A 576,716-nucleotide genomic window follows, 5' to 3' on the forward strand; every position below is an offset into this window, starting at 1 on the left:
TTTAACAGGGTATACAAGTTATTAGTGGGCTAACACATTTTTATCTTCTTTCCCTGTGTAACCAGGGTCCCACAAGACCACATCTTTAATAGCACAATTACTCTTCCTCTTAGTATTTGTCTGCAATACCACAGGCATCAACTGCAGACATCCCATCTTTTTGACATATTTAGGAAAACATAAGAGTGTACCAGTTCTTTGTCCAAAATAACCAAAAGTTCCAATTCTTTGTCCAAAATAATAAAAGTTTCTGTAATGGGTGTAAAGTTCAAAGCAAGAAGTCCCAGTAATCGTGAGTTGTCACTGAAGACAGTGATCTTCCGTTGTTCCCAAACAGCTGGATGAATATGGGATGATCTGGAACATAAATCCATGTTTCATTCAACATTGAAGCTAGGAGCATCATCAGCATTGATCTGAGAATCTTCCATTTTTGCTTGATCCATATGTCGCACCAGCCGCTCAGGTATCCACCGTGCATAATCTTCATCCTGTGAAAAAACACAAACATGCCCTCTTCCCCATATTAGTACAGGGTCAGGACCTTTCCAAATTCCTGTGCAAGGATCTTTCCATTTCACTAGGGCAAAATTGTTTTTGGAGGATGGATGCCAATATCTATCTGCTGCTGTGCGACCAGTTTTGTCAGCATTCAAGAAATTATGAAAAGAGCATGATTTAAAGAGTTCTGTGGTGAATGGGGATATAACTCCCCCTTTTTATTTATTTTCAAAAGTGTTGTTTTTAAAGAATTGTGGGCACGTTCTACAATACCCTGTCCTTGAGGATTATAGGGTATACCTGTAATATGCTGAATATTGTATGTATTGCAAAATTATTTAAAAGCCATACTTGTATATCCTGAACCATTATCAGTTTTAATGTAGGTAGGAAGGCCTGAGAAAGCAAAACATTTCAAACAATGGGAAATCACATGCTTAGCGGCCTCCCCAGTTTGGGCTGCAGCCATAATAAATCCTGAAAAAGTATCAATAGACACATGAACATACTTTTGTTTACCAAAGGCAGAAATGTGCGTAACATCCATTTGCCACAAATTATTGGGAACCAATCCCCATGGATTTACACCTAAATGAGGAACAGGCAAATACTCTGGACATATAGGACATTGTTTAACAATTTGTCGTGCTGCTTCTCGAGTAATTTGAAACTGTTTACGCAGACCAGCACTGTTTTGATGATGTAAAGAATGTGAACGCTGAGCTTGTTCCAATTGAGAGGGGCAGACTAAACTTGTAGCATCATCTGCAATCTGATTACCTTCTGCCAAAGGACCAGGTAAAGCAGAATGTGCTCTTATATGTCCAATAAAACAAGGATGTTGGCGTGATAAGATCTGAGTTTGAATTTGAAAAAATAAATTACCTATCAATTTATTATGCGTATCAATATATGGTACAGTTTCTAATGTTTGAAGGGCATTAGCTATATATAAACTATCTGTATATAAATTAGAAGGCGTAACAGATAGATGTTGAAAAACAGCTGCTACTGCATGCAATTCTACAACTTGAGCAGATGTAAAAGATGTTTGAATTATAGTACTATGTTTATTAATTACATAAGATGCCTTACCATTTGATGAGCCATCAGTAAATACCAAGACCGCTTGAGATATGGGAGTAGCATGAATTATCTTAGGAAATATAAGAGCATGTTTATTAACAAACTGTAATAATTTATCATGAGGTAAATGATTGTCAATTTCTCCAATAAAAGATGCAAAAGCAATAGCCCATGAATCAGCATTTTGAAAAAGCCATTGTACTTGTTGTTTAGTCAAAGGAACACTAATAAGTGAAGGTTCTTTACCAAAATATTTTATAGATTCTGATCTGACAGAACACACCAAGTAGGCAACTAATTCCCAGGATGGCATTAAAACTCTGCTTGGAGTAATGGGTAAATGTATCCACATTAATGGTCCATCCTGCCACAAAACAGCAGTGGGCGTATGTGCTGATGTTAATATATAAGCAGCCCATTCTTTAGCATAGTCAATGTACTGTTTTCTTTGACATTCAATAGCCAATTCAACCTTTTTAAGAGCAGCACGTCCTTCCTCTGTTAAGATCTGAGAGGAAGTTGGGTCTGAGTCACCTTTTAAGATATCAAATAAAGGTTTTAATTCTCCAGTAGTAATATTTAAAGATGGTCTTAGCCAAATAATATCTCCTAAAAGTTTTTGAAAATCATTTAAGGTTTTTAAACTATCTTTTTTTTTTTTTTTTTTTTTTTTTTTTGGTGGTACTGGGGTTCCTAGAAGCCCTTCTATCTCCAGGCTACACTCCCAGACCTTTTTTTTTTTTTTTTTTTTTTTTTTTTTGGTGGTGGTACTGGGGTTCCTGGAAGCCCTTCTATCTCCAGGCTACACTCCCAGACCTTTTTTTTTTTTTTTTTTTTTTTTACATTTTTATTTGGAAACAGGGTCTCCTAAGCCAGCGTGCGCGGCTGGCTTCGAACCTGCGCAATCCTCCTGTCTCTGCCTCCCAAGCCTGGGGACAAGCGTGCGCCAACACGCCAAGCCACAAGCTGTTTTTAATGCTTTTAATTGTTTGAAAGGAAAGGGTCTATGTCCTCTAATCACACCTCCTCGATCATCAGGGTCTTCAGTAACGGGGAAAACTCTAAATCCCCTAGTATCTTCTCCGTTTTCTGCAGCCCGATTTATAGCCGCTTGAAGCAGGGATATTAAAGATAAAGGTCGGTGTTTTTCAATGCTTTGTTTAGCAAATGCTACAGTGGGAGAATTTTGAAGGTTCGTATTGCTGATAATAGGAGAATATTGTTGAGGTCCTTCTTTTTCACTATTTGAAGGAGCTATCTGATCTAAACGTTTAGTTAAAGTCTCTACAGCTACTTCTAATTGTTTTATACAAAAGTTGGGCTCCAGAGTTTCTGGAATATCAGGATAAGCCCCTAACTCATTTCTATGGAACCGAGCAGCAGTTTCCTCAAGCCGCTCCTCTTCTTCAGTTTCCTCATCTTCCTTAGGAAGTGAAGGCAAAACACCTTTGTGTTCTATCTTAGTTTTACTTACACCAAGCATATCTCTTAACATCTCTACAAAAAACAAAAGACTAAGTTTTAGACCCATTGTATATTACAACTTCCACATTACTCACTGCCACCACAAGTCTTCGAGCACGCTCTCTTTCTCTTCAGCGGTGTCCTTCACTGGGTCCTCAGTTTCAGAATCTCCCTGTATGGGCCACCACCTGTCGGAGCCAGCCGGCAAAAGTATGGGTTCTGAAGAGAGGAGTGAGGATGAAAAGAATTTTATTCAATGAATTTTATTCATAGAATTCTTCATTCTCTCATGGAAGGATCGCCAGTACACTCCCGGGTCGATATCTCTACTGACCGATCCTGGTTTTATCGCTCTTGTCCTATTTATACTGATCCCGGTCAGCCAACTGTCATGACGTCACCACCTATGCGCATAAGGGTCAAACCAACCAAGCCTGTGCCGTCACCACCTGTGCGCTTAACGGTCAAACCAATCAATTTCACCTGAGCTTCTCTCAGACGTTGAACTTTCCATGACCCCAAACCTTATTGGCTCTGGGCAAAGGACAGTCAGAAGTATTCTTAAAGGGGAAAACCTTAATGGCTCCCCACACTCACTGAGTTGCAAAGTATCTCACTAAGTAGCTAATGCTGGCCATCAACCAGGATCCCCCTGTCTCAGTCTCCTGAATGCTGGGATTACAAACCTGTGTCACCATGCCCAGCTATTGCCAGTCTTTTTATTATTTATTTATTTATTCATTTATTTATTTACTTTGTATTGGGGATGGAACCAGAAGCATTCTACCTTCCAGTTACACCCCAACCTTATTTTATTCTTTATTTTGAAGCAGGGTTTCACTCAGTTACAAAGGTCCTCAATAAATATTAGCTAAGGCTGTTGTAAACCACGATCCTCCTGTTTGAGTCTCCCAAATTTTTGTCAGTCTTAAATAGATTCCTATTCCTCTTCATCACTCAGGATACCAGCTTTCTAACAGCTTTCTAATAGTTTGACAGCGACAACAGGAAGAAGTATATTTTATATCACAATTCTGCATTCAATTATATATTTAAACATTTCATGAAATAGACTTGCTTACCATGCACAAAGTATTCTGATAACATTTATCTGATTAAAAAATAATATTGTTAGTCATCTTAAACCAAATTTATTCCATGGTTTACACATTTTTTTATCATTCTGCTCAGTTATGTTTTCTCTGGTACCTTGTTCAAACAAGTCCTGAAGTGACCAGTCCACTGGGCCAAAACTCTCCGGTCACACATCACATAATAGCACATGGAGGAAGCTAGCCCAAGAGACTAGGTGATTGTCTTAGTTAAGTGCAAGAAAGCATTAAGAACAATTTTAACTTAGTCCATAGAATATTTTTAAATTATGTCATGCATATAAAAGAGATATTTTCTAAGTGAAAGTCTCCAGCCAGGCATGGTGGCACACACTTGTAATCCCCATGCTTGGGAGGCAGAGATAGGAGGATTGAAGCCACCCGCGCTGGCTTAAGAGACCTTGTTTCCAAATAAAAATATAAAATAAGTCTGGGAGTGCAGCCTGGAGGTAGAAGGGTTTCCAGGAACCCCAATACCACCAAAAAAAAAAAAAAAAAATCCGGGAGTGGTGGCGCATGCTTGGAATCCCTGCGCTTGGGAGGCGGAGACAGGAGGATCAAGCAGGTTGAAGCCAGCCGCGCTGGCTTAAGAGACCCTGTTTCCAAATAAAAATATAAAATAGATCTGGGAGTGTAGCCTGGAGATAGAAGGGTTTCCAGGAACCCCAGTACCACCAAAGGAAAAAAAAAAAAAGAAAGTCTCCAAATGAATAAGCAAATGCTGTACTGGGATTTGGGTTTGTTTGTTTGTTTGTTTGTTTGTTTGTTTGTTGCAGAATGATAATGAACTCAGGGGCATTCTACCTCCAAGGTATACCCCAGCCCTATTTTTTATTCTTTATTTTGAAACAAGGCTTCACTAGGTTGTAGAGGGCCTCACTAAGAAGCTGATGCTGTCGGACAACCATGATCCTCCTATTGCAGCCTTCCAAATGCTGGAATTACAAGCATGTACCACCATGCTCAGTGTGATATGAGTTTTAAGTATTTGGAAATAAGTATTTTTTTAAATTTTGAATCAGAAAAAGACCTGATCCCCAAAAGGCTTTAAATTAGAGTAATATATGAAATCAGGATTATTTTCTAAATTTACTATTACATTGCCTGATTATCAAACAAACTTAAGCATCTTTTGTTCTCACTGCCCCCATCACTTGTTCATTCACTCAGCATCAGCTCCATCATTGCATTTTCTAAGCACAAAGTATTATGTGTGAGGTCAAAGGGATAAAGATAAATTACACATGCAATTGTCTCTCAGAGGTATTCTATTATTTGTTTCTTTATTTCTTTAAATATTTTAGCTAATAATGGTTATTTTGTAAGTACTTTCTGTCTCCTACACAGCCATAGATATATGACTCATTAACTTTCTTTTGCCAACATGGTCAGCTTTTATTTTTTATTTTTACTTGATACACTATGGATTCACATCATAATGTGGGTAATGACAATGGCATATCTTCACACAGTGCTTGGTGCCATAACTCCTCACAACAATGAGTGTCCAGGTTTACCAGGCTACATCCACACTTAAACATATATTCGAATATAGCTCCTTAATTAATAAACCTCTGCCTTCTTCCTCTCCTACCCTACCTTTCTAGCTTTTCTGAGGTTTCCTCTCTATTATTTGGAGTCCCTCTGGTATCCCTAATACTTTCTAGTTTGGACATATTAGAGAAAACATGTGGTTTTCTTTCTGTGCTTGGCTGATCTCACTTAACACAATGTTCTCCAGGTCTTTCCATCTTCTTGCAAATGACATGATTGTTTTTTACTGCTGAGTAGAATTCCATTGTGTATATTTCCCATAATTTTGCAATCCATTCATCTGTTGATGGAGGCCTAGGTTGGTTCCATATTTTGGCTATTACTAACTGTGCTGCTATGAACATGGGTATGCATATGTTACTGCAGTTCTCTGATTTCATTCCCCTTGGAAAGATACCCAGGAATGGAATAGACAGATCATATAGTGGATCCATTCCCAGTTTTCTAAGGAATCTCCACACTGATTTTCATAGTGGCTGAACTAGTTTGCACTTTCACCAACAGTGGGAAGGTTTTGTAGGATTCAACTGGAAACCAGTCAGGGCCTGGGCTTTTCTTTGATGGCAGAATTTGTATTGGTGTTTCTATTTCTTGCTTGCTATTGGTTGATTTAGGCTTGCTATGTCCTCTTGGTTCAAATTATGTAGGTTATCTGTGCTTAAAAATCTATGGATTTCTTTCATGTTTTCCAGTCTATTGGAGTAAAAATTTTCAAAATAAATTCTGATTATCCTTTGAAATTCCCCACTGTCTGTAGTGATGTCTCTTTTTTCATTTCTGATTTTAATGATTTGAGTTGATTCTCTCTTTCTTTTGGTTAGATTGTAAAGGGGTTTGTCAATCTTATTGATCTTTTCAAAGAACCAGTTTTTGTTTTGTTGATTCTTTGAATTGTTCTTTTATTCTCTATTTCATTTATTTCTGCTCTGATTTTAATTATTTCCTGCCTTCTGATGACTTGGGATTAGACTGCTGTTGTTTTTCTAGGTCTTTGAGATGTGTCATTAGGCTGTTTACTTGGCGACTCTCTGATCTTTTTTTTTTTTTTTTTTGGTGCATTATATTCATACATCATAATAGGGTAAAACACTTATTTGGACATAGATATACACATCAGCCATTTAGTCCCTACCCAATTCCCACCCCATTTCCTCCCCTTCCCTCCTTCCCATGCTTGGCTTAGTGGTTGACTTCGATATGTTAAGTACATTGTGTGCTTTAGAGAATTTTCTTCTTCCCCCCTCCCTTCCCTTAATTTAGGTTGTCTTGTTTGCTCCTCTATAAGATTTCATTTTTCATCTAGAGTTCCTTCTATGACCCACTTCTCCTTTGCTTTCACATATTAGGGAAAGCATCCGATTTCCTATTTTTTGTGACTGACTAATCTCACTTAGCATAATGTCCTCCAGTTCTATCCATTTCCCTGAAAATGATGTAATTGTGTTTGTTTGGTTTTTTTTGTTTTGTTTTGTTTTGTTTTTTTTGCTGAGTAAAATTCCATTGTGTACATATCCCATAGTTTTATAATCCATTTATCTGTTGATGGGCATCTTGGCTGGTTCCATAGTTTGGCATTGGTGAATTGGGCAGCTATAAACATAGATACACATGCATTAGTTTGGTTGTTTGGTTGACTGTATTTTGGGTACATACCTAGAAGTGGTATTGCTGGATCAAATGGTAGATTTGTTCCCATTCTTCTGAGGATTCTCTATACTGTTTTCCAAAGTGGTTGCACTAATTTGCAATCCCATAAACAATGTTTTAGAGTTCCCACTTCTTCACATCCTTGCCAGCATTTGTTGTTGTTTGTGTTTTGAATGATTGTCATTCTAGTTGGAGTTAGGTGAAATTCCAGGGTAGTTTTGATTTGAATCTCTCTGACTGCCAATGATGTTGAGCATTTTTTCATGCATTTATTAACCATTTTAATTTCTTCTTTCGTGAAATGTCTATTTGGTTTGCTTACCCTTTTTATTGGATTATTTTTGTATGTGTGTGTGTGTGTGTATGTGTGTGAAGTTTCTTGAGCTCTCTGTATATTCTAGATATTAGTCCTCTATCAGAGGTGTAGGTGGCAAAAATCCTTTCCCATTCTGTTGGCTCTGGATTAAGGTTATTAACAGTTTCCTTTGCTGAAAGAAGCTCTTCAGCTTCATGCAATCCCACATATTGATTCTCCTTTTAGTTTGTTGTGCATTTGGGGTCTTCTTGAGAAAGTGTTTATCTGTGCCTATGTGTTACAGTGTTGGACCTATGCACTCTTCAAGGAGCTTCAAGGTCTATGATCTAATTTCCAAGTCTTTGATCCATCTTGAATTGATTCTTGTGCAGGGTAAGAAAGTGGAATTAATTTCCAATTTTCTGCATATGGTTAACCAGTTTTGCCAACACCATTTGTTGAACAGGCCATCTTTTTTCCAGTGTATGTTTTTGGACCCTTTGTCAAAAATCAATTGCCTGAAAGTGTGTGGACTTGTTTCTGGGTCTTCGATTCTCCGCCAATGATCTATGTATCTGTTTTTGTGCAGTACCATACTGTTTTTATTACAATGGCTTTGTAGTATAGTTTAAAGTCAGGTATTGTGATTCGTCCTGCATGGTTTTTATTGCTAAGGACAACTTTGACTATTCTGGCCTTTTTGTTGTTCCAAATAAATTTAAGGACTGATTTTTCTATGTCTGTGAGGAATGATCTTGGTAGTTTAATGGGCATTGTGTTGAAACTGTAGATCACTTTTGGAAGGATGGCCATTTTAATGATATTTATTCTAACAATCCATGAACAAGGAAGATTTTTCCATCTTCTAAGATATTCTTCGATTTTTCTTTTTTCAATCTTTTATAATTTTATTGTAGAGATCTTTTACCTCCTTGGTTAAGTTTATTTTTAAGTATTTTATTTTCTTGTGGGAGATCCTGAGTGGAAGTGTTTCCTGAATTTCTTTTTCAGTGGATTTATGGTTGGTGTACAGAACAGCTTCTGATTTTTTAAGATTGATTTTGTATCTAGACACTTTGCTGAATTTGTTAATCAGTTCTATAAGCCTTTTGGTTGAGTTTATTGGGCTTTCTAAATATAGTATCATGTCATCTGCAAATAGTGGATGTTTGAGTTCTTCTTTTCCTATTTGTACTCCTTTGATTTCCTTTTCTTGGCTTATTGCTTTGGCTAGAGTTTCTAGTACTATATTGAAGAGAAATGGTGATAATGGATATCCTTGCCTTGTTCCTGTTTTTAGGGGGAAGTTTTTAAGATTTCCCCATTTAATATGATGTTGGCAGTGGGCTTATTGGAGGTTGCCTTTATGATGTTGAGATATATTCCTTCTATTCAATTCTCTGCAGTGCTTTTATCATAAATGGATGTTGGATTTTATCAAATGCTTTTTCAGCATCTATCAAAATGATCATGTAATTTTTTTCTTTGATTCTGTTACCTTAAGTTTGTTATTATCTTTACTTGTAAGGTATGTTTCTTGTATGCAGCAGATGGATGGATTCTGGTTTTTAATCCATTTTCCACTTTACGTCTTTTTATTGGGGATTTGAGGCCATTTACATTCAGTGTGATTATTGAGAAATAATTATTAATTCCTAACACGTTAAGCTTTTATTTCTGTTTGAAATACTGTTTATTCTTTGTTTAGTTGTCTGCTGGAAAATCTTGTTTCTCTGGTTCTGGCATGTATTACCTATTTTTTTCTTTGTAGTTAATCTCTTTGAGTATTTTCTCTAGCGCAATTTCTTTAGTTTCTGTTTGTCATGGAAGATTCTTATTTCCCCATCTAATTTGATGAATAGTTTTGCTGGGTAGGAAATGTTTGGCCGGAAGTTGTTTTCTTTCAGAGTTTGGAATATGTTACTGCAAGCCCTTCTGGCTTTCATGACTTGGTTTGGGAAGTCTGGAGTGATTCTAATTAGTTTACCTCTGAATGTCACTTGGCCTTTTGTTTTTGTTGCCTATAAGATTCTCTCCTTGGCTTCTTCATTGATAATTTTGAAAGTTTTGTGGTGTGGGGAACCTTTGCTCTGATCTTGTCTAAATGGAGTTCTATAAGTTTCCTGGACTGTGTACAGACCTCTTGCTCTATGTTTGGAAATTTTTCTGCTATTACTTTTTTAAAGAGATTATTGACCCCTTTTGTTCCACCTTCTCTTCCCTCCTCTATTCTGATTATTCTTAGGTTAGCTCTCTTAAAATGGGCTCATATTTCTTCAATGTCAAATTCCTGATGTTGAATTGTTTTTTCTAAGTAACAAACTATGTGTTTGTTTTTGGTGTAATCATCTTCTAGAAGCAAGATTCTATTCTCCATGTGGTCTAATCAATTGTTTATAGTTTGAATTTATGCCTTTACTTCAATGATTGCATCCTTTATTTCTTTCAGACTCTCTATAAATTATTTTCAAAGGTCCTGTATTATTTCTACAGTTATATTCTTGATTTGATCTTCTGGAGATCTCTGCATTTCTGTGTTATCAGGTTCTGATATTGTGGGGTTGTGGGAGTTCATTGCTCCATTGTTGTTCCACTTTCCCATAATTATAGAAGCTTGTGCCTTCTCTGGGTTCTTCTCCTGGTCACAACTTCACTTGTGGTGCTCTGAATCTCTGGAGTTTGTGGTAATCTCAGCCTTTACTCCTTTACTGGGTTGCATCACATAGTCTTAGACCCAGGGAGTTAATCAAGTCTGTGCGAGACCATGGGGGTGCCAGGCTTATCTTAAAACACTTGTTTCTCCCTCAATTTTGAATAATAACCTAGCTGGATATAGCAGTTTTGGTTGGAAGTTGTTCTTCCTGGGTATGGATTACATCATACAAGTCTCTCCTGGCATTCATGACTTGGGTTGTAAAGTCTGGGGTTATTTTTATTATTTTGCCCCTCTATGTCACCATTCTTTTGTTCTCACTGCTTTTAAGATTCTTTCATTAGCCTCTAGGTTGGTTATTTTGATTATTAAATGGGGAGGTCCTTCTTTGATCTTGTCTTAATGGCGTTCTATATGTCTCCTGAACATGGAAGTCCAAGTCTCTTTCCACTTTTGGAAAATTCTCTGAAATTATTTCTCTAAAAATATTACCAATACCCATAGTCTCTACCTCTATTCCTTCTTCAATGCCTTTTATCTGTGATTTAGGACACTTAATGTTGTACCATAGTTGTTGGATATTTAGGTTTTGTTGCCATAATGACCTCTGTATGCTGTTGACTGTGCTTTTGGTTTTGAATAAACTGTCTTCTATCAGTGATACTCTGTTTTCCATTTCATCTAATTTTCCAGAATTTCTTTCTATTGCTGTCTCCATTTCATTTATTGACTCTTGTATTTCATTGCAAGCATCTTTCTGATTCTTTCTTAACATCTCCATTTACTCTTTCATTTCTTACACACTTATTGTGAAGCCTTTCATCATATTTAAGATCAGGATTTAGAATTCTCCTTGCATTTCTTGTATTTCAGTATTCATGATTTCCCTTATTTCCTCATTGTTCCTAATTCTGATATTTTCAGGGTTCTCTGGCTTATTTTTCTGATGTCTTGGTATCTCCTTTTATTGTGTGATTCTGTGGGTAATCTGTCTGATCCAATCTTAGCAGTAGAAATTTAGAGGTGTCCGCAGGTTTGTGTACGGGTAAGGGTTGGGTTAGGGGGGAGGAGCTTGGGTGATTGGTACAGGAATTGGGTTAAAAGTAGAGGATATGATTAAGTTGAGTAAGAATTTAAGTATAATAAGGTAGTATCTATTGGGAATGAGAAGTTAAATAGTAGAATTCTTGTAGTTAGTACAGAGTATTTAGGTTTGGAGATATGAAATAGGTTGAATATAAAACAAGGAGATACAGTAAGGGAAAAAAGTTTTGAGAGAAGAGAGTATATAGGCTAGAGGGAGGAAGTTTGTAAAAGGGATGGAGAAAAGCTGAGCGTGATGGCACACTCTTGTAATCCCATGCTTGGGAGGCTGACACAGGAGGATCGCAGAGGTTCAAAGCCAGTCTCAGCAACCTAGTGAGGCTCTCAGCAACTTAGTGAGACCCTGATTCCAAATAAAATATAAAAAATAGGTCTGGGAGTATAGTCCAGAGATAGAAAGCCCCTGGGTTAAACTCACAGTACCACCAAAAAAAGGGGGGGGGGGATGGGGAAGGAAGCAAATATGCATAAAGCAATAAAACAAGTTGCCAAAACTAACTATTATAAATCAAAGACAAGAAAAAGAAACCAACCAAAAGAAAAAAAGAAAGAACAAAATCAAAATAAAGAAAAAGAACAAAAAGAACTAGTGACAATGTGAAAGAAAAAACAAAAAAATAAACAAAAAGGAGCAGTCCTGCTAATTTACAAAATAGGGCCAAGACCCATATAATATCTGTATGTCTATTCACTATTTTATATTCTGGAGTATATTCCAATGTCTCTCATTTTCTTTGTAACCTATTGTCAGCTTTTGTACCACTTTATGAGTGTTTGCTCCTCTCTCATCTCTGACAGCTTTGTGCTTAGGTGTAATGGCGTCAGTGTCACTGTAAATGAGTTTGGTGTAAGCTCAGAGTTCTGCATTTCCCCACCCTTGACTCTGTGCTTTCCAGCCCTGTGCTGTGCACTCTCTGGCGCTGGGCTCTGCCCACTCTGGCCCTGGGATCTCTGCTCTCTGGCCTTGTGCTCCACACCTTCCTACCCTGGGCCTGCACTTCCCTACCTGCACCGGCAGAGGGTGTCCAGTGTAGTCTTGGAGCGACCCCCTGTGACCCTGTGCATGTGTCGCACCTTGAGCACTATGGGCTTTTCCTGTGTCTCTGGAGGTTCTAACTGGACTACCTCTGAGATGGGCCACCAGGTCTTAGCCCGCTGGGATCTGAGGCTGCTCTGGGTGGTCTTCTGCTGAGTAATGAGTAATGCAACGCAGTTACCTTGCTGCCCTGCAGGCTTGGTCTCTGGTGGGCATAGTGCACTGCTGAGTGTCACCTCTGGTAAGTACATGGGCTTTGGGATCTTTTTCTGCATCTTGCTGTTTGCTTAAGATTTTGGAGCTCTGCCTCCGCTTCCGCACTTCAAGTTCTTGCACTTCTTGTTGGAACTTCTTGGGGCTGCAGAGGTGGAGGCAGTAATCCATCGGCCTGAGACAGCACCGGCCACCATACCAGGTCAGTCGCGATTGAGCTCTTTGCAGGAATCTTGTGTTCAGAGTGTTGGATTTTCTTCCACTGTCGTTCCCGTTTATGGTTTTTATCGTTAATTTCTGCTGCTTTATTTTTTGTCAAGACACTGCCTTTTTTAATAGTTGATTGTTATTTGTTTTAAATACTGAGATGTGCTGCAACCTACAGTCACAATTTTGAATCTCCCTAGACTCATTAACTTTTTAATGCAAGTTGAATGTTTTTAATTATGCTTATTCAATTATTACTATAAAAATCCAAAAAGCCATTTGTGTTGGGTTTCTGTGTGAATGTATTTCATTCTGAAAAATACTCTTTCATTCTGAAAAACTTTATTGCTTGATAAATTATTAACATTTAGATCCAAATGATTGATTAGCTATGATCTAGTTGCATTACAGGCAATGAATATTAACCACCAACTAGATGTTAAAACTGGATAACAGGATTCCAATAAACTGGATTTTTGTCCATTAAGATGTACTTTCAGGACTTAAGAAAATTCATTATTTAGAGAATAACCTGCTATTATTCATTTTATCTTTAAGAAAATGAAAGGTATGTTTAGCTTCTCACTACCTAATGGGTAATAATATTTTTAATGTAGTAGATTTATTTTCTATTCAGGACAAAGAAACTCTTACACAATAAATTAATCGCACTATTATAATAACTGTTGTTCATACTGTGAAGTTCTATAGGCACTTTAGATATGAATATACTATGAAAGTAATATTGAAAAGCTACAGAAGAAACTCAAACGTCCAGCACATACGTACACACACACACACACACAAACACACACACACACACACACACACACTTTTACAAAGACACACACAGTTTTAATTACATTTGTGAATACTAGAAAGTGAATAACTTACATTTAAATGCATTATTTATTTAAAATGTATTATTATTAAGCATCAATATGACTACTTATTTTAGACAAAAGTTTAATTTGAAGCTATATATAATATGTCATATGTACAAATTATAAAAGCACATGATAAAATGGTGGTAAATTATAAAACAGACTGAAGAAATACAACTTTATAGAAGAAGTTTATTCTCTAAGAAAGGAAGAATAGGAGGGAAGAGGAGGGATTTTATTTATTTAGTATCCTTTTAAAGGGTTTGAAATACATGTGGTCAAATCTTTCCCCATATATTAAATCTTAATGCTGGCAATATATACTTTTTAGTTTGTTCTCTGATTTTCCTTAAAATTCAAACACTAGTGAATTGAAGACAATTATAAAAACCACTAATGACCTGTAAACTTGGATCAACTCTAAGCAGAATTGTTATCTGCATAAAAACATTGAGCCTGGTCTCCATTCACCTCCTCAGGCTGATGGCGTAGTTATGACCCCAGGAGTTTTATCCAACCTGAAGCTGACCTTCAGTGAGATGACTGGCTCACAGGAGCTGGTGTGTGAGCAGTCACAGTTAAGAATGTCACACTCCACCCAGGGTAGAAACTCAGAGTACAAAGGAAAAAACTAGTCAAAGAATAGTCCCCTGATAGGAAGGGGACACCAACTCACAGAAATGAAACTAAATTGAGACTGAGACCACGTCCAAGTTGATGGCGATCCTAATGTCCTCCACAACTCTGTCAAGCAACACAAAGCAAGGCACAGTACCACTGAGCTCTTCACATGCATCAATTCATTTTATCTTGCGTCTAGGTTTGATTTTATTATCAAATTTTATAGATTAAGGAATTGAAGCACTAATACTAAAAGCTAAAATAAATGATGAAACAGGAAAGAAAAAGGAAGGGAGGGGAAAGAAGAAATCCCTACAATATTCAGAGCTTTATAAATAACATTTAAAGTATTCCAAGGGGAAAAAACTCATGTAGTGTAAGAATGACAGATTTCCTTTCTGTTTTTCTTCCATCTCCAAATCCATTTTTTATGTGAATGGAAAAGTTGACCAACACCACCTCTCCCTAAAGAATTGGTAGAAACCATCCTTTAAAAAAAAACATTTTTTATTCTACTTCAAGATTTATGTAGACTTTTTTATGTCTTTAAAGTGAAAACATTGGATGAATAAATATAAAATAACCCTGACCCTTAAAGAGGACTGTAAGTGATTTCCATAAATTTAAACCAACTTTCAGTTGGGAGGTAGAAAAGAAAAGAAACTGAAAACAGAACAATACAATGAGAATTTTATTTCATATCTTATGTTGGACATTCTAGTCTTATTGAGAAGTAATTTTGACATTTTTTAAGACAAAAGGCCATTTTCAAAGCTATGGCTGGCTTGTATTTTGTGTCTGCTATTCTCACAAGGCAAAACACATTATATACCAAAAATCTGAATGACTGAAGGGAATTTAGGGACACAGTTATTCTGGCAACCTAAAAGAGATATGAGGGGAGCAGAAAAAAAGAATTAGATTTATTTGAGAATCATTTCTAAGTAAAACAGCAAAATTATAAGTATATTATGGAAAACTATATAGTAAAAAATTTAATTGGATAGTTTTAATTACAAAGAATCTATTACTATATTTGAGATATAGGCATATTTTGATTCTCAACCATTGAAAATAAAGTACCTCATGTGATCAGAATAAATGGTGATCTGGAAGGAGATATAGTTAAGTGGTATAGTGTATACTTTGCCTGTGTGAGGCCCTGGGATCCATCCCCAGCACCACAAAATAATAATAATAATAATGATAATAATAATAATAATAATAATAATAATAATAAATTGCAACTCCTAAACCATTTTGCTGTCCACTCACACACAGCACAAGGAAGAGTCGATGTTTTGAATAAGGGTAATTGAAAAATAACTCACTCCCTAAATAACAGAAAGTGAAGCTCTTTTAAACCTTTGGCAGGCTCCATTGTAGAGCCAAAAAGAAGCTACATAGTCCTCAGTGAAATTAGGCAGCATTTTGACTCAAAGCTTTGCTAACTGTAAAAAAATAAAAATAAAAAAGGCTTTTCTCAGTGAAGACTCTCAATATGTCTTCATGACTGGTGCATTTGATTAAGATGAAACCCAAGATAGAATAAATTTTGTATATTCTAAAGGATGTATTAGATGAAATGTCAAATGCAAAAAGGAGTTTAACTTTGGAAAAAAATAGTTACGATTTTTGGACTTGTTAATCACATTGGCATGATGAAAACTTCACAAGCACAAATTAATCATCCACTATGATTTCACTATAATCCAGACCTTTGCTAAGCATTAGACACTTAACACTAACATCCATGTCTTCATCTGACAAACCCTGGGTAGGAGCTCTGAGTCCCACAGAGGATTTGACTTAGGTCATTGTGAAAAAGCCTTCTCTACCTCATAAGTCTCAAAGAAGTTAAAGAATTCCTGCAGTAAAGCAAAAGAAATGTATCTTGGTTCATTTCAGATATTATAACAAAATACCCGAAAGTGAATAATTTATAAGTAATAGAAACATATTGCCTCACTGTTCCAGAGGCTGAGAAGTCCAAGATCAAGGCATCCGCAGGTACTATGTCTGCTGAAAGCAAACTCTCCCTTCCCAAGATGATGACTTGAATACTGTGTTCTCACCTGGATGAAGAGACTGAAGACCAATAAGAGATGATCTCTGTGCCCTCACAGGACAGAGAAGCAAAAAATACTAGAGGCTACATTGAGTCTCCTTTTTTTTGTTTGTTTTTTATTTTTGTGGTACTGAGGTTGGAACCCAAGGGAATTCTACCTCCAAGATACACCTCAGCCCTATTTCTTTTATTCTTTATTTTCAAACAGGTTCTCACTGAGTTGCAAATGACCTCACTAAGTATCTGAGGCTAGCTGAGATCTGCAACCTTCTGTCTCAGCCTCCCAAATGCTGGGATTACAAGTGTGCACCACCACACTCGGTTTTGAGACTCCTTTATAAGGGCCTTCATACCATTTACAAGGATTCTACCCTCCAGACTTAATCACCTCCTAAAGTCCTATTACACTGGCAATTAATTTTAAACAAACAAATCTCTGGAGACATTCAGATCACAGCAAAAAATAAGCTGTATTGGGCTAGGAGGTGAGTGAGTGGGCTTGAGTTAGGTACTGCCAGTCCAGAGGCTAGGCCCATCAGTTGCAGAAAGCCCAGAGAGAGGATTAATTTTATTTCTTATACCTCTAACCACATCAGTGTAAATCTTCAATGTAATTATCTAAGATGATTATAAAATCTGCCCTCAACAAGGCACAATACCAAACTTTATCATCTGGGTTCCAAATGCAGGTATTTCTCTTGGTAATTATTATACTATATAGTGAGTAGGCATCCCATACGAACTATCACAAGGCAATCATTTAATAACAACTAAGCTATAAACATGTTATTTTATATAAAATAACCTTCAGTAACATTATTAGAAGTCAGGCCTGATGGCATGCACTTGTAATATCAGTACTTGGTAGGCTGAGACAGGAGGATAGTGGTTCCTGGACAGCCTCTGCTACTTAGTGAGGCCCTTTGCAACTCAGTGAGACTCTGTTTCAAAATAAAAGATAAAAAATAGGGCTAGGGGGTGAGGCCGGTGCCAGGGCCAGCAAGGCTGGGATCCGAGTGTGCCGTGAGGCAAGGCTGGACTGGGGTTTTGGAGGCCAGGATCGGAGCCTGCCATGCAGTGAGACCGTAGTTGGAGCCAACGAGGCCGGGATAGGAGCTTGCCTTAAGGCAAGGCCTGTGCTGAAGCCTCCAAGGCCAGGATGGAGCCTGCCATGAGGCAAAGCCAGTACTGGAGCCAGTGAGGCTGGGATTAGAGTCTTCCGGGTGGCCAGGCTGGTGCTGGGGCCTTCAAGAGTGGGATTAGAACTTGCAATGCGGCATACACAGAGAAATATCACAGAAAACAAAACAAAACAAAACAAAAAAAATCAGATGCTTTCCCTAATATGCAAAAACTAAGAAGAAATGGGTAATAGGAGGAAATCTGATTGAAGAAGGGGGCCTATGGAGGAGCAATTAAGGTGACCAATCAGAGAGAATGGGATGGGGGAAGATGGAATCTCTTTACAACACATGATGTATGTAAACAAATAAAAACGGAGGGACACAGAACCCTTTTATTTCCCATCTGGTAAGATAAAGGTCATTTTTAAACACTGAACATTTTCTGAACAAATGTCTGCCATGGAATAGCAGCTCCTCCAATTTTGACTGTAAAGACAATCTTCTCTCAGGTGCATGGCACAGAAAATGGGGCCCTGGGGGTCACAAACAATGAGATGAGGTTGATGTGGGTCCCTAAATCAGCAGCCTCAGATGCAAATCTACAACACAATCAAAAGGAAAGAAGGAAAGACAGGAGGAAAAGAGCCAGGGAGGGAAGGGAAGGAAGGCAATTACAACATACACAAACAGATCAACACATTGAGCAGCTGTCCGAAAATGTCTTTTTTTTGTTTTGTTTTTTCTTTAGCGGTACTAGGGGTGGAACCCAGGGGCCTTCTACCTCTGAGCTACACTCCTAGCCCGATTTTTTATTTTTTTATTTTTGGTGGTACTGTGATTCCTGGAAACCCTTGTACGTCCAGGCTACACTCCCAAACAACTATTTTTTATATTTTTATTTGGAAACAGGGTCTCTTAAGCCAGAAAGGCTGGCTTCAAACCTGCGCGATCCTCCTGTCTCTGCCTCCCAACCATGGGGATTACAAGCTTGCGCCACCACGCCTGGCACTATTCTTTATTTTTAAACAAGGTCTCACTGAGTTGCAAAGGCCTCACTAAGTAGCTGAGGCTGTCCTTGAACCACGATCCTCCTGTATCAGCCTCCCGAATGCTGGGATTAAAAACCTGCGCCACCACACCCAGCTAGGAAATGTCTTAAATAGATTTTACACCAACAGAAATCAAATAATGAAATAATCTGAAAGGTTTTTTTTTTCTTCTTGGTATTGGAGATTGAGCCAAGGGGCATTCTATCTCTGAGCTGTCCTCACAGCCCTTTTATAGTATGCATTTTATTTTTAATTTTGAAACACAGTCTCGCTGAATTGCTGAGGTTCTCACTAAGTTGTGAAGGCTGGATTTAGGCTTGTGAGTCTCCTCTCTTAGCCTCCCAAGTACTGGGATTACCGGTGCATGCCACTCACCTGGCTTGAAAAAGATTTTAAAATAAGTGTTTTTAGGATATCCATAGATCACAAGGAAGTAATACCTTTCAAATAAAAATAGGAGAATATTTTCTTTAATGAGTGAAAATACTGAAAACTAGCCTTTAGAAAAGTTGGAAAGAAAAAATATTTAAAAAATTAAATATAAACCGGGCGTGGTGGCACATGCTTGTAATCCCAGCACTCGGGAGGCGGAGACAGGAGGATCGCGCAGGTTGGAAGCCAACCCCACTGGCTTAAGAGACCCTGTTTCCACATAAAAACATATAAAAGTAAGTCTGGGAGTGTAGCCCGGAAGTAGAAGGGTTTCCAGGAACCCCAGTACCACCACCACCAACAAAAATTTAATATTGAATTAATTTGTTTTAAACTTGAAGCTATCTAAAGCAGAGAGATATCAGGAGTTTTAAAATATTAAAAAGAAACTGATACTGTAGACAAATTCATTAAATCCAATAAATGTTTAAGAGTTTGCAGAGTTAATAACTTAGGAATTATTGGAAGAAGTAATGACTGATAATTTTCTAAATTTGAACAAATGTGAGAGTCCTCAGAAATAAGAGACCAAGAAAGATTTTTTATGAAAAATTTATACCTAGGATTGTCATACAACATTTTATAATATAAAGGCTACAAAAAGAGGTCATAAAAGCAGTCAGAAAGAAAGACATAACTCCTATACAAAAACAAAAATAAAAAAACAGCTGGGCACTTGTGATCACAGTATTTGTAAGGCTAGGAGGCTGAGATAGGAGGATTGCAGATTTGAAGCCAACTGCATCAATTTAGTGAGACTGTCAGCAACTTAGTGAGACCCTCTTGTTTCCAAATAATAAAATAAAAAAGGCTGTGGGTGTAGCTCAGAGGTGAAATGCCCCTGAGTTCAATCCCTAATACCAAAAAAAAAAAAAAAAAAAAAAAAAAACCTAAAAGCAGGGTTTGGTGGCACACACCTGTAATCCCAATGGGAGACTAGAACAGGAGGATCACAGGTTCAAGGCCAGCCTGAACAACTTAGCAAGACCCTGTTTCCAAATGAAAAATAAAAAAGGCTGGGGATATAGCTCATAGATAAAATTCCCCTGGTTTTAATATCAGTACTAAAATATATATAAATAAAATAAGCACTCACCATACCGTCAGCAGGCTTCTCATGACGAACAAATGGTCACCTCAGAATGAAGACCTTTCTGTACTAGGGGTGATCCTGTGTCACACCTGCAACCTTGGAAATGAAGTCAGAATTCAACTTCCCTAGGCGGGCGTGGTGGCGCAGGCTTGTAACCCCCACGCTTGGGAGGCAGAGACAGGAGGATCGTGCAGGTTTGAAGTCAGCCGTGCTGGCTTAAGAGACCCTGATTCCAAATAAAAAGTATAAAAATAGGTCTGGGAGTGTAGCCTGGAAGTAGAAGGTTTTCCAGGGACTCCATTACCACAAAAATAAAAAAATAAAAAAATAAAAAAAATTCAACTTCCCAGACACTCAAATGAAGCTCGGATTGGGTTAGCTATGTTTGACTCTGCTAATAAGACACACCCACTTGAGACTTTCGTTTGAAAGTGAGCCAAGGGAGTAATTAGTCTATTTATGCAACTTCTACTTTTCTGGCAGGAGTAGTGATCAAGAAATTGATATTTTGGCGGTAGCAGTAGAGGATGAGGTGGCTCTCTGCAGTTGCAAGCTGGCCATCCAGGAGCAAGAGGGGCTGGGAAGAATCAGGAGGAGCTCCTTTGACCTATAGATAGGTACACACTTCAGAAATAGAGGTGGTGGTTTGCTCATCAAGAAAATTTCATTATGTTGCTTTAGGCAGGTTTTTTTTTTTTTTTTTTTGCTTTGAAATAAGAGCAATGATTTTTTTGGGGGGGGGGAGGTACTAGGGGTGGAACTCGGGATTTTCTACCTCTGGGCTATACTCCCAGATCTATTTTATATTTTATTTGGAAACAGGGTCTCACTAAGTTGCTGAGAGCCTCACTAAGTAGCTGAGGCTGGCTTCAAACCTGTGCAATGATTTTTAATAGTGAATGAAAAATTTCACAAACTTCATTAACATATTTAAGTAAATAGTCTCTAAATAAAAATAATAATGACTTTTGTGACTAAAATAATACTGTATCAAATATTCCAGGAATTAATGTTTTTGTTTATTCTAGCAGAACATCACTAAGTCCTTGCTGGGTTCTAACTTTAATAATTTTGGAATACAAGCCCTTGAATACTTTTGACCACCACAACTTAGTGAAACCCTACTTCAAAATAAAAAATAAAAATATAGGACTGGAGGTATAGCTCAGTGATAGAATTGCCCTAGGTTCAATCCCCAGTACTGCAAAAAAAATGTTGAAAAGATGGCCTGAATCACTGAGAAGCAAAATACATCTCTTAAATAAAATGAGTCCAGACATCCTTTTTAAAAAGTATATTTATCTTTCCTTGTGATTATAAACATCAGTATAAATTTTAAATAGTTGATAGAGGAATAAGAATGGGAATGAGTATATCATATAACCTAGCAATGCCAATTCTGTGTATCTACCCAAAAGAATGAAATCCAAACTACCAGACTAATGCATGCATATCTATGTTCATAGCTGCATAATTCACTATTGCCAAACTATGGAACCAGCCAAAATGTACATCAACCAAATAACGAATTACAAAGCTATGGGACATGTACACAATGGGATTTTACTCAGCCATAAAAAGGAACAAAATTATGTCATTTGCAGGGAAATGAATGGCTTTGGATAACATTATTCTAATTAAGATTAGTCGGTCACAAAAAGTGAAAAGCAGGATGTTCACCTAATATGTGGAAGCTAGGGAGAAAATAGAACATAGGAGAGACTACAGACAAAGAAGGTGAATAAATGAATAAAATAAAGAAGATGACCTGAGGGAGATGAGAGAGGGGAAAAAGAAAACACCCTAAAGCACATGATGTACATTCACAAACTTAACAAAGTCAATCACTATGCTGAACACAAGAAGAAGAGAAGGGGGAGGAAATTAGGTGATAACTAGAGAAGGGCTAAATGAGTGATGTGTACATGTATGCCTCTACCAACCTGTACCTCACCAAGATGTATGATTATAATGCACCAATACATTATTTTTAAAAAGTAAAAATCACCCTTAATTCCAACACATATAAATAATTCTTGTTAACAGAAATAGCCACCATCTATAAATGCCAATAATTTTCTCTGCATATATTAAAAAATTAGGTCATAGTATGTATGTATGTACATACACAATTAAGGCCTAGTATGTAGGTTATACCCTATACATACATAGTATGTATGTACATACACAATTAGGGCCTAGTATGTGGGTTATACCCTATACTCAGCATAGGCCTAATTATAAAAAGTTAATAAATAGATATAGAAATTTCACACAAAGGTGAAGAGGGTGCAAAGAAAACAGAGATATAATCCTAAAAATTCAGAAAACATAATAATGAAAACTAGTGAAGAAATAATAAATGTTCACAAATCAAAATCAAGAAAGATCACCAATACTGAGTTGCAGATAATTCCGAATTTTTAGTGTGTGTGTGTGTGTGTGTGTGTGTGTTTTACTGGGAATTGAACTCAGAGATATTCTAACACAGCCCTATTTTTTAATTTTTAATTTAAACAAGGTCTGGCTAGGTTTATGAGAGTCTCACTACTTGCTGAAGCTGTCCTTGAACCTGCAATCCTTTTATCTCAGCCTCACAAATACAGAGATTACATGCATGCACCACCATGCCTAGATATTCAATTTTTTAAATTTATTTTCAATATTACCAAAAGCCTGAGAAATAAAACCAGAGAAAGTACACAAGATATGAAAGTGCACAAAGAGAGAATTGAAGCCCTAAGAACCAAAAAGAGGCTTTGAGTAAAATGAAGCAGATAATAAATGAATTAAAGACATCAAAAGAAACCACATCTGGCAGAGACCACATGGAATAAAGAATCTCACTCTTGGAAGACAGATCATTCAAAACTGAGCACACAGTTCTCAATATACAGAAGACAATATAAATAACTACACAATCAGAACATAAAATAAATATGGAATAGTGAAAAACAACTTCAATTATGGATAATAGATATTGAAAAAGGTCTAGAAGCAAAAACCAAGAGCATTATAAACCTCTTCAGAGAAATAATATAAGAGAATTTTTGAAAAATAGAAAAAGACTTGAACATTATTTTACCAGGAGATACTCAGGACACCAACAAGACAAGATCAAAGAAGAATTTCTCCAAACCACATTATAATCAAAATAACAAAGATAGAAATAAAAAATCTTAAATTTGTTGATATCAATAGAATTGTGATATTAAGAGGCAGAACGATAAGAATCATTCCAGACATCTTAACCCAAATCATAAAATCCAGAAGAAACTGGTACTCAAGACCCTGAAAGAAACCAATTTCCAAACAAGATTGCTATATCTAATTATCCTTCAAAATTAATGGAGAAATAAAAACCTTCCAAGATAAGCAGAAACTAAAAGAATTCATGACTACCATGTTTGCACTAGAAAAAATACTTAGAGAAATAAAACATGAATAAATAAATGCCAGAACCAGAGAAGAAAGGAATTCCACCAAATTCTGTTTCACACAACTAAGAAAAAGGGAAAAGACTCTATCTCAAACGAAAACAATAAACCTAAATAACAGGGGGGGAAAATCATCTCTAAATTATAACATTGAATGTCAAAGATCTATACTCCACAATTAAAAGGCATAGACTGTCAATGTGGATTAAAGAATATAATCCAACTATATGCTGCTTTCAAGACACTCAATTTACAGGCAAAAATATTTATAGGTTAAAAGTAAAAGAATGAAAAAAATTTTTATGTAAATGGAGACAGAAAGGATGCAGGGAGGCAATGCTAATATCAGTCAAAGAAGATTTTAGGGCAAACTGCATCAGAAAAGACAAAGCAGGTCACTTTCTACTAATGAAAGCAACAATCCAATGAAAATATATAATGAGAGTAACATCTATGCCCCAACTGTGGGTGTACCTACTTTCATGAAAAAAATTTTTTGGGACATTAAGTCTTAGATAGATACAAATACAATAATATTGGAAGACTTCAACACCTCTTATACTACTGGATTGATCTTTCAGACAAAAGATGAGTAAAACTATTCAGACCTAAAGAACACTATAAACCACATGGACCTAATAGACATATACAGAATATTCCAAACAACAACAGCTGAATAAACATTCTTTTCAGTTGCTCCTGGAACCTTTTCCAAAATAGACCATATTCTGGGCCAAACCAAGTATTAGCAAATTTTTTAAAATGTAATATAATGCATTACATCTTTTCAGATCATAATAAATGAAAGTACAAATCAACTATAGGAAGAGGAAAATAAATTACATAAATACACCAATATTGAATGATACACTATTGAATGAGAACTGGATCAGAGACAAAGCAAGAGAAGATATAACAATTTCTAGAATTAAACAAAAATAGAGAAACAACATACCAAAATATATGGACACTTTGAAGTCAGTTTGAAGAGAGAAATTTATAGCACTGAGTGCCAAATAAGAAAAATAGAAAGTCACCAAATAAACAACCTAATGAAACACGTTAAGAACCTAAAAACAAAACAAAACAAACGGGGAACAGATTAATCCTAAAGCCTGTAGAAGGTAGGAAATAATTAAAATCAGAGCCGATATCAGTGAAATAGAGGGAATGAAACAATACAAAGATTAAGAAAGGTAGTTCTCTGAAAAGATTAACAAGATTGATAAACTCTTTGCAAAACTAACCAAAAGAAAATGAATTGAACCAAATTATTAAAATAAGAAATTAAAAAGAGTCATTATCACAGACAGTGGGAAGTAAAGAGGACATTAGAAACTATTTTTTAAATTTATACTTGAATAAACTGGAAAATATGGAAGAAATCAACTGATTTTTTAGTCACATACAACCTTCCTAAATTGAACCAAGAAGAAATAGAAAACCTAAATTGATCAATAACAAGTAAGGAGATAGAAACAACAATAAAAAGCCATACATAAAAGAAAAGTTCAGGTTGAGACAGATTCCTACCTGAATTCTACAAAACCTTTATAGAAGAACTAAACCAAATACTGCACAAGTTATTTCAAGAAATAGAAGAATATGGAATATTTCTAAACTCCTTTCCATACTAAAACCTAAAATGATACCTCAAAAAATTACAGAGCAATATCTTTGATGACCACATATGCAAAAATTCTCAACAAAATACAAGTGACTTGCATTTAAAAGCATATCAAGAGGCCAGTCATGGGTCATGTGGCACATGCTTGTAATCCCAGTACTTGGGAGGCTGACACAGACGGACTGCAGTTCAAGGACAGCCTCAGTTACTTAGTGAGGCCTTCTGCAACTTAGTAAGACCCTGTTTCAAATTAAATTAAAAAATAGGTCTTGGGATGTAGCTCATAGATAGAATACCTCTGGGTTCCATCCCAGTACTGAAAAAAAAAAAAAAAAAAAAAACTAAGAAAGAAAAAGAAAAAGAAAGAAAAAAGAAAATCATATACCATCACCAAGTTGGTATCATTCAAGGGAGTCAAGGCTGGTTCAACATATTCAAATTAAAGCATGATCATTCAACACATATATAGGACCAAGGACAAAAATCACATGATCATCTCTCTCTCTCTCTATATATATATATATATATATATATAGTCTCTTTATAGACTGTGTGTGTGTGTGTGTGTGTGTGTGTGTGTGTGTGTGTGTGAATATAAATGCTAGTAAATACTAATCAAAATATCCTGTAGAGTGAAGGGGGCAAACGAGGAGGGAGCTGGGGAAAGCTCACCAAGTATGATGTACATATATATTAGTATCACTGTAAACTACATTATGATGAGTCTATAATGCAACAATAAATGTATAAAAAATAAAATCTGGCTATACAGTGTAATACTAATCAATTTAATTTCATAATTTTGTTGTGGTACTGGGAATGGAACCCAGGGGCATCCAAGCTACACACCCAGCCCTATTTTTATTCCTTATTTTGAAACAGGGTTTCACTGAGTTGCAAAGGCTGTCTGAGAACCACGCTCTTCCTGTGTCTGCCTCCCAAATGCTGGAATTACAACATGTACCACCACGCCCAGCTTAATTTTATAAATTTTTAAAATTATTTTTATAATAATACTGCATAGGAAAAAGCACTCAGTAAAAATAAACCTTACAATTATTTTTAAAATAATACTATGTAGGAAAACAGCATGAAAACACACACACACAAAATGAAGCAATTGACAAAATGGAGAAAATATCTGTAAGTCATGCTTCATATGTAAAACTAATATGTAAATTTAGATTTTATTTGTAAATTCATATTTCATATGTAAAATCTATATTAAAATTCATCTTTCTTATGTAAAACTAATATGTAAATTCATTTGTCTTTATTTTCAGTATTGGGGATGGAAACTAGAGACATTCTACCTCTGAGCTATACCCCCAACCCTAATTTTATTTTTATTTTGAAACAGGGTCTCACTAAGTTGCAGAAGTTCCCCCTAAGTAGCAGAGGCTGGCCACAAACCTGCAATCCTCCTGTCTCAGCCTCCCAAATACTGAGCTTACAAGCATGTGACACCACACCCAGCTTGTAAATTCATCTTTCATATGTAAAGCTAATATATGAAAAGCTCTAATGAGCACTAAAGGAAGAATATCAACTGATAAAAATAGTCAAATGATACCAATAAAACCAATTTGTAGGAAATAAAATAAAAATTAATCTTAAAGGTATATAAAGAAAACATTTTAAGAATTGACATCCATTGTTTTAATTCTCTGGCATTTGAAAATTTTGATAACATACAACAAAATAAGATTGTAGAGAAACAGAACACTACTAAGAATATAAAATTAGTAAGTATATAAAATGGAACAATTGCAGCGGATATACTTTGCTATCAAAAGCATGTAGAGTATTTTCTACTTATCTGCAGTTTGGTTCGCTATGAGTTTAGTTACCTGTGGTCAAACACAGTTCAAGATATTAAGTGGAAAATTACTACAACAAGCAGTTAGTAAGTTTTAAATTATACAGCATTCTCAGTAGCAAAATGAAATCTTATCCCTCCAGCCCAGATGTGAATATTTGCTTTTTTTTTTTTTTTTTTTTTTTTTTTGTGGGTCTGGGGATGAACCCAGAGGCATTTGACCTCCAAGCTAAACGCCCTGCCCAATTTTTTATTTTTTATTTTGAAACAGGGTCTCACTGAGTTGTGGATGGCCTCGCTAAGTAGACGAGGCTGTCTGCCAACTGCAATCCTCTGGTCTCAGCCTCCCAAATGCTGGGATTACAAGCATGTGCCACCACCCGGCTTACTGTCTGCTTACTATTCACTTAGTAGCCACTTCAGTTATCAGATTGACCACTGTTTTCATAGGGTTTGTCTTCAAGCAAGCTTCCTTTTAATGATGGCCCCAACACCCAGTAGGAGAATCTTGTAATTTGAATATGCTAGAGAAACCTATAAAGTCCTTACTTTAAGTGAAAAGATCAAAGTTCAATTGATAAGGAAAGAAACCTTAGCTGAGGTTGCTGAGATCTATAGTAAGAACAAATCTTCTTTCTTTGAAATTGTGAAGAAGAAAATAAAAATTGGGGCTAGTTTTGTGTTCAAATTTCAAAAGTTATAGTGTGGAAATAACAAAATGCAGAGGGTACTAAATTTATTGATGGGAGACCTAAACAGAAAACATGGTCTGACTGATTGATGTCAATGTATTGCTCAGAAAACATTAAGCCTGTATGAGGACTTCAGCAAGAAAACCCTTGAAAGGAATGACTCCAAGCCATTTACTACAAATAAAGGATGGTTATGCAGATTCAGAAGTAGCATTGGTTGGGCTGAAAAGTATAAAAATTACCAGAGATGCTACATCTGCAAATGAAGAAGCCACTGCCACAACTGTATTTCATCTTTTAAGTCTGGTGCAGTGGTACCCACCTGTAATCACAATACTTAAGAGGCCAAGACAGGAGAAGTTCAGGTTAAGGGTCAGCCTCAGCAAGACCTTCAACAACTTGTTGAGATGCTGTTTTCAAAATAATAAAATAAAATAAGGCTAAGGGTATAACTTGAAGGTAGAACACCCCTGGTTTCAAGCCCCAGTACCAAATAAAGAAAAAAAAAGAATTATTTTTAACAATGTATTTGAACACCCATTACATTCACTTTTATTACAATCATAAAGGGAATCTTATCATAGGTACACATTATAGAAAAAAACTTGGTATACATATATTCAGTACTATCTATGTTTTTAGATATCCACTGGAGGTCTTGGATAGAATCGTCCTTAGATAAGAGGAGACTACTATAAAGTTTAACCCAGAAATTCTACATTGGGCTATTTGTTCAACCTACATACTAGTTCATGTTACAAAATAACATATAAGCCGGGTGTGGTGGCGCACGCTTGTAATCCCCGTGCTTAGGAGGCAGAGACAGATCGCACAGGTTCGAAGCCAGCCTCGCTGGCTTAGGAGACCCTGTTTCCAAAAAATAAAATAGGTCTGGGAGTGTAGCCCGGAGGTAGAAGGGCTTCCAAGAACCCCAGTACCACCAAAAAATAATAATAATAACATATAATAATTATTTACTATAGTATTGTTTATAATAGTAAATTTGGGAAGAAAATGACTTTAGATAGGATTTGGCTTAGTAATTTATAGAATATTCATATGTTGTTCTTCTAAGCAGGTATAAAATTGAATCCATGTGTTCCTAGAGGACTATAAGGTTATTTTAGGTGAAGAGTAATACAAAATATTATATATGATATGTAACATTTTTCTTGAATGGAGAAAATAAGAGCATATTCCCATTTGCTGTGTTATGTATTGATAAATACCAGACCTGTCTCAGAAAGTAACTTCAATGATTTAATGAAGGTAGGCATAATAATTGGATAAATGAGAGGCAGTAATGTGACATTAATAGCTCACTGTATGCTCCAATGAAAAACCCAGAATAAAACAAATAATAAGCTTGAATAATGATAAATCAAGGAGCATTTAATAAAGAAGTAGTTTCAATGGTGTGTGAGGCTATAGAGAAACCAAAAAGAATAGTTCAGTACACCATGACCAGTAATAATGTAGCCATATCTCGCCCTATATCTAGGGGCGCAGAAGATGGAGCCATCAGCAGAGCCTGGAAGAAGAGAGCCCTGTGTAAGAGAGAAGCTGGAAAAGTGCAGGGTCTGTATGTGGAGGAAACATGTGGTCTACGATGACCTCACAGAGAAGATCCAGACAAATAAGTACCTTTCCTTTCTTCTCCTTCAGACCCTCTTCTAAAGGTACCTGGAATCAAGAGAGCAAAGGAGCTTGATAATGTAATTCATACATGTCAGACTCTGGGCATAAAGCATAGTGGAGAAGCTGCAGGGAGAATATGGAAAGACAAAATAAGATCATCTACTCTTACCCTTTGTCCTGGTATAAGCAATTCAAGGGATAACCGAAAATTCTCATCAATTGTCTTATCATTATTAGTCAAAGCCAATTTTATCATACCCCACCTGAGGCAAAATTTGAACTATCTTCTATAAGATATAGAAGAGAATGAAAAGTGAAGTAATGTAAATATAAGTGCTATTATCTCCATAAGATAGAGAGGTTATTGAAAGCTGTATACTTTGTGTGTGTGTGTGTGTGTGTGTGTGTGTGTGTGTGTGTGTGGTACTGGGGTTCCTGGAAGTTCGTCTACCTCCGGGCTACACTCCCAAACCTATTTTATACTTCTTTTTTATTTGGAAACAGTGTCTCTTAAGCCAGCGCGGCTGGCTTCAAACCTGCACGATCCTCCTATCTCCGCCTCCCAAGCTCGGGGATTACAAGCGTGCGCCACCACACCCAGCAAAAGCTGTATTCTTTTACCATTCTTCCCATTCCTAATTGTAAAATACCTTGGCAGGACAGATTGTTAGGTGAGGTAGGTAACTCAAATTCTATTATTAGAGAAGATAGTCCTTGTCTATCTTGTCTTTACTTGGATAACAAAGGCTTTTATTGACAAGGACTTCTATGCAAAGAAGTAAAGTGAAGTGCCCTAGTGAAACCTCAAGATTCCAGATTTAGTCCTTCTTCCAAAGTAAATGAACTACCCAATTTCTTCCAATCATTGGAATAAAATTCTTGCATAAACATAGCTGTATGGTGATTAATACTTGGGAATAGGGATCTCAAAATGGCCAACAGCTTCTGATTCTTCAAAATCATTATTTATTTAAGAACTAATTGTTCTACATCTACTGTGCTTGAGGTTAAAATGAAAAGAAATAAATTTTCTAAAAGCTAGTTATTAGATATCGTGAGAGTGGCTACTTTACTTATTTCTGAGTAAGAGAGACTGTATTTCTATGGCTTGCTGGATCAAGGCATGTGTGATAAATTGGCAAATTTTTATCACTAGCAGAAGTCATAAATAAAGCTCCGTTCCACCATCCTATGAAGCCAACTGTGTTTTGGGGATGTGGTACATGATTAGACTGGTGAGGTTCATGTGCATAAGGCTATTGTTGCAATATGTGTGTTGTAATATGTTTATATTATTCAGAGGAATGTTGATACAGGATGTTTAAGTACATTTTTCCAGTTGACAAATTGAGGTGCTGAGAGAAGACACAATTCAGGGAAAGCCAATGTAAACCTGAGAGAAATATATCTATTTCCATGAGGAAAAGTGCTTCTCTTACTAATGAGAAGTCTTGGATAGTCAATGTCCACTATAGAGCTATCATATAAGAGAACTGATCTCATACTAGGAATATAGTAGTGGCCTCTGTTGCTGTCTATTTGGATCCTTAACAATGGTGGAAGTGAAATCAAATCAGGTAAGAAGACCACCTAGTTGAGCCTATATGTATTCTTCATTCCTGCTATGATTGTTTTTTTTTTTTTTCATGGCTTTAGTCAGTACCAAGGGAGTTGGAAGGGAGAAAGTGAAATCAAGAAGTAAAGGCATTTTGCGATCTTAATGCTTAGTAACTTACTTCATTGTGGACAATTTTAGTGAACACATGATACATAGATATTCACATACTTTTCCATTGCAAAAGGTATGACGTATATATTTCCCCCACGTTTTCATCAGTTTTCCAACTTTCTTTATTCCAGGTCACTAACCAGCAAGAAAATCAATAGCCAGTGCCCATAAACCAACACTTAAACATACCCCAGAGCCTCTCTCCTTGCATCCTTTCATAAAAAGTAGACAATCAGATATTCTAGATCTATTTACTTGAAGTATTTTTATTTTAAGAGTCCACACTCTTTCAGGGTCATTTCCCAAAGACAGAAGCTATCCACTTCCATGTGACAATGGCATACTGTATAGATCAACCACAAAGCAGACCCTTTATCCATGAAACAGGGAACTCCTTGTGAAGCTATAGGTGTGGGCTGAGGAGACAGTGAGGGACACATACCTCAGAACCTCAGTCACATGTTCATGAAAATTTTTTGCCAAGTAGGTCAGCTCCCTGGGCAAAAAGGAAGCCATTCTCATACAATCAAAAGTACAGAAAAAATTAACATGGGAAAGAAGAAAAGTATATACAGCATCGGACCAGAGAGAATTACACATGAAAGCTGGGAGGTCCTGTTGAGAGTCACTCTGAAATCCTGTTGGAATGACCTGTCCTGAGCAGTATGTCCACTCCACAGCTGAGACCTCAGAGAGATGCCTTCATCTCACTACCTTTTATGAAGATGTTTTTAAGCAGACTACTACTGCTTCAACCCACTGATGGAAGCCTTTCAGGCCATGGTGGCCGTCTATGGGCAACTGCCCAAAGGTCCTACTATAGCCAATGTCTTGATGTCCAGTTTCACGAGGATGAACAAGCAACTCATTATTGAGATAAAGCTATATAATCTCATGATAAATACATTTGAGTTGGGTACGTTAGAGTAGCAACACAGAAAACAAACTGAAATCAAGTTAACAGGGGAGTTGAAAGGGAGATATGGATCTATATACTTCTGCAGTTTACTGTTCCACTCTAGACCTGCATGAGCCAAGTCATATAAACCTCTTCCATTAGACACTGGAATGCAGCTGTGCATGCAGTTTTATGTTATAGTTGATCAGATAATATCCAGTTTATAGGGTACGTGATCATTTGTTGTTCCCTGGTCAGTGTTTGTTTGTCTCTACCAACACTCAGTAGCAATCTAAGAACTACTCGCAAATGAAGAATGGTTACTGGCCAAAGTAAGCATAGATATGCTTTGAAACTCCAAAGACATGCAATGTAATTATTTTTCAGCACTGTCTATTGACTTTTATAGCATCTTTTTACTTTTTCTTCATCTGGAATATTTCCAATAAAACAGCCATCTTTTAAGTCATAAGGAATAAGTAACATGCCACACAGCCTACAACTCCTCCAAGGCCTATATCAGAGCACACTCAAAACTAGTGCGGTTGCTAATTACACAGGAAATTGGGTTTTTAAAAAATCTAAATATATGTTGCCTCCAAAATCCAAAAGAGTTTATGAAGTGGTATGTCTCATTATTTATATTAGGTGCTAAAAGGTACAAGTATGAAATTTTGGACACCATTTATGTAAAGGACATCAGAATATGGAACAGAAAATCACAAGAAAACATACTGATGTAGCAGACCTCTGACACTGTCAAAGGATTACTGGCCACCCTCTGCATAGGTGTGTTTTCCTAAGGCATTTTAGATGTTTGCTACTTTTTTCTTGCTGAGTTCAACTAGCATACTACCTTTAGTGAAATAAACCTTCAAATATTTGATTGGTTACCAAGATGACCCAGGACCTTCTAATCTATATTCCAATATTAAGAGATAATATAAAATTTGGCAATATCCTAGGACAAATCAGCAAAATTGTACTGCTGTTTCTATCATGTAAAGACTGTCAATTTTATCAATTGACTAGGGAGCATTTCTCAGGTATTTATTGAGTTCCAAAAACTGTATTCATTTGTTCTTATAAAAATACCAAATTTGAAATTTCAGCTATGACTCCTATAGTACCTGATTATATATGTGCTGATTAAATTCTGGTTTTCCATAAACCATCTTGATTTTGAGTTAAATGTTCAGTTTTTGGTCAGAATGTTGAGTTATATAAACACAGGAAATGGTAGAAATCGTTTCTCATATTATCTCTCAAATATTTAATAAGACTGACCTCTATTATTTCTATAATCCACAAAAATGTAGTGTCAGTATCTTATAAGTCCCAGAAATTCTAGGCATTTTTTTTTTACTTAGTTCGCAGTCGCTTGGTTTATGTCTGAGGTCCTTATGACAAAATCATGGAAGACAACTCATAGTATATACCATGACCACATTGTAGCATCCTTTCCTCAACTATCTTTAATCTCTGTCTCTCTCTCTGTCTCTCTCTCTCTCTCTCTCTCTCTCTCTCTCTCTCTCTCTCTCTCTCTCTCTCTCTCTCTCTCTCTCTCTCTCTCTCTCTCTGTCTCTCTCTCTCCCTCCTCTCTCTCCCTTCTCTCTCTCTCTCTCTCTCTCTCTCTCTCTCTCTCTCTCTCTCTCTCTCTCTGATCTCTGAAAAGAGCATAGTTCTATAAATAGAACAAAACTACAAAACATAATATTTCCACAGTGAAGCAAATTAGGTTTCTATTCAATAGAACTTCAAGGAGTATCTTACTAGGTAAATGATATTTTATTTCTATAGAATATATAATAAATATTCTCTAAGCCAGGTATGGTAGTACATGCCCATAATCTCAGTACTTGGGAGGCTAAGAAAGGAGGATTGCAGGTTTGAAGCCAGTATGTGCTTACAAGGGGATCTTGTTTCAAAATAAAAAAAACAAAAAGGGCTGGGAGTGGTAGAATACCTTTGCATTCAGCCCCCAGTACATGAAACAAAGAAAGAGGGAGAGAAGAAGAAGGAAGGAAGGAAGGAAGGAAGGAAGGAAGGAAGGAAGGAAGAAAGGAAGGAAGGAAGGGAGAGAGGGAATTCTTTGATGTAAAAAAATGATCAATTAGCTAGGCCATAGGTTTTTTATGTCAAATGCTGTTTAAATTGAACTCTGGCTTATTATTATAATACTACCCACACAGTCTATGTGAATGATTAAAGCATTAAAAGGCTGCATCTAACACTTTCTGAACCATGTATTACCAATGAAATCAGTAAATTTAATTCAGAGAGTACATGCTCAACTTTATCTTTGCCCTTTGGAGGATCAGCAATAAAGCACGATAAGCTTGCTGGTATCATCCTAACTAATGTGTTTTATTTTTATATTAATTTATGTATTTATGTATTTATTTATTTATTTATTTTGCGGGTCTGGGGATGTAACCCAGGGGCATTTGACCTCCGAGCTACACGCCCTGCCCTATTTTTTATTCTTTATTTTGAAACCGGGTCTCACTGAGTTGCAGAGGGCCTCACTAAGTAGCTGAGGCTGTCCGCGAACCACCGTGATCCTCCAGGTCTCAGCCTCCCGAATGCTGGGATTACAAGCGTGAGCCACCACGCCCGGCTTGTTTTTTTAATATTTGACAGAAGTCCAGTGCCCCAGGCCCTCCTAGGGGTTGTTAATGAGAGAGGGGTTGGTGAACAAGTTGCACATGTGAGTCCATTGCTTCACTTCCAGGTTTCTGAGGCCTGGGCTCTTTCCTCTGCAGAATGCATGCCATGCCAAGAAAGTGCTAAAACCATGGTGTGAATCTTCTTCTATGTGAGATATCTAAAGTGGAGAAATTCACAGAAACAGAAAGTAGAATGGTATTTACCAGGAACTTGGATGAGGGGGGGAAACTGTTATAGTTTATTGGATATAGAGTTTCAGTCTTGCAAAATTAAAAAAATCTGGCAATCTGTTTCAGAACAATGTGAATGTGTTCAACACTACTGGATAGTCCATTTAAAAATAGATAAGATGTACATTTTATGTTTCTTAGCACAGTAAGAAATAAGAGAGAAATATAAAAGTATAGTTCTTGATCATTTTAGCCTTATTACCACTACTAAACGACTTAAATAACTTAAATAATTAAATACATCTCAAATTCCAGGGGAAAATTGTGTGTGTGTGTGTGTGTGTGTGTGTGTGTGTGTGTGTGTGTTACTGGAACTTAGGGGCATTCTACCTCCCAGCTATACCCCTAACTCCTTCCATTTTTTGTTTTGGAAACAGGGTTTTAGTAAGTTGCTGAGAGTCTTTCTAAACTGCTAAGGCTATTCTCAAACCTGCAGTCATCTTGTCTCAGCCTCCTACATGGTAGCATATGCCTGTACTGAAATTACAGGCATATGCTACCATGCATATGCTACTATGCCTGACAAACATATTCTTGTCAATGAATTTCTATCCCTTTTGTTCAATTATCCCATGCATGTTGCCTGGGTCCTTTCAAATAAAGATTGATGATATCCCTTAATCTGTGGCAGTTTACCATCTCTTCAAGCAGATATTATACCTCATGATTCAACCTATCTCGGAATATGACACTTATACTTGTCTCCAGACAATAGGAGTTGGCAAAGGTAAGCCAGAAAAAGATTTAGCATATGTTTTGGGAAACACTGTCCAGAGACTCATTGAAGGGTTTTTCAGTGGAGGAGAGCTAGTCCCCTCAGATGATAGGAATGGTCTTTCCATGCCCAGAAGGATGTACCAAAAGAATTTGAAGTTTTAAAGTTTTCCATGTCTCCTGAAATGTCCCACCCATCTTTTGGGGAAACCTCTTGCTTCTCTACAAATTCTTTTACTTTTAAATTTAAATTTGTAGTGCTTTTAAAATAGCAGTTAATAGTTCATTTTCATATTGACCTTGGGCTTGAACCTGAACCATATACGTGCTGTATCTACAAGGGATGAGAGAGAACTTCAGACCAAATTGACTCTGATGTTCTCCATAATTTTCCTAAATGTATATTTGTAGCTTTCAATATCCCTTTTTACTCTATCAACATAACAACATAAGTAGGATAATAAGGAGTTAGTTGGCTCTTCCATTTCTATTATTTCTATTGTTGTTAAAGAAAAATGTGCTACAGTCTCTTAATTTCTCACCAGCTGATATGTTGTCTTAGACCAGTTATATCAACATCAACTGAGCTTGTTGGAAATATAGCCACTTCAAGCCATCAAGGCTTCTTGTTTTGGTAACCATGGTTCAACAAGAACCTTCAGTGGTTTGTATGTACTTGAAAGTTTGAGAAGAGTAGTTTGTATAATTGTGGTACTTATGCACACCATACATTTATTTGTGACTCATTTTCCTATCAAGAAAGTTATCACTACACTTTCCTATTTTATGGTTAACCCATCTCAGATACTGTTTTTGTTTGTTTTGTTGGTTGGTTAGTTTTCTGTTTTGTTTGTTTTGTTTTGTTTTGTTTTGAGGTACAGGTGCTGAACACAGGGGCATTCTACCTCAAAGCTACACCCCCAGCCCCATTTTTTAATTTTTTATTTGGAAACAGAGTTTTACTGAGTTTCAAAGGGCCTCACTATAGCTAAGGCTGTCTGTGAACCACAGTCCTTCTGTCTCAGCCTCCCAAATGCTGGGATTACAAGCATGCACCATCAGGCCCAGCTTCAGATATTGTTTTGACAGTCAATTTTTTGAGACCATATCTGATACCAGTTACTTTATCAGTTAGAGTCCCGAAAGAAAATAGAAGACAAAATAAATTATGACTATTTAAGGATGGTAATAAAGGATCAATTTATAAAATGTGAATAATGAATGAATAACATAATAAGTTGCCAAAGGACACATACACATGCTCATGCCAGAGTCTCATTTTGTAAGGATGTACTCTTTCTTGGAGTGTATCTTATATATCTTATTACTATTGTAGAAGTTAAAAAAAAAAAATAGGAAAATGCCCCAAATAAGGCAATGTTAATTCAAAAAAGAAAATAGAACGGAAAAGCAAAGAAATAAGAAATGAGTAAATGAGGTCATTAAAAAATACTCTATGTCATATACGTAGGAACAAACATGGATAAGAACTTGTTGGAATAAGCAAAGAAATATGTACAGAGCTGAATCGTCAGGACTAACAGCTTTTCCTATCTAACATCAGAAATAAATATCTCTTCTTCAAAGAAAGAGCACTCTAACACAGTAGTCCTATTTCCCAACAATGAATTGACTTTATAAAGAAAACAGGAACTTAAAGTTTGTGGATTAAAAGACCGAACCAACATGGCAACTTTAAAGGCCCTTTTTAGCATGTATAAATATTCTCTTTCAGTGTCAAATATTTATCAAGTCAATAAACTAACCCAAAAATATGTAAATAAAAATCCATAATCTCTTAAATTTTAATAGCAACATATGTTTTGCAATTTAAATTTTTTTTCCAATTTTAGAAAGCTAATACAGGGTGCATAGTATATATTAGATAACACTCAGTGATGATTTGAGGCAACAGAACATATTCAAACATGTTAATATAACTGCAATGAAATATATGAATATTCAGATAAAGAGGGATAAGGATATTTATAAGGATTATAAACATTTCTACTTTAGTAGAGAATAAGCTTCAACAATAAACGTGAACTAAATATAAAAAAAAACTTTTCTTGTGTGTGTGTTTGGGAGTTTAGGGGGATTTTAGATTTTACACTTGTAGTTAAAGAATGATAGCTCTTATTGCTTTCTTAGCCTAAAAGAAATTATGTTTATTGACACATTATTGAGGCAATCAGTATAGAAAATAATTCCATATGTTTCATATATTTCCAATAAATAGTATTCTCACATTGTGATATTAAGATACTTATCTTTATAATAATAATAGAGAAAACCTGTCCAGGTGATATGTCAGAACTCTATAGCTGACAGATTTGACTATAAGAAATCTTCATTACCACTGTCCTGCTAATGTAGATTGTTGGCAGGTATTCAAGGTGAGAGATTCTGTTTTCCCTTTTTAGGCCTCCAGACACAGAGGACATAATCTGGCCCTAATGCAGTGCTTACTGCCAGTTGTCTAGTGGTCCTGGACCTTCAGGGAGATACGGTACCATGATAAAACTTTGGGTTGTCTCCCATGGAGATGCTTGAGTATTTTCTATGTGTCAAAGGATTAGCACAAAACTATTTTGTTATCAGATGAGGTCAAAAGTTCCTACCAAATATTTGTTGGCACTGGATACCTCTTCCATTTCTATTTTCCTTTGCTACAGCAATGTTGGAGGTCTTAAGTTCCAGAAAACTAAATCTAAATATAAAAAGGAGCCATTAGTAGAGTCTATTATGAACTTAGAATAAGAGAGAAATAAAATTTCACCACTTATGCCTAGTATAATTTGAGAATTTCTATGGACTAGTGACCACTGTGTTTCTTCTATTGTTTCTATATCTAAATAAAAATGTCATGCTGCTAAACCACTGATAATTTTAGCATTAGTCTATTTGTGTTTATCTTCATGAAAACAAGATGGGGGGGGTAAGAAAGAATTTGAGATGATAAAAATATTTCCATTATTAGCAATTTAAGTTTTGGGGATGAAAAAGAAAAGTTATACATCAGCAAGATGGTAGAAGAGGAGGCTCCTAACTTTCCCTCTGTCCATACTGAGTAAACATATATACACAGACCAATTATTTAATAAAGAAAGCCAGAACTACTTGAAAAACTCATATATTATCAGGCAACTGAGAGGATATTCACATGAAAAGGGATGGATACAGCTGAGACATTTGAGCATATATACACCCCACCCCAGACACTACAGCTTACAGCTGGAAGGAATCCTCAACTCCCACCTTTTCCATGAGAAGTGAAGTGTTTGAACTACACATATATTATTCTAACTTTTAAAGGTTTGTCTCTGAAATCATCTAGTTCTGAGAATGGGTGGGACAATGTACTCATAAATTTTCCTAGATCACAGAAAACAAAACCGTGGTATTAAAAGGTGGTATGTGGGCGCTTCCACTTCAGAGTTTCAGAAAAAGGAGGAGGAGAGAAGACACTCAGGAAAATAATAGTTGAAAACTTCCTAAACTTAAGGAAGAAAACAGAAACGTTCAAAATTATCTGCAGATAGATTATTTGGTTGGCTATTACCAGATTTTTAAATAAAAGAGTAAACCTATAATACCAACTGAATTTGTATTTCAACAATAAGCAATTAGAAAATGAAAGTTTAAATAACATTTATCATTACATGAGTTAGAGAAGTGCAAAACCCAATAGAATGTTTATTAAGAAATATTTTTAAATGTTTAAATCTGGAGACATTATAAACATGGATTGCAAGACAATATAAGGTTGTTAAATATCTTTAGATTGATCTATATATTCAATGAAATCAATCCCAAAGCCCACGCCCAAATGTTCACATCCACTACAGGACTCAAAATGCTGATGCAACCGGGCGTGGTGGCACATGCTTGTAATCCCCGCACTTGGGAGGCGGAGACAGGAGGATCCCTCAGGCTCGAAGCCAGCCGCGCTGGCTTAAGAGACTCTGTTTCCAAATTAAAAAATATAAAAATAGGTCTGGAAGTGTAGCCCAGAGGTAGAAGGGTTTCCAGGAACCCCAGCACCACACACACACACACACACACACACACACACACACACACACACAATTGTTGATGCAAAAATGTATGTTAAAGGTATAAAACAAAAATGCATGCCACTAATAGTGAGGCCCTTTGCAACTCAGTGAGACCCTGTTTCAAAATAAAGAATAAAAAGTAGACCTGGGGGTGTAGCTTGGAGGTAGAATATCCCTGGTTCTATCCCCAGAACCTCAAAAAAATGCATGCCAGTGACTAACGGTACTCCACAAGATACTGATGAAGAAGAAACATTTAGAAGAAGTCTGGATATGAATCAATTTATAAAAATTAAATGGGGATTAAAGATAATGAAAGAAAGAGAGATAGCATGGATACCATGTTTTGGTTGTTCTGAGACTCAGAACCCAATCAGCCAGATTCTTGAGATTCTTGGACATAGAAGTAAAGCAGTCAGAACTCATCAGAAGACAGTCAAAACACAGTGGAATTGGGCACAGCCCAGAAAGCAGATGAGTAAAAAGAGCCCCATGTGTCTCATATGGTAAGCAGAGAGCAGAAGCAGCAGCATCTTGGCAGGTCCACACTGGGGGTAGTGGCTCCCAGGACCCAGCAAAGGTTAATTCATGAGATAATAGGCTTCTACCGCTACAAGTATACAAGCAAAGGATGAATTATGATTGTTCACAATGTTAGAGAAGATCATATACATTAAATGACTTCTCAAGATATGTCTAAGAATGTGTTTCTACAAATTCAAGCAATAGCCAATATACCTTACATAATTCCCAGGAAAAGCACATTCCAGAGAGAAGCACAGTTCCACTACTGGCTGCCTCCTGCACTGATATTGGCAGCTGCCACTGGATGCTGCAGCAATGGCAACAGCATGCAGGGGAGGGATGGGAGGAGTCATGTGCTTGATGATGCTCCACAGGACCAGAGACTTGGTCATTTTTTACCTGTGTATCAGAGCAGGTGCTCTGAGAATCAGAGTTGTGTTGTTCCCTATAATGCCACTCGCTTCATATGGCTATTGAAATGTTTTATACATATAAAATATGTGCTTCATTTCAGACTTAGTACAAGAAATGTAAATCATATAGCATTAATAATTTTATAACAATTGATGACATGTTGGGATAATAGTACGTGTGTGTGTGTGTGTGTGTGTGTGTAATACTTGAGATTGAATCTAGAGGACTTCTACCTCTGAACTATTCCCCAGCCCTATTTTATTTTTTATTTTGAAACAGGATCTCAATAAGTTATTGAGGACCTCACTAAATTGCTGAGACTAGACTTGAACCTGCAATCCTCCTCTCTCAGCCTCCCAAGTACTGGAATTACAGGAATGTGCCACCATGCCCAGCTGCTAAAATTCTCTTAAAATTATTTGTATGACTCATGTTGTCTTTCTACTGTACCATAGAAACTAAGGTAACCGTTATCAAACCAGTGTTCTATGAGGTAAATACTGTTAATGGAAGTGTTTTGTTTGTTTCTTACAAGAATAGTACAATTTCAACTTAGTTTCCAACTTTGAAAATTTATCAGTATTTTCGTAAAAGTAAAACACTTTAATTTTATTTTTTCTAAGAAATTTAGGAGAAAGGGTACTTCTTGAGCCAGTTTATTACCTTTTATTACTTGATACCGTTGTCTCAAACAGAAGAGCTACTGCCAAGTTCAAACCAAGCTTGTCACTTCATTACAACTCACAGCAGTCTTTACTCCCTTTGATGTCATTTAGATTTGGTTATGTTGTTTGCCTAAGCACTGTAGGCTTTTGAGTTTGTCAGCACTTTCTTTTAAGACCAATATTTTTGCACTTGACTTGGTGGCAAAAAAATTGTTACCATGTTTAGGGGAATAGAAAAGGTAGACCTTAGTGATATTCCACCAGCCCATTTCTGACTCAGGTGTTACAAAGTAGAAATCTAACTATAATGCAATAAAATTTTAAAATGCAATTTTACCAATAAAAGTAAAATAATTAATTAAGTAATTAATTAAACAACAGATCCAGGCGTGGTGGTGCATGCTTATAATCCCAGCATTTGAGAGACTGAGACAGGAGGATTGCAGTTCGTGGACAGCCTCAGGTACATAGTGAGACCCTTTGCAACTCAGTGAGACCCTGTTTCAAACTAAAGAATAAAAAGTAGGGCTGGAGGTAGAAGGCCCCTGGGTTCCATCCCCAATACTGAAGAAAAAAAAATAATAATCTGGGCGTGGTGGATAACATTTGTAACCTGAGAAGTTGGGAGGCTGAGATAGGAGAATCACAAATTCAAGAACAGCTTCAACAAGTAGTGAGACTCTCATCAACCTAATGAGACCTTGTTTCAAAATAAAAATAAAATAGAAATAGGTGTGTAGCTCAGAGGTAGAATGCCCCTGAGATCTGCCCTCAATACCCCCCCCACAAACACAAACAGTAGAAGTCTATATTTGCAGATGGAAAAATCACCTGTGAGAGTAATTGTTGCTAATTAAATCAGTGAAATGAATTTATTAGATGAGGATTCCCAACCACTCTGAAACAGGATTATGTCCAGAACATGCAGGAGGATCCCATATCCTGAGATCAATAGGGAGTAGTGATGACTGTGTATACCAGAAAAGAATTCAGCAACAAGTAGTTTGTTGATTCTTCTTGAAGAGAAACCAAATGGCAATCACCCAAGCCTTAGAAACAAAAGTCAATGGAAGCTACAAATCAGAGCAAACAAGGAAACCTTAGAAAGTTGGTGCCTGAAATCAGAGAACCCTCACTCTCTTTTAATGATCAGTTTATAATGTGGCCACCAGGGGAGACCTAACACTTCCAAACACATTGGCATTTACCTTGTCATCAAGATATTCTGATAGCAGTCCTTTATAATAAACTGTCCTATCCAGCATTGCAGTTCTTCCTTAATTACCAGCTGACCATTTAGAGAGCTGGTCTTTCAAAAGAGGCACAATTGTACATTGTTTTCTAGTCCAACAATCTTCTTGACAGACTATTGAGGAAGCATTATGCAAATGCAAATGTATTGTTTACTAAAGCCATAAAACCATCTGGTCCTAGAGGTTCTTTTTTTTTTTTTTTTTTTTTTTTTTTTGGTAGTGACTTCTGAAAAGCACCATGGGTTTAACTTCCTCTGGCCTTCCTATTCTAGCTGCCAAGCCACTGTTGACAAAACACAGGTGTTTGAAGTTTCCCTGTTTGTGACTGGGTTCCCATCCTGATCTTTGCTTTATTTAACCTGGTTATATTTTCTGTGTGATCATCTTATCTGGAGCATTTAAATATCTCAGTTAGTTTCCATACTGTATGTTTCTTTTGAAAAACCTATTTCCAACTTCAAATATTTATATCTCAGAGATACAAACACATTAGTAGGAAGTCATAAAAAATGACCTTGGTGATAAAACCTAAGGGCATAGCCATAACATTCAGATCTAGGCTTTCAACATCTAGGTTTTTGAAATATCCATCTGTGGTCTTATATGTTGAATACACATTTTGAATAACAGAAGCAGAAAATCTAAGATTTTTGTTGCCATGAGTAAGTTGAATACATGGATTTTCAAGATCACTACATAAAATCATACTCTTTAATTATCATTTTATAAGAATTTTGGATCTTTTTATATCATTGGTCTGTAATATGTCACTATTCCTCCAAGCCAGAGCAAGTTCTGCAGTTATTTAGGGAATAGAACTGTGTATCTGTCTACATAATTTCTCCAACATGAGCTGTGGAGGCTGAAGCACATCACAGATGGAAGCCAAATGATGCCCAAGTACTAAATACCCTAATTGAGGGCAGCTGTCAATTTGGAGCAGTTGAGGATACCCTCTAATTTTCTTCTTATCTATATAAACATGAGCAAGAGGCAAAAAGGAAGCTATCTCAGTCTAGTTATATAGACAAGACACACATACTACAATGCTTATTTTCTATGACATCTAAGATGCTACCAATGCCTTAGGACTTTGAAGTCTATTGTAAACCATAGTAAACTCACTACATTGTCCAAGTTACTATTAGAATAGGTTGAACCTTCTGGTTGCCCAGACACTTCCAAGTTAAAGTCAAACAGAGGAGAAAGCTTGATGGTATTTGAGATAACAAAGGACAAATCATTTCTAACATAACATGAGCAGCTGTCGTTTGATCATGACTTTTTTATGATTCTTTTTGTTTGACCAGTTTGGCTAAATTTGAAAATTTTTTATGATTCTTTTTGTTTGACCAGTTTGGCTTGGTTATTTGAAATTCCTAATGCCTAATATTTCCTTAAGTTGTACACCCTGTGCTCTGTACTAAGCTAATTCTGAGAATCGCTGATGAAAAAAAGAGTATATGAAAGCAATACAAAGAATCTGTGAAACTTGGTTAATGTCAGATTCCTAGGAGTTGCCAATGGCTAAAAAAAGAACTGGTAGGAGGAGGATGTGGCTCTGTGCTCAAAGGCTTCTAGCACTTTCTGGCAGCCACATCCTGCCTGTGGCTAGGTTAACCCATGTACCACATCTTACTGTTGTCCTTAATGATAAAACATCATCTGCTTAAAAAAGGAGCCTCTCTGTAATATACCAGTATGATCACTAAAGGTTTATAAATATTTAGAGTATCAGGAAATTTGGGGCTTGGAGCTTTGCAAATATCATGCATATATGTAAAAATGTTTGTGGCCAAGATGTTTCATTGAGTATAAAAATATGTCATCATAAAAGAAAATTTGGAAGATGACATAAAGGTGAAAAGCAGTAATTCAAAATTACCTCCTCTGATACATTAATATTAGCATTTTTTCCTGTTAGTACATATATATGTGTGTGTGTGTGTGTGTGTGTGTGTGTGTGTGTGTGTGTAGGTATGAATACATATAGAGGAATAATTTTTATTTTAGAAATATATGTATTATAATATTTACAAAATTTAAATCTCATTAAGCATAATTCACCTGGGATTATACTGAATATAAACAATTTTCTCATTTAATATTAGTATTTTTCTATATTAAGTGCTCTCTGAAAACATTTTGTATAGTATTCCATTATATCAATGATTCTCAAACTTTAGCATGCATCAGAATTACCCTGGGCTGGGATGTAACTCAGTGGCAAGGTGTTTGCTTGGCAAGTGCACCACCCTGGGTTTGATCCCCAGTCCAAAATGACAAATAGAAGACCCCCTTTAAAAATTACCTTGAAGATTTGTGAATGCCAAGTTCCTCTCATGGAGATTCTGAAATCAATAGATATGAGGTGAGGCCAAGAATATGTATTTCTAACACTTTGCTCATCTAGGAACTAAAAATTTGTTCACTACATTTAATACATTCTTCTTATAAGTGTGTATTTGCATTAATATCATTTTAGCAGCGTAAAAAAGACCAGAGTGAACATTTATATGCATGATAATTTCTATGGCATATGTTTCTAAAAAGAAAAAATCTGAGGAAGTAATGAACTTTTTGGAGATTAATATGTATGACCACACTGATCTGAACAACCTGTGCCAATTTATACTATATGTGAATATTCCTCCTCCATCAAATCCTTTTTTTACTTCAGATGTTTTATGTTTTCTAAATTTTAGTCCAACTAACATGTTCTTTTGACTCACATTTCTTTGATTACCAATGAAGTGAAATATTTCATCATATTTTCAATATCTTTTTGAATAAAACTATGAATAAATTTTATGCCTGTTTTGTTCAAGCTGTAGGGGTCTTAAGATTTTTCTTATGTGTTTCTGGGAACTCTTTCTATCTTCAGTCTGTGACATCCTAGTTTTTTCATGTTTTCTACAAATATTTTCTCACTTTATTATTTGTTCTTTACTATTTGCTGGTTTTGAGAGAGTGGTATTTTTTTCAGTCTTTATGCAGCTAAATCACTTTCTTCTTTGTGACTCAGTTTGTTTTGTATAAAATACAAATAGTAAACTATGTTTTAAATTTTTTCTTTTTATACTTTTATGTTTGATATTTATAACAATTGTGAAAATTTTCCTATCACTCATTTTATTTTTTCCCTTTTTGTTTTTCCTTCATTTATTCCTTCATGTTTTATATGGTTTGAAATAAAGTCCAAGTAGTTAATTCCCCAGCACAATTATTAAATAAATATTTCTTTCTCTACTAAAATGAACATGATAGGATTTAAACATTAATTTGAAAGCTGGGAAATTAGGTCTTCGTTGGTTCTTATAGGGAATCTGTACTGACAAAAGATATTGCTTCAGTAAAGGACAACAAACATCAGAAATTAAGGTATGGTAGATTGATGTTACCTCTCATTTCAGTGTCTTGGCTTCATTCAGCTCGCATTTCTAACCAGTTGTTTACAGGGTTTCCCTGTTTTGACCATTGCCTTAAAGATAATATCCTCACAGATGGGGAGGGGGGAAGAGTGTTCACTACTGTTGGCAAATATTGAGAGTTGAGCATGTTTTCTGAGCATGTTTGAAGCAAATGAGAACTCTTGTTTAAAAATTCCACTGCATCATTGTACAAAGTACATATTTTTATTGTTTGGCCTGACTTTTCAGCTGTCATTTGGCCTGCCAAACACTGTATTTTTCTCAGTCTACTATGTCAAACACCCCCTACACACACACACACACACACACACACACACACACACACACACACACTCAGCATCCGAATATATCAGAACTGCTTTTTATAAAGAGCAACGAGAGGGTAAAATAACCACTTTTCATTTGCTTTGATAAACTCAATTTTCATTTAAACACGTAAAAGCCCCTCTCTTGAGTAGTTGTCAACAATTCTTTAATATTAATGTAGTTCCCTCCATAAAAAGCATCTCAATTGCAATGCTAGCAGAAAATGACGACTCTAACATCTATCTCTCAAGTGATGACAATTATTTAGTACTTTTTCGGTTAGTTTATATAATAAATGTAATTATCTTTAAAACACGGACTTGGATGTTACAATAGTAAAAGTGAGGAGAAATATCAGAGCTTCAGACTGCAAAACAATAATGACCAATTTCCAGCCTCTGAAGAATGAGTAGGAAAGTAATGAAGTACTTTTACAACTTGTTTTTCCTAAGAACTCACATCTTAATAATTTTGAAAGGAGGAACATTGTTATTAGCAGAAACACATGTATAATTCAAAGTCAGTTATATTTTTAAATGCAGTTAGCAGTTTTGTTTGAGATTGTTGGCTTGGGGGGATTGTTGTTGCTGATGTTTTGATTTAATTTCCAACATTCTGGCACTATAAAGATTTGTGAAGCTTCAGTATGAGGCTTATAAAAATTATACCCAGAAATTTTATCCCTGAGCTATTGTCCAGTTATTTCCTTTTTCCACCTTCATGCTTATAACATCTCGCCTGACATTTTATTTTCACCCACATGGTCTTGTTATTGATTGAATCAAGGCTCATAAATATATTAACCATGAACTGCCACTACCTAATTCTGGTTCCGAGATGGGTATAACTAACTGATCACAATTCTTTCATATTTACCGTATCTTTCACAACTCTTCCAAAGGCAAAAAAAAAATAGCTAAGCAATTAGAAAGTTATTCCTGATACTAACTGTGGAAAGTGATCTTGTGCATCATTTTCTCACAACTATAACTGGACAGAAGGAAGTAACAATGTCTACTAAAGAGTAAAGACAAGGGAAGACATAGTCGAGAATCCTAGGCATCTAATGGTTCTGTTCCAAGTTACCTGTTGACAGTTACTGAAATAATGAGGATTTTAGGACCCTGGTTCTTGATGAAGCCCATGTGCATAGTTCTTCTGGAATAAATGAGTCCTAAGTATGGGGTCCTCTCTGTTATTTTGCCATGTATAAACTTAAAAGGAAGCCTTTTGTGATGAATGGCACAGTTTTTCCCTACTCTTTTATGAATACATTAAATAATAGCAGCAACTGTATCTACTTAAGTATATATATTTTATCAGACCTACCTTGTAAAATATTTCTCCAAATGGAACATATACAGTAAAATTAACATTTTCATATACTTTTATTGGCACACTGTAGTCATACATCATACTGAGGTTTAGTGTGATAGAAATATACATGTATATAGGTAGAGCACCCAATGTGTTTCCCTCCAAATCCCACCCACTTTCTCTTCCTTCCAATTCATAATATTGAAATTGTTCTTGATACTTCATATATGTATGTAGGATTTTTTGAACTATTTCCTTCACCCAGTCTCTCCTTTCCCCTCCCCGTTTCCCTCTTCCAGTCCCCCGCCACCATTCCCCTCATTTATCTGAAGTCCCTTGTATTTCCCAATTTCTCTCTAGCTTCCAGACATAAGATAAAACATACAATCTTTCACTCTCTGATACTAATCTCACTTGGCATAATATTCTCTAGTTCCATCCATTTGAAGGCACATGAAATAATTTTGTTCTTTATGGCTGAGTAAAATTACATTTTGTGTATTCACCACACTTCCAGTCATCCATTGATGGACACCTACGCTGATTTCATAGTTTAGTTATTGTGAACTGTGAACTGTGTTGCTATAAATTTTTTTGTGTGTGTGGTACTCGGGTTCCTGGAAACCCTTCTACCTCTGGGCTACACTCCCAGACCTATTTTATACTTTTTTTATTTGGAAACAGGGTCTCTTAAGCCAGCAAGCCTGGCTTCGAACCTGCGCGATCCTCCTGTCTCCGCCTCCCAAGCGCGGGGTTTAGAAGTGTGTGCCACCATGCCCAGCTTGTTACTATAAATTTTAACAATAAAATTTAGAAACTTAGCATGTAAAATTTAGATATATTAAAATATACTACAAAATACTGTTACTCTCCCCTTAGAAATTGTTTTTAAAAATAATAAATATGTAGCCTATTACTAAAAAATAATATGAAGTTACATTATTTTTCTGTCACAAGAAATAAGATTGCAACAGAGAGAACATGGGCACAAGGGCAGCTGCTCTTATACAGAGTCCCCAATAATCCTGGCACCAAACATTCCCACAGAGCTGGGACAGTGGAAGGAATCCAGAGCCTTGGAGATCTGCAGTATTTTGACCCCTCTCTGTTTTTTTGTTTTTTTTTTTTTTTTCCTTTCTACAGTGGTCACTAATATTTTATTTTTGCAATAGTTACATTTAGATTTGTTATATAACATAAAATACTAACTCTTTTTTCAGACATTTTAATCAAAATATAACTAATATTCTCTATTTCCCCTTTATTCTTTTCACCCACCTACCAACTGCCACAACCTATTACACAGTTGGCCAATATTTGGCAGTGGGCTTCTACTCCCTCCATCTGGACTCATCGCAGCCATCACTAATTGATCACAGAACACTTCCCCATCAACCTCTCTCAGTACAGAACTCTGAGCAGCCTTTGCCAATCTATTTTAAGTAGGTTTAAGAGATGAGACTTAGCTAACTCCCTGAATTAGATCAAGGTCATGAAGTAAAATAGATGTTCCAACCCAACTATATAACAGGAATAATGTTCATGTGTGGGTACTATAATTTATGTTTCAAATAATTTCAACAGGATAAGTAGCAGGCAGCCAGCCCTGTACTTGTTCAGAGATTGCCTTTTGAGAGACATTAGTAGAAAAGAAAAGAATTAATCAAGTTATTCAAGATATTTGAGTCTCAGTTTGCTATTCTATAAAATCAGCATCACAATCCTTTTCTTTGTAGGTTCTCTGACGGAAAAAAATTAAATCACGTGGTTGGATGCACTGTATGTGTGGCCGGGGACTGGTGCTCTTTCCCCTTTGATTCTTTGTTAAACTGCTCATTATCAATCTGAGTTCATAGGAGATCATTAAAATGTGATTAACTCACTAAGCCCTTTACCCATTGTCAAGGAAACAAGAAAGGCACACATCTCATTTTCTTATAGATTATATATCTGCACAGCTCTGGACTTTTTTTTTTTTTTTTTGGTGATACTGGGTGTGGAACCCAGAAGCTTTCTATCTCTGGGCTATACTCCCAGACTTATTTTATATTTTATTTGGAAACAGGGTCTCACTAAGTTGCTGAGAGCCTCACTAAGTAGCTGAGGCTGTCTGTGAACCATGATCCTCCAGTCTCAGCCTGCCAAGTGCTGGGATTACAAGCATGCGCCACCACGCCCGGCTAGAATGACAGATTTTCTTACACCTATTTGATATGGTATGCTTTCTCACAAGTGCATATGTGTGCATATTAAAGTAAACTGTAAAGTCATATTGCCTTTGATTGCTATGAGACAAAAGTGAAGAAGTGATATATATGACAGTACTGGAATCTGGGTTGTCTACACAGTAGGTTGATGAGTGAAGTAAATAGTACATCTGAAACCATTTTGATCATTATTCTTCTAATTGATAACTTCATGAATAAGTACAACTCACCTGAAGAGAAACAAAGCACGATTTAATATGAGATGTTGTGCACAGGGGTGTGTGTGTGTGTGTGTGTGTGTGTGTGTGTGTGTGTGTTCATGGAGAAATACTTCTGGTATGTCTAAAGCCATACCAAATTTAACATTTTGCTTCTATTGCTTTCCTAGAGAGCTGACATTTTTTTCTTAATTATCTTAAAGGCCTTGAAGATGAAGCTGTACACTTGAATAGAGAAGAGTGAGGGTGAGAAAAATATGGTGAAAAATCCGTGTAAAATTGGCCAAATCAAGATGATGTGCTCTTTGCAGATCCTGTGACTTGGAGAAGAGAGAAGAATGAGGAGTAAGTGTGCTCATAAACCTCATAAATACTACACAAACCGAGGGAAGGTGATTTCTCTGAAGAAGAGCAGCTGGACAAACCTGAATAGCATGTGACCCGCGGTGACCTCACCATATCCATTTTTGCCTAGTAACATGACTGCAGCATGTGCCTTACTAAAATGAGTAGTAATTATATAAGATAAAACTTTAGTAACTATTCTCCATTCTTTATGTTAAATGTCTCCTAAAGAAAGTTTCATTCTGGAAACCTAATTAGATTCAGTGTAATGGTGCATGGCTATAATCCCAGTACTTGGGAGGCTGAGGCAAGAGAATCAAAGGTTTGATGCCAACCTTGGCAACTGAGTGAGATTCTGTAAAAAATAAAAGAGGGCTGGTGGTATAGCTCAGAGTTATACTCTTTCTGGGTTCAATTCCCAGTAACACACATACACACAAGAGCCAGTATAGAAAGAGTCTAAAATAATAATGGGAGATAATCTCATTGTTGGAAACCTCCATCTGCTTATTCTGAAGCATTGGTCCATGCTGCATCACAACACCATGAGGGCATCACAGAAAGAGTCAGAACAAGTGAGCCAGAGACAACTTACTTTTTAATAGTCACTCCCATAATAAACAGTAATTCATCCATGAATGTATAAAACTATCATCACTTTCCAAGGTTCTAACTTCTCCACACAGCTGCATTAGGGACCCAGTTTCCAACATATGAATCTGGGGGGAACATATTCAAACTATAATCACATCCTAACAAGTAAGAAGCAGAACAAACTGGAAAAATTATTAACTATTCTAGGATCTCTGAGGAACAGGGAAGACAGCCATCCTTAAGATTGATCAACAAGAGGGCAATGCAAAATAAGACAAAAAGTGAAAACTGCCACAGAAACCAATGCCAAACTAGAAAAATCTCAACTTCAGTTGACAAATAGCTAGAAGCTCAGTGTGAAAAGCCTTTGAAAGTTAAAAGCTTCAAAGGAAACTAATCATGAGGGATTGATATTCTGAGTTTAACTTCCAGGAGGCTTACAATGTTCTCAAGGTACATATCAGAAAACCTTCCTGCTTCCCACAGGAAGAGAAAGCAGCCATTTTTTTGAGATATGTCAGAGCATGGTACTCTTCTTAACAACACTTTCTTTAGAGAAAGTAATTGATGGGAGTATAATCTGTGGAGGTTTTATCAAAGTCTAACTTTCATGGAAGAAAGAAAATGGTCACTTCAGTTGGCTCTAGTCTACCGTCTAGAAGAGAGAACATAATATCCAGCCCGCCCCAACTACCATAAACAACCTATGTAAGAAAAGATGAAAGAGGAGAGAAAGAAAGAAAAAGAAGGAAGGAAAGAAAGAAAGAAAGAAAGAAAGAAAGAAAGAAAGAAAGAAAGAAAGAAAGAAAAGAACTGAGAAGTATTGGTGAAATTCATGGTCCATGGGCATAGATATACCAAAAGAGTTAGAGTCAATCATAGGTCCTGCACACATCCACAACTTTTACAACTGTATAACTAAATAGCCATCTCTGATAGCTTGTTTTACTTCATACATCATGTAGAGATATCAAGAAAAATTTCAAGGCACACTAGAGGTAGAGAGAAAGAAAGAGAGCCAGGTGTGGTGGCACATACCTGTAATCTCAGTACTTGGGAGGCTGAGACATGAGGATCAAAAGTTCGTAGCCAGCCTCAACAACTTAGTGAGGTCCTCCCCAATATAATGAGACCATGTTTTAAATTTAAAAAAATAAAAAATAGGAATGGGCATATAGCTTAGGGGATAATTAGAATTCAAAATTCTATGGGCTTTAATGGAAATTGACAATTTGTAAGAATGGAGGACTAATGTAAGCAAAATTAAAATTTAAATAAAGAATTAAAAAGAAATGCTAGAGGTCAAAAACACTGTAGCAGAAATGAAAAATGCCTTTGTTTAGCTCATTAATAGATAAGACACTACTAAAAAAAGAATGTCTGAACTTGAGGGTGTGACAAAAGAAACTTCAATATAGGAAAATAAAGAAAAAATGCTAGAAAAATTACCAGAACAGAATATACGAGAACCACGTGACAATTACAAAAGAATAACATATATGTAATGGGAGTTTTAAAAAAAAACAGAAAAAAGCAGCAATATTTGAACCAATGACATTATTTTCTAAAATTAATGTTAGACACCAAGCCACAGATGGAGAAGGTTTAGAGAACACCAGGCAGAATAAATGACGCAATTTTTAAAGTAATAAAAATAAATGCGATACCTAGGCATATTGTATTTTTTAAAAGCAAGACTGAAATAAGAAAGCCAATGTTAACATAAAGACACACACAGATTGAAAATAAATGGATGGAGAATTTTATATCAGGGTAACACTAACCAAAAGGCAGAAGTCACCATACTAATTTTAGACAATGCAGACTTTAGAGCAAAAATTAAAAAAAAATCTGGGTTAAAAGGGAATTATATAATGATGAAGTAGTCAGTTCTCCAAGAAGATATAAAAATTCCAAAAGGATATAAACCTCTAGGGAGAGCACTCAGATACATGAGACAAAACATGATAGAATTGCAAGAAGCAATAGCTGAATCTATTGTTTGAAACTTCAACATCCTTCACACTCGTCAGGATCCTCTAGAAAAGAAAGCCAGTCATATAGACATAGACACAGACAGTAGGAGGTTTACTACTGGAATTGGCTTGTGTGGTTATGGAGACCAAACAGTACTATGATCTGCTATCTGAGGAAGGAGAACCAAAAAAGCTAGTGAAATATCAGTTCTGGAAAATCAGAGGCTGCTAGTGCCACTCTGTATCTTAGTCCAAAATGTACACATCCAATGCACCAGTATCCAAGGGCAGGGGAGGAAGGATGATCCAGCTCACAGTCAGTTCACCTTTCCCTTGCCTCTCTGTTCTATTCGAACCCTCAGCATATTGGATGATCCCACCAACATGTCGAGTACAAGTTTCTTTAATAGTCTACCATAGCGTCCTCAAACATACCCAGAAACAATGTTTTATAACCTATGTGGACATCTCTTAGCCCAGTCAAGTTGGTACATAAAGTTAGCCAATACACATTCTTACAGAAATGGAAAGACTCATCATGTGAACAATCATTAAGGACACAGATGAACTCAACAATACCAATTGATTTTTAGAAATCAACATCTATAGGATATTTTATTCAATAATACCAAAATACATATACTTTTCTTTTTTATTTATTTATTTATTTATTTATTTATTTATTTATTTATTTATGGGTCTGAGGATGGAACCCAGGGGCATTCAACCTCCGAGCTATACCCCCTGCCCTATTTTTTATCTTTTTTTTCATATTTATTTTTAATTGGTGCACTGTATTCATACATCATAGTGGGATACAAACTTTTGTAGACATACATGCACACATCGCCCAGTCAGCCCCCACCCCATTCTTTTCCCATCCCTCCCTCCCATGCCTGGCTTAGTAGTTGACATCTAGTATTATAGCAATTTATCCAAAATTAAAAATGATAATCTCACATAACAGTTTCATTTGTCTGATACCAAGCTTTTGATGACTTAAAGATAACATTTCAATATTTCTTTTTGCTTTCTTTCTTACCAGAGAATCTATTTTTTTCTATTTTTTAGGTGAAACTATCATATATTTATATATTTATTTTTCAGAAAAAAAATCTATCCTAATATGGAATACGGACTCTAGGTACCCACATCGATCTTGAAAAAGAACAAAGCTAGAAGATATATATTTTCTGATTTCAAACCATATAAAGCTACAATAATTGAAACAGTGTAGTACTATTCTAAAGGCAGATATATAAACCATTGGAGTAAAATAAAAGCCTAGACCTAAATTCTTCCCTATATTGTCGTTATTTTTGACAAGGTTTCCACGAACATTTGGTGGTAGAAATAATAATCTTTTAACTAAATATTGTTGAAACATAATAATTACATGGAAAAGAATAAAATTGGACCCTTACCTAATCCCATATACAAATATTAACTCAAAATAGATAAAAGACCTAAATATAAATCTTAAGACTATAAACTTTTAGGAGAAAATCTGGGTCATAAAACCTCACAACATTGAACTTGGCAGTGATTTCTTGGTTATGATTTCAATGGCACAGGCAACAGAAGAGTATACAAACTCCCTAAAAAATAAAAAACATATTGTATATCCAAAGACAATGTAAACAGAGTTAACAGTTACTAATAGAATGGGATAAAATATTTCCAAATGCTATATCTGAAGGCATATTAATATTCCAACTAGAAATCCTAAAAATTAACAACAATAAAGGCAAACAATACCCTTTAGAGATAGGTAAAAGACTAACATAAATAATGAATCTCCACAGATAACCAATCTTAGTTGTCTGTTGGATGGAAAATCTTGTTTCTCTAGTTCTGATGTGTGTTACCTATTTCTTCTTTGTAGTTAATCTCTTTGAGTATTTTCTCTAGTGCTGGTTTTGAAGACATAAATTCCTTCAGTTTCTGTTTGTCATGGAAGCTTCTTATTTCTCCATCTAATTTGATAGAAAGTTTTGCTGGGTAGGAAATTTTTGGCTGGAAGTTGTTTTCTTTCAAAATTGGGAATATGTTACTCCAAGCCCTTCTGGCTCTCATAACTTGGTTTGGGAAGTCTGGAGTGATTCTAATTGGTTTGCCTCTGAATGTCACTTGGCCCTTTACTTTTGTTGCCTTTAAGATTCTCTGCTTGGCTTCCACATTGGTCATTTTGACAATTATGTGGCGTGGGGATCCTCTTCTCCGATCCTGTCTAAAGGGAGTTCTATAAGTTTCCTGGACCTGCGTATCGACCTCTTGCTCTATGTCTGGAAAATTTTCTGCTATTACTTCCTTGAAGAGATTGTTGATCCCTTTAGTTTCACTTTCTTTTCCCTCCTCTATTCCAATTATTCTTAGGTTAGCTCTCTTAAAATGGGCCCATATTTCTTCAATATCAGATTCCTGCTGTCGGATATTTTTTCCTAGATTAGAAACTATGCGTTCATTTTTGGAATGATCATCTTCTAAGAGTGAGATACTGTTCTCCATGTGGTCTAATCGGTTGTTTGTGCTTTGAATTGAGGCCTTTACTTCATTAATTGCATCCTTTATCTCTTTTTGGCTCTCTCTGAGTTCTTTTCGAAGCACCTCTATTATTTCTACAGTTATTTTCCTGATTTGATCTTCTAGAAATCTCTGATTTTCTGTTTTATCGGGTTCTGATGTTGTGGGGTTGTGGGCATTAATTGCTCCAGTATTATTCCTCTTTCCCATGATTTTGGAAGTTTGTGCCTTCTCTGGGTTCTTCCCTTGGGTCACTATGACTTCACTTAAGGTGCTCTGGATCTCGAGTTAGTAGTATCTCAGACCCCACTACTCCTTTACTGGGTTGTATCACAGAGTCTCCGACCCAGAGAGTCGATAGAGGCTGCTTTAGACCGTGGGGGGTGCCAGGTTGCACGTTCTCCTATGGTGTGATATCACTGCCACCGCCCCTCTCCCACTGGGTCAAGTCCCAGTGAGTACAGTACTGGGATTTCTCCTCTGTGGCCCGCAATTTGACTCACTGTTCTTGAGTACGCAGATGTAGCTGTAGTGAATTCGGTGCTGCTGCCGCCGGTGGCAATATGGCGCCGCTGCTACGCCCTCGGCTGTTGGGCTGGCGGTTTTTTTTTTTCTTGGTTTTGATTTCCACTCTGAATCCCTGCAGCGTGTGTTGAGCTCAGACACTGGGAGCTTTAGATGTCCTCTGCGCCGAGAAATCCCGCCTGGCTGTTCCGCAGCGGCTCCCCTCGGCTTGCTGTGGCCGTCCCGTGAATTCGCCGGCAGTATGGCGCTGCTGCCGCGTCTGCCGCGTCCTCGGGCGTGAGGATCTCCTCTGTGGCTCTGTTCTCAGTCCGCTTTCTCTCTGGAGCCTGGTGATTTTTTTTTTGTTTCTCTGGTGATGTTGTTTTCTGGCTTTGAAAGGCGCTGATTTTGTGGTAATGGATATTTGTTGTTAGCGGGGCTCTTAAGCCCCACTTTTCTCGGTCGCCATCTTCCCGGAAGTATCCCAAAATACATATACTTTTCAAGCTCACATGAAACATCCAGCAAGACAGACCACAAGTGTGCCATAAAATATTCCATGACAAATTTACAAGGATAGAAATTGTGTTTGCTCTCCAACCACAATGTAAGCGAACTAGGAATTGATAACAGGAAAACACATAAAATGAAAAATACATTTCATCTAGACAGAAGTAAAATTAATAGACAATCATAATAAAATACTTCAACTAAACAGCATAAAAGATAAAATCTCACACAAAATTTTTAAATATTTAAACTGAGTTTAAATGAAAATACAGTTTATCTAATATGTAAGATGCCACAAAAGGAGTACCTGAGGAAAATTTATAGCATCCAATATATATATTGTAAGAGGATAATGAGCTATAATTAATAGTTTATTGCCTCTTAATCTAGAAAAAGAAGAGCAATTAAAATAACCACAAGAGGGGCTGCAAGACCCCGACCCCGGGCGGGTGGGCGGGCGCGTGAGGGACACCTTTAGGCGACCCCCCCACACACCCGGAAGGGCCCGGAGGTGCACCTCCAGGCGGATGGGTGGGTTTGCGCGGGGCACCCTTAGGCGACCCACCCACCTAGAAGGGCACTGAGGCCCACGGACGGGGTGGGTGAGTGCGCACAGGGCACCCTTAGGCAACACCTCTTCTGGAAAGGCCCGGAGGCCGGGCTGCAAGATCCCGGCCCTGAGCGGGGTTGGTGGGTGTGCGTGGGGCACCTGCCTGCACCTCCGCCCTCAGAAGGGCCCTGGGCAGGGGGTGGGGGCTCAACCTACCCATGGAAAGGCATGGTACCGAGGAGGCCAAGTCTGAGTCCCGAGAGGCCCATACCAAACAGAAGGCCCAGCCACAAGGTATAGAGGAACCCAGCACTGCGGTGCTCGACCCGGCCATGGTGCGATTAGAACAACAGATTCTGTTCTGCATGGTGAGGCTCTTGGACTTCACTCTTAGAAGGGAGGAAAGAAAAAAAAATTTCATCGCTACTGAGTGCCTGATCCCACATTCTCCCCAAACAACACATACTCTCTTCTCTTATTTAAAAAAAAAAAGGAAAAGAAATATGAAAAATATTCGAGAGGGGTTAAGATGGCCATGGGGGCAGCTAGAATATTGGAGATGCAGACAAAACATATCCATCTGAACTGGAACTTTTGGAAAAATTCCCTGTGAAGGAGGACTGCTGCTTCTCTACATCCTGGACATCACCTGTAAGGAGAGTAGCGGAGACCTAGGAGGAAGGCGGTGGCAGCAGCAGTGACCGAGATGGCGGTAGAGACTTGTATTTGGGAGAGGCAGACATCTGATCCAACCCACCCTGATCCTCTGAAGAAATTACCCTAAAGATCAAATGCTACTGTCGTGCATGCTTACGAACACTGGATATTATGCAGTATGGGAAAAGAGCTTGGGAAAGATTTGAAATGGTGGAGGCAGTGGCACTGGCAGCTGCAAGTAGTCAGGGGAGGCAGAGATCTGATGTAATACACCTGGAACTTTTGAAGAAATTACCTTAGAGGCAGAATACTACCACCACACACCCTCGGGAACGTGGGACAACCTGCTAGGTGAAGAGGGTGCTGGGATCAGAGCCTGCCAAGGGGTGAGGCCGGTGCCGGGAGTGGAGCCTCCCGAGGGGTTAGGCCGGTGCCAGGGTCAGTGAGACCAGGATCGGAGCCAGCCATGAGGCAAGGCCGGTGCTGGGGCCTTCGAGGTCGGGATCGGAGCCAGCTGATACGTTGGGCCAGTGCCAGAGCCAGCGAGGCCAGGATCGGAGCCTGCCATGAGGCAAGGCCGGTGCTGAGGCCTCCGAGGCTGGAATCGGAGCCTGCCGAGGGGTTAGGCCAATGCCGGGGCCATCAAGCATGGGATCAGAGTCTGACTTGAGGTATGGCCAGTGCTGGGGCCTCTGAGGCCAGGATTGGAGCCTGCCGAGGGGTGAGGTCAGTGCCGGGGCCAACAAGGCTGAAATCGGAGCCTACCATGAGGCAAGGCCGCTACTGATGCCTTCGAGGCAGAGATCGGCGCCAGCCGAGGGGTTAGGCCAGTGTTGGGGCCAGCAAGGTCGGGATAGGAGCCAGCCATGAGGCAAGATCGGTGCTGGGACCTCCAAGGCCAGGATCGGACTCTGCTGAGGGGTAAGGCCTGTGCCGGGGCCAGCAAGGCCGGGATCAGAAACTGCCATGAGGCAAGGGATGGAGCTGGAAGTTGGGAGACCAGGATAGGAGCCTGCAGAAGGGTTAGGCTGGTGCCAGGGTCAGAAAGGCCAGGATTGGAGCTGTCGCGAAGCAAGGCCGGTGCTAGGGCCTCCAAGACCAGGATCAGAGCCAGTCGAGGGGTTAGTTCTGTGCAGGGCCAGCGAGGCCAGGATCAGGGCCTCGCATGAGGCAAGGCCGGTGCTGGAGCCAGCGAGGTTGGGATCAGAGTCCTCCGGGTAGCCAGGCCAATACTGGGGCCGTCAAGAGTGGGATCAGAACTTGCAATGTGGCATACACAGAGAAATAGCACAGAAAAGAAAATCCAGATGCTTCCTCCAGTTAGCAAGAACTAGGAGGAAAGGGGTAACAGGAGGAGGTCGAGTAGTAGAAAGGGCCCTATTGAGAAGCAATTAAGGTGACCAATCAGAGGGGAGGGGATGGGGGAGGATGGAATCTCTTTAAAATTCATGAGGTGTGTAAACAAATATATCAAAGATAATCACCAATTAAGCATGGGATTGAGGGAGGGGGAGGGAATGGGATGGGGATTGGATGAGGGCTTATTGGATGATATGTGCTTGTATATCCTCTCAAGTCTTGTATTCCAAAGTGATGTATGATTACAAAAAATAAAAAATAATAATAAATAAAAATAAAATAAGTACAAGAAATGAAACAAAAATTAAAGTAGAAGTAAAAGGTATTAAAACAATAAAATGATAGAAAAAATTACAAAAACAAAAACTAATTTTTTAAATAATAAATACATTTGATTAGTCTCCAGCTAGGATAAGAAAAAGAAAGAAAGAAGTCCCAAGACACTAACATCAGAGGTGAACACAGAGACATTGATACAGCTACCCTGGGTATTAAGATGATAATAAAGGAGTACAATGAATAACCCTATATCGACACATTTGATAACCAAGATGAAATTCCTTGAAATACACAACCTCCTAAAATTCACACCAGAAGTAGGCAATCTGAATAGACATATAGCTATTAAAGTGATTGAATCAAATACTTACTAGCTTTCCAAAATTCAAAGCATTGAGGCTGAGATAGGAGGATAGTGCAGGTTCAAAGCCAACCTCAGCTACTTAGTGAGGCTCCCAGCAACTTAGTGAGACCCTGTTTCCAAATAAAATAGAAAATAGATCTGGGAGGGTAACCCAGAAGTAGAAAGCCTCTGGGTTCCATCCCCAGCACCACAAAAATAAACAAATAAATAAATAAATAAATCTTTAAAGCATCAAGCTCAGATGGGTTCACTGAAGAACTCTACAGAACTTTTTAAAAATTATAACAATTCCTTACAATTTCTTTCAAAAGATAGCATGCTATAGGGGGAATACTTTTTTTGTGGTACTTGGGAATGAAGACCAGGGGCATTCTACCTTTGAGCTACACCCCCAGCCCTATTTTTCATTCTTTATTTTGAAACAAGGTCTCACTGAGTTGCAAAGAGTCTCACTAAGTATCTGAGGCTGCCCACATACCACAATCCTCCTGTCTCAGCCTCACAAATGCTGGGATTACAAGTGTGAGCCACCAAGCCCGACTAGTAGGGAGATGTTTAATACCTCATTCTATTAGGTTAGCATTACCCTAATACCAAAACCCAACAACGATATTAAAAGTAAAGAAAACTACAGGATAATATTTCACTAACATAAATGCAAAAACCTTCACAAAAATATTAGCAAATAAATCTAACAATGTACAAAATAATTTTATATCATAACTAAGTGGGAATTAACCCACGTGTGAAATACTAGTTCAATACTTAAAATCAATTAATGTTATTGATCACATCCAAGATAATAGAAAATACATAATCATATCAATTGATGCATTGAAAATTGACAAAATCTAACAAGTATTCGTAAATGTACTCAATAAACTAGAAATAGAGTACCTTTCTCATTTTTATCAAGAACCTCTATTTTAAAAAACTTCAGCTAACATCACACTTAGTGGTGAGAAATATAAAGCTTCACCACTAGCATTAGAAACAAGGTAAAGACATCCTCTCTCAACACTGCTTTTCAGCATCATATTAAGCATTAGCTAGTGCAATAAGAAAAAACTCATAAAAGCAATACATATCATAAAGAAAACTGTTGTTCAGAGATTGCGTAATCCTCAATGGATAAACTATGAAAGAATGGATTTTAAACTATATTTCAGAAACTAATAAGCAACTATGTCAAAATTCAGAATATACAAGTTATTTTCTTTCCATTACAGCAGCAATTAACACTAAAATTTTAAAATTAAAAACAGAATACTATTTTTATTATTCACCCAAAATAAAATATATAGATATAAATGGAACAAAATATCTCCAAGACCTATAAAAGAACTATAAAACTCCAATAAATGATATAAAAGAACTAAATAAATGAAGAGATATTCCATGCTCATAGACAGAAAGATTTAGTATTTTCCAATGTTGGTTCTTCCCAAATTGATCTATAGCTTTAACACAATCCTAAACAAATGATTAGTAAGTTATTTTGTAAATATTTATAAACTGATTCTAAAGTTGATATGGAGAAGTAAAAGACTCAGAATAACCAACTCAATATTGAAGAAGAGTCAGGTTGACCAACACTACCCAATTCTAAGACTTAAAGAAAGATACAGTAATCAAGATGTTTTGACATTGGTAAAAGAATAGACAAATCAGTGGAACAGAAAAAAGACCCCAGAAAACATTCACATATATAGACACTTGATATTAGGCAAAAGCAAAGGTACTACAATGAGCTAAAACTGTCTTCAGTAAATGGAGCCAGAACATGAACATCTACATACAAGGAAATAAAACTAGATGCAGACTTTACACTCTTCACAAAAAATTAACTCAAAGTACATTAGAGACCGGAAAGTGTATAATGCAGAACCATTAAATTCCTAAATGTAAATATAGTATAAAACCTAGGTAACTTTGCTTATGGTGATGATCTTGTAAACAACACCACACAAATCAAGAAATCATTGAAGCTGGTCGTAGTGGCTTATGCTTGTAATCCCAGTACTTGGGAGGCTGAGGCAGGAGGACTGCAGGTTTGCAGCGAGCCGCAGCTACTTAGTGAGGTCCTCTGCAACTTATTGAGAACCTGTTTCAAAATAAAGAATAAAATTTAGGGCTGGGGATGTAGCTCGGGAGTAGAATGCCCCTGGGTTCGACCCCAGTACCACAACAAAATAAAGAAATAATTGATAAACTAAACTACTGAACTACATTGAAATTAAAATCTTCTGCTCTATGAAAGACATTATTAAGAGAAGGAAAAGAAAAGCCATAGATTCAAGATAGTATTTTTAAAGGAATATTTGGTGAGGAACCGTTTTCTAAAGTATAAGAACACTTGAAAATCAGCAATAAGAAATCAACAATAAGAAAATCAACAATAAGAACAATAAGAACACCTGATGTGATAATATGTCATTAGTTGCAAATCAAAAAGAGATACCAATACACACCTGTTAAAATGGCCACATCCAGCTGGGCATGGTGGCGCACGCTTGTAATCCCCGTACTTGGGAGGTGGAGACAGGAGGATCACACAGGTTTGAAGCCAACCGCGCTGGCTTAAGAGACCCTGTTTTCAAATAAAAATATAAAATAGGTCTGGGAGTGTAGCCTGGAGGTAGAGGGTTTCCAGGAACCCCAGTACTGCACACAAAAGAAGAAGAATGGCCATATCCAAAAACACTGAGAACCTTAAACACAGGTAAGAAAATAAAGCAACAAAGGTCAGGCATGGTGACACATGCCTATAATCTCAGTATTTGAAGGCCAAGACTGGAGGATTTCAGATTTGAAGTTAGCATCAGCAACTTAGTAAGGCTCTCAGACCGTGGTGAAACCTTGTTTCCAAAAGAAAAATGAAATGGGCTGGATGTAACTCAGAGGTAGAATGGCCCTGAGTTCAATCTCCAGCACAAAATATAATAAATAAATAAACAAACAAAAAGAAAAAAGAGTAACAAGAGTTTCCATTCATTGCTGGTGGAAACACAAAGTGGCACAGCCACTATGGAATATAATTTGGCAGAGTCTTACAAAACAAAGCATATTCTCATCATTCAATTCAGCAATCATGCTCCTTGTTATTTACCCAAAAGAGCCAAAAACATGTACATACAAAGTCTTACCTGTGAATGTTTTAATAGCAGCTTTATTCATAATTGCAAAACTTGAAAACAGCCAACATGTCCTTCAGTAGGTGAATAGATAAGCAAACTATGTTATATTCAGACCATTGAGTATTCTTTGGCACACACCTAAAAAAAGAACTACAAAGCCACGAAAAGCAGAAACTTAACTGCATGTTATATGGCGAAAGAAGCTAATGTGAAAAGGCTGTATACTGCATGTTCCCAGCTATCTGGCATTCTGGACAAGAAAAAACGTATGAAGACAAAAAGGATGAGTGGTTGCCTAGGATTAGAGGAAAGGGAGGGATGAGTAGACAGACAGCAAAGAATTAGAGGGCCATAGACCATCCTGTATGACAGTAAAATGGAGGGTACATGTTGTCATAGGTTTGCCACTGAGCCCTAAGGCAGCCTTGGATTTGAGTTATAATTAGGTCAATGTCTACTCACTGATGGTAACGAATGCATATCCTACCGTGCACTCCACCATGGGAGATGTCGTATAAGCTCGGGAACAGGTAAGTTTTGGGAAACTTCCTGTGCTTTTTGTTCAATTTTTACTGTGGATTTAAACTACTCTAAAAAATAACTTCTCTTTTTAAAAATATAACTTTATTAGTACATTGCAATTACTCCTCATAGTGAAGTTTGATGTTATAGAAACATACACACAGAGTCCTCCTTCCACACCTCACTGACCTCCCCAGACATGTAATGCTTTCATATTGCCATAATGTTATTTGAACTGTTTCCTTCCTCAGTCCTCTCTGACCCTACCTCCCCAGCTCCAGTCCCTTCCACTGTTCCACAGGTCCCTCTCCACATTCTTTAAAGTCCCTTGTGTTTCCTGTTTTCTCTCTGGCTTTAACATATGATAGAAATACATACAACCTTTTTCTGGTCCAGACTGGCTGATCTCACTTAATATTATATTCTATAGTTCCATCCATTTTCCTGCAAGTGACACAATTTTGTTCTTCTTTATAGCTGAGTAGAATTCCACTGTGTGTATATACCACATTTTCTTTCTCCATATATCTGTTGATGGAGACCTGGGTTGGCTATACCCAACACACACACACACACACACACACACACACACACACACACACACGTGTATGCATACAATTTATAGCCCCATTATTCATAATAGACAAGTTGAAACCCTAAATGTCCATTAATGCATGAATGGATAAACAAATGTATATTCCTACAATACAAGGTTATTCAGTAATCAAAAAAATTGAGTGCTGATAATGTGCTATAACAGGGAGGAATCTTAAAATCAATGCTAAGATAAAGAAGCTAGAAACGAGAAGATGCAAATTATATGCTTCCATTCATGTACATTCTCCACAGTAGTCAATTCCAAAACTAGATGAGCAGGTTAGTTGAAAATTGAATAGGGAGTGATGGCTAGTGCATACAGGTTTGTTTGGGGACTTGGATAATGAAAATTTCTTAAATTATGTGGTGGTAATGGTTGCAAAACATTGAAAATATGTTTAAAACAACTGAATTATACAATTTAGAAGGGAGGAAAATTTTGGTATTCAAATTATGTGTCAATAAAGTTATATACATGCTACTAGGATGCACCTAATCATAGAATAATTTATCTAGATCATACATTAAATTAATTCCAAAGGAGTAATGCTTTGGGATAAAGCAAAAAAGTCTTTATTTTTCTTTTCAGTACTAGGGATGGAACCCAGGGGCATTCTACCTCTGAGCTACACCCCCAGCCCTATTTTTTTTATTTTATTTTTTATTGGTGCACTGTATTCATACATCATAGTGGGATACAAACTTTTGTAGACATACATGCACACATCGCCCAGTCAGCCCCCACCCGATCCCCACCCCATTCTCTCCCCATCCCTCCCTCCCATGCTTGGCTTAGTGGTTGACATCTAGTATTATAGCAATTTATCCAAAATTAAAAATGATAATCTCACATAATAGTTTCATTTGTCTGATACCAAGCTTTTGATGACTTAAAGATAACATTTCAATATTTCTTTTTACTTTCTTTCTTACCAGAGAATATTTTTTTTCTATTTTTAGGTGAAACTATCATATATTTATATATTTATTTTTCAGAAAAAAAACTCTATCCTAATATGGAATATGGACTCTAGATACCCAAAACGATCTTGAAAAAAAACAAAGCTAGAAGATATATATTTTCTGATTTCAAGCCATATAAAGCTACAATAATTGAAACAGTGTAGTACTATTCTAAAGGCAGATATATAAACCATTGGAGTTAAATAAAAGCCTAGACCTAAATTCTTCCCTCTATTGTCAAGTTATTTTTGACAAGGTTTCCACGAACATTTGGTGGTGGAAATAATAATCTTTTAACTAAATATTGTTAAAACATAATAATTACATAGAAAAGAATAAAGTTGGACCCTTACCTAATCCCATATACAAGTATTAACTCAAAATAGATAAAAGACCTAAATATAAATCTTAAGACTATAAACTTTTAGGAGAAAATCTGGGTCATAAAACCTCACAACATTGAAATTGGCAGTGATTTCTTGGATATGATTTCAATGGCACAGGCAACAGAAGAGTATACAAGCTCCCTAAAAAATAAAAAAAATTGTATATCCAAAGACAATGTAAACAGAGTTAACAGTTACTAATAGAATGGGATAAAATATTTCCAAATGCTATATCTGAAGGTATATTAATATTCCAACTAGAAATCCTAAAATTTAACAACATTAAAGGCAAACAATACCATTTAGAGATAGGTAAAAGACTAACATAAATAATGAATCTCCACAGATAACCAATCTTAATTGTCTGTTGGATGGAAACTCTTGTTTCTCTGGTTCTGGTGTGTGTTACCTATTTCTTCTTTGTAGTTAATCTCTTTGAGTATTTTCTCTAGTGCTGGTTTTGAAGACATAAATTCCTTCAGTTTCTGTTTGTCATGGAAGCTTCTTATTTCTCCATCTAATTTGATAGAAAGTTTTGCTGGGTAGGAAATTTTTGGCTGGAAGTTGTTTTCTTTCAGAGTTTGGAATATGTTACTCCAAGCCCTTCTGACTCTCATGACTTGGTTTGGGAAGTCTGGAGTGATTCTAATTGGCTTGCCTCTGAATGTCACTTGGCCCTTTGTTTTTGTTGCCTTTAAGATTCTCTGCTTGGCTTCCACATTGGTCATTTTGACAATTATGTGGCGTGGGGATCCTCTTCTCCGATCCTGTCTAAAGGGAGTTCTATACGTTTCCTGGACCTGTGTATCAACCTCTTGCTCTATGTTTGGAAAATTTTCTGCTATCACTTCCTTGAAGAGATTGTTGATCCCTTTGGTTTCACTTTCTTTTCCCTCCTCTATTCCAATTATTCTTAGGTTAGCTCTCTTAAAATGGGCCCATATTTCTTCAATATCAGATTCCTGCTGTCGGATATTTTTTCCTAGATTAGAAACTATGCGTTCATTTTTGGAATGATCATCTTCTAAGAGTGAGATACTGTTCTCCATGTGGTCTAATCGGTTGTTTGTGCTTTGAATTGAGGCCTTTACTTCATTAATTGCATCCTTTATCTCTTTTTGGCTCTCTCTGAGTTCTTTTCGAAGCACCTCTATTATTTCTACAGTTATTTTCCTGATTTGATCTTCTAGAAATCTCTGATTTTCTGTTTTATCGGGTTCTGATGTTGTGGGGTTGTGGGCATTAATTGCTCCAGTATTATTCCTCTTTCCCATGATTTCGGAAGTTTGTGCTTTCTCTGGGTTCTTCCCTTGGGTCACTATGACTTCACTTAAGGTGTTCTGGATCTCGAATCAGTAGTATCTCAGACCCCACTACTCCTTTCCTGGGTTGTATCACAGAGTCTCCGACCCAGAGAGTCGATAGAGGCTGCTTTAGACTGTGGGGGGTGCCAGGTTACACGTTCCTCTATGGTGTGATATCTCTGCCACTGCCCCTCCCCCACTGGGTCAAGTCCCAGGGAGTACAGTACTGGGATTTCTCCTCTGTGGCCCGCAATTTGACTCACTGTTCTTGAGTACGCAGATGTAGCTGTACTGGATTCGGTGAATTCTCTGCTGCTGCCGCCGGTGACAATATGGCGCCGCTGCTATGCCCTCGGCCATGAGGCTGGCGTATTTCTTCTTGGTTTTGATTTCCACTCTGAATCCTTGCAACGTGTGCTGAGCTCAGCCACTGGGAGCTTTAGATTTTACCTGCGCCAAGAAATCCCGCCTGGCTGTTCCGCAGCGGCTCACCTCGGCTGCTGTAGTCGTCCGGTGAAGTCGCCGCTGCCGCCGGCAGTATGGCGCTGCTGCACCGTCCTCGGGCGTGAGGCCCGTGTATCTCCTCTGTGGCTCTGAGCTCTGTTCTCAGTCCGCTTTCTCTCTGGAGCCTGGTGATTTTTTTGTTTCACTGGCGATGGTGTTTTCTGGCTATGAAAGGCACTGATTTTGTGGTAATGGAGATTGGTTGTTAGCAGGGCTCTTAAGCCCCGCTTTTCTCGGTCGCCATCTTCCCGGAAGTGATCCCCAGCCCTATTTTTTATTCTTTAATTTGAAACAGGGTCTCACTGAGTTGCAAATGGCGTAAGTAGCTGAAGCTACCCATGAACCATGATCCTCCACTCTCAGCCTCCCAAATGCTGGAATTACAAGTGCGTGCCACCAAGCCCAGCTGCAAGGGAGGTTTTTAAATTAGATTATTTTACCAGCTTCACTTCATAATTTTATATCTGAAAATAACTATTTGAATCATTGTATTTAAACTGAGGTCAGAGAGGTGAAGTGACAAATGACATTACAGTCAAAATAGTGTAGCCGGGCGTGGTGGCGCACGCTTGTAATCCCCGCGCTTGGGAGGCAGAGACAGGAGGATCGCGCAGGTTCGAAGCCAGCCGCGCGCGCTGGTTTAAGAGACCCTGTTTCCAAAACGAAAATGTAAAAAATAGGTCTGGGAGTGTAGCCCGGAGGTAGAAGGGCTTCCAGAAACCCCAGTACCACCAAAAAAAAAAAAAAAATAGTGTATAAGAACTATTTGAAAAAAATATTATATAGGAAGAGTTGTAACAAAGAAACCCAGATTGTGCTCATCGTCTAGAACACCTAGTGTTTTAAACATTTGTCTAACCCAACACGCATTCACAAAGGCCGTCCACAGATGCATTGTTCCTGACCAGGCCTTCCACGTTGTTCTCCCTCTTGCATTATTTTTGCTTGTCTTGTCTCCCCCTCAGTTTTCAACCCAAGCAGGATATTTTGATTTTCTATCTATTCTTTTTCTTGCTTTGTTGTGTGTTTGTTTGTTTGTTGGGTACTGGGAATTGAACCCAGGGGCATTTTACCTCCAAGTTACACCCCAATTTCTTTTTATTTTATTTTTAAGCATAGGTCCAATACTACAACACATAGGCACAAGTAAAAACTTTCTCAAAAAGAAACTAAAAGGCAAATCATTATGTGGGATTGCATGAAACTGAAGACCTTTTGTACAGCAAAGGAAACTATCAAGGACCTAACCCAAGAGCCAAAAGAATGGGAGATTTTTGCCAACTCCTCCTCCAATAGAGGACTAATATCTAGAATATACAGATAACTCAAGAAACTCAGCAGCAAGAAAACAACCCAATCAAAAAATAGGTAAGTGAATTAAATAGACTCTTCATGAAGGAAAAAATTCAAATGGCCAATAAATGCATGAAAAATGCTCAAAATCATTAGCAATCAGAGAGATGCAAATCAAAACTACCCTGATATTTCACCTAAGTCCAACTAGAATGGCAATCATTCAAAACACAACAACAAAGGCTGGCGAGGATGTGGAGAACTGGGAACTCTAAAACATTGTTGGTGGGATTGCAAATTAGTGCAACCACTTTGGAAAACAGTATAGAGGATCCACAGAAGAATGGGAACAAATCTACCATTTGATCCAGCAACACCACTTCTGGGTAACTACCCAAAAGAAAGTAAACCAAACTACCAAACTAATGCATGTGTATCTATGTTCATAGCTGCACAATTCACCATAGCCAAACTATGGAACCAGCCAAGATGCCCATCAACAGATGAATGGATTACAAAACTGTGGAATATGTACACAATGGAATTTTATTCAGCCATAAAAAAATACAATTGTGGTATTTACAGGGAAATGGATGGATTTTGAGGACATTATGCTAAGCAATATTAGCCAGTCGCAAAAAGTAAGGAATCGGATGCTTTCCCTAATATGTGAAAGCTAGGGTGAAAGGGGTCATAGGAGAAACTCCAGGTGAAAAAGAAGATCCTATAGAAGAGCAAATAAGGCAACCTAAATGTAGGGATGGGAGGGGGCGAGAGGGAAACTCTCTAAAGCACATGATGTACTTAAACAATATCAAAGTCAATCACTAAGCCAAGTATGGGAAGGAGGGAGGGGGAGGGAATGGGGCAGGAATTGGGTAAGGGCTAATTGGATGATGTGTGCATGTATGTCTCCACCATCTTTTATCCCATCAAGATGCATGACTGCAATGCACCAATAAAAAATTAAAAAAAAAACCAGGGTCTCTATAAGTTGCTAAGTGTCCTCACTAAATTGCTTGAGGTTGGCTTCAAACCTGTGATCCTCCTCTCTCGGCCTCCCAAGTACTGGGATTACATGGTATACCACTATGCTCCATTTAGATTTTCAGTATTTCTACCTTTTGATATAATTTGAAGGTGGATCTGGCTTCCCTGGAAAAATATATGTACTCCTGATGTTTTTCACCTTCATAAGTTAAACTAACTCCATTCACAAAAGCCCTAAAGCTCTACCTATTTCTCTATGACCTATTCTTAGTCACATAAAAAAAGGTTCCCTCTAATTCTGGTGTCAGGCAATTGTATATGAGAAAATTATGTAGCAGGCACAGAAAAGTAAGAGAAATAAAAACAACCTGATTTTTTTTTTATAAAAGCAGGCTGAATTTTCCAGAGAAAGAAGAAATGAGAATATTTGGGTAGGTAATCAAAAAACTGGGTGAGGAGAGGGAATGTAGATTGAAGTAAATGAGGGAAAATAAAAACTATGGCAAAAGAAGAAAGGACATTTTTACATTTATATTCCCCTGAAAGATTAACTTTTAAATCAAGTCTCCTCTTTGAATAAACATTTATTCCAGGAAAACTTTCAAAAGTGATTTGGGGATAGAAAAGTTGCAAGATTGTAAAAGCAAGGCCAAAATATATCTTGACAATAGAATAAAAATTATACTTCCTAACACATAAAAATTACTCTCTACTTACAGTTACTCTCACATTTTTTCCAGGAAATAACCTGAGTCCTCTATAATATAATTGGGCTTTGAAATCCCCAAATATGTACTTTACCTCCACAATGTCTCATCTTCACTGGTCACTTTGATTGCATAAAGCAATTAAAGTATTCACATCTGGAAAGATTAAAAATTTAGGCAAATTTAAAAGATAAGTTGCTGAACTTTTTTTTTTTTTTTTTTTTTTTTTTTTTTTTTTTTGCGATACTGAGGATGGAACCTAGAAACATTTGACCTCCGAGCTACACCCCCAGCCCTATTTTTTATTCTTTATTTTGAAACAGGGTCTCCCTGAGTTGCAAAGGACCTCACTAAGTAGCTGAGGCTGTCCAGGAACCGCAATCCTCCTGTCTCAGCCTCCCAAATGCTGGGATTACAAACATGCGCAACCGTGCCCGGCATATTCTTTATTTTTGAAACAGGTCTCACTAAGCTGTGGAGGACCTCACCTAAGTAGCTGAGGCTGACTGAAAACCTGGATCCTCTTGTCTCGGCCTCCAAATACTGGGATTACAAGCGTGCACCACCATGCCTGGCTTGAAACATCACATTTTTATATGAGAGAGGCAGGGAAAACTTTCTAACCATCGACTTTGGAGAAAGACATTGCCTTTACTGTGAGTAATTGTCCCATCTGCATTGATTTCTTAAAAGTATGATCATCAGTGCCGGGCATGGTGGCACAAGCTTTTAATCCTAGCACTTCGGACACGAAGACAAGAGGATCCTGCAGGTTCGAAGCCAGCCTCGTGGGCTTAAGAGAGACCCTGTTTCCAATTAAAATATAAAAAATAGGTGTGGGAATGTAGCCCGGAGGTAGAAGGGTTCCATCCCCAATACCACCAAAAAAAAAAAAAAATGAAGAAGTATAATCATCAGATCTTATTGTAGGTGAATCAAATTGTGTGTGTGTTTTTAATATTTTGGGAAATTGTTATGGTTCTAATTAGCACCATATTTCTTTGTAGATCAAAATTCTTCTATGTCAGAACCAAATAAGACAGTTTATAATTAAAAGATTAGTTCTAGAGGCATTGTTTATTCCATTTTTAACCTTTATTCATTCTGAGAACTTCAAACTGCTTTATTCATAACTACTGAAACAGTAGCAAGGTTATCTTTATACCTTCTCCCAGAGTAAGAAACAGTTTTATTAATTTTTATCTTTATGAATAAACTGAAGTTTAAAAATTAAAGCATTAAGACGGGCATGGTGGTGCACACCTGTAACCCCAGGACTTCTGAGGCTGAGACAGAAGGATCACAAGTTCAAGTCCAGCGCATAGTAATTTAGTGAGATGCTGTTTCAAAATAAAAAATAAAAAGGCTTAGGATAGCTCAATGGTAGAATGCCCCTAGGGTTACTTTGCAGTACCAATCAATCAAAGTGAAGTCAAAGAAAAGAATCTCAAGACTACAAATTGAATACTATCCCCCTCCCTTTTTCTCTTCAGATCACTGTTGTTTTTCTATAGTGCATTGAGAAACTCTCCCAACATTTCACTCTCATTAACCTTCTTTCAGAAAAAAAAATAAAAGTTTCTTGCTTTTGAGTTTCATGGACTCAGACTTCTGCTTACATGTGGCACGACCAACTAAAGGTAGAACCCATCCTGCTTTGCACAGCCAGATCCTCTGCCAAATTTGATTAGCTTCCTACCTCAGCTAGAGAATGCAGATCTATAGATTCTTTGACCACCAACCATCTTCATGTAGCATTGTTTGTTCGTTTGTTTGTTTGTTTGTTTGTTTGTTTGTACTGGGACTGAACACAAGAGCATTTTACTTCTGAGCTACATTCCCAGCCATTTTATTATTTTTAATTTGAAACAGGATCTTGCTAAGCTGTTGAGGCTGGCCTCAAACTTGTGATACTCCTGTCTCAACCTCCCAAGTACTGGGATTACAAACCCATGCCACTGGTCATGGCTTTCATGTAATTTTTTTTTTTTTTTTGATACTGGGGATGGGACTCAGGGACATTCTACCTCTGAACTACACCCCCAGCCCTATATTTTTTCTGTCTTTTATTTTTTCTTCCATATTTTATTTTATTTATAAGTTGAACATATTGAAAATGGTGTACATTAAGATTGTGCTTTGTGCCCTCTCCCCACCCCCACTTCACTCCCCACCCAATAAAGAGTGTCCAGGTTAACCATGTTATATTTATACCATTACACATATTCGTATGTAGCTCCTCCATTGAACAACCAGCTTTCTTCCTCTCCTATCCTTCCATTCTAGCTTTGCTGAAATTTCCCCTCCATCATCTGGAGTCCCTCTGGTATTACCAATACTACCTAGCTTGGGGAAGCCCTATATTTTATTCTTTATTTTGAGACAGGGTTTCACAAAGTTGCAAAGGGCCTCACTAAGTAACTGAGGTTGTTAAAGGACCAGGATCCTCCTGTCTCAGCCTCCCAGATGCTGGGATTACAAGCATGAGCCACCAAACCAGGCTTCCATGTAACTTTTTAAGTACAAAATAATTCACTGAGGCAGATCCACTATATTTGCTACTGTAGATTATGTTAGATATTAATTGCTAATAAGATACTTTGGGATCTTAATTAAATACTGTTAATTAATTGGCACAGACTATCTCCTTGTAACACAAAGAAAATCAATGAAAATTACTAAGCCTCAATAATGAGAATACTTTGTGGCCAGAAGACATGGGTACTTTGTGGCTAAGCAGGATATATTGTGCTGAAGAGGAATATTTATATAATGCAGGATGTAACTTTTGAGAGGGCCATTTATTTGTTTTATTGCTACATGAAGCATACAAGTTAAATATTACTGGCTGTTTGAACCACTGGGTGAGACAACAGTTCTGCTTGGGTAGAAAAGATTTATGTGCATTGTTAGTGTGCTCTGCTTTCAGTAAAAGCACCAAGGAAATCCCTAGGAACCGTGCAACAAACTCATCCCTAGTACAACAAAAATAAATTAATTAAATAAAATAAAATGCATTAAGTGCTGAGAACCTTTTTAAAGGCAGGCCTATTTTTTGAGAACTTAGTAAAATCTAAAAATCCCAATAGATCTATATTTTCTCATGAGCTTTTTTGGTTTTGTCTCATTTCACTGAGGTTTTGAATGTGTATTGTTTTGAAAATATCTGAACATTCATGAAAATCAAGGTAACTGTCAAGATTTTACTGATAAGCCATGTGTGGTGTAGCACACTTGTAATTCTAGTACTTGGGAGATTAAGACAAGAGGATGGCAGGTTCTCAGTTAACTTTGGGAAATTAGTGAGGCTCTCACAACTTAGTGAGACTCTATTTCATAATAAAAAATAAAATAGGGCTGGAGGGTGTAGCTCCAAGGTACAAAGCCCCAGAGCAAGCTTCAATCTCCAGTACAAAAAAAAAAAAAAAAAATGATCAGTAATACAACCGACATATATAGGACTATGTGTATATGAGATGTGTGTGTTTGTTAAAGTATTTTAACTTGGCTTGTCATATATAGATTGTTTTTCTGAAAAGAAAAAACTGAAATAAATTAATAATAAACAGAAAATTCCAAGTTTTATTCTGTGATAAAACGTATACCCTAAAAAATAAAATATTACTCCAACACTTTTGCGGTACTGGGGGTGGAACCTAAGAACATTCTACCTCAGAGCAACATCCCCAGACCTATTTTTATTCTTTATTTTGAAATAGAGTCTCAAAAGGCCTCAGTAAATAGCTGAGGCTTTCCATGAACTATGATCCTCCTGCCTCAGCCTCCCATGTACTGGGATTACAAGCATGTGCCACCATGCCTGGCTACACATTTCATTTTAAAAAGATACAAAAAAGTTTCTCTTTAACTGGGCCCAGTCGTCAGACCCTGGGTCCCGGGCAGGGGTCGGGAGGGGGGGGTGGCACGCCGGACCCCTGGAAGAGCCGGAGCCCAGGTCATAGGACTCTGGGCCCCAGGCAGAGTAGTGCTGAGCACGCTGGCCCCATGGGGAAACCGGGCCGGGTCACAGTGCTACTGAGTGCCTGATCCCACTACCTCCTCAAACCACACATACTGTCTTCTCTTATTTAAAAAAAAAAAAAAAAGGAAAAGAAAAATATCGAAGAGGGGTCAGAAAGGCAGAGGCGGATGCCAGGATACTGGAGATGCAGACAAAACCTATTCAAATGAACTGGAACTTTTGGAAAAATTTCCCGTGAAGGAGGACTGCTTCTTCTCTACATTGTTAAGAATCTTGGACATCACCTGTAAGGAGAGAGGTTAGCAGAGACCAAGGAGAAAGGCGGTGTTGAAAGCGGTCTCCATGATGGCAGTGAAGACTTGTATTCAGGAGAAGCAGAAATCAGATCCTACCAACCTTATTTTTTTGGAGAAATTACACCAAATGTCGAATGCTACTGTCGCACAAGCTTAGGAACACTGGACAACATTCAGAGTGGAAAAAGAGCTTGGGAAAGATTTGAAATGGTGGAGGCAGTGGCAATGGCAGTGGCCAGTACTCAGGGGAGGCAGAGATCTGATGCATTACACCTGGAACCTTTGAAGTAACAATCCCAGAGGCAGAATGCTACCACCACGCAACCTCGAGAACAGGGGACAAATGGCTGGGCGAAGAGGGTGCTCGGATTGGAGCCTGCCAAGGGGTGAGGCCAGCGATGGAGACAGCAAAGATGGGATTGGAGCCTGCCGTGAGGCAAGGCCGGTGCTGGGGCCTCCAAGGCTGGGATCGGAGCCTGCCGAGAGGTTAAGCTGATGCTGGGGCCAGTGAGGCCGGGATCGGAGCCTGCCGTGAGGCAAGGCTGGTGTTGGGGCCTTCAAGGCCGGGATTGGAGCCTGCCGAGGGGTTATGCCATTGCTGGGACAAGGCCATGATCGGAGCTTACCATGAGGCAAGGCCAGTGCTGGGGCCTCTGAGGCCAGGATAGGAGCCTGCCGAGGGGTTAGGCCTGTGCCGGGGCCAGCGGCCAGCATCGGAGCCTGCCGTGAGGCAAGGGAGGTTCTGGAGCCTCTGAGGCCAGGAACGGAGCCTGCCGAGGGGTTAGGCTGATGCCGGGGCCAGCAGCCGGCATCGGAGCCTGCCGTGAGGCAAGGCCGTTGCTGGGGCCTCTGAGGCCATGATCGGAGCTTGCCGAGGGGTTGGGCTGGTGCTGGGGCCAGCAAGGCCAGCATCGGAGCCTGCAATGAGGCAAGGCTGCTACTGGGGCCTCCAAGGCCGGGATTGTTGCCTGCTGAGGGGTTAGGCCGGTGCTGGGGCCATCGGCCAGCATCGGAGCCTGCCGTGAGGCTAGGCTGGTGCTGGGGCCTCCGAGGCCGGGATCGGAGCCTGCCGAGGGGTTAGGCCGGTGCCGGGGCCAGCTAAGCCAGGATCAGAGCCTGCCATGAGGCAAGGCCTGTGCTGGGGCCTCCGAGGCCGGGATCAGAGCCTGCCTTGAGGTTAGACTGGTGCTGGGGCCACCGAGGCTGGGATCGGAGCCAGCTGAGGGATTAGGCCGGTGTCGGGGCCAGTGAGACCAGAATCAGGGCCTCTCATGAGGTAAGGCCGCTGCTTGTGCCAGCGAGGTCTGGATCAGCCCACCGGGTAGCCAGGCCACTACTGGGGCCGTCAAGAATGGGATCAATTGCAACGTGGCATGCACAGAGAAATATCATAGAAAAAAAAAAAAAACAGATGCTTCCCCTAATCAGCAATAACTAGGAGGAAAGGGGCAACAGGAAGAGGTCGAGGGGTTAGGCCATTGCTGGGACAAGGCCATGATCGGAGCTTATAGAAAGGGCCCTATAGTAAAGCAATTAAGGTGACCAATCAGAGGTTATGGAATAGGGGAGGATGGAGCCTCTTTAAAATGCAGGAGGTACATAAACAAATGTATCAAAGTTAATCACCAAACAAGCATGGGATGGAGGGAAGGGGAGGGAATGGGATGGGGGCTGGATGAGGGCTAATTGGATAATGTGTGCTTGTATATCCTCTCAAGTATTGTATTCCAATGTGATATATGATTACAATGCACCAATAAAAAAAGTTTCTCTTCTTATGAAAGGGGATTGAAGAAATTATTTTTGCCAATTTGTGCCTGCAACAGACCAATATATTGATGACTTGGTTTAAAAGAATGAAAAGAAAAATCTCAGTTCTCCTCAGAGGAAATCTTCATTTTCTTTAGCAGCTCACCATTTCAAAAAATTGATTGGAAAGGAAATCTCACCTATGAGTGACCATAGAGAAGAAAAAAAAGGTGGGGGGAGCTAATCCTAAGATTTACTATTTACTATTTATATACTGTTAAAACTTTACCACCTTGACATTTCTGAAAACAATTTTGAAAAGGAGCTCTATGTTAATTGTTTATTCTTTTGGACCCAGTCAGAAAGTAAAGTGATTTCAGTTTCTTTATTTGAATATATTTAACATAAGTATTTTTTAATTTGGTAAATGGTCCCCTTTCTCAAAGAGTTTTTTTTTTTCAATCACCTTAAGTTGTTCTGGACCATTTGACTTTTTGTGATGTTGTATGCCCATAACTTCTCATTCTTCTTGTTTCTCCATTCACTAGGAAAGATAAATGTGGCTAATGTGATCATTATAATAAGTAGAAAGCAAAGATAGAGCTACAGACAGAAAAAAAAAAAGAACATTTCATGGAATTTTATTTGTCAGGCACTTTTCTAGATGCCTTGGAAATCTTTACTCATTTAGTATTCACAAGAATTCTGTAAAATACCTTTTATTTTAATCCACATTTTAGACATGAGAAAACCTATGAGCAGAAATCTTAATTACTTGGCTGCCAAGGTCCCAGAGCAGTTCCCAAGCTGCAGGCTTTCCAAGATGAGTTCCATTAACACAACCTAGGCGTCCTCCTCTTCTTTATGAGTGTACTTTGTGTTACTATGTCTTCTTAGGATAGCTTCTGGAAAGTGAAAGTGTACATCTATTTCTTACACAAATATCCATAGAGAACTGTGATATACTATAACTCGAAGCCTCAAACCATACAATCTTACCTGGCATCAGCTTAAAGCTTCTCTCTCTCTCTCTCTCTCTCTCTCTCTCTCTCTCTCTCTCTCTCTCTCTCTCTCTCTCCTCTCTCTCCTGACCTTGAATGTCAGATCACCTTTCTTAAAATCCTGGTCTCAGAATAAGGCCTTTCTTTGTGTCAGCCATCAAGATTCCTAAAAAAGCCAAGCCTAGTGGATTTCACTCAGTGATGTGTCAAACTTGCTAGGGTCACCCCATTTAGCCTATTTTTCCTGGCACCTTTTTCAATGATCTCTTCCTATATTTAATCAATAGCTTTGCAATCAATGTGGTTTGCAAAGCTGCAATCGCAGCTTGGAGTTTCTTATAAATGTACAGTCTTTAGTCCCAGATGAGAGTGAGTGGAACAATTCCTATGCATATCACGATTGAAAAGCCCTAGGGTGGGACAATGCCTGCCCTTTGATCAATAAAACTACGTTTCTTATGCAATGGATTTTAAACTCTAGTGGGCAGTAGAGTCACTGGGGAACACATTTCTGGATCCCACTTGTAGAATATCCAGTTCAGTGGGTCTTAGATTGGGCACCCAAACATTTACATTTATAAGTCGGTGCCCGATGGTGTCAAGGCTGCTGATATGGGATAACACTTTGAGAACCACTGTTCCAATTCTCCCTAGATTCTCTCCTCTTCACTATTCAAAACTTATAAAGAAAATATGAGTTCTCCATAATGACAGGTTCCACATCCCCCTCAGTGACTTTGTATGAACGTGTTCTAAAAAACTGTCATCTGAAAATAAATTACAGGCTGAAGAAAACCAGTATTATATATAGGAGTAGGGAGTGAAGAGGTAAGAGGGTTTTGTAAGCTACCTGCCCTGACCCTATTATCTAGACAAATTGATTCATTCGATATGATAGTTTCATAAGATAATTTTACTTCCATATTTAACTGAAATCGTCATAATAACATACAAAGTGAGGCAAAATATACTTTGAAGTTTCTCTTATAGAAACTTCTAAGCTAGTAATAATGTGATTAAGAGAGAAATTCAGGTAGGCAGGAAACCTATAGAGTTACTTAAGAGCCATTATATACAAGAAGAATTGGAGGTAGAACCAAAAACAGCTATAACATAATAAATTATTTGTCAGGGTCTTCATTAGGGAGAAGGTTACAAAGCTTCTCATTCCCAGATTGCTTAAGAAATTAATATTTTGGAATTTCTAAATTACACATAAATAAAGCTCCTTGATATTTCAGTTGAAATCACTAAGAAAACATAAATAATTTACCTGAATGTCATTGACATATAAGATTGGAAAAATTCAAGGTGTGCTGTTGTGGAATATTTCCCAGAATGTTCAAGACAGCTGGTGATTTTCCAAGGTGATAATCATTTATAACAAGGGCTCCAGAGGAAATACTGAGAACTAAAAAGTATTGACTTTCTATTCCATTTTACAGAGGTTGTTAGAATTTAAAACAAAATATTAAATAATTGAAAATATAAGTTGAATATATATGTGCATATATACACACATATACACACATATATTTGTATATATATGACATGGGTTCAAGACAACTGACATTTATTTGGAAGAATATAAGAAAAATAAGAACCAATATTTATAAACTATTTAGATTTTTGGACAACTTTATACATCAAACACTTTTAAAACACATTGTGTCACCAACTGATCAGAACCATGATTTTTTAATGGTTTAGAACAGGAAGTACAGGATCATGATTAAAAAATAACTTATCTCTGAAGTGTTCTTTTATAGATTTTATAAATAATTTGAAATAAGCAGTTGAGAGCCAAATTTCCAAGTCTATAAATGATGTAAACTTTTTTATTGCAGTGAAATTGTAAGCTAATGGAGATAAACTACAGAAGTTTCTTCTGGCATGAGAGGGAATAAAAATGGCAAATAAGTTTCTATATAACAAAATCCAGAAAGAAATTTGTTTATGGAAGGATAATTCAAAGTTTACTTATAAAATAGCAAAAGCTTGGAACCAGCAACCATCCAGAAAAAGGTCTAGGCAATAATTATAAACCCTTTCCTAAGGACATTGCTCCTCTGAGATATCTCAAAAAAAAAAAAAAATTCAAAACCTGGTTTTCTTAAAAGAAAATTAAAATAATTTTAAAAGTTGTGTTTGGATATTGCACAAAATCACAAAGACAAACTAGTAGTGGAGCCCATCAATGGCAATCAGAAACTGTTCAGTGGGTAGCAGAATTGTTGAGTTAGATTGCAATCCAAAGATCCAACTTTTTACCTGCAAAAATGAGATACTGGCATGAGTTGGAAGCATTTGAAATGTGAAACCGGAGAAAAAGATAAAAGAAAGCTCCTTTATAGAATGGGGTAATATATGACCACATATTTTATCCAGAGAATTATAACAAGCTTAGAAACAAAAAGGAAGGTTTTTCATACCACTTTGGATGTAGTCACATGATATTTTTCTAAGAAAAAAAGGGGGGGAGTGTGGGGTTGTTAATCTTTGCAATAAAGTAAATAATATGACAGCCACGCACAACCACTACAGTCTCCTAGAGCTACATCTACTGAAAAAACATTAGGCTGAATATACATTACATTTTGCCTATATTATTGTCCTTACTGTTCTGTAACATAGCTCTCTTAGCTGTCTCAATCCTTCGCCCCAGTCATTTGTATTTTTCTGCCTATCTCCTAGCCTTCTCCTCTACTACCCTACTGCTTCCCTTCCTAGTCTGCTTTCTCACACAATGCACTATTCTCTCTTCCATGGGAATATATTTTCTTTCTCATTTTATCTCTAATTTTTGTTCTGTGATTTCTTCCATTTCCCACATTCAATTCATATTACACTCTCTCCTTCTCGATTTCTATAAACAATTACTATATGGTGTCTTGAAAATTGTCTGGAAGAGAAAAAATAAATAAAATGTCTGCAGGCAAGGACAGAAGACTTTAAAAGTTGGGAAGGTGCTGAAACGAACTTGCTCAGTCCTGGGGGGAAATCTGACACTGAGTCCATTTAAGACCAAAATCCTCAGAAAGATGAACAAGGGCTTCGGTTGCAGTCCTGCAGGGGTTAATACCTGCAGGGACTCCTCTCTCTTAGCAGGTAAGAGCTCCTTCAAACCCCATGTAAGTGTGGGGTCTTGTCCCCGGGGACCTGGGAGAGAGGAATCTGAAAAGAATCACTGGACAACTGCCTTCTGTGCAGTTGACAAAGTTTTAATTTCCATCAGCAGTATTTATACCCTATACCCAATGTAAGCATCAAAGGACAATAGTGAGGCATTAAGTGTAAACAAGATAAACAGGATAAAAGAAGATCCATGGCATCACAGTTCAAGGTTCATCTGGGACTAGGTGATTACAGTCAGCCCCCTTGGCCTTTGTCATTGGAATCAGGTTTCTGGCCTTGGGTGAGCCTTAGGGGGCAAGGTCCGAGAAAGGCATCAGGGACAGGTAAAGAAGTGGGGGTTCACACCCAAAGTCCTTTTGGGGGAAATTCAGTCTTCTAGGATCTCCTTTGATCCTTCCAGAGTCTTTTTGTCTCTAGGGCTTAGTCCAGGCCCTCCTTTATCAAGATCCATGGGCTGCATTGCAGATTTGTCGGGTCCTGTCTGCTCCGCCATCCCCTATGAGGCAATACTTATATTACAGTTAATAAAACAGGGCAAAAACATTATAACACAGGTGATTGGATTTCTATAATTGTTCTTTAATGCATGGTTTTGGGGCAGACTTTTGAGTTTTTTACTGTCCTGCTGCTGAGTCCTAAAGATAGGCTTGTTAAGGCCAGATAAGAGCTTATTAGCATCTCTTAAGAGGAAAAACAAATGGCCCAGGTTCCAGAGACAGTTTTACATCTCTTTGGGAAATGGGGCAAGCAGCTTCCCCTGCTGGCAGAGAGGTGCTGGGAGCTCATCTTTAGATCAAAGGACTTGCCTTTGGAAAAGACCAAAAGGAATTTTGCAGCCCCTGAATTCTGGCTGCCCTTTACTAGAAAATTTATCTTTCATGGACTCAATTTCTTCCACAGTCCTAATTCTTGGGATCCTGTTTTACATCATTGGAGCTTTTTAGTGTAGAAATCTAAGAGTAGGGAGTATTTCTGCCAGAGATGACGCCTCCTTCCTCGGGGCGTGGCCTCCTTGGACATGCTGATTAATACGGCATTTTCACATTCATATATGCCGAGGGGGAAGGGCGGTGGCAGGAAGGAGCCGTGCATAGTGGTGCACGCTTGTAATCCCAGCATTCGGGAGACTGAGACCTGGAGGATCACGGTTTGTGGACAGCCTCAGCTACTTAGTGAGGCCCTCTGCAACTCAGTGAGACCTGGTTTCAAAATAAAGAATAAAAATAGGTCAGAGGTTGTAGCTTGGAGGTAGAATGCCCCTGGGTTCCATCCCCAGACCCGCAAAAAAAAAAAAAAAAAAAAAAAAAAAGTTGGGAAGGAGATTTGGAAATGTATGCAGTGATCTATTGCATCTATGCCAGTTGGACTATAGGAAGAGAGGCTACAATAATATTCTGTCTCTAATTCTCCCATTCCATGCTAGTTCAAGCAGGTAGCCATGAGTAGTGGCTAGTTCAAAACTTGGCCATGACTCCTTGAATTTTTTTATTTTTTATTTTTGCTAGAAAGGTGCAGAATCAAAGAAAAGTGTGTATGTGTGTTCACATGTGCACGTGCAATTTTATGAAACATCTATTAAAATACTCCTTCCTTGTTCAACTACATGTATCTTTGTGAAACTTTATTTTCTTAATAATATTTAACCAAATATCATCACATATAGACTATAGAAACATAAGAAAATATAGCTTGTGCAATTAAGCCACACATTAAGAAGATATATAAAAGTGCAAAACAGAGGTACTTTTCTTACTGCATATTTATTTATTACTTAGGGATATATTTAATCTTCAAGAAAACATTTTATTTCTGTTAAAATGTGACAGGCTTGCTAATTATAGCTATTATTCAATAAATTACTAAATAAAACTTGAAATTTTTTAATTTTAACTTATAACATGGTAAACAATGACAGCTGTAACCTACAGACGTGGAAGGCTTTAAGTCCTCAGAAATTGTGAACAGTGTATATTTTTAATAAATTATATTTTGTTATTTTTAATACTATCTAATGAAGACAATAGTTTAATATGGTGCAGTAGAGCTTAATTAAGTCAGCCTCTTAATTGAACAATGCTTTGTTCTCAGCAGTAATGATTAGCTACTGAAAAACCTAATTTATGGCTTTACACTAATGATTTTGAGAAAGTCAACTTTTCCTTACAGGAATACTTTTTGTACTTAATGGTGGTGGTGGTGGTGGTGCGTGTGTGTGTGTGTGTGTGTGTGTGTGTGTGTGTGTGTGCGCGCATAGAGGGGGAAGATGCTTGAGATACACCTGTCAAAATCCTGGATAAACTGGTTTCATATAAGTGTGTTTGAGTTTTCAAATCACTAAAGAAAACCCCTACTAACTCCCAAAGGAAGGAGAAATTGAATACAAGTATAATCAGGGACTAGCAAGTTGGCAGTCATGGAGGTTTTGCTGGGCTGAGTAATCAAGAGGTGTGGCCTTTAAAGGGCACATGAAGCCCTGGGCATCTGTGAGCTGATGAGTTGGAACAGAGATGACTAATATAACCTCAGCCCGAAAGGAGATCATCCATGATGGAAGTGTGAACTTCATTAAAATCTGTACCCTTGAAAATGGATATGACAAAAGAACTTTTTATAAAGCTTGGCTCTGGATAGAAAACAAAATCTTCTCTGAAGCTGTATCCAAATGCCTATTTTAATAAGGGTCGAGGCTTAGATTTATACAATTTTCATGATCTGCAATATTAATACAAAAGTGTCTCCCAAAGTGGCAAGGTTTCTAAGAAACTTTGTAGATATAAATCCACACCTTTTCTGTAGAGATAAATTACAAAGTCATTCTTCCAGGATTCTAACAGATAAAGCAAACTTTACATGATTTTATAGTTCAAAATTATGAAATACTTGAGAAAAAAATGAAAAATAAGCCAAAGCCAACAGAAGAACAGATGGCAGAAGTATAGCCCTAATAGATGAGAGACATGGAAATTAAAATATTGTTTGAAAAGATAGGCAGTTTAGAATAATAAGTTGTGAGAGATGAAAACATAATAAATGGTAAAAAGATCTAAAGGCCAAGATTAGGTTAAAGATAGACAGAAAATAATTCAATGAAGTAAAATCTGTATTTGGAGGGATCATTCAGAATGTAGAATTATTATAAAAATTAAATAGAAAGCGAAAAGACATAAAAATATAAAACATAAAATTAAAGGACTATCGTTTACCTAGTCATAAAAGAAGAAAGAAAAGAATGAGGAAAGGCAACATTAATACAGATCATTGCAAAAAATTTATAAAAACAGTAGAAGTCATGATTTCTCTGGGTCAAGAAGCACAATGAAGCCGGGCATGGTGGCGCATGCTCGTAATCCCAGCATTGGGGAAGCTGAGACAGGAGGATTGCGGTTTGTGGACAGACTCAGCTACTTAGGCCCTGTGCAACTCAGTGAGACCCGGTTTCAAAATAAAGAATAAAAAATAGGGCAGGTGGTGTAGCTCGGAGGTCGAATGCCCCTGGGTTCCATCCCCAGACGAAAGAAAGAAAGAAAGAAAGAAAGAAAGAAAGAAAGAAAGAAAGAAAGAAAGAAAGAAAGAAAGAATCGCAATGATTGCCAATGTGGAATTGTAAAATTGAATTATTTCTACAACCTAAATATCTTCTAGTAAAAGTGCTACTCACTAATGACACACAAAGGCGATCTTAAGGATAGCAAAAGAGGAAAGAGGCTGTGAATGGTGGTGCACACTTGTAACCCCAGAATTTGGGAGGCTGGAACAGGAGGATCGTGGTTCTTGGACAGTCTCAGCTACTTAATGAGACCCTTTACAATTCAGTGAGACCCTGTTTCAAACTATAGAATAAAAAATAGGGCTGGGGGGTGTAGCTTGAAAGTGGAATGCCCTGGGTTCCATCCCCAGTGTGAAAAAAAAAAAAAAAAAGAGAGAGGAAAGAGATTTTTCCATAAACAAATGGCAATAAGTTTTTCAATAGCAATAATGAATGAAGCTATAAAATAGTACAATAATATTTTCAAGTAACTTTTTATTTTATATCCAGCTAAGCTATCATAGATACAGATCAAATGAAGAATTTTTCAGAAAAAAAATGAAGTTTAGCATAAATAGACCTCTAAAGATTAAGCAAATAAAATTAGAATGAAAAAGCCAGGTGTGGTGGCCCAGCACGCTTGTACTTCCCGCACTTGGGAGGCAGAGACAGGAGGATCATACAGGTTCGAAGCCAGCCGCACTGGCTTAAGAGGCCCTGTTTCCACCTAAATATATATATATAAAAAAAAATAGGTCTGGGAGTATATCCCGGAGGTAGAAGGGCTTCCAGGAACCCCAGTACCACCAAAAAAAAAAAAAAAAAAAAGAATGAAAAAGCAGAAAACAATAAAGAATAAAATAAATTATGATATCATAATAATGAATATCGGAGACTTCCGGGAAGATGGCGACCGAGAAAAGCGGGGCTTAAGAGTCCCGCTAACAACCAATCTCCATTACCACAAAAAGAGCGCCTTACATAGCCAGAAAACACCATCACCAGAAAAACAAAAAAACCACCAGGCTCCAGAGAGAAAGCGGACTGAGAACAGAGCTCAGGGCCACAGAGGAGACACACGCGCCCGAGGACGCGGCAGCAGCGCCATACTGCCGGCGGCAGCGGCGAACTCAGCGGACGGCTACAGCAAGCCGAGGTGAGCTGATGCGGAACAGCCAGGAGGGATCTTTCGGCGCAGACAGCATTTAAAGCTCCCAGTGGCTGAGCTCAGCACACGCTGCAGGGATTCAGAGTGGAAATCAAAACCAGAGAAGAAAAAATACGCCAGCCTCATGGCCGAGGGCGTGGCAGAGGCGCCATATTGCCACCGGCGGCGGCAGCAGCAGTGAATTCACCGAGTCCAGTACAGCTGCATCTACGTACTCAAGAACAGTGAGTCAAATTGCGGGCCACAGAGGAGAAATCCCAGTATTGTGCCTCCTGGGACTTGACCCAGTGAGGGAGTGGTGGTGGCAGAGATATCACACCATAGGAGAGCGTGCAACCTGGCACCCCCCATAGTTTAAAGCAGCCTCTATCGATTCCCTGGGTCGGAGACTCTGTGATACAACCCAGTAAAGGAGTAGTAGGGTCTGAGATAATACAGACTCGAGATCCAGAGCACCTTAAGTGAAGCCATAGTGACCCAAGGGAAGAACCCAGAGAAGGCACAAACCTCCGAAATCATGGGAAAGAGGAATAACACTGAAGTAATGAATGTGCACAACCCCACAACATCAGAACCTGATAAAACAGAAAATCAGAGATTTCTAGAAGATCAAATCAGGAAAATAACTGCAGAAATAATAGAGGTGCTTCAAAAAGAACTCAGAGAGAGCCAGAAAGAGATAAGGGATGCAATTAATGAAGTAAAGGCCTCAATTCAAAGCACAAACAACCGATTAGACCACATGGAGAACAGAATCTCGCTCTTAGAAGATGAGCAATCCAAAAATGAATGCATAGTTTCTAATCTAGAAAAAGATATCCAACAACAGGAATCTGACATTGAAGAAATATGGGCCCATCTTAAGAGAGCTAACCTAAGAATAATTGGAATAGAGGAGGGAAAAGAAAGTGATACCAAAGGGATCAACAATCTCTTCAAGGAAGTAATAGCAGAAAATTTTCCAAATATAGAGCAAGAGGTTGATACACAGATCCAGGAAACTTATAGAACTCCCTTTAGACAGGATCCGAGAAGAGGATCCCCACGCCATATAATTGTCAAAATGACCAATGTGGAAGCCAAGCAGAGAATCTTAAAGGCAACAAAAACAAAGGGCCAAGTGACATTCAGAGGCAAGCCAATTAGAATCACTCCAGACTTCCCAAACCAAGTCATGAGAGCCAGAAGGGCTTGGAGTAACATATTCCAAACTCTGAAAGAAAACAACTTCCAGCCAAAAATTTCCTACCCAGCAAAACTTTCTATCAAATTAGATGGAGAAATAAGAAGCTTCCATGACAAACAGAAACTGAAGGAATTTATGTCTTCAAAACCAGCGCTAGAGAAAATACTCAAAGAGATTAACTACAAAGAAGAAATAGGTAACACTCACCAGAACCAGAGAAACAAGAGTTTCCATCCAACAGACAACTAAGATTGGTTATCTGTGGAGATTCATTATTTATGTTAGTCTTTTACCTATCCCTAAATTGTATTGTTTGCCTTTATTGTTGTTAATTTTTAGGATTTCTAGTTGGAATATTAATATACCTTCAGATATAGCATTTGGAAATATTTTATCCAATTCTATTAGTAACTTTTAACTCTGTTTACATTGTCTTTGGATATACAATATTTTCTTTTATTTTTTAGGGAGTTTGTATATTCTTCTGTTGCCTGTGCCATTGAAATCATATCCAAGAAATCACTGCCAATTTCAATGTTGTGAGGTTTTATGACCCAGATTTTCTCCTAAAAGTTTATAGTCTTAAGATTTATATTTAGGTCTTTTATCTAGTTTGAGTTAATACTTGTATGTGGGATTAGGTAAGGGTCCAATTTTATTCTTTTCCATGTAATTATTATTTTTCAACAATATTTAGTTAAAAGATTATTATTTCCACCACCAAATCTTCGTGGAAACCTTGTCAAAAATAACTTGACAATATAGGGAAGAAGTTAGCTCTAGGCTTGTATTTAACTCCAATGGTCTATATATCTGCCTTTAGAACAGTACTACACTGTTTCAATTATTGTAGCTTTATATGGTTTGAAATCAGAAAATATACATCTTCTAGCTTTGTTTTTGCTTCGAGATTGTTTTGGGTATCTAGAGTCCATATTCCATATCAGGATAGATTTTTTTCTGAAAAATAAATATATGATAGTTTCACCTAAAAAAAAGAAAAAAATATTCTCTGGTAAGAAAGAAAGCAAAAAGAAATATTGAAATGTTATCTTTAAGTCATCAAAAGCTTGGTATCAGACAAATGAAACTGTTATGTGAGATTATCATTTTTAATTTTGGATAAATTGCTATAATACTAGATGTCAACCACTAAGCCAAGCATGGGAGGGAGGGATGGGGAGAGAATGGGGTGGGGATCGGGTGGGGGCTGACTGGGCGATGTGTGCATGTATGTCTACAAAAGTTTGTATCCCACTATGATGTATGAATATAGTGCACCAATAAAATAAAATTAAAAAAAAAAAGAAATGATATTTTGGTGCTCTATACAAAAAAGAAAAAAAAATGATAATGAATATCAAAAGGCATTACACATATTTAAACATGTAGTATAAATTTCAAAATGCAAGGGTAATCTGAGTTAAACAATTCAGAAGTCATTTTATTTTTCAGGTCACTGGATTTGACTGTTAACTTTTTTTTTTTTTTGATGGTACTGGGGTTCCTGGAAACCCTTCCACCTCCGGGATACACTCCCAGACACCTATTTTTTACATGTTATTTTATTTGGAAACAGGGTCTCTTAAACCAGCACGGCTGGTTTCAAACTTGCTCTATCCTTCTGTCTCCGCCTCCCAAGCATGGAGATTACAAGCTTGCGCCACCACACCTAGCTGACTGTTAACTATTTTAAGAAAACAAATTAAAGAACAGAAATATAATGTAACCCTATAGCCAATAAAAAGTGGGGAAAAATAAATAAAACTCAGCTAATCCAAGGGGAAGCTTACGTAAGAAAATAATAAATTATTAGAGTGTAAGTGGAAAGTACAAAATAAGATAGTAGAAATAAACCATAGTATAAGCGCATCACAATAAATAAAAATGAACTGCCAGATTATTTACAAAGAGATTATAAAATTTGATATTTAAAATTTATATGCTATCCTAAAGAGAACACTTAAAATCTAAAGATAGAAAAGATAAACATTAAAATTGAAAAAGATACAGTAAACTCTAAAATATTATTAGAGTAATAATAACACTAGAAAAATAATCATTCACTAAAAAAGGGTCTATAAAGATAAACACTATTCTATTTTTTCAAATTAAAAATTAACAGGAAGATAATAAAAATGTAGGGAAACACATTTTAAAATATACATAGCAAAATGTGGCAGACTAAAATAAGGAACTGATGAATTCCATCATGATGGAAAAAAATTATATAAATATCACAAGAAATGAAGAGAAAGCATTAAAAAACTCCCAGTAAACTAAGAATAGAAGGAAATTTCCATAACTTCATAGACAGTATCTACCAAATTTTTCAGCATACATAGTATTTAATGGTGTAAACATAGAGTTTTTTTTTTTCCTAATCGGGAACAGGAAAAGAACATCTGTTTTCAATGATTCTATTTGCATTTTTTTCCCAGAGGTTCTAGCCAGTGTAGTGCAAAAACAAAATTAAAAACTAAGGCATACAGATTAAAAAGGAACTATAATTATTCTCATTCTCAGACATTATACATTACACATTTTTTAAAGCATGTTAAAAATTACTAAAATGGCATGAAAGTTTAGTAAAGTTGCTTGATATAAGGTAATGATACATTTTAAACACAAGTTTTCAATAGTGATAGTGACATTTTGCTTATCTCAATTATAAAATTAAAATGAAAACTTCTAAATTTTTTTAAAAAGCTGGTCTTTCGAAGACAGATGAAAAATAGGAAAATTTTGAGCAATCAGAAATTTTTAAATAAGGAAACTGCCCTTAGGAAAATTAGCATTTATATGACTTTTTGCCCAAGAGAACTGCCCAGTGCTCTCTATGCAGCATCTAGGTCAAAATCAGGCAGCCACAGTCTCACTGCTCTCCCGCCATTCTCCATGGGACACCTGTCATTCCATGGCCGTCAGCATAGTTGACTGCCCTACCTGACTGTCTAGCACCAGGGAAAAGGCTACCATGATGTAGTTCATTCAACTTTCTTTTGGTGTTAGGGTAAAAGCAACACTCTTTACAACTTTCTGCCACCTCAGTGGAGAGAACTCTCCCCAGCCCCATTTTTAGCAAAGTCTTGCCCATTTACCAACAGAGTGGCTCTTAGCTTAGCTCCTGACTTGGGGAATGGTTTCAAATGCCAGCAGAAAGACCACCCATAATATTTATTTATTTATTTATTTATTTATTTATTTATTTATTTATTTATTTATTTATTTATTTATTTATTTTGCAGTGCTGGGGATGGAATCCAGAGGCATTCTACCTCTGAGCTACATCCCCAGCTGAAACATGATCTCAATGAGTTGCAAAGGGCCTTACTAAGTAGTAGCTGAGGCTGTCCTTGAACCTGCGATCCTCCTGACTCAGCCTCCCAAATGCTGGGATTACAAGCATGTGCCATCACGCCAGGCTAAAGTGCCTTCTCTTTTAAAGTTGTTTTTAGGTGAAGTTCATTAATCTTCATTGTATTCTGTCATATGAATCTGTTCTACTTTGCCCATTCCATGTTTAGTGGGCATTTGAGTTATTTTCATTGCCAGATACCAAATATGTTTGGACAAATCCTTTAGTGCTCAAATGCCCATGTTTCTTTTGAATATAAACTAGATATGGAATTTCTTGTTATATGTCATTCAGCTTTACCAGATAATGCTAAGTTTTTGTATCAGTACTTTCTCAGCTATGTGATCTCCATATTCTCTCCATTTGAGGCATTATGAAGCTTCATAATTTTACACCATTTTGGTGAGTGTAGAGGAATCTCATAATTATAATTGAAAAATGTTTTGTTATGGCAGAGAACGTTTTTCTCTATGCTTTGCCCAACTGGCTATTCTAATTTTTTAAAGTTCCAGTTAACATATTTTACCTATTTTTCTATTGGTTTGTCTTACTAGCGGATTTTGTAGCAACTCTCTTCTGCTGCCCTTTGTTACTCTTTTAATAATATATTTGGAAAAATAACATTTTTTTTTTTTTTGGTGGTACTGGGGATCCTGGAAGCCCTTCTACCTCCAGGCTACACTCCCAGACCTATTTTATATTTTGAAACAGGGTCTCTTAAGCCAGCGTGGCTGGCTTCGAACTTGCGTGATCCTCCTGTTTCCGCCTCCCAAGTGCGGGGATTACAAGCGTGCGCCACCACGCCTGGCAAGGAAAAATAGCATTTTAATGTAGTCCAGCCTACCAATATATTCTGTGCTATCTACAAATGTTTTCTAAGCCAAGCACAGTGGCACACGCTTGTATTCCCAGCATTTGAGAAGCTGAGACAGGAAGATCACAGTTCGCGGACAGCCTCAGCTACACTGTGAGGCCCTCTGCAACTTAGTGAGATCCTGTTTTAAAATAAAGAAGAAAATAGGGCTGGGAGGTGCAGCTCAGAAGTAAAATGTCCCTGGGTTCCATCCTCAGTACCAAATAATAATAATAATAATAATAATAATAATAATAATAATAATAATGTTTTCTACACTCACAGTCCTCAAGAGATTTTGCTACCATCTTCTGGAAGTTTACTGCTGTTACTTTATCATGAATATCAGCAAATTATGTTGAGCTGAGTTTTGCACACATATACGTACTTTGATACATACTTCACATCTATTGTAAGGTATCAAAGCCCACCCCATATGCATAGTCAACCTATGCAACACTATAGCTTGAAAAGACATCATTTTCTCATGTTACCTTTGTTGGATGTCAAGCTATTTTATGAGATCTGCCATCTGTTCAACTTGATGATTTGGCTTTTCTTAAGCATTAGTATAAGTTACTGTAGCTTTCTAAGTCCTGGCCGACAATGATATGAGTCTTTCCATGACATTCTCCCTTTTAAGAACGACTTGGCTATTTGGAGGACATTAAATTCCTAAAAGTACATATTTTTTTACCCTAATTGCTATGTTACATTTTAAAATATTTTCAGGAGGGCCAGTGGTGTGTAGCTTAGTGGCAGAGCACTGACCTACTATGTCCAAGCCCCTGGGTTCTATCCTGGGCACTGTAAACAAAATTAAAGAGAATATTCTAACATTTTTACTAATTGATGTTAAGACTTTTTCTATGATTTTCAGGAAGTTTATTGTTGTATTTCTACATTTATATTCTGTCTATCTTGCTTTGCATCTATTGTACTTAATAAATACATAGCGGTAGGTTTTCTTCAGTTTTACAATTTTTTCAGCTATTACCTCTTCAAATATTGATTCTTCTTCAATTTCTTCTTATTCCTTTAGATCATAAATTACATTACATATATATAATAGGTTTTTTTTTTTTTTTTTTTTTTTTTTTTTTTTTTTTTTTTTTTTACTATGTCTCCATATGTCTGTTTTTCTGTATTTTTACATTTTTTTCTCTTGGTGCTTCAGTTCATTAAATCTCCTTTCATCTGTGCTATGGTCTACTGGATTCTAAAACTTAACCATTGAATATATTAGTTAAAAAGTGTCCCTTACATTTTTTAAAGAGTTTTAAGAGCAGTTTTTAAGTTTTCAGAAAATTTGAGAGGACGTTAAAGAGAAATATTCTATCCCCTTTCTTCCACACACGCATAACTTCCCCATTAGCAACAACTGCAATGGCAGTGGTAAGTTTATTACAACTGATAAACCTACCTGATCTTCATTATCATTATCATTCAAAGCCCACTGCTTACATTAGAGCATACTCTTTTCGCCCATTCTTTGGTTTGAGACAAATGTATATTGATATGTACCTATCATTATAGTACTACTGCCCTCTTCTTCCCAGATTTCTGTGCTCTGACTCTTCATCTATCCTTTCCCATTAACCCTTGGCTACCATTGATTTTTTTTTCACCATCTCCCTATTTTAGGCTTTCCAGAATATTATATAGCTGGAATAATATATTGCATGCCTTTTCAGCTTGGCTTCTTTCACTTAATAACATGCATTTAAGTTTCTCTTATGTCTTGTCATTGCTTAATAGATGTACTATGCTTTGTCCGTCTATTTACTGAAAAATATTTTGGTTGCTTCTAAGTTTTGACAATTATGAATAATGCTATTAGAAACATCTGTGGGCAGGTTTTTGCAAATGTCACAAGTTTTTAAACTCCTTTGAGTAAATACCAAGAAGCATGATTGCATGGTTGTGTGGTAAGTAAATGCATAGCTTTATAAAAAACTGAAAAACAGAGGGCTGGGGATGTAGCTCCATGGTAGAGCTCTTACTTAGAATGAGAAAGGCCCCAGATTGTGTGTGGGGGGGGTGAGGGGGGTACTGGGGACTGAACCTGAACCCACCAAGGGTATTCTAACTCTGAGCTATATCCTCAGCCCTTTTTTATTCTTTATTTTGAAATAGGGTCTCACTAAGTTGCACAGGGCATCGTCAATTTGCTGAAACTGAGAGGGATATGATGGCACACTCTTGTAAGCCCAGTATTTGAGGGGCTGAGACAGAAAGATCGCAAGTTCTCGGCCAGCCTCAGCAATTTAGTGAGGCCCTCTGCAACTCAGTGAGACCCTGTTTCAAAATAAAGAATAAAATAGGGCTGGGAGTATAGCTCGGAGGTAGAATGTCTCTGAGTTCAATCCCCAGTATCTCTCTCTCTCTCTCTCTCTCTCTCTCTCTCTCTCTCTCTCTCTCTCTCTCACACACACACACACACACACACACACACACACACTTGCTGAGGCTGGCTGTGAACTTCTAATACTCTTGTCTCAGCCTCTCAAATACTGGGATTACAACCATTTCCACCATACCAGGCTTGATACTACTATTTTCAGTTTAAAATTCCACTTTTTTATTGCTGGTTTATAGATAATATATTGATTTTTATAGATTAATCTGTTATTTTGTAATCTTGCTATAATTGATGTCAATATCATAGATGTTTTATCAAATCTTTTTTTTTTTTTTTTTGGTGGTGGTACTGGGGTTCCTGGAAGCCCTTCTACCTCCGGGCTACACTCCCAGACATATTTTATATTTTTATTTGGAAACAGGTTCTCTTAAGCCAGCGCACCTGGCTTCAAACCTACGTGATCCTCCTATCTCCCCTCCCAAGCACGGGGATTACAAGTGTGCGCCACCACGCCCAGCTTATCAATTCTTTTTTATTTTCTATATGAACATTCATGTCGTCTGTGAACAAACACTGCTTTATTTTTTTACAACCTGGTTTGCATACTTTTACTTTCTGTTCTTGTATATAGTGTATAATGTAGGATTTCTAGCACTATGCTTAAAGCAGTGATAAGAGGGGATAGGTTGGCTTTGTTCCAGATCTTGTGTAAAAGCATTGAATTCTTCAACATTTATGATTTACCTGAAGGTTATTTGTAGAGATTTTTATTTACAATGAGGAAGATTTCTAGTATTCTTAGTTTATTGAGATTTTTTTCTTTATATCATTAGTGGATATTGGAGTATATCAAACACTTTTTCTTCATGTTTTGATATTATCATGTGATTTTTCCTATTTGGCCTGTTAATGTGATTGATAGATTATATTAACCTATTCTTGAATATGGAGACAGCTTTGCCTAAGTAAGATAAATCTTACTTGGATGTGATATATAATTCTTTTTATACATTTAATTTGCAAATTATATTGAGATTTTTGCATTTATATTCATGGGAGATACTGGTCTGTGGATTTCTTTTTATTTCTTTGTCTAGTTTTGGTATTGGGAAACACTGTCCTCATAAAATGAGTGAGCAAATATTCCCTTTGCTTGCATCCTGTGGAAGAGATGATAGATAATTGACATAATTTCTCTCTTAACTGTTTAGTATAATTCCCCAGTTGACCCACCTGAGCATCCCAGAGCGGGGGTGGGGGTGGGGGTGGGGGTGGGGGTGCTCTGCCTGGAGTTTTAAACTCTTAAACTCAAACTACTTGTTCATTAGAGTTCAGATTTCCTAACTGTGGCACTGCTTCCCATGGAGGTTTCTCTTCTGCTATTTTGTAAGTTTTTGTATCTGTTTTTTGCCTCTCAAGTTTGGGGTGTATCCATTTGTCCTGTGTTTTCATTTCACTTATGAATCTGAAAAGATTAGTTTGTTGAATTTTCAGTTTGTTTGGGTTGTTACTTGTTAGAAAGCTTTGTATACATGCCTAGCCCAAAACTATGCATCGTCTGTCCTTTTAAGAAACCTTATTATAAATTACCTTTGTGCTGTCTGTTGGAATTTTTTATACCTAGTTTTAGAGCTAGATATATAGAGAATGGTTTGATGGCTTTTGGCAAGTAGACATTTGTTTTTGCTTTTTTCTTTAGAAAATCTACACATCATTAGTTAAGTGTCTCTTAATCAGGGCAGCAAACTTTAGGTAACACTTGTAATATTTTGTAGGTTTTTTGAAACATGTACCTTTGCATTTTTATTTCAACTTAAAGCATGTATATTGATGGTAAATTTCACTTGAACAACATTGGGTTCTTGTTTAATAAATTCTGTTCTATTTCTGGTTGGCAATCACTCCTCCAGTGTACTCCTTCAGTCATGTAATTGAAAGACAAGAGTTTTCATCAGGGTCCCTCCATGAAGAACTGCATACTTTAATTTCTTTCCCTATCTCATCTCAAGGTCCAAAAACTGCCTAAAGTTTTGCTTAGTTTCTTGGCCTCTTGATTACCTTCCATCTGGCTTTTCTTCCACTCTGCTCCTATTATGCTCATCTTTTTGGAATACAGAGAGATGCTTATGATTTGGCAAATGTTTTGAGGCAAAAACTGAGTCAGATATTGGGTCCACTTCAGTTCCTGTCTTTTCTCCACCACCAAAGCCCCTGAGGTTCCTACTTCTTTAATAGCTATTCAGTAGTTTCCAGCATTTCTAGTTTTTATTGTTATTTCAACTCACGGGGAATTTATTGTTGTAATAAAAGCTTAAAAATTGTAGGTGTAACCGCGGAACTTGGGTTCCAAAGGAAGAAATGAGAAAGTCAGAAGGAAAGCCACTATCCAGGCCTCCGCTACCACTAGAATAGCAATGCAGAGGAGTGTTGCTGGAAAGGACCAAGGCTTCTGGAGCTGGTGAGGCATTTAGGTTCATGACCATTCCTGAAGCCCTCAGGAGAAAGCTACACAGAGCAGGGAAAAGAAAGAACAAGCTGGCAGCCACCAATGTATCTATGTCTGTCTCTCACTGGCTCCTGCCAGGATTACCTTCATAGCAAAAGGGCAGCTGCTTCATGTCTACCTTCCAATCTCATATGCATGTCTCTTTGGGCTGACTCTAGTGGGAGTCATAGAGGGAAGGGGATTCTGGTAAACATAGTTTTAGTCCAGCCATGTCGAAACAGTACCAAATCACCAGACCTATGACGAGCAGTTTACTCAGAAAGAAAACAAGTGGCCAGTAAACAAAATAAAATATTCTAAAGTGCACATTTACTCTGAAAAATATAATTCAAAAACACAATCACATACATCTGATTGGATAAACTGAAGAGTGTTCATAGATAGTCAAATACTCTTGGCAGAGTGTAAATTAGTTCAGTCAGGTTAAAAAGCAATTTGGAATATCAAATAACACATGCACAGCTTCCAACCCAGTGACTTCTCTGCTATATATGCTTTATCCATTTACATATACAGAGAAGTTTACCAAACGTTTATAGTAGCACTGGTTTTAATAAATAAATAAAACTGCAAAAGAAATTGAAATGTTTGCATTTGGTACTCTAGATAAACATCTATTCGTGAAATAAAAATGTTTGCAGTAGTTAAAATGAAAGAACTAAATATATGAACACAATTAAATCTTAAAAACAACATTGAAAAAGCAAGTTGCTAAACAAAATATGCAATGTAATTGCTGGGTATGGTGGTGCACACTTGTAATACCAGTACTTAGAAGGCTGAAATAGGAGGATCACAGGTTCACATCTAGCTTCCGCAACTTATTGAGGGCATCAGCAATGTAGTGAGACCCTGTTTCAACAACAACAACAAAAATTTAAAAAGGGCTGTGGGTATAGCTCGGAGGTAGAAAGCCCCTAGGCTAAATCCCCAGCACCAAAAAATAAAGAATATAGAGTATAACAACATTCTATTATTTATTTATTTATTTATTTATTTATTTATTTATTTATTTATTTTGGTGGCATTGGGGTTCTTGGAAACCCTTCTACCTCTAGGCTACACTCCCAGACCTATTTTATATTTTTATTTGGAAACAGAGACTCTTAAGCCAGCGCGGCTGGCTTCGAACCTGCGCGATCCTCCTGTCTCCGCCTCCCATGCACGGGGATTACAAGCGTGCGCCACCACGCTTGGCTTGCATTCTATAATTTTTAAAACATGCAGCCTAGCCAGGCGTGGTGGCGCACGCTTGTAATCCTCGAGCTTGGGAGGCGGAGACAGGAGGATCGCGCAGGTTCGAAGCCAGCCCCGCTGGCTTAAGAGTCCCTTTTTCCAAATTTAAAAAGTATAAAAATAGGTCTGGGAGTGTAGCTCAGAGGCAGAAGGGTTTCCAGGAACCCCAGTGCCACCAAAAACAACAACAACAACAACAACAACAACAACAACAACAACAACGCTACCTAATACTGAAATTATTTATGGAATTCATTCATATGTATTAGAAATATAAAACATTCAAAAGAGTGATACTAAATTTAGGGGAATGAAGATAAAAAGGAGAGTTCACAGGAGAGAAGGAGACTTTGATAATATTTGTAACTATTTCTTATGTTTGGTAGGATGCATGGTTGCTTCTTTCAGCATACCACTGCCTTTTTGTCTCTACATTTCTCTCTTAATTTCTGAAAATAGAACCTGATCTTGCAAAGTATATTTAATTCCAGGTGCCCACAAAAGTAACCACTCATTCTCTACTATCCCACATACTAGGCTGTCATCCAAACTTTAATTATTGCTCCTCCCTCATTCAAAGATTTTTTTCTTTTAAAATTAAGTATGTCTGTTAGACATTTTATCGTTAAGACTGAACTTTTTTTTGGTACTGGGATGAAATAGAGAGGCATTCTATCTCCGAGTGACAACCCCAGCCCTATTTTTATTTTTTATTTTGAAAAAGGGTCTCATTGAGTTGCAGAGGGTATTACTAAGTAGCTGAGGCTGTTTGTGGACCATGATCCCCCTGTCTCAGTCTCCCAAATGCTTGGATTACAAGCATGCGCCACCATGCCCAAGACTGAACTCTTGTTTAAAACCAAAAACTACGTATTCTGACATCCTTACATTATTACCTATATTTGATTGCTTGTGATGTACTTTTCTCTACTCAGGTTGTGCCTTATTTTGAAATTGCTTTAAGTTAAAAAAAGAACTTTACTCAAAAGGTAAAGATTTTATTCTTTATATAATTGTTTCTTAGTATCCATGAGGTGTCGGGGCCAGCCCGACAGCAGTGGAGCTGAGAAGGAAAGTGAGTGCCGACGCCCGAACAGAACCACACGAGCCAGGAGATGTGTCAAGCAGGATCTCGTTTATTTTTCTTAGGCAACCCAATTTAAAGCAAAAAACCGCAAGGGAGATTTCCAACAGGAAACTATTCTATCCTATCAAGCTAAAGGTCACCCTTGCATTGCAAAGCACATAACTTGCAACCAATCATTATCCAATGCACGAGGGGTTCACGAGCACGGAAGCATTATTGGAGCCAATAAGGCTCAACATTACCAAATTGGGCTAGCGGGGCAAGGGGAGTAGTTACGCCCTCCATATCCGCTCGGTGCTACATGTTGCAGATTCATCGGAAGTTTTCGAAGTTCTATCAGGCCATTGTGCAGACCCCAACGCGCTCAGCGCTACATGTAGCTGATTCATCGGAAGTTCTGTCAGGTGGTTGAGCAGACCCCAACAATGAGGAATTATTTTGAGAACCTTATTTTATACCAAAAAACACGGGATGCTCAAACCTCTTATGTAAAATCATGTAGTATTTGCATTTAACTTATAAATATTCTCTCCTATACTTCAAGTCACCGTTAGATTACTTATAATACCTAACACAATCTAAATGCTAAGCAAATAGTTTCATACTAGATTATTTAGGGAATGATGGCAAGAAAGAAAGATTGTATATGTTCAGTCCAGACACAAATTTTTTCTGATTATTTTCTATCTACATTGTTTAAATCTAAGGATACAGAAGACCAATGGTTTACTGAAGTCTAGGTGGTGAATAGAAAGGCTGACCAACCAGATAGGACAATTCCACTGGTCTGAGTCAGAAGGGAAGAGCAAATGGAGGGAGTCTGGGCTCTGACGAAAATAGAGAAAGGAACAAAGGAGTTAGCACAAAGGTAGACTGTTGTGTAGCATGTGAAATGATTCTCCCTCAAAACCTTCAAATATTCAATAATTTTACTAACTCACCAAGTGCTGATTGAGATTGAAATAAAAAACAACAGTGAAGAGGGAGGAAATTCACATCAGAGTGTAACATGGCCCAGCACCAGAAGAGCACACCGGATCTGAACTCACAGGACCAGAGACACACCAGAAAACCCTGCAAGGAGACACTCTAGAGAGAGCTCTCCCACTGCTAGACTTACAAGTAGAAACCAGACCTCATTTATTGAAATTTCCAAAGCATGGGGAATGTCATGGTTCGCATCTCTATTACATATAAAATATATTTAAAGCAGGCTAACCTTTTCCCATTTCCTTCAATATAGTTTGTAAGTGAAACGGAAACATAGTGTTTGGTGTCAAAAATGTTGATTGAGAGGAATCGAATTCAAATATTATTAATAACTATTTACATGATACTTAAGCCTTAACGGACATAAAGTATTTTCTGAGAGTAAAATGTGGATTAAAAGAAAACTCACATATAAATTTTATTTCTACAGTTGCTTACATACAGATGGCTTGATGACTTTTGGCAAGTAGGCATATGTTTTGCTTTTTCATTTAGAAAATGTAGTCATTAATACTTAAGTGACTCCTAATCAAGGCAACAATCTGTAGATAAAGTGTGAAATACATGTGCAGCTTTTTATTAAACAGTCTTTGCCTTTGCATCTGTATTTCAACATTAGGCAGGTATTTTGATGATAATTTTCATTTCTGTTATTCTTTGCCTGTATGTATTTTCTAGTGAACTAAGCTATACAAAATTCTACTTTATTTTAAATTTCAAAGTGTTTTATTTTAGAAAAACAATACAATAGTTAAAAATAAATAATGTTTCTTAGCCAAGCGTGGTGGCACACACTTGTAAACCCAGCCTTCGGGAGGCTGAGACCTGGAGGATCATGGTTCACAGACAGCCTCAGCTACTTAGGCCCTCTGCAACTCAGTGAGACCCAATTTCAAAATAAAGAATAAAAAATAGGGCAGGGAGTGTAGCTCAGAGGTCAAATGCCCCTGGGTTCCATGCCCAGACACGCAAAAAATAAAAATAAAAATAAAAATAAAAATAAATAAATAATGTTTCTTTGATTTAAAATAGTATAAACTGTATGATACTTAAAATATGATTGTATTGTTATTAAGTAGCAAAATTTCAATGACTTATGTTTTGTGTCTAATATTTTGTTCCTTTGAATTCCTTGTTGGTATGAAAATATCTTGAAGTACATTATGCTATGGATGGTTTGCGGTGGAAGAAGAAAGTTGAACCTGATATTCCTTATTGGTAATGAGCTTTTTGGATAGCAATACAGAAGTTAGAACAAAACTATCTGAATATTGGTGCTTAAGGGCAAAAGGCTCTAGAGTAAAACTTTGTGATTCAAAATCACTGCTTGTAGTTTATAAACATGAGTATGATGCTTTGACCTCTCCCTGCCTTAATCTCTTTATCTCTAATGGGAGAATATAACAATACTCTTTTCCTGGGAGACTTGGTATGGTTGAACATGATCAGATATGTAGAACTCCCAATATAATGCCTAACATATACTAAGACTCTACAATTTCTAGCTGTTATTATTACTACATGATGTAGAGTAGCAATGGCCATCACAGGTAATGAAGCTCATCATCACTATTTGTGCTAAGGAGGCAAATAGTCTGGTCTGTCGACATGCCACCAGACAGGGTCCACGGTGGTTTGCGGATGGCTTCAGATGTGGCTTGAATTCAGCTTCTCCTCACCTCGTTTTCCTCAGATACAAAGGTAGAGCTGAGCCGGGCGTGGTGGCACACGCTTGTAATCCCCGCGCTTGGGAGGTGGAGACAGGAGGATCGTGCAGGTTTGAAGCCAGCCTCTCTGGCTTAAGAGACCCTGTTTCCAAATAAAATATAAAATAGGTCTGGGAGTCTAGCCCGGAGGTAGAAGGCCCCAGTACCACCAAAACACAAAACCAAAAAAACCCAACAACAATAACAACAACAAAAAAAACGGTAGAGCTGAGATGAGAATATTTCTATTGTTCATATACAGTCCTGATAATCAATGATTCAGGATTATTTCTGAAATGCACCTGAAAAGTATCAAGCAGAAATATGTGGAGCCATGCATCAAAGCAAGCTACTCTCAAGAGAGAAAAGCCAGCAGCTGAAAAGAAAGCAAGCTCCTCCAGATAAATGCAGTGAGCAAGAAAACTCAACAATAAATTCTAAGAAAGCCAGGAAGGGGTGAATTCTCCCAGTCCACTCCTTCATTCAAATGAAAACAATGCCTACACCATAGGCATTGTGGCAGGTGCTACAAATACATAAACAAATATTTTCTCCACACATATTAAGCAGGACAGCACACAATTACATCCACCGTGAAAAATACCTAAGTGTATATGAATATATATTTATGTGTTTTGTAGTATTGTACCACAGTGGCAAAAGATTGTGTGAAAAATAGTAGTACATTAATTGGACAGGCACATGGAAAAATAAATCTTAACAATTACCTTACGCAGAAGATAAAAATCAAATCCAGGTAGGTAGGCTATAGGACAAAAATAAAATATAAAAAAATAGAGCATTTAGAAAGTAACATAAAGAATATAAATGTGAGGTACTGGGATTGAACCTTGCAGCACGCTACCTGAGATACACCCCAACCATTTCTTAAATTAATTAAATTTTAAATTAATTAATTTATTTAAAAATTTGAAACAGGGTCTTCCCAAAGTTCCTAGGGTCTAGCTAAATTGCTGAGGCTGGCTTCAAACCTACAATCCTCTCATCTCAGCTTCCCAAGAGCTGGGATTATAATCGTGCTAGTTCTTTCAAAACTGCTGAGGCTGGCCTTGAAACTGTGATTCTCCTGTCTGAGCCTTTTCAGTTCTGGGATTACAGGCATGTGCCATCATGCCTGGTAGCAAATACATCTTAAATCATAAAAAGTGTTGACTACAGAAAGAAGACTTTAGATAAATTGGGCTACTTAAAATTATACAAATATTTTCTTAGCAAAATATAACATTAATCCAGGTATAGTAACACATATCCATAATTCCAGTACTTGGGAGGCTAAGACAGGAGGATCACAGGTTTGAGGCCATCCTCAGCAACCTAGCAAGACACTGTTTCAAAATTTAAAAAATGAAAATGAAAAGGGCAGAGGGTAGAATGCCCCTAGGTTCAATCCCCAGTAGAGAAAAAAAATTAAAGGAGCAAAATGTTAAGTTAAAGAAGAGAATACATAAAGAAGTTCTAAAAATCAGTAAGAAAAAGATAATAGAAATAGAGAATTGGACTTAAAAATAATTCACAAAAGAGATATCAAAATGACCAATAAGGAAGATGGTGACGGAGTAAGGACTTTTAGGTGAACCTGTCTCTAACTTGTCTCAGGGAACTCCAAATTGAACAGCACCCCATATCCAAGATTACCTTCAGTGGAGGTGGGAACTAAAGACAGAAAAACGCATTAACATCTACAAGGCTGATTTTAAACACCAAGGTAAAAAAGAAAAAAAGGAACAAATACCCAAACAAGCTGAGACACTAGAACAATAGCGTGCACCATGGACCACTGGGAATTCTGGAAACCTAGAAAAGCTTTATATCCAACACGCTGAGACTTAATGCATGGACACTGAGGACACCAACCATAAAACATCACTGTCCCACAAGGACAGGACAGAGAAGGACAACCAAATCCATAACCCTGTCTCTATCTCCCACAGTGAGCCAGGCGGCAGAAGTGACTGCACAAACTCCAAGGAGGTGAGTTCAGTCTCCTCACAGGGTAACTGAAGAGACCATAAAAACAAGGGGTGGGAAATCATGCAAACCATGGCTGCATGCCACACACAAAACTCTGAGAAAAACACCAGCCTTGGAAGCTGCAGACCAACCAGCCTTCTCTGTGGAAAGGGCAGAGTCTCCTTCTCCCCCACTTGCTTTAGGATGGACCCTGAATTTGGGACCTGGTGTTCTGCATTCATGCAGAAAGAAGACAGGACACCAAGCCAGGCCTTTCTTTAGGAGACTCTAGCATTAAGGGCTTAATATTGATGTCTGTCACAAGTTTCTGAGCAAGTGAGAATGCTTGGAACATGCTCAAGAACCTACTCTATTAAGTGAACCTTAAACAGCTAAAAGCATCATTGTAGAGCCAAGAAGGCTGAAGAGGCCAAGTGCAAGAGTTTTTTTTTTTATTGTTGTTCTATGTTATTCTCAGTACTTTTTTGTTCTGCATCTTTCTTTCTTTCTTTTTTTCTATCCTGTACTTGTGTATTTGTAGTTCTTTTTTATCCTTTTGCATATATTTTTCTCTTCTCCCTTATTTACTTATTTATTTATTGTGGCACAGGGGATCAAACCTAGGACACTAGTAAATGCTGGGTGAGCACCCTGGGACAGACCTTCAAACCTCAGCCTAGAAGAGCCTCCTCCCAGTGGCTAGCTTTTAGGGTCAATCCCTCCTTACACCTCTGCTCCAATTTTCCACCTTAGCAGGGGAGCAGGCTTGATCCAGAGTTGTGGAGCAGCTTTCACATCCTTTCTAAGCAAGAAGAAGAAGAAGAAGAAGAAGAAGAAGAAGAAGAAGAAGAAGAAGAAGAAGAAGAAGAAGAAGAAGAAGAGGAGGAGGAGGAGGAGGAGGAGGAGGAGGAGGAGGAGGAGGAGGAGGAGGAGGCTCCAACAAATCAAAACAACAACAAAAAAAAGTCCAGCAAGAAATTAGTCAAAGCCACAAGAGGAATTAGCACTTTTCCAATGAAAAAATTTACATATTCTTGATTAAGCAGTTCTTAAGGTTCCTTTTTATTATTTTTTCTATTATTCTCCTCCTCTCCTCTTGTGTTTATAAATGTGAGAGATTTTCTGTGTTCCATTTTGTTTATCTGACTCTTAGTGAACCTGTCTGTCAGTGCCTTGTATTGTTTCTATTTCCTATCACTAATCTTAAGTATTCTACACTGGTTACTAGAATTTTCCCTTATTTTCATTCTCTGTATTCTTTACTATATATTATCTAACCACACTCAAAACTTATTATACTTGATTCTGTTTTCTATCTTACTATTTTCTTGCATTCCTCACTCTATCCCCTTCCTCCTCACTCACCCTTCACCATTGTTATAATACAATTTCCCTTCATATATACCATCTGACTCCTCTAAATCCATACTGCTGTGGGTGGACCAGATAAATAAACCAATAGGGAGGATTGCCAGACACTAAAGATAAACCAATCTCAGCTGACAGATGAAGCATCCCTACAAACAGAAGTTTAAAAACACACAAAAACCAAACTACACTGACCATATTTCAAAGACTACTACCTATTATGGAGGTGACAGACAGTTCCCGTGTTTTTACCACATGGAATCTATCAACACCACCATTGCAGCAGGCAGAGAGAGAGTCCTGGAATAGCTGCAACCCAGTACTGAGGATTACAGGCAGAAAAATAATGAGGTGATATGGAACACAGACCTCAAAATTAGCATTATAGGATGATAAATACTCAAATGACAACTGTGAATACAAATAAATTAAAGTATAGGGTGTGTGTGTGTGTGTGTATGTGTGTGTGTGTGTGTGTGTGTGTGTGTTACTGAAGATTGAACCTAGAGGTCATACCTTGAAGCAAATATTTACCTCCAGAATATTATACAGGGAGAGAGATTAGACAGGATATCCAAAGAGTGAGAAAGAGCCATCAAAACAACAAAGATATAAACTTTAAAAACCTAAAGTCATAAGACAGAATAGCTAGGAAACAATGAGTTGCCCAAATCTCACAACAACAGAACCCACCAACTCAGAGTTTCAGAAAATGCCAAAAGGAGAAATCAGTAGTTTAATGGTATACATGATATAGGATTTCAGGAAAGAGTTAAGAGAGAATCTGAAAGAAATGAATGACCAAAGCATCAAAAAATATACTACCTTGAACAGGAATCAAAAAGAATCATTGAAAGAAAATAAAGGATTCAATAAATGAAATGAAAGTATCAGTACAAACCATCAATCCATCATTGTTAGACAAGACCACATGGAAAACAGAATATCATTAGAAGATGACCACTCTAAAAATAAATACATAGTATTTAATTTAGAAAAATCAATGCAACTGCTTGAACTTGACATCCAATAGGTATGGGATAACATTAAAAGAGCAAACTTAGGAATGAAAGGCATAGGAGAGGGTCTAGAGATCTAAACCAAAGGAATAAAAAATCTTTTCAGAGAACTAATATCAGAGAATTTGCTAAACATAAAAAGTGAGGTACACAGGTACAGAAAACACATAGAGCTCCCATTAGACAATATCAGAGAAAAGGTTCAACATGCCACATAATAATCAAGTTGATTAATGTAAAGACCAAAGAAAGAACCTTAAAGGCAAAAAGGTAAAATACCAAGGGACTTTTAGAGGCAAAATAATAAGAATCACTCCAGATTTCTCACACCATGTCATGAAAGCCAGGAGAGCTTGTAGTGACATATTCCAAAATCTAAAAGAAAACAAAACAACTTCCAGCCAAAAGTATTCTACCCAGCAAAGATACCTTTAAAATCTGACAGGGAAACAAAAATCTTCCATGACAAACAGAACCTGAAAGAATTTCTTTCAAACTAGCACTAGAGAAAATATACAGAGACAAATTATAAAGAAGAAATTAAAAATAAACACCAGAACTAGAAAAAGGATGATTTCCATCAAGTAAACAACTAAGCAAAGAAGAACAAATACTACCTTAAGCATATGTTACAACTCAGAATGGTAAAAATTAAAAATCATCTCTCAGTAATCACTCTGAATTTGAATTGCCTCAACTCCTGATCAAAAGACATAAGGTTTCAAAAGGGATTAAAAACTATAGTCCATTTATATGATATCTTCCAGAAACATACTTTACAGGTAAAGATACTCACAAACTAAAGGTGAAGGGTGGGAGCAAGGTGCTCCCATGCTAATAGAACTCAAGGAGAAGCAGAGATAGCTACTCTCATATCAGATAAAATATACTTCAAGTCTAAACTTATCAGAAGAGACAATGCAGCTCACTTTTACTGGTAAGAGGAACAATCCAACAAGAGGATATAATGAAAGAAAAAATTTATGTTTCAAACACTGATGCAACCACTTCAAAAAACAAACTCTTTATGACATTAACTCTCACTTAGATCCCAATAAATAATATTGGGAGAGTTCAACACACCCCTCATGACAATAGAATGATCCTATAAATGAAAGATGAGTAAAGATGCCTCAGGCCTAAGGAGCACCATAAAACAAATGGACCAAATAGACAGACTATTACATCCATCTATAGCTGAATATACATTCTTTTCAGCTGCCCACAGAACCTTCTCCAAAAAAGACTATATGCTAGGCCACAAAGCAAACACTAGTAAATTTTTAAAAAAAAATAACATAACCTTCCACAACTTTTCCTACTGTAATAGAATGACACTAGAAATCAGTTATCAGAAGATCCAGAGAAACTTCATAAATACATGAAGACTGAACACCACAATGCTGAATAGAGAATGGATAATTGAAAAAATAAGCAAAGAAATAAAGAAAATCCTAGAAACAAATGAAAATAAAAAAACAACATATCAAAATTTCTGGGACACTCTGAAGGCCGTATTAAGAGGAAAATTCATAGTACTGACTGATCACATAAGAAGAACAGAAAATCATCATATAAATAACCTAATGACACACCTCAAATCCCTTGAAAAGCAAGAACAGTCTAATCTAAAAGCCAGTAGAAGACAGGAAATTGTTAAAATAAGAACATAAATCAATGAAGTAGAGAGCAACAACAGCAAAAAAATCAACAAAACAAAAAGCTGGTTTCTCAAAAAAAAAAAAGATAGATAAACCATTAGACAATCTAACCAAAAGAAAAAAAGAACCAACCCAATTTACTAAAATAAGAAGTTGAAAGGTGCATCGTCACAGTCAACATGTAAATCTAGAGGATTTTCATAAATTACTTTGAAAAACTGTACTCCAACAAAATAAAAAACCTAGAAGAAATTGACAAATTTCTAGACACATACAACCTTCCTAAATTGAATTGAGAATATATAGAAAATTTAAACCAATGAATAGCAATCAAAGAGACTGAAACAGCAATAAAAAGCCCACTGTCAAAGAAAATGCCAGGTCCAGATGTTTTCTGAGCTGAATTTTATAAAACCTTTATTGAAGAGCTAATCCCAATACTTCTCAATCTACCCCATGATATAGAAAGAAATGGGACTCTACCAAATACAGTCTATAAAGCCAACATCTTTAATGCCAAAGTCATATAAAGACAGCTTAAGAAAAAAAAAAACACAGACCAATATTGTTGATGAATTTAGATGCAAAACTTCTAAACAAAATACTAGCAATTTCAAAAGCTCATCAAGAAATTTACACACCATGACCAAGTCAGGTCCATCCCAGGGCATAGGATCAACATTCCAAAATGTAGGCATATGTAAAAACTCTCTCAAGAAAATTCCAAATGCACAAAAAAATAAAATAATGATTAATACATAGTATTGTATTAAATTGAAGGGCTTCTGAGCAGCAAAGTAAACTACCAAGAACTTCGACATTGGATAGAATGGGAGATCTTTGCCAGCAACCACTTTTGAAAACAGTGTGAAAAACCTCAAAAGAATGGGAATAAACCTACCATATGACGCAACTATACTACTCCTGGGTATCTACCCAAAGAATGGAAACCAAACTACCAGAGTAATACATACATATATATATATATATATATATATATATATATATATATATATATATATGTATGTATGTATATATATATATATATATATATACACACATATATATTATATCTTTTTAAAAAATGTTTCATTGGTGCATTATATTCATACATCATATTGGAGTAAAAAAAAATGTGTGTACATACATGTACACATCACCGATTTAACCCCTACCCAGTTCCCACTGCATTCCCTCCCCATCCCTCCTTCCCTTGCTTGGCTTAGTGGTTGACTTCAATATGTTTAAGTACATTGTGTATTTTACAGAATTTCCTTCTTTCCCCCCTCCCATCCCCTCATTTAGGTTGTCTTGTTTGCTTCTCTACAGGATCTCCTTTTTCACCTAGAGTTCCTCCTATGACCCATTTCCCCTTAGTTTTCACATATTAGGGAAAGCATCTGATTTCTTATTTTTTGTGACTGACTAATCTCACTTAGCATAATGTCCTCCAGTTCCATCTATTTCCCTGAAAATGATGTAATTGTGTTTTTGTTGTTGTTTTTTTTTGGGGGGGTGAGTAAAATTCCATTGTGTACATATCCTACAGTTTTGTAATCCATTCATCTGTTGATGGATATCTTGGCTGTTTCCATAGTTTGACTATGGTGAATTGTGCAGCTATGAACATAGATACACATGCACTAGTTTGGTAGTTTGGTTTCCTTTCTTTTGGGTAGATACCCAGAAGTGATATTGCTGGATCAAATGGTAGATTTGTTCCCATTCCTCTGAGGATTCTCTATACTGTTTTCCAAAGTGGTTGCACTAATTTGCAACCCCACCAACAATGTTTTAGAGTTCCCACTTCTCCACATCCTTACCAGCATTTGTTGTTTGTGTTTTGAATGATTGCCATTCTAGTCAGAGTTAGGTGATATCTCAGGGTAGTTTTGATTTGCATCTCTGTGATTGCCAATGATGTTGAGCATTTTTTCATACATTTATTGGCCATTTAAATTTCTTTTTTCATGAAATTTCTCTTTAGTTTGCTTTCCCATTTTGTTACTGGATGCTTTGTTTTTAGTGTTGAGTAGCTTGAGTTCTCTGTATATTCTAGATATTAGTCCTCTATTGGAGGTTTCAGTGGCAAAATTCTTCTCCCATTCTGTTGGCTCTCAGTTGAGGTTCTTGTCAGTTTCCTTTGCTGAACAGAAGCTCTTGTTTCATGCAATCCCATGTATTGATTCACCTTTTAATTTTTTGTGCCTTTGGGGTCTTGTTGAAAAAGTGTTTATCTGTGTCTATGTGTTACAGTGTTGGACCTATGCCCTCTTCAAGGAGCTTCAAGGTTTCTGGTTTGATTTTCAAGTCTTTGATCCATCTTGAATTGACTCTTGTGCAGGGTGAGAAAGAGGGATTAATTTCCAATTTTCTGCATATGGTTAACCAGTTTTGCCAGCACCATTTGTTTAACAGGCTATCTTTTTTCCAGTGTCTGTTTTTGGCCCTTTTGTCAAAAATCAATTGGCTGGAAGTGTGTATACTTGTTTCTAGGTCTTCTACTCCATTGGTCTATGTATCTGTTTTTGTGCCAGTCCCATGCTGTTTTTATTACAATGGCTTTGTAGTATAAAGTTAGGTATTGTGATTCCTCCTGCATGGCTTTTGTTGCTGATAACTACTTTGGCTATTTTGGCCTTTTTGTTGTTCCAAACAAATTTAAGGATTGATTTTTCTATGTCTGTGAGGAATGATCTTGGTAGTTTAATGGGCATTGCATTAAATCTGTAGATCACTTTTGGGAGGATTCCCATTTTAATGATATTTATTCTGCCAATCCATGAACATGGAAGATCTTTCCATCTTCTAAAATCTTCCTTGATTTCTTTTTTCAATGTTTTATAATTTTCTTTGTATAGATCTTTTACCTCCTTGGTTAAGTTTATTCCTAAGTATTTTATTTTTTTGTGGGAGATCCTGAGTGGAAGTGTTTTCTGAATTTCTTTTTTTTTTCTTTTTTTTTTTCTGGTGGTACTGGGGTTCCTGGAAGCCCTTCTACCTCCAGGCTACACTCCAAGACCTATTTTTACATTTTTATTTGGAAACAGGGTCTCCTAAGCCAGCACGCGCGGCTGGCTTCGAACCTGCGCGATCCTCCTGTCTCTGCCTCCCAAGCGAGGGGATTACAAGCATGTGCAACCACGCCCGGCTCTGAATTTCTTTTTCAGTGGATTTATCGTTGGTGTACAGGAAAGCTTCTGATTTTTAAGACTGATTTTGTATCCAGACACTTTGCTGAATTTGTTGATCAGTTCTATAAGCCTTTTGGTTGAGTTTGTTGGGTTTTCTAAATATAGTATCTTGTCATTTACAAATAGTGAAAGTTTGAGTTCTTCTTCTCCTATTTATACTTCCTTGATTTCCTTTTCTTGCCTTATTGCTCTGGCTAGAGTCTCTAGTGCTATATTGAAGAGAAGTGGTGATAGTGAACATCCTTATCTTGTTCCTATTTTTAGGGGGAATTCTTGAAGTTTTCCCCCATTTAATATGATGTTGGCATCTTTGCTGACATTTTGTCTGGAAGATCAGTCTAATATTGTGAGAGGTGTGTTGAAGTCTCCCAGTATTATTGTATTGGCATTTATTTGTGACTTCATGTCACAAAGAGCTTGATTTTTGAAAGTAGCTGCACCTATGTTTGGGGCATCGATGTTGATTATTGTTATTTCCTCTTGCTGAATTATTCCTTTTACCAGTAAAATATGACCTTCTTTGTCTCTTCAAATAAGTTTGTGTTTGAAGTCTAACTTGTCTGATACCATATTTGCTACTCCTGCTTGCCTTCAAGTTCTGTTAGCATGGATTACCTTGCTCCAGCCCTTTACCTTGAGTTTGTTCCTATCTTTACTTGTAAAGTGTGTTTCTTGTAAGCAGCAGATGGATGGATTCTGGTTTTTAATTAATTTTGCCACTTTATGTCTTTATTGGGGTGTTGAGGCCATTTACATTCAGTGTGATTATTGAGAGATAATTTTAAATTTCTAACATGTTAAGATTTTATTACTGTTTGAGATACTATTTATTTTTCTTCGCTTAGTTGTCTGCTGTATGGAATATCTTGTTTCTTTGGTTCTGGCGTGTATTACCTATTTCTTCCTTGTAGTTAATCTCCGTGAGTATTTTTCTCTGGCACTGGTTTTGAAGACATATATTCCTTCAGGTTCTGTATGTCATGGAAGCTTCTTATTTACCCATATAATTTGATAACTTTGCTGGATTGGAAATTTTTGGCTTGAAGTTGTTTTCTTTCAGAGTTTGGAATATGTTACTGCAAGCCCTTCTGGCTTTCATGACTTGGTTTGGGATGTCTGGAGTGATTCTAATTGGTTTGCCTCTGAATGTCTCTTGGCTTTTTGTTTTTGTTGCCTTTAAGATTCTTTCCTTCTCTTCCACATTGGTCATTCTGACAATTATGTGGCATCAGGAACCTCTTCTCTGTTCCTGTCTAAAGGGAGTTCTATAAGTTTCCTGGACCTGTGTATCGACCTCTTGCACTATGTTTGGAAAATTTTCTGCTATTACTTCCTTGAAGAGATTATTGATCCCTTTAGTTTCACCTTCTTTTCCCTCCTCTATTCCAATTATTCTTAGGTTAGCTCTCTTAAAATGGGCCCACATTTCTTCAATGTCAAATTCCTGCTGTTGGATTTTTTTTTCTAAATTATAAACTATGCATTCGTTTTTGGAGTGATTATCTTCTAGGAGTGAGATTCTATTCTCCATGTGGTCCAATAGATTGTTTATACTTTGAATTGAGGACTTTACTTCAATGATTGCATTCTTTATTTCTTTTAGACTCTCTCTAAATTCTTTTCAAAGGTCCTGTATTATTTCTACAGTTATATTCCTGATTTCATCTTCTGGAGACCTCTGAATTTCTGTGTCATCAGGTTCTCATATTGTGGGGTGGTGGGCGTTCATTACTCCATTGTTATTCTCTTTCCCATGATTTCAGAAGTTTGTGCATTCTCTGGGTTCTTCCCTGGGTCACTATGACTTCATTTAAGGTGCTATGGATCTCGAGTTTGTGGTATCTCAGTCACCACTACTCCTTTACTGGGTTGTATTGCAATGTCTCAGACCCAGGGAGTTAATCGAGGCTGCGCGAGACCATGGGGGTGCCAGGCTGGGTGTTTTCCCAGGGAGAGCTGTGACTAGAGTGTGGGATCTCTGTCACTGCTATTCCTTCACTGGGTTGGACTGCAAAATCTCAGACCCAGGGAGATTATCAAAGCTGTGCAAGTCCCTGTGGGTGCAGTACTGGGATTTCTCCCTTAGGGGCCACAATTTCACTCAGGGTTGTTGAGTGTGCTGATCAGAGCTGTCATGGTCTAGGTGGACTCGCCGCCACCACCTGCAATATGGCACCACTGCCACGCCCTCGGCACTGAGGCTGGCATATTTCTGGTTTTGAGCTCCATTCTGAGTCCCTGGAGGGTGTGCTGAGCTTGGCCCCTGGGAGTTTTAGACCATTCTTTGTGCTGAAAAAACTGCTAAGTTCTATCCAAATGATCTGCAGCTGCTCACTTCAGCTCCTTGTTTACCTTTCCTCTCTGGAGCCTGGTGGGTTGTTGAGTGAGCTGATTTGGGGCTGTTTTGGACGCTGTGAACTCATGCTGCTGCTGGCTATATGGCGATGCTGCTCTGTTCTTGGCCGTGAGGCTGGCGTATTTCTTTTCTGGTTTTGAGCTCCGTTCTGAGTACCTTTTTTCTCTGGAGCCTGGTGCTGCAAGGGAAGATTGCGCCGGTGCGGCTCTGCCGCTGCAGTGCAGGCTAGTTTTTTTTTTTTTTCTTTTTTTTTTCTGGTCTTTAGTTGTTCTTCTAGCCTTCTTTTTCTCGGTCCCTTGTATTTACAGGTTTTATTTCTCTGCTGATGGTGTTTTCTGGCTATGAAAAGTACTGATTTTGTGGCAACCGAGTTCGAGTGTTAGCAGGACTCATAAACGCTACTTTTCTCACAGCTATTTATGTTTATATTTGCACAGTTTACAGTTTCTAAATTATGGAGCAAGCTGAGATGTTCATCAACAGAAGCATGTATTACAAAACTATGGGATATGTTAAATAATATAATTCTTCTAAGCAATAAAAAAGAACAAAATTATGTCATTTCCATGGAAATGGATGAAACTGGAAACTTGCTAAGTGAGATGAGTCAGTCAAAAAAGTGAAAAGCTGAATGCTCTCCCTCACATTTCGAAGGTAGGGAGAAATTAGGGCATAGGAGGGACTCTAGACAGTGGAGGAGAAACCTTAGTTGAGTGAAGAAGGAACCTAAGGGAAACACTTCAATGGTTCTGATGTACATACACAAACTTATTAAAGCCAGTGACTGTACTGAGAATGAGGAGAGGGGTAGAGAGAATAGGACAGAAACTGAGGGAGGGCTCAGTGAGTACTGTGTGCAAGTATGCTTCTATCACCCCAAACTTCAACAAGATATATGATTACAATGAACCAAAAAAAAAGCATTAAAAATGAACAATAGCTAGGCATGGTAGCACATGATTCTAATCCCAGCATTTGGGAGGCTGAGACAGGAGAATCACGGTTTGTGGTTCGTGGACAGTGTCAGCTACTTAGTGAGGCCCTTTGCAACTTTGAGAAACCCTGTGTAAAAATAAAGAATAAAAAATATGGATGGCAGTATAGCTCATCGGTAGAATGTCCCTTGGTTCTCCCCCCCCCAAAAAAACGACCAATAAATAGATAAAAAGATGTTCCAAGTCAAAATAAAACAAGTAAATAGAAGGTGAAAACAGTTTTTGCAGATATGTAGTGATATGCTATCAGTATGGGCAAAACCAACACAAAACAGTCGAACCCAAACTATATCCTTGAGACTGTGTCATGTAGAATCCTGTGAATGTCATGTTTAAATCAAGGCTGAAGAATGGTCCAACATTCCACACATACCTCGTGCCTTCTGAAGCTGAGGAGGGGATCTGACCACAGACATCTGGGACAGATCTCAGTTCTGAGCTGAGTCAATATGCTTCCTGCCTTAGAAATAGTTTTACTTTGGGCTAGCCATGAAAGAATTAAATACTACATTCTGTGACTTAAGAATTTTAGACCATAAAAGGGACATTATTTTGAGGACTGCAAATAGGGCAGGAGTGAAACCATGGGCATGTAAAATCACTAAGGAGGATAATTTGAAATCATATGAAAAGAGAGAATTTTTTTCACTTAATCCCTTCAATGAGTTGATCTGGTCATTTTCTTTTCACTGTCCCTATATTCAAATGGTTTTCAGTCTTGACTAACATGATTTCATGACCCACCTGTAGCCTTTCTGAGCCTTTCCCATTTCGAAGCACAACAGCTTCCTGTGTGCTTCTGTTCAGGCATTCTCCTCAGACTTCTCTGGCCTTGGTCTGAATGTGCTCAGAATTTTTATCTCCTTAGGCAATCCTCCCCAGTGAGTGACTGTTGGTGGCAATGGGTCACATCTAAAGTGACTTGTAAGGCACCAGAGATCCCTGCAGGATTAGGTCAAAGTTCCCTGTCTCTGGGTCTTCATGCACATCTCACCCTTGCAAGACTTTCTTTACTTTCCTTTTTATGTTTTCCACTTCTTTCCTAGGTTTTTCTTGGAAACTCTTTTTCTATATCACTTTTACATGAGTCTTTATCTCAGGATCTATATTTAGTGACCCCAAACTTAGATACTTGACTGTCTGTTATAATAATCTGGGAAGCAGATATAGTTGGGAAAACAGAAATTCTTAACAGGTATATTCAAGAGAACAGAAATTCTTAGCAGGTATATTTAGGAGAACAGAAATTCTTAGTAAGAAAAGAAAAGTAAATTTTTATCCTAGAGAATTAAACCCGGCACTTTATCTTTTAGTGACTATAAGAGGTGTGTGTGTGTGTGTGTGTGTGTGTGTGTGTGTGTGTGTGGTGTCTGTCTGTCTGCCTGTCTTCCTGTCTATGTAAAGAGATTTAAGGAATTGGCTCACATGATTCTGAAAGCTGGCAAGTTCAAAATATGCAGGGCTGGCAAACAGGCAGGACACTCAGGCAGGCATTGATGCTTTTGTTTTGAAGCAGAATTTCTTCTTTCTGGAAACCTTACTTTCATAAGTCCTTATGCTTGGATGAGACCCACCCACATTATTGAGGGTAATCTACTATAAGCCAATTGATTGTAGGTATTAGCCATGTCTACAAACCACCATCACAGTAACACCCTGATTAGTGGTTGATTAAATAACTGGGTATTATAGATTAGCCATGTTGACATAGAAAACAAACCATAACATTGTTGGACTAACAAAGTTGAAAGAGAAAAAATATATTCTGTTATGTCAAAATAGTACTAAAACATATCATTCATAGAAAGTGCTTAAGTCATGTGGCATAATAGTAAGTTCGCATATTATTAAATTGGTGCTGTGTGTATATACATAAATATACACATACATCAGTATATATTCATATTTTCAGATAATTTGCTTATACCTTTCAAAAGTAGAAAAAAAATTTTGTGCTTTTACCTGTAGCTATGACACATTGGGAGCATTTTTTCCAAGCCAGTTTATATAATATTAATTACTGTCAACTACTGCTCCAACATTGCCCACCTACAGAAAGCACTGGAATGCTAAGAGTGAGGAGAGACTAAGTGTTGACCTTTGAAGAAGCTGAAAAGATTTTCACAAATAGTTGCAATACCAGAAATCTGCTCTGGGATCCTGGGGCCCCAGGGAAGATGTGGGAATACCAAAAGATCCTGGGGCCCCAGGGAAGATGTGGGAATACCAAAACCAGTCTAAGTGGAGTGTATCTGACTTACACCAGTAGAGGCCATGCAAGAGGGATAGGTGACAAAGTTCATTCTGGAGAGCAGATCAGGAGCCGCTGTCATTCTGGGACTATCTTAGCATGTAAAACAGATAAAACACATCCCTAGTCACAAGGTGTGAAGTTGTAGCCTGAAGGCTCCACAGGGTTATATATGGGTTATTTAGAAATTCTGATTGGCTTTGATATCCTTTACAAAATACTTAGTTTCCCTCTAATTTTGAACATCTTAGAAGAGCACATGCCTTTGCCTTCCCTGATAATAGGTGTGGTCAAATGATGAGTTCAGGTCAATGAAATGTGAGTACAGCTTACAAGTGCCACTTCTGGGCAGAGGCACTTGATGCTGGGCTCACTTCTCCAGCCCTCTCTTCTTCTGTAGGGTCACAGCAGAGGCACCTGTTGATCCTGTGCTGACTGTAGCCTGATGGAATGCTGAGTCAACACCCAGAGGATGGCTGCCCTGGCAGGCTGCCCAGACCTGCAGAGAACTTCAAACTTAGGCGACGCTACTGAGATCTTCAGTTTTTACTGCAGCAATACCTTAAACCTCCTGCTGGTGAGATGGAAACTGGCATGGAGAATATTTCATGAATAGCTGCAAAGCTTACCAACACTCCCTTGTCAGAGTCTGTTGTCTTTATTTCTTTATCCATATTGATTTGCTCTTTTTGTCTTTGGCAGGGTTGTGCTCTAAAGACAGTGGAGTGAATAAGAATGGGAGCAGAAGATAATAACCTTTGGAATGAGGAAAGGGATTGCTATGAACACCAAAGTCAGAAGGTGTCAACTCCTAAAAGTCTACAAAGGGCATGTAGTCAACATCTCAGATTCTCTTTCTATCCTCATTTGATTTCGAGAGGGCCTTACTAGATTTTATAGTAAGGTACTTAGTAAGAAACAGAAAACACTCAAACCAGTCTCATTGTAAGGATACTGAGGGGTCTTATATATCCAGAAAAAGTTAAACAAGCAGGCCTTACACACACAGAAAGGAACACAGATTTTGGAATTTCTTGTTCTCCATCCTTGCTGAATCTGACAGATTGCCTCTCTGTCCAGAATGGCACCATCTGCTTATATACTTTGCATGAGTTCTATGTCAGTGGCCATCTTAGCCCAGCCTACAATACCTTTCCTTCAAACTTTTCTGTGAGTTTTAAGATTAAGTTTTTCACAGAGGGCATCTGATTAGCCTCGTAGACTCTTGCAAAATAGGTCAGGAATCTTAAAGGTCACAAGTCCTTAGGTGTCCTCTACTTTGATGTTTATCCACCCTGATCCAATCTCCTATGAAGGTGGTGTTTGAACCTGTGATCTGATGATCACTCATCAGGCCAGGTGACTGTGCATTTTCCTTAAAGTAGGGGTGCTGGCAGGACAGGCACCCTAAAGTGTGTCCACTGCAGTTTCCCCAACTGATAACATTTCAATGGGATGGGCATTAGGGATACCATGAAAGGAGGGAAACTCTTTGGGGGGACTTGCTTCTAAGCAACTATAACCCAGGTTCTGCTCACTTCCTCTCTGAAAATTGCTGATGCCTGGCCTAACTTATCACCAGGGAATAGCTTAGATGATATAAACAATAGAACCCTTTGTGCATTTGTGGAAAACGGAAATATGAGTAATACTGTGCCCTCCCTGGATCTACACAAATAATTATTCTTACAGTGAGAGATATACCTCGTGCTAAAAACTAAACTTATGACTTCCCTTCCATTTCTCATTCTGAAGCCTAAGTATCCAAGTCTCCTTACTCTGTGAAAATGGATTTGTAACTTTAAAAACCTAAACATAAAACATAAACTTAAATATTTCATGTTTTACCTTTATTTATTGAGAGAGTCAGAAAAAGTTACTCAGACTATCTTATAATTGAATATTCACTTTTGACAAACATTTATTAAACACCAAAAGTGTGCCACACACGTTGCTGACAGAGTAGAATTAACTGGGAGCAAAATAGACTAAGATCTTCTCTCAAGGCTCTGATTTATTTAGTTGTGAGAGGATGAAAAAATAGATACATCATACACATAATGCACATTGACATATGTCAATCACACTAAAACCCTTAAAAAGAACCAAATCAGTATAACAAGGAAGAGAGTGATGAGGTGCTATCTGAGATGGCTATACAAAGCCAACAAAGTCTACTATCTGCTTCCATGTATAATATGCACCTCAAAGTTGATATATCTAAGTACAATTAAGTCTTCTTCACAAAAAAAAGCTATTTTAAGTTATTTTAAACCTTCCCCTTCTCAGTAAATTGTAACTTCCATCTTTCATTTGCTCAAACCCCAATTCTTGGAGTTTCCTCCTCCTCCTCCTCCTCCTCCTCCTCCTCCTCCTCCTCCTCCTCCTCCTCCCCCCTCTCCTCCTCCTCCTCCCCCCTCTCCTCCTCCTCCTCCTCCCCCCTCTCCTCCTCCTCCTCCCCCCTCTCCTCCTCCTCCTCCTCCCCCCTCTCCTCCTCCTCCTCCCCCCTCTCCTCCTCCTCCTCCCCCCTCTCCTCCTCCTCCTCTTCCTCCTCCTCCTCCTCCTCCTCCTCCTTCTTCTTCTTCTCTGGAAATTGAACTTAAGGGCTTCTACATATGAGCTACACCCTTATCCTTATGTTACTTTTTAAAATTTTGAAACAGGTTTTTCTAAATTGCTTAGGTTGGCCTGTCTCAGCCTCCCAAAAACTCAGATTACCATGCCCCACTTTGACTCTTCTTTTTAATTATCCTATATCCTGTATCTGATGCATTAGCAAATCCTGTTGGGCTAACTTTTAAAATTTACTTGCAGCTGGATGCTTTTCATCACTTCCTTTTAAACTATATGATCCAAACCACCTTATTTCCAGCTTGGATTATAAGTGTCTCTCAGTTGGTCTTTTCAGTTTCTACCTCTTCTCCCTTCCTATCAATATATCCATAGTGTGTTCTTAAAAAATAACACTTGTTTTATCTAAAGTTTTATCATGTCACTTTTCTAATAAGAACCCTTTCATTTCATCCAGGAAAAAAAAAAAACAGTATTTCTTATGGTGCACAAGGTTCTATGTAATCTGACTTTATAAAACCTTCCTGAGTTTTATCTTATACCTCTCATCCTAGTTCATTCCAGCCAACTTTAACATTTAGGGAAAAAAATGTCAGCCATTACTTCAGGGCTTTTGTATCTGCAGTTCCTTTTAGCTAGAATGCTCTTCTATGTAGCTTCATAGATAGCTCCATCACTTTGAGAATCTCTGTTGAGCTATCTTCACGGTATCATCTCTCTACCCCTGCAAGTCACAGCATTTTCCCATCACAGCTTTCAGTGCTTTTCCCCTGTGCACTGCACTTAACTTCCTGCTTAAGACTTCATGACACACCCTGTTTGTAGATGTGTGATCTTTATAAATTGTTGTTTCTGTACTCTGTCTCTCCTCACTGAAATATAAGTTTTATGAGAGCAGAGATTTTGTATTTCTCATGTTTATATTCCTAGTGCCTGATGCATAGAGGTATTTAATAAATGCCCATTGAATATATGCCTTCCACTAGCCATGAATATTACCAAAGCAAAGCTTTGCTGATTAGGAATAAATGGAAGATGGCTAGTCTAAGTGCAAGACTCTTTTAAAAAGTGAAATATTTAGTTGCAAATTCATAAACTTTTAAAACAATCAATAATGGGCAAGCTCTCCTTTCAGGAAAGGTACATCTTTGCCAGCTTTGATGAATAAAATTTATTTCTCATTACTACACTGATTTTTTTATACATGTGAATGCACTTTTAAAGGCCCTTACAGAATGGGAGTCAAAGAACTAAAAGTGTCACAAAATGCAGAATGAGAGTTGTCAGTAGTCAAGGAGAAACTAGAGCATGGCTCCTAGCCTTCAAAGAGTTAAAACAACACTATCATGATGTGACCTGAGTATATGTCCCCTCTCCTACCCCCAAATACTGCTGCTTGTTTGTTTGTTTGTTTCTGGTACTATTGATTGAACCCAGGGGTATTCTACTCTGAATTATACCTCCAGACTTATTTTATTTTATATTTTAAAATAGGATCTTACTAAGTTGCTGAAGCTGGCCTCAAACTTGCAATCCTCTTGTTTCAGCCTCCTAAGTGCTAGGATTATAGGTATACATCACTATACCCAGATAAAATACTGTTTGTTTATAGGTGTGTGTGTGTGTGTGTGTGTGTGTGTGTGTGTGTGTGACTGGGGATTGAACCCAGGGGCATTCTATATCCAAGCTACACCCCCAGATGTGTTTTATTTTTATTTTGAAACAAGGTCTCGTAGGTTGATGAAAGCCTCACTACTTGCTGAGGCTGACCTTGAACCTGTGGTCCTCCTGTCTCAGCCTCCCAAGTACTGGGATTGCAGGTGTGCACCACTATACCCAGCTAATATATTGTATTTTTTAAATCAGTTTTATGCTGAGATGGTGGAACATGCCTCTAATCCCAGTTCTTGGGAGGCTGAGACAGGAGGATCACAGATTCAAGACCAGCCTCAGCAACTTAGCAGGAACCTCAGAAACTTAGAGAGACCCTGCTTCAAAATAAAAAATAGCCAGGCATGATGGCGCATACTTGTAATCCCTGCACTTGGGAGGTGGAGACGGAAGGATCACGCAGGTTCAAAGCCAGCCACACTGGCTTAAGAGACCCTGTTTCCAAATTTAAAAAGTATAAAAATAGGTCTGGGAGTGTAGCTCCCAGAGGTAGAAGGGCTTCCAGGAACCCCAGTACCACCAATAAACAAATAAACAAACAAACAAACAAACAAACAAATAAATAATAAAATAGGGCTGGGAGTGTAGCTCAAAGGTAGATTGCCCCTGTGTTCAATCCCTAGTAGCACAAATATAAAATAAAATAAATTTTGTTTTAAGAATCAAAAAAAAAAAATAAAGGCCTTACAAACTTTCTCCTAAATTGATTTGCCAGGCCTCCTAAAAATTGGTGGTAACTGTGGTATGATTAACAAGTCTTTTGCTGCTATTACTGAAATGTCATCAAAACACACTGAATGTAAATTTCAGCTCATTTCAGGTCAAATATTCTAAAGTTTTAATATATAAAAGCAAAACTACATGAAGTATCACAGTGTGTGCATTTCTTGTACTTTTCAATATAATAGCACCTGTATAGCTATTTTTAAATGAAAACATTTATGACTGGGCAAGATTAATCTATTCATAATTTTAAAGTGAAAATGAAATCAAAATGCAAACTATTTCAGAGTAAGAAAGAATAATGTGCCAGGTGTGGTGGCACCTGTTTGTAATCCCTGCATTTGGGAAGCGAAGACAGGAGGATCACGCAGGTTTGAAGCCAGACACGCTGGCTTAAGAGGCCCTGTTTCCAAATAAAAAGCATAAAATAGGTCTGGGAGTGTAGCCCGGAAGGTAGAAAGGTTTCCAGGAACCCCAGTACCACAATAAAAAAAAGAAAGAATAATGTTTCTCTCTAGTATATGTGTATATGTATATGTGTATATGTATATTTATGTAGTATATGTACATGTAAGTATAGGTATATATATATTAAGTATACACACACACACACACACACACACACACACACACACACACACACACATATATATATATATATATATATATATATATATATATATATACTTAAATCTCTATGTGAATGGAGACTGTGGTATTTGGTTAGCATCTCACACAGTGAATACCAACACATTTTTTTTTCCCCATAGTATATGTGCATATAAGTATAGGTATACATATATATTAAGTATACACACACACACACACACACACACACACACACACATATATATATATATATATTCTTAAATCTCTATGTGAATGGAGACTGTGGTATTTGGTTAGCATCTCACACAGTGAATACCAACACATTTTTTTTTTTCTTTTTTATTTATTTTTTTCCGTACTGGTAATGGAACCCAGGGGGCATTTTAACTCCAAGCTACACCTCCAGCCCTATTTTTTATTCTTAATTTTGAAACAGGGTCTCACTGAGCTGCAAAGGGCCTCCCTCTCTAAGTAGCTGGGGCTGCCCTCAGACTGCAATCCTCTTGTCTCAGCCTCCCAACACCAACACATTTAAAAAAATTCCTTCAGGCTGGGCGTGGCAGCACATACTTGTAATTCAAGTAATTGGGAAGCTGACACATGAGGATGGCAGGTTTTCTTGAAGCCTCAGCAACTTAGTGAGGCCCTCTGCAACTTAGTGAAACCCTGTTTCAAAAAAAAAAAAAAATAAAGAAAAAATAGTGCTAGGGGTATAGATCTTAGGTAGGAGGCACCTGCGTTCAAGCCCTAGTACCACACACAAACACAAAAAAGTCTCTCCACAGAATTAGTTGAGCACTCACTCTGTGCTCAGAATTTGGATATGAAACAAAGATAGAAATAAAAATAGACAACATAAATATAAACAAACTTAGTGATCATAAATATTCTTGCCAAAGGTTACATAAACTTTGTAAACTTTTGCTAATTTCAGGTCAGATATTCTGAAATTCTGGCTTAGAAAAGCAAAGCTACATGAAGATGTAGCTACATGAAACGTACAGAATGGTCATTTCTTGTATTTTTTCGATATAATAGTACATGTATAACTATTTTAAAATGCAAACATTTATGACTTGGCATGATTAATATATTCATATATTTATATAAAACTTAGCATAAGTTCTAGTTTAATTGTTAATGGAAAAATTACATGTATTCCTGATTATATTTGGTAAAATATGTTTATTGTTGTTCAAGAAACAATTTGTCTAAATGAGCAATATTGTCTCATGAAAAAAAATAAGGCTCAGCAAAATTTCAAAAGCCATCTAAAAGATAAAACAAAAAACCCTTTTAGTTTGAACCTCAAATAAAATCTATGTGGATTTGTTTCACTATAGTGTATAGTGAACAAAGCTGTATCTCACATGATTAGAAGGGAATGTCAGGAATTATCTTTAAGATAATAAATTAAACTCACACGTTCATGGTTCTACTAGGGTGGCTGTCTAATTTGCCAGTTTGTTAGTATTTTGCTCCACCAACTTAATGAAAACAGTTTACTGCTATCTATCATCCACTACTCAGAGCAATGTGTTCCTCATAAGAGCCATACTTAGAAGTCATTGTTCAACTCCCTCTCCTCCTCCTTCTCTCTCCTCCCTCCCTTCCCTCCTCTCATCTCTCTTAATGAGATACTAGGGATTGAACCCAGGAGCACTCTACCTCTGAACTAGATCCCCAGTCCTATTTTATTTTTATTTTGAAACAGTGTCTCCCTAAGTTGCTGAAACTGGCCTCAAATCTGTGACTTTCCCTTCTTAGCCTCCAAAGTACTGGGATTAAAGACCTATACCAGTACACTCAGCTTTATTATTCAACTCTTAATGCCCAAATGATAAATTCATCCAAGAATCAAAGTCAAAAATTTCAAAAGGAGGTTATTTTCAAAATAAGATACTAAATACGGTACCTTTCATTCCTTTTAAAAGATGTCTCTGGACATAGCAGAACACTTGGTAGCAAACTAAAATGGTTTCCACTTAAATCTGATTTGCACCAATAGATGTAAGCTACATGCAGCATTTACATGCAAATAACTTCCAACCACAGTACGAACTCCATGTTTATCTTCATTATTAGTGTTGATGAAGCTAATAATAAATTAGTGTTGTTCTCCAATAGCTAGAGGAAGTAGTGCTTTACACTGAACTGTTTGCCAAGATAATATGTATATAATATTATAGAACAAGACTTTGCCATCCTGTCATGAAGGAACTAAACCATTGAATGTTTCATCATTCCATGCATCTGTGCATCATCTAGCAAGGTAGCAACATAGTATCTGGAACAAGCGTTCAAAATACAACTGGTAAATGAATAATTCACTTATAAAATTAAGATTTGATGTTCATGTATTAAAAGAGATAAGAATACATTGTCTTGTAGTTGTTTTGTTATATAATGGTTTCATAATAATTCTAGACTTTACTTTTTCAATTAACAAAATAAGTCACTTTTGTATATTAATTAGGTAATACTATCTACTCTAAAAGACATATTTTCAAACTTCAATGGAGTAATTAAATAGAAGATTATTTCTTTTTCAGATAAAGTCTAATGTGCTACTGCAGGTTTTTTTCTTTTGTTTTTGTGTGGTAATGTGGATTGAACTCATACATACTCTCCTCCAAGATACACCCTGAGCACCCCTTTTTTTTGTTTGAAACAGGGTCTGAGAGTTTTTCTAAGTTTCTCAGGCTGGCCTTGAACCTGTGATCTTCTTGTTTTAGTGTCTCAAGTACTGGGATTAATGGCATGTGTCACCATGCTCTCCTTAATGTAGATTCCCTTAGTAGGTAGGTAGCATTCCTATTATTATAGGACTCAGCTTTATCCACCTGATGTCAGGTGGACTCAGCATCAGGCTTGGAAATGAAATCCCTAGCTTGGCAGATGCTTTCCAGGGGATTATGGAAAAAAAAATATTTTCTTTTGTCAAGTTTTTATTTTCTTCATGAGTAAAGATAGTTTTCAAAAGTCAGCTCATGGAAAGTGAAGTAACTTTTTCTTAAATAACTTCTTGAAAATGCAAATTCCTAGTCTAATGGGGGGAAGGGGAGAGAGATACTGTAATAAGTAAAGGTAGTAGCAGATAGTTGGTTATCTAGATGCATATTTGAGTAAAACAGATGATTTGAGCCAGGCATGGTGGCACACTCTTGTAATCCCAGTACTTAGGAGGCTGAAACAAGAGGATACATGTTTGCAGACAGCCTCAGCTACTTAGGACCTTTGCAACTCAGTGAGACCCTGTTTCAAAATAAGGAATAAAAAATAGGGCTCAGGATATAGCTTGGAGGTGGAATACACCTGGGTTTCATCTTCAGTAACACACACACACACACACACAAACACACACACACACACATACACACACACAAAACAAAAACAAAAAACACATGATTTGGTTATCTGGTTCAGGAGGCCAGATATATGAACATAACTAGTCCTCAGTTAATATGCTGCTGTCTAGTTTTCTTTAGAGCAGGGTTCAATTTAAGAAGTGTCTGTGTTGCAACATGGTTATGGAACTATGTGCATGCATTAAAAGTACCTGATAATAAGATATGTTGTAAAGTGGTTATGAGTCATAGCTTTTTTTCCCACACATAGCTCAGCTAGGAGGTGCCCTAGACTTGTAGCGGACTGAAGGGTGTGCCTGAAAGGTGTGCCTTTATTTCCTATCTCTATCATAAAACTTTTCTATGCTGCTGACATTTGAAGTCTTCTGTTCTTGGTTCAAAGGTGTTTTTCCTATAACTGCTGAAAAGTCAGTCCAAATAGCGGTGGGAACTGCATCTGTTTGCAGCATGTGGGCGAGAATATCTTGTCCTTGGAAGTGAGCATCCCTGGACACAGTTTCCTGGCTTTTTCTGAAGCAGGCCCTCTTCACCCACAGGGCTTGGAATCCTTCCCTCGCTGCATGCCATCTGGCCTGGGACCAACTCCCCAAATCTGCCTCAGCAACTGGCTATGCCTGTACCCAGGAGGCTGCTTGCAACAACCCCTTCCTAAGACTACAGTGACCTCTAGGAGTTCATAATTTTATGTTCTCTGAAAGTCCAACTGGTCTCTAGGCTTCACTGATGGCAAGGTCCATTTAAATACACCTCCCTATTCCCCAGGACCACAAATTACCTACCACAGGATCTGGCATGTAAATAAAGAAACACAAGGCATATTAATTCAATGAACTGTCTGCTTAATTACCACATACTATTCTGGGGCTGTAGATTGGGCAGCAGACTCTCTCAGCCAGGGGCATTCTCCCTGTGCTGGTGGGACACACTTCACATGTCTTCTTTTTGTTAGGAGGCCTCCAGTGCTTGCTCCTCTTCCCAGTAGCCACACTAATAACTCTTATGATCCAGCACCATCAGCCTGCTGGTAAACCTTATTTTTTGAGTTTGAGCTTAATCTAATCCCTGTTGCCACAACAGTTCTACTGGCTCCATTGCCTAGCTTCCTAAACCTTTTACCAGGCCTTTTATTGAGCCCATAGTCCAATTCAGGAAATAGGAAAAACCCATTTGGAATTTGGAAATAAAACATGAAGGGCTGAGGATGAGTTATTTATTCAGCTTCATGATTCTCAAACAGGTTGGGACTGAGGTTGGTCTGCCCGGGTGACACCTGGCAGAGGGAGACCCACTCCTCAAATCCCGGGGAGTGGCGTGCCTATCAGAAAGGAGCATTTGGGTCACTAAGAGCATCCTCCAGCATCACACATTCCCTCCATAACTTTCCTTCCAACCAGACCAGCGCCCATCTGCCTTGGGCTCCAAGGCTCCTGCCAGCATCCTAAGCACCAAGTGACTGACTGGAAGGAAGATCTGGTGGCACCTGTCCCAGACAGTGGCCACGTGCCTGAGTGCACACTGGGAAAAGACGACCACTCCCAAGCACCTACTTCCCCTTCATCCTTCCCTGGAGGCAGGCAGTGCTGCCCGGGGTGGCTGAGAGTTGCTGGCGGCCGCATGGGGTTGGGTCCCCATCCTCCTTGAAGAGTCCCCTTGGGCGCCCCGCAGCGCCCAGGACACTCTGCCAAGTCCCAGGCCCAGGACTTTGTACAGCAGCCCCTGCTCTGCAGGTGTGCACGCAAGGGTGGGAGACGGTAAGAGCCACCACACTGCGGACACAGATCTCCACTAGCAGAAGCAGCCCTGCACCGTCGCAGGCGGAGCCTCCTCCCCAAGGTAAGTTGTTTATCGGTCGCCGTCTTGGCGATTCTCCCCGGACAGCTGCGGCGTCGACAGCAGCTGCGCGGCGGCCGGCTCCCGGCTCCCGCCGCCCCGCCCCGCCCCGCCCTCCTGCGCCGCCTCCTCCCGCCCGCGGGCCACGCACACAGCCCGCGGCGCCGTCCGCGCTCGGCTACTCACACTGCGGCTTGACCCGGTCGCCCAGGCGCGGCTGCCAGAGAGGCGCGGGGTGTGTGCGGGGTCCAGGCCCGGGGGCCCGGTGGGGGGGTGGCAGGACACAGCCCTCCCCTCCCAGCCGCGACCCCAGGCCCATCCTCCTTCCCTAATCCTGGCCCGCCAGCAACAGTGACACCTGAGCGGGGACTGGGCGGCGGAGGCGGCCGGCCCGCTGGATTGGCAGCTGGGGGAAAACAGAGCGGGGGGCGGGGCCCGCGGGGCGGGGCGGGGCGAGCGCCGGGCCGCCGCCTGGCCGTGAGGGACGCGCGCCGCAGCCAATGAGCGCGCGGGGCCGCGGCGCCGGGCGGGCGCGGGGGCGGGCCTGGCGGGAGGCGGAGGCTGCGCGGCGCGGGGGGCGGGGCGGGCGGAGGAAGGGGAGGAGGCGGAGGCGGGCGCGGTGGTGGCGGCCGGCGGAGGCGGCGGCGGAGGGTAGGTGGTGCCGGGACCGAGTCTGCCGAGCTCCGCGGCCGAGCCCGGGAGTGCAGGAGCGGCGCCGGAGGCGGCGGGAGCGCGGCAGGGACGTCCTCGGGGCCGGGCTCGGCGGCGCTCGGCGAGGGCGGCGGCAGCGGCGGCGGCGGCGCCTCTCCGCGCCGGGGACGCGAGGCGCGGCTGGTGGCACTGACACCCGCGGGCCTGCCGCTCCTCCCTCGCCCCCGGCCCTCCCATGTGATCGGGCTTAATCCCGGCCGTGTGCGCGCGTGGGGCTCCATTCCGCGGTGCCGGTGCCGGTGCCGGGGTGGGCGCTCGAGTGTGCGCGTCTCCTCCCCATCCCCCTGCCCCCAAGAATAAAAGAAGAACCGGGAGGCGTGCTCAGAAAATAAATAAATAACCCGCACGCGCGCAGCCCGGGGCGAGTCGGCGGCCGGCGCGGGCGCGGAGCAGGAACTTTGCGGCGGCTGAGCCAGCCCTCCGCGAGGCGAGCGGCGCGGGGTGTCCGCCCGCCGGTCGGGTCGGGGCGAGCAGTCGGACGGACGAGCAGCGCGGCGCTGTCCCCGGCGGCCGGAGATGTCCGAGCCCAAGGCAATTGATCCCAAGTTGTCGACGACCGACAGGGTGGTGAAAGGTAAGCGGCGCGGCGCTGGGGCCGCGGGCGCCTCCCCTCCCCCCCCCCCCCGGGACCTTCTAGGATCTCCTGCAGCGCGACCCCCTCCCCCGCCGCCCCGCCCCCGCCCCCACGCGGGCTGCTCGCGGCCGGGGGCGGCGGCGGGCGGGGGCCGAGCGGGGGCGGCGGGGGCGGCGGCGGCGGGCGGGGGCGCCCCGGGGTGGCTGCTGGCAGGGTGTAGCTGCTATGACAGAAATAGGAAGTGGGTGGCTGCTCGCGGGCTGGCCTGGGATCGGGTTTATGGTTTTCTTTTGCAGAGGGCGGGGGGTGATTTATGGCTTTAAAAAAAATTAATATGGCATTTTAACGCGGCCGGGGCTCCCCGCCGACCGCCGGGCTCGGGCAGGGCGCTCCCGGCGCTCCATTGCAGCAATTCCCCGGGCGCCCCTTCCCCCTCCCCGGGAAGGGCCTGCACAGGCTCGCGGGAGGGCGGGCGGGCGCGGGGAGCCCGGCGCTTCCTTCCGCGGGCGGGGGCGGCCGCGGGCGCGTGGGGGGCGCGGGGGGCGGGACGGCGGGGCCCCCGCCGCCGCCGGGATTCCCCGCGCGCCCGGAGGACGCCCGAGCGGGTCCCGCCCGCCCGCGCCGACCTGTCACCGCGCTGCAGGGCGCCGGGTGGGAACCTGCCCCGCTCGCTTCCTCCGAGCCTCCGCACCCCCTTGTAACGGGCTATTCGGTTCCTATTATTGCCGCCTCTTCCCCGCCCCGGGGTTTTGTGTGTACGCTCTGGGCGGGGAGATTCGGGGATTGCTGGGAAAAGAGAAGCCAGGGTGCCTGGGTTGAGGAGGGGGGCTCGAAGTGGTCGCCCTCTCCACCGCACCGCGGGGAGCGGGTCCACTCTCTGCACCGTTATCCCAAGGTGGAGTGGGGGAGGAACCATCCTAAAAATCTTGGAAGGATGAGGCAACAGAGCAGATCCACCAGGATTAAGTAGTATTCCTTATGCCTGGGATCAGGAGACTTAGCAGAGCAGGGATGAGCCCCGGTGTGTGCAGAGCGGGCCTCTGAAATTGGAAACAGCGCTGGTGTCGGTGGAGAGAGAGAGAGAGAGAGAGAGAGAGAGAGAGAGAGAGAGAGAGAGAGAGAGAGAGAGTGTGTGTGTGTGTGTGTGTGTGTGTGTGTGTGTGTGTGTGTATTACAGAGAGGTATCTGATGTGGCCAGATCTTAGAACTAGAGTGCAAGGCAATAAAGTCATTTGCACCAAGAGCACTTAGGCAAGTAACCTAGCAGCCTGAAGACCGTGCAGCATGTCTCTCTGGGGTTTCAGAAAGGATCCTTGCTCTTTTTAGGTTTTTTTAGTTTTTAAAGTGTGTGTGTGTGTGTGGGGGGGTTGTATGTGGGTGAGGGGAGCTAGTGATGGGGGAAATTGTGCTTCTTTTTGAGAAAGAATAAAATATCTTACTTTGCTTTGGTTATATTGGAATTATTCCTGCCTCAGTTCAGATCCACAAACCTATCAAAATAAGGAGGAACTCGCTCTGCAAAAATGACTGGAAATAGGACTATACAAGCTGACAATATACATGGAAAGATAGATGCATCGTAATTTTATTTATTCTGCAGGCATAGATCCTTATGTAAACAGTCAAGTCAAATTCGTTCCAAAGAACTGTTTTGTATTAAAGACTCTGTTGACATTTTCAAAAATTAAGTTCTTTTGCTTGGAGTATCAGAGAAAGACCAATATTTCCCTAATGTGTGAAATTTAGGAGTACCTCCAATCTGTAGGTTAAGATCACATATTCTCAAAATAATTATGGTAAACTTTACAATTCAGATGATACCAGTAAATTTGTTGGCAATTAAAAGACGACCACTTGTGCACACCTAGTCACATTCCTTGTTCTAAATCACCAAATGTGATGTCTCAGTGTAAATGTGAAGTTGTCATAAAGTAAACAAAGTAAAAATAATTGTCCATCCATTCTTTTTTGATGCCTTTACCAGTTAATATGGAAGGGCCCATTCGGTTATCACATAGCTATTTTGCCTTGCCTTTTTTATCCAGTGATAAATTATTCTGTTACTTTTTTATAGGTATATATGCCTACCAATAATTCAAAAATTCAATTACATGTTTTTTATAGAAGTAAAATACAAATGTGGGTAATGAACTCAAAATAGGAAAAGTTAATTCTGCATTTGTTTTGATAGGGGTCCTGATGTGAAATTTTAAATAAGAAATTTGGTTTACAGTAAAAAAAAAAAAACCAAAACCAACCTTCTACTGATGAATCCAATTGTACGGTGGGCATAGTCCTGCTGTATGTCTTATACTTTCTTGTAAACTTTACTTTGTTGGCTTGAAAGGCATTATCTAAGGTTGGGTTCAACGTTTTATCACATATAAGATTTTTATGATTATTTGAGATCATTTATTTTGATCCCCTTCAATATATAGTGCATGTGTGCTGATGGGAAAACAAATTATCAAGTGATTTATTGCATTTGCAAAAGTTAGATAAAATCATAAAACCATGATTTTACTCCAAATTTAAGAAGAACTTTTATCTCAGTAGTCATTCTTTAACATAGGAAAAGGATTGTCCTTCAGGAAATATTTGTGATCCCTAGGTCTTCTTTTCTTTTACAAAGTGTCTTTAGTAGTATTTACTATGTATACAAGTGGAAATAAAAGATTCAGATTATTATACCTTGGCATGTCATGCTATTTGTTTACAGTTACCTTCATTACTATATTTTGGCTTTTGTTGTATAACAAATTGCTGTTTACAAATAAAACCATGCTTGTGGTTTTGTCTATAGTAAAATGGTGACATCTCTCTTGATTTGTACTTTTTAAGAACTCAACTCCAAAAATATAGATTGAGTTTGGGTGTCAACTAGCTGTCATATTTGAGGTTTGTAAAGTCTGCCAGAATATATTCTCAGAGACTCTGAACCTTAAAAGAGGAAGGGAATGATGGTGTTGAAGATAAAAAGTGTTCATGTAGATTACCTTAAAACATTTAGATTTCAAGTAGCAAAAATAGTGTTACTTCATTTTGATTATTTTTAGATAAAAATAATGAAAAATATAAGAATATAGACAAAACATCTGGGTAATTTTATATGTTGGATATCAGAACAATTTGATCCATTTACTCTTTTACAGTATGTTTTTAAAGAAATATTGCATAACTATAATGCAAAAGACTGAGGGCAAAAAACAAAAGAGTATGTACCCCCAGACCCCCACAAATCCTATAGCCTAGTTTTCTCCTTAGTGATATTTTATAGCCTTGTTTCAAACTTTGGCTTCTTTTCATCTTTCTCTACATGTTTCTGTCTGGCTCTAACATTTTCTTTTGGCCATTAAATTTTGTTATTTGATAGTTAAAAACACTTGGAGAAAATCAGGCTGTACGTGATGATGAGTATGTGGCTTTGTTATATACTTGGACCTTTATTTTTTTTCTATCTTCATGTATTTTGTAATGTCCTTCTATCTTCACCCAAATTGATATTTGTTTGTTTGTTTGTTTGTTTATGGCACTGGGAATTGAACCCAGGCCATTCTACCTCTGAGCTACCCCACCAGCCCTATTTTATGTTTTATTTTGAAACAGTCTCACTAACTTGTGGAGGTCCTCTCTCAGTTGCTGAGGCTGGCAAGCATATTTGCAATCTTCTTGTCTCAGCTTCAGACTGATTTTAATGTTAGAAATTTCAGCTATACTGGCAGGTTGCTGAGGGGTAAATTCCTGGGAAGAGTTCTGGGGGGTCTCAAAAGCTCTAGGCTGTGCACTGTTGTGCTGTACACACGTTTGCTTTTGGCTACAAGGAGTGGGATATTTTTCCACCTGTATTGTCAACTTCTATACTCTGTGTGTGTACAAGTACACATGGGAAAAATCTGTAAAGGTTTCTAAGATCCTACAACCAGAAAGTACAAGTAAAGTGTTATTCAGTAAGTTAGGTTTAAAACACAAGTATTTCTAGCTCAATGAAACTGGTAATAACTACTTAAAAAGTAAGCAAGAATATGGTACATCAGTTTTAACTCTCACATGAATTTTGAAATGGAGTAATAAATAGTAGGTAATGCTATTTCTTAGTGGTACATCAAGAAGAGGTCACTCTGTATTTTACTACTAACAGTTGAATTACTTTTGTGTCTGTTTTTCCATTTGTATATAGTGAAACCTTATTAATTCAGTATCATTAATTTACATGTAGTATGATTAAATATCAGTGTTTGGTGGTAAGGTTTAACATCAGCCCTGGATGGTTAGTAGAAAGGGGTCTGCTAGACTAATTAGCACTACAAATGACATAGCTCTGTCATGGATAATATACTTAAGAGAACAAATCCTTTTCAGGACTTAGTAAACAGCATGAAAATTCATGCTCTTAATTATAAATTAGGTTGACCTAATCATTAATATTTCCTTCCTGGACTTCTACACAGTGAATATACCACAAATTCATTGCTTTCTGGACATCTTGTAAATTTAAGGCTTAAAGCAGTGACTGAGACTGGAATTTAGGGACATTCCAGTTGTTCTAAATGCTATCAATTATAAGAATTAAAAAGGCTTTTTTTTGAAGTGTGGGTAAGAACCCTTACTTTACATGGATAATGTATTTAAGAAGACACTCAGTTAAAATGTGAAAAAAATAGCACCTTAGAACCTAATTAATGAGGCAACTCTAACATTCATTTATGTTAAAAATATGCCTTTAAAACCTATTTGTTTCTTTATGACCTGTTTTAATGTACAATTTTAGAGATATGAAATATGGCTTTGATATACTGTGTACTTATAACTTTTATAATTGGCCTCTTAAGCTTTTTCTTATCTTTTTTTGTGTCAGTCATGTGTAAAGTTAAAACTAATTATAAAACCAAATAAAAAATCCATTTAGAGTGACCTCATTGGAAAAATAGCATTGTTCTAGAGGTAGTTGTCTTTTAGCAAATTCAGTTGAATTACCATTCTGAACGTTTTGTGCAAATATATTGCACACCTACAAAATTATGAAGAAAGGTGATGACTGAGATATGGACTTTGTGTAAATTACCAAAAAGTTGTTTTGTCAAAGATTTTTAGCTGATTTCTGATGTTAGCAGTTTTTTTTTTTATATTCATGAGGGATAGAACAAGATTTTGAATTTCACGTTTCTGTAATTTTAGGTTATATATTATTACTTATCAGGCTACGTTCCTCAAATTTCCAAGGGCCCTCATTAAATCCACCACTCACTCTAAGGACTCTCAAGAGGGTCATCAGTGGGATATGGGAGCCTGGGTAATGCTACTTGATCTGTTATCTTGGGGATGGTGATTCAGTCATGGCTGACACAGAATTACAAACGACACCCTGTTATGTATTTTCAGGTCAACTCAAGAATAGTCAGAACCAGTAATGAATGCCTTGGGTCTACAGCAGTAGCTTATGATGGTGCTTACTTTTATAACTAAAGAAGTGGAGACAGAATAGATAGAATGGTACAAGTAGGCCTAGAATGCAGGTAAGTGTAAGCAGACTTTTTCCTTTAGCAAAGAGAGATCCTTCTTGCTTAAAAGTATTTTGCAGAATTGTCCTTTTTTTGGTATAGATAAAATGAAAAAAAAAACATTTTGTTCCCTTTTTTGTTTAACTAAATTACTAGTTCCATAAAATAGTTAAAAAATTTTCTGTATTCACAGAAATAACATTCCGGTGGTGAATGTTCTAATCTGGTTTGATTTTGGCATGAGGTTCCCTGAAGAAATACTGTTAAACATTGTTTTCTTTTCAGGTAAATAATATAGAGAAAGAGAACTGGCATAGTATCTTGCAAAGGAGTTTTATTTACTTTCATTTTGAAGGGTATGTTGCAAGCCTCTTTGTCTGTACTATAGATAATGGCCCTCTCTGTTGTGCCAGTTTAAGGCTCTGCTAATTTCTAGCAAAAGCTCAGGCAAGTGTATAAACTAATGCTTCTTAGGTATTTCATTCCTTTTTACAATACAGTTATCAAATGGGAATGATACTGGCACTGAAATTGATTGCAATGTGTAAATTAAGTCTTTAGTGCTCTTGATATTTTCAGCATTTTAATTCATTTTATTTATAATACTTCTGCCTCTTATATGAAGCTATCAGTTATAGTTCATTTAAAAATGAAATTTAAAATTTTATATTCTTCCTGTGGTGTTACAAGTAATAGATTAAATTAGGTGAGCTCACAGCTCCAGGACCTAGACCCATCCCATTGTTGGGATCTCAAAACCATTTTCACAAATGTGCACTCAGTTAGCTGAAGCCTTCGATAAATAAAAACCAAACCAAACAAAAACCTGACTTAAGAAAATGGAAACATAATGCTGCATTTTGGAATTAAGGAAGATTCTATTTTAGGCCATCATAGAGAAGAATAGCACTTTTTGCTTTTCTTTTTACTTCCCTAATCCATGCTTTTATCTCACAGCAAAATATGCTACAGTTGTGCTTTTAAAGATGGACTACCTGGTTTTCTATGAACTTCTGTCTCTTGGACAGTTGGAACTATTACATATGTCTGCAAAAGAAAAACCAACAAATATATTTTTAGGGATTTATAAAAGTTGCCTCCAGTTTGTGACATACCCCCTTACAATGTTTGTCAATTTCAGGTACTTTCTACAGCAATGAAAACAGAAGAATGATGGTTGACCTTCAGAGAGCTTGATTTATATGGAGTTAAATTTAAGGAAAAATACCATCAGCTCTAGAATTCTAAGACTTAAAGAAAGTCTCCAGTGTGTGAATGCCCCAGTTTTTTGGAGTTACTAGTTCTGATTTAAATGTTCAGTTATTTCTATGTAACATTAGAATGTTTTAGAAATTCTAATATGTCAGTTTCTAAAATATGTCTCTCAGGTTACTGCACATACTTGGAAGTGCATACAATTAATAATTCATATGTATATTCAGAGTTTTAGTTTGGAAAAGTTGGTCATTGGACCAATGGTGTCAATCTCTGTGCCTTGCTTTTTGTGCACTGAATAAACTCCTATTGGATGATTTGGGCATTGCAGAATCTCATGTAAATTCTGAAACAATAAATAGAGACAAATTATATGTTTATTTGGAATGTATGTCTTTAAGTTCTGAGTCTTCTTAAATGGTCCTCTCTGGTGGCTGTTGAATGGAAGGGGAATGGAGTATTAGGAGGCAGCAATAACAAGGCGACAAGATTAGGTTGAGGGCAATTTTGTAGGTCATTTGAGCTGACTTTATGCCTGCTGAATTTAAAAGGCTACATTCTTTTCACCTTAGCTGACTAGCTCCAACTTGAAAGCTTTCTTTCAGTTTTTGTTGTATTTCCCCTTAGGCTAATCAATTTTTGACAAGTGAGAAAAGATATGTTAATCACTCAATGTTGTATTTATTGGGTGATTTATATATTTTAATTATTGCCCAGACTTAGAGTTGAAGAGAAAATGACCTGGCTCATTTCAAGAAATAAACATTTCCTCCCCCAAACCAAAATAAACTCCCAGCAAAACAAACAAAATCAACAACAACAAACCATACCTCTTTGTGCACATTTAAATTTCTTTTCTTTTTTTTGGTGGCACTGGGGTTCCTGGAAGTCCTTCTACCTCCCGGCTACACTCCCAGACCTATTTTATATTTTTATTTGGAAACAGGGTCTCCTAAGCCAGCGCACGAGGCTGGCTTCTAACCTGCGTGATCCTCCTGTCTCTGCCTCCTAAGCGCGGGGATTACAAGCGTGCGCCACCACGCCCGGTTCAGTTTATTTTTTAAAATACTTTTGTAATGTAGAAATGCGGCCTTTTCCAGTGTAACTTCTTGCAGCCCCCAGGATATCACTGGATACTCTCCAGGGGAAAGAATACATGGCTTATGAGAAGTTTTTTTTTTTTTTTTTTTTTTAAAGTGTCACTAACTGCTATTTTCTTCTAAGTAGGCTTTGAGCCATCCATTAATATTTGTTTTAAAACATCTTATAAGCTATGCATTTTATCAAATTAAAAGCACAATACATTCTCTTAAAAATGACAGAATTTGAGTCAGGATATGTGTTATTTTTTGTTTGCTTTTAGCATTGAAGTGAAATAAAAAATGATAAAGGCTGACATTTTTGGTTTGTGATGTATACTTATTGTTATTAAAGTACACACATACCTTCTCTGTGTGGGCCTGGTTATTGGGATGACAAAGTTCTCTTTTCATTTAAGTCTGTTCATTCATTCTTGAGTTGAGCTGTCACCTCCTCTGGGATATGACTTTCTGGGGCCATCTTCAGTTGAAGGGAATGGTCTCACATAGGATACCTTGACAAGAGCAGGGCTGCAATGAATTTTGTGTTTGTTGACTTGCTTCTCCCCAGGAAGTAGAAAGCCCCAGAGAGAGAAGTCTGGTCCATTGCCTTTGCATCTTCTCCTCTAGCACAGAGCCTTGCTAGAGAACAGGCATTTGATACATGGTTGTTAAATGAAAAAAAATAATAGAGAAAGGTAAGATGAATTTAGAATTTTTAAGTTATTGAGTTCTAGTTTGGAAACTTGGATTTTAAGTCATGGTCAGCTCATAGACATCTGGTGAGTTTCTTGATTTGTAAGCCCCTGTCCTATAGAAGTTTGTTCTTATGTGAGTTTTTTAGAATGCTTTGTTTTGGGATTATTTGTTCAAGATACACTGATTGCCTAAAGCAGAAGTGGTTTCCTAGTACTGGACTACTTAAGTCAGGAGCAAGAGGAAAGCCTAGTTCAATATGATCTCAGAGAGCATGTTTTGAAAGCAGCTACTCTGCTCAAATGTCTATAATTTCACAGGTCTCCTTGACCCAGAGTTGTGAAAGCACTTTCCCTTTGGGGTGTCTTAGCGGGCTGGCAGAGATAGAAGTAGTGCCAGAACAGCCAAGGACCAGAGCTTGTGCTGAGGCTACCAGGGACGACCCCCCAGAATCAGAGATGTCTCTACAACTATTGAGTAGTTTTGTGGTTTGGCTTTAATTTTGGTGTTTGGGAAATGCCTCTGCTTGGTCTTGTACATTTAAATTTAAGTTTTTAAACAGATAAACACAATGCCTATTTTATTAATTGGCCTTACTTGGTTTTAGCTGAATAGCCAGCATAGCTGGTAGGTGTGGCTTTTCCCAGGAGAAGTGAGTGGCTTTTAGTGGATCTGTGTAGGTCAAAAGGTCTATAGGTTAAAGCTAGGTGATGGTTTCTTTCTCAGAAAGACTAGTGATTTATACTACGTTGGAGGAGGATTATCTGACGAACAGCTGAAAGGCCTAGATTAGACTTTACAATGTGCAAATGCAAATGAATTAAAGTTAATAACTTTGGGAATTATAATAGAGATGTGTAAAACACATTGCACATCCAGATAGGAGGCGACCAAGTGTATATATGCCCATAATAGATAGACCTTCAGCCCCAGTGCATAAATACAGGCTGCTCATAGCTCTCTTGTGGCTACCTAGTGACTCTGTTAGAAAAGCTCAGCCCCAGACGTCACACCAACCAAGTGGTTCAGCGTATGAAGTTCCGGCTCTCAGGTCCATCCTCCCAGATGGCCACTGATCCTACACTCGCCACACTTGGCCACTGTGGCTTCTAGTTAAATTAGCAGGTCAGTGGGGCCTTTTTAGGTTACATTTTCTTTTCATTCTCAAACAGTACTTCCTGTCTCTCAGGTGAGCCGGGGTTGACTCTTGGTCTCCCAAGCTCAGAAATATTTTCATTTCAAGATATCAAAGACTAAGGATATTATAAGTTCCTACATAAAATCCCCTTGCCAGTTTCTATTTGCATTCACTATCTTGAAAGGAATCTCCTTGTATTCCTTGTTGTGTCAGAATTCTTCCTGATCATTCTGTCTTATTCCACATGCCCTTCGAGAAACAGAAGGGTAAATTTTAGGAGTATTTTTTTAAAGTGCCCATGATGATTAAAGGATTTTAAGTTGTGACAGAAACTAAGAAATTATATAGTCTGAATTTAAAAAAAAAGGCTGAGTGGCAATTTAACTAAGGTTTCAGGTGTTAGAATGTCTCTTTGTGTAGTAGATCATACTCAAATGCTGCCCATCACTTCTGTCAGCTGAAGAAGAGAATATTTGGAAGCATCAGAAATTTAGTGAACTGGGCATGGTAGTACACTTATAATCCTAGTACTTGAGAGGCTGAAACAGGAGGATTGTAGGCTCATGGTCAGCCTCAGCTACTTAGGCCCTCTGCAACCTACTGAGACCCTGTTTCAAAATTAAAAAAAAAAAAATAGGGCTGGGGTGGGTATATCTTGATGGTTGGATGCCTCTGGATTCAATCTCCAGTACTTAAAAAAAAAAAACAACCAGTGAAGATATTTTTAAAAATTGAACCAAGTATGAATATTTGAGAGTAGAATGGATTATAGAAATCTTCTGAATGGAGAGGGTAAATGATGTTCATTTATTTGGTTGTATAGATGAACCTGTATGCTAAAGAATAGTCTAACATTTTTATAGCTGAAAAGAACCTTGGAAATCTACCACCAGGCTCAGAACCAGCCCTCTGTTCTGGAGAGAAGGACAAGAGGATATAAGGGGAACTTTTTATCTGTTACACTTGTTCATGCTGAGCCTATGCATAACAAACAAACTCCAAGAACTGAAGAGTGCACTAGATTTTTGTTGGTGACCACCTTTGGTATGGAAGGCCCTGCCCATCCTCTCTTAAAGAAGGTAGTGGGTGTAGATAATGCATGTCACTCACCTATCTAGTGAGAAGAAGTTCCCTACTGCGTAAGACCTTTCATTCATTCTGGACATCTCCGCTCACAAGATATGTTTTCTCCTGCTTGACTACAGTCTGATTCTCTGAGCACATGTTTGTTCTTAGTATTTCCTTATAGAGTTCCAAAGAATGAGGTTCATTAGTTTTCTACAAGAGCTCATTTGATATTAAAAAACGGAACTCTTGTTCATATGTTCACCCTCAGAGGATGGTTTCTTGGCCCTTTTGCATCACCTAGTAGCCTTCCTTTAAACCCAAGTCAGGTTGTTGGCATCCCTAGAAAGTGGAGCAAAGTGATCAGAGATTCATCTGGGATAATGCCCTTCCAGGGGACCAGTTTCTCCAGTACTCATGTCTTGCTGGTTTGAGCCTCATGCTGACTTTTAAGCTGCCTGGGACTCAGGTCTCTCAGATGTGGCCCAGTCTTGCCTCTCATGATGTCCCTTGGCTGGATGAAGATTTCCACTTTAGTTATGATACTATTTGTTCTTTTACTAACTTTTATCTTCACCCTAGGCCCTGCAGCTTCAAGGTGGTAAGTATCTAATCCCTATAAGTAGCAACATCCCCAAAAACTTAGATGGGACTTGAATTTTTGCAGTAACTTTCTTCAGGCATTGCTTTCACTTTTGATTTGTAGTTGGCAAATGATAAAGACTGGATGATAGCACGGCACCATCATGATATTAGAGGCTGTAATTAGAGGCCAGAATCCTTTGGTTGCATTTCAGATCACACCAGGAAGGCAAAGAACCCTGTCTCTTTGGCCTGCTTCCACTTGTGCCCAGTCTTTGAAGGTTGTTGATAAACAGCTCCCAAGGCCATTAAATTTCATTAACCCAGTGGATTTCATTGGAATTTGATAAGATTTAAACTTTCACAGGGACCTGAGGGAGACGTAGTATTAACATATTTCTGTGTTAAATTCAGCTCTGAACTGTTAACTACTGATAGCAATGTACTAAAATTTATAAATACCTACTTAAAAATATCTGCATATGCTGGGCGTGGTGGCGCACGCTTGTAATCCCTGCGCTTGGGAGGTTGAGACAGGAGGATCGCGCAGGTTCGAAGTCAGCTGCGCTGGCTTAAGAGACCCTATTTCAAAAAAAAAAAAAAAGGTCTGGGAGTGTAGCCTGGAGGTAGAAGAGCTTCCAGGAACCCCAGTACCACCAAAGGGGGGAAAAAAAAGTCTGCATATAAATTAGAGTGTTCTAGTTCAAACTTAAAATGCTACTTTCCCTTACATTTTACTGTGAAGAAGTGGAGCCATAGCTGACATAGTCGGCGATATGCATAACCTGCAGGTGACTTGATCTTACTGATGTACCTTAAATCTTGGTTGCAATTACACTTGTATTTTCCTGAACATTTTTGATGGCAGGTCATTAATATCTGGGTTCACTTGTGCTAGTGTTTTGTGAGGGCGAACATCATATTATGTCTATCTGTATGGAAAAAGAGGCTGGGACCTTTTTCCAGGAGAATGTACCCTTGCTAGCCAGGCCTGCAAATTCAGTAGATCTTGAAACATTTAGGTAGGCACCTCTAGGGTGATTTCAAAGTGCTCTAGGAAGCCTTTTCTCCTCAAAACACCTTTCAGGGACTATCATGCCTGAAATCCTATGATCAGTTAAGATAAAATTGGCACTTTTTTGGATAAAAGTTTCAAGAGCAGCTGATCATTAAAACATAATTTAGTGCATTAACTAAATTTTATTTTTAATAGTGTTAAGTACAGGGGAAAAAGCATGTATTTCTGTAGCCTTTTTGAGAAATGCACTTGCATGCCTCATTTTAAAGTCCTGTTGTGTGGCTTCTGTTAATATCACTCATTTTTTCTGTACAGCCTTCCTCCCATTCCCAGTATAATAAAAAATCTGACTTGGCAACATAGATTAACTCATTGAGTATAAAATGACTTAAAAAAAGTTACCAAAATATCCATCTTGTCATTTCTTCCATCCTCTCTGCCCTTGTGTGGATCGGTTTTAGTGCTTTGCCTGGGCTCTGCATCATGTTCTCCGCCCCAACATGAATTAGGGCAGTGTCAGAGTATTACAGCCTAGTGTGGGAGGCAAAAGTACATTTAACATTACAATGTACATTGTAATTACTCCACTAGGGGAAGGTACAGCGTGCTGTGGAAGCACAGAAGAGAGCGATTAACTATCTTCACCCACTCTATTGTCGTTTGGAAAAAATATAACCAATATTAATTTTTCTCTGGTGAACAATCTATAGGCAAGGGTTAAGGCATGGGACTTACTTTAAGATAAAGATAGTATAGGCCAGGCCTAATGGTGTATGCCTGTAACAGTGCTTGGGAGGCTGAGACGGGAGAATTGCAGGTTGAAGGCCAACCTCAGCAACTTAGTGAGATCTTTAGCAACTTAGCAAGAAAGTAAAATAGAAAATCAAAATGAATGGAGATGTAGCTCAAAGTAAAAAAAATAATTAAAAACAAACAGAGCTAGAATGTAGCTCAGAGGTAGACTGCCTCTGGATTCTATCCCTAGTGCCAAAACAAAAGAAAAACAATTTGATTCAACTGTCTTTAAGGGGGGGGGGGATCTTGTTAGGTGGTTAAGAAGCCACTTACCCCTACCCCCCCAAAAAAAAAAAAATCCATCCTTAGGGAAGTAGCATCATAGCATGGAAAGAACATCTGTTCCCAGATAGATAAAACTAGAATTTAAATCCTGTCTCTTCTGTGTACCCCTGTGTGTTCATGGGCAAGTCATATAACCAACCTTGAATCCATTTTTCTTACTGAAAATCAGAACAATGATACTAATTTTGCAACATTGTAATGATGAGAAGAATTGTATATAAAATGCTTATCATTGTAACCCTGGCTCAGAAAGAGCTGTGTAAGTATGATACTGTTATTTTGTTGTTGGACAGCTCCTTTGTAAGCCTTGCTTTCTACTTCTAGAAGTGCATTCAAGTATGTGCTTCTTGCTTCTTACTGCCCACTGCCAAATCCACTGTGTGTTGGAACCTCTACCATTCCACTGAGAGAATTCCCAGATGTCCACAGTGACTGCCCAATTTCAGATGTGATGGGCTTCATTCTTCTTGTCTTTAGTGGCTTTGGGTTGTATTTCCTTTTTTTTTTTTTTTTTCCTCCTTATTGGGGATGGAACCCAGGGGCATTCTACCTCCAAACTACACCCCCAGCCCTATTTTTTATTCTTTTTTTTTGGAAACAGGGTCTTATTGAATTGCAAAGGACCTCACTAAGTAGCTGGGGCTGTCCATGGACCTGGATCCTCCTGTCTCAGCCTCCCGAATGCTGGGATTACAAGCGTGCGCCACCAGGCCCGGCTGCAAGCAACTCTTGACTGACTCTTGGGTACTGATTTTCTCTTTTCCTTTCACAAGTTCTAGATAGTCTTGTCTCCTTATACTCACAGGATTGATCACTACTTACAGACTGATAACTGGCACACCTATGTTTATAATCTAGCTTTTCCCCTGGAACGGTCCCATACCCTGTCAATTTCTGTGGATGAGTTTGGGGAAAACAAAGCAAGTTATTTGTCCTGTATTTCCCATCCCTGGTGATGTTGCCACCATTCATTCAGTTAATTGAATATGTCACACAGTTCAGGCCTTTTAAATACCTCACTCAGTCCCGTAGCAGCCTCCCAACATCGATCTCTCTGCTTTCAACCTTCTCATTTACTCCAGTGTATTTATTTTCTCCCATTGTCCCTGGGATCTTTTTTTCTCCTAAAGTGAACACTTAATTAGATGAAGTCATTTTTCTTACTGACTTGTAGAAATTCTTCATATACTTGGCTCTGATGGTATGAACTCTGAAAACATTTATTGTATAGCATATGTCACTTTGTAATGAATTTATTCTTAGTTTATTAGAGTAGAAGTTCTTGAGTGTAGTAGGGTGGGCACTTTTATTCATATATGTGTTCTGTATGTTTACCTATGTTTGATCTATGATAAAAGTTGACTGAAATGAACTAAGCATAAAAATCCAAACCTGACCTTTCATGTGGTTTTGGGAACGTTTGCTGACTCTCCTTTATGGAACTTCTTTGGAGCACAGTTGTCTGTGCTCCTTCTTGTCTGTTGCCCAGAGTTTATCACCAACATTTGCAACACTTCTTTTTCTTCTTTTTTTGACCGATTTATTTTAGTTTGCTCCAGTTTATGTGGTAGTAGACTTGTTTAGTCATTGAGCTAAACCTGGCTATGAAATTAATTTTTGGAAAAAACTTGGGTGAGTGCATTTGCAAACTGTCATTTTAGGTTCTGCATATGTGTGATGGGAAAATTTTACCTGTGTTAATAAGAAATTTGTGGCTCTGTAGACAAAAAAAGGGAAACAAACCAAAACCAAAACAAATATCCAAAACACATCAAACAAACAAAAAAGGAGGCACTTGAACAATACTATTAATATATTTTTCTTTAGTTTTTTTTTGGAATGGTTCAAATTTTTAAAAATTCTAGTTTCTTTGCCTACCCTGTGCTTTATTTTGATCTTTTGCAATTTCAGAGAGTAGAAGAAATGCATTTTCCAGGGTAATGATTAGAGAGATTGTGTGCTTTTTTTTTTTTGGCATTTTTTTGGCAATGTATTATTTCACACTTATTCTAGAAGAGAACACTCTGAATTTCTGGGATACTTTGCTTCTCCATGGGATATTGCTCAAAGTAAATAAATAAGTAACAAATAGGGTGCCTTTGTGCTTTTTAAGCTCTCTGTTCTAATAATGGTAACAACAGTGTCTATGCACTGCTTGAGTGTCACCTCATGTTAAGTACCTTGTGTAAGGATACCCAGGAAGTAAATGGTGAAACAGGTACTTGGACTCTAGCAGCTTTGACTACAAACCCCTGCCTCTGACCACAATAACACTAATTTGAAGGCAGAAGAAACAAATTCATTAGGTGTGTCGGTGAGCGGATAGAAAATAGACATTTAGGAATTTCTTTTTATATAAAATCTGTGGCTGCTGGAAATCATTTTGGTGGAACATCAGTGTTCTTTTCTGCAGGAGAAAAATGTAGTACATTAGTGGGGCCAGGATTTTTGTCTCCTTTTTAGAAATATGTGGCAAGGCTCACAAAGAGTGGGACTGGGTTGTAAACTAGGCTTTGCTTGAATCACTGACCATATCACAGTGTTACACACTGATTCTAACCCTAAAAGGAAGTGCTAGCTGTGAGTTACAGGGAAGAGCCATTTTTATTGGGCCTTTGAGTTTTTCCTCTAGGTTAAAACTATGACAAATAAGTCTGGTGCTAGTTCTTGTATACTGTTTACTTCCCTGTAGAGGCTGTATTCAGCAAATAAAGGAAGCCACACATAGCTAAAGTGATAGCCACTTCAAGGAGATGTCACATGAGACTTTTTGAGGAGGGAGTTATGTGGTTTTACTGTAACATGTTAGATGCAAATGTGAATTGTTTTGTGATAGAATTGTTCATTTGCTACTTTTCTGTACTAGGATGAACATTTAATACTTGCCCAGTCTCCTCTTAAAACTGATTTTTAAAAATAAATTGTTTAAAAGAATAGAGCGTTGACTTTGAATTTTAATTCTTCTTCCAAGGCAGGTGAGTGGAGAATTCTGTTGTATGCCAGGACTGATAAACATATTTCTGGTTCAGCTGGACCTGGTTGGACTTTTGGGAAATTCTGTGTTTGAAGGAGTTGGAGTCTTAGGGTCGAGCGCAAGGGAAAGTTTAGCACGTGCCTTGGTTCTCTGGGTCTTTAGGTTCAGTACAGTGAGGGGCCTCCAGTTTCATGCTGGGGCCTCCAGCTTTCCCTCCATTCCAGGTGAACAATTCTCATGTGGGAAGGCTGATCTGGAATCAGCTTGGGTTCCCATTTTCTTTTTCTTTCTTTTTTTATTCTCCTTGACATTTTTGTGAACCTTGGACTTCAGTGTGATTTTTGTTATTCTTGTTGTTGTTTAGAAAGGTGTTCTTTAGCATGTAGAAAAACATCTTTAATAACTTTGATTCTTAAATAAGAGTACAAATAGGGTGTTTTATTGACAGTTCTTGTTTTGCTAACTTGTATTTATTGAAATGTAAGGTCTTTCTTGGCCTGAAAAAGTAAAATATACATTACAACTTTCCTGCTGTGTGTGTTTATTTTAATACTGGAGCCAGACTTTGCCTGAAATAAGCTTTGCCTTATAAGGAAGTTGATACTGAGATATGATTATGCCCAGTGTTTATTATTGCATATATTGACAATTTGAATGTTATAACAAGAAAAAAAATCAGGTGTGTATCCGTATAGGAATATCTCAGTAAAAAAAAAACAATGATTAAACATTCCAGTGGATCCCTATATGAACAAGGTAAGAAAATACATGACAACTGTGAATACTGGTTAAAAGTGTGGACTTAATATGTGTGTTGAGTGAAATTTTAATGTAGATCAACATAAAGACCTACTTTATATAGATTTATAAAGATTTCTTTTGAAAATCCCCCTACTGATTTCAGCTTCTGAACTTGTTCTTTTGTGACCAAATGCAGAGGCTAGCAAATCTAAACTATGTTCTAGGCTATAGGATTGTTTCCTTCTGGAAGAGAAGCGTGCTAGAGTCCCATTTCGTCACAGTATGTGATTATAATTCAGTTGGCATGAACAGAAACAAACTTCTTGTGCTATTCCTTCTACAAATTACTTAAAATGAAAATGTGTCTAAGTTGTTTTTCTTTTCCACTTTTTTTTTGTGTGTAGGTCTGGGGATGGAACCCAGGGGCATTCGACCCCTGAGCTATACCCCCGGCCCTATTTTTTATTCTTTATTTTGAAACAGGGTCTCACTAAGTTGTGGAGAACCTCACTTATGTAGCGGAAGCTGTCTGCGAACCACAGTCCTCAGGTCTCAGCCTCCCAAATGCTGGGGTTACAAGTGTGCGCCACCACGCCCGGCTGCCATACACTATTTTTAATGATACTTTCTCCTTTCCCTTTTAGGCTAAGCTTGGTCTTGTGATCACATCGGTAAAATTGTGCCCTTTTCTCCTCGATGTTTTCAGCTCTGACATTTTGTGAATGATATGGTTTATTTCAGAAGAATGAAATTATCACCAAAAATATTTACTTTTTGGTGATTATGCAATTCTGCTGCAGATTAGAGTGCCATCTATTCTTATTTGAACTGTCCTCTAGAGAGGTAGCTCCAGAGTGATATTTTCCTTTTGATTACTTGGCCTGTGTTCAAGGTGTTACTTTTTCCCTGAACTGCTTAGGGATTTGGGCAGATGAAGAGAGTGAGTGGGAAGAGAATCCATGCTACTTGGAGGTGGGTTGGTAACATATAGCAATTTTCAGTGATACCCAGCTGTAGGCTACTATGAATTGATGATATTGTCACAAACTAGCCTTCTTTTGTGTTTATCTCAAGACATGTCACTCTGGAGACTTCTTTCAGTGCTACTGGTTATTATTTCTGATGAGATTTGGTCAGGAACTTTAATAAAGAAGTAATAGAACTGAAAGGGCATTATTATGGCACCTGTTTCTATTTTGTAAGCATCTTATTATTTTTACTTTTCTCAAATTGGATCCATTTGGATTAGAATTAAATTTGTCATAATGTGACCTGTTTGGTGTCAGGCATCTTTACAATGCCATTTTCTTTAATTCTCACAGTAATTCTGTGAGGTGTTTACGATGGAAATCTATTCTGAAGTCTATAAGTCAGAAAAATTGAATAATTTGCTCATGATCACAACGCTATTAAAGTGGTGAAGCTGAGATTCAAAAACAGAACTAAAAATAATTTTCAGAAATTGTTAGTACACATAAGTGTTAGGGGAAGAGCATGGTTAACCCTGTGTTCCTGTTCCACAAAGTGACTTAGGGAGATTTGCTTCCTTTATTTTATCCTTTTTTCTTTTCTTCTCCTGTGTGGAAATATTTTCAGTCAGATGCCAGACATCACGTTATCAGATGTGCTAACCTTGACTATGGGGCTGTTTTTCCTACAGATCAAGTGCCTTAAGTATGGGAGAAAATGATATATAGATAGAAGCTGTGTTTTTTTTTCAACAAAACAAATTATAAATTTTGATTCAGATTTTTTATTTGATACTCATTGGTTGATAAAGTGGTGATAAAATCATCTTTACAGAGCGTTGCCTCTAGGCTAGGAACAACTTCTCATCCTTAATTAGCCCTGTGTTCTAAAATCATTTCTTGTGTGTTCAAGTTGCTTCTCAAAAATTGGTTATCTTTTCAACCTAAACATGAGCTATTCTACATTGCCTTGAATTTACCATCTTTTCACTTTTTCTCACTCTTAATGCTATTTGTAGTAATTTATTGCTGGAGGGCTAAAATGTTCCTGCTTAGAAGTATGGTGTATGGACCAGCAGTTTCTGTGTTGCCTGGGAGCATGCTTGAAATACATACTCTCTGTCTATACCCCAGACTTTCTGAACTGGAATCTGCATTTTAAATACGATCCATAGGGTCAGGCGTGGTGGTGCACGCTTGTAATCCCAGCGCTTGGGAGGCGGAGACAGGAGGATCTCGCTGGTTCGAAGCCAGCCCCACTGGCTTAAGAGACCCTGTTTCCAAAACTTAAAAAGTATAAAATAGGTCTGGGAGTGTAGCTCAGAGGTAGAAGGGCTTCCAGGAACCCCAGTACCACCAAAAAAAAAAAAAAAGAAAAAAAAAAAAAGATCTATAGGTGATGTATGTGTGTTAAAATTTAAAAAACTCAAGATAGAATTTAAACAATGTCTTCACAATCATAACTACACATTACAGTCATTTGCAAAACTTTTTGTTTTGTTTTGGTGGTACTGGGGTTCCTGGAAACACTCTACCTCCGGGCTATACTCCCAGACCTATTTTATATTTTTATTTGGAAACAGGGTCTCTTAAGCCAGCAAGGCTGGCTTCGAACCTGTGCGATCCTCCTGTCTCTGCCTCTCAAGCGTGGGGATTACAAGTGTGCGCCAGCATGCCCGGTATTTAGGAAACTTTTAAAGCTGCCAGTACTTACCCCTATCTCTGGCCAATTAAAATGGACACTTATGGTGAAACCTCAGCATCATTTATTTACTCTCTCAAATCATCTAAAAGACACCTCAGTATTGGCGTGTGTGTGTGTGTGTGTGTGTGTGTGTGTGTGTGTGTGATATTGGGGATTAAAACCAGGGGTGTTTTACCTCTAAGCTACACCCCAGCTTATCTTATTTATTTTTTAAAAATTTGAAACGGTCTAAGTTGCAGAGGGAGGGCCTCTCTAAGGTGGTCAGGCAAGCTGCAAACCTGAAATCCTCCTGTCTCATTCCCCCAAGTACAAGGATTATTAGGTTGTGCCACCACGCCCAGCTCAGCATTTTGGCATTTTAAAAAGAAGACTCTCCCTTAAAATGCACTGGTTAAATAGGGCTAGATAATCTTTCCTTTCTGTTTCAGATACTGAACTCTGAACAAAACATGTTTTGTAAATCATATACTGAAAATGATGCTATGGAAAAGTTGAAGATGATATAAGTCTGGTTTATACTTCACCTTTTTGCTGATGGTAATTGGTCATAGTGCAGAAAATAATTGGCTTTGATGCGGGAGTGAGCTCCACTGTTCTTACCCTCATTTGGCATTTTAGAATGGAGGTGCTGCCAATATTTACTATCCACTTTTTATTCCAATCATTCCTTCAGATAGAGAGTTATGCTGAGGGAGGCAGGGCATCGTGGAATACAAAACAGACAGAAAACCGGACCCAGCATCAAGTCAATTAATGTCATTACATTTTATAAGATTCTGAGCATTTTTAATTTTTGTTCATTTTTAAAAATGTGTATGTGGCTGTTTGCTTTTCTTTAAGTCAGTGACATCAGTCCCAGGTATATTCTTTGTTCATTCAACTGTAGTTTCTTGAGCACTCAGCAATGCAGATGAACGAAGAAAGTAGCGAGAAGGAATGGGTGAGTGGAGGACATGGAGTTTATACACTCCTGCCTGAGTTGCTCATGGTGGACTCTTCAGATCAAGCTGCAGCAAGCTGTGCATCTGCTCTGTGACCACAGGAAAGTTCCCCGTGTGCCTCAGTTTCCTTATCTGTAAGAGGATGAAAACGGCATCTCTCTGCAGAGCTGTAATGGGGAATAAGTGAAAGAGTGCTTGGCACACAGTAAATGCCATAACATACTCAGGTAGTAATTTATAACGTGATATTATTACTCTGATTAAACATTCTGTACTTTAAAAAGAAAAATATTCTAAATTTCAAGAAGAAAAATGCCTTATATATATAAAAGTATAGACTTGGAACACAGTGGATAAAACATTTAAGAGATGGTTTAGTCGGTTAAAACAGGATTTTTGTTTAGGAAGATTGGATTCTTGAGCATAGTAGGGGCACAGAGTGTTCAGACATACCTTCTGACTCAGTTCTTCCTTGGAGCTTTGGGAAAGTTGTTCCACCAGTCCACCCTTGACTGGTGAGGGGTGCTAATAATACTCATCTCTTTTACACAATTAACCTTAGTTGTTTGAAGTGCTTTATATTTCTTTCATAAGAGGCAATAAAGAAAGCCAAATTTTAGTCTTTAAAAAATAATTGCCTTCCCTAAAGCCCTGTAGTAGCATGGTTGAGTTTTCTTAATGGCATTCATTACATATTAGTAGTGTTTTATGGTTTGGTTTTATATTTGAGAAGTAGTGTCAGGTGTTTCAGTTCAGGCATGGGGCAAAAATGAGGTGGACAAGCTTGGGAACAAGCAAGGGAGTATTGGAACCATCCTCTGTGAGTCCTTCTACATTTGGCCCTGGCCTTTCTTCCCCAGAAGGCGAAACTGTGGCTGAACTGTTAATATTTTGATGTTTAAATGAGAAACACTGTATTTTTTAAATGTTTTAACTTTTTGTACTTTTAATTAAATGCACTTTACACATACATATAAGCTGAGTATAGAAAAAATAATGTAGCTGGCCGTGGTGGCTCATGCTTGTAATCCCCATGCTTGGGAGGCGGAGACAGGAGGATTGCACAGGTTCGAAGCCAGCCTTGCTGGCTTAAGAGACTGTTTCCAAATAAAAATATAAAATAAGTCTGGGAGTGTAGCCCGGAGGTAAAAGGGTTTCCAGGAACCCCAGTACCACACACAAAAAAAAAAGAAAAGAAAAAGAAAAAGAAAAGAAAAGAAAAAATAATGTAATAGCAACATATTGAATATATTTATGCAATAAAGTATTTTTACATTGTTTTTATGTTTCTCCCTCTCAAATGTGATATCAGCTAAATAATTTACTTCTTTATCACAGATATCTTAGTTTGTTTAGGGAACTATAATAAAAAGATTATAAACTGGATGGCTTATAAAAACATAGAAATTTAGCTAGGCTTGGCAGTTATGCCTGTAATTCTAGTACATAGAGGGTTGAGACAGGAGGATTAAAAAGTTCAAGGCCATCTTCAGCAACTTAATGAAGCCCAAAATAAAAAAATAAATAAAATGGGATGGGAGTGTAGTTGAAAGGTAGAATGTTATGGGTTCAGTCCCTAGTACTAAAGAATACAACAACAAAACTAGAAATTTGTTTCTCATAGTTGTGGAGGCTGGAAATTTTAAGAGCACAATGTCAGTAGATGTAGTATCTGGTGGGGATCCACTTTGTCACTCTTTTTGTGTCCTTACATGGTGAAGAAGTGAGAGCTGTCTCCCGCCTCTTTTTTTTTTTTTTTGGTGGTACTGGGGGTGGAACCCAGAGGCTTTCTACCTCCAGGCTATACTCCCAGACCCATTTTTTATATTTTATTTGGAAACAGGGTCTCACTAAGTTGCTGAGAGCCTCACTAAGTAGCTGAGGCTGGCTTCGAACCTGTGCGATCCTCCTGTCTCATCCTCCCAAGCGCAGGGATTATAAGCTTGCGCCACCACGCCCGGCTACCCGCCTCTTTTTTAAGGGCATTTTCTGATCACACAAAGGCCCCACCTCCTCAGATCTGATTTATCAACTTAAAAGTTAGGATTTCCACATAGGACTTTTAGGGAGACACACACATTCAGACCGGTGCTGTATGATTTACATGCATTTTGGAATGGACTGGTATCTTTTTTTTTTTTTTTTTTTATGGGCAGGATTAGGCATGTTTTTGTTGGCATAGAAAAAAATGCTGTGTGAAGAGAGTGACAGTTATTTACTTAACATTTAACCAGAGAGCCTGAATATGTTCAAAAGAGCTCATTTAACAAGGATCCTGGGGCAGGAGTATCAAAGGACAGGTGAGACGAGGAATTTTCATTCTTAATTGGGGTTGAGGACTGGGCCAGCCTACTGCAGGGAAATGACTATACATGGTCTACATGGTGTTTGCGGTGGAGACCTCTTCTCTAGCCACAGCCACCTTCTGGTCAGCTTGTTTCCGCCTTTCTTCACAGTATTCCTGCTATCAACACCTCTCTTTTTGCACTTGAGTTCTACCATTTGACTCTCCATTTTCTCTTGTTTTTATTTAAGATTAAATTTGCTTGCTCTTACATTTAGAGCTCTGTTTTCATTTCATTATCCTCATCTTTGAGGCATGTTCACTGGTACTTAGAATGCTTGGAAGAATTCCTTGCTTCATGCCAGAAGAAAACAGATGAATCCTGAACCATGGTCCTTTCATAGATTTTTTTTTTTTTTTGGAAAAAAATTTAAAGACAAGGTTAAAATCAGAGACTATATTGTTAACACTGAAGGTGAGATGCCTTGCATGGTCATCTGATGGACTTTTTTGGTCTTTGCTAATATTTCTAAGCCTCAGGGCAAGGACTGCTTTTTCTTGTTTTAATGATGTGCTAATACATAAGGTGACACCTAATACTGAATTGCTATTAGGTTTATTTCTTTAAGTAAACACATGTGGTTTTTGAAGTATTTTTTAAAATAATGTAACTTTGCAAGTTATTTGTACCAACCTTCATTTTTATTTTATAGCTAAAAATTCATAAAAATAAGCATGCATGGTTAGGTTTATTTCTGTATATCTTCTACCTTAGATTGTTTATAAGTATTGCCTGTAAAATACAGGAGGTGAGAAAACTATTGCAGTTTCGAATTAGATCACTGGTGGATATAAAAGTGCAAATCATGTCCATTGTATTAGCTAAGAGTCTTTGGATAGACAGTAATACAGATCTCAGCAAAAATTTGTTGTTTTTACAAGTGAGAGGAAAGGGGTCAATATGACTTTAAACTCAAGAATATCAGTGTTGTCCTCTCTTGACCTCCTCTCTAGGATTTTTTCCTCTTCATCATCTTCACAGCTGGGCAAGGTTTTTCCATGTTGGAGCAAAGACACCCACTCAGACCCGTTGAGTTTTCATAGAGATTTCAGAATAAGCCTGACCTTGTGTCCATCAAAACTCCACATAGTATCTCCCAGTGGTCCTGACTGGATCACATGGCCACTCTTGGACACTGTGTGCAGGTCTGTAGGGCCTGCAACTGTGCTAATGACAGCTTGATTACAAACTAGAATAATCTGTTTTTTGTTGAACTCAAGATTAAATGAAGAAGAAGACATGATGATGTCATGTTCTAGTTAAGTTCTTATAACTTTAGATATTGTTCTTTTCTACTCAAAGTTTATTTCTAAGAACCATGGCCAATCACCTGGAACCAGAGCTACCTTTAGTGTAGGGAACACACTGGGCCATTATCTATATACACACACAAACACAAACACACACACCAAAGCAGCAACACACATATACTGTATCAGACTCACAAATACAATTTTGTTTTACAAAGGAAGAGCAGATGAGTTCTCTGATATCTCTCTCTCTCTCTCTCTCTCGCTCGCTCACTCGCACGCACACAGCAATGGATAAGATCCTGCCCTCCAACCCCATTAAGCTATGGTAAATTGAAACTGTCATAAGTTGAAAACACATTTCACACACCCAACTTTCTGAACATCACTTATCAACATAATGAGTGTCTGTGGTTTCCTCTCTTGATTGTGTGGCTGACTGGGACTGTGGGGTCTTTCTGTTGATGCTCAGCATCATGAGAGAGTACTGAGCCGCCTATTACTAGCCCTGGAAAAGGTTATTCAAAATTTGAAAGGAAATTTTTACTGAATGCCTGTGGCTACTGTAGCTTAGTGAAGTTGAAAATTCTCAGTTGAAATGTTTTAAATCTGGGATCATTTGAATATGTGATTCATGTGATTCAACCTATTGTATGGCTGTGCCAGTTTATATAAAAAAATCTTTCTTTAGCATATATATTTAAAAAATTAACATGTAAATGATCAGTTTGGCTGATCACATGTTCAAGTAGCTAAGTTGGGCACCCCACTAATATGTAGCCTTTTCATGGAGATGTGCCAGACAGCCAAAAATAAGAATATAATCAGAGTCACTTTTAAATAGTATACTACTAGTTTTTAAAAAGGTAGTAAAGTAATATGTTTCCCATTCTTTTTTTTGGGATACACATTATTGAAGAAAGATCAGAGAACTCATCTGTTCTTCCTTTTTAAAACAAGATTGTATTTGTGAGTCTGATACAGTTCTGGAAGAGAATGATTTTAAATGCTCAGAAGCTTATAAGAAATTTAAAGGAGTTCTGCTTTTAAAACAATTTTTATGTGTTTGTTAGAGTCTCATTTGTTGCCTACTTAAAAGTTTTTAAGTTTTTTTTTGTAAGAGATTGCTTGTTTACCAGAAGTGTACCTGGTGTACCTAGAGAGGTGTGGAACCCTGTATAGAATGGTTTATGAACATACAGGGTTAGAAGTGAGAATCACCAAACCAATTATCACTGCACTTTTAAAAAAATATTCCAGGTCCTTTTATGCAGAGTTACAATGTATAAAAATGAAGCCTGTTAGGTCCACTGTAATCATTATGCAAAAAGCTTGAAAGAGTAAAAGACTGCTGAGACGGTCATCAGTGGCCCATCCAGTAGACCCCAATTCACAGAAAATTCAGTTTATTAAATCCTGTTGTCTGATTTTGCAAAAAAAGTAAACAAATACTATTGTCAGTGTATTTTTTTTTTTTTTTTGGTATAACAAAATGTCTGACAAGCTATTTATGAAGAGAAGAGGTCATTTAACTCACAGTTCTGTAAGTTCAAAATCCAAGTGGGGGCCAACCCCTGGCTGGGGTCACCTCAGGGTGAATAGTAGCAGTAGTAGCAGGAATGGGTGTAGGTATAGGAGTAAGAGGATTGCATTTGGACTTAGGAGCAGTCAGGGCCAGTCTGACTCTCTTTATACCATCCTTCTCAAGAGAACTCAAGGGGTTGTTTGTGAACTACCTTCCAAAAGGACCTTACCTGTGACCCAAGGACACCCACAGTTCCCACCTTTAAAGGTTCTGTCGCCTTCTGATAATATTACTGAAGGGCTGAAACCTCCACTTGTGAACATTTGGGGGAAACACAATTAAACCATATCGAATCCAATAGCAGTTGGTATCCAAATATTATTTAACAGTAATATTGATATGGCAAATATATTTTGCTATGACATCATTTCTGTTTAATTTTGAGCCTTCTATTCTTATTATGACCCTTGGAAATCTTCCTAAATCTAAGGAATGATAAGTTATACTTGAACACATAAAATGAGCCATACGAAAAGTTTGAAGAGACTGAGAATATTTAGCACTTAAGATCATGAGGTGATTGGGAAATTCCTTTACCTGATAATTTTTAATAAATAATGTGAAATGGAAGGAAATTTTTTAAAAATCTCAATTATAGATTGAATTAGCAGACATTGCATTGCTTTACCACTGGGGTATTTCAGGGCTGTCTAATCTGTATGTGTGCCCACAACGTGCAAAGAAAGTTGAGTTGAGGATCCCCAAAGATGTGTTTAAGGGACCGCAACACATGACTTGTTTCTCTGTTGTAGAGGAGAGTTGTAAGTCTCAATAAATATTTGTTCCTAGATTACTTATGAAGGTACCTTTCAATAAAATAAATCTTTATCAACATTGACATTTTCTTCTGTGTTTTCTATTTTATTATTTCTCATGACCTTTGGATATTAGATAGAAGAATTTCATATATTTAGTAGCCCTTTTATTATTATTTTTTATTTTTTTATTTTTTTTTGGTGGTACTGGGGTTCCTGGAAGCCCTTCTACCTCAGGCTACACTCCCATGGGCTACACTCCCAGACTTATTTTTATAACTTTTTATGTGGAAACAGGGTCTCTTAAGCCAGCGAGGCTGGTTTTGAACCTGCGCAATCCTCCTGTCTTTGCCTCCCAAGCGCAGGGATTACAAGTGTGCACCACCACGCCTGGCTCAGTAGCCCTTTTAAACTCAATGTCATACCTATTGGTAGAATTTATTTACCTTTATAACCACTGAATCCAATACCCTATACTCTAATGCTGAAAAAAGAGTGCCAATGGTAAAACCTATCCTAACTGACTTTGTCTACAAGACAGTGATTCTTTATAATATAAATGTTGGAAGTAGCTTTCCCAAATGTGAAATCACATTTATCCTGTAATGAGATAAATCCAATGGGGTAATACATTCTTCCTAAGAAACACCACTGGATTTGTCAGTTTTAATTCTCTCCAATTTGCTTAAAAATTGATAATATTTTGAATAAATTAGAGAATACATGTAAATTCCTATGGCAGGTACATTTTATTGCTTTTAAATATCCATTCTTAGATTTTATTTTAGTACAGCCAGGCGTGGTGGCGCACACTCTTAATTCCTGCACTTGGGAGGCAGAGACAGGAGGATCGCGCAGGTTCAAAGCCAGCCATGCTGGCTTAAGAGACCCTGTTTCCAAATAAAAATATAAAATGGGTCTGGGAGTGTAGCCCAGAGGTAGAAGGGTTTCCAGGAACCCCAGTACCACCACCACCAAAAAAAAAAAGATTTAATTTTAGTAATAATAAACTCTAATTTTTAGCTCAACGCATTAACTCTCAGCCAGAAAGCAGACATTTTCCAGCCTATTTAATAGCCAAGCAAATCCTTGTGATAAGTTTTATAACTATTATATAAGAAGTATTGATATTGTATCTACATTTTTATTAATCAAATAATCTAGAGATGATGTAAATTATATAGGAAGCCTGGTTATGGTGGCACACATCTATGATACCAGTGCTTGGGAGACTAACACAGGAGGATATTGGAGGTTGGAGTCTAGCTGGAGGTAGAATGCTCCTGGAAGGATGAACATGCTTGCGTGCATGCAAAATAAATAAATGAATAAAGAAGATAGAAAGTATGTGGGAAGATGTACATAGGCTATATGTAAATGTTACTTTTTTTTTTTTTTTTGCGGGTCTGGGATGGAACTCAGGCATTTGACCGCCGAGCTACAACCTCTGCCCAATTTTTTATTCTTTCTTTTGAAAATGGGTCTCACTGAGTTGCGAAGGGCCTCACTCAGTAGCTGAGGTTGAGGTTGTCTGCGAACCGCAATCCTCCGGTCTCAGCCTTCCAAATGCTGGGATTACAAGTGTGCACCACCACGCCCGGCTACTTTTTTTTTTTTTTTTTTTTTTAAAGGAATTTGAGCATTTGTAGATTTTGGTATCATGAGATTCTAGAAACCAATCTACACTGGTTACCAAGGGTCAACTGTAAATACTTGGGCCCAGAATTTGTTAAATCTGTTAAAAGTATTGGAGGGCCTATCAAATGGAATTTTTTTTTAAATGATGTGTGAAAATAAAGAAGCCAGAAAATGGAATATGTAAAGTTACTGGCTGTAGGAGGGGGAGAGAATATAAATACAAATGAATATGAATATGAATAAATTTGTACAGATAAGAGGACGTTTGCAGAAGAACAGTCCTGGGAAGCTGCAGAAGACAAAAAGGTGATTAAAGGAATTTAGGGAAACTGAAGATTAAAAATGGGTTTTAGGTTTTTAGGGCCCAATATTTATGTTTCAAGGCTAGTTTTCAGGGTCTTATATACAGAGAAATAGAAATCTAATGATGTAATTGAGATTTCTCACACTGAGTGGTCTATTATGTTGAATTGGAAAAATTAGTCAAAAGCTATTGGTTCTAATTATGCTTTGAAAAATAGAAATAAAATATAGTGTCTTTTTGCACAGCAGTTGTTATAAAGGAAGGAAGCATACAGTGATGCTTAGATGAAGGAAGGTAGGCCTTTAGATACCTTGAAGAAACAGATTGGAAGAATTTTTGTACGTTTTTTTCTCTTTTCCTCCTGTGATTCAAGTGAAAATGTGTAGAAGGTTTCTGGTAGGGATTACTTTTATTCTCTTCAGGTATTTTGAGATAATAAATATTTTTCATTAAATCATTTCAGATGATATATGATGAGAATTATGAAAATGCCTTTTATTTGTAGTTTTTGCAGAACAGCCAGGAATGTTAGAGTTACCACTTTGAGAATTAAATCTTTTGGTAATTTAACTGTTAACTTCTCCTTAAATAGGATCAGTTTGAAGCCTGACTCCAAAACTTGCTCTTTAAAATCAACATATATTGAAATATCCACAGTGACATTGCCACCAGTGCAAGTGTTGGATATCATAATGCAAACATATTTTTGCGAATTTCTAATTCCCATTACTTTCTGGATTGCCTCCCAATTTTAAATGTAGGGTAGGTGATGAAATTGCTGGGCATTAGTGCATTTAAAAAATGTGAATGCATTCTATTCTCTGTCATAATTAATTGACAGATTCTCACTAGTGTTTCCTGTTGTAGAGCAATGACTGGATTTTTCTAGCGTTTGCCCCTCAATTGCAGCACTCCATGTAGGAGAAGAATTTGGAGGATCAGATCCCCCATTTTCTTCATTAATCAGCTGGAGTTAACATATAATTATTCCAACCCTCACATTCCCAACCATTATAAAGTTAAGTTTAATAGAGTTTTAAAACATCCAAGCAACATGTATATTATACCATCTGATTTTCATTTAAAATTCTGCTACTAGAAAAGCCAGAGTAGCCATTTGTTTATAATAAATCATGCCTTCCTGTAGTTGATTTAATGGGACTTCTGAGTAGACAGCTGTGCAGTCTGAATTGCTGTAGTCTCTGAAATATTTTTATATTCAAAGTACTTACCAATATGGATTACTAGGAAGGTCAGAGACAGGATGTTTGTTTGTTTTGTTTTGTAACTCAACACATAAAAAAAACTGAAGTGAAGAGAAAAATCCTATTAAATCTCCTTGTCTGCTGTGTTTGCAATGCTAGCCATAAAACTTGGAATGTTAATTTGGCCTTTCAAGAAAATTGAAGCTTCAGAAGCATAACATGTCTTGAAAATGAGGATGACTCTCCATTTGCTAGAGGTTAATTTTATATACTAGATCCTCCAAGAACTCACAATTTCTTGGTATTAAAAAGTGAGAGATCTTTGTAATAGAAAAATGCTTTTGCACTCATGGGAACGTTGGTAATAAAAATGATGAAAGGTAAAGAAGATGGAAGCGTTGAAGAGATCTGAGGTGAAGGGTTTGGTTAGACTGGATGAAGGGAATGAAAGAAGAATAAGCTTTGGAAGATTGTCAGAATGCTCTTCTGAATAGGAGTCTTGTATTTTGGTGTGAGTTTTCAGGTGCTTTTATGTATTCCCCGTCTCCTGTGGTCGGAAGGGTAGCTGTCAAAGAGGCGGTGTCACAAGTATATTTTAGTGTCTCCAGTGACATATTTGCTGCAGTGTTGGGCAGAACTTACTCTAACTTGTACACTTTGTGTTTTGTCTTTTGCACATTCTGTTCTTTGCTTAGTATTTGTCCCTATCAGTACTAAGCTATACATTTTATCATTTTATATTTTTATCATTCATTTTACTTTTTTATTGGCACATTGTAGTTTTACATTTTAATGGGGTACAAGATGGTGGAGCCACATGCATACATTAAAGGTTATTTGAAATTTCTTTAGCAAATGATTGTACTCCTTATATTTTCCAAATGATATTTTACCAGATGAGCTATTTTATTTTTTGTGTTTTTCACACAACTATATGTTAACAAAATGAGTGACCTTTCAGCCAGTCTAGTAATTTATAAATGTTAATTTTATAAAAATAGGTTTCTATACATTTATTTCTAGTAATTTACTTTTCATTTGTACATAAAATCTTTTCTCCTAGGTGAATTATATTACCTATTAAATTATAAAATTTATTTGGTAGATCTAGCTTTCTCTATGTTTTGTATCATGAGTCAAGTCATAATTAAAAAACTTACAATGTAAATGAAATTAAACATGTTAAGATCCCTTTATATAACTTTAGTGTATATATTACACAATAATTATGCTATATACATGTGTATTTCCTGTATCATGTCTTCAGTTCAAAATAATATATAATTTTTTACACTTTTATAATACTTTACACACTCCTGATTGTCTTTCTCAACTGCTTATAATTAAAGGAAATTATTTGTATAATACACCTAGAAAAGTACTTAGCAAAGAGAAGGCATTTGTTAAATGTCATTATTACTGCTGTTTTAAAGTGTATATGATGGCCAGCCATGGTGGAGCACACTTGTAATCCCAGCATTTGGGAGGCTGAAACAGGAGGATTGTGGTTTGAAGACAGCCTCAGCTGTTACTTTGTGAGGCCCTTTGCAAATCAGTGAGACTCTGTTTTAAAAATAAAGAATAAAAAATAGGGCTGGGGTGTAGGTTGGAGGTAGGATGCCCCTGGGTTCCATCCCCAAAACAACCCCCCCAAAAAAAAAGAAAAAAGAAAAAAAATGTAAGTGATGTGTTGTGATATAAGGTAGTAAATGGTGGAGAATGGAGTCTAGATAATGTGCCAATGGATTTTCAGCATATCTCTCTACCTACTTTTTAGTGCAAAGAGATATACTTAGAAATAATAAGTTGGCAGCTTGGACAAGGTGTAAATGCATGTGTTTGCTCAGAAGTTTAGTTTTCCCAACAGAAAAAAATGAAGCATTATACCGAGTTATGCATGGCAATGTTTAGTACTGCCTTGTGAGACAGAATGGAGCATGAATTGGGGGCAGAACACCTGATAAATAGTGCCGTGACTTCATGTAATTTATCCAATTAAAAATTAAAATACATTATTAGATAATAAGATAAATGCTCTTGGGCTTATCGTGAAGATTAAATGATAATAAAGAACTAAGCATTGTGCCTTGTCACATAGTAGGGACTCAAGAAATTTTAATTCTCTACTTCCTGGGACAGAAACATGGTAGAGACATAGTAGAATAACAAAACGTGAGTGTCTGGTATTGTGTTTCCATACCTTGTAAAACTCATACAGCTAATCTCTTGAAATTTAAGCTATATTTAGATTCATAGACAAATTAATCCTGAAATGGTAGCTTATCCATTTCATTGCTGTCATTTATTAAAATAAATTAGAATTGACTATTTCCTGATTGTTAAATTAGTCTTCTTCATAAAGTGTACTTTTTGTAATTTTATTAATGTTTAAAAAAGATTTTAATATTTTTCATTTTTGTACTCATGTCTTTTGGGTGAAGAATTTTATTATATGCTTTCATTTTTATATGTTAATGTAATGAAATTTATCTTTCCACGTAAATCTAATCTTTTCAGAATTTGAACAAGTCCTTAAATTGAAAAAATGTTTATGCTTTCACTGTACTGAATTTTGGGATTTCTTATTCCCAAGCAGTTTTTCTTATTGAAGTTTGTAATACTAATTTCTTATTCAAACAAAATTATTTCTTTATTTTGAAATAGTTTATATAATGTATCATGTTCTTTGCAGGACACAAATAAATCTTTCTGAAAATGTTTGAGGGCTCCTGTAACTATATTAATAATTTCTATGAGCCAAGCATATCAATATTAAAATAGAGCATAATAACCACTAATATTTAGGCTACTGAGAATCTATGTTTTTTATTTTTTATTTTTTTATTTTTGGTGGTACAGGGGTTCCTGGAAGCCCTTCTACCTCTGGGTTACACTCCCAGACCTATTTTTATACTTTTAAAATTTGAAAACAGGGTCTCTTAAGCCAGCGCTGCTGGCTTCAAACCTGTGCGATCCTTCTGTCTCTGCCTCCCAAGTGCGGGGATTACAAGTGTGCGCCACCATGCCTGGCGTGAATCTATGTTTTTTTAAATTAAGACTTATTTTTATTTTTGTAGCCTTTACTAATAATGACAGTTGATAGTGAAAAATAAACTTCTATATACAAAACCAGGAAGTTAATAGTGGAAAACTTTTCTTTTAACTAACAAATATAATGATAATAATTACTAGAGGTAAAGAGGTGCAGTGGTGTACACTTATAATCCTAGGTACTTCAAAGGCTGAGGCAGGAGGATCACATGTTTGAGATCAGCCTGGGCAACTTAGCGAGAACCTAAATAGCTCAGTGGTATTATTAGAGTTAACTGTATGACTGACATATTTTACTTGAACTGAAGTAGCTGTTAGGTAATATGATAAATAGTTGAGTTTTCTGAGTTATACTTAACTAAGCAAATCTATATTAAAGTACTGATCTTTACATGGACTATTGTATCAGTCTCTTTAGGACATGGAGTAAAGAATTAAAGTATTTGAATCATTAGGGTAAATTGATGAATACATGCTTTCTTTTCAAAATAGGATCATATGTAGCATATTTTTTTCAAAAATATTTTCTTATAAAGTTATTGTAGGAATATTCTTTAGAAACAATTCATTGAGTTACACATTAGAAAACAGGATCATTCTAATTCTGACTGTTAAGTGTAGACTACAGAGAATCAATCCACAATTTCAAGTGTATCCTGCAAGCATATATGGATTACTTTTTAAAAAAACGTACAATTTAAATTTTCCTTGGGCCCTACTTGTGTCCTACAAAATACACACACACACACACACACACACACTTTTTGTTTAGTTACTTTATTTCCAGGCATGGCCATAGTTTTTTCTATGTAATAAGTGCTCCAGTTTGCCATGTTCTAAGAATGTTTTCCTTGAGTCTTATAACAAGATGAGTTCTGAGGCTGTGATGTGCCCCACCCCACTTTTTTTTGGGGGGGGGGGTTGAAAATTTAAGTAAAACCTACATCACAATATAATTGCGCAAAAGTCTGCCCCACTTCAGAAGGATTATGTATCATGTGTTCTATTATTTATGGATTATTGTCAAGAAGGAAGCTTCCCTGTTTTATAATATCCCCAGGAGTAAACAACTAGAAGCCACAGGAAGTCCTCGGATAATACCTGATGTGTAGTATTTTTTTTTTCCTTTTCTTCCTTCAGCTTTTATAAATCATAGATGACAAAGGCCTTGTTCTTGAAGCATAGAAAAAGAATAATAGGAAGGCAAGGCTGGGGTTGGTGATAGGTCTAGAAAATTGTGGATTTTATTAGCTGGGAAATAACTTCCTCTCGTAAAAGTTTTAATCTCATGTATGTGTGTATAGAATTGCACAGTTTAAAAAGCATACTTTACTAGAATAAAAAATATTTTGTGACACACAAAATAATAACCTTGACTAGTAATTTTTTATTCAAAGTAATTCTGGTATATAGCATTAAAGGGATCTTAGGAGCATTCTCTGTTCTAGGTATTGTTATAAAACTATAATCAGGTATGTGTATATATTGTAGAATGATAATTAACACAAATATCAGGCCTTTTTTTTTTTTTTTTGCTGTACTGGAGATGGAACCCAGGGACATTGTACTTCCAAGCTACATCCCCAGCCCTATTTTTCAGTCTTTTTATTTTTGAAACAGGGTCTCACTGAGTTGTGAAGGGTCTTGCTAAGTAGCTGAGGCTGTCTGTGAACCACGATCCTCCCGTCTCAAGCCTCCTGAATGCTGGGATTACAAACATGTGCCACCATGCCTGGCTCAAATATCAGTCTTTTATAGGGCAGTTTTTCTTTCTCTTTTTTAAAATTGAGGAATACTTTTCTCAGGTGTATTTATCTTGGAAAAAAATAATTTTAACAACTGGATTATTGTGAAGTAGGAAGATTTGCCATTTTATAATATCCCCAGGAATGAACAACTGAAAGTCATAGGAAGGTTTGCATGGATTCGCTTAGCTTGAAGAATTTTGCATGTGAAAAATACATAATAAGCATGAAAAATTACTTTTAACCTCAGATTTTAGGCCAGAATTTTGGTGTATGAATTTTTAAGAGCACAAACTAGAAGCCCTGTAACATGTAGACATGACTCATTACAAGATGTATTGTTGAATTGTTTTGGGACACACCCAGTGGATGAAAAGGCTAAAAAAAATGTGTGAGATGTAATTAGTAAATTCTCCCATGATTACTCAGTATCTGTTGTGCTTTCTTTATCATTAATTAATTCTGGATAACAGATTCAGTACAGTCATAGGAAGGAAGGATTCATACTGAGAAGTGGCTGTGCAATTCTTATAGAATTGAAACAGAGAAAAAATGTTTGAAAGAGAGTTTATCCTTTAAAAAGTCTGTGAAAGTACATGGGAACCTAAGACAAGAGGATTGAAGGTTTGTGAGTTCAGTAACTTAATGAGGCCCCTCTACAATTCATGAGACCTTATTTCAAACTAAAATGATAAAATAGGCCTGAGAATGTAGTTCAGAGTTAGAATTCTGCTGGATTTCATCTCGAGTACCACTAAAAAACGTCTGAAAACCAGGTGTGGTGGTGCATACCATGTATTGTAATTCATGGTATGTGTAATGTACCATACCATCTACAGCCTTCCATGTACTAGAATTACAGTACATGGGAGGCTGAGATAGTAGGATGGTGGGTTCAAGTCCAGTCTCAGCAACTTAACAAGACCATGTTTCAAAATTCACAATAAAATAGGGATGGGGGTCTGGCTTGGAGGTAGAATATTCCTAGCTTCAACCTCTAGTATCAAAAAAGAAAGAAAGAAAGAAAGAAAAAAAAAAGCCTTGACTATAGTCTTCAAATTAACTCAAGGGCCTGAGTACATGTAATGGGTGCAGAAATAAAAGAAGAAATTTCCACCAAGGAAAATGTATTTGACTATACATTAGCTTTTTTAAACATTAGATTTATTACTAGTTATAGCTTCATCTTAAAATAAATATGCTTCCTATTTGTTACATAATCAAGTAATTTGCTAAGCGGAAGCTTTTGCAGGGGGTTAACTTCTTCATATATTAGACTTTAACAAATGAAGATTCATTTTCAGCTGTTATGGATATCAGCCATCCATGGCAACACATCTGATTTCCTAGGTTTGTGCTGCCAAACTGCATTCTCAGAATGTTTTCACAGAGGTAAAAGCCCCTAACACTGGAAATATGTCAGTTATTCATCTTATTTCAACATATCCTATGCTTAAGTTCCTGTGGACCAGGAAGAGTGAAGCCGTAATCACAGCATGTGGGGCAAGAGGGTTACACAGCACAGCTCTACCCTTAGGCTTTCTCCTTCTCCACAAAAGGTGGGGTCATTTATATAAAACAGCACACCAACAGAGTTTGTTTTTTTGATTTAAATTGAAATTAGAGTGTCAGTCTTCGAATTCTCTTTTTAGATTGCTTATGTGTACACTGTGATCTAAGTTTAATGTGTTCTGTTAGGAAACATTACTTGGTGTTTGGTAGAGTGCTAAAACCCACATTACCTCTACTAGCCTCAGCACTTGAGAGGAGGAGTCCCCGACATATTCAGTAGATCCTTCTGCAATGGCCCTGTACCCAGAGGGAAAGAGCCCTATACTTGCCTGGTCTACCTCTGAGACCTTGAACATTTTGTTGTCGTCTGCTTATCTGTGTATAATGCTCACATCTTAACTAAAGGACATGCCGATAACTAAACAAAGAGAAAGAAAGAAAAAGGTAAAGAGAAAAGAAGGAAATCAGAATATGCCTTTGTAAACCTAGCAAGCTATGCAAGCTTGAGGGAGTTGAATTTGGTTTCTTTAAGGCAATAATTTTGCAGTGCTTACCACTCCAATTTCAGAATTATAGTAAAACACAGTAAGTGAATAAAATCTGTAATTTGGCTTATATTTTTGGTTTGCCTTTGCTGAATATTTTCCCTTTCAGGTCTGAATGAGTTCTTGTCTTTGTGTTCTTTCCTTCCTTCCCTCCCTCCCTCCTTCCTTCCTTCCTTCCTTCCTTCCTTCCTTCCTTCCTTCCTTTCTTATTTTTTTTTCTTTTTTTTTTCTTGCAGTACTAGGGATGGACCCAGGGGCATTCTACCTCGAGCTATATCCCCAGCCTTATTTTTTATTTTGAAACAGGGTCTCACTGAGTTGCAGAGGGCCTCACTAAGTAGCTCAGGCTGTCCACGCGTGATCCGTCTGTCTCACCTCCCAAATGCTGAGATTTCAAGCGTGTTCCATCATGCCCAGCTATGTTTTCTTTTATTCTGCCTGCAAATGGGGCTGGTGATGGACAGACATCCTTGTTCGTTTACTTTTCCTGTGGCTCTTGTATGCATTATTACTGTTAGTTTTTCAGTGGAAATGTTTCTTTCACTCTCACTTTGGCTTTTCCTCCCAGTGTCGTCTTCTGTTGGCTGTAATTGAGCTCTGTAATTTGTGGCTTTCCGGAGGGAGAACCTCGGTGGTCAGGTGAGGAGGCCAGGCACATTCCAAAAGCGGAGCGCTTAAAGTTCTAGACAGAGCACTGACTGAGGAGAGAGTAGAGGTGTAGGTGAAAGTTGGCTTCTAAGTCAAGCTTCGCCTGAGGCGGTATTTATTAAATAGAAAGACTCGTTCCCTAATTAGCTGCTCCAATATGCAATTCAATTAAAGACAGCCAACCAATTTAAAACCCTTCCATAGTACCAGCTGACCCAAAGGATAGATGTTCCATGGATGTTATAAACTGATAACTTTTTTTACTCTAAGAAATTCTAGCCTTAATTGTTGTATCTGTGGTAAACTGCCTCATCACCTTTTGAAGGGTGAGTTCTTTTCAGCAGGTAGAGATAAAGCTTTTCCCTCTTCTGGGCATCTGATTGCAAAAAAGAAAATAAGTGTATTACTTCAATGTACATTCCAGCAAATCTTATCCTCTCAAAGCATTGTGGAAAGCTTTGACATTAAGCCGGGCGTGGTGACACAGGCTGGTAATCTGTACTTGGGAGGCTGCTACTGCACTTCAAGGCCAGCCTCTGCTATTTAGTGAAGCCCTCTGCCACTTAGTGAGAACCTGTCTCAAAATAAAGAATTAAATATAGGGCTGGGGTGTAGCTCAGAAGTAGAATGCCCCTGGATTTAATACCAGTACTGCCAAAATAAATAAATAAATAAATAATAAATAAATAAATAAAGCTTTGAAATTAGCTAGTTTAATTGGTAATAAAGTTCGCAAGTACTGAAGAACAATGTTTTCATTATTTGTGATTCACTGAATAAATGACAAATTTTGTCAATCCTGAAAAAAATACTCAGTAAAACTGTTAGGCTACGTATATTCTGATGTTGTGTTATATATGTTATTAAAATATTTTATGCTGCTAGTTGCTAGAAGATATGTATATAAGTTTAAAACATTAACACTGATTCTTTCTAAACTTCTCCACCTTTGATAACCTGCTGTTTTCTGCCTTTGAATTAGGACAGTATGACTAATGATTTCATTTTGAAATTACTCAGTAGAGTTTTGATATTATAAATCACATTTTATTCTATTCAAGGAATAGAGTTATCCTTTACTTTCTATAGGTTTTCATAGTGTTGATTGTTATTTTTCCCCTCCATATTTGTACTAAAAGTAAATATATTCTAGGCTTGTTCATCAATTAGTCTGCCCCCAAGTAAAATCATTAAAGCAAAGTATTTAAACATTTAAACCACATTTTTTTTTTCTGTGTTTGGTTTTTTTTTTTTTTTTTGGTACTGGGGATGGAATCCAGGGGCATTCTACCTCCAAGCTATACCCCCAGAGCCATTTTTTTATTCTTTATTTTGAAACAGGATCTCACTGAGTTGCAAAGTGCCTCAGTAATTAGCTGAGGCTGTCTGTAAAATGTGATCCTCCTGTCTCAGCCTCCCAAATGCTGGGATTACTAGTGTGTGCCACCATACCCAGCTTAAACCACATCTTATAATTCACATCCATTAGTTGGTTTTCTCAAAACACTTTACTTATGATTAAAAGTGGCCTCGTTCATTTCATATCTTTTCCTGCATGTGAAACACAGTGATTCTTTAAGTACATTTTCTTAAACAGGACAGTCCACTGTATATTACTTCCAGAGTTATGTAGAAAATATTTACTATTTGTCTTAAAAACATTAGGGGATGAGAATAAGAAAGAACAGTGCCTTTTATGGTCTTAAATATTTCAATTTTCAATCATGAGCTTTAACATTCGCATAAGCGCCACAGTTGCCCTGGTTGAAACCCAGGCAGTTTCTCTCCTTGAGGTGCCCCAGAATCATTTTTGAGCCATTCCAAACCACTGGGATCATTTGCTTTGATTTCAGATAAGCAAAATAAAATAAACAAACTGTTGCCCATGAAGGAACTGGTTCTGCAGTCTCTTGTTCTAACCCTGCAAGGCCTGAGGTCTCCTTGGTGTCTTTGAATGGGTCTCATTGTTTATTTATTGTGCTTTTCACAAGTGCTTGTAACTTCACCCTCCTTTTACTCATAGCTTTCTTCTAAAGTGGGTTGACTTCTCAGTTAATTTTCAATGGCCTCGATGTTTTTTCTTACATTGGGCTGGATTCACTTGCCTGTTTGAAGTTAAGCAGTCTCATATAAATTGTGACATATAAAAGAAACATTTATTAGAGATTTTTAAATTTGTTTTCCTATTTAATAGAAAAAAAGGTCATAGAAGAAATTTTCCTTTCATATTTTTTAATTACTTGTTTGGGTAAAATTAAATAATTGTATTTGAGCATAGAACCTGTATACTAACTTAGTAGTTGTAAATTTGTAGGTTGAAACCTATTATACATGTAAATTTGTATATTTTTATTCATTTTTAAATATATATTTTTTGTAGTACTGGGGATTGAACCCAGAGGTATTCTACCTCCAAATTATACCCCAAGCCCTATTTTTTAATTCTTTATTTTGAAACAGGTCTCACTAAGTTGTGGAGGGCCTCACTATAAGTAGTTGAGGCTGGTTGTGAACCTCTGATCCTCCTCTCTAAGCCTCCCAAGTACTGGGATTACAAGTGTGTGTCACTACACCCAGCTTAAATGTATTTCCTTTTAAGATTTTAAGATATTAATATAAAGAATTTAGAAAATTGATCAATGGCTTTCTTACCTACATGAGCAGACTTAAAGACTTTACATAATATCTTGTGTTCACAATTTATTACATTAATTTTATTTATTTTTTATTTTTTACATAATATCTTGTGTTCACACTTTATTACATTAATTTTATTTATTTTTTATTTCTTTCAGTACTGGGATATTACCCAGGGGTATTCTACCTCCAAGCACCCCCCCCCCAGCCCTATATTTTATTCTTTATTTCGAAACAGGGTCTCACTGAGTTGCAAAGGGCCTCACTATGTAGCTTAGGCTGTTTGCAAACCACAGTCCTCCAGTCTCAGTCTCCCAAATGCTGGGATTACAAGCATGCACCACCATGCCCAGCTACATTAATTTTAAAAAGCACACTTTTTTTTTTTAATCTGTAAAAATGAAACCAAAAGGGAATGTTGACCTTATGACAAGAATTAAAATTTAGAAATTTAAAATTTAAAATTTAAAATTAAATTAACAAATTTACAGTATTGGCGTAGGACCCAGTATTATTAAACAAAATCTAGAAACAGGTTCCAGGGTATTGTAAAACTTACTAAAACAAGTGATAAAACAGCATTTCGATTAAGTAGAATAAACACAGATTATTTAGTAAATAATATGGCAGAGCTTCTAGCCAGATATGACACCATATTTTAAATATATTCTGAATATATTGACAGTATAAATAAAACTCAAAAGTCAATCTAAATAAAACATATTAGGAGAGTATAAGAGACCATTAATAAAATATCTCAATGGAGGTATCTTTGTAAACCTGCTAACAAAGTATAATCTGGAAAGTAAACTAATAGACTTAGTTACACAAAAAGTAAACATTCACATTTGCAAAAGACACTCTAAGCCAAGGCAGAACACTAGCAGAAAATATTTGCAACAAACACTGTAGACACAAGATGAATATGTAAAGGGCCTCAGGCCATTGACAAAAACAAAACAGGGTTGAAAGACATCAACAGCAGACAAAATGCAGAGGTGGGTAGTGGAGATTGCAAGTATGTTCAACATCATGAGTAGTCAGGGCAATACAAACAAAAACAGAGGCATCTCTGTCCCATCAGCTGGGAAAACTTGGAAAGAGGATAGTGCTTGCTACTAAAGATATCAAATAGTTGATACTTTTATATACTATTGATGAGATTGTGAAATTTTTAGAGGGAAAATGTTTTTACTCTTTGTTTCCTTGATCCCATCCTGTTTCTAGGAATCCATTCGACAGAAAATACCAGTATATAAGAATGTCTATAAATAGCACATGATATCTTGCTAATACAGGTTGAGTGTATTTTTATCAATTAAAAAATCAGTGAAAAATTTCAAAATTTGGTGCATCTGAACTATATAGGATATCATAAAGCTATATCAAAAATAATTGGATAGCTATATAAACTTGGGAAAATGTACATGATATTTTTAAGTGAATAAATAAAGTTGCAGATATATACATATATATGGCCGTATAATTATAGAATCATGCTCTCATTTTTGTCAACAATCAATTTTATGATGCATATATATTTTATATTTTTGTATGTATATATAAAGAATATGGTTATTTTCCTAAGTCAGGAATAGGTGAGACATTGGAGCAGTAGAGATAAAATAAAAAGGAGTAAGTATTACATTTATGATTTAAAAGATACCAATAACAGGCTGGGCGTGGTGGCGCACACTTGTAATCCCTGCACTTGGGAGGCGGAGACAGGAGGATCGTGCAGGTTTGAGGCCAGCCTTGCTGGTTTAAGAGACCCTGTTTCCAAATAAAAAATATATATATAAAAAATAGGTCTGGGAGTGTAGAAGGGTTTCCAGGAACCCCAGTGCCACAAAAAAAAAAAAAAAAAAAAAACCCAATAACATTTTAATGAAATATTTTGACTGTTACTTTTTGGGAACATGCTGTTTCAGAATGAGTACAAAGTCTATGAACAAATTCACTGTGCTTCCCGCTTTCTGAGGTGGCCACTGTGGAGACTGGACGACCACCTGCATGAACCATGTGCATCAGCATCTGCCAGGGGTTCTTGAGTGAAGGAATGAATTTGAATTGAGATAGAGCTTGGAATGACACTCAAACTACATCTCAGGGCCACTCCCAGCTCATCAGTGAGACCTGTTTGGCTCTAAAGTTTTCAGCTGAGTGCTTTACTTTTTATATAGTTTTGCCTTAGAGAGCTCAGGGAGGCAGAAGGAAGGTGCAGCTGAGAGCCAGGGACTTTTGTCTTGTGCTGTTGCTCTCTGGCTTGCTGGCATTAGGCAGATCACTCTCAGAGGATTGAGACCAGTTTTCCCTTTTCTCAATCTCACATAATAATATTGAGAATTAACTAGTTAGTACTTTCAGATGATTGGGAGTTCTGAATGTTAAAGCCTGCTAATGATAGTCTTAGAGATAATCATGTTCTGTCAACATTCTTATTAGAGGATGCTGAAACAAGCCATTATTACAGATCAAAAGTTTTTATTACTCTAATTGCACACTAATTTAGGGAAATTTAATCTTGCATTTTTTGGTTTTATAATAGTAAGATAGTAGTGTATTATTGTATTTTTTTTTTTTGGTGTGTGTGTGTGTGTGTGTGTGTGTGTGTGTGTGTGTGTGTGTGGTACTGGGGATGGAACCCAGGGGAATTCTACCTCTCAGCTACACCCCCAGCCCTATATTTTATTATTTATTTTGAAACAGGGTCTCACTGAGTTGCCAAGGGCCTCAATAAGTAGATGAGGATGCCCTTGAACTGTGATCCTCCCGTCTCAGCCTCCCAAATGTTGGGATTACAAGGGTGCACCACCGTGCCCCATACCTCATTGTATCTTTTTTTTTTTTTTTTTTTGTGGTCCTGGGGGTGGAATCCAGGGGCTTTTCTACCTCTGGGCTATACTCCTAGGCCTATTTTATACTTTATTTGGAAACAGGGTCTCAGTAAGTTGCTGAGAGCCACACTAACTTGCTGAGAGCCTCACTAAGTAGCTGAGGCTGGCTTCGAACCTGTGCGATCCTCCTGTCTCAGCCTCCCAAGCGTTGGGATTACAAGCGTGTTCCACATCTGGCACACTCATTCTATCATGTATGCTAATTTATAGGTCATATAGGTCACATATTTTATATATACATGTATATATATATATATATATATAAGTTTTAAAGGTTTGTATAAACATGTTTATTATGTTGGCAGATTAATCTGTGTTGAATTATTTCTGCTAAGAACATTTGAAATGCTTTAAAAGTAAAATCTTATATCTTAAATTGTTTCCTGAAGATTGATATACTTTTACTTTACTACTTTCTCCCTCTCTTTTTTTTTCCCACCAAAATATCGACAAATAGTGATAGAAAAATTAATATGAGGGCTGGGCATGGTGTCGTAAACTTGTAATCCCAGCATGCAGAAGGCTGAGACAGACTGTGATTCGCGGACAGCCTCAGCTACTTAGCAAGGCCCCTTGAAACTTAGTGAGACCCTGTTTCAAAAAATAAAAAGACAAATATATATATATATATATATATATATATATATATATATATATATATATATATATATATTGCCCCTGGGTTCCATTCCCAGTACTGCAAAAAAAAAATTAATATGAATATGGACAGAACTCAAAATTACTCAGAAATATATTACTTTGGTGAGTAGACATATTGTGATGGAAATTATAAATGTGTTTACTCAGAATATATGTTTGCTATAATAGGGTGTTAAGATAAAAAAGACAAGTATCTGCCTTTCAGTATTTAAACGACAAAAAAAATATCCATTTATCTATCTAAAGATCTTTGCTAGATGTGGTATTGATAACCAGTTATTGGAGATGACCTAAGATAAAGATTGGTTTTAGTTTGCTTTAAAAGGGAGTCTGAGACTTCCACACTGGCTGAATGATGCTGAGCTGCACCTTAGAAACTCTTGAGATGATGTGAGGGTGCACTTTTCTATAATGCTGGTATAGAAGGAGCTATTAGACCCATTGCCTTGTGCTGAGCCTAGGATTTGTAGGGGAAATAGAATGTGAGGTCTTTGGAACTGAGAAGTACCTCTAGAGTGATTTATTGGAATTGCCCAACCCCTCCAAGAAAGCCAGGTAGGAATTTGCCAGAGGGCACACAATTAAATATGAGCAGAGCAGTTGGTTTAAGAGCTGGTTCCTGATTCCTGGTCCCATTGCTTGGCATTATTAATATGCTCTCACTTTTGAGACAATAAAGAGAAATGTAAAAATGACTAAACTCTCCAAACAAAAGAGGCATGAAAAGACAAAATTACCTTCTGGTTTTATACCTGAAGATTTAATACCTGAGATTTGATGCCGGGGATCTTTATTGCTCAGACCAATATTCAGAATGCACTGAATCATGGCTGTATATGCGTGGGGGCTGGCCACCTGATAGGTTCCTTTCCCTCAAAACACAGGTTATTGGCCAGGGTGTCCTCTTTGTGGCTGATCACTGTTGATCAGAAGAGACCTTACACCAGCTTCCTTCATCTTGCCTGTATCTACTGATGTTATTCTGCTTAAGCAATGACCTCTACAATGAAAGCCAATTTGTGATGCTCACCTGGTAATTTCTCAGTGTTCAGTAAGTGATTATGGTCATGGTTACCTTTGCCTCGTGCGTTAGCTTCTTTATTTGAGGTGGAGGCTGACTCTTGAACTTAACTATATTTTAGGCATAGCTGAGATACTATTTATTACCTGGGATAAATCCCACTGTAACTCTCAAAGAAATACAGAAGATTAGGGAAGTGCAGAAAAAGTCACTTGCTAGTAACAATGACAGAAGACAAACTTCATTTAAAATAATTGATAGTAAGAAAAAGATTATTATTTAGTTTGTTACTACCCTGAACCAGTGGTAGTTTGATTTGAGGTATATAAATTCCTAGAATGATATTGTATCCAGTTGTCCACATATTAAAACTTTTTAGAAGAAGCTCTCATTTTTTTTTATGAATTTTTTTTTTATGGTACTGGGGATGGAACTCTTCTACCTCTGGACTGTACTCCCAGACCTATTTTATATTTTATTTGGAAACAGGGTCTCAAGCCAGCAAGGCTGGCTTCGAACCTGTGTGATTCTCCTGTCTCCGCCTCCCAAGAGTGGGGATTATGAGCGTGCGCCACTACACCCAGCTTAGAAGCTCTCATTTTAAATATGTCATTTCAACATATTCTTCTTTAACTTCAAACATTTCAGCAGTGGTTTGACTGCAGACTTGAATATAGAAGCATTAGCAGTATTTACTATGACTCAGTAACTTCTGCTGTGATCATAAGTCTTTAGATGTGTGACTTGTTTTTACATTATCCATTGTATATCTATGCAGCATAAATTACTGGAGATTGACCCAGGGGCATTCTACCTCCAAGCTACATCCTCAGCCTTTTTTTTTTTTTTGTGTGTGTGTGTGTGTGTGTGTGTGTGTGGATTTGGGGATGGAACCCAGGGCCATTTGACCTCCGAGATACACCCTGTGCCCTATATATTTTTTTATTCTTTATTTTGAAGCCAGGTCTCACTGAGTTGCAGAGGGCCTCACTAAGTAGCTGAGGCTGTCTGCGAAACGAGATCCTCCAGTCTTAGCCTCCGTGTTGCTGGGATTATAAGCATGCACCACCACGCCCAGCGTCAGCCTTATTTTTTATTCTTATTTTGAAACAGGGTCTCATTAAGTTGCAGAGGGCCTCAGTTAAGTAGCTGAGGCTGGATTTCAATGTGTGATCCTCCTGTCTTGGCCTCCCAAGTACTGGGATTACAAGTATGTGCCATGCCTGGCTTATAATTTTATTTTTAAAACGATAATATACAAGTGGGGTATGGAGGCATATTGTTGTAATCTCAGTACTTGGGACCTGGGACAAGAGGATTATAAGTCTGAGAACAACCTCAGCAATTTAGTGAGACTCTGAACCACATAGCATGACCATGTTTAAAAAAATATATGTATATATGGTTGTATATATTGTTGAGATGTAGCTCAGAGAGAGAGAGAGAGAATAAAGATAATAAAAAATACAGATTTTCCCGTTACTTTGTGTTTATTTTTTAAAAGGTTGATCTAAAGCAAGGAAGATGGACTAATTTATCAAAACATGGAGTATAGTGATAATCTTTCACTCATTTTCATTTTATTTCTCTTCATCTTTCTCATATAGCTAGTAAGGAGCGGTAAAATGAGCCAAAGATAGATGCTGGGGGAATTGTAGCCTATGTTAAATTCTGGATGGCTAATAAACTTAAAAACATTTGTGTATTTAAAATACCTGTATTTAAGCCGGGCATGGTGGCGCACATTTGTAATCCCTGTGCTTAGGAGGCGAAGACAGGAGGATCACGCAGGTTCAAAGCCAGCCTCTCTGGCTTAAGAGACCCTGTTTGCAAATATAATATTAAAAAAATAGGTCTGGGAGTGTAGCCCGGAGGTAGACAGGTTCCATCCCCAGTACCATCAAACAAAACAAAAAACCCCAAAAAACAAACCTATAGTTATGTAAACAATATTGTATAGGTAGGTTATGGTTTATTCTTATTGACATGGTAATAAAACATACATAGAAACTTAATATGTTTAAATATTTCTGTGTTTGATATCATTACATTTGATCTGAGAGAATTACCTACTTAAAGTTGCTGATTCTTAAGATTAGATAATTCCTTTTATTCTCCCATGAATAAACTCACATGTATAATATTTTAAGACTAACAAGTGTGTTCTCCTGATACATTTTGCTAGACTTTTTGACACATTTTGCTTCAAAGACATACAATATTCCTTCAGAAATAATAGCAAAGCACAACTCATATCTGTTTTTAAATCTTTTGGAAAGGAAAATTCAGTGAGAAGGGAATATTCTTAGGCCTGACAGTTGCAAAAAAGTTTAAAGTTCATAAGTTGTCTCTGGTTCATTGAAACCAAAGGTCTCACTTGCCAGTCTTAGACTTGCAGAATTGGGGATTTTCTTTCCACAGTTTCTTCTGGGGTTCAGTCTCAGTTCTGAAGAGGACTTACGGAAAGGGGGAAAAACATCTTGAAGTCACTACAGTAGGTAATGCCTACCTGGGAAAAATTTATTTTTAGTTTTGCTAACTACTGCTTAAATTTATTAGTGTTGAGAACAACATGCTATAATTTAGACCACAAAGAAGCAAGTTTAAAGGAATCATATCAGAAGAATTTTGAATTCTTCATTTTGTTTTATTCTGTCTAGACAGTCTTAAATCATGAAATGTAGAATAAAACTTTAGATGAGGGAGTTCAGTTTTCCAAAAGGAAAATTTAGGAAATGTTACTTAGAATCTCCTAGTGGTCTTAGAACATGCATGTGCTAATGTTGGAGGTTTTCTTTCTGTGTAACCTAAATATACACATTGGAAAATCAATACCTACTTTGATATATCCTCTTTGCCCAATTATTCATAAAGCTGTTTAAGCCACTAACTATAGATGAATATTCTTTCAGACAAATACCCCTTCCCCTGATGATACTATTCATATCCTAGTCTGTCTGTGTATATGATCCCTTTATAGGACATTTTGTATTCTGAGACCCTAGATGATTAGTTACTTGGATGTGATTCCAAGTGGTTTCCAAGTTGGGAATGGATGTGGCTTTGACAATTGTCCCCAGACATCTTTAGTTGTTAAAACTAGGAAGGCAGTGTTGGTACTGAGTGTAAACATCAGGCAGTGCAAAAGATGGTTCCCCACAAGAAAGCATTATCCTGCACAAAATGTCAGTAGTGCTATGGGCTCTCTCTGTATCCCCCTTGTCATTTGCAAAATAATTACTTTTCATCGTTAAAATTCTCCAGACATACTTTTAGAATATAGTAGTATTAGAGACTTAAATATTGCCCTTGATGAGAGAAATTATCAAGTCAGCTGCATCTAGGATAAAATATATAGCATCTGCTTAACATAAGAATGTAAATGGCAAGCCAGGCATAGTGGTGCACACTTGTAATTCCACTTCTTGGGAGGCTCAGCCAGGACGATTACAGGTTCAAGGCCATCTTCAAAAACTTAATGAGGCCCTCTGCATCTTAGTAAGACCCTGTCTCAAAAATAAAATAAAATATGTCTAGGGGTATAGCTCAGAGGTAGAAAGCCCCTGGGTTTAAACCCCAGTACCATTATCGCCACCACCAACAAAAAAGACTATAATTGGTAATATAATAAATCTGGTAAAAATTTAGTGGGTGACCTGGAATTATATATTGCTAGAGCTAGAAGGGACCACAAAACTCGTCCAAGCTGGTAGTTTGTAAGTGGAGCAATAGATTGACAGGCATCAGCACACCAGAATTATTTGAAGACATATGTGTCCCCTCAAGAGAATGCTAATCCTGGAATAGGAAGAACAGGGTCCGGGGAGTACTTGTTCTTCTCTCTCTCACTTTCCATCTCCACCTTACTTCTTTGAGAATCTCTATCTCTTCTGCCTCATTAATCATGAAAGCTTAAAGATGTAACACTCCTTTAGGAATGCAGTTATCTGATGGCTGCTGCTAAAATGCAGATTATTCTATCCGTTTTGATGAGCTAACTTTAAATAAATTAAGCTAGATGTGGTAGCATGTGCCTGTAATCGCAGTACTTTGAGAGGCTGAGATGGGAGGATCACAAGTTCAGGGCTAACCTCAGCAACTTAGATACTGTTTCAAAATAAAAAAAAAAAATTTAAAAGGGCTAGAGATATAGCTTAGAAGTAGAATGCCCCTTGGTATGGTTCCCAGTAGCCCCTGAAAAGTTAAAATAACCTATGTACTGTCATTCTTATTAAATGATTCCTGGGTGACTCACGCCAGGTGCTGGTGTCTGGGGCATAGAGACATGAGCTCTGCCCTCATGCAGCAGAAAAGAGAAGCAGAATGGCCTATGAGCGCCATGCCTTCCATGTTTACAACACTAAATATAGCAGAGCTTGCCTGCCCCAATGTCTCTTGCAAGCCAGGCTGGCTTCATCCTGTTTACAATACTTCTGGACCACCCTTAGGTCCACTTCTAGGTGCTGGAGATGGTGTATGAATCACAACGACACACTTCCACCATCTCCCCCAAACACTCAGTTCTATCTTTGTTTTATTCTTCTACATAACACTTACTACATTCTGACATACTATCTCTTTAGTGGATTGCCTGTCTCTGCTGCACACTTGCCCAGGCAATGCATTTTTGCCTATTTTGCTCATACCTCCATCTCCCTTGTTCAACATTTGTAGGTGTTCAGTAACCTTTGTTGACATGAAGAAAGAATTCAGAGACAACACCTTTCTTACCCTAAAATTCTCAGACAGGAGTACATATATTTAATTAGTCAATGAGAAAATTTACTTTTAAGCATGATACCTGTAGCATGGTGCAGGCAGCACATGTGGGAGGGATGCTTTCATTTGGGCAGCAATTCTACCTTTGTTGTATGGCTGTTGACAGTACAGGCCAGAGTTACCAGAGAAATCTCCTGGGACTGGGCCAGAGCGATCCAACTGAGATAGAGATGAAAAAACGGTCTTCCTAACAGAGGGCATTATATGACTTAATGCAATTAGAAACACAGACTCCAGACCCTTTAGGGAAATCACTATTTCTAAGATTTTTGCTAGCTTTTTCCTGGCAAATGTCAAGAACTTCTGTTGACTTTTAACTTTGTCACTCATTTCTTAAAACTATAAGTTACTTTTGCTTTTTATCTTCGGAGGTGCAATGTTGGCATCACAGTCATGATTAACCACATGCAGGTGAGATTTCTGAATTCAAGATAGCTTCCTTCCTAACACCTTTGCACATTTCCCCAGGAACATGACTAAGGGCATTGTAGGCCCATTTTACTTTTGGTTTCAATGTAAGTAGAAATATAATTCGAACACACACACACACACACACACACACACACACACACACTTTTGATATCTGATGCTTAGGTTATCCACAACTGGCAGTTAATTCAAAGTTGACAAAATACTAAGAGATGTTGCAAAATTGAATGCATAACTGGAATTAAATGATATTTGAATGAGATGGATTTGTAGAAGTCATATAAGCTCACACTTGATGACAGAGAGAAAATTTGTTTTATAAAATGAAAGTATAAAAGATTCACATTCACACTGGAGGGAGCTACACTAAGTGATGTGTGCATCTATTTATGTACTACATATATATATATTATATATATATAATATATATATATATATATATAATATATATATATATATATATATATTTGGTGGTACTGGGGGTAGAACCCAGATGCCTTCTACCTCTGGGCTATACTCCCAGACCTATTTTATATTTTATTTAGAAACAGGGTCTCACTAACTTATTGAGAGCCTCACTAAGTAGCTGAGGCTGGCTTTGAACCTGTATGATCCTCCTGTCTCAGCCTCCCAAGCTCAGGGATTACAAGCGTGCGGCCCCACGCCCGGCTTATTTATGTATTACTTTGAATCTCACTATGGTGTATAATTACAGGGCATGAATAAAAGTATAAAAAATTACATGTATATAGATACTGTTGTGTGTATAATAAAAAGGTACAAAAAGATGCACACTACATTGTAACAGTGGTTACATCAGAGTATAGGTTTTGAAATCCAAAGAATATTGATTTCACTTTGATGGCTGAGAAATCACATGTTTGAAGTTAATCTAGGAATGTGCATTATTTTTACAAATCTAATAAATGAAAAAATTCAAAGTAACTCAATAGTTGTCTTGATAGTAAAATAAGTGCCAGCATTTTGTTTTCCTTGACCACTTTTGGTATCATAAACAGGTATGAGCATTGTATAATGCCTTGCTAAAAATGTTTATGGCCTTTGACCCAATCATTTACTTGAGAATCATGAAGAAATAATCTAACTGAATAAAGGGGACAAATTACATGAAGCTGATCTTTGCCGGTATAGCTCTAAAAGGAGGAAAAATATTGGGAACGTCCTTTTTTTTTTTTAGTTTTTTTAAATTTATTTTTTAATGGTACAATGTATTCATACATCATAATGGTATAAAGAAAATAGTTTTGTAGACCTACATGCACACATCGACCAGTTAGCCCCTACCCGATCCCCACCCCGTTCCCTCCCCAACCCTCCTTCCCATGCTTGGCTTAGTGGTTGACATCTAGTTTTATAGCAATTTATCCAATATTAACGATGATAATCTCACATAAGTGTTTCATTTGTCTGATACCAAGCTTTTGATGACTTAAAGATATCATTTCAATATTTCTTTTTGCTTTCTTTCTTACCAGAGAATATTTTTTTCTTTCTTTTTTTTAGGTGAAACTATCATACATTTATTTATTTATTAAAATCTATCCTGATATGGAATATGGACTCTAGATACCCAAAACAATCTCAAAGAAGAACAAAGCTAGAAGATGTATATTTTCTGATTTCAAACCATATAAAGCTACAATAATTGAAACAGTGTAGTACTGTTGTAAAGGCAGATATATAAACCATTGTAGTTAAATAAAAGCCTAGAGATAAATTCTTCCATATATTGTCAAGTTATTTTTGACAAGGTTTCCACGAACATTTGGTGGAGGAAATAATAATCTTTTAACTAAATATTGTTGAAAAATAATAATTACATGAAAAGAATAAAATTGAACCCTTACCTAACACATATACAAATATTAACTCAAAATAGATAAAAGATCTAAATATAAATCTTAATACTATAAACTTTTAGAAGAAAAGCTGGGTCATTAAACCTCACAACATTGAAATTGGCAGTGATTTCTTGGATATGATTTCGATGGCACAGGCAACAAAAGGATAAATAAACTCCCTAAAAAATAAAAAAAATATTGTATATCCAAAGACAATGTAAACAGTTAAAAGTTACTGATAGAATGGGATAAAATATTTCCAAATGCTATATCTGAAGGTATATTAATATTCCAACTAGAAATCCTAAAAATTAATGACAGTAAAAGCAAACAATACAATTTAGAGTTAGGTAAAAGACTAACATAAAAAATGAATCTCCATAGATAACTAGTCTTAGTTGTCTGTTGGATGAAAATCTTGTTTCTCTGGTTCTGGTATGTATTACCTATTTCTTCTTTGTAGTTAATCTCTTTGAGTATTTTCTCTAGCGCTGGTTTTGAAGACATAAATTCCTTCAGTTTCTGTTTGTCGTGGAAGTTTCTTATTTCCCCATCTAATTTGATAGAAAGTTTTGCTGGGTAGGAAATTTTTGGCTGGAAGTTGTTTTCTTTCAGAGTTTGGAATATGTTACTCCAAGCCCTTCTGGCTCTCATGACTTGGTTTGGGAAGTCTGGAGTGATTCTAATTGGTTTGCCTCTGAATGTCACTTGGCCCTTTGTTTTTGTTGCCTTTAAGATTCTTTGCTTGGCTTCCACATTGGTCATTTTGACCAATATGTGGTATGGGGATCCTCTTCTCTGATCCTCTCTAAAGGGAGTTCTATAAGTTTCCTGGACCTATGTATCGACCTCTTGCTCTATGTTTGGAAAATTTTCTGCTATTACTTCTTTGAAAAGATTGTTGATCCCTTTGGGTTCACCTTCTTTTCCCTCCTCTCTTCCAATTATTCTTAGGTTAGCTCTCTTAAAATGGGCCCATATTTCTTTAATGTCAGATTCCTGCTGTCAGATTTTTTTTTCTAAATTAGAAACTATGCATTCATTTTTTGAATGATCATCTTCTAAGAGCGAGATTCTATTCTCCATGTGGTCTAATCAGTTGTTTGTACTTTGAATTGAGGCCTTTACTTCATTGATTGCATCCTTCATCTCTTTTTGGCTCTCTCTGAATTCTTTTCAAAACACCTCTATTATTTCTACAGTTATTTTCCTGAATTGATCTTCTAGGAATCTCTGGATTTCTGTTTTATCAGGTTCTGATGTTGTGGGGTTGTGGGCATTCATTGCTCCATTGTTATTCCTATTTCTCATGATTTCGGAAGTTTGTGCCTTCTCTGGGTTCTTCCCTGGGTCACTACGACTTCACTTAAGGTGCTCTGGATCTTGAGTCTGTGGTATCTCAGTCACCACTACTCCTTTACTGGATTGTATGGCAGAGTGTCAGACCCTGGGAGTCAATCGAGGCTGCTTTAGACCATGGGGTGGTGCCAGGTTGGGAATTCTTCTATGGTGTGATATCTCTGCCACTGCCACTCCCCCACTGGGTCAAGTCCCTGGGAGTACAGTACTGGGATTTCTCCTCTAGGGGCCAATATTTGACACACTGTTGTTGAGTGCGCGATGGAGTTGTCGTGGACTCGGTGAATTCGCTGCTGCTGCCGCCAGTGGCAATATGGCGCCGCTGTTACGCCCTCAGCCATGAGGCTGGCGTATTTCTTTTCTGTTTTTGAGCTCTGCTCTGAGTCCCTGCAGCGTGTGCTGAGCCCAGCCTCTGGGAGCTTTAGCTCCCTGTGCCGAGAGATCTGCTGAATTCCACCCGGCTGATCCGCAGCGGCTCACCTCAGCTCGCTGTCCGCTGGAGCCTGGTGGGCTGTTGAGTGCGTTGGTCTGGTGCCTTCCGGTGAGTTCGCCGCTGCCGCCGGCAGTAAGGCGCTTCTGCCGCGTCCTCGGGAGTGAGGCCGGTGTATCTCCTCTCTGGTTCTGAGCTCCGTTATGAGTTCCCCTCCTCTCTGGAACCTGGTGTTGCAAGACAAAATGGCGCCCACCGCTTCACGCCGCGGTTCCGGCTGCAGCACTGCGGTCTGGTTTTTGGTGTCTCGTTTTTCCAGCCCTCTTTTTCTCTGTCCCTTGTAATTACATTTTTTGTTTCTCTGCTGATGGTGTTTTCTGGCTATGAAAGGCGCTGATTTTGTGGTAATAGAGATTGGTTGTTAGCGGGGCTCGTAAGCCCCGCTTTTCTCCATCGACATCTTCCCGGAAGTCTCTGGGAGCATCCTAAATACCCAAGAGAAGAAGAATAGAAGCCATATTATTCCACCTCAGATAAGAGTGACTCCTAATTTTAAGACTATTTTAGTAAGAAGACTGGGTAGAAAAAATAAAACAAATATCTTGTTAACTTTGTGTAATATTAGGAAATTCTTAGTTGTTATAAGTACAAAAATGGGGCATATGGAAATATTTATGATAAAGTGTCAAGTGAAAATGCAGAATCCAGGTGTGGTGGCGAACACTTGTAATCCCAGCATTCGGGAAGCTGAGACAGGAGGATCATGGTTAGCAGACAGCCTCAGCTACTTAGGCCCTTTGCAACTCAGTGAGACCCTGTTTCAAATAAACAATAAAAAAAAAAAGGGAAGGGGGTAGGGGGTATAGCTTGGATGTTGAATGCCCCTGAGTTCCATCCACAGACCTGTAAAGAAAAAAAATAAAAAAGCAGAATAGAAAACTAAACACAACCCATGATAGCTATGCAACTATAATATATATTCTGATATAGAGAACTATGCAAAATAAAATATAAATTCTGTTTAACGAGTGTACTTTAATGTAGTACCTCTTTTTCATAAAATTGGATTGGCATCATATTTATAATGGATTTATAAAACATATGTCAGTATTGTTTCTCATTATTTAAATTGAAACCAGCAAGTAAGAGCTGAGCTTTCTCCCCTTTCTGCTACAGAGTTGGGGAGTGATGTGTATTGTTGATGACCTTTTTTTCAGGATTTTCATCTTTCAGCCAAGTCAGAGGAAATGCCTCAAGTCAAAAAAGGGAAAGATGAGGAGACACAGGCTGTGTTTGCGTGATTGTGTGTGCGTTATTGGGTGTGCTTTCTAAAGGGTTAAAACATTGCCTTCTCTTGGATTATTTCTATCCTCAGAATTGTGTATAAACTTTTTTTTTGGTAAAAAAGTAAAATGTTTAGACAGCTGCTTCCTTTATTTTTAAAAAATAAACAGATAATATTTTTACTACCTCACAGACATCATTGTGCCTTTGTAACTAGCAGGCATATTTCTGCCTTTGGTAGCACTATTTTGCTAGCAACCCCTTTCTTTCCTGTTAAAATTATGGTTATCTGTGAAATTTTTTGCATCTAGGGTGCCTGAAGATTCAAAAGACTCAGAGTAATTGATTAATTGTTAAACTAATCAATTAGGTTCATATTTAGTGTTCCATTATATTTACAGTGACAGCCTTGCAATTTTTGTGTGTGGAGGTAACCATTATTTGCCTCAGTAAAATAAATGGGCCTTGTGTATAAGCTAAGACTTGTAATAAAGTAGATGAATGTCCTTCACCTGTGACTCTACAGCACCAAATACACTACTCATTTTGGTTTTTCAGCCAAACACCTGGCCGTTTTAGTGATTTATTAATTTGGCAGAAAAGGTTAATGCTATAGCTCCTTGAAATATAGCCTTGAACTTCTGTCACAAGAGGCGAGGGCATTTTACACTGCTGGCCTCACAATGTCCTTGCCTTCCCTGGATTCCTTAGACTCCTATTTCTGTAGCAGATTCTGCTTGGGTTGCTGGCGTGACTTTAAGCTGGCAGGGCAAAGGGCTGTCTTGAAGGTGACTGTCTTCTCACCCTGACTCTGACAGTTGGGGCAAATGAGGGGAGAAATAGAAAATAATTACTTTTAGTGGAAATCTGGTTACTATTATGTTTTCTTCTTTCTGCCAAGTAATCCGTATATTTTGGAAGGTAGAAAAATACTCATGTGTCTTCTTTCTTCCTCATTCTGGAGGTGGCATTGTGGTGGGTCCTTAGAGGATAGAACTTTGCACCCTTGAACAAGTGCAGAAGGCGAGTGTCATGGATCACCTGAACTTCGCTTTCCTACCCCAAGTATTGGCCTGTATATATAAGAAAATGAAAGGCTTTGCTAATGTTCTAATCTGAGATTTGTTTCCATGCTGGATATTTTCAATACAAAAATTCTATCAAGAATAAAAAGGCTAAGCCTGGTGTGGTGGCACACACTTGCAATCCCAGCATTTGGGAGACTGAGACAGGAAGATCATGGTTAGCAGAGAACCTTAGCTACATAGTAAGGTCCTTTGCAACCCAGTGAGAGAGACACTGTTTCAAAATAAAGAATATAAAAATATAGAGCTGAAAGGTATAGCTCAGAGGTAGAATGCCCCTGGATTCCATCCCCAGTACCACCAAAAAAAAAAAAAAAAAAAAAAAAAGAAGAAGAAGGTTGACAATTTTTTTTCTAAAGGCTTTAACTATTTCTTCTGGTGGTGCAGCTATTTAATATAGACTTCAAAGGCTAAAAGTAAGCTGGGCATGGTGGTTCACACCTATAATTCCAGTACTTGGGAGGCCAAGACATGAGGATCACAGGTTTGAGGCCAATCTCAGCAACTTAGTGAGACTTTGTTTCAAAATAAAAAATAAAATAGGGCTGGGTTGTAGCTCAGAGGTAGAAACCCCCTGAGTTCAGCTCCTAGTTACTACTCCCCTTAAAAAATAAAAAGATTAAAATATAGATAAAAATAAGTGGGACTTTTTCAGTTGTTTCTCTAATGCTTAAGTATGTTCAAAGTAATCAAAGATGTAAAGCTAGTGGCTATTTTGAAGGTTTTAAATTTTGCTAAAGTAAGATAAATTACCTAAGATTTCTGCTAGTAGATATTCTTTTTAAAATTTTTGTCCTGTCAGTTTTTGGCTTGAGAAATGAAATATGGATTTGAGAATTTTTTATTTAATCTTTAAACATTAAGTATTTAGTAACGTACCCTTAAAGCACTGATTTTTTCTTATTTTAAGAGAAAAAAATATGTCAATATCATACACTCATACACATAATCTTTTTTTCTGTTGTACAACCTAAAGCTTGCTGGGAGAAAATCTATGTGTAAAAAAGCTAAGAAAAAGTTAACATGGACTTTTCAAAGCCTGAAGGTTCAAGGCCCAGCTGTCGAAAACTGATCCTGGGCTGCCACAGCTAAGGCTCTCTCCTGTGAGAGGCTGAACCCTGTCACAGGTGACAGCTGACCCACTTTCCCAGACCTTGTTAAAGGACCAGGCTCCTTTTGTGGGTCTTTGTATTCTCCCTTGATGGCTTGTCATGACCAGCTGGGACTGCTGAAGCCAAATCTTTTACACTTAATTTTTTATAGCTTCAGTGTAACTAATCGGTTTTAGAGTAATGACTAAAATGAATGTTTGGCCAAATTCTGACACAGTAGCCTATAGTAGTATTTAGGGTTCTATGTTGAAACAAAAATAGGGCCAAAGGATGCTGTGAATTTGTTTATAGAGGGCCTTGCACTTTATAAGAAAACTAGTTACTCTCTTCCTCTTCCCGCTTCTCCCCCTTCTTCTTCTCTTGTCTTTCTTTTTTTTTAACCAGTGGTTTGCATTTTATTAAAATAGCCAGTTCCAGAACTTCCATTTGTAAGATGACAACGATTTTTCTACCTTCCTGGTAACTTCTCAGTATAGTAAATATTACCAGGTGCAAAACTTTATGACCTAAATAATTTGTGACCCCCTTCCTGGTCTGTGCAAGTATTTGAAAGGTGTCAGGTGTCTGAGCAGAAGCCATTCCAAGATTGTGGCTGGCATTTGTGTTCAGTGGCCTTGAGAGATAGTTATTGGCGCTAATGCATTTTCTCTAAAGAACATATGCTTTTGCAGTGCAATTTAGGTATTAGCCATTATGCTGTTTTGCCTCTGTTTTTGTTGTGTAAGCTATTAACCAAAAAATTGTGTGGAAAACACTGCAGCAGGCCCGTGGTGTGGGTTCCCTGGGCAGCTTTGTGGTGATTCACACTAGCTTTGACTAAAGGTGTGACTCAGCAACAGCAGTGATGAGTTCAGGCCTCCCCTTGCTGACTTTGTGGTTATGCTTCTCCATCTTGGGCGAGGTGTTTCTCCAAGATAGAAAGAGCCCCACCCCCGTGTGTGTTAGGAAGCTCTGAAAAACAAAAATCTGTATATATAGAAACACTCTGGTTATTGAAAGGGGAGTGGAAAGGGAATAGTCTTGGATAATTCTTTAAAGTGTGTATATATCTTCTTTTCAGATGATATGGAGCATTGGCTTGTGTGATGTGATAAAAGCAAGGGGGGAGTTTTGCTTGTTTACAGTAAAGAAACAGCCACACAAAGAGATGGCTCCGCAGTGATCTGATATGTGCAGGGGTCATAATTACTGCACTCAATTTATTTATAGCCTCATCATATTGGATGCAAATATATGTGGGAAAAAGGGCAAGTAACTTATCTTTAATGGAAGAGGTGGTTAGTAGGTCATAAACTCCTAACACTCAACAACATTTGACTTTGGGAAAGGAAGCACAATATAAAATAGTTTAGAAAGAATCCTTTATGTCAAAATTAATATTGCATGAATTTAGACTTCTATATTTACTGGCAAGAAACTTGTAAAGTCTCTCTGCTGAGTGGATAATTACAGATTTCTTCACAGTGAGCTTTGATCTGATGTTGAGTGATTCAAGAGTGTCAGAATCCTTGCCCTCTTTCAGTTTTTCTGGTTCCTGTGCCCTCCCTTCCTTCCTTCCTTTATAAAAATACCAAAAAAACTTGAATTAGCAAGTTTAAATCTATTGATGAATTGATGAATAGGTATGACATTTTAATCCGTGTATTTTAAATGATGTGTGGTTACTATTTGTTTAAAGGCAACTGCGTCAAAACATTTCCAGGTATCCAGATCCTAATCTGTACAGATGACTAATCATGTGGAAGGGTTGAACATAAAGGTTCTAGTGAAAAGTAAAAATTACAACAAAAATTCATTTGTTGGTTCCTTGACTTAAAGTCCAAAATGCATTCTGTGCCTTTCGGGTATGGGGAATTAAGGCATTGAAAGTAACAGTAACCACAGCAAATGCCCCTTGCAGACTAGATGGGAAAAAGAGGTGGAGTGGGAGTTAGAAGGATCCAAGATAGTCACAGCTTGATGAGTAAATGAATATTAAAACTCTATGTCTTTTTACCTGTGTAATCTTGAGATTTACTGAGTTATATTGTATATTATTGTGCATTACACTTTAGTTGGTATCCTATTTATCTTATGTTAAATAACTTATTAAACTAAGCTTTCTGGTTCTTTATTTTTTTTATTTTATTTTATTGGTGCACTGTATTCATACATCATAGTGGGATACAAACTTTTGTATACATACATGCACACATCGCCCAGTCAGCCCCCACCCGATCCCCACCCCATTCTCTCCACATCCCTCCCTCCCATGCTTGGCTTAGTGGTTGACATCTAGTATTATAGCAATTTATCCAAAATTAAAAATGATAATCTCACATAACAGTTTCATTTGTCTGATACCAAGCTTTTGATGACTTAAAGATAACATTTCAATATTTCTTTTTGCTTTCTTTCTTACCAGAGAATATTTTTTTCTTTTTTTTAGGTGAAACTATCATATATTTATTTTTCAGAAAAAAATCTATCCTGATATGGAATATGGACTCTAGATACCCAAAACAATCTCGAAGCAAAAACAAAGCTAGAAGATGTATATTTTCTGATTTCAAACCATATAAAGCTACAATAATTGAAACAGTGTAGTACTGTTCTAAAGGCAGATATATAGACCATTGGAGTTAAATACAAGCCTAGAGCTAACTTCTTCCCTATATTGTCAAGTTATTTTTGACAAGGTTTCCACGAAGATTTGGTGGTGGAAATAATAATCTTTTAACTAAATATTGTTGAAAAATAATAATTACATGGAAAAGAATAAAATTGGACCCTTACCTAATCCCACATACAAGTATTAACTCAAACTAGATAAAAGACCTAAATATAAATCTTAAGACTATAAACTTTTAGGAGAAAATCTGGGTCATAAAACCTCACAACATTGAAATTGGCAGTGATTTCTTGGATATGATTTCAATGGCACAGGCAACAGAAGAATATACAAACTCCCTAAAAAATAAAAGAAAATATTGTATATCCAAAGACAATGTAAACAGAGTTAAAAGTTACTAATAGAATGGGATAAAATATTTCCAAATGCTATATCTGAAGGTATATTAATATTCCACCTAGAAATCCTAAAAATTAACAACAATAAAGGCAAACAATACAATTTAGAGATAGGTAAAAGACTAACATAAATAATGAATCTCCACAATAACCAATCTTAGTTGTCTGTTGGATGGAAACTCTTGTTTCTCTGGTTCTGGTGTGTGTTACCTATTTCTTTTTTGTAGTTAATCTCTTTGAGTATTTTCTCTAGCGCTGGTTTTGAAGACATAAATTCCTTCAGTTTCTGTTTGTCATGGAAGCTTCTTATTTCTCCATCTAATTTGATAGAAAGTTTTGCTGGATAGGAAATTTTTGGCTGGAAGTTGTTTTCTTTCAGAGTTTGGAATATGTTACTCCAAGCCCTTCTGGCTCTCATGACTTGGTTTGGGAAGTCTGGAGTGATTCTAATTGGTTTGCCTCTGAATGTCACTTGGCCCTTTGTTTTTGTTGCCTTTAAGATTCTCTGCTTGGCTTCCACATTGGTCATTTTGACAATTATATGGCGTGGGGATCCTCTTCTCGGATCCTGTCTAAAGGGAGTTCTGTAAGTTTCCTGGATCTGTGTATCAACCTCTTGCTCTATATTTGGAAAATTTTCTGCTATTACTTCCTTGAAGAGATTGTTGATCCCTTTGGTATCACTTTCTTTTCCCTCCTCTATTCCAATTATTCTTAGGTTAGCTCTCTTAAGATGGGCCCATATTTCTTCAATGTCAGATTCCTGCTGTTGGATATCTTTTTCTAGATTAGACACTATGCATTCATTTTTGGATTGCTCATCTTCTAAGAGCGAGATTCTGTTCTCCATGTGGTCTAATCGGTTGTTTGTGCTTTGAATTGAGGCCTTTACTTCATTAATTGCATCCTTTATCTCTTTTTGGCTCTCTCTGAGTTCTTTTCGAAGCACCTCTATTATTTCTACAGTTATTTTCCTGATTTGATCTTCTAGAAATCTCTGATTTTCTGTTTTATCAGGTTCTGATGTTGTGGGGTTGTGCACATTCATTACTTCAGTGTTATTCCTCTTTCCCATGATTTCGTAGGTTTGTGCCTTCTCTGGGTTCTTCCCTTGGGTCACTATGGCTTCACTTAAGGTGCTCTGGATCTCGAGTCTGTATTATCTCAGACCCTACTACTCCTTTACTGGGTTGTATCACAGAGTCTCCGACCCAGGGAGTCGATAGAGGCTGCTTTAAACTATGGGGGGTGCCAGGTTGCACGCTCTCCTATGGTGTGATATCTCTGCCACCACCACTCCCTCACTGGGTCAAGTCCCAGGAGGCACAATACTGGGATTTCTCCTCTGTGGCCCGCAATTTGACTCACTGTTCTTGAGTACGTAGATGCAGCTGTACTGGACTCGGTGAATTCACTGCTGCTGCCGCCGCCGGTGGCAATATGGCGCCTCTGCCACGCCCTCGGCCATGAGGCTGGCGTATTTTTTCTTCTCTGGTTTTGATTTCCACTCTGAATCCCTGCAGCGTGTGCTGAGCTCAGCCACTGGGAGCTTTAAATGCTGTCTGCGCCGAAAGATCCCGCCTGGCTCTTCCACATCGGCTCACCTCGGCTTGCTGTAGCCGTCCGCTGAGTTCGCCGCTGCCGCCGGCAGTATGGCGCTGCTGCCGCGTCCTCGGGCGCATGTGTCTCCTCTGTGGCCCTGAGCTCTGTTCTCAGTCCGCTTTCTCTCTGGAGCCTGGTGGTTTTTTTGTTTTTCTGGTGATGGTGTTTTCTGGCTGTGAAAGGCGCTCTTTTTGTGGTAATGGAGATTGGTTGTTAGCGGGACTCTTAAGCCCCGCTTTTCTTGGTCGCCATCTTCCCGGAACTTCAGCACCTGCAATTTTTCTGGTTCTTAATATTTTCTTGTACCAAAAAAATACAGGAAATTGAATTAGATATTTTCTAAGGTCTTCCCAAACTTTTGAATTCCATGACTCTGTGACCCAGAAGTATCACAGGAGTGATGTGATCTTCCCTCAGCAAGAACTGATTTTCTAAATTTAAAATACTTTCATGTGTTAATATACTTGTGCTTGATTTACCTTTTTATTGCAATTGTAAAATAATTCCACATTATGTTCAGTGAAAGTTTACTAATCTGGGCGATTAATATTATAGAATGTACAATTTCCTTCATGTACAAGGAAATCATAGAAAATTACAGTTAAAAGCAGCACTATGAGTCAGTCATATTACCCAATGTTCTCTTTTTATAGATGAGGAAACCAAGTATTAGCTATTGTGTTACCTCTAGTCACAAAATCAGAGGCTCCCTTAAGGACAGACGCTTGCTTTCATCTAGATCTATATTGTTGCCCAGCTAAATGCTAAAAGCAAATGTTTGGAAAAATATTCTTTTGAAATTTGGGTTTTTGTAAAATATTATCATTGTTATTGTTCTTAAAAATGATATTGCTAAAATTTTGTGAGAAAAGTAAGTAGTGTAAATTTTGATTCTTAAGCTTTTTTTTTTTTTGTTACTTGTACTTAACTTACTTATTTAACTTACTTTAATACTCGGGAGTGAACCCTGGAGCATTCAGCCTCCAACATATATCCCAGCCCTTTTTTATTTTTCATTTTTATTTTGAAAGAACATCTCATTAAGTTCCTGGTGGGAGACGGGGGTCTTGTTAAGTTGCTGAGGCTGGCCTCTAATCTGAGATCGTTCCTAGCCTTTGGGCATGTACCACTGCACCTGGCTTGCTGGTTTTATTAAAGTTAGATTTCTATTAGCATTTGGCAGGCTGTTTAAAAGTTTATGCCAAAAGTGTGGAGGGGCTGTCCTCGGTCTTCAGCCCTGGTCTGTGGTGGGAAGTGGGCAGGGGCCCTCCTTTGCTCCCTGTGCCTCTGAAGGACCACGAAGAGAAGTTTGCTAAGATATTAAGCACCTTCTGTGTATTATATTAAATTAATCCTAATAGTAGACTTGGGGTATCCGTTGACAGTAGCCTTGTGTAGGGTGCCAAAATCAACACGCTAATAGGCTAGAGAAAGACATAAGAAATCCAGAGTTTGAGTCAGACACTACCTTTGCACGGGAGGGCAGGGTTTGGAAGCCCTAAGGTAGAGCAGATTACAGAGGATGTGCTACATGCGGTCTCATTGAGAATGGGGTGTGGGGAATGCAGGGCCTGATTTCCCAAGTCTTTATATCAGATTGAATCTGTCACTTGGGAAGAGCTCAAGGCCTACATCTCCCAGAATTCAGTCCTCACTTTAACTTTGGTGAGATACATCCATCACGTCTCTCCCCGCCTAGTCCTCTCAACATCCTTCTGTGTCTCACAGATGGGATTGAGAAACTGCTGCTGATTTTTTGTGGCCACCTTGCTCTGGCTGCAGCTGCAACCAGGTGGGTGTGAAGTGGTTTTCCCAGAGCACTCCCACTCAAAGTCGGTTTTAGCAGCTAAGGCAGACTTCAGTGATTCTGTTATTGGATTATCTATGCTTATATAGAATAAATGCAAAATACTTTTAAACTTGTCATAGATGAGAACATGGTAGTATATTCTTATTTGGGCTAGTTCTTTCTGGGAGAAGATACAGCAAGAAGGGATATCACAATTAAAGTCCCAGTCTTCACAGATAGGGAAAGCCCCCATGACTTTGTGTTTATAAACCACCTAATGTCTAATTGAACATGTACTGAATGCAAATTCTTGTTTGCTCCCCTGGTGTTTGTCATTTGGGAACTAAATACAGAAAGACACATAGGAGCCAGGTGTGGTGGTATAGGCCTATAATTCCAGTGCTTGGGAAGCTGATGGAGAAAGATCACAAGTTCAAGGCCAGCCTTGGCAACTTAGTCATACTCTGTCTCAAAATAAAAAATGACTGGGGATGGTGGAGCCCCTCTCCCTGAGGTTCAGTCCCCAGTACCACCACCACCACCACCAACACACACACACACACACACACACACACACACACACACAGGACCCTTAAGAACTAGCAAGCCTGCTGCTGTTATGAAAAGACAAGCATTTCCCCTAATTTGAGGAGCATGTTTTCACCATATAAAGTTAAAATAAAAATATAGAAAAAAGGGAAAAGGAAAAGAAATTTCAACAATAGTTTGTTTTCTTAACTGAGCTGGATGCTGAATGTTTCATCACAGTCTTATTTTTATATTTGATTAATATAAAAACCAGCTATGTCAGACCAAATAACTAAAGAATATCCAAAAGTAATGATATAGCTTCATTTGTAGCTAACTTAATTTTATTAGGAGAGTTTAAACAAACCAAATTACATAGCAAACTTCCTTAGCCCTGTGAAGGTGCAAAACTTTGTCCCTGGATCTCCCTCCCTCTTACCTGCTCAGGACAATTGCCCTGGGAATTCTCTTTTTCCTGCATCGTTTCTCTTTTTTACTGGATTGCACTGGTCAACAGGAATATGTGCTATTTTTTTAATGTCTTAATCTTTCAGAGCCCACTTTTTATTTAGCCACTGCTGCATTACTCTTTAGAGCCAAGCTCCCCAGTCACTATCTTGGATTCCTCTCCTCCTCTCTTCCCTTGGCCGTCTCAAAGCTTGCCTCCTGTTCTACTTCAGAACCTGCTCCTTTTAAGTGTCCAGTGATCTCTGTGTGCTCAGGTCAGCCCTGGGGCCACTGGGCTGGACTTCGCAGCAGCATTCAGCAGCCGACCACACTGTCTTTGCGGGGACACTTTCCTCACTGCACTGCTCATTGTCTCTCCATCATGTGTTTCTGCTGCTTCATCCCTGTGGCCTCTAATGCTTGGGAGACCCTTCTTTTCTGTGTGATGATCTCACCCATTCTACTCACATGCTTGCACCGATGGTTTCTAATTTTTATCTATAGGTGGAATCCATCTTCAGAGCCACTAGTCTCATTTTTTCACTTCATTGCCTGATATGTCCACTTGCTGGTCTAAGTTACTGTGTCTCCACTGAAACTCCTGCTTTCCCCCTGTTCTTCCTGACCGGCAGCCCTGACTCCCTTGATCTTCTCCAACTCAGTGATCATGCTCCAGCCCAAGGCCTGACCTTTTGTGCTCCCTCCGCCTGCCCCACTGTCCTCCCAGGCTCCCACGTGGCTGACCTCCCTACGCCCATAAGGCTTTGCTCAAATATCACTCTCAAACCACCTGCGTTTTCTTCTGAGTTTTCTCTGTAGTGCTTTTTTGACACGTGGTATATTTTTCTATTGGCTATCTTACATTCCAAAAATAAATGCTCTAAAAAGGCAGTGACTTTTATCCATTTTAAGTGAATGCCGTCCCACTTTGTCCAGCAGGGCCTGTTCTGTAGTAGGCGCTCAATTAATACAGCTTTAGTGAAAGGCTGCCTGGTTATGGTTATGGGGATGATGTTACACTTTAATTCAGTTCCAGGAACCGAACATCTGAAAGAGCTCCGTTGGGCGTCTCCCGTGAGGCCACACTCACTTCTCTGGGAGAACAGCAGCCTGTAGCTCCTACTGGGAAATTTCCATCCTGTGCCTTTTACTTCTGCAGCTGCATCTGAGCAAATTGCTCATCCGAGCTGCTTCTTGGAATGAGTTTCTCCTCTTCTGAACTTTGCTTGGCTCTTCTCTCTTCCAGCTTGGCTTCTGTTCACGGGGGAGCTTAGCTCTGCTTCCTGACCTCACAGAGCTTGCCCTTTTTATAGTAAAAGCCTGTGGTGATGTCACTGGCTCAGCTGGCTTTAATCAGGCCGCTCTGTGGATGCTGGTGGATGACTCTGCAAGTTATCTTTTGCCAGACTTAATCTGACACAAAATGACACGTTACCCACAGCATTAACCATTTAGCAGGTATAGCATGCAAGGCACCGGAGTGCGTTGCTGAGCTCCTCACAGGGGGATTTGACATGACTGTGGCTGCCTGTACAAGCCCGGCCTAGCCACTGTCTGATGCTGCTGGGCTTGTGCTGGTGGCCCTCACTCTCTTCTTCACTACCTGCTAAGGCCTTTCTGTTGCCTGTTACCAACATTCGGTCCCCTAAAGGTCGTTTCCCAGATGCCTCATTAAACCTCACACAACTCATTCCCCACCTTGAACCTCTCTGTCTTACTCTTACTCATCTGTTTGCTGCTCTTGAATGACATTTTATTTTGCTCTTACTGTAAAGTGAAATTGAGTTGTGTGTTTTTCTTGTGGCCCTGCTTTCTTTTGTTTATTAGATTGACTTGTTTTCTAGGTATTCATCTTTAATACCAACTCTGGATCTCCTACAATTGTTATTTTGACTTTAGAACACTGACACTGAATAAGCTTTCCTTAGAGGATGATAGGCTTGTGGTTCATAATTTGGAATGTTATGCTCCTTTATTTCATGTAACATTTTAATTATGTTTTTTAGTTTTTTTTTTAAATCTTTTTTGGAGCCATGTATAGGCTTATACCTGAAATCACAGTACTTGCGGGGCTGAGACAGAAAGATTTTTGGTATGAGGACAGTCGCAGCAACTTAGTGAGACCCTGTTTCAAGAAAAAAAAAAATCGAGTTGAGGGTGTAGCTCAGAGGAGGGAGAATATTCCTGGGTTTAATCCCCAGTATGAAAACAAGCAAACAAAAACTTTTCCTGGGAATCAACTCAGTTTTCATAACTAAATCTGTTAGTAGACATAGTTTTGCATAGAATGGAGTGTATATGAAAAGCAGTGGCTACAGAATCCTTGTAGTTAGAGCTCTGAAGTTTCCTTAGTCATGGCACAGGGGTGTCTACAGGGGTGGTGTTTAAAGAAATGGTAGGGAACGTTAGTGGTGGGGGATGGGTAGAAGGATGAGGTTCTGATGACCAGGCAACTGTCTAAACCAGGATGCTCTGAAGATGAAGGTATGCAGGCATGAACTGGGACAGCGCATGGAAGCTCCACCTTGACATTGCTAACATATCAGAGTTAGGGGTAGGCCTGGCTCATTTTCATCTTCGGTTTTTTTCTCAGGATGCAAAGAAGATGACATTCTACCTGCGTGGCACCTACAGTCTCCAGTATGCGACTCCATAGCCAGGCATTAAGGAATCACAGTTCAAGAACTCAGATCAAGCAGGGTGTGGTGGCACATGACTGGGAACCTAGTATTTGGCAGGCTGAGACAGGAAGATCCCAAGCTGGGACTAGCCTCGGTAACATGGCGAGATTCTCAACAACCTAGTGAGAACCTGTTTCAAATAAAAGAAATAAAAAGGGATGAGTGTGTAGCTTGGAGGTAGAATGCCCCTGTGTTCAATCTCCAGTTCAGTCTCAAAACAAAACAAAACAAAACACCAAAAACATAAAACTCTCTGAGATCAGAAGAGAGACAGCAATTTCTTGGAAGATGCTGTTTCTGAGGCACAGCAGATGGGCAGAGAATAGAGGAAAGGCTGTGGAGGCCATCAGGTCTCAAGTCAGTTAGCAGACCTGATTCTGAGGGTCAGATAGGCAAAACTGAGGGAAAGAGGTCGTAGCAGACAGCTGACAGATGACAGGGAGGCTTTGAGCAAAATAACCGTTAAAATATATTTTTTAGTTGTACATTTTCACTTAGTGTGGACTCAATATGTGTACTCAATAGGTAATGACCAATGAGTATAATTATAAACCAGTCTGTATATAAAATATACTAAAAATTTGCCCACCTCACTATATGCTTATAAATTAAAAATTATATAAGATTAAATGCAGCATTAAATATTTCAGGTCATAGTAATAAAAAACTGCCCTTAATTTTTTAGCAATGACTTTTACTTAATTTTGTCATTATTGGTGGTCCTGGGGATTTAACCCCGGGGTGGGGGTGTCTACCCCCAAGCTACATCCCTAGCTCTATTTTAGTTTCATTTTGAATCCGGGTCTCACTAAATTGCCAGAGCTAGCCTCAAACCTGACCTTTCCATCTCTTTCTCCCAGGTACCGAGATTACAGGTGCATGACACTTCTCTGGTTTTGTTATTCATTTTTTATGTTTGCTGCTATCATTAAGAAGTGGATTTCTCTTCATATAAAACAAAAGGATTTTTATATTTTAGCTGATTCTACATTGTGGCTTGGGGAAAATATTTGGGTTTATGTAGGATTTAAGAAAAATCAAGACAATCCTAGGAAGATTAGGAAAAAGACTTATAAGACTGTATAGTGTACTCACTGTCTTAGTGAAATGATTCATTGCTTTGATTTTCATGGAAATTTCTGCCTAAGGAGAACATTGTGAGTCACTGATACAGAATTCTGAATAGTCTTCCATCACTGGAAAGTAGAAATGTTTGCAGCCACCGTAGTGACCAGCCCATAGTAGGTACTTTATAATGTGGTTCACTTCATTGGCCTGCGAGTGGTCACTAGATTGTGAGGAAGGCAATAGTAAGTGTTTAGCAATCTGTTTAACTTTTGATGAACGGTATAGCAGTGCTTTATGCATTTTCCCCACAGAAATGATAGCTGGCTTTTTATTTTATGTCACAGGAATTACACATATGTGTGAACTGTGTCCCTCACTTTATCTCAGATAATGGATGGGTCCCTGAGGAGAGAAGGACTGTTAGAAACTCTTACATACCAAGTTATTAAATATTGATAACTATATGAAAATGAAGTCCCTTCAAGTTAGAACATTTTTTAACAAATGGAATATTAACTTTGTCATAAAAACAAAAGACAAGAATGATGCCACATTTATCCAAATGAACTAGATATTTAGTTCCTCACAAAAACCTGGTCTTGAGTATTTATAGCGTCTTATTTATAATTACCAAAATGTGGCAGGAATCAGTATGTTCTCCAGTAAGGGAACGAGTGGACAATCTGTGGTACATCAGCATGATGAAATATTATTCAGAGATAAAAAGAAATAAGCTACTAAACCATGCAGAGAGATGGAGAAAACTTAGACACGTTTTGTTCAGTGAAAGGAGCAAATCTTAAGAGACTGCATAGTATGTGATTCCAACCATATGATGTTCTGTAAAAGTTAACACCTATGGTGACAGTAAAGGGCTGAGTGGGTCCCTGAGAGGGAGAAGGGTGGCTGGCGGGGGAGGGGAAGCCTGGCAAGCAGGAAGGATTACTAGGTGGAGTACAGGGGATTTTTAGTGTGGTAAAATGATTCTGTGTGGTAAATGTAATGGTGAATAGAGGCATCATACATAGGTCAGAAATCCATATAATGTTCAAATTAAGATCAAACTCCGATGTTAACTAAGAACATTAGTTAATAATAGTGTATCAGTATTAGTGAGTTATAATTAATTACTATATTAATGCAAGATGTAAATACTAGGGAAACTCTGTGTGTGGGAGCTGGGGGGTATATGGTAACTCTATAATTCCTGCTCTATGTACCCACAAGAGTAAACCATATTTCCTGGTATATAGTGGATATCTGATAAATACATGGTACATCAGTACAATGGGATGATTGAAGAAATGGACCTAGTAATAATGTATTTGATAATACCATGTAAACCATAAACCCACAAATACGGAGAAAAAAACTAATAAAAATGGAAAACTGTAATCCTGAAAAAAGTTCTATGAGATTTGAAAAGCAGATGAGGAATTTGAATTAAAGACTAAAACTATTTTACAATTTTAATCTTCAGAAAAATTGTTTAGTATAGTCTCCTTTCAATAAAAGTTGATAAGTATGCTTTTAGACGTATGGTTTACAAACACCTCTTTTCCTCAAGTAACTGCTCATTTAAATTTGGTGTGTTTTAGAGGTTTTGGATTATGTGTCTTTTCCTTTATTTGTTTATTATGGTCAGGTTTCTACAGTCACCACAGAAAGCCTGTATAAGATGTGAATGTTATTTCTCTTTTTAACAAGATTCTAGCAAAGAAAATTAAAAGGCAACCAGAAGAAATAGAGAGATGGAGGACTGTCTTTTGCATAGTGTTTTATAATTTCAAATATTTGATGTAAAGTAAATTGTTTTGTAAAGTTCTGGGTAAATTTTAGAATGACCTTGATTCTTTTGTTTTATCTTCAATAATGTTATGTGATAGTGTGTTGAAGATGAATTGTGGTTTTTCTCTAATAACCTCTTGTATTTGGAGATAATTATGGAAATAGCTTTCTAATGAATTCTCATTGGTAAAAGTATATTTTCCAGAGACTTACATCTTCTTTGCAGTGGTCTCTAGAGCACAGGTGGTAAAAGGTTGCAACATTTTGCCAACTGCTCTATCTTGGATCTGGAGTGTTCTCCAAAAGCCCATGTGTTAAAGGTGTGGTCCCTAGCATGGCACTTCTAGGAGTGGTAGAATCTTTAAGAGGTGGAGCCTAGTGGGAGGTCTTCAGGTCACTGGGTGTGTGCCCTTGAAGGGGTTAGTGAGATCCTGGCTCTTTCCTTTCTTTCCTGCATTTCCTCCTTAAGGTGAGTGGTTTTGCTCTACTCTGCCTCTCCATTGGGCTATACCCTTAGCAGTTGGGGTGGTCTAAAGGAAGGGGAGAAGGAAGACTGAGGCTCATCAATGGAAACACTACCATGGACTCTGTGTACATATGTGAATATACCAAGTATATTCAGTCTCAGTCCTCTGTATTGGGAAGGAAGGAAATGGTGAGGTTGGGGGATGGAGGAGGGAAGGTCCCCCACATGCTCTGTGCATGCATGTCACTGTCAACAGGAATTACATTATGATGTGAGACAATAATGAACCAATAAAAGTACATTATAAAAAAAAGCAGAAAAGCTCTTCCAAATTTTACTAATGTGTATAAGACACATCAAGTATTTTTATAGAATTCATGTGTTTCAAGCCATAAGAGTATATCAAAGAAAGGGAAAAAAAAGATTAGGGAATATTTGTGAACTCTAGAAGAATCTCATATCTAAAGAAGAAATTGGGCAATCAGAATATAGCATTGGTTAGTATTCTTCATGCACAAAATTATGCCCTAAATTACTAAGTGATTTAGTGAATCTTTGATCTAATTAGTTGAACTAAAATGATTAAAGATTAGTTAATTTTGGAATTGTGGCAAAATAATAGCTGGGATGTCCTTCAATGTTGATTTATTAAAGACTGCAAAATAGACTGAGATCTGGACACATTTTCCCATCTACCATGTTTTCTGTTTATCTAATTCATGCTATTTAAAACTAATTCTGCAATTTCTTCATAGAATTTTTTTCTTTTCAGATATCTAATTTATTTACTTAAAACTGAGTTATAATACCCAATTGCTAATTCTTGGTCCAGGATGTTTTCTCTTTTATTTTTATTTTAGTGTCAAGTGTTGATAGATATTGTTATTTCTATAAAGATGGCATAACTCTTAACTATATTTTTGAAAGAATGTTTTTTATTCTACTTCTTTGTTTATTTTGCCCCAAATATTTATATATATTGAAGCTTATTTTTGAAAAGAGGCTAAATAAAACTACCCACTCTTAGCATTCAGCATCTTACATATGGATTATCTTAATAAAAGTAGTAATTTTAATTATTGTTTTTCCATATTAAAACAAATTCTGCTGGGCGTGGTGGTGCATGCTTGTTAATCCCCGTGCTTGGGAGGCAGAGACAGGAGGATCGTGTAGGTTCGAAGCCAGCTGCATGCGCTGGCTTAGGAGACCCTGTTTCCAAATAAAAATGTAAAAATAGGTCTGGAAGTGTAGCCCGGAGGCAGAAGGGCTTCCAGGAACCACAGTACCACCAAACAAACAGAAACAAAAAACAAAACAAAACAAAAAACAACAACAACAAAAAGCAAATTCTGAGAATGAAAAAAATGTATATTCTTAATTCTCTCAATTAAAAGTAATGGAAACACTTATGTGGGTGTTGGGAAGCTATAAAAAACAATTTTGATTTAAAAAGTAACACATTAAGCTGGACGTGGTGGTGCGCCCTTGTAATCCCAGCATTTGGGAGGCTGAGACTGGAGGACTGGGGTTCGCGGACAGCCTCAGCTACTTAGTGAGGCCCTCTGCTACTTAGTGAGATCCTGTCTCAAAATAAAGAATAAAAAATAGGGCAGAGGGTGTAGCTTAGAGGTCGAATGCTCCTGGGTTCTATCCTCAGACCCACCCACACACACACACACACACAAAAAGTAACACATTAGCCAGTCATGGTGGCATAGTCTTCTTTTCTCAGTAGTTGTGAGGTTGAGAAAGGAGGATAGCAGGTTCATGGCCAGCCTCAATAACTTAGTGAGACCCTAAGCAATTTAGTGAGACTCCTTTTCAAAATAAAAAAAATAAAATATAGATGGAGGTGTAGCTCAAAGGTAGAATGTCCTTGGGTTCAATCTCCAGCACCCCCCCCCCAAATAGCCAATTTGATAATTTGATTTTTCAAAATACTATGCTTAAATCTATTAAATAAATCATAAGTTGGAATATCACAATAAAAATTTACAAATTCTACCTACTTTGATCTGGAAATGATTTAAAGGTCTGCTAATGGTTCAGATTACCTAAAATCAGGTTGGAAAACATTAGTTTGAAGAATGTCTGAACTCCCTTTTTTTGGTGGTCTCATTAATTTTCAGAGGGCCTCACTAAGTAGCTGAAGCTGTCTGCAAACCGAATTCCTCCTGTCTCAGCCTCCCAAGTACTGGGATTATAAACAAGTGCCACCACGCCCAGCTGAAGCCTAGTTTTCAAACAACAAATTTGTTTATAATTTATTTGTGGTTCTGGGGATTGAACTCAAGAGCACTCCACCTCTATTTTAACACCAGTCCGATTTTATCCTTTTATATGGAAACAGGGTTTCGCTAAGTTTCTCAAAGCCTCGCTATATTGCTGAGACTGGCTTTGAACCCGTTACCCTCCTCTCTCAGTCTCCCGAGTACTGCGATTACAGGCAGGTGCCTAGCTGAAGCAATTTAATTTCTCTTCCGCTTCCTTTCTATTTCAGCTGTTAGGCGTGCATTTCTACCTGGAAACAGTGTGCTCACAGTCTGCCCCTTTTAGCTTGCCCTAAGGAAATGTTTAAAAGCTTTTGGGTTACAAGGTGTTTTCCTATAAATAAAGTAGATGTGCTGTCAACAGAGTTTTCCATTAAGCAAATTTGATACAGTCTACCCAGGAAGAGTATTCTTGTTTAACAAACAATTACCTAGTTCTTACTCTGTGCCAGGTAGCGGTTCAAGTACTTTACAAATATTAACTCCTGTTGTCTTATAACATACTACTATTAAGCACATTATGCAAGAGAGAAGTGGGAGCCCAGGCTGTCTGACTGTGCAATCCTGGGGCATTGCTCTCTGTTTGAGCATAAAAGAAGGATCATTACTACAGAGAAACATGCTAAGGGCCGGGAAGGTAGAAAACACATTTCTTGGATAAGTTTGTGTTGAATATAAAAATGAACTTGGATGCAGTCACCTTATCATCCTTTGCATTATCCTATTCATCTTGAATATTATAGGATGAAGCATTATGTCTTTAGATGTTACTCAGGCATTGATGCTTAACAGGTCTGAGTTGAAATCCACTTTATATTTGGTTATAATTTTTATAACTACTTTTATAATTCTAGGTGATGCCTTTAAATATAAAATGGAACTAAGAGTAGTTTCTAAGATGGGAATTAAATGAGGATGTGTGTAACAGGGTGAGAATCCTCAAGGCCTTTAGTAAGTGGTATGTAGTTTTGTAGAATGTGAAGTCTTATGGTAGGAGGAGATAGAACTGAAAAACAGAGTTTCAGTATTGTCACATTATCTAGTGAGTGAGGGACCCACAGGCAGGTGGCAAGATACTCACCTCACCTGGATGCTGGGAGTAGGGCTCCAGGCAGCCTTTTGAAGCAAATTAGGGCCAACTGAAAATCAAATTATTTCAAATCACAGAGTTATTAATCAGTATATCATTATAATAATCAGGAATGGCTAAGCAGTATATTTTTAATTTTGTTTTAAAAGAAGTCCTGTCAATGAGCAACATAGACATTTGTTTACTATGTTGTTTAGCATGTGTGTGTGTGTGTGTGTGTGTGTGTGTGTGTGTGTGTGTGTACTTCTTCCCACAGTTTTGGGCCCATCTTTTCCCTTTGTTTGTGGTTAGGTATACTGTGCCAGTCCATTGGGAGAAGGCTTTTCCTCTTAATGAACAGCAGGAAGCTGTCCACTTCCGATGGTGCTGACTCATTTAGCAACAGGAAGACAAATGATTCCTGAAGATGGGAGGGGTAGGGGTAAGATCTCCCACCTAGAGAAAAATTCAAGTCAAAATTACAAAAACATACATACATAAGCTTTGGGGGTAGAAGTGTTTTCCTTACTTATTGCATTTAATGCATTTTTATTCATATTCTTGATCTACTGGCTTACCTATGAGAAAGAGATTCCTAATGCTTTCTACATTTTAAATTTATGTTTGCTGAACTGGATGTTGTGGTGCATGCCTGCAATCTCAGTACTTGGGAGGTTGAGACAGGATTGTGGGTTCAAAGCCACCCTCAGTAATTTAGTGAGGCCCAGTCACAAAATGAAAACTAAATAGGGCTAGGTATGTAACTCACAGGTAGAATGCCCCTGGGTTCAACCCCCAGTCCTCCCCAAATATATTAATATATATGAAATATATATGTGTTTGTGTATTATATATATTTATGTGTTTGCTTTTTTAGAAGGTGAAAAAATATCATGCTTAGACATCCAGAATTAAGTTCCACTTCTAGTTAGTGATCCGTGTTTAGAAAAATGGATAACTAACACTTAGGAAAGGTGGTTAGCACCAAAAAATTTATACTGGTTGAATGAAATAATTATGAGAAGGATTTTAATTACACTCAACTTTCTAGTTATATGCATCAGTTGTTAGTATTTGTCATACATTTATTGTTGATTAAACACTGTTTTTTAACAATTGAAATTCAGAAAATATGTAATTCTATAAAGGGAATTCCAGATTTGAGAAGATGGGTGGGAGGGCTGACATTTGGAGAGCCATGCCTATGTGTGACATTCACTCACTGTGAGACTTTGAGGACACCTACATGGAGTGAAGAGGCGTACCAGCGACCCAGGTTAGCTGCTCTTCCTAATCCTGATGGAACACCTCACCTACATATCGTTCAAATATAGAATTTCTTCTGTTTTTCTAACTTTTATAATATATCTGTTATGCAAATTTATCCACAAAATAATTTCTTTCTAAAGGAGAATACATCTTGATATATGTAAAATGAGTTTTATATTAATTAAACTTGATATGATCCCAGGTCTTTTCTGTTTTGGAAGAAGCCAGATCTTGGTAGTTCAAATAATGCAGAAGTCTGACTAAGAAATATTAGCATTGATTTTTACATTTAGTTTGTGAAACTGTTCTTAAAAGTTTATATAGTCACACTATATTTAATGCATTTTGGAATACAAACTTATAAAAAGGACTTTATGCCATGATTTGTTGAATTGCCAATGATAATGATACTATAATTTAAAAGGGATCCTAACAAATTATTAGGACATAAGTAGGAAATCTGGCCCAGCCAATGTGTGAATCCAGAGACAAAATCTAAGTTAAACAAAGGAAATAGAAAGGAAATTGGACAAATCCTGTTGACAGTATGTAGTTTTCCATTTCTAGGAGATATACCAAGAAGGTCTATATGAAAATGATTTTTGGCATTTAATTTTTGCAGCATAGTGTATCAAGTAATTGCTAGGCAAATTTTTAATGCTCCTAAACATATTTTAGGAACTTATGCAGTGCTATAGCTGTTCATTTGCACCTTATGGTTGGAAGAAAGCTTGGTTTTAACATGCATAGCTGGTTATCTGATAGATGATGCCTCATGATAGAGCAATAGATTGAATAAATATTTACAACAATTAATGAAGACTTCTAAAAGGTCTTTTTAGGTGTGTGGGTGCTATGTACACATTTCCTCATGGCTCTCATGGATGATTTTGATAGAAATAGTATAGGCACTTTTTTGCGGGACTGGCACTTTTGATATATTATATATATATATATATATATATATATATATATATATATGTATATATATATATATATATGGAGTATACATATATACACATATATATGCAGTTTCAAAAATTATATCGTCTGAGCACCTTCTTTCTCATTTTTGCCTTTTGCAAATTGCTATCTTTACACAGTATTTCTCAAAGAACTTGATTGCAATGTAGCGTACCTTGATGCATGTTAACTCCATTTGTAGGAATGCCTTGTAACCATTCATGGCATCCTCAGCAGCCAGCTCTATGCCACAGACATTACCATGGGCAAAGGAAACGTTTATGAAATGAAAAGTTTCAGGAAAAACTAGGATGAGCTTTTAGCAGCTGGCTGGTAAAAGCTTTCCTGCTACTAATGTTAAATTTCTGGAGTGCTGCGGTGTTGGAGTCCTACTCTTTTTAATTATGCCCACTGTATTTCTTCCTTTTCTTTTACAGTACTGGGGATTAAACCAGTGTTTCAGCCAAGATAGGCCTGAGTTCTGTCATTTGAGCTACATCCTACTTTCTGTGTTTCACAGCTGTGAAACAAAGTGGATGTCACCACAGCACACCTAAATTTTTGACAATCCAACAAATATTTAATGAGTCACTGTTCATACTAGAAAAGTTTCTGGGATTCAGAGATCTAGCAGTTAAACACACCAGAATTCTTCATTTGATGGTGCTTATACTTGTTTTCATTTGGTTCATTTATTAGTTCTCCAGGTAATCCACTGAATGATTATTGTTGAACACTTTTTTAGTATCATGACTCTATTTTGTATGATTGAAGTCAGAAGTGAAAATAATTTTTCTGTTTTCATAGATTGAAATGATTTACTATTGCTTATTTGAATTATAGAATACAAGTCAGAGTCACATAGATTAGAGATAGTTTGCAGCTGTATGTGGTAGTGCATGCCTGTTATCCTAGTTCTTGGAGGACTAAGAGGAGGATCATGGGTTTGAAACTAACTTCGGTAACTTAGACCCCATTTCAAAATAGACAGGAGCTGGAGGTGTAGATCAGTAATCCCTCCCAGCACCACACACAAAAAACAAACAATATTGTGGAAAACCTCGTATAACAAACTGCATTTCATTGACTTGTGAGCATGGAGTTCATGAGGGTTTTGATAAAGATAATGGCAATCACTGCTGAGTTTTTCTCTTATCAGGGCATAGAGTAAACTATAGTCTAAATGGTAAGTAAAGAGAGTTTCAAAGTTAAGTCTGGTCAGATTTATAATAGCCTGTCATAGGCAAGGGATTGAAAGACAGATCAAGTGGCTCTTACCATGTTTTAAATAGAATAAGCACCCAAACTCATATACTAGCAAAAGAATATATAATTGAGACAAAAGTAGACATATCTACTCATTAAAAGACTTGGAAAGTGCATTCGTGTGTTGACAGAACAGGGCAGGTCTTGGATGATCCAAAATTTCTCGTTTATAGTGGAAAGAGTAGTGGGCTTATGCGCATATAGGGATGCAAGGAGTTGGGAGAAAACAACAATTGATGTAGAGGTGGCTTAATAAGCAAATCAGGAGATGAGGTGATGAGAGGGAAGTGAGGAAGCCAGCTTGAACAGTCTTCATGTTTAAGACTTCCACAAGAGAAGGAAAGCAATTACAAACATACTGTGTTGTAGAGGAATAAGATCAGAAGGAACTAACTTACATATTCACCCTCATTCTCATGCTCATCCTCCCTCCCTCCCTCCCTCCCTCCCTCCCTCTCAGCCCAGAGGAATGAGAGTTTTTCTAGAAAGAGACTAGAGTCAGTCCACAGGGAGAATCTGCAAATCTAAGAGAAATATTATGCATTGACCTAGATAATACAATGTGCTAGGACAAACACTGAGGTAGTCTGAAAGAAAATGGGTGGACCATTGCTTTGGCAAAGTGGGGGGATGCTTACAACTCAGAGAAAGGGATGAAAAGAAGAGAGGATGGTGAGGCAGAGGGAATTTGATTTGGTGAGGAGCGCAGCTGTGGACGCTTACAGCCAATGGTCACCATCTCCTTGGCACATTTTTGAAGGCAGATACTGCACCACTAAAAGGCAAGAACAGAATTGAAAAGCACTAAATCGGTGGCATGACCAGTGAAGTAGGTGACTACCCTTCTATAGTTTTCATAGCAGTTTTCTTCTGGACTGAACAAATACCTTTTGAACTTTGGGTGGCTAATAGTTAAGAGAAAGTGTCAAAGGGCCAACTCAGTTAAAATAATCAAATGTTAAGTTTGGGTTCGTGAACACAACATAGAAATCCAATTATGCTGTTGTCCTTGGCTTTTTTCCCCATATCGGTTTAAGGAAGATATCTTTGCTGCGCACAAGTTTTGGGCATTTGCCTCAAAGATATTTATAAGCAATATTTCAAACTTACTGTGTTAGCCAGTGTGAATGATAATCTGTTGGGGTTATTATGGGATCTGAATTTTCCTTAGATTTGTCTAGGTATTGAGGTGAAATAAAGTTGGAATTTTGTTATCTTTTGGTCATGAGTAGTTGAATAGTGTTATTTGTTCTGTGTGGAGTTTTCTGTCCAACTTATAGTTTTTAACAGTGGTATTGACAAATCTAGGGTACTATTCTAGCTGAGGATGGTTTTGTGTGTTTGAGTTTGTTGCAGTTTGTGGTCACTTAGCACCTGGGATCAGAAGAGGAAATGAGAAGTCAGAATTCTCCCCCAAATTGCTGAAGGCCTGCTAATAACTATATACTGCCTTAAGGATGTAATCGCTGAGATCTGACGGAGACAGTTTTTCCTTTTCTTTTCAAATTTCATCCTCTGAGAATTAACTGCATGCAGGTATTTTTATAGAAAAGAAGTAATATCTCATTTCCTTTGATTTAGTTGAAAATAGACTAATGAGAATTTATAGATCTTGTTTTTCTCTGTATTGATTTTTAATTCAGGCCAGTAAGTGAGTTCCTGAAAAAGAGAAAGTTATTTATTTCAACTAAAAAAAATATAAAAATATTAAACATCCTTTAATAAAACTTAACACTAATATAAATAGAATGAATGTTAATAGTAAATACCCTTCTATACACTATAATTATTTTTTACTGTATAGTAAAAATTTCACCTTGGATTCAATTTATTGAACACTTTTAATAATTTTTTCAATCTGAAGTTCACTTTTGTCAGTAGTATAAATCCATTTTCTCTTTTAGAGATATTATATATTGATATCAAGATGCAGGACAGATGAGTATCCAAGAATGCTAGTTCAAGTTTTACATATGTTAAATTTTCTTTTAAAATCATGTAGTGATACATAAACAATTATATTTGGTAAATTATCATTACTAAAATGAATCCTCAGAATATTAAATTTATCTAATAGTAAAGGTTTATTTCTGTAAAACATACAACTGTGGTTTTCCATTGTCAGATTTATCTTCTAATTGGATGAAATTAGCGGAGTCTGCTAAATTTTTAAATCCAAGCACAGGAATAAATTTATCATGCGTTAAATGATGGGACTTGAGAGTTATTGTGTGCCATGAGCTGTCCTTTACTGTTGCAGAGGAGTCTTTGCCTCTTTAGCAATTTTGGGAAGGCACTGAGGTGTGGCATTTAAGATGGGCAGCCACTCCTGACCTGGGTGGAGCTGCATTATCACTCAGCTCTCTACTCCACTTGCTTTGCTTCCTTGGGCTTCGTCTTCAGCATCAATTTCCTTATCTGTACATGGGTCAATAATAATATCTTTTTGGTAAGGTTGCATTGGAGATTAAGTAAGGATTTCTATCAAGCTGATCACGATGATGCTTGCCACAGTAGTTACTTCTTAATAAATGTCCTGAATGAATTGTCTTTTGTGAAGGATAACAGTTCATGAAACACTTAGAAATATGCCAACTCTGTATGCATATCTATGTTGAATATTAAGGTTAGCTATTCAAAACAACACTTTAAATTTCACTGCTTGAAAATATATGTGCAAACTAGAAAGAATCACCCATATCCTATGTGCTGTTTGACTTCAGAACTTCTTAATAGATCACAAGTTAAAAAAAGAGGCATCCTTTCTGGAATCTTTCTACAGCTTCTTCTTCTTCTTCTTCTTCTTCTTCTTCTTCTTCTTCTTCTTCTTCTTCTTCTTCTTCTTCTTCTTCTTCTTCTTCTTTTTTTAAAATAATGTGTTGGTAGCATTTTTTCCTCCAAAATCTGGTCTTCCATTCTTTACTCCATTGTTCTATTAGGAAATGTTAAAGATAGATGGCTTCTATCCTTGCCTGAGAAATCAGAGCCCAAGTTGTCTAACTATTTGTGTGTGTTCATATACGTATAATGATGTCCTGCTATTTTCTTATAACATAAAAAACAAAATTATCTTTTTATAACATAAAAATCAAAACTATTTGCTTTTGCCTTACTGGATAGGAATAGTAATGAGAATAATCTTAAAATTATAAGCACGTTAGTATCCAAAGAGACAATAATAATATTAGCAAATGTTTCCTGTACATCAGGCACTATCCCAAGTGCTTTTGTATCTATCAACTTAAGATACCATAGATTTAGTTTTTCTTATTTTTTTAATGTTTAATGCATACTAGGTTAAAAGTTGGAATAAAAATAGTGCAGAATTTTTACCCTTAAGGAACTTCTATCCTAGAAGTAGAAATAGAAAAGTAAATAAAAAGGAATATAGTAACAGTAATAGTAATTAGTGATCACCTCCAAAGGAATATCATTTAGAATACAGTTCATGCAACCATGGCATGGATTCTGAACTTCAGTTCTGACCTGCTCCTGCTTCTCTGGCTTTGGAACCCCTCCTTTCTAAGAACTCTGTTGCTACCTAGCTCCTTTTCATCCCGAAATCTTACCAGGTCAAGTCCAAGCTGTGCCTCGCCTTGGCTGTGTGTGGGACCCTCCTGTGCTCCCAGGTTAAGGCTCTTCCCACAACTTTCAGACCTGGCAGGTTTTCTCATGTGACTTGTCACTCTTCAGTTGATAATACTACAGTTGTAAACTAAATTTAGCTCAATTAGTTTAGCTTCTGAATTTAATTAAAGGCCTTTGACCCCCTTTGCAGCTTACCATTCTCTGTCCTGTTCTCTGCAGCTGAATTCACTCTACACTAGAGGGCCTCTCAGCTGTTTGCTTACCCAGAGCATCTCCTGCACTTCCTGTCCCCCTCTTTCCATCTTGATTGCTCACTCCCACCTCACTTTTCTCGAAAACACACTTCAGCTTTCAGAAAATGTTTCTTGAGTTAACTAATTACATAATAAAAGATAAGAGTAAGATTTTAGAATGTTATTTGGACTATAATTTTTAGATGTTAATGGATTCAGCAGCTAGCCCAGTAGTATTTTTTCTTTCATGCACTGCTGGGGACTGAACTCAGGGCCTGGTGCACACTAGGCAAGTGTTCTTCCACTGAGCTCCATCCCCAGCTCCTGTTAAGCTGGTGTTTAATGCTAAAGACACATTTTGAGGCAGTTCAGTAGAAGAAACATGCCATATAGAAGTAGATTTGCATATAATTTCTTTGATTAAAATCTCTTTGTTGTTCTGGGATGAGATCCAAGCTTTCCCCATGATGGGTCTCTTTCGTCTCCACCAGCTCAGTGTTGCTTCAGAGACTTTGGACTTGGTCCTTCATCTACCAGGAACACACTTTCCTCTACTTCTTGGCCAGATTAGGTGTCACCTCCTTTAGAAGCCCGTCTCCAACCCCCCTACTCTTCTTCTTCTGGGCTTTGTGCACTTCTATTATTAAAACTTATTCTGCCTCCCCCCCCAAGTATAAGTCAAAACATTGTTTTCTGTACCATAGGTAATTCTTTGAGTGCTTGATTGTCTTTCATAATAGATTTTGAGTATGTGGAGTACAAGGGAATTGTAAACCTGGGAATAAAATGCACTTGCTATTCTAGTCCTCAGGTAAATGTGGCTTGAAAAAAATCTGCATAATTATAGATAATTTATACATAATAAGTAGTCCATTGTAGTAATAATCTTTTGAGTGTTTTTTCCCCCACAAAATAGAGGTTTATTGATACATGTTCAAGGGGGAGTGAGGGTCATCTAGAGGGAGAGAGCACCTTTGGAGTCTCACAGCTCTTCTTTTATAGTCTTTTGATTTAAAAACAGTGGACTCTGGGCGTGGTGACTTACATCTTAAAGCCCAGTACTTGGGAGGCTGAGACAGGAGGATCACAGGTTTTAGGCCAGTCTTGTCAAATTAGGCCAGATCCTGTTTCAAAATACAAAATGAAAGGGACTGGGAGTATAGTTCAGAGGTAGAATGCCCCTGGGTTCAATCCCATTAAAACACACACACACACACACACACACACACACACACACACACAAATGTGGAATTTCATTCAACTTTCAGCTATTAAACTCCCCTGTACCTAATGTATATTCTGTGCAGTACATGAATGAATTACGAATTATCCATTACAGTAAGGTAAATGAGTTTCATTTATAGGGTCTTTCAACTTAGTAGCATCTGTGGAAATCTGAACATATGTATTACTTCATACCTAGGTAACTGGTGAAGCCCCAGGGTAAAGGCAGATTGGCACAGTGTTCATCTTTGTTTATATCAGAGCCTATCAAAGTTCTGAATAGGATTGCTGGGGCAGTAATGGGCACACTGTGCCCCAGCCCTTAGAGCATTTGGCTTATTTGAAAATAAGAGTTAATTGGTTAGGTTCTCTATATGAGAAAAGATAACACTATCAATCAAAATTGCTGAGCATTTTCTATTTATTCTCTCCTTTCACACTTAAAGATACTACTGGGAAGATGTTTTTGTCTCTTTCTTTTGTGAATGTGTTTTTGTTTGATACAAATAACTTCTAGTTTGAATTTCTTTCACCAGTTGAACTCAGGTTCAATTGCCAGATTTGAGTATAGAATATACTCTTATTTTTCCTCAAATCATCTCTGAGTCTGTGAGTGTACAGCAGTTTTCTTCATTTAGGCTCAACCTTGACTTTTCTTAAGATTCATTTAGGTCATTCTTAGTTATAGGGTTTTTATTTTATCTTTAAGCTTGTGTTGATATAGACTGAGGTAGTAATACTGTAGTCTTTATTGAAGGAGACTAGATAGTCATTCAGTGTATAGTAATGAACCTGATTTTTATAATGCACTAATAACCATTGCAAAGTCAGGGCCATATTTGAATTTAGTTACCTGTGTTTATTTTATTATTCTATTTATTCTTTTATACTTGTGATGCTACATATATATTATACAAGTTTAGACATTTATGTAACTTATTTTTTTATTTTTAGTTATTAGTGGTTTTGTATATTTCAGTAGTTTAAGAAAAAGAACAAGACCAATGATGAACAAGAACACCTAGTTTTGCTGAAAAGCAGAGTAAACAGTGGAAATAAGAAGCTTTAAAAATAGGCTGGGTCCTGCGTGGTGGCCCAGGCTTGTAATCCCAGCATTCAGGAGGCAAACACCGGAGGATCACAGTTTGTGGACAGCCTCAGCTACTTAGCAAGGCCCTTTGCAATTCAGTGAGACCCTGTTCCAAACAATAAAAAGACTTAAAAACAGGCCGGGGGGTGTAGCTCGGAGGTACAATGTTCTAAGTTCCATCCCCAGTACTGCAAATAAATAAATTAATTAATTAAAAATAGGATGGATACCAGTCATGGTGGCACAGGCCTCTAATACTATTTACTTGGGTGGCTGAGACAGGAGGATGGAAGGTTGAAGGCCAGCCCTTGGTAGCTTGGGAAGTGTCTGTTTCAAAATAAAATATTAAATAGGGCTGGGGTTATAGCTCAGAGGCAGAAGGCCCTTGGGTTCAATTTCCAGTAAAACACACACACACACACACACACACACACACTCACACACTCACACACTCACACACACACACATAATCATAATATAGGCTGAGATTATTGATGTAATAATATATAAGGTACTTGGTAAGAAAAAACCTGTTGAGGGATACTTATTTTAATTAAGTATTATATATATACATATGCATGTATGTTTATACACTATATATTGTATAAGAAAGGTAATAAAAGAAGGGTAATTCAGGTACAGGTTCCTGTTAAATTCCATATTCTCTGTCACAAATTTTGTCTGTTCATCTATCATCCATCCATTGATCCAGCAATTGATCTATCGATCTCTCCATCCATCATCTATCTAATGGTACTGGGTATTGAACCCAGGGGCCTTCTACCCCTAGCCCTTTTTATTTTTTGTTTTGAAATAAGGTCTCAGGTTACCGAGAGTCTTTTGATACTGCCGAGGCTGTCCTTGAATCTTTTCTGTTTCAGCCTTCCTAGTACTAGGATTACAGGCACGTACCACGCCTGGCCACAGCACAATGAATGAATGCATGAATGAATGGATTTATTTATTTGTAGTACTGGGGGTTGCATTGAGGGGCATTCTTTCTCTAAGCTACACCCCTAGTCCTGGTTTTTTTTTTTTTTTGTTTGTTCTTTATTTGGAAACAGAGTCTCACTAAGTTTTGGAGGGCCTCACTAAGTAGCGGTGGCTGGCCTTGAACCTGTGGCCCTCCTATCTCAGCCTCCCAAGCACTGGAATTACAAGCGTGTGCCACCATGCCTGGCTCCAAACACTTTTTAGAAAGTACAGTCTATCTTTCTTCAAGCAGACCATGGAAGGTACTTAGTGTAGAAACAAACACTCACCTATTTTGCCCCTCTTGTTTGGTTCACTTGCATTCCATGTTACATCATTAGGCCTCTCTTTGGTTTGTGAGCGAATGACTGGCGGAGGTGGTCAGATGGTTCAGTTTTGTTCTTTTGGCATCGCTTTAAATGGGTTATGTGTGAGGCAATGTTTGCATCTCTCGTTAATCTTGTGTGGCTTTTATTGGGGTTATCACTTGATTCTGGAATTTAGCCACTCCTTACCTTCCATTCAGCTTTCTCTCAAATGTTGGCAAAAACAGAGTGAGCAAGAATTCTCTGTTTATATTTATCCAGGTTTCCAAGTGATTCATGTTTAGTTACCCATTCCTGGACTCACCATTCATCAAAACAATAGCTCCGTTTGCTTTATGCACATGTCCTGGATGGGTAGTAATCTTACTGTTCTTCAGGGCTCAGGCTAAACCAGTAAGAAACATTTGATTAAGTATCTCAGAATATCTTGAAAAAAGTAGACTTTATATGAGGATAATATAGCCTATAGAAAAACAAAATTTATTTACTGATAAGAGAATAAAGTAGTAATGTGAAATTTTTTGTTCTTTTGTTTATTTGTATCTTTAAAAATCATCTAGAGTGAGCAAGCATGGTGACACAAGCCTGGAATCCCAGTACTTGGGAAGCTAAGACAGGAGGATTGTAGGATTGAGGCCAGCTTCAGCAACTTAGCAAGACCCTCTAATTTAGCAAGATCCTATTTCAAAATTAAAAGTAAAAAGGCTGGGTGTGTTGCTCAGAGGTAAAAGGCCCCTGGGTTCAGTCTAAACTAACTAAGTTAATGAATGAATGAGTGAAAGAACAGAATCATTTGGATTAGAGACAATAACTTCCTCTAGCTCAGAGAGAAAAGTTTGCATTAGTTTCCAGCTTGGAGGATTCAGATCTCACAGGAAACCTGATTTTTCCTAGCTGTCTTCTTTAATAAGGGCATATATTGTCAGAACCCCACCTGCCTCCTCTCTCCCCTCTTTCCTCCTCCTGTACTTCAGGTACTCTGCCTCCCTGGCTCCACCCTTTCTTTAATGATCAAAAGAGATACTGGTTTATGGATTATTTGACTTTAACAAACCATTATGAGATTGAGAGTCCCTGGCCCAGTGGCCTGTGCACCTGGGCATATCGAATCTTGGATTAACACTGAGGCTGGTGGAAACAGGTCAGCATAATAAACTGAATTTTATGTGTAATTTTCATTGTGTATTTTACTCTATGTCACATAATGATTGCTTGCTAGTTTCCAAAGCAATATGATGAAGAAAGTCGAGAGGAAATTTATTTCTCATTCCTTTATATGGCTTATAAATCATTTCAATTTTTGTTTTAAAGGCTAAAAGAAAAAAAGACCCAATTTCTGTTCAAATTAAAAACTTGCCATTTAAGGCATCTGAACTCCAGTTCCTTCTCAAATCTAATCAAGTACTGAGTCACTAAAAAAATAGGAGGAGAGAGAGAGAATCACTACTTCCCTTGCAGGAACGTCACTGTAGACAGGAAATGGATTCATGCTTTATATGAATGAAGCATTTATGTGAAGGTATATTAATTTTTTCTCCTGGTTCCAAAGTCTTTGTGGAAAGGCAAAGTTGCTGATTTCTACAGCTACAATGTGAGAATCAGCACATTGAGATAATCTTTGGAAGCTATCCTTTGATGGAGACAATTCCCAGGAATTGTTGTGTCATATCAATTAAGTACTCTTCTCACCACCTAACTGACCCAAGTTTCTAGTTTGGAAAAGTGTGAAGAGTGATCCCAAGAAGATAGTGCCATAACATTTCCAGATTTCATATATATATATCTGGGATGATTTCTTAATGGGCACAATATAGTTAATGTGGTAAAATAGATTTTTCCTTTCAAACAAAGAAACAGTTTAATTAATGGATTCTATTATTCTGTAGAGCTGCTTCTAGTGGTGACTGGGAGGCTCTTTGTGGTGTGTGTGTGTGTGTGTGTGTGTGTGTGTGTGTGTGTGTTGAGATTTTGCCCTTAATTACAGTAAAAATAAGAAACTGAAAATCCCTGGGTGAGATGTATGGAAGTAGAAATATCAAGTTGATGCTGGAAAATAACCCCGAATTTTAGAAAGAAAGCTCCCTTTCTTGAAAGTATCTCATTTTATCTATCATTTTCCTCTTGAGTCCCCTATGATTGCCCTCTAGTATTCAAAAACATTTTTTTTGTCATTGATTCAATGAGACATAATGTGTATTTTACAGTAACAGGGACAAGAACAGCACTTTGTGTACGCCCTACTCCTAGAAATTCTGAGTTAATTGATATGAGATGAGGTCAAGTCATTATAGTTTGATATAAGCACTTCAGGCCTTTTGAATGTCTAGTCAGGGTTAAGGGCCACTGGACTAAATCATTTACAAGTCTAAGATTTCCCTCCCTTCCTCCCTTTCTTCCTTCATTTTGTGGTACTGGAAATTGAGCCCAGGGCATTCTACCTTTGAGTTACACCCCCAGCCCTGTTTTATTTTTTATTTTGAAGCAGGGTCTCACTAAGTTACAAAGGGCCTCACTAAGTTCCTAACACTGACCTGGAACCTGTGATTCTTCTGTCTCAGCCTATGGACATAGATTTTAATGCAGATGTTCTCAGTAGAGCACCTTGCCCATTTTCTATAGGAGTGAGGTGGTCAGGTGGGTAGTTATTATATCTAACATCAGCATGATTTACATTTTTCTAAATTATTCTTAGAAAGCACTATACATAGTTGAAAGTTAAAGAAAATGCTATTATCCCAGGAGAATAAAACTGTGAGAATCAGGAGACCTGCATCATAGTCTCAGATCTGTAGAAGTTACTGAAAATTGTGACTTTGATCAACTTATTTACCTTTGTCTCATTTTACTTCCAATCAAATGAGAAGTTTGAATTAAGAAATTAATAGGTTGCATCTAGTCCTTATAATTCGAAATGCTTTCTTATTAGTTTAAGAAATACTTTCTTATTAGTTTAAGAAAACACAAGATTTTATTTGCTGTTAAATAATGTCTTCCCAACATAAAAGAAAATCCAAGCAAAAAACTGAATAAAAATGATTTAATGAATTTGAATGTTTCATAAATGTACTTACTTGTGGAGTATTTTAGTGGGATTGGTTGTCTTAGTATTATGAATTAAGACCTCATTCATCTAGGAATGTTTTTATAACCTTGGGTGAGTGTGAAGGCTACAGGTGTATGTATATGGTCGTGTTACTGATTTCATTTAAAATGCTCTTATAAAATATATGTAACATTGCTTTTCATTACCTATTTGCAGAGATATTATTATTATTATTATTATTATTATTACTTTATTTTTGGTACTGGGGATTGAACCCAGGGGCATTATACCTCCTAGCTATACCCCTAGCTGTTTTTTATTTCTCTTTTGAAAGGGTCTCCCTAAGTTGCTGAGGCTGGCCCAGAATCTGCTATCCTCTTGCCTCAGCTTCCCCAGCAGTGGAATTACAAGCACACACCGGCTGCTTGTAACGTGCCACATTATTAGCAAAATGTAGAAGAGATTGGTATACTTCTTTTTTTTAAATTAGAGAAAACCTTAGTATAAAAGCTACTATGTTGAAAATCAGTCTTCATATATTCAAACTTTGTTCTTGTTTAATATTTATCTTACTTGAGTAGTTTTTAAAGAATTTTGTGGAAGTCATTTTTTGTTATTATATAAGAAAGTTAATACGTGAATTATATTTAAATCCTATAGACATAAATAGTTTAAACAACTCTGGAGAGAATAAACAAATTTTCATTTTTTTCTTTTGATAGCTTTTAGAGGGCAGCTAACAACACACATACACATAGGAGACTAATAATTTTAAAAAGCGATCTTTAGAAGAATGTGTGAGAAAACTCATGATAATTTTCTAACTTAATTTTGGAATTTGCAGAGCCAATAGTGAAGTTTTTCTACTGTTGTTATGTGTGTATGATCTTGAGGATTGAACCCAGGAACTCACAGATGTTAGGTAGGCACTATTCCACTGAGCTACACCTCGGACCAAGTAAGGTAGGTATCTATAAACTATTATGCACTATAGATGTCTAGTCAAAGTTTTGTAATAGGCTCATTGATACTTTTGTGGAAAATACAATTTAGACTTTTTAAGGGAAAAGAATTAAGCCACATCAGTCATTTATAAAGGATAGTGCTTCCCACACCCCAAGATTGATGTACTAAAAACAACTAGTATGTGGTATTTGCAAATGCTTTTGAAGAAATTTACTTGTTAAGGGCTTGTCTTTTAAATATCTGAGACAGATATAAACAATTTAGACCAGTAATGTTATATTTTTAATTAGATAGAAGCCGGGCATGGTGGCGCACGCTTGTAATCCCAGTACTTGGGAGGCTGAGACAGGAGGATCGCACAGGTTTGAAGCCAGCCTCAGCTACTTAGTGAGGCTCTCAGCAACTTAGTGAGACCCTGTTTCCAAATAAAATAGAAAATAGGTTTGGGAGTGTTTGGAAGGTAGAATGCCCCTTGGTTCCATCCCCAGCACCATCAGTAAATAAAGTAAATAGAATGTTACAGATATAAACAACAAGAATAAACAATTTAAACCAATAATATTATAGTAAAGTAGATAGAATGTGTTGTTACAAATGGAAGAGTAAAGAAATTCTTACTGTGGCTTTGAATTTAAGCTTTTACCCGGAAATATGCCAAGTCAGTTGTGTATGTCGTTACATCTTTTTGTGGGATTTTCTACCATATCCTTTCACTAGGACTCAGAAGTGACTGGTCTAGAGGGAGCTGAGTCAGGTCTCCAGCTGAAATGGTCAGAGCCTTGTCTCTACCACCTGCTTTCATCTTGATCACATGACTTAGCTTGCCAGACCTCAGCTTCATTATCTTCAAATTGAGAATATTAAGGGTACCGATCCCTATAGTTTTGTGAAAATTAGGTAAAACAGTATATATAAAGTGTTCAGCTAGCTGATGCATACCTGTGCATACCTGTGATTCTAGTACTTGGGAGGCTGAGATAGGAGGATTACAAGTAGTTTGAGACCAGCCTCATCAACTTAGTGAGATTTTCAGCAACCTAGAGAAACCCCTTTTCACAAAACAAACAATAAAAAGGGCTAGGCAGGTAGCCTAGAGGTAGAAGACCCCTGTTGGGTTCAATCCTCAGTCTCCCCTGCCCAAACAAACAAAACTGGAAATGTTCAGTTAGAATGCAGTTGGCTGAATAGCAAGTATACAAGGGCTGAATAGCAAATATTCAGCAAAAATTAATGCTAATGTTACTTCGCTTGTGGGTAAAAACTGTTCTTTGCTTTTGGCTTGTGCGTGCCTGTGAAAGTGGTGATTTGCCCTTCCCCCCAAGATCTCAGTTATCCCCCAGGACAGGGAGAGTCATTAAGTGGTTTGCTTTAATAAATCTTCCCTTCTAGTTCATTCCAGATAGGAAGAAAGTAGGTGGTGATGTTGATTAGAAACAGAAATTAGCATCTTTTGTAGGATAACTTCCATGATGATAATAACTGAGAATGACTGTAAATCAGAGGGCAGTTTATGGAATGAATTACATCAGATGAACAGAGGGGTTCTCCAGGGTGGGAGGAAGATAGTTTGAACGTATGTTTTAGAGGGAGAGGAAAGCTACAATGTGCTGTTGCTGTCCACTCTCAAGTTAACAGTCTGACCTATTAGGGTTGAAACTGAAATTGTTTTTATTGCTAAAATACAATTTAATAGGAAGGTTGATTTAGATGACATAGTTATCATCTAGAAAGATTGTAGGTATTCTCATATAGACTACAAAAGTAAGGTTTCCTGAGAAATAAGATATGGACGTGTGTGTGCGTGCGCGTGTGTGCGTGCATGTGTGTGTGTGTGCGCGCGCGCATGCGTGAGTGTGTGTGTGTGTTACTGGAGATTGAACCCAGGGGCATTCTACCTCTGAGCTACACCCCCAGCTCTATATTATTTTTATTTTATTTTATTTTGAAACAGTGTCCCACTAGGTTGATGAGTTATCAAGACATTTAAATTTTGTGTTGGCTTTTAATTTTCTTTTTTTGACTTATGAACTCTTTAAGACGAGAAAAGAAGAAGCTTATTACATTTCTAATCCTATACACACAAATGGGTGCACACAAAAACACACACACGCACAGTTTCATTGTCAGCTTAGAATTACCTGAGGGGAAGCTTAAACTAGAGACAGTGTGAAATCCCATGACACCAACATCTTTATTAGACTGGCAGTTTGTACCTTTCTTCTTGATATGATTTGCCCTATCTTCAGAAGTCTGTGCAGCTGAAGATGAGTCATTAAGAAAAACTGTCAGCAGTAAAACTGCATCTTACCATAATGCTTTCTAAACTGGTCAGCTATCTAAAATTGGCTGGGGCTGAAAACAGCAGTTTCTGCCCTGAAAGACAGGAATAATTAGTATTAAAACTGGTCGGGAAGTTTCTCTTGCTCTGCCTTGATAGCACTGGGAGTTTTATTAGTCTACACTGTTGAAACAGGATCTGTGCTTCATAGGGGTGTGCAGCTGATGGAGTAACAGAATGCGCCAGGATGAGAGAAGGGAGAATGGGTCAGATTTGCCCACCTACATTAACTTGCGGCTCTACTGCTGTAATGAAGGGTCTCAGTATCTTCTAGAACGATGTCCTGTTTTTCTCCCCAAAGACTCAAAAACATCTTTCAGAGTTTGGAACACAATGATTTCCGTGAATGTAGCACTGGTATAAATCCAACATTGTAATCATATGCTGGAGTTAGTAATGAGAATGCCTAAGATTTAGCTCTCATTGAGATAATAATTAGTTCTCATGAAAGAACATTCTTACCTGGTGTAAGAAAACAAAGCTGAAGCTATAAGGGAATTCTCCGGCTTTGGGGGACTAGCCTGTGGGAGCTGAGGGTTTGGAATTGCTGAGATTTACTGATCTCAGACCTGATGGTTCTGGTCAGTGTGGCCACTGGTTCATAGCGGATGTTTGTCCAATAATTGTTTACCTGTCAATTGGAAAGGAAAAAGGAAACCATGAAAGTGAAGAGCCGCTCAGCAGTGTGATTCCTATCAGCTCAGTTGATGCCCTGGGTTTTGACCAGATTCCAAAGTCGAATTTATCTCAAGGACACATGAAAGGAAATGGGTTGGCATGTGAGTTGGTAGAGCAGTGGTGGGGTGGGGGAGGTGGTGGTGCAGCATACTTGGAGTGTTGTTTTCCTCTGAGTAGAGAGAAGGAAGTGTTTGCAGTAATAAAAGTCTTTAAATATAAACTGAAGAAAACCTTTGGTTCCCGTTTTTGTTAAGTGGGGAAACCCAGAGAAGAGATGAGGAGGTATAATTTGTCTGGATGGAGTCAGCTGAAGACTCAGTAACAGAAACCAGGTCTTCTGACTCTGAGCAGATACTGAGTGCTCCTTTTAGACTAGGAAAAGGTGGGTGAGAATCCTAATTTGGAGTGGTTCTTTGGGTTTCTGGTATCAATGGTGTGCTTGTCTAGTTTCTTCTCAAAACTATTTAGTTTCCAAAATATTTATCTTCCAAGAAGATAAACTGATGGTTTCCTTGCCAAATGTGAGAGAAAAGTCAGGATTACCAATTCTCTTTGTGGAGTTTTATCAAAGGAATTCTCACCATGACACTCTGGGGGTGAGAAATGAGACCAGCAAATGTTGGGGGGATGGTGTGGCACAGAGCCCTTTAGCTCAACAGATGGTATATAAGAAAGTGGTAAAAGTTCAAGGGAATGAAACATTCTCCAGGAAGAGAAGGGTTTATGTTTTGTGTTTAAATCACACCCTTCCCATCAAAGCAGAGATAATTGATTAGGTAGCTAACTCTAGATGGTATTCACTGTCTCCACTTGGGAAGTTAGTATTTGTAACATTGAGAGAGGGATGGATTATTAGGTTACTCTCTTGTCTAAAGAGGGACTCTCAGGTAGGACAATACCGCCATCCTCCTCTCCTGCACCCTTTCCCTTTCCTTCTTTTGTGTGGTATTGGTTCACTAGTTCAACAGAAAATTTGAAGAAACTGACTGAGGGATTGGGACCACAGGTCCTTCACCTCCCAATAATTCATTTTGTCCACTTTCATTGTGGCCTCAGCTAGGGTAATGATTCCTTTTCTATACATTTATGAGAATTTTTAATTTATACTTCAGATGTGTTCTTGATTGTAGTTTTTCTTGGGCTAATTTTGTATTGTTTTGAATGCTTTTACTACAATTGGGAACATGCCTTCTTTTTGAAGAATTTTTTCATTTGTTTATTCATTTTTTTATTGGAGCAAATACTTATTGAATACCTACTGCTTGTAGGGAATTTTGTGTCTTTCTGCCTCTGGACCAGTAAGACACAAGATTAATAAATCTGGAACACATTTGAACTACTGTTTTGTTAACATGGTATTAAGAGGAATTATCTTTGGCACTTTTGGAAACTGATAAGACATTTTGAATTTTCTAGATAGATGACGGAGAAAATAATAGAAAATATTCTTGGGACCATTCTAAATACAAAATTAATTAGAATCTAATCTTAGATTAAAAATAAATAGTATGTTTACAGTAAGCATGGATCCTTTTTCATTAAATTTGTCTGTAATATATTAGTATTCTAAGTAATATCATTTTTTTTGCTGTAATGTCTTATGTAATGCTGTTTTTCATGGATGAAGATGTACATTATCCATCATAATAAAAATAAGGAGCACTACACAGAGCGGGTGGCATACCAGACACTGTTCTCTGTATTTTATATAAATCAATTATTGTAATCATTAGACCATCCCTGTTTCATAACGATTGCTTATACGTTAAACCATTTATCTCTGATTTTCACACTCTAGGTAAGGTTAACACAGTCTACAAAGAATACATATTTGTGACCCTCACAGTAAAACTGGTCACAGTTTCTAAATGTCAAATGAAGTGTCTGAACATATGCCCATTGGACTGTCAGTGAGCACTAGGGAGTCCTGAAAAGACGTGTCTTAGAGATTTAATATCTACATCTCTAACCTGAGGTGGAGGCAACTAACCAACCTGTGTCTTTAATGCTTTTCCTGGTGGAACATTAATATACCTTATCTATATCAAGTAAGCTTTCGCCATGCATTTATAAAAGGATAAGCAAGAAGACAGCAACACTAAGTGAATCTTGAGTAAACAGTAACATGGGAGTCTGTTTGGAGCTCATGGCAAAATGTGGAAACTGTGAGTCTCATGAAGATTAGGGAACTTGTCCCAGGGCGTATAGCAGGGCTAGCTTGGGCACTGTGATCAGAGGCATTTGGATTCAGATCCCACCCCTGTCCTTCTTGGATGACCTTGGCAAAGTTAATCTTTCACAGTCTCTCTTTCTTCAAGTGTAAAAGACATAGCAGTAACAAAACATACTTTATGGTATTCATGAGAGTAGAATAAAAATATACTTGAAAGAATCTAGTTCAGGGCTTTGTTTCATAGTTGGCACACAGTAAATACCAGTTTTACTTTGTCTCCATTGTTTCTTAGTCTCCGCTACTTGATCGGCTACCCTAGAAAAACAACTCTGAGATTCTGATGCTACTCAAGGGACCAAACACTCCTGCTGGCAAACATTCCCAAAACACACAGCTGTTTCGTAACAGCCCTATTGACTCCTTCCATCATTAAAATTCTGCAATCATCATAACTCAGTTAAACTGCATCAGACTTCTTAGCGATCATCTAAGTGGAAATTTTTGTTGTAGATATGCTTTATGTGATATCTGTGAGTACTAACACTGGTGAGCAGGCAGCTTTGCTATCCAAATATTTGCCTTCGGTGTTGGCCGTGATCATGATTGCTCTACTTTGAAAGCACATGTAGTTACGCTTATAGCAGGTGGGCATTTGAAATTCCTAGCAATGCTTGTGTGCCATTCTGTAATTAGCAACCTGTCGTAAATCATTCAAGTAGCGGTGATTTGCCAGAATGAACAATAGCTGACACTGTACTGTGCTGACTTCAGTACTGTAACCTGAAAGATAACATCCTTTTTCCTGGTTGGTATAAAGCTATTCTGAAGGTAGATGCTTTTAAAAAAGTTAACTCTATCAGGGCTGACTCTGATAGTAAAATGATACAGTATTTGTATGGTGTTAGTGACAAATTCCTCGAAGAATCTACACACATGTACCTTTGCTACATTTTCTAATACATGCATTGGTAAAAATCTTGATATAGCAAGGGTGGTGAATAGATGATCAGTGCATATTGAGGGACAGAAAAGAATATAAATTGTTACATGTATTAGTGATTTACCAATTATTTTAGTTATCCAGTGTGCAGAGTTAAAAGACAGAAAAATGATTTAAAATTATTCATTATCCTATTTTTTAAAAAGGATAAGGAAAATAAACAGTAGATTTGAACATTATTTAATAGTTATTTATGAAAAACATTAACACAGTATCAGCAGTGATTACAGTAACCAAAAAGAAAGCACAAGCTAAATAGCTTATACTGTTTCAGTGCTCCCTGTCTCCTTTTGTGGTGCTGGGATCTAGCTCAAGACTTTGAGTACTGCAGGCAAGTGCTCTACCACTGAGCTACATTCTCAACCCTCAGTACACTTTTGAACAAAGTATATTCAGATACATGGGGTAGTAGATAGAAGTGTAAGAAATAAAAATATTTAAATAAATCTTTCATTATTTAAATTTTTAAAAATTCTTTATCTTCAGAGCATTAACATTTAAATAATAGATTGCTTTTATATTTTCAGAATTCAGTTACCTTAACAGATGTCATTTTATTTTTAATTAAAAGAATACTATAAATCATTTTAAGTATGACAAAGGTGATGAAATATTGGAGAGGAGGGTCTGTGCCTTTATTTTCTATCTCTGTTATTGCTCTTCTTCTGGAGAGCTTTGTATTTAGTTAAGTGCTAAGTGAACTATCTGTGTAAAACTGAAAAATGTAAAAACTAAAGAGTAAAGATATGTAATTTCCACTTATCCACAGCACGTATTTTGGGGGGCAAGCTAGGCCTAGTGTTGTGTGTCTGTAATCCCAGTACTTGGGAGGCTGAGACTAGAGGGTTCAAGACCAGCCACAGCAATTTAGTGAGATCCTGTTTCAGAGTAAGAAATTAATGGGCTGGGATGTAGCTCAGAGGTAGAGTGCCCCTGGGTTAAATTCCTAGTACGTGCAAAAATGAATACATACATACATACCAAATATTGGTCAGTGCATTTTTCTGTTTGCTTAAAGAAGGTAGATTTCCCTAGAGCGTGCTGAAATGTAGGCTGTAAGCCAGGTAAGTTGGAGACCTCCGTTAGGATAGATGGGCCTCTGACTCTGGCTTTGCAGTGACTTAGGAATGGTAGTTCCCTGGGAGGAAAAACGAAGTTGAAAATCATAATGAACACGCTTCCCATTTCAGTGATTTCAGATTATAAAATCTGAAAGTTTCTGGTTCTTTAAAGAAAAAAGCGAAAGAAACATTCTCCCGTATTAGTTTTCATCTTGGTCCTGGGACTCGTGCTGTATGTGTTACAGTACTGTGGATGCTAGAGGACTCACTCATTCACATACTACTCATTTTCTGTTAATTATGTAAGGTGCAGTGCTATGGAAAATGAAAGATGCGAAGATTAATTGTATACATGGTTTGTACTCAAACACTTTTTAGTTTACAGAAAGAATCAGGCAGTGTCATTATTACGTGTTTGAGTGACTGAAATAATTTATAGGCAATCGCAGGGGCTATAGGAACAAAACCTATGAAGTGCAAGACTCAAGATTTAACATTAGAGTAACTGAGGGAACAGTCACATCATATATTTTTTAAATTCACTAAGTGAAGGTGGTCTTCAGAGTTCATTTAGACAACATTTCCTCATTGTTCACTTATGTGTGAATGATGTCAGTGACTACTGTTCCAATTCTGTAATAATATGAAGGCATACCTTTCTTCTTAAATATAAATCATATTAATCTTTATTCATAGATATGGCCAAGAATTATCAACATTAGCTGATATAATTCTTTGTATTTTAAAATTAGAAGAAAATGATAGAGAAGTCAAGAAATCAGTGATTCTTGCTTTTTTGAAAATTTAAAATACAAGATAGTTTTCTTTAAATGTAAATTCCCCCCTAGTTACAGAATGTAGATAGTTTACTCATTGATTACATATGTGGACCAGTATGTTATCCCAAGTGGACTAATGAATTGTATCGATAATTCTTTCATTATTCATTATGTGGTAAATATACACAAGGTTCTCTTGTTGAATGTGGAAATGATTGATGGGCCTCGCCCTTGACCTCACAGTGCTTCAGGCAGATATGTAAACTGATGTGTTTAGTACAGTTTTCTAAATTGTCCTTTGAAAAACAAACTACTGGAAATTGGTGGGGACCTGAGTCATTCTGAAGCCACTTTGGATATGTGTCCTGAAGGAGAGGGTGGGTTTGCTTTTGATTTTACCTGGCAGGAGGATAGCTGTAAAATGCCTGGGATTATAGAAATGAATTCTGGTGGCTGTAAATTGGAGTTGGGAGGGCCAAAAGGTGTTGACAGAGTTAGTGATTGCTTGTACTCTACAGTTTTCTAGGTCTTCACCAAATCCCCAAAGAGGGAATTGGAGTTGATTTCTCTTTTTCTAAGGTGGGTTCTGAGAGAGAGGCACTACCTTTCTCCCCCTTTCTTTCACATTAGCACACATTTCATAGACTAACTCATATGAAAGAGCCAGTGTGAGTGCGCAGTTGTGGTGGATGGAATAAACTCTTATTTACATTATACTATGTTAACTTACTTATATAACCTGTAAATATGAAATTTCAAGTTAAAAGAGAAAATCAGGTGATGTTTTTAATTAATATTCATTGAACAAATGAACGAACAGATTGGAACACTGGAATTCTGTACTAGTCTAAGTGACAGGAAAATTTAAGAGAGAACACTTTTTGCATAATTAAATAGGATGAAGGTACCAGGTGTTAGGGACTAGAAGTGATAATGATCAATAAAGAGTAAAGGTGTACAAAGAAGAGCTGTAAAAATACCAGAATGATGTCATGTCTTGGTATTCAAGTATTGACCTTTACTCTAATTTCAGAAAATTTTAGTCATATTTGTAATGCTGCTTTTGGTTTCTAAGATTCAGGTGTCACTTAAGTAAGCAGATCTTTTAAAATACAGCTATCATTATCTAAGGCAAGTATTCATAGCTAATGCATACATATATAGTCTTCCCCCTTTCTGGGATGTAAATGAGCCAGTGTTCACTTTTCTACATCTGAGTTTTGTCAGCACAAATGAGTAAGATTTGAATTTTTTTTGTGTGTGTGTGGTACTGGGGATGGAACCCTTCTACCTCTGGGCTACACTCCAAGACCTATTTTTATACTTTTTTATTTGGAAACCGGGTCTCTTAAGCCAGCGCAGCTGGCTTCAAACCTGCTCAATCCTCCTGTCTCTGCCTCCCAAGCGCGGTGATTACAAGCGTGCACCACCACACCCAGCAGATTTGAACGTTTTATATGTCTTTTATATATGTCTATAACAAATTTAATCTGTGTCTTCTAAACATGGATAGACTAGAGATAATCATTTAGAAATAAGTCTGATATACATACAATGGAGTTTTACTGAGCCATAAAGAAGAACAAAATTATGTCACCTGCAGGAAAGAGAATATTAACCTGTCACAAAAAGTGAAAAGTCCTATGTTAGCTCTCATTTATGGAAGCTAAAGAGACAGTGGGAAACAAAAGGTACTTCAGATAAATGAGGAGAAGAGAGACACCTGTAGAAGGGTGGAGGGGACTTGGGGAAGGAAGTGGGAAGGGGAAATGAGACTTGATGAAAGAATCAGTTCCAGTTATGCTATGCTTAACATGAAGTTACCAATCCCAGTCTCGTATGTATGGGGAGGGGAGGAAGTGGATTGGGATTTGGAGGGAAACACGCCAAGTGCCATGTTCCCATATGATTCTATCACTCTGAAGCTCATTATGGTGTATAATCAAAATGAGCAATAAAATTATATTTAAGCCCTGCACATGCCTTCAATTTCAGTTCTTGGGATGCTGAGATAGGGGGACCATAGGTTCAAGGTCAATCTTAGCAAAGTACCAAATCTCTCAGCAACCTAATGAGATCCTGTTAACAACAACAACAACAACAACCAAAAAAAAAAAAAAAAAAAAAACAAACAAAACCCGGGAGTATAGAATGCCCTTGAGTTGAATCCTAGTACCATAAGGGGGAAACAGGGAAAAGATAAAAGAAATAACAGAAATAATAGATTATTAGAAAAATTTTCTTTCAGGATAGTATAAAGAATCTAGAGTCTAGTGTCAGGATGCACTTGAAAATGATATTCTGGCTGACTTAGGGGCAGTTAATTATCTTCTGTAAAATGGATGTAATAAATGTGTTTGTCTTTTGAGTCAGGGCCAACCTCTCTGGCATGCCACCAGTGATGCCGCACTTAGCAGAGCTCAGTGTGTAGCCCTGTGGTTGGTGTTTAATGTGCTCACCCGCTGGGCATTCATAACAATTTTCACGTTGCATCTGTTTTGTAATGAGGCCGGGTAAGACAGTGAGGCTGGAAGCCTTAGCTCCTCGTGCCCGTAGGTGCTGCTTCCTCCCTCCTCTGGAGGAGTCCTGGGCCGCTTCTCATACCTACCTCTTGTTCCCTCCAGTGGGAGCCCGGCCGTGGCGTGGGGAGGCTGATCCTCCAGTGGTTTCTGTATGGAGTATTCAGGTCAGGAGAGGCTCATGCACTGTGAAGGCTTGCCTTTGCCCTGCACTCATCTTGGAAAGAAAGGTCAGGAAGAAAGGAGTGGCTTTATTACCTGCCTTTTTGATAATGGACTCCATATTTAATTTTTCATTGGGCCCTGCAGATTCTCTAGCCAGCCCCGGGGTAGGATATTTTCAGCATTGAAGGAGCTAGTAAGTATAAAGTAGCTAGAACTATGTTGACATAGATTAAGCATTGTAGAGAGGGTTGTGCTTATTATCTAGATATACCTATCTAGCCTATGACAAAGTGATTTTTATAAAAAAGATATAATTAATTAGAATTATTTTCTTATACATGTTGTCATAAATAATATTTATTGAATTTAGTTGGAAATTAATCTTTTTTTCAGTACTGGGGATGGAACCCCGAGGCATTCTACCTCTGAGCTACATCCCCAGCCCTATTTCTTATTCTTTGTTGAAACAGGGTCTCACTGAGTTGCAAAGGGCATCACTAAGTGGATGAGGGTGTCCTCGAACCGCGATCCTCCTGTCTCAACCTCCCTAATGCTGGAATTATAAGTGTGCTCCACCACGCCCGGCTTTGGGAAATTGATCATTATTAAAGAAAGGATAGTCTCTGGTCAAAATCATGAGGTCTAGTAATACTTTTGAGATCATTTCACTTGTGGATTTTTCAGTGTAATAATTATAAAAAATGTTTGTATGATGTTAAAAAGTGTTTGTAAAATAGTTCCGCATCCAAGTTTTGCTAAAGTTTTATAGGAAATTATGCCACAGAAGTTGTCCTTCATTGACATACTTCATATTCTCTGTGTTATTCAGCCTTTTGTGACAAAACACCTGAGAAAATCAGCTAGCAGGAGGGAAGACTTATGCTGATTTGATTTGAGCTTTCAGCCTGTTCATCGCTTGCCCCATCACTTAGGGCTGTTGTTGAGGCAGAGCATGAGGGCAGAGCATATATAGTGGAACAGAGCTGGCCACCTCGGGGTGGCTGGGAAGCAAAGAGAGGGTGAGAGGGGTGAGCTGCAAAATAGAGCCTTCTAAGGGTGCCCTGGTAACCTGCCTTCTCCTCCTAGGCCCTAAAGGTTGCACTACTTCCTAAAATCTGCATAGGTTGGCAACCAAGCCTTTAGCACATGGGCTTTGGGGGGCACTTCAGATGTAAACCATAACACATCCTAATACAAACCAAAACAAACTCGGGAAGTGGATTTATGCCTTGTGTTTCTCATTATATATCTTCCCAAGGTAAATACAATTTATTTTCTGTCTCCTTTTTTTTATTATACACTTTAATTCTTTTACTTTCATTTTCTTGTCTAGAATATATCTGTGGGATCATGTAGAATATGTGTGTGATAGTGTGTGGTGTGTGTGTGTGTGTGTGTGTGTGTGTGTGTATGTGTGTGTATTACAGATGTCAGAGAGTTGAAGAAAGAGAGGGACTCTTGGTGTCAAGGGCATTATTGCTTCCCCTATCAACCCCTCTCCTGTACTGGGGATGGAACTCATGGGCATTCTACCTCCAAGCTACACTCCCTACCCTTATTATTTTTTATTTTGAAAGAAGATCTTGCTAAGTTGCTGAGATTCTCGCTGAGTTGCTGAGCCTGGCTTGGAATTTGTCATCTTCCTGTCTCAGCCTTTCAGGACTGGGACCATAGGCATGCATCACCATGCTGGGTTTCATTGCCTTATTTAGTCTTTGATTAACACTCTGCATTTGATTAGCTCTACAAGAAGCAGATGGTAGAATGGTGCCAAGTTGATAATCATCATCTGCTTCTCACATATATAGTTTGTAAGAATGTGTGTAAACTACAACATAGCAGAGATCTTTTATTTTGTGGCTATTGGTCAGGGAAGCTGTGCCATGTAGGAAATTGTATTTCAATATGAACAACTTTATTAAATAAACATAAGCAAACTTTTACTTGAATAATCTCACTATTTGGCTTTGTCTACTAGTATGTAAACATCATTATTGTGGTTTTTGGTCAAATTTGATCAGTGTCCAGGAATCTTCGAAAAGTGTATTGATGCTTGATTGAGTTTACCAAGTACCTTAACACCTTAAAAAGTGCCTCTGCCTGAACTGATAAGAAGCACAGCCCCCCCCCCCCCAGGCTTAATTGAATCTTGGATGGCAGGAGGGGCGAGATTTGGTTAAAAACACTTGATTCTTAGACATAATATGCAATAGAGCATTAGAAATTTCTGAATGAAATTTTGTTTTAGAATTGATCAGGGATAATTGATCAGGCCACTATGTGGTAGGTAATTGGACCCTACTAGCTGAATCAAGGTTGATTTTACATCCCTGTCTCTGTCAGGCTTCCCAATGAGTTCTTCTCTCCCCCTGTGGGAAACATGTGCCACAGCAAGAAGCAGCAAACCCTGGACCAGCAGCAGGTGGGCAGCCTTGATCCTCCTCTGTTCATCTCAGCCAGTGTGACATGTGGGCTTTATGATCATGTAAAACTGGTATGAGAGTCAGTGTCTGTTGGAACAGGGAGATAGTTTAGAAAGGCTTTAAACCAAGAGAGAAGGTGCTGACATCTTGAGCTAGGCTGCAGAGGTATGGAGAATAAGTTGGTAATAACAATAGTTTGCTGTGTACTTTCAGGTATCTATAAAGCAGAATTATGCCTGACCCTATGTGGGTGTGTGGTCTTCAGAGGATCTGGGAACTCCAAAATTCCATGCAGCACTTTGTACTAGGGGCAGATATAGATGAATACTGTTTAAAAAGTTGGCATGCAGTTACAAATGTGAGCACAAGAATTTTCTCACTCTTTTTCATCTTGTTTGTTCTGGTATGTCTTAGGTTTCATTGTTGAGTTCTTGCTAACTAGGTAATATCACATATAAACCAGGGGGGGAAAAACAAAGGTAAGAAACAGTGTTTTTTTTTTTTTTTTTTTCAGGTCTGGGGATGGAACCCAGAGGCATTTGACCTCTGAGCTACATCCCCTGTCCAATTTTTTTATTCTTTATTTTGAAACAGGGTCTCAGTGAGTTGCAGAGGGCCTCACTAAATAGCTGAGGCTGTCCACGAACTGTGATCCTCCCGTCTCAGCCTCCCAAATGCTGCGATTAAAAGCATGCGCCACCACGCCCGGCTGAAACAGTGTTATTTTAATTGAGTGAATGTTTATATTCCTTCAGTAATTTTCTATTTTATTAACAACCCTTCTTAGTCTGTATTTAGTCATATGACAGACAAACCAAGAAGTAGATCATGTTTATGAGACTAAGGTGAAGTCTAGTTTAAAATGGCAGTGCACTCTGGTGTGAAACATTTTGGGTAAGGGCCCTGGAATCAGACTAGAGTTTGGGTCTGGGTTCTGGTGCACGTTGCTGACTGTTATTGTCCATATGGAAAGGTTCTTTAAACCTGAGTTTTCTTAGCTGGAAATTGGAAATACTAATATTTACTCCTTAAGCAGATTTTATCTTTAAACCTGTTTTCCGTAATGGGGAGTGAAGATGTCCCTTTTCAGCTAGGCCGATCATTCTGAGACAATCAGCCCTGTTGTAGGAGGGCCTGGTGCTGAGTTTCTGAGCAAATACTTTGCCTTTGGTCAAGAAGGAGGTAGGGTCTGGCAGGGGACTCATTAACCTTGACAAAGACTTTGGTATTTACATTCAGGCTTACTTATCTGTGGAAATGGAGAGCATTTTCTTGTTTGCTTCTGGAAATGGCCAAGTCTCTTCCAGCTGTCTAAAATCAATGTCTACTTCATCTCTGGACTCTTGGGAAAAGAGAAGAGAGCATTAGGATAGACTTTGAGCATTGTGGCAATTTGTTAGTGTGCACCTTTATGCATCTGGGATTTGAATTTGCTTTTAATCTTTACAATATTATGGTTTTTATTATTCAGAAACACGTCAGAGAATCCCCGTGGTTAACAATTATAGATGTGGCTATTGATTCTAAAGGGCAAAATATCATAGAACATGGTTTTAAGAACTAGTCATTGTTTAGATTCAACTTAACTTTTATCCTGTGTAATTTATGTAGATGTTTCCAGTTGGCTTTAAGCAGCTAGGGATACTGTGTGCTAGGAATATTCTTGCATAAGATAAACATTTGGGGTTGATTTCGTGTGTGTGTGTGTGTGTGTGTGTGTGTGTGTGTGTGTGTGTTTTACTGGGGATTTAACCCAGGGCCTCACAGGAGGCAAATATTCTGTCACTTAAGTTACAACCCCAGCCATAATAATAATAATAATAAATAATAATAATAATGTAGTTATTATTTTGGAACAGAGCCTTGCTAAGTTTCCCAGGTTGGTCTTGAACTTGTAGTCTTTCTGCCTCAGCCTCCTGATTAGCTGTGATTACAGGTATGTGCTGTCATGCCCTTGCTAAGGTTGAATTTTGTAGTTAGAGAAATATTAGGAGAAATGTATAAGGCTATCAATTTATAGGTACTATGTTAAAATGAAGAAATTTATTTGTCTTTGGAAGAATATATATATATATATGATATACTAGTATATTTATAGAATATATGATATACTAGTATATTTCATTTTGTCCTGACAAAATTATAAAGGACTTTCTCCAGCTTTCCCCTGTCATTCTTTTCATTTTACATCTATTTGTATGTAGACATAGTTTGTTTTAACACTTCAGCTTAGGTAATTATGATAATTTAATATATTTAAGTGGCAAAAGGTATGGTTTTAAATTTATGAGATTTGAATAATTTGGATGAATTTCAAAGGTAGATAAGAAAAATATGTATTTTGATTTAAAAACCACCAGCAAGTTGAGAAGTGCAATGTCATACAGGTACAGGTTGTCTACAATGGAGCTGTCTACTATAGAATAGTACTATAGAATGTAGCTCTTTCCTTGATAATGAGAGGTTAGATAAATTGACCATTCTTATACATACCATACCATCTATTAATTTTGATTGCTGCAGCAACAAATGGAGTACTCATGTTCATAGATGCAGAAACTATAGCTTTGAAGATTATAGTCACATGTATGATATGGCAGAGTAAGAAGCAGAGGTTGTATTGGTATTAAAGTCTGTCTGACTGATTCCTAGGCTTTCTCACTGGACCACATTAAATGTGTGACCTTGGCTAAGGGACTTAATTTATCCAGCAGACAGTTTCTTAATCTTTTAAGAGAAGGGTTAGACTAATTTATATCAGAAATCTCACTGGACCTTAAATTCAAACTAAATTTTTCCTGTCTTTTTGAAACTGAGAGCATAAAATACTACAGAGATCATTTATTAAATACCATACTCAATAAGTTATTTCCTTAATACTTTATATAGCATTACAGAATTGCAGTCTGTAGTCATTCAAAATCTAATGTGCAAAGGCTATTCCAGTGCATTTTAATGTTTAGAAAATTAGACTAGTACTAATTTGCTATGTAACTTAGAAAAAATTAATGAGGAAATTAATTTGTTCATATTTTTATTCCAAATTCACCTCTTTACAATGTGATACAATATAAAAATACTAAACTTACTTTCTTTTGTAGTAAACTAGCTTTGTCATATTAGAGCCTGACATTTTAGGAGTGAGCATAAAAGGCTGAAAATGTATTGTCATCCTCATCCTAGACTGAAAGTGAAAAAAAAAAGTTATATGTAAATGTTTTAAATTTCTGAGTAAAATGAAATTGAAAGTTGATGCCTACTCTAAGTTCTCTGTCACGTTAATACCCAATTAGTTCTGATAACTAACTGAAATATGTATACCGGGAAATTGAAAATGTTAAAATTTTACCTTCCCACAAAATAATACCTTCTTAATTTCTGTATTTAATTTAATTCTTCTTTCTGGATTTAACTTCGGTATATGAGAAATGCATATACTTAAGAAAAAAATTAATAAAAGGAATACTTATCTTTCCTCTTACACTTGAGGAAAAATTTCCAGTAATCTTGTCCAAAGACAATTTGTGGTATTTTTAATGATGATTTAATAAGAAAAATGATAGCAAAGTCATCATTTAAAAATGTTTCATGTTATGTAACATAAAATAAAAATGTAAGGCTAAAATTATTTTGTTAACAGTCTATTAATGTCAGTGGATAAAATATTTGTAACAAAAAAGGAAATTGAACTTTTTTTAGTAAAGCCTACATTTTTCAACATTCTTTAAAATCATCAAAAGCAATATATTTTTAAAACTGTTAGGAGTTATTTAACCCTTAAGAATCTCTGACAAATGTCTTCAAGATATTTGCATTCAGGTTTTTTTTTTGTTTGTTTGTGTGTGTGTGTGGTACTGGGGATGGAACCAGGTTAGTGGCTATACTACCAGACCTATTTTATTTAGAAACAGGGTCTCACAAAATAGCTGAGGCTGGCTTTGAACCTGCATGATCCTCCTGTCTCAGCCTCCCAAGTACTGAGATTACAAACATGCGCCACCATGCTGGGCTTTTTTTTTTCTTTGTGTGGTACTGGGGATGGAACCCAGGGGCATTCTACTTTCAAGCTACACCTCCGGCCAATTTTTTTTTCTTCTTTATTTTGAAACAGCATCCCACCAAGTTGCAAAGGTCCTCACTTAAGTAGCTGAGGCTGTCCAGGAACCGTGATTCTCCTGTCTCAGCCTCCCAAGTGTTAGGATTACAAGTGTGCACCACCACACTTGGCCCATTTAGGTTTGAATGAAAAGAAATAGATACTACGAGGCACAGACAAAAGAAAAATGGAATTCCACTAATTAAAAGTATGAAAATTTTTTAGCGTGTAACTCTTAGGCATCTAGATATATCTTTATTACCTTTGGAAAGCAAAGGTAAGAGTGATAATTGGAAGTGCAGACAGGTAATTCAACACATATCTTTGTTAAATAAACATCAGTTGAGTTGATCTTACACGTCCATCAGTTAGTATATATGGTCAAGATAAAACCCATTCCCCAGAGTAGTTGTATATAGTATGGAATTTGATATGTTTACTTTTTTTGTAAAAGTGACAATATATATAAACATTAAAAATTGAGAGATGAAAATTCATCCCAAATTTTGTGATGCAGCTGATATTCTTTGAAGCACTAACTTCTTTTTAATTCAGTAATTGACAAAAGTGCACTTTATTTTGTAACAATTATATGTTCTTGCCTTAAATATATCATATCTAATTGTAACAAAAATAATAAAAGAAAGGAATTCTTCATCTAGAAATTGAATGCACACTTAGGTCTCTCTGGCTCTAAATCCCAAGTTCTTTTTACCATACTATTTGTAAGAACTTTTTTGTAATCTGAATTGTAAAGGGCCATAGTATTTATAAATGGAAAGAATCTTATTGGTCATATAGTGAAAATCTTTAGGAAAAGAAGTTTATGGACTTGAAAATGAGAAAAAGATAGTAGCCCTACAGCAACTATAACCAGTTTCCTGTATTAATTTTTTTTCTGTTGGAGTACCTACTATGGTTTCTGGTTTAAACCTGTGCAAAATAGATCACAAATTGAGTAAAAAATATTAAACATGTATAAGAAAAGCACATTAAACTAAATCAGATTTTGAGGCTTCTTTTTTCTTGATGGACATACATGCTATGTTTCTAGAATAGCACAAGCTGACAGAAAAAGGGTTGATGGGGAGAGATCTTCAGTGATAGCAAGGAGATGGACACATATGCTGATAGCGCATCTTTTCCAGCAGAGAAGGAGGACATTATTACAAATTTATTTGCGACTTTAAAAATATGTTGTAGCCAGCATTCCACAAAATTGGTTTTATGATAAGGGAGTACTTTTAGTTTTAGCAAGTTTGTGTATAATTTACATTTCATTGTAAATTAATTCTGTTTTGAAAGAATTACTTCTGTTTTACTTAATATATATGCTTTATTTTTCTCATAAGGCTGGTGAGTGCTTCTGATCCTGTTATTTTGTGGGACATTGGAAGACCAAGGTGAAGTTACAAGAGAAGGCTAAAAATTCAGCTTATTTAACTGGCTCAGGAGCACGTACCCTTTTCACCTTTGATTTATTACAATTATAATTTTAACTAAACTATTATAAAACATAGTGACAGAGCTTCTTAATTCTATACATAAATTAGAAGACCTCAGGATGCCCATATAAATATATTTATATTTTGTGTCTAAACTGATTTGATTTAACTTGCAGGGTTTTTTTTTTTATTTAGTGCAAAATACTGGTGTTTCTTTTATCTTTACAAAGTCAGACTAACCCAAATAACTTAACTCTACTTAACCCAGATAACTTGAAATTTAGTAATTATAGTTGAGATTTGATTATCTCTTGACTTGAAAATAGATATCTTGTTTATTCTCTTTGCAAAGTGTTTGTGGCTGTACTGTTGTTTTTTTCTTCCTTGCCTAAAGCTTTGCTTTCAAGTACCATTGTATCACCATAGTTCTTCATAGGATTTTACTGGTTGGAGATGACCAAGGTAATAAAGAGCATCTGATTGGCCTCTCCTCTCTTGAAAATATACCAGTGTTCCAGCATGTGTATTGCAGTTGCTATTCCCTCAAATCTTAACGACATTTTTTGGTGTCAGATAATAAGTAATCTGGCCATCTACCTGGTCATTGAGATCCTATGACTGCACTTTTCCTGGAAGTGACGATAACACTGACGTAATACCTAGGCTCCTCCTTGATGGAGTTTATGTTCTAATTGGGAAAGGTAGAGACCAGAGTAGGATGAGGTAATTGGAAGGATTTCATGACTGAAATGTGACTTGTGCCAGTATCTGAAGACTAGCAAAGTCTGTGTAGAAAAGAGGAGGCAGATATGAAAAGAGAGACAGTATGAGCAGTGGGGCAGGGAAAGAGATGAGGTAAAGAAATTGGGCTGTCTAGATCAGAGGTAAGGGAATGTGGTGTCCAATAAAGTTGAATGGATGACCATTTGTTCACAGGAAGAAAGGGGGAATTGAAAGCTAAAAAACTTATTTAGACTTAAACATGATAAAGTGTTTCCCAATTGTTCTTTTCATGCATGCTTTAGGGGAAGGAAGAGTCCTTTGTTTAAGTAAGTGTAGGCTAAAGAAAATTGAACGTGGTGGGCGTGGTGGTGCATGCTTGTAATCCCCTCGCTTGGGAGGCGGAGACAGGAGGATCACTCAGGTTCGAAGCCAGCCATTCTGGCTTCAGAGAGACCCTGTTTCCAAACAAAATAAATATAAAATAGGTCTGGGAGTGTAGCCCGGAGGTAGAAGGGCTTCCAAAAACCCCAGTACCACCAAAAACAAAACAAAACAAAACCAAAAATTGAACATATTAGTAATATACTTGGCTTCAAAGATTTTAATATATTTTTAAAAGAGTATATATTTTTATTTTTAGTAAATCACATGACAAAACAACACTTTAATATATGCATAGGAAATTACAATTTGAAATTTGCAATATATAGTACATATACATATACTTTGGACTTCTTTGTGCATTTATTTATTTATTTATTTATTTATTTATTTATTTATTTATTTTTGGTGGTACTGGGGTTCCTGGAAGCCCATCTACCTCCGGGCTACACTCCCAGACCTATTTTATATTTTTATTTGGAAACGGGGTCTCCTAAACCAGCGCACGCGGCTGGCTTCGAACCTGCACAATCCTCCTGTCTCTGCCTCCCAAGCGCAGGGATTACAAGCGTGCACCACCACGCCTGGCTTGTGCATTTATTTTTAGCAACAAAATACACTTTGGAAAATACTGTTGTAGAAAAATGATGGAATCACTATAGATTGTAGAAAACCTATCACCATAAGAGTTTAGGAAGCTAAGTCTTCAGATTAACTGGATAAAGAAGTAGAAGTAAAGGATAGAAGCTCTTAAAATACTTTAAAGACAGGCTGAAAATGACTTGGTCTGGGGTGGCAGCAGTGACTTTGGAGATTAAGAGGTAAATTCAAGACCTTTTAAAAAAGTCACTCAATCAAGCAAAAGTCCTACAGGATACGGCTGCATATTGCATTAAATAAAATCATGATAAAATGCATGGTATATAGTGACTGAATATGATTCTTATTTTATTAGGGATAAAAGTTAAAAATCAGAAGCGAGTCCTAGGTATACTATACAAGGAGACTGCAGATAAGATGTTACCACTAGCAACCCTGGTCCAGCAGAGATGACCTGGTGCTGAGGGGGAGAAGATGTGAGTTAAACAGAATAAGCAAGTGCAGTAGGGTAGCGAGAGGAGGGAGAGTGGAAGATTCAGGTTGGAAATAGTCCTGTGCAGTCTGTGAGCCTTCTCTTTTATGTAATCAGATTGCTTCTCTTTTTATCTTTTAAAAGCCTTGATGGTAAGCCATTTAAAAAAAAATCCATTCAAATGTGTATGGAGAAACTATTCACCAATCTCATTAAATTTCTCTAGATTTTTTTGAAATATGTGGGCTGATGGTTATGATAGCTCATTTTCATAGGCAGAGTCAATTTTTCTCCTTTCTTTTTTGTTATTCATGCATATAAATTATGACATAGCTTGAAAATGACTTTAAATGGTCTCCTTTAAAGTGGCTTCTCATGGAGCCATGCATTTGGCATCATTAAACATTTTAGAGGCAGGTATTGTGATGCAGACGGGAACAGAGAGCTCTAACCCACACCAGTTTGAAAGGTAGAAAGTCCATATTAACCAATTCCGTATTTACTAAATGGAATCATGTAAGCATAACTTGAAGGAAAAGCTACCCAAATATTTTGAATTCTTCTAAAATATAGAAAGCATATGTGACATCAGGTAACAGCTTTTTCATGTGCAGCTTCAGTGTTTCTTTGTGTATGTGAGCTGTGAGCTTTTCTCTTGTCTTCATGGTTAATTGTGTGGCTATTCAGGCCTCATTAGCAAGATGGTGAGGAAATTATTTCTCACTTCCTTTTATTCCGTGGACTTGATTACAATCAAGTTATGAGCTCTCAGTAGAATACTCCATGTGCTGACTTCTTTGTATGTTTTGGGGATTGTTCCACTCAGAGATTGAAGAGGTTAATTATATAGCCTCTGTTTTATTCTTCTCTCATTAACACTACAAAAATGGTTAAACAACAGAATAGGAAATTCTGTAGAAGTGTGTGGACAGATTCACTTTTGTGTGGTAAAGAGTCGGCATTGGTAGAGAGTGAAGATACGTTATTGGAAGTTGATCTTGATATGGTTTCTCCACAGAAGATATTTTAAGAAACAAGCCTGTATGTAGGAAGCATGTTTTAAAATGGCACTTTGGGTGGGTGTGATGTGTGTGTCCACATATATGTGCTCACATGTGAGGTATGTGGAAGTCAGGGAGCTGCCTGAAACAGATGGACAGGGCTGCGGGTGGGTAGTTTGATGAAGTTGAGCAGAAGGAAGAACAGAAGAGGTTGCAGGTTTTGGAGGGTGGATGTAAAGGGAAATGGTATTGTCTTGAACAATTTCCTCTAGGATTTGAAGCGCTCTTGGTTTGGAGCTGCTATTACCATCACACTATAAACCCTCTACTCACTTTAACCCAGTGACAGTCCCTTGCAGGAACTGCTGCCATATTAGTGGGTGATAGAACACAGATTCAGTGGCACTGTGCACCCTTGCTTATGGATCAGTTATGAAACAAGGGGTTTGATTATGAAACAAATTTTATAATGTAAACCGATTTTTGACAGAGACACATACAGGAAAACCTGAAAGTCTTGTGATGCATGAAATAGGTGGAAACACCCAATTTTACTGTTTTTAATTAAACATACATATATATGTATGTGGATATGTACATATACATATGTAATTTTTTAGCTGAAACACTTGAAACAGTTAAACTAAATTTTTCTTCTGGCACTTGTCTCCCCTCAATTTGATCCTTTTTTTCTCTTTAAAACTTTGTATATTTGTCTGGTAGCTTATGAGTTTTCCATTGGAGACAAGTGGATTTTTAAAAAGTGGTTTCCAGGTCATCTCACATAAGTATGTTTGTGTCTTAATGAGATTTTAAAAATAACTATTTAAAAAAAGAGTGATTAAGGTCATGCCTAATTGCTTATCCACACTCAGTGCCTAACACAATGTTTATTATACTCAGTAGTAAATAAATCTTTAATGAGTCAGTGAATAAATATTCATCTAATTTAGGTGTTTATACTATGATTAACTTTTAAGAGTTTCAGTAGTAAGCATTTTTGCATCTAATTAAAACAAGGTACTCACTTACAGATATATGAGGGAAGTGCTGGGAATTGAAGCTGGGTCCATGAGCATACCCAATAAGTGCTCTGCCACCACTGCGTTACACCCCTAACTCTATGCAAGTATATTTGAGGTGGGGAAAGAAGCCTTTTTTTTTTTTCAGTATTGGGGACTAAATCCAGGGGCATTCTACCTCCAAGTGGTACCCCAGCCCTATTTTTTATTCTTTATTTTGAAACAGGGTCTCACTGAGTTTCAGAGGGCCTCATTAAGTATCTGAGGCTGGTTGCAAACCTGTGATCTTCCTGTCTCAACTTCCAAATACTTTGATTACAAAGTGTGTCACCACACTGGGCTGGAAAGAAGTATTTTGAAGATAGAATAGTGAAACAGCAAGATGACATAACTGATAGGATGCAGCATAATTGACCTAGAATATAAAGTAATTATGACTATAGAGCACCCTTTGTACAGTTAACAGTGATCTTGAATTGATTTTATGTGACACTATTTTGGTCATGTACTATAGCATTTGTACAGATATATTTACTTATCAGTTTGTTATTGAGTGCGTATATTCATGAATTCCTCGTTTAAAAGTCTGATCACTAAGTCAAAAGTTTTAGTTTGAAAGTATCCATTTAAACAGTAGGATTTAGCCGGGCACAGTAGCACACACTTGTAATCCCAGCGCTTGGGAGGCTGAGACAGAAGGATCGCACAGCTTCAAAGCCAGCCTCAGCTACTTAGTGAGGCTCTCAGCAACTTAGTGAGACCCTGTTTCCAAATAAAATACAAAATAGGTCTGGGAGTATAGCCGGAGGTAGAAAGCCTCTGGGTTCCACCCTCAGTACCACCAAAATAAATAAAGAGTAGGATTTTTGGTATAGTATTGTGTCTTGTATTCTGGATTAAGTAATTTTCTTAAATTGTAAGTAAGGATTTAAAGATAAAGTATGTATGAATGGTAAATTCTATATTGTAGAATTATTGCCAGGTCAGTATATATGTTCTTTAAAATAGGGCCTGTCAAATAGTAAGTACTGGATTCATATGGGAAAAAATGATGGAATTAGTAAAAAAAAAAGCCACTAATTTCTGAAATACCAAATAAATACCTTCTTTCTTAAGAAAAACTAGAGAACTAGAATTCTACAAACAATAATGTTATTGTTAACATGGTAAGATAATATTACATGATTAGGGACATTTGGACTCAGATTTTTAAAATATTTTAAAATGTTTCTTCTTCATTCAACAGTTATTTACTGAGTGCTTGCTTTGTGTTGGAAACAAGGAAACAGTAGCACTGATATTGTCTTTTATTGGGGATTTAAAGATGAAGTAAACCGTTTACTTCATTTCAATAACTATAAAAAGTAGGACTTTTTTCCCCCTCTCCTCCATAAGAAGGAGAGTGATTCCTCTTATATTCTTGTGAAATATAAGAAAAGTCTACTTATATTCTTGTGTAATTCATTGTTGTTTCTGCCAATTTATTTGTGAATCATTTGGAACTAGACCAAGAATCCATGTTGATGTGGGTTTTTCTAAGGTTTCTTCATAGTAATTTCATCCTTATGTTTTGTTTTATTAAAAAAATATACAGGTCTTTTGGAATATGATCAAATTTACATTTTTAAAGAGATTTGATTTATTCACAAAGCATTTTTGATATTTTTGATATATCTATTTTTATCTTTTCTGAATCTTATTTTAGATCCTACTTTCTCTTTTAATTTCTTGTCATTTGCATATCTGGCATCCCACATTTTATGTTCAAGAAAAACTTGTTTATTTTTTCTCAAATAGAAATCTGAATAAGAAGAGGAAAAATTCTGTATGCCCATCAAACATGTAATGGGTCTCTCTAATAGACCTGATTGAATTGATTACTCTAGCAGCTCACCCAGTGGAATAAAAAGTGTGAGGCACTCATCATTTAGTTATAAATGTATTCATTTCAAAGAGCCACATCCCATTAATTTTTTGGTAATTTGGTAATTCCCGGAAGCTGCTGCTGAAGCATGTTGCCCTCCTTGGTTTTGTGTAGCAGTGTCCTCTGGAGAGAAGAGAACTCTATTGGGCACATGATAAGCTTTAAAGGCCCTATAGATTTTCATAGCATTCACAATCTTAGCTGTTGCTTTCACCCTGAATGTACGCTCACTCTTCAAAGTTCTCTTGTCTTTTTCCCATCATAAGTATGTGCAGAACTAGAGTGAGATGAAGTGCAAACCAGTTGTTCCTGTGTTCAGTAGCTATCCCCCAAAACAATAACTGTAGCTTTCTTCTACCCCAAACCTCCTTACATCAACAAATCTAGAGAACATTTTATTAAGGTCCAGCTGATATCACTGTATGTAAACTGTATTTGAGCCCACCACTGTGGGGAGCTACGTTTTAATTATTATTATGTCTGAGGAGTGAGATGTTGGCTGCTTTGACATGCACATGGAGTTCCTGATGTAATGGATTACCTACCGAGGTAATGACTAGATGAGTCAGAGGTAACCCGTGTTGGGCTGTCCCTTATATTACTGATCACCCATTCCGTGGACAGTGGCAGCTTTACCATGCATGTCTTCATCTTAGTGTGATTGGAGAAGAGTTAGGAAGGCAGAGATGAGTCATTAGCTGATCACCACTTTTAGCATTTTTGCTAGCTGCTTGTGAGATTGTGCTTTGGAGCACATTCGTATCTACCATCTCTTTGCTTTTTTTCATGGGTTCTTCCTGGTTCTCAAAAAACCAACGTAGTAAAATATCCTTATTCTGTTTAGTTCCTCTTTTAACATCTGAGTAGAGTTGTTTTCTTCTGGATTTGGTTTTCTTCTGTTCGTAAAGACAGAATTTTAAATTCATTTTGTTTGTTGGTACAGTTATTTACTTTAAATTAGACAATTAGATTTTGAGATTACTGAGAAAAGAAAATGGGTGTAATCAACAGTGACATCAAAGTGCTTCAGTGCTTTCTGGAATGAAATTAAACAAAATGTTTAAATTTTGTTGAAAAGTGGAATTCACTGAGACCATGACTTTTTAAGGAGATGATTTATTTATTTGCTTCTGGCACACTGAGATGTTTAAATGTGCATATAATAAGGTATAATCAGGACAGCACACTCTTAAGTTCCATATGTAGCCTCTTTGCTCTTCTTGGCAGAAATAATTTTTGTTTAAAGTTTCTCTTATGGGGTTCAGCAACTCCCTGCAATCTGTTTCCTGACTTTCAGTAACCTTTCTCTGAATGATAGTATTTGTGGAAGGTGGAGGTTAATTTGTTAGTGGTAGATGTGTGGGTTTTAGTTATACTTGGGAATATTGGCAAATGAGAGGATGGTTATGTTAGATTTTTGATCCTAAAAATAATTATGAGTCATCAAAGTGCCAGTAAAGTAATAATTATGTAAGACATTCATAGCATCTTATGTCAGAGAGAGAATTAAGTGTCTAAGAAGCCTGGTGGAGGGATAGGTGATAGGTCTATTTGAAAACATGATTCTAGTCCCTGGTGAACACAGGAGATTCCATTATTACAGCCATTAAAATTGAAGAGCTTTCCACCAAAACATTTAGGATTCTAGTTGGGCTGAGATGAATATTGATTTTTGAAGCAGAAAATTTTTGATTTTTGAATGCTGATTCTTTAAGCTCTTTACTTTAAGATTCTTAACTAGCCCCAAGGGAGTTTAGTTCTTTATTTAGAGGAAAATAAGTTCGAGTGTCTTTCCTCCTTCTCCACTTTAATATTTTCCCTTAGTTTTTGATCTCTAAGTTAAAAACTTTTATATCTTCAAATTTTTATCATCTTTGCATGACTTTATAAACTCTTTAAATTATACAAAGCTATTTCCTCATCCTTATTTTTTGTTGAATTAAAACATTTTTGTCTAGAAGTATGTATTAAGTTTATTCTTATAGAAAAACGCAGTTAAGAAGCTTAGAAGGAATAGACTAGTTGAGGATCTGTTTTTGTTTCTTACCATATATTATTTTCTCCATGAAAATGAAAGTAATATGTTTAAGATTGAGAACTAATTGTTATCAGCCTTAATCTTTAAAGACAAGATACTAAACTTATTTAGGTAAAATTTATTTTTTTTAACTTAACATTAAATAAAATAGTGAAGTGAAATAATTTTAAGCTTACTTGTGCATCTTTATAGTCTGTTTCACTGTTGGCTTATGTTTTGAGAATATATTTTGTTTTGAAAGAAGGTGTATATGGATTTAGGGACATCTCATTTATTTATTCTACTAGTGTTTGGAGGAGTCTGCTCTTACAGTAGTTTCCTGGGAAACTGAGATTGAGTGAAGGAGGATTATTGGGAGCATTCCCAGGTCAACTCTAAGAGGCTGTAGTGCAGGAGAGTCTGGAAAGAGGGAGTTTGACTATGATGTAGTTCCTGTAGAAATGTGAGTTGATTCCATGGTTCTGGAGTGAGCTTTGGATCTGGGATGTCCCTTCGCAGCTGGGCCTGTAGACTCCTGAACCTCCCAAGGGAGCAGAACAGCTCAGGTGGCAGGCCTGTGAGCCGCCAGCAGCCAGCTCTTTTGGAGACAGAGGGGAGGAGAGCCTTGATTCTGCAGGGCAGTTATGACTGGGGTAAGCCAGTGGCCCACAGCATCCACTGCTGTCACCCATCAATGATCAGACTGATCTAGGCACCGGGCTCTCCCCAGTAAACCGAAGTTGACATGCTGTGTTCTTTCACAAGGTTTATATCTAATAGGGAAAATACACTGTTAAAACACAAATAAAAGATGACCTGTGGCCATAATAGTAACTGGAATATGGCAGCATGGAAGCCTAGTTCAAAACTAGTTTTGAAGCTATAGGCAAAATACTCTAAAAATATATATTGATGGTAGTCAAACTGATTCCTATACAAGTTAGTTACTGCTTTCCCTGATATAACTTAACCTGCATTTTATTTTTCATGATGTTTTGTGTTGGCATTATTTAGCTATTCCACATCTGAATCAGCTCACTAACACCCATCCCTTTACAGAATGCTGGATAAAACTAATTCAGAGAGTTCAGCTGACAAAATAATAATGCTATACTATACTCACTCACTCACTTGGGAAAGTGTTACTATATACATGATAGGTTAATTAGGAAGTCACAGTTACGACTGTGATATCATCTCTGGACTTGAGGTTCCAGGAGAAATTGTATTTTCAAAATAATAGAAAAAGTGTAGCCAGGCATGGTGGCATACCCTTGTAATCCCAGCATTTTGGAGGCTGAGAAAGGAGGATCGCGGTTCAGGGACAACCTCAGCTACTACTTAGTGAGGCCCTCTGCAACTCAGCGAGACCCTGTTTCTAAATAAAGAATAGAAAATAGGGCTAGGGGTGTAGCTCGGAGGTCAGATGCCTATGGCTTACATACCCAGATCTACCAAAAAAAAAAAAAAATCTAGTTACAAAGCTTCTTATGCTGATTATTTTAATTATTAGCCTATTATTCTAAAATTTAATAATCTTTGCACATTATTATATAATTTATTCTCTATATCATCTCTATAAGGTTCTATTATTGTTCCTATTTTACACTTAAGGACTTTGTAAACTAGAATTTTTTCAAAACTTGTAAGCAGAAGAGCCAAGATTAAAAATTGAAATTCTAAAAAAAAAAAAAAAAATGGAATTCTGAGTTTTTTAGGTACATACTGTCTGTCCCTAAAAAAAAAAAAAAAAAAAAAACAGTGGTTATTGAAATACTGTGTTTATTTGAAATACTGTGCTGGGAGCAGAAAAATCGGAGATGGCTCAAAACATAAATGTTCAGCAATTTGGAGGAACAGAAAGAACTTTAAAAAGTGCTCCCTTGCTTCCCACGGTTGGTGAAATTTGATAAATGCATGTTGGTAAGAAGTGCATTTGTCAGTCAGCTCCTGTTCTTGCCTGTCCCGCATCCTCCACGAGGCTAGTAGGGAGACCTTCTGTGGACCCTGTTGGTCCTTTGTCTAAGTCTTTGCATGGCTTCCCATTGTGCTTGAATTTACCTTCTTGACTTTGATGTCTGCTTCTCCCAGGTCAGATGGGTCCCAGTCCCAACCTTCAACCAACTTTGCTCAATTCAACAAAGTTTCTTTCAGTTCTTCTAAATAATAAGAATGATAATTATAAGCCTTTTCCTACCCAGACCTTTGCACTTGATGTTTTCTATGCCTAGAATGTGTTTCCTTCTGCTTTTCGCAGGACTGTTTTTCTCATCTGCAGATCTTGACTGAAATGTCACTTCCTCATTGGAGCCTGTTCTGACCACATTGTTTCAAGTTGGTTTCCCCTTTTACACCCCGTTTTGCACCCCATTTTTCATAGCATTTGTTATAATCTGTGATTACTTTTATTTGTGCATTTGCTCATGTGTTACTTAACTCCTGTAGGAGATACTATGGACTCTTAATATAGAGCTGGGGTCTGTCTGTTGCCTGTTTTTGCACAGTTTGGCCCCAGCCCTGATAAGAGTCAGTGTTCTGTATTACTTGAATTAATCATCACCATGGTAATATAATGTTTCTTCCAGTCAAGCCCTGGTAAATTTGACTTTTTTACTTGCTTTCCTGTTCTAGACCCTATAAATGTAGAACCAAAATTATATTTAAGTACAGAACAGATTGCCATTTTTATTGCAAAGTCACATGAGCCCAACACCGTACAAAGTTATATTACTGTTAAAAGAATTAATAGTCATATTGATAAAAAGTTGACCTTCTCTGATATCAGTGAGGAAACCTAAATAGGAGGCTAAATAGTCTTGGAAGGGTTGGCTGTCAAATGATGGTACTGTGTTGTTCAGGGTAAATATTAGTTACATGAGACAATGGTACCCCCAAATATGATTCTTTTAATTAATTGATAGAAAAAGTTCTAAAGTATTTCCCATTCATGATTATCCTAAAATACAAATACAGTGGCCGTATATGATTAAACATAATTACTGAGTCTCTACTTCTATAGATACTGGGACAGTACGATATATCTACACTTTCTTAGACGAGATACAGAGAAACATACAGTCTCTGCCCTAATGGAACTTGGTTTCTCATGAGTGTAGAAGTTTCAATTAGCAGTCATTTTTCCATTGCACATCATTTTATATTCATGTCAGTACTAACACTGAGGCAAATACAATAAATCCGTAGTTGTGTATGTATATGTCTGTCTGTGTGTGTTGTGTATATTTATGTGTGTCTAGATTTCTACATTATTTATTTACATATATGTCTGGTAAACCATTCAAAAATCTGAAGTGATATGGATTGAAGATTGTTTGGCAGGAAAATGGGTCAACCTCAGTAATATTCTTTGAGGCTTAAATGAAATGCCTAAAAAGCATCTCATATATATTTAAATTTATTTCTAAGGCAATTTGGCCCCACACGCCAAATGAATTAGATGGTTATATCTTGTTGTACAAAGTGTTTCTGCCTTCAATTGTGCAAATTATGTATAATTTGGACAGTTTAAATTCAGATGTGTTTTTCTGAAAATGTTTTATTTTGAAGGAATATCTTTTATTTTGAAGTAATATCTTCTGTTAATAATTTATATCATAAAAGCCTATTCTTCCTCCTTGATTTCATATGTATTTATTTACATATATGCTCATATATATATATACACACATACATATATGCTGAAGAACTTGTAAAAATTCTTTTCATGAATGACTATTGATGTTTTCAAATGTCTTCTAAGAATATTAATTCTTTCCTTCACTAATAATATTAGAATAGTCAGACTCTTGTTAGTGTATAGTAAGAAAATGAACCAGTGGAGAACTACTTTTTTCAGACAAAAAGCCATGACTAAGTAAAAGGAAATTATATCCTGCCAACATTTATCTCTGAACATCTTTCACTTTGAGGATGTAAACTTCTCACTGTCTTGACTGCTGTCTTAACTCACATTAAGTTGGATGAACTTACTTAACTTAAATAATTTTCACGCAATTTATTTTACTTTGTGATACAATTAATAAAAATTGATAAATAATTAAGAGCATCTAATAAAAAAGACCTAAAAATTCCTAGATTTGGATCTTCTAAACTTTTTATTGAATCAAATATGTAAGTATTTTTTGTTCATCTTGTTTGTTTTTTCCTGACTTTTAAAATTTATAGGTCAAGACCAGTTAACTTGGTAATAGAAAGTAAAGAACTATTATACACTAAATTCTCTACAGCAGTGAATCCTCAAAAGCTTTTTTAGGGTTTATTTAGATTTTCAAACAAAATAAACATCTTGAGTTGTTAAAAGACATGAACATGCTAAATGTATGTGTTCTCTTTTAAAAATGTTTTTCACTGCTGGGGGTTGTGGCACATGCTTGTATCCCAGTACTTGGGAGGCTGAAACAGGAAAATCAGTTTGTGGCCAGCTTCAGCTACTTAGTGAGGCTCTCTGCAACTTAATGAGACCTTTTCAAAATAAAGAATAAAAAATAGGGCTGGGGGTGTAGCTCGAAGGTAGAATGCTCCTGTGCTCCCAAGTACCACCCCCCTAAAAATAATAATGCTCTTGCCTCACTTTTAGTTTACTATTTCATAAAGAGTAACTGAAAGTCAGCTTTATTTGGCTATGTCAGATAAGATGACTTATTGGTTCTAGTTTGGATTGGTCATTTCTGGCTTTGGCACTGTAAGTCCTGAATCTAGCACACACTTTCTTCTCAGTCTGAGATAAACCCAAATGCTTGGCAACTTTGATGTGCTGTTCCCTTCATGTTTCTGGGTAGCTAGCTATTTTTTTGTGTTTGTACACTTAAAAATCTTTTTTAATATGAAGTTTTCAGAGATTGATTTACTTTATTCATTATATATGGTGTCTTATAGTTTTCCTACTAAGTAGGTGGTTGCTACTTCAAAAAGTAGTTGTAGATTAAAAACAAGTAACAACAAAATTAAAATTAGACAGCAGCCTAATGTTTAAAATGATAAATAAGATATTTAAAAATGAGAAATAATGAAGCAATAGTGAACTAAAATGTTTTATGTTAATGACATTGAAGGAGGTTGTAAGAAACGAGTCTATACTACAATCTTTTATTTTATTTTATTTTTTGGTGGTACTGGGGGTGGAACCCAGAGGCTTTCTACCTCCGGGCTATACTCCCGGACCTTTTTTATATTTTATTTGGAAACAGGGTCTCACTAAGTTGCTGAGAGCCTCACTAAGTAGCTGAGGCTGGCTTCGAACCTGTGCGATCCTTCTGTCTCAGCCTTCCAAGCGTGGGGATTACAAGCGTGCGCCACCAAGCCCGGCAGTACTACAATCTTTTAAATGAGCAGGAAGGAAACATCCAGGTTAATTTCATTGGTAGGTTTCATTAATAGTTTAACAAGTAGAGGGAATGTCTGTGGTGTTCAGTGTTCATTTATTAGTGATGAGATGTTTGTCTATTGTTGGAATATCATATTCTAGTATTTTTAATACTAGAATATCCAGTATTAAAAATAGAATAGCATTAGTTTTTTTTTTTATTTGCCTTTTCATAATAAAGAAAAAATAATAATAGCATTTTAAAATTTAGGGTTTCCGGGTGTGGTGGCGCACACTTGTAATCCCTGGGCTTGGGAGTCAGAGACAGGAAGAGACCCTGTTTCCAAATAAAAATATATAAATAGGTCTGGGAGTGTAGCCCTGAGGTAGAAGGGTTTCCAGGAACCCCAGTACCACACACACACACACACACAAATTAGCATCATGAAACTAATTTAAAATTCACTAAAGTGAATAAGCAGCCCTCTTCATAAAATTGATTCTTAGTTTGACCACTAAGCAAACTGAAAGAAAAGCATGCAAAACAGAACTCATAAGTGTTTGGTTTTCTTGTGGTCAGTCATAGAATATTGAGACCCAAAAGTGACTGTGTCTGAAGGAATTAGAGAAGATCAGGTAGATCAGATAAAGATCCCAACTAGAGATAAAGCAGTTATTTCTACTGTAGATATTCTAGCTTATTTTAGTTTTTTTTTTTGTGTGTGTGTGTGTGTGTGTGTGATACTGTGGGTGGAACCCAGAGGCTTTCTACTTCTGGGCTATACTCCCAGACCCATTTAATATTTTATTTGGAAACACGGTCTCACTAAGTTGCTGAGAGCCTCACTAAGTAGCTGAGGCTGGCTTCTAACCTGCGTGATCCTCCTGTCTCAGCCTCCCAAGCACGGGGATTACAAGTGGTGGCACAGGGTGTGTCACCACACCTGGCTTAGCTTATTTTAGTTTTGTTCTTAGTATTATAAGTTTAGGCAAAATAGCTGCCTCTTTTTTTTTTTTTTTGTTCAAGTTAAGAAAAAAAAAAGCAATTCCATCTTTGCTCAGTGGTCAAGAGTTATATCTTCATTCCTGGCAGGGTACATAAAAAAATGTGTACAATTAGTCCCTGGAGGAACTAAATGGCTCAATCAGCACAATTCATCACTGCTACTGGAAAAAATAACTCCGCCTGCCTGTGCTGGGCTGGTGAGTCAGTGGCATCCTGTTCAGGTCCTGACAGTACTGTTTTCTGTTTAGGAACTACCCTCTCCATCCTCAGACAAAGCACAGAGCACAGAGATTATATTAGGTATCAGTGTTCCAAGAGCAAAGGCTAAAAAATTAAAATCATTAGTTCACTCAAAAATGTCAAGGTAGGCCTTAGCTTAGCTGCCAGGTGATGGCAGAGGTCAGCAGGATTTGGATCTTGATCTTGGAGAACTTTGATTTTATGGAGAATGTAAGATATGCTGATACAGGTGATATGTAGTAGGGCTTCTGAGAAGGGAAGTATTTGTAGTTGGGAGCACATCTCTTACTTTTCTGTTACTTGATCACTGCCATGTCTTAGTAGGAATTAAGAAGATTTAACTATAATTTTGATCAAATAATCACAATAAAAATTTATTGAACATTTATAATAAGTGAGATTTTATAAGAATATGAGATGACTAACCCACAATTTAAGTTTTGTAACTAGTCCCAGGCCAATGAAGAAAGACAGACATATAACAAGTATTTGTAGTAAGGTATATAAGGATATAATTTCTTGCTTATGTTACCTTTGAGCTTTAAACATCTACATTCTGGGGGTCAAAGCCTTCAACACGATTCAGTTTGAATCGTCTCATTTTCTCATTACTAAAGCTAGTCTTTATATAGCAAACTGAAAAGCCAAATGAGACTTAACTTCTGGTAAGAAAAAGTATAGCTTCGTTTTCCTAACTTAAACCAGTTTTCTTTTCCTGAGCATCTCACTTTTGATTTCTAATTCTAAAGTAAATGGCCCGATAAGTTTCCAACTTACAGATCAGTCAAGTAATGGAGTCTAATGGCCTGATGAGTTAAAACTCTACTGCCTTTCACATTTATTGCTCTGTTTTTACAAGATTCTCTCTTCAGACGGGAGTACTGTAGGTTTTAGTCGCCTGCAGCTCTGGAGGTTTTGAAGCCCTGGACAATGAGTCATTGTAAGGTTTGTAAAATGGAGAATAACATTTGTCAAAGAGAAGGTTAGGTAGGATAAGAAGAACTTATGGTCAACCAGAGTGTTCTGCTGGAAGTAGTTTTAGGAAAGAGGAGATTTGGAATCAAAGATCTGGAAATTGATTCTTATAAAACTGTCCACACGCATATGCACCTGGATTGACTTTCTGTTCTAAAAGTGCTTCATGAAGTACAGCTTATGAAATATAACATTTTACCAGATGAGAAAGGTAGAAAGGGAAGATAGTTGAAAGAGTTTGTAAAATACATTGAAAGAGCAGGGTGGTATATATTCATGAAAAGTAGAATTCTTCGCTGTAACTTTAGGGTAGTTATTTTGTGTGTGTGACAAGAGGTAAGAGTAGAGAGCTGATGGGGTCTGGTATGTGGAAAGGCTTTTTTTTTTTTTTCTTTCTTTTTTGTGGTACTGCGGATGGAGCCCAGGGGCATTCTACCTCCAAGATACACCCTCCAGAACTATTTTTTATTCTTTATTTTGAAATAGGGTCTCATTAAGTTGCAAAGGACCTCACTAAATAGCTGAGGCAATCCTCAGATCTTAGCCACACAAATGCTAGGATTACAAACCTGTGCCACCACACCTGGCCCTGTGGAAAAGTTTTTATTCTCTTAATATCTAATTTAAATTTCAGCTCTGCAGGCAGAAGGGAGACCATGGCTCTCAATTTGGGCAATAATATTGCATGGAGATAATTCATGTGGTAGGGTAAAGGATGGGTAGGTGTGTGGTTGGTAGATAAGTCAGGAGATAGACACTTGGGAGACTTTATTCATGCAAAAATGAATGTTTTCTACTTATTTTTGAAGTGGGATGCCTCATCCAATTGATGGCAAGTTATAAATTACAGTATTTTTCTTCCATAGAGATAAATGAGACATATTTTAGACTCTCAGCAACTTGGTGAGACCCTGTTTCCAAAAATAAATGAATAAATAAATAGACAACAGGCAATGAATACTGTAATCTAAGTAGAGGTGATATTTGTCGTAAAGTACTACATGCAAATGGAGATAAAAAGGATTTTAGACATATTTCTGTAGAAAAAGGATTTGTTTGACCAGCTAAATATAGGTAGAGTTTTTTGTTTGTTTGTTATAATTAAAGACTTCTTAACCAGATGTGGTGTCACACACCTGGACTCTCAGTACTTAGGAGGATGAGACTGAAAGGTTGGAGATTTGAGGACAGACTCTGAAACTTGAGACCTTATTTCAAAATGACAATAAAATAGACTAGAAGAGTCGCTTGGGAAGAATGCTCTTTGGTTAAATCCCTAGTACAAAAAAGAAAAAAAGACTTGTAAAGAAGATTTTTGTCATTTCACCTTTAATATTTATCAAAATATGATTCAGCCACAAAACAGATTTGATAAGAAATCCAACTCCCAAGAAATCATACAGATTTATAAGATAAACGACTTTACTAAAAAAATGTTTATAATGAAGCAAGAGCTGTCTACTTGCCTCTCTCTGTGTATCTCAGGCCCAGTGGTACATAGTTTAAAGTGAAGAAGTGCAGCTTTTTCCCCTTTGAATATCTTTCCTTCCTCCCCTCACCACTTGACCTTTTTCTTCTATCCAGATCTAATTTTTCTTTCTTATTTTTCTTTCTTCCCTACTTGCCTTAAACAACTACCACTCAGAAATCACTAGGTATCTTTTTATTCCCTCATTTTCTCCATTTCCCTTTCTCACTGCCCCCTTTTACCCTCTACCTAGTAGACAACACTGGGAATAATGCACAACACAGAAGGGAGTAATTAACTCAAAGTTTGGCCTTGGGATTATGGTGGAGACTGCCTTGCTGGCGGCTAACTCCTGAGGGCTCAATTTATATTAATGCCGCCTTTAGATTCACTTTCTTTACCTGTTAGCATGTGCTGAAATCCCTAGTTGTTTATTTAAGACTGGCTGTTTCAAAGAATTAGTAGATTAAGTAGGAGAGAAATACAGTTATTGAAAAGTAGATGTTAGAGAGCAGAGGTCACCACAGAATCACACAATTTTTGCAAAAATGCATATCAGATTCGCATATACTTGGAAACAGATCCTGAATAATAACTAATTTCTCTGTACAGAGGAGTCAGGAGTAGTGGCAAGAACCCAGAGGAGATAGATGTCTTCCTAGAACCAGCCAAGAAACAAGCTGTGGTAGCGTTGGGGCTGGGCAGCTGCAGTTCCATTCAAAGCCAAGCATATTTTCTCCAGAATCTAATGTTTTATGTATATTTATGTGTAAGCTGACAAAGAAGAATCTTCATCCTGAAAACTCTGTTACTGTTTTGGTATTTCAAGGTGTTGCTTGTCCTTGGTAGTTGTTTTAGGCGGTTTCAAATTCTTTTTTGGTTGGTTTCCTAAAAATCATTTTGTGTGTGTGTGTGTGTGTGTGTGTGTGTGTGTGCGCGCGCGCGTGTGCTTTGTCCCACTCTGTATCACTTTAAAGACAAACAGCTATTTACTAGACTCATTTTATTATTCTGTTTTACACAGCAGTCCTTTTCATACCATATAAGACAACAAGAGCAACAGCTTATTGTTTCATAGCTGTTAGTGGACTGGCAGTAGTTTATATGATGATTAACCAATCAAAATAATTTCTCAAAAGAGTCCCTCACATTTTGTTAATTGAAAAATACCTAATGGGACAGCACTGACTGTACTTTCCAGAAGTTACGTCTTTAGTTTATGACTTTGCAGAGCTTTTCTAGCTAAATGGCACCTTTCACAGTAGCTTGTCTCTTCCTCGTGAAGGAGCCTGTTGTACCAGGGATGGATTCCTCCTTTCTTAGGGTTGTCTGGCTCTATCCTTTTGCCAGAGTGTAAATCTTCCATAATCGACTTTTTCTGAATTTCAGCATGTGCTTCTCATTCACAAAAGCATCTTTTGAAAGAATAAAAAGAGAGGGGAAAAAGTCCCTTTGCCATGAAACATCCTTCTCAGATGTTTGTGAAGAAATTTTGTTTTGATTTCTCATGAACTAAATGAAAGAGGCCCAAATTAAAACAATTTGAAGAGATAAAGTGTAAAATTCCTTTTTGCATAGTGCCTTTAATCAAGTCTTTTTAATGTTATTTGTGTGGTTTTTAAGTTTCCATATCACAGATTGAAATGGTTTATATATAAATTAAATTTGCTTACTTTTTAAAGATTTCTACAGAGGCTATGGATGTTGTGTTTGTGATTTTGAATCGGCATTTTTAACTTTCATTGGGCTTTGCACATATTAGCATTTCAATAATTTTCACTGAGAAAGTGGGAGATTTTTATAGTTCTGCACAGTGTCTCTGGAGTTATCTCTGAAAGAGAGTCTCCTGGTGATTTTAAAGAGAAATTCCCTGTGTAGGTAAATAGATTCTTAGCATGAAAAAGAAACTGAATGTGTTCTAACTCCTTTGAAAGTATTTTAGGTATCTGTTATCTATCTAGGAAAAATAATTTGCATTTATTTAAATTGAGCCCCTGCCTTTGCTTATTTGTGTGTGTGTGTGGAGGGGGTGGGGTACTGGGATTGTACCCAGGGACATTCTGCCTCTGATCTATATCCTCAGCCCTTTTTATTTTTTGTTTTGAGGTAGGGTCTCACTAGATTGCTAAGAGTCTTGCTAAGTTGTTGAGGCTGGTCTCAAACCTTTGATCCTCCAGTCTCAGCCTCCCAAGTACTGGGATGACAGGTGTGGGCCACCATGCCTGACATGGTCTTCTTTTTAAGTGACAATTATTTTCTAGGCACTGGCCACACAATAATGAGCATAATGAACAAAAACACCTTTGTTTTCGTAACACTTGCATTCTAGTGGCTGGTATGATGGAAGAAAGTGGGTAAAATATGGGACACTTTAGATTGTGGTTTCCCAGAGAAAAATGAAGCTAGAAAGGGAGATGGGGAGTGATGAAAGTGCTCATTTTAAAATAGAGTGAGCAGGGAAGGTGCTGGGTAGCAACCTAGAGGACATGAGGACAGCCCTGACAGCTCCTGTGGGGAAGCCTCCAGCCACAGGGAATCCTGACACCGGGGAGCTCTGCAGAGTTGGACTGGCTGGCCCAGCGAGACTCAAGGGGGCTGGAGGAGAGAAGAAATCAAAAGATGCCTCATAAGTGGGGAGTGGAGGGAAATCCTAGGACACCTTGAGGGCTTTGGCCTTACTCTGAAAGAAGAGAGACACCATTGGAAGGTTTTAAGCAGAAAGAGTTAACTGAAAAGATCTTCAGAGACTTGTGCCACACACTTCATTCACTGAAACTTACTACTTAGTAATATGAACTGAGTAGTTTTCCCAAGTGCCTATTTATTCAGAGTGTCGATTTTCAGAAGACCTTGTATTCCCAACATATAAACCTCAAATTAGTTACAGCCGATTTTTCCTGGGTTTCAGGTGATTTCAGATCCAGAACAGTGTGTTAGTGTAGGCAGAAACCAGACTGCTGCGTTTCTCCTCAGGGCTCTGCAGTGGCGTTCTGAAATGGAAACACAGGGGTCATAAAGCTGAAATTGCAGAAGTAATAGCTTTTAAAGGAGATTTTCAGACTAATAAACATGTCTTGCTTCAGTTAATAAACAGGACACGAAGAGAAAGACTTAACTAATATTTTTTCTGAAGTGGAAAAAGGGAGTAGAGGCCAGAAGGAATGAAAGAAAAAAAATCTGACCTTCAACCAACCAACCAACTAGCCAACCAGACAAACAAACAAACAAACAAACAAACAAAACAATGAAACAACTGAGAAACACTAAAACCACAGATGCTTGGGAATCCTTGAAAAAACTTACATGTGAAGACATATATTAAGAATAGTTATCCTATGCTGAGTTTGCCTCCTGCCCCAAGGACAATCCCAATATATGCATGTTGACCCAAACTGATTATTTGCAGTCTTTTCTTTCTCCAGTGTGTCCCAGTTTAGATAATAAATATGTGATTATCTGTTTCCCACACCTTTTATATTATTCTAAGTCATTTCAAATTTTGTTGTGTTCATAATGTAGTTAGACTTGAGATATTCGTATTGTTAATTACTTTCCCATTGTTTTTCCTTGGAATTTTTCCTCTTTAGGAAGAGTCTTGTATATTTTTGTATAAAGAGATTGATGATGGTCCACTTTCTATGCAATTCAAAAGAATATGCATTTTTTTTAATTTCAGGGAGACATATTGAATTTTATTTTCTCTAATATTTCTGCCTGTTGAATAACAGCCTATTTTAAATTAAGCTACATGTGCTTTCTGAAGTGTTGGTGTCAATATGTTATTTTATAATTATACAATAAAATTAGTGTTATTAGAATTGTATAAATCTCTTAGCATTTTGGTTCATAGAACCAGATAGAGCAGAAAAACAAAGGTTTTATTTTATAGGAAATTTTCTGGAATGGATGCTTTCATATGTGTATATAGATTTGCGTTGCTAATATATTATCTCCATATAGTGAGACATCAATATACTATAAATATTGCTGTAACAACACTCTTTATGCACATGTAATTGTGGGGTCAGAGGAAAAAAACTAAATTGAGAGCCAGGAAACCTTAATTCTAATTTTGTTTTGTCTATTAAGTAGCATTATGATTTTTGTCAATATCACTTATGCTGTCTGTGCCTGAGGCCTAAACTGAGTCACTGGCTACTATTTGGAGCCAAGGAGCTAATATGTTTGGAAGGCTTTTATGAATTATAATTTCTGTCTAATTTCGAGATTGCATTAAATATGTAGAAACAAGGAAAGCCCTTCTAAGTGAGACAGTTATATTTCTTTCTTAAGGAAGTTCTGAACCAGTAAGTTAATTACCTCTTTCCCCTAGGGAATGAATCAGCTAATTATAAGGAGAGAGCCAAGGTCAAATTTAAGCCAATATTTCCATCAGTCTAGGAGACTACTTAGTTCATCCCTTACATGGGGGAATGTAGAAGTTAATGTGAATAGTCTGACGGATTTGGGAGCCTAAGCAAATAGACCTAAGAAAACCTTTCAGAACTACTTCATTATTTAATTGGAAGTAATGTGCATTAATAGCTCTCAGAGATACCCAAATGTCTTATCTTTCACATACAAATGATTTTTGGATTATGAGAACCAGTGACCTTCACAATTGGTATGGATAATTAAATTTTAACTGTGTCTTTGTAATGAATCTATCTTGGTAAGTGCTTCAGCATAGGAGATAACTTTCATCACAGGTTTTGGGGCAAAGATGACTGTGTTTAAGTAGGTTAAAGTATATCTCTTTATAATAAAACTGTATCCATGTTTTTAATGTTTGATTAAGTAGATCCATAATCCATCCTTGTTCAATTGGCCTATCTTCTGTACAAACGATATTTTTACGAACCACTTGTCATCAGGGCAATGAAACATCCTTTTCTGTGTACCTGGCAACAGATAGTCCTGACCTTGGAATAAAATAAAAACATTGGGAAAAATAATCAGGTGTCCATGTGTGATGTCAGGTACTCGTAAGGTATAAGGTGTGTTTTTTCTCTACTGCACACTTACTCAAGCACATAGACATGAAAGAAAAATGAAGCTAACCTATTATATGATGTTATTTTTGAGGATGGAGAAAACAATGGCTAAACAGCAATTATGGTGCACCATTGTTACTGAATATATTTTTAATATGTGTTCAGGGTGAAATGTCTTATAAGCTAGGAGTTCTACTTCCATGTAGAAATGAATTCTGCCCATTTTTTATAATGTGGTCCTCATATATATTTTTGAAATTAGATGGCCCTTTCTCTAATAGTAAGGGTGCTAAGGAGAGAGAGAATAAAGAAAGAAAGAGAGAGAGAGCCGGGCGTGGTGCCCCACGCTTGTAATCCCCGCGCTTGGGAGGCAGAGACAGGAAGATTGCACAGGTTTGAAGCCAGCCGTGCTGGCTTAAGAGACCCTGTTTCCAAATAAAAAGTATAAAATAGGTCTGGGAGTGTAGCCTGGAGGTAGAAGGGCTTCCAGGAACCCCAGTGCCAGAGAGAGAGCGGGGGGAGGGAGAGAGGGAGAGAGGGAGAGAAGGAGAGAGAGAGAGAGAGAGAGAGAGAGAGAGAGAGAGAGAGAGAGAGAGAGCAAAAATTTCTGCATTAAGCCCTTTAAATAAGATGTATTAGAATGAGTAAAAATAGGTTTTAACAGAGAATATTTCAACAGGTAAGGATTTTGTAATTCTCAGCAGTTCTTTCTTAATATTATACATTATTGAACCCAAAAGACAGGGTGTCATATGCTTCACTGCAAGGGAGTACTGTATGGAAAGTGTATTGGACTGACATTGAAGATCAAAGTAGATTTAGAGTACTAAGCATTTTACATATTTTAAATACAAAGATTTTTGTAATTTGCCTTATAATATTCTCTCAAATGATGTTCAGTTATAAGAAGGTCAATCCTAGGCTGTTATTTTTTCCCCCCACCTGTAATTTCTGAAAAATATTCCTCTGAAACTAGAACTGTTCAGTTGGGGCTAGAAGGTCAGTTGGAAGTATTTGTTCCATTCTGTTATTTAGAAAGAGGGTTTGTTTGACATCCTACTTATTTTTCAGCTTTACCTAATATCCTTGTCATGAGAATCAGTAAGATAATTTGTGCTGCTGAAGCACCCAGTTCTGTGCCTAACAGGTGAGCACAGGAACACTGAGTTCTCTATTCATGTTTGACTAGCCATGAGAAAAACAGTGAAGTGCCTAGGGTTGGGTAGCGGTGGCTTCCATAGGGGTACCACTGCTATTCTGTATAATTTCTATATGAGTGAGCAAAGAAGTGATTTATCAAGTGGTCTTAAAAATGATAAATGATTATGATGGTTTATTCAGAGTTTAACTCATAATGTAGACTCCTAAATGTAAATACAGGTTTTTTTATATTTGTTAAAAAACTTGAGCATTCAGGAAGCTGAGACCGGAGGATCACGGTTCACAGACAGCCTCAGCTACTTAGTGAGGCCCTCTGCAATATAGTGAGACCCTGTTTCAAAATAAAGAATAAAAAAAATAGGGCAGGGGATGTGGCTTTGAGGTCAGACCCACTTAGAGAGAGAGAGAGAGAGAGAGAGAGAGAGAGAGAGAGAGAGAGAGAGAGAGAGAGAGAGAGAAAGAGAGAGAGAGGAGAGAGAGACACCGAGACCCCTAGAATAAATCTGTAAAGGAAACAAAAGCAAGTTAAGGTTTAGTGGATATCTCCTGTTGGTTGGATATCTCCTATTTTAAAATGTGTTTTGATAGTGTTAAGAGTACAATCTAGAAGAGAGAGCATGTGTGAACTTTGAATTATCAATACTGAGTAGGACATGTCTTTGTGCCCAAAAGATGTGTGTTTTATTCCTTGAAGTTGTTTTTGAAAAGTAACTGGCTGATGGTGTATATTATTTTTATATAATACATATGTTTTAGAGTTGCAAATGTGATTATATACTACTGTATACACTCTGGTGGTACAAAGTTATCTCGAAAGTTTGACATTCAGGAACTATGAACGTGCTTTACATTTCTACCTATACGCTTATCGCTGATGCTGAATTTGATTTTTAGGTGGGCTTAATTAAAGTAGGATTTTTGAAATAATTTTTTACATTCAATTATTAATAAAATGAGCATAATACTTACAATTCGAAATTGAAAATTTAAGGATTTTTTTCCCTTGTGAAGGGAAACAAGAATACCTTTTAATTCTCCAAATACGGCATTTCTTTGAAATAAACTATGAACAATGTGACATAGAAGTAGTCATATCTCACAGAATTATTTATCTTTAATTTTTATGTAAAATGTTGTTTTACTAAGCAAATTAATATAAGGATTTGTACTATGAGTGGCTTTAACTTAGAATTGTTAAATTTTATTTGATGTTTTTGGTAATCAAAATTCTCTGTTCACAGGAATTTTTTATGAGACTAGTGTGGAATGATTGGAAATTGAATAATTGGGGACTCTATCCTGGTTTAATTCAAACAAGACACTGAACTTCATTATTATCTATAGGAAGAATTTAAAGTAAAAATGCTCATTTGGATTTACCCCACATGCTCTGAAGCCATGCATTTGTATATCTTGTTAATGAAGGAAATTTGGAAATCTTTTAAGTTTGAATTCCCTTATTTCATTTTGCAATTTCAATGATATATTTAGAAAATCGGTCTGCATTGTCACATGAATATAATTTGTTAACCAGCCATTCCCAAGATGACAGTACTGAAGACTGTAATATGTATTGAATATTTATTTTATTGTAGGTGCTGTTAGTTTCACAATTGCTTTAAATGAGAGAAAAATAGAGCTTCTGGGAATTAAGTTTTGTTTTTTTTACCATAGATAGTTCAGATTAATAAGATTTTATTGCCCTTTTGAAATAACTTCTAAGTGACCTTTCCTCTTAAGGTAGATGAAACAGAAAATATATACTGGCCTTACTGGTGAGGTTTTATAATCACAACCTATTTTTTTATTTTTTATGTACTGAGATTTGAACTCTGGGGCATGCTGTCTCTGAGCTACTACCCCAGACCTTTTTATTTTATTTTATTTTATTTTTAATTTTGAAACAATGTCTTGCTAAATTGATGAGGCTGGTCTAGAACTTGTGACGCCTCCTGTCTTAGCCTCCCAAGTACTGGGATTAGCAATGTGAGCCACAATGTCTGTCAAAATCTAACTTTTAAAAAAAATTTATTTGGAAACAGGGTCTCACTAAGTTGCTGAGAGTCTCACTAAGTAGCTGAGGCTGGCTTTGAACTTCTGTGATCCTCCTGTCTCAGCCTCCCAAGCACTGGGATTACAAGCGTGCGCCACCACACCCGTCGAAATCTAACTATTTTTAAAGAAAAAAATTCTCTTATTTGCCTTCTTGCTAGTTCTTAATATTATTTTCAAACTTTGGCTCATAAGCTGTTTTTGAAATAATATTCCAGAATTTTACTTTTAACTTGACATTTACATTTTTGTAATATTCATATTTGGTAGAGTACTTTCATAGGAAGATGAGAAAAGATTTTGTACATGTAGTGCTCATTGTTGGATAGTCTCTTAGGTGAAAAATAGAGGAAGAATAAGGATATAAAATTTATGATATAATTAGGGATATGTGAATTGGGAATGTCCCAATGTGTTCAGTGACTATCACTGAGGCAATATTATTAGCTTTATTAGTAGAGATGTCAGCAATACTGTATTGATGTACTTTAACTACAGATTTTACCTTTAGATTTTTTTTTATCTGAGCTAGGTATTAACTGCTATGTATTTGTCATTAACTCAGGTATATTTGAAATCAAATTTTTTACTGTGGGTTTTTTTTTCTTCATGTATTTTCTTTTTTTTTTTTCCTGTGAAGCATGTTGTTATGGATTCTAAATTATTCTTCCAATATTATATGTTCTGTAGTGGTGAAATATTTTGGAAATTTTTGAGTTGAAGACCATAAAATTGTGGCATATCAGATTTCCCCAGTGGAGCTGATGACCTCAACCAGACCCTCCCATTTCCCCCATTCTTCTGGCAGGAAGAGGCTACCTAGTCATTAACTTTAATTCCACAACACCTAGCTCAGGGTGTGACACATAACAGGCACGTAGAACAAGCCTCTTAAATGAATGAACATACTTGAATATTCAGCTGATATGTTCTGCAAAGTACGTCCTTATTTGTGTTATGAGGAGCTGAAAGATATCCAGTAGAAATTATATGGGACATGTAGAGAGCAATTTTCTATCAGTTGTGGGTTATGTTTGTCTAGTGTAAGACTTAAAAAAAAAGTATTCATTTCTCCTCATTCAGCCCTCAAATCTTGTTACTTTCCCCTTCCTATCTATATACTCATTAGGTCTGTGTTCCTTTTCCCCAGAGATCAGCTTGTTTCACAGTTTATCTTCATCACTGAAATATTCTTCGTATTCTTATCTTCTCAGGATGTTGGATGAACTATATTTTCCATTGTTACAAATGATTTTTTTCTTTGCTTTCACTAAATGAAATTTCTGGAGAGGAATTTAAACTGAGTAATTATCATTTAGCCCTCCTAGGGTTTTCAAAAACAAAAGTTGACCTTATACATTTAAGTGCTATGGGAAAACTTGGGTGTAACAAAAAAATTTTAAATGAAGGGAAAAGAATCCCACAGTGAAGTTGGAAAAATATGCTTTAGTTTTTCCGCATTTCAATTCCAAAAGGGGTGGGGGAGTTATTTAATAATATGATGCAGGCTTTTATTTTTTAGAGTAGTTAATGTTAGTTATATACTATTTGATAGTAATGACCAATTACTTTTGGATTTAACTCAGGATTGGCAAAGCACGACCTCTTATTCTTTGGAAAGAGTGTGTCAGTCTTTCTTCTGTTCATATTGAGGACAACTTGAATATATTCTTCTTAGTCCCACTTAGTACTCTTTTGCTTTCTGCTTTTTTTTTTTCAACTTCCTTTCACAGTCTTTCTTTGCCATTTCTTTTTCTCTTTTCTTTTCATCAGATATATTAAGAATCTACTATTTAGAGGAGGTACTGGGAAATGAAACTGACCAAAGTATGGTATGTGCATGTATGATAAGCCACAATGAATCCCACTTTTATGTACAATTATAGTGCACTAAATTTTTTTTCAAAAAAAGAATGATACCTTGCTGAGCTCTTCCAAGTCAGGTGCTTCATCCTCGAGCTTAAGAAAGTAGAAGGGTAACAGAACCATGGTTCGTCTTTCCTCTTCCACCTTGAGAAACACATCTTTTATTTAAGTAAGCACTCATCTGGAGCATCGCTCAGCCTCTGGCTGGTCTTTGTTCACCCAGTGCAGGAAGTAGACAAATCCTAGGATTTGACTTATTTAGTTGTGTCAGGATTTGTTTCCTCATTTTCCACCTCGTCTTGCCTCTTTTGTGCAACATCTGTTTTATATAACTGTTTTTACTCTGATTTCTGTTTCTGAAAAAATTGCCACTACAACTAATTTGGAAGCATCCCTGGGTTCTGTTAAACAGGTGAAGTGATTGCCACAGATGAATTCGTGACACCTGTGTGGTTTATAGTTTGAAAACGGAAGGGATCTGGAGACAGCCAGTACTCTCTTCTCTTCACACAACCCAGGAAACTGCAATTGAGAAATGAGGTGGAGAGTCAGGCTTTTGTAGTTAGTGAGTTGCAGACACTTGTCTCAGTCTTTCTCTGCTACCTTGAAGGACCAGTAAGCACAATCCCACAGTGATTCATTCATTCAGCACCTAAAACAATTAGATCTGAAAGCCTAAAAAGTGAACACATTTCTTAGAGTCATTTAGAATGCCAATTTTGTTTTATAGATTAGGTGGTTCTGTGCATTACATTATATAGAATGGAATCCAGATGTACTTGGGTGTTCATCCAAATTCTGTCACTTAATATTAGTGTGAACATATACAAAGTATTTAACCTCTTTTTGTTAACCTTTAAAATGTGAAATATAAGCACCTATTTTGCATGGTTATGATAGAGCCAGGTATCACAACCAAGTATCAAAATTCTTGACACCATCATTAGGTGCTTCTGGGATAAGTGAAAAGCGCTGAGAGCATCAAGCCTCAGTTTACTCACCATTGTAGCTCATGTCCTCAACACACTTTAGAAGAGTTATAAAGAGTTCGTCCCATTTAATCGATTGTACTCCTAAATAGCATCCTTTATACATATAATTTTTGGAACGCTTTTCTATCTCATTGCAAGTAGATTATTAATATTTAGATAAAACTTTAGGAAAGGAATTTTTAGCACTATGACTAAAAACAGGAAAGAAAATTTAGCATCCAACAGGTCTAATTGTGTTTATTTCTTACCACCACTAGTTCTTTAATTTGGGAAGTTCCCACTCACCATAAAATGTTTTCGAATGAGAAGGCATGTGTATTGCTTTGCAACTTAATAATTGTGAAATGTATCTCCTTTACATTCATACATAGGGCAGCCAAAAAAAAGTTCACCTTAAAAAGCAGCATGATTATTAGATTCTTCTATTAGATATGTATTCTTGGCCTACAAGTTCAAGACATAGGAGCCTTTTTCTTTCAGTTAAATTAAATAGTTGTTTGATAAAAGCTGTTCAAAGTTGTGAGCCCAGATGTGGTAGTACATGCCTGTAATCCCAACAGTTGTAAGGCTGAGTTAGGAACCTTACAACTGTAAGTTTGAGGCCACTGCATGATAACTTAGTGAGGCCTTGTTTCAAAATAAAAAATAAATACAGCTGGGAGTGTAATTCACAGTTATGATGACCATGGGTTCAATTCCCAGCATCCCCCCCTCCCCATACAATGACATTGTAAATTAGTGATGGTATAGCCTGTCATCTACTGAATGTGTCTTATTTTTTCACTCCTTAGTCTTACCTTTTTTAAGCTTTGGGGATACAACTTTAATCTTAAACTGATCATATTAAGTTTCTAAATCTTTACTACTTGGTGTTTATTTTTATACAATATATGCTATATAGTAAAGTATATCACACCCTGAAAATATGTTTTGGAATTTTAGGATAATTTTACCTTATCAGTAATATAAGATTTGTTCTGGAGCAAATTACAATAACTCTATTCAATTAAAAAATTTAATAATACTTAAATGAAAACAACTTGAAGTTATTTTTATTTAGTCAAAAGAAGGATTAGAATTGGAACAGGGATCAAGTTCTTGTCTCTGCACACAAAATTGAACTTTCCCCTTCATGTATTTTATCTTTCTCTACCAAAAAACAGAAAATGCTTATGCTATACCAAATAAAGAAAACATTATGTTTTGCTTAATAAGCAAGTGGATAGTTAAACCGTAGAAGAGAAACAGAGAAAACTTTTACTTGCTTAATTTTCTAGTATTAGAAATAATTCAGAAGAAATCAGTGTAACATATTAATTAAAGGATCCTCTTCTATTAACCTTGTTAAGTTACATATAAATATTCCATAAAAAGAGAAGTCTGTTTATATTGTCTTACATTTTGCTTAATTTACCTTGGCTAACTGAACTTTTAAAAAATAATTTTATGATAATTTATATTCATTTAAAATTTTTTTCTGGATAAAAAGATTTTCTTTCTGGCTAAAAAGCACATATTACATTATGTAAATGTGATAATATATTTGTAGATTTTTACATCATTAGTTACACATATTATACATTTAACATTTGGTAAAATGACTTTAGTGCACAGTCAATTTTATGAATATATACAAAATAATACCATTACCACCAACAACAAAAAGTTTAAAAAAAAACAGGAGAGATTTTTTTAGCTAAGAGTTGTATAGTTATGCTGTTGTACCATAAAAATTAAAACATTTTATTATCACTATTAGGAGGAATAGATTGTGTTTTTCTAAACAGTTGTCTCCGGCATAAGGAATTTTATAAATTTTATGAAATTGAGAAAAATGATTTAGAGGAAAATTGATATGGCTAATTTTAGATATGTGACTAATCAGTGTCTTAATGATTTTGGATTTCTGTGTAGTGAGAGCTTATCAAAATGTGAACTTCATAACAATATTTGGCCCTTTTCCTTCTCTAACTGGTTATTTCAGTGAGATCTCTGCGATGATTTTGATGGCTAGTCATCTCAGTAAACCTATATGAATGATGCTCCAGAATGTATCGTCCTGAGAAAAAAAACTGTCCCAATTTGCTCAGGGAGAAGAGCAGTCTTCAACTTTGAGGTTTAAATTCTGTTTACCTAGTAGGTAGGAGTAGATGTTCCTCTCTAGGGACAGTGGTCAGTCCTGAAAGCTGTATGTCCTGTTGGGTGAGGTCACTTCTGAATAATGCCCTGTAATGATTTTCACTTCTTTTTTGTGGAAAATCAAGACATGGAGCTGCCATGTTTCTTCTTTTGCTCTTATTTTACCAGGATACATAATTGATAGTAGTGAACATGTATTGAGCACTCGGTATATGTCAGACATTACTCTAAGTTTTATATGATATGTATTCTCATTATATACCCACCAGGGCCTTGTGAGATTATTATTATCATTTACAGATAAGGAAACTCAGGAGACAGTGAGATTAAATCACTGGAAGATTCACTCCTGTGAGGGAACTTTAGGAGGGTTTGAACCCAGGAGCGGGACTCTTAGAGCCTAGCAAGTACAACTTCATAGCCCACACTTCTTTAATAGAAGCCCCCCAAATAAGAAGAAACAGATATTTACTGAGAGAAAAGTAATTTGAGTGAACATTTAATTGTCCTTCTTCCTTATTTCTGGCTGGCATGTTGAAAGGATGGTCTGGCACCACAGCACAGTGGAGAATGTCTACCTGGCTTTGAGAATGGAGGGAAGACAGAGCGATGCTTTGTCGACACCAAGAACAAAAGGATTTTTTCCCCTTTGGTTGGGATTCTCTGCTTTCTGTGCTAATTAGCTTTTTTTTTTTTTTTTTTTTTTTGGTACTAGGGTTCTTGGAAACCCTTCTACCTCTGGGCTACACTCCCAGACCGATTTTATACTTTTTTATTTGGAAACAGGTTCTCTTAAGCCAGCAAGGCTGGCTTCAAACCTGCGTGATCCTCCTGTCTCCGCCTCCCAAGCGCGGGGATTACAAGTGTGCACCACCAAGCCTGGCGGTAATTAGCATTTGAAAGAGAAATAAGTAACCCACTTTGACAACCTACAGTTTATAGGCATTTTCAGACTAATACAGAGATTTAGTAAAGAAGGCATGAGACTTCAAATCAAGACTCTCAGATTATTGTGGTTGGCTCCTCACACTGGCATGCGCACATGTGTGTGTGTGTGTGTGTGTGTGTGTGTGTGTGTGTGTTTTGTGTGTGTGTTTTACTGAGGACTGAACCCAATGACATTCTACCCCTGAGCAACATCCCCAGCATAATCTTAGTTTTTATTCTTGTTTGTTTGTTTATTTATTTATTTATTGCGGTACCAGGGATGGAACCAAGGGGCATTCTACCTGCGAACTACACCCCCAGCCCTCTTCTTCATTCTTTATTTTGAAACAGGGTCTCACTGAGTTCCAAAGGGCTTCACTAAGTAGTAGCTGAGGCTGTCCTCTAACTGTGATCCTCCTGTCTCAGCCTCCCAAATGCTGAGATTGCAAGCATGCGCCACCACACCTGGCTTAGTTTTTATTCTGAAACGGGGTTTCACCAAATTGCTGTCTAGCCTCAAACCTGTAATCTTCCTGTCTCAGTGTCACACCATACTTGTCTATGTTATCTTTTATACATAATGTAAACTCATTTTTCTCACTCTCTTGGCCTATAAAATGGTAAATGTTGTAAGACTTTTCATATAGGGTTACTATGAAGATTGAATGAAATTATAAGAAAATATTGCAAATTTAAATGTTTGAATATTTTCTTAGTGGCTAATATTTTTAAATGTTGAAAGTCTTATAGTCATAAAATAGTTTGTTACAAATTATGACATCTTTTGCACAGTAATTGACAAGTCAAATAGAATAATTTTGAACTGAAATTAAATATTGGGAATTTACCTATCCATTATTGATTTGAAGATGCCTCATACTGCTCTGTTTTCAAATAACTTTTGGCTTAAACCAATATTATATGGTTGCAGTCATAGACTGTTAAGTAAGCACTATGTGCTTACAGACTAGACTAAAAGATGCTAACTTTTGTTTTTCAGTACTAGAGATTGAATTCAGAGCCTCACCCATGATAGGCGAATGCCCTGCCACTGAGCCATATCCCAGCCCTCCAAGATGTTAACTTTTACTGCATAGTAATACATTATTTAGTGTGTTGCATGTAAATGAGTAAATAGAAACCAAAAGTAAGCAGGTTTTCTACTTTCTAAAACATTGATGGGAAAATATACACGTTTTTAGCTTAAGCAAACTAACATGTTCAATTTGAATTAAAATTTCTGGCCAATCTAACTTATCTTCTGTTGATGAATATTCATGAACTGACTAACTCACTTTGTCAGAATAATTGGTTATTTGCTTATAGTAGACTTTCTCAAAACATACTATGGAAATGTGTCAGGTTGACTGAGTTTCATGGGACTGAAGTTGGGAAAAAAGGCCTGATTGATTATACTCTTAGATTTTCATAAGACATATAGCCTCTTCACTCTCTAAGACCTTGCCATCAATAAACCTCTTTAACCTTGTTTAACATAGATGTTCTGGGCCTTTTCTGTCTAGAAAATTGTTCTTTGTAAAACATCTTTTACACAAAACGATAGTTGAAAAATGCTTCCTTATACATAAAATCTGATGTTTTTGGAAGGCCCACTAGTCCCTGAGTTGTTAGGTAAATTGCCTGTTTGAGTTTTCCACTAAGGTCACATTATATTCATAGCCCCAATTTCCATATTTGCCAATGAGGACAAATAAAAGCCTTGATTACACAGTCATCTTGGGGCCATCTTTAATGCCAATTGGCAAGGTAAGTTCTTTTCTGTTAAGCGAGTTAGATGGCACAAGCATTTACATAATGCTTGGGTTTGAGATATAAATAGGCCAGGTATAATTAGGATTATCAAATATTACAACAAAATTCTGGCATTTGGAACAAAAATACTGTAGGCATTTGCTGATGTACAGTAACAATACCCATGTATATACTTAACAAAGTTGACTTATATTTTCCACCAAATATTGCACTAAGGCATATGTAAGTATGGTCTCATGTGATCTTTGAACAGTTTTTTGAGGTAAATATAATTGCCTCCATTTTGCAGATGGGGAAACTAGTTTTTCAAGGATTTTCTCAAGAACACAGAGCTGTTAAAGCCAAAATGTGAAGACAGGCAATTAGGCAATTCAGAACTAATAAGCACTACACGTTGCTGCATTTAAAGCTCAGGTCATGCTCCATGTTTCTGAAAATTGTCAACAGCAGGTTGGCTAAAAAGCTTTTGAAAGAATAAAGGTAGTAGAGGCACACTTCAAACAAAATTACAAACCAGTCTGAGAGGTGGTGGCCAGCACTGCTGGAAACGTTTTTGATTTTGGGTACAACCCAAGCTCAGTGGTAATACTTTGCAGGATTCCCTTACCTCTGGATCAACCCATCAGAAATCAAATTAAAGCAAAAACGTATACCATTTTCAAGCTGAATACAGAACCAGTTGTTCCTTGTAATATTTTGGTTTCCCTCAAGACTGGAGCCAAGTAAGCTGTCTGAGGAGTGAACTGTGCATGAGGAGTGCATACTGCTGCATTTAGAAATAAGGTGGTGGGATGAATCATAGATCAGTAAACCATCAGACAATGTGTTTTGAAGCCTGTTATAGCCATCAGTCTAGGAAAGACACAGTTAACTGGCAAGGAGAGCATGCTGTTCAGGGAATATGGAGAACTAGGTGTGAATTCTAGGCTTCACCCCTCATTATCTTTGTATCATCGTATCATTGGATGAGGCCGTTCTTATATCTACAGAAGCTGAATAGCAAGGACTAAAAACATACAGGGGCCTGCTGTGATCCCTGATGCATTCTTTGCTTATTTGCTTTGTGAAATTGGTGTAGTGATTTCCTTTATGCCTGAATTTTTGCATAGGAAATACAGGGAATAAAATAATAATAAAATCACAGTCTTGTGAAGATTCAGTGTATTAGCACATGTAAAGTGTTTATAATAGTGTCTAACATTGTCAGTTCTGTGGAAGTATTAGCTATTTTATTATTTTTTAGTAGTTATTACTACTAATTCAAATGTTATTCTGATCCTTAGTTTTTTCAACTAGAAAATTGTGTATATATGGGAGGGTTGAAAGTGAAGATGTTAATAAACATCACTTCAGATTTGTATGCTTTTTTTTTTTTTTTCGGTACTGGAGATGGAACCCTGGAGCATTCTACCTCTGAGCTACACCCCCAGCCCTATTTTTTAATTTTTTATTTTGAAAGAGGGTCTCACTGAGTTGCAAAGGGCCTAAGTAGTTGAGGCTGTCCATGAACTGCGATCCTCCTGTCTCAGCCTCCCAAATGCTGGGATTGCAAGCATGCATCTCCACGCCTGGCCTGTGTGCATTTTTTTTTTTAACTAAGCATAGGACTCACCTGATGAATTGGGGTATCTTGTATGTAGAAAATTATAAGGCAGTAATTGCTTTGTGTTTTAAAGACACAGATAAACACAAAGTAAAGTCAACTGTGCTTAGTGACCAAAGGGCATTTTATAATATATTTGGTATTTAAATATGTGGAGGATTTAGATGGAAGGCAGGCTTTGAGTCTTTTCAGAGTCTGGGATATATGATTAGGAACACTAAGGAGATTACCTGATGCAGGAGGTAAGCCAGATATCTGTCAACCATGAGGAATGCACATGAAATAATTACTGATAATATGAAAAGCACTTTACAAATGTTCATTTAAACAATGTTTATCAGTGGAAACCATAACACAGTACAGTTAAGTAACTTGGTCTAGATGATACAGTTTATCTAGACATTCTGACTTCTGAGTTTATGTTTTTAGCCCCTTCATTGTATTATCTCAGTAGGGATACCGAGTAATTGATAGAGCTAGAACATACTTTAATAGGATAAGCTGCATTAAAAGTAGATAACAGGATGTGGAGAAATAGTCTGGCAATTATTGGAATAATCCAGACAAGATACTGAGAAACCAAGACTAGATGGTTACCATGGTAATGGTAAGGCATATATGTGCTAGAGTGAACCATAAGTCCTTCTGGGTCATGTATTCTTGAGAATCTGTTAAAATTTGCACTTTCTATCCCCCCCAAATTGGTGCCATACACAAAATTGAAGTAAAATTTAAACAATCTCATAAACTCATCATTTATTTGATGCTTTACAAGCCTTCTTTTTTTTCCCTTTTGTGTTATGTTTTCAGAAAAGTCTACAACTTTTTTTGTGTGTTATTTTTGGGGGGTGTCTGTGAGTTTTCTTGTAGTAACCATGTTTCCAAATGTTTTACTATTTTTAGAAACCTGTTCTTTGGTCAGTGACTTTCATAAAATTTAATCTTGGCAGATTCTTGATGACTTACTCAACTTTATTATCCCAAGTGGATGAATGCATATAAATAAATGATTTAAATATATCTGTATGAGTGGACTTATCTGTGTATTTTTGTTGCTTGAGCAAAAAAAGTGTTGGGAAACATGGTCAAAGGTAGTCTTAACACAGTGATCTATAGCATTTTATTTTTATTCATAAACATTCATTGTTTTGATAGCTATATCTGAGCTGCAAAAATAATTTTTATTAAAAATACATCAGTTCTGTTTTTAAAATGTAACTTAAAAATGGCCTCTTGCAAAGAATCTGATACGAGATTCTGCCTTTGCTTATATGACACCCTTTTTCTGTCCCTTGAGCATGAAAATCCTTGGGGTAATTATAGTCTAGTGGTATGGGAGCTAAGAGTAGGTTGGGGGACTGATTATTATTTGTTTTGTTTATCATGTGGTGTGAGAGAAGTAATTGGGTCCCCCTTGGCTGTGCAGAGAGAAGTATTGCCAGCCAATACCTATGAAAATTTGCTTTAGTAAAACTCACATGAAATTTAGGATTTTTAAAAATACAATATAGCTTAGCATTTTGGTAGAAGGAACTTGAATTGCCTCCTGTCATAAAAATTTCAATTTTTAAGTGTTAATTTTTAAAAATTGTCCCTTTATATGTTTTGTACTTTGGGGCTATTGAAATCTCCATTATGAAAGTGTAATCGTTTCTTTGTAAGTATTCTTAAAAATCATGATGCTGTTGACCTCTTGAGTTGGAAGAAGCATATCAAAAAATTGATTTCAAAGGGCCAAAAACATACACTACAAAAAGGATAGCCTCTTAAACAAATGGTGTTGGCAAAACTGGTTAACCATATACAGAAAAAAAATGGAAATAAACCCCACTTTCTCATCCTGTACAAGATGTACAAGAGTCAATTCAAGATGGATCGAAGATTCGGAAATCAGACCAGAGACCTTGCAGCTCCTTGAAGAGAACATAGGTACAACACTTAAACACATAGGCACAGGTGAAGAAAAAAATTCTCAACAAGACCCCAAAGTCACAAGAAACTGAAAGGAGATTCAATATGTGGGATTGTATTCATTAGAGATGATTGATGGACTTTTTGTTTAGTATGAAGTTTGGAGTTATCTAAAAATTTTCAATTTAACAATCTGTTTTCTCCATTATTGCAAAGATTCTTTTATGTACAAATGGCTACCCATATGGGCTATGTATGGATAGAAAACATCTCTTAATAGTGGCTCTATTTTGAGGAAGGAAATTCAATCTGTTCTTGATGATTTACTATGAAGTTGCCCATTTTCCATTTGATGGATTAAAATATGCATGTTTGTTTGTTTGTTTGTTTATTTATTTATTTTAGTACTGGGGTTGGAACCCAGCGGCATTCTATCTTGGAGCTACACCCTCAGCCCTACTTTTTTTGTTTTTTAGGCTTTACTTTGAAACAAGGTCTCACTGAGTTGCAAAGGGTCTCACTAAATAGCTGAGGCTGTCTGAGAACCTTGATCTTCCTGTCTCAGCTTCTCAAAGCATGCTTGATTTTAAATCAGAATTGATTAGGTTATTTTAAGGATAAGTGAAACAAGTGAAAATAAAGTTTGAGAGGACGCTTTTGTAGGTGATACTCATTACAGCATTGCACTTTTCAAATTTATAGTTGTTTAAGATTGTGAATTGGGGAATACACATTGGAGGGTTCAGGAGTTGGAACCTCCTGCATGTTTCTGTGTTATTCAAAGTGGTTCTTAGTAAAGGACCAGAGATGGCAGGTGACAACAGGTCTGGTCATCAGAACAAGACAAACAACATAAGCATCACTGAAGCATGGAGAGGCCCAAGGGCCTTCTGTTTCCCTCCAAGCTGCTCTAGAACTCACTGGGAGAAGGGAATACAGAAACAGAGCAGGAGGGAATTAAATGCCAACCTGGGAATTCAGCTCCTGCTCTTTGTTCTTTGGAGGGAGACTCCTCTGAGACAAAGTATTTCTACCTTTGCCTCACTGTGGTGCACAGGTAGAACGTGCTGTATGTCGATTTTACTATTTTTTTAAAAAATAATAACGCTTTACATGTAAAGGTAGCAACTTGGTAATCATCCTCGAATTGCCATTTAGGGCTTATATTATTTGGTGTCTTCTGGGTCTCAGATTTGCCATTTTATCAAGACACTTTCAAAGAAGAGAATGTTTACTTATTAGAAAAGTAATTCTGATGCCTAGAAGTGTTTTAATCAAAGAGAATTAGGATAGTGGGTGGCAGATGGGCCTGGAAAATGTGTGGGCATCTGGAGTTGAGTGATACATGTGTAAAAGTTGTGTGTGAGCACACTTGGACTTTTGTCTTATCAATTTGTATGTTTATTCTCAAAAACTAAGAAGACAATATTATATTTTTCAGGGTTATTATTTTTAATACATGGGCTTCTAAAATTCATATGTACTGAAGAACTTCTAATGAAATAGTTCAGCTTCTCCAATATCGATAGTCTTTCCTTGTATTTCCTGTCTTAGACTGAGTTGAGGATTTTTAATGGTAGAGTGTACCCTGGGTTGAAGTTTTGGAATCCTTGAGCAGTCTCAATTTCTTAATGGGTAATGAGCATGTTTAAAAATACTTATTCGCTTCGAAAGTAAACTTAACTTGTTTTAAAATATCTATCTTGAGCCGGGCTTGGTGGCGCACGCTTGTAATCCCAGCATTTGAAGGGCTGAGACAGGAGGATCACGGTTCGCGGACAACCTCAGCTACTTAGTGAGGCCCTCCACAACTCAGTGAGACCCTGTTTCAAAATAAAGAATAAAAAATTGGGCAGGGGGTGTAGCTCAAAGGTCAAATGCCTCTGGTTTCCATCCCCAGCCCCCCCCCAAATAAAACAAAATATCTATTTTTGTTTCTTTATTTGAATTCCCTACTGTGACACATTTCTCTTGAGAAAAATGTGAAAATGTCCACTTTCATAAAATAAATAGATAAATATCTTCTCAAAGTAATCCTGATGGAGATAATTTTATGCATTACTGTAAGTTTGCTATTCTGGATATTTGCTAGAAATATTGCTATAATCATTTCATATAGAACTGAGATTATCACTTTAGTTGGAGTATTTCCTAATGCAACTGAATATATATTTTTAAAATAAAACCCACTCTAAACTCATAAATCAACAGCTGCTTGATCATATATTTAACAATTAAAAAAAATTTTTTTTTTTTGGAGGTACTGGGGTTCCTGGAAGCCATTCTACCTCCGGGCTACACTCCCAGACCTAGTTTTACATTTTTATTTGGAAACAGGGTCTCCTAAGCCAGCGCGCGCGGCTGCCTTCGAACCTGTGCGATCCTCCTGTCTCTGCCTCCCAAGCGCGGGGATTACAAGCGTGCGCCACCACGCCTGGTTACTTTCGCTTTTTTACGTCCATATTGAAATAATTTGTGATTGGTATGACCATCGTGTTAATCATTTGGTATTATGTATATACCTTTTATATTTTAATAATTAAAAAAGTCAAGTTTTACTTAAGCTTTGCAGTAATGCTGAAATATCTTGAAACTCTTAAAATAAAACTTTTGTCAAGTAATCTTTCATGTTGAGTCATTATTACATAATTCATTATATAAGCCATTTGCAAGTGTAATGAAACGAACTACCCAAAATATCAAAAGTTACAGTAGTTTTGTGATAGAACTTCCGAAGAAGACTGCATGTAGAAGAAGTTGTAGACCATCACCTCTTTCTGTCTCATTGGATCCTTAGATATAAGAATGGTGGCAAAAGGATAAGGAAAGCTATATATTGGGAAGGATAAGAGTAGCGACCTATGAATAAGCATATTTTAATAAAAATAATTTTGAAATTCAGATAATAAAGGAAGCTCTGACTGTACTGTTCAGGTACTGATTTCCTCTAATTATTAATCCCTTGTAGTTAATATGATGATTCTTTTAGGTGATGTCTGATCTTTACTAAAGAATTTCTTATGGTGCATGGCAGAGTTCAAAATAAACTGTTTACAATATATATTCTGTAAGCCAGAGATTAAAAGAAAATTGCTTATTTTAATAAATGCTTGGAATACCATAGTATACTTTTATTAACACTTTGGGGACATAATGTTACGTAAAATACCATTGTACTGTGTTTGTAAGTGAACATTCACGGAAGCCGATGAGGAATTCAGTTTGTAGGTGAGGAGATCAGGACACATAATATGTTTATATTGGAAAGCTAGGACTTTTCCCATAGTATTTAGAGGAAGTGAGCAGGGAGGCCCCTGGTAAGGCTGGAAGAGGCCATCAACATAGGAAAATCACAAACAGTAAATTAGTAAATAAGAGTTTTATTTATATACTTGTAAAGAACCATTTTTAAACATCTTACGTGAGACCGGATATTTCTGTTGACAAGATTAACATTCAAGCACACTTGAGTAGGGCATACATATTTTAATATGACAAACATTAATACTATAATGAAAGCCAGAGACTTTCAGAGAAACAAGTGATGAGTGTCTGCCAGAGTGGCATAAGTAGGGCCCTAACAACTCTGCTCCTACAGTTCTTAAGAGTCTAGCCACAGTAATGTTTGGCTGGCTTTCCTGGATATGTTTTATATATCTGTGTATGGACAAATTTGTATCCCCATACTGATAGAATTTTTAAAAATTCTATATAAGTTAAATCAAATTTAAACACAAATAAAATTGAACACAGAGTCTTTAGTACTTCCTTACACATAGCCCTTTACTCTTAAGAAGTGGGATCAGATTTCTTGTATTTTGACAACATGATGGAGCTATTTTTGTGTGTTTTAATTGGCATGTTATATTTTAGAATAACCATACTAAACAAAGCTTATTCGTTACCTTAAAAACAGAACCTTGTTTTCTGGAGTCATCTAAAAGGTAGAGATTTATTATATACTTTAAGGGAAATATGAAACTAAATCAAAGGGTTTTTAGAAATATAGATAAAGATGCTTTTTTTCCCCCTTACTGATTACATTTCTTTTCATGGTGTCTTTAAACTTGTTCTTCAGTTTTGCAGGCTAACACTTATACCAGCTTGTTAAAGCAAAAACTAATGATTATATTGCATGGTAAAGTCTTCACACATCTGTCCGCTTGTATTTGTTTCCTATCAGTCCTTTTTCTTCAGTACTTCTCACTGCCTATAATGAAATACAGTGAATAAATACTTAATAGGCACTTCATGATTGATTGATTAATTGATATGGTTTGATTAGAATAGAGGTCAGTGACATAGATGAATGTCCACAAGGAAATAGATGGAGTGCCAATCGGAGGTCAGGCCAGAATGTGTTTTAAGTTGTGTCTGACATGTGATATCCTTAAGCTGTTTTCTTAACATGTGCTGACATAAGTATCTTTGACAGCCCTTGTGCAGAGTAGTCACATGAAATATGGGACAAGAGCTTTTCCTGTGCATGTTCTGATTACAGAGAGGAATGAAATCAACGTGTCTGGACTTGCAGAGACAAGGCATCTGCTGTGGTTGATGGACTGGAGTGAAGCCTGTTTGGGGGAGATTAAAGGGCCTGATGTTTTGTATGTTTTTATTTATGGTACAGACCACTGGAATGCAACCCACTCTTCACATTAGTATTACTGGGGTTCTTAAAAAATGTGCCAATACCATAGTCTGACCCTAAACATCAGAATCTTTAAAGATAGTGTATGGACTTTTTTTTAAAAGCAATTCCAGCTAGGTGTGGTGGCACTCACCTATAGTGCCAGTACTTGGGAGGCTGAGACAGGAGGATCACAGGTTTGAGGACAGTGTGCAGAAACTTAGTGAGTCTCTGTTTCAAAATAAAACATAAAAAGACTGGGGAATGTAGCTCAGAGGTAGAATGTCCTTGGGTTCACTCTCCACCACTACAAAATGTAAAATAAATGAATGAATGCATGCATGCATGCAATTCCAGGCTGGTCATGGTGGCTCACACTTATAATCCCAGTATTCGGGAGTCCGAGACTGGAGGATTGAGGTTCGCCAAGAGCCCTAGCTACTTAGCGAGGCCCTTTGCAACTCAGTGAGACCCTGTTTCAAAAATAAAAAGACTAAAAAATAGGGCTGGGGGTGTAGTTCAGAGGTACAATGCCCCTGGGTTCCATCCCCAGTACCACAAAAACAAAACAAAAAAGCAATTCCAATGTGCAGTTAATTTTGGGATAGTTGGAGTTTTTGCAGTAATCAGATGAAAGTTGAAAAAAAGCTAAGGAATATAATATCCAAATACCTTGTTCTTCTTTACTGAGAAGAATACAGTCTAGAGCACTACTAGTAAAAGGAAGTGACTGTAAGAACAAATTCAAGCATACATTAAGTACATGTGCATTTTATTCCAGTAAAAGGAACGCATACAGACTCACACACGCACACACATACAGTTTAAATGTTTTGGCAGTCAGATTTTTAAAGTAAAAGGGAATAGGTGAAATTAATTTTCCTAACACATCTATTTAGCACAATATATCCTAAAATTTATGATGTCAACATAAAGTAAATATAAAATACTAATGAGATATTTTATATTTTGTTTTCTGCCTCTCTGTATCAGGTCTTCTGAATTCGGGGTTTATTGTAGGTTGATGGCACATCTTGATCTAGACTAGTTACTTTTCAAGTGCTAAGCTAGTTAATACCATATTGAACAATGCAGATCTAGAAGGTAAAATTCTGGAATAAAACCAGGAGACCTCAATGGAGTGTTGGTTTTTTACCACTAAGTTACCCATTCATTTAGGACAATTCATTCACCCACTGTCTGTATGTCATTTTCCTCTTGTTTAGTTTGGTGGCACGAGGTGGGGTCAGTTTTGATTGGGTGTTTTCTAATTGTGCTGTAGAGAGAGCCGGGTTATCCCAATGGCAGATCCCTTAGTATCCACAATGCCCTGGGTTGGATCCCCAGCACTGCCAAATAAATAAATTAAGAATCAAAGGCAAGCAAAACAAAAACAAAACCCAGAAAATTTGGGCACTCCTTAGCAGCATCAGAGGAGAGAAGGGAGGTGCAATCAGTCGTTTTAGGTTCCCTGAGTGTGTAGGTGTGTGATTGCTTGAGGAAAAAAAATAAAAAGCAAACAAAAGATTTAAAAAAGATCACCAGACTAAATATTCTTTTAAGCCTGTGATTCTTCCTTGTCAGTATTTGTAATACTACCCCAAGCAGAGGTCAGGCACAAGAATCCCATTCCTCCTCCCAAAGGTGTTACCATGACAGTAACTCTCAGATGTTTCCTGTAGAATAGTAGGGCTCCTTTTAATAGTGGCTGAAGTGGCTCACATTTGAAAGACAGAAGTTCCAGCTATCTGGCTTTACCTCAGAGTGGTTATCTGTTCACCTACAGCTACTCACTCATACAATCTTTGTTTAAATTCATTTGCCTAAAACTGAGGAAGAGACGCCCTTGATCCTTTTCTGAGATGTAGTCCGCATTGTCAGACAAGACTTTAGTCACGCAAGGAGTTCTCTGGATACCGGGTTTTATACAGATGCTAAGAGTGGATACACCTGATTTCCATACATAATCTTGGTAGCTTTTCTCTATACCAGATAGCTGAAGTCTCTGTAGAATCAGTAAATAGGAAGGAAGCAATGCCATATCCTTGACCACTGAAAATGAGTCTCTGCCAAATTTCTGCTGCCAATGATAGGATGAGCTAGTTCACCCTGTTTACCTTTAAAACCATCTGTGATGTTTCCTGTTGGGAGTCAGTCCAAGACTTATGTGTTCCAAAGTTTAGCTAGTTTGCTGTTTTATTAATTTGAGAATAAAAGTGACATTGAGTGGTAGTTGTGAAGTAGAGATAGTGCAGAGTACTTCTGTCTGTTTTTAGGATGCTTCTAAGAAGTTTCATAACACTATCTTCTGTACTTACAATTTTGAGAGAATTGTTTTTGAGTCAGCCCAAATAGCAACAACTACTTGTGAGCTTTTAGTAGCGTGCACAAACTTAATATCTTCAGCTCTGGCCTGTATCAATGAAAACAACTTGTTGTAATATTCAAAGGAAAGGAAGGAAGAGGAAATCTAATTTTATTACATTAAGTGTGGCCACTTTCACAACAACTTAATGAAAAAAATATTTTCCAAGACTGTTGGTTTCTTTGGTCCAAATAGTTTCTGCTCAGTATTTGGCCCAGGTCTGCATGCAGGCCTCTAGATGAGTAGAGAAAGCAAATAAATGTGACCTTTGTAAAGCTGGTATTTTCTTTATGGAGCCAAAAGGTGCACACATACACAAATATTAGCCCGCTCTTATTTTTGTCCCAGAAAACTTCTCTCTGGCTGTCAGCATCTCTGCGTTCAAACCTTGGCATCATGGCTGATCATCTTGGTTCCCTGCAGGCCTGGCCATCTGTCTAACTGGTAAAGGGCCCAATCTCATCAGTGTCCCTATCAGCCGGTTGGAAACAGAGCCTTCTGATTGGCCTTTTTCCCTCTCCGTTCTCACCCCTGTTTATCGGGAACCAGCTCTAATACCTTGGAGCAGGTGGCTTTACCCTAGCCAGTTACTCTAGAATGAGCAATTACTGGAAGGTAAAATATCTGCAGCGAAGGGCGGAGCATCTGTTATTGCAGTGATCTTGGCCTTGGAAAGAGTATAGAGACCTGGAGAAAGTCTAATTCATGAAGGTGAAGCTCTCCCTCCCTTTGCCTTTCACCTTAAATGTTTCTGCAGTCTGGGGTTTAATCCTTTGATCTATGTTAAGTTTAATAAGGCCAGCAAGTGCATGTGTGGTTGAGGCCCTGGCCTTTTATCTGTCTGACAAACTTAGTCTCCTCCCCTTTGGTGCTCCTGTGGCTCTTGCCTGACGATTTGGCAGAGTCATTTAAACCTGCACAGTCTAATTCACCTTGGGGAAGCATTTCTTTAAAAAGCAGCTCCTGCCCTCACGATGATGTCTTTTTAAAGTTTTACCCTCTCTATCCCTCATCCTGTACTTTAAGTATGACCTTTGGCCAGAGGAACTTTGAACACTGTCACTAAGATGTTTGTTAATTTCAAAACATACATAAAGACCTAGGCTTAGTCATGTGGCCATCGATATCTTTTTGTTTTCTTAATTGAGCAAGAAATAGCTGGAAGGGCAAAGAAACAAAATAGACAAAATAATCCTCAACTTTCATGACCTAATCCTTCCCCTTCTCTCCTTCTCATTTAAACCCTGGCTTTTCGCGGGGCGCGGTGGCGCACACTTGTAATCCCCGCGCTTGGGAGGCTGAGACAGGAGGAACACACAGGTTCGAAGCCAGCCTCAGCTACTTAGTGAGGCTCTCAGCAGCTTAGTGAGACCCTGTTTCCAAATATAGTATAAAATAGGTCTGGGAGGATAGCCAGGAGGTAGAAAAGCCCCTGGGTTCCATCCCCAGTACCACATACACACACACACAAAAAAAAAAACATTACCCTGGCTTTTCTTCAGTTTTACACTATGCTTTGGCATTTATCCATTTTGTCTGTTATTTTATAAAAGTAGCCCTAAATCATTTTTTGAAAATAAAAGTACTTTTCTCATAAGGACACTGTTTATAAGAAACATTTCTCAGTATTTATGAGAGCTTCAATTCTAAAAAGTGGTTTAGTAATCGCATTTTAATTACATAAAGCATGGTCTTAAAGTACTTTCTGGGAAGCAGAGTCATTAGTTGTTAACGCAGTTATTCTGGTATCTGACAGCCCAGGTTTATACTCGGGGTGTCTACACATAAATCACGGGGTGATTGTCTTGGGAAAGGTGCTTAATATTTGGAGTCTGAAGTCTCTCCCCCTCAGTAATGTTATGGGAACCAAATGAGTTTAGACATAAGCACTTGTATCTATATGCCTTACTCATTTTACAGCTTTAATGTTGTGTCTGATTTTATTATCCAAATGATGTCTGACATAAAATAAGTGCTCCTATGGCTGTTAGCTGCTACTAATACTGTTTAGTTGTCACAACAATCATCAGATAGACATAATCCCCACTTACTCGAGGTAACTGAACTTGCTGAAGGTTACAGGCTGGGGAACATGCACAGCGGGGTTTGCACCCAGGTTTCTCTGACCACCAGAGCCGCTTGCCGCCCACTATGTCTGCCACTGCCACTTCATTTTGGCACCATAGTTAAATAGGTTGGTTGAGTAGTTAGGAAAAATCATGCTTGAGTCCATCCATAAAAGCTTATTTCCTAACTTAAGTAGTCACAATTTCATTCAGATAACAAGTCTGTGCTATTAGGTTGCACAGAATTTCTTGGCACACGTCCACCCTAAGCCTTGCTTTTTTGAAAGACCTTTTTGGGAAGTGAGAGGACAAGGTTTATTTTTTAATATCAAGTGTTCTTCCAAAGAGAACAACTCTCCTATGAAGATGTTCCTCTGCATGTGGTGTAGTACGTATTGCACATGACAGTGAGGTGGAACTATATGTTAATGCTCATCTCCAGACCATGATAATGGAGCAGATCTGTCCAGTGAATGAACCCTTTGTGAAACAGAGAATGAATGAGTTTTTTAATGTGTTACAGGCCATTTATCATAAATGTAACCTTCACGATACCATCTCTAACCACAGAGCTTTGGATGTGCTGGCCCCCTGTAGGAGTTTGGTGAATGTGCTGTCTGTATGAGGGACTGTGTGTACTCACATGTGCTGGGAAGACAGTAGCTCCAAGAGAACTTCTCATTGTTTAGATGTTGTGCGGTGGTTGCTTCTGAGTTTGAGCAATGAGTGGCATTTATATTTTGTCTTTCTCCTAATTACCTGTGTCTCGTCACTGATGTTCTGCTGTACCTCATTCTTCAGTATATCCCTTCAGTACTAGGGCATACATATTCACTCACAAATCTCAGTGCTCTGTTCAAGGTTTAGGGCTTGGTGCCTTTCTGATCTCAGAATCTTGCTGTCTCCCTAGGTGAGGGGATCAGTTAGCTTCAGAAATGAGACTCGTATTAGAACAGCAAATCCAATGGGACGGCCCTTTTTTTAAAAAATTCAAGTAGAGGAACCAGCTTCATAGTGGAGAGCCATCTTCGTCCTGGTTGATTAAGGTTAGATGTTTAGGAAATACTCTCTTCTGTAGAATTGGTCATTGCTTGATAGTCTCCAACAAGATGTTTAGATGGAGGGTATAGTACTGAGTGAATAACAAGTGTAAATTTTTTTTTCAGTAGTCATGCCACATCTAGAGAGAAGGCACTTCTAGAGAGAAGGCAGTCTTTAGTTCTTGAGAGCACTTGATCGTATGTTACTATGGGAACTTTTTAGCCCTATCACTAGTGGGTTATTGATAGGGATGGATAGTTGGGTGTTACGATTTGGCCTCCTGTTTTTGAGTTTCATTTAATGCAATACTTTGACTTTTTCTCTTTCAGCTGTTCCATTTCCTCCAAGTCATCGGCTTACAGCAAAGGAAGTGTTTGATAATGATGGAAAACCTCGTGTGGATATCTTAAAAGCACATCTCATGAAGGAGGGCAGGCTGGAAGAGAGCGTTGCATTGAGAATAATAACAGAGGGTGCTTCAATTCTTCGACAGGAAAAAAACTTGCTGGATATTGATGCACCAGTCACAGGTAAGTCCTGAGGAGGAAGATTGTCCACTTGTGCCCAAACTCTTGTTTATAACATCAAATTGAACATCCCAGCTACCAGTGAGTCTTTACATACCTTAGCCATCATGCTTTTTTATTGTTGAATCTCTACATTAAAGGACTAAGGATGTTGTCTATAAAATATTTTTATTTTCCCATATTAAATATCTACAGAATTGTCATGCCCTGAAAAGTGATGGGCACGTTAGCAAGGGTAATGATATCCTATTGTAATTAAGTAGGGAATGTTACCCTTTGTCAGTAGAAACACTCACTGCCACAAAGCACACAGAGTTATCCATTGGGAGGGATTAGCAGAGTATTAAGCCTTCCACAATGGTTGAGTTAGTGTCCAAGATAACACAGTAGTTTTCAAAGTGTGATCCCCAGATTGAGACTGGCATCACCATCACCATCACCATCACTTGGAAACTTGTTAAGATAGAAATCTTTTTTTTTCTCTTTCTTTTTTTTTTTTTTTTTTGCGTGTCTGGGGATGGAACCCAGGGGCATTTGACCTCTGAGTTACACCCCCTGCCCTATATTTTATTCTTTATTTTGAAACCGGGTCTCACTGAGTTGCAAAGGGCCTCACTAAGTAGCTGAAGCTGTCCGCGAACAGCAATCCTCCGGTCTCAGCCTCCCAAATGCTGGGATTACAAGCGTGTGGCACCGCACCCGGCAAGATATAAATCTTCAGGACCTATTCTACAACTGCTGTATCAGAAATGCTGGAGTGAAGCCTAGTAATGTCTCCTATAAAGTCCTCCAGGTAGTTCTGATGTACAGTAAAGTTTGAGAAGCACTGAACTTTAGAAGGCCAGATTTCTCCCTTTCCAATAGCCTTTTATGACCAGAGGATGAGTTAATAATTTGTGTATGTTTTTGTTCTGTTACTTCTTATGGATGTATGCATATTTTTCTCTAAGTGTGTTTCTCCTATGCCGTAAAAATTAAATTTTAACAGAAAACAGAGCATCTAATCCCTGAGAGTTTTAATCTACTTTCTGTGGTATTCACTGAACTTGCAGGTTTTCATTTTTAGAGAAGTTAAAAATGTTTACTTTCTCTTAAAGTATTTTCATCTTGGCAAAGGAAAAAAAAAACATTTAAGCAGAGAATATCCTTTTTGAAAGAAGGGATATTTAAAAGGTTTTTTTTTGTGTGTGGGTTTGGGGATGGAACCAAGAAGCATTTGACCTCCGAGCTACATCCCCTGCCCTATTTTATTTTTATTCTTTATTTTGAAACAGGGTCTTACTAAGTTGCAGAGGGACTCACTAAGTAGCTGAGACTGTCCGTGAACCACAATCCTCTGGTCTCAGCCCCCTGAATGCTGAGATTACCAGCGTGCTCCACCACGCCCAGCTAAAAGTATTTCTTATACATTGGTGAGAGCATCTTTCTTCTTGCTCTTCTTGTACTTGTATTTTTAGTGGCCTCAAATGTTTATTTGAATATGACTGTTAGGAGATGAGCAAGCCTTCTTGAATATAAGACTAGACATTTATTTATCCAAAGGTCCCTAACGATTTCTGTTTCAAAGAAATTGGTATTATTCTCATTTTACTTTTGATTGTCATTTTTGTTTTTCTTAAAAATATCACAAAAGAAACCCAAAAATGTGACCATGGGTAAAGTTATGCCACAGAAGGAATTTTCTCACCCAGTGTTGGACTACAGTGACTAACCCTAATTTATGTTCATATCACTACATACCCTGGTTTTCAGGTCATAAATGGAGTCATGCATTGTCTCCAAGTCACAGAAACTAAAACTATAAAGATAAACATGCTCTACTTTCTCAAATATTAAAATTCTCTCTCTCTCTCTCTCTCTCTCTCTCTCTCTCTAATATATATATATATATATATATATATATATATATATTTTTTTTTTTTTTTTAGTATCTGAATACTAGTTAAGAATCCACAGCAGGGTTGGGGATGTAGCTCAGTGATAGAGTGATTGCTGGGCATGCACAAGGCCCAGGATTTAATGACTATACCTCCCAACACACAAAAGGACTCCACAGCGATAAATTTATATATTGCACTAAATATATAAAATGATAAAATATAAGCATATGATATCTTTATCATAAAGCATATTTGAGTTTGATAAGAATAAGTTGAATAATGAGTCTTTTTTCTCCATTTCACATGATAATGTGCAGCCTCCAATGAAGAATTCATATTAAATTCACTAATGAGCCTAGTAGGTGTTAATGAAAATGATAATTGTAGCTAAAAGGAAACATGTAAAACAGATATTTAGGGTAATGTGTTTTCTGGAATGGCTTAGTTGTTCCAGTTCATGTTCGTGTCCTCTCTCTCTCTCTCTCTCTCTCTCTCTCTCTCTCTCTCTCTCTCTCTTTCTTTCATACTGGGGGTGGAACCCAGGGGCATTCTACCTCTGAGCTACACCTCCATTCCTATTTTTTTAAAATATAACATTTGTATTTAATTTCTAGATTTAAAAAACATAAAATTTACAATTGTAAAGTCTATTCAATTGTCACATCATAGTGGCTTTAGGACCCAAATAAAAACTTGAGACCAAGGTCATAACTATCTCATCGGATATGCTATTTCTGGAGACATCTAATAACTTCCATTCCTATTTTTAATTCTTTATTTTGAAACCGGGTCTCACTAGATTACAAAGGGCCTCACTAAGTAGCCGAAGCTGTCTTTGAACCGTGATCCTTCAGTCTCAGTCTCCCAAATGCTGGGATTACAAGCGTGAGCCACCACGCTTGGCTTTCTCTTTTCTTTGATTAGGCTGTGTTCTGAAGAAATACACAGGGAGGATTCTTGAAGAATCAGATTCATGACGTAATCTCTGAATCTAAGCTTTCCTGGAGCCCTGAGACTAATACCCCCCTGATTTGTTAGTTAACACTTCTGGCTCTTCCTAGGAAGATCCCAGTTGACACACTGGCAAATTTCAGGATGTAGATGTAAAGATGGTTTGGAAATCAGGACTCAATTATGTCTGACTTTCCAAGAGGGGGAGAAAAGCATTTGCGATAGTGCAGAGGTAGCTATGGAGAGGTCACAGAATATGTAGACTTAGTGAAATAGAAGCAAAGAAGGGAATCCTTTGTTTACAGCAGTGTTTATACTTTATAGTGGAGTCTGCATCCTGAAGAGCCTCCAGGAGATTACAGTGCATTGGTCTCTTCTCCATTCTTTCGAGAATATTAGGGTATGAAATAATAGTGGTAGAGGGGGTGGACAAAATAGAATTTATTTTTAATATTCAGATAAAAGGAAGACATATTTTTATGTTTAATTCACCAGAAAGCCAGTGTCTTACTATGTTCAGTCTGCTGTAATAAAATGTCACAAATGTAGTAGCTTATAAACAATAGACATCTATTTCTCACAGTATTCAGGGCTGGGAAGCTTAAGAGCAAGATGCTGGAAGATTACTGTCAGGAGAGTGGCTCCTGCCTGGTTTATAGGGGGTACTTTTTCTGTGTCCCTCAACGAACAGGGGAGAGTTCAGGGGTCTCTCTGTGCCTCTTGTAAGGAAGCTGGTTCCATTCATGGAGGTTCTACCCTCCTTATCTAATTACTTCCCAAAGGTTCTGTCTCTACATACCTTCCCAGGGAGAATTAAATTTTAATGTAGGAATTCTGGGGAGACACAATCATTCAGACTATAGCAGCTAAATTAAGAAATACACCTCAGCCCATGGTTTTCTAAGCAAAAGCTGAAATATGGGAGAACTACAAAAGGAAAACAAGTAAAGAACAATCTCATTGTATTCTGTGATAAAGCCTAAGCATCCATAATCTGAAGTCATCTGGAATTTTCCTAGATCTGAAACTTCAAATATCAGGGGGAATCCTCCAAATTTCCAGATTTCAAGTATTTATGGATTAAGGACATTTAACTAGTAATGTTTGTGCAATTATTTCAAAATCCCCAAAACCACAAAATATGAAATATTTCTTATCCCAAGAATTTTGGACAAGAGATATTCAACCTGTATATTTTTATAATTTATCAGTAAAATTTTCTGATATGATTATATTCCAAGATTTTATTTTATCTGGGCATCTGTGCAAGCAGGATAATATTTTTAAATTTATAATTTATTGTTTGTAATAGTGAAGCAGAAAAAAGGTTGATATTAAGCTATACTAGAAAAGGTACAGGATATACTTGAAAATCTTCAGGGTAAAGTATTTTGAAAGTAATTCAGAAGTTTACACTTAAGAAAGAAAGAAAGAAAGGCCAAATGCAGTGGCACATACAACTATAATCCCAGTGCTTGGGAGGCAGGGACAGGAGGATTGTAAACTCCAGGCCAACCTTGGCACTTAGCAAGACCTGTAAAGGCAAGTTTTACTTCTTTCTTTCTTTCTTTCTTTCTTTCTTTCTTTCTTTCTTTCTTTCTTTCTTTCTTCTCTTCTCTCTCTCTCTCTCTCTCTCTCTCTCTCTCTCTCTTTCCTTCTCTCTCTCTCTCTCTCTCTCTCTCTCTCTCTCTCTCTTTTATTTTGGTGGTACTGGGGATGGAACCCAGAGGTCTTCTACCTCCCAGACCTATTTTATATTTTATTTGGAAACAGGGTCTCACTAAGTTGCTGAGAGCCTCACTAAGTAGCTGAGGCTGGCTTTGAACCTGCGCGATCCTCCTGTCTCAGCCTCCCAAGCACTGGGATTACAAGCATGCACCACCACATCTGGCTCTTTTTTTAAAAAATGCTGAAGATATTGCTTAGTGATAGAATGCTCGTTGGTTCAATTTCCAGCACTACACAAAGAGAAAAAGACAGAAAACCTAAGAATTTAGAAGAGAAATTCTAAAGTCTTTTCGAATTTAGAAGAAGAAAGAAGGGCAAGAAGGAGAAAGGGAAAAGGAAGGAAATACTTGCACATGAGACTCTGTGAAGACTAAAGGAAAGAAAACAAGGACTTTAAATTTGGGAGGGTGAAGGCTTGAAACTTGACCTTATGGTGGTTTATACGTGATATTAGATATTGTCTCTCACCTGGGACACACCAGGCTCCTAAAATTGCTAAGATAGGCAGGTTGACGTAGAAACTGGAAAACAGTAGTATCTTTTTGTGTGGAATTCAGCATTAAGTGCATTAGGTATATAAGTTCTCAAGACAAATAGGCAGGGAGTTAGTGTCCTAGTTATTGGGGATCTGGATATTCCATTATCTTTTCTTCCATGTTTAAATGCACACAGCCTTCCTAAAAATGTTTATAAAGAAATGTGACATTTGAGTTTATTTAGGGCTCCTTCCCTCCAAATTTTGTATTCTTTACTTTGAAGAAGACGGAAGGCTCAGGAAACTGCCCAGTCCCAACCTGGCTTCCTCTACCTATCCCCCTAGAAAGGCATATAAACACCTTGGACCTCACCTCAGAGATGGAGTGCGGATTTAGGAAGCCAGCCCGCCATGTTCTGTGGGTTCCCATCAAAACAAGGGAGGCCTGCATCAAGTTCTGCTGTTTTGTCTAAGCTGACTTGCCTGGTGAGAGTGGTAACTGTGTCAGATATGCAATATGAAGAGTGTATTTCTGCATTTGAGGCATTTTCTGAAGAAAAGTATTTTAACTGTTTGACTTTGTTCTGACAATTGAGTAGAATTTATCCTTGTTCTCTTGCAAATGTATACATGAAACATTTAAAAAAAGTATGGCCACATATCTGCATGTCCATACATTATGACAATTCAGTTTCCCAGATATTTATTGGACATTTACCTGTTTCAGGTAGTACGAATCATATGCATGTGACTAAGACCTGGTCTTTGTCCTGCAGGAGCTCAGAATATAACAGGAAATCCTGAAACAGGTATTTGCCCAAAGATCAGTCTTTTAAAACATTGATATGGCCCAGATATTTTCCAGCAAATTAAGAAATAAATATAGTTAACTTAAAGCTTAAAAGGTTTTCTATCTTCTATATGCCTGTTTCCCTAAGTGTCCCTTGATTAATTATATTTTATCTTTAAGAAACTATTAAATAGCTGTCCTGAAGATAGATTGAGAACAGTTTTAGGTTACTGTTATGAATGATAAAATGTATGAGATATACTCCTTGACTAGAATACTCAAGGTCTAGCTAGGCAGTCAGATACATAAACAGATAATCACCATATAGTTTGTTTAGAACTCTATTGGAAGTGTCTAAAAAGCTGGTATGGACCCTCAGAAAAAGGAATGTGGAGAGCCAGGAAAATATTGACTGATTCTGTGATATTTGAATTGGATTCTGTATTATGAGTAAGATTTTGTCATGTACAAAAGCCAGAGAAGAACATTCTGTGTAGACTACAGTGTATTGACGACACTGGCGTCTTTCTGCATAGGGTCTAGGAGGTTTGCTGCAGAAAGAAAGGGTTTCAGAAAGGTGTGAGAGGTGGAGGAGGTGGGGCATATGACTGAGGTTGGGAGGCCAGGGTCACATTGCAGTAGTGATCCAGAATGGAGTCCATGGGTCTTTGAGCAAAGGGGAGTTACATAATGAAGTTTCTGGCTAGAATAGCATCCTGGATAAGATGAGTTAGGGTGGGGTGGGAGGAATTCCTGGGAGAGGGGTTCGAGTAGAATCCTACTTTTCAGATTAAGCTAAGGTAGCCATGGTGACTTTGGCAGGGTAGGGGAATTGGATCCTTGAAAAAAAGATTATAGTTGATTTTAAAACATGTTTAGTTTCTATTTAAAAAACATCAGTCTCTGTTAAAAAAAAAAACTTGAATATAGTAAGATGGTTTATGCAGGGATTCAGTTGACCACCTTTCTTCTTGAAGTTCTCATATTTTCCTGTTTGCTTAGCAGAGAATGTCCTGCTCATTTGTAAATCAAGAGGCAGACCTGGAGCTTCGAGTTCTGAACAGATGATTTAGAAATCATTTTCTGCTCTCTGGGTGGAGGGGATAGGCCAGCATCAGCTGGGCAAACTGCTAATCTCCCGGGTTTGTCTGTTTCCTGCAGTGGGGGATTTGTCTCTGGGACAGCAAAGGATTCCCTGAGTGGCTGGTCCTGCCATTTAGTGCGCCGGGCAGTTGCCAGGAGAACCCTTTGGCTTCGTTCCTGGATATGAGAGTGAACCCGTGGCCAAGTTTAAGGTCATGGCATTCTTTCCCTTAGAGCAGCTGACGTCAATTAGGAGAATTCCCCTTGCCTGTGCTCCGGGGGAGTGAAGTGGGGAGTGAAATCCGATTGGGACCTAAAAGATCAGTGTTTATTCTTCTTATACTGTCTTTGTCACTATGAAGCAGAGTGACTTTAGTTTATATGGGGATAAAATATTACTTCAGGGGCATTTTGTGCACTTGGAATTTAAGTGGCCAAACCTTTAGAGCCTGCCCTGCAGCCAGAGGCCTATTTTGGTACCTGGTCCACTGCTGGCTAGTCAGCATATTTCTGCCTCAGCCTGTGGCAATACCACATCATTTTGTTGTTCTTATTCTCCTTAATTTAGGCTTTTAACTAAAAAATATAAAAGATAATATTGATAAAAGGTCACTCTATTAAGAGTCTTCGCATTTTATATCTCTTTACCTTTTTGGTGTGCATGGTCGTTCTTAGGAAATCCACTTAACCAATGAGAAAAGGGCGACTCAGCCAGAATCGGGAACTTGAACATGGGTTAGAATCACCTGGAGGGCTTCATAAACAGATGTACAATCTCAACTAAAAAGTTTCTGATTTAGTAGGGCTGCAGTGGGGCTGGAGAATGAATATGAATATCTAACAAATTTCCATATCCTAGTGATGCTCTTGGTCAGGGAACACATTGGACTGAGGTTTCATAGTCACTGGTGTTCATCTACCTAGTCTGTGTGTAGCTGTTACACTGTGTTGTGTACATTATTCAGCTTCATATTCTGGATTTAAAGTCATGTGATTTCATTTGACTAGAATTTCTTACTCATTACTGAAGAAAACTTGTGAAGAATGCTAATACTAAAGCTTCTCAAGAAATAGCAGGAATATGTAATTTTGACTGCTGTTGTAGTCATATTTTAAATCAAATGTATTGCTGTAACACAAGTAGGCAAGACAAAACAATAGGGGTCATGGGGGCATGGAGTTTATCTCTCTGGGATTTTGTAGTGAAAACATTCATAGGGCTTTTCTTTACAAGCTTTTTCAGCGTTTATCTATCAAACTGCTTGCTATTGGGACAGTTTATAAAGGAAAGAATGGTTGAGGATCCAAAGCAGCTGTAAGTGAGTTTGGGGTTACTGAACACAATTTGTGTGGCTGAGCCATGGTAGTTCAGTGTTTGTGTGCTCAAGTCAGTAGTAACCCATTAACATGAAACACCATTCACAAGACACTTTTTTTTTTTTTTTTTTTTTTTTTTTTTGGTGGTACTGGGTTTCCTGGAAACCCTTCTACCTCCGAGTTACACTCCTAGACCAATTTTATATTTTTATTTGGAAACAGGGTCTCTTAAACCAGTGAGGCTGGCTTCGAATCTGCGCGATCCTCCTGTCTCTGCCTCCCAAGCGCGGGGATTACAAGCGTGCGCCACCACGCCCGGCGAGACACATTTGATGACCTTACAATTCCCTCATAATTACAAAAACAGACATTTATTTTAAGACACAATATACTCTGAGTTTCCTGTGGGTTGTTACTTTTCACAAATAGGGATATATTTAAGCACACTAGCAAGACAATACCTTTAGTCATTTTCATAGGAAGATAAACATCCCCCAAATTATTATTCTTTAAAGTGTGAAAGCGATCACTTACAATAATAATAATCTGGTTCTTGTGAGGAAGGATAAAATATATTGAAATCAGTACCACTGTGGCTTTTAAGGGAAATGGCATTTGAAATAACACTGAAATGTCTGTGGGTTAGGAAAATCTCTTAGGTACTTTAAAGGAAAAATGTAGACATTTCCTTTTGTCTACCCAGATTGCATCTGTGTTTCCAAACCGATCTCACGATCCAGTTTCCCACTGTTGATATCCTCCTTCCAAGCCAGTAAAATTTATGACTCTAATGGATAGTCCAAGTGCTGGTCACAGACATGAGACTGCTCCATGACAGAGTTGCACTCAGCCAACTTGGAATTACTATTTTCATTTTAGAGGGAATACTTTTTGTTTATAAAACTATGGTGACAGTAGATGATAATTTTTTATAGCTTGTTGGTGTACAAATTAATGATTCATTGTAGGGCTAACATCTGCTAAAACTCTTTATTGCCACCACTACTATAAACTCCACATTTCTTAACTCTTAGTGTTCAGAAAACCCTATGAAGAAAGGATTCTTCTGAGCTCCATTTTATGAATAAGGAAATTGAAGCTCAGTAAAATTGAGTATCTTACCAAGGTTACCTAGTTAACAAGTGCCAGATATGGGATTACAGCCCAGACAGTTCAGCTGTGTCTATTCCTATTTTATTTTGGGATGGAGGTTCAGGAAATTATTAAATCTGGAGTAACCATACATAGCATGGCATTTAGCTTTATCACCATGAATTATTTGTGTTTCATGTATTGTCCCACTAAATATTAAACATCTGAGAAAACAGATCTTGTTCCTTCACATACTTCTTTAAAATAATATTTTTGGTGAGTATATAGTCTTCTATATCAAAGTAGTTTTAATGTAAATATGCTGCTGATATGCACATAGCAAATTATAATTTAATGGAATTATATTGAGATCTCTATATGAGTATATGTCAATCTATATCAAAGGAGAATTAACAAAGTTGCAACAAGTCTCAACTTTGCTTTTATCCTATGAAAACAACACTTAGAGAAAATAGTATTTTATAAAAATAGGATTTGATTGATTATATAATGGTAGAAAAACAACAACCAGCCCCACTTCAAAGAGATAATTAAGTGGGGTTTTTTTTTCAGAGACTTTTAAGAAAAACATTTAGCTTTTTTATTCTAAACATTTCTATGTCTGCCCATGTGGTTATTTTTTACTCCAATTAATTATATAATGTGCTTTTCTGCAATTAATTCCTGCTCCTATTTGACATGATGGTCTATGTTTCAGCCGGTTTGAGTCAGCAGCGTTGTTTTTGTTCCTTAAGATAGTCAACGTTTGGACACAAAGGCTTTTTAACTTCAAATTCATGAGAGTCAAATATATTGGTAAAGGCAACTTGTCCTGTTTTATTCTTTCTACAAAATTTAAAATTTTTGTTTTAGTGCTCTGTGCTTCTGAACTATCTTTTTATTTGTTTACAATACAAACTTTTGTGCAAGAACAAATGAGGTTTAGTAGGAAGGAAAATTGTATGTAAAATGCATTTATTTTATACTTAATTAGTTGAGCTTTCTACTCTCATGGCTTAATTTTTAATATGTTCTTTTTCTTTATAAAAATGAATGTCAAGATCCCCATTTTATTTGCACTGTCTTTTCATATTCATGTTTTTGTTATGTCCAAGATAGTGTTTTTTAGACATATGTAATTTTGACTGCTGTTGTAGTCATTATATTTTAAATCAAATGTATTGCTGTAACACAACTAGGCAAGACAAAACAAGAGTGCTTTGTGTATTGGGGTCATGGGGGCATGGAGTTTATCTCTCTGGGATTTTGCAGTGAAAACATTCATAAGGCTTTTCTTTACAAGCTTTTTCAGTGTTTATCTATCAAGCTGCTATTGGGACAGTTTATAAAGGAAATAATGGTTGAGGATCCAAAGCAGCTGTGTTATTATGGTTGGGTTTCTTGGATTTTGTCATGAGTGTCAGACATTTTAATACTAAAAAGTTCATTTAGGATTCACAAACCTGATTCCATTTCAGAAACCATTATTAATGCTCAGAATCTCTAAAGTGCTGTGTGATTTAAGATGCCATCTGCTGGTATGCATTTGATACATCTAGTTGTATGTTCAGCTGGCATCAGTGTGGCGTGTCCTTTATTGTTTATGAAGGAGAATATTTTTGAAATGACATGCAAAGACGTTTGTTACCATTTCCAACATCTGATCTTTTGTTTGTTACTATTTCAAACATCTGATCTTTTGTGGCTTCCTTTTTTTTTTCTCAAAGTAATACATATTTGATTGCTATATTAGCATAGTAATTTGATTCTTTAGTAAAAAACAAAAACATTACTATCAGGCTCCAATGTTAAGAAATCAGTTTTGCTTAGAAAAACATGTAGATATTCAGAATCACCTTTCAAATCCTAATTACATGGGTTTTTCATTTAGTTTATAATAGGTAAAATTTTGATTGGGAGTTTGGATATCATTTGGTGAAAAAAGCTTATCAAATAATCATAAACACGAAACAGATTGTTTATTTAAAATTCTTAGCCAGGTGTGGTGGCGCACACTTGTAATCCCAGCATTCGGGAGGCTGAAACCTGAGGATCACGGTTCATGGACAGCCTCAATTACTTAGTGAGGCCATCCGCAACTTAGTGAGACCCTGTATAAAAAATAAAGAAAGAATAAAAAATAGGGCAGAGGGTGTAGCTCGGAGGTTGAATACCCCTGGGTTCCATCCCCAAACCCACAAAAATAAATAAATAAATAAATAAATAAATAAATAAGTAAAAAAAAATGAAATTCTTTATTGTGTTATAAATATTAAAGGCCAGCTCCTTCAAAGGTGGACTTTAAATCTTTTTTATTTGTGGAACTTCTACCTCTAAGCTACACTCCCAGCCCTATTTGTTATTCCTTATTTTAAATCAGAGTCTCACTAGGTTGTGGAGGGCCCTTGTAAGTAGCGGAGGCATGCTGAGAACCTGGGATCTTCCTGCCTCAGCCTCCCAAGCACTGGATTATAAGCATGCACTACCACATCCAGTTTGCTTAATCTTAGCAACTATTTTCTTCGCCTTCTTCCAGAAATAATCTGGAAGAATTTTTATTAATATTTATTAAATATATGCCAAAGCTAGGTTAAGTGTTGTAAATTGTCTGAATTATTGATTGAAAATAAACAGTGCATTTAAGAATCCAAATTGGACGACTGTTAAAAATACATGTGCGGCAAGCGTGTTGGCACATGACTGTAATCTGAGTGCTTTGGGAGACAGGAGAATTGCAGGTTTGAAGCCAGTGTCACGAACTTTTAGGAAGACCCTGTTTCAAAACAAGAATAAATAAATAGGGCTTGGGATGTTTTTCAGAGGTAGACTACTCCTGGGTTCGATCCCTAGTACAACAAACAAACAATCAAACAGTACCAATATACATGGGTATTTTTAGCCCCCTTAGCAAAGTAATTTGTGTTTGGTTAGTTTAGTTTATTAAGGGCATGTGGCAGTGATCCAAATTATAAATTATTTTCTCACTGTAGCCTATTTAGCATCTCAGATTATACCCACATTTCTGGTCCAGCCGGTTTATCTTAAAAAAAAAAAAAAAACAGAATGAAAGAAAGAAGAAAGGCGGACGACTGGAGTGAGGAGGGGTGGGAGCAGGAGGTGAGCCTGCTGTCCTGTTGTGCAGGTCTCCTGAGTGCTGACCTCATGGCAGTGCCAGCTTTACCTTCACTGTCTCCAGTGTGGCGCATGGGCACAAGTCATTAATTAGCTGCCCTTCCTTGCTGTGTGCCACTGGGCAAGTTATTTGATCTCTCTGACCCTCGACTTCTTCATCTATTCAGTGGTGGTAGTCCCATGCTTGTAGCTCAGATGTAGTGAAATGCTGCAATAGTACAGGTGGAGTAAGTGCCCCCAAAATAGTCACTGCTTTGTTATATTGTTAGAGCGTTTTTGTTGTGGCTATAATGGTTGCTGTCTAGATAATATACCCTTGTTCAGTGATTAGAGTCATAAAGACCTTTCAACAATGTCAGTTTGGACAGTGTAGCAGCCCGTGCATTTTCTTGTGGATGCAAGGAAAGTCCAAGCAGGCTGTGAAATGAAAAAAATGGAGCAGTTGCTCAGGTCCATAAATTCCCTTTACCCATCCTATCTAAATTCCAAATTCATTTCCTTCCTTCCTTCCTTCCTTCCTTCCTTCCTTCCTTCCTTTTTGAAACCAGGAATGGAACCCAGCAGCATTCTACCTATGAGCAACACCCTTTTCCTATTTTTTATTATTTGTTTTGAAACAGGGTCTCACTGAGTTGCAGAGGGCCTCGCTACGTAGCTGAGGCTGTCCAAGAACCTAGATCCTCCTGTCTCAGCCTCCCAAATGCTGGATTACAAGCATATACCACCATGTCTGGCTCATTTTAATTTTAATTAAAGAAAATAAATGTTATTTTCATGAACATTATTCATTCTGTCAGTACATCAATGAGAAAGAAGAAAATGAAAATATGAAATATAAGCTATATATTTTTAAAAAATTAGAAGTAGTAAACAAAATACACAAGGGTGGGCCATTTTCAGGAATCCCTGTTCAGAATAATAATTCTTTATATTTTATAGTCAACAATCAGTCTGATGCAAATATATTTTTTATTTCAAGTTTTAGTGACCTACTTTCAAAGAACTATCAACACATTGTACAATGTGATTTTACATTCCTGAAGTAATGTTTAATTGTAAATTGTTTTCTGACTTTTAAATCAGAAGAAGTTTACAGAGTTTTCAGTGATTTTTTTCTCTCCCTCCCACTAGTGATTATAATCTGTGTTAAGGATGTTTTGCTGTGAACCTATTTGTCAAAGGCTTTCAAGTGTTTCTAGGAAGCTCCAGCTGTCTTTATAACAAATTTTTAGTATGTTTCAAGATATGTCAATACTTCTTTGAAGAAGGCAACACTAGGCAAATATCAAAAGAAACGGTAGGGTAAAGGATCTTGTATCAAAACAATGCATACTGATTGGCCTCCAGCATAACTTTATCTTTTACATGCTTTAGAAAAGTATAAACTACTATTTGAGGTTCTCTTTTTAAGCAATAGATAAATTCAAGGATAACTCTGGAAGATTTCATTAGATGTCTATTTTGTCCATGTGAAAAAATTAAGACATGAGGAGGTTTTCACAACTTTGCCAGAGTCAAAGACATGGTAGGTGCACAGTAAGGCTGGCTCTGGTCCTCCTATTATAGTGTCATGGAAACTGGGGCGATCTGCTTCAAAGCCTGTTATTTCTTGAGCTGGGAGGCTGGCCCATAAACAATTGATTCTTGAAGAGGAAATTCTCTGATATTCTTAACTAAGGCTTTGAAATAAATATCTAAATGATACATATGTTCATAAACATACAAATCATTTTCTCAACATTATTCAACCTGCAGAGAAAGAGAGCACAGGTATTGAGGCGAAACAAAATTTAGAATGCATAGAAGGGCATGGTAATATTTTAAAAGCCAGTACGTAGTTTTTATCTTTTCTTTTCCCACATAACCTTGCTTCCAAAGACAAGTGTCAAAATTTTTGCTTCAAGTGGCTATAATGTTTGAGATGTGGGAATTATTTAAAAACAAACCTGAAATCCTTCTAGTACTCCTCCACGAAATTCAGTTTACACAAGGCCTCAATTCCTATTGGTCCCCAAGACAAATTTCCTCCTCTTTCTTTTTCCCTGTTCCTCAAATTTTTCATTAAACAGTATTTGAAACAAAACATTGGTAAAAAAAAAAAAAAAAAAAACAACATTTTACTTAGCAACTTTAGTCACCTCACCAATTCTTGTCTAAAATTGTATCCTTGCTTTTCTGGTTAAAAGAAAACTGAACCACAAATACTAGGACCGAAGAGAACTTCACGATGCTATTTGGCTACTATTTAAAAAAAAAAAAAAAAAGTTTTGGGCCTCCCTCTTATATAACAGAGGCCTAGCTTCTCCTGCCTCCAGCTCCTTCTTCCATTTCTGTAGCCCTGCCACCTCTCCCCTGCCAGATGCTGTGCTGCACAGCATGCAGCCTCTCCTAAGCTAGCATAGCACTAGCACACCTAAGGGTGTGGTGGTGCAGGGCAGTAATCCTAGTACTTGGGAGGCTGAGAGAGAAGAATCTCAGGTTCTAAGCTGGCTTCAGCAACTCAGTCAGGCCCGCATCAACTTGGCGAGACCCTGTTTCCAAATAAATAAGTAAATAAACAAACAAATAAAATAGGGCTGGGGGTTATAGATTAGAGGTAGAATGCCCATTGCCTCAATCCCCAGCACTACACACGCACACACACAAAATCTAATTTATTTATTTATTTTTGTGGTACTGGGGGTGGAACTCAGAGGCTTTCTACCTTTGGGCTATACTCCCAGCCCTATTTTATATTTTATTTGGAAACAGGGTCTCACTAAGTTGCTGAGCGCCTCACTAAGTAGCCGAGGCTGGTTTCGAACCTGCGCAATCCTCCTGTCTCAGCATCCCAAGCGCGGGGATTACAAGCGTGCGCCACCAAGCCCGGCTATAAATTTTTTTTTTTTCTTTGTGGTACTGGGGGTGGAACCCAGAGGCTTTTTGCCTCCAGGCTATACTCCCAGACCTTTTTTATATTTTATTTGGAAACAGGGTCTCACTAAGTTGCTGAAAGCTTCACTAAGTAGCTGAGGCTGGCTTCGAACCCGTGTGATCCTCCTGTCTCAGCCTCCCAAGCACAAGGATTACAAGCGTGCGCCACCATGCCCGGCGGTAATTTAAAAAATATATTTTAGTTAACTTTAGCTATCTAAAATTTTATTTCAATACATCATTGATATAAAATTATTAATAAAATACATTCTCTTTCAATAACACCTTGAATTTTCACATTTATTTTATACTTATGGCATGGTTCATTCTAAGTATATTTCAAGTGAAGTAATCACATGAGCCTAGTAGGTACCATATTGGACAGAATAGTTACAGAAGAAGAAACTGATGCTTGGCAGGTAACTTGCTTATGGTTGTGCATAGCCTTAATAAACTCAGCAGATTAAGACAAACACAGGTAACTGAGTGTGAGCCGCAAGCTATCAGGCAACACATTCTACCCTCTGCAGAGTGGGGTAGCTGGATTCTTCTTTCGATCCATAACCAGAATGCTGTCAGACTCTTTGGTGGTTTTAACTGCCTGCATCTCATCTAATCTGTTTCTTTCTGTTTCAGTTACATTTGAGATAGTATGTTCTGTGGTGTTTGATCGCTTTCCCCACTAAGTCAGTGGACCTAAGATCACACACCACTGGAAGCCTATGGGAGTCACAAGTCTCTTTCCTAACTGAGCATTTTTTGTCTTCCCGTTGTGAGCTCATGCTTCTCCAGTGTGTACTCTTTGTTACTTCACATTGGCAGAAAGTACATTCTGTTTCTAGTTCTCCTGATCTGTCCCCTTCAGCACACTTTGTTTCATAGTCCCAAGTGATTTCACACAAAACCATCATGTTAATTTCATTAAGATGTTCTTACCTTACCACTCATTGCTCAGAGAGCATTTCTAATTAACATTTTTTTCAGTAGTGATTCTAAAAGCAGTGTGCAGCAAGGCTATAGGCTAAGTATATCATGTATGTGAGGAATCACGTAGGGTAGTGTGATGGGGTATTAGAGCAAGAACTTGATACACCAAGTGACCACTTTGTGATCTTCCACACAACAGCAAATGGAAAGACGTGGATTCAGAAATGAAATGCATTGTTCATGCTGATAATGTGGTACAATTCTAAATTATATAACTATCATAATATTTTTCTATAAATATTTGCTTTGATATATATTTAATTTAATATTTATTTTGGTATGGGTTTATGATATTCATTTGATTTTTTTATGTCAAGTAGAGTTAAAGAAGTCAGAAAATTTTGTGTGTGTGTTTGGTACTAGGGACTGAATCTGGTGTGGGGGTTCTACCTCCCAGTTGATTTTTTATTTTGAAACAGGTTCTCTTGCTAAGTTACCATGGGCTGGCTTTGAACTTGTGATATTCCTGTCTTAGTTTCCCAAATACTGGGATTACAAGTGTGCACCACTGTACCCAATTAGGAAGGCAGATTTTGGCAATTTTCAACAGGAAACGCTGTTCTATAGGACAGAGTCAATTGTACACTATTTACTGTCTCCCAGTAAATAGTCTTATCTTTTGTTTCTTAACCTTTTCTAAGTAGTTTACCTGGCTGGTTAACTGAAGCTAAATTTTCTAACTGCCTTTGTAATATGCATAAGCTGAGTAAATTCTGATCAGAGGATTTGAGCAGAAATAAAATGTGTGACTTCCAGATCATGCAACATACAAGAAATACAGTGCTCTCTTTTCCCTTCGCACTTCTTGCCTTTATACTTCTTAGGATGGCAGGAGCTGAAGATGCCATCCTTACCCTGGAACCTAAGTTGTATGTTGAGTAGGGCAGAGCACCAAGATAGAAGGGTCCATTCGTCCCAGTTCTATGGACTTACCACGTAAGCTTAAGGTAGTTTTGTTCATAGAACATACTATAGAAGTGATCCCTGGAAGTGTAGTCTTAGTTATGTTCATATAAATGAACTCTTGTCATACTGAAGCCATGTGTTATATCTGGATTTTGTTAAAAGTTCCAGAAAGTGTTTCCCTCCCTTTCCTCCTCCTTTCCTCCCTCCCTCCTTTCCTTTCTCCCTTTCTTTTTGTCCACTTTTCCTTCTTTTCTCATTTTGTTTCATTTTATTTTGCTGGGAATTGAACCAAGGAATAGTGTTCTACTTCTGAGCTATTCCCCCAGACTGATTTAATGTTATTATTTGGAATTCGGGTCTTTTTAAGTTCTTGAGAACTTTGCTAAGTTGCTTCAAAATTGTGATCTTCCTGTCTCAGCCTCACAGGAACCAGAATTCCAGGCGTGCACCCCCAGCCCCAGATCCGGAGCTTGTATTCTGATACAAAGTAAATCCGTTGATATCTTCCCTACAGATTATGAACTTACCTATCTAACCATAGCCACCATAACCCTTTGCTTTAAACCCTAGTTTTTTTCCAAAGAGAAGTTAATATATTGTCCTTTTACTAAACTTTGATTATTTTTATTGTTATCTTGGAAACTTCATTTACCTGCAGTATATCTTCTGTTTATTTTTTTTTCCATCAATGTGAATATTGCACAGTTTTTCAAGAGCAGGCCCAGGTCTTATGCCTTCTGGGATTTCCTGACCCTTCAAATACAAAGATCTTTCTTTTTTTTTCTAGTTCCCATAGTATTTTATTACTTATGCCTAATATTTAACGTTTACCTTGTAATAGCTCATCTCTCCTAACTTAAAACTTTAATTTCCCTGGAGAAAATGACTCTATTTAAGACTTTTCAAAAGCAACCTTATTCACCATCCCAATTCCTGCCTGTACTAAGTTTTTAATGAATAGTTCATTAAATTTGATTTGATCGTGTTCCATATCAAAAAACATTAGCTTAATCCTTTGAAAATTTAGAGGTCTGGAAAATAAAAGTATCTCCACTCTCTTGTATAAGGAAGGATTAAGGCTGTTTACCACCTTTTTTCTAGTTTCATTGTCCTGGAAATAGAGGAAATCACAGTTTAGCTCCAGGTGGTATCTTATGATGAGTAAATCACATGTGGCATTGTTCAGGCTAAATCATTTTTTCATATGAGACACATATAATTAAACTATTGTCAACACCTATTTTATTTTGATTTTGATAGACTTTCTAATAATCATGATTGCAATTTATAGCATCCCTGTTATGCTCTTCAGCTTGTCTTACCTTTTATAGGTCTTCTCACCATTTCTTAGTAAACATTTGACAACTTACTTGAATACCTCTCGTGCGCAAATTCATAATTGCCAAACTTTCATAGAACATTAAATTGTAAGACTTTTCTTTATCTAATCAAATTCTTTCATTGTAATATTTTTTGTATGTAAAAAACAACTTAGTATGTTTCTATTTTATATGTCAAATGTGATTTTTGAGCAGTCTGGATGTGAAATATGATGAGCTTTTTTTCCCTCTGTTTTTATCAGATCCTTTTAGGTTTCAGATTATACCTTTTTGAGGAAATTGAAAACTGGAAAAATGATATAAAATGCATAATAAAGAAACCTCCATTTTATTCTTACTTAAGTATTAAATCTTTAAATATTTTTCTGTTCTTACATTTTAATTCTAACATATAAAGTTTTCTTTTATTTGAAGTATATTATTTTATTTGAATTTTGTATGTAAGCTTTAGGGAACTTGTTTTATAAAGTAGCCTCAGATTTTTAGAGTACTTAATATTTACTCTCACATTTACTTCTTTTATTCAGTAGTCTTTAGTATATTTCTAAATGCCTATAACATGACAAAAGTGAAAAGTAGATATACTTCTTAATGTTATTTTCTTCTTTAATATGATGACCATAAATTTATGACATTGCATCAATTTGAAAACATTCTCATCAACAGCTAGTGAAAAGAAAAATTATCATTATTATTTCTAGTCTACATTCTGAAACATTAAACCAGAGATTTATCAAATCAATATTTATCCCAATATTATCTATCATATTTATTTCAACATGATCACATTAAAGCAATAATATTAAAACATGACCTACAAATTTAATTTGCCATTAGCTAAGGTTGTGGGTAGCTCTTGAATTCCCAGTTTAATGTTGTGGTTGAATTTATTAGTACCTAGATTACTGTTGTATTAAGATAAAACATCAATTGTTTCTTTGAAATAAAATGTTTACTACAATTCCCAGTGAAGGCTAACTTCCAGAATTATTTTAGGCCCTCCAGTTATAAGGATTACAAAATATAATTTACCAGGAAATCCATGGGTAGTTTTTTAATATTTTTATTGGTACATTGTGATTATATATCATAGAGAGATTCAAAGTCATAAACACATGCACACATTACTTGGTTTATTTTTGTCTGAATTCCACCCCACCATAGGTAAATTTTTAAAAGTATAGTAGGTTAAATGTTGATACATATGCAATTGGCCTTTTTTAAATGGCCATTGGGGAGAGTAATTTAGCTTTCAAACTGATAATCTCTTGAAGGTAAACTATGATGCTCTTAGTTATTACACTACCGTGATACACTTAATCTAGGACCATCCCAGACAAACGAGGACATGTTTATTCTAGTACCATGCTTTCAAGGCCCCTCATTTCTACTTCTGCTCATCTCCACCAGATATGACCACATGTTTTCAGTATTGGTCAAGCTGAATTTCTAACTTTGGGTACAGAACTTGCAGTTTTATTATTTGTGTTCTGCTTGTGCATATTATGATTATCTGCACTGCTCTTTTTGCATATTTTTATTTTATATATTTTTCTTACATGTGAATTTTAAATGTGTTTATTGTAGAATGTGGACTTGAGTGATTCTTCAAAAATTAATGTAGTGAAATATTAGAAATTTAGGATTATAATGGAAGAGTAGACCAGTCAGATGTCAGAAAATATAACCAAGCAAAAATGCTAGTTTTTAAAGTTTTATACATGGAGGAATGCATAGGACCAATAAACAATATAGAATGCTACACTGAGATTATTCATATACTTAAAAATTTTTAATTTGGGGAGCATTTACTCTGAAACAAGCACTATGCTGAGCACTTACACGGTGGTATCCATAGACTCTTAGCATCACATTGCTGGTGCCAGCTTGATGGCAGTGACAAACATTTTTCTTTCTCTACCTCTCTGACTTTGCAGATTATGGCAAAAACATCAGATGGAATACTGATGAAAAGAAGGCCAAGTCACTCTGATCACAGTGCATGTGTGCCTTTCTGCACCAGGATCTTCTCTGGCGGGATGTGGTCAGGGAGGGACAGCGCTCTGGGTTTCTTGCCATTGGTGAATCACCTAATTGAGGCCAGTAGTGATTTGTTTGGAGACAGGGTAGATGGCCAGATGATGGGATTCTTATGATGATATCCAAAAGTTGGAAAACTTTCTACCAAAAATATCAGATTGTAGATGGAATTTATGCCCAGTTCTATTTTCTAAATAGCCTTTCTAGGACCTGAGATCACCTTCAAGGGGACCTGCCATGTCCTGGATTGTTCTGGCATGAAATGAACCAGAGAGAGTAGATGATTGTTTCAGAGAGAGTTCAAGAAAGGGAAGAAAATTGGGCAGCAATCAAGTATAATGAAACAGTTCATACGATTTCTCAAGGTATTAAGATCTGCTCCAGTTGACGAAAAGGCCAGGTTCCATAGAAAAACTAAAACTCAGTGGAAGTTAAGTATTGGCTTTGAAGTAATTAGCTGATGGTAAAGGATGGCAAAAGAATGCCAGTTCTGAGGGAGAAGAAAGGGTTTTTCAGAGGTGGTTCATGTTATCTGAGGAATTAGACTAGGAAGGGTCAATGAGGGATGTCTGGAGGACCCTTACCAGATTGAAGGTTTTATGTAGGATTTTCAATGAGTAGGAAATGTAATTGACAAATGATCATTCCCCAGAAAAGTGATAAATGGAAATAAACCTTTTTTAAAATTAGACTGGAATAGGTTTCTCAGTTGACTCACTTTAAGTAATTGTCCAGTTTGGAATGGTAGAAAGCAAAAGAGGAAGGGTTATAGCAAAGGAAAGCATTTCAGTTGATCAAAGGCTTTAGTGAATGTCAGATGTGTCCATTGGAATGATAGTATAACCAGTTGGGTTTAATAGGAGACATTGTGGCTGTATTTGTAGGATTGAATAAATTAGTTTAAGGATCAGCAATGATCGTTATTTTAAATATATTTTCAAAATGTAAAAAATTTTGAGGGGAACATATTTTTTATTTTTTGTTTAATTAATCAAGGCCTAATGCTAAAGCTGCTGAGTATTTGCCATGCTATTGACAAGTAATAAAACATGAATGTTTGTGTAGAGAGTAAAAGTAAAGCATGGATTTGTTTGATCTTGTGTTCTAGAATTATTTTTGTGTGTGTAGTATTTGCATTCTCCTGAATATAAAATGGGAATATAGTAAGGGCAACTCTGTTGCCTAGGGAGAAGATCTCTGGCTTCAGAGTTAAGCAGAAAGTTTTATTTCAAGCTAACAAGTTCCCTAACACGCTCCTCCATACTTACTCATCTGTGCACGTGGCTGAAATGCAGTCACGCATCGATTAACAGTGGGATAAGTTCTGAGAAATGGTCATTAGGTGATTTCATGGCTGTGTGAATATAAGAGGTTGCACACTTAGACTAAAATAACTATAACCTTACCATGCAAAACAGTCTCTTTACCACCATCCTATGTACAGTCGGTCATTGACCAAAATGTCCCTTTGTGGCTCATGACTATTATTTCTGCCTTACAATATGGTGAGACTGGAGACAATGTTTAAAAAGCCCCTCACTCAACACTGGATATAGTAGAAAATAAATAAGAGTAATTAATCATTCATTGTATAATTAACCAATTTTACCAGTAAAATTTATATGTGTGTGTACATATATATATATATATATATATATATATATATATATATACATACATACACACATATACATACCCAAATTCTCTATAAGAATATAAATACATTTATATTCATGAAGTAGACAAAAATCTTATTTCTCCCTATGTAGTAGCTTAGCATCTCCATTGCCATAGAGATTATTTTGTTGGCTAAATTTAGTGCTTACTCTCAGTATGGAACATCAGACATTTCCTGATATATTCAGCTCTTCCTTCATATTTGCCCTTTGGTGAAAATCAGAAATCATTAAAATAATTTGTGATAGAAAGTTCAGAACTTCAACTTAGAGAATTTACGTAAGCTCTTTCTTTTTTGGGGGGAGATGTGCTTCATTAGCACCTTAACTCCACTCTCCATCTGACTCATTTAGGATTTGTTTGACATTCGTTTTGGATCCAAGTAAAAGTGTACTTGTTTCAATTTAGGATCATTGCCATTGCTAAAATAAAAGAAAAATTTTCTCCAAACATTACAGGAAAAGAAAAATGAAAGTGTTTACTAAATTGAGTACTGATTATCAGTAAGAAACATCAAACATTTGATCAAACTATCATTTCAAAGCAGTGAAAAAGAATGCAGGCTGGTGTGCTTCAAGAATCCTGCACCTGGCATTTTCTTCCTATCCTTCTAGATGTTGTCAAAGTCCTGTTCCGCTTTGATTTTCTAAAAGTCTTTTTTTTTTTTTTTGTGGTACTGGGGTTCCTGGAAGCCCTTCTACCTCCGGGCTACACTCCCAGACCTATTTTATATTGTTGTATTTGGAAACAGGGTCTCTTAAGCCAGCATGACTGGCTTCGAACCTGTGCGATCCTCCTGTCTCTGCCTCCCAAGCTTGGGGATTTGAAGCGTGCACAACCACGCCCGGCACTGAGTCTTTTATTTAAAGTATGGATTCCATGGAATCTACAAGACTATCTTGATTAGAGATTTGATTGGCCTAATGAGGGTTTCCTCTTGCCACCCTTTAAAACACCTCTCTGCCAAAGATAACTTCACTTCTGTTATGGAGCAATTCAGCTTGATACATATCATGGTTTCCTGAACATTTGAGAACCATTCGTTTGATTTTTTGACTTCTTCAGTATTCAGAATGATTTCTGCCATTAACATAATCTGTTACTGTAAATGGAAACTGTCTACTACAGACTCCCCCCTTTAAAATATAGGCTGTCTGAGGGCTAGATGCGGTGCATGCTTGTACTCTCAGTAGCTGGAAGGTTGAGACAGGAGGATCTCAAAATGCTTTTTAAAAAGAATAAAGTTGGAAGATTCATACAGCCTAATTTTTTATTTACTCTAAAGATATAATAATCAAGTATGAACTTCAAACTAGTTTTCTCAGTGGTCAGCGGTGGTGGAGCACACCTGTAATCACATTACTTGAGAAGCTAAGAGACGAGACCAGTTCAGGGTCAGGTTCGAGGCCAGCCTCAGCATCTTAGCAAGACTCTCATCAACTTAGTAAAACCCTGTTTCAAAATAAAAAGTAAAAAAGCTAAAGGTGTAGCTGTGCTTTATCTCCAGTACCAAAATATATATTATATCTATCTATTTGACCAAAGTATTTTTCTCCTTTAAATATGTCTTTTTTATGTTCTTCATTTACATCTTTTCTCATATAAATAAGTGAATCAACAGCTTTGGTTTGAGTAATGTGTTGTGGTATAGAGAAATATGATAAAAAAAGGAATTTTAAGTAAATTTATAATTTAAAGTAAAATAGTTTAATAAATCACACAGCTACTGATGTTCTGTTGGATGTTGGCCATGTTTCACTGTGGCTTGGGGGAAGAGAACTTTATAGTAGTTTCGCATTAGTAAGTAGTTTGATGATGAGTTTTGTTGATCTCCCATCTTTAGCTTGTTCTAAAAGGTTAATCATTTGTCCCTGGGCATTGAACATTTTTACTATAATTGTTTTCTGCCACACATAATCAGCTGACTTGTGCTTTCTGCCACACATAGTCAGCTGACTTGTGTTTTCTGCCATGCATAGTCAGCTGACTTGGCTTTGGAAGAGACTTAGAGAAGACTCCACCAGGGAACTCTGGGACCTGAAGCTTGGTGAAGCTGGAGGTGGGGTGGCCTGGCTGCCACGCATGGCTGGGGCCAGCAGGGCCAGGCCTTCCTGGCCAGTGTTTCTTCTGAACAACACTGAAGATTTTACTTCTGTAGTGTGTTAAGGCGACTTTTGCAGTGTAATTCCTCCTGGCTTTATTAGAATTTAATGTGTTTATATTCAACTGAGACATTTTAATAGGTATCTGATGGTAATAAATGGGAGTTTCTCTCCATTCACCTAGCCCAGGAACACACACTAACTCACTCTTTCCCACTAACCTTTAAATAAAGCAATCCTTGAGGTATTTCCCGTTTGCCCTTGACCTGGAGCTGTCGTCTGCGTCTAACTTACCTCATGTTTGGCAGCAGGGCAGAGGTAACGACCTGAGAGGCGCGGTGTTTGTCCATTCTGTGACCATTCCTATTTAACTTCTGGGAAACTTTCCCTCATCCTCCCCCATAATTACCTTTAAAAGTCTTCAGCCTTGAGAAAGTAGGTTTTGTGGCGACCACATAATGCTAATGGGAGTCTACCGCAGATCTACGTTTTATATTTCCTGTGGAAAATAGAATAAAATAGGATGTTTTTCCTTTTCCAGAATTACTCTTCCATGTGGAACGAGCCTTATTCATTATATTTGTACCTGAAGAGTAGGCAGTGCTCTCTCCGCTCCTGGCTGGGGTTTCTTCCTGATCATTCCCTGTCAGTGTGAAAGTAGGTGTATCATATATCTGAGACCAATATTTCCTAGCTTCTTTTCCATCAGGCATCTAAAACAGATTCATGTCTATCCATTTTTAAATATTATGTACAGCTATATATTGTGTGTGTTGAGGGTGTACTAGGGATTGAACCCAGGAGTGTTCTACCTCCAAGCTATACCTCTAGTCTTGTTTTATTTTTTATTTAGAAATGCAGTCTCATGAAGTTGCTAAGGGTCTTGCCAAATTGCTGAGGTGAGCCTCAAACTCGTGATCCTTTTGTCTCGGCCTCCCAAGTACTGGGATTATAGGCATGTGTCATCATGCCTGGCTCAGCTACAGAGTGCAGGAATGGCTCAGCAGCAGCTGCCCACTTGGAAAAGCCTTAGCATGAGTCAGTACGGCCTTACCCGGCCTCAGTTTTCTCACTGCTACAGTCAAGCAGCCAGGAAGTTCAGGAATGACTTTTTGTTTTGGTATCATTCACTTAAAACTGACTGTTAGTATTTTCCAGAGCTCTCCCCCAGTGGCCTCTTGTGCCCCAATCCAAGCTCTCACCTTTTGTGATTTCTTTAATTTCTCAGAAATAAGGGCTATAACTTCAAAAAGAAGGATGGAGTCATTCCAACGTCCTCTGAAAAATTCTTTACTTCCATTCTTTTATCTTTAACTGCTTTCAGGACACACAGTCTCCTTTTCTTCTGCCATTATAGACCTATGTCATGTCTTCACACATTTTTCCTGACTTTAAATCTTGCTCTAGTCCTCTGCCTCTTCCCTCAACTCCACTCCACAAAATGTACGTACAGGGGCTGCATGGCCTGGAGCCACCACCATGCCTAGATCCACACCTCAGCCTTGTTACTTCCCAGCTCTGTGACCGTTCAGGTTACTTACACTCTCAGCATTTTGGTGTTTACTTCAGAGTTGTGCAAATATTAAGTGAGTATCTGCACAGCTCTGGAAGCAGCATGTGGCTGCCCTGGTGCCCCGTGAGTGCTCACTTCTGTAACACACTGCAGGCTTCCTTCTGTCCCCATCTCAGTGTGCCTTGGCCAGTTGAGGGTCACTTCTTACCTAATTTAGAACATGTGTCCTTTTATATAGTTTTCAGAAAAGTACACATATGTTGGCACCCACTTAAACTACTTTGAACTCTACACAATCTCCTATTTGAGTTATATACCTATATTCCCATTGTCCTAAAAGTCATTCTCACGTTTTCTAAAGACTTTATGCATTAAGAGGAAATCTAATACTTATTCATTGAAGAAGATATTTTAGAAAAGGTCTGTGCCCGATGATGAGACTATATAAATACAAAAAGATTTACATTCATTTTTTAAAAAATAAGACATACCTGAAGCCTTTTTTCTTTAGTGAAATATACCCTAATCCCAGTGAAATTTTCAGTACCTTAGTGGAGAATGTTAATCCACCAAGTAGTTTGATTGTTTCACTTCCTTGAAAATGTATCTTTTAGATTCATCTTTTTAAAAAATATTTTTTAGTAGTACTGGAGATTGAACCCAAAGGCATTATACCTCTGAGCTACACTGTATTCAGTACTTGTTTATTTTTATTTTGAAACCATATCTTGCTAAATTATCATATGCTGGCTTGGAACCTGTCATACTCCTGTCTCAGCCTCCCAAAAATTGGGATAGCAGGCACACATCACTGGGTTGGCCTAGGCTCATGCTTAAAAAGAGCTAGTGTTAAACACATACTAGCAAAGAAGCCAGTACTATTGATAGAAATATAAATATGAAATACAGCATAGGATATCAAAAAGTTTGAGAATGTAAAGGTCACCAGATTCAACAATTTACATACTATTAAAAACACAAAGTCTTTTCCAAATGAAATATTATTTAAAACTCCAAATGTAAAAGAGAGGCCCTGGTTAACAGAAGGATGAACCCTTGCTTCCCTGTAAGCAAAGACCACACATTCTACCTCTAAATAAACTGGGGCTCAGAGAGTTCCGTTTTATTATAAGTTCATAGCTGAACTTGGGGTAGAAACCATCTGCCCCTCTCCTGCATGAGCATGATTTCTATACTTCATTCTGCTTTTTTTAAGTGAAGCTATTGTTGCAGTTATCTATGATTATTTGGAAGAGCATTTGTGAAAGAAAGAGCTGGCACTTTGTGGTGGAGTTGATCTAGGTTCAAGTTGTGTGTCTCTCAGTTTTCTCAAAGAAGCAACTTAACCTCTCTGCCTGTGATTCAGCTGGTAAGATTGTATCTGTAACATAGGAATGACACTAATCTCATAGACCTCAGTGGGTTTTATAATGCTATCATGTCAGAAAATATTACCTATTATTAATATTTACATCAATACTTCATACCACTATATTCATTTAGCTAATGACTGAATCAGGAATTGTTTTGATTGAAGAAATTAAAATTATTTGAGTAGAAACATTTTCGCCCAGCTGTTACTTAAAACTTGCCACCTCTGAGCCTTTTGTCTGTCCTCCTGTGGCTGTGTCTGTCTGTCAGCTCTGACACTTCTGCCATTCCTTTTGCTGAAGAATGAGGGTGTGATGTTAATACAACAACATTCTTTTTTAGCCATCAATAAAAAGGTCAATTGCTGGAGTTGAATATAAACACAGAAATCACGTAGTGTTTCGTTTTATTGTTGAAAAAGTAAGACAAATAAAATTTGGATTACTTTATCCCTTTTGCATTTCAAAACCATTGGATTTGCACACTCTTAGATAGCCAATCACTACTTCTCTCTCTCTTACCACAAAGCTAACCACCCTGCCCACCACATAGCCATATATTTTGTAGAAGAGTATAGCTGGGCCTACAAGTCATTTTCACGTACAACTATATTTTCCCCCACAATAAAAATCAAAAGCCCTGTTCCATTTATCTCTAAAGACCACTGTCAGCACCCAGAATCTGTCTTTATTTTCATATCCCTGCTGCTGTATGGCCAAATGACTCTTTTCCAATTCTTAAGAGTCAAAGGTATGAGCCAGGTATCGCACAGGCCTGTATCCCAGTCTTGGGAGGCTGAGACAGCAGGATCACAGGTTTGAAGACAGCCTCAGCAATGTAAGGAAACTCAGCAACCTAGCAAGACACTGTTTCAAGTAAAAAGTAAAATAAAAGTAGCTACTGTAAATTGAAGGTTGAATGGCTCTGAATTGGAGGTTGCTCTCCGATGCCAAAATAAATAAGAGGCAGAGATGATGGCAGAATAAGCAGTGCAAGGAGGGAGGTGGCTTGTGGACTCAGTGTATATACATTACTGTCATAAATGTAGAATTGCTGAATTTAAATGTCCAGATGTCCAGGCAACTATTCCTCAGTGCAAAGAAATCTAATGTGCCACTATGTAGTGAATTAATTGTATCAGTCCCAATTGTAAAAATAAAACAGTGTTGCAAGTCTGTAAGCTTTAAAAAAAACTTTTATAACAGGATCATTATGAAATGTATTAAAGAGATACAACGGTTTTTAGAAATGAGAGCTGAGATCTGTATGTTTAATATGTCTTTTGGGAATGAGAAAGCAAATGAACTCCTGGTGTAAGTCACAGTCTGTCCTGATTTAAAGATTAAATTCTTACCCCACCCCACCCCCAAACCCCACTTGCATTAGTGAAGTGGATGATTTCATTTAAATAGGTCTAAACCTCCTAAGACTCACTGTAGAAGGGGCTCCAGGTCATCAGAAAGTTCTGAAATGGGGAAGGGTAACAGTCTTTTTCAAGCCTGTAAAGGTACAGAGAAGTGGGAATAACATTTTAGAGACATTTATTCACAAGAGAACTGTGACTAACCATTTGCTAGTCATTACTGTGTGCAGTAGTTTATACATATTTTCATATTTAAATCCTGTATACGCCCTACAACTCAGTAAGTTATCACCAACTGTATGCAAGGTGCTCTTCTGAGTGCTTGGAATATGCCATTGAATATGAAGAGAGATATGGGTAGGTCTGTGTTTATAGTTGGGATGGCTAAAGTTCAAGAAGGTGAGCACCTTGCATGGGTGCACAGGTAGGAGGGCTGGCAATGGGATTTGAACACAGATATTTTCAGTTCCACAGTCAAAGTTTGGGGACCGTGGCATGGATTGTGAAGCACACTCCTGTTGATGGGTTCTGTCTACAAATTATGGTAACAGTATCTGTACTGCCACTGTGGCCTAACTGTGAGCATCAAGTTTCAGTTACTCTCCCCATCTCTCAGCTGCTCTCTGCTGGTACTTTGATGGAGCATTAATGCTTTGGATTACTTCTAGTTACAAGCGTGACTCTTCCAGTAGAAACACACATATGCAGTCTCCATCCCATGAGGTCAGTCATTTGTTCAATCAGACAGTCCTAACAAATATTAATTGACTGCTGTCAATATTAGGCACTGTGTTAAATGTGGACTATAATAGTACACAAGAGAAACGTGTTCATTTTATGATCTTTTTATCCTAGCAGAAATAGTTATTAAACATGTTACAAAACTGTTTATGTTTGTGACAAACATTGGAAAGGATAAGTAGAGAAGCAGTTGTGGTTTTTGTATCTGTTTCTGTTTAGCAAACTAACTAGCAAATTGATGATGGTTAGGATAAATTTCTGTACAAAGTGACTGGACACTGACCCTTGAGCATCCTCACGCTGAAGTTCAGAACCTGGCCCTAAACTTTGGTCCTGACTTACTCAGCCTCTTCATGTTATAGTTTCTGCAAAATAGGGAAAATCAAATTTTGTAAGAATTACAGGAAGGAATACTGGGAAACTGTTTAGGACAGTTCAAGACATAAAGTAAGACAGCTGTTATCTCCTTGCAGTTATAACATAGTAGAACTTTTCAAGAAATTCTTTTGTATCCCTAGTGTTTACCTGTGCTATTTATTAACCTTCTCTGAAGAGTCTGTTTAGAAGATCAAGTCTATCCTGGAGCATGCATCAGAGCCAACTATAGAGCTTTAAGTAGCACCCACATCTGGGTTCCATTGTAGAGGATTCTTTTTACCAAGTCTGAATTGAGCTCTTCCTTTCAGGTGATCCATAGATCACCCTGATTCCCAGCCCAAAGCTAACCTCTGATGTCTTCAGATGACACAGAGTTTACATGTGGGGCAGGCAGCGATGTGCACTATTGACAAGCCACCCAAGGGACTTTGCTCTGTGTTCCTGCCCTTCAGTGAGTATCGCTGGTTCCTTAGAAAAATGTGGTCAGGGAGCAAGGCTAGTAAATACATAAAGAGTCCTATACTTTCTATTTCATTCTTTTTTTCCATGGAGTTTAGTTTTTAAGTCTTCCAAAATAAGTTTAACTAGACCAGGTTGTAAGCTCTCCAAGAACAGAAATTTTTTTCAGTGTCATTAACATATTGACATATATTAGGTGCTCACTAAATAGGGCTTAAGTGAATTGAGTGAATTTTGAGTCACATGACATACTTTTTTTTTCACATGATATTTTGAAAGGGATAAGGAGGATGAATAATAGCCCCTGGGAAATTTCTGGGGAAGATAGGTAAAATATAGCAGTTATTACTTTTCTAAGTAAAATCCTAGTGTAGAAATATCTGAGAAAGGTTCAGAGACAATAGAGAGCAGATGCTAGGTATGAGTTGACTCAAGCACTGTGAATTTTTGGCAAACATAAAATGTTCTCTTATTTTTGTTTATCTAATTTCTACCACCTCTTGCTCTATCCCCCATGGTACTTTTCCTTTTACATTAGTCAAATCTACTTAATGACTTGAAGTAACATATAAAATTTTCATTCTTTTGTTTCTTTATTCTGTCTGATGCTCTGTTTATCATATGGTTAACTAGCATTAGAAGGATCCGGGAGAATCATAGCCTTGAGGGTCTAGGAGATTAAAGCTGAACATCTCGGGACTTTGCAATATATTTTTGGCTTTTGCTCTCTATGGGTGGTTTTCAATAAGAAACAGAAGGATATATTTTTAACCACTTTTTTGTATAGTTTTATATAATTATGGGAAACGCAATGTTTTGATGCTTTAAATGTCAGGTTTTGTGCAACTTGTTTGAAGGTCACTATTATTTTGCGGTTTCAATGAGTAATCCAGAATTCTTAAATTATTATCTGAGGGTTATTTAAGGTCACTTTTATATCTCGTGTTATGGCTCTTAACTGGACTGTATTAGGGATGATCCAGATCAGGTAACACTAGCAAGTTAAGTACTGTATTTTACATGGGAAATTATGAAAATAGGAAAATTTTTGTAATTAATAATAAGTCCAAACAGCCTGGTTCTGCCTAATAATTCACTCCCCCAATTAAAAATATAATACCTGGCACCCATTGTATAATGAAGATTTTTCAGAATCAACAATAACTCTATACATTAAAGAGGCTTTAAAAATCACCAGTATGTTTTAAAAACATGGATTGTAAATTATTTCTGAATAAACTTTTCTTGAAGTCTCTTGTTAGCAGATTGCTGTAAGGTTGAAAGTCCTCACATATGAGAATTTACAAAAAGGCACCCACTGCTTCTACAACATAACATTACGTGATCGGTCCCTACCTCTCAATAATTTATAATCAAATGCTGAAAATACTCAGGTGTAGCAAAGGAAAAATCACCAAGCCCATATATAGGCATTTAGTAACTATTCTTCCTCTAGCCTGCCTTTGGTTTATATTGATCTCAAAGGATATTTAGCATTTATATGGTTGCTTTAGGCAATTAGAGGCTGACTGATGAGCTCTCCAGGTAGTCCAGGTGGCTGGGCAGGTCTGAGCACAGGTCTCATGACCTGGTAGACTAGTGAATAGCACCCCCTGGGATGTTTTTTGTTTGTTTGTTTGTTTGTTTGTTTGTTTGTTGGTACTGAGGTTCCTGGAAGCCTTTCTACTTCTGGGCTATACTCCTTCTCTAGGGGCTGTGCTGAATCCACGTAGGAGGTACATGTGATGACTTTTATGCATCCCAGACCTATTTTATACTTTTTATTTGGAAACAGTGTCTCTTAAGCCAGCGCAGCTGGCTTCGAACCAGTGCGATCCTCCTGTCTCTGCCTCCCAAGCATGGGATTACAAGTGTGCACCACCACGCCCGGCTGCTCTGGGATGTTTAAAGGCACAGACTTCAGGCCATTGGTCTGCTCCTGGCTTGTTCATTCCTCATTCTCAGCTTCAGTGCTTCTGAGACCTTCTCTAGGGGCTGTGCTGAATCCACGTAGGAGGTACATGTGATGACTTTTATGCAGTAGTATTATTGGAGTTTAGGCAGTATGCTCAGGATTCCTAAATTGCCTACACCCGATTGCCATACGAGGTCCTTTACTTGATCTTCAGTGAGCAGGCGGACCTGGCGTTGACCCTTGTGTGTAGCTCTAATGGCTCGGCTGTTATCTGTAGCTTCTTACTGCAGTTAATTGCCTTGTGGAAAAGTATCTCAATTTCCTGTTTGCATTTGTTATTGAAATCTGAAAAGTAGCTTTATCACTGTTTACTTTAGTACATACTGTTCATCCAGTGAATAAGTACAAAGGGAAGACAGAATTATCAAGAATTAGCTCCTGGGGCTTGCCTTTGCTGCAGCCTCATCACACGGGTATCAGCAGGCTGCGTACAGAAGACTTGGTGGATCTCATGTAATAATGAGGAATTTGACTTGCTAAACATGTGACTAGGTTGGAACAGCTCCTAATAACTAATTTCCAGAGAGTCATGTATATCGTTTTATGTTTAATATTAATTTTACTGAATCTTAATCTGTAACTTTGGTGAGAAGTTAAATTTGTACTTGAACTGTTTGCTTGTTTCAACTTTTCTCTTCTGGGGGTCTCTTGACAAGTTGACATGCCCACTTTCTTGTAATATTTCTCCACTTGCTTTTCAGGGCACCATGTTTTTCTGCTTTTCATTTCACTCTTGGCCATCAGCCTAGCCTCCTTGGTGGTTCTTCATGTCTCTTGGTGTGGTTCTCAGACTTCTTTCCTCTGCCTACGTGTGCTCCTTTTGGACATTTTGCCTATTTTCATGCCTGATGCTTCCTATTTACCTGTATCCCCAGCTCCATCCTTTAAACTCAGTCTCACATTTTGAACTATCTGTTTGTCTTTTGTCTAACAGACATCTAAGCTTAAACCATGTTTCATAACTGCACTCCTGACCTTCCTTCATGAATCTGATCTACCTAATGTCCTCTCAGAATGAAATACGTGCATTTTTGACATCCCTCTTTTTATTCACAACCTGCATACAACCTGTCTGAAATGTCTTATGGCTGTGCTGTTAAAGTATACTCAGAATTTGAATAGTTGCTTTTTCATCTATACATACCATGGCCCCCGTGCCTCACCTAGATTATTGGAGTGGCTTGTATATACTCAAGTGTCCTCCTGCTTCTCCTTTACACTCCACCTCTCATTCTCCACCCATAATCAGTGTGATCCTGGTAAAACCTAAGCAGACTCATACAACTCTTGTATTCAGGTCCCTCTAGTGGCTTCCCTTCCCAATAGGAAGGCAGAGAAGATTGTATTCATTTCTCTTGTGCAACTTAGACTGCAAAGTTCAATCCATGAAAGGAACAAGGCATTGAGGGTGACTTTATTCCAGCTGCAGCAAACTGAACACAAGAGGCCTCCGCCTCTGCACTCAGGACAGCAGACTGGGTACATGTGAGTTCCATAGGTGATTTCCACATAGGACATCACTCATCTGTGCAACTGGACTGCCTCAGTTCAGTTCATACTTCAAATCAGAGCAAAAGTGGCAGCTAGCCAGGGCACAGGGTTACAGAGACAGTATGGTATCCTGCAGGATATGCTCAGTTCTATTTCATACAAAAGTGGCCTCCACCAGAAGGAGGCAAGGAATCCTAACTGACACCATGTGTTTACTGTTCCCTCAAACTCTAAGGCCATTCTGATCCTAAGTCTTCTCTTCCATCCCCATTCCATCTCCTCCTCGGGTTTCCCACCTTCCTTCCCCGCAGCCACTCTGGCCTCCTTTCTGTCCTTCATACACATTCTATGCTCTTCGCTCTTTCCACACAGAGAGGTTTTCATTCATACAGTGTAGAACTTCAGTCTTGACTCCTCATATATTGGTTTGAAAGTCCCCTTCTCAGCGAGGGCTTCCCTGACCACTCCCTGTGAAGCTTCAGCCCCTTTTCTCCTGACACAACTTCTCGGTTGCTTGCTCTCAGGCAATCTTATTTATATTTCCTCCACTGTACTGTCACCCAGTGGTACCATACCTTTGTATCTCCATTTTTCATTGATTTACTGTCTTTCTCATTAGAATGTAAACTCAAGGAGGACAGGGATGTTCACCTAATTTTTTCCCCATTGCTCTGTTTCTAGTATCTACAACAGTAGCCAGTACATGATAAACACTTATTAATATAATCAATAATGATTTAAATATTGACTGAGCCCTTCTTAAAACTTGAGTTCTCCCTAAACACAAGTGTCAGCTGACCATGTGGCTGGGACCTACCCAGTGACCTGCTGTTTTATGCACATTCAAAGACAATTTGTTTTTAAGTTACCTTTACCAACAGCCTCTGTAGCCATACCAGGAATCATCACTTTTATTACTCTTTAAAGACTTGCTTCTCAGTCTGACATACTAATAGCCCTCTAAAGTGCTACCACATTACTTTTCTCTAATTTTCTTTTCTTTTTTGCATTTGTCCCACTTCCTTCAATTAATGACACAAATATATTCATTTGAAAGCGTGGAAGTTTGGATTTTTACTTGAGGCAAATCATTGCTCGCCTACTTTTCTCCTGAATTCAGGTCAAAATGTTCAGTTGCAAGTAGAATTAAGAATGAGGAGGCAAGGAAGACCAAGATAAATGGCCATGTGCTATTATTTCAGTTTTTAAAAATGGTCACATAGTTTTTTTTAATCATTTGTTTTTTCTTAACATAAAAAATACCAAGTAGAGAAATAAGTGTTTTATCTTGGACTCAATAGAAGCAGCTTTCAAATGTATTAATGTGCTCTAAAGAAATATATAATGTGAATAGGCACCAATAAAAGTGTTCATGTTATTGTTATTTTGGAATCCTTAGAGATAAAAATTATTTTATTTATATTTTAAAAGATTAACTAGCAGCCACACGTGGTGGCATACGCTTGTAATTCCTGCGCTTAGGAGGCTGAGACAGGAGGTCTCAGCTACTTAGTGAGGCTCTCAGCAACTTAGTGACCCTGTTTTCAAATAAAATATAAAATAGGTCTGGGAGTATAGCCTGGAGGTAAAAAGCCCCTGGGTTTCACCCCTAGTACCACCAAAAAAAAAAAAAAAAAAAAAAATCTAAAAATGTTATTTCTACACAGAAATAAACTATGCAAGGTGGAGTCCACATGACAAGGCATGCCAGTTGCAAACAGAACTTAGGCAATAAGAAATTAAATTCAGAAGATCTAGTTTTCTACCACCTCATTTTAAAATTTTTCTTTGGGGACCAGGAGTGTGTTCTAGGGGAAAAAAATTCTAAAGATTCAAAGGTATTTGGCTGAAATGAATAAACATGGAATGTCTGTGTTGAAAATGAATTTTGCACAATGGAATTCCATTCCTTTAGGTTGAAGAAACTCACTGTTCCTTGCACTGTTGTAGCTTGGCAATCATGTATTACTTTGGCACAGAATTAGTCATCAGAAATCATAGAATTGTGTACTCAAGAAAAGCTAATTAAAAATTGGTTGAATTGAAAGAAAATCTTCACTGATGAACCTTACTGAGTCTGGAAGAGAATATATTTGTGTTCAGTTGCCTGTGAATTTCTTTGCCTAGGAGGACTTTATCAAATATTTGTTGTGTATGTTTGTTAAGTTATCCAAGCAGCTGTCATGTCTCATCCTAAAATACCTCTATGTTATAATGTGCATGGAAATTCAAGTTCATCTTTTTGAAGTTTGCTAAGTGAATGTGTGTTCCACCTTCAACCTACTGAAGTATTGTCCTTAATTTGTTTTGAAATTTTGCTTAATTAATTCAGCATGTCCGTCATCCTCAACCTCTGTTCATTTCATCACTCCATCATCCTTCTGCCTTTATTTTGATTAATCAGGTGAGATGTGTCTATTTATTGTAGAAATTATTTTGGTTGATACTTAGAAAATGTTGTGCATCTCTGTGGACTGAGTCTCATTACCAACAAAGCTAATTCCAGCCTGTGACAAAATACCTGAGAAAAACAACTTTGAGGAAAAATTAGTTATGGTTTATGGTTTCAGTACATCTAAATTTAGTGAAACCCTTTATACCAGGACCAAGCCAATAAAAAAGGAAGAGAATGAAGGGGGAGATGTGTAATCTCGTGCCTAGGTCTGTTCTCCATGGTACAACTCCTGCCTTTCCCAAGTGTAAGGAGTAGAGATGGAAATAAAATGAGAACGAGCAAACCTTGTGCAAAAGGTGTGAAGAGCAAAGGATGGAAAATTATTATCTACTGTTCACTAAAGCCTTCACATAATGGCAGACACCGTGCGAGTTTAAACCAACTGCTTAGCCGGGCATGGTGGCACACTGCGCTTGGGAGGCAGAGACAGGAGGATCGCGCAGGTTCAAAGCCAGACTCGCTGGCTTAAGAGACACTGTCTCCAAATAAAGATATATAAAATTGGTCTGGGAGGGTAGTCCGGAGGTAGAAGGACTTCTAGGAACCCCGGTACCACCAAAAAATAAACAAATAAATAAATAAAAAATAAACCAAGTACTTTTCTATGGCCTCTCTGAAAACTCTGTAACTGACTCACAGACTTGGAGACCATAACCCTGACTTTTGAATCGATGGTTCTTAAAATTTGTTTATCAAGGCCATTAGTCTTTCTTGGGGCAGTATCAGGAAAATAGAGATGCTAGGTATTTAAAATTGAGCAGAATTAAGTACCAGGAAAGCTTCAGGGAAGTATAGAGAAGCATTATTCAAGCCTTTTTGTTGTTGCTTTGTCTACTGCGTCACTGAGAATGAGTCTAGCTGCCATTGCAGTCTAAGAATATAGGGTACTCCTGCCTGGCTGTTGCTACTCCATAGCCCCTACACCAGAACGCAGATAAGAGTATGGATTTGTGGGTCACTAGAAAGTATTTATCAAAGCCTAGAGGCAGTAGCCATGTCAAGTGTTGCACAAGGGTAGCCTCTACCTCCCGTGCCTTTCCTTTATACATCACATGAGAACATATCCTTTGCAGAACCGAAGGCATATCCACAAGCCTACTGCAAAGAAATCTAGAAAGTGTAGTTCTTAGACTTCCATCCCCTATAATACAGGGAGAGATGTAAGATTAGGTAATAGATGCCAACAGCTAACAGACAGTAAAAATCTGTCAAAGTCATGCCTATATTCTAAATGGAGAAGTGAAAGCTTTAGTGAAAATTCTTGTAGAGGATGAATCAAATTTTCTAGTGAGAAATTATAACCCCAGTGTCAGGATTTTGTAAACTCTATAATTTGTGTACATTATTTTCTGTCAGAATTTTACTACTTTGGCTAATTAAGAAATTCATTTTCAAGGGCTGGGCAAAATATCACCCTTATTTTCTACAAAGCATCAGAGAAGCAGAAATCAGCCTTATGGCCAACTAATTTATTTTACCTGTTTTTTTTTTTAAAGAAAACATGTACTATATCATATAAATTGCCTACAGAATGCATGCATGATTAAATTATTTATAGATCTTTGCCTGTGAAAACATATAGGCTCTTTGATTTAGGATATCACCTGTTATAGGTGCTGGTGAAGATACTGACCTTTGTTCTTTTGGCAACAAGTGAAGTTTTTCTTTCATATTAACTGCATTTGTTTGTTTTCCTATATTCTTCAGAAATTGCAACCCTAGTTGAATTTATCCAGAATATTTCACTAAGTTTTGCAAAATCCACCTAGCTACCACCATAAAACAGATTTTTCATTTGTGTTAAATCCTAGTTGTCAACTGAATGCCTTTGTAAATGTCTGAATTTAAATGATTTTTGGGACTACCAGTCTTTGACAGTTAATGAATCCTCTCCCACTTGGCAGTAGATAGCTTACTGCCAACCTCTTGCTATCTGATAAATGTTCCCATAGCAACACAAAGGCAATCTGTTTAGTTTCATTAAATACCAAAATTATAGTCTGAGAAAAATGTATAATGTATTATGCTATATTATAGCATTTACTGATCGAATTCATTGTGATGGGGAAGACTTGTTCAAATAATTCATAAAAATATTACTATTTATTTTTGTAAGGGGATAGAAAGAAACCTTGGATTTCTTAGTAGTTACTTTGAACTTCAACAAGTATTCAGATGTTAGTAGATCTAAGTTCTCAATTTTCTCTGTATTTCTAAAATCTGGCCCCTTATTATCTATTTGGATGACTTCACTCACACAGTTCTAAAGAACATCTTTTGTCTGGCTTAGAAAAATATTTTTAGAGAATAAATATACTCTAGGTATAAAGAAAAAAAGCAGAAATAACTTACTGATTTATAAAAAAACTCAAAGGCACACCACCATCTTTTCTAAAGCAAAATAGTTGAAAGGTGTTTGCTACTTCCATTAGAGAGCCAATTGTGCCTGTTTAAAGCAACTCAAATGAAAATTTGACTTCACAGAAAACAGTGAAGGGATGATTCATCATCTTGGAAGGTATATTTTTTTATTCCAAACAATTCACCGAGGTTGTCTCTGTGCATTTAGCATGACTGGAATTTTACATATTTTAATTATATATAAATTTAAGGTTATTATTTCTGATCATGTTGATAAATATTAAAGCTTGAGGAGACTAAAAAAATTATATGAGAGCCGGGCATGGTGGCGCATGCTTGTAATCCCAGTATTTAGGAGGCTGAGACAGGAGGATCCTGGTTCAAGGACAGCCTCAGCTGCTTAGTGAGGCCCTCCGCAACTCAGTGAGACTCTGTTTCAAAATAAACAATAAAACATAGGGCTGGGTGTGTCGCTCAGAGGTGAAACCTTCCTGGGTTCCATCCCTAGTACTGTAAAAACAAAAATTAAAAATAAATAAATTATATTAGCTACTTCCCTGGTTCTTTAGATCAAAAGAGTGGGGCAAAAGGAGAAATCATTTACCTAAAGTGAGAAAAGCTTGTTGGTAAGATTAGAATTATTTACTATTAACAGTAATTGCCAACGGGTTTTCCATGGTGGAATAAGCTCTAAGATAGGCACCTCACAGTGTGGTTATCCATTCAATATGGAACATTCATTATGAAAGTTTATATTTACCACACTATTAGAAAGAGAGTATATAGTGTAGGAGAAATGCACCAATTTTGCTTTTCTGTTCTACTTTCTGTTTTACATCATGTTTTCCTTCTGTGTGCTCTCAAGGTAGTTGTCACCTTATCCTATGGTGATTATTATAATGATGCACACATTATTCTTTCGATTAGGCTATTTTCAATAAGAATCACACCGAATATTTTACAGACAGCTCCAGTTTTTGTAACTCCCTAGCAGTGGCCCCATTTCTGTGTACAGATGGTTTTGATGTATATATTTCAGGTATCTGGAGCAGGCAGAAAGAGGCAGTCCTGGTTGATACCTATTTTAGAATTAGCCCTACATCCATAAATGTGTATTTTGAAAGAATTTTTTTCTGGAAGTATTCAGTGCTGTAAGAAGGCTATAGTCTGGATTTTTAAGGCAATAACAGTACAACATATTGTATCAGAATAATTTTAAGACTAGTATCATTGTGTGAGCTTCTGAGTTAATTTTACTTGATAAAAAGATAGCTATTCATTAGACCAATATTAACCATTGATAAGCACTATTTTCTTCCCATTGATACCAGAAAGGTGGCCAGTCCCATTTATTCAGTTGCAAAACTTAAGATAAAACATGGACTACAAGTGTAAACCTCTTTCTTTTAGAAGGAAGGTTGGATTACTATAAAGTTCCTGCTATCTTCCTCTATGAACCTGTAAATCCAGGTGAAGTCAGAGGCTGGCCTCTTTTCTTGGGGTGGAGTAGAAGGCTTGGAGAGGGGTAGGTTAGTGGGAGAATGCGAATAGGAGAGAAAGGGAGGACCTGGGTGGGCCAGTGTAGTCTGCAGAGGAATCCTGGCTTTTAGAATCCACCTCTTGTAATTCTATCCTGTTTCCCAGCTGCCTGTGAGCCCTGGCCAGGACTGGTGCCCAGTCTGGCTGAATATATAACTTGCTACCCTTAAGCATCTGGGCCACTTCCCTAAAACTCCTAGACTCAGTTTCTCATCTGCATGAGGGAGATAATAATAGTGCCTGCCTCAGAAAATTGTGAGGCTTAAATTAGTCAAACCTCAGAGTAGGCTGAACCAGCTACTGTTATCATAGCTTAAGTTGCTTAACCACCATGAGCCTTAGTTTTTCTCATTCCCAAGATGGATCATCATGAGTAGTGTAAAAATCGAATAAAATGAATGATATGGATTCAAAGTTCTTAGCCAATGTTTGAGATACAAATTAACTTTTAAAGAATTAAAGTTTTCCAACTAACTTGCATTAGACATTACATCAAACATTTGGTGATTGAGTTTTTATTATGCTTAATAAACTGCATTTTATTCATAGGACACACAGATTATTGATTTCCGTTTGACTGATTTATATAGATTTATTTTTTTTAACAGTACTAGATAGGAGCCTCCACAATCAAGGCCAATTAAGGTCACTGAGACCAGAAAACCCATCATGTGGCACGAAGTTTGAAACTGCCCCCATATTTCTCCTCAGAACTTTACATGCGATATGGCGCAGAGGTCCAAAGCCCTACACATTGACATTGAAAAGAGAGACCCTCTACTCATCCACTTTGCACTTGAACTTCAGATACATTGTTGAAATGAAAAGAAGTCCCTTTCATCTTAAGGACTACATTTTTTGTTACATAAGCTGTAGCTTTTCTCTCTCACCAGGCTCCAGTTTGTGATGTCTGAAAACTGTTTCCACGTAACACATTCTCTGTTCACTGCACATCTTTCCAGGAGGGAGCAGAGGCTGCTTCCCTGGGGAATACAGATGAGGCTGGTGAGCTACCAGGAGCTGACCAGAGAGCGCAGAGATGATGGCTCCATGTCACTGTGATTAATTCTCTGGGTTCCAAGGATCAGGTTTCTGGTGGAGTCTTTCTTCTTTCTTTCTTTCTTTCTTTCTTTCTTTCTTTCTTTCTTTCTTTCTTTCTCTCCTTTCTTCTTTCTTTCCTTCTTTCTTTCTTACTTTCTTGGTGAATATCTAGCTTTAATTATTTAACACTGAATCTTTTCCTTCAAAACAAAGACTAAAAAATGAATTTAGTGAAGGTATCCCAGCAGTGGCCTTTCTCTCTTAATTATAGCTAACTAACTATATTTCAGAAGAACATCATGATTTAAGTGCATGAAGGCTTAAGCACTTTTACCTCTTAGATACTAATCGAAAATAAGAAATATTTGAAAACTCATCATGAAGACTGAGAATTTTTGTGCCTGTCATGGAACCATTCAAGATTCATAAAGTCTTTTGAGAAATAAGAGGCACAAATCCATGATTTTGATTTTGAAACCAAAGAATTAGAGTCCCCCAAATCTGTAGCATTAAAAGAACAGAAGAAAAGAGTGTTGGTCAGACTTGGCCTTGCCTTGGATGGGTTTCCAAGGACCCCCAATCATCCAAGCCAATTCTCTTCATCCAGGGTAGAGCTCCCTTAGATGCTACAGTTTTCGGTTTGGTGACACACATACCAGTCTCGTGTCCCTGTGCTGGGACCCCTCTGGGCCTTCCTATTTCTCTCTCTGCAGTGACGTGCTTCCTACCTTCCAGGCTGGAGGTTTTAGAGCCTTTCCTCTTCTGTTTCCTCATCCCACATCTGTCATCAGCTCATTTCTGCATTACTGGGATGCCTTTTTGTATCCATTTTCTCCTTGACTCTCGATTTCTCCCTCCTGACACAACTGCCAGGAGTGTGGAAAGTCCAAACACCTCAGCATCCCTAAGGGAAGAGTATGTAGAAATTGAACATTTAAATCACCGATCACATTACTTTGGATAATTCATTGTTTATTTGTGCACCTGCGGTAGTAATCGACTTGGGGACACTTTGTATAAAGAAACTTTTTTTTTTTTTTTGTCATCACTTACTGGGCTGGACTGAGCGCAGGACCTTGGTCTGTGGGGGAGAACAGCCATTCTGAGAGCAGATGCATGGTGCTAGCCAGCAGCTTGCTTCACAAACCGACCTCATAACTCTGTGCCCTAGAAAAATTAGAAATGAGAACATTTGGCGATCACTTGGGAAAAGCTGAAACTGTGAATGTTGAATCTGTGATTGCTGAGGGGCTTTGGTATTTCCTACCTATTTTGCCTGTAGTTTGTCTCCTCTTCTCCTAATTCATTTTTTGTAAACCTGATGAATTAATTTTACTAACATACCATTTTGTATTCCCCATCCTTTATTTAAAAATCTGCAGTGGCTCACCATTAGTTTTAGGAATGGATTCAAAGGTCTTAATGAAGCTGATGTCAGGCCTCCCAAGACCAGCCTATGCCCACTCTTTTTCTGTTCTTCTTCACAGCCATTTAATATCTGGCCACATCTGGTTTGTTCTTTGTCCCTGGAGAATACTTTCCCTATCCCTCTGCCCTTTTCTGAGTTTTCTGTGGAATAACATTCAAATCTGATTCTCTTCCTTTTGTGTGTCTGTATCTGTGTTCAGACCCTTTAGCCTTGGGCTGGGGACCTGGGTACTTGTTAAGGCCCTAGGAGTAGAACAGTGGAAGCATTCCATGTTGAAGAGCATTCCAAAGATGTAAGCAAATGTCATTGCTTCCATTATTAATGCTTATTGACACAAAAAGGTAATTGAATTAGTTAGACCTGAGAGGCTGACCACATAATGAAAAGAACCATTCAGGTCATTCGAGAATTGCTTATCTTTGATACTATATTGTTTTAGCAAAATAAGTTTCCTGTTTTAATATGGAAAGCCATAGTTGAGTTATAAAAAGGCACTCAAATCAGATTGTCTGTGTTGAAACCTCACATGACTCCTATGAGCTCCTTGACCTAAACGTAGTTTCCATATCCCTAAATGGGTATAATAATGGTGCCTTCCTAACCACCCTGTAGGGTGGTTGTAAGGCTAAGAATAGTACTCAGCACACGGTAAGAACTCTGTAAGTATTATTTTTACTACTATTAGTAGTGGTGGTATTGGTATTATTAGAGATTTTTTTCTGATGAATTTGATATTTCGTTTCTCAGCATTTGCTTTTCCACATTTAATTTTGAGTTAAAAGGTATTTCCTGCCTTGAAAATGAAGTCTATTTCAAGTTAGAATAAAAATTTCATCTAATATACCCTTAAGTAGTAATGAAGCATTTAGCATACTGAGGTATTTCTGTGCTTCCCAAAGTGGGAACTTACAACAAAGGAATCATTTATGCCTAACAATTCCTTATATTAGTCATGTAATTATCCCTTCCCTGAGAAGCCTGGGGCCAAATGGATTCTTTCCCAGGAGAAAGGAGCTATCTCTCCCAGCTGAACAAAGAATCAAGTATAAAGGCCAGCCACCCTCTGAGCATCCCGCCTCCCTGATCTTGGAGTGCCTGGTTCTCTGCTGAGAAAGAAGAGTGGATGAGATGGCAAAAGCAGGGCAGACTTTCCTTTTCTCCTGAGCCCATTTGAAGCTTCAGATGCAGATAGAAATGCCTGCATGAGTTCTTCAAGGGAAAAGGGGGCCCAAAAAAGCTATTCCAGGTGTGTGAATCTGCTTCCCTATATCCACACACTCATCCCTCTTATGTTCTTTATGCATCAGCCACATTTTGAGCATGTACCTGGTGACAGCCATGATGCTAGGTGTTTTCTCTCCTATTTGGAAGCTAAGGAGTAAGAGGGTAACTAAAGGGATTTCAGATAATGGAGGAGACACTCCAGTGGAACCAGGGAGGTGGTCTAAGGGATGGAGTTTGGGGGGAGGTGGAGGATCAATGAAGGAATCGCTTCCATTGACATTTTGTACATACGTGAGAATACCAGTGTCAATCTGAAACCCTGTATGGGGAAGGGAGGGAGCCGAGGGAAAGCCAGTAAGTTCTGTGGGCATGTATGTCACTGTACCTGTGAACTACATTATGATGTGAGACTGTAATGCACCAATAAAAGTAATTTTTTTAAAAAGAGAAGAATGGGACTTTGTCCTCTGCCTTGAGGTTTGGTCTGATTTTTTGTTTGCATGCTTTAGCATAGCAAGTCGAATTAAATCTTAAAATATTTCTTCTGGGAATGAATATGTTGTGAAACAGATTTACATTTGCTAAACTTCATGCCAAATGCAAGGAATGTAATGTGGTACAATTTAAAATTCATAAAGTTGAAGCACTTGAGTAGTGGGAGGTTCTCTTACTAAGGTAAAGAAACCTAGTGATGGCTGGAGTCATGGTGATTAGAAAACTCTGTGCTAGACTCTAACCCGAAATTTCCAAAATCCAGTCCCATGATATTATCTCTGTGATAAGATGTCAAGAGTTTATCTTGCTAGTGGAGGGCTGTGTGGTTTTTAGATGTGTTAAAGATGACATTTTTATTGTCCCAAAGCATAGAATGTTTGTACACTCACTCATTCTACCAGCCTGGAAAAGAATAATTTCCAAATTTGAAATTGTAGAATAAGACAAATTCTGCTTGTTGGGACTAATTTAAAGTTTGATACTGTTTTTAAGTCTCCTAGTCAGAAATATATTATGAGGTTTGAAAATTGTGTTGGCTTGAAAATTATCTCTCATTTACTCATTTGTGTCTAAAGTCTGTACAGAAGAGCAAACATGATTTCTGCAAGGTGAATTTTTTTTCATCAACTACCAGGACCATTCACATCTCTTGAAACATTCTAAACAATAACTTGATTTATAGAGAAGGAAAACTATTTTCTTTCCCCAATAAGGGGGCAGGCAAGCAGTATTCATAATACACATGACATACACAAGTTAATGTGTTATTTCATGAAAAACTGAGTTGCTTTAACTACTAGATTCACTCTTGGGGACTTACATGATTTTTTATTTCTTAAGATGGCCATAGACTATGTCTAATAACTTTTTTTTTAAATCAAAGACCAACAGACAAGGCCATGCATATTTTTGGATCTCTTCTTGGATTAACAGTGAGCGGTGATGGTAGCTCGATGATGTTGCTGGAGTCTGACTGAGCACACAGTGCTTCTCCTGAGTGTGGTATTAAGAGGATGGCGTTAGAGCTGCAGCTAGTCTTTGTTGACTTAAGCCCACCAGGAAGAGGTCATCTTCAAATTCCTTTTTGCTCATTAGATAAGATGTGGGTGCTCCTTAATTAAGGAGTATTCCTAGTCAAGTGTTAACAGGATCCTTAGTTTGGCGTCTAATTGGAATTCCTAATTAAGATCTGACAGAATCTCCTTCTGTTGATATTTAACACCCTCTGTGTTGACCAGATTCTTTGTTCAAAGATCTCTTAGCAGCTAAACAAACAAATGTGAGGTGATGACTAGAATTTTAGTCCATGTGCCCAACATACAGTTGTGTTTTGTCATGAATGTGATATCTTCAGAAATCTTGAGCTGTTGAAATGGATGCCATATATATGGATATATATATATATATATATATATATATATATATATATATATGGATAAACATGATAATTCATTTCTTGTTAATAGTTGGGTTTAACAAGGGATGCTCCTTTCCTTGGTACAATATCACACTTTGTTTAGGTTTCATGTCGAGAGAAGCCTGAATTCTTTCTTTCACATGACGCCTGCCTCATTCAGACCCACGCACACAGGGTTTCTGCACATACAAGTCAGGCCACTGCTCCTGAATAAAGAGCTTTAATAGCTTCTTGTTGCCCTTTGGATAGAATCCAAGCTCTACTACAGCGCCGAAGGCCCAGAGGGCAGCTTTCTTCTCCAAGCTCTTCTGTGTCATTCCTCCTGATGCTGCAGACTCTAGCCTTACTAGATACCTAACTGCTCATGGAATTTGTTAAGCTTCCCTTTAACCCAGATAAATCTTATTCACCCTTTGGGTCTGCACTTAAATGTCACTCCTGCAGGGAATCTTTCCTTATCCACAGAAGCACGCAATCACTGCCCACACACTCTTCCTCTTGGTGAGATCATTGCACTTAAATTTGCTTTTAATCAAGCATCCTGTGGCCTGTATTATCTGTGTTTTTCTCTAGACTGTGTGCTTATTTTCTTCAAGGACTGAATCTTTCTCTCCATTGCGTAATACTGTGTCTGCCCCATGGTGGGTTATCTTATATATTTGCTGATTGATGGATGGATGGATGGAGAAAAAGTTGTGCAAGGACTTAACTTCAGGATAGAGAAATCTGTTTCTAGTACTAAAATTAAACCTTGAGTTATATTATTTCACTTTATCCCTATTACATAATCTGATTTAACAGTTACCTATTTTCTTATTTAAAAGTATAACTAGCTTTGTGACATTCTATAATTTTAGGATTTAACACATCTAATTCAGCACTACACCACAAGAAGGTGATCATTTGGATGGTTAAAACTCACAGTTTTTAAACTTAACTCATGAAAATAAAATATTTTTCAAGGATCCAAAAGCATTATAGTGGCATAATTTTACCCATAAATTATTGTTTTTTTATTCTCACTTTTCTATAGCTCATAAGATCCCCTAAAATTACCATGAATATATTTTCTAGATCAAAGAACCAATGCATTTTCCAAATATTGAAATGCACTTTATCCTGGGTGTGGTGGTGCACACTTGTAATTTCAGTATTCAGGAGGCTGAGACAGGAGGATCACAGTGCATGGCCAGCCTTAGCTACTTAGTGAGGCCCTTTGCAACGTAGCAACTTAGTGAGACCCTGCTTCAAAATAAAGAATAAACAATGGGGTGGGGATGTAGCTTAGATGTCAAATCTCCCTAGGTTCCATCACCAGTACCGCAAAAAAAAAAAAAAAAAAAAAGTACATTACTTAGCCTGACCCTCCGCTATCAGGGAATATGGGGATAAAGGAAACACAGTGTGGCAAGCCAGAACAGGCTTTTTTTTGAGGTAAATCCTAGGAGGAAGGATTGAATGAGAAAGAGTCAGGAGTCCCCTTTCTCACAGACTAGGGTTTTCTTATGGAACAAAGAAGGGGAAGTGTAGAAATATGCTGCTCCTTAGTGGACTAGTGACTAGGTTTTTCAGGGCAGAATAATGGTCAGGGGACGTTACTCTTTCTTTTATATCTTTCTTAGATTCCTTTGCTCTTGGTTTCCTTTGGCAAGACCTCACAGCCAGACCTTACAGTGCCCACACCAGCAACTAAGATCATATTTCAAAATAAAAAAAAAATTTTTTTAAATAGGGCTAGGGGTGTAGTTCAGAGGGAGAATACCTGGGTTCAATCTCTCATACCAATAAATAAATAAATGTGCATTTTACATATGTTTGTTCATTGACATAGTCAGTTAGGATATTTTTAATGAAAAAGAAATAAATGAATTAAAAAATTAGTGCTAGATTAAGCTATAAATTTAAAGAGAAATCTAAAATACTAATTCTACCCTCTTGAAATATTTGAAAAACATTAAGTTCTGAATTTTAAGCCACTCAAATATGCACTGTCTTTCCAATTACACTGAAATAATGAGATTTGTCTATATTTTATTAGTAGACTACTGGAATGTAGAATATAGAATACACATAGAACATTAGAAAAGTTAGGTTTAGCTAAACTTTTGCGATTAGTCTGTATCACTTCCTTGGCAGAAAAATTAATCATTTGTATGTGGAAATGTGAATCTATTCAATCTCATCAAAATAAAATATAAATAGATTAATCTTTTGGTCAAAACACTGTTTATTCAACCATTAAATTCAAATCCTGACCAAATATCTGTGGCCGTGACTTCTGCACCAGCAGTAAAGTAGCACTCTATGAATAAAGATGTTAATGTTAGAAATAGAGTTTAAGGTCTAATGTTAAAAATAGTCATATTACTTTAAAATCTTAATAATATATTGTGAGATATTATGATTAGTTATAATCATTTTGACTTTTGGTTATGCAACCAATCTTCCTTCCTTCCTTCCTTCCTTCCTTCCTTCTTTTTTTATGTGTAGGGGTACAGGGGATTGAACCCAGGGTCATTCTACCTCTGAATCACACCTCCACCCTAATTTAATTTTTATCTTGAACAGGGTCTTGCTAATTTGCTGAGGGCTTTCCTGTGTTGCTGAGGCTGGTTGCTAACCTGCGATCCTTCTGTCTCCACCTCTTAAGTACTGGGATTACAGACAAGTGCCACCACACCTGGCACAGTCTCTTTCCTTTTAAACATACTTTTGTCAGCTGCATACAATTGGTAGCATAGAAGACCAGGCCTGGAAGATACACACGTGAAGAAAACCTCAGTGATTCTCCCTGAAGACCGAAACTCTATTGTTTATTTCCCCAAATAGTATGTTGTGTGCCATGATAAAATACAAAAGCTAAATGGAAAACAAACTATTATGTGAATGCCAAGGAGAAAGCCATTAATATGAATTTATAGACTCAGAGAATACTCTATAGAGCAGTTAGACCTTATTTTGCTTCTTTGCTGCTTTATTTACTCTGTACAACATGTCATACATAATGCTTTATTTAGCATTATTGGGACCAAGAATACCTTGGTTTTAAAGTTAATGATAATGATTCATAACTATGCTATCACTCTGTATCATTAGATTCTAATAATGATAACAGCGATTACATAAAGTGTCTTATGTTCAAAGCAGTTTAGTACAGATTCTTTCAGCAACTAAGTAAGACAAAGTGGGGTGAGAGTGAACTTCACTTAATGGATGAGAAACATGAAGCTTTTTCGTACTGGGTTAGTGAAGAGCGCAACCTGGTTTGCCCATGCTCTCTGTCTCTGAGGCGTGCCGTGCAAAGAACTGTGGGATGCTGGCTATAACACAGAATTTCAAAGCAAGGAGAAAGCCCAAGAGATAGCAGTGGTACAAGCACAGAGTGGAAGAATCACTAGACAGTCAGATATAAGGAAGAACTCTAGAGTAACTCTGAGTATCGACAACCCTCTGTATCTGCCAGTTCTGCATTTGTTGATTCAACAAACTGTGGATCAAAAATATTTAGAACATACAGTGGACTCTGTACTGAGCACATGAGGCTTTTTGCCCTTCTCATTATTCCCTAAACAATTTGGTGTAACAATTTTACATAGCATTTACATTGTATTAGGCATTATATCCAGTCTAGACGTGCGTTAAAGTATATTGGAGGATCTTCATATGTTGTATGCAAATTTTGTGTAAAGGGCTTAATTAAGCATGTGTGGATTTTGGTGTCCAGAGGAAGTCCTGGAACTAATCCCCCTGGATACTGAGGAATGAGTGTAAAATTCCTTGCTCATAGGATTTTTAATAATGATGGGCTTATTTTCAGTCTTTTAATTTCCTATAAAGATCTGATTATTTTATCCCTTCCATTCCAGTTTTTGTGAAAGTATGTGCATTATGACTCAACCCCAAGTGAGTGTGTGGTGGGGGTTGAACCCAGGGACATTCTAGCCCCAAGGTACACCCCCAGCCCTATTTCACTTTTTATTTGGAAACAGGGTCTCACTAATTTTCTGAGGCTGGCTTTGGGTCTGTGATCTTCCTGTCTCAGTCTCCCAAATACTGGACTTAAAAGTGTGTGCCACCATGCCAAGCTACCCTATTAGGTTGGGTAGTATTGTCTAAATATTAAGAAGAGATAGTGTTGGGTGGCCTGGTTTCAAATTCTGGCTTCAAGCAGGGTGTGGTGGCGCATGCTTGTAATCCCTGCGCTTGGGAGGCGGAGACAGGAGGATCACACAGGTTGGAAGCCAGCTGCGCTGGCTTCAGAGACCCTGATTCCAAAAATAAAAAAGTATGAAGTAGGTCTGGGGGTGTAGCCCGAAGGGAGAAGGGCTTCCAGGAACCCCAGTACCACCAACCCCCACCCCCAAATCCTGGCTTCACTGTAAGAAATGCTGTGACAATGATATGTGGTCAATGAAGTTTAAGTGAGTATATCTGAAGACCTTACCACCTGGTTTTGTTCATTGCAGTCTCTCATGTCAGTTAACTACAGAGGAATGCATGGTTGTCAAGATTTTCATCACCTAACACCTACCAGTGTGAAAAGCACTTCAAAGTGAACAAATAGTTTCATTGTTTTGTTCTAATTCCGAACTTATAACCTCTAGCTAAAAAATTTTCATTTAGATTAATGTTTGATTTTCTTCTTCCCCTGGGGTTGAATTAATATAGGCTCTTGGAGGTAATCTTTTAGTTACATAAGCTAGAAACCAATTTATTTCCTTACCTTCTGATTAATATATTCATTGGCCTTTAACGTGGCTAATATACCTAAAAGCATTGTTTTTCTCAAACATGGATTATATAAAAAAGCATGTATGTGATACACAGTTACCTGTGTTGCTCTAAGGATTAAATGACCCCATGAATGTAAGAAAAGACAGTGCCTCCCACATGCTAAGTATTCAAGAAATTTTATAATTATTCCTAATTCAGTTTTACCTATTAGCAAAGCTGTGCCTGGTGCTGCATTTCTGTAATCCCAGTATTTGGGAAGCTGAGACAGAAGGATTGCAGGTTCAAGGCCAGTGCACTATAACTTAGCCAGACTACATTTCTTTCTTTTTTTTTTTTTCTTTTTTTTTGGTGGTACTGGGGTTCCTGGAAGCCCATCTACCTCTGGGCTACACTCCCAGACCTATTTTTATATATTTTTTATTTGGAAACGGGTCTCCTAAGCCAGTGCGCGCAGCTGGCTTCGAACCTGCTCGATCCTCCTGTCTCTGCCTCCCAAGCGAGGGGATTACAAGCATGTGCCACCACACCCGGCAACATTTCAAAATAAATAACAAAACAAGGCTGGTGGTGTCCCTGAGAGGTTGGTTTTAATCCCTAGCTCCCCCCCCCAGCACCCCCCACACACAAAGTGCTATTAAACCCAAAGAGATGGTGGTTTAGCTGCCTGTGCCCTTTAAAATATGTATGCTACTTCATTTGGGATTTCCATCAACAAAACTTAGTTATTAATTCTGCCTTCTGAACAAGAGATTAATGCCTCCAAGAAACCAACTGTTTGTAGGTATAAAATACAAATTGTGGTAATGTTTCTTTTCATGGCATCTATAATTTCCCTATTTAGAAAGATAAATTACCTTTCGTGATCAGAACTTTCAATATATTAATAAACAGCCTAACTGGGGCAGCTGAACTGAATGTTTAGAAATAATTCTACATGGAAAAGTCATTGGGGGTTCTATAAAATGTCACAATTTTTAATGAAAATGCTTACCTCGATATAATTATTAAAACCATCCCTGTATGTTAAGGAGTCATATAATTCACAAGCTTTTCCTAACTCATTTTTATATTGTTTTTAGCTCAAAGGAAACATTTTTTTCAAGTGCATTTTAACAAATTGTTAAGACCAGATTTCTTTGCTATCATGACAAAATTTAACTTTTAGTCTACTTCAGAAATATTACTACTCAGTGTTTTCTAGAGAAAAGCATTTTTTAATTTACATTTTGATTAAGATAATTAAAATAACATTTTGAGAAGGGATTGCCATTGCCTGCAATATGCCCCAAACCATAGAAACTTCCCAACTGTGTCTGTTTTGGGCAAAATGGACTTTAGAAGAAGAAGTCTAGTTCCTTAACTGACTAGATATTGGAAATATCTAATGGACCTTCGTAATGGCTAAAGACTTGTGACAACTTGGAAAAAGAAGTCAGTTAATTTAAAGTTTAAATTATAGTTAATTAAATTATAGTTAATAATTATTTAAATTATAGTTAATTTATAGTTTCTGAAGTGGTAAATGCTAGATATTTTATGGCATAGGCTATTACTAGCCACAGCAAAATATATGGATATGTGATTTAAAGCTGAGAGAGGGAGAGAGAGAGAGAGGGAGGGAGGGAGGGAGATAACAGAAGAGGAGAGAAATTGTATATCATGAGGATGAAGTTTGGGGGAGTGCTATGGGGGAAGGTGGCAATTGTAGCAAATTAATTGAGTGTGTTGCACTTTTGAAAGAATAGCCCTTGGAGAGAATCCAGATTGGTCCAATTTCAAACAGCAAAGGTAATAATATCTGCGAATTACCTGTTTGCCAACATTCTTGTATTCTATTTCAATGGACTCAGCTTTTTTTTTTTTTTCCCCTTCACTGTAATAGGAACTCTGTGTCTTTTTTTAGCTAGTGGCCTTTGATATTCACAGATAAAAGGCCTCCTTCTGAATTCTTTGATCCGATGCTACAGCAAGCTAGGAAACTCACTCATGGCATGTCTGAAAAATGTACAGTCTTCAAATTTATTTTAAATTATTCAATCATTCAGTGGCATTTTACAACATTTGAAGGATATTAAGCCATAATTTAATTGTGTGCTGTAAGGAAAATTGGAAAAATGGGAAACTGTTCACCATAAAAGAAAAAAACCCACCCTAATTTGTAAATCATTCGCCACATCAGTTTTTGGCAGGCAATTCAGTATATTATGTTTAGCAAGTAGAAAGTCCAGTGGGAAGAGAGGAGACTGGGAAACTTGTAGATTTGAGCCCAGCTGCCCTACTCCCCAGCACAGTGCTCTGCACTCTTAACCTTTCTCTGCTTCAGCCTCTTAATCTCTTAATCTGAAAATGGGACTAAAAACAGTGCCTATCTCAGAGGGATGCTGTGCAAATTAAGTGAGATATGGCATGTAAAGCACAGTGCAAGGCAGTTAGTAAATATCCAATAAAATGGGTTCTTTCTCTGCATATCCTGAATCATCTTGCTTACCACATCCTTTGTAAACAGAGGATAGCACTGACTGTCATGGTTGTTGTGAACATTATGAATGGCATAGGAGTGGCCCAACAATGTTTATTACCAAGTGTCCCCTGACTCACAGTGATACTTGGTAAGTGGTAGCTTTACTACCAAGCTCCTGCCTGATCTTTGCTCTTTGAGATATGTGTGGTTAAATCAGAGAATATGGATTTCATGCCCTTTGAAACTGTGTAGAGTAGCAGAGACTAAATCACAGAAAACATAAATACCAGTGAGGATATTCCAGTTGTAAGGCATGAGTGGATAAAAACAGTATAGACTTAACCACTCCTAAATTTAGATTTCTAATACTTAGCTGTAGAGAAGGCTGAAATTTACATTGGGAGCATTTGTGAATAGATTTTTTTTAGCAAAATGAAATTTGAAACAGTTCAAAAATGATGAATAGCATTGAGCAAAATTTTTTTGTGTGATTTTTAAGTTCTCAGCTTGTAAACAAAATGTTTTTATATGTATCCATTGAAGCCAATACTTTTTGTTTTTTATAGTTTACAGTAATATGTGAACTTCAAAGTAGCACATTATTTGTTTAAAATTGGTCTAAATTTGTCCACTCAATTACATGGATTTTCATATAGTCTGAACCAATTGTAAATGTTTGCTAAGAAAAATTCATAACTGATTTAGAAAATTAAGATCATTAAGATAAAATTACAAACATTTCATATTCAGCAGTTTTTCAAAGTATGTGCATTACAATCCATATCCATGAGATATGAAAACAATTATTGTATCAATCTAGTATTTTAATTTAATACAAAAACTAGGAGAGAAATAGTTTATTATACAAAATAAGGAAATAACTATAAATGTTTATGTTTATGTATATAATATATATTATATATATAATGGCTTATGATGTCAATTATATTTCTAACTGATTTGTGATTAAATAATTTTGAGAAACACTGCCTAAGGTACAAAAACTTACATAAAATCATACCACTATACAGAGATAAGGCGTAGGAAATACAATGAAAGAGGTTTCATTAAGTAGGAGTGGTCAACTTCAGAAAACATCTAGAAAATTAAATGGACTAAATAGTGGGATGTGGTGATACTCGCCTGTAATCTCAGTACTTGGGAGGCTAAGACAGGAGGATTGCAGGTTTGAGGCCAGTGTACAGTAAGTTTGTGAGACTCTGTTTCAAAATAAAATAGGCTGGGGATGTAGATCATAGAAAACCCCCGGGTTTAATCCCAGTACAACTTACACAACAAATGAACTAAATAGAATATTTATTCTTCTCTATAGCTCAGATATATTTATTGACATTGATATTTTTAGGGTCTACAAGAACAGAGTTGATGAATACAGCCTGAGCATCCCTAACTTAAAAACCTGCAATCTGAAATTCTCCAGAATCTGAAACTTTTTGAGTGCTGATGTGATGCCATCAGTAGAAAATTTTACACCTGACCTTATACGACAGTTTGTAATCAAAATGCAAGCACTCTAGAAGTCCTGTAGAAAATTATTTGCAGGCTGTGTGTGAGATGAATGTGAAATATAAATTAATTTTGTGTGAGATGAATGTGAAATATAAATTAATTTTGTGTTTAGGCTTGGGTCTCATCACCAGCATATCTTATTATGTATATGAAGGTATTGAAAAATGTAAAACACTTCCAGTTCCAAGCATTTCAGATAAAGAGTACTCAACCTGTATGACGTTTTTATGCTTAAAGATAGGAGGATCTCCTAGAGAAAAGATTTTGAAGTAAGCCTGTTATAGAGCATGAAGTAAGTATAGAACAAGAACTGTTGCAAAGAGCGGAAGACTTGTACCAAAGTAGCTTTATGAGTACAGATTAAGGGGCAGTAACTTCTTTTTTATACTTTTATTGGTGCATTTCAATTATACATCATAGTGAGGTTCGAAGTCATACAATCATGCCCACAAGCCTTGGTGTGTTTCCCTTCAGAAACCACTCACTACCTACCTCCCCATACGTAATACTGGGATTAGTAGTGATACCTTCATACATAGGCATAAGTAAAGTAATAATGCCATCCAAGGGGTACAAGGGTGTTGGAATTTAGTATGTTTGGGGAAGAAAAAAAAAAAAACTATCTCAGCTAGGGCATGTGTCAGGAGAGAGATTGAAGAGTTTATCAGGAATAATCTCCTGTGCTAAGGATAAGTCATTTAAACTGCACTACATACAGGCGCTCCAAAGAGGTTTTAGTAAGCAAAAGACTTTCTCATATGTGGTGTGTGTACTACTGTGTTTTATTTGCTTGGATGTGAATCTGAAGGTGACCCTCGAGGGAGCAAGGCTGAAGGCAGAAGGAACATCTGTGTCACATTCACATGGTGGTCCATAGGAGGCTTGAGCCAAAACAGGCAATGGCAGCCCCAGTGGTGGTAGAGAGAGCAGAATTTAATTAATAAATACTTAAGACTTTGTGTCTGAAGAGGAAGGTGATGGGAGAGAGAGACATGTAGGATGATTTCCAACTGTCTGGCTTATGTAGCTGGGGATGTCTCCATCCTAGACAGGCTGTGTGTGGGGGCCGGCCTGGGTGAGAAGACAGTGAATTCACTCCAAACAGGTAGAATCTGGCATTTTCAGTGAAAGACCATGACCCAGATCAGATTTATACAGAAATGCATATAGCCATCTGTATACATTTCTCCAGAATTCAGCCAGGATATCAGTTTAGAGTCCACTCTGGGGAAGTTGTCATGGAGCAAGTGGTAAAATCATGGAAACAGGTGAGATTCTAAGAGAAAGCCATGTGGGGAATAACAAGATTGGAGATGAACTGCATTTACTCGACAGTCAAAAGAAGAGGAGCCACAGAGAAGGCAGGGGAGCTGTGCTAGAAAATTCCTGGAAATCCCAGAAGTATAGTATTAAGGAAAATAAAGGACTCAAGAATGCCTGCTGGCCATGCCATTTAGGACTAAGTGTTGCTTCCAGACCACAATAGAGGTGGAGGAGAGTGGCCAGGCTCAAGGCTACTACTGTTACATGAATGGAGAGTGATTAGGGTGCAGCAAAGGGAAGGTGCTCAGAGGGCATCAGTTCCTTCAGCTAGCTGAGCTGAGAAGACATGTGTGTCCCTAGCCAGGACTGCAAGGACAAGGGGAGCCTTTTTGACCATGGGGACATACAATTGTTTATAGGTACAGGGAAAGGCATGATCAGAAAAGAGGTTAGAAATAAAAGAGAGGAAGTTAAATAACTGATAACAGAGCCTGATCCCTGAGAAGATAAGACGGGGTGGGGGGGGGCAACACTGGCAGATTTACCAGTCTCACGTAAGAGCAAAGACATTCTGAAATTGGAGGGAAATAACAAGTCTGGGTGAAGACAGAAAGGGTGAGGCAGGGAGAATGCAGAGTGTGGCCCAGCCTTGCTCTCTTGTGTGGGAGAAATGAAATTGTGTTCTGAGGGTGAAGGCTTGAAAACCTGGTGTTGCTACAGGAAGCCAAATGAGTGACTAGGAAAGGGAGCAGGCAGTGGCAAGATCCATCCTGGGCCAAGGTATGTAGCCCAAGGGCCCCTCCCCAGGGAGAAGGGCGCCTCTCCATGGTGGACTGTGGCCTCTTGTGGCCTCTCTGATCATTATGTAGTAACAAGATGCTTAGCTTCCTGGAATCTCTAGCTGCCTTGCTATGGAAAAATGTATTCTGCAAGATGACTTCTAAGTTGGTTTCCAGTGTTGGTGTCAGTGCATTATGCAAGTTCTTAAATGTTTCTTTAGTCTTTGAGAAGTTATGGGGCTGAGGACTCAAGGGGGATATGAGCATAGAGTGCTTTGTGTACTTCAGGGTCCTGAGTGAACCCACAGAGAGTGCTTAGTATCCCCACTCTTGCTGGTGTTGCTGTTTGTTGCTCTGAAAGCCTGTCCTGCATGTTTGGACTGCCGTTAGCGTTAGCGTTCTCTTTCCTCACTGTCTCCACTGCTTATCACTACTGTCAAGTCACTTCCAATTCCCTAACCAGGTCTTTCTTGCATATCAAAGTCAGATAAAGAAAAGTAGCCATCCTAACTGGTGTTTTTGTTTGTTTGTTTGAGATACTGGGGATTGAACCCAAAGGCATTACTTACATATATATATATATATATATATATATTTCATTTTGAAATAGTGTTTCATTAAGTTTTAAAGGGACGTACTTTCCTGTCTCATCCTCCCAAGTACTGGGATTGTGTAAGTGTGCCACCACGCCTGGTTCCTGAGGGTCTCTTTAAGCTCTTAGGAATAAGATACAGCAAATCCAACCTAGAATTTATAAAATGCTTTGCTTCTCTGCAGATTTTTAAAAACACATACATGATGGCAGAAAGTATATTGTGCTTTTGTGCTCTTTGACTCAGTGCCTTGAATATATTATCCAGTTGTTTTTTTTTTTAACCTGACCAGGTCAATTACAACTACTTTTATAATCCTTTATTCCTCCTCTACATGATCTCAGGTGCTTGATAATCAGCACATTTTCTTGTCCTCCTCTCCAGCAAGCCAATGTCAAGTGCTGTGGTCCACAACTAGGTGGAGCCTGTGAGATCACAAGTACCACTTTGTGATTGTGCCCTAAAGTCAGCATTCCTTCAGTGATTCAGAAAGCGTTTTGAGACAATCACTGGCACATGTGCTAGGATTCAGGAGTGAGGAAAACAAAGTCTCTGCTCTCTTGATGCAGTTGTGTTCTGATGGGGAGAGACAAACTGTCAGATAAATTGAAAAACTACTTACTATAGGAGGTGATGGCAAGAGCTATGCAGAAGCCTAAAGAAGGATGGAGGATGGGAATGTCAGGTGGAGAATCAGGGAGCCTCTCTGAGAACATAGCGCTGCAGCCGGGTCCTGAGGACAGCAAGGGGAGAGCAGGCCACATCCTTAGGGGAATAAATCTGGTCAGGGGGAGTGCAGTGGCCCTAGGAGCCCACTGGCTGGTCACCCTGAGCTCACACGGCCACTGTGGGTGAAACAGTTAGTGACTGGGCGAGAGGGAAACCGAGGCTACAGTCCAGGCAGCCAGAGAACCAGACACCTCGAGCCTTGACTGCCCAATTCAGATAGGAGGTCACAGCAAGGTTTTGAGCAGAGAAGTATTGGCCTTACAGCTTCTTGAAACTGCTGTATCTGGTTCCATTATTTATTTATTTATTTATTTATTTATTTATTTATTTATTTGTGTGTGTGTGTGGTACTGGGGTTCCTGGAAGTCCTTCTATCTCTGGGCTACACTCCCAGACCTAATTTTTTTAATATTTTTATTTGGAAACAGGGTCTCTTAAACCAGCGCAGCTGGCTTCAAACCTGTGCGATCCTCCTGTCTCTGCCTCCCAAGTGCGGAGATTATAAGCATGTGCCACCACACCCGGCTGTTTCCATTATTTTTTAGCCTCTGTTTTATTTAATCATGAATACCTAACCCAAATTATTATTTTAAGAAAATAAAGTACTAGTGAATGTTGTCTTTTAGGTAATTTAAGTGTAAATTTTAAATTACCCACTTTTATTGTCTTTATGTGAGTAGAACCCTAGAAACAAGTATATTGTTAAGTTTAATCATGTGATTAAAATAAATATTTGTTCATTGATAGATAACCAGACCCATAATTCTGGTCTTGATGAATTCACTTGGCCAGAATACTTGTGGAACTGTGAACTGTCAGCATGGTAATTCTGACATCATTTCTTCTTGCCCATAATTTAATATTTATGACCTGGTCACAATTGTATTTGACTTTTACAAAAACATTTTCTTACTAAATAAAAACATGAGTTAGAACACATTTTTTCATCTTATTCTAAAGCATATAGTTAATTCATCATATCCAGAGAAGATAACACTGAGAAAAGAAGAAGACAAAGTGTCCTCAGGGACTAATAGTGCCTGATTAATCTTCTGAGTGCCACTGCAGAGAACATCTCTACTCTCCTAGCATTTCCTTGACTTTAACATGACTAAAGATTTGTCTGCTGATATCTATGTCTTAACAGGCTAGTATTATGGAAATGAAAAAATTATTAAGACATTAGTGCTGAATTCTGCATTCAGAACTCAGCATGGATATACACAGAAATCTAATTTAATTTGAAAAGAAAGTTGTAAAGAGAAACACAGCTTAAGTTCAGCTTTATCAAAGGCAGATGACCATTTTTCAGGTGCTCTACTTTTGAAAATCAAGATAGACTGATGTTTGGAAATATTATTACCTTAAAAAATCCTATTATGCTAATTAATTATAGCTTGGAATGGGGAATTCTCACTCTTGTTTACTTCTAGTAAGAAAACTATCTTAGTAAATATGAAAGTATTATGCAAAATTCATTGGCAAAACATAACAAAGGACATAATTAGTGAACAAAGCCTGCAATTTCATGGTAATGCCACATTGCCAGATGGCTTCAAAATTCCATAAGAAAAATTCTTTATAAAGATTTAAGGAGAATTAGTTATCTTTTTCTACTTAACTCTAGTGTATCTTTTCAAATAGTAGTAGTTATTTGAACAGATTCACACTCAGAGCTAGTCTAAAACAAAATGAAGCTCTGTATATTATTTGCTCAGAAATTAAAGGACCAAAACAAGCAACACTTTGGTTAAGAAATCCATTCGCTTTGCTAATAGCGCAAGACTCCATTTAAGTTCAGTCTTTTTTGTGCGTATATCTAAAGCATTTTCCATATTCTTTGGGAGATCACATAAGGTATTTCGACAATGTACAAATGCAAGGCATGGTACTGTGGAGGACACGAAAAGCTGTGTTGGCCCGCTGAGGCCTGCTCAGAGGTGGTAGTGTGAACAACACTGCATAAGAAATTAAAAGAATCTTGAGCCTGGTGTTGTCAGCCAAGTCACCTTTAAAAAATGATCTCAAATCTAAGACTAAGAGTTTATACTTTTAAAAAATACTTAGATTCTTCACCTCAACTATGATTAATTGGGTTGTTTTCTTGTTTTTGAAGATTATATATGAAAGTTTTTACTTACGTCAGGTCTTCATAACATTCATATGTTGCAGTTTCATTTCATGTTCGTTATGAGTATAATATAAAATTTTTAACCATAAACAAACATAAAGGTATAGATACAACCTTGTACACATGTAAGCATCATAGAATCTGAAGGTTACATGCATAACCTTATATGTAACAATATTTAAGTGTGTATGTATTGATTATAAGAATAGAATGAATATTAATACAAGTGTACTCATATTTTAGACTACTAAGAGTGCAGTGTGATTCTTTTGTTATTGTAAAAGCTTCCATTTATATACGCCATGTGTTAGCTAATTCGCTCAGTGATTAAATATAATATCTCATAATAAACCAATGATTGAAATATTATTCCCATTTTAGAGATGAGAACTCTGAAGCCCATTGGGATTTATTTAACTTTCCCCAAACTTGTGAACCTAATGGCAAAGTGAATAAACACTGAAGCTAGTGCATTTAACTGCAACACCAGCTAGTTCTTCAAAAAGAATGACCGCAAATGAGGCTGGAGAGGTGGGATAGGAATAGACTGTATGAGAGAGGAAAATATGGCAGTCGCATGATAGGAAATGTGGATTATGCCACTTAAGCAAAAGGCAGCCATTGATTATTTCTGCCCTGATAAATGTTGTTGTAAAATCAGTACTTTTAGAAAACTAGTAAGATATGGAAATTCACTCACTTATTTATTAATGAACTACTTTATATAATGCGGAATAATGGAGACACAGTCCTTGCTGGTTTTTTATTTGTTTTGTGGAAGGTTTTTTTTTTTTTTTTCTTTGAGGACTGACAGCTGTGAGTTATAATGAGCTTCCCAAATTTATACATGCCTACTCACGGCCCATGGAGAGTAGTAAATTGCTCTCTTTCTCTTGACACATTTAGATGAAGGGAAAATGTTGGGGGAGGATGGCAGCACTGCACTGACCAATTAAACTGATGGGATGATGAGCCTCTGCAAAGAATAAGATCAGCAATAGTGAAAAGAAAAAGAAAATAGCTCGCACTAAACAGCCCCTAGAAGAGCCAATGGAATGCTGTGCTTTCTGTGAACACCACGCTCGGGCAGGACCCAGCCTTGGAGTTGAGTGGATGGGGAAGATAGGGCGACACTATTGCAGTCCACAGAGGTGCTAAGTAAACATCACAGCACACCTGGAAACATGCACATAATGTGTGTGTGCCTTCTCATACCAATTGGGCATGGTGCTGCAAACCAGTCTTCAGACACAGAAACAACGAGCTTTGTGGGTCCAATAAGTTGTATTTCAAGGCATGTCCTGGTCAGAGCCCAATCCTCCTCCCATCTTGACTTTTAAGTTGCATTGGAGCCTGGCATGATGGTACACACGGAGAATCCCAGTACTTGAGAAGCTGAGACAAAAGAATTGCAGGTTTGAGAACCAGCCTCGGAAATTTAGTGAGACCCTCAACAACTTAGCGAGACTCTATTTCAAAATAAAACATAATAGGACTGGGGCTGTAGTTTGAATGTAGAATATCCCTGCGTTCAATTCTGAGTACCTAAAATGAATGAATGAATGACCTTGAGATGAAAGACTCCTGGGTTTGAAAGGAATTTAGTGGTCTTCTCTAAAGAATACCAGAAAATCTTCTCTGTAATATGCCTGCCAATCTCTACTCCATTGAGCAAATATTTATTAAGTCTCTGTTATGTAAGGGGTAAATACTCAGTGATTTTTCGCTTACAGTTGAGGAAAATTACATTACTTAAATAACACCCACCATATTGTGCCAAGTTTGTGATGCACTTTTTTCTTATTTCAGCTCCTCTGCAAGTTGTTTGGGGTTCATATCCCTGCATGGCTATCATTTGCCTGCTTATGCACAGACACAGATATTTAAGTGTAGTCTCCAGTTATCTCTGAGTTATGTGCATTGTTAGTACCACATACCTTGACTTTAATTGCTGTTTATGGTGTTTTTCAAGTAACTATTCTTGGGCAGCGAGGTGCAGAAATAGGACAACGAGGAATATTTTTATATTAGGAAAGAAAATATTCCTTGTTGATAAGCTGTCTGAAATTTCAATTTTTCATACAAAGCAAAAACCAAGTGTTTTACAGAAAGGACTTGAGAAATTAAGATGACTCTAAGCCAATGAAGCCTATTACAGTGTCTTACCAACATAGAAGCAGAGGATTGCCTGTCAGGCATCAAACCAGAAAGTACAGTGATAAGACCTGGCTTTCATCCTAGAGAACTCCTTCAAAAACCAAAAATGAGAAAACTGATTTGGATGACTACTACTGAATTAAACAAGGAAATCATGTCTTATCACTTAAAAATCTCTATTATACTTTATAAGCAAAAACATTGACTAAGATATTCCTAAAGATTCTTATCATTGAGTTTGACTCATCCAAATCAGTTTTCTCATTGTTGTTTTTCCACCAAATTTGTGCTATCAAAAGTGCTTCTGATAGAATATTTTTTGGAGTGCGTATAAAGTATAATAGATATGTTAAGTGATAAAATATGATTTTCCTTGTTTAATTTAGTAGTATATAAACTAGTCAAATATCTCATAATCAGTAGTGTGTTAACCCAGTTTGCCCCAGTGTCCAGGTGTGGAACACATATAAACTAAAATAGAACAACAGATAAACCACTCACTTTGAAATTATTACTGTGTTTGCATAATTGAAAACTTGAGACTTAATGAATTTAGGTAATTGAGATAGAACAATGACAATTATAAGGCAATACACTCTTCATTCATTTTACAACCCTCCGAAGTGAAACACTATTTCAGGTTTTCACATGAGACCATTTAAGTGAGCAGCTCAGTGTCTTACAACTGGCCAGTAGCTATGCTGCCGTTTGAACCAAGGTTCAAGCTGGTCCTGGCAAGTGAAGAGAATCATCAATCAAAGAGAAAAAATGGAGGGAAGAAACAGGCGATGATGAAATAAAAAAATAGATGAGCTTAGATACTTGCACTTGTGGGGAGCTTAGTACATCACAGGGCCAGCTATTACACTGAATGATTATCTTGTTGGAAATGAGTGTGATTTTTTAAAAATTTTTCGCTCATGTGCATGTATTCTACCTTCCAAAACAAAACAAGCAAAACACACACACACACACACACACACACACACACACACACACACACACACAATCTCTCTCTCTCTCTCGGGAAGGTACTCCTAAAGCCTCACCCATAAAATCTTTTCTTATACTTGAGAAAAGTTAACATGCTGCCAGCTATTTTGTTTTTCAAACTAAATAATCTCTAGTCCTAATTTAACAGCATGGCTTCAAAACCCCAAAATAACCCCAAAATAAGTCCTAATTTAACAGCATGGCTTCAAAACCCCAAAAATAATAAGAAGTAGGTTAACCCTACTTCTTGAGTATATTCTGTTTCGCCAATGTGTGCTTAAAAATGGCAGAGTCGTGGATACCCTGCTGCACTAGGGGGTTCATTGCAGATGTCACATGTGCTCTGCTCTCCCTGAAAGCTTTCAGAACCTTTTCAGGGTGATGGTTTTAAACTCAAGCTCCCTTCATCTGATTTTTTCTGTTTGTTTGTCTGTTTGAGAAGAATTTTCACAGCAGCTCTCAGGGCAACTAGTAGCCTACTTCTTACCGGAATCAGACAGACTGGAAGAGTATGTGGTCTAGACTTCAGAATATAGAGATGTTTTGCCATCAAAACCCAGATGTTTGTGATAGCTACAGGTCGTGTGTGCATGTATGTAGTATAGGCCTCATGGCGAGACTGCTTGGCTTCAGATTCCAGCTCTACTATCTACCAGTTTGAGCAATTATGTCATTTTTTCCAGTTTTCTGTCTGGGTAAATGATAATTCATAGTACTCACCTCTTATGGTTGTTGAAGAATTAATTGAAAGGATAAATTAAAGTGCATACAAACATCACTTGACCTAAGAACATAGAATGTTGTTGTGTGTATGGCAATAGAACTTAAATAATTTAATAATATGTTGAATACTCTTGTTTCCTAAGTCTGCCATACAGAATACTACTAACCACGTTTATTGTCTCACAGTTCTGGGGCTAGATTTCTAAAGGCAGGGTCATGCTGCCTCTTGAGTCCTCATGGCAGGGTGAATCTTGCCTTGTATCTTTTAGCTCATGGTAGCCCCAGGCCTTTCTTGGCTTGTGACAGCAAAGTGCCAATCTGTGTCTCCATCTTTACAAAGCCTCTGTGTCTTTATCTTTGTTCAGAGTTTCCTCTTCTTATAAGGACATCAGTTATATTGGACCAGGGCCCACCTTCATGGTGCATGGCCTCTTGTTAACTTTATTACATCTGCAAAGACCATATTTCCAAATAAAGTCACACTTGTAGCTACCAGAGGAGAGAGCTTCAGGATGTCTTTGGAGGGACACAGTTCAACCCATTATTGCTAGAACACAGTCGAGATAGAAGAGCTGCATGTCCTACACACCCAATGCATTAGGGAAGGAGGTGGGAGCTCTAAGAACAGATGATGATTTGAGATTTAACTGGTGAGAAAGACCCTCAGTGTTTCCCTAGAATAAGGAATATAGCCCACACCAAACCTCTGATAAGAGAAAACAAGGTATCATCCTTTGAATAGATAAGTTTGGACCTAAACCCTTGAATTGCCACGACACTGAATAGGTTCCTAGGATATAAGCTACAGTTGGCTCAGAGAAACCTGCTCGCTTTGTGAAAGGCTTTCCTCAAACATGGGGTAAATATCTTGATAACTTCAACGTGTTAAAATAGTTTTAAGAGCATTCATAAACGCAGTATTGTGGATTTTACTTGTCGGGACAATTCACAGATAGATTTTGTTTCTGTAAGGTGATTTTGAAGTCTCTTCAGACACTTCACTAAGGGTTTGCTCTGTATAGTCATTAAGTATCGTCTGCTCTAGAAAGCTTTACTGGTGGATAAGTGTGAATCTGTTAGGTTTTTAACATGTTTAAAGATACTGTGAATTAAAGGTACATTATAAATAGAGATTGATTACAATAATCTGTGTATCTGCACATCAGTATTTCCAGAGTAACTCTTCTTCATTTTCCAAATAAAGGAAAGAGGACTACAAATGAGAAGCAATAATTGCTGAATTATTAAGAAACTCATCTCTTTTGTACCTTGGTCAAATAGTCTTTTGTAAATACCATATTAGTGACAACTCTGGAGAGAGAAATATATGGAAAGTGTATTTAATGTAGAATTTTCTGTTCCTTACAGGAATTTGAACCAAAGAAGATTAGATCATCCCCTAAGTGGGTTTTTATATAGTTGTTTCTTTTCCAGTTTTCCATGCCTTTCTAACACTTGATCTTTGTATGAAAACTGTTGCCATATTCAGAGACATGAGTCATGGTAGTTAAAATGTTTTCACCATATTTTAGACATCACAGGATATGGTAAAAGACTAGTCTCTTGGCATTTACAATTTTTACATTCTAAGCTTTGACCTTTCACAGAAGTTCATTACATGTTTTAAGTTAACTTGCACATTAGTCTGGCAGATCACTCGGCATCTGCATTTCTTTATCAGTTCTTTTAAAATGTATTGTGTTTATGTTTACCTGTATATCTTTCTCCCTCCCCTCAAACCCCAGAGTAGGATGTGTGTATTTTTCCTGTGGGAAGGAAAAAAAAAAAACAAAACAAAACAGATGTCCTTAAAAAGAAAGTCAATTACGTTGAAAGTGAGAAGACAGTGATGAGAGGAGATGATGTATAGCCAGAAAGAATGGCTTCACATAAACCAGAGAGCAGAATGTCTTTAGGGACTCAGAACTGTAATATAAATGAAGCCATTATAAACTCTACAGAATCCTGATAAAGCGAACATCGTAAGCTGTCTCGGTGACTTTTTCAGGTCTTGCCAATATTGCTGAAGTGATAACTTAAACTCTTGCCAAGGCACTAGCATGGCTACTGAAATGATCTTTAAGATAAAGGGAAACCAAACATGTTGGTGCTCCCCGGCAATCCCAGGGCTTGGGAGGCTGAGACTGGAAGATGGCAGGTTCCAAGCCAGACTCAGCAACCTAATGGGACCCTATTTCCAAATAAAATAGGGCTGGGGTTATGACTTGGGTGTACAATGTCCCTGGATTCAATCCTCAGTAACATACACACACTTAACAGAAGTATAAAAATTTTACTTTTTTTTCCACACACAAGCCCATCTTGAGGTTATTACCTCATTCCTTCTCCTGTTGTTAGTAGGTTCTGACCCCCTCTCAGCTACAAGTGGAGTAGACGGTGACCCAGCTGGCCAGAGTAGCCTGCCGGTCTCTGGACACAGTCATTGACCCATAACTATCAGGGGACTGTCAAGGGACCGGTCATAGCTATTTCATTGCAAAGTTTTCTGGACTTGGCGGGTCTACCTCTTAAGTCAGGAGGTAACAAGATGTGATTTGAAGGGTACTTGTAGTTTTGTCTTACATTTGCTCTTCACATTGGTGAAAGTAAGATCCATGTGGAGAAGGAAGCTGATGTGGGGGTGAAAGGGAGATTTGCTTACACCCAGATTCATGTGTGCTTGGAGCCAGCGCGTATAGGTTGATGCATTTTATGGAGTAAAGATATGCTTAGTAATATTTGTGAGTTGTAAGATTTGCAAAGATCTTGGAAGCAGATTCTTCCCTGTGGCATAAAAGTCTAAGGCATCCCCTCTGCCCTTCCACAGTACACTAATAAACATTTAAACTACTCTGGGTGGAGGCTTTGATGAATTGAGTTTCCATATTTTAAGATACTTTGTAATACTGTTTCTTTTTTTTTTTTTTTTGGTGGTACTGGGGTTCCTGGAAGCCCTTCTTCCTCCGGGCTACACTCCCAGACCTATTTTATATTTTTGAAACAGGGTCTCCTAAGCCAGCACGTGCGGCTGGCTTCGAACATGCGCGATCCTCCTGTCTCCGCCTCCCAAGCGTGCGCCACCACGCCCGGCTCTGTTTCATTTTAAATACAGTATATTTGCAAACAGTATAAAAGAGTCAAGTCCATCAATTATTCATTCAAAAACCTGTGAATGTTTAGGTACTTATACTTTAATAGTAGTTAAGGGACTCTAGGATGAAATTTTAAAGCATGGCGATAAAAAAGAAGTGCTACCTAACACCAAAGTAGCAATTTGTGCATAATTTATTCATGTTATTGCTTTATATATTTCCATAGTTATTTTTTCTGATTCAACCATATCATGTGAAAAGAGGTAAATAAAAAAAGGCAATGTCATCTTGTGTGCACTTTGCATCTACAGTTTGTAAAATCGAGACCACCAGGTTCTCATTACCTACCATTAAATTTTAAAAGAAGGCAGAACATGATATGTAGAACTCATTAAAAACCGAAGCTCATGACATTTTAACATTGGAATGATATTGTAATCATTTGCTAAGGGGGTAGTTCCAATCAGGTGGAAGCTGAAGAGTGCTCTGGTGTCAGAAATAGGGAAGTTACCCCGTGTTGAATTACTAACCTGTGCCAGCTGGTACAGCTTTGCAGGATTTAATCTTCACAGCCACTCGGCAGGGTAGGTGTTATTGTCCTTATTCTACGCATCAGGAATTTGAGGCTTAGAGAGGAAGAGTGATTTGCCAGAGGCAGGGCAGAGCCTTTGTCCTGCCCAGATCCCTTCCATGACTCCTTTTTTGGACGAAATTCAAACTTCCTTGGTTGGATAACAAGACCCTCATTATCTGGCCCTTATTAATCTTTATAGCTTCGTTTCTTTTTTATTCCTTACCTACATTACAAATCACAGAACTCACAGGCCACCTTGTACTTTCTAATGTGTCACAAATCATTTCTCTGCTCTGAGCAATATTCCTGCCCCCGCTATTTTTCGACTAAATCCCCTTCAGTCCATAAGTTTCAGCTTTTAAGCATCACATTCTCAAAAAAACTGCAAAGTCACTATTCCCTTACATCTCCTGTGTATTCAGATATTCAGTAAACATTTATTGAGGAATCTCTAGGCACTATGAAGTATCCCAGGAATATACTAAGAAGCAAAGAAGTGAAAAATTGTGTTTATAGTTTATATTCTATTATTACCTTTTTGTTTTGTTTTGTTTTTGCAGTACTGGGGGTGGAACCCAGAAACATTATATTTCCAAGCTACACCTCTAGCGCTATTTTTCCTTTATTTTTGAAACAGGGTCTCACTGAGTTATGGAGGGCCTCACTGAGTTATAGAGGGCCTTACTGAGTTGTAGAGGGCCTCAGAAAGTATCTGAGCCTGGCTGAAAACCTGTGATCCTTCTGTCTTAGTCTCCCAAGTACTAGGAGATTACAAGCCTGCACCACTGTACCCAGCTAGTTTACTTGTTTTAACTAAACTGTTATTTCATTAGAACACTGATAATGTTTAAATTGGTTTTTGTTGTTTTGTTTTGTTTTCTCTCTTTCCCTATGTTCGCTGCTTTGTCTCTATTTTTGTTGGTGTTTATTTTTATTTTTATTGATAGATTGTTTTATATTATTAGGTTCTAACACAATGGGATATTGTGAGAATGCCATAGGCCCTGAATATTTATAAAATCATAGCACAAATGAATGATTTTATCATTTAATTTATAATTATCATATAGAAATCTAAGAATATTCTGTTTGGGCTGCGTTATTGTTCACACTGCCAAATATTATAGTTGTAGGCCTCGTTGGCCTGTTGAATATATTAATTCAGTGAACCTCCAATTGACAGCACCATTGGATTCCCCATAGAACTACCAGGTTTGTTTTCTTAAACATTGCTAGAGTTGATCTTAAAATACCTCATGCTTGAATCCAAGGCCCTTAAAATCCAATGTCATCTTTTGTCTCCCAGTTTCACATATACCCTCCAATCCATCTTTTTTGCAATACAGTTACTTGGGCGCTTTTGCACCATTCTACCCCGAGCTCAGTATGTCTTACTTCCAGTTTATTAAAAATTTTACCAACACCGGAAGTTGCTTTCCTTTAAGTCACCTTAATAATGTCAGCCAACCTTCCTTCCCATAAGTTCTGATTTTCTAGGAGACCCGCTGTATGTATATCATTAGCATTCCAAACCAAGCTCTAAGCAGTCCAGTCTACCCTCCACCATACCCCAACACATGTGTGTCTTATACACACACAACCACAGAAAAGAATCTTACATGGAACTCCAAGCTATAAAAGCTTCTGGTACGCCGGGCGTGGTGGCGCATGCTTGTGATCCCCGCGCTTGGGAGGCAGAGACAGGAGGATCACGAAGGTTCGAAGCCAGCCGCGCGGGCTGGCTTAGGAGACCCTGTTTCCAAATAAAAATGTAAAAAAAAAATAGGTCTGGGAGTGTAGCCCAGAGGTAAAAGGGCTTCCAGGAACCCCAGTACCACAAAAAATAAATAAATAAATAAATAAATAAATAAATAAATAAAAATAAATAAAAACTTCTGGTAGAACTTGAAGTAGTAATGAACCCTGACACTCCTTACACACCTGCTGAATCCAGGGTGCAACTGCAGCCAAATGGCCATTGCCTAATTAGCCAGGGAAAGGCTAAAGGCAGTCATGATGACTCAGCACTGCCGAGAGGAAAATTACTTACTCAGAAACTGAAGGGAAGAGGCGCTCTGATTTGCTCTAGAAAATATTTTAAGCCCCGTGTTTTTTACTTACAGGTATTCTGTAAGACATGAGGATTGGAATTTGATACCCTCCTTTTTTCTAGTTTAAACACTTGAAATGCCAGGGAGCCTATTGACTGGATTCTGCTGAGACTTCTTAGTCACCCACACCCCACCTGTCCCTGTTTCATGGTGTCGCAAGTTTCTCCTGGTTCTTGTCACTCCAAAAGCAAGATTTCCGGGGGGGGGGCACTAGTTAACCATAAAGGTTATTGGGTGAATTCATGAGAAGGTCACAGAGCTGGCTGGTCCAGGAGGGGGAAAAGGGAAGGGGTCTGCCACATGGTGGGTACCCCCCTCCTCATGCAAACTAATTTGGGGCAGTCACCTCAGTTTCCCTCAGCAGCTTAGTGCAATTGCATGAAATTTGCCAATTGGAATTTTCTCGCTGGTGGCTTAAGTACAGGGCTGCAGGTCTATAACCACATCCTGGAGGTGGGGGGTTGTTCTCCCTATGTCTTCTCAGGAAGACTGACTGGACTTCCAAAAAGTTTTGTTTAAAATACATTAAACAGTGAATATCAAAGATCTGAAGATTTCCAGAAATGTTATGAAGTAAAACTATGAGAAACTGTAATTTGAAATTATGGGGTCTTATAAAACAAACTCTTCCCTAGAAAAAAGCAATTTAACCAACAGAGGTGGGGATTTATTACTTTGAATCTCACTATGATGTATAATTACATTGTGTCAGTAAAATTCTAAAAGAAAAATAAAAACGAAGTTTCAAACGATTAAAAGCATCACTTCATTTGGAAAAATATGCAACAGTTTAATCACTTATCAAACACATACTGTGATCATGTTTTTCAATTATCTGTATTTTGTCAAGGGAAAGGAAAAGATTGACAATCCTGATTGGTCTTTTTAGCAATTCAAATTTATAACAAACATTCATCATTTTTAATTGCCAAAATTTAAAGTAAATTTGAAATTGTGATTTCTAATGAATCACAAGTTATTGTGAGTTATCAGCAGCTATTTTATGTTTTCCAAACATCTGCATTAATTTTCCATGATCACTCAGTTTAATGCCATGTATAACATGTTAAGCAAAAATTATTTTTGCATAATTTAATTATATATTTCCTGTATGCTACAAAAACAAGAAATGTGAGACATGATTCATGCTAAATTGCAGACAAGCACATATGTAAATGAACAAAATACACAAAGACTTGATGGATGCAATGATTAAAGTCAATTTAGGAAGCTGTGTTTACTGTTTGTTTCAAAAAGATAAACAAAAACAACAGTTCATATCACTGTAGCATATGATGAACTCCACAAGTAATGTTCATCTTCAATTAAGTGAATGTTCATTCTGACATGGAAATTTAAGATAATCTAGTACAAGTTTTCAAATTTTTAAAGTTATTCTGCCTTTGCATAAAAAACCATTCCTTTTCTTAATATAATTCCAAATTTCAGATAAATATATCATTACTAAAAGAAACTATAAAGTATAATTTAACAATTATTTTTCAAAAAATATATATGCTACTGCCTCTCTTAAGAAATGCCATAGAAAACCGGGCATGGTGGTGCATGCCTGTAATCCCAGATCAGAACAAGGAGAGCACCTTCGACTCAGGATCCTGAGAAAGATGAGCCCGATGTTACCCTCACATTTTTTCCCGGGCTCGCCCTTCACCATGTTTTTTTTTCTTTTTTTTTTCCTAAAGAGAAGCCTGAAAAATCCAAAGGCCTCTCATTCCTGAAGTGTCCTCCACTCCCCCTGAATTGGGCCACTCCTTCTTCAGGAAGTCCTGGGGACTCTTCTTCAGTGACACTAAGGCTTGAACCCTTATTTCCTGACCATAGCCAGTGTCCAGAAGTATCATGTTTCAATTTCTTCTTTATTTTTCCAGATACTTAAGTAAATGTGAATATTTCTGGAATAGAAATATTCAGAAAACATGACCTTTCACTCTCTGATTCACCTAGCATAATATGTATTCTGTTTCAGCCATTTTCAATCAGTTGATATAATTTTGTTCTTTATGGCTGAGTAAAATTCCAGCATGTGTACTTACCACATTTTCTTTATCCATTCATCCATTGATGAACCCCTAGGTTGGTTCCATAATGTGGCTATGGTAAATTACACTGCCATAAACATAAGAATGTATGTATCATCGTAGTATTGTGACTTTAATTCTTTTGAAAAGATTCCAGGGAGTGGTATAGCTGGGTCATATGATGGTTCCATTCCTTGTGTTTTGAGGACCCACCATACTGGTCTCTAAGTGTATATACTAATATACAATCTCTGTATATTAGTGTAAGTAAACACTTACATATTTTAAAGTTTTTATTGTTTATTATTTTATTGTTTTAAATTGACACAATAGTTATACACCTTTGTGGATTACATGTTCAAATAATTTAAATATTACACATTTCAAATGATTTTTCAATTCAGAATTAAAAATTTATTTCAGTATGCTGCATGTAGTAAGTAAAATCATATTTTTTTTACTGAGGAACAGGTAGCATGTAATCAATTTAGTCCTCTATTCTATTAGGACATTTAAATACTGCATAACATTTATTAGATTTGCTTACTTATTAGTACATATAAAGAACTGACTACATGAAAGTTAATTTTAGTTAAAATCCTTCTAATATCCCCACTGCCTATAATTGCCAAAATCATAACGAATATGTTGACTTTAGTATTAAATCTCATAGTCTGACATGGTGGTGCATCCTGTAATCCCAATACTTAGGGTTCTAAAACAGGAGAATTGCAGGCTTTAGACCAGCCTCATTTACTTAGCGAGGCCCTCTTCAACTTTCTTTGACCCTGTTTCAAAATAAAAAATAAAATATGGCTAGGGGTATCACACAGAGGTAGAATGCCCCTGGGTTCTATATTCTATACCAAAATAAAAAGAAAGAAAGAAAATTAAATATTAGCTAGCTTGTTCTGAGATTTTAAAATATTAAAATTTATTTAAATTGTCAAACTTTTAGGGAGTATTATGACAAGAAAAAAAAGGATGACAATATTTTCTCTACTCAGAACATTTTTCTTAAATTAGTTTTTCAGAAATTTAAGGAAAGTTTGGTTTTGTTTGTTTGTGTTTGGGTAAATCCCACTTGGTAGAATGTCTTAACATTTTTTCTATTGGCCATGTCACTTCCAGCATGTAAAACACTTCTGCAGTTACAAAGCCATTGAACCAAGTGGCCAGTGAGCTCTGCTGTGGCAGGAGAGGCTGCCTGGAAACTGGTGTGAACCACTCATGAAAAGATTGTTAGGCTCTCTAAAGCCATTCCTAGATATGTACTCTTAGAAAATGGGCATCCTAGCCGGGTGTGGTAGTGCACCCTTGTAATCCAGCATTTGGGAGGCTGAGACAGGGGTGTTGAGGTTCGCAGACAGCCTCAGCTCCTTAGTGAGGCCCTTTGCAACTCAGCGAGACCCTATTTCAAAATAAAGAATAAAAAATAGGGCTGGAGGGTGTAGCTCAGAGGTAGAATGCTTCTGGGCTTCATCTTCAGTAAGGCAAGAAAAAAAAAGAAAGAAAGAAAAAGAAAAGGGAAATCTTAAAGTAAGAGACCTGTCTATTTGGTTTCAGCCATAGCAGCTTTTAATGCATGACAGCATACATTTGGTTACAAAAGGAGGGGCAAAAAATAATAATAATAACCAGGACTTTGAGGTGTTTTCCTTGTGACTGCATCAAGTACAGATACATAGCTCATCTATGTAAATGCTGCAAAACATTCAAAATCTTTCTTAGGTAGATAATCTCTGGGATAACCGCCACATCTGCTATTTCATGTTGTATCACTCAGTACATACCATGCGCTAAGCCATTTTCTCCCTTATGTTATTTTTTAAATCCTATAAAATAAGCTTTGTTATGAGGCTGCTTATAGACGAAGCAGCTGAGGCCTCCTACAAAGAATAAATATATTGTCCTAGTTACACAAGTGATAATTTGAACAGCCAAGATGATCCAAGACTAAAGAAATGTAGGAAAAAGATGTGAATATGCAAAGGAGGGATCGGGAAAGGGAAAAGTTAATGCAGTCTATAGACAAGAGAAGGCTGCTTCGGGGAGGATGGAGAGGAAAGTAATTGAGAGAGAAGGCACAGTTTATGCCTGAGGTGTAAAACAAGAAGAATACACATGCAATCCAAAGAACTAACAAAGAGCAACTGTCGTGCACATACTCCAGAACAGTCTGAGCTAAGAAACAGATGAGTGATGGCATGAGTGGTGGCAAACCTTTGTTACTTGCCCGTTGTATGTTAAGTACTTAACAGATACTAACAAGTATAGTTTTAATCCTTTGAGGAAGGTGCTATTTTGATGTTTATTTGTACCAAGGAAACAACAGATACAGAGAAATTAGCTGTTTTCTTCAGAGTCACTCAGCTGGTGGGGAACTAGAGCTTGGCCTAGGGACCAAGAGGTCTAGCAGCATCGGAGGCCCAGTTCTGAACTATCACACTATTACCTGCCTCTGCTCAAGGATGCAATAACACATCCAAGCAAAAGAAATATAGAACTGAGAGAATACTGTTGCCACAGTAAAAAAATATATATTAAAAAACAAAAAAGTCCTATAAATATAACTAGAAGGCTCAGTATGGTGGCACTATAACATAGCTGAGCTCCTCAGATACACTTGCTATAATGAGAGTCCATCTTTTAAAGTCTTGCAGAGATTTCATGGAGACCTAAATCACAAGGTTAATATTTTAAAAAATGAAGAATATAAGCTTTAATTAATAACTTTGGTAGTTTATATATTATCAAATTTATGTATTTTGGGTTAAAATTGTAACAACTCATAGTGTGTATCTAAAACTCGTGTGTGTGTGTGTGTGTGTGTGTGTGTGTGTGTGTGTGTTACTGGGGAATGTACCCAGAGGATCCTACCACTGAGCAATACCCCAGCCCTTTTAATTTTTACTTTGAAACAGTCTAAGTTCACCACACGTTGGCCTTCAGCTTATGATCTTCCTGTGTCAGCTTCTAAAATCCTGGGGTCACAGGTACACACCATTGAGCCTGGCTAATCTAACACACTTGATTGACAGATGTTGACAATCAAGTGCTTGGTGAACTATAATGTAAATGAACCTCCATTCCAAATAACCAATACTCTTTAGGACTGACCAAAATTTGACACGTGAAAAGGGTGATGACCAAATTAAATAATGCTATAAATATTGTACTTGCTGACTTATTGTTATTATTTATTATCATCAGAACCATAAAGTGACTTATGTAATTACATGATGGCATTATGGGCCTTTCACTATTATGCATCTTTACTATAATCTCTGTTGTTGTTGAAGTGGAAAATTAGTGATACTAGAACAAATGTATTCTTCAAAAAATTAAATTCCTCTGATATACAACATCCTTTAAAGCATTCAGTCCATTAAACAAAACTAAGAGAAAAAAGCAACAAAAAATTTTCTAAGGCAAGAACTCATCTTTAGATTTAAAACACAAAGTATAAGTTTCAGTAATTGATTTTCTTTCAATTAGAATACACTATGGAAAGACCATGGTGTTGTATGTGTTTGCTATTTTTGTAAAATAATTTTAAAATCAGACTTTTTAAATTTTTTTTATATGATTAGAATTATAAACCAAATTTATGGAGTTATTGAGGTTCTTAGCAGTGGATTGTTGTAACTGCTGTTTTCTATTGTAATCTACAGAATATTTCTTTTGTTTTTTTAATTACCCAGTTATATTTCTTATTAACATTAGTTAACTGGTAGCTTTTGAAGATATGAGGTTTAAATTATTGTTACTTATCTGCCTTATTCTATTGTTAGGTCTTTTATTTTTAAAGTTTATTTAAATTTCTGTAGATAACAAATTTTAATTTGATTTTGTGACTTCTCTTTATTATTCTATATTATCAAGCCAAAGAAACCTGATTAAGAATTTATATTTTGTTTTCTGTCATATTTCTACTACCTTTTTAACAATTGCTTTTAAGTATACATGCTTAGGTTGTTTTACAGTTGATACAAATTTCTTGATAGGAGCAGACTATGAAACAATTCCAATATCACTTTTATCTCAGTAATTGTTTGAATTTAGAAACTTTACTCATTCTGCTAATAAACTACAGACATGCTGGTGGATGATTTGTGCTTGAATTTATCATCCACAAAAGTTTTTTTGTTTGTTTGTTTGTTTTTTTTGTTTTGTTTTTTTGGTATTGGGGATTGAACCCAGGGGCTTTCTACCTCTGAGTTATACCACTATCATTTATTTATTTACTTATTTATTTATTTATTTATTTATTGTGGTACTGGGAATGGAACCCAGGGGCGTTCTACCTCTGAGCTACACTCCCAGCCCTATTTTTTATTCTTTATTTTGAAACAGGATCTTACTGAGTTTCAAAGAGCTTCACTAAGTAGCTGAAGCTGTTCACGAATGGTGATTCTCCATCTCTGACTCCTGAATGCTGTGATTACAAGCATGTACCACCAGGCCCGGCTTTATTTATTTATTTGAAAGAGTCTCACTATGTTGCCTAGGGTCTTGGTAAATTACTGTGGCTGACCTTGACCCTCTGATCCTCCTGCCTTAGCCTCTCAAGTACTGGTATCACAGGTTTGCACCACCACACACAGTTTACTAAAAGGCTTCTTGAACCTGAATTGAAACAAGAGGAAATAGATGCCTGCAAGTAGTGCCCTCTGTGGGAAATCTCTAACACATTTTCAGTACACAAATTATTTCTTTGAAAAGTTATGATTGAGCCAGGTGTGGTGGTGCACACTTGTTATCCCAGTACTTGGGAGGCTGAGACAGGAGGATCATGAGTTCGAGGCCAGCCTGAGCTACTGGGCTAGGGTTGGAGATATAGGTCAGAAGACATGCCCCCTGGGTTCAATCCCCAGTATTGCAAAAAAAAAAAAAAGTTTAGAGGGAATATTCAAAAATCCCATCAGTAATTTCAATAGATTAATCCTCTCAAGCTGTGAATAAGACATAATATCAGTTCCTTAGCATCAATGACTTTATTGTCCTGGAAAAGTGTGACTATTGGGTGGGGGGAATACTGGGTCTAAGTCAGTGAAGCAGAAAGTTAAAGTGAAAATTGCTCAGTGATTCAGTAACATCTTTTCTGAAGGAAAAATTAAAAGCTTTTGGTTTAGTATGAACTGGAAAAACTTGTAGAAGAAGTTATTTTACTTCATGCAAGTCTTCCAAGTTGATCAAACCAGTGTTTTGGAGGAACTAAAAGGTCTTTAAGAAAAAGAAATGAGTCAAGAAGTAAAAGGATTAAACTTTTTTTTTTTTTTTTTTTGGTGGTACTGGAGTTCCTGGAAGCCCTTCTACCTCCGGGCTACACTCCCAGACCTATTTTATATTTTTGAAACAGGGTCTCCTAAGCCAGCGCGCGGCTGGCTTCGAACCTACGCGATCCTCCTGTCTCCGCCTCCCAAGCGCGGGGATTACAAGCGTGCGCCACCACGCCCGGCAAAAGGATTAAACTTCTAAATCACAGTGTTGATATAATCTTGCCATGCAGTTTTTAAATACTGGTCTATTAAGAGTCAACTTTCCACCTACAATTTATTTTTTTTTCTCTTTGACAATTTGTGCGTCTTTCTTGCCTTCTTTCTTTTTTGTTTCCCTCTATTTAGCAGTTTACTTCTCTGTGTCTGGACATCCTAATTGTCTACACTTTCTTTAACCTGAAATTCTACAGTGTTATAAAATTTTATTCAGTGACAACAAAAACTTATTGTTGTCTATTTATAAATTTCCTTTGAATAGACAGATACACAGAACCAAATGTGGGAATCTGTGCACTGAGTCAAAATGACTATACATAGTTTTATGTGAACGTATGTATTTTATGTTTCATTTGTTGTGTATCCTCTACTTGGATTACAGTTTCATCAGTCCTTTTCAAATTTTAAATTTTGAAAATTGCACAGCAATTTTACCAGCACCTGATCCAAGTGTGTTTAATACTCTCTATGTTGGTTTAAATTTCTTAATGCAATAATTTAATTGTCAGTATTAACTTAGAAACAGTGAATTTCATTGAAGAAATATGAATTTAATAAGAAATATAAAGTTATAATATGGTATTTTATTTACATATTTACTAAACTGATTTCGACTGTGTACCTAACACACATACACAACTGAATCTTGTTTGGAACACTAACCTCTTCTCTAGACAGTACCAGCGTCAATCTAGGCAAGGGATGCAAAGAAGGCAAACCTTTGTTCCTGGGCAGGGTTATCTTTCTAACTTGTCATCCCCTTTGCCAGAGATTCTCTTGTCCTCCACATGCTGGTCATTATCTCCTCTACTTAGAAGTGTGCTGGTTTTAGAAACGCTTGGCCTTGCCCTGTGATTGCTTCATTGCCTGATGCTTATATCACAATAGCTCTCTTAGCCAACAACAAAGACCCCCTTGTTACTCCTAGAGCTCTTTGTTGTTTCTGTTTGGCACTGCCTCGCTGTAACCTAACCGGTAAAGTCTTGAACTTCTGTTTAAATTCTCTGACAGCCACCTTGCACACTAGTTTCTGAACTCCTCCCTTGTGATGGGTGGTTTTACACACATACACACACATGCACACACACAAACACACATTCAACCTCATTTATGTATGACATCATTTCTCTGAAAGTTATATTTAAAGTATACCAGAAGCCGGGCTTGGTGGCCCATGCTTTTAATCCCAGTACTTGGGAGGCTTAGGCAGGAGATTAATCTCAGGTTTGAGGTGAGTGAGCGTTAATTCAGTGAAAAACTGTTTATCAACAAATAAAAGAGGCCTAGAGATATAGTGAGAGAAAGAATGCTTCTGAGTTCAGTCCCTAATACTGCAAATAAATAATTTAAAAGTGGGCCAAGACTCATAGAGGGGAGTAGTGTTAAAGGCCGTTACCCAAAAGTAATTGCTGCTTAGGTCTGACTTAGTAGTTGAGTATTTAGATAGCATATATGTTCTTCCTGACAGTAAAGGAGAGATAATACAGAGTCATTGGAAGATGGTGGTCACTCCTCCACCATTCAGCATAACCCGGATGTTAGAGTAGCCACGCTCAGCTATTTAGTAGTAGTAAATAGTAGATATTATATTATAGTAGTCATTCCATCTGGAGAAAGCACCAAGACTCCAATGAACACAGTCACCTCCTTTAAACCAAGTAGACCCACCTATTCTTACTTCTAATCAAAAACAAATGCAGGACTAGTTCTCACAGGGAAAATAGCCACCATGCTGTGGCATATCAGTTGATAATGAATATAATTAATGATGGCTTGGGGGAAAAACACTTGTATCTTATTTTAGTATATTTACTATGCTAATTTTATTGAATGTCATGACTAAATTTCTGACATAAATATGCACAATTCTGTTAATATCTATTGAAGACATAGTATAAGTTTTTGGAAGATTCAGCCAGATAAATGAATGATTTCATAGAGTGCTAAGAATTTTTTTTCTTTTTTTATTGCTTGTTTTGTATATCTATATCTGATGCTTTTAAATCTTTTTAAACTTTCAATTTAAACATAATAATATATATTATGTGGTACAGTGTGATGTTTTGATTCATGTGTATAATGTGTAATCATCAAATTAGAGATATTAGCATATCAGTCTCTTTAATCTTTCTTTGTGGTGAGCACATTCAAACTCCTTTTTTACAAACCATTGCGAAACATATAATACATTATTGTGTGTACTCAACAGTACAATAGAAGGCCAGAATGTACTCTTATCTGTCACATTGTACCTATTAAACCAGTCTTCCTCATAGCATAGATCTGTCAGTGTAGGCCTCTAGCAGTATACCCTGCCCACCAGCAGTATTTCATTGGGGAATGAGAAGAATATAATGGGAATTTTAGGAATTGTGAAAATCAGTAGTATGTTGCTGAATTGTGAGCTTGACTTGAAGGTATAATTTATTAAAACCTGGTTGATCTAGAAAGGTTGAAGATGGAAGTGAAGTAGAAGATGATAGAACCAGCCTCCTAGGGATTGGGGCAATGAGCAACCAAGCAAACAGCTTGACTTACCCCCTGGCTGTGAGATACTCTACTTCTCTTTGAACACTCTTGTCTTAGGTATCCAAGAGAATGGAGGATAGGGACCAATGTAAGTGGAAAGTATAGCTAGATAGCCTTCCCTCCTTGCAATACCATGGACCCATTCCTCCATCCTCTCGGGAATCAATATATAGTAGTCATTTTCTTCCTGAAGTTCATTATCTAAAAATCAGAATGTTAGGTTAAATTCCTTAACTTACAACTGAAATACACAAAACCTGAACAACAGCTACAATCAAATGCCTAAAGAAAATTGTTATTACAAATTTAGGTTAAACCCTCCCTTTAAAATTCTATCAAATAAGTTCTCCATTATGATTCTTTCATATAACAATGAAATCCTAATCTCACACTAGTTTGGAATGAGCATGGAAAGTTTTCCTTTCAAATATGTGTTTCTTCCACTTGCAACCCCTTGAGCAGAGTTACACAGGCATGCAGAAGGAGGCCTTTGTGTACTCAGACACAAAGGCATAAAGTACATGTCTGTTAGTGATACTTACAAGATAAGAATCATCCAAAGGCTTGTTAACAAATCTGCATCTTTGGTGATTCTGATTCAGAGCCCAGGAATTTATAATTTCAAAACCTTCCCAAGTGGTTCTGGTTTAGAAGGAGGTGAGGAAGCCCCCTTGAGCCCTGTGAATGTCCCACATGTGACCCTAGTCTTGCCACACAATGTTTTGAATCCTGTGATTTAAAGACTTAAAATAACTACCATATCAGATAAGTTGAAGGCCTTCCACCAAAAGCAATTTTACAAACTTGTCATCATCTCTATCAGTCACAAGGGCATTTCAAAATCTCTGCCTTCTTCATTAATGAGTCCTCAAATCAAGCATGGCATGGGAGTGGTGGATGATCCTAGGGCGGTGTGTGGTTTTTTTGTTTTTTTGGGTTTTTTTTTTTGCCCACTGACTGCAGGAGCTGTTCTAGGCACTGGAAATGTGGTGAACAAGGCTGCAGGCTACTTAACCTAGAGGGTATATTCCTGTGGGAAGAGTCAAGGAAGCAACAAACATACAAATAAATCAGCTATGTAATTCCTGGTAATGCTAAGTCCTCCTAAGGAAGTAAAACAAGGCAACGATGTGAAAGATAAATGTAGAAAGAGGTAGCCCGTGTATATACAGTGGTCAAGAAAGATTTTCTTGAACATATGACATGTATGAGAGACCTCATGGAAGAGAGGAAGGCAACCTGGGCACATCTGAGAAAGAAAGATGGCCTAAAAATATCAAGTTGGTCTTGAAAATCCTTGAATGTCTTAAGTTCATTGTCTTTGTATTGCTGTGACCAAAGTATCTGATGAGAACAACTTTGCAGAGGAAAGATTTATTTGGCTCATAGTTCCAGAGGTTCAGTCCACAGTTGCCATTTTCAAGGCAGAAACCTCACAGGGGCTGGGCGTGGTAGAGAAAAGCCATTCAGCTCATGGCAGCTGGAAAGCAGAGAGAGGAAGAGAGGGAGGGGGCAGGGGATGGAGTTAATCCTCAAAGTTACACCCTGGTGATCTACCTTCTCCACATATGCCACACCTGCCTTTAGTTACCACCCAGTAAATCCATTCAAATCATTAACCCACCATTGGACTAATTCACAGAGGTTACAGGAGAATAGAACCCCCATGATCAGTTATTTCACCTCTCAGCATGCTGCATTGTCTAATACATGAGATTTGTGGGGGATGTTTCAGATCCAGCCTACAGCAGTGGCCTAATAAAATCCTTAACATGTTTCAGGATTTGCTTTATCTGGGGTTTTTGTTTTTGTTTGTGCTTCAGTTTTTATTTTAATAATTTTATGTGCAAATCCTTTTCCTTTGTTGAACATTATCATATGTGGTTCTTTTTTTTTTTTTTTTTGTGGTACTGGGGTTCCTGGAAACCCTTCTACGTCCGGGCTACACTCCAGACCTATTTTTTATACTTTTTTATTTGGAAACAGGGTCTCTTAAGCCAGCAAGGCTGGCTTCGAACCTGCGCGATCCTCCCGTCTCTGCCTCCCAAGTGCGGGGATTACAAGCGTGCGCCACCACGCCCGGCTTCATATGTGCTTCTTATTATGAAAGCATGATTTCACATTGCATTGCTGTTCTGAGGTAAAATTGGTGATAATAGGACAGCTAAACAAGTAACTAGATTCCAGGGTATTTGTTTTACATGCCTCCTTTATAGTAATTGTTCCTTGCTGTTTTATGTCATTAAGCCAAGATCTAAAATTGTAGTGACCTTGTAAATCATTGAGAGAATCTTATCAAAGGGTTATTATAAGACCAAAAGAACATAATTTTGTCTTTATAAAACTATACTCATGATAACATACTTCTATATTCCTACAAGATATTCTTACAAAGTTTCATTGTCTAGAGCCTATTATAGGTTTGTAATTTTTATCTTCTTTCTGGTTGTCCAACTATACTGGGGTTGTTAATTGCTAAAATCTCTTTAATCCCTAACCTGCAGCCTATGACCAGCATGATTGTCTTGATACTTACGTCACTGTAATGGAGAAGTAAAAAAGTTACCCTAGGACTTTCAGCATGTCCAGCAATTGAAGTGGTAGGGTAAAAAGTCAAGAGAGGGTGTGGGGGGAGAGGTGGGAAAAGATGCTTCAAAATGTCCCCGGCAGGCATGCTTTTCACCCCAAGCAATAGAGGCCCATTCCCTCTGGGATCTTGATGTTAAAATGCAGCCACTTGGAAATGCTACTTTAAGTTTTTATCAAGATCTAGGAACTCTTCTAAGTCTATTAAAATATTAACACATTTAATCGTCACAAATATCCTGGAAAGGTAAGATGGTAGGATCGCCCTATTTTATAGAAAAACCTTTGGGCTTAAAAGAAAAAAAAGATCACTCAGTAATTAGGGATTGTAGGCTGAGTGCCCTGGGTCCAGAGCCCAGGCTGTTAAGTGCTCTACCATGTGCCCTCTAAAGGGTTTTGACAGAACTGTATTGCCTTGGGAATATTTTAATAGCTGCCTAAAATATTATTATTAAGCTTGCTGCTATCATAAGAATTCCAAATAATGTTTGAAGCCTGTCATACACTATCACCCTTGACTCATAATGGACCCTCATCCCTCTGATAGGAATCCATGAGAGGAAGAGTTTCGGTGGCAAGACAGGGTAGAAAGTGTCAGAGCCAAGGCACTGACACTGTGCAGGGCTGCATAAAATCAGTTACAAGAGCATCCTGCTTCAGACTTTCCTTCCCCCAAGGTCTTTTTTTCTTTAGTAATTCTTGGTTTGAAACAGAGGCTCCAATGGAGCAATCGAAGGGGCTTATGGGAGAGAGAAGAAGGGATAGAGATATAAAGAAGATGACAATTGAAATAATACTCTGTCTTATTTGAACTTACCAATGCCAATCTCAACGACGTGTACAGGGAAGGGAAAAGAATGTGTGGGTTGAATGGAGCTGCACCAAGTGTTGTGTGGATGCATATTTCTATCACTCTATATCTCGGTATGGTGTATAGTTACACTATACCAATAAAGGTACATTGAAATCCTGATCTCACACCAACCTGTCGTGAACCAATAAAGGTGCCAAGGTGCCTTAGTCCTCATTAGCTGTTCTTAAGGGGTAACAATGGGGATCTACACGTTTTATTTCCACTCATTGCTTGTCACTTATTTCAGCAGTGTACTTCTTGGACTCATTCTTTTTTCTGTCTCACACACACACACACACACACACACACACACACACACACACACACATATATATATATATATATATATATATATATATATATATATATATATAAAGAAATGTATACAACAGGTATAAAAATTCCCAAAAATTGAGAGAAATGTTTGCTTGGTGATAAGTTATCTGTACCAATAATCCCTTCAAAGAATAAATCAGTGGAAAAAGAGTTACTTTATTATTTGTAGCTAATAAGATTTAGCTCTGACTTTTATGTTTTATTTTTATTATTTACTTTAGTTACTGGATATTGAACTATAGGCATTTTACCTCTGAGCTATACCCCTAGCTTTTTAATTTACTTCTTCAAAATATTGAGGCAGGGTCTTGTTAAGCTCAGGGTCTCCTGAAGTTCCTGAGGTTGGCCTTGATCCTGCAATCCTCCTGCGTCAGTCTCCCATGTACTGCGATTACAGGTGTACACCACCAGACCAGGCCAGGCCTTGTCTTTCAAAAGTAATTGTAATAAAAATATGTGAATTCAGTTTTTAAAATAGGCAGTGTTTTTATTTTAAGTCTTAAACGATATATTTTTTTTTTGGTCAGTTTTTTTTGTTTTCTTTTTTTTTTTTTTGTGTGTGTGTGTGTGTGTGTGTGTGTGTGTGTGTGTGTGTGTGTGTGCTTGTGGTACTGGGGGTGGAATCCAGAGGCTTTCTACCTCCCGGCTATACTCCCAGACCTATTTTATATTTTATTTGGAAACAGGGTCTCACTAAGTTGCTGAGAGCCTCACTTAAGTAGCTGAGGCTGGATTCAAACCTGCGTGATCCTCCTGTCTCAGCCTCCCAAGCGCAGGAATTTCAAGCGTACGCCACCACGCCCAGCATTTGGTCAGTTTTTGTAGCTCCATAAATAGCCATGAAAGTCTCCTTCAGACGGGGTCTGGTTTCTACCTGGGGCAGCATTTGATCCACAAGGCTCTATGCTCCTTATTTCTTTCTCCTTGGTTAAGATACTGCATGTATAGTATTATAAGAAAATAACTGATGTGTTTGTTGACTCTTCCAAAGCAAATTTCTCACCAGAGTCCAGGATAGGGAACCATTTGTAAAATATTTAACCTTAAGAATAAAAAAACATATAGGTGGATAAATAGGTAGCTAGATACATATAAATATAGATATATAAAGATCTTCTAAAATGTGATTATTATTTCAAAAAGGGAAGAATATGTTTCTGATGTTTCTCTAATGTATCTCTTGCTCAAGGAAGGCAAGAAGTTATGTGATTGGAATCCAAGATAGGTGTATTCACAGTCATAGCTTCATGTTAGTTACTTGCGTTTTAGTAAATTAAGATTGTGAAAAGGGACAGACATTCTAAAGTAGAGTTCAGCTATACCTGCTACAGACTTACAAACCGTTCACCCTTGGTCCTTATTAGATGTTCTCAAAGGGTAAAAATGGGGATCTACACATTTTAATTCCATTTCATTGCTTTTCACTTATTCCAGCATTGTACTTCTTGGACTCATTCTTATTTCTGTCAGGTTAGAAATGAAGTTTGAGCTGTTTTAATAACTAGTTTGTGATTACAGGATCTAATATGATAAGATAACGTCCTTTGGTCTCCTGACTTTCTATACACTAATGCATTCATTCCCTAAACCTCTTAGTTCTGCAGAAACAGCCACATTATGTTCATCATTCAAGCATAGTGTATTTCTAGGTTATTTCAAATATATACATACACATATAAAGTGTAATAAACATATTACAAGGTGGTGACTAAAAGAAAAGCTCTGAGTCAAGCAGTTCTAAATTGAAATTCTGGATTGTCTATTGTTTACAGTGACCTTACCAAGCTACATAACCTCTCTAAGCCAGTGTTTCCTCACCTGTAATATTATTAGAATATTGACTTAAAGGCCCTTAAAGTAGCAAATGAAATAAATCCCAAATTAGTGGATTTTTAGAAAAGATGGGCTTAATAGTTCCTTTAAGAATTTTGGTTTAAAAGTTAAGGTGGAAATTTTAAGATATATCCATCTTCATGATTTTTGTGTTACCTTTTACATTTCCATTGCACTTAAATTTTTTTTGACATTATATCCTGTAAAAATGCTCTTCCGTAATTTAAATTTAATTGGAGGTCTTTTCTTAGTGGTACATAAATAAATGGTGGGTATTATAATCAATTACATTTTGGATTCAGTGAGGTAAAGATTTTATGATACATATCAATATTTTTATTTAGGAGGCGTTTTTGTACTGTGGCTGTGCATTCAGACCCCAGCTATAGATTATGCCAAATCCCTAACCCTGTGTTTGGAAAACCTTTCCCATCATATTGTTAGAATGGAATTTTAAAAAAGGTGTACATTTTTCAGCACAGCATCTCATGCAAAATTATTAAATGCATAACAACAGTAGCCATTATTGTTATCGATGTAGTCCTGGATGCCAGAGCCAGGACTGACACTACTTGGCTTTGGAATCTAGACCAAAATATTTAGCTTCTGTCTCGCTTTTCTGTTCTTCAAAATAATGTTTTGGCTAAGAATAACTCTGCTTCTTAAGTTTTTATAGTTTTATTGTATAGAAACTTATAACCTACTATAACCATAACTGAACTTCACTTTTTTCTTTCAGTTTGTGGGGACATCCATGGACAATTCTTTGACTTGATGAAGCTCTTTGAAGTGGGGGGATCACCTGCCAACACTCGCTACCTCTTCTTGGGGGACTATGTTGACAGAGGGTACTTCAGCATTGAAGTAAGTCCATGTCATCTCTTTCCAGCCCCTCAGTTATATATCAACAGTATCTTTATAAAATAAGAGCAGGCGTTCTCTTTCCCTAATGGAAGTCTGTAACAGTGAACCTTGGTACATTTGATTGATGGGATATTTCATATCCACTTTTAGTTGATCCCCATCTGCTTTGTAATGCACAGGCATGTCAAAGATCTGATTAAGAGTAAGATTTTTGCCCTTTGTACATTTTCTATATTTGCAAATTTACAAAAATTTTTATCTCAGTTTATAGGAGCTGATTCTATTGCCTTTTAAAGAAACTAATTAAATTTGATAAAGCCGAAATGTGTTTGCATGTTTATAGCTTGTAATTGGAGATAAGTTACCTTTGTAAATTGATAACAAAGTGACTGTGTGTGTGTGTGTGTGTGTGTGTGTGTGTGTGTGTGTGTACACTTATATCTGTCTTTTGGGGCACCTGTCATTTAACTAGAGTATCTTGTCAAACTCATTAATTAAAACAAAACTGATATAGTTTGAAGAAAAGTCCTTCCCCAGTTTCCCATCTACATCTGCTTTAGGGAAGTAGAAATTGTATTCAAAATAAAGGCAAGGACCTTATTTCATTAATATGTTTGTTCTTCCTTGTGCCGAACATGGTGTCTCACACACAGTAAGGACTCAGCAAATAGTCATTGAGAGAAATGGCTTGAAATAAGAATATATTTTAATAATCAGAATTCATATAGACTGGCTGTGACATTACATGTGCTTTTTAAAAGGCCATTAAAAAGAAAGCTACTATTCTTAAAGAAACAAATTGACTTTACAGAGGCCTCACACCAACAACATATATTCACAATCAGCATATAAAAATGATTCTGTTATTAAGATTTCATTGTAATATTGGATTTATTAAGTGGTATTTAATGTTGGAAAAACTTGTTTCCCTTTAACAGCTTTTTTAAAAAGTCTTTAAAAATCATACCATTTTGGGGGGATTATTCAAATTTACCTACAGTCATTGACTCTCTGTCTCTGTCTCTTTTTGTATATATGCATGTAAATGTAAAAAAATATAAGCATATAAACACAAATACACCACACACACACACACACACACACACACACACACACACACACACACTTTTGGTATTTCCTCCATTTAGTCAGCGAGTCACTGTCAAGTGCCTAAATGTATACACATTATGATTGAGACTATGAAGAACTTGAAGAAATGTAATATATATTCTTGATCTCTAGAATCCAAACCTATATAAAAATACAAACAAAAAATATATTTAAAATCCAAAGCCTAGAATGGATGCTCTTACAGGGTTCTGTTATTTAATGGGTTATTAAAATCTCCTGATATAGGCAGCACAGAAAATAAGTGTTAGAATATAGAAAAATAAGAGAATATTGGAAGCCCATCTAGTTGGGAAGACTGAATCAAAGAACAAGTAAGAGTTACCTGGGAGGGAGATCGTGGGGATAAAAGACATAAGGGAAGGCCTTAGTGAACCTCGTCAGCGTTGTGCATGTTCTGGGGCTAACTACATGAACTTAACTGGCTGGAAAGGGTGGATGAGTATAAATTTTGTAAGCCTTCTGTATCACATTAGGTTAAATAACTGCTGGGAGTAACAAAAATAGAGTAAAACTCCCACACAGTAGTAATTTAAACAAGGAAAAAGTATAGATGTCTCTCTGGTAGAAGCCCATACCTGGGCATAGCAGAGCTTGTGTGGCCCCCATGGTGCAGGCCCAGGCTCTCTGCCATGTTTCTTTGATGTACACGGCCTCATTTTAGAGGCAACTTCATGACCCAGGAGGGGTATAGTAGTTTCCATCCTCTTGTCTCAGAAAAAAGAAAAGGGAAAATGACAAAGGTATATTCTCTTGTTCAGTGTTTTTTGAAGTGGCATAATTACGGAAAGTACATCTCATGGGACAGACTTTGCTGATATGGCCATAAGTGATTCCAGAGTGTAGCCAGGTTTGACAAAAACAATGAGAAAAAGAAAATACTAAGAAGAGGTTGAAAGTTTCTGCTGTTTCCTTTCAAACAGGGCTCTTGGAGAACCTAAGTAATAGTTAAAAAAATTAACTGGTCTTAAATTCATCTTGTTCATTATAATTTATAGTGCTTCTAAGAAAGGTTTCCAATATGAATGCAGTAGGCGTGCTGCATTCTCTGAAGCTCACGTTCTAAGCGAGGAAATGCTGAGACTCTCCTGTTGGGAGTAATTGTTTTTATCAGCAAAATGATGGAGCACTATATTGGAATTTTTTTTTTTAGTATCAAAAAATTTATAAGCCAGGCACGGTTGTGCATGTTTGTAATCCCAACATTCAGGAGGTTGAGACCAGAGGATCACTGTTTCCGGACAGCCTCAGCTACTTAGTGAGGCCCTTTTCCAACTCAGTGAGACCTTGTTTCAAAAAATAAAAAGACTAAGAAATAGAGCTGAGGGTGTAGCTTGGAGACTGAATGCCCCTCCTGGGTTCCATCCCAAGTACTGCCAAAAAAAAAAGTAAATGTCAACAACTTAGTTTGCATCTCATTTTAATATACCTAAAGACAATAGTAATTTTTTTATTAATTGGCTATAATAAAAAAGCCTAAATCATGCATTGCTTGAATAGTAGCACACCTGGGTTTTTTGTCTCACTGACTGTCTTTGGATTATATTTTACATTATTTTTTAATCTCATTGATCTTTTTATCTTTTTTATTTTTTTATTTTTTATTTTTTTTACTTTTAAGAGACAGGCTTCTGAATCTCTGGCCTCAAACTCTGAAGTTCCCCTAAACTTTTCCTAATTAGAGCTTTTTAGATTAATTGGTTGAAAAGCAATAATTATTAACGTATTCCTAAATTTCCAAACTATAGTTAATCTTGATATTTGAGCCACATAAATTATAATATTTAATATAGTATGCTCCTTTGTAAATCAAACCAAGTATTGATGATATGTCAAATGTTAGGTATCATAGAACATTTTAAAGTGCTGAGATACATATATCAGAATCTTCATCTACAAAGTCATGTCGTAAACTCCAGGAGTCTGGTTAGTATAGCCCCAGACTTTCTGCACATCCACAAAAGTGACAAACTGTCTCATATGTAAAATGATCCATCTTTTATTAGTTGTAACCTTTGAGGGGCTTAGAATGGCTTGGTGATATAATCATATTATTTATATAAAGTATACTTACCAGGAATACATTGGGGTATTTATTGTGTATTAAGGAAGTCAGCATTGTTCACATGCTGTAACTGCTTTGTTTCCACAAGGAAATGATCTCATTTATTCCTCCCCCCTCTGGCAGGAGCATGGAAGTTCCTTCCTGTCAGGGGTACTTAAGCTAAGGATTGGAGAGGATCACCAGTAAGTGGCAGTAGTGGATTCAAAGCCTGTGATCTTTCCACTACCCCATAATCTGGTCATTGAATGGACCACAATGTAACACAAAAAAGTACACACATCATCATTGTTACATACACCCAAGTATGCACCAACAGGTACACACAATTCACTCCCCACCTATATAACCTAAAGGTCAAAGCACTAAATGGAAAATAATCTGAGTGTGTACTGTTGGTTTAAGAAAAGTCCTAAAATAAAAGGTTACTTTTCCAGCTTGTGTTATCCAAACGAGTTTCAAAAGGCTCTTGATTGATCCCAGTTACTCGGGGCTCCTCTGCAGGCATTCTCCTTTGGCTGTCCTCTGAGCAAAGAGAAGCACTTAACGTTTAATTTTTACAAATCTGCCTTTGAGAGTAGATTCAGGCTTCTGGTCTCTGTTGGGTCTACTTACACACTGTAGGTAATGTGCTCTGCGCAGTACATATAGCTCGTTTTATGCACCACTCCCCCAGCCTCCTCACTTTTCTTTCTTTGACAATATTAGAAATAATTTCCCACAAGTTAGCCCCCAAACAAGCAAGCTTTTGAGTGGTGATGAAAGAGGTAATTTTGTTTGGAGTAATAATTTGTCTTACATCGAATAGTCCTCTTTCCCATGATTGCACCCTACCATCTTTGATCAAGCATATGCGTACATGTAGGTCACATCTGAGTGTGTTTCTCTGGGAACACCTGGGGAAAAGCTCAGAATTGCAGAGGCACACAGCTGTTTCCTTCTGTTGACTTTGTCTCTAGCTCTCTCTGGCCATTCCGTAATGCAGTGCCTTGTGCTTAGCAGCAGGGTAGCCCCTCCTGATCCATTTACATCCAAATCTCAACCCAGGCCTCAAACACATTTAAGTGTGAAAGCTTGTTGTGTTTACTAGCCATGAACTCAGACCCCAATGAGCCCCTGGCAATGTTCCCTGCTTCTGCCTGAGAATAAGGAGCAAAGCCAACAGCAAGTGATGGAGGTGACTGAGCAGTGCCACAGACGAGAGCAAGCAGTTGCCTGGCTGTCTCTGACAGCCAGTTGTGCATTGCTATTCCACTGCTACTTCTCTGCATGCGTGTCAGACCAGGCAACCGATGTCTTAGGAAAGCTACATTTGACATTTCAGGAGTTTAGATCTTTTCCTAACCATTGCACATCTTTTGCTTAATTACCCCTGCTGGAGAGGCAGCTCTTCTGATTGGAAAGTTTCACAGCTCAGATACTTAATGAGTATAGGGAGCCGGTTAGTATAAAGCTAAAACTGTATTTTTTTTATTTCCTTGCTTCCTACTAAACATTTTCCTTTACTTCCCTATATACATTTTTAAGCATATCATTAAAAACCATATGTTACACAGTTATTACAATGTTATTACTGATACACCAATCAAACTAAGGAAAAAGTGATATTCTTAGTGCTGCTTTATATAAATAGGAGGAAGGTATGTTTACAACAAAAGTAATTAAAAATAGAGGATACTCAGTTGTTCATGCTGAGTGACTCGAACTAGCTAAATTGTAAATATTCATGTAACTGAGAGTAAGAATATAAAGACTATCAGAGTCTTGTTGGTGTGATTAGTACAAGTTATTTACATCTCACCATGAAAAAAAAAAGCCCAGTATAACATGGCACTCTACCTTAATCAGTCAATTCAGTGAAAATTTGATTCAAATTAGCCATATGATACCATATAGACAAAAATAATTTTTAACTAATGTTTATGTCTCTGCTTCATTGATTGTGATAGGTTTTTTTTTAATATAACAAGGGAGATTGTTCTTTTGTAAAAAAAAAAAAAAAAAAAAAACTAATATCAGGTTATAATTTTGTTTAAGATCTTCAGTGTTCCAGAATGTTGGAACTTTAGATGGCTAACAGTTGCCAGTGAGACAGTGTTGTGCTTGGCAGGCAACTCCCACCAGAGGTTGAGAAGAGGCTGGCAAGGGCTCCACTCCACAGCCACCCTTGCCCTTTCGTTTACTATGCCACTTCTTCCATATTGGCTGAATTTGTGGTTTTATTTAGTGTTTGGGAAGATGCTTTATTTTTGCCACAGGGAGAAGGAAATAAAATGTGAAAAGAAGACTCTTCTTTTGGGCCATGTTTGGGGGAATGTGTTATTTTCCTTCTTCCATTTCTTGCTTCTTTCTTTCCCTTTCTTCTTTCCTCCTTTTCTTCTCTTCCTTCTTTCATTTATTTTCATTTGCAGAAATGGAGATAGTATTTTCTTATTTTCTATCATATGCTAAATAGTCTGCATTCATTACATAAAAAAGAAAAATATGTATTATATCACTTGAAATTTGTAAATAGATAAAAGAATGTCTAGCATAGGACTTTTTTGTATTTCTCTGTGAGTTTTCAGTTATGAAGGAACTATGGTAACTATGACTAGAGGTGATAAAATTATGAAACTACATACTTGTAACAAAAGATTAATAAGTCACCAGACTGTCTACTGAGGTGTCAGCAAACTACACACTCAATGGATCACAGTGCTTCAAAGGACCACTCATACAGGCTATTTGGTCAACTCTGATATCATAGTCACATGAACTTAGCTATTAACTATAATTAGAAAATGGGAACTGGAAAATTATCCAAAGTACCCTGTATATATAATTTAATATCAACCTGTTATTTTTATTTATTGCAACCAGACATTCATTTTAAGAGATAGTATCTCAACTTAAACAATGCAATCATATAAGCTGCTTTGATAATTAGTATTTTTTCCAAAACTTGGGCTGTATTTCAAATATAATTATCTTCCACATGTTCCACAAAGTATTATAGAAGTCAACAAAGATGATTATTTTTCACAGATAGTCCTTACAAATTAAATGCCAGTAGCTTTTCTCTACAGATATTATGCATCATATCTATTATATGTTGGGGTGTTGATTGTTATATATTATATGTATTTTGGTTTTAGATTTTAGTAACCAGAATCTTTACCTTCTTAGCCTCATTTTAGAACATACACCCCATGAGGATTAGACAGCACTTGCTTGATTTTTCAACAGCATTGTTTTCTTTTCTTTGTACATTCTTAATGAATGCCCATTAAAGGTAATGAAATTAATCCACGGGAGTATTTGAGTACTTCATTTATCTTCATTTATCTTATCAAAGTCTTCGTAGAAAGACTTTGTCATTGTACATTTATTCCAAATGTGGCGCATGCATAGTTGGTCATCATCAGCACACAAACTGCAATGCCCAAATAATTAGGTTGAGAGCTAGGCAGAGAGTTTTAAAGTATATGAGATATATTCCCAATCAAAGAGTAGTATGTAGTGAGATTCTCTGGCCTTCAATTTAATTACATTTATATAATAAGACTTTATATACCCAAAACATTGAAATAAAGGACAAGATCATGGGGTAAGATGAAGCCAGGAAGTTGTGAAGGAGAGAAATAGAAAAAATAGAGTTCATGTTAACCCATGAATGGGGTGAATGACCCTCAGTGCATATATATTTTAGGAGTATATGAGCCTTGGCCTTATACCAAAGCAATATTTTGTTTGACTGTCAATATTCTCCCTAAGAAAGCCTAGCATGGGGACCTTTGATTATGATAATGCATTTTATTTATTTCTTCACAATAGGCAAGCAAGGGAATGCCTAAGTATAATAGAAAAAATGTTTATTTTCATGTTATTTTTATTTTTTCTCAGTGTGTGCTGTATTTGTGGGCCTTGAAAATTCTTTACCCCAAAACACTGTTTTTACTTCGTGGAAATCATGAATGTAGACATCTAACAGAGTATTTCACATTTAAACAAGAATGTAAGTATACCTTCAGCTTCTTCCTTTTAATATCGTATATACTAAAGAGTCGTTTTAGCCAGTAACTAATAACACATTATAATATGATCCACGGACTGAAAGTCAAAGATTTACAGTGAAACCATTTTGTCATTCCTCATTTTTCTAAGTGTTGATAGTTACAGAATCCATAATTTATTTATTTATCTTAATTTAATTTAATTTAATTTAATTTTGGGGGGGTTGGTACTAGGGTCCCTGGAAACCCTTCTACCTCCAGGCTACACTCTCAGACCTATTTTATATTTTTATTTGGAAACAGGGTCTCTTAAGCCAGCGAGGCTGACTTCAAACCAGCGCGATTCTCCTGTCTCCGCCTCCCAAGTGCGGGGATTACAAGCATGCGCCACCATGCCCAGCTTATTTTTTTTATTGGTGCATTGTAGTCGTACATCTTGGGTACAAGATGGTAGAGGCATACATGCACACATCACTCATTTTTCCCTTCCCAAATTCCCATCCCATTACTTCCCCCTCCCTCCTTCTCATATTTGGCTTACTGATTTACTCTGATATGTTTATTAATTACATCACCTACATTAGAGAATTTCCCTTGTCCCCCCTCAGGTCACCTTATTTGCTCATCTATTGTTTCTCTACAAAGTGATAAAAATTCAAATTAATATCTGATATAACTTACAATAAGAAATGAGTGATTAAATCATCCCTTTAAGCCAATAAGTGTGCCACCATCTGGGGCAATAATTGTACCCTTAAATCTCAAATCATTCAATAAAAGCACTTGGAAGTCAGATTAAACTCTGTTGCCCTATTTTGGGACTCAGCAGATACTAGACTGTGGTACGGTTTACAAAATGAAAGATGCCCTCTTCCTTCAGACACTGATACCAGAAGTGAGTAGTACTCATAAAACGTTCATTTTCCTCCTCTCATTTTTCTCCATTATGCACTGAAACTTAAATTTTTCTCTGCCATTTGGTTCTGTATTCAATGGAGCTTAAATACTTCTCTCAAAACACTAGACACAAGTCAAAGGAAGAGCAACATGCAGAAAGATTATTCAGGAATATTGACTAGCTTCATGACCATCTTTTTTTTTTTCTTTTTCTTTTTGTGGTACCTGGGATGGAACCCAGGAGCATTATACCTCTGAGCTACACCCCCAGTCCTATTTTTTGAAACAGGGTCTCACTGAGTTGGGAAGTGCCTTGCTCTTAGCTGATGCTCTCCATGAACCACAATCCTCTGATCTCTGATCTCCACCTCCCGAATGCTGGGACTACACGTGTGCGCCACCACGCTCAGCTTCATTGCCACCTTTTAATTAATGTCCCAGGTTTTTGTATATATTATTTTGTGAAATATCAGCATATAAACAGCCAGGGATCATTATATATATATATATATATATATATATATATATATATATATATGCTGTATATATATGATTTCTTTACTATATAAAATGTTATTTTAAAACTTATAAAATATGAATGGATAATAAAATACAAAACATTGGAAAGAAAAGTTAATGTGTAATTTTTCAAAATCATATTAGCTTATATTGTAGAATTTTGCAATTTGTAGTTTTATGCTCATCCTTAAGAAAAAGTCTAAAAGAAACAAAACTATTTTAATGATATAATCTAAGTTATGAAGTCATGAGAGTAAGTATTCTCTTTTTATCTTACTTTGAAAGGTAAAATAAAGTACTCGGAGCGTGTTTATGACGCCTGTATGGACGCCTTCGACTGCCTTCCCCTGGCGGCCCTCATGAACCAGCAGTTTCTGTGTGTACATGGGGGTTTGTCTCCAGAGATCAACACTCTAGATGACATCAGAAAAGTAAGTTCTGTGATTTTTCCAAGTGTCCTCCTGTGCTCCAGTAATAACCAAAAGACATTGATTACCCTATGTTTATCACAATCTTTTAAATTAAAATAATTGTTTTCTTTTTTTTTTGCATATATGTGTTTTTTTTTATTTTAGGAACTCAATTGAAGAGTAGACAGGAAGGAAGCACTCACATTTTGAAAGGTCCATTGCCAACCATTTTTTTTTTTTTTTTTTTTTTTTTTGGTGGTACTGGGGTTCCTGGAAGCCCTTCTACCTCCGGGCTACACTCCCAGACCTATTTTATATATTTTTTAAAATTTTTTATTGGTGCATTATATTGGGGTAAAAAACTTGTCTGTACAAACATGTACACATCGCTGATTTAACCCCTACCCAATACCCACCCCATTCCCTCCCTGTCCCTCCTTCCCTTGCTTGGCTTAGTGATTGACTTCAATATGTGTAAGTACATTGTGTGTTTTAGAGATTTTCCTCTTCCCCCCTCCTTTCTCCTCCTTTAGGTTTTCTTGTTTGCTCCTCTATAGGATTTCCTTTTTCATCTAGAACTCCTCAGTGTCTTCTTTTTTTTCTTTCTTTTAACAATTTTTTAATTTAACATAAATAGTATACATTTAAACTATATGTGGTGCCCTCTCCCCCCCGCCCCCGTTTTCCCTTCCCCTCTCCCACCCATGGTCGTCCAGGTTAACCATGTCTTATTCATAATTTTACACATGTTCAGATGTAGACCCTCATTAATCAAGAATCTCTTCTTTGTAGTAAGTTTTATTTTGTCTTAAGAAAGAAGTTTTTTTATACTTAGGAGAATGTTTATCTCTAAAGCCTCAGTGTTTGTCTTACCATGTGACATGCATCATTGGAACTATAAAATGTTTGCTCTCTAAAAACAATATGCCTTTTTCATTTCTCTCTAGCTTCTTTCAACCAATTCATTGTATATTCCTGATATACTATGCTATCCATGTTGCTTTTCCCATGGGAAAAATATCACAACTTAACCTTTCAAAATATATTTCAAAATGTATTTTCAAAAAAATACATTCAGTACTAAATCTCAGAAATCTATATTTTAAACAACTACTAATCTCATCAACTCTCTTAATGTTAAATTATTAAGTATTTTTCATTGTGTATAGTGAAGAAGAAAATCAAATAGCTTTAAGAATTGTTGTATCATATCAGTAACATGATAACCAATTACTGATATAAGGATAGAAAACTGAATAGGTCAAAATACAAATAGGTAGAATTTTTTGCTAACCCATGTTGGACAAAAAGGACTTGTGTTATACTTGCTTGCGTTGATTAAGTTTCATGAACTTAGATGAAAGATGAAAAATTAACCAAGTATCCTGCTACCAGGAAGAATTAGTGAAAAAATTGACTCAGTGTTTTTTTTAAATTATTATTACTATTATTATTATTTTTTTTTGCAGTACTGTGGATGGAACCCAGGCATTATACCTCCAAGCTACACCCCCCAGCCCTATTTTTTTTATTCTTTATTTTGAAACAGGGTCTCACTGAGTTGCAAAGGACTTCACTAAGTAGTAGCTAAGGCTGTCTTCGAACCGTGAACCTCCTGTCTCAGCCTCTCAAATGCTGGGATTACAAGCGTTCGCCACCATGCCCAGCTTTATTATTATTATTATTATTATTATTATTATTATTATTTAAACAGAAAAGGTGTATTAAGTTATTCATTTCACAGAATAAATAGAAAGGATATGACTGTCAGGTTATTTGGTTCAAGATGCAATCACTAACAAAAAAGTTTACAAACATTTACTATAAAATGAGTATTTTTACTAGGTTTTCATTCATTGAATCAAATAATTTTTTCTTCATGGAACTCATGGTATTAAGGAAATAATTTATTAAATCATGAATATATTTATATATCACAGATCTCTACCATGAGGAACTCAATATTTTCTTTAGAGCTCACTGGTTTTAGAGGAAAGCTATATTTAGGAAAACACAGTATTCAAGTTTTTTTCCTGAAAAACCTTATAGTTAAGATTCCCGTAACCAGATGTAGAAAAAAATATACTCTATTTGCTTTCCTGTCAGAAAAGAAATGCATAATTTTTTATTTAAAAAATCAAGCAAAGCCTAGCCTGGTGGCACATGCCTGTGATCCCAGTACTAGAGAGGCTGAGATAAGAAGATTGCAAGTTCAAGACCAGCATCAGCAATTTAGTGAGACTCTCAACAACCTAGTGAGACCCTGTTTGAAATAACAACAAAAACTGGTTGGGAGTGTAGCTCAGAGCCCACAGTACCTCTACCCCTACACACACACACACACACACACACACACACACACACACACACACACACTCATACTCACACACACAGAAGTACATTAAATAAATGTTTCCTATTCTGTGTGTTTGTGTCCTTTTTTTGTAAGGCACCATTACACATTTGTTTCTGGTGTTCTGCAGCACACAGATGAATTGGTCTTTGCTCTCTATTTGAAGTACTATCGTGATATGACATTGAAATGTACTCATGGAGTTCAAGTATAGAATGTTCCTTACTACATCAGCTTAACCAATTCATCCTTCTGCAACTTGATAGGCTTTTGAAATTGATGACTAAATATCTCATGGTAAATTAAGTATGTTGTTGTTACGTGGTATTCCCAGGACTTACCTCTTAGCATATTTCAGATACTATGTTCATTTTTCATATATATCACTAAGTTCTATACTTAGGCAAAAATGATTTTTAGGTCTGTGTATTGACATGTGTCATTGATTTCCACCATACTTTCTTATTTAATTACTATTGAATTTGTTTATTTTTTACTGTATATGATGTGAACCTTTAGAATGCACTTTGTAATTTTTCTATAATAAGTCCTCTATTTTGTTTGCTTTCCCAAACCTTAATTGGGGATTCGTATTGGTTTGAAAGTGTTTTTCCTGTACTGTTCTACCCTTTATTTCTCCAAAAGAAATTCTGTATTTTTATATACCACCAATATTTTTCTTGAATGAACTGTTTCAGAAGCATAAGTTATTTAAATTTCTTAAACAAGTCTAAACTAACAATGAACATTTTATGGCTGACATAATAGTTGAAACATGGAGGGGTCTTATTCAAATTTTTTATTGAATGTTGAAAATGTAAAATATTTTCTCATTCTCATTAGATATTAGCAAAATACAACATGTAGCAAAACCATTATGTACATCATCTGGTACATCTCAGGTAAAAGAGATAATTTAACTGATTGTCAGCTTCATGTTTCAGATGCCTCTATTGAAGTTTTAAAAATATTTAAGTATTAAATCTGAACATCATCATCCAGGTGTAGTGGCACAAACCTGTCATCCCAGTATTTGTGAGGCTAAATGATAAGTTGCAATTTATAGCAAGATCCTGTTTCAAAACAAGAAAATATAAAGAACTGGGGGTGTAAGTTGGAGGTAGAATGCCCCTGGATTCAGTCTTCAGTACTACACACAAGCATACGCACAAACATACACACACATCTGAAAAATATGAACTCTCAATACCTTTTCATAGCTGTTTTAGGCTTTTTCTTCAAGAGGTTCTTCTATATCTGCTCTCTCCCCCAAAATCCTTTAATTGCAGTTAAATTAGGATCAACTATAAGGTAACAATATTATAAAATTGTCCCAGTTAACCATGTAGCTCATATTTTCTGAATGCATTTATAAATTGAAAGGCTTTACTAAACATTTATAACTGGCAAATGGATTGAATATGAATGTTTCAGATAAAACTTTAAAGCTTAGAACTGTGAGTTAAAGGATTACAAAGGAAATTTGAAGGTATTTTACTGCTTATCGTGACTTTTCTTTGTGCCCACTAAGATCATCTACTCTTAGAAGACTTGTGATTTAAAACCTAGTCAGGCCCTCATTAGTGAATATCAAAATGTCATAGAGCAAGCAGTTATTCTTAAAGTGAAAGCTTCTTGTTCTCAAAATCCTTTCGTTAAAAAAAAAAAAAAAAAAGAAATGTAGTGTTCCCCATCTAGACTTTTGAGTGGAGGCAGGATGAATCCCTCCAAAGAGACAGCTCCTCCTTCCACAAGTGAAACCACATTCACTGGTAGTCGCTAAAATGCTTGGATAGATCAAATGAATAAGGAGATTTAGGGAAGAAAAAATGAGGAAAGAGTAAGGGTTGATGAGACAAGAGGAAGGTATATGACAGGAGATGCATAGTAAATGAGCTCATCAGGGGAAAGAGGAAGGAAAATCACAGAGAGAGAGATGGAGAGTCCTATGCTGGAAGAAAGAAGAGCAGCCAGAGACAGAGAGGTAGAGTTCACCTTGTGGAGGCTAGAAGAGGCAGTGGGGACTACTTAGCATTGTTTTTGTTTTGTTTTGTGTTTGTTTGTTTTCTGAATTCCAAGTTTTCCAGGATTAGTATTTTGCTCTCTGTCTTCTATTTTTCTTAGTTAGACCGATTCAAAGAACCACCTGCTTATGGACCCATGTGTGACATCCTGTGGTCAGACCCTCTGGAGGATTTTGGAAATGAGAAGACTCAGGAACACTTCACCCACAACACAGTCAGGGGATGCTCCTACTTCTACAGGTGAGGACCCAGCCCGCATCCGCTTAAACAAGTTTGTCTTATAAGTGCTGAAATTTGCTGACCATTTTATTTATGAGAATTATTTTTTTAAGTTTCCCTTGGAAGAAAATATCAATGAAAGGTTCAGTTTGAAAGTTCAAGTAGGTCCTTAGCACTTGCAAAATATACATCAGTGCGTAAGTAAATAAATTGATGTAAAATGTATGCACACACACACATCTGTAAAATTTCTGTGAAAAAAGAAAAAGCATATGATGTGAAAGTGGAGATGTGATTGAAGAAAATGGTAGGACTTAGAATTTTGTTTTGTTTCAAGAACTGAAAAGAAAATAATTCATTGCCATCCTTCGTGTTTCATTGAACTATATAAACACATTTTAAATTTTTACTAGTTCTCATTACTTAAATCATAAAAACAATTTTACATTGGTTACTTAAATTTTGTTTAATCACTCCTATACATCTTTAAGTTTGTCAGGTTTCCTGGATAAATTAAAAATAGCAGCTACATAGGTACCATACATAGTAAATTATTTTTAGAACCATGAAAAGCCAAGTTGAAAATATTTTTATAGTAGGCTTTACACTTGCAAATCTCTGAGGATTTGCTCATTCCACGCCCTGCTGGAGCACTTCAGAAAGGAATCTATAACACAGTCAAGTTTCTGCATGAGCCCTCTCTATACCTGAGATTCACCCTATAAGTTTAGCATACTCTATTTGATTATCCTCAGTTTTACTAGGACCCCTTATGATTAAACATGCATCTTATGTGAAAGTTGCCAGAAGAAAATAGGTTATAAAAAGTTGAGAATTTTAAATTCCCGAATACATATTACTTTTTACCTTTCTTTTAAACTTAAAAGACCAAACCTGATATTCCCTGAAGCCAATGCTCAGTTGATCAGAGCCTAGTCTATGGTAGGACATTTTGTTTTATATATTAAATTTTCTTTATGAGGGCGAAAATATTTTTTATTCATCTGTTGATGTGATTAAGAAACTAGTGGTTGTAAACAGAATATCTTGAACAAAGAATGTTTGTTACTATGTTAATAAACATGTTTGTTCTAAATTTTTTAGAAAGTTTATAGCTCAATTCTGTGTTTGAAAAATTGGGACACCACGTCTAATGAGTCTATTTGGGGAAATGAAGAAGCACGATATAATATTTCTGAAAAGTGTGAGGTTCCCTTTCATTAACTAACTTATGAATAATCTCTTATTAAATACATTCACACTTTTAGTAAAAAGTTAAGTATGGTTGAAGTATATAAAAATCAAATGTTCAATTTTCCAAACCTGATGTTAAATCCCTAATTACACCACAGGTATTTAAATGACTTGTTTGATACCACTGAGTTGTACTTTAGTAACATAATATCAAATAAAATCTAAACTCTTGATTTTAATATTGAGTCATATTCCATTACTTCATACTGTAGCATTCTACTATTAGTTTCCTGAGTCAGGTATTTCAATAAATCATATTCTAAACAAAGTCTCATACTGAACTTACATAAGGTATAGTATTTTTATTTTGTGAATGTGTAACAAATACACACACACACACACACACACACACACACACACACATTATGTCAGGAACAAAGTCCATCGCCTGGACTTCACTGTAAACTACAAATCCTGTGGTTTATTTATTGAATTTGTATCTTGCCCTTCATCTCTTTTTCTTTTCTGAGCTCCAATATTATTGTAAGTTTGTGACGCAGGGAATGAGACAAGCAGGTCAGATAAAAAGCAAGAGGTGTTTTATTCTGTGCCCCTAGGCAGGGTTCACCGGTCCAAAGATGGGGCCAGAGAAACGCGCACCCCAAGGTATGCAGGTTGAAACTTTTTGTCGGGCTCTTTCTTGAGGGTGGGGAGAGCAGGGAGTTGGGGGCTTTCCCGGCAGGTAGGTTGTTGTTTCTTAAGCAGTGGCCTGTATCCAAATTCTTGGAACTAGGCGACACCTGTATCAGGAATTGGATGACATACGTGTTTGCCGTTTTACGCATCGGCCAGGGCACTTAGGCCATTATTGTTTAACTGCAGTTACATGCATCAGCCGACTGGAACTTTCAGGGGTGGCGGCTGCCAACATCCCTGCTCCGACCCAGAAATTATATCTCCTTGTCTCCTGGAGCTTTCTCACAAGGCTTTCCATTGTCCCCTGAACCTGTAGTCATCTTGCCCAACAGGTATTTACTCTCCACTTGCTTAGCCCTACTGGAGATTCCTCTGGGTTTTTTTCTCCCCCACACTTTTACTCTCCACGAAATAATTATTTCATCTCATAGGAAGGTCTTGACAGATGTTAATCTGTAACTGTGGCAATTTACACATTATTGTGTAACTGAATATCTTAATTAATAGATTGACTGTCAGCAGAAAAGTCTGGATTATGTTTTGCCCAAAGAAGAGAGAAATGTCTGTCTTGTGCTCCTACAGCTCTTTGATCCTTTTGCCTTTTGTGCCTTCTTGAAAGTGTACAACATCCTTTGAGGTTGTGCTTTACAAAGCTCATCTCAGTGGTCACAGGGAGCCATGGAATTGGTAGAGAAATGGAGTGCAATTACCAGTTTGAGGTATTGGCAATTTTATTTTATTTTTTGGTGGTACTTGGGTTCCTGGAAACCCTTCTACCTCCAGGCTACACTCCCAGACCTATTTTTATATTTTTATTTGGAAACAGGGTCTCCTAAGCCAGTGCGGCTGGCTTTGAACCTGCGCGATCCTCCTGTCTCCACCTCCCAAGCGCGGGGATTACAAGCGTGCACCACCATGCCTGGCTTGGCAATTATTTAGATCCACACCTCCCAGTATTAGGTTACATGTTTTTATATATATATAGTCACCCTATCCACTTTCTAATATTTTATCCAAACTATGATTTAAACAAGACAGAGTTATACAGAAACAAGCATCAGAAGGAACTGATGAATGTTGTTCGTAAGTTTTATGAAATAGGCAGTGTGGGAAGGCCAAGTGGCCAGCGATGGCTTTAACTCTGCAGAAGCCTGACAGGAGTTAGATCCCTGGTGGGGAAAAATCAGATTAGATATTAAACCCTAGGGCGAGGAAGAAACACAAGTCATTGGGAAAGAAACGCAAGTCCTTGGGGAAAAGTAGACCTGATAGTGATGGGGAAGTGTTGTGGGAAGTACCCACAACAGGCCCCAAGAAAAAAGGAGAAGTTGAGGCAGGGTCCTCCCTGCTGCTGAGGCGGGGAGGGGGCCAGGATGCTAAGGGATGGGCCCCTGCTCCCCGTGCCGGGCAACTGGGCAAGGGATTACAGGCTGCTGCCTCTGTTTTACAGAACCACCACTTCAGGGAAGAAAACCCTGCACCTCTCTCCTGCTTCACTGGCCCTGTTGAGGCTGCTTGAGCAATTGAGCATTCTCTAGTGGGCTCACAGATTGCTGATGAACATTAGGACAGGAAGACTAGAAAACAGTGAACATAATTTACATCACAACATGATGAGTGGTCATTAGAGATGTCCTGGGAACATAGAGGCTGCAGCAGTCTTGTACTGGTTGGGGTGAGATAGGCTTGAAGGGAAATATCTCAGGTGTTAATTTTACTAAGGTGTGGTAGGAGAGTAAGGAGAGAAGGCCTTTCTAGGAGGGGGGAAAAATGCTCATGTAAAGTATTCCCCAGAGGCAGGGCCAGAAAGAAGTACTTTAAGGATGCCTGCTGGCTGAATCATGGTTTAAAGAGTCTTTATTCTGAGAGGTTTGATTTTGAATCTAGAATACAGATTAATATACTATAGAAACAAAAATAAGAGAATAAACAGAATGAAACTAATTGTAGCTATTTGCTGTAGTGCCAACCTAGTTTTCTTACCATTTCTCACACTTTTGTCTTTTCTGCCTTCTTTGCCTCTGTTCATGCTCAGCTGCATTCTATCCAGCCCTCCCTCTTTCTGGGTGAGAATCTACCCTCTCTCCTGTCTAGGGACCCACATACATTACTTCCTTGAAGATCTAACACAAGTTAGACATTTTTCAAAAGCTTCCCGAATTAATCACAGACCCAAAGGCTTCCTGTCTTGCTTTAGGATGGTTATAGAAAAACCTGTGCTATTTATTTTATTCTCCAGTCATTTTTAAACTATTTTTATAATATTCTGTGTTTCTATCTGGATTGCAGATACCCTTACTACAGAACCCAGGTCTAATCCTTTATCGCCCTACCTCTCCCTGTAGCTAATGCCACCTTCTAACAAATGGAGCCAGTCATCACAAGGCTTCTGATAAATTGTTAGGAAATAAATAATTTCCCAACTCTCTCTAAAGTGTTAAAGTGTTCAGAATTCCACTTTCCTTGCCATTCTCTGTATATAAGTCTATATATATTGTGCTTTCCAGCTTGAATATTGTATAGTTTTTTATCATTTCCATTAAAAATCATAAAAGTATTACAGAGTTTTGGGGTTTTTTTTTTTCAAATACTACTTAAGATGTTGATGTATTCTGGACTAAATGCTTACCAATAATGGGAATAGGTGATGCTCAAGTATTTCCAAAATTTATTTGGGAAAATATTAGGAACTCTAAAAGCTTGAGCATTTGATTATGTATGCTTTTAAATTTCTTAAGTTTAATGTCTTCAAATGAGTCTTTCCATGTAAATAATATCATTCTCCTCACATAATGCTATTAAACCTAACAAATTGCTTCCTGGTTAATTTTATTTTTTGTCAGGTTTCCATTAAAAAGTCAAATATACATCTCCAAAGGGGAAAACTTAGACTAAAACATATTATAGCATCAAACATAGACTGAATAAATTATTTTAAAAGTATATTTTCATAAGAGTAATATGAGTTGTCCCAAAAGAAGAGATAGAGGAAATGGCAGCCAAGCCGCTCACCTAGGGCAAAGTGGTGAACAACCTAGACAGACAGCCTGTATCTCACAGCTAAGCAAGACAGCAAACTGGAAGAATGAGAACTAGAAAGGGCTCAAGAGATAGAGAGGGAATGGTTTCTGAGTGTCTGTGACACACACCCCTTGGCTGGGCATTTTGTAGCTAAATATGTACCACACAAGCCTGCTGTATTTGAAAGATCAGCTACTGTTTGTTTCTTTTCCTCTCTCTCTCTTTCTTTTTTTTTTTTTGTGTGCTTTTATTGGTGCATTACAGTCTCATTTCACACTGTAAATTCTCTTGTCAATGACAGACATGCACACAGCATTTGGTGCCCCCCCTTTCCTACTTCCTTCCCTCCCAGTACAGAGTACCCAGATTGACATTGGTATATGCACATGTATACTCATAGTCAGTGGTAGTATTTCCATTAATGAACTTCAGTCTTCCTTCTCCCCTACCCATAGATCTACCTCCTAGCTCCATTGAGGTTTCTTCTCCATTATCTGAAGTCTCTCTTCTATCCCAGTTTCTCCCTAATCTGCACATATTAGAGAAAACATATGTGATTGGCTAATCTCACTAACATAAAGTTCTCCAGGTCCTGCCAACTTCTTGCAAATGATTCATTTTGTTCTCCTTTGTTGCTGAGTAGAATTTCATTCTGTGTATTTCCCATAATTTGTAATCTTTTTGTCTTTTGGTGGACACCTAGATTGGTTCCATAATTTGGCTATTGTTAATTGTGCTGCTTTGCTCATGGGCATGCATATATTATTATAGTTCTCTGGTTTCAACCCCTTTGGAAAGATACCCGGTAGTGGTATAGCCGGATCATATGGTGGATCCATTCCCAGTTGTCTAAGGAATCCCCACACTGATCTTTACAGCAGCTGAACTAGTTTGCAATCCTACAAACAGTGTAGAAGAGTTTCTTTCTCCCCACATCCTCTCCAACATTTCTTATTATTTGACGTCTCTAAGATTGCCATTCTGATTGGGGTTAGGTAAAATCTTAGCGTAGTTTTGATTTGCATCTCCCTGATTACTAATGATGTTAGTAATCAGTAGTTGAACATTTTTTAGTAACCAGATGTTTAGTAATCAGACGTTGAACATCTTTTATGTATTTATTGGCCATTTGTATCTCTTGTCAGAGCAATAAAACAAGAGAAGGAATACCAAAGGAAGTCAAGTAGGGAAAGAAGAATGAAGATTATGTTTGTTTGCACATGATGTGATTCTATATCTAGAAGGCTAAAAAAAACTCAAGCAAAAGACTACTATGGCTGATTAACCAGTTCAACAAAGTAGCTGGATACAAAATCAACCTAAAAATCAATTGATTTTTTATTTGTCAAGCATGATTCCATGGAGAAAAATACAGAAAACAATTTCATTCACAATAAACTCAAAACCCATAAAATAACTAGGAATAAACCTAACCAAAGAAGTAAAAGACTTCTACAATGAAAATTATAAAACTCCTTTCTTCCTCCCACTCTCCTACCCCCTTCCTTCCTTCCTCTTTTTCTTTCATAATAGGAATTGAACCCAGAGGCATTCTACCTTTGAGCTATACCATTAGTCCTCCTTTACATTTTATTTTCAAACAGGATCTCACTAAGTTGTGAGGGATCTCACTAAGATGTACTCCTGGTTGTCAAATTGATGGCCAACAGACCAGATTGACCTGGGACAACTAGGAATAGAGAGGTCTCGTGGATAGCTCTTGCAACACACACACACACACACACACACACACACACACACACACACACACCTTATTTTTAATTCATAGTCCCATCAATATCTCTATATTAATATGTCATCTTGATTTTTTCTACTGATCAGGGAATTTATACAAATGTGTAGCTTAAAAACTATGTTGATCTTTTTATAAGTTATTTTAGTAACATGTTCCACTAAAATATTACCCCATAAGTCCTGCTTATAAATGATGAATGTTTCCTATGGTAGTTTAAGTTTTAGTGAATATTTGCAATTTATGAGGGTTGGTATTCCATCCCTTCATTTGAAATAAAAAAGTACTCAGTTTTATACATTTGTATTTATACATGCAAATAAGTTATGTATTTTCTTTTTTCTTTTTTTTTATTTTTTGCGGGTTTGGGGATGGAACCCAGGGGCATTTGATCTACGAGCTACACCCTCTGCCCTATTTTTTATTCTTTATTTTTGAAACAGGGTCGCACTAAGTTGTGAAGGGCCTCACTAAGTAGCTGAGGCTGTTTGCAAACTGTGATCCTTCGGTCAGCTTCCCAAATGCTGGGATTACAGGCGTGCGCCACCACGCCCGGTGATGTATTTTCATTACATACATTTATCTCATTAAAAATTCTTAGTGATGAGACATAATTTTTGTAAAGGGTTTTTCAAGTTTTAATTTGTAATTTGAATTTCACTTTCAGTGGAATTCTTTATGTTGGAGATCTTCATAAAAAAAAACAGCATAAGAATTGTAAATTGGTTATTTTTACTAAGCCAAGATAGTAAGTCTTTAGATAAATTTCTTTTAACCATATTTAAAGTACAATTTTAAAACCTTGTGAATTTCTATAATTTTGTTTATTGCATGATATAATCAGCTTAGTAGTTCCATAACATTGGATGAACCAAGAACTTGATTTCCTAATATAATTACCCTATTCCTCCTCCTAACTCAGACTTCATTTACACACTCAACAAGTGTGACATATTTCAGAATATTAAGGCTTATGTTTTAAATTTCATTCTTTGGTTACATTTATTCTGTTCACTTGTTTAAATGAAAATTCATAGAGATTTCATATTTGAGAATGAATACCTTTTAGTGTTCTAATGGCTTCTGTTTTTTTTTTTTTTCCCTCCAATTTACACACATGTATCCCTTTATAACTACAGTTACAGCTGTCAGCACTTTTTCTGCTGCAGGGAAGCACCTGTCCTCTGAGCCTGGAGGCTGGTTTCATGAATGATGTGTGTTTGATTATGCCTGATCAAACTAGAGATTGGAGGTAAATGCCTAACTTCTGATGACTTTATAACTGATGCTTCTCTTTTGTCTCTGGCAGTTACCCGGCTGTGTGTGAATTCTTGCAGCACAATAACTTGTTATCTATACTCCGAGCTCATGAAGCCCAGGATGCAGGGTGAGCAGTGTGGAGGGTGTGGGGAAACCATGCGTTGTCTCTTTGTCAGAAAAACCTTACTGTGTACAGGCTGTGCACAGAATCCCTTTTGCCAGGTTAACTCTCAGAAGGAATTAGATCTTAAGCTGATGTCTTACAGCACAGGTATGACAGAGTCCCACCAAATGAGTTCATGGCTGCAGGTGTGTAGTCAAGCCCCCTTGAAAGGTTCTTCCATCCTTAGCTTGAACAAGTCAGTTTTCAGCTTTTCTCAAGTGATGTAAGGACACCTCCCTTATTTCTCTCAATCCCTACATTTATCACTGCCCCCATATAAATAAGTTATCAATGATTTTTTAATTAGTCTTGGTTAGTAATGTCACTGAGAATCACATATAAGTATTTAACAGATACTGCACAATTTATTTTTGTTTTAAATAATACTATTTCTGAACCCTGTAGAGTTATAAAGGAAAAATGGGGGGGGTGAGCATTTAAGCCAAAAAAAAATGGGGGGAATCTATGTTCTACCTACCAAAGAACATTGCATAAAATTTACTTTGGATTATCTGGTAAAATTGTAAAATAGCCAATGTTAAGAGTTTTTAAACTACAGATATTCATTTGAACCGTATTAAACCTGAATGAGAGAAAAGTCAATATAATTATTTTTGGAATTTGAGGTCTCACACCATTCCTCTTTAGGCCTTACTAAGAAGACATTGTTTGCCTTTGAATGATTAATCTCATCCCTTTATATTTTGGATGATGCTGAAAAGTAGAAAGATTCTTGTCAAAACTTGAATCCTGAAATTGAAAATCTATAGATACCTCAGTACCTAAGAAGGCCCATGTCTAGGGAGGACCTAAAGTGAGGCAGAAACTAAATTTCTTTCAGAACTAGCTTAATTCAACTTATCAGCCAACAGGTATAAACTGTTGTATTATTATGTATTCAGTGTGTTCTATTTTATTATTCTGTATTTGATTATTTAAATAACCTACTGATAAACCTATCAGGTTCTAAAATAATTTATTTCATTTCTCTGGGCAGTGACATCTCCAGGTTTCCTTGGCTGACTATTCTAGTATGCTGCCTGCCCATTTGGGCCAGATTTATCTTAGTCATACTTCATACCTGAAATCAATTGCTTTCTTAAATAATGTGTTGAGTGCACCAACTAATATCAGTGGTGTTTTGTTTAAAGTTAGTAGTTGATTAATCAATCATGGGGAAATGGTGAATATGTAATCCAGATTTTTGCTTTTATTTGTTTTCAAATAGGCCTAGCCAACTTCAATTTATAAGTAAAGGCACTAGAATTCAAGTGTTACTATCTTGCACACTGATTCTTTTTCTACTGACAAAGCTCAGTTCCATAAACAAAATGCTTCTAGTGTATTTCAAAAGTTTTTTAATGGGTTATTTTCTTCTGAGAAAAGTGGTACGTCTGAATAGTTCCAGAAAGAGAAGAATCAAAGTCTGTTTAAATGTGCAAATTTTGAAGTGGCTATTTATCTATCTATAGCTATAATCTGAGCTACTTTCAGAACCCAGTTATATTAGACCTGGTTAGTCTAACAGAAATAACTGATACAGAATCACCCAAGAAATGAAAAATATGTGTTTAGTAGTGGTACTTCTAAACAAACATTTCTAAATTTCTTACATGTTCACTAGGAGATCCAGTCTCCTATGCTTTTTGATTATTTGGGAAGTGTTATGTTATTCTTGTTAAAAGAAAACTATACCTGGATTGTTTGTTTATTTCCAAAGTACTTGTAGCTGTTAATCGATTAAATATTACGCTGCTGAGACAATAATCTTCAACTTGCAGCACCAGAAGAGATGGGTAATAAATAAAATTCTAAAATAGAAACTGTATCAATTGGCAAAAATCCATACATTTAACTAGATATTCCTTGAAAAGAAAATCACATAGTCTGGGCAAAACATACAGATATATATTGTTGTAGAGTTGTAGAATAAATAATATGTTTAAAACATGAAATAGAATAAAGGTCTGGTTATCAATGGTAAGTCAATTATGTAAAAAATATTGCAAACGTTTTAAAAAATGGTGGTTATGGGTTATCTATGTGCAATATGTAGCCTTTGTCCTCACTGTTGTTCACATTGAGATGAATTATAACTCTTCACTGAACCTCATCCTCCCCTGCAGATTGCTAAATTTACAAGAAAAGCTATTTGGTATTATGCATATGATTATATGTTTTCATTGTCACTCCTGAAATAGACGGATACCTGTGTATAACAGACTTTGGAGAGAATGTTTTATGTACTGTTATGTAATTGTATCCTCTTTGAAAAATGGAACTTAACTCACTTAATTTTCTGTTTCAAATCTATAATTTAGTACAGCCTTTTTTTCCATGCCAGCCTTATTGTAACTTGTATTTGTTGTTTCTAGGTATCGCATGTACAGGAAAAGTCAAACAACAGGCTTTCCTTCTCTAATTACAATTTTTTCAGCACCAAATTATTTAGATGTATACAATAACAAAGGTATGTGTTTTTAAATCCTTTTGTGGTCTTGTATAAAATGTGCAATAATTCTTACACTGCCTTATTTTAGTTTGGTCTTAAGCATTTTAACCATTCATTTTACCCCTTACTTTTTCAGTTATTTGTTTGGTATCAATTTGGGGAGAATAGTTAGATACAAGTTTAGTTGGTCAGAGGTTGAACCCAACAACTGGGACTTTTAAAATATTTTCCAAGACATAACTAATGGGTTGCCAGCTGCTGCTCTGGTAGATGTGAACTTTTAAAAAAAAAATAGTAATTGGAGATAATACAAAATTATGCTCTTTTAAAAAGATGGGGGTTTGAATAAGAACAGTATGATTGTGCATGTAAATGATTATCGAGAAAAAAAGAAGTGTGTCACAAAAAGAAGCCATGGTTTGTAATTCCAGTTCAAATTGTATTTATCAAGCACCTTACATAAATCAGCTCCTGTGCCATGTAAGTACATGTTCATTTCTTTAAAATGATAAAAGCAAGCTTTAGGATAAATATTGTAAACCACTTGTTATATGCACAAGAAGTTCCTGTGGTTAATGGCATTCACTCAGTTAAGAAATAAACTTGGATTAAACCCACACCTCTGAGCCGGGCGTGGTGGGCACGCTTGTAATCCCCACGCTTGGGAAGCGGAGACAGGAGGATCAACAGGTTTGAAGCCAGCCTCTCTGGCTTAAGAGACCCTGTTTCCAAATAAAAATATAAAATAGGTCTGGGAGTGTAGCCCAGAGGTAGAAGGGCTTCCAGGAACCCCAGTACCACAAAAAAAAAACCCCAAAAAAACCAACAAAAAAACCCACACCTCTGGCTCCATGCCCTGTGTTTTCTTTATGAAATTGCACATTTTTGTGCTTGAATTAAACAAGGTAACAAGAAAGCATTATTGGCTGACTATAGAGAGATTAGGAAAAGCCAGGCCTCCATTATTACCTTCTTTCATAAAGGTAATCTCTTGATTAGGATGATGTTACCTGTTAGAAAAATGGCAGAATTGAGAATTATGTGTGAAAATTACATTAGTGCTAGTTGATGTTGGCCTCGACATTACATAGATTACATGTCTGGATATGACTTTCAGTGATTAAGAGAAATGGAGGCAGAAAGAAAAACCAATCCAACATATACAAGGTGAAATATATCCCAGGAAGAGAATAAAAAGGGAGCCTAGTTTCTGAGCCAGTCTGAAAACTCCTGGAATTAGAAGCCATTCCCCTGCATAAGTGAGGCATGATGGGTATCTTCCTGTCCTGAGTTTGGTGTTCAGGATGCCCAATAGGTACTGTAGCCACCACCGTTCCCAGGTGCTACTGAGTGTTCTCATTCTTGGATTCCCTTGTGTGTTCCACTTCCCCTATTAGTATTTTCCACTTCCTCCTGCTCAGGATTAGACTCTGACCTCCCATAACTTCTAGAGCTGTCCAGGACCCTGCTACAAACAGTGAACCAACTATAATCACAGTGCTGAAATGCTTTTTGATATTCCTTACCTCTTCCTGTACACACCTGATATAATCACCAGCACTTTTACAGCTATAATATAAAGACCTGACTATGTAACTTAGAGGAAAGAATATTCATTTGCTCAGTTTTCCTTGGCGATCTTGGGGTTCAGTCCATATGAGGCTGCGGACCAAGGATCTCAGGCCATGACAGTGGTTAGAAGCTGGGTGAGGAAGAACACAGTGCTGTGCTCTTCATATCATGGAGGCCAAAAATAAGAAAGCAAGCAATGGGAGAAGGAATCATATACAGTCTCCAAGTCTACAGCCTCACATACCCACTTTCTCCAGTTACACCCTCCTTGCCTGGTCACCACCATTATAATGGATTCATTCCCTACTGAGATTACAACCAAGCCCCACTTAAAACATTGCCATGTTTTTTGAGGGCTGAGAGACGCCCCAAATCCAGACCATGACATCTACCCTATCCTATAGTTAGAGTGTACAACTCTGCTTCCTCTCCAACAAACCAGAGAGGAACATGTACTGGATGGAGTTTCCCCAGAGCCATATAGTCTTTTTCTTGGCCATATTGAGATGGGTCCTCCTCCGTAGGCATGGAGTGTGGTCATCAGTAGTCACAGTGCAAATGCTGTCACATTTGTAGGTGGCAGTGGAGCATGAGACAGTTCCTAGAAATGAGGTGCTGCCCTTAGTTTGGTAAGAAGGATACACAACAAAATAAACATGTTCTTTGTATTTGATGTGCTTGTAAGACATGTGATAAAGTAAGACATATGGGTGATTCACTAACAGTGTAAGACATAATGTTATTTAATGTAAACTAATGAACTGGCAATTTATTAGAATGGTCAGAGGCAGCCATGTTTAAAATAAAATATGATCTGGATATTAAAGAATGGTCAATGTTTGATACAAAATAGAAAAAAAGGCAAAGGCCAATATTTTTTAAGCTACACTTTTTGTATAAAGCTAACAAGCTAATTCTTTACATTTGACTTCTCATTTTTGTGCTAGAGAGGATCTCAGAGTACCACCAAAGACAGCAAGAACTCAGTAGGGCATATTGCATCCTACTAGCATCCTAAAATTTACCATAAGTATGTAGAATTTGAACATAGATTTGTTTTGTTCTGTGGCATTTTTTACATTAAACCTAGCAAAAGGAATACACCCAAAAGTCATTTTCTTATCAGAGACTGATTGCTAAGTAGCATATACTGTACTTACCAATGACCTAACTATAAAACCCACACAATAAAAAATGAAAAAGTGATTTTATTCCACAGAACAGACTTTACTCTCTCTATTTTTTCTAATGCTAGGGGATGCTGTTTTGCACGAGACTAATTGTCATTTCTCACATATGGTGTATGTTCCTTCTTTGTGTATGGTTTTGATGTAACAAGGTAGGAACTTAAATAAATAGACATCAGTGCATCACTGTCTTTGAGATTTTGTTCTTTCATTCAGTTATTTTGCCTTAGGGGTAGATCAGCCTTTCAGGAAGAAGATAGAAGTGTTTCATTTTGGGAACTTTTCAATAAAAAAGAAATTCTCCCTGAGAGAAACAGATAAACTGATAAGAAGAAGAAAGACATATTCTTCAGTTTGAACATAATTTCAAAAGACTTTTGTGTAAAATTTCTGAAGCACTTTAAAGCTATTATGCTAACAGTGTATACAGTATGTGGGAGTGGGAGTCAATTATTCACTGTTAAACTGAAGATTACTGTATTTGAGTAAAATGAATGTTAACTAGAATATTAAAAAGCAGTGCAATAAAACTGGGTTGCAGGCACCTCTGAAACACAATCAATGGAAAAATAACAGTGAAGAATCTCAGGGTTAACCATTTAAGTCTTAGAGATGGATGTCCATAAAGCATTCTGGAATTATAGGCTAATAGTTAAAGTATGATTTGGTTTGTAAAGCTCCTGAGATTGAGACTACAGTGGTACTCTGACCAAATGAAAGAATTAGAATGAATTTATTCTGCTACCTTGAGCACCAGTAATAGTAGTGACCACATGTATATGTAACTATCTAGCGGTTCTGATTAGTAGTTCATAGTTGCCAGTAGTTAAAAGCAACATTTGGGAAGTCCTAAGGACCTAGGGTCCCATGCTTTGGTTTAGCCCACAGCAATTTAATCAGGTTTCTATCCTTCCAGTTTGCCCCAACACAGTTGTTTTCTTGCCTGCCTCCCCATTTCTGTTTCATCATTCTGACAACGGCAAAATGCCAGGGCAAAAATGTAGGTTTGAATCACAGTTCTGCTATTGAACAACTAACTCATTTGAATCTATTGGATATGCAGTGACATCTCTTTAAAATGAGGGAAAGAATGTTTCTTTGTGAATAATACATGAAATTGCTTTGAAACAAAATGCTGTGCAATATTAAGGTATCATCATCATTGAATATTTTATGTTATTATACCTCATGTTAATGCAGTGCAGGAAAAAACTCTTTTTCTTCATATTATTCATAATTTTAGTAGGTGTTATATAACCAACTGTTATGACCTATCGCTCTGCTTCTCTCTCTGAGAACCCTGTACCTTAGCCAACTTGTTCTACTCGTTTCTCTGAAGAGCTTGTGCTTTTCCCACTCTCCACACCTTTGCCCACATGCTTCTTTCCATATAAAGTACTGACCTGACTTCTGCCTATCTAAATAGGCAGGACTCACCATGTCATCTTTGCACATGTGCAGTACCGATCATTTCTCTTGATATATCATTTCTTTACTTTTTTACAGTTAACTTTTCATTATACTGTAGCTATATACCAATCAGATTGTAAAGTTTAGAACATGAGGGCATTTTTTTTAATTGTGAAGTCAAACTGCATGCATTGTTTATGGTAGGCCATCATTACATGCATTGAATGGAGCACTTTTTTTCTACCGATTAATAGTAAGACAGTGCCCAATAAAATACCCTATAAGTATTGACCCAGAGATCTTTATCTCACTTGAAATTAGTGCTATAACCAGTGCTGATACCCTTTCCAAATTAGAGTTAAACATTTACAGAGTACTTTATGCATCTAAATTGCTTTTCTTCTTTGTATCTGTAGGCCTAAGAGAAAAGCCCTTTGCTAATTTTTAATACACCAACCAGAACAATAAAGCAGTAGTGATATATAGCTTCTTTTTTGTTTATTTTTAATATTTTGTTGGTGCATTGTAGTCATACATCTTAATGGAATAAAAGACTTGTGGAGACATACATGCACACATCATCCAATTAGCTCTTACCTGATCCCCACCCCATTTCCTCCCCAACCCTCCTTCCCATGCTTAGCTTAGTGATTGACTTTGATGTTTGTTTAAGTACAACATTTGCTTTAGAGAGTTTCCCTCTTCTCTCTCCCATCCCCTCAGTTAGGTCGCCTTATTTGCTCCTCTGTAGACTCTCCTTCTTAATCTAGAGTTTCTCCTGTTACCCATTTCTCCCTAGCTTTCACATATTAGGGAAAGTATCCGATTTCTTATTTTTTATGACTAACTAATCTCACTTAGCATAATGTCCTCCAGTTCCATCCATTTCCCTGTAAATGATGTAATTGTGTTTTTCTTTATGACTGAGTAAAGTTCCATTGTGTACATATCCCACAGTTTTGTAATCCATTCATCCGTTGATGGACATCCTGGCTGGTTCCATAGTTTGGCAAGGGTGAATTGTGCAGCTATGAACATAGATATGCATGCATTAGTTTGGTAGTTTGGTTTCCTTTCTTTTAGGTAGATAGGCAGAAGTGGTATTGCTAGATCAAATGGAAGTTCATTTTTCCATAATATTTCAAGTTGAAGTAAAAATGACTTCAACTCCATCCATTAACTAGTACAACCTTTTATCAAAAACTTACTATACAACAGCAGCATACTAGTTATTGGGATATAAGTTAAACATGACAGACGTCGTCTTTGTCCTAGAGTGCTTTATAATCTGATAGTATGACATATTAAATAAATAATTACGCCGGACGTGGTGGTGCACGCTTGTAATCCCCACACTTGGGAAGCGGAGACAGGAGGATCAACAGGTTTGAAGCCAGCCATGCGCGCTGGCTTAGGAGACCCTGTTTCCAAATAAAAATGTAAAAATAGGTCTGGGAGTGTAGCCCGGAGGTAGAAGGGCTTCCAGGAACCCCAGTACCATCAAAAATAAAAATAAATAAATAAATAATTACACTGATAAGTAGGTTTATTTGGAAAATTCTAGTAAGAAAAGAATAGCATAATAGGAGTGTGGAAATCAGTCTGTGCAAACAGGAAAAGTCCAACTAAAAAAGTGGCATTGAAGGATACAAGTAGTTAGGATTGCAAAATAATGAGACAAATATGAAACAGCTTTAAACAGTTTGGTTTGTCCACATACTATAATGAACTGAACATATAGAAAAATGTGTTTTACACCTTGATAGAAACAGGGTTTTTTCCCTCTAGAGATACTCTTGAGCTTCAAAAAGAATCTATAGCATAAATCATTGGGTTTCTATATACCTATTCTCTCTGGTTTGGATGAGTTCTTGGGTGCCTGGATAAGTGGAGAGATAAATGGATATAAGAAATTTATATAGATAAATATAAGAATTCATGCCAGGGGGGTTATAACTTAGTTCCAAGAAAAGGTAACTGAATGACAGTGAAATTAAGAAAACATATTAAATGAAACATATTCTGTTTTTGAGAGGAAAATCTAAATGGCAACCAAACTAATCTAGCAATCAAGAAAAGAAATTAAAGTGACCACCAAGAAAAAAAAATTAAATATTATTTAGGAAGAGAAATGTGGAAGTTGGGTTCAAATGATGCACTAGGAGCATTATTTTCTAAAATCCTGACATGCAAAAGTCTACCCTTTTTGATACGAAAAAGAAACTGTTATAATGTGTTGGCTTTTCAAACTAGACAACTTGATAGAATTGATGACAAAAAGCATTTTATATCTTACTAAAACTTGACATTGTTAACATCTTAAAATATTTTCTAATCAAAGAGCAGTCATGGACTTCAAGAAGATAATGTTTATAAATAAAAAGAGAAGTCTATGTACAAAAAGATACCAGTGTAAGAGGATTCATTTGCTGATTATAAGGAACCAAGAGAATAATCTTACTGACCATCATGATGATGTGAATATCTTGGAGCAGATGCACCTTATAAGGAGCCAGCTTGCCTTGGTCCCCTGACTTCTTTCCAGCCGAGGTGGAGAGTTCTCGGTGGCGCTATCTGCACAGTGTGGTACGGTCAGACCCGAGAAGTCCATTTAGTACTGCACTGTTGTTTTATTTTTTCAATAGGTCCTCTATGTCTGATATCCATCTACTTTAGGAGGCAAATTCAGAACCAAGTAGATGAGACCCTTATCTTGAGTGGAAAAAGAAAGGTGAAAGGTCTCTAGAATGAGAGTACAGTCTGGGCCCAGGGATCCTTGAGCAGCATCTCTGCCTCTTGTTTTACAGCATGTCAGAAAGCTCACTTCCTTAAAATATGAGCGATGTATTACAGCAAGGGTCCATTTCCAGAGTCTGAGACTTGTCTTAGGCCTGTACATAATCTTTAGCATTGACACAACATTTTTAAAGTATCGCTGAAACTTTACAAACATAAGCATAAGTAGGATCCCTAGGTTTCTTTTGCATGTGTTTTTGCATGTGAGGGAGGAGTGATTGAACCCAGGTACATTCTACCTGTAAGCTACACTCCCAAGCCTATTTAACTTTTTATTTTGAAATAGGGTCTTACTAAGTTATCACATGCTGGCCTCAAATCTTCAATCCTAAATTACAGGTATGCACCGCCCTGCCTGGCTACTAGTTTTTACAAGTTGGATAAAAGTAATCTACATCCTTTTCCCCACAGCCATTTCCCCAGCACCATCATCTCTATCTAGAGATATTTTTAGTTGGTTTTACACAATTCTTTGCCTCAGATCACTTACTTGAATATAAGAAAATGAACATATACTCACAGCATTAATTCATTACTTAGTATTTGCTGACAGCAAATAGGCCATGTTTTTTGGATTTCTACTTCAGCAATATAAGTAAGATATTTTACTTCAAAAAATTTTTCCCTTTTTTTAATTTAGCCAACATTTTTATTTATTAGCCCTTTGAGCATGGTAGCTTTATACACACTAGAAAGACAATTTCTTCTTAATGATTATTAAACCCTTAAGAGTCTACCAAGAAACAGTATAAAGTGTAAGAATTTATGAGGAAACAGAAAGCAAAAACTATGACCAAAACTCTTGGAACTCATTCTTTTATTTTCTATAAGGTGGCAAAAAAGAAACTTGTTTGAGATGATATGGTTTTGGGGAAACTGTCCCCAAGGACCCCTGTTAGGGTTCTGAACACAATTCCCCTCAGAACACAGAAGAAACCCAAAACAGAAAAAAGCATGAGTTCTTATCCTGAGCTAAGTATAAATACACATTAGCCCGGACTCTTACTGAAGATTTAAAGAAGTTTATTTAAAAGACAGAAATACAGAATATAGTTTCAACCCCATGCCAGAATGGCATGGGGGAGTGGTTCAAATGAATATCCCACCACAGATACAGCACATGGACCAGACATTTTATACCCATAATCTCCATCTTGCTTATGTAATTCTGACATAGTAAATGTCCCTGTAAGGTTCCTCCCCCAACAAGGTGTGGCAAGGTGTCTCCTTTCAGGAAGGCGACCCCCTCCTCTCATCCTAGCTAGCTCATTCAATTATTATGTAAACCTGTCTTTAGAATGAGGATGAGGAAGTCCTAGTTCCCCTCTCCTATAGACTTGCTAATTACCTTTAGCTAGGTTAATTTACATTGGAATAATTGCCTGCTTCTAGGCAGAAACCAAGCCCTTTCACAGATTTGCCCCTCACCCAATTTTTGGAATATATTAATAATCATAAGCTTTCTCAAATCTTCCTAGGCCATTCCCAATACTGGTACAAAACTGGCATAGACATTTAAGTCTGAAGAGAACTTGAGATTGGGAACTTCTGATTGGTTTTCAGAGATATCACACCTCTGAGATAAATAGGTACAATCAGTGCAGAGGTTTCTGCAGATGCACTTGTTATGTCACAGCCAGAATTCTTCAGCATGTACAATCAAACCAACTGTGATCATTACCATTTCCTTTATAAGTTTTCTTATCATTGTCACCATGACTAATGCAGCTTGGTGCATTTCCTTTAAACCCAGAATAGTAATATATCTAGTAAATGTAAATATTTCTCTTCAGTTTCGATAGTATTCTACGCATGTTTATTTGCTTTTTTTCTACAACTAGTGCATAATAATGTTTTATAATTAGCATATGCCAGACACTGCTAAATAATTTCTGTGTATTAATGCATTTAATCTTTTAAAATCCCTATAAATTACTGTATTATCTTGTTTTATTGGTGAAAACCTAGGACTCAGAGGGGTTGCAGACTTTCCCCAGGGTTCCACATAGCTGGTCACATTTAATGTGGAGATAGCAGCTCAGCAGGCTGACAGCAGCAGACCTTAACCTCTGTCTCTGCTCTCTTCTCTTTTTTCTGCCTCAGGTTTGTTATGTGAAAGGTCTCAGGGCAGGGTTTGCCAGATAAGCTCAGGGTTCTATTGTGTTTAGGGGACTCTTAACTATTCTTTCACAACAAAAGGAAAGCTTTTAAAATAAAGTCATTTGTTAGCACTTTAAAATACTTGAATATTTGAATGTATAACACTACCATCCCACTTTTAAAAGAATGCATTGAGAGCACCTTTTACAATTTTCTAAAATAAATAATTCATTTCTCCCTTTAAAAGTATCCCCTCAAGCACTTACACCTCTGCCTTGGTTTATTCACCCACCTGTATAATTGTCATTGCCCAAGACCACTTCTGTAATAGATTAGTTTTAAACCTGTATTCAGTTGCTTTCAGTTAAACATTTAATTAATGGGAGGGAGAATAATATAGAAAAATCACCCATAACCAGGCATGATGGCGCACGCTTGTAATCCCAGCACTTGGGAGGCTGAGACAGGAGGATCTGGGTTCCCAGCCAGCCTCAGATACTTAGTGAGGTCCTCCTCAATTTAGTGGACACTGTTTCAAAATAAATAATAAAATAATCGGCCTAAGGGTGTCGCTCGGAGATAAAATGCCCCTGGGTTGAATCCTCAGCACCACACACACAAGAAAAGAAAAATCACCGAAATCACCAATTAAGAGTTAATGTTTAAGAATTACTCTTACTACATATTCTAATTAAATTAATCTACCTTTAATCTATGTGTCTTTGCGCTAACGAATAATCTTGCTTTCCTAAAAATCACTACCATATATAATTGTAAATTTAGTCAGTGCAGTAACTGTGAACTTCATCAAAGTGATAACTCAAATAAAATGCTTGTTTGTTATAGAGTTGACCTGTAGAATTACTGGACTTAGATCTAAAAGTTACATGGGCCCTTGCAGGGGATGAAGGCTCCCTCAATGCAGAATCCTCCATACACTTTCACACAGATTCCCTGTTGAGTCCTCTTGTTGCCAGGTGGACAGAAACTAGGGAGGGATCTGGAGGAATTGAAATCTGTTTTCTGATAGCTTGTGATTAATTGAAGATGCTGGACTTAAACCTGCTACTCTAGGAATCTAATTCTCTACAAAGAACCAAATCGGGGAAAAGAGGAAAAAATAAATAACGTTAAAAACTTTATTCAATGGATTGTCACTTGCTCTTCATTATTTATAAATCTACACCTGCAAGAGCCTCTTGGACTTTTTCCAGACTGTGATGGTGCCAGAGATAGAACCCCGCCGTTGGGCGCCAAAACTGTAATGGTGTGAGATGGAACCACGGGTTCTTGGTGTTAGCTAATTTTAGAAAAAAATAGCCAGAGCTCTACTGCTGCAAGCTTAAGCAACTATTATTACAAAGGTAGAAAGAAGGAACAGAGAATTATAATGCACTACATCAAAGGAATATAATGGAATGCCTTGAAAATAAGACACTGAAGTTTTTGAATATAGAACAGTTTTTATAAAGATTTATTGTCTCCCATTTTTGCTTAACCAATAGTCTTCCTGACCAGACTAGGTGTGGGCCTGCCATTACCTCCAGTGCAAGCCTTTTGATATGATTATGAGGATTTACTGCTTGACCAAAAGCCTTCTTCCTGCTTTGATTCGGGTGTGGGCCTGCCCCTGTCTCAGGTGCAAGTCTTTGTTAAAACCAAGATGTGTTACCTGGTTAACAAAGTCAGGCATCCCATGGTATCTATCCTCTTTGAGGAAGGCCTGTACCATCTGCCTGGTCCTTGTAGAGTTTTAGCCTATCTGCTCCAAGTTATTTATTATGTAAACTTGTATTTAAAATACAAAGGCCCTGGGCTACAACTCTTTTCTTCACTTTTGGTACTGAAGGTGGGGTGGAGGGTGGGGGGGGGGGCTCTGCAGGATAACAGCTGCCTCCCGCTCCCTGCCTGAGTGTATGTGAAGCACCCAGGCTCTGACTGTTTCTTACATTGGAAATTAATACCAAGCTGGACATGGTGGCGCACGCTTGTAATCCCAGCATTTGAGAGGCTGAGACCAGAGGATTGCAGTTTGAAGACAGCCTCAGCTACTTAGTGAGGCTCTTTGCAAATCAGTGAGACCCTGTTTCAAAATAAAGAATAAAAAATAGGAAGCCAGGCGTGGTGGCACAGGCTTGTAACCCCCACGCTTGGGAGGCAGAGACAGGAGGATCACGCAGGTTCAAAGCCAGTCTCGCTGGCTTAAGAGACCCTGTTTCCAAAAATAAATAAAGTATAAAATAGGTCTGGGAGTGTAGCCCGGAAGTAGAAGAACTTCCAGGAAACCCAGAAAGAAAGAAAGAAAGAAAGAAAGAAAGAAAGAAAGAGAAAGAAAGAGCCAAAGAAAGAAAGAGAGAAAGTAGTAGAGTCTGCAAAGCACCAGCCACCTATAGTCTTCCTCATTCAAAAGAACAGATACCCCTCCTGGTCGGTGTCTGTCTCTGTCTCTGTCTGTCTGTCTGTCTCTGTCTCTCTCTCAAAAAAAAAAAAAAAAAAGGACAGGGGGTGTCGCTTGTAGGTCAAATGCCCCTGGGTTCCATCCCCAGACCTGCAAAAAAAAAAAAAAAAAAAAGAAAGAAAGAAATTAATACCATAGCAATTTTCCAATAACCAGCACATTCTCTATCACAGACAATGCTGAATAATTACCCATGACATTATTTGTATAGGAAACAATGTTGACAGCAAGTGTATGGGCTTATGTTAACTAAACACCAAGAACATCTTGGAGATAACAACCTAAAAACCAGTGCAGGCTACAACTCAGGGTTTGCTACCAGTACAAGCTTGAAGGTGGAGGGGTTTTCTATGATTAAGGATAACTCCAGTTTCTAGACACCTCCCACCAGAACACAGTTACTATTCTTATACATTTGGAGCTAGTATCAACTGCATTGAACTAGGGCAAGCTGTGGATACATTGTTGACTGCAATACATGCCATCGTCTCCAGTGTCATAAAGCTTCAGCCACAGATCTCCCTTTTTAGTCTAGGCTTATATAGACCAGATTTAAGCATTGTAATACTATGGATTGTAACATGAAGCAATATACCAGCTGAAACTGGTAAGGAGGTCTTCAGTGGTTCTTTCTTGTTAATAAAAATTACTGAATGGAAGAAATTCAAATTGTCAATGTGAAATTGTCGTGTTAACAACGATTTACAAGGTCTGATTGGACTTGAGCTAATTTCAAGGATCATTCTTTGGCCTCTAGTTCTCTGGGTCTCAGTATGTAGATGCAACCCATAATGTGGGATTACAAAATGAGAAACCACCCAAAATACATAGCCATCTAGCTTCTCCTTGAGGATTTTAAAACTGAGTCATAATACTTTACATTTCTCAGATGCAAAATAGCTCATATTGATCATGTGTTACATTTATGTGTACATATACATGTATATATAATATGATATGGATTATTTTATTTAATCTTTGTACTTTGAAAATGAGAGGTTAGATTATTATCATCCCTATTTTAAAAGTTTGGAAGGAAAGCTCATATGTGCCCAGGTTCACACAGTTGCTGTGACAAAGCCAGTATTTTGTTTCTACCTATTTTGCATACTCTTTTACAATTTTCTTTTATATATTTAATTATTTAGTTATTTACTTATTTGTTCTTGTGCTAAAAATTGAACTCAGAGGCATTCTGTCTCTGAACTACACCCTTAGCCCATTTTATTTTAATTATTTTATTTTGAAACAGGGTCTTGACAGGTTGCTGCGAGTCTTGCTAAGTTGCTAAGACTGGTCTTAAAACTGCCACCCTTCTGTCTCAGCCTCCCAAGTACTGGGATTATAGATGTGCCACCATGCCCAGCTTCTTTTGCATTTTTTTTTCTTTTTGAGGTACTAGGGTTTCAATCCATTCTACCTCCAATCTACACCCCCAGGCCTTTTTTTAAATTTATTTTGAAACAGGATCTCCCTAGGTTGTGGAGCTCCTCACTAAGTAGCTGAGGCTGGCCACAAACCTGCATCCTTCTGTTTCAGCCTCCCAAGTACTAGGATTACAAGTGTGCACCACCACACCCAGCTCCTTTTACAGTTTTATAAAAAAAAAAAACTTAACCTCTGAATGACAGAGTACCTTTACTCTTTTTTTTCTTCTGTCTTTTGTACTTGCTTTGCTGTTTCTTTTCTTTGATCTTCAACCAACACAATTGAGATCAACAATATGCCCAATATGATAACAACACTATCAAAGAATAGAAGGGATTTATGCCTCTTCATCCTTCTCATCTTCCTTCTACTACTTTGTCTGAAATTCTACACTCGATTAATAATCTGGTTCAGAATTTGCTAATGCTATATTAAGAAGGGAAATACATCTACAGTGGTTGTTCTTGCGCATTAACAACTATACAGACACAACCTTAATATTGCCTCAGATTATTTTACAGAAATATCTAGCATACTCTCCATCCCTCACATAGGAGGCTTGTAACAAATTTTATAGGGGAAGCTTGTAACCTGAAAGAAGGTAATGTAAGTACCATGCAGCATGCACATATAGGGATAAAAAATATATAGAGCTAGAGAAGGCACTCCCAAGTGGGAAGAGCACTGAGGCAAGAGCTAGAGGTCTGCATAAAAGGATTATATATGTTGACACAGGTGTGTGTCCTTGATACACAAATGAATAGGCTGTTCTGGCAACAAAACAAAAATTAGTGATTAGGTGAGATGATGAACTTTATACTGTGTATACAGACTCCACAGCATCATGATACATAAATTATATATTCACAGTAAAGTTTATTTTTTAAATATTATCTTGTACTTTCAAGGAAGATGTGTGTTGTTTCTATCAATTCATAATAAAATATTTATGTTGCTAGATAGAAATTTAGTCATTACATGAGACTTACCGAAAATTTTCCCCTGAAGAACTCTATATTAAACACTGCATCATACTGTATAAACATTACATTTCTCATACTGAAGAATATCATTATAGTCAAATTACCTAAAAATTGAAGAGCTGAAATCCATATTGATAAATGACTTGAATATGTACTTTGTGCCTAATTTTATGAGCTACACAGTAAAAGTGAGTTATAAGGGTAATCATTGCTCACCAAATACAGTAACCATCATGAATTCAGAAATTACCCTTTACTTAAGTTGTATAATAATCATCATCCTAATAAGAATGTTTTAAACAGATCCATTAAACAAGAAAAAAACGTGGGGTCAAGGGGACATGTAACATAGAAGTTTGATATAGAAATGCAAAGACTCATAGACTTTTTATATTTGCCATAATATAGATTGCAGTAAGTAAATATACATATATTCTTCACACAATCTTACAATGAAAGTCATATCCCCCCAAAATAATCTTTATGAGAAAATATGGATTTTATTATTATAGCTCTGTTCCAGGATTAAAAACCCGTTGCCTGCAGCAGCATACTTATTTAACCTTGAAGTGCTGCAACAGTGTATTATGAAAAAATAGGTCGTAAGTCAAACATTTTACCCAGTAACCCCTCTTTGAAGGTAGGACTTTGCCAAAAGGGCATATTGATACTAATTTTTTTTTTCTGGTAGGGCATCTGCTTGTGAAATAATTAAAAGAAAAACACACCCTGAGTCTATTATACCTCTTTTTTTTCTTCAATTTCTGGATGGGTGATAATTGTGATTTTGGAATGCCCCTATTTGGTTACTTCTCATCTTTATTTCTTTTCTGTCCCATCTTTGGAAGATGGGTATGGACAGTTAATTACAGATAAGGAGATGAAGAATGTTAGTATGATGGTGAAAAAATGAATAATATTCAGGTCATCTTCATCCTTCGACCTCTGCTGTCACTTATCTTTAAACAAGACTAAGAGTGTTGAGAAGTCTGGGTTTGTTGGGAGCATTGCAATTACTAATTTAAAGAATTTTCAGAAAGAGTCTTGTATTTCTCTTGAAGTTCGCTTAGAGTGCACTGAATCCATGTTTTGGTGAGCTAGTCAGTGCCTCCTGAGCATGTTTTTGATAATTTCTTTTAAACCAGAAGCTTTCTTTTGCTCTACTATTGCCATTTATTGTTTGGTCACCAGCTTTCCTGGGTGGTGACAACTGTGAAGAAGGTATTGACAAACAGTACTAAGGTTTTAGGAAATAAAAGTCTTTGTGCCTCAACAAAATTACAAATTTTAAAATGAGAGACCACTCTGGTTTACAGACTTGGTTGTTGTCTAGTAATTTAGTGCATGGCTTGGTAGCTAGAACAATGGGATAAGCTATGAATTCTGTTCCTTGGGCTCCATTGTACACAGGAAAACCAGTGGTATTATTAAAGATAATAGAGGTCCCGTGTCCCTTTCCAGTTTACCAAGGGGGGGTAGGCCCTTGATTACTGGCTTTAAATCTATTGACTGTACACATGCCTTTGAAGACAGCATTTTACAGGTATAGAGAAAAGCATTGGACCAAGTAATTACATAATTTTAAGACTGTAATTCTAACATCAGAAAAACAACTACCAACCGGCCTCTAGATTCATGGGCTTTGTATTCTTTCCCTTACACCAATTTTTCTTCTAGGTGTTCACACCTGCACATGCAACAGAAAAACATTTGTTTCTGTACTGTCAGGTCAGCTCGAAACCATGATGAATAATGTAAGGCCTTTGTATACGTCACAGTCTCTCTGCAGAACTCTGATATGAGTGTTCAGTGATGTGAGGTTAGATGAACTTGCCAACCGAATAGAAGAGCTTGTTGGTAGAATTCTCTTTCTTCTTTTTTTTTTTCCTCTCTTATTTCTCAGACAAGGCCCCAGGAGGTGGTCTCAGTGCTTCTCAAAGTACAACCATGTGTATTATTTATATTGCCCTGGAGATAAAGATCTTTCAAGTACTTGAGAGAAAAGCACACTCTTAGGGCTCCAGTGGAGTTTTGTAATCCCAGTGACAGTCGGAGGCGGATGGTAGGGGCGGAAGATGTGGGAGGTGGAAGATCTAATGTTAACTGTGAATGTCGTGACTGCAGATACTGGGGACTAATTGGGTTTATTTTTTTTCATGTATTTTGATGACATACAGTCATACAAAAATGTAAAAATTTGCGAGTAACTTTTTAATGTAAGGTTATTCAAAGCACATTTTTGTATGAATATATTAGGTTGCTGAGGAAAAAGAATACATACTGGTGTATTTGCATTTTTAAGTTACTGTCTTTATATTTAGGAGAAAATAAGAATTCCTGTTAATAATAGCCTATGTGATTATTGAGAATATGAATCAGTCTGCATTAATTATGAGGGCTTTACAGAAATTTTGTTAATATAATTTAGATGGGGAAGAGATTATATAAATTATCTAAGTAAACCCACATATTCAGGTGAAAAAACTAAGACCTAGCTTTGGGACATTAAGAGGCCTTGGTGAATAATTAATGAGCAAATCCATCTAGTATCTGGGCTCCTGGCCTTCCAGCTCAGTTCTCTTTTTTGTAAACAGACTAATCATGGAAAGAGAAATAATTCATGTCCAAAACTTTATAGACATTGAATGATTTATGCCTATAAAAACAAAATAGGAACTTTAGGTTCAGGTGAAAACTGAGGTTTGCTGCTGCTTAAGTGTGAATTTGAGCAACTATTTTAACCTCTCTGCTTCTTTTCTAACAAATATAAGAAAGGCTTTTGGGAAATATTGTAAAGATTTTCAACTATGCAAAGAGCAAAACTTAAGGCCTGCCTAGTATATCATAAATGCTCAGTAAATGTAGCTCTTATTAAACTCTATTACTTATATTACTAATATAAAATAATCTGAAAAAATAAAAATAAAATCTGAAAACAGTGTATACTTTATCAGTAGGCACTCAAATAAATTGTGCTGAGCGGATGTGAATGAATAAACGCGTTTATCTCGTCAGCTACGAAACAGAACTTCTGTTTAATCTGTCGGACAAGCCCAAGCTTCACTTTTGAATTTGCATCTCATTCCACTCAAATGCGTATTCTGGCAAAAGCTAAAGCCTCTTTAATTATAAATGCCACATTCAAAGTTAAATTAGCACAACAGCTAGGACTAGAATTCATACATTTATAATTTATAAAGAGAGCAGAGAATAGTGGAAAGGGAGTGCATTTGGTGTCAGAATATGGGTGAGATCTGCCAGCTACTGGTTGTATGATCTTGAACAATTTTCTTCATTTCTCTTCAGTTTTTTTTTTTTTTTTTTTTTTTTATTTTTTGTCTGTGACATAGGAGCAGGCAGCTCTGCTTCTCAGATCTGTTTTAGAGATTCAGTGACATATTATATAAAACATGCCTCTATTCTCCAGGACATTGTTAATTATAATATAGTCATGTCTCTGTATCCATTAGGGACCCTCTGTGGATGCCCAAGTCCTTTATATAAAATACTTGCATATAACCTACACATATCCTTCTTTTGTATTTTAAAATATTTAGATCCCTTATAATGCCTCCTACAATGCAAACTCTGTGCATATAGTTGTCCTAAAATGTTTCAGGATTAATGACAAGAACATGTTCATTACTGACACAGTTTCTTTCTTTTTTTTTTCTTCAATATTTTCCATGCAAGTCTGGTTAAACTCACAGATGCAAAGCCCATATACATGGAGAGCCAACTGTGGGTTGTTGTTTTTTTTTCTTCTGTCTTCTTTTTTTGTCTTTTCTCCTACTACATCAGCAACCTAATGTTAATAAAAACTGGGGGAAACCTAAAGCATAAATTACTCTTTGAAAAAAACAATGTAGCCTTAAAAGATTCCTTTGAAGATATGAGTAGACATGCTTACTATGCCAATGCAGTATCCAAAAATAATAAAGACCTTTTGCATGGAACTAGTACTCAGGTAGCACTTGGCAGACATTAGAAATACTTTGTCTTTCTCATACTAAAAATCAGAAGTGAAGATGGCGACCGAGAAAAGCGGGGCTTAAGAGTCCCGCTAACAACCAATCTCCATTACCACAAAAAGAGCGCCTTTCATAGCCAGAAAACACCATCACCAGAAAAACAAAAAAAACCCACCAGGCTCCAGAGAGAAAGCGGACTGAGAACAGAGCTCAGGGCCACAGAGGAGACACACGCGCCCGAGGACGCGGCAGCAGCGCCATACTGCTGGCGGCAGCGGCGAACTCAACGGACGGCTACAGCAAGCTAGGTGAGCCGCTGCGGAACAGCCAGGCGGGATCTTTCGGCGCAGACAGCATTTAAAGCTCCCAGTGGCTGAGCTCAGCACACGCTGCAGGGATTCAGAGTGGAAATCAAAACCAGAGAAGAAAAAATACGCCAGCCTCATGGCCGAGGGTGTGGCAGAGGCGCCATATTGCCACCGGCGGCGGCAGCAGCAGTGAATTCACCGAGTCCAGTACAGCTACATCTGCGTACTCAAGAACAGTGAGTCAAATTGTGGGCCACAGAGGAGAAATCGCAGTATTGGGCCTCCTGGGACTTGACCCAGTGAGGGAGTGGTGGTGGCAGAGATATCACACCATAGGAGAACGTGCAACCTGGCACCTCCCATAGTTTAAAGCAGCCTCTATCGACTCCCTGGGTCGGAGATTCTGTGATACAACCCAGTAAAGGAGTAGTGGGGTCTGAGATAATACAGACTCGAGATCCAGAGCACCTTAAGTGAAGCCATAGTGACCCAAGGGAAGAACCCAGAGAAGGCACAAACCTCCGAAATTATGGGAAAGAGGAATAACACTGGAGTAATGAATGTGCACAACCCCACAACATCAGAACCTGATAAAACAGAAAATCAGAGATTTCTAGAAGATCAAATCAGGAAAATAACTGTAGAAATAATAGAGGTGCTTCGAAAAGAACTCAGAGAGAGCCAAAAAGAGATAAAGGATGCAATTAATGAAGTAAAGGCCTCAATTCAAAGCACAAACAACCGATTAGACCACATGGGGAACAGAATCTCGCTCTTAGAAGATGAGCAATCCAAAAATGAATGCATAGTTTCTAATCTAGAAAAAAATATCCAACAGCAGGAATCTGACATTGAAGAAATATGGGCCCATCTTAAGAGAGCTAACCTAAGAATAATTGGAATAGAGGAGGGAAAAGAAAGTGATACCAAAGGGATCAACAATCTCTTCAAGGAAGTAATAGCAGAAAATTTTCCAAATATAGAGCAAGAGGTTGATACACAGATCCAGGAAACTTATAGAACTCCCTTTAGACAGGATCGGAGAAGAGGATCCCCACGCCATATAATTGTCAAAATGACCAATGTGGAAGCCAAGCAGAGAATCTTAAAGGCAACAAAAACAAAGGGCCAACTGACATTCAGAGGCAAACCAATTAGAATCACTCCAGACTTCCCAAACCAAGTCATGAGAGCCAGAAGGGCTTGGAGTAACATATTCCAAACTCTGAAAGAAAACAACTTCCAGCCAAAAATTTCCTACCCAGCAAAACTTTCTATCAAATTAGATGGAGAAATAAGAAGCTTCCATGACAAACAGAAACTGAAGGAATTTATGTCTTCAAAACCAGCGCTAGAGAAAATACTCAAAGAGATTAACTACAAAGAAGAAATAGGTAACACTCACCAGAACCAGAGAAACAAGAGTTTCCATCCAACAGACAACTAAGATTGGTTATCTGTGGAGATTCATTATTTATGTTAGTCTTTTACCTATCTCTAAGTTGTATTGTTTGCCTTTATTGTTGTTAATTTTTAGGATTTCTAGTTGGAATATTAATATACCTTCAGATATAGCATTTGGAAATATTTTATCCAATTCTATTAGTAACTTTTAACTCTGTTCACATTGTCTTTGGATATACAATATTTTCTTTTATTTTTTAGGGAGTTTGTATATTCTTCTGTTGCCTGTGCCATTGAAATCATATCCAAGAAATCACTGCCAATTTCAATGTTGTGAGGTTTTATGACCCAGATTTTCTCCTAAAAGTTTATAGTCTTAAGATTTATATTTAGGTCTTTTATCTATTTTGAGTTAATACTTGTATATGGGATTAGGTAAAGGTCCAATTTTATTCTTTTCCATGTAATTATTATTTTTCAACAATATTTAGTTAAAAGATTATTATTTCCACCACCAAATGTTCGTGGAAACCTTATCAAAAATAACTTGACAATATAGGGAAGAATTTAGCTCTAGGCTTGTATTTAACTCCAATGGTCTATATATCTGCCTTTAGAACAGTACTACACTGTTTCAATTGTAGCTTTATATGGTTTGAAATCAGAAAATATATATCTGCTAGCTTTGTTCTTTTTCAAGATCCTTTTGGGTATCTAGAATTCATATTCCATATTAGGATAGATTTTTTTTCTGAAAAATAAATATATAAATATATGATAGTTTCACCTAAAAAAAACAGAAAAAAATATGCTCTAGTAAGAAAGAAAGCAAAAAGAAATATTGAAATGCTATCTTTAAATCATCAAACGCTTGGTATCAGACAAATGAAACTGTTATGTGAGATTATCATTTTTAATTTTGGATAAATTGCTATAATACTAGATGTCAACCACTAAGCCAAGCATGGGAAGGAGGGATGGGGAGAGAATGGGGTGGGGATCGGGTGGGGGCTGACTGGGCGATGTGTGCATGTATGTCTACAAAAGTTTGTATCCCACTATGATGTATGAATACAGTGCACCAATAAAATAAAATTAAAAAAAAAATCAGAAGTATTGGTCTTGTAATTTACCATCATTTTGTTTTCATTTTGCATGTTTTAATATCATGTAAATATATCCCTAGGCCAAATGACATAGAGTATAAATAATAAAATAATGTAAAAGGAAATATATGCAGGATTCAGTATTAAACAGGAGGAAGGGAATGACCCCCTTCATAGCAATGCTTACTATAGTTTCTGCATATCCTGTCTGTAATTCCTTGTTCCTTGAAACCGTGTTGGTCCACCAGGAATATAACTCAAACAAAACCCTTACTATAGACAATTATGAACTTAGTTAACTTCACGCTGCCGAACACATCCGCAATATCATCAGACTACGATATGATATGCATAGCGGCCAAATCACATACAATTATGTATCTTTCCCATACTTTGCATGGATCAAGCTCATCTGAAGGATGACATTAGTACTGGGCCACAACTTCCCGAAGGCATTGCCAGTCTGGGAGTACATCCAAATCAGAGATTCAAGGGGTCGGGAAAGTGTCAAGAAGCCTTCTCACAGAAAAGAGAGTCAAATAGATTAAGAACAATTTGCTTAAAAGAGATTGTAAGGGAAATACCATGATTTGTCTCTACCTTCTGAACATCTTCTCTGTGTAAGGTGGTACTTGGGAAACAAAGAATATGAAGTGAGTTGTATGGTACTTGTCTTTAAAGACAGTGGGAGACATTGGTCATATGCAAACATGGAGTGAATAACCATGGTCAGTGTTGAATAATAAATGCACTACGGGGGTATATGTCAAGTTCTTTTGAAAATTTGTCCACAAAAAGAATTCAGAAAAGGCCTCACTGAGGGGAGAGTGTTTGGGTTCTTTACTACACTATATAGGAACGATTTGGTGAATCCGAAATTAAAAAGATATTCCAGGTGGGAGGGCAAATCCAGTTTTGAAAACATTGTTATATAAAAAGCATCATTATGTAAGAAGTTCTTCATTGATGTAAAAGCTCAAGCCTTGTAAATACACAAAATATTCAGTCCCTAAACATAAATAAGAAAAGCTCATTGATATCACATTGGACCTGTTTATTGCTTTCTAGTAATATCATAGTAGTCATGCATGACAGGATAAAAAGGAGGTCTTCCCAAAGTTCAGGCAAGTATGACAGGAGAATGTGTCTTTTTACATTTAAAAGGCTTTAGTTTATAATCAGAAGTATATGTATTGTGTATCTTTCCAGAAAACAGATCTAGGTGGTAAAAACAGGTTTAAATTCAACCTATGAGTGTCTCACAACTTTATTGTCTATCCAGAGAAGAGATGGCTTTACCTTCAATGAAAGTTCTTAAAGAGATACAGGACTGCCATAGATTGAGTTTCTGAATCCAGTAGGAAATGAGGCTAGTTATGCTTTCAGGATCTTTCCACCATAACATTCTCTGAGTGTGTAGCAAACCTACAGGAGCGAAAAAAGCAGAGCGAAGCGTGCAGTTTTGATTCTGTAAATCACACATGTTGTACAAAGGAGTCAACGGCAGCGCATCAGTGGCCTGTTGCTTGATGTGGGATGCAATCCAAACATGTTATTTTGTTTAAATCCAATTGGATTTAAACTATTTTATACAACTTTGTGAGGTGAACTGGAAGAAAATGTATGGTTTTTTTTGTTTTGTTTTTAAAAAATATTTGATTCAGATATTTATTTGGAAAGATTATTAGATTATATCAAACTAACTTAGCTATGCTGCCTTTATTCCTGTTATCAGGTATTAAATATGACTAGAATGTTCTTGGCTGCAAGAGAAGCTTGATCCATTTCCTGACAGATATTTGATTAACTGTTTTATATAAATATTTGCCAAGTGGTAATGCTATCTCCTATTAGCTATTCATATACTGTGCAATAGCATATTACACTTAGTGAAGTTCAAGTTTATAAATAGTTTAAGCATTCAGGGCTGATTAAGCTTATTTGCTTTGATGTTTTGGAAGTTAAGTCAAATAATTGAATTTTTTGATCAACTAAAGCCATGTATAGAAGCAGAAATATGTGCTATGAATCTAACATCATGTTGTTTGTTTTGTTGTTGTTGTTGTTTTTAGCTGCAGTATTGAAGTATGAGAACAACGTTATGAATATCAGGCAGTTCAACTGTTCTCCCCATCCCTACTGGCTTCCAAATTTCATGGATGTGTTCACTTGGTCCCTGCCATTTGTTGGGGAAAAAGGTGTGTTGTGTAATCCCGAGATGTACCTAATAATGTGGCTTACGAAGGGGAGAGAGAGGTGTTCAATTTTACTGTTAAACACCAAGAAAAAAACAGTTTGGTCTAGCCAATAAAACTCAAAAGCCGCATTATGAGATAAGTGATTTGAAAATGTCACCGTGTATCCATTACCAGGGTGCAAAAAGTAAATTAAAAGGAAATGAGGAATATTTCAGAGAATTTATACAGTTTCATTAGAATAATGTAAGTTTCTAAAACAGTAACAGAATTACAGCTCCACCAATTTCAAACAGCAATGTTTACCTTTTTTCTTATTCCTTTGTATCATAATCCCAACAGATTTTTTTTTTTTTCAGTACTGTGGATGGAAGCCAGAGGCATTCTACCTCCAAGCAACACCCCCAGCCCTATTTTTTTTATTCTTTATTTTGAAACAGGGTCTTACTGAGTTGCAAAGGGCCTCACTAAGTAGCTGAGGCTGCCCTCAAACCACGATCTTCATGTCTTAGCCTCCCAAATGCTGGGATTACAAGCATATGCTACCACGCCTGGCTCTAGAATATTTTATTCTAGAAATTACCTGTCAAACTAAAGGGATAGGATAGCCACACTTTCCATACATTTCTGATGTGATAATAATCATTGTATGGTGATGTTTTGATGACTGCAGTATTTTGAAGAACAATGCATAGAATAATAACAAAAAAAGCAGTTCATTAAAAATATAGCAGGAAGCCGGGCATGGTGGTGCACGCTTGTAATCCCTGCGCTTGGGAGGCTGAGACAGGAGGATCACACAGGTTCAAAGCAGCCTCAGCTACTTAGTGAGATTCTCGGCAACTTAGTGAGACCCTGTTTCCAAATAAAATACAAAAAGTGTATGGGAGTATAGCTCAGAGGTAGAAAGCCTCTGGGTTCCACCCCCAGTACCATCCCCGTAAAAAAAAAAATTATATATATAATCAGGAGCCAGGCATGGTGGTCCACTCTTGTAATCCCAGCATTTTGGGAGGCATATACTGGAGGATCATGGTTCTCAGACAGCCTCAGCTACTTAGTGAGGCCCTTTGCAACTCAGTGAGACCCTGTTTCAAAAATTAAAAAGACTTAAAAACTAGGTCTGAGGGTGTAGTGTGGAGGTATAATGCCCCTGGTCCATCCCTAGTACTGCAAAAATTATAGAGAGAGAGAAAGGGGGAGGGATTAATGTGTTACAGGGTGGGTAACAATGAAACAAATTTACATTTAAACTATTGTCTCTTGATCCAGTTTTTCAGAATGAGGCTTTTCTTTCTTTTCTTCCCTTCCTTCATTTTTTTACTTCCTTTCTTGTTCCTTCTCTTCTCCTTTCCTTTCTTTTTTCCTCCCTCCCACTTCCTTTCCCTTTCTTCTTTTCTACCTTCTTGCCTTTTTTGTCTTACTCTTATATTTTGTTGTAACCCATAGCAAAAAAAACTGTCAAGGAAGGCCTGCAGCCACTGAGCTTGTAATCAGGAGGCCTGGCAGTGGCAAGCTGGACCATATTGCATCTTCTCCCACAGCTCAGGAGAAGGCAGTTGGGCTCGAAATAAAGATGAGTTTCTGTTTCAGAAAAATGATATCCTGGTGGCAGTCTTAGTGGAAAACAATACATTTTTCTGAAACCCTATAATATGTGGGCCTTTTTTTTTTCTTTGAATGCCCAAGAATGATTAAATAAGACAAGTTATGAGTGGTCAGTGTGGAATCTTCCCTTTGGTGCCAGAGTAAGTCACGATTAATAATGTCAGTAGTGTTTGCAGTCCTGCTGCCTTTGCCCCTTCCCATGCTGATCTGATTGCAGCTGGGCATGGTGGTGCACACCTATAATTCTAGTATTGGGAAGCTGAGATAGGAGGATCGAAGGTTCAAGACTAGTCTCAGCAACTTAGAGAGATCCTGTTTCAAAATAAAAATAGGGTTACAGATATAACTCAGAGATAGAATGCCCTAAAGTTCATCCCCAGTACCCCACACATACACACACACACACACACACACACACACACACACACACACACACAACAGGTTGCAGCATGTATATTGGTTCCCGTGGAAATTAAAGCATTGTGAATTCCTACTACTACAGGGCACCCTTCGACACACATTAGTTGGGTGGTTTCTGTTAATTATTCAAATTTGAGCTTCTATTATAACACATTATATATTTTAACATAATTTTTGAAAATGAAACTGAATCTTTGAATTCATGTTGACTCTACTGAAGTTTTACTCTTTATTATACTACATAGCTTCAATTTAAGAAGAATATATTTTAAAATATCACACTACTTTCATATAACTTTCAAAAGTAGCTTTTGAAAAATGAATGAGTGGACAAGTTTTTCTTCACACACATGAATAAAGCCCAACCTAATTTCAAAAAAGAAAAAAATATTAATTGTAATCGCATACATGTTAATGTAAGAGTAATGCAGCCCTAACTTTCCATATCTTTTATATAAATCTGTTGTAAATTACTTAATAAATTTCTGATTAAACTTTCCCTAAATTATTTTAAGGCCTTTTGAGAAATCAAATGAAATCTGACATTTACTAAGTTCGTTCTTAACAAATGTTTATAATCTAATCTGGATCGTTCAGAATCATTGTGTAAATAAGTAAAAAGTTTAAAAATAACCACTTTTGCCCTTACAGATTTATAGGATATTTACATCCATATAATTTGACTTGTCAATTTTCTATCAAACTATAGCTAATAAACATTACCAGTAGATTGCATAAGCAATGAGATAATAACTTTATCTACATATAACCTATATCAAATAGCAAAGTTGTTGTCCTTTATGGCATGATTTTATAGAAATTGCTTTGCAGGAGATTTTGTATACTAACCAGGCAAGACATGTTATTCCTGAGCCTGCTAATTAACAGTATTACAGGGAAAAGTACTTAAGTTTATAACAGAAAAGCCTGAATGTCTTTTTTCCTTCTTTCTTTTTTCTTTCTTTAGTGACTGAGATGCTGGTAAATGTTCTCAACATCTGCTCCGATGATGAACTGGGGTCAGAGGAAGATGGATTTGATGGTAAGAGGCCTGAGCCTTTGTACTAATGCTATCTGCCAGGTAACCACTTGGCATCTCATAGCTAACCCTCATATAAGTTGCTAAGATTTGGGTTGTGTTTAAAATCTTAACATACTATTGAAAATGAAAATCAGAATTTCATTTTCAATTTGTGTTTTTGATGTAGGCAACGTACTTTGAGAGAATTTTCCCATTACTTTAAAGACATTGTCAAAATAGTAAACTGCTTTAAAAATCAACCATCAGTAGGCCATGTTGCTAAGTAATGTTTTCTGGCTCCTTGAAAAATGACGTTATCCTTTATTTTATAGCAGATGTTACCATTGACTGGGTAACTTTTTTTTTTTTTTTTTTGCGGTACTGGGGATGAAACCCAGGGGCATTCTACTTCTGAGCTACACCCCCAGCCCTATATTTTATTATTTAATTTGAAACAGAGTCTCACTGAGTTGCAAAAGACCTAAGTAGCTGAGGTTGGCTGTGAACCCATGATTCTTCTGTCTAAGCCTTTCAAATGCTGGGATTACAAGTGTGTACCACCAGGTCCAGCTGACTGGGTAACTTTTAAATGTGACCTTCAGTAAGATTCTTCCTATCACTTTGTTACTTCTAAAGATACAATACAATTTAGTATTCAGTTATTCTCAAAAAGTACACTTTTTTCTACAAAAGAAAGTTGAAGGTATTTCTTTTTCTTTTTCTTTTTCTTTTTCTTTTCTTTTTTTTTTTTTTTTGCGGTTTTGGGGGTAGAACCCAAGGGCATTCGACCTCCGAGCTACACCCCCTGCCCTATTTTTTATTCTTTATTTTTGAAATAGTGTCTCACTAAGTTAGGGAGAACCTCGCTAAGTAACTGAGGCTGGCCAGGAACCTATGATCCTCCTGTCTCAGCCTTCCAACTACTGAGATTACAAGTGTGAGTCACCATGCCCTGCCATGAAAATATAACATTTAATATTTGTTGATATGCTTCTTAAAAAGTAAATCGTAGGTTACTAACAAAAAAAAAAAGTAGGGAAAAATGACTTTGGGAAGTACCTGAAATTATAGAAATACCCTGAAATTAATAGAAACAAACAAAAATGTAGAGTTGAAAATGTATAAGAGTAAACTTTACTTTCATAAACCTTTAATAAGTTTCTACTCTTATAGGGCACTCAGGCGCTTTGTTCCTTGAGGAAGCTGCTGTCTGATTAGACAAATTGACACATAAATAGACCATATCAATAAAATGAAACAAATCTTTAAAAAGAAGGGAAAGTGGCAGAGGAAACTAGATATTTTAGTGAGATTAAATGAGCAATAGGCTATTACAAACTGCGTTTAAGTAAGATGAAAGGAGAATGTGTCCCTTTCTGAAATAGCAAACTGCCTTAAAAACCATTCAGTTAGTATCCAGTGGCATGATTTGGTATTTGCTTTAATGCCAGTCACCATCTTTAAAGACAAAATACCCAATGCTCCAGACAGAAATAAAAGTATTAATGTGCTTATGTAGAATGGGTCTATATACTTAAGTAAATCTAAAATGCAGTTTCTAACATCTTATACTTAGTCTCCTTTCTCTAACTTATTTTCATTATTTGTCCCCAGGCTATTTTTGAATCCTATGTATTGCATTGCAAGGACAGAAAGATAGGGAAGTAATAAAAATAAAAATAAACTTTTACTCTGTTAAAATTAGTAATAATAGTAAGCAAAATAATACTACTAATAATAAGCAAACCTATTGATATAGTTTAAACTATACAGGAGATCGCTGGACATTTATGCTTTATCTAGACTCCAGATGTTTCATGTTATAGCCACAGTGTACTACAATTAACTTTTCCATGGGGTAATGTTTTATCACTTAAAAGATAATATTTTCAAAGTGGCAGATATGAATTTCCAAGGGAATATCAGCAAGCATTTTTAGTAGCTGCTTTTTAATACATATCTTCTATTTCTCATAAAGACAGACAGGTGGGATATCTCCTTAGCCATTATAATGGTCAAGGCCAATAATCATGTAACAAGGCAAGTCAGCAAGAAAAAAGCTTAACAAATTGATTAAAGCAAAGTTTTGTGTGACACAAGAGCAATCAAAAACGAAGTCCTAGAAAACCATGAAAATTGCCCATTTTTATATGTAGGTCTGATAAAGCATGGACAGCCATATAGAAATGGGATTGGACAAAAGGGCAAGGTCTAATGGTAATAGGCTGAGGGAAAACCCAATCCAGATTCTCCTTGGATTTCTTTCGGTTCCTTCCTCCTGCACAAGGCGCTGGACCCCTCTGCAATGAGGATCTTCCTGTTTGTATGCTTCAGGGGAGAAATAGAAACTGGATACAAAAGGATAGGAGAGGGTCAGAAAGACCTCAGTTCTGAGATTTTCCAGTTTCCTTCCATTCAAAACAATTAGCACACCAAGATGTCATACTTTGGGCTATTGTATGCTGAACACTGACATCCTCAAAATTAAGATTGATTAACACAATACTCTGCAGTTAACAAATTTCCATATTAGCCAAATCTATTGGTCAATATTTATCAGTATAGGCAATAATAACACAGCATTGTGTAGAAAAAGAATATATAGATGTACATATGCTTGTAATTATATAATAGTTAATTTACCAAGCAAATATGCAGAGCATCTATAATGTGTCAGGTACTATAGTTGGAAATACCTGCACAGTTCAACATTACCGACACTAACTCTATTTCACTTCCAGGGATCTCTCTCTCCTTACCTAGCTATCAGTCACTCAAATGAAAGGCTGTATTCTGAGACTTACTCTGCTTTTTAACAATTAGCCCCAATCAGTGTGGTGCACTCATTGGCATCTGGCTGTAAGCCTGGTATTACCTTAACAACTGGCTTTGAACCACATACAGAGTGCCTTTTCTTTTTCAAGGTCCTTAGAAGATTGTATTTTTCCTTTCTAAGCACACCTCACCACCCTCCAGTCTTAGGTCAATACTGCAGAAAAGTCTAAGTATGCTCTGTCCAAGTGCAAGGAAGGGGATGGTCTGGAGAATGTTCTGCCAGCTAGAACAAATGAGACTGTTCCTAACTTTTTTCACTGTTTTTCAATGGTCCATTTCTGTCAACTTAAATTTTATCAGGAAGTTATTTTCTCTTTCTATACAGTTTTCTTCTCCACAGGCCATCTATGCTGGCTGTATTTACAGTAAGAGAAATATGTAAAGTTGATAAAGCAATATTAATACCCAGGCTACTTAAAAACATTTAATGTAGCCGGGCGTGGTGGCGCACGCTTGTAATCCCCGCGCTTGGGAAGCAGAGACAGGAGGATTGTGCAGGTTCAAAGCCAGCCGCGCACTGGCTTAGGAGACCCTGTTTCCAAATAAAAATGTAAACATAGGTCTGGGAGTGTAGCCCGGAGGTAAAAAGGGCTTCCAGGAACCCCAGTACAACCAAAAAAAAAAAAAACCAAAAAACATTTAATGTATATTGTAAGTCCTAGCTTCCTATATGTAACTTGTCAGTTTGGGAATGGGCAGAAAGAGGTAAAATTGCAGCTCCGTACTCCTTAGGAGAGGTAGATTGCATGTCTTTGGATTCTTCTCTTTCAGACATAGTATATTTTGCTTGACAGGTACCATGTGCTTTTTTTTCTACCCTTTTTACTCTTATTTAAAATGTTGATTTCAGCTGGGTGTGGTAGCACAGGCCTGTAATCCCAGTACTCAGGAAGCTGAGAAGGTTCAAGGCCAGCCTCAGCAATTTAGCAAGACTCTATTTCAAAAAATAAAATAGGACTAAGGGTGTGGCTTAGAGGTAGAATGCTCTTCTAGAAAAAAAGCCTCACTACGTAGCCGAGGTTGACCGCGAAACTGATCTTCCGGTCTCCGCATCCCAAGCACGGGGAGTGCAAGTGTGCACCCCTACACCCTGCTCCATGTGGGATTTAATCCTCCACACCTATGCATTTGGAAGTGTGCAGGAGCAGATTCCCCGCCGCCCCGCGCTTGCTTTGTTTATTCACCCATCCTGGGGGCCTCCCTCCCTTTTCTGGGCCCTGTCCCCAGACCCTGCCCACGCTATGTGGTCTGTGCTTTCCTCCGGGGACATCTGTCCTGCGCTCGCAAGCACTCCCCGGGCTCCCTCCTTGTGACAAACCTATCTCCTCTGTGAGACCGCTGTTTGCTCAGGCTCAGTTCAGGCTGGCTCACCTCGCCATATGGGAGGGGAGTCACCTTCAGAAGGATTGGGCAACACAGTTCCACAGGTTCCCTCCCTTTCCTGGGTGTTTCCCAGGCTGACCATGGATGCCTTTGTTTGAAGGCCCTACCCAGAATGCCAAGGCCCTCTTTGTTTCACCCTGCCTCTGAGGGAACCACTCTGGGGCTTTAGGGTGCCCTAGAAAAAAGCCAGTTTGGGTATGTGTAGTAGCACATCAGTTTACTGACCTCATCATTTTGGCCAAGAGAAAGTTGGTAATTATTAATTGTAATTTGTTCTAAACTTATTGGATAATTTATTAGGCAATTTATATTATCCATAATCTTGAAAACAACCTTATAAAATAGATTCCCTGTTTTTACATCTAGAGTGACTGAGACTCGGTGAGTTTAAAGCCTAAATTCAGAGTACTAGTAAAGTTACAGACCAAATTCAAACTAACGTCTGCCTGGTTCTCAGGCTTTTCAAGTTTCCTTCACCTGAAGCTGGGGAGGTGCCAACCTATAATCCTAGTACTTGGGAGGCTGAGACAGGAGTGCAGGTTTGCAGCCAGCCTCAGCAACTTAACAGTGCCTTCAGTGACTTAGTGAAACCCTGTCTTAAAATAAAGAAATAAAGTAAAGTAGGGCTGGGCAGAATTCCCATGGGTTCAGTCCCCATTAAACAAACAAATACACACACACACACACACACACACACACACACACACACACTCCATCACCTGAGATTTCAGTGCTTAAAATCTTGTTTAGAAACAAACAGGACACCTTTGTTTAAAAACCAAACAGTACTAATAGTCAAATGCAATATAGTTTTTCTATAAATATTCTGTAAGATATTCTATAAGTATACTTGAGAGAAATGGATTTGCACTGGTCTGTGGTCAGGAAAAGCAATGCAAATGAAATGTGTCTACTCCCTTAACCTCAACCTGCTCTAAGAAATTCTAAGTGTTTCATCAGCAGATAGAAGGTCCTCTGGCTCACACAGGCTTCTGCTTAGATAGAAACCACATCACGGTTCTCTCATTAGCTTCTGACTTACAAACGAAGGAATTTGATAGCCTGTCTCAAAAAGGGTTGCTGTTTCAAATTTATGTTGAAAATAAAATACAAAACTTCTGTTATCTTGTAAAGTTTGGAAGCTGTTTAATGCTGGTGAATGTCTTTTGATGATCACATTTTATAAGTGTTGGGGGTCTTTGCTTCCTGTTTCTATTTCTGAGTTTTGGATGATAAAATGATAGTCTGGTTTCAATTTAAGTTATTCTTCACTTAGGACATTTTGGAGAAGAAAGAAATCCAAGTAGATGAATCTCATTTGGTAGTTAATCCTCAGTAATGAAATGGACTCATTTTAAACCAAGGATTAGGGGTTCCCAAAGTAGAGGAACAGCTGAAAGAAATGAAACAATCTTCATTACAGAGGTTTCCTTTTTGTTTATTAGTTAAGTAAGGAAATCTGTAATAGCAGTAAGCATTAAAAACCCAAAGACAGTTTGGAGAGAGGTAGAAATATTTCTTTCGGTCTTTCTTTTAGGTCCTAAATTCATAGACTCTGAGATCACTTTTTTTAAATACAAATTACGTGTGAGACTATGATATGTGATAAGTCTCACAAGAAAAAGTTGTTTGAAGTAAAACTGAAATTCTGTAGAATATAAAAGGAAAGAAAAAATAAAACTAATATATTTCAAGCCAAATATAGTTTCAGGCTACTCTGGGAAGACAATATTAAATTAGAATTTATGTCTCTGCTTTCAACTAAAGAGAAAACCATATGCTAGAACTCTTATACTTTAGCCACAATTTTTGTTTTTTTCTAATGTTAACCACAAGCAAGTATCAAATATGGGATCTGAGCAGATTTTTGCATGACTTTCCAAAGCCATCTAAATTGTAGAGAAGATTATCTTGCTTTGAACTGCTAGATAATTCTTGATATCTAATACCATAGGTTCCATAGGTTTGCCACTTAGTTCTGTCTAGTTTTTAAAAGTCACATAGAACTTTTACCAGTGCAAAGTTGCAGATTCATGGCATCTTATTGATCCTCAATAAGGACCTGTAAGGGCTTGGCCTTATTACTCTCTTACAGAAAATGTGTTGATTTGCCATGACAAATGTTTGATTTGCCACAAAAAGCATTTGACACTCATACCATTCATGCAGAAATACTTTGGGATCCTAATCACAGAGAAATTACCACCCAAATCAAGTAATTATTTTCAACAAATATTGACAGCATCAAAATGTGATTGGTGCATCAAAATCTGAATGGGGTGAATAAATTAAGCCTGAGAATTTCACCCTAGACAGTCCCCTCTGATTTGTGCATCTGCAAGCATATATGCTAAGAGCTTTTGGTTTGAAGCTCTTCTTGTGGCTAAAATCATTGATTTTCTTAAGGAACTTTTTTAGCATCTTGTATTTCAAGTTCCTCATCTAATTAAAGAAGAGATGTGTCCCTATAATAATCGACAGTTTAGGGGTAATACATTAAATTTTATAAATTTACTTATCTATTTATTTTTTCGGCCCCAAGGATCAAACCCAAAGCTTCAAGCATGCTAGACAAGTACTCTTCCACTGAGCTACACTCAAATCCAGAATACATTGAATTTTAATGTTGAAATACAAAATAGAGACACAGAGGAAAAAAGCCCCCATAGAGCACACTGGTGATATGGTTCTCATTCTCTCCACATTGATGCATAACCTGAAGCTGGTCAGCAGATCCATAAAAGCAATATTTGAGGAAAAAAAACAAATACTTTCTTAAGACTGGAAAAATGCTTGGAAAGTGAACAAAAGCTTGTGCATGGATATAATTTAGGAACTTGATAAAGTTTCTCAGAGTTGAAGTGATTATTCCTGAACCAAGCTATAGTAGTAAAAATAAATAAATAAATAAAATTTAAAAAAGGTTTAAAGGAGCTGTTCAAAAGAGCTTTCTACAGACTTAAAACTAAGGAATCCAAAGGACTTAAATGAACGGGCAAAGAAAAAGAAAGCTCATTTTGGTGGCTTAAACATAGGTTCTTAGGATTATAGCATTTGTGGGAAAAATTATCAGTTTCAGGAGAAAGATGAGTTCTGTTACAGACATGAGTTTGAGTAACTCTGACACACACAACTCTGGAAGTGCCCAAACAGGATTTGGGAGTGGAATCTTGGAAATGAGGGGAGAAAATCTGGGCTGGTTCCAGATGCTTTTGGAAGGAAATCATAACTGAATCTATTAGGGGTGAAATATGCCTCTGAAACTGCTGATGTGGAAGGAAATAAGAGACAGTTGAGGAAGAGAAAGGCAAGCAAGTTAAGGAGAAAGTAGGATTAATTGGGGATAATTCATAAGAATCAGGACAATGTAGCAGTTAAGGAGGCAGCTACTGAAAAATAATTGCACCCAGGACGGAGAAATTAATGTGAGACCAGAAAATGGCATGTTAAGACAGTGACTTTGGTTATCAGATATTAGATATTTGCTTGCTGAAAAGAAGCAAATAGAAAAATTTATTCTGTTATTATAACAGCACAAAAAGAAAATTTAAATCATTGCAAAGAAATAAAAGAATAAAATATAAAGTATCTCAATTTTAGCATGCCATCGTGTGTGTGTGTGTGTGTGTGTGTGTGTGTGTGTGTGTGTGTGTTTGGTTTTTTTTTTTTTTTTTTTTGGTGGTACTGGGGTTCCTAGAAGCCCTTCTACCTCCGGGCTAAACTCCCAGACCTATTTTATATTTTTTATTTGGAAACAGGGTCTCTTAAGCCAGCACGGCTGACTTTGAACATGCGCGATCCTGTCTCTGCCTCCCAATCACGGGGATTACAAGCGTGCATCACCACTCCTGGCTGCCTTTATATATTTTTTTCATAAAAAACTTCTATTTATTTATCAAAAAGTCTATACATATCTTTTTCTTATGCATTCAGTTGTGAATGGAAAACACGTGGTCCCTGTCTTTATCTACATTAGAGTCTAGTGGAGCAATAATTAAACCAATTTTAAACATCCTAGTCATTTAGAAAATTTAGAAGGTTGGGGAAGTGAACATGAATTGAGATAAAATATATGATACTTAAATGAAGAACATGGAGGACATATTTTTTATCCTCTTTGACTTCTGAAAAGTACAAGAAGAATATTTTTATGTATTCCACTATGGTAGTGAATATGTCTGTGGCCGGGTGTGATGGTCCACACTTGTAATCCCAGTACTTGGGAGGCTGAGACAGGAGGATCGCAGGTTCGTGGCCAGCCTCAGCTACTTGGTGTGCCACATTGCATGAAAGCTCAGACTTTGAATAATAAAATAAATGCTAAAAAAAAAAAATACAGGCTATCCTTATTGCAATGAACTGAGTGGATTATGTCTATTTTATTTGCCCATTAAAATAGTATTTTATCACCGGGCGTGGTGGCGCACACTTGTAATCCAGCCTCCCTGGCTTAAGAGACCCTATTTCCAAATAAAAATATAAAGTAGGTCTCGGAGTGTAGCCCATAGGTAGAAGGGCTTCCAGGAACCCCAGTACCACCAAAAAAAAAAAAAAAAGTATCCTTATCAACAACATTATTGAGACACAAGACACACAGAAGGCCCAGAATTTTCACTGGCTCACCCGCTCTAATGTGTGAAGGAAGATGCCAGTGGGTGATAATGAGGAATTTCTCTTTCCTGCAAGATAGAATTTATAATGCTTAAATTGTGCAAAGAAAATAAAAAATCTAAAAATTTAAAAAGTGCTTCAGAAATACTCTAGTTTTTGTGCTGTATTTCCAAACATAGTACTATATTCAAATATAATATTTAATAATTTATATTTTTAAGATAATTTTTGTAGGATTAAAGCTTTGCTTCAACTAATGATGCAAATTAAACAGTAGCTAGTACATATTTAAGCATAAATGTATTTATAAAATTTGAGATAGCAAACCATGTTGCATAATAAGAAGGAAAATAAATGTGTGTTCTATAAACCTTAAGGCATTATTTATTTGAAAGATGCTGAACTTAAAGAGCTTTCTATCCTCAATAAAAGCAAATCCTGTAGGTACATATTAATCTATTTTTAAAAATTTCACCTCTCACAGACAGAATTTATATAATTGGCATGTGCAATACTTCTGAGGAAATTATTGTGGTTAATATCAGCTTGCTGAAAACCAATACCATGAGAAAAATATGCTTCCGCTTCTCTGGCAGAGTATTCATGATTTTCATCGAAATTATATGTTATGAGTATGATTAACAACTGATTGAACACCTGGAGAAGAATTTTTGTGAGTCCAAGGTTCATAAAGCATTGTTTTTAGGCTCATTGCTCGATCTCTAATGGCAGGTCAAAAGATTATACTAAAAAGTTTAAGCCGGGCCTGGTGGCTCAGGCTTGTAATCCCCGCGTTTGGGAGGCAGAGACAGGAGGATCATTCTGGTTCAAAGCCAGCCTTGGTGGCTTAAGAGACTCTGTTTCCAAATAAAAATATGAAATAGGTCTGGGAGTGTAGCCCAGAGGTAGAAGGGCTTCCAGGAACCCCAGTACCACACACACACACACAAAAAAAAAAGTTGACACATGGGAAACTTAATTTTAAAAGTAGTTTTCTATGAGATAATCTATTTTTACTCTTCTCCCAAGAAAAACATTCTCTTTTTTTAATCTTTATTCTTAACTCATGAGAAGATTTAAAACTGTTCTTTTCCTCAGAACTTTATAGAAATAGAAATCTTGATTTGTTTTGGTCAGCGCATCTTTAGGGGATGGTCCATTTTGTTCTTAGAGCTCAGCCAGCAGCATCCTGGCCGGCAGCCTCTCTCCTAGTGAATGTGCCACCATCTGGGCTCCAGCCTTTAACCTCACTGGCACAAAACACAAATGAAGTCCCAACTTAAGGCAGCCTTATATTCATCAAGATCACATAATCTATCTTTCACTTACTGAGTTATGTTTATAATTTCTAGAAGAGCTGAAGTACTCATATTTGCATTAACATTTTGTTCTCAGCAATAGCAAGCATTTTTGAGTACTTACCATATACCAAAGCTCTATGCTTAAGTGCCTTAGTAAATAACATAGTACCTGGCACAGGTATTTGCTGAATGTTGAGGATGAATGAACACTCCACTTATTCAATTCTTCCACTCCCCCATGAAGTAGATGTGTGGGTCTGCTACTATAATGAATCTTAGCTCTATTTCTCCTCTAACTGATGGCTTTGGGTGAAAAGCTTTTCTTTTCTATTTCTTACAGTTGTCCTTTATAAGATGGAGACTGGTAATACCATCTTCATGTGGTTATTTTGAGGATTTTATAAAACAATGCAAATAAAGTACTTACAACATTCCTCTTTTTATAGATAAGGGAATCTTAATGAGGCTTGGTAACTTGCCCGAAATAGCACCACAAGTCAATGGAAGAACTGGGGTTCAAGCCCAGATCTTTTGTGTCAGAGCACTCAAGTTCTTCACCACTGATCCATTCTGTCTTTCACTTGTCAACATATTTATTTATGTTAGAAGTACAAAGGTCAGTCTGTACAATCTGATGCTTCACAGTAGACCAGAACACTTGGTGACCACTTCCCTGGACGTTTCAAGTTTTTGCCTCAACTATTCTTTTTTACTTAGTCTTTGTGAATGACCAACACATTTTTGACTGGCACATTCCATTCTTCTAACATAATTACATATATAGGTGATGTTAAAGTCTCATGACTATGCACTGATCATTGGCCAGAGCATAGTGCTATTTATTTACCTATTTATGCTTTTTTGGGAAAAGCAACTTCCAGATATTGACACACACACAAAAAAATCCTGCCTAGGTAGCCAATAGCCTCAGAAGTTTTTAGAGTGACTTTATTTCAGATGAGCTCCATACAGCCCAGTGCCTGGACAATTCTCTGCTGTTAGGTGAAGGAATGGCATTGCCTCCTTCACTTTCTCATAGGACACGTGAACTGTCACACAGGACTGAATTAAATTTCTATCTAGGGTATAATGCATGGGACAAACATAATTTTCTGTGTTTGTACATTTCCCTCTTTGATTTGTGTAATTTCAGAGATGGCATTTAAATATCACTGGAGTACTTGACAAAGTTGTAAATCCATAGGGGTGCAGAATGAAGTTCTAATCTACATGTATTTTTCCAACACTTGACATGTGTGCACAATTAGGTCCATAATAAATGCCTTTATAAATGATCTTTATATGCTAATCTATGTCCAGACCAACCCTTGATAGGTTAGACATCTAGGCATGATGATTATTTCCTACCAGAAATAAATCTACATTACTAATTTGATAATTATTTCATTATTTGTTGTCAGTTTGTTCTGCCATGACACCAGGGTTGGTTCAAGTAGGATTTCACAGGCCATTTCCCCTGTGGCAGAGAATCTGAAATGTCCTTTTGAAGCATGGAATGAATATGATTGTTCCTTCAAAAATCAACAGAAGGCTCCTAGTCTACTGTGAAGTATTTAATCTCCACCCATTAGAATTATACAGGTAGTCAGTGTCTGTGACTCTGACAGATGGGGACATCCCAGATAACAATAGTGCATGAAATCAAAATACAGTCTGTAAATGAAGTAGCTTTTAACTAAGCAGAAATTAGCCAATAATGGTAGTAACTAGACACTTAAAAGGTGTCTGTACATTTTGAAGACTTCCAATTAAAGAATTCAGTTATGGAGGAAAATACAGTGTAGGCTGTCTTGGCCTTCCTTAAGTCCATTACACAGGAGAGAATTTTTATTTTAAAAAATTACATTTTAAAGGATATTCTGGTGCTTTCAGAAAAAGAGTATGAGACATAATAGGCCTATGCCAAATATCACACCATTGCAGGCTCTATTACATGCTGAGGTTTTAGTTGAGTTTAAAAACATATGGAAGAAATTTAGAATTTGGAGTTTGGAGTGTCCAGTATTCTAATTTTATCCCCTAGGGTTGGGTGCTATATAGGTATTCTGTATATATTAGGTTATGTTCCTCAGAAAGGTGAGTTTTTTTTAATACTTCTATTGGTGCATTTAGTCTTGAACCATAATGTAGTTCACTGTTCTGGTGACATACATGCATACTTTTTTTTCAGGGACCTAAGTGTTTCATTTGTTGTCCTAAGTGTTTATTCTGTGCCTAAAAGGCTAATGTACACGTGTGTACATGTGGCTTTTTGTGAGGAGTAGCGCTTAACAGTCTCTCTGCATTAGATTTAATCAGCGCTGGCCCTCTGTGGATGGCAGTGTGGGATTCCCAAGTTTATAGCTAGTCAAGGAGATCGTCCAACAATGTCAGCTCCAGCCGCCGAGTAATAGCACAGCAGTCCTCAGGCTGGAATAGCGTACTGCTAGAATCACCCAAAGATATTTTGAGCGGAGTTGAAAGACTCCATCTTTACATCATCAGCCTCCACATATGTATTCTTTCCTTAAAACAATCAGTCTGAGCTCACACCTACCTGGGAGCTGGACATTGGGTGCTGGAGGCTGGAGGTTGGGTGCTGGAGGCTAGAGGCTGGAGGTTGGGTGCTGGAGGCTGGAGGCTGGAGGTTGGGTGCTGGAGGCTGGAGGCTGGAGGTTGGGTGCTGGAGGCTGGGAGCTGGAAGCCTCTTGCAGCTTTTCCCATCAGACCTCCTTTTTCCTGTCTGCCCTTCTCCCATTTTAACAGGAAGGCATAGATCTCCCTGGACATAATTACTGTGAATCTTGCCTTGAGACTCAAAACCTTTAGAGTAATGAACAGAGATGTTGAAGAAACTAATAGCTGGGGAATCTCCTTAATCAAGACAGTATAACTTTTCTTCCATCCCTATCATTAAGAGATGCATTCTGATAAAATATTATTTTTATTCATGCTTAATATTTATAAATATTTATCATGTAATTATGCTATGTAGTTAAATTATGAACTAATAGTAACTGTGATATTTATTCCATGAATATTTTTTTAACATTTAGGACCTATCATCTCAAGAAATTTTTTAAAAGTCTATATATAGTAAATAAACATATAAACTATATATATAATGTATAACTGTACATTTATTTATTTATTTATTTATGGTACTGGGTATTAAGCCCAGAAATGATCTATCTCCAAGCCATATGCCCAGCCATATATATATATTTGAAACAGAGTTTCATGAGTTGCTGAGGCTGGCCTTGAACCTATGATCTTTCTATCTCAGCCTCCTAAGTACTGGGATTATGTAGTATGTGCCACCACATCCAGCTAAAAATATATTTAACTATATTTCTAGGTATATTTTATAGCAAAACAAAGTGATAAAAATATTTTAAAGTTTAAGTACGTAATTGATTAGAGTAAAATGGGGAAAACTGAATGGAAATGCAATTTCAAAGAAAAAGGGAATTATATAAGATTTTTAAATATTAGTAATTTTTAAATGAATATTATTGGGGATTGAATTACTTAATAAAATGTGTTATTAGTAACAGTAATATAATTTTATTTTAAAATGACAATGTTTACAATGTGATATTTTTTACAGCCATTTAAAATTGGAGTTGGGAAAAGTGTTTGTTGAAGAATATTCTTTTGGAGGTACCTGAGTAGAAATTGTGATGGCTGCAGTGTTGAAGGTCTGGGAGTGTAACCCAGAGGTAGAAGGGTTTCCAGGAACCCCAGTACCACCAAAAAAAAAAAAAAAAAAGCCTTGAAATTAATTGGATCTGTTGAATTGGATTTATAGGACAAATTCTTCCAGGTCCTGTTCTCTCCTGGAACTTATTGAAGAGGATGGAGAGAAAGTAACTGCAGGAGGAAATTGGTCTCATTTCCTCCTTCAGCAAGCTCAGGTAGCCCATATCACACCAAGGAAGGGTTTTATTTTCTCTTTAAACCAAGTCCCTTCCAAGTATAGTTTTATACTTTCACATTTTATTACAAAATGTCCCACATATATGGGAAAGTTGAAAGAACTGTATAGTTGATACCAGTGTACCCATCACTAATTTCTTACAACTAACATATAACTGACTAGATTTGCTTTATCATATATATGTCTCTCTACCCATCCATCAAACTATTTTTTGTGTGCCCAGCAAAGTTTAATTCTTTTGCAAATATGATAACATATAATTGTTTTATTTGCCTTCATTGTTTGACTGAAACATTTACAATTCGGCTCCAAGCGATTCTCGCTTTTCTTCTGACCTTCACGCCCCAGTAAACCCAAACTTCATTCACACCGGACTTCTCACCCATTATCTAAACATAAATGGTGTCTTGGTCAACATTCTTGCTGTTATAATCCAAAAGACTTGACCACACAATTTAGAGGAAGGAATATTTATTTGTTGACAGTTTCTTGGAGAGTCCAGGTCCAGTCAATATTAGGCCACAGTGTATAGATCTTAGAAAGAGGAAGAGTGCAGGGCTCTACTCTCACATCATAGAGGCTAGAAGCAGAGAGAACAAGCAAACAATAGTGATTCAAAGACACAGAAGAATTTCTTAAAACCACACCTCCAAGGATCCACCTTCTCCAGCTATATCCCACCTACATAGATTACCACCCAGTATGTTCATTACAGTGGACTTATCTACTGATGAGATTACAACCCTCATGACTCAGTTACATCATCTCTGAACACTGACTTATGAGTTCTTCGGAGGACATTCTGTTTCTAACTATATAATGTTTTTTGGCTATCTCCACATGTTTAAAAGTTCTCTATATAAAATGCTTATTCTCCCTCATGTTGGTGTTTTTTTTTTATTCCTCAGTAAGATCCTTTAAGATCTTCTTCATATTTTGGTAAAAAAAAAAAAAAATGTTGCAGGTGATTAACAGTTATTTCCAGTGGTGTGTTGTTAAATCTTTAACAACCTGCCCTCCTGGGGAAAAATGGCCCTGATTTATAGCCTTTGCAGGTTTCCATGGTATAAACTCTACCCCAGGATGCTTTCAAGCCACCAGCATAAGTTTAGGGCACTGGGAATTATGAAGAGCTACACACTATATCCTCTTGCCAGCTGACTCTGTCAGGTCCAGCACACTCCACTGTAATACTTGCCACTGTCTACTGTGGTTCTTCCCATGATCCTCTGAAGCCTATTTTTGTCACTGTCCACAACACGCTATTTACTATAGGAGTTACATGAATATTTGATGGAGGAATGAATGAATGCTCGATTTGAATAAGAGGTTGTATTCTATGTAGCACTTTCTGCACAGCCCTGGTTCAATTCAAACTGAGGGATCTGTAGGAATAGCTCATGGTAGTAACTGTAAGGAGTAGTAGATACTGGATGCAATTGAATCTCTCTTCACCTAGCACTGGGCCTTTCCTCTCTGAGTTTTGTTCAGAGGCTGAAATCCACCCACCACAGATATCATAAGAACTCAGAAAGGTGCAGAGTTAAGGACAAGAAGGACACATGTTAAAAACAAATTTTTAAGTATTCACTTGGTCTGTACATTAGTCTCCCGACTTGGAAGAAAATTGAGTGTGCAGAGTTGCTTAGATTCCAGAAATAGTAGCATAATGCCGTGGGCATAAAAGAGAATCTGGTCTTAAAAGTTGAAAAAGAGAAGCCAAAAAAAGAAGTGAGGATTCTTTCAGAGGAAATACAAAGTGAAATTTTACTTAAAATTACTGTTTGCTCACCATGTGAAATATTGCCTTTCAGTTTGGTACTTCTAACTTAAAATAAGAGATTATAATTTTTAATGATATTTTTGTATTTGCAAGAAAAAATAGTTACCAACATTTTTATATTAGAGGTGTTTTATGTGTCTTCATTTTTTAGTATACTGAATTTTAACCAGAGGTACTGCAGTACATTTCCACAACTTAAGCAGAACAGTGCCAAAAATATTTAATATTTAATTGTATTTGCATGTTTCAGGTTGTAAAATTCTGAAAAACATGTTCTTCTCCTCAATATTTTTATTGAACTATGTGCTGTGAGATATTGAAATGGATACATTTTGGGGGGTGTGGTATTGGGGATAGAACCCAAGGGCTTTTCTACCTCTGGGCTATACTCCCAGACCTATTTTATACTTTATTTGGAAACAAGGTCTTACTAAGTTGCTGAGAGCCTCACTAAGTAGCTGAGGCTGGCTTCAAACCTGTGCGATCCTCCTGTCTCAGCCTCCCAAGCACGGGGATTACAAGCCTGCGCCACCACACCCGGCTTTTTTTAGTCTTTTTATTGTTTGAAACAGGGTTTCACTGAGTAGTGAAGGGCCTCGCTAAATAACTGAGGTTGTTGGTGCGCCATGATCCACTGATCCTCTGGTCTCTCCCTTCCAAATGCTGGGATTACAAGCTTGCGCCACCATACCTGGCCCACTGTTCTTTTTTTTTTTTTTTTTTTTTTTAACAGATCTCCTTTAGTTGTCTTTTGGTTATTAATTATCTAAAATTCAAGCACAATGAATTTAGCCTTTTAGATGGTTACCAGGGAAAAATTTGTTGTACAAAACATTTTAATTACAAAACATAGATAGCAAATATTATTAAACTCTCACACATCAGTTTTGTTGTACACACACTGAATTTTCCCCTACAAGGATATGGCCAGTAAATAAGTAACTCATAATGAAAAAAATAAACATGTTTCTGCTTGAGTACCAGAGGAACTGAATTAAAGAATGGCTTTCTCCTGCATGGATTTGTTTTCTCCATCTGCAGGCAAAACAGTTGGCTGTATAGTAAATCCTGCCCATTGGATACGTGGGGAGGTGACTGGTATGGTGCCATTACCACAAGAGACAAAGAAATGGAGAAAAATGTGGGTTTCTTTCAGGTCAAAGGGAAGGTAGAAGACAGCTCATTTACTGGTACCCATCTTCCAGAGAGCACCCATGCGCCAGAGGGACCCATATGCAGTAGCATCAACTGGGAAAATTAGCCCACCCAGGCAAAGAAAGTGGCCCATTGGGTTTCTCCTTTCTTGGAGTGGAGAGAAAAGCAGAGACCTTTTCTCAAGCCATTTCAGAATTATGTATTGTTTCAACTTTTCTTTCTTGAAGAAGCATTAGGGTGGTGATTAACTGTTTGAGCTTTATCAAAGAATTAAAAAGATTCTTCCAAATTGCATTCATAAAAATCCTCCAAGAGAAATAACAGGGATCTTTCCTTAAAAAAAAAAAAGTCAGAAAATGTGTTCTTATCATGGATTAAAAGGGCAAACGGTATACCAGTTATCACCTATGGATTCCAGTCTCAGCAAATTATGTGACAGATTGTTCTTTCTGATTAAGAACATTTCTAATTTTGTCTGAAAAAGAACATTTTATTATATATGTTAGAGGCAGTAAAATAGAAAGACAATCTACTTGTGTTAGCACTTTTCATAAAGTCTCATATTATGTATTCAAAGGATAGCTTATCCTTTTTTTCTTTGTATTATAAAAAATCTTTTAAAAGTTATTTTTCTGAGTTTTCTCCACCAGATATATTTTGAAAGAAAAAGCAAAGTGACTTCATTAAAGGTCATAAAGTATTGTGAAGAAATATGATTTTTAGACATATTGATAGTAACAGTAAGCCATGTATACATTTTTTTTATTTGAAAAATGGAATGAGATGTAAAACTTACCTGGACAGAACATGCGTAACGTTTTCGCACAGGGAGCACCTCTGCCTTTGGCTTAAATCCCGTCTCGTTTTTCACTTTTTCTTCTAAAATCTGTGAACCAATCACAAGATGAAAGAACATCAAGTGCTAAAACAAATGTGTTAGAGCCAGTAAGCGGTATAAATGAGCTTCCAAGGGGCACAGGGAGTTACAAGGCTCCCTAGTTGGTCAATTACGGAGATCTCCTAATGTAGACTTCCCTGCAGGAGACTGCAATGAGTTAGAAGATGCTAGATACTCCATTCTTCCTGCCATTGCGTGAGCTCCCCTATAAGCAGAAGAGAAGAGAAACTCAACTAGAAGAGAAAGATAGGCACCCGCCTTTATCTGCTCAGTGATTTTTTTCTTCAGTTTTTCCCTTCCCCACCCGACCCTTTGGAGTTCTGTCAAGTTACTCTGGCATTTGGAGGACTACTCCCCAAGAATCACATCCTGTTACAAATGGTCCCAAGCATAGATTGTTCAAATTCTCCTTAAAGATGAATCCTCTTAACAGGGTGAAACCAATACCTGATTTTCCTTATGATAGTGTGTTACATGTCTAGATTTACAAAATAATTACAGTTTGATTAAAAAAAAAAAAAAAAAACACTGACTGTTAAACTCTCCATTTTAACCTACAGGAGCGACAGCCGCGGCCCGGAAGGAGGTGATAAGAAACAAGATCAGAGCTATAGGCAAGATGGCCAGGGTGTTCTCAGTTCTCAGGTGGGATCACTCTCCTTCTGTTTCTGTTGTGAATTTTAGTAGGTGTCACTTAACTGTTTTAATACTTTAATCTGGTAAGGAACAGTTTGATACTACGTATTTGCTTTTATTTTTCTCCTCTTAAATAAAATTGGCAGTTCCTTGCTACTTTAGTTACATTGCAATCTACTAAATTATTTCTGTAAAGAAGTGTCTGTAAATGGATTGTATCATATTTTATCTCTTTATTTGTTGCAGGATTTGAGACACATTTATTTTGCAATAGGTTGAGCATCTTATGAGACAGGGAAAGATATTATAATCCCTTATATTTTTATTCTGGCTTTGTGGTAAAAAGATGGATTTATTAAGTACATTTCACTAGATCTCCAGGAATTGGGCATCAACCACAAAGCTGCTCATGGAAACTTGTGATATTCTAATAAATCACTTATAGGAAAAAAGTGATTTAATGTTTCAGTTTCAATATACTAATTGTTTAAAATGGATCATGAATTTTACTATTAAGCATGGATTGGAAAGATATTATAATCCCTTATATTTTTATTCTGGCTTTGTGGTAAAAAGATGGATTTATTAAGTACATTTCACTAGATCTCCAGGAATTGGGCATCAACCACAAAGCTGCTCATGGAAACTTGTGATATTCTAATAAATCACTTATAGGAAAAAAGTGATTTAATGTTTCAGTTTCAATATACTAATTGTTTAAAATGGATCATGAATTTTACTATTAAGCATGGATTATAAAAAAAGTATTTTCTTGAGAATTCACTATAATTTACTTAAGTTTAATTAAGTAAATTAAATTTTCCTAGATAATATGCAGTATTCTGAGAGAAATGGACTAATTTATCCAAATGATGATTAATGGCTTAATAGTACACATATTGATAAAGTAAAAAAATATGTTATTGCTCTCCTATAATAAATTTACCTGTAGGACATATATAGAATACAGAAAGATCACATTCACAGAAAAGTAAACTGAGGACTGAGTTTTAAAAGAGGCTGAGACAGGAATATCACAGGTTTGAGACCAGCCTCAACAATGTAGTGAGATTCTCAGCAACCTTGTGGGACTCTATTTCAAAGAAAAAATATTAAAAAAAGGCTGGACGTGTAGCTCAGGGCTAAAATGCCTCTGGGTTCAATTCCCAGTACTATAGGAGGAAAAAATCAGAATTTTAATTAAGTAATGGAGATAAATAACTTGGAATAACAGACACAGAATAATATAAGACAATGTCTTATATTATTATTATAAAAGTCCCCATTTTAATGGGGACTAAATATGTGAACAGATGCTCTGCTGTGGCGTTGGACAGGAAGGAGCCCTTGTATTTTCTGAACGGAATGTTCCTGAAGAGCTTAACTTTAGAGGAGTGTAGCAAAGGATAGACTGGATTCCAGTGTGTAGAATTCTTGTAATCAGTGCATTCCTGGAAGAGGGCAGAGCATCAGGGGCATGGTCACACAGCCCCAGAAGCAATTTCAGTGGCATCCTTTTATGAGATGCGTGCTAAACACTGGTGCTGAGCCCCATGTCATGCACATTGGATAGTAATCCACATAGCAAACTTGCAAGGTTGAGGTGACCCCCCCCATTTACTATGGAGGAAATTGAGAGACTCAGCAACACGTTCAAACTCATTCAGTTGAGCAACATGACTAAGGAGATTCTTTCTCAGAAGTGAACGATGTAGTTCAATATGATTCTAAGTATGTCAGAGTGCTGGGTGATAGAAGACATGAGGGAGGAATGTAGTCAAAACTGAGGCTAAAATACCTGCAACTCCAGACCCATAAGCCTTTGAGAACCATGATAAAGGATGTCATTTCTTCTGGGTGTATGCAGTGAGGAATCATGGAATTTTTTTCATGGGATGAGGTTTGTTGTAGCTCATGCCTAGATAGATATGTTAATGCCAGTATGGAGACTGGCTAGCAACATGACTCACTGGTGGCAGGAAATAATATTTAGGAAGCCACTTATGTAATCAGAAGATTGGACCAGGCTTTGGGAAGAATGCAAAGGAAGGAACAAATATAAACCTAGACCATGATGAATGAACAAAGATGGTGGTATACATTTGTCTGGTGTAGCTACTAAACACAGACCTCATATTTCAGAAACTTGGAATGTTGTGAGGGAACCAGGAAACTGTCTTTTAGCAGTTAAGGTGCGAGCATATTGGCTAGGATCTACCAGTCAGATTAATGCACACAAGGCTTCTGTTTCAAAATGAGCATCTTCAGGAAGCAACAAGTGGGAAGGCAGTTGCTCTGTCCAGTGTGTAATTTGAGAAGGCAGCAATGGAAGAGCTTCTGCCTCAGGATTTGGGGGTTGGGGGCTAACAGCACAGTGTTAGTGTGAGCCTATGTGAAGGCTTTGAATATCGGTGGATATATGTAGCATTCCACGGAGTTGACCCCATAATGAGTGTGGGCTGTAGTACTTAGTACAGGCTGCAGAGAGTTCAAGTTTACTTCTCGCTCTGTAAGTTTTCTACTACCCTCTTAAACATCTACATACTGTTAAAACTAACCAGGGTAATTTCCATTATTGCACAAGAACTCTTACCTATGCAAGGAGCGATGAGGAAGGAAATAGATTCTAAGAATGTTCTACAGAAGTACTGGCCTGTGGTTGATAGGATGCTGCTGTCTACAAAAGAGCGGGTATTTCTCCTTTTAAATATCTTACAGGTATGAAAGGGAAGACTATAATAAGTTGGATTTGGGAGAACACTCATTTAGAGGCAGTTAGAAATTAGAACTTCAGAGAGGCATGAGGGTTATAAATGCAGACAGAGAATGAACAAAATGGAAAAAATAAAAAGACTGCAGCTGCTTAAGTGGATGGTTTTGCTAAAGGGAAAAATGAAAAGTAGGAAAAGAAATCCTCCAAACCGTGCTTTTCAGTAAAAATGTAGTACTATTCACATCTGGCATTTTAAATGTTCTAGGAATCACAATAAAAGAAATCTAAACTATTTAACACATATGTTTAGAGTTTAATTATTTCAGCATATAATCAGTGTCACACTTGTTAAGGAGATACTTTCCATCCTTATTTTTCTCACTAAGTCTTCCAAATCTAGTGTGTAGTATACATCTATAGCACCTTTCAACTCACCTTAGCCATGTTTCCAGGGATTAAGAGCCATATGTGGCCAGGGCTAAAGATAGAGAGAAACAGTCAGTCAAGGGACTGAGATGGAGATAGCAAACAAGAGAGAAGGAAGTGTTAAAAACCCTGGGAAAAGAGCCTCTCCAGAAGGAACAGGGGTCATCAGTTTAAAAAAAAAAAATGCTACAGAGAGAAGAGCAGTTAGAATGAGAAATCAGCAGAGATTATTAGAATTCAGAAATTATGAGGCCTCATCATTTGAGGACATGGATCGGCTGAGGCAGGTATGAGAGCTAACTGAGAAGGTAAGGGATCTAGTTGAATGAAAAGGGCAAAGGGGGTGAGGCAGGAAGGGAGGGAAAGGAAGGAGAGAGGAAGGGAGGCCATATTTTGTTCTAGGATTTTTATATAAAATATATTGTTAAATCCTTAAAGAAATTCTATAATTATAGGTGTGATTTGATAGACAGGTAAACTGAAGCTCAGAATATCTAAATAGCATTTTTTACCTTCTCATATGATCAGTATTTTAGCCTGAGGGTATGTGAGCCCAAAGGTGTAATTTTTCAATAAAAGATAATTCTAACATTTGGTAAAAAATAGAAATTTTGAAGATTTTTTTTTCCAGAAAAATTTTGTAAGTAAGAAGCTAATAATTCAGTTAAACTTCTCAGAGCATGACAGGCTTCCATTGCTTTCTGTTTGAGCAGTCCAGTTTTTAATGTAGAATTTGATAGCAAGATTTTTGTCTGTAGGAATGATAACCAGTCATGAGTTTAAAGCCTGATTGCAAACATAAATATAGAAGAAAAATGTGTTTGTTACTGTACAAGCACTCCATAGTTTTTCAGATCCACCCATTAGCATTCAGGATATATCTTCTTGATGTAGCCTCTAGTGATTTGATCTCAGAAGCCTGCAATGTTGAAATATCTGCATGAAAGTAAACAATTGACTATGTCAACTGTAATACAGGTAAATTCTGCAGTAAAGGAGACAGATATCTAAAATGACTTAAAATTCATTTCCTACTCACTTTTTTCTTTACCTATTCTTTCAGTGAGTATTTTATGAGTGTGGTCTTTGTACAAGATACCGATCAAGTCTAGGTAGTGTTTTGCAGCAGTGACCAAAGAAGACAGAATTCCTATTCTCAGGAAGTCTGTGGAGCCAAAGCAGGATGTAGTAGCCAACAGAAACCAAAGACAAGCATGGAAATAAAATTGCTTTTCAGTAGTGATAAGTGTTACAGGTGAAAATTAAAAAGGCAAGAGAACATAGGGAGTGTGGAGGTCGTGTTGTTTTGAACAGCATTAGAAGGTGTTGAAGGATAGATTTGGAGGGGCAGAGGGAGTTGAGCACACAGATACCATGGGGCAGAGAACAACAAAGCAAGTCTGGTTGCTGCAAGTATTTGAGGAACCCTAAGGGAAGCGGACATAGGTAGCAATGTAGGCCCAGAGATGGGTGAGAAGGGACATGTGTAGGTAGGGGCTGGTGGTACCTCTAAAGATTTTACTCTGAGAGAGTTTGGAGGGAGAGACAGGATCTGGCATTACTATAAAAAGGCTCAATTTGGCTGCTAGGCTGAGAGTAGGGATGGGAGGAGGGAGCAGACACGTGATAAGGATGGGGCAGAAGACCACTTAGGAGGCTGCTTACTCCAGGTAAGAGATGCCAGTGCTGAGCAAAAGAAGCAGGCACAGAGACCCTGTGTACAGTGTCATGGCCTGAAAAGCACAGAGGAAACAACTGCAGGAATAGATGAGGAGTTAGTGCTGAAGGAAACAGGCAGTGATTTGGAGGGGTAGCGCTTCTTTTGGGGATGATGACAGGTTCTAAAATTGATAGTCCTGGTACTAGAAACCACAAATTGAATCATATACCATAGATAGGTGAGTTATATGCTCCATTAATTATGTATCAATAAAGATGTTTTCAAAAGTGATGAGATAGTAGGTTGATGAGAAGTGATAAAATACTGACAATATTTTGCTGGTAGAGCCATCAAGATATACTAATGGAAGGCTGGTTGTGGTGGTGCATGCTTGTAATCCCAGTACTTGGGAGGCTGAGCTGGGAAGAATAAGGTTCGAGAGGGGAAGGGAGGGAGGGAGGGAGAGAGAGGGAGGAAGGGAGGGAGAGAGAAGAAGAAAATTCACTAATGGAAAAAGTATGAAATGAGAAAGGATAAAAGACATCACAGGATGATTCATTCTTTAAACAATTAAAAGATGAACTTTTTAGTCCCTGAAATGAGGACTGATTGAGGAAGTAGCAGGCTTGAGGAGGAGTTCAATAATTCATTTTCAGCCATGTTAGATATTTTCATAAATATGTTGGGTAGTTATACAGATGAAACATCATAAATACATGTTTGCATGTATATATTTATGTATTATAAAGTTTTTCTGCCTATGTAGGATTGCAGCATCTGCTATGTGTAAAGATATAAAATTATTCTTATTTCATGCTTATTTAACCCTTATAATCTATTAGGAAATCAAAGTGATTAACAAAATTTACCATTTGCTTTATTGGCCATTTGCCATTATTTTGTGTGCTTACTATATAATGTCAACATTCTTTAATAATCAATCCCCTGAAGTAATTCCTGGTATTTTAATACGTAGTTCAGGATTTTTTTACTTTAATCTCCCATATACTCTCTTTTCCCTCCCATATCAAGTCAAGTTCATTTATTATTGCTGATCCTTGGCTGAAAACCTTTACACCTCCAATCTCCACTAGCTCTGACCACACTTCCTATTAACCTGGAGCAAGCCCAACACTGTGCATTGTAAGGCCTGATTACAAAGTCAGAATTGTTTTCTAGAAGAGCCTGTACTTCCACAGTTGCATCATTAACTTTATGATAGCAATCATTTATATAACCTATGTCTATATAAAGGTACAAAACTATGGTAAATTTTAAGTCTAAAAAATAAATAAATAAAATAACCGGGCATCATGGTGTGCACAACTGTAATCCCAGTACTTGAGAGGTTGAGACAGGACAATTGCTGATTCACATATAACCTCAGCAACTTAGTGAGGCCCTCCACAACTTAGTGAGAGTTTTACAAAATATAAAATAGGGCTGGGGGTGGAATGCCCCTGGGTGCAATCAGTCCCCAGTAACACACACACACACACACACACACACCCCTCCAGATGCCAACAAGAGAGGTAAATGTGGGTTCTTACGTGGACATACAATCATCTTTCTCTTTTCTTGCGGCACCGGGGAAATTGAATTGGGGGCATTCTACCTCCCAGCTACACCTCCAGCACTATTTTTATTCTCTATTTTGAAACAGGGTCTCACTAAGTTGTGGAGGGCCTCACTAACTTTCTCACAAAAGAACACACACATTAATGCTGCCCTCTTTGTGCCTTGCAGAGAAGAGAGTGAGAGTGTGCTGACGCTGAAAGGCTTGACCCCCACCGGCATGCTCCCCAGCGGAGTGCTTTCTGGAGGGAAGCAAACCCTGCAAAGCGGTAAGCAGGCCCAGTGGTACGGCATGTGCCGGAGCATCGCAGCCAGCCGTGTCCTAGAGCCCCGACTGACTTACTCATTTAAGCTCTGTCTCAGACTTCAGTTCTTTTTGGTTGGAAGAAGGTCTGAAATCCCCACATCAGGTCAATCATGTCCAACATAATAGCACCCTCATTACTGCAACAGAGCCCTTACCCCTTCCTCTTTCCCTCATGTACATAGGAATCCACGTATTCAGTCCTCGCGATAAGAAACTCATTCAGCTCGCCCACAGTAAGCTTGACAACTCGGAGCCAATCAGTTGCTAAAAAAAAAAAAAAAATTCTTAATTATATGTAATAGGTTTTCTGGTTGGTTATCTGATTGATTAAATAAACCTACACACAACCACACACACACACACACACACACACACACACACACACACCTATAACTCCAGATTTATTGATAAACACAAGAATATAAAAAGTTTAATTTCATTAGCCACTCAATTACAAATTGGAAGTCAAATGTGTCTTTGATATATCAATCTAAAATAGGAAACTGAATAGAACTACATTTTGATTTTGAAAGAGAATGATAACATCTTCTCTAAGATAAAATTTGATGTTAAAGTCATAGCTTTCTACAGTGGTGCTTTTCTACAGAACTTTTATGATGATAGAAAATGTCTTTATCTGTAAAAGCCACTGGCACTATATAACTAATGAGCATTTGACATATAGCTAGTACAACTGAATAACTTATTTTTTCTAATTTTCATTGAATTGAATTTCAGTATCTACACGTGGCTAGTGGCAATCATGTTAGCACCATTCTTTACTCTTATTTTGTTATTTTTGTTATCAATTTTAACTAGTATTTTTGTTAGTTAAGATATAATTTTAATAATGTATAAATTTTGCTATTAGATTAGACTTTCACAGGGAAAAGTTAAAACAAAATCACATTAGAAGTTTTAAAGCAATCAGCCTCTTATTTTCTTGTATCTTTCCCTGAATCTTTCTCATATTTTCTTTTCCATCCCTGTCCTTCATCTTAGAAGATTCAGGTTTTTTTATGGTAATACTATTTAGATACCTCTACATAAGGAATAATGATCAACTAAAGAAAAATATATTATTAAACGTTTATATCCTAGCAGCAGTTCAGTAATTTTTTTTATTTTCAGATGAATTTATTCTAAAAATCACTGTATTTGAGTTTCCACCAAAACTAAAAAAAAAGTTTAAATGAAGATAAGAAACTACATAATACAGAAGCAAATTCTCCCTTAAATTTATGTCTAGAAACTGTTTTAGAACTTTATAAAAACATAAAAGTATTCCCACCAAAGCTCAGTAGAATATTAGCATAAACAAATCATTTGTGTGCACAAAATGCACCTCTACCTGATTGAATTCTACAGTTTCTGATAAACACATATTAAGACATAACAAGTGTATTATCAGAAACTCTGGGCCTCATTTGCTTTCGAAGAATTCATTAATAGTGGGCAGTACACATTATATGTCAGTGCTGGTGTGGTTCCAGATTTTTTTGTCTTACTTTAAATATAAGTTACAATTAAGTTCTTACAATTCTTTGTTTCATTTCCAGATTTTCATCTGCATTTTAAACTTCAGTTTTTTGATTGTCTTTTCATCTATTTAAAACCCATTGGTTTGTGTTATTCTGTGTTGAATTCAAACACACACACACACACACACACACACACACACATAGATAGGCAAAAGAAATGGATCAGAACCTCATTTGTTCTAAGGACTTGAAAACTTAGCATACATTTTAAACTTTATACATTAATAAAACTTCAAAATCAGTGTCTGACATCCTTCAATTTGTATAAAAGCTTTGCTGTTTAGCTGTTCTCCATGGCAGTAACCACCACTTTTGCCATAAGGAAACTAGAACACACTCCAAGTACACTGTAATGTTGATTTGGCAGTTGCTGTAGTTTCAAAACCTTAAACTATAAGAAAAATGCAAAATAAAATCAAAGGATAGAATTTTAACATTAAACATTTTGGAGTTACAGAGAAGTTTTGCATTATAACATTTAATTAAGGGAATATCAATTAGCTTTAACAACTGAAAGATTCATGCACCTATAGACCCTAACCTTACTATAAAAACTTGCTGATACAGCAGTGGAATTTTCAAGTTCTGATTCCGAAATATGCTGCTTCAGTATATGTGAAACCTCACAGAGGAGGTTTCAGTTTCTCTGCTGCCTATTTTTTTTTTATAACGCTGATAGAATTATTGCAGCTGCTGCCATGTTACCACTTGATTTGTAACATTTCAAGAATTTCATTTCCAAAACTGACATTCCAATAAGGAAAAGAAAAGTGATCTTAAATTGGTCTGTCTGGCGAAAGAGGACCAGCCTATATCATTTTCTTCCTCTTTTCTTTATCCTCTACTCTCTTGTCTACCCACCCCAACATGTTTGTTTTGAAAGAGGCCCATGCATTGATAACATGGCCATATTAATTTTATGTCCCTTTCAATCTTTCCCCTCCCCTGCCTTTTTATTGCAGGAAGAAATAGTGCTGTTTAATATGAGACAGTGTGAATGATCCCACTGACATCATGGCTTTGCTTCAAGGTCTGCCATTTTGTCTGGCGTTTTAAAACTGCAAATCGTCAAGTATAGCAACAGCTTTACAGTGCTCTGGAGTCAGAAACACATTTTACACTTACATAATCCCCTGTCCATGCAATCCAAGTGAAAGACAACTTTCCTGAGTGTTTTTCTAAAGAGTTGTTTTGTTTAATTAGCAAGCAAAAGCCAAAGCAGTTCACTCAGATAGCTGTATTCACTCAGATAGCTGTATCCAGCTCTTACTAAAGTCATCATTTTGCATGTGGTGTTTCCTCTTTCTTTTTAGCATTTCTGTTTTGTGGTCTGTGCCAGAATCCAGCACTTACAGGAACATTAGTTCTCATAGCTCCTTTGATCGTCACTGATTTGTTCTTAGAGTTAAAAAAAAATCCTCTGCTCATTTTTCTCATTCATTTTGCACCCCCTTTCTTCTCTTCAGCTACTGTTGAGGCTATTGAGGCTGATGAAGGTAAATTGGCCAGTCCCCTTTCTGTTGTACCTGCAACAGATAAGGGCTCTGCTGGGTGTATTCTTTTTTTTTTTTTTTTTTTTTTTTTTTTGCTGTAGCTTGTACAGAGTGTGTGGGTGTTGGGCTAACAGTTGTGGCTCAGTATTAACCAAAATGTTCTTGCTTTAAAGGGGAAAATGTCCTTCTATGGTTTGTTTGTTTGTTTTTTTCCCTTAAAGCTATGTTTGACTTTTGTATACAATGAACCTAGTATAATCACAGAAAACAAAAGGATTATATATCTTGACTGATGTGGGGTGGGGGTTATGGCAGCTGTATTGGCAAGTAACACATAAAACAATATTCTTTGAGCTGAACCATGTCCCTCCCTCAAATCACTTTCAGGCAGCACTGAAAAAGGAGAGAATAAAAACAAATTTATTAATTTCTAGTGTTTGGAAGTTTGCAGCCAAAAAAGTTTATTTGAATAATGCTTTGTTGTAGCTCAGTATTAGTTTATGTCTCTAAAATTACTCCAACGTGAGACCGATGTATATAAGATAAACAGTTCTTTTGGCTTTATCAATTTTACCCTATTAGAATTCATAGGACAGTTAGCACCAGAAAAATATTTTAAATAGTCTAAACATATCTAGTGTCTTTGGAAGTATCCAATAACAAGGTCAGTGACTATCAAGCAGTTGCTCAGCTAATGTTTACTGAGCTATGTGCCGGGCACTATGCTAGGAGCCGCAGGGAAAATCAATAATTATACCATCTCTAATTGTGTCCTAGCACTGCTCAAGGACAACAGAGTTGACCCATTAGTGACTACTTTTTAATTAATCGCCTTTTAAAAGTATGGTTATAAGAGAACTGTATGTCACATAGTATCATATATGCCATCTCCTTGGAAAATTTTAAAAAGAATAATTTGAAGTTCCCCTTTAAAACAAAATTCTTCAGTTGTATTTTGTTCTTGCAAGGTAACTTCTTATTTTTCCCAAAATTGTGTGCATATGGTCCTTTGGTATGATGTAAAAACTGACACTTTAGAGTTACAATTTGTACATGATTTGGATATAGTAGGGGAAACGACAGCACTGTAAGAGAAAATACAACTGCTTCCTAAATAGCAGTGAGCAAACTGCTATTTATGTGGGAATTCTCTATTCCTCTTGGCAAATTTTAATCTGCAGTGTGCATTCTTGTTGATAGTTTGGCTGTTTTCTGTGGTTTCTGTGACTCTGTGTTGTGTTAAGTTTACTACCAATGTAAATTGCTAATACCCATTGTCTGACCAGCAACTACAGCAGAGCACATTCTTCCTTACCAGGATAGACAAAAATGATTAGCAATGGAGCCCCATCCCAGAAATATCAGTTGTTCTTGCTAGATTTTAATTTCTATGCTCCCATCTTATTGGATTTTAAAACCTAGAGGTTCCACTTTTGCCATTTAAATTCATAAAATCGCTTCATAAATTACAATGGTGACAAATTTTTTCATATTTATTAATTATGGTGAATGATATTTACAATAGTTTAGAAAAAGAGTAGGGTACCACTTCATGCCATTATTTTATTCCTGAAAATAATTGACTTAGTTTTCAGGGTGGGTGCTCATTATGTAGTTCTATAATTTTGCAATTTATTGCCGAATTACAGAAGAATTAAGAAGCTTTGCTTTGGGCCTTGGTCTTTCCCCATTTTCCCATCTTCTTCCTCTCACGGTTGACTAATCACCATTATGCTAACCTTTAAAATGAAGAGGGGGAGTAATCTATTTCTCATCGTTATTATAATGAGCTTTGAAACAAGTGTGTATACCTTTTAAGAATCTCATCCATACTAATGAAAGGCACTGCACATTTGTGTAGGAGTAGCTGGCAAAGTTTCAGCTTGAAACTGCTGTACTTTTTTTTTTCTAAATAAGGTGGGGAGGATAAAAGTACCATGAGATTGTCCTCAATCCACCATGGAGATGCCCACTCAGCATTGGTGATTGGCCCTTCAATCTCTGGCTTGCACTTCACAGGGAGTAAAGCAAACTGATGTCATTGGTTCCCCATTTGTGTATTTTATTTTCAGCTCACTGGTTGGTGTACTCACTGAAAAAGTCATTCAGTTTCTTGTACAAATGTCTTACCTATCTCTGTAGCACATTGAGGGTTACTAGAAAAAAAAAATCTCACTGTACCCACTTTGAGAATTATGTGTTGTAATTGAATAGGACCAAAACCAGTCCAGTTCATTTGGGCTACAAATTGTGAATTTTTTCCTTTTCTCCTTTCACCACCACCTATGTCTACATTGGTCTACAAAAGAGTGAGTTTTCCTTTGACTTAGGCAGTAATGGATACCAGATGAACATCAGTTTGGCCTGTTCGCTGCTGAAGGGCAGACAGTGCTTCTCTCCTTAGTGGCCTGGTGCTGACTTCTCTGAGTCTCTCTTACCTTGTCTCCCACTCCCCGTGCTTCCAAAGTTGAGTGGGGAAAGAGGAGTTTATAACTACATTTATTCCATGATGCTATTGAGAGTCATTTGCTGAGAAGGTCTTTGTGGGGTTCTGAGATGGCATGGAAATGCCCATGTTGGTTCCTCCTCTTAGCAACCTTTACCTTCTGCTCTCAGTCCCTTGTTAGATTCTTAGGGGCTCAGAGAGTGATTCCACTGAGTTTGTATTACTAGCACAAGGGGACATAATCATGGGGATCTGCTAGTCTGTCTAGCTCAGGGCTTTGGAGTAATCCTACTAATGATGCGGCCAGCTGATGCCGGTTCTAAAGGCTGTTCCTGGAAGCACCTTTACTCTATACATATCTCCTTTGGATTCCTTTGATCTAAACTTTCATGAAGACAAGAGAAATGCTCACATCTTAATGACCTCAAGAGGACATTTTGGTTGGCAAGAGACATTGGCTGTTTTCAAACCTTTGGTTATCTCCGAGTATGGTAAGGAGTCTGTCATGTCGTGTTCAGGTCCCGTCACATTGTTCTCCTCTAAAGGATTCCCACTCACCGCGAAGTCCCTAACCACCTGAAGCAGCAGCTGTGCCCCGTGTTTGCCTTTGGCTAACCTTGCTTCTCTCTTTTTTAATGATTTTCTGTTTAGCTATCAAAGGATTTTCACCACAACATAAGATCACTAGCTTCGAGGAGGCCAAGGGCTTAGACCGAATTAACGAGAGGATGCCACCTCGCAGAGACGCCATGCCCTCCGACGCCAACCTTAACTCCATCAACAAGGCGCTGGCCACAGAGACTAACGGCACGGACAGCAATGGCAGTAATAGCAGCAATATTCAGTGACCACTTCCTGTTCACACCTTTTTTTTTTTTTTTTTTTTTGAGCTGCAGGGCACGATGGGGATTGCTGCATATCAGCAGTTGGATGTTCTTGCCTCTGGTGGTTGCTTATTTGCTCTGGGGGCCAGGAATTGGATTCAGTTTACACTATCATTTAAAAAAAAAAGAGGGAGAGAGAGAATAAACTATATTTTGGTGAGGGTGGTGATTAAACACCTCTTTTGGGTATGCCTTTTAAAAATGCTTATAGGGAAAAAATTTTAAAAAGAAAGCTAATGCTAGTATATAGTGCAATGTTAGGGGAATGAACATGTTTTCCTACTGCATTGGGGACTTCTAGATAGGTTCATGAAAGGCCTTTTATTCTGTTACTGGACATGAAAACTTTGTCTAATTTCTTACACTATTGTACGTTTACAGTTGCAGCACTAAAATGGATGACATCAAACATTTTTAACAAAAATGATGTACAAACTAAATAAGGACTATTTATTGATAATGTTTTGCTACTCTTGTCACAATGGCTATAAACTGAATTAGGCAGTCTTAGAAAAAAAACAGAAAAAGAAAAAAAAAAAAGAATGTTGCAAATTTGTTAAAATGCCAAAAAGGACAGTTTAATTTTGTACAGATTATGCTGACCTCAGGTTTCTTTAGTGTGCTTGGATGCCCTTCTTTGCATATAACACTTATTAATTTGGCAATGAATATCTTTTCTTTTCTTTAACTTTAAAAAAACTGGAATAATTACATCTATCTTTTTTTGCTGTTTATATTTAGGGGTTTTTGTTGATAAATCAAGTCTTGGTTGTGGCTTGCTGAATTAAATATTTATGAGTGGTGCATTTTTAAGTATAGTGAACAAGACACCATATTAAGTACAGTGATAAAGCATCTATATTCTGTAAAAAAAAAAATCTGCCTATGCATGTTTTTTAAGAAAAAAAAATGGCTGTATAGGCCTGTCTGGGACTGTAATGCGCTTAGTGGTCTGACATATACTGGAAATGTATGTATACTGGCGTACTTTATATTCTCTAAAATGCTTAATGCCTTTGAAATTTTGTAATCAAAAAAGCTTTGAAAAAAAAATCTAAAGGGGAGAGTATTCTTAAACGTTTTTAACATAAGCTTGTCAGTGCACACATAGATGGTTAGCATGTTTAGCAAACCTTGTGAAATTTAACTAAGTTTGTAGTTACATGTGAAACTCTAAATGCATGGTAACTGTTAATGTCATAACGGTTTAGTTATTTCGTTCAGTTCTGTCATGTGCCACAAAATATGTACTTTTTTCACTTTTTTCCCTTTGTATCAGTTACGGGTTACAACTGGTTCATTCTGAAAACAACAACAACAACAACAACAACAACAAAAGTCCATTCATATTTTTTAACGATTGTATAAGTGCCCAAGTAATTCACTACAGCCTAAAGCCTGGCCTTTGTAATTTGACTTCTGAAATGTTGGCAATCAAAGCATGCACTTGTAACAATGAACAAGAAAAAGCATTTTATATTACTACTCAATAAAATGTGCATGAACTTAAAGAACTCTCATCCTTTGCCTGAGTCGGCTGAAGGGATTTATGTACACAGCCACCACGGGGTCTCCTAGGAGCTGGCCCACCACCTCACACAGCAGTTACATTGACAGGCTACTTCCTAAGGGCCTCGTGATCTGAGGTGGTGCCTACTTCTGCTGTAAGAGTCTTGGTGGATTTGTGTCTCAAATCAGACAAGAAAAGTCTATTTAAAGAGCTAATTCATTCTTCTGGCTTCCTCAAAATTGGGAACCAATCAAAAACCAGAGCATTCCTTTTTATTTAAAACAATTTCAATTTGTTATCAGGTTGTTTCAGTTGTATTGGATGCCCTATCTGCTAAAGCAAAAAACGAGGATACTGAGTGCATTTTCATGATGAGAGAGAGTTGCATTTGTATTGATATGAAATTTGTATTCCCCTGCTTCAGCTTGATAGCTAATCACCCGAAGATTTAAGATACACCAAATTTCAGTTTGTTTCTAACATTGTTTATTTTTAGTGCACTTTGTTTCATGTAATAAAGTATGCCTGTTATATTAAATAATAAGAATATGGCAATTAGTAATAGAGTGTACCAAAAATGAAGATGTCCTAGATATATTCTCTGACAAAAACTATCCCACATTCATTCTAATGAATCCAAACAGTTTTTCCGAAGGATATTTTCCCTTCCTTAAAGAAAAAAAAAAGATATCCAAGGAAAATATTTAGATGCAACTTTTAACAATGATTTGAAAGAAATGGTAATTCTGGTACCAGAGTGTTTATTTTCTTTCTTTCAGTTGCAGAGAAAATATCCTGACAAAAAAAAAAAAAATCATTTTTTGGATTCCTTTCTTTTACAAATTGTGCTAAGGCAACTATGGCATAGAAATAAACATTTGACATTAAAATAAGCAGTTGATGTGACTGTTGCCTGGTTTTTCTGGTCAGTGGTTAGGAAAGTACTGCTGTTTATTGTTGCATAATATTTAGTCTATCAAAGAAAACAGTATAGAACTGAAATTATTTCTTCCAAAGGAACAATGTGTCTAGATATCAATGAGTAGGTCTATCTCCTTAACTTTGGAAGAAACTGTTGAATTCTGAAATTCCTTATGTCAATGAACCTTGGGCTACATACATATGTGTATATACGTGAATGTGTGCATGTGTGCATGCATGTACACACACACACACACACACACACACACACACACACACAGCCTCCTGTCTGTCCCTTGACTTCCTTTCTCTACCCACACGAGGACTTTCCTTTTATGAGAGTCCATCTCACTACTGAATTTTCATCTCCTTTCAAGGATTAAGAAACAGATCTGCCTGACCTTGGGTTGGCAATTTTTTTCTTGTCTAAAATATCCTCGACTTAACATTCTTTTTAAACGTACTTTGGCTGAAAAATAAAGAAAGAAAAACCTTGAGAGGCTGCACTTATGTGAGGAGAACAAACGGCATAGCTCTGCTTCTTTCCAGCAGTTGAAATGGGGTGGACGTCAGGTTGATGCTCTCACAGTCTCAGCCCAGAACACTGGGTCATGATGATACTAAGCCCAGAGAACCATTTTGTCCTGAAATATTTGTGTTCTTCCCACCTTTGTCATATCCTCATGAAATAAATTTGAATATGAATCCATTGTTCTTCCCTGAAACCAGGGACACCAACATGAATTCACAATCACAGGTCGGACAACGCATACAGTCTTATTACTAAAATGTCTCCCACATTTTTGTGGTAATACTGGGAATTCTACCTCCGAGCTTCACCCCAGCTCTATTTTACTCTTTATTTTGAAATGAGGTATCACTAAGTTGCTGAGGACCTCACTGAGTTACTGAGGCTGTCCTCAAATCTGTGATCCTCCTGTCTTCGTCTCCCAAATATTGAGATTACAAGCATGTGTCACCACACCCCAGTGATATCTGGCTCTTTCACTCGACTATCTCATGTCTCTAGATAAATCTTTCTAGCAGGAACCTTTCAGTTTTCTCTGCTGATTATCAACATTTCTTCAACACTGGGGGCCCTTGAATTGTACAAATCTGAGCTCTCCAAAGCTGAAGAGTATTTTCTTATCCCTTGTTATGTAATTATTTTCTCTATTCATTCCACAAACATCCAGCTGCTGCTATGTTCTTTTTACTATTCTAGGTTCTAACTTTTCCCACAAAAAATGTCTGGCAATCTTGACAGCATATCCGTTTTCATTATAATGTTAAATGTCAGCATTCCATTGAGCAATGAGTCATTTTCTGGCTTAACACTGAGCTACTTTTCCCTCTGTTTCATGGATATTCCTTTTGGATACATTTTGAGATAATGTTAACTGGGAAAGCTCCTGACTAGGTCCTTTCATGATAAATTCATTTAAAAATGCATAGTAATGAGAGGCAAAAAAGCAACAAAAAGCCGGGCGTGGTGGCACACAATTGTAATCTCAGTACCTGGGAGGCTGAGACAAGAAGATCACAGGTTCTCAGTCAGCCTCAGCAATATAGTGAGGCCCTCTGCAAAATAGTGAGATCTTGTTTCAAAATACAATAGGTCTGAGGTTATAGTTCAGAGGTAGACTGCCCCAAAGTTACATCCCTAGTACCACAAAAAAAATAAGTTATCTAAGTTTAAAAATGGCTGAAACTGGAGGTAGAATGCCCTTTCATTCAAACCCCAGTATCAAGATCTACAAAGAAATGTTGAACCTATCTCTAGTGACTCCATTTTCAAGAAGCATCATTGACAAGTTGGAGTGCTTGCAGGAGGATGGAGACCCAGCAGGAGAGAGTCTGTCTTCAGGAAAGACTGGAGAAACTTAAAAGGTGAACAACGGGAGTTCTGGTAGCTGTGATATTGAGTGTTTTTTCCAAATGACATTCTTTAAATTTAGAAAGACTATTTATCATCAAGTAGAAGTGGCTAAGAAGTGATGCTGCTTACCCCGAGAGCAAAGGGCAGGAGAGCACCAAGGCCGCCTGCACCAGAAGCATCAAAGCCCAGGCAGGTTCAGGTCAGTACCCCGGACACCTGAGTGTTGCTGTGTGGAAGCATCTAGGGGAGAGGGGACTGTCCACACAGAGACTGAATTGCATAATATCCAAATTACCCTTCGACCATAATATTTTAGATATCCCTTCAACAGAAAGATTCTACATATCCATCCAGCTATTCATTCTTTTAGAAGAACACAACATTGATTTGCAAACCTTTGTTCCTAAGACACTTGAGTTTACAGCAGCATATCCATGGGACTTATGCGACTAAGCTCTTTACATCACCTAAAGCAGCTATGTTATGGATTTTGCGTTTTGAGTTCTATATAAGTTATCAGCTGAGAAGCATCTCCATTAGATTAATAAAGCTTCATTATATTGACAATAAGCTATATTGATGATAAGCTATTAGCTCAAAACAAAGCTGAATTCAACTCCAATTAGAAGGCATTCTTGCCAAAATTACACAGGTGGAATATCTTTAATCTAAAATGCCAAAGACCAGAAGTATTTCAGATTTGGAAATATTTGCATAGACTTTATCATAAAACATTCTCTGTCTGAAAATCTGAAATGCTCCAAAATCCAAAAAGTTTTAGTCATGTTAATACTAAACTAGTTGCAGAGTTTGAATTTTTAATGGATGCTTAAACTACTTTCAAGTCGTTTTTATAGCAAGTGCTGGAGACATTTATGTTTTTTTCAGTAGCCTCAGATTTTCTACTGAGACAGGGCTTCAGGGGGACATATAGGGCCATTCATCATTGGCTTTTGCTGGCCTCATCTACCTTCAAACTGACCCTGAGTTTCACCTGTGCCGGGGTTTTTAGTTTGTTAGTTTGTTTGTTTGGGGTGGTACTGGAGTTCCTGGAAGCCCTTCTACCTCTGGGCTACACTCCCAGACCTATTTTATATTTTTATTTGGAAACAGGGTCTCTTAAGCCAGAGAGGCTGGCTTCAAACCTGTTGATCCTCCTGTCTCCGCCTCCCAAACACGGGGATTATAAGCGTGCGCCACCATGCCCAGCTTTTTGTTTTTTTTTTTTTGTTTCATCATGGTGTGTGTGTGTGTGTGTGTGTGTGTGTGTGTGTGTGTGTGTGTGTGTTTGTGCTGGAATTTTTTTTAACATTCAGAAAATACTTCAGGTTTCCTTTGGAGTCTTTATCCATGCATCTTCTATGTGGAAAGATCTTTCCTTTGCTAATGTCAAATTTACCTTAACTATTGGAATGCAGCGTCTCCTCCTTCCTAAGAGCATAGTACCCTGTACTACATCTATTTTAACAGCCAATTCACTGCAAATAATTTTACTAGGCATTGTTGCTTATCTTTACATTCTTGGCATGTAGCACTGCCTAGGCATGTTTGTTGGAGGAAAGGAAGAGAGGGAAGGAAAACAAATTTTCTTTTCCAGTATGGCCTTGCAGTAAAGGTCATGCTCAGATTTCTTCAGGCATCTTTTTATTGCAGATCAGATGGAAACACTTGGTCCACCTCAAGGTTTCCTTCTCTTCTCATACAAATTCCCTAGTTTCCAAAGGTCTATAGGGGAACCTACACTGAAATAAGTAATCACCAAAATTCTACCAAAGTTAAAAATTAATCTTATTAGTTCCACATATTTTCTAGCATAATACTTCACTACTTTGTTGCTACACAGAATTACACATAACTTCTTGATTACAGTTGCCTGATAAAAAGACAAAAAATGTGGAAATACTTAAGTATTTAAGTATTAACATTCACAACTAAACAGATTATGGGGAGGAAACAAGGGCCTTTAAGTGCAGTGGACTTCACTCAGGAGAAGATTAGGGTGTTTACCTATCTGGACAGTCAGGGTAAAGAATTGGTTAAAAAGGGTTCAGGCACCTGGAATAGAATGGAATAATTTCAGATTTTAAAACTTATATCTTTCCTAACACCCCTCTCACCATAAACACCATCTCCACCATTACCACCAGCCTGCCAGAATGCATTCAAAAAATACTTAATGAATATATACTGAGCCCAGCTTCTGTTCAGGAATCCTATAATGTGGCTGAAGTTTTACCAGGAGAGAGTGATTCCTTTGTATTCAAAAGCACTTTTTCTCTGAAAAGTACTTTATTAAAAGGTATACATTACAGAAGGAAACCACAAGCCATTGTCAGCCACTAACATCTTAGTAAGTAATTTGTCAGCCTCTGACAGGGTTGGCCAAAGACTAATAAAGATAGATCTGTTTATAAAGAGGGGACTGCTGGAGCATGAGAGAGCTCTCAGATCAGGCAGGAGTACTGGAGCTCAGAGAAAGGACTTACTGGACCCATTAGCAAACACAGTACAGCAAAATTCCAGATACAGTCTTACTCTCCTAATATGCAACAACAGTGAAAATAAGTCAATTTTTTTTTTGCTGTTGTTTTTGTATTGTTTTTATTTTGTTTTGTTTTTCCAACTAGGGTCTGAACCTGAGGATATTCTACTTCTAAGCTACACTCCCTGTCTTTGAGACCCCTATTTATTTATTTTTTAATTTTGACACAGGATCTTGCTAAGTTGCTAGAAGTCTCACTGTGATGCTGAGGCTGGCCTTGAACTTGCAATTCCCCTGCCTCAGCCTCCCAAACATTGGGATTACAGGTACCCAGCAAAAATAAGTCAGTGTTTGTACCATGCACGCTCACTTCTAGCCTTAGACCTGGTTGGAATTTCTATAGTTTCTGCTACTTACCAGGTATCTGTATGACCTTGAGAAACTTCCTAAGCTTTTCAAACCTTAATTTATCCTCAGTAAAGTGAAGGTTATGAGATGAATTTATAAGCTTTTTGCAGGGATCGAAATGAATGATGTAAATGAAGTACTTGGCATGTCATCAAGCACAAAATAAGCTTTCAATAAACATTAGTTATTGCCAGGGTCTTCAACAGATTGCTGTTACATGAATACTTAAAGTAAGTATTCTATAGCTGAAGATGGTACACATGAGAGCACAGTGGGAGCTGATTATGTGTTGTCAGAAAAACCTGCTAGAAGAGATGGCATCTGGTTGGATCCATCCCAAGAGGATGGACTGGTAAGGAGAGGAAGGTTGCACAAGCAAAGGATAAAAGGATAGGTATAGAGGGCATTCCTGGCGGAGAGATTAAAGGAACAAAGGAGAAGATGAGTCAACATTTGGTTTAAGCATAGAAATGGGGATGAGGATGATCCAGTAGGGAGAAGCCAGGAAAGTTTTTGTATCAGAAAGTCTTTCAGCTGTCAGTAATCAAATTCCTGAGTATGCTCAAGCCACAAGGATTCTTCCAGTTACTTGACAAGGACACCTGGGATGACACAGTCCCAGGATGAGTTCAGTGGATCAGCAGTACTACCAAGGACCCAATCACTTTTTGTCCTTCTTACACTAGTCTTCTGTTGACTTATGTCCCCAGGGTGCAAAGGACTGTCAGCTCCTAGCATTGTTTCCTCACCAACACTGTTTAACGGCTGGAAAATAACACAGAAATAACCTATAAATAAAGCAAAGCAAATTTATTGCTTATTGCAGTAATGTCACCACTACCTTAGCAGAGTTGTAGTAAATCCCGGTGGGCAGAAGGCCAAAGCAAAGTATTTATGATGTTTTGATTGGTTAAGGTGAGGTTTTTTTTTCTTCAGTTGTCATAAATATCTTAAAAAATTTCACAGGGAAAAAACTTCACACTTTCCAATTTTAAAATTTATTTTAAATCTACCCTACTCCAGAAAGTGTTGTATTGATGAAAAGATAAAGAATAAATTTATAAAACAGCATAGAGTCGAGAAATAGACTCACACAAATGGCCAATTGAGAAATGTGAGTCTGATAAGGGTTGGAGAAAGTTTGTGACTTTTTAGTTTAAAATTGGTAGAAAGAGCATGGGGACAGTTACTAAGTGAGTTTTGGATGAAATGACAATAAATATCTTGGTACGAATAATAGAATTTTTCCCTGTAAAATTCTTTAAGATATTTATGACAATTGAAGAAAAATTATAAAATTGTATGAGGCTATCGAATGAAATCAAAGAAGACCTAATAACATGAAGAGAAAGACTGACTTCACAGAGTGGAAGACTTAATATAGTTACAAGTGTCAGTTCTTCAAACGAATCCATAGATGTAGTGCAATTTCAAACAAGATCCTAGCAGGATTTTTTTTTATATAGATAAGCTAATTCTAAAATATAGAGACATAAGAGCCAATTTTGGCAAAACTGAACAACATACAAAAACTCACACTTCTCAATTTTAAAATTTATTCTAAGTCTACCCTACTCCAGAGAGTGCTGTATTGATGAAAAGATAGAGCATAAATTTATAAAACAGCATAGAGTCGAGAAATAGACTCACACAAATGGCCAATTGAGAAATGTCCAAAGACATTTCAGTAGAGAAAACATAATTTCTTCAGCTCATTATGTAGAAACAGTGACAGAAAAAAAATGATTTTGACAGAGTCTACACGACACCTCGTATTAAATAAAAGTGGAAGATATACTTAAAGCACAAAATATAAAAATTGAGACAAAAGCATATGGTGATGTATTTGTGATCTCTGATGAGGCAAAGGTCATGCTGGAGTAAGGTGGACCCCTTGTTCAATGTGACTAGTGTTACATATATGACACTAACACACAAGCCATAAAATAAAGATTATAGATAAATTGAACAGGATTTTTTTTTTTTTTTGCTTTCTATAGGGCATTGTTAAGAGAGAGCAAAAACAAAAGTTAGGAGAAGAGGTGTTCAAATCATATCAATAAATATGTATACCAAATACGTATAAATCTCTCTGAATTCAGCAACAAGTAAATCAATTTTAAAATGAGCATAGGATTTGTTTTTTTCTCCTTTTTTTTTTTTTTTTTGTGGGTCTATGGATGGAACCCAGGGGCATTTGACCTCAAAGCCACACCCCTGCCCTATTTTTTATTCTTTATTTTGAAACCAGATCTCACTGAGTTGCAGAGGGCCTCACTAAGTAGCTGAGGCTGTCCGCTAACCACAATCCTCCAGGTCTCAGCCTCCCAAATGCTGGGATTACAAGCATGTGCCACCACGCTCGGCTGAGCATAGGATTTGGACAAACATACCAAACATCTTGTTAGAGATGACAAGTGAACACATACAAAAGCCTTTTTAACTATCAAAACAGATGATGTGTCCAACACAAAACATAAAACCTGATACCATAGAATGCTTATAAGTATGCAGAGCAACTGGAACTGACATACAATCCTGGTAGAAATCCAAAAGTTACATAAGCATAGTAGAAAACAATTTCCTACAGAGTTGAATAGTTTCAGATAAAATTTCCCTATATGACCAAGAAATCCCATTGCTAGGTGTTTATCATAGGAAAATGAACATTTGTATATAAATGTACATACCTAAATCATTGATAATTACCCAAACCTGAAAATAATTCCCATCCTTTAATAGGCAAATGGCTAAACAAACTGTGGTGCAATCATTCAATGAGATGATACTTAGCAATCAAAAGAATCAGACTACCTGTTAAGGGTTGAACTATGTCACCCTCCTCACAAAGAAGATATGTCACAACCCCCACATCAGAATGTGACCTTATTTAAAAAATAGGGCTCTCATAGAGCCGGGTGTGGTGGCTCACACTTGTAATCCCCGTGCTTGGGAGGCGGAGACAGGAGGATGGCACTGGTTCGGAGCCAGCTTGCTGGCTTAAGAGACCCTGTTTCCATATAAAAAGTAAAAAAAAAAAAAAAAAAAAAAAAAAAAGTAGGTCTGGGAGTGTAGCCCGGAGGTAGAAGGGCTTCCAGGAACCCCAGTACCACCTAAATAAATAAATAAATAAATAAATAAATAAAAATAAAGATAGGGCTCTTGTAAATGTACTAAGTTAAGACAAGGTCATTCTGGAGTCGGGCACACCGCTAGTTCTATCTGACTGGTAAACACTGCCACTGACATTACATACATATGTGAAAGTACTAGGCCAGTCTCAGTATCATGTATGGGAAAAAGGAAGAAGTGGGAGAGGGCTGGGGGAAGCTCACAAGTACTGTGTGCATGTGTGTCCATGTCACTAGGAACTATGTGATTTAAGATTACAATGCACTAATAAGATTATTTAAAATATTTTCTAATGCAAAATTATATAAGCAATAGAAGAAAAAATAGTATCCATAAGAAGAGGGAGAGAGAGGATGGAAAGTGCCACGTGACTAAAGGGTTGCAGCTGCAAGCCAAAGAGCTCAAATGAAGTCTGGCAAATCACCAGGATCTAAGGAGGAAGCAAAGAAAGGATTCCCTAAAAGGTTTAAAGGGAGCATAGCACCCTTAATTTCAGACTTGTATCCTCTAGAACTGTCAGACAATTTGTTTCTCTTAATTTACCCAGTCTGTGGTGACTGTGTATAGCAGCCCCAGAAAACTAAAACACTATCACCATGTACAAGCGTCAAGAACTGTGTAATGTCTAAGATGTTGCTGACTTAAAAACTAACAATTTAACCAGGCACAGTGGCACATGCCTGTAATTCCAGTATTTGGAGACTGAGATAGGAGGTTTGCAGGTTGAATGCCAGCAACACATAGTAACTTAGGCTCTGTTTCAAAATAAGGAAATAAAATAGGGCTGGGGTATAACTCAGGGGTAGAATACACCTGGGTTCAATCCCCAGCAACAAAAACATACACAAAAAACTCTAACATTTTAGTCTGCAATAGTATTATAGATGCTGACAGAAGACAAGATAATTCCAGGTCAGAGATAAAGTACTTTAGAACTCAGTACAGCAGCCAGCAATGAGCTTTATGTTTTTTTTTTTTTTTTTTTTTTTTTTTTTTTTTTTTTTTTTAAGATTTAAAGAAGTTTATTAAAAAGATAGAAATACAGAGATAGTTAACAGCCCTGTGCCGGAGCGGGGCACAGGGGGGCAATTTGAATGAAAATGCCAAAGAACTCCAGTTTACTGAGTTTTTATCCTAAGTCCAGCAGGTCCCTCTGATTTTGGAGCTAATGTTACCCCCTTATCTCCAGCCCCGGGCTCTGCTTCTGTTATCTCTCCAGCTGAATTTATGGCCTAAAGGGGGAGACATCTCTGTCTCCAGACACAGGCTCAGATTTATGGCCTGAGGGGGGGAGGCATCTCTGTCTCCAGACACAGGCTTTTACCTTTCATCTTATCCCCAAAAATGTGTTAAATTGTTCTTAGGAATGCAAGAACACACATTTTCTCCTGGCTCCCACCTTTTTTCCTGCTAGCTAGCCCTGGCTTTCTTAGTAAAGAAGATATATTATAAAATTGGAAATCTTTCCCAATACTGACACATTAATACATTTTAAACCCTCTTCCCAATACCAGTACATTCCCCCCTTTGTCTAGTAACTTCCTGACATCTGTCAGGCCAAAGGTAGGTACAGAAAATACATTTTGACATTTACAATTTTACAAACATTTAACATGAGCTAATTTTACATCAATGTCATCCCCTTATTATTACATATATACATGTACCCCTAGCAAAGGAATCAGGGCGACGACTCATCGAGCTGCTTCGAAGCTGAACAGGGGCGATGTAAGGGGGCCCTGGCTTAGGGTACATATGCATGTAATTGGCATTGGGAGATTAGATGGGTCCATTCATGTGCCTATGATGAGTCAAAGGCCTCGGTAAATATCTGCCAGGTTCTGTCTGTTGGAAATCTTTGACCCTATGAGATAATATTTAACAATATAGGTTAGCCATGAAAACCTAAACATAATATTTAAATGAGAAATTATAACTGTTTTGTTTACTTAGACTGAAACACACAAAAGTGGGATGTATTAAGTTCATTTTGTACCACGTGAATCCAGAAATTATTATTGTGGAGACCTGAAATAGGCTTTGAAATAAAGATTTTGGATGATTTGATGAGCACCAGGTCACCTGGACAAAACAGAATTTACCCTTTTTTTTTTTCTGACACTGTTTGAAGTTTACTTAAAACTTGCTGGTCAGCTGGTCAATAGGGTACCATTGTTATCTAGGACTATGTCCCAGTCAGAAAAGATCTAAAAGCTTCCCTTGGCGTGAGTGAAACCAAGTTGCCAATTTTCACCTGGACATGTGTCCCTAGATTGCTTGCCTGGTGGACTTAACAAGCTTTTGGAATTAATTTCCACAGCTTACTTTAACCTTTTGATTTTCCTATTGAAACGGGGGTCTCTTGAGAGAAAACCTGGCGAGTTCTTGTCTATGGTGAGCGAAGAATGACACCCGCAGACCCCAGGAAGGGGAGTAAAAGGTTTATTGGAAGCAGCAGGGAATGGGGGAAGGGTGGCTGGACACCCCCAAAGGGACTGGAACTCTGGGGTCCAGCAGCTGCCTTCAGGACAATACTTGAGAGTAGCCCAAGCCAAATTGCCTTCAGGTGCAGGCTGCTTTCTTCCAGAGTCTGCACGATCTGCCAGAAGGGAATAGAGAAAAGTGGCCGAACACCCCATGGGGGCGGTCGGAACTCCGGGGCCCAGTAGCTGCCTTCAGGGTCACTACCCAAGTGTCGCCCGAGCCAAGTGCCCATCAGTTGCAAACTACTTTCCCCCAGAGTCCACTCGACCTGCCAGAAAAGAGCTGCAGGTCACCCCTAGGGGCCTGGCCAGCCATGATGTCCAGCAAAGCCACGTGCCCTCAGATGCACTCTGCCTTCTCTCAGGGCCAACACGACCTGTGAGAGAGAGAACAGCTGCACAAAAAGGGAGGGGGTCCCAAACAGGAAAGTCCCCAATTTGTCATCTGCTCAGGCCTTGCCTGACCGCTTGCAAGTCTGTTTTGGTTAGGGTGACTTTTGGGATTCCAAGGAGAATTTGCATAGAGTATTTGCAAGTCCTTTGAAGGGTCTCCTTTCATTCAGTAGGAGTGTCCTGGCTCCTGGGTTTGTTGATTAGTAAACAGATGGCTTTTTGAAGCTCTGGCCTTCTTATCTCTGAGCCTTTGGAGTTTCAGGCATTTGTCGCCCCTCAGGAAACTCAGGAAATTAACTTTTTCTACCAAGGCCTTTTCCTTATCTGCCTGTTTCCTTTCTACCTCCTCAATTCCCCCTTCCGAATAGGGAACCCTAATTGCCATTAGGGAAACGGGGCGATGACCGCTCTTAGCGACTTCCTGTTGTAAGGGGGCGTCGTTGGGTAACGGCAGTTAGGACTCCTTCGGAGGTAGGCAATCTAAACGGCCACGGTAGACTGGGGCTTGGAAATTCATGCAAGGCTCCATTTGAAGGGCCATTTGTAGCTTGAATCTTTCTAAACAAGAAGAGATGGACTTGGTTAGCATCTTAAGAAGACATGCACCAAAGATGAGAATGACAATTCTCATCTTAAATTAAATTAAAGGGCCCAGTAAGGGCAACAGCCATGAGGTAACAGATGGAAACACATTTTGGATCTGTTTTCATATTTGGGGTGACAGAGATTTTGCAGCTCGTTTTTGTAGCTACTGAGCTTGTCTTAGAATGTCCTCAGTTTTAGTTTTTACTGTTCCTGAGGAGTTACATATATATGACAGGAAGTATTAGCAATAGCACAAACTCCTCCTTGGTCAGCTAGCAAATAATCAAGGGCTAGTCTGTGATTTAAAACCATGTGTGTCAATAAGTCTAAGGATCTTCACATCTCCCTAAAATTTAGTACAGTGTTATTGGCCACTCGAGTCACTGAGGTAGTTAAATTAGCCACTGAGGCTGTGTTTAGGGCAATTCCTGCTCTTAAACCAGCAACAATTTTTAATTTTGTCAAAAGAGTAATATTAAAGACAATGGATATCTTATTTGACCACATACCTTAAAACTGTATCATAGTATACTCTGTTGCTGAATTTTTTTGGGGGGGATATACAAACAGTAGGTTTATTAGAAACCTCCATCCTGTTAATAATCCATCTTTATCACATATGCAAACAAACATTTTACAGACATTTTTTGCAACCTATCACATACCTTCTGCAACTTACTTTAGCCTTTTTGTCTTATTCTGGTCCTTTCTTTCCCATATGGGACAAACTTAGGATAAAACTTACAATCAAACAAATATTCTATCAATGCTTTATACCTTGTTTGAACCCTCTGACTTTTGTCTGGTCCTTTATTTCCCCTTGGGACAACCAGGATAAACCTTACAATATGCTTTCTTGGTCTCACAAAATTTTCTTTCTCTGTATTTATCAACATATACATTCTCTGTATCTGTTTTTGTTGTTATATATATAAGCAAACCCAAAAGAAGCATATCATTTAATGTTGTTTATATATCAGCAACTAAAAATCATTTAAAAGACTTAGGAGTCACTTTAAACCTTATGAAGTTAAGAGCATTTTAAAGCATTGCATTTTGCATTTCCCCAATTTAATAAATGAATTATAAGACATTATAAATTTCTTTGGCCTTGGGGTGCTGTCAACCCCAGATACAAAACAGAAGAGACAAAGCGAGCAGAGGACTAAGCCCTGTATTAAAAAACCAATATTTTTCCTGTCCCCTCGAGTTACCCAGGCTTCTCCAGCTGGTCAGAGGGCTGATCAGAGGGGCCTTGCCAAGCCTTGGGCATACTTAGTCCTCAGTTTTTGAGGGTAGCCACGAGGGAGCAGACTGACCTCACTTCCCTTTGAATGTGAGGGTAGCATGCATTTTAGAGGTGGCATTGCCCAGATGCAGATAGGACTCCTCTCAGGGCAGTCCTTGACACGACACCCAGGCACCTTTGCCATGCTGGCAGGTATAAGGCATTTAGCTCCTTCCCTCTCTGTTTAAGAAGCCATTGGTATCTTGAGGGGGCAAAGACTTATTACCCAAATGCAGGGCTATTAAATGGGCTTGTCCCTGTGTCTGCATTTGTCTCCTTATTTCTGTTGTTGAGACATCCCAAAGGTCAAACTTAAAAGCTGATTAATGGGAGCATTTATTCCAGAGACAAGATATGCATCTCATTTGTTAGATCAAACATAATAGCCAGGTCTATATATCTATAAAAGTTATCTGTACATTGACCCATGTTTACGCTGGCCTTGCTCTGGTAGTCCATTGACCCAATTTTATACTGGACTATACTGGTAACTATAAGTCTATGTGAGTTAAAGTATTGACAAAAATCAGATAGCTCTATCTTTTAGATGACAACATTAACAATTTTATAATTTTAGAGAACAACCTTAACAATTAAAATAAATGTGTTACCTGACTGACCATCAGCTGTATTTTCTTATACAAGAAGACATTTATTTAATCAGGACAAACAGATTTGTAAACCAGGTCTTAAGGCTAAATCTCTGAATTAAAAGGCAAAATCTTATTGGTCAGTTTACATACAAATATAAAACTTATATACCTTTAATCTTTGACTTTTGATTTTTGAAATCTTTTAGCACATTTAGATGACTCTAGATACACAACACATTTAGTTTTTAGATATAGACACAATTGGTTTACTTACATTTACCTCTCTAATTTATCCCTTCTAATAACCAGCCAGTGGATTAAATCATCAATTTAACAAAACAAGTCTTTAGAATGACATTACAATTTAAACATCTATTACCAGGAAGACAATATGATGGTAGTTGTCTTAACCTGAAGAAACCAAAGTATGTTAATCTTTTAGTGACAATTTTGAAATTAACAAACTTAAACTATTAGCAATTTAAGCCACATGAACTAAGGTGTTTTCTTACTTTTGTTTTTTACTCATTTAACAAACACTTAACAAAGTTTTCCTTTAAGAACAACAAGTTATTGGAGATTGAATCTGCAGCAAGAATAAGCCTTCATATGTAGGCCAAACAATAAAATCTTTTTCTTTGCCTCTGAGCCATCAGGCTAGAGTTATAATTTTTAAACATTGACCTTGGTCAGACAAAGCCAACCTTTAGTCTAGTTAACACCAAGTGTTAAAACATAAACACCTGCACTTAGAAAAACTATATAAAGGAATTCTAGTCCAATATAAATTACCAATTACACAAAGAAATTTTAGTCTAAAGCCTCTATATCTTGTAGGACTATATCTCTGTATTTGAAATTGCCATTTAAGTCAAACATAAACAATTTTCAATAGATTTAAACCTTTAACAATTTTGAGCAGCATCTAAAATTGTCCTCCTCTCACTAGTTGTGAGAGTCTGATCCATTATTAATCTCACATCCCTCCAGGAAAGATGAAAGGTCAGAGTAAGTTCCTGAAACTTCCCAATATATTTATCTGGACCATCTGAAAGTTCTCCTAGATCAGCCTTAAACTGTCTCATATCTTGAAGGGAAAAGAGGACCTGTACCCGAATAGTTCCTCCAAGTTTATCCCCAGCAGGTACAGCTTGGAGGGGGTAAAGGATGCCTGTGCGTGCCCTGAGCATCCAATATGATGGGGTAGAGGCCTTCTCTGATCTAGGGACCCTGAGTAAGGTGCTGAAGGAACATTGGCTATATCTTTCTCCTTTTCTGGAGTTTCTGGGGGAGCCACTGGCATTTGAGTTGTTCCAACCAATGTATTAACATTAAGATGTTTTACCCGCTAATAATCTTCCCTTAAAGCCAGGAATAGTTATACATAAGTCAGTTCAGCCCATTTAGCCTTTTGCCTGCAAAAGGCATCTAAGATGGTATCACAATTTGTATTTTCCTCGGGGGGGGGGGGCAGCTTCTACCATCTCCCACCTGAGAGAGGCCAGGCACGGCTGGAGAATAAGGCCAAATGCTTCTTCTTCAGTGTCTGGGGATAAGGATTCCCAGTTGTTCCGTATGCAATCTACTGGGGGTGCTGGTGACCTTTGGAGATGGGCGATTTCCCATCGGAAAGACAGGGGAAAAAATAATGGCGTCCCATAATCTCTCCCACCATCGCAACATTCCCAGAGCATCCTCTGGCCTCCCATATCGTTTCATGCATGGCCATAAATGATGATGCTTTAGCCTACCGGGTTCTATCCATGCTCTACCGGCGTGGCTGGAACTGGCATCTGTCGCCACCATTAGATGCTCAGGTCTAATGGCCGGATGTCAGCAAGCTGTGCCCAGCACCCTGACAACTGTCGGCACATGCTGCTGTGCATGTACCCCTAGTGCCTGCCTGTGGGCTCTAAATTCCCAAGAGAAATTTTAGCTGAATAAGCCTGGTTCCACCCTAGCTTAATAAACCCAGAACCTTTGTTAGATGAGGAGAGGGCTCTGGAAGGAATCCTGGCGAGAGTCTGCTACATTTCACGTCCCCCGCTTCAAACTTTGTTCCTTCTAAAGTAAGCCCGATGTTAAAGCACATTTTAAGTTACCAATCTTTCCCTTTTTCTATTTCTTTGGAGAGGGATTTCTGCTATCTGTAAGCTACATTTCCTTCCAAAAGTACAAGGCATCTCCGCTAGGATTGAGTAAAGGCACAACTAGTTAATCTCCGCTCAGATTGAATATTACTGAAATTTTGAGTGGCTACAGAAAACATCCTACAGAAAAACACTAGGAAACTGAGAGATTCATGTAATTACTCACCCTTCTGTAGATGATATCTCGTAGATGATATCTCGGTGGGACCTCCAAAATGAAACGGGGGTTTCTTGAGAGAAAACCCGGCGAGTTCTTGTCTACGGTGAGCAAAGAATGACACCCGCAGACCCCAGGAAGGGGAGTAAAAGGTTTATTGGAAGCAGCAGGGAATGGGGGAAGGGTGGCTGGACACCCCCAAAGGGACTGGAACTCTGGGGTCCAGCAGCTGCCTTCAGGACAATACTTGAGAGTAGCCCAAGCCAAATTGCCTTCAGGTGCAGGCTGCTTTCTTCCAGAGTCTGCATGATCTGCCAGAAGGGAATAGAGAAAAGTGGCTGAACACCCCATGGGGGCTGTCGGAACTCCGGGGCCCAGGAGCTGCCTTCAGGGTCACTACCCAAGTGTCGCCCGAGCCAAGTGCCCATCGGTTGCAAACTACTTTCTCCCAGAGTCCACTCGATCTGCCAGCAAAGAGCTGCAGGTCACCCCTAGGGGCCTGGTCAGCCATGATGTCCAGAAGACGCCTTCAGGTCACTATTCGAGAGTCGCCTGAGCCACGTGCCCTCAGATGCACTCTGCCTTCTCTCAGGGCCAACACGACCTGTGAGAGAGAGAACAGCTCCCCAAAAGGGGAGGGGGTCCTGAGCGGGAAAGTCCCCCAAGCTTTATGTTTTAAGGATTCCTCTTGCCCCCAGTCTATGGGCACAGTGCAGTGGCATATCTAGATAAACGCCATCTACCCAGAGAATGTCTGTCACACATGCACACAAAAACCTTGAGCATGAGTTTAGAATGCCCACAACCTTTTGAAGGGGACTCTGAGAGTAATCCTGCTAAATCGCTCCAAAGGAAGCATGATCTTCATGATGTGGGTCAGGAAATGAGTCTACATTCAACCTCTGGAGAAACTACTTCTACCTTAGCAAATAGCCTTGAAACAATCATGGCTAACAGCCTTATAAAGAATGTCTGCAACAAAAGCTATCACAAGATGTGCAGAAACACAATGGAGAATTGCCCCATGACAGATGCCAGTCTTAAAAGCTTCCACACTACATGATTCCACTTACATGACATTTCGGAAAAGGAAAAAACTATTGTGACAGATTACAGAGATCAAAGTTTCCCTTTAATGCAGAGACCAGGATCAAAGAGTCAGGATGAGGAAATTTTTTGGCATGATGGAACTGGTCTTAGAATAAACCTGTTCTGGTTATGTAAATCTATACATGTGTTAAAACTTAGAGCTCTACATCAAAACTAAAGCTAATTTTGCTGAAAGTAATTTAGGATATTTTTAAGAAACTAACAACAATCAAATACTAATAAACAAAGAATGTTTGTCATAAAACATTGGCTCTGAAAGAGTTACAAATCCTGGCTCTAACCATTCCATTGATTCCAGTCCACTAAGCATTTCTGAAATGTCGCATCGATGGACCAGATCTGTGATCAGAGGCAGCCTGGTCTGTGCCATTTACACAAGCCTAGGAAAGTTCATGTCCACAAGTCCACAGGAAACACACGATAAAGTCTTTAAGAATTAGAAGACAAACATTAGGTTTTTAATGTCTGGTTCTGACATTTTCTCAATTTAAGCAGAGTGAGTCTTCAGGGGAAATGGTTCTCTAATTGTGCCAATGTTCAATTACTTTCCAGCAACCAATTACATGATCTATTTCTTTAAAAGGTGAAGTTTTGAACTGACCTCCTTGACTGAATAAGAAGACCAGACTTTTCCTGCCAATATGTTAAGCATTTTTTATTTTAGAAATGAAATGGAATGCTACATTACACCTGATCTCTTTTTCTATCACAAACCAGGCTAACTATGCTGAGTTTTAATTTTTTTCCAATATTCTTTTTGTCTTGTAAGGAACATTGTCACTTTAAACTCAAAGACTATCCTAAGGCAGAGCTGATGCTTTGGGGAACTAGCTTGGAAGATGGTTAATTAATTTTGTAACAAATACTTTTGACCTCCTATTACCAAAGCTTTTGGCAGGGAACAGATATTTTATGTAAATTAAGCCACTTAGGTCAATAAATAGTAACTGAAAAAAGGATGGAATGTAGCTGTGTTTAATTTAGCACAGAAGACTAACATCGCATCTATGGCTTATTTTGCAACCACATCAATTAATGCAATTTCCTCAAGCTTTTGGTTCTTGAAAAAAGGAAGAGAGGGAAATTAATTATCCTACTGCACTTAAGGAAGTCACCTGAAAACAATGAGTTAATTGTTCTTGCTTCCAGATGCTTCTCCTCAAACCTTCTAAGGTTTTTAATTTTCCTCTAGGTTTTCTGTTGAAGTCAGCTCTTCTGAGTTGCTTGCAATCCGTCCTGTAACTTTACCACATCCCATGCTCACAGAAAGACGTATACTCCAGACTCACATTGTATGCTGTCACCTGTGTGCAACTTTAAGTTTTCTGGAATAATTCTTTCCTTTCATCAGTCCATTTTTGGTTCTTTATCATATGCATGTGTTCATTCTAGCATTTTGGTTATTACAAAGCACAACACTTTGGCATACGGCAATCTCAGATGCAATTACAGACACAAATGATTTAGTAGGCAGAATAACTCATATGACCATGGTGTCCTGACCCCATTTGATGTATGAAAAAAGTATGGGATCTCAGTTATGTGAATATTCAGAGGGAAATAAGGAAGCCGGGACCCCAGGTCTCTGACTTTACCTTCTGGCATCACTGCTTCTAGTGAGAGACTAGAACAAGCAAGTTTTGGAAGTGAAGTAAAATATTTTATTGAAAATTGCAAGATTGATGAATTCCTAGCAATACTCCTAGCAAAATTCTTCAGTCAGAAGCTACAGCTCTTTCTTAGAGAAATGCTGTTAATTCTGAAACTTGGAGGAATAAGCCACTGTAATTTCTAAACAGTTTATTTGGAGCATTTGCTTTGTCTGCCTCTACAACATTTCTCAATGACTTCCAAGTTCCAGCCTATTTAAATACAATGTTTTGGCCATCACCATCAGTGTGCCCCACTGTCTTTTCTCACCCTCACCAGTAACCCCCATCACAGCCTTCTCATGCTTTCTCAGTGTGGCTCCCAACAGTGGCCCTTCTCCAATTGGCCCACTGTATTTCAAAGGAACTTTGTGAACCACTGGATAATGTTTTTTACACAGATGATTGCATTCGATAGAGACAAATGTGCTTTTTTTAGTTAGCCATTTTTCTAAGAAATCTCAAATTTGACTCCTGTATTTCTGTATCAAATTTGCTTTACTTAGCCGGGTGTGGTAGTGCACGTTTGTAATTCCTGCACTTGGGAGGTGGAGACAGGAGGATCACACAAGTTCGAAGCCAGCCTCACTGGCTTAAGAGACCCTGTTTCCAAATAAAAGGTATAAAATAGGTCTGGGAGTGTAGCCCAGAGGTAGAAGGGTTTCCAGGAACCCCAGTACCACACACACACACACACACACACACACACACACACACACACAAATTTGCTTTACTTAACCTGATGTCATGCAAACCAAGGTAGTTGCTGGAATCCAATGAGTGAATTAACATCCAAATTATTTGAAAACTACCTGAGATCTTTTCTTGCATGGTAGTCAAGATAAATCTATTGAATGAAGGAGTGAATGAATGACAAATAGTCTCTAGTATCATATGGAAGATTATAGTATGCCAAAAATAATATATACTTTATTCCCTAGAAATCGGAGTTTATCTGTAGCCTACAATGTAATCATAAATAAAGAGACTTTTCTAGCAGATTAGAATCCTCTCTAGAAGAAGGTAACAGCAGTGTCCTATGGTCCTGCTGATCAAATCATAAAAGGATGAATGAAGTGAAAAAGAAATGCTGGACAAGATTACTAGCAGGCTGAATTTTCTGGGAGAAAAGATGGGATCTGATCAAAAAGAAGGTTCAGAAAATAAATAATAAACATTTTCAAACTATGGTTTGCCTAAAGATCAGAATGACAGCCAGAAGCCTTTAAGCTGCTGGAGACCCCAGCTCATTAGGAGCATCCATGGTGATGTGAATGTGTAACTGAGAGGGTGATTCTTAGCCTGCAGAGGTCTTCAAAGGGCATCAGCAGTAGGAGAAGGGATTTGAGATGGGGAGCTAGACTCTGCAAACTCCCCTTAACTTGTGCTAGGACCCCTCTCACCAACAAAAATCTCTCTCTCTCTCTCTCTCTCTCTCTCTCTCTCTCTCTCTCTCTCTCTCTTTCTCTCTCTCTCTCTCTCTCTCTCTCTCTCTCTCTCTCTCTCTCTCACACACACACACACACACACACACACCACCACCACCACCACCACCACCACCACCACCACCACCACCACCACCAACATCATCATTACCATCATCTAAGAAGAAAAAATATGTAAGATGTTTCAATCCTCAGAGAAAAGCTGTATATGATATTCACATTTTGTTGGGCAAAGAAAATAATAATCATGCTCTAATTTACCTGAAAAAATACAAACTGGAAAGAATAATCTGAGAGGCTGAACTTAAATAACCTGCTGAGATTTAGCTTAATTGAGACGGTCTCCATCATTTTACAGTAAAAGTTACACAGAAGTTTATCTTCTGAACTCAATTAAAAATAGCCAGATATGACTCTCCAGTCTGTTGATAACTTAAGAATAGAGTCTGTAGGATTCTAATGACTTCAGACTGATCCTGAAGCTACAGTAATGCTAAATTTTTAAATAAAAGGAGATGAGAAGGATGGAGGAAATGATGCCTTTCATTGGAGGTTGGTACAAAACCAGGTTAGACATGGAAGATATTGTGGCCTGAGCATTAACCAGCTCAGAGTTATTTTCATGCCAAATTTTGAAATTGCCTAACAAACCAATGGACTGGCTAATTGGTTTAGCAAAATCATCTCCTCAGGACCAAAGTGAAAATATGCTGTTTCACTTTCCTAAAGTGTGAAATGGAAACAGAACTAGTGACATCTCTTTATAGAGTTTTATCAACATAAGTGAGATGTCTATGTAAACATAATAACTGTACTTGCTAAATATTCAGGCAGTGGGAACAATAATGAAGAATTTAAGGGTGTATTAAGACTTCTTTCTAAAGATAGCCTATCTACCCTTCTAAATACTCTTTTGTTTGGTTTGGATAATTTCCATACTTGGGTAAATCTTCCTATCCTACGGTCATACTCAACAACAGGTAGTAGAAACTGCTTAATGACAAATTGCTCTCCTCAACCTCTCTCCCTTTTTCTCTTTCTTTCCCATTCTTTTCTTGCCCACTTTTTTCTTTCATCCCTTCCTTTCTTCTCTTTTCTTTTCTCTCATCCTTCCCTCTCCTACCTTTTTTTTTTCTCTTAGTACTGAGGACTTTTAAATTTTTTTACTTTGAAATAGGGTCTCCCAAAGTTGCTCAGGCTGACCTCAGACCTGTGATCCTCCTGTCTCAGCTTCACATGTAGTAGGAATACACATGTGCTACACCACGTCTGGCATCTCCTATCATGCTGTCTTTAATTTGAGTTTGGGAAACATTCTGTCCAAGTGATGAAGAAGATGTTTTTATCTACCCAGTGAAGAGCTTTTGAGATCCACCAAGCTCCTCAATCAGAGTTAAATCACATCGGCTGCAGAGATACCTGTGGTTCTCCCTCGATCTAGGAGAGAAAAGCAACAACCAGAGAATGATGAAGTGTGTGGCGCATGTCATGGAGCGTATTCTGATGACCAGCCCATGAAGGATCCCAGAGCCAGACAGCTTCACCAGTCCTATTTCTCTATCAACACATGGAAACATCATCTTATTAAAATTCTTTGAAAAATTCTGTAAATGAGGGGAATTAGGTTTCAATAGATTCTATACTGATAATTGGATACATTTTTATCCTGACAGTTTAGTTTTTGACCATTATGGAAAGTTTTTATGAACTTAAGATGAGTAAAAGACTCTTGAGTGATATTTATGCATCTTTGAGTATATATATATATATATATATATATATATATATATATATATATATATTTTTTTTTTTTATGGTACTGGGGTTCCTGGAAGCCCGTCTGTCTCCGGACTACACTCCCAGACCTATTTTATTTTTGGAAACAGGGTCTCCTAAGCCAGCATGGCTGGCTTCGAACCTGCGCGATCCTCCTGTCTCCGCCTCCCAAGCGCAGGGATTACAAGCATGCGCCACCACGCCCGGCTCAAAAAAATAATTTTGATTTATAATTTAAAAAGAACATATACTCGCCGGGCATGGTGGCACACACTTGTAATCCCCAAAAAAATAGAAACCAAACTGCCAAACTAATGTATGTGTATCTATGTTCATAGCCACACAATTACAAGAGGGTTCCTATTGTGTCTAAGAATGGGGCAGGGTACAGAAAGATCTGTTTGGGGAAGACACTAAGATGATTCTGCAAATCTGCAAGCAAAGCAAGTGTCCTCTGCAGCATCATTGAAAGAAAAGAGCAGAGGTTAAGGGCATGTGAAAAAGATCCAAAGCACCAACTACAAATTTTACAAATACGTATTTTAGAACCACCTTTCTTGATGCTGCACAAAAGCAGGGTTCAGATCTCCTAGTGAGGAAGGGGGAAGACTGTAAACCTATCTCTTTAATTCATCTTGTAACACTGGCTTGGGTGTGAGATCTAGCACCTAAAGCATCTCTCTTCATTAGTTTTTGCCAACATGGGAAATACATGGGAAATACACTGGGGACATTTGAATCATATATTTTGGTTTTCATGGACTTCTTTTAGCTTTGCCTGAGCCCCATGGTCTATGGCCTTATGTTATTTGAAGAGGAATTAGCACAATGATGAAGGAAATAGGCAGAAAGCTACAGACAAAAGAAAACAGATCACATATGCCTGGCCAAAGGAGCAAGCTGGAACTAGTTTTTATCTCTGTAAGAATTATGCTCTTATTTGTATTTGAATAGTTCATTTTTACCCATCACCAGTACAAGATAATGCTGTTTTTCTCTGAGTAACAGTAATGGGCTTGCTTTTATCATTTCTCTCCTTAGTCCAGATGTGTTTTGACCAGAAGCAAACATTTTTCATTAAGTGATCCAAATGAGGGTGACAGTCTATGCTCCAGTAACCAGGTTCATAAACATTTGATATAGTCTTCTTTATAAGTGCCTGTACAATTAAAATATCTCACACCAGTGTTTGCGGTTTACTTTTTTACAGAAAAATGTCAAGAACTGATACATGAAAGTGAAGACTGGTTATCTATTGTATTGTTCATCTAAATTTTCTTTTCTGAAAGCTTAAGGTTTTTATCTCAAATAGCATGCTATATAACTATATAAGAAATATGTGATTCATGAAAAGGGATGTGCTTATAATTACATACTTATTGTAATCTATAAACATAAAAATTTATAGAGGACTAATATCTAGAATATACAGAGAATTCAAGAAACTCATCATTAAAAAAACAAATAACCCATTCAAAAATGGGCAAGTTAACTAAATGACACTTCACAAAAGAAGAAATTCAAATGGCCAATAAATGTATGAAAACATGTTTAACATCATTAGCAATCAGAGAGATGCAAATCTAAACTACCCTGAGATTTCACCTAACTCCAATTAGAAGGGCAATCATTTAAAACACAAACAACCACAAATGCTAGTGAGGATATGGAGAAGTAGGAACTCACATTGTTGGTGGATCCAGTATAGAGGATCCTCAGAAGAATTTGCTTACTGATAAATTTCTTATATCTTTTAATTTGTGACATTGTTATAAACTCCTTAAGTCCCTTATTTTGGTATATTAGTGGTTTTTTATTTTTTCCCATTATAATGTACCTACCATATTATCCAGCAATACCACTTCTGGGTATTTACCCAAAAGAATAGAAACAAAACTGCCAAACTAATGTATGTGTATCTATGTTCATAGCCACACAATTACAATTGCCAAACTATGGAACTAGCCAAGATGTCATCAACAGATGAATCTATGGGATATGTACACAATAGAATTTTACTCAGCCATAAAGAAGAACAAAATTATGTCATTTGCAGGAAAATGGATAGAACTGGAGAATATTATGCTAAGAGATTAATTAATCATAAAAATAAAAAATTGATGCTCTTCCTAATATGTGGAATCTAGGGAGAAAAAGAGTCATAGGAGGAACTCTAGACAAAGGAGAAATTATAGATGAGCAAATAAGGCAACCTAACTGAGGGTGATGAAAGGGAGGAAGAAGAAAATTCCCTTATTTACACAATGTACATTCACAAACATATCAAAGTCAATCACTAAGCCAAACATGAGAAAGAGGGATGGAGGAGGGAATGGAGTAAGAATTGTAGAAGAGATAAATTAGTGATGTGTACATGTGTGCCTCTACCATCTTGTACCCCATTAAGATATATGACTATAATGCACCAATAAAATATTAAAAAAAAATAAATAGCATTATTTTTCTGAAAAATAACAGTTAATAATAACAAATAATTTCTTCCTAAGAAATAGCTATCACCTTCTAGGGTTTTTCCTTTCCAGACATGGTGTTGCATACCTTTAACCCCAGTACTTAGGAGGCTGAGAATGTTTTGAGGCCAGCATTAGTAGCATATCCCTACCCTTAGCAACTTAATAAAATCCTGATCCTAAATAAAAAATTAAAAGGGCTGAGGATGTATCTTAGAGGTAGAATGCACCTGGGTTTAATTCCCAGTATCAAAAAGGAAAAGAGAAGAATAAGAAAATAAGTTATGCAGATGCATATACGCATAGCATTAAAAATAGACATGTAGTATCAGGTGCTTGTATCGAAAACATTTTTATGATCTTTTCCAACAAATATGTCAATATATTGCTTACTGATAAATTTCTTATATCTTTTATTATGTGACATTGTTATAAATTTCTTAAGTCTCTTATTTTGGTATACTTAGTGGGTTTTAATTTTTTTCCATGATAATTTCTACTGTAAGGAACATCTTTGTACACACATCCAGACCCATGTATGGGCAAATTTTAGTGAGATGATTTCCTAGAAGTGGGCTAAAGCAAAGGCTATAAACTTTCAAAATATAGGCTATTGAAGCTGGGAGTGGTGTTGCACACTTGTTATCCCAGCGTTTGGAAGGCTGAGACCAGAGGATCGTGGTTTGCCGACAGCCTCAGCTACTTAGTGAGGCCCTCCACAACTTAGTGAGACCCTGTTTCAAAATAAAGAATAAGGGGGCCCGGGTTGCAGGACTCTGGGCCCTGGGCTGGCCTGCACGGAGCACGCCAGACCCCTGGAGAATCTGGGCCCCATTGTCAGACCCTGGGTCCCGGGCAGAGGTCGGGCGGAACACGCCAGACCCCGGAAGAGCCGGGGCCGGGTCTCAGGACTCTGGGCCCGGGGCGGGATCGCGCGGAGCACACCAGACCCCTGAGAAACTGGGCCTGGTCGTAACCCTGGGTTCAGAGCAGGGGTCGGGTGGGGCACGCTGGACCCCTGGAAGAGCCAAGGGCCCAGGTCGCAGGACTCTGGGCCCTAGGCTGAGTAGTGCGGAGCAGGCTGGACCCATGGGGAAACCGGGCCGGGTCACAGTGCTACTGAGTGGCTGATCCCACTACCTCCTCAAACCACACATACTGTCTTCTCTTATTTAAAAAAAAAAAATCAAAAAGAAAAAGAAAAAAGAAAAATATCGGAGAGGGGTTAAGAAGGCTGAGGCAGATGCCAGGATACTGGAGATGCAGACAAAAGCTATCCAAATGAACTGCAACTTTTGGAAAAATTCCCCATGAAGGAAGACTGCTTCTTCTCTACATTGTTAAGAATCTTGGTCATCACCTGTAAGGAGAGAGGTTAGCGGAGACCAAGGAGAAAGGTGGTGTTGAAAGCGGTCTCTGCAATGGCAGTGGAGACTTGTATTCAGGAGGAGCAGAAATCGGATCTTACCAACCTTATTTTTTTGGAGAAATTATACCAAATGTCGAATGCTACTGTTGTGCATGCTTAGGAACACTGGACAACATTCAGAGTGGAAAAAGAGCTTGGGAAAGATTTGAAATGGTGGAGGCAGTGGCAGTGACAGTGGCCAGTACTCAGGGGAGGCAGATATCTGATGCATTACACCTGGAACCTTTGAAGTAACAACCCCAGAGACAGAATGGTACCACTACGCACCCTCGAGAATGGGGGAAAAATGGCTGGGTGAAGAGGGTGCTTGGATTGGAGCCCGCCGAGGGGTGAGGCCAGTGCTGGGGTCAGCAGGCCGAGATCGGAGCTTGCAGAGGGGTTAGGCCGGCGACGGGGCCAATGGATGACATTGGAGCCTGCCGTGAGGCAAGGCCATTACTGGGGCCTCCGAGGCCAGGATCGGAGCCTGCCAAGGGGTTAGGCCGATGCTGGGGCCAGTGAGGCCTAGATCGGAGCCTTCCGTGAGGCAAGGCCAGTGTTGGGGCCTTCGAGGCCAGGATCAGAGCCTGCCAAGGGGTTAGGCCAGTGCCAGGGCCAGCAAGGCCAGGATCGGAGCTTACCCATGAGGCAAGGCTTGTGCTGGGACCTTCAAGGCTGGGATCGCAGCCTGCTGAAGGTTAGGCTGGTGCCGGGGCCAGCGGCCGGCATCGGAGCCTTCCGTGAGGAAGGCCACTACCGAGGCCTCCTAGGCCAGGATCGGAGCCTGCTGAGGGGTTAGGCCGGTGCTGGGGCCAGCGGCCAGCATTGGAGCCTGCCATCAGGCAAGACCAGTGCTGGGGTCTCCGAGGCCAGGATCGGAGCCTGCCGAGGGATTAGGCCAGTGCCGAGGCCAGTGAGGTCGGGCTCGGAACCTGCTATGAGGCAAGGTCGGTGCTGGGGCCTCCGAGGCCAGGATCGGAGCCTGCCTTGAGGCTAGGAGGGTGCTGGGGCCACCGAGGCCGGGATCGGAGCCAGCTGAGGGGTTAGGCCAGTGTTGGGGCCAGCAAGACCAGAATTGGGGCCTCCAATGAGGCAAGGCCGCTGCTTGAGCCAGCAAGGTCTGGATCAGTCCACCGGGTAGCCAGGCCACTACTGGGGCCCTCAAGAGTAGGATCAGTACTTGCAATACGGCATGCACAGAGAAATATTGCAGAAAAAAATAAAAACAGATGCTTCCCCTAATCAGCAATAACTAGGAGGTAAGGGGCAACAGGAAGAGGTAGAGCTATAGAAAGGGCCCTATAGTGAAGCAATTAAGGTGACCAATCAGAGGGTATGGAATAGGGAAGGATGGAGCCTCTTTAAAATGCAGGAGGTACATAAACAAATGTATTAAAGTTAATCACCAAACAAGCATGGGATCGAGGGAGGGGGAGGGAATGGGATGGTGGCTGGATAAGGGCTAATTGGATGATGTGTGCTTGTATATCCTCTCAAGTCTTGTATTCCAATGTGATATATGATTACAATGCACCAATAAAAATAAATTAAAAAAAAGAATAAAAAAATAGGGCAGGGGATGTAGCTTGGAGGTCAAATGCCCCTGGGTTCCATCCCCAGACCCTAAATATATATATATATATATATATATATATATATATATATATATATATATACTATTGAGATTTTGCTCTCAGTCAAATGGAGTAACAGGAATTGAATTTATTCTCTGCCTAACGCAACTAAAAAAAGGATAAAATATATTAAACAACCAGTTGTAAGATATTGGAAATGAAGAATAAAAGGACCATGATCCTTAAGAGAGGGAGGAAAGTGTGGCTGAGTCCTGCAGGTACCTCAACTTGTTGCTTTTTGAGAGTATTTCATCCTTGCACAGGGAGAGGAAACCTGTGAGGATTGTGGCAGCCCTAGAGTTGCCAAGTTGCCAAGTTGGAGCTGAGTACAAATATACAAGATTGAGCTAGGAGAGAGAGAGAGAGAGAGAGAGAGAGAGAGAGAGAGAGAGAGAGAGAGAGAGAGAGAGAGAGAGAGACTTTAGAAATCAAAAGGTCCCTCTAAAGTATTCATCTGAGTACTAGTCCTTGCAGGCATAAACCACCTGAGGCCAGGGAAAGAAACATTCAGAAGGATTAGAGGAGTATGGCCCAGGGCTACTGGGGCTACACACTACCAGCTCCTACAGGACCAGGTGGAAGCCATATGATTAATGTGCTTTGGGAAAGTACACAAAAGGGCCTTGCTTCAGGAGGATCATGTGATTGGCCCAAGACTGAGCCTACTCCAGTTCTGTGCAGCATATCTCAAAAGCAAGACCTGAAGGGGCCATATTGCTTCCAAACAAATTTACTCATTTTGAAATAATGCTTAAGGATATTTATGAGAGCCAGGCAGGGTGGTGTGCATTTGAAGTCCCAGATATTCAGAAGGCTTTCAGAGGAGGATCAACTGAGCCCAAAGTTTAAGGCCAATTTGGGTAATTTAACAAGCCCTGTCTCAAAAACAAAATTACAACCAAGTTGTGGAACTAACCTAGTTATCCAGATGAATTGATTAAAAATGTTGTATATACCATAATGGAATTTTACTCAGTCATAAAAAAACATCAAAATTGTGTCATTTGTAGGAAAATGGGTCAAAATAGAGGATATTATGCTAAATGAAATCAGTCTTTAAAAGTCAAGGGTCATATGTTTTCTCTTATATGTAGATGCTAGAGAGAAAATAAAGAACTAAAAGGATTTCAGAAAAATAAGGAAAGAGACTAGTATAATAGTGGAAGGGGAATGGGGGAGGGAGATAGAAAAAAAGTCAAGGTTTGAGAAAGGAAACAGTTCAAATAACATGTCTACATATAAAAGTATCACTACCAATCCCACTTAACATATACAGGAATGGAGATGGGGAGCATGGGATAGGATGCAGAGGGAAATATACCGAATGATGCGTGCACGTGCATTTTATTACTTTGAATCTATGTTGTATAATAATATCAATAAAAGTATTTTAAAAATGTAAACAAACCAGAGTATTTATGGGAACATAACAATACCAGTTATTCAAATAAGGTAAATTTCACGTCTGGCTCCAATAAGTAATGTCCAAGCACATGATAAAAGAGGTAAATACGACCCATAATAAGGAACTCTCCCAATTAATTGAAACTGACCCAGAATTCACATAGGTGGTAGTAGAAGATAAGAATTATAACTCTTCCAAACAGAACAAGTTCAGCACTTGGACATCCTTGACTGTGAATGTTTCTTAAAATTTGTACCCTTCACATACCTCATACCTTATTCTATTTGTAAATCTGATTCCATATTTTCAAAGTTAAATAGAACATGAAAAGTATATGTATTTTTAATAGAATCAAAACTAAGCCAGGCGTGGTGGCACACGCTTATAATCCCAGCATTTAGGAGGCTGAGACTGGAGAATCACAGTTCACGGACAGCCTCAGCTACTTAGTGAGGCACTCTGTAACTCAGTGAGACCCTGTTTCAAAATAAAAGAATAAAAAATTGGGCAGGAGGTGTAGCTCGGAGGTGAAATGCCTCTGGGTGGGTTCCACCCCTAGACCTGCAAAAAAAAAAAAAAAAAAAAAAGAATCAAAACTAAAGATGGAAACGAAAATGTTGAGATTAAAAAAATAGACTGAATGGGATTAGTTACAGATTGCACTATAATGTAGAAGGAAAGATTAGCTATTTTAAGTTCATAATAATAGAAATTACCCCAAATGAAATAATTTTTAAAATAAAATAGAAAGAATAGCTACCAGTGGTGGGACTCAAAAGGCTCAGCAGATCAAATATTAGAGATCAAAAGAGAAAATAGAGAAGAGTGATATAAAAAGAGAAGAAGGAAGAGAAGGAGGAGGAGGACAACAGTGGTTGTCTCAATTGTAAATTTAATTAAAATTATAAACTTTATATGCAAGAGACTTAATTAGTAAAACTTCTTTAAGATTTTTTAAAAGAATGGTCTTTTAAATATAGTAGAAAACTTGTCACTCACATGGTTTGGTTATTAGATTTCTGAGTAGGTCAAATCACCAAAGACCTTGGATTGGATTCTGTATTATTTGGCAATTATTTGTATAAATTGGAGAGAAAAAGAGGGAAATCTGATGAGCTTAGACAATGTATACACACAGCAAGTCAAGTAAATCTTATTTCTGAGCCCACTGGCATTTTTTAACTAAAAGAACTTTGCCTAAAACAGAAGGGAAAAAACACAAGTAAATGATCCTTGTTTTCCTTATTCTCATTTACTTTGGTTGATCCTCTGAACCTCACCCATAAATTATTTCATATTTGGACACCATAAAGCACAATTCTGCATAGAGACCTCTTCTTGCTTCCCTTTGGTTGTTTTCATAATCCTGCTTAAATGATTTATAAACTCACTAAAGAAAAATCAGTGACCTTTGTAACAAGTGCAGCTGGGCCACAGGATGGAGACAGCTGGAAAACACTCCCTCCTCCTGAGTTTTGTAAATTGTTCCTGGCTGGAGGTATAACCTGCTGCTTGACTCTCCTGGAAAGTCTCAAAACTGGTCTGCAGAGAAGTTGCAGAAAACTCGAGAAGGAGATATTGTTCAGCCCATGAAACCCACTAGCCAATTTTGAGATTGAGGATTGATGACAGAATAAGAATGGCCCTAGAGTTCAATAGGGTTGAGTGTGCCATGTGAGGAGACTTTCGTAAACTAGGGAATATGATATTAGTTAAGTAAAAAATCAGGTGACTCAGTCAGGGAAAGTGAGAATGCAAAGAGGAAAATAAAAGGTCTACTTTGGGGATATCCATGTCTAAATTACTAAACCTTCTCTCTAATTTGGCTTTCTTTTTTATTTTTTATTTTTTATATTTTCGTGGTACTGAGGTTCCTGGAAACCTTCCTACCTTCGGGCTACACTCCCAGACCTATATTTTATATTTTTTATTTGGAAACTCCCTCTTGGAGTAGTAGAGTTGTTTACTCCTACCCACTTCTACCCTTGTTCACTATTTTGAAAAAAACTCCAAAAATTATGTTGTTTCATTCATAATTTCTATTTTGGCATGTACCCCCCCAAATATGAATTTGTTTTAAGAACATAAGCACATTTCTATGGTTTTACTTTCTTTTTTTAATTTTTTTTAACAATTTTTTATTGAACATAAATAGTATACATTTACACTATATTTGGTGCCCCCTGCCCCTGTTTTCTCTTCCCCCCTCCCACCAATGGTTGTCCAGGTTAACCATGTCTTATTCATAATTTTACACATGTTCAGGTGTACACCCTCATTAATCAAGATCGGCCTTTCTCCTCTCCTATCTTTCCATTAAAACTTAGCTAGTATTTCCCCTCTAATATCTGGAGTCCCACTGGTATCCTTTGTGTTTTCTAGTTTGGGCATATTAGAGGAAACATGTCTATCTTCTCCTTCTGTGCTTGGCTGATCTCACTTAACATGATGTTCTCCAGGGCTTTCCATCTTCTTGAAAATGATATAATTTTGTTCTTCTTTATGGCTGAATAGAATTCCATTGTGTGTATTTCCCACAGTTTTGCTATCCATTCATCTGTTGATGGTGATCTGGGTTGGTTCCATATTTTGGCTATTACAAATTGTGCCGCTATGAACATAGGTATGCATATGTTGCTGTATTTCTCTGAATTCAACCCCTTTGGAAAGATACCCAGGAGTGGTATAGCTGGATCATATGGTGGATCTATTCCCACCTTTCTTAGGAATCTCCACACAGATCTCCATAGTGGCTGAACTAGATTGCACTCCCACCAACAGTGTAAAAGAGTTCCTCTTTCCCCACATCCTCGCCAGCATTTGTTGTTGTTTGATTTCTTTATGCTTGCTACTCTGACTGGGGTTAGATGGAATCTCAGTGTAGTTTTGATTTGCATCTCCCTGATGGCCAGTGATGAAGAACATCTTTTCATGTATCTATTAGCCCTTTGTATCTCTTCTTTTGTGAAGTGTCTATTTAGTTCATTTGCCCATTTCTTGATTGGGTTGTTTGTTTTGCTAGTGTAGAGTCTTTTGAGCTCTTTGTATACTCTGGGTATTAGCCCCCTATCAGAATGGTGGCTGGTAAAGATCCTTTCCCATTCTGTAGGCTTCCTCTTTAGGTTATTGATAGTTTCCTTTGATGAGAAGAAACTTTTTAGTTTGATGTTATCCCACTTGTTTATTCTTGCTTTAATTTCCTGAGCTTTGGAGGTTTTGTTGAGAAAGTTACTGCCTGTGCCAATATGTTGTAGTGTTGAACCTATGCTCTCCTCTACTAGCTTCACAGTCTCAGGTCTAATTTCTAAGTCTTTGATCCATCTTGAGTTGATTCCTGTGTTTGGTGAGATATAGGGGTTTAGATTCATCTTTTTACAAATGGTTAGCCAGTTCTCCCAGCACCACTTGTTGAAAAGGCTATCTTTTCTCCAGCGTATGTGTTTGGCCCCTTTGTCAAAGATTAATTGACTAAAGATGTGTAGGTTTGTTTCTGTATCTTCTATTTTAATCCACTGGTCAGTATATCTGTTTTTGTGCCAGTACCATGCTGTTTTTACTACTATTGCTCTATAGTATAGTTTGAAGTCTGGGATTGTAATGCCTCCTGCATGTTTCTTGTTATTTATTCTAGGTCTTTTCTTTCTCCATATGAAGTTCATGATTGATTTTTCTAGGTCTCTGAATAATGTCACTGGTATTTTAATGGGAATTGCATTGAACCTATAGATCAGTTTTGGCAGAATGGCCATTTTGATGATATTTATTCTGCCTATCCATGAGCACGGGAGATCTTTCCATCTTCCAAGGTCTTCTTCAATTTCTTTCTTTAATGTTTTATAGTTTTTGTTGTAGAGGTCTTTTACATCTTGGGTTAGGTTTATTCCTAGGTACGTTATTGGTTTTGAGGTTATAGTGAATGAATTGTTTTTGTTTCTTTCATTGTGGATTCGTTGTTGGCATAAAGAAAGACCACTGATTTCTTTAGGTTGATTTTGTAACCTGCAACTTTGCTGAATTTTCAATCAGCTCCAGAAGTCTTTTGGTTGAGTTCTTTGGGTCTTCCAGATAAAGGATCATGTCATCTGCGAATGAGGATAATTTTACTTCCTCTCTTCCTATGTGGATTCCTTTGATTTCCTTCTCTTGTCTGATTGATGCAGCAAGAGTTTCAAGGACTATATTGAAAAGGAGTGGTGATAGTGGGCATCCTTGTCTTGTTCCTGACTGTAGCAGAAATTCTTGCAGTTTTTCCCCATTCAATATAATGTTGGCTTTGGGTTTGCAGTATATTGCCTTGATGATGTTGAAGTACTTTCCTTCTATCCCAATTTTTTGCAGTGTTTTTTACATAAATGGGTGTTGGATTTTGTCGAATGCTTTTTCAACATCTATTGCTATGATGATGTGGTTTTTGTTCTTGGTTCTATTTATGTGGTGAATAACATGTATTGATTTGCGTATGTTGAACCAGCCTTGTTTTTCTGGGATGAAGCCGACTTGGTCATGATGTATTATTCTCTTGATATAGTTTTGAATGCATATAGCTAGTATTTTGTTTAGAATTTTTGCATCTATGTTCATTAAGGATATTGGTCTGTAGTTTTCCTTTCTTGAGGTATCTTTATTTGGTTTGGGGATTAATGTGATACTGGCCTCATAGAAGGAATTTGGAAGAGTTCCATCTCTTTCTATTTCCCAGAACATGTTATGAAGTATTGGTATTAGTTGTTCACTGAAGGTTTTGTAGAATTCAGCTGGGAACCCATCTGGGCCTGGGCTTTTCTTTGGTGGAAGAATTTTTTATTGCTGTTTCTATTTCTTTGGTTGTTATTGGTTGGTTTAGGCTTGCTATGTCCTCTTGGCTGAGTGTAGGAAGGTTAACTGTGCTTAGCAATCTATCAATTTCTTCTAGGTTTTCAAGTCTATTGGAGTATAAATTTTTAAAGTAGTTTCTGATAATCTTTTGAATTTCTTCACTATCTGTGGTGATATCTCCTTTTTTATTTCTAATTTTGATAATTTGAGTTGATTCTCTTTTTCTTTTGGTTAGGTTGGCCAGGGGTTTATCAATTCTATTAATCTTTTCAAAGAACCAACTTTTTGTTTTATTGATTCTTTGAATTGTTTTTTTGTTCTCTATTTCATTTATTTCTGCTCTGATTTTGATGATTTCTTGTCTTCTGCTGGCTTTGGGTATAGACTGTTGCAGAATTTCTAGGTCCTTGAGTTGTGTCATTAGGTTCTTTACTTGGTGGTTCTCTGTCCTTTTTATGTGGGCACTCAATGCAATAAACTTTACTCTTAGTACTGCCTTCATGGTGTCCCATAGGTTTTGGTAGGTTGTGTCTCAGTTTTCATTTGTTTCCATAAATTTCTTTATTTCTTTCCTAATTTCTGCTCTTACCCATTTATCATTCAATAGTGTATCATTCATTCTCCATGAATTTGAATACTTTCTTTCGAGTTTCCTGTTGTTGATTTCTACTTTTATTCCGTTGTGGTCTGAAAAGATGCATGGAATTATATTACATTTTTTGAATTTGCTGGTATTTTCTTTGTGTCCCAGGATGTGATCTATTTTGGACAATGTTCCATGGGCTGACGAGAAGAAAGTGTATTCTGTGGTTCCTGGTTGAAATACTCTGAAAATGTCTATTAGGTCCATTTGGTTTATGGTTTCCTTTAGTTCTAAAGCATCTTTACTCATCTTTTGCCTTGAAGATCGATCCAGTGGTGTGAGAGGCGTATTAAAGTCTCCCAGAATTATTGTATTTGGGTCTATTTGGGATCTTATGTCCAGAAGGGTTTGTTTTACAAATGTGGTTGCACCCACATTTGGGGCATAAATATTTACTATCATTATATCTTCTTGGTGTATTGTTCCTTTTAATAAAAGGAAGTGCCCTGATTTGTCTCTTTTGATGTGTTTTAGTTTAAAGTCTGTTTTGTTGTATATCAGGGTTGCTACCCCTGCTCTTTTTTGGTCACTGGTGGCATGGTATATCTTTTTCCATCCTTTCACGTTCAGCCTGTGAATGTCTTTGGCTGTGAGGTGAGTTTCTTGCAGACAGCATAAATTTGGATTATCTTTCCTAATCCTCATTGCCAGTCTATGTCTTTTGATTGGTGAGTTAATTTCTTTGACATTAAGAGATATTATTGAAATATGATTTTTGTTTTCTGCCATTTTGTGTTCTGTCTACTCTTGGGTGGTGTGATCTTTCTTCTTTACTTAAATGGCCCACTTATTAACTTCCTCTCTTCTCTGATTCTGAAGTCTGCTTCTTTTTTCTTCCTTATGGTTTATTTCTTTAAGAATTTTCTCTAGTGTTGGCTTTGAATTCATGAATTTTTTGAGATTCTGTTTATCCTGAAAGACTTTGGTTTCCCCATTGATCTTGAATCGTAGTTTTGCTGGATAGATGAGCCTTGGTTGGAAGTTATTTTCTTCCAGGGTCTGAATCACGTCGTACCAGTCTCTCCTAGCATTCCTGACCTGGGTTGTATAGTCTGGGGTGATTCTTATTGTTTTGCCTCTATATGTCACCCGTCCTTTTTTTCTCACTGCTGTTAAGATTCCTTCCTTGGCCTCTATGTTGGTCAATTTGGTTATTATGTGGCGTGGAGTGGTTTTTCTTTGGTCCTGTCTCAGTGGAGTTCTGTATGCCTCCTGGACTTGAAGATTCAAGTCTCTTTCCATATTTGGAAAATTCTCTGAGATTATTTCCTTGAAGATATTACAGATGCCCTTGGTCTGTACCTCTATCCCTTCCTCAATGCCTATTATCCATAAATTAGGGTGCTTCATATTATCCTATAATTGCTGGATGTTTAGGTTTTGTTGCTGTAAAGATTTCTGTATATCGCTGGCTGTGTTTTCGGTTTGGGATGTACTGTCTTCTAATATTGATATTCTGTTTTCCATTTCATCTAATCTTCCAGAATTTCTTTCTATTGCTGTTTTCATTTCACTTATTGCCTCTTTCATTTCATTCCAGACCTCTTTCTGATTCTTTTTTAGTGTTTCTAATTCACCTTTAACCTCCTCTATACTTGTTTTAAATCCTTTCATCATATTGAACATCAAGATTCTGAACTCCCCTTCTTGCATTTCTAGTAGGTCAGTATTCGTGATTTCTGCTGTCTCTTCATAATTCCTGGTTCTCATATTTATAGTGTTCTCTGTCCTGTTTTTCTGATTTCTACCCATCATTTGTGAGTAATGTGCTTAGTCAAATCTTAATATTAGGAGTTTAGGGGTATCGGCTAGTCAGCAGAGCCTTTCCAGTGTTGAGGGCGGGTGATGTGTGAGGAGCTGGGGTGATTGGTAAAGAAGTCGGATTAGGTAGAGGATATGATTAGGTTGAGAAAGACTTTAAGTATGATAAGGTAATAACTTGCTAGGAATGAGAGAGAGTTAACTACTAGGACTCTTGTCGTTAGTAGAGTAATTATGGATATAAGAAATACTTTGAGTATTAAACCAGGAGGTATATTATGGGGAAAAGTTTTGGGGGAGAAAAGCATGTAGGTTAGTGTGGGAAGGTTTGTAAATAGGGATGATGGAAGGAGCAGACAGATATAAAAAAAAGAATCCACACAAGATACCAAGACTATTATGTAATCCAAGAAAGAGGAAGGAAAACCAATCAAAAGAGGAGAATGAAAAAAAAGGAAGGAAAGAGGAAGAAAGAGGAAAAAAGAACAAGAATAAAATAAAAGGAACTAGCAGCTGTGTGAAATCAGAAAATAAGGCAAACTATCATATATATATATATATATATATATATATATATATATATATATATATATATGAACAAGTTAAAGTAAAAGAAGTGTGGGTTAAAAGAAAAAAAAATAAAACAGCAATAACCATACCAAAACAAAAGCACTGAAAAAGCAAAATAAAACAAAACATCCACATTAAAAGTAAAACAAACAGTCCTCCTTCTTTACGCATATGGGGTCAGGTCCATATAATATGTGCGTATCTGATTGCTTTGGTAGCTTTCAGAATACCATCCAATGTCTCTTAGTTTTCTTCGTACTCTATTTTTATCTTCTTAGGTCACTCTGGATGTTTGGACACCTTTCTCTCCTTTAGCTGCTTTAGGTTTATGTGTCCGGATGTCTGGTTTCACTGTTATTTGATTCTGTACAATTCACAGGTTCTGCAAAATTCTAACCTGTGGTCAGAACCTCTGCACTCACCACCATAGACTCCAGGCTGTGCTTCCCTACAGCAGGGGTGGAGAATGACCAAAGTATAAATGGAACCTCCCCCTGAGGTCTTGTGCAGATATTGTGGCCTGATGGATTTTCCTGTGTCTCTGGAAATTCCAGCTGGTCTAGCCATTGTGGTCCCAAGATGTACCCTGGGCAAATGGATGCTGGTTCCTGGATGCCCACACTTACTGCCAGAGCTCTGCCTATTCCGAGAGTGCAGGCTGAGAGCTCTGCTAATACTGGACCCAAGTGTGAGTGGATGCAGCTGTCTATTGCTGCTGGTATGCTCTCCCAAGGTGTATTGAGCTGTGTTCTCACTTAGGACTAAGCATCTGGCTACCAGGAGGGTGGGAACACCCAGCGGTGGGCCAGGGGTGCAGGGTAGGTGCTCAAGGGTCCAGTGCGCGGTGTCCAGCAATGGTCTCTGCCTCCTGCGGGACGTAGATGCTGGGGGTGCCCCAAGGAGATTTCCGGGTCACACAGGGCTTTTGCAGCCTGGAAGGCAGGCTCTGGCAAGGTGGCAGGGACTAGACACACAAGCAGGCTCCAATTTAGGGGTGGCAGTGGCACAGGCACTGACTACTAGCAGGGGACCGTGGCGCAGATAAGGTGTGCGAGGAGAGTGCTCGGTTCTGAGGCTTGGGCCCGTGTTGGGGGGTTGAGGCTGCGCACACGCTAGGACCCCAACTTACCAGGGCGCCCTCAGGTACCTGACTTGGTGCAGGATTCCGTGGGAGTCTCTATGCAGTTGTGATCCGGTAACTGGTGAGCACACAGAATTCTGACGTGGGTGCTGCTCGCTGCTTAAGATGTGGTCCTAGGTCCGTTTTCAGTCCTGGATTATCTTGCTGCGGTAATAACGGGCAGGCAGCTCCACGGCCAGCCTCGAAAGCAGCCCGCCGATCTGCAGCAGGTCTGGTGTCCGATCTTTGTTCTTCTTCTTCAAGTTTAGGGTTCCGCCGAGGTACCTGGATGTGTTTTGGTTCCTGGTATGTATTTATTTTGTTGATTAAGACACTGCTTTCTAAGTATTTGAACTTTATTTGCTTCAGCTACTGAGAAGTGCTGTGTCCCTCAGTCGCCATTTTGAAAAAAAAACCTATGGTTTTACTTTAAAAACTACTAATTCAACTTCCGGGAAGATGGCGACGGAGGAAAGCGACACTTACAAGTCCCGCTAACAATCCAACTCTACTACCTCAAAACCAGCGCCTTTCAGAGCCAGAAAACACCACAGCAAAGAAATAAAAACAGTAAATACAAGGGACAGAGAAAAAGGGCTGGAAAAACAAGACACCGGAAAAAAACCAGCCCGAAGTGCCGCGCCCGCGCGGCGCAGAGCGGCCGGAGCAGCCGGAGCGGCCAGAGCCGCAGCGCGGATTGGGGGGAGCCGCGGCGTGGAGCGGCCTGAGCAGCCAGAGCAGCCAGAGCCGCGGCGCGGAACAGCCGGAGTGGCCAGAGTGGCCAGACCCGCGGTACAGAGCAGCTGGAGTCGCGGTTCCGAGCAGCTGAGCAGAGCGGCCAGAGCAGCCGAGCGGAGCGGCCAGAACAGCCGGAGCAGTCAGAGCTGCAGCGCGGATTGGCTGGAGCGGCGGCGCGGAGTGGCCAGAGCCGCGGAGTGGAGCGGCCGGAGCAGCCGGAGCAGAGTGGCCAGAACAGGTGAGCGGAGCGGCCAGAGCAGCCGGAGCGGAGTGGCCAGAAGAGCCAGAGCAGTCAGAGCCGCGTCGCGGAACGGCAGGAGCGGCCGGAGTGGCCAGACCCACAGTGCAGAGCAGTCAGAGCCGCGGTGCAGAGCGGCCGGAGCAGCCGGAACGGCCAGAACCGTGGTGCGGAGCAGCCAGAGCCACGGCGCAGAGCGGCCAGAGCGGCGCGGCCTACATCTTCCCTAGCAACACCAGGCTAAAGAGAGGAGGGAGACTCAAAACAGAGCTCAAATCCAGAGAGGAGGTACTCTGGCCTCGCAGCCTAGGATGCAGAAGCAGCGTCTTACTGCTGGCGGCAGCGGCGAGTTCACCGGATGGCCCTAGACCAACCCACTAAACCAGCCACCAGGCGCCTGAGAGGAGGGGTGGACAGCGAACCGAGGTGAGCAGGTGCTGAACAGCCGGGTGGCAGTCAGCAGTTTTGTTGGTGCAGGGAACATCTAAAGCTCCCAAGGGCTGGGCGCAGCACAACTGGCAAGGACTCAGAACAGAGTTCAAAACCAGAGAAGAAATACGCCGCATCATGGCCGAGGGCGTGGCAGTGGTGCCATATTGTCAGTGGCGGCAGCAGCGAATCCACCGAGTTCACTACAGCTCCATCAGCGCACTCAACAACCGTGAGTCAAATTGCGGCCCCTAGGGTACTGCACTCCCAGGGACTTGCGCAGATAGTCTCCCTGGGTCGGAGATTATAGTAGTGCAGCCCAGTGGGGGAGTGGCAGTGGCAGAGATATCATACCATAGTCACAACTCCCCACTGGAGAACGCCCAACTCGGCACCCCCCACGGTCTAAGCAGCCTTGATTGACTCCCTGGGTCTGAGACTTTGTGATACAACACAGTAAAGTAGTAGTGGTGACTGAGATACCATAGACTAGAGATCCAGAGCATCTTAAGTGAACTCATAGTGACTCAGGGAAGAACCCAGAAAAGGCTCAAACTTCCAAAATCATGGGAAAGAGAAATAACAATGGAGCAGTGAATGCCAACAACACCACAACATCAGAATCTGATAACACAGAAACCCAAAGATCTCTAAAAGATCAAATTAGGAAAATAACTTTAGAAATAATAGAGGACTTTCGAAAAGAATTTAGAGAGAATCAAAAAGAGATAAAGGATGCAATTAATGAAGTAAAGGCCTCGATTCAAAGTATAAACAACAGATTAGACCACATGGAGAATAGAATCTCGCTTCTTGAAGATGATCATTCTAAAAATGAATGCATAGTTTCTAATTTAGAAAAAAAAAACCCGACAGCAGGAATCTGACATTGAAGAAATATGGGCCTATTTCAAGAGAGCTAACCTAAGAATAATTGGAATAGAGGAGGGAAAAGAAGGTGAAACCAAAGGGATCAACAATCTCTTCAAGGAAGTAATAGCAGAAAATTTTCCAAACATAGAGCAAGAGGTCGATACACAGGTCCAGGAAACTTATAGAACTCCCTTTAGACAGGATCAGAGAAGAGGATCCCCACGCCACATAATTGTCAAAATGACTAATGTGGAAGCCAAGGAGAGAATCTTAAAGGCAACAAAAACAAAAGGCCATGTGACATACAGAGGCAAACCAATTAGAATCACTCCAGACTTCCCAAACCAAGTTATGAAAGCCAGAAGGGCTTGGAGTAACATATTCCAAACTCTGAAAGAAAACAACTTCCAGCCAAAAATTTCCTACCCAGCAAAACTATCCATCAAATTAGATGGGGAAATAAGAAGCTTCCATGACAAACAGCAACTGAAGGAATTTATGTCTTCAAAACCAGCGCTAGAGAAAATACTCAAGGAGATTAACTGCAAAGAGGAAATGGGTAATTCACGCCAGAACCAAAGAAACAAGAATTCCCATCCAGCAGACAACTAAGCAAAGAAGAATAAACAGTACCTCAAACAGAAATAAGATCTTAACATTTTGGGAATTAAAAATTATCTCTCTATAATCACACTGAATGTAAACGGCCTCAACTCCCCAATAAAAAGACATAAAGTGGCAAAATGGATTAAAAGCCAGAATCCATCCATCTGCTGCTTACAAGAAGCACACCTCACAAGTAAAGATAGGAACAAACTCAAGGTAAAGGGCTGGAGCAAGGTAATCCAAGCTAATGGTACTCGAAGACAAGCAGGAGTAGCAACTATGATATCAGACAAGTTAGACTTCAAACCCAAACTTATTAGAAGAGACAAAGAAGGTCACATTTTACTGGTAAAAGGAATAGTCCAGCAAGAGGAAATAACAATAATCAACATCTATGCCCCAAATATAGGGGCAGCTACTTTCATAAATCAAACTCTTTGTGACATGAAGTCACACATAAATCCCAACACAATAATACTGGGAGACTTCAACACACCTCTCACAATACTAGACCGATCTTCCAGACAAAGGGTCAGTAAAGATGTCACAGAACTAAAGAACACCATTAACCAAATGGACCTTTTGGACACATATAGAATATTTCACCCAACTACAGCAGAGTTTACATTTTTCTCAGCTGCTCATGGAACCTTCTCCAAAATAGATCACATCCTGGGACACAAAATCAGCACTAGCAAATTTAAAAAATGTTACATACTTCCCTGTGTCATTTCAGACCATAATGGAATGAAACTAGAAATCAACTATAAGAAGACCCAGAGAAACAACATAAACATGTGGAGACTGAACACCACACTTCTGAATGAAGAATGGGTCATAGAAGATGTAAGAGGTGAAATCAAGAAATTTCTAGAAACAAATGAAAATAAAGAAACAACATATCAAAACCTCTGGGACACTTTGAAGGCAGTATTAAGAGGAAAATTTATAGCACTGAGTGCTCACATAAGAAAAACAGAAAATCTTCAAATAAATAGCCTTATGACACACCTCAAAGCCCTTGAAAAGCAGGAACAATTGAACCCCAAAGCCAGCAGAAGACGGGAAATTATTAAAATTAGAGCAGAAATTAACGAAATAGAGAATAAAAAAACAATACAGAAAATCAACAAAACCAAAAGCTGGTTTCTTGATAAAATTAACAAGATTGATAAACCACTAGCCAACCTAACTAAAAAAGAGAGAGAATCAACCCAAATTATGAAGATAAGGGATGAAAAAGGAGACATTACTACTGACAGCATAGAAATCCAGAGGATTATCAGAAACTACTTTGAAAAACTATACTCCAACAAAATGGAAAATCTGGAGGAAATCGACAACTTCCTAGATAAATACAACCTTCCTAAACTGAGTCAAGAAGATATAGAACACTTAAACCAACCAATAACAATCAAAGAGATTGAAATAGCAATAAAGAGCTTACCATCAAAGAAAAGCCCAGGACCAGATGGTTTCCCAAGTGAATTCTATAAAACCTTTATAGGAGAACTAATCCCAATACTACTCAAACTATTTCGGGAAATAGAAAAAACCGGGACTCTCCCAAATACATTCTATGAAGCCAACATCACACTAATACCCAAACTGAATAAAGACAGTTCAAGAAAGGAAAACTACAGGCCTATATCTCTGATGAACTTGGATGCAAAACTATTAAACAAAATACTAGCAACACGCATTCAAAACCACATCAAGAAAATCATTCACCATGACCAGGTAGGGTTCATCCCAGGGATGCAAGGCTGGTTCAATATACGAAAAACAATCCATGTAATTCATCATATAAACAGAATCAAAGACAAAAACCACATGATCATCTCAATAGATGCTGAAAAAGCATTTGATAAAATTCAACATCCATTTATGATAAAAACACTGCAGAGAATTGGAATAGAAGGAACATATCTCAACATTATTAAGGCAATCTACAATAAGCCCACTGCCAACATCATATTAAATGGGGAAAAACTTCAAGAATTTCCCCTAAAAACTGGAACGAGACAAGGATGTCCACTATCACCACTTCTCTTCAATATAGTACTAGAGACTCTAGCCAGAGCAATAAGGCAAGAAAAGGAAATCAAAGGAGTACAAATAGGAAAAGAAGAACTTAAGCTTTCACTATTTGCAGATGACATGATACTATATTTAGAAAACCCAACAAACTCAACCAAAAGGCTTATAGAACTGATCAACAAATTCAGCAAGGTATCTGGATACAAAATCAATCTTAAAAAATCAGAAGCTTTCTTGTACACCAACCATAAATCCACTGAAAAAGAAATTCAGAAAACACTTCCACTCAGGATCTCCCACAAAAAAAATAAAATACCTAGGAATAAACTTGACCATTGAGGTAAAAGATCTCTACAAAGAAAATTATAAAACACTGAAAAATGAAATCAAAGAAGATCTTAGAAGTTGGAAAGATCTTCCATGTTCATGGATTGGCAGAATAAATATCATTAAAATGGCCATCCTCCCAAAAGTGATCTACTGATTTAATGCAATGCCCATTAAACTACCAAGATCATTCCTCACAGACATAGAAAAATTGGTCCTTAAATTTATCTGGAATAACAAAAAGCCCAGAATAGCCAAGGTAGTTCTCAGCAACAAAAACCACGCAGGAGGAATCACAATACCTGACTTTAAACTATACTACAAAGCCATTGTAATAAAAACAGCATGGTACTGGCAAAAGAACAGAAATATAGACCAATGGAGCAGAATAGAAGACCCAGAAACAAGTCCACACACTTTCAGCCAATTGATTTTTGACAAAGGGGCCAAAAACATACACTGGAAAAAAGATAGCCTCTTCAACAAATGGTGTTGGCAAAACTGGTTAACCATATGCAGAAAATTGGATGTTAATCCCACTTTTTCACCCTGTACAAAAGTCAACTCACGATGGATCAAAGACTTGGAGATTAAACCAGAGACCTTGAAGCTCCTTGAAGAGGGCATAGGTCCAACACTACAACACATAGGCACAGACAAACATTTCCTCAACAAGACCCCAAAGGCACAACAAATTAAAAGGAGAATCAATACATGGGATTGCATGAAACTGAAGAGCTTCTGTTCAGCAAAGGAAACTATCAAGAACCTCAATCGAGAGCCAACAGAATGGGAGAAGATTTTTGCCACCTACACCACTGATAGAGGACTAATATCTAGAATGTACAGAGAACTCAAGAAACTCAACACTAAGAAAACAAAGCATCCAATAACAAAATGGGCAAATGAACTAAATAGACACTTCACAAAAGAAGAAATTCAAATGGCCAATAAATGCATGAAAAAATGCTCAACATCACTGGCAATCAGAGAGATGCAAATCAAAACTACCCTGAGATTCCACCTAACTCCAACTAGAATGGCCATCATTCAAAACACAAACAACAACAGATGCTGGCGAGGATGTGGAGAAGTGGGAACTCTAAGACATTGTTGGTGGGATTGCAAATTAGTGCAACCACTTTGGAAAACAGTATGGAGAATCCTCAGAAGAATGGGAACAAATCTTCCATTTGATCCAGCAATACCACTGTTGGGTATCTACCCAAAAGAAAAGAAACCAAACTACCAAACTAATGCATGTGTATCTATGTTCATAGCTGCACAATTCACCATAGCCAAACTATGGAACCAGCCAAGATGTCCATCAACAGATGAATGGATTACAAAACTGTGGGATATGTACACAATGGAATTTTACTCAGCCATCAAAAAAAACTCAATTACATCATTTTCAGGGAAATGGATGGAACTGGAGGACATTTTGCTAAGTGAGATTAGTCAGGCACAAAAAATAAGAAATCAGATGCTTTCCCTAATATGTGAGAGTTAGGGAGAAATGGGTCATAGGAGGAACTCTTGGAAGAGGATCAGTAACTTTTAACTCTGTTTACATTGTCTTTGGATATACAATATTTTTTTTATTTTTTAGGGAGTTTATTTACTCTTTTGTTGCCTGTGCCACTGAAATCATATCCAAGAAATCACTTCCAATTTCAATGTTGTGAGGTTTTATGACCCAGATTTTCTTCTAAAAGCTTATAGTATTAAGATTTATATTTAGGTCTTTTATCTATTTTGAGTTAATATTTGTATATGTGTTAGGTAAAGGTCCAATTTTATTCTTTTTCATTTATTATTATTTTTCAACAATATTTAGTTAAAAGACTAGTATTTCCTCCACCAAAAGTTCATGGAAACCTTGTCAAAAATAACTTGACAATGTATGGAAGAATTTATCTCTAGGCTTTTATTTAGCTCCAATGGTTTACATATCTGCCTTTAGAACAGTACTACACTGTTTCAATTATTGTAGCTTTATATGGTTTGAAATCAGAAAATATACATCTTCTAGCTTTGTTCTTCTTTGAGACTGTTTTGGGTATCTAGAGTCCATATTCCATATCAGGATAGATTTTTTCTGAAATATAAATAAATAAATGTATGATAGTTTCACCTAAAAAAAAAAAAGAAAAAAATATTCTCTGGTAAGAAAGAAAGCAAAAAGAAATATTGAAATGTTATCTTTAAGTCATCAAAAGTTTGGTACCAGACAAATGAAACTGTTATGTGAGATTATCAATGTTAATATTGTATAAATTGCTATAATACTAGATGTCAACCAGCAAGCCAAGCGTGGGAAGGAGGGATGGGGAGGGAATGGGGTGGGGATCGTAGTAGGGGCTAACTGGGCGAGATGTGCATGTATGTCTACAAAAGTATTTTCTTTATACCACTATGATGTATGAATACATTGCACCAATAAAAAATAAAAACTACTAATTCCCCAGTGATTTTTTTTTTTTTTTTGGTGGTACTGGGGTTTCTGGAAGCCCTTTTACCTCCACGCTACACTCTCAGACCTATTTTGTATATTTTTATTTGGAAAACAGGGTCTCTTAAGCCAGCAAGGTTGGCTTCGAACCAGCAAGATCTTCCTGTCTTCGCCTCCCAAGCGCGGGGATTACAAGCGTGCACCACCACGCCTGGCATCCTCAGTGATATTAAATATCTAGCCATTATTCTAATTTTGTCAATTGTTTTATAATTATCTAATCCTGTCCCCATTATTTGAGTTAGATGAAATATGGTCTATGCAGTGCAATTGGTGAATATTACAAATGATTATTGCAATGAGTTGCTGTGTTTTGTTTTGTTTCCCCTATAGAGAACATCCCCTCTCACACGTACACTCTGCACTCTGTCTCACCCTTTTCCTATCTCTTTGTACTTTTTTTTTCCAATTCATTTTGATGAAGAAATTGTAAAATTTGGCCTGTGGACTATTTTTCTAAGTCTGTATTTCCTGGTACATGGTTTCCAGTAACATAATCCTTGGTTTCTTGTATCTCCCATAAAATATATTTGGTCTCTGTTCCTGGTTTCTAGCAAAGAACTTCCCTCATAATTTCCTAAGGGATTTATTTGGGTACTGGGAACATCTTTAAATGTTTGGTCTGTTACTTTAGGTCCTGACACAGAGTTCTTAAATACCTTAGAATTTCTTTAGGCAATACAAGAGTCTTATGTTCCAATGTGGGTGGCAATCTCAGGATGAGAGCTGGCCATCCCCAAAATTAATTCACTATTAAATCTTAGAACTTTCAGCTACATTCTCCTGTCCTCCAGAGAAAGAAGAGTGGATGGAGTTTGAGTTAGAAACAATAATGCCCACCTAACTGATGAATTTTCTTGACTTCCTAAATGATGGATTTCAGAGAACTAGTTTGGTGAACACATCCATGTGTTGGGAGAATGATATGCTGCAACTCCACTGGAATAGCAACTCATGTGCTCAGGACTCTTCTGAACCTTGCTTTGTGTATCTTTTTAACCTGAATTTCATCTGCTTCCTTTATCATATCCTTTATAATGAGCTGGCAAAGGTAAGTATTTCCCTTTGTATTGTGAGTCATGGTAAAAAATGATCAAACATGAGGAGGAGATCATGGGAGCCCCAGATTTTTAGCCAAGTCAGATAGAAGTGTGGGTAACTTTGGGACCCACTACTTAGGATTGGTGTTTGAAGTGCATGTGTGTGGGGGAGTGTGAGGATCAATCCTGAATTTCTATGCTAATTCCAGTAGCTAGTGTTATAACCCAAGTGTAGGATACCTAGCTGGTGTCTGGAGAGCTGGAGAATTGGTTAATGTGGCACATGGCCCTTTGCCACCACCACACCCAGCTATAGAGGTTTAATTTAGAGAAACAGGGTAGAAATTTGAAGGTAATTTTTTATTTTTAATGTAAGAAATACCATTTTGAACACAAAGATTTTAATTGTATTTGATATATGCACTCTTTTTTTTTTTTTTTTTTTTGGTACTGAGGCTGAACCCAGGGGCATTCTACCTCCATGATACACCCCCAGTTCGATTTTTTTTTATTGTTTTTTAATTTTTATTTTTTGGTGGTACTGGGGTTCCTGGAAGCCCTTCTACCTCTGGGCTACACTCTCAGACCTATTTTATACTTTTTATTTGGAAACAGGGTCTCTTAAACCAGCGCGGCTGACTTCGAACCTACGCGATCCTCCTGTCCCCTCCTCCCAAGCACGTTGATTACAAGCATGTGGCACCAGGCCTGGCTTATTCTTTATTTTGAAACGGGGTCTCACTAAGTTGTGGAGGACCTCACTAAGAAGCTGAGGCTGGCTGAGAACCTGGATTCTCCATTCTCAATCTCCCAAGTACCGGGATCACAAGTATGCACCACGAGGCCTGGCTGTGTGTGTGTGTGTGTGTGTGTGTGTGTGTGTGTGTGTGTTTGTGTGTGTTACTAGCAATGGAACCCAGGGGCATTTAACCTCTGAGCTAAACTCCCAGCCTTATTTATTTAAATTCTTTATTTTGAAAGAAGCTCTTACTAAGTAGCAGAGAAGCTCACTAAGTAGCTGAGGCTGTCTGCAAATCGTGATCTTCATATTTCAGCCTCCCAAGTACTGGGATTACAAGCGTGCGCTGTCACGCCTGGCTCCATTGTAGTATTCTTACTGATGATCAAACATTTGTCCAGTGGGTAACTTTGGGACCCACTACTTACTACTTTCATTACCCACTACTTATTTCTCAATTCGGATCCCATGTAGCAAGTGATTCTCTCTCTCTCTCTCTCTCTCTCTCTCTCTCTCTCTCTCTCTCTCTCTCTCTCTCAAAAAAAAGCCATAATATTTTAACAACAGGGTCAGAGTATTCTGAATATTTAGCAATCTGCTTTTACGAGCCTCTGAGTCTATGTGTTCCGCACACAACTGTTTCTGAAATGAGTTGGTTTAACCTTCAAGTCTTTGGGTACCTCCTTGTATGGCAAGGTATTCCAGGCTTGTGTTTTATATTTCCTTCTAAGACCTGGAATCAGCCATTTCTCCAAGCAGCTCTGTATTCTTTTGGATGAATATGGAGAATGTAGCACTATGAATGCATATCACTATGGGGTAAATTTCTGCTTCTAGACCTATCTAGCAAACACATCTAGAGAATTTCTTTCCAAAGGTAACCTACATGTGAGCTTATAAATGATATTTCATTTTAAAATTCAGGACTACAATGTGTTTACTTTATCTTTTAACTGTTTCTCTTGTCTCCCACACAGAAAATCTCAGTTCCCGATGAATCAACAAAATTACTCACTTGATTTGTACCACAACTCATGTGCAATAATCTTAGAATAAGAATACCAGTATTGTCTCCAACTTGTTTTTGCTGCAATTCTTTTTCTTATGGCATGTGTCACTAGAAATAGACAATCAATTTACTGTGCTCTAACATTTCTTAAAATATTCTTTTCTCTGAGGTTATGCTATCAACTTAGTAAATACTTTAGTTTTCTCTTCTTTAGACCAATGTTGCATTTGCTTTTTAGGCAGTTATATTTTTAAAATTTAATTTTGTATTATAAAATTTTTAAAGTTTCAAAGTCAAATTTATAAGGAAAAATATATTCAAAAAAGTCTATGTCTAAGCCTGTTCTTTCCACCCTTCTTCCTTTATCCGCATATATTATTTCTAATAAAGTTTTTGTTTTTTCTTCATTTTTATAAAAAATATTACCTTTCATCTACATCTGAGATTCTTAAACTGCTATGCCACAGGACACATAATTTTATAAAAAATCATGGCACGGCTCCTTAGAATTTGATTCAATGCTCAGTGATTTTATTCTATGGTAAGTTAATTTGATTCCTTGCAAAATAATATAAAACTTTTTGTGTTTAAACAGACAAATACTTTAAAGTAGAGTGAAAAATAACCACATGACTTCTGAACTATCAACACAGGGCAATGAAAACCTCTTTTGCCTATGATGAGGTGTGGCATCGCTGGTCCTCCAGGGTGCAGTTCCTTCTCCTCTGCCTGAAGGCACCACAGAAAGAGGAAGTGAAAGAAAATGAGAATGCTGGTTTGCCCTGTCCCCAGAGAGTCTTTGGTCTCACTTGATCCACATTAAGGTAAAAGATGAAGGGAGGAACACTCTGGCCTCTTTACCTAAGACTCCATGCTTCTCAAATGCATTGGAGGGAAGTTCTGAGATTTCAGAGGCTAAAAATCTCACTCAGAGATCCCTCTGCTCTCTCCCAGGTAACGACACCCCAAAAGGAAGGTAAGAGTTACCATTAAAAAATGTTTTCTCACTGTACTTATGGGAATATATAGTCTTAGTGGCTGTCACATAGATGTCTGAAGATTAAAAAAAATACATTCTAAAAAAAAGACTAGTTATGAATAAAGGATGCTTTGACAGACTGTTGTGGTTCATTCTGAATGTCTTTTCATTTCTTGGTGACCCTATTAGCGCATATCTTTGAAAGAATCATAAGGCTCACCCTCTAAAATCAATGCAGAATGTGAAAATGAAGCATGAAAAAAGATACAGTTGTTAAGTCCCTTAAATCCACCCATAGACTGCACATGATTCTATAAACACACTTCTATAGAGTGATCTCTTTGCAAATTTGGAGCTTGCACCAAAAAAGGGGAGGGCAAAAAGAAAAGCTGTATGCAGGTATCTGGCACATTTTCATTTATTTATTATAATACATATATACACACACACACACACACACACACACACACACACACACACACATTGCAGTCATACATCTCAATGGAGTACAAGATGGTAGAGGCATACATGCACACATCACTCATTTAGCCCTTCCCTATTTCCACCTCATTTCCTTCCTCTCCCTCCTTCTCATGTTTGGCTTAGTAATTGTCTTTGATATTTTTGTGAATGTACCTCATGTACATTAAGGAATTCACCTCCCCCTCCCCCTCTGTTAGGTGCCTTATTTGCTTATCTATGTTTTCCCCTTCGTCAAGAGTTCCTTTCATGATGCTTTTTCTCCCTTGCTTCTGCATATTTGGAAGACCATCCAATTTTTTACTTTTTGTGACTGATTAATCTCAGCATAATGTTCCCCAGTTCCATCCATTTCCCTCTAAATGACATAAGTTTGTTCTTCTTTATGGCTGAGTAAAATTCCATTGTGTACATATTTCATAGTTTCATAATAAATTCATCCATTGATGGATGTCTTAACTGGTTTCATAGTTTGGCAGTTGTGTATTGTGTGGCTGTGGACATAGATACACATGCATTAGTCTGGTAGTTTGGTTTCCATTCTTTTGAGTAGATACCCAGAAGTGGTATTGCAGGATAATATGGTATGTTCATTTCTATTCTTCTGAGGATTCTCCATACTATTTCCCAAAGTGGTGGCACTAATTTGCAATCCCACCAACAAAATATTAGAGTTTCCACTTCTCCACATCCTCACTAACATTTGTGGCTGTTTGTATTGTGAATGATTGTCATTCTAATTGGAATTAGGTGAAATCTCAGGGTAGTCTTGATTTGCATCTTTCTGATTGCTAATAATGTTGAGCATTTTTTCATACATAAACTGGTCATTTGAATTTCTTCTTTGTGAAATGTCTATTTAGTTCACTTGCCCGTTGTTTGATTGAGTTATTTGTTTTCTTAGGTGTGAGTTCTTTGAATTCTCGTTTATTTCTTTTTTAATTTTTAAAATTTTGAAACAGGTCTCTCTAAGCTACTGAGACTGGCCTCAAACCTGTGATCCTCCTGTACCAGCCTCCCAAGTACTGGGATCACATGTATGCAACACCACTCTGGGAACAATCTATTTTGTTTTGAAGTTGCCTATTACATCCCTTAGAGCTAATCTGACATTTTTTGCTTATAGTATTTATATGTTTCTGATTCAGCACTCTCAACCTTACATATCAATTGAACATATTTAGGTTGTAGAAAGACATAAGCAGAGGCTAGTTATTTTAGGCAAAGTCTGATTGGTTGGTGCTGATGTGTTTGACTATTATATTTACTAAATACATCAAATGAGATGTGAAATTGAAGCTTACAGCATAATGAGTACTTATAGTCACAAGTCACATTATTTTAGAGTATTAATTTTTCCTCTGATAAAGTATTTTTTGTGCATCCTAGTCATTTTCTTAAGTTACTATGATCCAAATATTATGACAAAGAAAAATGTGATTAAGTCAAATTAATTGCTCTGGCCTTGCCAATAAGCCCTAGGAGTATGTCTTGATAATTAAGATCAAAAGTTCTGAGAACTGTCTTTAGAGATTGATGCTTTTAGAGACAAGTCTGTTTTCTTGCGTGCAACTTTCTACTAAACATTTGCATATTTGTGCTCTGAGAAGCAATAGTAGCTTTTCAGTTGGAAAGTTTCTTCGGCTCTCACGCAACTGAGAAGCAGAGCTAGTGGCTTAAAAGCAGTGGAAAAATAAGACTGGCTGGGAAAGGCTTGGGGACATCTTCAATGTTTTTGGATTTTCTGCTGCAATATGCTTTTAGTTATCTGATCACCAAAATGTCTCTTTTTTCCATTGAAGAATTTGCATAAAGTTTCTGTTTGATTGGACCAACTAGTTGGACAGTTTTCAAGACAAAAAGAGGACAAAATAGTGAACTGTATTCACATCAGGAAAAGGATGAGCCTGTTTCTCATACCCTGAGGTTTAATATTGATAAAAATTGATGCATCATGAGATTGAGAGATTCATTTGGGAGAACCGATGAAAGTGGAAAAGGGGGGGATCACCCTGTGATACCACATCAACTTCACACTGAATAGGTCCCTGGGGTGGCAGGCATGCCCTGTTCTGGTACTGTCACTGAGTGACAGTATGAGTCACTGAGTGACAACTTGCAGGTGAGGGACTTCATCTCCTTGGGGATGTTTCAAAATAAAATAAAAGTCTGGGGATGTAGTTAGAGGTAGAGTACCCATGGGTTCAATCCCTAGCACCACAAATAAGTAAATAAATAAATTCAACAGTGTGCCATGTGCTAGGGTAGAGATACACTTTGATAAGCCACATGGTTTGAAGGAGGGATAATGATGAAGGGGAACAGTCCCTCAGTCCCCAATACAACCAACCAACCAACCAACCAGCAAACAAACTTATCAGAACTTTACCTCAGATGAGTCTCACTAGCTTGCTGTGGCTGGCCTCAAACTTGTAAGATAAAATTCTACAAAGTGTCATTTATCTCTGGGGTCTAGACCTTCATTACTATGAAATTAATTCATTATTAGAGAGAATAAATGTAATTTTCTAATATCTAACAGGTTTCAATTTATAGAAATGGTGCCATTACCATTTCACACACATATAATATGTACATGAATACCTCCAACCTTAAGGATATGTATGTCACTGTTTGAAGGTGTGAGCTATAGTCCATTTTAATGTCAGATTGATAAATGGTCTTTTAGATAGAGGGGCGTGGTGGTAAACGCTTGTAATCCCAGTACTTGGGAGGCTGAGACAGGAGGAGCATGTAGGTTCAAAGCCAGCCTCAACTACTTAGTGAGGCTCTCAGCAGTTAGTGAGACCCTGTTTGCAAATAAAATATAAAATAGGTTGGGGGTGTAGCCTGGAGGTAGAATACCCTGGGTTATATACCCAATACCACAAAAAATGGTCTTTTAGTGGACCAAAGATATATAAGTTAAGTATTTGATTTTTTTTAACAAATTTGCATAAAATATTTATTTGAAGAATTTTACTATGTAAAAACTAAAGGTCTTGCCTTAACAACCTACAGATTTTTCTTAAGAGGAAAATTTATTTTTTTATTTTTACCAGTAGTAGAAAAGTAGAAAAGTAAGTTTGATATTTTTGTAAAATAATTTGAGGATTTCTGTTCCCTATTAGATAATCATGACCTTTTTTCTTGCCTTTCTGTATGCAAGTTTACGTCACATATTTAGTGACTGTTGTGAAGTTCTAGAATGCAAATGTCTTGACTAGCTGTCTGAAACTAAAGAACCAAAAGTTATGCATTGTAACCTAATGTTATTGTCTACAAAGAATAAAGAGATAAAGGATTAGATTGATTAAAAATTTGACCAGATATCAATGCATTACCAAATATTTACTATGCATTCTACTCCATCACTCTTATGTGTGTGTGTGTGGGTGGGGGGGTATTGGGGTTCCTGGAAACCCTTCTACCTCCAGGCTACACTCCCAGATTTATTTTATTATGTTTTTATTTGGAAATAGGGTCTCTTAAGCCAGTGAGGCTGGCTTTGAACCTTTGCAATCCTCCTGTCTCCACCTCCCAAGCGGGGGGGGGGGGGATTCAAGCGTGCGCCACCACGCCCGGCCACTCCATCACTCTTAATTACTCACACATCTGCTTTGAGACTTAAGAGATTACTAAAAGATATGTCACCATTAGAATAATAGGTTTCTTAGGAGATAGCTCCTGTGCCTTGCTATATCAACTCTTGAAAATGGGGCCTCCTTAACAGAATAAGCTTATTATCATTAATAGGGTAAAATTTTGCTCCAGAAATTTCTTAAAATTTCAAAAATGACCAAAATAAATAAAAAATTCTCTATTTCTCTATACTTGTTTTCTTTATTGTACTTCATTCTTTGCCTTTATATGTCCCTGTGATTTTCTTAGGCAGAGATAATCAGGTTACCACTTATGTTAGAAAATAAACTATACATTCAACATACTGTTTACAGCAGCCCAGTTTCTAAGGTACTTTCCACTGGAAGGAAAAGAGAATATTCTGTGCCATTCATGCTAATCTCAAAACACAGAGACTTTGGAATACACACTAAGCATCTCATTCAGAGACTCTGGGCAAGAATCACAAAGCAATCGCACTTGTGGCAAAAGCCAAAATGAAAGTCAGTCGTTTCTCCTTTCTTTGCCAATTCCAATGGCAAGCCCTGGCATGCAGATTTCAGAATCTTAAAATGTCTTTCCAGCAAGGAATTACTTTTGTGTTTGTATCCTTATTGCTAAGTTTGGATCTCTTCTCACAATGTCTTTTTTGTATCTTGTCCAGGAGCCCTTTCTGGGTTGAAAGAGTTCTCAGTTTCCTCTTAATAGAAATCAAGCCCCCAGTTTACACTCATCTAAATTTTTTTCTGTCCTCAGACATCACAGGCCACACCTTGCCAAAATGCACTAAAGTACAAAATCCATTTGGACAAAGGCCATGAAACCAGACTGTTCATGAGCCTCCACGTTCTTGACTGACTGTTTCAGAATTTCACTGTTAAATCTTTAGATATGAAAGCTGGCAAGAGGCTCCCACACACGCAAACAACAGCGACTGACTGACAAAACCTCAAGTATAAAAATCTTGAAATGGTCATGGTGACGGAAGTGGTCATGATGCCCTTATCTTCCAGATGTATTTCTTCTCTATTGTATTAAGTTCTAAAATTAGAAAGCCAATGACATTTTCTGCTTTTTTGTTGTTTATTCCCCCCCTAAACAAAAGACTGTTTGCTTTCTAGAGGGTGGAGGAAAAGTTTGAAAGACAATGTCTTTGGAGTGCATCTGTTCTCCTTCCTCAGTAGTCACTGGAGCACAGAGACAAAAGAAACGATCTCTACCCAGAAGTATTTTCTCAGACAGAGGAACAACAAAACAACAACAACAACAACAACAACAACAACAACAACGAAAGTCTTCACAAGGTAGGATGCAAGTGTGCATTAGTTGCTATGGGATAACTAAGGGAGGTCACTGAATGGTTGAAGGAGAGGCACTTTACCTATGTCTCATGAGAAGATCACAAAAAATTTTAACAGAGATATAAAGGAATACATTCCTGGTTTGGGAAAATGCATAAAAGCATAAGAGCTGTACAAAAGCATAAAAGCTGTTCTAAGACACTGGTTCTCAAAACTTGTGACTATTTGGAAATTTGTTTAATGATGCCTATGTTTGTGTTGCATCCTTAGGAATTCAAATTTAAGTGGTACAGGATTCTAGCTAGTCAGTTAGATTTACAATTACTACCTTGGTTCATTAGAATGTGCTACTCAGGTTGAGAACCTCCCTCATAAACCATCCATCTGGAATGTAGAAGTTGGTGGGGGATGAGGAGAGACAAGGCTTGTAAAGCAGGTGGAATTGGTTGGATCAAGCTTATTTCCAACACCAAAGGCAGTGGAACAGCCCTTAGGGGTCTGATATAGGTGAATGGTAAGATCAAATTTGCATATTAGAGTGAGGACTTAGGTGGCAGATGAATGGAGTAAGTGTGAATGTGGCATCATGAGTGTATAAGTGGCTCTGCTGCTAAGGGGAATGATACTAGAAAAAAGGAAATAAACTTAGAAAGCACCTATGGCTAGGAATAACAAAGAAAAAAATTTGATATTTTGCCATACCATCCTAAACACACTCTCTCTTGTCTGATTTCAGAAAAGTAAAGATCACAGATGGATCACAGGTGATGGAGGGCTCCATAGCTGGTGCATCCCGAGGAGCACAGTGCTATCACCTGGGCAACTCCACCCTCATCTTCCAGTGCTGCATGGCGAAGAAAAGGCTTGGAGTGCATTACCTGGGTAATTTCCCCTGTGCTTTCCTCACTCTGCATGTGGAGGATAGTCTTTGGGGAACTGCAGCTGAGCTCAAAGCTAATCAGAGTGGTAAGCATCTTTTAATAAAGAAAATGAGGTAATTCAATGGTCTTTTCTTTCCTTCCTTCCTTCCTTCCTTCCTTTTTGCAAGCCAAGGTACATTTCTTTGCTTTTATTACCCTCGCTCCCCTGAAACCTATAGCAATTTTTTAAAGGTCATTTGCCTGAGTTCTCTGAGATTATCTTCTTTCTTATTGATGCCACCAACCAACCAGGAGGAATCACCACTCCCTACGGAACTAAACTCACAGCACTGCCTGGTCCTGGGGGTGGATTTCTCTTGTCCCACAAAAGAACTGAACTTGTCTGGTTACAGTCCTTGAACCGCCAAACAGCTTGCAAGTTACTTATCAGAATAATTGTGGCCAGAAGAGATGTAGCAATGGTTTCTGGCTAATTGGCAGAGTGAGCTCTGGCTTATGTAACAGTTACCTCTGGCAATTTGTCCCAACACCCCTGTTGGCAACAACACTGTGGTATTTTTAATGGTAGGAGGTTGGCCAGTTTTCAGCCAATCAGCCTTTTCATTTTTGCCAGCTGCAATTAGAGTTACTGTTTCTTTCACCTTGTTTCCAGCCAGATCTGGTTCTGTAAATATGTCACTGGGGGTTTGCACAGAGCTGTGTTCTGCCTCAGTGCCTTAAATCCATTATTTCAGTTCAAAAAGTCATTTCACCTTTACACAAAGAGGCCCCATGATGTATCTGACCTTAATCCCAGGTGTCAGTTGGACCCGCAGAAAAGGAGTTAGAATGGTCTGAGATTTAATGACACTTTACAATTTGGAAAGAGGATTTTAGGATTGTCAACAGAAAGAAAGCAGCATAGTGCTCTGGTGTGGTAAATTCATTAGGAACTGCCTTGTGTACCTCCTGCCACTTGTCACCTGGTATATCTGGCTCCTCTGAAAGAGGCATAGTGTTTCCTGAAAGGGTATAAACAGGGATAGGAGGCCCATGTGTTCGGAATTCAGCATCTCCTTGTTACCTCAATCAGCCCTGCCAGGATCTGTTCTGGAATTGGCAGTACTGACTGTGAATGGAAAAAAAAAAAAAAGCCTCCTTCTTTACCTTTGCCAGAAGTAGGAGTTTCCTTAAAAATGGGCCTTATGTTAAAAAGGACAATGGGAAGTATCAGTGGAATTCACTTTAAAAATCAACAATATTGTTTTATCCATTAGGGAGATGAGAACTTTCTTTTTTTTTTATTTATAAGTGGAACGTATTGAAAACGGTATACATTTAGACTGTGCTTGGTGCCTTCTTTCCCTCCCCACCCCCCACGGTTCCCCTTCCCTCCTCCCAACACTGAATGTCCAGATTAACCATGCTATTTCATACTTTTACACATATTTGGATGTAGCTCCTCCATTAATCAACCTCAGCCTTTTTTCTCTCCTGTCCTTCCGTTCTAGCTTTGCTGAGATTTCCCCTCCATTATCTGGAGTCCCTCTGGTGTCCCCAATGCTCCCTATCTTGAGCATATTAGAGAAAACATATGTCCCTTCTCTTTCCATGCTTGGCTGGTCTCACTTAACATAATGTTCTCCAGACCTTTCCATCTTCTTGCGAATGCCATGACTTTGTTCTTTTTTATAGCTGAATAGAATTCCATTGTGTGTATTTCCCATAGTTTTGCAATCTATTCATCTGTTGATGGAGACCTGGGCTGGTTCCATATTTTGGCTATTACAAATTGTGCTACTATGAACATACATATGCATAGGTTACTGTAGTTCTCTGATTTCAACCCCTTTGGAAAAATGTCCAAGAGTGGTAGAGCTGGATCTATGGTGGATCTATTCCCAGTTTTCTAAGGAATCTCCACACTGATCTCCATAGCAGCCGAACTAGTTTGCACTCCCACCAACAGTGTAAAAAAGTTCCTCTTTCCCCACACCCTCCCCAGCATTTGTTGTTATTTGATTTCTTTATGCTTGCCACTCTGATTGGGGTTAGATGGAATCTCAGTGTAGTTTTGATTTTCAACTCCCTTATGACTAATGATAATATCTTTTCATGTATCTATGGACATTTGTATCTCTTCTTTTGTGAAGTGTCTATTCAGTTCAGTAGACTGTTTCTTGATTGGCTTGTTTTGCTAGTTTAGAGTCTTTTGAGTTCTTTGTATATTCTGTATATTAGCCCTCTATCAGAGTGGTGGCTGGTAAAGATATTGTCTCATTCTGTAGGTTTCCTCTTAGGTTCTTGGTAGTTTCCTTTGATGAGAAGACACTTTTTAGTTTGATTCCATCCTATTGGTTAATTCTTTCTTTAATTTCCTGCACTTTGGAAGTCTTGTTGAGAAAGTTACTGCCTGTGCCTATATGTTGGAATGTTGAGTCTATGTCCTCCTCTAATAACAGTCTCTGGTCTAATTTCTAAGTCTTTGACTTTCTTTGTCTTAGTTCTCTGAGAGATTGAGACCTCGATAACAAAAGGAGGAGCCTTGAGAAGTGTGAAAAGAGAAAGTCCTTTAGGGGAGCCTGTCAAGCCTACTTTGTGATCTCTCCACCCATCTCCCTCAAAATGTGGAGGACCAGGAAGTCACTTCTAAATTTTCCTTGTTCAACTATATAAACAATGAATTCTACTATTAGGTGTAATTATAATGCATCAATAAAAACAAAAATGAAAGAATAAGTAGTAGTATTTTTCCCTTTCATAATAAATACCTCTCTCAGTAACTTTGTTGCCTAGGGGAATGTTAGGGGCAAGAAAAAAGTGTGGAATAGTATAAATGCTATGCTGTGGCTTGGATGTGATTTGTTCTCCCAAGGTTCATGAGTAGGAAATTTGGCCCTCAACATGGCAATGCAGGAGGTGACAGAGCTCTTAAGAGGTGGGGCCCAGTGGAAAGTAACTAGGTATTGGGAGCTTGGCTTTCAGAAGGAATTAATGTATTTCTCATGGGACTTGTCCCATTCGTTCTCTGGCCTCCTCTCCCTCAACATCTCACTTGTGCTCCTGATTTGATGTCATCCACTAATTAGTCCCTGACCAGGGCCCAAATCATGGGGGCTGCCCAAGCATGAAAGTTCAGCCTATAGAACTTTGAGCTAAGTCAATCTCCTTTTTTTATGTTATCCAGGGTGAACATTTTGTTATTACAATGGAAAATGGACTGATCTATACTACTACAGATAACTTAGAACTTATGAACAAATCAATGTTCACAGTGCCAAGGGTAAATTTCAAATACATATGTTATCAGAGAATCTACACAAAATATGCTGTTTGGTAAATTACCATCAAATGAAGAGTCCTGTGTAGATGGCCAAGATGAAGAAATTGAATATTTCGAGGATCTAAGAAGACTTCTCAAGCTCTCTCTCTAAATTACTAACTCCTTTCTCAAAGAAACTCTTTCTCCTAACTTCTAGCATTACAGGTTAGTTTTGCTTGGTTTTTAAATTGGGAATAAATATGACGATATGGTATTTGTGTCTGGATTCTTTCAGTATTTGAAAATTATCTGTGTTGTTGCATATACTGATGCTTTACTTTGCTAACACAATATTCGACTTTTTTTAGCATACTAAAACCTATTTATTCATTCTACTATTGGTGGACTTTTCAAAATTTTCCAGCTTAGAGCTATTATGAATGGTACTATAAGTATTGTTATGAATGGTATAGAAGGGTCATACTGCTGGACCATAGAATATGCATATTTTAGCTTTAGTAATCACTATAAATCATTTTTAAGAAATTATATCATTTAATAATCCCACCAAAAATGTATAGAAATTCCAGTTACTCAATATCCTTGTGAATATTAAAAATGTAAATTATATTTTCATTATTCTTATTTGATTACAGCCATGTTCAAATCTTTTTATTGTTATTTCATTAAGATTTTAATTGACATTATCTTGAAGAATAATGATATTTGAGCACTTTTTCATATATTCATTGAACATTTGTTGGAATATCTTGTGAAATTCCTATTTAAGACCATTGCTCTTCTTTCTTGTAATTTGTCTGTCTTAAAAAATTATCAGCAGAGTTTATGTATATATTTTGGATACAAGACCAGAATTAATCAGGCTTGGAATTTTCTTTGTGGAAAATGCTAAGCACAGAATTACTTTCTTTAATAGATATAGTACTAGGCAGATTTTTCTTTCTGTTTGGTATAGATTATGTTTTCTATAAATTTAACTATTTCAGCTTTAATTGAAAATGTTTTGGCATAAAATTATTTACAATGACCGTTTAATATCTCATAATGATTTTTAAAAAATTGTGGTACTGAAGATGAAACCCAGGGGCCTTCTATTTCCAGGCTACACACCAGACCTATATTATATTTTGTTTGGAAACATGTTCTCATTAAGTAGCTGAGAGCCTCACTAAGTAGCTCAGGCTGGCTTTGAACCTGCATGATTCTCCTGTCTAAGCCTCCCAAGTACTGAGATTACAACCATACACCACCATGCCCAGCTGATTTTTATACTTTTGATATTAATTTGTGGCTTTTATATTAATAATTAATAATTTTTTACAAAGTATTGTCAGTATTATTGTTTTCAAACAATTGATATTTAAGTGAATTGATATATTTTAAATTTGTGTCTTATGAGATATTTTTTACTTTAACTTGATTTATTTTCTTCAAATAATTTCCTTGAATGCATTTTTTTTTTTTTTTTTTTTTTTGGTGGTACTGGCGGTGGAACCCAGGGGCTTTCTACCTCCGGGCTATACTCCCAGACCTATTTATATTTTATTTAGGAACAGGGTCTCACTAAGTTGCTGAGAGCCTCACTATGTAGCTGAGGCTGTCTTTGAACCTGTGTGCTCCTCTTGTCTCAGCCTTCCAAGCGCGGGGATTACAAGCATGAGCCACCACGCCCGGCAAGGATGCATTTTCTTTGAAAATTGTTTCGAAGGTTATTGAAGTCACTGTTCTTCGTATCTTTTCTTTTTAAAAACTATAGAGTAAGGCCTTAGGATTTTTTTCCCTTAATATGACTTTATCCACAGCCCACAAGCAGCATTATGTTGTATTCTTATTCTCATTCTGCTCAAGATGTATAATTTACATTGGGATTTCCTTGCTAACCTATGGGTTATTTAAAAGTACTTTAACAACTGGAGATATCTTTTTATTATTATTTGTTTTCACTTTAATTTTTTAATTTTTTTATTTTTATGTGGAACATTTTGAAAATGTCATGCATTCAGACAGTTCTTGGTATTCTCTCTCTCCCCCACTTTCCCTTCCCCACTCCCAACAATGAGTTTCCAGGTTAACTATACTATATTCATATTTTTACACAAATTTGGATGTAGCTCCTCCATTAATCAACCTCAGCCTTATTCCTCTCCTATTCTTCCATTCTATCTTTGATGAAAACATAAGTCCCTTCTCTTTCTGTGCTTGGCTGATCTCACTTAATATAATGTTCTCCACACCCGGCGTTGTCTAAGGTTTTTGATGGCTTCCTTTGTTGAGAAAAAACTTTTTAGTTTGATGCCACCCCACTTGTTTATTCTTGCTTTAATTTCCTGTGCTTTGTATGTCTTGTTGAGAAAGTTACTGCCTGTGCATATATGTTGGAGTGTTGAGTCTATGTCCTCCTCTAATAACTTCACAGTCTCTAGTCTCATTTCTAAGTCTGATTCATCTTGAGTTGATTACTGTGCAAGGTGAGAAGTAAGGATTTAGATCCATCTTTCTGCAAATGGATAACCAGTTCTTCCACCACTATTTGTTGAAAAGACTGTCTTTTCTCAAGCATACAAGTTTGGCACCTTTGTCAAAGATCAATTGATGATAGGTGTGTGGGTTTGTTTTTGAATCTTCTATTTTATTCCACTGCTCAGTATGCCTGTTGTTGTGCCAATACCATACTGTTTTTACTATTATTGCTCTATAGTATAATTTGAAGTCTGGAATTGTGATGCCTCCCGCCTGGATTTTATTGCTGAGGATTGCTTTGGCTATCCTGGGTCTTTTCTTTCTCCTTATAAAATTCATGACTTATTTTTCTAGGTCTATGAAGAATGTTGTTGGTATTTTAATAGGAATTGCATTGAATCTATAGATCACTTTTGGCAAAATGGTCATTTTGATGATATTTATTCTGCCTATCCATGAGCAAGGGAGATCTTTCCATTTTCCAAGGTCTTCTTCAATTTTTTTCTATAATATTTTATAGTTTTCATTGTAGAGATCGTTTACATCTTTGGTTATGTTTATTCCTAGGTATTTTATTGGTTTTGAGGTTATAGTGAATGGAATTTTTTTCTTTATTACTTTCATTGTGGATGCATTATTGGCATAAAGAAAAGCCACTGATTCTTTAGATTTATTTTGTATCCTGGAATTTTGCTGTAAATTGGTTTAGCTCCAGTACTCGTTTGGTTAAGCTCATTGGGTCTTCTAGATAAAGAATCATGTCATCTGCAAATAAGGATAGTTTTAATTCCTATTTTCCTATTTGAATTATTTGATTTACTTATCTTGTTTTATTGCTATGGCAAGAAGGCTATATTGAAAAAAAGTGGTGATAGTGGACATCCTTGTCTTGTTCCTGACTTTAGAGGAAATTCTTGCAGTTTTTCTCCATTCAAAATGATGCTGGCTTTGGGTTCATTTTATATTGTCTTAATGATGTTGAAATACATTCCTTCAATTCCAATTTTCTACAATGTTTTTAATATAATTGGGTGTTGAATTTTGTCAAATGCTTCTTCAGTATCTATTGATATGATTTTTTTTAAACAGGGTCTCTTAAGCCAGAGAGGCTGGCTTCGAACCTGCGCGATCCTCCTGTCTCCTGGTTTTTGTTCTCAGTTTTATATATGTGGTGAATAACATGTATTGATTTGGGTATGTTGAACCAGCCTTGCTTTTCTGGGATGAAACTGGCTTGGTCATGGTGTACAATTCTATTGATATGGTTTTGAATGTATATAGCTAGTATTTTGTTTAGAATTTTTGCATCTATGTTTATAAAGGATATTGGACTGTAATTTTTTTTGAGGAATCATTATTTGATTTGGGGATTAATGTGATACTTGCCTCATAGAAGGAATTTGGGAAATTCCTTCTCTTTCAATTTCCCGGAACAATTTGTGAAATATTGCAATTAGTTCTTCACTGAAGGTTTTGTAGAATTCAACTGAAACCCATTAGCGACTAGGATTTTCTTTGATGGCAGAATTTTTGTTGCTGTTTCTATTTATTTACTTGGTATTGGTTGGTTCAGTTTAGCTACCTATGTATGTATGTGCTTAGAAATCTATTGATTTCTTCCATGTTTTCCAGTCTATTGGAGTATAACTTTTTTTTAAAATAGTTTCTGATAATCTTTGAACTTCCTCATTGTCTGTGGTGATATTTCCTTTTTTATTTCTGATTTTAATAATTTGAGTTTATTCTCTCTTTCATTAGGTTAGGTTGGCCAGGGGTTTGTCAATCTTATTAATCTTTTCAGAGAACCAGGTTTTTGTTTTGTTGACTCTTTGAATTTTTTTGTTCTCTATTTCATTTATTTCTGCTCTGATTTTAATAATTTTCTGCCTTCTGCTGGCTTTGGGATTAGACTGTTGCAGTCTTTCTAGGTCCTTGAGATGTGTCATTAGGTTGTTTATTTGGTGACTGTCTGTTTTTCTTATGTGGACACTCAATGCTATAAACTTTCCTCTTAACACCACCTTCAAAGTGTCTCATAGATTTTGGTAAGTTGTTTCTCTATTTTCATTTAATTCCCCAAATTTCTGTATTTCTTTCTGAATTTCTGATTTACTCACTTGTCATTAACAGTGTATCATTCAATCTCCATGTATTTATTTATTTATTTATTTATTTATTTATTTATTTTTCTTTCTTTTTTTTTTTGGTGGTACTGGGGTTCCTGGAAGCCCTTCTTCCTCCGGGCTACACTCCCAGACCTATTTTATATTTTTGAAACAGGGTCTCTTACGCCAGCACGGCTGGCTTCGAACCTGCGCGATCCTCCTGTCTCCGCCTCCCAAGCGCGGGGATTACAAGCGTGCGCCACCACGCCCGGCAATCTCCATGTATTTAAATATTTTCTTTTTGGTTTCCTGTTGTTGATTTCTACTTTCATTCCATTATGGTCTGAAAAGATGCAGGGAATTATATTACATTTTTTAAAAATTTGCTGGTGATTGCTTTGTGGCCCAGGATGTGATCTGTTTTGGAGAAGGTTTAGTGGGCTGCTGAGAAGAATGTGTATTCTGTTGTTCCTGATTGAAATATTCCATATATGTTTATTAGGTCAATTTTTATAGTTTTCTTTAGTTCTGAAGGTCTTTACCCATCTTTTGCCTTAAAGATCGATCTAGTGGTGTGAGAGATGTGTTGAAGTCTCCCAACAAAATATTTGGGTCTATTTGCGATCTGATATCCAGGAGGGTTTGTTTTACAAATGTGGCTGCCCCCACATTTGGTGCATAAACATTTACTATCATCATATCTTCTTGGTGATTTGTTCCTTTTAACAAAAGAAGTGTCCCACTTTGTCTTTTCTGATGTGTTTTAGCTTAAAGTCTGTTTTGTTGTATATCAGTGTTGCTACCCCTGCCAGTTTTGGTTCTCCATTAACATGGTATATCTTTTTCTATCCTTTCACTTTTAGTCTGTGAATGTCTTTGGTTGTAAGGTGAGTTTCTTGCAAACAGCATATGTTTGGATTATGTTTTTAAATACACATTGCCAGTCTATGTCTTTTGATTGGTGAGTTAAGTCCTTTGACATTCAAAGTTATTGAAATATGATTTTTGTTTCCTGTAATTTTATGTTCTGTCTTCAGTTTGGTATCCTGTTATTTCTTTTTTACTTAGATGCCCTGCTGATCAATTTAATTTCTTCTCTGGTTATAAAAATTATTTCTTTTTTTCTTTTTATGGTTTATTTATTTAAGTATTTTCTCTAATGTTGGCTTTGAATTCATGAATTTTTGATAGTCTGCTTATCTTGAAACACTTTTGTTTCTCCATCAATTTTGATTAATACTTTTGCTAGATATAGCAGTTTGGTTGAATGTTGTTTTCTTCCAGGGTCTTGATCGCATCATACCAGTCTCTCCTGGCATTTATGACTTTGTATAGGCTGGGCTGATTTTTATTGTTTTGCCCCTATATATCACCTGTCCTTTTGTTCTCATTGCTTAAAAGATTCTTTCCTTGGCCTCTATGTTGGTCATTTTGATTATTACATCGCATGGGGAGGTTCTTCTTTGGTCTTGTCTTAATGATGTTCTGTAATCTTCTGGACATGTAAGTCCAAGTCTCTTTCCATGTTTGGAAAATTCTCTGAAATTATTTCTCTGAAAAGATTAAGAATATCCTTGTCTATACCTCTATCCCTTCTTCAGTGCTTTTTATCTGTAAGTTAGGATGCTTCATATTGTCCCAGAGTTGCTGGATGCTTAGGTTTTGTTGCTGTAATGATTTCTGTATGCTATTGACTGTGTTTTGTTGTTGTTTTGAATGAACTGTCTTCTAACAGTGATATTATACTTTCCATTTAATCTAATCTTCCAGAATTTCTTTCTATTGCTGTCTTCAATTCATTTATTAACTCTTTCATTTCATTCCAGACCTCTTTCTGATTCTTTCTTAGTGTCTCCATTTCCTATTTCATTTCCTGTACACTTACTTTGAAGCCTTTCATCATATTATAGATCAGGATTCAGAATCCCCTTGCATTTCTTCTAGGTCAGTATTCATGATTTCCATTGTTTCTTCATTAATCCTAGTTCTCATATTTTCAAGGTTCCCAGGCTTGTTTTTCTGATATTTTGGCATCTTTTGTAGGTATTATGTCTAATCCAAACTTAGTAGTAGGAATTTAGAGGTGTCAGTATGTAAGCAGTGTTTTTTCCAATGGTGAGGGTTGGGAAATGGGGAAGGAGCTGGGGTGATGGGTCAGGATTTGAGAAAGGTAGAGGATATGATTAAGTAGGAATTTAAGTATAATAAGGTAGTATCTGGTTGAGAATGAGAGAAGTTTAGATAGTAGGACTCTTGTAGTTAGTAGAGTATTTAAGTATGGAGATATGAAATACCTTGAATATTAAACATGGAGATACAGTAAGGGGAAATAAAGTATTGAGAGAAGAGAGGAGATAGGTCATTGTGAGGAAGTTTGTAAAAGGAATGGGGTGAAGGAGCAAACAGGAATAAAGTAACAACAAGGTACAAAGGCTAACAATTATACATCAAAGACAAAAAAAATGAAATAAGAAAGAGAAGAGAAAAAATAAAGGACAAAAAGAAAAGAAAAGAAAAAGTAGTGACAGTGTCATACTACAAAGAAAAACAAACATCCAAACCAACAAAAACCCAAATAAAAGAAAGAAAAAAAAGCCAAAACAGAATGAACAAACAAACAAAACAACAGTCCTACTAATTTAAAAATATAGGGCTGGGTTCGTATAATATCTGTATTTCTGATCACTGTGGTAGATTCTGGAGTATAATCCAATGTCTCTTATTTGCTCTCTACCCTCTTGTCAGCTTTTGAACTTACTCTCTGCTTGAATGCCTTTCTTGCCTTTGACAGCTTTGTGCAGAGGGCATTGAATATAGACTTGGCACAATTCCCTGTGACTCTGTGCAGGTACCGTGCCTTGAGCACCTTTTCTGTGTCTCTGGAGTATCTAACTGGAGTATCCTGTTGGGTTGTGGCAGATCCCGCAGCTCCTCTGGGCACATACCTGCCTGTCCTGTTCTGGGTCTCTGGAGGGCTCACTGTGCATCTGGGTCCTGTGGCTTTTCTGGGCACACACGGTTGCCTGGTATGGGTCTCTGGAGGGCTCACTACACCGCTGGGTTCGCGGCTTTTTCTGGCCGCATATGGTTGCCTGGTCCTGCTCCGGGTCTCTGGAGGGCTCTCTGTGTCACTGCAGGTGCTGCCTCTGGTGAGCACATGGGCTTCTGGCTCAGTCAATGCTCGCCACTTAAGATGGTGGAGCTCTGTGGCAACTTTTAAGAACTTGGATTATTTTTCTGTATTTCTTGGGGTTGTAGCACCAGTGTCAGCCAGAGCTGGAACTCGCAGTTTGGGTCCATGGCCCACAATGGTGCCGAAGGCAGGTCCTTGCCTCAGCAGATCTGTCACGTGTTAGGGCTTTTTGCAGTGGATCACACAATTCAGAGTTAATGGATTTCTTCCACAGTGGTTCCTGTTTCTGTTTTGGTTTGTAAGCTGTATTTATTTTGCTTGTCAAGGTGCTGCCTTCTTGGTAGTTGAACTTTATTTCAGCTACTGAGATGTATTGCATCCCACAGCTGCCATTTTGAATCTCCTCTTGTTTTCATTTTAATGACACTAGGTTTAAGATGATTCTCTGAGGTTTGCAGAGGAAGCTTTGTGGTAGCTAGCATGTGCAATGTTCTTGGTCCATTTCGCACAGCATAGATTACATTTTATTAATTTTAGAAAGTCCTTGAAATTTGTGGAGAGTTTACTATGGCCCAGCATATTGTCAATTTTGGAAAATGTTTGATATGCATTTGATAAGATAATTTTGCCATTGTGAAGTGTATTCTATATATGACAGATTATTTTTGTTAATTTATACCCTTTATCTTCTTTTTCTTTTCTATTTTTCATTTTTTTTTTTTGGTTTTATTTGGCCAGGTAGTGAGAAATGTATATATATAAATTTTCACAGTGTTGTGGATGAATATATTTCTCCCTTTAATTTTTGTAATATTTGCTTTATATATTTTAATTTGGAATTGCATTATCTTCCTGGTACAATCAACTTTTTATTGTTATGAAATATACTTCTTTGCCTCTAGTACATATTTTTTCCTTAAAGGGTTACTTCATTTACTATTGGTTAACTCTTCAGAATTTACACAGTATTATTTATCTCTTTACATTAATTATTTTTGTGTCCTAATACATACATTTTATTTTTTATTTTTATTCTTTTTCGTATATACATGGTTTTATTTTATTTAACAATTTTTTATTGAACATAAATAGTATACATTTAAACTATATTTGGTGGCCTCTCCCCCCCTGCTCCCATTTTCCCTTCCCCCCTCCCACCAATGGTTGTCCAGGTAAACTAGGAAACACAGAGGATACCAGTGGGACTCCAGATAATGGAGGGGAAATATCAGCAAAGTTTGAATGGAAAGATAGGAGAGGAGGAAGGCTTATCTTGATTAATGAGGGTCTACATCTGAATACGTGTAAACTTATGAATACATACATTTTATAAGAAACATTTTTATTTCATTTTTTGCATTTAGGCAGACAAATCTGACTTCTAATTTGAATGTTTTATTTATATTAAATGCAATTGTGTATGTATTTCACTTTGCAGCTGTAATTTTACTGTTTTTCTCTTTTTTCAACTTTTGTCTCTCATGTCCTATCACTTTTAATTAGTTGATTTCTTATCATTTAATTTTTCTCTATGTTTCTTATACCTTTGTTGCTCCAAATTTATCTATTCTAAGGAAATGAAAGAATCACACTTTTTGTGAAATTTATCTTATAACTTTTAAAAATTTAAATGATATCATATATTAGTATTTTGTTGTAATCAGTATTTATTTATATTTACTCAAATATTTATTATTTATGTGAGTTATATTCTCCCTTGAGTATCCTTCTGGAGACTTTTAAGCCTCATAACTCTTTAAGCCTAAATGACTCCCTGAGTATTACATTGAGTGTGGTTCTGCCAATAATGATTTATTAGTTTTAATTGGTTTAAAGTGATTTTATTTTGCCTTTGTTTTTGAAAATATTTTGTAAGGCATGGAATTACAGGTTGGCAGTTACTTTCAATGTTTCAAGCATTCCATTTTGTTGCTTTTCTTGCCTTTTGTAGGTTCTTTGGAAATGTCAGTTTCCAATCTTATCACTGTTCTTGCAACTACAGTAGGTATTTGGTTCTTTCTTTCTTTCTTTCTTTCTTTCTTTCTTTCTTCCTTTTATTCCCCTTTCTTTTTATTAATGCTCTTAAGATACTTTTGTGGCTCTATGTGGTTTTATTTTTATCTTGTTTTCTTTCTTTCGTTAAGATTGATACTCATACAAATTATTGATTTGTGCCATAATGTCTTCTATGTCTTTGGGGAAATTCTTAGGACTGTTATTTCAAATATTATTTCTGTCCCTTTTATTCCTCTCATTATGAGATTCTAAATTTACATATGTTAGGCATATATACAATATTCTAAGCATCTGGAACTATATCCTAAACATCTCTCATTCCTGTATTTATTATCAATTTTCCCTGTATATCACCATATATATTATGTATATATGTACATACATATATCATCTAAATTATGAATCTTATCCAAATTACATCCCATTAACCATTTATTGAACATTTTATTTTAGTTATTTTTCCTAGTGTTTGAATTTTCAATTTATTTTTATAGACTTTTGTGCAAAGGAGTTCTAATACATCAATCACAGTTATCTTAAATTCTATGTTTGACAATACAAATATCTTTATTACCTATGGATCCATATAAGTTACATGGTTTTCTTTTGGTTTTTTAATGGATTAATTTTTTGTTCTGGTATGCATGGTGGTATTTTGTTGCAGATGGTATTGATGTTAAATTGATTAGTCTCTCACATGAAGGACATGGAGTCAGAGTTATTACTAGATAAAATCATTATTATTAGAGAAACAGGGAAGCTGAGGATGGTTGGAGAAAAGACTCAAAGCTTCTATTTTCTTTCAACCAGTATCTTTCTTTTATTGAGAGTTTTAACCAAAAAATTGTTAAAAAAAAAAAAGATTAATCACAAGAGACAGCAAAGCAACCATAAAATGAGTCAGGGAAAAACCTCAAAGTACTCAAGGATAAATCAAGAAAAAAGAGGGTAAACAAGGAAGTTGTCAGGGTCTTTGCTTATTGGACTCATTTGGTCTCTGGAAACTTGTCTGCATAAAAGCAAATCTTCTACTTGGGTGGGCAATTTGTGCCCCTCCCAATCTGGACAGAGGTGACCCTAGAGCTGATGACTAAGAAGGCTTCCAACAGTATTTTGTGAACTGTCAGATACAAAGAACTGGAGTGGTTCTGAATGTCATTTCTTCCTCAACTATTTAATTTTTCTTTTAATAAGAAGCTAGATAAGTAATAAATTATATGGTCTAACCTGAGACTAAGATGATCCTCAAAACAATTTATTTCATGAAGTTTGGTTTAGTTCTTGTTCATCCTTTAATGCATAGATTTTTCAGGAGTCCCAAGAGAAATTTCTGGTGTTTGTTAATGCAGCTTCTTTTTGAAGGTCCCAGAGTTTGCTAATCACTCTGTTTACATTCCCTATATATTTATTTTCTCCATCTATTTCTATTTAGTTTCTGAGGCTTTTGGTTCCATTTTTATTATAAATGTCAAATGTGTCAAGGAGAAAACTGGTATGAATACTTACCTCACTTCAGTGTACTTTTTTCTCTCTGGGACTTGGATCCTGTAAGTCCTGGGTTCTGGGTAGCTCTGTGATACCTAGCTTTTATTCGTGTGTGTGTGTGTGTGTGTGTGTGTGTGTGTGTGTGTGTGTGTGAGAGAGAGAGAGAGAGAGAGAGAGAGAGAGAGAGAGAGAGAGAGAGAATGAATTTGGTTTAAGTCTGGCCAGTTTCTTGCAATGGTAAGTAGATCAAGATTATCATTTTTCTCTCCTACATCCTAAATCTATTTATTTTCTAAATTCTATCCTGTCTATACATCTCTAAAATTTTCCATTTTCTTTCCATTCCCAGTATCACACCCTTGAGTTCAGGCCCTAATCTACTGTATAATTAAAATCAAAAGTCAGCTAATAAATCTCTCTGCCTTAGTATTTTTGCACTTACCTTAACACCATTTTCAGGTTGAGCCATAACTCCTCTCATGAAAACATACTTATGATTCCATCACCTATAAGATAACAATTTAAGTTCCTGAGGGGATGCATGGTTATTACAGTAGAAAGTCTGATAAGACTCTAAGATATTTTGATTAAAAACAATTTTTAGAAAATGAATGAGATGATTGGACCAACTAGGAGATGAACCTGAGCATGCCCAGTGGTTAATTCCAGGCCTCTCAGCATACTCTGCAGCTGAGGCTCATGCTACTGATGAGCCAAGAGTCAGGCTAGAGTAAGAACTCTCCTTTGTCTTGCTCAATTTTGATTTTCAAAATCATGTGTAGATCCACTCTTAATCCCTGACTCTGCAATCCCTGGGCCTGCCTGTTCATTAGCAAATAACAGAGGCAAGAAATACCACCAAGCAATTCTCAATGTTTACTATGAGACCACATGAATCAAATGGTAATTTTCCAAGGATAAAATCCCTGAGCAGGTCCAGATTTCAGGATGATTCATCTTGCCCTCCCGTTATTCCTAGTACACATTCTTCACTCTGCTTTACCAAAATATTTGACTTTCTTGTTTTGCATAAATTCACGGATATGATTGCTTCTGTTTGGAGCACCCTTCTTCACTCTTAACTCTGGAAGATTTCTAATTACTGTTCATGTATGTATCAGCAGAAGTGCTGCCTCTTGTAAAAAGTTTCCCTGAATATTTTTGCCTCACATCAAAATTAGACCATCTCCCTCCTTTGTTTTCATAGACTTCACAGAGCACCTTTATTGGGCATTTATTTCTTTGTACTTATTTATTTCTATTTTTCTGGCAAAATTAGGAGCTTTCCAGGGTCTGTGCCTTCTGTTTCTTTGTAAACCTACTAACATAGAACTTTAAAAATAGAACAAATTTTTAAAAATTCAAAAAATTTTAAACAAATTCAAGTTTCCAATATGATCAAGTTAGATGGATCAGCAACCAGTTCATTCCTTTATCTGTATTAGTATCTGGCAAAGTTAACATTTGTTAAGTTAATAATTTATACAAAGTGAGTAAAATATATTAAGTATATTAATTTAAGTTTAAATTTAAGTAATTTAGTAAAAATTTACTGTATTGTGAAGGTGTAGTTTATTTTATTTAAACAAAATGAACTATTAAATTATGCTCAAAGCCAGACATTGTGGCTCACACCTGTAATTATAGTAAGTGGGAGGCTGATACAGGAGGATCCAAGATTCCAAGCCAGCTGAAGCAATTTAGAGAGGCCCTCTATAACTTAGCAAGACTGTTTTCAAATTAAAAAAAAATAAAATAGGGCTGGGATAGAGCTTAGAGGTATAATGCCCCTGGGTTCAACCTCCAGTATAAAAAAAGAATAAATGTATAAATAAATAAGCTCAAGTTTGAATTAGAGAAAGTTGAGAAGTTGATGAGTTAATGAAAATAATTTTGGACTTTTTTTCCCAAAAAACCCTAAATTCTTCTTCACAAAACCATTATTAGTTAAGGATAAAATTACTAGAGCATAGATCATTTTATATATTTATTTATTTTAATTTAATATATTTTTATTGGTGCATTGTAGTCAAACATCTCAATGGAATACAAGATTTGTGAGGATATACAAGTATGTATCACCCAATTAGCCTTTATCCAATCCCCATCCCATTCCCTCCCCCTTCCTTGATCCCATGCTTAATTTAGTGATTGACTTTGATATATTTGTTTAAGTACATAATGTGCTTTAAAGAGATTCCATCTTCCCCCTCCCATCCCCTCTGATAGGTCACCTTAATTGCTTCTCCATAGGGCCCTTTCTTCAACTAGGTTTCCTCCTATTACCCATTTCTTCCTAGTTTTTGCATATTAAGGAAAGCATCTGATTTTTTATTTTCTGTGATATTTCTCTGTGTATGCCACATTGCAGGTTCCAATCCCACTCTTGAAAGCCCTGGCACTGGCCTGGTCACCCGGCAGAATCTGATACTAGCCTCAGTGGCCCAAGCACTGGCCTTGACTTAGGAAGACTCCTATCCCGGCCTCGGCGGCCCCGGCACCGGCTTCACCCCTCAGCAGGCTCCGGTCCCAGCCTCTGAGGCCCAAGCACTGGCCTTGCTTCAATGCAGGCTCCGATCCCAGCCTCGCTGGTCCCAACACTGTCCTTATCTTAAGGCAGGCTCCTATCTCGGCCTCACTGGCCCTGGCACTGGCCTCACCAGCCTTGCCTTAAGGCAGGCTCCTATCCTGGCTTTAGAGGCCCAGGCACCAGCCTTGCTGTGCATTGGGCTCTGGGCTCTGTCACTATGAGCAGGTTGTCTACAGATGTTCCCTTTTTTCTTCCATTTTATTTTATTTTTGGTGGTACTGGGGTTCCTGGAAACCCTTCTACCTCTGGGCTACACTCCCAGAGACCTATTTTTTTAATATATATTTTTATTTGGAAAAAGGGTATCTTAAGCCAACAAGACTGGCTTTGAACCTGCGTGAGCGATCCTCCTGTCTCTGCCTCCCAAGCGCGGAGATTACAAGCGTGTGCCACCATGCCTGGTATTCTTCCATTTTTTTTTTTTAAATATGAGAGATCAGTACATGTCTTTTGCAAAAGCTGGGACCCCAAATAACTAGTGGCAATGAATTTTGTCTTCCCTCCAAAGGCAGAGGTCCACAGCTTCACTTCAGAGAGGAGGTTCAGCTGCTTCATGTGCACCCTAGGACTCTGGCTCTGAGCAGAGGAGCGTGGTGGCCATGAGGGCTGATGTCTCCCAGAACACTCAGCATGGTGGCCCATCCCAGCTATGCAGGGCTCCCTCTGATACCCCCCCCCAAACCCCTTTACCACTTAGCCTGTTGTCCAGAATTCCCTAGCATGTGTGGCAGGAACAGTCTACTTTTGGGGAGATTTCCTCAAAAGTTCAAGGTGGATTGGACTGGATCTGTCTGCCACTCCAAATACTGGTCACCACCACTACCGCTGCTGCCACCACCATCTTGGTTCTCTCCTGAACACCTTTCCCACACAGCTTGTTTTCCAGAATTCCCGAGCATGTGTGGCAGTAGTTCTACCTTTGAGGACATTTCTTTAAAATTTTAACATGGGTTGGATTGAATCTCTGCCTCTACCAAATACTGGCCACTGCTGCCACTACCACAGCCATCTTGGTTCTCTTCCAAGCACCTTATTCACACAGCATGTTGTCCTAAATTCCCGAGCATATGCGGCATTAGCATTCTACCTTTGGGGCAATTTCTTCAAAAGATCAAGGTGGACCGAGCGTGGTGGCGCATGCTTGTAATCCCCTCACTTGGGAGGGAGAGACAGGAGGATTGCACAGGTTCAAAGCCAGCTGTGCTGGCTTAGGAGACCGTTTCCAAATAAAAATATAAAAAATAGGTGTCTGGGAGTGTAGAAACCCAGTACTACCAAAAAAAAAAAAAAAAAAAAAGAAAAGAAAAGATCAAGGTAATTGAATCAGATCTCTGCCTCTCCGGAATACTGGCCGCCTCCATTGCCACTGCCTCCACCATCTCAATTCTCTCCCAAACACTTTTCCACACAGCATGTTGTCCAGAATTCCTGAGCCAGTGCAGCAGTAGCATTCTACTTTTGGGGAGATTTCTTCAAAAGATCAAGGTGAATTGGATCAGATCTCTGCCTCTCCCAAATACTAGCCTCCACCGCGGCTGCCACCACCACGCCACTACCGCCTCTACCACCATCTCAGTTCTCTCCCAAACACTTTTCCCACACAGCAAGTTGTCCAGAATTCCTAAGCATGTGTGGCCATAGCAGCCTACCTGTGGGGCAATTTCTTTGAAAGAGAAAGGTGGATTGGATCGTATCTCTGCCTCTCCCAAATACTGGCCTCCCTCACCCCTGCCACTGCCGCCTTCCTCCTGGTTTTCCGCTGAGCTCCTTCCTTAAATGATGTCCAGAATTCTTAAGCATGTGCTGCAGGAGCAGTCCCCCTTTGCAGAGATTCTTTTCCAAAAGTTCAAGGTGGAGTAGATAGGATTTGCCTGCATCTCCTGAATCCTGGCTGCCGCCACCACCATCTTGGCCCCTTTTCAATACTTTTTAATAAGAGAAGACAGTATGTGTGTTTTGAAGAGGTTGTGAGATCGAGCACTCAGCAGCAATAAATTTTATCTCCCCTCCACGAGTGGAGGCCACAGCCTCATTGCGTAGAGCAGGATCTGCTGCTTTGAGCACACCACAGCCCCCAGAACAGCATAGAGGAGTGCGGCGGTGGCCAGGCACACTGAGTTCCCTGGGACGTGCGGCTGGGTTTCCCACCCGGCACTACTGGGCTTCCTCCACCACACCCAGATCATTTTTCTTACAAGGTATGTTGTTAAGAGTTCCCCAGCATGTGCAGTTGAAGCAGTCTTTTCTCTAATCTCTTCTGGGATTTTCTTCCAAAAATCACTTTTCTTGTGTGGCAGGCACCTCCTTGTCATCTTGCTTCTAATTCCGCCATTATCCACTCTCTTTCCTGTATTCTAGATAGGAAGTCCCAGCTGAAAATGTCTCCTTAAGTCATCCCACTTAGATATTAACCCAAAATCTGGTGTCCAGAGCTTCTTTGAGAAATGCATGTCCTTTTTGGCAGCCACCATCTTCCCTTCTAATTCCCAGCATAGATCATTTGAGAAAAATCAGTTACCTATAGGTCTTGTTAAAATATGTCCAAATGCATAATTTATCTAAAATATTTGACTGCTAAGCCATGAAAATTGTATTCTGTAGATTCTTAAAAATTAAAGAAAACCATGTCCACTTCAGACTACTTACAAACTCTGTAAAACCTTCGTACTCTGCAAGCAGGGCTCAATTTCTAGGAGACTATATATAGATACTTAATCCCCAGGGATTTAAAATAAAATAAAAAAAGCAAGTTCTGCTCAGTCAATGAAAAATTACTGGCAAAATTTCTTTTTTTTTTTTTTTAATTTATTTTTTATTGGTGCAATGTATTCATACATCATAGTGGTATAAAGAAAATACTTTTGTAGACATACATGCACATATCGCCCAGTTAGCCCCTACCCAATCCCCACCCCATTCCCTCCCCATCCCTCCTTCCCATGCTTGGCTTAGTAGTTGACATCTAGTATTATAGCAATTTATACAATATTAACATTGATAATCTCACATAACAGTTTCATTTGTCTGGTACCAAACTCTTGATGACTTAAAGATAACATTTCAATATTTCTTTTTGCTTTCTTTCTTACCAGAGAATATTTTTTTCTTTTTTTTTTTTAGGTAAAACTATCATACATTTATTAATTTATTTTTCAGAAAAAATCTATCCTGATATGGAATATGGACTCTAGATACCCAAAACAATCTCAAAGAAGAACAAAGCTAGAAGATGTATATTTTCTGATTTCAAACCATATAAAGCTACAATAATTGAAACAGTGTAGTACTGTTCTAAAGGCAGATATATAAACCATTGGAGCTAAATAAAAGCCTAGAGATAAATTCTTCCAAACATTGACAAGTTATTTTTGACAAGGTTTCCATGAAGTTTTGGTGGAGGAAATACTAGTCTTTTAACCAAATATTGTTGAAAAATAATAATAAATGAAAAAGAATAAAATTGGACCGTTACCTAACACATATACAAATATTAACTCAAAATAGATAAAAGACCTAAATATAAATCTTAATACTATAAGCTTTTAGAAGAAAATCTGGGTTATAAAACCTCACAACATTGAAATTGGAAGTGATTTCTTGGATATGATTTCAATTGCACAGGCAACAAAAGGGTAAATAAACTCCCTAAAAAATAAAAAAAATATTGTATATCCAAAGACAATGTAAACAGAGTTAAAAGTATGACTCATTTCTCCCTAACTCTCACATATTAGGGAAAGCATCTGATTTCTTATTTTTTGTGCCTGACTAATCTCACTTAGCATAATGTCCTCCAGTTCCATCCATTTCCCTGAAAATGATGTAATTGAGTTTTTTTTGATGGCTGAGTAAAATTCCATTGTGTACATATCCCACAGTTTTGTAATCCATTCGTCTGTTGATGGACATCTTGGCTGGTTCCATAGTTTGGCTATGGTGAATTGTGCAGCTATGAACATAGATACACATGGATTAGTTTGGTAGTTTGGTTTCTTTTCTTTTGGGTAGATACCCAACAGTGGTATTGCTGGATCAAATGGTAGATTTGTTCCCATTCTTCTGAGGATTCTCCATACTGTTTTCCAAAGTGGTTGCACTAATTTGCAATCCCACCAACAATGTCTTAGAGTTCCCACTTCTCCACATCCTCGCCAGCATCTGTTGTTGTTCGTGTTTTGAATGATGGCCATTCTAGTTGGAGTTAGGTGAAATCTCAGGGTAGTTTTGATTTGCATCTCTCTGATTGCCAGTGATGTTGAGCATTTTTTCATGCATTTATTGGCCATTTGAATTTCTTCTTTTGTGAAGTGTCTATTTAGTTCATTTGCCCATTTTGTTATTGGATGTTTTGTTTTCTTAGTGTTGAGTTTCTTGAGTTCTCTGTATATTCTAGATATTAGTCCTCTATCAGTGGTGTAGGTGGCAAAAATCTTCTCCCATTCTGTTGGCTCTCGATTGAGATTCTTGATAGTTTCCTTTGCTGAACAGAAGCTCTTCAGTTTCATGCAATCCCATGTATTGATTCTCCTTTTAATTTGCTGTGCCTTTGGGGTCTTGTTGAGGAAATGTTTGTCTGTGCCTATGTGTTGTAGTGTTGGACCTATGCCCTCTTCAAGGAGCTTCAAAGTCTCTGGTTTAATTTCCAAGTCTTTGATCCATCGTGAGTTGACTTTTGTACAGGGTGAAAAAGTGGGATTAACATCCAATTTTCTGCATATGGTTAACCAGTTTTGCCAACACCATTTGTTGAAGAGGCTATCTTTTTTCCAGTGTATGTTTTTGGCCTCTTTGTCAAAAATCAATTGGCTGAAAGTGTGTGGACTTGTTTCTGGGTCTTCTATTCTGCTCCACTGGTCTATATATCTGTTCTTTTGCCAGTACCATGCTGTTTTTATTACAATGGCTTTGTAGTATAGTTTAAAGTCAGGTATTGTGATTCCTCCTGCATGGTTTTTGTTGCTGAGAACTACCTTGGCTATTCTGGGCTTTTTGTTATTCCAGATAAATTTAAGGACTGATTTTTCTATGTCTGTGAGGAATGATCTTGGTAGTTTAATGGGCATTGCATTAAATCTGTAGATCACTTTTGGGAGGATGGCCATTTTAATGATATTTATTCTGCCAATCCATGAACATGGAAGGTCTTTCCATCTTCTAAGATCTTCTTCGATTTCTTTTTTCAGTGTTTTATAATTTTCTTTGTAGAGATCTTTTACCTCCTTGGTCAAGTTTATTCCTAGGTATTTTATTTTTTTGTGGGAGATCCTGAGTGGAAGTGTTTTCTGAATTTCTTTTTCAGTGGATTTATGGTTGGTGTACAGGAAAGCTTCTGATTTTTTAAGATTGATTTTGTATCCAGATACTTTGCTGAATTTGTTGATCAGTTCTATAAGCCTTTTGGTTGAGTTTGTTGGGTTTTCTAAATATAGTATCATGTCATCTGCAAATAGTGAAAGCTTAAGTTCTTCTTTTCCTATTTGTACTCCTTTGATTTCCTTTTCTTGCCTTATTGCTCTGGCTAGAGTCTCTAGTACTATATTGAAGAGAAGTGGTGATAGTGGACATCCTTGTCTCGTTCCAGTTTTTAGGGGGAATTCTTGAAGTTTTTCCCCATTTAATATGATGTTGGCAGTGGGCTTATTGTAGATTGCCTTAATAATGTTGAGATATGTTCCTTCTATTCCAATTCTCTGCAGTGTTTTTATCATAAATGGATGTTGAATTTTATCAAATGCTTTTTCAGCATCTATTGAGATGATCATGTGGTTTTTGTCTTTGATTCTGTTTATATGATGAATTACATGGATTGATTTTCGTATATTGAACCAGCCTTGCATCCCTGGGATGAACCCTACCTGGTCATGGTGAATAATTTTCTTGATGTGGTTTTGAATGCGTGTTGCTAGTATTTTGTTTAATAGTTTTGCATCCAAGTTCATCAGAGATATAGGCCTGTAGTTTTCCTTCCTTGAACTGTCTTTATTCGGTTTGGGTATTAGTGTGATGTTGGCTTCATAGAATGTATTTGGGAGAGTCCCGGTTTTTTCTATTTCCCGAAATAGTTTGAGTAGTATTGGGATTAGTTCTCCTATAAAGGTTTTATAGAATTCACTTGGGAAACCATCTGGTCCTGGGCTTTTCTTTGATGGTAAGCTCTTTATTGCTATTTCAATCTCTTTGATTGTTATTGGTTGGTTTAAGTGTTCTATATCTTCTTGACTCAGTTTAGGAAGGTTGTATTTATCTAGGAAGTTGTCGATTTCCTCCAGATTTTCCATTTTGTTGGAGTATAGTTTTTCAAAGTAGTTTCTGATAATCCTCTGGATTTCTACGCTGTCAGTAGTAATGTCTCCTTTTTCATCCCTTATCTTCATAATTTGGGTTGATTCTCTCTTTTTCTTAGTTAGGTTGGCTAGTGGTTTATCAATCTTGTTAATTTTTTCAAGAAACCAGCTTTTGGTTTTGTTGATTTTCTGTATTGTTTTTTTATTCTCTATTTCGTTAATTTCTGCTCTAATTTTAATAATTTCCCGACTTCTGCTGGCTTTGGGGTTCAATTGTTCCTGCTTTTCAAGGGCTTTGAGGTGTGTCATAAGGCTATTTATTTGAGAATTTTCTGTTTTTCTTATGTGAGCACTCAGTGCTATAAATTTTCCTCTTAATACTGCCTTCAAAGTGTCCCAGAGGTTTTGATATGTTGTTTCTTTATTTTCATTTGTTTCTAGAAATTTCTTGATTTCACCTCTTACATCTTCTATGACCCATTCTTCATTCAGAAGTGTGGTGTTCAGTCTCCACATGTTTATGTTGTTTCTCTGGGTCTTCTTATAGTTGATTTCTAGTTTCATTCCATTATGGTCTGAAATGACACAGGGAAGTATGTAACATTTTTTAAATTTGCTAGTGCTCATTTTGTGTCCCAGGATGTGATCTATTTTGGAGAAGGTTCCATGAGCAGCTGAGAAAAATGTAAACTCTGCTGTAGTTGGGTGAAATATTCTATATGTGTCCAACAGGTCCATTTGGTTAATGGTGTTCTTTAGTTCTGAGACATCTTTACTGACCCTTTGTCTGGACGATCGGTCTAGTATTGTGAGAGGTGTGTTGAAGTCTCCCAGTATTATTGTGTTGGGATTTATGTGTGACTTCATATCACAGAGAGTTTGATTTATGAAAGTAGCTGCCCCTATGTTTGGGGCATAGATGTTGATTATTGTTATTTCCTCTTGCTGGACTATTCCTTTTACCAGTAAGATGTGACCTTCTTTGTCTCTTCTAATAAGTTTGGGTTTGAAGTCTAACTTGTCTGATATCATAGTTGCTAATCCTGCTTGTCTTCGAGTGCCATTAGCATGGATTACCTTGCTCCAGCCCTTTACCTTGAGTTTGTTCCTATCTTTACTTGTAAGGTGTGTTTCTTGTAAGCAGCAGATGGATGGATTCTGGCTTTTAATCCATTTTGCCACTTTATGTCTTTTTATTGGGGAGTTGAGGCCGTTTACATTCAGTGTGATTATAGAGAGATAATTTTTAATTCCCAACATGTTAAGATCTTATTTCTGTTTAAGATACTGTTTATTCTTCTTTGCTTAGTTGTCAGCTGGATGGGAATTCTTGTTTCTTTGGTTCTGGCGTGTATTACCCATTTCCTCTTTGCAATTAATCTCCTTGAGTATTTTCTCTAGCGCTGGTTTTGAAGACATAAATTCCTTCAGTTGCTGTTTGTCATGGAAGCTTCTTATTTCCCCATCTAATTTGATGGATAGTTTTGCTGGGTAGGAAATTTTTGGCTGGAAGTTGTTTTCTTTCAGAGTTTGGAATATGTTACTCCAAGCCCTTCTGGCTTTCATAACTTGGTTTGGGAAGTCTGGAGTGATTCTAATTGGTTTGCCTCTGAATGTCACGTGGCCTTTTGTTTTTGTTGCCTTTAAGATTCTCTCCTTGGCTTCCACATTAGTCATTTTGACAATTATGTGGCGTGGGGATCCTCTTCTCTGATCCTGTCTAAAGGGAGTTCTATAAGTTTCCTGGACCTGTGTATCGACCTCTTGCTCTATGTTTGGAAAATTTTCTGCTATTACTTCCTTGAAGAGATTGTTGATCCCTTTGGTTTCACCTTCTTTTCCCTCCTCTATTCCAATTATTCTTAGGTTAGCTCTCTTGAAATGGGCCCATATTTCTTCAATGTCAGATTCCTGCTGTCGGGTTTTTTTTTCTAAATTAGAAACTATGCGTTCATTTTTAGAATGATCATCTTCAAGAAGCGAGATTCTATTCTCCATGTGGTCTAATCTGTTGTTTATACTTTGAATTGAGGCCTTTACTTCATTAATTGCATCCTTTATCTCTTTTTGACTCTCTCTAAATTCTTTTCGAAAGTCCTCTATTATTTCTAAAGTTATTTTCCTAATTTGATCTTCTAGAGATCTTTGGGTTTCTGTGTTATCGGATTCTGATGTTGTGGGGTTGTTGGCATTCACTGCTCCATTGTTATTTCTCTTTCCCATGATTTTGGAAATTTGTGCCTTCTCTGGGTTCTTCCCTGAGTCACTACGAGTTCACTTAAGATGCTCTGGATCTCGTGTCTGTGGTATCTCTGTCACCACTACTCCTTAACTGGGTTGTATCACAAAGTCTCAGACCCAGGGAGTCAATTAAGGCTGCTTAGACCGTGGGGAGTGCCAAGTTGGGCGTTCTCCAGTGGGGAGTTGTGACTATGGTATGATATCTCTGCCACTGCCACTCCCCCACTGGGCTGCACTGCTAAAATCTCCGACCCAGGGAGACTATCTGCGCGAGTCCCTGGGAGTGCAGAACTGGGATTTCTCCCCTAGGGGCCGCAATTTGACTCACGGTTATTGAGTGCGCTGATGGAGCTGTAGTGAACTCGATGGATTCGCTGCTGCCGCCACTGGCAATTTGGCACCACTGCCACGCCCTCGGCCGTGATATGGCGTATTTCTTCTCTGGTTTTGAACTCCGCTCTGAGTCCTTGCCAGTTGTGCTGTGCCCGGCCCTTGGGAGTTTTAGATGTTCCCTGCACCAACAAAACTGCTGACTGCCGCCCGGCTGTTCAGCACCTGCTCACCTCGGCTCGCTGTCCACCCCTCCTCTCAGGCGCCTGGTGGCTGGTTGAGTGGATTGGTCTAGGGTCGTCAGGTGAACTCACCGCTGCCGCCAGCAGTAAGACACTGCTTCTGCATCCTAGGCCGCGAGGCCAAAGTACCTCCTCTCTGGATTTGAGCTCTGTTTTGAGTCTCCCTCCTCTCTGGATTCTGGTGCTGCTAGGGGAGATGTAGGCCGCGCCGCTCCGGCCGCTCTGCGCCGCGGCTCTGGCTGCTCTGCACCGCGGGTCTGGCCACTCCGGCCGCTCCGGCCGTTCCGCGACGCGACTCTGGCTGCTCCGGCTGTTCTGGCCACTCCGCTCCGGCTGTTCTGGCCGCTCTGCTCGGCTGCTCTGGCCGCTCAGCTCAGCTGTTCTGGCCGCTCCGCTCCGACTGCTCCAGCCGCTCTACTCCGCGGCTCCGGCCACTCCGCGCCGCCGCTCCAGCCAATCCGGGCTGCGGCTCTGGCTGCTCCGGCTGTTCTGGCCACTCCGCTTGGCTGTTCGGGCCGCTCCGCTTGGCTGTTCGGGCCGCTCTGCTCGGCTGCTCTGAACCGTGGCTTCGGCTGCTCTGCACCGCGGGTCTGGTCACTCCAGCCGCTCTGGCGGTTCCACTACGCGGCAGGCCGCTCCACTCTGCGGCTCCCCCCAATCCGCGCTGCGGCTCTGGCCGCTCCGCGCCGCGCGGGCGCGGCACTTCGGGCTGGTTTTTCTCTGGTGTCTTGTTTTTCCAGCCCTTTTTCTCTGTCCCTTGTAGTTACCGTTTTTATTTTTTTGCTGGTGGTGTTTTCTGGCTCTGAAAGGCGCTGGTTTTGTGGTAGTAGAGTTGGATTGTTAGCAGGACTTGTAAGTGCCGCTTTCCTCCGTCGCCATCTTCCCGGAAGTCCCCCCTTTTGAACTTTAGATTGCTCTATCTATCACCATTACATTGCTCCATGGATGGGTCCGCTGGCCTTGGTCCTCTGCATGTGGGCCTCACTTGCCCAGGCTTGGCTGTGAGCAGAACACCCTGCTGTCCCAGGAGGCTGGGCCTTCCTGAGAAAGTGCCACGTCTCTGGTGGCCGGGCCCAGTTCTTTTTCTTCCGCCCCAACTCCTCCTTTTACTGGCAAAATTTCTGGGACATATTTTTTATATACATAAAAAATCTAGTTTCAGATGGAAACACAATCTGCAGGATGAATTATGCTTTACTAAAAGGTGCTATGAGAAGTTTAACCTGGGCAAATGAAAGGACCGCTCTTTTACTAATGAAACTTGGGGTGACTTCTTTTTAGATATGGAAGTCAGGGAAGTTAGCTGTCCTGCTTACTGTTCAATCTCAAAATGTGTTATAAAGTTGAAATGCATGTTTCAAGTTGATTTTCTGTATGAAGGCAATTGCAGAATTCATACCATATTTTGTTTATTCCTCAGCTAATATAACTAAAGAGAAATCTTATTAAATTTGCATTATTAACAAAATTAGACTTATGGATGATTATATTTTGAAACAAATCTGTTCAGTTTTATTCCATCTTAAAATAATTGTGTTTGATTTTTTTTTTGTGACAGTAGGACATGAATCCAGGGGATTCATGCACACTGAGAAGGATGGCTATCTTATGGTGAGAACATTTTAGTGATTATACTTATGTTGCACTAGACCATTTCTTCTTCTTTTTTTCCTTAGTGGTACTGGGGGTGGAACCCAGGCTATGCTCCCAGATCTATTTTATATTTTATTTGGAAACAGGTCTTACTAAGTTGCTGAGAGCCTCACTAAGTAGCTGAGGCTGGCTTTGAACCTGTGCGATCCTCCTGTCTCAGCCTCCCAAGCACTGGGATTACAAGTGTGTGCCACCACACCTGAAAGTCCATTTCTTCTTTATAGCACCACCAGGCACCCTCTTGTCTCCCTTATTTCCTTTGAATCAAATACAAGGATATTAAACACACCTGTATTCAAAATAAATGTATTAGAATAGAAACACATTAAAGCCAAATTTAAAAAAAAATCAGATCATTAGATCCTTTGGAATTATCTGTAGCATCTTCTCTATCTCAACATAAAGAGCAGAATATGAATATATGTGTTGCATACGTGTGTCATGTGTCTATTTTTATGCACTTTCTTCTCTGATGCTGGCAAAAATTCTCAAAATATTGCTTTGGAGTTGTTCTTTTGATTCCCCCCACCTGGAGCATTTATTCCAGGGAATAAATTTGGCCATTTTCAAGCTGTGAGAATATGGAATGCATAAATTTTCCTGCTATAAGATACTTTTTTGATATATTTATGTAACTCAAAACAGATGTATTCACAAAGTTTACACATAGAAACAGATTACCAAAGGAAGAGAGTCGGATCTGGCAGGAGAATATTTTGGTATTTTTACCCTACAAATGTTTCCAATGTGTAAAATTGGTACTGAGGATTTGGATGTAATGCCTGGGCTCTGGGAATAGTCCTATAAGGTATCATAAGTATTTGAGGACAGATCTTTTCAGCTTTTTGTCTAAACTTGAGGTGTAGTCTAGTTTATTTTTAGATGGAAGTGAAGACAAGTCAAAGGTTTCTTCTGCAAGATTTTTATAAACAGTGGTATCATGGTCTACCCTGAAGTTCCCACTAGCTTGAAAGTTGAATTTTTCTGGCATTTGATCAAATAAATCAACATTGAAGTGGCTGCTAACAAAAATGGGCCTTTCAAAAAAGTTTCTGGAGAGCTGGGCATGGTGGCATACCCTTGTAACCACAGCATTTGGGAGGCTGAGACAGGAGGAATCACGGTTTGCAGCGAGCCTCAGCTACTTAGTGAGGCCCTCTGCAACTCAGTGAGACCCTGTTTCAAAATAATAATAAATAGGGCTGGGGGTGTAGCTCAGAGATAGAATGCTCCTGGGGTTCGTCCCCAGTACCAGGAAAAAAAAAAAAAAAAAAGGTTTCTAGAGTCCAGGATTTAATGGTACAGGCCACCCATGAAACAGCTTCTCTCTCTAAAGCAATTTTAGAAGTGACACCTCAGTTTTGGTCCATGGATTGAGGTCCCCAGGTAAATGAGGAGCTTTCTCTACTGCCATAGAGTATCTCAGACACCTGGCCATAGGGCAATGAATGGTGGATAGTTTAGCTCTTGCAATATCAAGAAGCAATTAAGTATATGTTTAATACAATATATCAGACTGTTGATACTTTCCCCAAACTTTGTTTATATTTCTATTAAATAAATTGCCATATTGTGCGCTTAAGCCTTCAATGCTTGTAAATTTCTGTAGGAAAGATTCAGTCTCAAGTTTTCATTCAATAAATATTTGTCCAAAAATCTCTTTGTGACAGTTATCAGCGTTGTTTATTGGGGACTTTGTGTCTCTCCCCCATTTTCACTTAGTAAAACTGAAAATACTAGTTTCTTTCCTTAAAGCCTCCCTTTTCTATTTAAAGATTTGCTGAAAGGAAATAACCAGTTTAAAAAGGTCTTACTATTTTTTAAATTTCATTTAGACTTTTAACATAATTGATTTTAAGTATTTCAATGATATTACTAACAAAAACTTGTGTAGTACTTAGGAATTCCTTTATTATAACTCTAATAATGTAGATTCATACAGTGTATTTTAAATACATTATAATATATATTTATACTTTTCCACTTAAAAATAACAAGTGTAAATGATAAACAGACATTTCAAATTGGACTCACAACTTAACATGCCAAAACTTTCTTAACATTTAAAAATATAAAATGTAAGAGGTAAAAGGATTATTTTTTACTTTTTTTAGTACTGTGGGTTGAGCTCATGCATGCTAAACAGGTATACTACCAATGAGCTACACCCCCACCCCTATTTATTTCTGTATTGTAAAAGTATCACTAATGTGGACTTAATTTACCTTGTTGTTTATAACTATAATTCTCAACTTACCCAAGATTAAAACCATTTTAGTATCAAATTAATTGTTTTTTTTCCTCAGCTTGTTATTCATCCCAAGAAAATTGATGTTACCTTTTAAGGTGATTTTCTACCAGTTGACATTCAGGGTGACTTTTCTCAATATTCTAAGAGATAAATTAAAACCCTCCAAATGATGGTTTAATTTTAGGAATAGACACGATCAGTGAATACTGCTTTTTCTGCAACAGGCAACAGGTTGCAGAGTGGTACCGTTTATGGAATAAAAAAAGATGAGGGAGAGAGCAAGAGTGAGAGTTAAAATCCAGCGTTGCATTTTAAACCTTCTCAGTTTGAAAGTCTAGTACACTTTGAAATGAATTTATGAGAAGGCTGACCATATGTCCAGGTATAGGGCTGGACTGGAAATTTAAGTTTAGTGGTTATGAGAGAATAGATGTTATTTAAATCTATGCAACTGATGTTAAACAATAAGAAGAAAATGAGAAAACGAGAAGCCACAGGGCTAAGCACTGACTGGTGTAAAGTCTGGAGCTCAGGGAGAAGAAAATGCTACAAAAGGACACTGAGAAGGACCAATAATGCAGAAACAGTGACATTAACAGTGTGAGATAGCATGAAATCCAAGAGAAGCAAATGCTTCGAGAAAGAAGTTCAAGAAAAAAAAGGAAGGAAAAAAAAAAAAAAACCAGACATGAAAGCTACACTGAAATAATTTGAATAAATGCAAATGAAAATGGGAGGAATCTGTGGGTAGGTTTCAGGAAATTGTACAAAATGAAAAAGAAAATCCACAGATATAGAAGTAATTTTGGAAAAAGAAACATATGTAGATGACAAAGAGAGATAAAAAAGACATAAAGAGAAAAAGAAGTAGGCACAATATGAAATAATAAAAGAAATATCAAAACATGAATGACAGAAATATTTTTTGGTATAAAGAACAACTTGAATCTGCAGATGTTTGAGCTAAATTAATACAGAACTGATAATAGAATTTTATATTTATTGAAATTATTTCATAATGACTAATATCTGCCTCAAATAAGATGTTTGAAGAAATGATATGGCTCATATAATCTTGAAAAAGACACTTGAGGTTGACATGGCTTATATTTATCTTTTTATACTCTAACTCATCATTGATGAGATATGCAGCACTCCATGGTGCAAATTGTAGAGACAGAGAAACTTTCAGTTGAGTATCCTCACACTTTTAAAATTGACATTTTCTCCTGTTTCGGTGTTTACTTTCATTATAAATTATGATTCACAATGAAACTTTTTTTTATTCTTATCCTATGAATTGAACATATTCTCTTTTGTGATTTAATTTTTGGTTTCCTAGGTTTTAAACTCAATGGCTCTCACATAGATGAGACCTGATATTTTGAACATCATTTGATAATAGGCTTGTCCTAAGTAACCAAAAGCAAACTGCTTTTTAAATTTTTTCTTAAGGGATCTGTGAGACAATGCCTCTCACTGTGGTGTCATCTGATGATTCAAACACTGAAAACAGTTTAATCTATCTAAAAATTGTCACTTTTCTAATCGGAAATAAAACAAAAATTATTTAAAGATTTCAAAATATTGGTGAGGATAGGGCAAGATGGCAGATGAGTAAGTTCCTCTGAAGACCTCCACATATAGACACACCAAGTTGAACAGCTTAGTCATGTACCCAACTACTAACATGAGAGCTAAGGGACCCTGCTTTTGGTATAACAAAAGATACATTGAAGACAGAAAAGTTTCCAGTGTTACTTCCCACCTTAACTCTAAGCAGCCTTGTGCAGAGAAAATGTCTTCTCCTTGTGGTAGGGAGAGAGAATTAAATCCAGATCTTAGATTTGACATCCATCATTGGGCCTGCCAAAGTGAAATCCCATGTTGAGCAAAACCCGAGGACCCCAAATGCCAGACCAGTCATGTGAACTGAGCCCTGGAACAGCTTCAGGCCAGGCAGCAAAGAAACTGCTTCCTCACTCTCCCTACTTGTATGAAAGAGTGGAAACAGCGAGCCATCCCCTAGAAATAGGTCCCAAGAGCTAGCACAAGGCTTTATTTCAGAACCCAGGGCCAGGCTCAACCTGTCAGAAGAAACACCCTGTATAAACTAATGTCCTGTATGCAGGCCAAAGCTCCCAGACCGCTATTCCAGCTTTGGCATCAAGGTAATACCTTTCCTACCTAAGAGACTGACCTAAGCTTTAATTACATCAGTTCTGACCTTGGAGTAGGCATGGGGAACATTTCTCTCTTCCAGAGACTATAGGTGCTGGTAGCTGTAAGACTAGGTGTAACTCTATTTAGCACAAGCCTTGGGGATCAAGGGATTGTCTCCACCACCCATTCTCCAACCTCAGGCAGCAAAGCAGAGACAGCCAGAGCTCCAAGATGCTGCTCTCGAATTGCCTTGGAAGCAAGCAGAGAACTGCACCCCAGAGGGACAAGCTCATGGTATAGCCTGAATCACTGTCAGTTATGACATGGGCCTTGGTGTACTCATGAGATTATACAGGTCTTAACATCTATGGGACTGAAGCACATTCTAGCTTAACATCAGTCCAGGTGAGCAAGGTTCTGCCCCCACCAATACTACCCAACCTTGGGCAACATAGTGTGGCTTAAGACCCATTCACTGGGAGGTAAGATGTGGTAGTAAGCACAAGATTGTGCCCTGGAACTTAGTGCTGATCTGTTGAAACCTAACACTGGGCACATCCTAACAGCCCCCATCAGTAGGCATCCCTGTGGTTGGAGCCTCTCCAGAGCTCCAGTGCCAGGGAAGACACATGGCCCCAATCTATTGGAATTCTGTTCCAGCTAACACCACACATAGCTGGATCTGGTGGCCTTGAGCCATCAGTCTACTTTAGCAATAAGCAGCCAATAGCAGGGAAAGCCTCGGTCCTAATCCAGTGTTTTGCTAGTCTTGGTGGGCTAGATTTACAGCATGAAACAACTTGGTAACTTTGATGGCCACCACTGTGACATAGAAGCCTAGGGTTTTCCCACCCAGAGATGGGCAGAATCTTACAGTGTCTGACCATGGGCTAGGAACTGTGGACTAGGAATGCAGAATTCTCCTGGCCCAAGGAAGAGGCTTGTGTGGGCAGAGGCTAGGTACCCTTATGTTTCTTTCTGAACAATACACCAACAGAGTATTGGGAACAAGCCTGGGCTTAGATTGCTCTGTAGTACTGAAACAGTAAGAACACAGTAACAGTAGACACCTGGCAAATTTAAATCTAGGCACCATCTACTGCCAGAATAGTAGAAATGTCTGTAGGCTAAAAGAAAATAAATGGTCTGCTTAGAACTTTTGACAAGAGAAGCACAAAGTCAGATTAGAAAGATTGGTTAAATACCCAATTCTTTAGAGCCCAGATGACATCACATGCCACCAACCATCAAGAGCTTTCAGGAAATTATGATCTCAGTACTCAGATTAGGTGCCAGAAACTGGCCAGGCAGTAATAAAGTATAAAAGAACTTTCAGAGAATTTTAAACAACAATTTAAAAATTTTTAAAATTTTATGTGGATCATATTGAAAATGGCATACATTCAGAGTAATTTTAAAGAAAACCAATGAGCTTGAAGAAAACACAGAAATGTTTCAGTAGTCTAACAGAGATACTTAAAAAGGAGCTGGAGGTGATTAAAAAATAACAGAAATTCTTGAGCTAGAAGAATTTCTAGCCTCACGGCTAGAAGAAAAAATTAAAAACATTATATGAGCCATTAATAGCAGGATACATTAAATGGAAGAAATGGTATGTGGGCTTAAAGATAGCCTACTTGAAAATGCACAATTAGGCCGGGTGTGGTGGCGCACGCTTGTAATCCCCGCGCTTGGGAGGCAGAGACAGGAGGATCGCGCGCAAGTTCGAAGCCAGCCGCGCTGGCTTAGGAGACCCTGTTTCCAAAAATAAAATAGGTCTGGTAGTGTAGCCCGGAGGTAGACGGGCTTCCAGGAACCCCAGTACAACCAAAAAAAAAAAAAAAAAAAAGAAAATGCACAATTAGAAAAGGAAGAAAGAAAAAAAGGAAGATGAATAATAAAACTTATGAAAACTATAGGGCAGTATTAAAGAACAAGTATTCAGGTTATTTGGGATTAAGAAGGACTTGAACATGCCAAAGGAATAGAAAGTTATTGAAAGAAATAATAGGAAAATTCCCAATTCTAGCGAAGTATACAAATATCTAGGCACAGGAAGGTCAAAGATCTCCAGTCAAATTTAATTCAACCAAGTTTTTCCCAAGACATCTTACAATACATCTCTCACAAGTGAAGGACAAATAAAAGATGCTCAAGGCTAAAGGAAAATAGCAAAAAATAGTATGTAGATGTTCTCCAATTTACTTAAAATCCAACTTCATAGCAAAAGAAAGAGTGGAATGATATTTTCATACTAAAGGAAGAAAAAACTGTCCTCCAACCTCCAAGAATATTGTACCTAAGAAATCCATACTTTAAAAATGAAGAAGTCTTTAAAAATAGACTTTTCAACCTGTACTATAAGAAATGCTAAAGGAAGTTCTTTAAATAAAAACAAAGAGATGCTATGAAATAAGAATAAAATAAAGACATAAAATTTACTGGTAATTGTAATTATAAAAAATTCAGAATGGTCTAATATTTTAAGCAGGCAGCATAAAAATTCATATCTTCAATATAGACTCAAAAGCAAAACAATTAAAAATAATAACTATACTAACATGTTGAGTGATAGGCAAATAAAAGATATAAAATGAGACATCAAGAATTCAAAATGTAAGAAGTAATATATTGCAACTGGAAAGATTTTTATGAGTATATATTTCTTTTAATCTCTTATTTGTTTCTATTCCTATCTTATGATCATGTTAAGTTTTTCTCACTTCAAAATAGCTTGTCATAGTCAAAAATGTTTTATAAGCCTTGTGATAACCATAAAAAATCTAGACAAATCATAAAAAATAAGCAAGGAATTAAAACAGGCTACTAGAGTAATTTACTAAACTACCCAAGAAGACTGCAAGAGGAGAAAAAAGGAAATAAAATAAAACAAGAAAATAAGCTATAAAATAGCTGCAAAAATAAGCTACAAAATACCTATCTATAATTATTTTAAATGTAAATGGATAAAATTCTCCAATTAAAAGGTATAGAGTAATAGAATGTATAAATAAATAAGGGATAACTAGATGTTGCTTATAAGAAACTCATTTTGCCGGGCATGGTGGTGCACGCTTGTAATCCCAGCATTTGGTAGGCTGAGACCAGAGGATCATGGTTTGCGGACAGCCTCAGCTACTTAGTGAGGCTCTCTGAACTCAGATGCAGTTTCAAAATAAAGAATAAAAAAGGACAGGGGGTGTGGCTCAGAGGTTGAATATCCCTGGGTTTCATCCCCAGACCTGCCAAAAAAAAAAAAAAAAAAAATCTCATTTTACTTCTAAAAGCACATGCAGACTGAAAGTGAGAAATGGAGTAAGATAAGCCAAAAGAAAACAGTAGTAGTCATACTGATATCAGATAAAATAGACTTTAAATAAAAAAGCAGTAAAAAGAGACAAGGAAAGTCAGTATGTAGTGATTAATTACATACTGATGAAATAATCGATCAATAGAGGAGATAATGACTTTAAATATGTATGCACCCAATATTGCACTCAAATATATAAGGCAGGTATTAATAGACCTCATGGGAAAGATAGATCCCAATACATTATAGTTGGGGACTTTAGCACTTTACTTTAAGCAATGGACAGATTATGCAGCAGAAAACCATCATCATAATCAACAACACTAATAACAACACCACTACTAACAACAACAACAAATCGGTAAAGTTAGATTGAACCCTAGACTAAATGAACCTAACAGATAGTTATAGAACATTCCATTCACTAGCTAATGAATATATATTTTTCTCAACAACACATAGAACATTCTCCTGGATTCATCATATGATAGACCACAAAACAAGTCTCATCATATGATAGACCATATGAGATGGAACTGGAGGTCATTACATTAAGTGAAATACATCAGGCACAGAAACACAAGTACTCTGTGATATAATTCATAGTATAATACTCTATAAAGTTAACCTCACAGACAGAGGTTACTAAAGAACAGAGACAGTGTGTGCTGGTGAGGTGAGGAAGTTTGATCAATACATAATAAGTTACAGTTTTAGATAATAGCAAGAATCTCTTGTTTGGGGGTTTAGCCAAAGTATCTTTATCTACCTGAAATATTCACAGATATTGTGACTTAATGGAGCTGCCTTAGTGCATATAGCATTAAAACTTGGGCTAGGCATAGGGCTTAGTGAGTGAAATTTAGGATGCACATTACCCTCTACTCCCCCTCTCCTCAGAGCCACTCCGAAGGGCAACCTCAAACCAACTACTAATGCTGGCTCAGTCTTTAGGCAACAAAACAGGGGAGAAAGTGCAATTAGTATCAAGTTAGTTGCTCCCTGGTACTACCAGGTCCCAGAGGGTCAGTCTTGAGTAGACTTAATATATTCTTCATCATTCCCAGCACCACAAATTTATTTCTTTACTGAGTGAAATAAAATATGTTGTTAAAATTAATTTCAATTTGTACAAAGCATCACAGAAGCACTGGAGGTATCTTATCTATGAAATTATATGAACTAAAAATTAGCCAGGTTCATGTCTGGAAATCTTCATGGATATTTTAAAAATTGCTTGGAAGTTTTCCCAGCTACCATAATCTTAGTACTGTTTCTGGATGCCAAATGGCTTTACAGATAACCAGCTGATTGCCATTTTGAATCTCACCCAGTCAATTATGGAAATTCTGCCCAGAAATCCCAAGGTGTTTCTAATGGAATTAGCACCAGTCATGCCATGTCTGAATAACTTACAGAAATCTGTTTGTATGAAAACGGGGGAGTTTCTTAGAAAAATTATTGCCTGGGGTAAATGCATCCCAAACCAGAGGCTTGAGTTCTTTATTAAGAAGCTGTTGTACACATGACAGTGGTGATCTGAGTTTTATTTGTTAACTCCCTGCTGAACTGATCTTAGCAAGTTGTCTTAGTCTTAAGTTCAGGCCACTATAATAAAATACTGGATAGTTTATAAATAACATATTTTTTTTCTCTTACAGTTCTAGGGATTTGAAAATGCAAGATCAATGCACCGGCAGATTCAGTATCTGGTGAGGGCACACCCTATATTCATAAACAGTACCTTCTCACCGTGCTGTATGTTCACATGGCAGAAGGGAGAAGAGGTTTCTCTTGTGTTTCTTTTATAAGAATGCTTGTACAATTCAAGCAGGCTCTTCTCTCATGGCTTAATCAACTTGCAAAGGTACCACTTTTTAAGGTCATCACCTTGAGGGTCAGTGTTTTTACATATGACCTTGGGAAGGAGCCACAAACATTCAGACCATAGTACAGGTTCTTCAGCATGAATCTGAAGGCATAAGGAAGAGTCAAATGGATTTCTCTGCTTAGCAAAGGTCCTGGTTAACTATTTTGAGGAAGAGAAGCACCTGCCTTGGCTGGCTACAAATATTGCTCTCTTATCCCAGGAATATGAAGTTTATTTCCCATCTCATGTGGTTACCTTATGCTTCTAGTACAGGCATATTAAATATAAGACATGTGTCCACTTCTCTCCAAACAGGCAACTGTGGGGAAAAAAATGGCTGATCAATCTTGAAACTGTTTTCAGAGCCAAAATCTGGTCTGAGAAATATTCTTAACAAAATGCTCCCGGAAGACTAGAAAGTAATTTGCAACCCATGTTTTAATATATTTTGGGGAAAACATTATGCCATCTGGCAACATAAGTCCACATATTGGGAAGGACAGTCAAGTCCCAGGTAATATTTTTTTATGCAGATGATCTGCTGAATGTAATTACAGACAACAAATGAGGAATCTTTGCAGGAGGAAGATACTTTTCTGAACCAAACCCCCACTTTAAAAGGTTGAGGGTCCTAGCTTGTGTGTTCAGATTATATTTCTGAAGCTCTGAAGACACTGAAAGCTTTCTTTACCCTGCATTGCTAAAGAGATATGTTTTTAAATAATACAAGTCAAGTCACCTTTGATTTTCAGGAGGAGATTCAATAAAAGAAACTGAGCATTTAGAAAAGTATACAAAATGCAGTAGAGATATAGATAAGAAATTTCTTCATTTTTCTTCTTAGAGAGGTTCCATCCCCAGGTCCAAAACATGCATGTGTGTCTCATAATGCAAACAGATAAAAGGAAGTGTGTCTCTGTTCATGGAGGAACATTCAAATTACTCTCTAAGTTCATAACGTTAAAGTGGTAAGATTAATTTTTAGTAAATTGTTATTGGTGCATTGTAGTCATACATCTCAATGGGGAAAATAAAAAAACTTGTAGAGATATACATGCACACATCACCCAGTCAGCCCCTACGCAACCTCTAACCCCTTCCCTCCCCCTCCCACCTACCCATGCTTGGCTTCCTGATTGACTTTAATATGTTTAAGTATATCATGTGCTTTAAAGAGTTTCCCTTATCCTCCCTCTTATCCCCTCAGATGTGTCACCTTAATTGCTCCTCTATAGGGTCCCTTCTTCATCTAGAGTTCCTCCTGTTACCCATTACTCCCTAATATTTTGCACATTAAGAAAAGCATCTGATTTCTTATTTTTTGTGACATTTTACTGTAAATGCCATAATTTTGTTCTCCCTTATGGCAGGGCAAAATTCCATTGTGTACATATCCCATAGTTTTGAAATCCACTCATGCATTGAAGGACATCTTGGATGATTCCACAGTTTGGCAATGATGAAGCTATGAACATGGTTGTCCATGCATTAGTTTGGTATTTTGGTTTTCATTCTTTTTGGTAGATACCCAGAGGTGGTATTGCTGGATTATATGGTAAGTTCATTTCCCTTCTTCTGAGGATCTTCTATACTGTTCTCCAAAGTGGTTGCACCAACTTGCAATCCCACCAACAATGTAGCAGAGCTTCTATTTTTCCACACATATTTCCACTTACTGAAAACCTGAAAGCCAGAAGGTGAGTAATTTTGACAGGATGATCTACTCACAACCAATTTTTAAAAAATTAGAGGTCACTTGGGTCTGAAAATTTGCTGAAAGATTAGGTGAGTTAGCAGCAGCTTCTCTTGCTTCCTGGCCACACAGTTGAAGAAACCCGCTGGTCCTTTGCTGTGAAGCAGGCCTCAGACCAGGCCTGCTGCACAACAGGCTCTGGGCCCGGCCTTGCTAGCTCCTGACCCGGCCTTTCCCCGCAGGCTCTGGGCCTGACCCACTGGCTCCAGAACTGGCCTCACCCGTGGCAGACTCTGGGCCCGGCTCACTGGCTCCAGGCAAGGCCTCTACCCACGGCAGGCTACGGGCCTGGCCTGCTGGCCTTGCCACACATTAGGCTCTGGTTTTTCTCATTGTGGGCATGACGTTTATAGAGGTTCCCATTTTCCTTCATATATATATTAGTAGGAGAAAACAGTACTTGTCATTTGCAGAAGCTGAGAGCCCAATTCCCCACTGAAAGTGGAGGCTTACAGCCTCACTATGGAGAGTGGGATCCGCTGCTCCAATCAAACCCTGTCCCCCAGAGCCATTCAGAGGATCACAGCAGCCATGAGTTGAGGTCTCCCAGGACCTCCAGTGAAGGGAATCGGCCCAGAAATATGGGTGGGGCTCCCTCCGACTTGCCCAGGACATTTTTCTTACATAGTATGTTGTCCAAAATTCCTTCATATGTGCGGCAAGAGCTGTCTACTTTTGGGGAGATATTTTCAAATATTCAAGGTGGCTGGGAGTGGTGGCGCATGCTTGTAATCCCGCACTTGGAAGGTGGAGACAGGAGGATTATGCAGGTTCAAAGCCAGCCATGCTGGCTTAAGAGACCCTGTTTCCAAATTTAAAAAAATATATAAAATAGGTCTGGGAGTGTAGCCAGAGGTAAAAAGGTTCCATCCCCAGTACCACCAAATATATATATAAGGTGGATTGGATCAGATCTGTCTGCCTCTCCCGAATACTGGCTGCTGCCACTACCACCATTTTGATCATCTCTGCAAAACTTTTTCTTATATAGTATGTTTTTCAGGTTCCTGAGCATGTGGGGCTGGGGCAGGGACAGTCTACTTTTGGAGAGATTTCTTCAAAAATTCAAGGTGTATTTTGTTGGATCTGTCAGCCTCTCCTGAATACTGGCCGCCGCCGCCTTCTTGGTCTCTCCTAGAGTATTTCTGTGCATGAGTAGCAGGAGCAGTCTGCTTTCTGATCTCTTCTGGGATATCCCTCCAAAAATCACTTTTCTTGCAGTGGCTGGTGCCATGCTACAGTCTTGCCTCTAATTCTGCCATTTTCTACTCTCTCTCCTATATTTCAGATAGGATGTGATGACTGGAAATGTTTCTGTATGTTGTCCCATTCAGCTATTAAATCAAAATCTGTTGTCCAGGGTTTCTCGGAGGAATGCATATCCTACTCGGCTGCTACTAACCATCACTGCTTTGGTTGTGGTTGCTGCTCTAGCTGCAACTGCAGCCACCACCATCTTCCTCCCTCTTCAATATTTTTTAATAAAAGAAAACAGTACATGTCTTTTGCAAGAGTTAGGGGCTCAAGTGCTTAGTAGCAATGTGTCTTCTCTCCTACCAAGAGCGGAGGCCACAGGTTCACAATGGGGAGCAGGTTCTGCTGCTCTGAGTGCATCCAGCCCTAGTACTGTGCAGAGGAATGTGGCGGCCAGGAGCACCCTTGGCTCCTGGGGTGCATAGCACCGGCCGACCTGACTATGCTAGGCTCCATCTGATGTGCCCCCAACATTTTTCTACATTGTATGTTGTCCAGAATTCTTGAGCATGTGGGGCAGGAGCAGTATTTTTTTGGGGGGGGATTTCTCCAACAGTTCAAGGTGGATTAGATTGGAGTTATCTAATTCTCTCGAATATTGGCTCTCACCACTGCCACCATCTCTGCCATCTTGGTCCATCTCTTCTCTCTTATATTTTAGGTAGGAAGTCATGGCTATAAATGTATATGTTGTTCCAATCAGATATTAAGCCCAAATCTGATGTCCGGGTTTTCTCAGAGGAATACCTGTCCTATTTGGCCTCTGCCAACTATTGTCATGGTCGCAGTGGCATCTGGGGCCACCGCCATCTTGGCCCCTCCCTCAATATTTTTTTAATAAAAGCAAACAGTCCGTGTCTTTTGCAGGATTTTTGGGCACAAGTACTTAGTAGCAATGTGTTTTATCTTCCTGCCAAGCGCGGAGGCCACAGCTTCACCATGGAGAGAGGGTTCTGCTGCTCTGAGCACACCCACCCCAACTGCACAGAGGAGCGTGGTGGCCAGGAATGCCTTTGGCTCCCGGGACACCTAGGGCCAGATGACCCGACTATGTGGGACTCCATCTGACGTGGCCTGAATATTTTGCTTACATAGTATGTTGTCTAAAGTTCCTGAGCATGTGGGGCAGGAGCAGAATACTTTCAGGGAGATTTCCTCAAAAGATCAGCATGTATTAGAATGAGTTTACTTGATTCTCCCCGATACTGGCTGCTGCCGCTGCCGCCATCTTGGCCCTCCTCCCGAGCATTTTTCTTACATAGTAGGTTGTCCAGAATGTCTGAGCCTGTGGGGCAGGAGCAGTCTTTTTTTGGGGAGATTTCTCCAACAGTTCAAGGTGGGTTGGATTGATTTTATCTACCTTTCCCGAATACTGGCCGCTGCTGCCGCTGCCATCTCCGCCATCTTGGTCCATCTCTTCTTTCTTTTATTTTAGTTAGGAACTCATGGCTATAAATGTCTCTATATATTGTCCCAATCAGATATTAAACCAAAATCTGATGCCTGGGGTTTCTCAAAGGAGTACCTGTCCTATTTGGCCACTGCTAGCTATTGTTGCTGTGGCCACGGCAGCCACCATCTTCCTGGAAAAATCATGGTAAGATTATTTTAATATTATCTTTAGTGTGGAGTATAGTTTCCATTGGTTCATTAAAAAAGTCTACAACCAGGGATGGAAGTTTAGATTGTTGGTAAAGTGTATACACACACACACACACACACACACACACACACACACACACACCGCTGGCCAGGCAGACACTAGACTCATCTTCTCTCTATAAGTTATTTAAAAAAGGGTAAGATTTCTGTTACTAGCAGTTGACTCATTTTGGGGCAAAAAGATAGCATGCAAAGGTGGGTGTGGTGGCACATACTTGTAATCTCAGCATTTGAGAGGCTGAGACAGGAGGATCTCAGTTTGAGGACAGCCTCAGCTACTTACTGGGGATCTCCACAACTTAGTGAGACCTTGTTTCAAAATAAAAAATAGAAAAATAGGGCTGGGGGTGCAGCTTGGAGGTAGGATGCCCTTGGGTTCCATCCCCCCAGTACCTAAAAAAAAAAAAAAAAGAAAAGAAAAGAAAGAAAGATGGCATGCAGCCAGGAGGCCAGGGGAATAGTGGTGATCTATTTTATTGGTTAAACAACATATCAAGTATGAGAAATTTTGGCCTTAGGATGTGGGGCACATTGATCAAAGTTAGGGAAAAAGTTTTAAGATAGATATACATATTTTTATTTTTATGTATTTATTTATATTTGCGGTACTGAAACTTGAACCCAGAGGCATATAGGCATATTACCTCTGAGATACATCCCCAGCCTGATTTTATTCTTTATTTTGAAACAGGGTCTCACTTAGCTGCGGAGGGCCTAAGTAGCTGAGGCTGGCCGTGAACCCTGATTCTCTTGTCTCAGCCTCCTAAATACTGGAATTACAAGTGTGTGCCACCACATTTTTTTTTTTTTAATATTAAGGCCTTACTACTTTTTTTATATTAAGGCATGCTAGTCTCCCTAGCAACTAGATCCTACCTTACCTTGATATGTAAACTACAACAAAGATAGATGGAGCAGGTTAATGATATACTTTATCACTCTTAGCTCAAAATTCTACTTATTTAAGTGGTGTGTATGTGTGTGTGTGTGTGTGTGTGTGTGTGTGTGTGTGTGTGTGGTATGTGTGCCTGTGTGTGTGCATGTGTGTGTGCTTGTGTATATGTGTATGTTTTACTGGGAATTCAATCCAGGAGCATTCTACCTCTGAGATAAAATCCCAGGCTTCTTAATTATTTATTTTATTTTATTTTATTTTTTATTTTTTATTTTTATTGGAGCACTGTATTCATACATCATAGTGGGATACAAACTTTTGTAGACATACACGCACACATCGCCCAGTCAGCCCCCACCCAATCCCCACCCCATTCCCTCCCCATCCCTCCTTCCCATGCTTGGCTTAGTGGTTGACATCTAGTATTATAGCAATGTATCCAAAATTAAAAATGATAATCTCACATAACAGTTTCATTTGTCTGATACCAAGCTTTTGATGACTTAAAGATAACATTTCAATATTTCTTTTTGCTTTCTTTCTTACCAGAGAATTTTTTTTTCTATTTTTTTTAGGTGAAACTATCATATATTTATATATTTATTTTTCAGAAAAAAATCTATCCTAATATGGAATATGGACTCTAGGTACCCAAAACGATCTTGAAAAAGAACAAAGCTAGAAGATATATATTTTCTGATTTCAAACCATATAAAGCTACAATAATTGAAACAGTGTAGTACTGTTCTAAAGGCAGATATATAAACCATTGGAGTTAAATACAAGCCTAGAGCTAAATTCTTCCCTATATTATCAAGTTATTTTTGACAAGGTTTCCATGAACATTTGGTGGTGGAAATAATAATCTTTTAACTAAATATTGTTGAAAAATAATAATTACATGGAAAAGAATAAAGTTGGAGCCTTACCTAATCCCATATATAAGTATTAACTCAAAATAGATAAAAGACCTAAATATAAATCTTAAGACTATAAACATTTAGAAGAAAATCTGGGTCATAGAACCTCTCAACATTGAAATTGGAAGTGATTTCTTAGATATGATTTCAATGGCACAGGCAACAGAAGAGTATACAAACTCCCTAAAAAATAAAAAAAAAATTGTATATCCAAAGACAATGTAAACAGAGTTAACAGTTACTAATAGAATGGGATAAAATATTTCCAAATGCTATATCTGAAGGTATATTAATATTCCAACTAGAAATCCTAAAAATTAACAACAATAAAGGCAAACAATACCATTTAGAGATAGGTAAAAGACTAACATAAATAATGAATCTCCACAGATAACCAATCTTAGTTGTCTGTTGGATGGAAACTCTTGTTTCTCTGGTTCTGGTGTGTGTTACCTATTTCTTCTTTGTAGTTAATCTCTTTGAGTATTTTCTTTAGCGCTGGTTTTGAAGACATAAATTTCTTCAGTTTCTGTTTGTCATGGAAGCTTCTTATTTCTCCATCTAATTTGATAGAAAGTTTTGCTGGATAGGAAATTTTTGGCTGGAAGTTGTTTTCTTTCAGAGTTTGGAATATGTTACTCCAAGCCCTTCTGGCTCTCATGACTTGGTTTGGGAAGTCTGGAGTGATTCTAATTGGTTTGCCTCTGAATGTCACTTGGCCCTTTGCTTTTGTTGCCTTTAAGATTCTCTGCTTGGCTTCCACATTGGTCATTTTGACAATTATGTGGCATGGGGATCCTCTTCTCCGATCCTGTCTAAAGGGAGTTCTATAAGTTTCCTGGATCTGTGTATCAACCTCTTGCTCTATGTTTGGAAAATTTTCTGCTATTACTTCCTTGAAGAGATTGTTGATCCCTTTGGTATCACTTTCTTTTCCCTCCTCTATTCCAATTATTCTTAGGTTAGCTCTCTTAAAATGGGCCCATATTTCTTCAATGTCGGATTCCTGCTGTTGGATATGTTTTTCTAGATTAGAAACTATGCGTTCATTTTTGGAATGATCATCTTCTAAGAGCGAGATTCTGTTCTCCATGTGGTCTAATTGGTTGTTTGTGCTTTGAATTGAGGCCTTTGCTTCATTAATTGCATCCTTTATCTCTTTTTGGCTCTCTCTGAGTTCTTTTCGAAGCACCTCTATTATTTCTACAGTTATTTTCCTGATTTGATCTAGAAATCTCTGATTTTCTGTTTTATCGGGTTCTGATGTTGTGGGGTTGTGGACATTCATTGCTCCAGTGTTATTCCTCTTTCCCATGATTTTGGAAGTTTGTGCCTTCTCTGGGTTCTTCCCTTGGGTCACTATGACTTCACTTAAGGTGCTCTGGATCTCAAGTCTGTAGTATCTCAGACCCCACTACTCCTTTACTGGGTTATATCACAGAGTCTCCGACCCAGGGAGTCGATAGAGGCTGCTTTAAACTATGGGGGGTGCCAGGTTGCATGTTCTCCTATGGTGTGATATCTCTGCCACCGCCACTCCCCCACTGGGTCAAGTCCCAGGAAGTACAGTACTGGGATTTCTCCTCTGTGGCCCACAATTTGACTTACTGTTCTTGAGTTCACAGATATAGCTGTACTGGACTCGTTGAATTCGCTGCTGCTGCCACCGGTGGCAATATGGCGCCACTGCTACGCCCTCAGCCTTGACGCTGGCTTATTTCTTCTTGGTTTTGAATTCCACTCTGAGTCCTTGCAGCGTGTGCTGAGCTCAGCCACTGGGAGCTTTAGATGTTCACTGCGCTGAAAAATCCCGCCTGGCTGTTCTGCAGCAGCTCACCTCGGCTTGCTGTAGCCGTCCGGTGAACTCGCCGCTGCCGCCGGCAGTATGGCACTGCTGTCGCGTCCTCAGGCGTGAGGCCAGTGTATCTCCTCTGTGTCTCTGAGCTCTGTTCTCAGTCCGCTTTCTCTCTGGAGCCTGGTGATTTTTTTTGTTTCTCTGGTGATGGTGTCTTCTGGCTATGAAAGGCGCTGATTTTGTGGTAATGGAGATTGGCTGTTAGCGAGGCTCTTAAGCCCCGCTTTTCTCAGTCGCCATCTTCCCAGAAGTCCTTCTTAATTATTTTGTTTGTTTGTTTTGAAGCAGGTTCTCACTAAGTTGTTGAGAGTCTCCCTAAATTGCTGACACTGTTTTTGAACCTGTGGTCCTCCTGTCTCAGTTTCTCAAGTACTGGGATTATAGGCATATAGATGTATAATACTTATATACCTAACTGCTATATTTTAATATTGTCCATTTTGACAATATAATGATCTTCATAATCCAGAGATATGATAGATGTAGCAATATAGAAAAAATATTGAGAAGCCCAGAGAGTATTAAAGAACATGAAACTAAAATCAGATCCTTTGACACTTACTACTGGAGTGATAACTACTAACTACAAAATTTTGATAAGCTTTAGTTTCCTCTTCAATAAAATGGGACAAAATAATTATGTTATAATACTGTTATGGGGAAGTTATATATATATATATATATATATCAGATAGACTTGCCTGATTAGAATGTAGAACACTCAATTATACATAAATTTCTGATAAGTATATCCCATGAAACATTTGGGAAATACTTATAATGAAATATTTATTTGTTGATCATCTGTAGTTTTATCTGTTAAATATGACAACCCGAGTGTTAGAGGATCAATGGGCAAAATAGCTTCAGTTCTCAATGTTGTTGACACTGCATGACTTTAGTGGACAGTAGCTGAGGCACTGCTCAGCCTAGTGTTAGTAGTGGAGAGTTGCTTTATGAGACGTTGACCAATTTAATAGCCTTGGCAGTGGAAATATACAGAGGATACAAAACTAGAGCAAAGGAGTGGACAAAAGGCAAAAGCTATCTAATAGTAAGAATACTATGTTTTTCACACATTAACTGGACACTCAGCATATGGTTAACCGGTTTTGCCAACACCATTTGTTGAACAGGCTATTTTTTCTAGTGTATTTTTTGTCTCCTTTGTCAAAAATCAATTGGCTATAAGCATGCAGATTTGTTTATGAGTCTTCTATTCTGCTCCATTGGTCTATGCATCTGTTTGTGGGCCAGTAACATGCTGTTTTTATTACTATGACATTGTAGTATAGTTTAAAGTCAGGTATTATGATTCCTCCTGCATGGTTTTTGTTGCTGAGAACTACTTTGGCTATTCTGGGTTTCTTTTCTATGTCTGTAAGGAATGACCTCAGTAACTTAATGGGTATTGTGTTAAATCTGTAGATCACTTTTGGAAGTATGGCCAAATTTATGATATTTATTCTTCCTATCAATGAACATGGAAGATCTTTCCATCTTCTAAGGTTTTCTTCTATTTCTTTTGTCAAGGTTTTATAATTTATTTTGTAGAGGTCTTTTACTTTATTGTTTAAGTTTATTCCTAAATATTTTTTGTGGGATATCCTGAGTGGAAGTATTTTCTGGATTTCTTTCTCAGTGGATTTATGGTTGGTATACAGAATAGCTTATGATTTTTTAAGATTGATTTTGTATCCAGGCATTTTGCTAAATTTGTTGATCAGTTTTATAAGCCTTTTGGTTGAGTTTGTTAGGTCTTCTAAGTATAGAATCATGTCATCTGATGTTGAGATATGTTCCTTCTATTCTGTTCTCTGCAGGGCTTTTAGCATAAATGGATGTTGGATTTTGTCAAATGCCTTCTCAGCATCTATTGAAATTATCATGTGATTTTTGTTTTTGGTTTCATTTATGTGATTAATTACATGGATTGATTTTCAATGTTGAACTAGCCTTGAATCCCTGAGATGAACCCTACTTGGTCATAATCTATGCTTTTCTTGATGTGGTTTTTGAATGTGTGTTGCTAATATTTACTTTCTTACCCTGCACAAAAGTCAATTCAAGATGGACCAAGGACTTGGAAATTAGACCAGAGACCTTGAGGCTCCTTGAACAGGGCATAGGTCCAACACTGCAACACACAGACATAGGTAAAAACTTTCTCTGAGAGCCAAAAGAATGGGAAAAAATTTTTGCCACCTACTTCTCCAGTGGAGGATTAATATCTAGAATATGCAGAGATCTTAAGAAACTCAGCACTAAGAAAACATCCCAATCAAAAAATGGGCAAGGGAACTAAATATTCACTTCATGAAAGCAGAAATCCAAATGGCCATAAATGCTTGAAAAAATGTTCAACATCATTAGCAATCAGAGAGATGCATATCAAAACTACCCTGAGATTTCACCTACCTCCAACTAGAATGGCAATCCTTCAAAACACAAACAACAACAATTGCTGATAAGGATGTGGTGAAGAAGTGGGAACTCTAATACATTGTTGGCAGGAATGAAAATTAATGCAACCATTTTGGAAAACAGTAAGAAAGATCCTCAGAAGAATGGGAACGAACTTACCATATGATCCAGCAATACCACTTCTGGATATCTACCCAAAAGAATGGAAAACAAATGACCAAACTAATGCATGTGTATCTATGTTCATAGCTGCACAATTCACAATTGCCAAACTATGGAACCAGCCAAGTTGTCTATCAACAGATGAATGGATTACAAAACTATGGGATATGTACACAATGGAATTTTTACTCAGCCATAAAGAAAAACACAATTACATCATTAACAGGGAAATGGATGGAACTGGAGGACATTATGTTAAATGAGATTAGTTAGTAACAAAAAATAAGAAATCAGATGCTCTCCTTAATATGCAAAAGCTAGTGAGAAAATTGGTCATAAGAGGAACTCTAGATGAAAAAGGAGATACCATAGATGAGCAAATAGGGTGACCTGAGGAGATGGGAGGAAAGAAGAGGGAAATTCTCTAATGTTCATGATGTACATTAAAAAACATCAATGTCAGCACAAAGCCAAATGTGAGAAGGCGGGAGAAAGAGGGAATAGGACAGGAATTGGTACAGACTAATTGGATGATGTGTGCATCTATGCCTCCACCAACTTGTACAACATTAAGATGTATGACTACAGTGCACAAGTAAAAAATTTAAGCAAACAAACAAATTGGACACTCAGTAAGTATTCCCAAGATTGGGAGACTGGAAAGAGATATCATAATCCACTTAAGCAACAAAGTAAGAAAACAACAACAACAACAACAACAACAGCAGTGTGTAAAACAAAAACTCCAACCTGGAAGACATAGGAACAGGAACATAGGAAACAAATTTGCTCTGTATTGTTTTGTGGATGAACTTTAACTTTATAAAGAACATGGCAAACTCAGAACATATAGATAATAACCACAGAAATACAAAGCAGCCCTCATTTTTCACTGTGATGTAAGATGTTTAGTCCCTTGATTTCGATTCCTACGTTGTATGATACTCTTGTTCCCAGCGCCACCTCTGTGGAGGGTGTCAGCAAAGGACTCCCTCATGGGTAATGTTTGAATTTAAGTATATTCAGAGACTACCCAGAATGCATCAATCTGCTAACAGTGTTTACTTAGACTAGGCCATTTGTTAGTGAAAATGTAATCTATAGCAAGTAATGATTGCTAAAAAGACCACAATTAGGTAACAAAGCTTTAGAAGAGAAGCCATAAGATAGCATTAGCAACTTGTTCTGGGAGAACTGGAGGGCTTGGCTGACATGATTTGAGCAAGGTGATACTTGCAGGGTTCATTTTATGTGTCCAAACTGCCACATAACTTAGATCTTAAAAATTGTAGTTTCTCCCCACAAGATGTATATGGTCAGCCTAACATGAGATAGACTCCTAACATTAGATACAATGATATTATTTTTTTCTAAAAATGTAATAATCTTAAAAAAATTATACCCAGATGAGGCACTATTTTTGGCTGTGTTATTTAGCTTATTTTTCTATAAAACCCCCAAAGTGCATAATAATTTCTAATTTCATGCTCTTATGACCATGGCCACTTTAGGGAAGCTTTTCTCCATCATGTTCAGTTCCACTCTGTCCTATAAGTGCTTCTCTTGACCTTGCAATAATTCTAAACATCTAAATCTGAGCGTCAGGCACTCTTGGTTACTTGAAACTCACTGACGCCAGGCTTCTGAGCTTCCTGGACAAAATTGGTTCAGATCATATTTTTCTGATTACTTTGACCTTGAATTCACTTTTGTCCTAATTCTGAGGTTTCTCCATGTGTTTACAATGGCACAGAGAATTCTCCAACAGGTGAAATGAATGCTTCCTGGTTGAAACAATGTTAAGTGTAGCAGGTGGTGTCTGTCAAAATACACAGAACATTCCCAACCTAGAGTGTTCCTTCTCCAATTTCTTTCTGAACTTTCTCTCCTGCTTTTTAAAGTGAGTTCCCAAAGCAAACCATGCAAGACAGCCACTGAGATTCTACAAACAGCCAGTCCTGAACCAGGCAAAAACTTCACAGTGAAGGATGGAGATAGTATGTTCTTTTATGAATGATAGGTAACATATTTGGCACAAAGTTGGGACTCAAAGACCTGTCTTTCCTTTTCCTCACCTCTAGCTCATAGCAGGGACAGCATATGCCTAACATCTGTGTGGCTACTTTTGTTGTGTCTCCTTTCCCTCAATCATGATAATCTTTCTTGCTGAAAACCTTCAGAATTTTCCCCATAGCACTAAAAAAATCTACAAATAGAAGTTCTGCAATAAATAAAATGGGAAGAGCCAGTATAATTTTCTCTGTGAGCAAGTCCCACCAGCCACCTCCTTCTAACTCTGAATCCTTATTTTCAGATCTGATCCCAATGAAAACAATAGCAATGTGTAGTGAGAACATCAGGCACGGTGCTAGACATGCCTCACACATTCTCTGTAGTCCTTCCAACAATCTCACAGGCATTTATAAAGAGGAACATGAGGTCCATAAGGATAGAAAAATTTAATCAAAGGTGTACAGCTGGTGTGGACTAGCCGTGTTGGGTTTATACCTAGAAAATTCTGGATCCCAAATGAGTGCTGTTGCCCCAAATTACAGAAACTTTTCTTAGAAAAAAGATGCACAATGATTTATTTTTTCTTCTTCAATTAATCATGGGGTTGGTTCACATTTGAGCATAGTATATTTTCAATCTAATGGCTGAATGAAAGCTTCCTTCTTTGAGTCAATAATAGGTAACTTACCAAGCTACTTTCTCAAGATAAAAAAAAAAAAAAAAAAAAAAGACTTGGAATGTAGTTCAGTGGTGAAATGCTTCTGGGTTCAACACTCTGTATAACAAAACAAAACAAAACAAAACAAAGAAACACACAAAGAGAATTGAGGCATGCACCCAGAGCTTGTACATACATTGCTTTTCTTCAGATGTCGACTTCTCTTAGCAGATTCCTGAAGATGGGCTATGAAATTATACAATACCCCTGGCATAAACTCTTTACACTACCAAAAAATGCTCCACAAGTATTCTAACTGAAAAAATAAATTTTATGATAAATTACCTCCAAGTCTCAGTTTCTTCATTTATAAAACAAGAGAGTTGAAACTCTAGGTCTTTTTTGTAATATACAATCTGTACAGAAACTCTAAAATTACAAAACTGATAAAAATAGAAACATTGTGGTTGATTGAAAAATGTGGTTGGGATGTACAACAAGAAGTGTCTCCCAAGGGTCTCCCCTGGCTTGCCCCCTCAGCTGCCTTCAGAGAATCTACATAAGAAACTCTCTATGACTGGTGGTCCGGTAACCACTGGACTAGATAGATGTTCTGACAAGTTGCTTCCAGCTCTGGTGTTCTAGGACCTATGGATTTCCCTTCTTTTCACAGGCCTGTCATGTCAATGACCCAGCAGACATTGCCCCTCTCCAGAGAAGAGACTGTAACTCTTATCCTTCTCATTCAGTCAGATGATGCTCCTACCACTGTTAAATGGTGATAACTTTCTTCTGACTCCTATGAGTAAGGAAGTTTAGAGCATGGTCCTTGGCAAGTGCCTATATTCCTCAGAGCCACCACTAATGATGAGTTCTGAGAAGTTACTACTTCTCATTGTATCCATGTCCTCAAGCAATTTCATGAAATGTTTCTGTACAATAGAATCTTGATGGTCTGAGGAGAGAAGCGAGTGATGTATGTTCTGTAGAAAAGGAGACCCCAGCTCAAAGGAAGTCAATGATAATCACTTGAATTCTGGTTTTTGGTTTAGACTACTTTTGCCTCCCATTAGTCTTTCTGCTGGATCACAGTTCTGACCCTTCAAAGGACAAATGAAAAATTTTAATGAAAATTAAAACAAAATGCAATCAGTTCAACCTAATCCAATACAGATGAGCACTTATCTGTTGATACTGAGTACTTAGTTGCACCATTAGAAATGGGCTGAGTGTGGAAAGTCAAAGATCTGTTTTCTCATAAACGAAAGCTGGGGAAAAAAGGTGTGTGTTGGAGAGACATGTAAAGTAGAAGAGAGATCAGTAGAAGAAGGAAACCAGGGAAGGGATGGAGGAGGTGCGAAGAAACGAATTGAACAAATTCAAGTCAGGTATAAATATGTAGATGTTGTGTTTAAATATGTAGAAATGAAGTCTACTATGATGTATAATTTTAATACACCAACAAGCAAAGAAAATTGCTGGTTGCAAAAAAGAAAAGAAAAGAAAACAGCTGAGTTTTAATGGAATCTGTATTTGTATCTGCCAATTTATAACCTGTGTAAAATAGGGAAAATAACCTTTCAGAGCAGTAGTTTTCTATTTTGAAGTGGATATGACACCTAATTTTCAAGGTTCTATGGGAATTAAATGACATGGCATATTAAATTTCTCACCAATTGCCTGGCACATAATTAGGGCTAAATTATACGATAGCAAATTTTCTTGAAATGGAAGAGATATAGATATAGACACTGGGCAAACATTGTGAGTACATTCAGTAGCCAAAGGCAGAGGATAATTTTACTAGTGTTCAGCAGGAGAAACATCAGGGTTAGTTTTCTCTCTCTCCAGTTAGATATTCACCAGCATTATGGACATTATGTCATTTTTGTAACAAAAATCCAGGGTGGTTCTGACAATTGTAAAGTAGCAAATTATATAATTTCCCCCCAAACTGTATCACTTTTAATTACCTTCTCAGAAAATAAAAGAAGGAAATTCAGAAAGAAATAGAGCCTTGTAAAGCATAAAGAGCTGGGTGTGGTGGCACACACTTGCAATCCAAGTATTTGGAGGGCTGAGGCAGGAAGAGTGCAGGTTCCTGGTCAGTCTCAGCAAATTAGTAAGGCCCTCAGCAACTGAGTGAGACCCTGTTTCAAATTTAAATAGGGCTTGATGTGTTGCTCAGAGGTAGAATGCTCCTGGGTTCAATTTGCAAAAAAAAAAAAAAAAAGAAAAAAGAGAGAAAGCACAAAGACTCCTGTGCCCCCCCTATCCAGTGTCATGTAACGGAGTTCAAACAATGTTATTTTTCCTTTCTTTTTGATAACTCTATAATAAAAAATTATTAAAAGAACACTGGGGATATTTCTTGATTTGAATACCATATTGTGGCAAATCCTTTCTCTTTCAAAGTTCTTTTAATTTGCTTCAAGTTGTTTTCTTAGCAATTTTATCATAAGGAGGAGTCAGTGGGGGTGGAAATGCTATTTGGGGATAATCTTTCAGGAAAAAATGATCCAAAATACTCCATGAGTATGAGCCAAATAAAATAGCATTTGAAAGGTAAGAAACTAAAGTGGTAGGTTATACAATTCATATTCTATGCACTAGGAACTTACTGACAAAAGCCAGAAACATAAACAAATTATTTTTTCCCATGTTATCATTTGAAATGTAATCTGTAATACTTTTTCCAGGATTATAACAACTGAAGTGATCAGAGAAAAACACCTAGAAAGGGAAAAAATAAAGAAAGAAAGTTATAAACATGAACTCAAATAGTCACTTCAGAAAAATATAACAGGCTGGTATTTTATAAGCTCCAGGAATACTGTGTGTGTGCCTCTCTTTTGTATCTAATTTGGACTGAAGTACATGCAGAGCTATGTTTAAGCAAAACTAGTTGCCATGGTGACACAGTACCTCTTCTAAATGCAGAATGTGATGTCTAATTTTGTGTTAACTATTTAGCTGAAAAATGGGGATAGCTTGCAAGGTACAGACGGAGTGATCAAGAATATCTCACTAGGTTTTTTTGTTTTGCCTACCTCTGTCTGGGTCAGTCTTGTCTTCATTTGGACCAAATATTAATTTATTTTTTACATAATTAAAGAAATGATGTTGATTTTCCATTGAATCTGAGTGTACATCTTTAAAAATAACACAGACAGGCCAGCTATTTCTCCTGTTAGGATAGGATAAAATTTCAATTTACCAAAACAAATTTTTTAGCAAATTTATTTTTAAACAATTTTATTGTGAGTTCTCATTAGAAATGACATTTTTTTTTGGTGGTACTGGGGTTCCTGGAAGCCCTTCTACCTCCGGGCTACACTCCCCAGACCTATTTTTACATTTTTATTTGGAAACAGGGTCTCCTAAGCCAGCGCACGCAGCTGGCTTCGAACCTGCGCGATCCTCCTGTCTCTGCCTCCCAAGCGCGGGGATTACAAGCGTGTGCCACCACGCCCGGCTAGAAATGACATTTTTAAAATAAATTTCTAATATTAGAGCTTGTTGGTCTCTCTAATTTTAGTCTTTTCCTTCCTACACCCAGTCACGAGTGTTGCATTTTAGAGTCGTGCTCTCTGGCTGAAGTATGAGGAAGTTGTTTTACATGAAAAAATGGTATACACGTAAATGTTGAAAGGAACAAGAATGTGTAAGTTCCAATATTTTTAAAGTATATTCTTAAAAACCCAGTGTCTGACAAGAGTTCTCACAGTATTCATAAGAGCAAATGATACTCACAAAGTACATTTTCCATGACACTGTGATTGGGCACTTGCTCACTTGTTGGATCAATGGCAGGAGAATTTCCAGGTGAGACTTACAAAGAGGTCTGAAGAGGTCTAATTAGATCCTGATTATAGCCTAGTCTTGGTTAACTATAGTCTAATGGGCTGTAATTGCTTGAGCCATGAATTAAACATATAACCCCAACTGATCTTCCTGTAAAGTTATTTTTAAGTGCCAAATATATCAGTTGAATTTTCACCTTTTTTCCCTTTTCTCACATTATATTAGATGTCAAAAAGAATGAACAGAAGAATTAAAATATTGCACTTTATCACTAGACAGACCAAATAGTTATGGTGAGAAAGACCAAGGAAGAACAGTTGTCTGTCACTTATGTGTGATAAATTTAGTATTTGCTGATTCGAGTGTTTTGCTGATTCAAGTGAGTGTCTGTTTTTGACATTGCAGTATACTTGGAGATTTTTCGGGTCGGGAGGAGAGGGGAGACTACATTAGGCATTAAAAGTATTCATGATCTAGGATAGAAATAGAAATACACAGTTTAGAGCTAGAATCAATGAGTCACTAAGTGTCTAACTTCTGAAACTCTGGGAGTCCATTTATGTACAAGATATAATTTGTTCACTATATAACTGAGAGTATTTGAATACCATAGATAACCACTCAATTTCTTATCTTGAAATAACTGAAGTTAATTGAATTTAATGGCAATAGAAAATACAAATTCTGGCGTATTGTCAAAGCTAGCTCTAGAGTGTTAGATGTAGGGAGTGTGCTGTGTGTGATCTCATGCCATATTCTTTTTTTTTTTTAACTTGACAATGAAAATGTATCACATGTCTGTCTACTTTGTTTATTTGCACAAAAATGTGATCATTTTCAAGAACAGCAAGCAATTATTTTTTGGATAAGGACTTAGAACCATTTCAGTCCAAATTTGGAAGCACCTTTAATGGCAGAGTAGACCATCCTTGCCAAAGTGGAACTAATAGGGTCTCTTTCTTCTTCTCAAACCTACTAATTTTGCATAAGAGAGCTAAGGTCTGGTTGAATGCTTTAAAAATGCTTCTCATTTTCAAATTATGAAATATGATAATTATAAACCATACAAATGATTCAGAGGTTTATAAAATTTCTGTATTTCCTTATGATCTTCTACCCACTAATGCTTCCCCCTTTCCACCACAGCTATACAATCCACTCTACAAAAGCAATTACTGCTAACAGTTTAAATCTTTTATTATATTTTTCCCACATATGCAATTATACATCAAAATACATTATGCCACTTGTTAGGGTTTGACCATGGAATGTCTCCTAAAAAGCTTGTGTTGGCAATGCAATAATGTTCAAAGGTGAAATAATGAGATAATGAAGGCCCTGACCTCATCAGTGAATTAATACACCTGATGTATTAATACTCTGAATCAACTTACTGGGTATTAACTAGAGGCAGGTGAGGTGTGGCTTTGGGGACCCTATCTGCCACTTGTCCCTTCCTCCTGCTCCTGTTTACTCTGTTTCCAAGCTGCCATGAGAAGAGTAGCTCTTCCCTACCAAAACCAAGATGTTTCTGTCTAGGAGATGGATAACCATGGACTGTTTCTGTCTCTGAAGCCATGAAGCAACTTTATCTTTCTTCCTCTATATTGTTCTTATGAGGTGTTTTGATTTCAGTGACAAAACAGCTAATTAATATGCCACTCAATTATACCAGAAATACCTGGAAGGGTGAGTCAGAGTTGACACTTGTCTCTAGAGTCCAAAGGGTGGTGTATAGCAATCCATTGCATTTCTTCATGCCACCCATCCATTCATATAGATCCCACTGTGGATATAATTCCAGAGATCCCTTTTCTTCTCACTCTGGTACCCTCTTTCTCTTCCTCCAAACTCATCTCTATGACTCCCATCCTTTCAACAAAAATCTTGATGCTTGACTGCCTGGTCATCACCTAGAGAAGGGGCACAGGATCTGCTCCTTGGCTCCTGAGCAGTGCAAAGCGGGCACGTTGTAGAGCTCAAGTCTCCAGAGAGAAATACACATGAGCTGAGCTAGTCTTATTTTCCTGGCTAATATTGATGATCTGTTGTAGAAAATGTTCATGTGTTATGCTATGAAAGTGTCGATCTCACTAAATACTGCTCCTTAGTAGAACTGGCAAGAACAGAGAGAGGGAGGAAAATAAGGAGAAGAGCAAAATCTTAATTGTTATACAGAATTCTCTCTCTCTCTCTCTCTCTCTCTCTCTCTCTCTCTCTCTCTCTCTCTCTCTCTTTCTCTCTCCTTTTCTTTCTAGATCTGGCTCTTTTTCTCTTTCACACATATCCAGTTGATTGATTTTGGTACTGGAGATTAAACTCAGAGGACTTCTGCCTCTGAGCTACAACCCCAGCCCTTTTTATTTTGCAACAGAGTGTTGTTAAGTTGATGAGGCTGGACTTGAGCCTGGAATTCTCCTATTTCAGCCTTCTAGGTACTGGGATTGTCAGTGTACACCACCATGACCAATTACACACACACACACACACACACAATTTAAAAAGTAAATTTATCTAGCCAGGTGTGGGGCACACCTGTAATCTCATATTCAGGAGGCTGATAATTGAGAGTTCTAGGGCAGGCTCGGCCAATTATATCTTCAACAACTTAGGCCTTGTTTCAAAATAAAAAATTAAAAGGGCTGGGAGTGTAGCTTGAGGGTAGACCACCCCCACGTTCAATCACTAGTATACACAAAGATATGCATGCAAACAATAATAGTAATAATAGATTTATCCTTTATAGATTATTCGATGCATATTTTTCTTTAACATTGTATCATGGACATGTTTTCATGTCAGGATATGTGAAATGGTGCATCAAATTAAACTTTATAAATATACTATTTTATTTAACAAACTATTTTTCAATTTAGTGTTTTTCTTTTTTTCAGTATTATAAAATAGTGTTGCAAAGGAGGTCTTTGTATGCTTATCATATATACTTGAAAGGGTATATCTGGGAGAAATTCTAGAAATAAAACTGTTAGTTCAAAATTACGATCATTTAAAAAAATATATATACATATGCATATTTTTATGATGCTAAATGAAAGTGAAAGTCCAGCGCAGAAAAAAACCAAGGCCAGCCACCAGAGATAAGCAAGCAAGAGCTTTATTAAGACAGCCCAGCTCCCTTTTATATCAGGCAGCTGGGGATTTTTTGAAAATAGGAGGGGGCTTCCACTCACAGCGGAAGATTGCACAAAGTACGGGTCGTTTACTGATTGGGTGGCTCATATCTCAGTGAGTGTGTTATCAGGGGGCTGGTTGTTGGGCATCCCGTGATCCCCTTTGATGGACTATGAGGTAGCCAGCACAATCCGGAAGAGAAGCTGGAGAGGCGCCATCTTTGGTGTGACTGGGCTGCTTATCCTAACACTAAATGATGCTGAGAGGTTCTGAGGTATTCTTCCTGGTGTTATAAGGACACTTATTTAGTGATTAATGTGTAAACACATTTATAAAAGTACGGCTTATTAATTTGGGAAAGAAAACATATGTATAAACAGGGAGGTAGAAAATGAGTAACCCATCACTAAGAAGTCTTGAATTCTTAGGTATAATTTTGCTTTGCAGATAATTATCATGTTGTCTCCTAAACTTTTCTCTTTTGATCTTGATGCCATTTTTTGTAATACCATGTCTTATTCACTTTTCAACCAGTTCATCCATCCATTCATCTATCTCTGCTTTCTACAAATAATATATAATTTTAGCCTGGCATGGTGGCATAAGCTCGTAATCCCAGCATTCAGGAGGCAGAGACCAGAGGATTGCAGTTCACGGGCTGCCTCAACAGACAGCCTCAGCTTGGTGAGACCCCATTTTAAAAAATAAAAGATTGAAAAATAGGGCTGGAAGTGTAGCTCGGAGGTAGAATGCTCCTGGGTTCCTTTCCCAGTACCACACACACACACACACACACACAAATTTAAGAAGCTAGGTATCTTGAAGGAAGGTGGTCATTAATAAGTAAATAAATTACTTAAAAACAGTTTAAATTAGTATCAAAAAGGGAGAGTCTTGGATGCACTTGATCATAAATAGTATAATCAAACAGAACACAGTTCTTTGCGAGTTAAGTACTGACTTCAAATTTCAATATTCATAACAACTTTAGTACTTAGCTCCTAATATTATCTTTGTAGTATTCAGTCAACATCTACCACCCTAAGTCCATTTCTTGGCTTCTACACTCCTCTATTTTATATTACTTCAATGACTAACCATAATAACAACTTAAATATCCAATATCCAGAATGTATCTACCACCATGTTCTCAAATTTGATACTCTTTTTCTAAGACAGCCTTACTTTTTCCCTTTACTGAACATGTTTTGGGGTCCTTATTAGGACTGTGTAACTTGTAATGACTGTTGAAAGGTAAATTTTTAAGCAAGTAACCCCCCCAAATCCTATGAAATAGTTACTTCTGTTATTATTTCTTTATTTAATTAATAAAGGACTATTCTTAAAAGTATATGTCAGGAGTTAATGACATGACAAGCTGAGTCTGTTTGACTCCAAAGGTGAAGCTCTTAGCCCATACATTATTCTGAATTTAAACACTCTCTGGTCAGATATAAAAAATAAGTTGATGATAAAATAAAATATAGTAAAATAGAAGCAAGCTTTTTTCATGCAGCCTTCTGAGAGTTTAAAACGCTATGATAAAGCTAATGGGATTAAAACTTTCTTTATATTTGGTCATATAGTAAAGGAGGACATGTACGACAGGCAGACAAAGCCAAGTTAGTATGTCTGCTACATCCTGGTGTGTTCTGTCCACTATACCTAGGTGAAGGTACAATAACCTTTAAGTACTGCCAATACAATGGAGTTTTTTTTTCCATTTTCTATGCCAAATAAGATTTGCCTGGTACTTTGTATAATTAAGTATCATAGATACGAGCATATTTATTTATTTATTTATTTATTTATTTATTTATTTATTTATGGTATTGGGAATGGAACTCAGAGGCATTCTACCCCTGAACTACACTCCAACCCTATTTTTTATTCTTTATTTTGAAACAGGGTCTCACTGAATTGTAAAGGGGTTCACTAAATAGATGAAGGTGTCCACACAAACTATTATCCTTCTGTCTCAGCCTCCTAAATGCTGGGATTACAAGTGTGTGCCACACCATGCCTGGCTTCCTATTTAATTTTTAAAAAATGATTCTGCTCTTATTGTTATTTGTTTTGCTTCCATTGTTTTCTATTGTGTGTGTGTGTGTGTGTGTGTGTGTGTGTGTGTGTGTGTATGTGTGTGTGTGTGTTTTGTACTGAGGATGGAACCCAGGAGCTTTCTACCTCCAGGCTATACTCCCAGACCTATTTTCTATTTTATTTGGAAACAGAGTCTCACTACGTTGCTGAGAGCCTCACTAAGTAGCTGCCACACCACCTGGCGACTCTATTGGGTAAAAAAAAACTTTGCTTGTTTTTCTCTCTTTTCATTAAGATGTGGAATCTTTGAGAATAGAGGCCTTGACTCTCTAATGCCACCCTCTGCTACTACTGGGACAATTCCTGGAACACATTAAAGAAACATTTGTTGGATGCATCTATGAGACTTTAAAAAAATCAAGTTTTTAAGGCATCCATTTATCTATTTTTCCATACTTTATTTTATGTTGTTGTCCTTGTCCATCTTACAAATATCTTTTGAATCTAGAACATGCCAAGCATTGTGTTAGGCATCAAGAAAATAAAGATAAATGACAGTATTGTTCTGTTGATATTGGCTGATAAAAAGAAAACTAGACAGTACAAAACGTTTTACTGTAGTAAGGAAAATTAGCTTGCAAGTGTCTTGTTGAAACTGGGATAAAAACACTGAAAAATTCACATAAAAACTAAAAAGTAGAAATCAATTATTTCCGAAGATTTATAAAATGTCATTGTACAGTTTTTGTTTCTTTTTTATTTTCTTTTGGTGGTACTGGGGTTCCTGGAAGCCCTTCTACCTCCAGGCTGCACTCCCAGACCTATTTTTATATTTTTATTTAGAAACAGGGTCTCTTAAGCCAGGGCAGCTGGCTTCGAACCTGTGCGATGCCCCTGTCTCTGCCTCCCAAGCGTGGGGATTACAAGCGTGGGCCACCATGCCTGGCTTGTTTATTTTTTCAAAGTATTTACTGTTTCATGTTAGTGGGTATATATTATTTATGTAAGTTTTATTATTTATGTAAGTTTTCAAAGATATCAAAATCTTTTCTAGGGAAGGTTACATTAACAAACATATCAAAGTCAATAACTAAGCTAAACATGAGAAGGAGGGGGAAGAAGACAATGGGGCAGAAATTGGATAAGGGCTAATTGGGTGATGTGTGTATGTATGTCTCTACCATCTTGTACTTCATTAAGATATCTGACTAAATGCACGAATAAAAAGTTAAAAAAAGAGTACGGAATTACAGGCATGTACCACCTTCCTGGCTGTGAGCCAATATACTTTTGATGGACTATTATTTTTTACTACAGTTTATAGTCCATCAAAAGTATATTGGCTCACAGCCAGGATGGTGGTACATTGTCGGGAATCCAGCTCGACAGCTGACGGGGCTTGGCGAGATGATGAGTACCGACAACTCGGACCCAAACCCATGAGCCAGGAGTCAAGTCAAGCGAGATCTCATTTATTTCTCTCCAAGCAGTTCTTTATATAGCACCAAGCCACGAGGGGAATCTCCATGAGAAATAGCCTAGCCTATCCGGGATAAAGATCACTAGCACGTAGTTTACAGCCAATCCCAGGCCAGTACATGAGCCATTCATGTGTGCAGGAAGCTCCTTTAAAGGAAGAAAGGGAAAAACCGCTCAGTCTCCCCACCCATAATGAATGGGGAAACCACACCTTCCTAGCTTCCTCCAGGCGCCATCTTTGCCCCTTTTTTGCTGAATCACTTTACTTAAAGTTTTGCCTTAGGCTGTAGGCCGCTCAGGCCGAATCTCCTTAGGTGCTGTATAGACACACCCCATCATATCCCCCTTTTTCTTTTATTTTATCGGGACTGTGCCTGTCTTAGGTTGTCCCCATCGAGTACCAGGGATTACCTGTCATTGGATAGTACAGATCGATGCTGTACTTCCTGTCTTAGGTTTCCATGGCCCCTGGGAATCTTACCTGTCATTGGCTACCAGCCCTTCAACATGCTTTGATTTTTCCCATCTGGGGAAATTGTAAGGTGGGAGAGGGGTGGTCATATTCAGAGCGCCGATCCTAAGATTTATTTTCTGTGCTGGCAAGCCTTTGGTAATGCACTTCTATTTGGTTGATTTTAACAGAAACTGGACTAATCTATTAAAATCACAGGGGTCTACGATGCACAAAACTATGATAAACAGCAAGGGGCCCAACAAAGGAAGAAAATAGGGCAAAAGTCCATGAAAGCCGGTCCAGAACGGATTCTCCTGAAGATCTCCTTGCCACCTCTCCAGATCATGTTGGAGCTGCTTAATCTTATCTTGTTCCTGCAAAAATAAGCAGATGCCTCCCTTTTCAGCTGTTAATAAATCCAATACCCATCTTTTTTGTGATACCACATAGGCTAGGGAATCTAATTGGGCTTGTAAGTCTCAGACAATTTCTGAGACAGTCTTAACACCATCAATTATTCGGAGGGAGTCTCCTATGTAACTCAAAGGCCATCCCAAGGCCAGCCACACCCATGGCAGTTCTGGCAGTAATCTCCAGGCTGATTAAGAGCAGAATGGCTCGTACTGCTCTCCTTTTTCGCTCTCCCCAATCAAAAAGGGGGGGGCACTGATTTCTCCTCAAGGATAATATTTATATTGGAGAGCAGGGAGGCAAGGGTGCAAAGGCCTGCATTTAATATTTCCCTTGCCTTACCTGTGTCTCCAAAGCCTGGCATACTATACCGTATTTGCAGGGACAGGATGACGAACATTAGGGTTTTCATGATTATCTTCTTTTAAAATAAAAAACAAAGGACTAATTTCAGGGATTTCCTCTTCCCTGGAATCATAATTACCAGTTATTGTAGGCAGGTGTTTGATATCTCTTGCTGGGACCCAAAGTGGTTTTTTATCATCATAGGGGAAGACACACCCAAAGCCCCTTTCTGCAGTTATGAGGGGATCTGGGCCCCTCCACATTCCCGTCAGGGGATCTCTCCATTTTACTTTGATGGAAGAAAAGGGAATCTCTGTGGTCCAAAGCCTATGAAAAGGGGACAGGTTGGAGTCTTTTGAAAAATTTAAAATTAGGGTTAATGCTTTTCTTAATTGATCATGTGGGGGTAGCGACTCCCCCTTTTGTTTTTGTAATTGAACTTTTAGGGTATGATTATATTTTTCTATTAAAGCTTGTCCTTTTGGGTTATATGGAATGCCCGTAGTGTGAATAATTTTCCATAATTGTAGGAAGGAGGCAAAATGTTGACTAATAACGCAAGGGCCATTATCAGTTTTGATTTGTTCGGGAATACCAAGAATAGCAAAACACTGAAGAAGGTGACTTATAACATGTTTTGTCTTTTCATCCAAATGAGCTGAGGCCCAATCAGCCCTGGAATAGTTATCTATAAAAACAAAAATATACTTAAGTTTTCCAAATGGTTGAAAATGAATTACATCCACTTGCCATAATCCATTGGGGCGTAGGCCTCTTGGAATAACTCCGGACGATTGAAGGGGAGGTATTTGAAAGAAAGGTTGACATGATTTACAAGTACGAATAATACTTTTTAAATCCTTAGTAGGGATTTGAGGATATTTGTGTTTTAATTCTCTCCCCATAGCCTCTTCTACAGATAGGGCTTGAACTTTTGTGCAGGCCATTGCCCGTCCCTTTTGAATGCCCGTCCCTTTTGAACGGCACTCGCCCATCTCTTTAGGACTTATTGTCCCATGTGCGACTGCTGTTGTTCCAGCATGCCAGAGGCTGTTTACCTTGGAGACCTGCTGTGGCCCAGCACGAAATTTACACCCTTTTCCCCTGATTTTCAAGTGCCAGTGAGAGCTCACCGGACGCCGCTGGAACCATGATGCTTTCCAAGGCACAGGCCCCTCTCTTGGGAGGGGCCCATTCCCTGGCGCCCTGCCCTTCACTAAGAAAAGAAAACGCTCCCCCAGGCTCCCGCCGGCTTTTCCAGGATTGGTCGAGTTACCCCACTGGACGCCTTGCGGCGACCATCTCCTCCACTTCGGACTTGGGGATCTGAACCCGACTCCCTTTCGATCGGCTCTAGTATAAATTAAATATTTAGAATTTTTATTTCCAATTGTGATGACCATTTTGAGTCTTAACCCAGTTACCAGAGGTACCGTCCAATGGATCTTGGTGGAATTGTTCCCCTTTTTTAAGGGGGCTGGGGGAAGCCCCCTTGGGCAGTTAAAGGCTCCCCCATTTAAGTTAAATTTGGACCGGCAGTCCCAGGCCCAATGAAAGCCATTAAGGCATTTGGGGCAGGGCGTCTGGGGAATTTCCCCTTTCTTTCCTCCTCCCATAGGAGGTATGGCCTGGGGCACACATTTTTGGCGGAAATGGAAATGGCCCTCCTTTCCGCATCTGAAACATGTGGCGGGGGCAACCCTTGATTGCTGTATTACCTGTATCAGAGTCTGTAGGCACTCCCATTGCCCTTTCTTTACCGCAGCTGTCATAGCTTGAAGTTGGTGGCCCATAGAGCCAATATCCCGAAAGGCCACAATCCATCTCTCTAAAGCATGCCCCTTCAACCCCACGCAGGCCAGCTTATGATTGGCTGTCATTTCGTCCCACACTAGCATTTTGACAAACTTGTCTCTTAATGGACCGGCTGGAAACATCCTCCCAAGGCTGTTATAAACTCTCTCTATAAATGTAGGTAGATCCTCACCGGGCTTTTGAGTGATTGCCGCAATAGGGGCCTCAGTGGGCCCATCGTCTAATTTTCTCCATGCTGCCAGTGCAGCTGCCCTAACCTGATCCTGGTATGGAGGGGGCAAGGCCGCCTGTTGTAGGCCAGTGGTATGCGGCTTGGCCATCACCGTAAGTATGCCGTAGGTTAAGGGGATGGCGGGGTTGGCATCTAATTTAATATAAGCATCTATTAAAGTAGGTAACAAATTTATTACATATAAACTATCTGACAATAAATTTATAGACTCAAAAAATCCTTGTAGGGCTAGGGCTATGGAAAAAGGTTCTTTGAATTGGGGGGATCCTTTTACAGGCTGGAAGATGGTTTTTTGGGGCTGAGGATCCATTCCTTTTACAAAAGTGGGATAAATAATCACGGAGGCCCCTTTGCGCCCTCGGAGCAGGGCTGAGCCCAGAAGAAACAGCCAACAGGCGGAGCCCAGGATCAGCAGCCACCAAGCAAGGGTGGCAGCAGGGCTCGCAGCCCTCTTCCGAGCTGGGGCTGGGGCTGGGGCAGCCTGGGAGGCGCAGCCTGCTGGGCCAGCCCTTCCACTAGGGTTCCTCCTGCTCCCGCTTCGCCCGCATATGGCGGTGGAGGGGAGGGTATGGAGAATGAATTGGCCAGGGAAAGGGGCTGTGGGGAGTCCTTGGCGTCCCCAAAAGGATTGGGAAGTTTTTTAGGGGCTTCAGGACCAGAGGGGGGTGTATGCTTGGCGGCCCCATTTTTCGCTGGCTTGGGGATATGTTCAGCGAGTTTATCTGGGGGTCGCGGGGGGAAAACAACTTTTAAGCGTGGAGACGGTGGGGAGAACCGCAAGAGGGGGGGGATCTCCCCTTTCTCTGTCTGGGCTTGCCTAACCAGCCCCTCAACTTGATCCCAGGTTTCCCAATCATAAAGATTACTTTTAGGGAGCCATGGGGCAGTTTTTAGAAGGTATCCCCAGGCCTGGGTGGCTTGGTTATCAGCAAGATTAAGTCCTCGGCTCTTGAGAACGAGTTGAAGGGATTCTAGGGTAGGGTCAGGTTTAGAACTGGACTTCCCCATATTAATATCTACATTAATACATGGGGGGGATACTCACCCGAAGACCGATTGCTCGCCAGCGATTTCTTTCGTTAGGGGGTGAAGAGGGGGTCCTCACACGGGGCACCAGACTGTCGGCAATCCAGCCCGACAGCTGACGGGGCTTGGTGAGATGATGAGTACCGACGACTCAAACACAAACCCACGAGCCGGGAGTCAAGTCAAGCGAGATCTCATTTATTTCTCTCCAAGTAGTTCTTTATATAGCACCAAGCCACGAGGGGAACCTCCATGAGAAATAGCCTAGCCTATCTGGGATAAAGATCACTAGCACGTAGTTTACAGCCAATCCCAGGCCAGTACATGAGCCATTCATGTGTGCAGGAAGCTCCTTTAAAGGAAGAAAGGGAAAAACCGCTCAGTCTCCCCACCCATAATGAATGGGGAAACCACGCCTTCCTAGCTTCCTCCAGGCGCCATCTTTGCCCCTTTTTTGCTGAATCACTTTAAGTTTTGCCTTAGGCCATAGGCCACTCAGGCCAAATCTCCTTAGGTGCTGTATAGACACACCCCATCAGTACATGCCTGTGATTCTAGTACTTGAGAGGCTGAGACAGACAGGAAGATTGCAGGTTTGAAACGAGTCTCAGCAATTTAGCAAGAGCAATGTAGTGAGACTGTCTTAAAATAAACAATGAAATAGGGTGTAGGGTGTTTCTTAGAGGTAGAATACCCCTGGGTTCAAACCCCATTATTAAACACACACACACACACACACACACACACCATATTGACTCAAAACCAGTAAGTGTTTATATCTCATGGTGTATGGATTGACTCTGGCATTCCTGTTAACTAGCAGTTCCTCTCTATGGTCACTCAAGGAAGTTGGTTCCTTCTTTATCATGCTCTAAGCTAAAGATTGAGGCCAGTGGCTTTCTAAGTGTGGTCCCAGAACCAGCGGCATCAGTATCACCTGTGACCTTATTAGGATGCAAATCCTCAGGCCATTCTAGATTTACTGAACTAGAAACCGTGGGGGTCAGATCCACCACACACCACTGACAAGTGATTCTGAGGCATCCGAAAACTTGAGAAGCAGTGTTTCAGGCTTATATACTTACATCATTGGTGCCCAGAGGGCAGATGGGAAAAAGTTACATCTGCTTTCTAAAGATATTAATCCAGGTATGTCACATAATTACTTCTGATCTATGTTATCATCTAAAAATCAGTAACGAGTCCTAGTATTTCCCACAGAAGTCTCACATGCAAATTCTTCTGCTGTAGAAGTGTTGGCTATTGGGGGTGAGGTGTTGGTGTGATGGAACATTCTTGAACATGATTTTAGGATTAGGTTACTGAAGATCTATTGTGCTTTGCAGGAGCCCGGATACAATTGAATAGGTACTGGCAAGATTAGGGGGTAGACAGAACTTTTCTTGTATTTTAGTGATCCCTAGTGGGAGAGTATATTTTATTTGAATAATGTTACATATGTAGAGTAGGAAGTGGGAAATAGGACTTCACCATGAAGAATAGTTATCTAATAAACAAATGATTGAACAGGAAGAGAATCTTGGTACCTAAGAGGCCTAGGCAAGTTGTTTTTTGGAGTTGGTTAGAAAACGTTGTGGAATGGATAAGAAGCAACTTAAATTTGAATATGCCCAGGGTCATTTAGAGGGCTTGTTAAAAACCTAGATTACCTGGCCCCATTTCCAGAGTTTCTGACTCAGTAGGTCTGAGTGGAGTAGTATAATTCGTGTGTTTACTTCTGAGGTGCTGCTCTTGCTGCTGTTGTTCAGATGCACACTACAGAATCATTGACTATGCGTTATAAAAGGCGTCTTCCAAATGAGGCCTATATGTGGGGCAAATCTTCTTTGCCCCCTGGCTTTTTGGCCTGCATGAGATTTTTCTTTTTCTAGCAAAGTCTGGCATGTGCCTCTGACTTGAGGCCTGGAGGATAGAATCTGGCTGTGTGTGTTGGGGGTGGGGTGGGAGAGTCAACAACATTGTACCTTTGGGAAATGTTTATTATTTCTCATTATGCTAGTAGTTTCTCCTGTAAATGGGAGTAAGGAATTAAAGGTGGAACTCATTCTATTAATTATACAAATGATCTTTTCAGAAGCAAATAACTTTATTACAGTTCCTTCCACTCTTACTCTATCCATGAACACTTTTTAATATTTCAAATACATACCCAGGCATACACACATAGCCATATGCTTACACACACACACACACACACACACACACACACACACACACACTTGTGCACATACACACACAAAATGTTATTATGTAGTTACTAAGGCATCAACCATTACTATGTAAGGTAAAGCATTAGGAACACAAAATTATCCTGCTTAATTTACCTGTCTTCTAAACTAAAGCTTGTCTGGTATGTATTATTTGTCCTGCGGGTTAGGTTGAGTTTGCAAATTCATGGAATCCAATTGCTCTTGTCATTGTTGATTCTGAATGAAAATTCTATCCTGGCTAAAGCTCAGTATTTTTGCAAACTGCAAGAGGTATGTATTTTCCTTGCATGTTATTGTTATTTTGCTATTAATAATAATATACAATATCAACTGAATATCAGCAGTGTTCCAGGAATTGTACTGAGCAAAGATTTTGACAAGGTCCCTGCCTAGGGACTATGGAAAAGCCATTCAAGTAGAATTGAATTAACATATGACTAGGTTTCAAGTGGCTAAACTTGAATATGGATTAATTCTTTGGATGTGAAGTGAGTTTGTGGGAGTGTGAAAAAAATGACCTCTGGCAATAGTACAATCCGTTTTTTTTCTCCTGAAACACCCTCTATTTTCAAGTGAAAACTGTTACTCTAAAGAAAATAAGTCTTGTTTATTATTTTATGTCTTTGAATTGCAATAGTAGGAGTGATGGAATCAAGTTAGCTACTGGGAAGTTTGAATAATGCCTGGTGCTTTAAACACCTCTCTTTTTTTTTGTCAGGCTGCGTGTGTAGCTGTGTTCCACCTACTTAGATATACATTCTTTATACCTTCTTTGTGTTCTAAGTGGTTAGATGTAGCTCTTTGTTTCATATTGAAAAAGATTTGAAACTGTTTACATTTTTTTCCTGGGGTACTCTCCTATCCTTTTGCATTTAATACAGCCTAAAAAGTAATTACTATTTCAATTTCTAACAGTATAAGTCAGTTTTTCATGTTCTTAGCTTCATATAAATGGAGTCACAGTGTGTATTTCTTTGCATCTGATTTCTTTTGCTCACCATAAGGTCCATTTTTATTCCCATTCTGTATATTCTAAGTCTTCAAATTTACCAAAAGGATATTAATTTTGAATGTGCCTAGTCTTAAAGCCAAAGCATTACACTAGTTTTAGTTTCATTCTTCTTTCAGAGTCCCACTGAAGTTTTCATTTCCTAGGTACATTTTTAGTACACTGAGGCCTATGTGTAAACATGTATGACATGCACTTAAGGCCATCTTTAGGTTTTAGAATATACTTTGACAAATATGTTTTTGTGTGTGTATGGTACTGGGGATGGAAGCCAGGGGCATTCTACCTCCGAGCTATACCCCAGCCCTATTTTTTTATTTTGAAATAGGGTCTCACTGAGTTGCCAAAAGCCTCACTAAGTAGCTGAGGCTGTCCTCTAGCCACGATCCTCCTGTCCTCCTGTCTCAGCTTCCCAAATGCTGAAATTACAATCATGTGCCACCAGGCCTGGTGACAAGTATGTTTTGATAAAGGGTTTATTATTGTTATATCCTTGCTTCTGTGACATTCTGCTGGACATATAGATGATTCATTTGGCTACTATGTAAGAAATAAAGCTTTGGACATCTAAGGCAAAATATGGTTTTCATTTAACTTGATTTTCAGGAATCCATTGGGATGAAATTGAAATGCAGATGAAATTATGTTGACTTGAAAATGTAGGCACATCCCTTCTTTTAGATTCAGTAAGTTTCTGGACACCAAACTTCCTGTTCTCTGGCAGAAAAGATAAAGTCACTAATGGGCTAAAGTTACACACATCAAATGCTGGGGCTTCTGGTGGTCAGATCTTAGGAGAAACCAAGAGAACATTGACAGACAAAGATTTTTGGTTTGTAGACAGCAAGGCAACGAGTGAAACAATAACTCTCTATATTAATGAGTTCCTCATTAGAAAACACAAACTGGCCTTGTGAATCTTTTTTTT

At 37.7% G+C, this 576,716-nt stretch overlaps 1 protein-coding gene across 3 annotated transcripts; it reads left to right on the top strand.

Moving 5' to 3' along the window:
- Nucleotides 1–127,010: 127,010 nt before the first annotated feature.
- Nucleotides 127,011–449,176, top strand: PPP3CA (protein phosphatase 3 catalytic subunit alpha; the record flags this gene model as incomplete). 3 transcript variants are annotated; one of them, XM_080697539.1, is made up of 14 exons in its annotated part: nucleotides 127,011–127,068; nucleotides 281,242–281,442; nucleotides 367,388–367,512; nucleotides 374,588–374,699; nucleotides 376,399–376,544; nucleotides 381,001–381,140; nucleotides 389,093–389,170; nucleotides 391,582–391,676; nucleotides 414,454–414,579; nucleotides 417,572–417,646; nucleotides 436,092–436,176; nucleotides 442,713–442,810; nucleotides 445,856–445,885; nucleotides 448,980–449,176. In XM_080697539.1, the coding sequence occupies 14 exons, from the start codon at nucleotides 127,011–127,013 to the stop codon at nucleotides 449,174–449,176; spliced, it is 1,566 nt and encodes a 521-aa protein (XP_080553665.1). The 3 variants fall into 3 exon arrangements, with proteins under 3 accessions (XP_080553665.1, XP_080553666.1, XP_080553667.1); XM_080697540.1 differs by lacking the exon at nucleotides 445,856–445,885; XM_080697541.1 differs by lacking the exons at nucleotides 414,454–414,579; nucleotides 445,856–445,885.
- Nucleotides 449,177–576,716: the final 127,540 nt, after the last annotated feature.

Source organism: Muscardinus avellanarius, assembly GCF_963383645.1.
Source record: "Muscardinus avellanarius genome assembly, chromosome: 6".
Taxonomy (NCBI): Eukaryota; Metazoa; Chordata; class Mammalia; order Rodentia; family Gliridae; genus Muscardinus; species Muscardinus avellanarius.